The sequence below is a fragment of the Panthera onca genome, chromosome B4, assembly GCF_046562875.1.
Source record: "Panthera onca isolate mPanOnc1 chromosome B4, mPanOnc1 haplotype 2, whole genome shotgun sequence".
Lineage (NCBI taxonomy): Eukaryota > Metazoa > Chordata > Mammalia > Carnivora > Felidae > Panthera > Panthera onca.
This window is the reverse complement of record NC_138345.1, coordinates 112,005,890-112,582,605: the sequence shown is the minus strand read 5'-3', so window position 1 is coordinate 112,582,605 and position 576,716 is coordinate 112,005,890. Positions and strand designations below refer to the sequence as shown.

The 576,716-nt window shown below is 36.4% G+C and overlaps 4 protein-coding genes and 3 long non-coding RNA genes across 17 annotated transcripts; 6 read left to right on the top strand and 1 right to left on the bottom strand.

Moving 5' to 3' along the window:
• Positions 1-6,736: 6,736 nt before the first annotated feature.
• LUM (lumican) lies at positions 6,737-14,700 on the top strand. The gene is made up of 3 exons (XM_060656795.2): positions 6,737-6,942; positions 9,317-10,202; positions 13,876-14,700. The coding sequence occupies exons 2-3, from the start codon at positions 9,338-9,340 to the stop codon at positions 14,028-14,030; spliced, it is 1,020 nt and encodes a 339-aa protein (XP_060512778.2). The 5' UTR covers positions 6,737-6,942; positions 9,317-9,337; the 3' UTR covers positions 14,031-14,700.
• A 36,927-nt stretch (positions 14,701-51,627) lies between these two features.
• Positions 51,628-58,998, top strand: KERA (keratocan). Of its 2 annotated transcripts, none has more exons than XM_060656797.3 (3): positions 51,628-51,832; positions 53,321-54,214; positions 58,407-58,998. In XM_060656797.3, exons 2-3 carry the CDS (start codon positions 53,329-53,331, stop codon positions 58,571-58,573), a joined length of 1,053 nt encoding a protein of 350 aa, XP_060512780.1. In that variant the 5' UTR covers positions 51,628-51,832; positions 53,321-53,328; the 3' UTR covers positions 58,574-58,998. The 2 variants fall into 2 exon arrangements, with proteins under 2 accessions (XP_060512780.1, XP_060512779.1); XM_060656796.2 differs by lacking the exon at positions 51,628-51,832 and adding an exon at positions 51,876-52,048.
• A 47,080-nt stretch (positions 58,999-106,078) lies between these two features.
• Positions 106,079-144,259, top strand: EPYC (epiphycan). Its single transcript, XM_060656799.3, has 7 exons — positions 106,079-106,167; positions 108,514-108,691; positions 128,067-128,235; positions 133,257-133,415; positions 134,516-134,718; positions 136,037-136,132; positions 141,274-144,259. Exons 2-7 carry the CDS (start codon positions 108,527-108,529, stop codon positions 141,442-141,444), a joined length of 963 nt encoding a protein of 320 aa, XP_060512782.1. The 5' UTR covers positions 106,079-106,167; positions 108,514-108,526; the 3' UTR covers positions 141,445-144,259.
• Positions 144,260-148,434: 4,175 nt separating this feature from the next.
• LOC132693981 (uncharacterized) lies at positions 148,435-163,962 on the top strand. Its single transcript, XR_009617088.2, has 3 exons — positions 148,435-148,905; positions 151,176-151,317; positions 163,668-163,962. It is a non-coding gene; the product is annotated as an uncharacterized LOC132693981 (long non-coding RNA).
• CCER1 (coiled-coil glutamate rich protein 1) lies at positions 148,851-150,670 on the top strand. Its single transcript, XM_060656798.3, has one exon. The coding sequence runs from the start codon at positions 149,276-149,278 to the stop codon at positions 150,518-150,520; it is 1,245 nt and encodes a 414-aa protein (XP_060512781.3). The 5' UTR covers positions 148,851-149,275; the 3' UTR covers positions 150,521-150,670.
• Positions 163,963-248,838: 84,876 nt separating the features above from the next.
• Positions 248,839-532,517, bottom strand: LOC132693982 (uncharacterized). 8 transcript variants are annotated; one of them, XR_014137883.1, is made up of 12 exons: positions 531,969-532,070; positions 528,980-529,085; positions 444,126-444,178; positions 435,513-435,567; positions 375,041-375,147; positions 349,333-349,437; positions 347,913-348,000; positions 305,167-305,266; positions 302,984-303,038; positions 301,655-301,761; positions 296,458-296,531; positions 294,905-295,228 (listed from the first exon to the last, which is right to left on the bottom strand). It is a non-coding gene; the product is annotated as an uncharacterized LOC132693982 (long non-coding RNA). The 8 variants fall into 8 exon arrangements; XR_009617093.3 differs by lacking the exon at positions 294,905-295,228 and adding an exon at positions 441,938-442,086 and having other exon boundaries at positions 296,313-296,531; XR_009617092.2 differs by lacking the exons at positions 294,905-295,228; positions 296,458-296,531 and adding an exon at positions 248,839-248,968.
• On the top strand, positions 532,127-552,141 carry LOC132677867 (uncharacterized). Of its 3 annotated transcripts, none has more exons than XR_013556551.1 (3): positions 532,127-532,212; positions 534,757-534,813; positions 551,877-552,141. It is a non-coding gene; the product is annotated as an uncharacterized LOC132677867 (long non-coding RNA). The 3 variants fall into 3 exon arrangements; XR_013556552.2 differs by lacking the exon at positions 551,877-552,141 and adding an exon at positions 546,968-547,192; XR_013556550.2 differs by lacking the exon at positions 532,127-532,212 and adding an exon at positions 532,272-532,423.
• The last annotated feature ends 24,575 nt before the right edge of the window (positions 552,142-576,716 follow it).

Genomic DNA, 576,716 nt, shown 5'->3' with positions numbered 1-576,716 from the left:
GAAATACAGGGAAGTTTGGGGTGCCTGGGTGGCTCAGTCGGTTGAGCGTCCGATCTTGGCTCGGGTCATGATCTCACAGTCTGTGAGTTCGAGCCCCGCGTCGGGCTCTGGGCTGATGGCACAGAGCCTGGAGCCTGCTTCCGATTCTGTGTCTCCCTCTCTCTCTGCCCCTCCCCTGCTCATGCTCTGTCTCTCTCTGTCTCAAAAATTAATAAGAACATTAAAAATTTTTTTAAAAATATAGGGAAGTTTAATTCTTTCTTGCTTATCCTGTACAACACAATTGAAATCCGCATCAGCATTGCACATTATAAAATTTTATGTTAGGTTTGATTTCATTGATTAAGACAAGATAATCTGGAGGAAACTGTACCTGAAGAAAATATTTAAAGGAAACTATTCTAGGGTTCCTGGGTGACTCCGTTGGTTAAGCGTCCAACTCTTGATTTCGGCTCAGGTCATGATCTCAGGGTTCCTGGGTTTGAGCCCCGTGTCGGGATTCACACTGACAATGCAGAGCTTACTTGGGATTCTCTTTTCCTCTTTCTCTCTCTCTGTCCCTCCCCCTCGCATGTGCTTGCTCTCTCTCTCTCTCTCTCTCGCTCAAAATGAATAAACTTTTAAAAAAGTAAAAATAAAGGAAATTATTCTAAATTCTCTAATAGACAAGGATCATAGTCTACCATGATTCTCTCATGGCATAGGGTTTTCAAAAATTAATTAATTTACCATACAGATTCAGTTACAAGTTAGATATCTGCACACAAAATAAACCTCTTAGATAAATGCTAAAAGTCTATCCTTCCATGTCAAAACACAATGCTTCAAAGACGTCAATTTCACCTTAACTGATCTCATTTAAATACAATAGCATTGTCTTTAACATAACAAAATATATATGAAAATCCATCCAAAAAGTAAACAGATTGAGAACAAGAAATATCCTGGAAAAATATTTCGTTCATTCAGTATATATGTGTGAAGAACTTCCTATGCCAAGCCTAAGGGACAGATAAAGTCTTACTCTTATGGAAGTGACAGTCTAGAAGGCCAAAGTTATAAAATACATTTCTAAAAAATGAACAGATAATTTAAAAATAATTCCACAAATTGGTAAACCACAAGAAATTATAATATTCTAAAATGATAGAGCATAACAGAATGAGGCTCAAAGATTGCTTCCATTTTGGTGGTTCAAAGCCTGTCTGAAGAGTTTGAGGCTTAAGTGACTAGAAGCCAACAATTAAGGGGTCGAGGGCAGCACTGCTCAAAGTGTTGCTCGTTCAGATAGTCCACAATATAAAAATTATTCTTTTTTAGACTAATTAATTAATTATTATTTTAGAGAAAGAGTGTGCACCTGCAGGAGAGAAAACAGGGAGGGGCAGAGGAAGAGAGGGGATCCCAAGCAGGCTGCAGGGTCAGCACAGAGTCTAGCACAGGGCTCGATCTCACAACTCAGGCATCATGATCTGAGCCGAAATCAAGAGTCAGACGCTCACCCGACTGAGCCACCCAGGTGCCCCAAATAATTCCTTTTTTAAAAAAATTATGTTTATAATAATATTAAGATGTTATTTGTATTTTTCACTTTGATTCTCTCAGAAGTGAAAAGCAGAGCTTTCAGGAGGCTACAGGACATGTGATGATACCATTCTGATGGCTAACGGACTTCTGCTTGTGTATTTTTGTACTTTCTAGAATTTCCTATGGTAGTAGTTTAGACTATAAATGTATTTTGAGAGATTAGTTCAGTTTGTTCTCAAAAACAATACTATGTGCCTGTTATTTTTGTTTATAGGTGTTATTATAATAAACTGTACCTTAGATATAGTCCAGTAAATTATTTTAAATCCTCAAATCTCCCTTGTGCCTACACAAATCAACACAAAGAAGTTATTATACTTTGTGGTCTTGTTTTGCAAAAATGTTCTGTGCACTGTTTTGACTAGTGCACAAAATTTGCTAAATATATTACCAATGATTGCCATAGCAATTAAATAATCAAAATAACAAACAAAGATACATAGAAAGCACTAAATCACTCACCATTGGGCAGAAACACAAGTTTGGTACACCCTTACAATGCCATGCCCTGTGACTGCAACAAACATTATTAAGACAAAATAAGGTAAGTATTTCAGGTGAAAAATGCAGGACATCAAGGATAAGAGAGAGAGGTGGAGAGAAAGAGAGGGAGGGAAATGAAATTCTCTTGTGTATATAGGACACATCTGAAATATTTGAAGCAATAAACAAAGATCACTTTTAGTGACTGTGATTGGAGAGTCGGTTGGCTGAGGGATTTGTTTGCACTGAACCCCACATCCTGGTATGCTGTGAAATGTTTCAGCATGTTATACCTCTCGTGTCTATTAATTTTATAATGCAAGTGAATTAATGCAAAAATATAATAAACCTTTTTATGGATCATTAAAAAATATTTTCACCTAAGATGCCAAGAGAAGTGGAAACGAGCGTAGAATGTAATATATATTATGAGATCAGGTCATGATCTCATGGTTTGTGTGTTCAAGTCCTGCCCTCCCCTGTTCATTCTTTCTCTCTCTCTCTCTCTCAAAATAAATAAACTTTAAAGATAGGTATTTCCAAAAACTATATACACATCCATATAAGCATAAAGATGATGATGAAGGATAGTTCCATGGCTTGTAAGAAATGCTAAAATTGATAATGGTAGTAAGATTGATGTGAAGGGAGAAAAACATGCAACTGCATTCATTTATTGTTCTGACTTAAAAACATAAACCACTTACCAAAAAAGGAATCTTCATTTAAAGTGACCTATTGACACAAGCAAAGTAGACAGATTAGGTTATGACCAATGTGAAGAATAAAATTCCATTACATGTGACAGTAGTTTGCAAATTATAAGAGAAAGCAAGTGGTCATTTTAATATTAAAAAGTAATTACACTCTAGTACATCTATAGGATAGAATTTCATGGAGCGAATAAAAATGGCATTAGAGAATAATACTTAATGATATGGAAAGGTAGCCATCACTTACTGCTTTGTGGAAAAGGATACCCAACTGCAAGGAAAATGGTGTGATATTTTTGTGAAAATCAAAATGTCTATGAGTTTGTGTGTGTACAAAATCACACCCTACGGCAAAACAGTAAAGTTTTGTCATCTCTGGGCTAGAATATTTATTTTCATCTTTTTCCATGTAGACGTTCTCCAAGTGTGCTAAAACAAACTACTTTTCTGACATTTATAATCAGAAAAAAGTGAAGTTTTAAACCCTAATGCATAAAATGATAAAAATAGAATTTTCTCCTCTACTAACAGGGAATTGTTACTGTGTTTCATCATATTCTATGCTTTTGGATGACTTCACTTATGTAGATGCACAGTCAAGTATCACTAGATACAGAGTGCAGGGGAACATGGACGACCATCCATCTAATCCAAAGGGAAAGCGATGGCATAGTTTGGGTAGAGTACCGGTAGCACATTAGTTTTAACTCTTCACATGAAAAAAAAAAGTCCTGCTATAGAATTTGGGAAATTTGTTTAACACTACCCATCTATTTGATGATCTCCGAAATTCTTTCCAAATCTGTGTTTCTATGCCTCTATGAATAATAACTAATAACAGCTATATAGTATTAAGCATTTCAATGCATCAATCACTTATACAGTAGCCCCCCACCCCTTATCCATGGTTTTGCTTTCCACGGTTTCAGTTACTCACAGTCGACTGGAGTCCGGAAGCAGATGACCCTCCTTCTGACAATATATCAGAAGGTCAGCAGTAGCCTAACACTACCTCACAAGCCCACATCATTCACTTTACTTCATTTCATCACGTAGGCATTTTATCATCTCATATCATTACAAAAAGAAGGCGAGTGAGGACAGTGCAATAAGGTATTTTGAGAGAGAGAGAGAGACCACATCATATAACTTGTATTGCAGTACAGTGTTATAATTATTCTATTACTGGTCATTGTTGTTATTCTATTTCTGTACCTAAGTTATAAATTAAACTTTATCATAAGGATGGATGTATGCATAGGAAAAACATAGTATCTATAGGGTTATGTCTTATCCAAGGCTTCAAGCATCGAGTAAGGGGCTTGGAACGTATATCCACTCCCCCTTCCCTTTACTGTAGTATGCCAAGTCTTGTTCCAATGGCATTATACACACACGGTGTTCTTTGATACTCACAAGTTCACCTACAGACATCATCATACCCATTTTAAACATGAAGACACTAAAGCTACCAAGATGACTTAAAAATACACACACACACACACACACACACACACATATATATATATATATATATATAATTTCTGATAGCTTGCTTAAGTTTCTAAATCTGTTTCTATCTTTCCTCAAATCTGGGCTCTTTACTACTATCTTACTCCAGGACCGACTTTTCAGAGATCACCAGCTAGCTTGGACAAAAAGAATCTGCCATCAGAACGGTTTTGGGAAGGAAACAAGAAAGTTGTGGTGAGCCCGGGGTGGGGCGGGGCGGTGGGGGGGGGGGGTTGGTTGTGAGAACTGCAGGGCTGGATTCAGGATGAGGTAGATGAAAGGTTCAGAATGTTCCCCATCTTTCTTGCTGGCCTCAGTCACCGAGGGAATCCGTGGATGGGCTGAGGGAGCAGCCCAATCATTTGAACATGGATATTGATAAAACCTCCAACATCTATTACCACAAATGACCTCACTCCATTTGCCAGGGTGGAAAGCTCCTACCTCACCCAGTGTGAATGTGAGGGCGTGTGCACGTAAGCGTGTTACGTACAAGGAAAGAAAATACTGTTTAGTGGGGTTTTTTTTTGCCTTTTTAAAAACCATCATATAGTTAATATTTCAGGTCTCAACTAATATTGTCTGTAAAATACTTTAAGCTGATTAAATTAACTGCTCTGTTTTAGCTCTATCCTGTCCACAGTCTTCTCAGTGGATGAATATTTCAAGATTTTGCTCTTTCATTTATTTGTGAGGTGACTTTTGGCAAATTATTTAGACTTTCTGAGTCTCTGTTTCTACTTCTGAAAGTGTGGTAACAGTACTTACATGGATTTTAAAGCATAAAAGTTAAAGTAAAAAATATTTGAAAATTCTTATAATAAAGCATTGGATAAAGTACACCATGAGTAGTAATTTTATTTCTTCCTAATAGACTCAGGAAACATGCTTTAAGGTTTGCAGCATCCAATTGGTGTCAAAGAACTGACCTGATTAAAAAAAAAGAAAGTATATGTTGATATATCAACTTTACAATGAGGTAAATAAAATCTAATGCATTTAAACTCTATTACAGATGTCCCAACACATTTATTGCTTAATAAAGAAAAATCCTAAGAGTCGAGAGCTGAAATTTTTCAAGCTAAATCTCAGATTGTAGAATTTGACACACTCTAATGCTTACAATTGTTTAACTACCTACTTATAATGAACCACTTAATTATATGTGATTGATCTAGTTCTCTTTTTTTTTCTGATTTTTTGAAGTTTATTCACTTTCTCTGTTATAAAATGAGGTCTTTCTATAATTTTCTAAAAACAATAATAATTAAATGTTATGCTGAGTTGCTTTAACATTCTTTGAGTTACTTTCAAGAATATTATCTTTTGTTTTTTTTTTTAACAGTCCCATGACAAAAAATAAGGCACTATTCCAATATCAGTTTCTCAGGCAAATGTATTCATAATGACCAGGGAGACTGAATAACTCCACAGGTCTCATAGCTAAAAGTAACATATTTCAGTTATTTTAAAGTGGAAAAATCTTACATGTGGCAACTTATGGTAATAAAAGTTCCTGTAGCCACAAGGAACTGAAAAATTTGGAGACAAAATAAACCCTCTAAATACAGCTGATACAATCACAAGATGAAATTGACAAGAACTGAGTATATCACTCATTTGCTAAAAGCATGCATCAGGAACTAACAGTTAAAGATGTATCAAACCAGGCCCTCGGGAGATTACAACTTTGCATAACTTCTAGTTTTGGGGGAAAAAAAATATACTGCTAGCATGCAACGAGAGAATGAAAGATTACTGCCTTGTGATATTTTTAGTGTACATTTTTTCATGTTCTTTTATGTTTTTTGGCATTAAGCTATAGAATACCATCCCCGAGTAAGGTTTTGGATGAAGTCCTAAATTAAATCCACAAAATAAGAAACAGGCAGGACATTGCTGATCGGTTCCAGATCTGAATAACATAAAATGAATCCTCTTAACATAAAAAATAAACTGGAAATGTTGATTTTACCTTTTATGTCAGTGCGTAAATGAAGCATTTTTCGTATTTTAGAAATGAATGTGAGTTACCTCCTTAGCCCCCAGTTAAGGTAGTCCAAATGAGTAAATATCAATTTCAAGTATATGGGCAAAAAAAAAAAAAAAAAAAAAAAAAGATTTGATTCTTCTGAAGACTCATTTGCATTTTCCTGGAATTATTTGTTGTGTTTATGATTTATGAGACCTTTAGATGAACCTGAGAGTTGGTTGAGAGAACAGCACCTAATTGTTCCCACAGCTCCAGAGAGAAAGAGCTTTGCAAGAGAAGTGCTCCTACAGGAGATGTCTCGTTTGCAGCAGGACTCAATTCTTGGTTCAAAGCTATGGTATTTGGGCTAGTTAAGCACGAATCTCTCTCCCATTCCATAGGGAATGAGCTGGGCAGTCCCTGCTCCCCACGTCCACCTGCACTTCGTTAGAGAGCGGAATGCTCACATGCCACCACCCCACAAGATCCCCACAATGACATAACTCCATGCAGAGACTGGCGTGACTGGGCTGGGTTTCCCCCCCTTCAGCTCTTGTATCACTAAGAATCTGGCAGCCAGTTCCGTCCTGACAGAGTTCACAGCATATATTGGTGGATTCTTGTCCATAGTGCATCTGCTTTAAGAATTAACGAAAGCAGTATCAAGACAGTAAGGTAAGTGCTGTTTTAACTATAGCACTGGGGATGCTGACTGTTTGGGACAGTGTTTATTGTAACAGGAACAGAAGAAATTCCAGAGCAACATTGCCAATTGCTACTCAACAGCAAATCCACAGTTTTGAGCATTTACTTTCACATTTTGCTTAATATGCTTTCCATGATTTAGGGATTTGAGATAAATTTTATATAGTATATGTTGTACTGCTTGGCAATGGAAGTTATACAAAGTTTCAAAATTGGAATGAGACACTACTTAAAACTGAACATAGTAAAAAAGTTTGGCATTTAAAATGTTTGTTATTTTATGCTAATTAGTTATATACGTTAGTGTTGTTAAGACCCAATTTTGAAGTGAAGAAAGGCCATTTCAATTAGCATTCAGAATACTTTATATTGTTATAATTTGTTACAATTTACAACGAACATGTTATAAAAATGTGAGCTAAAAGACTCAGACATGAATCACATTTCTATTTTGTTAATTTCAAAGATCTGATTTTTGGATGTACGTCTTAAAAAACATGTTTTAAAGAAATTCTGGGAAAGATGATTTACTTTTTGAGAAAAGCATTTCCTCCATAGCCACAGGTATTTGGAAAAAAACGGGGAAAAAGTACAGAGCGCTTTTGCCTCATAGTGGAGTCATTATATGGTTACAAACTCTCTTTGAATTCAGAGCCCTTGTTTTTACTCTGCCAAAAAGTATGGAAGCATTTTTTCATTACTATTCAATACTCATATTATAGTAAGTATTAGTTTTAGTGTATACTCAGTTTAAACAAGGTGGAGGTTTTTTAATGGAGCAAGACAAATCTTTACAACATTAACATATTACAACTTAAAAGAATCCTGTAATTACATTAAAACTATGTAATTGTTCTCATGGCCAAGTCCTGTCAGCTAAATTAAATGATGCCGTTGTAATCTTAGGGAATAATTTCTCGAGAATCTGGCTACGTGTTACATTATGTCAGCTATCAGAGTGATTCCAACAACTTTTCTAGGGTTTCATCTGCTAAAATAAAGTGCCTTATAATTTCAAATTGAAGCAAAGAAAAGATGTCTCAATTTCTCATGCTAAACATTCCTACTCATCCCAACCAATCTAGGCACATAAGTTTGTACCATATTTCTCGCAAGAAGATATATTATTTTATGGTATATAGTGGAATGTGGATGCTGCTTCACATTATGATTTCCCTTCCAGAGTTATCCTTCAGACATAACTCTCCACTCTACAAAAGCCCAACTCTTTACCTAAACTGCTAACCCTTTATTTCCCCAAGCAATTGAAATATACTTTATTGAGCCTCACCTTAGAAACATGTTCATATGAGAGGATCACTGTTACAGCTTATTTTTAATTTATATTCTCAAGGTTGTCCTTTCCTACATGGTTCATAATGCCACTGTTCACAGCAGACTCTCCTCAGTTCTACCTCTTTTCCACTTCCATGCTGTGAGAGCACTAAAATCCAGAGAAGTGAGCCATGCCTTCCTAAATTTTGGCATGAAGCAGGTAGAGAACTGGTGAGTTACTGAGAAAGGACAATTTTAATTCAAAACTTGAAAATAATAGATGTTTTCTACCAGTTGGATCTCTTTACGGGTTTAATTATTTTTTTAGAATTTGTGACATTTCCCTGACTAATTAAAAGCACGTTCTAAAACTAATATGCCAAATATTAATTTCGGAAGACAGTTGTGTAATGCACCTAAAGGTATGGAATAGTAAAGACAAGTCAAGATAATACACACACACACTCACGCCCACCACGAATTCTGTTCTTCCTCCTCAGCACCGACAATACCCAGACATTTTTAAAGGAATGTACCCTCCCACCCCTCCGCACACACACACATAGATAAGAATAGCTTTCCTTCAGGCAAAACCACAGATTGCCCCTATTCCCAGGGAGGGTCTTCTTAATGAGATATTTTAATGATGGTGAATGGTAGGGTACAGGGTACAGCTTACAATTGTCTTTTCATTTTCATTTTTTCTGGTTTTGAAGGATGTTCTGAAGCAGTGTACTAACATGGTGGCTAGTGGGCACCACCCAGAAACCTATTGCAGGAAGGCATTTAATTAAGGAAGGACCTAGAGAGATTGACTGTCGGGCCTGGCTCGTCCAGAAGGGGGCGCATGTGTATGCAATCTGACCTGAAACCTGTTCACCACCCCAGAAGTTGCACAAGTACATCCTTTTCCTGACGCTTAAATACAGATTAAAAAGACATCATTAGATGTCCAAACAAACTATAAAATAATAAAATACACATTTGCTAATGCATTTAACGTTGCAAATCCAACATCCTTTTCCTGAAAGTGTGCTATTTTATAATAATATGTTTTCACTTTATTTAGGAGTCAAAGCATTTGCCAAACATGAATCTAGGTGTGTTTATTCTCCTCTTGGCATTAACTAGTGGTGCCAGCGGTTATTACTATGACGATTATGATTTCCCTCTATCGATTTATGGGCGATCATCACCAAACTGTGCACCAGAATGTAACTGCCCTGAAAGCTATCCAACAGCCATGTACTGCGATGAACTGAAATTGAAAAGTGTGCCGATGGTGCCTCCTGGAATCAAGTATCTCTACCTTAGGAATAACCAGATCGACCATATTGATGAAAAGGCCTTTGAAAACGTCACTGATCTGCAGTGGCTCATTCTAGATCATAACCTTCTAGAAAATTCCAAGATAAAAGGAAAAATTTTCTCTAAACTGAAACAACTTAAGAAGCTGCATATAAATTTCAACAACCTTACGGAGTCTGTGGGCCCACTCCCCAAGTCCCTGGTGGATCTCCAGCTTACGCACAACAAGATAACGAAGCTTGGCTCCTTCGATGGACTGGTAAACCTGACCTTCGTCCACCTCCAACACAATCAACTGAAAGAGGATGCTGTTTCAGCTGCTTTTAAAGGTCTTAAGTCCCTCGAGTACCTTGACTTGAGCTTCAATCAGATGGCCAAACTGCCTTCTGGTCTCCCAGCATCTCTTCTAACTCTCTACTTGGACAACAATAAGATCAGCAACATCCCTGATGAGTATTTCAAGCGTTTTAGTGGGCTGCAGTATCTACGTTTATCGCACAATGAACTGGCTGATAGTGGAGTACCTGGAAATTCTTTTAATGTATCATCCCTGCTTGAGCTGGATCTCTCCTATAATAAGCTTAAAAACATACCGACTGTCAACGAGAACCTTGAAAACTATTACCTGGAGGTCAATGAACTCGAAAGTAAGTAGAAAGCTGTGCCTGTACGTGACTGAGGTTTCCTCAAGTTTTTACATGCCTGAACTGTGCAAGTAAATATGGTCTCTGGCTCCATTAACAGAAATGAATAAACATGCCAATAAAATATCTATCCCTCTAATTCAAATATAGAAGAATTCTAGCTCAGTTATTTGTTCAATGTTTGGCCTTTCTTTGGAGTGCCCAGATCAGAAACCATTAAGCTCATAGGACTTGAATACAAATTTCTTCAAATTTAATATTTTGGGCTAATTCATCCTGCTGTGTTAGCTCTTGATATCTGTTATCACTTGCCTCTGTCGTGATTTAGATTTCTGTCCGACATTTATTTCTTGGCAAGGTCTAGCTGGAGGAGGAACAAACAAGTCCAAAAGAGGGATGGCCAGCAGAAGCTTTCAAATGTCCCTCCTGCTTATCTCCAGAGCAGTTCACATATATTCGTGGTCTCCTCTGACATCTTTACTTGGGACTCCACATATTACGCTGCTCTTATGGACCATCATCTATCTCTGTCATCCGTGTCATGGTGTGTGTGGTCTTCACAGTGTTATTTGAAGATGGTGAGGAAGATTAAGGAGGAAAGGAATAGGAGCATCTGGGTGGCTCATTTGGTTAAGTGTCTGACTTTGGCTCAGGTATGATTCGTGGTTTATGAGTTCAAGCCCTGCATCACTCTCTGTACTCACAGCTCCGAGCCTGGAGCTTGCTTCGGATTCTGTGTTTCTGTCTCTCTGCCTCTCCTCTGCTTGAGTTCTCTCTCTCTCTGTCTCTCTCTCTCTCTCTCTCTCTCTCTCTCTCTCAAAGATAAATAAACATTAAAAATTTTCTTTGAAGAGTTAAGGAAATCGATGAGGGTTCAGAATCTTTTTTAATAGTATGAAAGAGCTCCTTCTTTTATACACAACACTTAACCTCGTTTGATTTTTCCAATTTCTCCTTCCTTTCTCCTGCTGCCATTGTATACTTTTTATTTATCTTCTGGGTAGGAGTTTGACCTGATCCACTTGGGCTGTTCATGTATTCTTTAGGTCTTTTGGGACATTTATCAATTAAAGCCATACAGATTCAGGTGGGAAATTGAAATTCACCACAATCCATCTTATTCTTTAACAAAGGTGGCAGGAGAGAAAACCTACAGTTCATGGACAAAGTTGTTTAAATCAAAAGGCAGGTGGGAACCATTGATTTACTTATAAAGCAATCATATCTGCAAAGTAATCTATTAAAACTGAACATCTTTATGCCATGAAAGTTGGTTCTTTTGTCATATTGGATAAGGATACTGACATTTCCGTCCAAAAAATTACAGTATGACTTATCAATATGATACTTTGTGATTCAGCAACAATTTTGTGTAACCCCTAGTAGGGTTGGGGTGTTTTCAAGAGGGAGACCATGACTGCCAGATCTGAAATGCCACATATCCTTTCTTGTGTCTGGAAATCTTGCTTGTCATACCATATAGAGTAAAATGATCATAGCTGAACCCTTACAGTCATTTCTAGTGGAAAAATCACTCTGTAGCAATATATGGTCCCATATTATAAACATTTGTGGTCAGGAGGAAGGATATTCAGAGATCCCAAAACGCTAATGGGATTTAAGATACTTAAGGGTTGAAGAAACCCATTAGATTTGGTTGGTGGAGGTCTATCCATGTGAATGGGGCTACCTCATACTCTGAGACAAGAAAGGGAAGACACACAGATGCAGGAAAATCTGGAAGTATAAAGACCAGGATGATTACAAGAAGGAAGAGGTGATATAGGAGATGAGAAATGTGGTCCGTGGAAGAAATGCCAGTGGTCACTCAGTGTCAAGCTGAGCTTGAAACCACACACAACTGCCATCTGAATGTGAGTGTTTAGTTACTCTTATTCCTTTCTCATCCTTGACATTTAGGTATATCCATTTCAAGTATTCTTGTTGTTTGACTTTGCATGTTTGCAGTTCAACTTATTTTGCTACATAATAATTATGGATAGCAATTGTCCACATTCTCTTAAGATACAAAGAGCCCCTTCATGTTTTTCTAATATTAGGAAATATATGGTCAAAGAGTATTGTCCTATTTCAAGCTTGCAACTTTAAGCTCAACCCAGTCACAGATTTCCCTAATTTGGAAAAGAGGGCAAACTTAAAAGGACATCAATAGTTATTTGGCACATATAGTGTGCAGTACTGTGGGCGAAGTGGCTTCCATACCAAAATCACTTCAGTCTTCATGTAACACAGTGTGAAAGATACGTTATAGCTAATAAGAAGATCAGATAAATGTTCCAAAGTCACCCAGATGATCAATCGCAGAGATAGAAAAGTAGTATCGGCCCAAACCCATGTTTTTTCCATTCCTCCATGCTTTCTCAGAGATAGGTGCCATAAGATCCCTGAAATTTGACTGATGAGTTAAAGACAACATCTTAATGGAGAGAACAGTGTGTTGAGCTCCACTGAAGTCATTATTAACTAGAATTTAAGAATGAAAGAAAATAACAATACAGGGGACCAGATAAGTCAATCTGAAGTGGACTTGAGCAAACATAAGCAGTTTCTATGTAAACACCTAGATCATGCAATCTAAAAGCAGCCTCAGTTTCTACTCAAAACTAAATCAGTTTTTCATTTGTGGCAGCTTTTCTTCCACAGAAGAAAAGGACACGAGCTCTGATCATGGACATTCTATGATTTGCTTTTGGCTTTGGGGTTTTGAATTATCGTCATGAAGGGTGGTTGTTGGAAAACTCTTCAGAGGTCATCTAGTCTCTTATTTTAAGATGCAAAACCCCAAGATGTTTATATTGGCGAGATTGCTCACACAACAGCACCAATCTTAGACTTCTTCAGCTAGACTAAACATTTCAAAAGAGTGCTCAGATAATATGACAGATTAATTGAATGGCTTTTAAAATCCAGTGTTTTTAAATGCAGATAGGATAATAAGTTCTATTCTCTCAAACATTCAACTGAATGTCCTGATCTGCCATAAGTATTCTTAATATTTTTTTTATTTTTTATTTTATTGTTTATTTAGTTTTAATTCTTTAAAATATTTATTCATTTTTGAGAGACAGAGAGAGAGTGTACGAACAGGGGAGAGGAAGACAGAGAAGGAGACACAGAATGGGAAGCAGGATCCAGGCTCTGAGCTGTCAGCACAGAGCCCAATATGGGGCTCAAACCCACGAACAAGGAGACCCTGACCTGAGCCAAAGTCAGACCCTTAACCGACTGGGCCACCCAGGCGCCCCAATTTTGTTATTTATTGTAGGAGAGACAGAGACAGCATGAGCAGGGGTGGTGCAGAGAGAGAGGTAGAGAGAGAATCCCAAGTAGGCTCCACGCTGTCAGCACAGAGCCAGATGCAGGGCTGAAACTCAGAAAACTATGAGATCACAACCTGAGCCGAGACCTTAAGAGTCAAAAGCTTAGCCAGCTGAGCCACTCAGGTAACCCTCTACTATAAGCATTCATTGCTAAGTATTGTTGTGTCATTTGGTAGCCTGAAACACTCCTGTAGTAGTTCCAAATTCAAAGATCTATCAAGTAAGTGGGAAGGACTTTTAATAGACATTATTATGGATTGGAGCATTTTTTAAGTGATCAATTCAAGTCCATGTACTAAAAAAGTAATGGACATTTTCTATTCTTTAATTTCCAGAGTTCGAAGTAAAGAGCTTCTGTAAGATCCTGGGACCATTATCCTACTCCAAGATCAAGCATTTGCGTTTGGATGGCAACCGTCTCACGCACACCAGTCTGCCCCCCGATATGTATGAATGTCTACGTGTAGCAAATGAAATCACCGTTAATTAATATCTACGAATTCCAATTCTATTGAGGTGGATCCCGGAGCAACATTTTATGGTTACGTTTGTGTGTGTCAGTTTTGATAGTATTCATTTTTGTTGCTGTTTTTACTTCCATGAATTTTAAATTCTGAAGGAAATGTTTTGTAAACATTTTACTCCTTTTTTTTTTTTTTTTTACAAGAAAAGATGAAAGGCAGGCCTATTTCATCACGACCACAGACACAGACACACACATAGACAACAAACTTATGCTTTATTTGTAAATTTAGTATTTTCTACATCTCTACTGTCAAATGATGTGCAGAATCTTCTACTGGTTACATGGAAGTCAGCCCAGCATTATAATTCCTAAATCAACTCAATGTGCCAAAAAGCATGGGCTACCCACATATGGATGTTTGGTGTCTTGAACCAAATTTCAATGTTCAGATTTGTTTAGCTAAAAAATAGGTGGTAAATTTTGAGGCCGATGATTTTGCAAAATACTAGACCAAATCCTTGAAGCCCCATACACATAAAGTGATATTTTTGGTATTAAGGATTTATATGGTTACCTAATGAAACTTTTCTTTTCTAGAATTATTTTTTACTCTAAGTCATGTGTATGTTTCTTTTTAATCATTTGCATGTTATGTTTAACAAGCTAATAGCAAAATAAAACACGGCAAATGGCATCATTGTGCTTTCTTTTGGAATTCATACCTCTCATATATAAAACAATAGATAAAAATTTTAAAACCATCTTTAACCTGCAATATTTTACTTATGTTGAATAGAGTTTTTCACTAAATAAATTGTCTGCTTCTAGCATCCAGTTGCAAACATCTTTGAAACACATCTTACAGTATGTACTTAAAAGTGTGCAGATCTGAATTTCAGTTCACGTTGCGGGAGGGGATCCCCTTACTAAGTGATTCTCTGGACACCAACTGAGTGTCTTACAATCCAACTCCATTTTGATGCTGCCTGCCTAGAGACAGTATCAGATTTCCCAGATTAAGGGTTCAGTCTTACAAGACCCCCGCACCCCGGTGCTTCGGATGCCAGGCATAAGCCCAGGTCATCACCTGTACTTCTGATCAATTGGCTACAAATCAGACGTTCCTAAGACCCCCTCCTTGGGTACAATTAATTTGCTAGAGAGACTTATAGAGATCAGGAACCCTGTTTACTCACTAGATTACCAGTTTATTATACCAGGATATAACTCAGGAATAGCCTGATAGAAGAGATGCACAGGGCAAGGTGTATGGGAAGGGCAGAGGGCCACCATATCCTCTCCAGGAGCACCACTCTCCCCAAATCTCCACAAATTCACCAGTCCAGAAGCTCTCTGAACTCCACTGTTTTGCGATTTTATGGAGGCTTTCTACACACACAGGACTGATTAAATCACTGACCGTTGGCAATTGAACTCTATTTCCAGCCCCTCTTAACTCCCTGGAGGTAGGAAGGGGGCATTGAATACTCCAACCCTTTAATCACATGGTTGGTTCTCCTGGCAATCAGTCCCCATCCTTGGGTTATCAAAGTGCTTTCCAAAAGTCACTCTGTTATCATAATAAGGGACAACTTTATTGTTCTTATGAAAGGAATACTAAATATTTTAGGAGCTGTGAGCCAACAAACATGGGCAAAGATAAAATAGATATGAGGAATATATTTTGGTCATCTGAATGACCAAATATACATTTTATGCAAATCACAATATCAGAATTCTTAAATCTCACAACTTCCTTGGATATTTAACATTATTTCCGTTGCTGTTGGTTTTACTGATTTATATGTAATGATATTCTGTTAAATAAGAAACTTTTATAAGATCTCAGCAATCACTGCTTGGTTGTTAAGCAAAAATGGTGGACAACTCCCAGGATTGAAAATGCGAATGTATATAAATTTTTTGAAAATGAGATTTTAGAAAATCAATGTATCTTGAAGCCAATATGTTTGCAATAACGGAATCCAGGTTTTCTGTTTCATGGATATCCATGATTCTTTACAATGGGAAACAATAGAGAAAATAATTTATAAGAAGTAACTTCTTTATCCAGTTAACAATAAAGCATAAGTCTGGGAGCAAATATGAAAAACATACTTAAAACCCATAGGAGCGCATATATAGCCTCAGTTGTGTCTAAAACAAAGGAAACATGTCTCTAAATCATACTATGTTTTAGCATAACATTTTTAGTGAACTCTACCTTATGGTAAAATAGCTTATCATCAAAAGAGAATTATCAGTAAAGATTGAGTTGACTGGCAGAGGTGTGAGATATATTTTAGATTAGATACACTGTATAGTTTTGATTATCATGTCTTTTCTACATAAAAGTAAGTTCCTTAAGCTGTGACTGTACTCTCAGGCCATTTCTTGGAATGAACTTAAAAAATCTATTTTTCTTCAATAAAACTAGAATATAGAAGAAATAAAACCAAATTTTTCCTGGCCCTATCTGTAAAGTCGCCATTGATCTTTTGAAACCTACTCTCAAGTAGGTAGTAGAGAATGTGCCATAAATTCTCTGTTAGAAAGAACATTATAGACTTACATGAATTTTGTCTCCATATCACTTAGGGAAAACATCTTGTCAGCTGGCAGTCTATATCTTTAAAAGCCTTTGATTTATCTCTGTCCAAAGTCATATGCTCTTAAGCCATAAAAAGCAAAGCTATAACTTTTAAACAGTAATTTCCTTTGTAGTTGTGGTTGGTTGACAAAGACCGAATTAGGCACCATGACACTTTCATGTAGAAGCATTTGGGGAAGGCACTAGTTAGATACGATTTTAAAACAGCTCCCTTTCTAGAAGGCAGACCCCATCCATTCAGGGCAAAGTTGGAGAAGAGAAGCTTCCTGCTTGCTTCTTCACCCATTGTGATGGCCCTACAGAGAAGGGATATTGGAGACTCTCTTTATCTGCTTTTTCCTCACTCCCTCGCTGCCACACCAGCTGGGGTGGTGTTTTTCAACATTGCCTGTGTATCATCAGCATGATGAAATGCTTTCTAAATACAGATTACCAGACACAATGTCTCAGATACAGACCCAGTAAATTAAACAATGTAGGATTTCACATTTGTAGAGAACACACATGATGATTCTTACACTGATGGTCAGCGATACAGGTCTTTAAAAACAACGGCAAAAGTGTGATCAAGACATTGAAATCCCAAACAGCTAAGAAGCAGAAGAGTCTTTTTCTCTACAGAGGTGGGACAGAAAGAAGCCTGTTGTTAGCAATGCACATACACAGAATAAATATTATTTTTCTTGTATTCTGATTTATTAAAGTTCTCTAACCAACAGTTTCTTCAAGTGTAAGCAAGGGATTAAGAACACTAACTCATAAAGATGTAGTGAGACGCTTCTGCTACCCAATTTGAGAGTTAATTTGTATATCCTTCTTGCCTGCCTATGGTCCTTTCTCTCCAGAGTGGCTGGGACTTGCTTAAGAGAGATGGCTCAGAATTTAATTGATTACATTTTCAAGAAGCATACCAGGGGAAATGCTCAAAAACAGGGTGAATTTAAAATAGGAAGGTCTCTCAACTGTCTCACTAAAAACAAAGATTCTGATTTTGTATCTTCCTTGATAAACAACACCATGAATGGCTTAAAGCAATAATGCACATGGGTGCTTTCTTTCCTAAGAGTGATTCACTGGAGACTTAACTGTAGACCCTGATTTTGGACGAAAATGGAAAAGTGAGGACTATTCCCCTTTATTCTCAACATCTCCCTTTGAAGATCAGGACTAGGTCATGCCTGTATGATGAAGGAGAACTATGTTGTACTCAGGCTTTGAGGTTTGTAAGGAATTATCATGCCCTAATAAGTACAAAAAATACAGATGGATGATAGACCACTAAATGAGCCAGAGGAATGGTGATTTCTTAGTTAAAAGTTCTCCAACTGGTAATAACTGTTTTCAGAAACACTGAGGAGTTTAAAAGGTTGGTTTTACAAAGGGCTATGGATTTATTTCCTTGGGATCTTTTATGTTTTGGGTTCCGGTTTTTTCTATAGCTGTAATTTTATCATAATGATGGCCTTAGATTTTTCTTTGGTTGGATTTTGCAACCATCATAAATACTTGCTTCCCATTTTGCTCACAAGTAACAGAAAATACTCATTTGATTTAAAGTGAAATTTAAAGTCACTTTACAAATGTAACTAAAAATGTATATAAAATAACAATGTTATAAAAGTTAAAGAAGTCACGCCAAAAGTATATGAAATAAATAGAAATACATTTTTTTAAACTATGGAGCTAGTTATATTTGCTTATTCACTCATTCACTCAGCAGATTTTGCCTCCTAATAAAATAGAAGAACATTATCAACATGTGTGTCTTGTCCCTTTAAAACGTGACTTTTGTTCTACAAAAGAGAATACATTCTATGTTTTAAGAATATACATTGTATCTCAGATAAAATACTTTCTAGTCCCACTGCTACCGCTTTATTTTAAGATTTGCTCAATTTTCAAGTTTCTTATGTTTTGCCTAACTTCATCAACCACAATGTGACCAGTGTGAATTTTCTAACATCTAAACCTGGTTTTTTATTATTTACCCTCTTATAATTACATAATGATGCACCCTCATTTTCTTTTTTTTTTTCTTGTTTATTTTTAAGTTTATTTATCTGAGAAAGAGAGCACAAGCAGGGGAAGAATGGAGAGAGAGGAAAGAGAGAATCCCAATCAGGGGCACACTGCCAGCAAGGAGCCCGATGTGGGGCTCCAACTCATGAACCGCGAGATCTTGACCTGAGCTGAAGTCAGTCGCTTAACCAAGTGTGCCACCCAGGTGCCCCTCTGTGCCATCATTTTCAAGATGTGATCTAGGATCCTCAGTACAGCATACCAGCATATCAAAGATTCTTTGTGGTCTGGTCCTTGGTTACCTCTAGAACCTTATCTCTTACCAGGCTTCACCAGGTACCATATGAAATCACTTGATAATGCAACCATACTTAAGAGTTTGTAGTTGGTTTTGCTCTGATGTGTATGGAAACATATCCTTTCTTCCTAGAATCTCTTTATACCCCTCGCACTTAAAAACACCTACACAACTTTCAAGACTCCTCTTAAGCTACACTGTTCCTTTCTCCATAAAGCTCTCTGAACTTTCTCAGAGAGAATTAGTATCTTTTATCATAAAAAGAAAATCCTTTAGCATACAAATGAAAATTCTTTTTTATTGTTTTTTTTTATTTTTTATTTTCATTTACTTTTTACTTATTTTGAGAGAGGTGGGGATGGACAGAGAGAGAGAGAATTCCAAGCAGGCACCGCACTGTAGGTGCAGTGCCCAATGTCAGGCTCGAACCCATGAACTGTGAGATCATGACCTGAGCTGAGACCAAGAGTCAGAAACTTAACCGACTGAGCCACCCAGGAGCCCCAACAAATGAAAATTCTTTATCAAAATTCTGAGCTAGAATTAATGATTTTTCTTGCTGTGTCTCCATCTGTACCTTTTTCATTAGCTCATTCAACAAATATTTATTGAGATTCTACTCTACTCCAGAAATAGCTTAGGTGTTAGGGATTCAGCAAAACAAGACCAACAAGTTCCTCCCCTAACAAAATTGGCATTCATAAAGAATTCAAACAATAGTGGAATAACATGTACTTCATGACCTAATGTCAGGTAGTGATAAGTGCTACGAGAAAAAAAAAAAAAAAAAAAAAAAAAACTACCTTAAGGGATAAGAGGATGGAGAAGGAGTGGTGATTTTTTTTTTTTTTTATTGGTTAAGGAAAGATTTCTAGGGAAAAGACTTAATTGTAATAATAACATTTACTTAAATTTTATTATGTATTAGATACTTCAGGGAATGCTCTTTATATATTTAGCTCAAAAAATATATGTATACAATACATTCGTCCTTAACAGGGGAGAAAAAACAGAATGCAAGGTTAGACATATTTTAAGTGTTACATTCCTCTTGTGAGACCAGATGCCTACATTTGTCCTTAACAGGGGAGAAAAAACAGAATGTGAGGTCAGATATATTTTAAGTGTTGTATTCCTCATGTGAGACCAGATCCCTAGTGCCAGAAGGCATGTTCTAACTCAGTAAGCTCCCACGGCATTAAGAGGGGCTTAGATGTGTTTACATGTGTGTCTGTAAATTCCCTCTTCCCAGCCCTGACAAAACCCGGGGCCTGATGGCAAGTTCTGAAGATGTGGTCTCTGAATAGTTACTGAAATCAAACTGCGGTGAGGAAGAACAAGTCATGAAAGTCAATCTTGAGTCAGGCCTTTCCTGGCAAGCTCCAATACAATTGCTTCCGTTTTGGTCTCTTGACTTTGCATAAAATATTTCAGTTTACTTTCTTTCATGGGGATCATCCACTTGTCTCTATTAAATCTATTTTGAATAGAATATTTTCTACTTTAACACCTGAATATTAGATATCTAATCTGTCAATAAAATTTCTATTTTTTTTTTTTAATTTTAAAATTTTTTCATCTCATTTGTCTACAAATGTTCTGGCTAGATTTTCAAAGTACATCACGAATCTGGCTGTTTACCTCTACCAGTCCAATCCATTGCCATCTCTATTCTGAATTAATGCTACAGCTGCCTAGTGGATTTCAAAGTGGATTCAAGAGCTGAATCACACAGTTTATTTTCAAGCAACAGCCAGGATGATCCTTGAAAAATATGTCATGTTATCCCAACTTAAATAACTAAAATATCTTCTCATCGCACTTAAAATTTGAAGCTGTTACCGGAATCTTCAAGGCCTTTTTCCCTCATTACTCTTGCCGACCACTTCTCTCCAGCCACACTGGTATCCTTATTCCTTGAACACACAAAATATATTCTTAGTTCAGGTTTCGTGGATTTGTCTCAACTGTGTCTCGACTCTTGATACAGTGTATTTTCTTAATTCTGATCTGTTTAAAATCATCTGCTTAGAATGGACTTCACTAATCACTTCATATAAAAAAAAAGGACACCCTGTTGCTCTCTATCCTTTCCCCTACTTTATTTATTTATTTATGTGTTTATTTACTTAGCTACTTAGTTAGTTCTTTATAGCACACACAATTAAGGTAGGAACAGAGAGGGAGAGAGAGTATCTTAAGCAGGCTCCACACCCAGAACAAAGCCATACACAGGGCTTGAGCTCATGACCCTGGGATCATGACCTGAGCCAAAAGCAAGAGTCAAATGTTTAACTGACTGAGCCACCTAGGCACCCCTGTTTTTTTAGGACACATTATTGGCATTGTATCATGCACAATATATGTATGGATGTGTTTATATCCCTACAATTAAAAGTAGATACCACAAAGGCAAAAAACTTGCTCTCTTCTCCCCAAACTCTAGCCTAGTGCTCAGAAGAATGGCTATATGTGGATTTCAATAAATTTATGTTGAAAAAACAAAACACCTCCTACGTACGTGACACTGTCACCCAGACGTATTCATTCTCACAACCGAGCATGGGTTATCATAATTGTAAAACTGAAAGTGAGGAAATAAAACTCCCTGTTAAAATTGCATTGCTATTAAAATGAAGAGATAAGGCTCACACATAAGAGTTTTGTTATTGTTGTTTTTATTGTTAGTTTTTCCAAAGATCAGTATTCTTGCTCATGGTACTTTGTGATATAAAATCACAATATTGGTTGAATGATGTTAGAGTCAACTGTTGAAATGCCTTTATACAAAAGGTTGAACAGTAAATTAAACCATAAAAAGTCCCTTAAAGCATTCCAAAGGCCCATGTTCTTGATCTTGTCAATTTATTTCTATTTGGTTGTTCTTTGTTTTTAAATATATGACAATGAGTAATTTTTGTTTTAGTATTCAATACCCTAAGTAGTGCAGATATTTTAAGAATCATTGATTTCTTAAAGGTGACAACAAAGCAGGCACCAAAATAAAAAAAATAGACCAATGTAACTACATCAAATTTAAAAAATGTCTGCATGTCAAAAGAAACAATCAACGGAGTGGAAAGGCAACCTATGGATTAAGAGAAAATAACTGCAAGTTATATATCTGATAAGGGGTTAATATCCAGCATACATAAAGAACTTCTGCAACTCAACAAAGACAAAAATAATAAAACCCCAAATAACCCAATTAAAAAATGGGCAAAGGAATACATATTTCTCCAAAGAAGACGTACAAATAACCAATAAGCACATGAAGAGATGCTCCACATCACTAATCATTAGGGAAATACAAATCAAAACCACAATGAGATACCACCTCACTTCCATCAGGATGGTCACTATTAAAATAACAGAAAATATTAAGTGTTGTCAAAGAGGCAGAGAAGTTGGAATCCTTGTGCACTACTGATAGAAACGTAAAACGGTGCAACCATTATTGAAAATAGTATGGAGGTTCCTTGTGCAATTAAAAATAAAATGACTCTATATCCAGTAATCCTACTTCTGGGTGTATATCCAGAAGAATTCAAAGCAGGATCTTGAAGTGATACTTATACACTTATCTTCACTCTAGCATTATTCACAATAACAAAGAAGTGGAAACAACCCAATGAATACACACAAAAGATATTACACAGCCTTACAAAGGAAGGACATCCTATCACATGCCACAACATGGAGGAACCTAGAGGAAATTATGTGAAATGACTAAGCCAGTCACAAAAGGGCATATGAAATATGAGTACATTGATAAGAAATATCAGGGGCACCTGGCTGCCTCAGCCAGTTAAGCGCTTGACTTTTGATCTCAGCTCAGGTCACAGTCTCGCTACTGGTAGGATGCATCCCACATCAGGCTTTGTGCTGACTGACAGTGCGGAGCCTGCCTGGGATCCTTTCTCTCCTTCTTTCTCTGTCCCCCGCCCCACCCTGTCCCCCTCAAAATAAATAAATAAACATCAAAAAAGAAATACCCCAAATAGTCAAAATGATAGAAATGGGAAGCAGAAACCTGATTAGCAAGTATGGAGAGAAGTGAAGGGTGATCAGTGTCTAATGGGTATAGAGTTTCAATGTTGCAAGATAAAAATATTCTAGGGATCTGTCTCACAACAATGTGATTATATTTAACACTCCTGAATTGTACACTTAAAAATGGTTAAGATGGTAAACGTAATGTTATGTGTTCTTGTCATAACAAAAAAAATTCTAAAATTAGATATGGGTGATTGCTGCACAACTCTGAACGTAATTTTAAAAACCTACTGAATTATACACCTTGAAGGGGCAATTTTTGTGGTTCTAAAAGGTACAACTGCGGTTGTAAAAATGAATAAACATGAAAGATTTGGAAAAAAAAGAAACATGGTAATTTTAGAACTGTAATATGTAACTGTTGAAATAAAAAATGGAGTTTTAACAATAAAAAAATACACTTGATAAAAAACAACTTAATGAATAAATGAAGAACAGACTAAGTGCAGTTCAAAAGAGAGTTAATGATCTGTAAGATAAGTAGAAGGAGTGCTTGGGTGGCTCAGTCGGTTAAGACTCTGACTTTTGATTTCAGCTCAGGTCATGATCTCAAGGTTTGTGAGTTTGAGCCCAGAGACAGGCTCTGTGCTGATGGTCGGGGGCCTGCTTGGGATTCTCTTTTCCTCTTTCTCTGCCCCTCCCCTGCTTGCACACTCACTCTTTCTCAAAATAAATAAACTTAAAAAAAAAAGATATATAAGTGGAGACATTTTGGAGAATGCTGTAAAAAAAGAGGAGATAGAAAACAAAAAATGAGATTCAGAGTTAAGGAAGCTAGAATAAGCGTTTTTAATTAGGTCTAATTGGGGACCGATAAGAAAGAATTGAGAATGCAGGAGAGGAAATAATGAAAAAAATAATAGCTGGAAATTTTCCTTAACTGATAAAAAAATCTGAATTCATTAATCCAGGAAAAAAAAAAATGACTTACAAAGGAACATCATTAAGAATGATTTCCAAACACACACACACACACACACACACACACACATGCTAAAAGAAGTCAGGAGATAATGGTATAACGTCTTTAAGAACTTTGAGTAAACAACTGATAATATACAGTTGACTCTTGAACAAAATGGATTTGAACTGGGTGGGTCCACTTATACATGGGTTGTTTTTGTTTGTTTGTTTTGATAAGACAGTAGGGTACTGTAAACGTATTTTCTCTTCCTTATGATTTTCTTTATAATATTTTGTTTCCCTGGCTTCCTTTATTGTAAGAACACAGTGATAGTACATATAACCTACAAAGTATATGTTAACTGACTATTGTGGCTACTGATGTTTCAGTTATTAGTATTTAAGTTTTGGGGCAGTCAAAATTATACGTGGATTTTCCACTGTGCAGAGTGTTGGGGCCCCAACCCCAATATTGTTCAAGGATCAACTGTATATTTGCAAAAATTATTTTCAAACAATTTCAGAATAAAGACACATTATGGTTTACCAACTAGGAAATTATAAAGAGTGATCTTCATGGAGAAAATTAAACAAAGGAAATGACAAATATTTGATAAATGAAACATTGTAAGGATCCAGTTATAATTATTATATCTAACTTGTGTATTTTTTAAAAGGATAATAGAAATCTTACATATAATTGAAAAACAAAAATCTATAAATTAGGACAAGTAAAATAAGTGAAGGTGTTTTAAGCTCTTTTATCATTGGTGGGGGGGAGGGTTAACATATTATTTCATTTCATTTTACCTGAGGTAATTCTGTATAGTAAGATTTTAAGAGTAAGAAAAATGATTATAGTGTATTAATTAAAAGCCAGTATAGATTTCCAAAGTTGGCTAAGAAAAAAAAAAAAAAGATTCAATTTATCAAAATGAAAGGTGACAAGGAAAAAGAGAAACTTTTTTTAAATGGACAGGCAGAAATCAAAAGGTAGGATGGATGAATTGAATGGCAGTATATCAGCACTCACAATTACAGCAAATTTATCAGCTAAAAAAATACAGTTTTTCATAATAATAGGAAAAAGTACAACATAAAAGGTAAAAAAGAGATAAAATTCATCATTAGCAATGAAAAATTTCACACTATCATAATAAAAAATTTAACATAACAGAAAAAATATAATAGTTTAAATATATTTTCCAACTATTGATGATATTAAAATATCCATATAAAATTAATATAACTATAAGAGGATACTGAAAAAATCTAAAAACATTGTGGTAGATTTCAAAACACTTTATAAAATTTTTAATATTCAAGCAGATTAAAAAACCAGCAAAGACATAGAAGATTGGAAATACAAAATCTCCAATGTTGATTCATGGATAGTTATATTCTACATTCAAAAGTTAGAAAATTAACATTCTTCTCAAGTTCAAATAGAGCATTTATGAAAATTGATTTCATACTTGGCCACAAAGCCAAAATTATCTCAACAAATTTCAAAGAATAGGTAACATGTAGGTCCCATTCTCAATTCACAAAATATATCCGATGTTGATGAAAAAGAAACATATGCATTAAAAATTTTTTTTTAATGTTTATTTATTTTTTGAGAGAGAGAGAGAGAGAGAGAGAGAGAGAATGAGCTGGGCAGGGGCAGGGAGAGAGGAAAACACAGAATTTGAAGCAGGCTCCAGGCTCCAGGCTCCAGCTGTCAGCACAGAGCCCGATGCGGGGCTTGAACTCGCAAACCGTGAGATCATGACCTGAGCTGAAGTCAGATGCTTAACCGACTGAGCCACCCAAGCACCCCAAAAGAAATACATGTTTAATTTACATATAGTTGTAAATTAAGAAAAAAAAATCTAAAACCTACTTATGGGCCAAAAAAGAAATCAGAATGAAGACCTAAAAATATAATATAAATATTAATGAAAATAATGTATGTCAAAGTGAATTTGAGTCTGTGATATTAGTGATTCAAGCATAACCCTTTTACTGAATTAGAAATTAATGCTAAGTTCAAATAAAGATGACTTCCTTTAAAATATGGAAATAGGAATAAAGAAAAGATATTACTTCTATTCAACAGTTTGTGAAAGCGTGGCAGCACAATAGAAAAACAAAGATAGATGGAATGCATTAAAAATTAACACAAGAGGGAAAAAACTCTAGATTTTTGCAGGTCATACAACTGTCTATATAGAAAACATAAAAAAGTCTTACAGACACATTATTAGAAAAAAGAGAAAGTGCTACTTATTTTCTTCTTGAATCTCGGAGCCGATATCATTTCCTTATATTCTGTGATACTAGGCACGGCTCTCACCAAACTACAGTTTCCAGTTGCCCTTGCCTGCGTTGGTTACGCAGGAAGCTGTTAGAGGAAAAGTGGAAGGTGGAAGAAGAAAAGAAGCTGCTAATGTAGGTGGGGTTTTTTTTTTTTTTGAACTTGATAACAGATTCTAAAATATTTGCGGAAAAGCAACGTACCACAATTACCAACACACAACTGATGGAAAATGATGGAGGACTTGCCTCACTGAAAGGCAATATAAATTTCTAATAAGTAAGACAATGTGGTACTGAAAAAGACTAGAAATACTGACCAATAGGATAGAATAGAAAATATATAACCATATTCGCATTTATATGAAAATTTGATATATGAGAGACACATTGCATATTGCTAGGGAGAGTAGGAAACCGTCAATCAAAACAACTGGAAAAATTAATAAGACACAAGGAAAAAAATAAACCTGGATTCTTTATTTCACATACAAAAATCAATTCCAAATAGATTAGAAACTTAAATTGTAATGCCCGAAGTTCAGAAATCTCCCACAAAAGACCACCAGAGTCGTGAGCCAAAGCCAAGTGGCAGGGATCGTTTATTGCAGGTTCGAACCTGGTCCCCCACACACTCGTCGCCGGTGTTAAAAAAGGGGCCTCGAACAAGGTTGGTACAGCGTTTTTATAGACAGAGACAAATAGCATAGGGGAGGTTTTAAATTATGAGGGGCCTGATTGGCTGATTTTAAAGTAAGGACATTCGTTGTTTTCTGATTGGGCGTCCTTTGTCTGTCCTTTAGGCGGGAAGGCTTTGTCTGTTACTCGTGGCGGGAGAAAGAAAAAAAGGGAAGGGGGAAAGGGGTAGGGTAGGTGGGGAAAGCGTTTAAGCAAGCAGGTTTACAGAAGCGAGAAATGCCGGTTAGTTTACGTATAATTGCTTATTTCATTACATATCAGACTTTACCTAAGGAGGTTTATAACCCATTTACCACACACGGCGGGTTACGTTCAGGAAAGGTTTTACAATACTTTATCAAACAGCAAGCAAAACGGACTTTTCAGCAATTATATATGATTTTTTATCAAAGATCTATAATGAGCAGAAAAGAGAACTTTAGCTTCAAACTGAGGCAGGGCAGTCATTTGGAATAAGAGCCGTTCTTTTCAAAATGTCAAGCACAAAAAATTGTAAGTGTTTAGGACAATAGACAGATGAATATATTTCTGAGGTGGAGTCAGGAACAATTATTCAAGACAAGTCATAAGGAAAAGATTGATGAACTTGACTGTGTCATTATTCAGACCCTCTGTCCATCAAAATATATTGTAAGAGGAAATGAATTAATAGGCAGAAACTAAGAGAAGATAATTGCAACATGTATAACCTACAAGGGGTTAATAACAAGAATAAAATAAAACATTTCACCACATCAGTCAGAAAAAGGCAGATGTTCCAATTTTAAAATTGACAAAATCCTGAAGAGGGGTTTGACCTAAACTCCCGTGACTCCCACTGCCCATCCCCCCAAAAATTTAAAAAGAGATGTTCAACTCATTATAAATTAGGGAAACAAAAATTAAAATGATTGAATAGACTGAATAGTCATTTTTGACTATTCCATTGTTAAAAATTAAATCTGACAATTTAAAGGGTTGGAGGAGATGTAACTCTTCTTATTTATTAATTGTGTGAATGTAAATTGGTATGACTACTTAGGTAAACAATTTGGCATTATCTTGCAAAGTTGAATGTTCTTGTATCTTATAACCCAGCAATTCTCTTCCTACAGTGTTTCTTGAGCCTTAATATGCATATCAGTACAGCAGAGACCTTGGTAAATTGCAGATTTTCAGGCATGAGCCAAGATCCCATGTTTCTAGCAAGCTTTCAGGTAAATTTCATGCTGCCAGTCAGCTTACGCTTCAAGTAGATAGGTGACTCAACACGAACCTTCCATATGCACAGAGAGATGTGCATAACATATTCAGAAAAGACCTTTAAAAACTAGGAAAAGACTGGCAATAACCCAAATGTGCATCAGTAGAAGAATTTATAAAAGATAGTGCCCAATGGGATGTTATACTGTAGTAAAAATGAATGAACTATGGCTCAACACAACAACATGGATGAATCATGGTAATAGAATATTGAATGAAAAAGCAAGTATGATATACTTTGTATGGAGTTCAATATCAAGTAATATAAGAAAATATATTGCTTAAGCATACATATATGATATGCAGTTATGAATTATGAAAATAAAATCAAAATACAGTCAACACAAAATTCAGGACAATGGTTTCCATAGTGGGAGTGGTCCACAGAAGGATAGCATAGGGACCAGAAAATGGGTAGATGGAAGTCACTGGAAACATTCTACTTCTTAGATTGGGTATTATACCTATGGGTATCATTATGTTACAAAAAATTAATTTCAAAAATTAATCAAAATCAATATATAACTGATCTAACACTGTATATTATATATACATAAACATATATATTAACACCTAACAGCATATAGTTCAGTACTCTGTATTTTTACAGATTTTATCCTCTCAACTCCCCTATCCATTAGATATGTTATAAAATTACAAATAAAAAAGCTGAGAAACAGAGAGGTAAGGTAACTTGCCTAGATTTGTACAACTAATAAATGGCATCCAGAGATTTCTCAAGACAACAGCCTAGAGGGCATCCTTGCTTTTTCTTTTACTCACATATCTCACATCCAGTTCTTCAGCAATTTCTAATGAATATGCCACCAAAATTTATCCCACATGGGTCCATTTCTCTCCATTTCCACCTCTACCTCTAGGCCCAGTGCAAGCTTCAGTTAATCTGGTTAGAGCATCCTCAACATTTCTAACTAGTCTTTCTGCTCCCTCTCTTACTCTGTCTTATGGCTTGAATCATGCCCTCCCAAAACTCATGTGTTGAAGTACCAACCCTTACTACCTCAGAATCACTGTATTTGGAGGTGTCTATAAAGATAAGGTCCAAAGCCAGCTTCTCAACCACTTGCAACGCTGTTACCTGTCAGGCTTCCAGAGCTAGTTCCTGGGTGAGTTATTTTGCTTTGTGGGCCAATACATCATCAAAAGATTTGGGTTGGGTAACACCCCAAGAAGCTTTCAGGTGACAGTTCCTCAGACTAGTAGAGCCCTTGGTTTGAAATAACCAAATTCAGAGACTGTCTAGTATTCCATTCTCCTTTGGGGGTCAGGTGGATTCCCACTCCACATCAATTCATTTGTAAATATTGCTGAAGAAAGATGAGGGGGAGGATGGGAGAGATCACTGCTCTGCTAATTACACTTGGCCATTGTCAAATCTTCTAAGTAGTTCTAGTCCCCAGACAAACATATGGGCTTAAAATCTGGGCCATTCTTATGGGACTTGAGCATTTTGTTGATAGGAACATGGCTTTTCTTCCCTTTGGTTAGTTAGACTACAGTTTCCAAGATTTTGCAGTCACTTTGTAGAATTTGTCAACTTGCTGGAAAAAAGAAAAATCCATCTGGCTTCCCATTTCTAGTCCTTGGCATTTCCCCAGAAAAATTCTGGGATAAAGGTTTCATTTCAAAATTTTTAAATGGCCTTTAGCCCAGAGTACAACCCTCTTGATTCTACATTTATTATTAAACTTTTATTGGGCTAAGAAAACAATGACCTTTATTTGTCTAAGATGAAAATTACAAGTATGACTTCATGTCTATTAGGATGTATAAGGAGGTGTTCAAATGCTTTAGCCTTGAAAATGTCAAGAAGTTGTTCAAATTCTGAACAAAGACTTGCTCTAAGCAGGATTTTTTTTTAATTAAAAGAATAGGAAATCAAATGCCGTTTGCTAAACTTTTTGGTCATGGCTTAGATATTAAAATTTAGATCATTTCGATGAGAAGCAGTGCCTGGTAAATAGACATCTACCTCTTTCTCAGAAAAGGCTACCATCAATACAAATCAATGACCACACTCTCAGAAGCTGACATACCCACTTAAATTATTTTCCAGATATGGATTTTAAATGGCCTTCAGGGAAAAGTTGCTTGATGACTATTTCAAACTTTAAGTTAATGACCACTTTCATTGCTGTTCCAGTTCTTGGTCTGGTTGGACTTTCCTTATTACTAGTGCTGTCTCAGGTATTTCTAGGGTTGTACTTCCTCTCCCTCACCCCCTCCCCAATTTTTTTTTACTGTACTCTATTTGTCTCAATCCACTCTTTGAGTTATTAAGTTAAAAAGGTAATAGCGTAAAAAAAATAACACCTAAGGGTAAGCTAACAAATGCCAGAAAGTAATTCTAGCGCAGTTTTAGCTTATCTTTTTGCAATAGCTGTATTTTTAAATATTCTCCATTTCAAACAGGACACCCATTATGAGTTTGCCTTAATCTCTAGCCTTTCTTTATCCTTCCCCAGGCATAAGAAACAAGTGGTCTTAGATTTCACTTAGACTTTGAAAAAGCAATTGGAGATACACTTCAGTGCTATTTGTAACCGTGATAGACGTCTCCACTCTCAGTACCAGAGTAGACTTTCATTTTTGCACTTTTTTTCTAAACTGTATCTAATTCTTTCTTTGGAGATGAAGTATCAGGCAGCAGTCTGCCAGGTTCCAAATAATTCTTTTACTGTAGAAGTAAAATGCTTTCTTTGTTTCTCAGGTAAACCCATCCAGCACCTGCTGAGCTGAAGCATTTGATACACAAATTCCAATAGCATGGGTCCAAGATCTCCCGCCCAGAGAGGATGAGAATGTTTACCTTAAGATAGAAGAATCCTCTCTCACTTGTACCTTTTCCATCTCAGTTTAGAGTGAGGCTAAAGCTGGAAGGTTTGACTATTCATCTGGAGTGTAAGCTTCAGTGATGGCTTCCCTTCCCTCCACCTCCTTCTGTTTCTTCTCCTTTTCCTTCTCTTTCTTCCTCACCAAGGACCATACATAACCTAAGCTGTGGCAACAGACAAAAACAACATTGATAAAATAAATACTTGAATTTCTACAAACCACCAACATGTTTTTTTTTTTTTAAAGTAGACAATTTTACTCAAAATCCTCATGTAATTATCTCCTTTAATAATCACAAGAATTCCATAAAATAAATCCTATTTATATTTTACAAACCAGGAATGTGAGGCTCTGGAAATTTATATTAACCGACCATGTTTCTCACAGACCGTAAGTTGTGCAGTTGAGACTTAAACTCAGATCTATCTTATCCAAAAGGACCATGAACTATGCTGTAGACATCATTACCCATTTTTGAAAAGAAAATGAAGCAGGGTTTTCTGACCAGGTGGTTTTATAGAGCAGAAATAGTGCCCAGCGGGGAATAAAGAAGTCTGGGTTAGAGTCATGTTACTTATGCCACTAAGTATCTGTGAGTGATTACTTCTTTGGTCATTGATAACACTACAGATGACTCAAGAAAACTGGAATAAGTAAATCCCCAGTCTCTAAAATTTTTTTAATGCTCATTTATTTTTGAGAGAGAGAGAGAAAGAGAGAGAGAGACACAAAGACAGAGCGTGAGCAAGGGAGGGACAGAGAGAGATGGAGACACAGAATATGAAGCAGGCTCCAGGCTCTGAGTTATCAGCACAGAGCCTGATGTAAGGTTGGAACCCAGGAGCCATGAGATCATAACCTGGGCCAAAGTAGAACACTTAACTGACTGAGCCACCCAGGAGCCCCTGTAAGTCCCTAGTCTTTTGGGAGCCGAGATTCTGTGTTTTTTGATTGATTCAAGGACCCAGAGCTAGACTTTGGGATCACCAGGTATGTTAATTGTCTATCTCAGTCTTCTCCCTATTAGGCCTCTTTGATGAGCAGAAGATAGGGACACGGGTGCCCCAGGAAATTGCACACATGCCACCTGCAAAGGAAGCAAAATTGGCCTTTGTCTCCTCCTGGGTTTTGTCCCTTTCAGCATCTCTCTCTAGTCAATGGGTTTCTAGACCACCCACTTAATCTCCAATAGCTTTATCATACCTGAAGGCCACTCACACTCAGAGGGATACCCCAGGCAGAAAGTAATCCCTTAAATTCTATTCCATTCTTGTACTCTTAAGAAAAAAATACATTACTGTGTTTTGTAGATACAAATTGGCTCCTCTCTTTGCTTCATTCAAAGGCCTAGTGCATAACACTTACTCATTTTCAGTGACCTCACCCCTACGGAACCTTCTCACCCTCAGGATATACTCCCTCTGCCTCATCTGGTCACAGTTGATTCTATTGTGACCGGAGATGAGTCAATAATATTCTCTCCCCCAGGAACTTAAACCTTCAAAAGATACACAGAGATGAATGTGGTCATCTCAAGGCAGTGAACTCAAGACAGAGTCCATCAACTCCTGGGGTGGAAGCCCGTGGGTGTCTCTTTAGCAATTTCCTTCTCAAGCCGTAAAATGTTTGTTTGTTACATATTTTGCTTGTTGGTTTTCTCTTCCTTACTTATTCAAATAACCCTGGTGTCTTTCTAATGAATCTATTTCTATGTTTTCTTTTTTAATTTTTCAATGTTTATTACTGAGAGAGAGAGAGAGAGAGAGGGAGAGAGGGAGAGAGCCAGCAGGGAGGGGGCAGACAGAGAGGGAGACAGAATCTGAAGCAGACTCTGTGCTATCATTGCAAAGCCCCACATGGGGCTCAAACTCAGGAACTGTGAGATCATGACCTGATCATGACCTGTGGATGCTCAACAGACTTAGCTACTCAGGCACCCTCTTCTATGTTTAAATTCTATGTAACTCAAAGAACCATGAATTGATTTAGAGTGGTTTTCCTCCTTCAGATACTTATAAAATGTCACCTTGGTCAGATTCCTTTAACTAAATTCTGAAACCTTTTCACAGATCTTTTCCCCTGCCCACCCCCTCCTCCCCCCCGCCACTTGTCTCTATGGAACATATATTTTATTTATTTCCATTCTCTTATTGTTTTGCCCCTAATCGAATAGAAGTTCCAAGGAGGCACATACTTGAGTCTCTTATGCCCAATGCTCTATCTCCAGGGCCTAGAGTAGCTCCTGGCACATACAAATTGCTTAATAAATATTTCCTGGATATGTGGGCATTTATGGGACTGAATTTTTGGACACGGTTTTTCTCTGTCACTCAGGACTTTGAGTATCCTAATAAACTCTGCTATTTTTCCTTCTTTCTCTTTTTCTGCTTCTCTCTGTCTCTATCTCTCTCTTTCCTCCACAAGGCCATTTTTGCTTGTTAGTTTGCCTTTTTGCTAGTGAATGGATTTGTAGGATGACACAGATTCTCTGCCAAACACATGCTTAGGGTTCACTGTTTTCACTCTTTTAATAACATAAAATAGTAAAAAAATAAGATTTGGATGTGGGCTTCGGGAAATCTCAGGCTGCCTTCAGTGTCGTTGGCCTTTGATATCTGACTCTGATGTAGGAGAAAGGTGTCTTCCTTGTGGACTGGTATTGATATAGGGAGAAAAATGTCTCAGAAAAATTAATGTTTGTATGGCCTTTACTTCTGTGCATTTATTCTCCAGATGCTGGGGGTGGAGAAGAGGAGTGGAATGCAGGACAGTATAGAGACATGGTGAGCTCTTGGCCATAACTCAAGATCTTTTTCTCCTTGGGTAAGGGAAATTGAAAAGCTAAGAGAAAAAACAGATGTCTAAAAATTATAATAAACAGAAATAACCTGATGGAGGCCAGATTCCTTACTTCACGTGCAATCCGTCAGGTTTTCCCACATTATTAAAATAAACAAATAAATAAAACTTAAAAAGCATGCTCTGCAACTAAAGCCCGAGAAATAAAATGAGCTCGTTATTAGTATAAATTAAATATGCGTGAATTCTAAAGGATGGCATGGAAGCTTGTTTCTTTTGTTTTGAGCGATCCTTTGTAATGTCTTTTTCCTTTCTTACAGAAATGACAATATGATCAGTTCATTGTGACATTTATGCCATTTTACCAGCATATGTATCCCTTTCCCAAACGCTAAGTAACTGTAGAGGAGAAACATGCAACTTCTTTAAATGCTCTTCTAAAAGCCTTCCCTTGGCCAGCCTGGGCTTGCTTTTTATGATTTTGACTAGAGAGTAAAGAAAACTTTGTGACTTAGTGCCAGAAATGATTAGGTAGGCAAAATATGAGAAATACGTTTAGATGTTACCAGGGGCCCATCGTTTCTTACATGTTCTCTCTGATCTGAGGGGCATTCCCTATTCGTTTACTTCTTCTGAACTGAAATCTATGATTTCTTACTATCCTCAACCCCAGATGTCCCCCTTCTCCCCATGGAACGCATCCTTGTAGAATCTTCCTAGAAGAGAGACAATATCACTTAAAGAAATTTGATAGAAATATTAAAAGTATATGAAATCACCCACTTAAGTTGTAAAACATGATGTAGCTCTAATCGTCACACATTGTAAAGTTTGCACATTTTAAGTCAAGATTGACATAACTGATGAGGACAAACTTTGGGCAGCATGTTCTAGAAGACACACACACACACACACACACACACACACACACACACAAACCCAAAAAACTTAATACAGCTAGGAAACTTGAGTTTTTATCATCATCTACTCCAAATGTTAAAGAAGAAATACTGATCAAAGGCTAAATACTGATTAACCAATTACAGTATCTGGTAAGGTGTTCATCAGCAATAATTCTAACAGCACCCCTTTAAAGATCTAGTCTGAGCACTCACTACTCAATATATCCTGCTTTCACACACTCATGTCAGAAGGCTTTAGGGGGATTGTAAATGCTCCTTTTTCTGTAAAATCATTATTGTCCTCCGACGAAATCAAACCACACTGTCTTTCTCTGAACTTCCTTCCTTCCTTCCCTCTCTCCTTCTCTATTTCTTTTTTCCTTCTTTTCTTTCCCTCATCTGAGCTCTGTGACATTTACCACTGCCTCATGCCAGTACCCCATTGTATCTTGTGTTAAACTTACTTGCACAACCTCTTAACCAGCCATTTAGAACGAATCTTTGGAAGAGATGTTGATCTCTATCTATTCACGCGATGACTGAGAATAACGCTTTTGCCAAAAAGGATGCTAGGTTTGGGGGGCACAAAGTAGCTTCCCACCTGCAGTTGAAGTCTGCGAAGTGTGCCAAAGCATCTGCTGTACTAGACCAGTTGGAAAAAGAGTAAAGTTTCCTTTCTCTATGCCCAGGGAATAAGCTCATGATAACAAAGAAATGAGCAAAATGAATTAACAGTAAAGACTAATTCTTGCCTTCTGCAGTGATGTGTATAAGTTTCCCGAGAGACAGATGCGATACTACAAATAGGAATCCTGTCAACACTAGGAGCTGAGCTGCTTCACAGCACACTCCACCCAGCCCGAGGGGCTTTTAAACTGGATTGTTATGATCGATTCCATCTGGTGAAAATGGAAAGAAAATGATGCAGGTTTTTCATTACAGTCCCCACATTAGCATAGCAGCCAATTGGCAGGGTGTAAATTCAAGGGTTCTCTATTTTTCTCTCCCCTCTCATAGGCTATGGAAAGTTCTACATTTTAAAGGACAACAAGGCTATATTTCAGAGGTGACATACTGAAATTCTATGCTGTTCTCTCCATTTCAAGCTTAAATAACTCCTTAACAACAGATTAGGATATAGCTTTAAAAAAAAATTTTTTTTTTGAATACGTCCTCTGGAGACCCTGTTCTCCCAGGAAGCACAAGGGGAAAGAAAATGGTTGAGATCAGGAATCACAATTTAATTAAACATATAGTGCATAGTTGCTCAGTGTATTTTGGAGTGAGCATGACCCTGGAGCCATGATGAAAGTGAGATCTCTGGACTCCGTTTCAAAATTACCAAGTCAGAATCTCTAAAATTAGGGCTTAGGAACATGGAATTGTGACAAGCGTCCTGGATGATTCTAAATGTTAAGAATCCCTTAGGTAAGGGTATTGAAAAGCTGCTGAAGGATTCTGAAGAAAACTTCATGTCAAAATGTGCTTCTTTTTATCTTTTTGGATTATTTATAGAAGACATTATTTTTGAAGTCTGAATTTACATCATTGTCCTAATAAGAACTTAGTAAAGGGTAAGGTGTACCTTTAAAATTATTTGCGGACACTTTCCCTAATACGCATACAGTTAATATATTAAAAACGGTGCAATTAACGGGCCATTAAAAAACTTAAAAAGCCAAGAACTTCACATAGTTTTGCATAAAATTTATGGCTTGGAGCTAAAATCCTAGAAATGAGTGCAGGGAGTGAGTTGCAAACTTATGAAGCCAATAGGTTGAACAGTTGAAAATGAATTTAGCAGTGAAAATATTTATTGTCCTTTGGATGAAAATATCATTTGGAATTAATTTGTTTGGCTTGGGAGAAATTTGTGACATGTATAGTGGATTATGTGGCCAGTTCTTTTCAGATTTCTAATATTTCAAATAAAATCTGCAATTCTTTATTTGAGGGGGGAAAAATGCTTAGTGGCAAATACTCTGGCCAAGTCAGTTTAGATTCCAATACCTTTCTTTTCAAGATTTTTTTTTCTATACAGTGTGAGTGCTTGTTTGGTTTTCCCTTGGATTTTTTTTCTCTTAATAAGTCTCTTTAGCCAATTCCAAGCAGATGTAAGAATAACTTTGACTATAATGGAAAATATACAAAGGTGAATATAATAACAATCGCATCATTTTGGATACAGATCTCTTCATAAACAAAATGCTTGATCTCGCTACAACACTTAGCTAAATGTGAAGAAACTATTTTGTAGCTTGGAGATTCAAGGAAAAAGATATTTTGGAAACAGAATGTCTATGAGCCCTTTTGTTAAGGTGTTAAGTTTGATTTCAATGTGCAGGGACTATTGCAAAGGGCTCAGACTGACCTTCACTGGATACCTTGTTATCTCACGTGGCCCAGCTGATCATGTTTCCCCAGGCAGAGGTGGAAAATGTAAGCTTTTATAGAATTTTAATTTGATATTAGTCTTTCCCTTCTGGCTCTGTAAGGTAGATCCATCTTTAGTTACAGTAATTACACACACACAAATACACACACACACACAGACATGTTAAGGATTCTAGAAATAAGATCTTCAGAATCAATAGACACAGTTAAAATAATGTGGTAGCTATCATTCCATGGGATCTTTATAAGAGTTAAATGTATTATAAAAATGACACAAAATACAAAAAAAACCCCACAATCAACCAACCAAACTAAAAACAAATATAAGAAAACATAACTTTTTGAATTAGATTTGGGGAAAAGTTTTGATTGTGTGCCATTTCAGTCACAAAATGTAAGAATTCTCTCCAAAGGATTTATTCCAAGTTCCTCTAATAACTTAGCACATATTTTGTACTTTATGCATATAATTACTTCATAATAGCCTTAAAAACACATGATGGCACAGAGACTTTGAGCAGGCTCATTACAACGAATTAGTCTGGGAGACCGAATAACTGGTAAATGGACGGGGCAAGAGCTTGACACCCGAGGTCTAATGAACTCCAAGGCAGACTATCTCTTCTATATCATTTGTGTCTTGTACAGAGCCTAGCAAGCTAAATCACGGCGATTTCTAAATGACTGTGAATTTGAGTTTACATTGATCTAGATCTGAACTATTGTGACATTTCTCTGCTTGAAAATAGGCTCCCGTGGCCGCGTAATCAAAGACTTTCCACAATATTACTTTCATTCGAATCTTTCACATTATTTTTCTGCACCAGGTAATAGCTTATATTAAGACCACCAATTATTGCCAAATTCTGACATTAACTACAAGCAAAGTAAGTGATCAAAGACAGTGACCATTTCAAGATCTTCGTTCTCCTTGAACTTTCTTAAGCACTGAATATCGATAGGTAATTGGGATTAAAATATAAATAAATTAATTTCTTTTCTAGTCTTCCTTAAATTCTAAATCAGTTTCTGTTTTTACTTTTCTTCCCCGTTTTGTTTATTTAAATACAGTTTTATTCATGTATTCACCAGAAAGAAAAACTCATTTATGCTATACACAAAATCGTAAAAACCAGGGTGATCCTGAGAAGGAAAAATTAGTGATGAGGTCTTCTTCCATGCAAAAAAACATAGTTGATAAGTTCTCCTTCATACTGCTAGCAAATGTCTTTTTAAACAAACTGGCTAAAGAACAATAGGTATCAGATTGAGGCCTTCACAGCACAATTGCTTTTTTTTCTGCTTCCCTGATTTAGCAGATAGAGAGTGGAGAAAGTTGGGCTATCTTCCACCTTTGCAATTTATTTGTTCAAATTCAATAAATGAAATTCACAGTAGTTTCTGGAATCTCCATTACTACACACTGGCACCAAGCATAGAATAACAAACACGTGGTTTTTTTGGTTTTATTCAGGAGCTATCTACAAGAAAAATAGGTTTGTGTTACACTACCTCAGGATTTTAGCTATTGTGGCCATACGTAGCACCAAATATTTTTTCTTTATGGTTTCTTAGGTAACTTATTTCCTGAGGTTTAATTGGGAATGACAGCCTTTTAACAGAAAAATAAATAGCATGTTATCCAAAATTATGAATATGGAAACTATGGATATCACCTTTAGCCAGGAATAGGAATGACTGTTCCAACAAGAAAACGAAAAGAACATTGTTATACAACATCTTAGTTGTTTCTCAAAGAATAGCTCCTAAAGAAAAAGTCAGGGTCTCAGTTAGAATTAGTGACAAGATGTACATATTACAAAATTAAATTAAAAAACTAAATTGCTGGTTGAGAAAAAAGAAACAGTGTTACAAAGGCAATAACACTTACATAAATTAAAAATGCTTTCATGCAAAGCAATGCATTATTTACAGAAACAAATACAAACGAAACAAGGTACTGTGCATGAGGAGAGACAAAGGGGAATGGGGGAAATGCAAAATATCAATAAAATATGAGAGAGGCCTTTATGGACAATTAACACAACTATTCACCTTGAAGTCTGGCTAAAGAAACAAATAGAAGACCAGTTTCCTGATTTCATTAAGATGTGTGTGAGGGAGAGGACGCGTGAATGGCTCAGTTGGTTAAGCTTCCAACTCTTGATTTTTGGTTCTGGTCACCATCTCACGGTTTATGAGATTGAGCCATGCATTAGTTTCACACTGACAGTGCAGAGCCTGCTTGGGATTCTCCCTCTCCCTCTCTCTCTCTCTGCCCCATCCCACTCTCTCTTTCTCTCTCAAAAATAAATAAACTTTAAGAAAATGTGAGGGACACTTCATGAACCAGCTTTTGCAACTCCAATTAAACTGTTTCCTTCTGACATCATGACGCTCTTATTCTTTCAGATAGCAGTGATGTTAAAAGCTTATCTTTGATGATTGCCTATGTTCTAAATATTTTACATACAAATCATACCCCATCTTCTGAACAACCAATGGGGTGAGTGTCATTGCCCCCATGTTGCTGAAGAAGAAGATTAGACAAATCACCCAAAGTCATATCTGGTTAGGCACCTGACCCTGAAGTCTGCCTAACCCCTATATCCCAGCTTCCACTGAAATCCTTTGTATAGGGTCAGTGTCAGGCATCTCATTACAGATTACTTTTAGCTGTTTAGCTGTCCTGTAAAAAAATGATTAATTTACCCCCCCCCCCCCCCCGGGAAGATATTACTACAGCAAAGTTTGTGCTAAAAACTAATTTGCTCTAATATATTTTAAATTTTAAGGGAAATGTAAAAAGTCCCTATTCAGGGGTGATTTTTATTTTTATAAGTTTTAAGAAGCAGAAGTAGTTAGCAAAAAAAAAAAAAAAAAAAAAAAAAAAAAGGAAGAAAAGAAAAGAAAAGAACAAAAAGAAAAACATATCCATAAGAGAGTAATTAATTGGAATATCCAACCCCAGAGAGAAGTTCTAGTCACCAGCACTGAAATTTCTATTGAAATAAAGGATAAGCATGTTAATTATTATTAATATTAATTTTTTTCATAACCAATTCTCACAATGGAGAAAAGAGTGAAGAATTGGAATGTCAAAGGGGCTCCTGGGTGGCTCAGTTGTTAAATGACTGATTCTTAATTTCAGTTCAGTTCAGTAACCTCGTAGTTCATGGGTTCATGCCCCTCAAGTGGCACTGTTAGCGTAGAGCCTGCTTGGGATTTTCTCTCCCCCTCTCTCTCTGTCCCTCCTCTTTTCTCTCTCTCTCTCTTTCCCTCTCTCTCTCAAAATAAATAAATCAATTTAAAAAAAAGAATTAGATACTTAAAATTCAAGGAGGAAGGTAAATTACAATTATTGTGTAAGGAGTTAAAGGTTGACTAAAAAGGGTATGAAAATTCAATCAAATTTAATCCCTACTTTGCATCACATAAACATCTACTGAGCACCTATGAGGTGCTAGAACAATGCTACTCAGTGAAAAAAAATGAAAAAAAAATTGCCTGGCATTAAAGAGTTTATATCCTAGAAGACGGGTGTAGAAATAATCACAAAAGGTTTCCGTTGGAATTGAGTCTACATTGAGTACAGTCGTTTCTAAAAGGAGCATGTACTTATTTCTATAGGTGAAGGATCAAAGTATTAAAATATTGAAAGCCCTTTGGAGGAAGTAATACTGCACTTGAGTGTGTGTTCCATGGACAGATGGGTGGTAGGAGGATTTCTGGAAGAAGAAGCATCACCAGCAAGGCTTCGAGTGAAGATATAACAGTTAGTGTATTCAGAAAACTGCGTCTGGGTAATGCTACAGCATAGGGCCTGTTGATGTAGGGTGGGGGTCCCATCAAGATAGGGAATCCTGAGGAAAGCAAGGGACAAATCATGGAAATATCTCCTATGCTAAAAAAGGTGTAATATATGCTTTAATTCGGGCAATTTTATATCCCTGGGTAAAAGACAATCAGTCACTTCTCCATCTGTTTCAGCCCCAAACTCCTTCTCCACATGTAAGGAACTGCTCTTGATTGTAATCTGGGTGGGGTTCAGTAGCTCCTACGTATTTATTATCTTCCTACTTTCATACAACCAGGGTAAAATTTGTGTCAGGCATAGCCAAGTAGACTAGCCAAGTTCTTAGCTTAGAATTAACCTGCCATGGCCTCCAGTGAAGTCTAAGGTTGTCTGTGGCACCCTTTGGTTCTAGTGATGGTCAACAATAATGGCAATGACTTCTTGTCTGGACTTCTATCTATTTCCTGAGAACGTCCTTATCTTCTGCCTGTTTTCCAAGTTCAGTCTTCTAGCCTCCTCTCGTTTACGTGATTCCACTTATCACTTTCAAAGAAACCTTTTTGTTTGTTTTTGTTTTGTTTTGTTTTGTTTTGTTTTTGTTGCATCACCTAGAATGGCTATCTGGTACTTATAGCCTAGAGTCTGGTAGACAAAGATATCAATACCAGATATCCATCATTGATATCTGATTGTTGGGAAATGTGGGGAACTCACAATTGGTTATCTGCATAGCTTATGTAAAAGGCAGTCAAAACTTTGAAATTATTAAGGGATGAGAGTCAGGAAGACAGTGACCCATGAAAATAGGACATATCACCTGTAGTTATCTGAAATGACACATCTCCTGAGAGCAAGACTCCAATAACTCTTGTCACAGGAAAAGTATGAAGGGCAGAGCAGCTGCTTCTAAAAGCCCATGGAGAGGTGCCTGGATGTCTGTTGGTTAAGCGACTGACTTGGACTCAGGTCATGATCTTATGGTTCATAGGTTGGAGCCCCACATCCGGCTCTGTGCTGGCAGCTCAGAGCCTGGAGCCTGATTCCAATTCTGTGTCTCTGTCTCTTTCTTCCCCTCTCCTGCTTGGGCATGCGCGCTCTCTCTCTAAAATAAATAAAAACATTAAAAGATAAGTAATAATTAAAAATGAAAAAGCCCATGGAACAGCTGGAGAAGAGAAAATGGCAAACTCAACTCCAAATATTCTCAGTTCAAGTTTAGGGCTTAAAGTATAAGGGCTTCTTAAAATTATTTTTAAAAAAAGTAAAGGTCTTATTTCTTTCCATTGCAAGATGAGAGCTAAAATTAAAAAACAAAACAAAACAAAAGCCAAACACACACACACACACACACACACACACACACACACACTCAGAATTAGAATCAATGCACTATTCATCCTGTCTCTTTATAAAAACTGAGAGCACTGATCTGGACACAGAGGGCTCTTGAGAGTTGGAATAGGGGTTATACAGTAAGACGCAGATGAATATGAGCGCCTACAATCCCTGAACCCACTAAACCTCCCTAGCTTGCTGAAAAAGCCCCATTTTCCTTGACTTATAGAGCAATGCTTACTTATTTGAAGGTGTTGCTACTCCCTCAAATCAGGGCATTAACTTTAAAAGGGCCTTCAATCTTTTCATACCTCATTCCCCTGAATTTTCAGTGATTCCCAACTTATAATAAAAAATAGCAATAGGGTATCAATTAGAAAGTGAATTCTAGGGGTGCCTGGGTGGCTCAGTTGGTTACGCATCTGACTCTTGGTTTTGGCTCAGGTAATGACCTCACAGTTTGTGAGATCAAGCCCCAAGTCAGGCTTCAGGCTGACAGCACAGAGCTTACTTGGGATTCTGTCTCTGCCTCTCTCTCTTTTTGTCCCCTTCCCCCCCCATCAATACAAATAAATTAAAAACTTAAAAAAAAAGAAAGTGAAGTCTAAGGATGAAAATACTGCTTAATGAACCAAAGAAATTCCTTACTTATACTGGCTAAATATTAGGAAAGATAGACAGATCCTGAAGTTACTCAACCAAGGAAGAAAAATGGTAATATTACATCAGGCTGAATTTACTTATATGAATGTATTTCCAGAGAGTCTAGATTTACTAAATTAGTGTAAGCAGCTGGGAGTCTATCTCTTAGTTTGTTGAAATCCATATCACAAAATGGAAGTCAATGAAAGGATGCATTAAATGAAGTTGATCCCTTAGTATATTATAAAGGCACAAAATCAAAACTTTTACAGAATGGGATTCTGTATTCTTTCACAAAATGGAAGTCTTATATTCTATGATAAAATGCATTTGTCATGTATAACACATCCATTTGTTTTCACCAAAAATTGAAGCTTACACTGGGGATGAGTGTACCAGTATCTTTAAGAAGACTTTAGTGATGCCTATGGATTGTTGATGGGAGGCATAGTAATGAAAACTGATTCCCTGGTTTCAATAAAGAAGAACAATCTGGAGTAGAAAGATCAAATAGTGTCATTTAAATACCAATGAGTAAAATAGATATCCATTCATAGATACCAGGATCAGTACAAAGTCAGAAAGGTTTGATCCCCCCAAAAACCCCAAAACCAAAGAAACAAAACCTTAATAATGACGAATTCAGATTTAGAGATCTGGGAAAGAAAGAGATGTGAAGTCCTCTATGGAGCTATTTGATTTTTAAGATTAAAAAAAAAACCCTCCAGAACTGCTCATCAGAGACTTGGATGAGCCATTATGACATATGATGGAGAATTTCTGCCTTTCACTGAATTTTTACACCTCAGTTAAATCATGGATCTAGAGCTTCCAGAAGCAAAGGGAGGGTATCTTGACTTAAATAAGTGCTTTCTGATGATATCACAAATGTGTGCTTATGTATGTATGTATGTATGTATGTATGTATGTATTTAACCTCGTCTTCTCCTAAAATAACCAGAGGTCATTGCCAGAATAAACGTGTTGGGAAAAATGTGATTTTGATGCAAAACTAATTCCTAGGGACACAGGGCACTTCTGCAGTCCACGAGTGAGGGTTTGGGCATAAGATGACAGAGTGAAGACTTTACCTTTGTCCAACTCAAACCCTTCCTGTATTTATTTCCTAGATTCTCTTACTTATAGTTGGAATAGATGACTTCAGAAAGTGACTGATTTCTCATACCAGCTCTGTAACCTGTGTATAATGGACCATTCTGATTGGAAAGACCAAGTGAAAATTACAGAGCTTTCCACCACTATAAAAAATTTAAAATTAATAGTAGTGCCACTTCAGTAAAAGAATCAGAAATATTAGTGCCACCTTCAGAGATTTAAATGTGCAGAGTTAATGACTCCAGGCAGATTCGCATTTGTGTTTGGTGGCGGAAGGATAGTTTTAGAGGATAAAAATGGATTTTCCAAAGTTTAATTAGATGGCAACTCCTGTCGCAACTGCTGTTCCATCTGTGGTCCAAATCATTATAGCTCTTAGTACCTTCTATGAAGCAACTGATCCAAATAATGTCATTTTCCCCTATTTCGATAAACAAAATTACTAGAAGCAGTCTGTTTTCTTTCACCAGACAGGAATAGCAATATAATTTTGCCATACTGTTTCTGGATTGTGTTAACTCCTTGGCTTTGCACCGCATTTGAGTCTGCAGAAATACCATCTCAAAAAACATTATGTGATACAATCTAGAGGGTAGACTTTATTAGCTAGATACAGTGGTTAGAAACCTGAATGCCAGCACCCAGGAGACAAGTATAGTTAAACTTTGAACAACATGAGTATGAACTACACGGGCCCACTTATTTGTGGATTTTCTTCAATAAATACAGTGCAGTACATAAATATATTTTCTCTTCCTTATGATTTTTTCTTAACATGTTCTTTTCTCTAGCTTGCTTTATTATAAGAATACAGTATATACTACATACAACATACAAAATATATGTTTATCAACTGTTTATATTGTAGGTAAAGCTTCCAGTCAATAGTAGGCTACAAGTTGTTAAGTTCTTGGGGACTCAGAACTTCTGATACACAGATTTTTGACTGCACGGGGGGTCATACCCCTAATCTCTGCATTGTTCAAAGGTCAACTGTATAATGGAAGACCATAGGGCTGCACTGATCATTATTATAAAGGCTTAAGGGTATAGTTTGGGGATATTTCTGTAAAGTGAAGACAATTTTCTGAACTATGTATCCATTATTACAAGGAATTTTGAATTTTGAAGGCCACATATTACTGCAAATATCTCAGTGCTGAGAAGCTGTAAGATGTGAGTTTGTCCCATGTCAAGAGAAGGCTCTCCCGACAGATAAGGTCACAGTGATCCTGCTACTTGTCCTTCATCAGATAGAATAATGTTTAAAGAACGTAAGGCAGATCAGTTTGCTATGTGCAGTGTGTGGTAAGCCTTAATAAAAGAATTAAACTCCTAGCTTTCCAAACAAGGGCATATTGTGTTTAATAAATGATTGTTATTTTTTTGAGAAACTAGACCCACGGGGAGACCGAACAAATTGATGTTAGCTGTCCGGAAACTTAGTATTATCTATCTAGTCTAACCTGAATTGCCCAGCAGTGCTGATTTAGCAAGTATATGATATAAATGGGAATAGGACCAAATAAGTTGTCCTCCTTTGGCCCTGCTGTCTCTCCCTTCGGTCATACCTATGACCTCACCGAGGCTTTCTCTATGACCAACTGACAGGGAAAAGTATAAATACAATCAGACTGTCATTTACATCATGTGACCAGCAGGAGCCAATTGAGAATGGATACTGCAACAGCACAGCTCTGATGGGCATGACCTGGAAGGCAGCTTGGTAAGAAGTTAGGAATACACATATGTGCTCGTGAATCTGCTCAAGGTTCCTGGAGACATCATGAGTCTAACAGTGTTTTCTCAGCATTCTGAATAAATGTGCATAAGAAACTTTTTCTAAAATGTTTTGGAGATGATTTAAACTGATGGGCTTTCAAGCTGCTTACCTCCTGTTACCTTAGTCTCATCTTAAGACCAGTGATATGAAGGCTAACTTGCCAGAAATGGAGAGAGCTTGAGAAGCTAGGAGAAAGTAACCCTAAAACCACGTGCTTCTGGATACCTAGTAATAGCTCATCCGAGAATCACAGAGGTGGCTTTATTTTTATTTTCTGATTAGATAACGAAAGTCTTCTTGTAAAGTCTTAGAGCAACTAGAGAGTCATAAATCTTAGAGCACCCTAGAGAGTCATAAATCTCAAACTTGAATCAAAACATAAATAGCTTATAAGTGGCAGGGTTTATTAATAATTTCAGAGCAATTTTGGTAGCACAGCCTCAGGTGCTTCAGACACAAAGGCTAACCTATGAATAGAAGGTTACTTGCTTTTTATTAACAATAGAAACAATCAGTGTTACTAGTATTAATAAAAGTCATACTGACAAAAAGTACACTGAGAAGACTAAGCATTGACTTTTCGATTCACATCCTGTGTGCGGGTGTATGTACACACATGTGTGAGTTTCATATAAATATGCACATGGGGCAGGGGCACTGGGGACAATACCTACCTGGTCATTAGCCAACACATGCCATCAATTCTCATGGATCTTCCAGTGATTTTAAAAGTCACATGATAAAAGGAAATCTGTCAGAAAGCATAACAAATTTTTGAAAAGAAAATAGAAGCGATAAGTGACTTAGACAATTCAACACGCACTAAGACTTACCAAAAAAATTAGAAAAAAATGGATGGACTATATGCACATGAACTTCCAGATTGAAAGGGCTCCTTGAGTACCCACTGGGTGTTGAATACATCCCCTCAAGGCATATTGTTGCAGAAGTTCAGACTGAAGATGAAGGAAATGCTCAAAAGTTTTCAGAGAGCAAAGAAATGTCGCATTCTGAAAACTGAAAATTACAGGGGTGCCTGGGTGTCTCAGTTGGTTAAGCGTCTGACTTTGGCTCAAGTCATGATTTTGCTGTTCACAGGTTCAAGCCCTGCATGGGGTTCAGTGCTGACAGCTCAGAGCCTGGAACCTGCTTCAGATTCTGTGTCTCCCTCTCTGTGTGCCCCTCCTCCTCTCACATTCTGTCTCTCTTCCTCTCAAGAGAGTGCTGTGGTCCTGGGCTTCCTTCACTCATGTTAGACCCCACAGGCCCATAAAGCAAGGATTGTGTTATTTCCTAAATGTGCTTTAAAGGCAGTACCTTAGTAGCGACAGGGTGATTTTTGTGTTAGTTTTAATCTACACCTTAAGGCAAACTTAGTTAACTTTTGAAGAAACCTTATACTGAAGACTCACTTAGAAATGTTTTAATGCTTGTTGCACATAAATACCCGTTATATAAGATACAATTGAGCTGATCTTATTTTCATTGAACATAACACCTCTGTGTAGGTTGTAAAGGAGGATTACTATAGTCCCATTAACTGTGTGACAACTGAAATATGCTATTTAAAAAAAACCTAAAAATTATCATCTGCCAAATTTGCTCGGGTTGTTTTGTAACCATGAGCAAAGAAGGTTGAAGGGAGAGCATATGGAGTGCCAAGGGAGGTATCTCCCAGGAGAAAGTAAACCTGGCATCTCTGATTTTCTTTATCAATTCTTTTACAATGCTTCATGTGCTTTAAAAATATTAACTCACTTAATTTTCACAACAATCCTCTGAGAGGGTATTATCACTATTATTACTAATACATCATCACCATCGTCCTTATTTAACTGATGAGAAGACAAAGGTAAAAATAAATAATTGTTCAAAGTCTCACAGCTTGTAAATGGCAGAGATTTATTTAAACCCAAGCAGGTCTGGCTTTTAACTGGCACTCTGTGTTGCCCCTACTCAATGAGTGGAAAAAACTCTTCAAAATGGTTTTATAATTCTGTCTGAGACTTTAGAAAAACATTAGTGAAATAGTTGTATATGTATGTAGAATATGCTATATATAATTTTATATATAGCAAATAAATGTAGTACGATGAAGGAATTAAAATAATTTTTCATGTTTTTACATAAAAGAATATTTATATTGTCCAATAATGTATGCAGTAAATATTTATTTAATCAAAGTTGGTGAGATGCATGCATTAGGGTTTATTGAAAGGAATCATGGCTACAGGTGGGGTTAAGAGGGGGGCAAAGCAAATGTGCTAAATCTTTAATAATTGCTGTTCGAAATTGGCAGGTCAAACAAAAATCATCCAATCAAGAAAAGTAGGGTTACAGCTAAAAGAAATCCATAATAGAGTTGAACATATGGCCTCTTGGTATGGGGCTTACACTGGTTAGGATGGGGATTTCTATCTTATCAGTTTTGTAGTGGTTTTGACCATTTAAGAGTGTCATTACTATATGTTAAGCATATTATTTTGAAAACATTTTTATGTTATAGATGTATATGTGTGTGTTAGCTATATATTTTAGTTGGATACCTTTCATATTTTTAAATTATTTCACAGAGTTTAGTGAAATAAGGCTAAAACTGATCTATTCAGAGAAAATTATTTCTCTTAGCAGAAGTCCAATCCATTGTGCATAAGCATAGCATCTGGGAGCACCTGATAGTCCAATCATTGCTGAAATTGGTGTGTCAGACACACATACCAATAAATTTGAAATCCCACTAGAGTTTCATGTCTTTTATAGCCTTACGTATTGCTTTCTCTTTTAAAATGTCCATGGGGAAAAAATTCAAATAAAAAAATAAAATGCCCATGGGGGACACCTGGATGGCTCAGTCATTTAAGCGCCCAGCTCTTGATTTGGGCTCAATTGTCTAAGACAATTTCGCAAAACACCCTTCCTTTTCATAGGAAGCAGTAGAAGCAAGCAAATAGGAGACATTGAAATGTGCTAAAAGGATAAAAAGAGGTTAAAAGAACAAGGGCAATAACAACACTTTAACCCCACCTCAAGTTTCTAGAAGGACATTCCTCAGGTAGGCTAGGCCAAGATGCCAGTATCATACTGTCTGCTAAAATTTCTGGGCCTCATTTTCCTCATATGTAAAAGGAGCAAGTCTGGTGAGATGATTTGTAAGTTCTTGAGCTGTAACTTTTTTCACTCTGAAATTTTCCCACATTTATCTGACATCATCACCTCCATTATCTTATTTGATTTTCAAACAACCCTTCGTAACAGGGCTGGTGCATTATGGGTAGACAGGCTCATGATGGTTAAACAGCCTGTGCAAGCTCAAACAGCTAGTAAGTTGCAAAAGAAAAGGCCCACCTCACATTTTTTTTTTTACCTAAGATTGTCCACCATGTTTCTATTTACATAGCTACTCTAATCAAAAAACTCATAGCTATCAAAGTGACTCATGTGCCTTTTGTGTTTACCTGTTCATTTACTCATTCAGCAAATATATATATTAAACACGTACTATATCCAAAGCCCCATGGACTTTGAAAATATCAATCTGTCATTAGAGAGAAGACACCAAAGCTACATCATGACACCTAGGCTTCCTTTCTCCCTCTTGGCAGAATCAGATAAGACTGAGCAAAGTCTTTCATTAATTCTTATACCAGCTAGCATGACTCAGACACTGTCATCATTGCCTTAATTTAATTTATTGAACTTCCACTTAAGCAGTTCCAATGAAGACTTTAAGTCCCCATCCTCCAGGAATCAGTAATCAAATGAGGGTAGATTGGATTGCTATAGGAAAAATCAAGATAGCACATCCTGTGCTTTTGGTCTGGAAGCAATGATACCAAAATTTGGTGAGCATTGTAGATGGTCATTTTTATTTATATCGTGTCTCCCAGGGTCCTTAAAATGTGATTGTTTTCATATGCTCACAAAATGAGAAGGAAGAGTTAAGAATCATTTCCAGATTTCTGGTTTGGGACACTGAACAAGATGATAGAAGCACTCAAAAGTACAAAATAATAAGAGCAGTTAGAACTAAAGGGAGACAGCGAATTTCACCTTAGATATAGGCCTTTGAGGTATGCAATAGGAGAGTTCTAGAAAGCAGGTAAACACACACATAAAAGTGCACGTCTCTTCCAGAGGCTGGGTTGGAGATAAAGACTCAGGAGTCATCATAATAGAGGGCATGGTTAAAACTTCCCAATCCTACAGGAAATGGATAGAGAGCAAGAAGGGCACAGAGCAGAGGACAGAATCTCAAGCAGCTCTAAATGCTAGAAACACTTTTAAAAAAATGTTACAGGAAACAGAGAGCTTCGGGATATAAATGGAAAAAAAATCACAAAGAAAGGGAAAGGAAAACGGGGAGAGAATATCACAGAAACTAAGAGAAACATTTAATGAAAGGGGTGGGTCAACTTTGTTAAAAGTCACAAGCCCAGTAAGCCAGACACTAAAAAACTTCAATATATCAGTACAGTGAATATCACTGCTGATTTTTGTCAGAGCAAGTTTAGGGAAGAGGAAGGATTAGAAGCCATATTTTGGAGGGTGGATCATGGGTCCACTGGTAAACAGGAAATGAAGAGTGGAGGCAGCCAGGATGCTCCTGTAACTTTCCTACAATGAACTTGCAGCCATATTCGTGTAATAAAATTAAGAAATGACTCAAGTAATTTTGGCTAAAAGAGAAAATTAAGAAAGAAGAAAGAGTTGGAGGGGACTGTGCAGATTTGAAGATCATCTGTTGTGTATATCCTGAGGGTTTAGGAAAAGAAGAGAGAGGAAAGTCAAACCGCAATAGGCAGAAGAGATCATTGTTTCGAGAAAGCAAATAACGCTTGATTTTTTTGTCTCATGTGAAGGATGAGTGTACCTGGAAAGCTACAAGAGATCACGTCTGAATCAGATCTTAGTCTGTAAAAGCCCATAAACTTAAATGAATTTCCCAGTTGAGAGTATAGGGCTAATACTAAAGAAAGGTTCACATTTCCATAAGCATTTATGAAAAGTAGGGCCAACACTGAGAGGTGGTCCAGTACTGGGAGAGACGGCAGACCTCTAACTGACCTGCCGATGGTGAGGAGGGAGAAGGCGGGAGGTTCAGGAAAGGTCTTTTGGGTCCAGGACCCTCTCCTCTTCACTGTGCTCTATCAGTGCTGACCGAATCACATGAATTAAACTTCCTGACCCCAGAATAAGATAAATTTTGAAAAAACAGCGTGTTTACAATCCCTCACCAGAATAGTGTCTGAAAATTATTTTTATTTGTGCCTTTCTTCCAATGGCACAACAATCCTTTCTCTCAAATATAAGAGCTAGAAGACATTATCTTAGATCTATGCGTTAAAGGGGGAAAAAAGCAGCGCAACAGAATGTCTTGTAATGGACTAAATACAAAACATCTGTTGTAATGAGAAAAAAAATCTCATTTTAATAATTACTTGGAATAAAGCTCCCAATGGGAAACAGAGACACAAAAATTATTTCTATAAAACAGAGCATAACACCACGTGTAGTGCCAACATAGGTAGAGCCTCTCAGATTTCATTTTTACATTTTGCAAATATATTTTCCTATCTTACCCTCAAACGCAATATAACTAACTAGAATTCCAACATCTGTTTCATATGAGAAATGCATAAAATATTTCCATAGAAACAGAGGACATCAGCATTTATTTCTTCATATTCTTTTTTTTTTTTTTTTTTGAAAGATTTTCTAGAGACGAGCTGCTTTAAAATCTCTTTTGGTTATGTTTGGAATCAAAACTGCCTTCAGTCGCCTGCTAGCTAAACAGGTCTAGAGACCAGCACATTGTAACATCTCTGGTACGGTGAGTTCAGAGTGACAGTTGACCTGAATTTTTGTTATAGGCTCCTGAGATTAAAGCCTGAATTTCCTGCGCTGAGCTGCCTAGGTACTGAGGTGCTGTTGTTGTTGGAGGGGTTAACTTTGGAGCCACTGGTGCATATATTTGAGGGAGGATTCATAAAAACACGAGAGTGGAGCCTGGGTAAATCCATTACTGTGAATGAGCGGTGGCCAATAGAAAGGGAAGAAGAAGATCCAAGAAGGCTGAGGTAAGCAATCTGAAGCCCTGTCAAAGTAGAAACAATAGATCAAAAGGTGTTCACAGTGACCGGTCAGAGTAGCTTTTATTTTTTTCTCATAGGAGGCTTGATAGCATACACTAAAAATAAATTGTTTTAGTCATAGATTTTTTTCCCCCCTTAATTAAGTTTTAGCAAACTTCAGACCCAGACACAGGACTCCACGGTATATTCCTGGAAGGCAAGGTAAACTATTTTTGCACTTTTTAAAAACTTAAAGCTACGAATTCAAAGTTCTGGTTCATCAGAGGCAGGGTTATGGCTTAATAGCTAAAGAAAATCCCTATTCTGAAGAAAAGAATGTTTTAATGTGTCTCTATTGGAAGATGACGAGAGCAGAATTCTGCAATCGTAAAAAAATGTGACAGCTTGTGGAATCAGCTCTGCACTTGCTACTTTCCTCAATTTAGTGGCACAATTGAAAGATCAGCATTTCATAAGTGATGCTTATTTCATTTTTTCCTAAGAAATTAACAAAATGTATGCTATTCTTATTACCAAGCGATTGAATTAAATGTACATTGGTCGGAATGCTACTGATAGAGATATATAAATATATATTGCTTTTCCTGTTAGAACAGTTTGTTGTACCCATAACCTTATTGATATCCAATGGGGAGGGTTTATATCTTTTGGATGGTCATATACCAATTAGTGTTAACCTTTTCTTTGATAACAACCATTCTGAAAATATGGGCTCTACCTGAACCTAGACATATTATTTGTTTTTTCTTATCAACCACAGTAATGCCATAGTTGAATATATGCCTCATTGTGGTACAGAGTTTATAATCCAAACTCCCTGGCTGAACAACTTGAGTTTGTACTTCTAATATTAGAAGTCTTACCCCCGACCCCAATATACAACTTACCGGAGAAGTTGAGCAACAGAGCAAGAGATTAATCACACATTTTTCTTCATATCTTAGGACCTTCCTTGACAACAAACTGCTAAAATGTTCTTTGATCTCTCTATTTCTTTGGTTCAAGGGCCAAAGAGCCTGGGAAATCTCATCCAGATGTTCTGCTCATTTAGGAGTAAAAGTAAAAGCATATGCTTACTTCTTAGAAACAACGCGGACTCTCAATCTGAGTTATTAAAAGATCATTTTTTTGTACTCTTGTATTCAACTGCGGGTTTCAGTTAACTTTCTTGTATTAAATAGCTTGGAATGGAAAAGCACTTAGAGCTCCTGAAATTTGCTTTCCATTTCTCGGTTTTCATTGTGATTGGGTTAAAACTGGGAAGCTAAAAGTTACTGAATTCAGTGTTTGCAAAATGCTTTGCATATAGTGCTCACTCAATATATGTGTATTAATTGATATCTAGTGTATAAATTGTTCAAATGTGTTTACCCTTCCCCTAAAGAAGCAATATTTGCTGGGGTTTTTTGGAGCACACAGTTTTCTACAGGTTGAAAATATTCAAGTATCTAACAGTTGTGTCCCCCATCCTAGGTACTATAATGGCAACCACAATCTGTTTCGTCATCTGGGTATTATTCATAACAGATACTGTGTGGACTCGAAGTGTGAGACAGGTCTATGACGTAGGTGATCCAGAGGACTGGGCTATGCATGACTTTGACTGTCCCAGGGAATGTTTCTGTCCCCCTAGTTTCCCTACTGCTTTATACTGTGAAAATAGAGGTCTCAAAGAAATCCCTCCTATTCCTTCAAGGATCTGGTATCTTTATCTTGAGAACAACCTGATAGAAACCATTCCTGAGAAGCCATTCGAGAATGCCACCCAGCTGAGATGGATAAATCTAAACAAGAACAAAATAACCAACTATGGGATTGAAAAAGGAGCCCTGAGCCAACTAAAGAAGCTGCTTTTCTTATTTCTGGAAGATAATGAGCTAGAGGAGGTACCTTCCCCATTGCCAAGAAGTTTAGAACAATTACAGTTGGCTAGAAACAAGGTGTCCAGAATCCCTCAAGGGACCTTCAGCAATCTGGAGAACCTGACCCTTCTTGACTTGCAGCACAATAAACTACTAGACAATGCCTTTCAAAGAGACACCTTCAAGGGACTCAAGAACCTAATGCAGCTAAACATGGCCAAGAATGCTCTAAGGAATATGCCACCGAGATTACCAGCCAATACAATGCAACTGTTTTTGGACAACAATTCTATCGAAGGAATACCAGAAAATTATTTTAATGTGATTCCTAAAGTGGCCTTCCTACGACTAAACCACAACAAATTGTCAGATGCAGGTCTCCCTTCTAGTGGTTTTGATGTATCCTCAATACTAGACCTTCAGCTATCTCACAATCAACTCACCAAAGTCCCTCGAATCAGTGCTCACCTGCAGCACCTTCACCTTGACCATAACAAAATTAAAAGTAAGTAATCGTCAGGGTATGTCTTTGATTAAAATGCTCATGGTCATTAAACTTATTCTATGTTTTCTTTCAGAATAGTAACTGTGTTGGGCTTCCCCCCCACCATCTGCCACCAACCAATATGCCCTCAGATTTTTTTTCAATTTTCAGTATTTTCGTTTTGTCTGTTCACACACAATCTTAATGGACAAGGAAGTTCTAATCTTCAATTTGTAAATTGAAAAGTGGACCTTAGTATTCTACAAAGGGTGATTACCCATTGGAGAAATTGAATGTATCTTCTTTTACTCCTGGGATAGTCCAATATTCCTGCTTCACTGGGTAGATTTATTTAGGAAAATGTACCAAGTACAAATGACCTCATGAATAGTAATAGGAGGAATATGATTTAGGAGGTATCAGAAAGGCACCTCGGTCCTAAAAACTACAGGTGCCTGAAACCACCTTAATTAAAGACTCTGCTTTAGATGACAGGGTTTCTCGAACTTTAGAGTGTACAGGTTTGTGGCTCCATGCCATGGTTCCTGATTGAGTAATTCGGGATGAGACTTGAGTGAGATTTCATTTCTAACAAGTTCCCAAATGGGGCTGAGCCTGCTGCTCTGCAGACCAAGCATTAGGAATTAGTGCTGCCGTTTAACACCTTGTTCAGTAGAAACAGAAGCAAATGCTCCTGGAAGTTGGTGACTTCTCAGGACTCATGGCAATCGGCAAGGTAGAATAATTGCTCCTTTCCTGAAAATAGTTTCTGATAAGGGAGAGAGGGATGAGTGAGAGTGTCTTGGAGGCAGAGGTGTCACCCAGGAAACACATGGTTATAGAAAGAAGCTGGAGACACTAAATGCAAACCTGGCATCTGCACAATCACACTGAGACCAGTTTGACCCTGGTGCAGAAGTGTACAACGTCATGGGCATTGGAACCAGCCTGGCACCTGCCCATGCATCCTCAATCCTGGCACAAGCCCATTAGGAAGAGAATGTGAGGAGACTTCTCCTGAACAACCTTAGAAAATACGTTCCTAAAGTGTGAATCAGTCCGTTTGTAGGAAAATAGAACAGATAATTGTCAGAAGGTTGTACCACTTGGTTATTATTCACTTGTTTCCTTTAAGCAAATAATCACACAAACATCCTATTTATAAGAATAGACTATTTTTTCCACTGGGAACTGCTCGGTTATTCAAGTTTTTCTCTTCTTTTCTTTCTTTTTTTTTTTCTTTTTGGGGTTTTTCTAACAGCATACTTGAGCATATAATCTAGGATTTAACAAAGGCTGCTGCCACATTTTTCCATGGCGATGCGACACATTGTTTAATCCTGTAGTCAAAAGCAAAAGATGCAACATAAAAAAAGGTTCATTGCTGAATCTTTTTCACTGAACCGGATCGCACAACAGCCATATTGACCTAATATATACATTTTTTTTTTTCTAATGAAAGTTCTGTGCTTCTACAGGTGCATCCCTTAACTGGCAACAAAAGCCCTGTGGACATTGGATGTGGGAAGTGAATTTAAAGGGATTCCAGGGGCGCCTGGGTGGCTCAGTCGGTTAAACGTCCGACTTCGGCTCAGGTCACGATCTCGCGGTCCGTGAGTTCGAGCCCCGCGTCGGGCTCTGGGCTGATGGCTCAGAGCCTGGAGCCTGCTTCAGATTCTGTGTCTCCCTCTCTCTCTGCCCCTCCCCCGTTCATGCTCTGTCTCTCTCTGTCTCAAAAATAAATAAAACGTTAAAAAAAATTTTTTTTTAAAAATAAAGGGATTCCACATAGATCCCTGTTTGTGAATTTGGGATTCCCCTGAGAATTTGAAGACAGGGTCTTTAGGAGTAAAATAGCAAAATACAACACACAGTTGTGCACACACTCCAGGAACTTTCATATTTACACAAAGTTATACCAAGAAGGGTAGGATTTTGTTCTCCATCCCCTGACATTTTTTTAAGTTTTACAATGTTTTCTCATATATTTTTATTCTTCAACTGTTCTCATACTTTAGCATGTATCAGGATCATCTGGGAGGCTTGTAAAATACAGCTTGATGGCCCCACCTTCACATTTTCTGACTTATTAGCTCTAAGATGGGGCCTAATAATTTAGTTCTCAAGAAATACTGATGCTGCTGGCCCGAGGGCCACACTTTGAGAATAATAAATTAATCTTCACAAAAATCTTGTGTGGTAGCATTAAGCCTTTCTAAAGAAGAAACTGAGGATCAACTAAGTGAGAATATTTGCTCAAGGACAAAGAATAAATATAATAGCCAGAACCTGAGCTCAGGACTCGTCAGTATACTATATACTACACAGTATAGTCCCAGCTCATTTGTCTTCAATTTCCAGATTAGAGGACTTTAGAAAAATTTCTACTAACGCAAATAAGAGTAATTTTAACAGCAACAACGTCAACAAAGAGAAATTGATTTATTTGTTTCTTAATGTAGATATCAGGTATGGTATTTCTATATTCCCAGAAAATAAGTGCAAAATAAGAATTTCCTTGGCTAGAATTATTGGCTCATGATTATATCCATTATATCACACTGTGCTGTAATAACTGCTAAAGTACTTATTTCTTTTGGCTGCATAATCTACTCTAGTTGTTAATAAAGTGGTTTCCAAGAAACATACCTTTTATATGAAGAGTTCTTAGAATTATGAGAAAGATGGAAATATTTATTTCTTCTGAACAATTTAAAGGACTTTAAATTTGGCAACAACTATTCAAATAAGTTACTTCTTCGTGTTCTCTGAGAAACACCATAATTAATTTATGAAAATATAACTACCTTTAGAACTCTTGTTTCTCACATTGTATTTATTCAGGCCTGCGTTGATTATGGAGCATAAGGGTAATAAGAATGATAAGACATTAAAAGAGAAACAGGCAAGGGACCCTATGTAGTAAGAAAAGGACAAGGTGAGGAGTCAGCTCTGGCATTTGCTTGCTAAAATACCTTGTGGGCAATACCTTAACTGTCTGAACCACTTATTCCTGCTATGCCCAGATAGGGAGAATAATCATATTGCCTGATAAAGCCTCTGTGATGTTAAGGTGATAATGCATGTGAAAAACTAACTTTATATACACAAATGGCTATACAAGTATGAGTCATTATTTTTTAGCAAGTTGAATTCACAAAATGACCTAAGATCGGAGTAAAGCAATCTCACGTGCGGCATAAGCTCAAAGGAAGGCCATTGCCAAAGTTAGGTGGGTCTCATCTTCTAAGGGAAAACCCTTTCCTCAAAATAGTTTCATATGAGACTTAAAAGCAGTATGCAGATTCATGGTTGAAATCAGCTAATGCGCACACTTGTCTGAATTTTGCTAATTTAACAGGACTTCTTTCCTGAATACTCTTAAATTTCAGTATGGTCATTGATGCCAAAGGCTCTGGTCCAAGGCAGGTGCATGATTTCTCACATCCTAACCATCTGAAAAGGCTCATGGGATGTTTGCTGACTTGAATTCTTTGCAATTCAATTCTTGGCAATGTATCCTTTCTAATTAAATACACGAATATAAAGATCCAAAATTCTTTTCTATAAGTGTTACATATGTAAACTTAGGTTAAATGTACTTTTTAAAACTCATCATACACTATTAATTAGAAATTTTGCATTTTAAGATAGTTTTTGAGCACTTTCCCTAATAGACTGATTTTTCCACCTACACATGCATCTGTCCATCCATCTACCTGTGCACCTATGTGTTCTTTCTATGAACCTTTGTCTCCACTTCTAATGCTCTAAATACTACCTGTCTTATTTTATAGTAGTCTAAGCATGCCTTATCTCACCTGGAAGCTTCAAAAACAAATGGTATATCTTATATGCTTTTATTTCCATCACATTTTAACAGTATGTCCTTTCTAGTGCTCTGCACAAAGTATAACTGAATATGGAATTATTTTGTGTGTGTGTGTATATATATATATGTGCACTATATGTATATATGTATATATATATATATATATATATATATATATATATGTACTGCACATTTTTATGGGTCACTTTTATAAAACAGATGTGCACAATCTCCAACCTACACAGAAATCGTTTGTATCTGGCACTTTGACAGATCAGGCCGCTAGGCCCTCTACAGGATTGTTGCATATGGCCTCTTGGTCTTCCCACCCCGGTCACTTCTGTTCAAGTTCATTCACACATGCCATCTTTGTCTCCACAGATGTGAACGTCTCTGTAATATGTCCTACCATACTGCCTGGAGAACAAGATTCCTTCGGTTATGGACCTCACCTTCGCTACCTCCGTCTTGATGGAAATGAAATCAAACCACCAATCCCAATGGATTTAATGACCTGCTTCAGGCTCCTTCAGGCTGTCATTATTTAAACACATCTTTAACAATCTAAAATTGGTTTCATGGGCTAATATTTCTGAAATGAAATTTGGTCACTATTCATAACTTTAAGACAAAAGTCACATTCCAGTGGTGCTCTCTTGCCACCATTTTTGTTTGTGAAGCTTATGTTTTCTACTCAAAGACGCTTTCACCAACGATATGTAGCATGGTTAGCTTTTCTTTAATTAATATAACAGACACAGAGTTAAGATAGTTTGTCAACTTATCAACTCAAAGATAGTTCTTTTTTGTCTCTTTCACAGCTTACTCATATCAAATAATGCAATTGTACTGTTATGCAATATAAAAGCCATATTTGTGTGCATGTTCAAAATTGCATATGCAGATACTATATTGATCGTAGAAGCACAGTAATCTAACAGGAGGTAAGGAGATCTGTAAGAAACTGAAACAATGAGATATTTTTTCATCATAATTAGTTGCAGATTGCTACATAGTATTTGTAGGTATAAGTTTGGTATTTAGCTGAAGAATGGATATAAAATGTATTAAATACTTATTGTAGTCATTTAATACCAAATAACAGAGCAACATCAATTTTCAGTTCACTACTATTTTTTATAGCTGCTGTTCTTAGATATAGTACAGTGTACTCTCTCTATTAAACCAAGTACTAAGTTTTACATTTCTTATAACACATTTCTGAAAGAATCTTAGTGTCTTAACATTTGAAATCCACTTGAATTGCAAATTGTTTAGCTCTTATATTCGCTAGTGGTTTTGGATTTTTTAAATAAAAAGAGTGAATGCTTTCTAACAAAATGGTACCAAAATATTTATTTCAAGGGCATTAGTTACAAGTTTTATTAAGAACATATTTTAATAAAAAGTGTTTAAGTAACAATAATTTCCATGTTTCTACCATGAATATACGCAAATATATTTCCCCCTACTTTTGTTTTTCCTTTTCTTCTTGAAAACATAAGAAAAAAATTATACTCAAATCACTTAACATAATACACCTACTTCTCATGAGTTAAAAAGGAATAACCCAGGATATCATTAAGTAATAAAGTATCGTTTACATTAGACTACTAGTTTCATAAAGCATATCTTTAAATAATAAATATTCCATAGAGATTCATACATGACTTTAGATATTTTCCAAACAATATTCTGAAATATTCTATATAATTTTATGTATTTCCCTAGAAAAGTGATCATATACATTTGTGAAACATCAGAGTAAGGAAAATCTAACATGCTATTTCAAGGTTTCTCAGAAACTTAAAATGTCATTCTATAAGGTGAATTCTCAAGAAAAGAGCATAACACACACAAAACTTATATGGGGTTGGGAGGGAAGAACCAATTAACTTTGAACAGAGTTTTTAAAATGCTGGCTAAAGGAGAGAAATGAAATTAATTGACATTAGGAATAATTTTTTAAAACTTCAAAGCACATAAAGAAAATTATTAAATTTATGTCATGAAAATACAAGTAATGAGATATCATTAGGCTGGTGGAAAAGAATATATTGAAAGAAATATAAGAACTTTAAATATTTGAAAACTTGCCATAGAAAAAGGGGCTAAAATTCCAGGAGCTCCAAAATGAAGAGTAGAACATATGGGTGAAATGTATATGGAGCTATATTTTAGCTCTAGCTAAAGAAGAATTTTCAAACAGTTGTTCAGAGTCATCCAACAATAAAAGCAACTTTTCTTGAGATGGAGTTACCCACCACTGGAACTGTTCAAACTGAGAATGAGTAATGGTTCAAGACAAAGGCTATAAAAGGAATTCCTGATCTGGAAGCAAGGTTGTAATATGTTCCTTTATGACCTTTTCAACTCTAAGAATTCCCTTTTTCCTCCCTTCCTTCTTGCCTCCCTTTCCCCCCTTCTTCCCTCCCTCCCTCTCTCCCTCTCTCCCTCCCTCCTTTCTTCTTCCTTCCTTCTTCCCCATCTTTTTTATTCTTTATTTATCTCAGAAAATATGTATTGAGTACTACACACACACACACACACACACACCCACACCCGACTATCTTACACACTGGGAATGTAATAGTTTATACTATAGTGGATAGTTCATCAATTAGGTGAATAAGTCACAAAAATATATAAAATGTTATCTGTGATAAATGCTATTAACAGAAAGCCACATGGTATAAAGGAATTATTAATACTGATTTGATGTAAAGATTCTTTAAACAAGTAATGATTAAGGAAACATATAAAGAAAGAATGAGAAGTATTCAATGCTGATGGGAAAAAAGAATATTTCAGGCAGAACATAGACACTGTAGTTTCCAGGAATAATTTAGAAGTTACCTGAAGTGTTTTAAGTCAGAAGGAATCATGTTCATTGAAGATTAGTATCATGTAGTGGTAAAGAATATTAACATCGAAGCTAAAATTACTGAATTCAAACCCCAGCTTTCCAGTTAAGTGGTCCTAGTCAGACTCTAAATTCTCTGTACCTCAAGCTCTCCACCTTTATGAAATGGGAACAAATAATAGTACCTCCTTTATTCAATTAGAATTAAATGAGTTAGAACATGTAAAGTGTCTCTTCTGAACACATGGTAAGTGCTAAATGAATGTTTATTATTATTGTATGCAATATATATCTACATAGACATATACATACATATATACGCAAGCTTTTTTCTGTAGTGCGTAAAACCATTTGGAGGGGATTAAGACCAGATAGGAGTAGATCAGTTAGGATTTCAGTCTTACAGCACAAATTTGAAAAGTGGAGGTAGCTTAGAGTATAAAGACACTGATGGTGTTGGTAGAAAAGGACAGACATGCACAAATGTGAGAGAATTAGGAGGTAAAACTGTCAGGATTTGGCGGTTGATTGGATAGATAAGAGAGAGAGCGAGGAAGTGCTAAGGTTTCTGCTTGCAAAACTGAATACATGGCAGTGCATTTTCTAAGAGGAACATGCTTAGAAGATCATGAGTTTGATTTTAAATGCAGTTAGTTTGGGGGCACCTGGGTAGCTCTGTCAGTTAAGCGTCTGACTTCGGCTCAGGTCATGATTTCACAGTTAGTGAGTTTGAGCCACATGTCGGGCTCTGTGCTGACAGCTCAGAGCCTGGAGCCTGCTTCAGATTCTGGGTTTTCCTCTCTCTCTGCCCACCCCCTCCCCCCGCACTCTGTCTCTCCCTCTCAAAAGTAAATAAACTGTTAAATTAAATAAATAAATGCAATTTGTTTGAAATTATTTTGATTCATCCAAGAGATGTCATGTAAGCTGTCGAATGAGAACTAAGGTTAAAACAAGGGGTCTGGACAGATGCATAAATATCTAGGTGAAATTTTCTAGATTTTGTTTGCCGTTCCAAAAATTTTAGAATTCTGCATTAAATATTCATATGCTCATGAACGAAGACTGAGAGAATGAAGGCATAATTCCAAATATTTACCACTGAGGCTATGAGGAATAAGATGAGCTTTCTATCAGATACTTAAAAAATATATATGTATAAAGTTACTATGAAGTCTCAGAAATTTACAAATGGTCTGCTGCTCTCTTCATGTATACACTGTGACCACTACCAAAAATTTTTAAAAACCAAGAAGAGACTAAGAGATGAGCTCAAGCCATTTTTGAAGTCATGGGATCTTAATAAATGCTCCATTTCTCATTTTATTGCCCTAAATTAAACAAAAGCGAATGGAACAAAACAATTTTATCTATGACCTCATCATGCAAATATGATGAACTTCTTTCATAAGCAGGTAAAAAAGAGAAAAAAAAAAGTATCCAAGGATTGGGAGCAGTATATTTGCAAATTAAATGTTAAAAAAAATGGGTTGTTGGTGGTAAGAACCCTGTAATAGATCAGGTTTTTTTGCTTTCTTTAAATTCTCTTTAAAAACCAAAAGCAAAACCAAAAACAAAACAAAAGAGAACTGCATGGTGGAAGACAATTCCCAGGCGACCTCTTTGATAAAGCTGGGGTCAAAGAATACGATGAATCCCCACTTCCCAAAATGATTGAATGTAGATGTATGTGTGTGCTGATAAATAGACAGCTGGATAGAGAGATAGAGATATTTAAAATTTAAAGTGTTCCAGAAACCATGCATTGGCCAGGAGGAGTGTAAATTTTATTGGTTAAAGTTAGCATTATAGGTCATACATGAAGAATGAATTTTTTCAAAGTTAACCACAATAGACTGGTAGGGAATATTTACCTGTCAGAGAGTGACAAAGAGTATTCATTGAGTCCAAAAGAAGGCAAAACATTAAAAAAAAGACAAGTGAGGGGCGCCTGGGTGGCTTGGTCGGTTAAGCGTCCGACTTCGGCTCAGGTCATGATCTCACGGTCCGTGAGTTCGAGCCCCGCGTCGGGCTCTGTGTTGACAGCTCAGAGCCTGGAGCCTGTTTCCGATTCTGTGTCTCCCTCTCTCTCTGCTCCTCCCCTGTTCATGCTCTGTCTCTCTCTCAAAAATAAATAAACGTTAAAAAAATTAAAAAAAAAAAAGACAAGTGGAAAGTATATAATAAAATAGTGCATTTGAATCCACATTGGTAATTACATGGTACAGTGGTTAAGGACTCGTGCTTTAGAGAGAAAAGATCAAGTATAAAATCCAGCTTGTGGCATTGACTTTGCCAATTCCTTGATCTTTGGCAAGTGTTTGAACATTTCTAAGGATTGGATCCTCACTTTCAAAATAGGGAACAATATCAACTATCTTACCCAGTTGCTGTGAGAGTAAGAGAAAGAACAGATGTGTAGTTCTTATCATCTGACATGTGGAAAGTAGCCAATAACCGGTAGGTTGGAATGTTAGGATTAGCGGGGAGTCTGGTGCACACAATTGCACGTGTTTTCTCCAGACGGTTTGCAAATAAGGAACTGCGAAAAATGGATGGCAAAATTGATCCAAGTTAGTGTAAGTTTTAGAGCCATGGAAGTCTAAGTAGTCAAGTGGTAGTGATGGACAGGGTCTATGAACCAGACTAACATTGAACGGCAAAAGAAATGAAATCAGGAGGGGGTGGATCAATTGAGGAAAAAAGACTGAAGCCTCCATGGAAGGAAGTATAAGCTTGAGAGGAGTCACAATGTACACAATCTGGAAGGAAAAGAATGATCTGAGCCTAGGGGGCTACAGGTTAAATATGCCCAAAATTCCAAAAGAGCCCAATGCTGAGAAATGAGAAGATTCTCTGGGTGTGGGAAGGGATTGCCAGAACATAGAAGTGAATGTCAGCAGGGTCAAAGAGGAAAAAGATCTATGGCATTGTAAGAATTTCAGATGCAAGGGCTTATAGTTTATTTTAGCACCCTGGAGAGAATTCACATCAAATTACAAAATAATTGAACGATACATATCCTTTAAGTGTCTTGTTAGTATCACGTCACTGTTGAATGGCAGACCCAGGATTCAAACCCAGGTAGTCTATTTTCAGAGCTCCTGCTTGAAAATATGTCATACCACCTCTCATGATGAAATGTGCCTTTATAGTTAAAAACAATTAACAAAATTATTCTAGAATAATACATATATACCCATAGCAATTGTTAAAATACTACTTTAAAAACTACTGTGCCTTATGGAATGATATTTTTCACAATATCTGAAGTATTGCATATATTAAAGATAATTTAAGATTTAGAAAAACAGGGAAATGTTTTATTTACCAAAAACTGTAGAAAATTTCTGTCCTTTATGAATCTGAGACGTATCTCTGAAACTCCTTGCTCAGAATATTTCTGTACAAGGAAAAGTAGGAAAATGATATATATAAGCATAGTATAGAATTTAAAACTGTTGGGAAAATATAGCACATCATTTGCAAAATCACACGATTATTATCTTGAAGTTTGAATTTGTTGTTCTACCTTTGGAAAAATGTCGCTTTCTTTGTGACATTCAGCTGAATAAACAAAATTCAAGTGTAGAAAGAGACTCATTGTCTGAGTTCTTAAAGGTTTCTGAAAACAAGTTAAAATTGTCCTGGAAAAAGATCAGAACAGTCAAATGACTAGCAGGAATGGCTTTTACAAAACCCATCTGAAAAACTATCCATAGTGTACGTTATGGTGCCAGGGTTGAATTCCAACAGGGCAAGAGCCCTGCCACATATTCCATTTGCTGGCTTCCTGCTTGTGTTAAAAGTGACAAAACAAAGCTGTTGGTTAGTGGGAATAGAGACAAAGCTGTTGGTTAGTGGGAGTATAGACTGGGAACACTATCCAGGTTGAGAAGTAGAAAGATCGCCTTCAGAGAGATGGAATATTTCCCACCTATGATTAGCAAATTTAGATCATATACACAGGGGCAGAAAGTGTTTTGTATGACTTAATAGTTACTGATGTATTAAAATCGAGGATGGGGGGTCGCCTGGGTGGCTCAGTCGGTTAAGCGTCCGACTTCGGCTCAGGTCATGATCTCACAGTTTGTTAGTTCGGTCCCGCGTCGGGCTCTGTGCTGACAGCTCAGAGCCTACAGCCTGCTTCAGATTCTCTCTCCTTCTCTCTCTGCCCCTCTCTCACTCTCTCTCTCTCTCAAAAATGAATTTACAAAAACATTTAAAAAGTTAAAAAAAATTAAAATCGAGGATGGTAATATATAGTTGTAAGAGCACTGAGGATGTAAAATAAAGATACACATAAATTTGAATCCTAGATCTGCTAAGGGAAACTGAGAAAACTACTCAAATTCTTTGATCCTTGATTTTTTTATTATCTTAGGCAGAGAATAGTATGTACTTTACATGTTAGTCCTCTGAGGATAGGAAATAGTGTTTATGTAGGATGCCTGGAATACACTTGGTGCTCAGTAAGTAAAATCTTATGATTATTGTTGGTATTATTACTATTTGAGGTTCTTGAACAAAGATGTGTTAAAGAAGTTTTAGGCAGCAATTTATTTAGAAGGAATATGTGATAAAGTAAAAATAGTAAAATGTCAATGATGGAGTTTTGGGGCTTGGCATATAGGTATTCTTTCCATTTGATTTTATTTAATTTTTAAAAGTCTAGAGGCAGAAAAGAGAGTTGATAACTAATTCTTTTTTAAAAATGATTTCAGGCGACTGGGTGGCTCAGTTGGTTAAGCGTCCGACTTCAGCTCAGGTCACGATCTCGCGGTCCGCGAGTTCGAGCCCCGCGTCGGACTCTGGGCTGATGGCTCAGAGCCTGGAGCCTGTTTCCGATTCTGTGTCTCCCTCTCTCTCTGCCCCTCTGCCGTTAATGCTGTGTCTCTCTCTGTCTCAAAAATAAATAAACGTTAAAAAAAAATTTAAAAATGATTTCTTTTACTTATTTTGAGAGAGAGAGAGAACATATGTATGTGGGAGAAGCAGAGAGAGAAGAGAGAGAGAGAGAGAGAGAGAGAGAGAGAGAGAGAGAGAGAGAGAGAATTCCAAGCCGCTCAGTACTGTCAGCATGGGGCCTGATGCGGGGCTGGATTCCACAGACCATGAGACCATGACCTGAACCAAAATCAAGAGTAGGATGCTTAACCAACTGAGCCACCTGGACACCCCAATAATTCATTCTTTTTTACTCATAATATCCTAATGACTTATAGTGGCTCTGAAATACTAGTGATAATAATAAACCTATTTAAAATCTCTGAATGCAAATTTCCCTATTTTGATGGAGAGGTCCAGGATTCACCAATAACATTTTACTCTCTTTTTGGGCACCCCGAAGGATAAAACTTCCCCATCCCCCTGAAAGAAAGCAGAGAATTCATGAGATAATTTCTGGCCCCAGTGCAATGAGTGGAAACGATATGTATCACTTCCAGGCCAAAGGATTTCACTGGTGAGGTGCAACTTTCTTTTTCTATCCCACTAATGTGAGAAGGAAAAAAGCCCCTGTGTTCCAGGTTCTAGATGGTAGTGGGTTTGCACTCTGTCAGCAATATGTGTAGCAGTCTGGGGGGGTAAGATTGGGCGGAGACGGCCTCTTAACTAGTACAAGGACTGGTACAGGGAGATAAAGTAACTTCTCTCTTGGTATTAAGCCAATGAAATCTGTGCTCTTTGCTATGACAACATAACAGTCTAACCTTAATTCATTCACATTTGCATGTCTTTTCAGTGATATACACTGATGAAGTCCAAGAAAACAGTGTTACACAATCTGTATAATATTTGCGATTTAATTTGTAATTTCTATCTAAATGATACATAAGCTTGTTAAAAGTCAAACAGCTAAGAAAAACTTCCAATGAAAACAATGATTTCCTGCCTCACCCTTCCCACCCTGGTCCAATTCTTTAGACACAACACTTTTTATATTTACTGGTTTTATTTTTCTTAAAGTTATCATAGTATTGTTAATGACATGATTTCATCCTTCTTGCTTTAGTAAATTTAAGCAACCTATACTAACCCTGTTATAGATGATCATTCGGCATACTCATATCTACTTACCCCCTTCTTCCTATATTTTGGTAGCTATCTTATTAGTTAGATTTCTTAACTTAGGTAATAAACTTGAATAAAAAACTTACACTTCTATTTTCCAGTTCCAACAACTCTGGGAGACTATTTCAACTTTTCTCCATGTGAGATGAAACTATTAACATCCTAACCCCTCCTTTTACTTTACCATCATCTCCTGTCAGCTACACCTTTATTTTCATGTCAAAGTTGTACACTTGTAAATAATAACTATGTTTTCTGTGCATGCTTATAAACCGACTTTAGAAAAGTTTTTTAAAAAGACAATTTAGAGTATAATGAGCATATATACAATTTGTCTTCTTCTGAGTTGCAGTAAGAGACAGGCTTCTCCTTTTCTGTATCTATCTCTTAGCAAATATTGAACTTACTGCATCACTAGTCTATTTCTGAATCACTAGTCTATACACGTTCATCTTGTTTCTGCTAGCATCCAAAGAGATGGTGAAATGTGCCATGAGATGTTGACTTCCTCTTCAATTTCTTTGCTGTAATGGATTTAGCCCTTTTTAGAACTCTGCATAACAGTTTTCTTTTTTTTTTTTTTAATGTTTATGTATTTTTGAGAGAGAGGGGGGGAGACAGAGTGTGACAGGGGAAAGACAGAGAGAAAGAGAGAGAAACAGAATCCGGAGCAGGCTCCAGGCTCTGAGTTGTCAGCACAGAGCCAGACACGGGGCTCAAACTCACAGACCATGAGATCATGACCTGAGCCGAAGTTGGTCACTTAACCAACGGAGCCACTAGGTGCCCCGGCATAATGATTTCAATGAGATTTTGAGAAGAATGTGAGACAGATATGCTTCAGTGGCGTCTTCTCTGTCCACTGCTACCCCATTAAAGATTCAGTGTCATGTGGTTGTTTGAAACTTTCCCCTTGAAATATGTGTGTGAGTCCAGGGATGAGGTAAATGGTGGATGCAGGATGGAGAACTGTGTGGGAAAGTATCAAGAAGTGGGGAGCTACAAACCAAAACCACAGTGAGATATCACTTCACACCTATAAGAATGGCTAAAATCAAAAACACAAGACATAATGCGTGTTGTCAAGAATGTGGAGGAAAAAGGAACCCTCATGCATTATTGGTGGGAATGCAAACCAGTGTAGCCACTGTGGAAAACAGTATGGAGGTTTCTCAAAAATTAAAAATAGAATTACCATATGACCCAGTAATTCCACTGTTGGATATTCCCCTGAAGCATATAAAAACACTAACTTGAAAATATATATGCACCCCTATGTTTATTACAGCACCATTTACAGTAGCCAAATTATGGAAGTGGCCTAAGGATCCTTCAATAGAGGAATGGATAATGAAGATGTGGAGTCCAAATGCAATGGAATATTATTCAGCCATAAAAAGAATGAAACCTTGCCATTTGCAACAACATGGATGGATCTAGAGAGTATCGTGCAAAGTGCAAGAAGTCAGTCAGAGAAAGACAAATACCGGATGATTGCACTCGTATGCAGAATTTAAGAAACAAAACAAAGAAAAATTGAGACAAACCAAAACACCGACTCTTAACTGTAGAGAACAAACTCAAGTTCACCAGAGGGGAGGTGGGTGGGGGGATGGGGGAAACAGGCAAAGGGGATGAAGAGTGCACTTATTTTAACGAGCACTAAGTTATCTACAGCATTGTTGAATCACTGTATCGTATACCTGAAACTAACATAACACTCTACGTTAACTCTACTGAAATTGAAAGAAGGAGAAGAAGTGCAGAACTAATGGTAAAGATGCATGGAGTAGGGTGTCGTAAAGAAGCTACAAGTAGGAAGGAAAGGGAATTACACACGGACTCCGGGGGTTCTTGACTCAGGTGGCTAAATCGAAATGACCGTTGGCTCCATTTTGGCCTGCAGATGGAGAGGTGGGTACGCATTTTACTATAGGAGGTCAGAGCCCGGAAGTGAATATTTATGCTTTTAGTGAAATCACATCGCTCCTTTTGGTCTATAGAAGACCAATAAGCTTTGTTTTCTCACGGTTCTAGAGGCTAGACATCCAAGATCAAGGTATTGGCAGGTTTGGTTTCTCCTGAGGTCTCTGTCTTTGGCTTGCAGAGGGCGGCTTTCTCTCTCTCTTCACATGGTTCTTCTCTGTGCACACAAAACCCTAGTGTTAGTGTATTCAAAATTCCTCTTCTTATAAGCCAGATTGGGTAAGGACTCACTCTCAGAAACTTATCCTGACTTAATTGCCTCTTTAAAGACCTTATCTCCAAATGCAGTCCACTCTGAGCTTCAACATATAAAGTTTGGGGGACACAATTCTGTCTGTAACAATAATCATCTGAAAATGTAATCTTTTCCTTTTCCTTAACTGTTTTAAGTATTTTATTTAGTAACTGGGAAAGGTACACAATAATAGATTGTGTGAGCGTTTTTCCCGCATTTTGTCAGACTAGCCATTACTATCCACCTTTACGCACAACTACATTTGCCTGGGTGTTTTAGTGCTTAGAGGAAAGTCTGATTGCATTAGTCACTGTAGCTAGAAGACTGATCTAATTGGTTGTTTTAAAATGTTTAAATGCAAGGTAGCCCAGAAAAAGGAAAACACACAAATCAGTATTAGATTCAATCCTAGTTATCAGCCCTACAAAATACATAAAACTTTAAATGTAAACCTAAATAATTTGTGATAGAAATAAGACTAATTAGTGAGGTGTTGTCTAAAGCCAGTTCATTTCATTTGTTCGACATGAAAGTTTCTACTCTTAAAATCTAAGCAAATAAACTTTACAAAGAATGAATGCTCAGTATAAATTCTCAGCAGTTCTAAATGGCCAAGATAGTTCAACAATCTCTAAGTTAGCTGACAGAATCTTTTGGTCCTAAGTCATAATTCCAAATGTTTGGGGAAAGATGTCAACAGAATAAAATGAGAATTGCCACATCAAATCTTCTGTGTTTATAAAAGAAACAGCTGTGACTAAGGAGCCTGAGGGCAATGAATTAATATTCAAAGTTATCCTTCTAAAATGGAGTTATGAATTTGAACATGTTCACAAGAAAACAAAATAAGCTGACATCCATTTGAATGATCTTTACAGATGTGAAATAAATATATACCAATCTGCTTTGCAATTAAATCCACATAATTAGTTCAGGGATTTCATGCCAAAAGTATGTTGTAATTCTACTAAATTTAAATTGTGCACAGTGGTAAATGAGAATAAATATTCCAAAATGATAGCTAATTTAGCATGTCCACACACACACATGCATCACACACACACACACACACACACACACACACACACACAGAATCAAACTCATGCAAATCTGGAAATAATTATATCATCTCTTTACTGGCAAACCTAAAGGAAAAGTTCACAAGGAAACCAGTTTTACATTTAATATCTCATATTTCATGCACATAAGGAAAAATAAATGATGGCCAAAAAAAAAAAAAAAGGTTTATATGTATCTCTTGTCGCAGTCAAAAGATAACTTGTTCTATGAACATATTGTAAAGACATCCAAATGTTCTTTCTTTATCTTCTTTCCTAAATGATAAGTATTTTAATTCCAGATGGTACATATTACACAATGTCATCCATCAAAAGTTGTGTGATTCCAGGCACATAAAACTCTTGCACAAAAGCACTGCTCTGTAGTTCCCTTCTTTTTTGGTTGTTGCTTTTTCTTTCTCCGCTCCTTGTCTTTTTTTTTTTTTTCTTTTTGCAAGGGGCAATGGTATTAATTTCTGGTAATGTGATATCTAGCAGTATCTTTGTAAAGTAACAAAGATTCGGACATCACTAATATTATTTTCTAAGTAGAATGTTAGCCCTCACTCACCATTCTTTTAACGTTTATCAGACTATGCACTTCTTCCAGGAAAGTGTGAAATGCAACACAGCATCATAACTAAAAGGTTTTTTCAAAAGTCAGCATGCCAAGGATAGCAAAGTGCCAAACCAGTCTAATTTGAGTAGAAGACAATGTGTCAAAATTGTTATGCTATTTCTATGGGAGATTTTTTTTAATCAGGAACTAGAGGTTCAAATCCTGCCCAAGCTTTAGGTCCTAGTAGGATCAGCCTGTAAACAATCAGCCCACTATCTAAGAAAGAATAATCTAGTTGCTGAAGTTATGGCTGAGATGAAGAAGAAAAATACCCTTAAAGAAAAAAAAATGACTTTTGAATCATCAAAAGTAAGTTGCTAGATATATATTGATAACATTATAAACATACAGTATTTAATATATATTGAACAGTAAATATTAGGAGTTTCAATTATATAAACAGATGAGTAAATTTAATGGTTTATGAAAAATCAAAGATGTTATTTCTCAGTCTGGGAAGCAGAGAAAAGAGTTTGCAGAATCAACGAAGGCAAAAGAAGTTCATTCTGCTTCCACTTCTGATGTATGTGCTTCATTCAGCCACAGAGAACATGCTTTCACATCCTGTATGGCTGGTGTCACGTAAATAACAGACTGTATTTGTCAGTCACACCACTGAGTTCTTGCAGGAGTTCAAGCAACTGCAAAATACCTAGACTTTCATTTTCTCGTCCATTAAATGAGAGTGGTAAGACTTGCTATACCAGTCGGTTCTGCCACTGCCGAATCCTATTTTCTATTTCCCAATTTTCCGTAGAGACAGGAAGGGCTAAACACTTCCTAGGTTCCCCGCTGTCCTCATTTCCGTTTTTCTTAAAGCAGTTTCTGAGACAAGGATTTGGGTATAAATAGCAGGTGGAAGTCAACCCAGGAAAAAATTGAAAGGGGAGTGAAGTAAGAGAGCCCATAAAGGATGTGTTCATGAACAATGACCATGGTGGGCAACTGGGGATCAAACACTACGGGGGCTCTGGGAGACTTGCAGAAGACCTCTTGGAATGATCCAAGTGAGGGGTGAAAGGGTTTGGGCTTTTATATAACTACTCCTGTTCTTATCAATTCATTGTTTGATCTCCGTAACATAGGTACCTGAACATGACTGCATCATTAAAAACTGTGGAGATGCATGTATAGTTTGAAAAATGTCATGTTAAAAATATGTGTTTGTGCAGTATTACTAATTTGTCTTGGTGGTAGAAACTGTACAATTTGGTAAAAAAAAATTAATAACCTGAGTTCTATCCCATCCTGCCTTTTCATTCGCTGATAACAAAACAGAATAATCTTTCTGACTGGGCCTTAGAGTTTTGTGATTTGAGAAATGATGAGCTTGAAATATTGATGAAACCAACAGATTTTCAGTTCCAGTTCCCAGGAGTCTGTGATTAAATACATTTTATGATATTTATAATAACTTTACTCATTTTTGGTCAGGCCTTTAAAACTTTAAATACCACATTGATTGTTTTTCATTAACTAGAATACAGAATGCCTTTCCAATGTCAGAAAGCCATCTGTAAAGTGAATAAATTAACATGGCTACAACAAAATCCTTCCACAGGAGAAATCGAATTATCTGTTAAAGCAATTGGACATAGCTTGCACAAACTTTCATGATGGTCCATTTAGTACGAGGACTATTACTTCAAGATTTGGAAAGAAATTAGTCAATGTTTAATTTTGAATTTTAAAGAGAATGACACATGTGCAAGCAATAAACTTAGGATCCCAAACAAACCAAATCCTCAACAAAAAAACCCTCTCATGATTAAAATTGTTTCCTAAACTACCATGTTATTGATGCCAGATGTTAATCATAAAAACAGAAGATAAAGAACTTATGCAGAGAGAAAGTTCCATTTTAAACAGTAGGATGTGAACTGATGAAAATAAGGAGTCAGTGTATGTCTGGTTAGCCAATAAGCCTTCTGTAACGTATTATAACATTTTCCATTAACTATGGTTTATATAGTCAAATCTTTTTTATGGGTTAAAAAACATAATTTTTTGATAAGTCTTAGATTGTTAAAGGTTAGTAGTCATGAGAGAAGTGCACAAAAGGTTACATCTTGAGAGATTTCTGGGAGATTTTCCTCTTTTGATTTTATTTTTCCACAATGAGATAAGAATTTCATCTATGATTTATAACCCTATCTCAAACCCTGCCTTTACCTTACATAGTCCAAATCCACTTTTCACAGCTTCTGTAATATCTTTACTTGATTGCTTCTTTAGCACCACAAACTTAGTATGCTCAAACCTTTTCTCCCTAGAAATTCTTTTCTTCTGCCGTCTCCCCTTTATTCAACAATGTATTCTTTCATTCAGTCATAGCTTCATTCATTTATAATTTCTTCGTTCAAATGTCTACCAGGAGGAGATATATTGGTAGGAGCTAAGGCAGGTACAAAAAACACTAAAATACAGCGGCTGCTATTGAGGGGCTTAGTAGGGGATGATCACAGAAGACAGTAGTCATAAAATGGAGAAATGCTATAATTGCTATCCATGAAGCCCAGAGCACTTTTTTACTCTGCAAATTTTCGAGATGCCTCGATAGAACCCCTTGAAGTTGAATCTCGACTGGTGGGTGAAATTTTCCAGGATAGAAACAAAGGCAGTGGGATAGCATAAGCAGAGTCAAAGCAATGGAGAAAATGAAAGGGTAGCCTGTCTAAACTCTAGATTCATATTCCAAAGAGTATAGTTCCATTTGACCCTCACCATTGTGCTGTTAGTATCATATATATTGCATCTATCTATGTTACGGTTCCCATAAAAGTTTATCCGTTCCACTGGATGCAAATACTCTTATTTTTCGTTATTGACAGTATCTTCACCTAACTTTTATTTCCTCAGAATTTTGTTTTTCTGAATATAAACTTCACGGTAGACATACTTTTAGCGCTTTAAAAATGTGACTCCAACGTCATATGACCTCCATTGTTTTTGATGCCAGGTACGTTTTTGAGTTGTTCTCCAGGTCATGCATCATTTCTCCCTGCTTCCTTTTTTTTTTTTTATAAAGTTTTTTTTTTAATGTTTATTTTTTCAGACAGAGAGAAACAGAGCATGAACGGGGGTAGGGTCAGAGAGAGGGTCTGAATCAGGCTAGGGGGTAGGGTCAGGCTGAACGGGGGGTAGGGTCAGGTCAGAATCTGAAACAGGCTCCAGGCTCTGAGCCGCCAGCACAGAGCCTGACGCGGAGCTCGAACTCGCGACAAGATCATGACCTGAGCCGAAGCCGGATGCCTAACCGACTGATCCACCCAGGCGCCCCTCTCCCTGTTTCCTTTTAAGATGTTCTCTTTATTTCTGATTTTTTTGAGTTTATTCATGATGAAACGAGTTTGTTTTTTTTTTTTCCTTTATATTTATCTTGCTTGGAGTTCTCTGAGAATCTTGAATGTGTCAGTAGATGTTTGTTACCACATTTGGGAAATTCGGGGTCATCATTCTTCTATTATAAACTGAATTCTAGCCCCTCAAAGTTTGTATGTCCGAGTTCTTACCCCCAATGGAACTGTATTCGGAGAGAGGGCCTATAAGGAGGGAATAGGTTAAATAAGGTTATATAAGGTTAAATAAGATCATATGAGATGAGGCCTTACTAGTCCTTATGAGAAGAGGAAGAGACACCAGATTTCTCCCTCCCTCTTCTTCTCCCTCATCCTCTCTCTCTCTCCTTGCCCCTCTCCCTCTCTCTCCACATGCCCACAAACAAGAGGTCATGTGGGGACACAGAGAGATATCAGCCATCTACAAGCCAGGAAGAGAGGGCTTAAAAGAAACCAACCCAGATGGTACCTTGAGAGCAGGCGGGCTTGCCTCCAGAACCATAAGAAAATAAATTTTTATTGTTTAAGCCACTCCATCTGTGCTGTTGTGTTATGGTGGCCTGAGAAAACCAATATATCTTCCAAATATTTTTTTTAATTTTTTTTAATGTTTATTTATTTTTGAGAGAGAGACAGAGACAGAGACAGAGCATGAGTGGGAAAGGGCAGAGAAAGAGGAGACACAGAATCTGAAGCAGGCTCCACACAGCCCGACGTGGGGCTCAAACTCATGGACCATGAGATCATGACCTGAGCCAAAGTTGGACACTCTACCAACTGAGCCACCCAGGCACCCCTCCAAATATTTTTTTATTCCCCATTATTTTTCTCATCTCCTTCATGGAATCTAATTACATGCATCTTAGGCCTCTTAATATAATCTCACAGATCACTGAGAATATACTGACTTATTTTCAAACTCTCTTCTCTCTGTTCTCTATTAAAACTGTATGTTTCCTATTGATCTAGCCTCAAACTTAATAACCACTTAGTTGACCATATATGAGGACGTTTAAAAAATATGGCATATAGTCTAGCTCACAGAATTTACATTGGGCTATTTTCTAGAGTTTCCATTTCTCTGCTGAGATCCCCTATCTGACTATCCATTTTGACTGTATTTTACTGGGAGTTCCCAACTTTATCCATAATTTTTTTACTTAAAATCTTTGTATTCCCCTTTTAATAATCAGAGTATTTTATGATTGTTTTCTGTTGATTGGTTTTCTCTTGACTGTGGGCCACAATGTCTTGTTTCCTCTCTTTGTCTAACAGTTTCTTTTTATTGTACAGTGGGTAGCATGGATGATACATTGTAGAGACTGAATTCTGCTTTTTCTGAAGATCAGTGATTTTTGTTCTGGTAGGCGCTTAAACTGACTTGACTCAGACTCAAAATTATGGGTTCCTGGAAGTAGGCATTGGCTGAAACTACTCATTTATCTCATTCTTCTGTCTGTCGCTCTTCATGGAGAACTCTGAAGTCTCCACTGAGCGCATGCAGTTCAGTGGTTAGAAAAGGATTTAGGTTGGGGCGCCTGGGTGGCTCAGTTGGCTGCGTGTCCAGACTCTTGATTTCAGCTCAAGTCATGATCCCAGGGTCATGGGATCAAGCTCTGTGTCGAGCCCCAAGTTGGGCTCCACACTGCGTGTGCAGCCTGCTTAAGATCCTCTCTCTCTCTCTCTACCTCCCTCTGCCCTACCCCACTTCCTCAAAAAAAAAAAAAAAAAAAAAAAGAACAGGACTTAGGTAAAATTTTTATACAAATTTGGGGTTCTCCCCTGTGTCATTCCTCCTTTACGGGACCTCTCTCCTTTCTCTCCTCCACCCAGGAAAATTCCACTTTGTGTACAACCTTGAGCATGCCCTCACCTGAGCTAGTGTAGTTCCCTGCTTTCATGTGTCAACTCCATCCAGTTTCTGTCTGCTTTGGCCACTCTCTATTTCTTCAAATATTTTGTGTATCATTTGCAATTTTTATCTGCACGAAGGTTTGTCATATATAAGCTACTCTACCATTACAAGAATAAGAGTTTGTGAGGAAATTTTAATAACGGTTACATTTTTTAAACTAGATATTTGTCATATTAGGTTTCTTTTTATTTTTTATTCATCTTTTATACATTGTATTTTGCAAGTGCTTGCTTATTTCATATACTTCGTGAAATTTATTGGCACACATCCTGAAATTTTTATTATATTGTTGAGTCATATACCACAAAGAGTCTGGTGCGTGCCCTGGGTTTGGATGCTGAGTTGTGGATTATTTAATATTACCTTATCATATTATGGATTTAATTCAGATACTTTTAATTTTTTATCTGCAAACAGCCAAACTAAAGAGTGTATATAAACAAATGTTGATAAGAATTAAATTGCTAAGATCCAGAATTTTTACATTAAAAATTCACTTTGTTTATACACTGCCATTAAATAAAATCTTTCAAATGAAAATAGAAATTTCCCAATTTCAACTATTTCCATAACTGTCACCAATCTGTGATGGTGAAAGAGAAATATAGAAAATGTGACTATTTCATTAAAGAGCTTAAAATAATTTGTTGGGGCACCTGGGTGGCTCAGTCTGTTAAGCACCTGACTCTTGATTTCAGCTCAGGTCATGATCTCACGGTTTGTGGGTTCAAGCCCCACATTGGGCTCTGTGCGGACAGCACAGAGCCTGCTTAGGATTCCGTCTGTCCTTCTCTACTTGCCCCTACCCTGTGCTCGATCTCTCTCTCTCAAAATATAAATAAACATTTTTGAAAAGCTTAAAATGATTTGTTTTAATCAGTCCCTTGTGGATCCAAGTAAAATAGTATTTTCAAGTTATCACCAAATAATGAGGGACTTATTGTAAGGATACGGATACAAGTGGACATAAGAAAGTATGACACTTAGGTATGCAACCAGGCCTGGGGAATAATGGAAACCATATCAGTACCTAGTATTGCAAAGGCTGGAGCTGGATTCTCAGTAGCTCAAGGTGATTCAGTAGTGACTAGGCTTTAATGCATTTTTACAAACTTCCAAACATCTGCTTTTCATTCTTTTCCCCAAACCAATCTATTTCCTCATAGCTTTTGCTCCTTCATAATTTTGATTTCCTTATGATTTCTCATGCTTCTCTCTTTTAAGCTGGAGACTTTTTCCCCTGTGCATAAATTTCTCATCAATTGAGCTATTTTTTAATTATAATTAATAGAAATCCAAAGGAAATTGCCATTAACATAAAATATAATTTATTGTTGTATAGAACCGATAAATAAAGGTTTCCCATTGAATTGAGGAATGGTTAATTCAGGGGCTCAAACAATATTACTCTGCCCCTTTTGCTACCTCTCTTCATCTCTGTGGCTCTGTCTCAGACCAGATTGTTCCATGTGCTAGCCATGTTGACACCACTAGTCCTAGAGTTATGTCCTATCATCTTAGTGATCCAGTTGGAAATGAGTTTATATCCAACGGCTCTAACATAACATCCACAAGGAGTACTCTGATTGTCTCTAATTAACATAACTTACATTATGTGCCCATCTCTGAACCAATCTTTGTGTCAGTGGCCGTGGAGACAGGAACGGTGTCAGCCCCTCCTGAATCGTATCCCATAGGTTTCCAATAAATAAGATAATTCTGTTCCTGGAAGAATTGTGGAAAGAACTACTGGGTATAAACACAAAGAAAGCCAGCACACTCTACGGTTCTTAATTCAGATTTCTGACAACACCTGTGCTGTCATTCAGGGCAGTTTCCACTGAGCAGTCTCAGTCTGGCAAGGATGCACTTTTCTTGGATGCGACATTGGGGTCAAAGTGCAGTCGTAGGCCCTTGTAGAGTGGTATCACACTGACGTCAGGTGTATAGAGTAATCCTGTAATAAAAGCTCTGAGTGAAATTGTTTTTCTTAGAATTGTGGGTTTGTGGGTTTGGAAGATATCATAATTGTCATATTTAATAATAGTTAAATAACTATTATTTCAGATGAAGAAAGTCAGTTGGTTACCTTACTTTTATAGACACCAAAATAATCCTTATTCTCTTATTTTTCACCTCATATGTCTATAAATCTATCCCTTAGCTCTTATCACGGTGGCAAATATTATAAAATTTGGCATATTTGTAAATATGCTGGCATATACTGTATTTCATTAAGTTTATTATTTAGGTGGGCTAAAGACACTAGGAGAATTTTAACCACAAATTAGCTCTTATAAAGGAACTAGTGGGACCCCCTCGATTGACTATGATTCATTCCATAAAATTAAACCATTCCAGAGGCTATGAATCTTTATTGAAATCAGGGATAACATTTATGCAAAAATGACCATTTAGACACAGAAAGGGATGAAACAAATTTCATCCAGAATAGTCTCTATATTATTATTTGGACTAAGCCTCAGTGAATGCTTTAATTCTGAATGTCCTTATAACTTAGTATTTTAATGTTCAAAGTAAGTCCAGAAATATTGCGTATAAAAATTAAGTAAGGAGAAAAATGCCATAGACAATTGTCTGGTTTTACCATAAAATAAGATACCAACTGGGCACAATCGTGCTTCATGTCTTTAAGTGTTTTTAGTAAAAAAATGGGACGTGCATGATTTGAATACCAAAAAAGTATGAAAAGTTATATTCATTCAAAAAACTAAACATAAAACAGAATGAATGTTCCCTTCCTTTCTATCTCTCACGCTAGGAAAAGGCTTAACTTTGAAATGTAAATTCTAAATTCAATGTTCAATAATACTGAAGTTTTCCCAGTCAAATTAAAAGGAAATTCTCTTTCTTCAAGTAAAAATTCCTCTGCATTCCTCATAATAAGAGATATGGCTGGACTCCTCTACTTATCACAAACACTTGTGTAAACACAATTTTTCCGTAAAGTTCACAAAAAGTTCATCCTACTTTCCAACCCAGCTTCACATGTCTGGAAAACTCCACAACCCTTCCTTTCATTGAGAAAGAGCTATGGAAAGATCAAACTGTCACTAGAAACTTTTGCCATGGTAGTTTCAACTTTGCTTCATTCAGTGCAAGTCTTTTACAACAGCAGTAGTGCCAAATTCATCATTTGGGCTCTTGAATTTAGTATTTGCAAAGGACTCATCTAAGCCTCCACAAATGAGGCACTGAAAGTGATTCCAGAATAGACCACCTTCTTTGGAGTCCACAGGTAGGCCAGTGGCCACTGCGGGGTTTGGCGTCTTCCAATGTAACATTTGTGGTAAATTGGTTTTCAGCTAAACCATGATCTTCCGCTTTACACCATCTTATGAGACTTTCCTCTCATTTCACAGGTTAAGGAATATGAGAACTTGAAAGTCACTGCCATATGAGAACATCTGAGTCATGAATGCCCATACATACAAATATTCATATTCATGTCCGTATTTGGGAATATGCGTATGTAAATGTACATATTTGAGAATCTTAAATAAATGAATATTAATTCAAGATGTTGTAAACCTAATTAAAATTAATAAAAATAAACTATTGCAAGTCTATATAATTGTGTAGTGTATCCTGTATTTGGACTCTTTAGCTACTCTTTCTTTTAGAATCAAATTTCATGAAGTTTGTCCTCACACCCTTTTTCCACTTTTTCATTCACCTTTAATTTACTTCCAGTTACTGACATTTGCCTTCTGATCTCCTGTATCACTGAAATGGTTTCTGTTTTTGTTTTTGTTTTTTGGGGTTTTTTTTGCCATTGTCACCAGGGACATCCTTGTTACTAAATTCAGTCATTAATATAACCCCCGTGGCAATGTCTGTTCCCTACTTAATATCCATTCTTTCCTTCTGTGCTCATCGAATAGCAATTTTCTTTGCTGTAGCAATGTCCTGTCTCCCTTTCTCTCTCTTCCTTCCTTTCTCTCTCATTCTCTCTCTCTCTCTCTCTCTCTCTCTCTCTCTCTGTGTGTGTGTGTGTGTGTGTGTCACACACACACATGCACACACACACACACATACACAGAAACACACACACACAAAACCTACATTTTCTAGGTTTCCACACCACAGTATTTACCCATTTGACAAGTCTGCCCAATGAACTGCCTACAATGAAGCCTACAGGAGATTTTGGAGCATGTGTGGATTTCCTGATACAAGCACCATATCCAATGTTTGGTTGCCTCTACCTTCTTTATGCTTGTATTTAATGGACAGAAAGTTCGAGGTGGAGAGCTGTTTTATGACTATCGCTTGGAGGAAAGGAAATGACTTATCTGGAGTATAATGTAATCCTTAACTGATACAACCTTGTTGCTGCCTTTATCATTCATAAAGTCCTTTGTATGGAATCAATAATTTTCCTTGGTTTTGTGACACTTTCATATTCACATTTTTCTTATTCCTCTCTGTCCATTCTCATTAGAGTTTCTATTTTGCTCTGCCTTGTGTTGCTTTCACTGTGTCTTCATTTATGTACTAAGTTTATTTTATTTTTACATTTTTTCTGAGCTCTGAGGCATTCAAGCTACTTAATACCTCAGTTTTTCTCATGTTAAAATAATAAGAAAAGTACCCACTTGGCATATTTGCCATGAGAATTAAATGAGATAATAATGTATGCCAAACACTTAGAACTATTGTTGGCACAAAATCAGCATACAGTAAATGTTGGTTATTAGTACTTTATTAAGCTGATGACTTTGTTGTTTTTTAAAACATTTTTATAAAAGTATAGTCCAATTCAGAAAATTATTAAGCTCAATGACAACAGATATGAATAAAATTTATTGACAGAAGTTTTCTCAAAATATCCTTATTTATAGTTTTTTCAATGTCTATGGGATTGTAATTTTTTTTCTTTTTTATTCCTTATATTATACCTCTCTTTTTTTCCTAGATTAGATCCAGAAGAGATTTACCAATTTTATGAGCTTTTTCAAATACTAAATTTTGGTTTTCTCAATCCTGTCTATTAATTTTATTTTCTATTTTATTATTTTAAATTCAGTATTCCATTATTTTCTTTCTTTTACGTTTCTGTCTTGTTATCTAAATTCTTTAAATGAATATTTAAATCATTCAAATTCTATCTTTTCTTCAGGCCTAATATGTCCATTTTAGGCTACAAATTTTCTATGAATTATTATAGTTGCATCCCACATGTTGTGAGAAGCAGTATTTTGTCATTGAGTTGAAAATATTTCCTAATTTTCACTGTGATTTCTTTTTTGATCTATGGATTATTTAGAAGCATATTTCTTTTTTTTCCCCCTTCAAGTTTTAATGTAAAGCCCAGTTCGTTAACATATAGCACAATATCAGTTTCAGGTGTAGAATTCACTGATTCATCATAGAAGTGTATTCTTTCATGCGTGACTGCCTTAGTAATTGTTTTGTTACCAATTTGTAGCTTCTTCCTTTGGTCAGAGATTATATCCCACTGACTTTAGTCCTTGGAAACGTGTTGAGTCATGCCTGATAGCTCGGCATACGATCCAGTTTTATAAACGCAAAGAAGGAAACTAAACGTAGAGTGCATTCTGCAGTTCGAGGGGGCTGAGTGGCACATTTGCTGTGTTTGTAGCATATTCTACAAGTAGGCCCAATTCTCTGCCCTTCTTGTCCTCTCCTCACACTTTGCCACTAACGCCAAACTGAGGCAGAACTGCCTTGGCAAGCTCAGATCCAGGAGAATAAATAACCGGTATTTTAAGTTGCCAAATTGGTGAGAGGTTTGCTTTTGTTTTTTAATTGAAAACCATAAACATTTTTCAAAGAAGTGTATTGCAAAACGGTGAATTTTATTAAAGAGGTGCATTTGTTTTTATTAATAATAATAAAAAACCCTCTATGAAACAGCAAAGACTCATTTCGCAAATAACTTACACTGAGTGAATGGTTAGTTTCATTACCAAACTACCAAACAAGGGACATAGATTATATTTTAATAAAGACTGAAAGATCAATATAAATACTGATGGTGGGTAGGTGGGGGAATGTTCTATATCCCAAACTGCACTATTCCAGCTCTGTGTCCTGTTCTGTGATTATTATTTGTAAAAATCTTAACTACCCAGTGGTTTAAGTTTTGTGACTTCAGTGATGTGTTAGAGGACAATGAGTCTTGGTTTGAAGTATCTGTTGCAACTAAAAGCCAGAACAGTACTTGCCATGATGATTAAATACATAAAATTATGGATGATTTCCTAATACGTCCCGTATCTTATTTTTTAGTTCTGAAGTGGTATCTGTGCCTTTAAAGTCCCCCACGATATGAACTATACCGGAACAGTAACTGCAAAGGCCAGAAAAGCATCTAAAGAGCTACATCTGTTGGCAAAGACTGATCTCTTTTAAATCATTTGTCTACTTATTTTCATAGTGCAGAGCATGTTTATTTGCGTGTACAAGAAAGAGGATTATGATACTAGGTAAAAAGGGAAGCAATCTTCAGGAAAATGGAAATTAAGACTTTGAAGTGTCTGATTCTGGAACCTACTACATCCAGTGGGAAGACACGCTGTGCTGCCTTCAGGAGTGAAGTCACTTCACCTGATGCCTCAGCAGCCTTTTCAATAGGCCTCTTTCTGCTGCGGTAATCTAGATAGTCTATGTTTTGCATCTTTTATCCAGGAACTCCCAGGAAACCTGAGACCAGCTTCAGATCTCAGAAGCCAAGATCTCCGGGCCCTACCGAACGGCGCTTAACATGTTCTCCAACGGCAGAGCAGATTTTAGGACTCGCGTGCCCATTGCTTCGTTCTTCTCTATCCAGCCCCTTAATAAGTGGAAGGCAGACAGTACATTCGTGTTTTCTTTGATATCTAGTATTGCACACATTGCTCTGCATCTCACCTCTTCACAACGTAAAGGAGGTGCTTTACATTGCAGTAAAGGAGGTGCTTCTCTCTGTGCACTGTCAACAACAGGCCATGGATAAATAAGCATCACTGCCATTCGGCTCATAAGGTCGACTTCTAGCAGCCTCCCGCTCTGCAGGGACAGGGTTCTGGACCAGGGATTCAGGTACTTGGTAATTGTACAAATACCTTAGCTCTTGCAATTACATATGTTGGTCACATCTTTGATATCCTTACTAATATTTGTCTTTTTCCCTCTATTGATCTAATTCACAGGAATGCATTTGGTCATTGCATTTATCAACATGTCCAAATGTTCTCTTTCTATAGATTCCAGGTTGGTTCAACTGTGTTTTAACATTTTATTACTCAATTTTTAGGCATATTGGAAAGTTGAAAGCATTTTACCTTGGATACTCATACATTCACTACCATGATTCCACAATTAACCCTCTAATCTACTGTATTTATGGAATACTTATCATATATAAACACTTCTAGCCACCCATCATCCATTTATTATTTGACACTTCTCAAAATAAATAGTGGATATCAGTATATTTCTTCCTAGATACTTCATTATGTAGAATTCAATATTTGCTTTGTTATTTTCTTTTTATTAAAAATTTAGATTAAATGGAATATGTAAAAATCCTTGAAGAGGGCACAGGTAGTAATCTTTCTGACATCAGCCATAGCAATGTTTTCCCAGAAATGTCTCCTGAGGCAAAGGAAATAAAGCAAAAATAAACTATTGGGACTGTATCAAAATAGTTTCTGCACAGCGAAGGAAACAATTAACAAAACCAAAAGGCAGCCCATAGAATGGGAGAAAATATTCGCAAATGAAATATCCAATAAAGGGTTAAGATCCCAAATACATGAAGAACTGATATAACTCAATACCCAAAAAACAAATAATCCCATTAAAAGATGGGAAGAAGGCATGAACAGACATTTCTCCAAAAAAGACATCAAGATGGCCAACAGACACATGAAAAGATGCTCAACATCATTCATCATCAGGGAAACGCAAATCAAAGCCACACAGAGATGCTACCTCACACCTATCAGAATGGCTAAAATCAAAAACATAAGAAACAAGTGTTGGTGAGGACGTGGAGAAAAAAAGCACACTAGTGCTCTGTTAGTGACAATGCAAACTGGTGAAGCCACTGTGGAAAACAGTAGAGTTTCTTCAAAAAGTTAAAAATAGAACTATCCTATGATCCAGGGATTGCCCTACCGAGTATTTACTTAAAAATACAAAAACATTAATTAAAAGGGACGCATGCACCCCTGTGTTTATTGCAGCATTATTTGCAATAGCCAAATTATGGAAGCAGCCCAAGTGTCCATCAACTGATGAAAGGATAGAGAAGATGTATCCGGATATATATATATATATATATATATATATATATATATATATATACTGGAATATTATTCAGCCACAAAAATGAGTGAAATCTTGCCATTTACAATAACATGAATGGAGCTAGAGAGTATAATGCTAAGCAAAATAAGTAAGTCAGAGGAAGACAAATATGATATAATCTTACTCATATGTGGAATTTAAGAAACAAAACAAATGAGCAAAGGAAGAAAAAAAGGAGAGAAAAAAAAACAAATCAAGAAATAGACTCTTAGCCAAAGAGAACAAACTGATGGTTACTAGAGCAGAAGTCAGGGGAGGGCATGGGGAAAATAGGGGATAGGGTTTGAAGAGTATACTTGACATGATGAAAAAAAATGAAAAGAAATATGTAAATGTTTAGTATTCATTTGCTGAGTTTCAACAAAGACAGTTATATCAAATTCTTACAAGGTAGAGAACATCAATATCAGTCTGGAAAGTCAACTCTTAACCTCATCCTCCTGCAAACATCCACTGTTCTAATTTTTTCCATTATAGACTCATCTGCCCATTCTAGAATTTGATATAAAAGGAATCATAGAGTACGTATCCTTTGTATAAAGCTTCTTTCACTCAGAAAAGTTTTTAAATCCATCTAGATCATACGTCTATCAATTGCCCCTTTCTTTTAATTACTATGTAGTACTCTTTTCCTTTTTTATCTATTTTGGTAACGTTTGCCTTTTTTTGTTTAGTTTATTAGCATATAATGGAATTATTAATATTCATTGTTTAAGGCCTATCATTTTTCTGTTTGTTTTCTGTTTATACTGTGTTTTGATCTTCTATTCCCTTTTTCCCCTTTTTTAAGAAAGTATTGTTATTGAAATATAATTCACATGTAACCTTCTGTAAGTTTAAGGTGTACAACATGTTTATTTGATATGTTTATATATTACAAAATGATTACCACCATAGCATTAGCTAACACTTCTATCATATCATATTATTAACATTTTTAGTTGCTGTTGTTTCATTTTTTAAATATTTTTAATATTTATTTATTTTTGAGAGAGAGGGACAGAGCATGAGTGGAGGAGGTGCAGAGAGAGAGAGAGAGAGAGAGAGACAGAATCCGAAGCAGGCTCTAGGCTCCGAGCTGTCAGCACAGAGCCGACATGGGGCTCGAACTCAGGAATTATGAGTTCATGACCTGAGCTAAAGTCGGACACTTAACCAACTAAGCCACCCAGGTGTCCCGCTGTTGTTGTTTTAATTTAAGTATACTCTATGTACAATATTATATTAGTTTCAGGTATACAACACAATGAGTCAAAATTAATATGCCTTATGAAATGCTCGCCACAGTAAATATAGTAATCCTCTTTTCTGTTTTTTGTTTTTATCATTTGTCTTTTGCAATTCTATTTTAAAGTATATTTACTTGTTAGTTGTCTCTTATATGTCTCTTTTCGTTATATTTTTAGGGATCAGTCTAGGGATTAGATTAGAATAACTCCTGCTGGAGTTCTCTTTGTCTGTTTAGATTTTACACTGTAGCTCGTTCCATTTTGACAATTCGTGTTTGAATAAGATGATTTTTTCTGGCCTAATTATTTGGATGAGGTTTTCCTGACGGATGGGCCAGTGGTATACTTCAGGATGGTGAGAAATATTTTTATTCCCATCCCTGTGTTGATGTGTGTGAGAAGTTTATTAGCTCTTACTTATCCCCAAAATATTGAGGTTAGCAACTGGCAGGCAGCTCCCAATGGCATGAAGGACTTCTCTCCTCTCCTTGGACTGAACTACAGGTAGGTTGTCTGTGTAATTTTTCCTTCAAAACAGAGCCAGGCCCAAGGAAGCTCCCCCATCAGCCCAGGCACCCTGTTGCCATTTTTGCAAACAAGAAACTTGCCTTTGAATCTCTAGATTGCAAAGAAGTGCTTATGGCCTTTGAATTGAGTTCTGCAGCCACAAAGATCCTCTCTCTATATCCCGTTGGTCTTCACTATTTGAACAGTCCTCTCTCTTATTTAATAATTCAGCGTTACTTACTATAACCTCCAGGATTTTATTCATTTATTTTTATTTATTATACAATGAACTTTATGTATCTGTTTTCTATCCTCTTTGTTGCCGCTGGATGATTGCCAAGAAAAAGAAGGGCACACTGATTATATTCAGCCACACACACACACACACACACACACACACACACAATTCACCCTCTGGGGGTGCCTGGGTAGTTCAGTCAATTAAGCGTCCAACTTTGGCTCAGGTCACGATCTCACAGTTTAGGAGTTCAAGCCTTGTGTCAGGCTCTGTGCTGACAGCTCAGAGCCTGGAGCCTGCTTCAGATTCCGTGTCTCCTTTCTCTCTGCCCATTCTCTGCTCACCCTCTGTCTCTCTCTGTCTCAAAAGTAAATAAACATCAAAAAAATAAAACAAAAATAAATAAAAATAAGAATTCACCCTCTGAATAATTTTCTTTCCTCTTAACCTATTTTGTTGTCTTTGTAACATGTGTATTTATTTGTTTGTTTGTTTATTTATTCTTTTAGAGAGAGAGAAAGAGAGAGTGCATGAGAGGGAGAGAGAGAGAGAGAGAGAGAGAGAGAGAGAGAGAGAGAGAATCTTAGGCAGGTTTTATGCTCAGCATGGAGCCCGACATGGGGCTTGATCCCACAGCCCTGGGATCATGACCTGAGCCAAAATCAAGAGCCAGAGGCTCGACCAACAGCCACACAGGAGTCCAAATACGTGTCATTATTTCAAATGTATCTTTTTCCTTTTTATTTGTCTGACACCCCCACTTGGAAGTAAATTCATTGAAAGCAGCAGTTTTGACAGCCTCAATTATTTCTGCATCTACAGTGCATAGAATAGCTCCTGACATTATAATTGACAAATATTTGTTGAAACAATAGGAGTTCAGGAAATATTTGTTGAAAACCTATATTTTCACCTGAATAAAACTAATTATTTTTGAAAGCATGATACACTTCCAAGTAAGTGGTTGTACGAGACACAGATTTCAGCAGTTTTACTTAGGTAATTTTAAATTTTATTTTTAATGTGATACACATGATAAAACAAAAACACTCATGATTTCTGTAAAATTTCTGTGACATTCTGAAGTTTCACAGAAATCATGAGATAATATGTTTAAACGAATCAAGTTGCATTTGATTTAATAAAAATATTAAGTAATGGAATGAGTTTATAAGGATATGACAAACCTCATCAAAGCAGCCTGGTAATAATGGAAGTTTGGAAAATACTGTATTGCTTCATATGTTTGAACAAGACAGTAATTACTAGGCTGTGCCAGCCTGGGGCTAGAAATCAGGTGACTTTTTCTTAACCATTCAAACTGCAATGACTTCAATCTCCTACCTGTCCAGACAGCCTCCTCCCAGGGCTTCTCTCTCCAAAGATCCCTGATGAGTGCCTGTCCTGCTTGTTGCTTACCCACTGCCCCCAGCATGGAGGACGGGAACTCACCTGGGCTCCTGAGGCATCTCCACACTGGTGACCTAAAAGGGATATGCCGGAGGAAGCTGGTCCCTATTGTGTTTGCTTGTATTGAGTTTAGTTTCTTCTTAAAGGAGTGGCAGATTTGAGAAAGGTCAGCAGAGTTGAGTTGGATTTTGCACGTTTCTAATTTTTTTCCACACTTTTCCTTCAGGCACAGATTCTTTCTCCTGATGAGACCCGCATTCAGATGTCTCTGCTAAGGATGTGCATCTGACATTTTTCACACACTTTATTCCACACCTCCCTTTCCCCACAGGCGATCAGTTGTCTAAATAGTCACATTTCAGGATGATGACTGAGATTACCTAAAAGGCTTACCAAAGAACTCTGCCTTAATATGTCAGGAAGAAGACTGGCTGAAAATAGAATTGGAGGTGCCTGGGTGGCTTAGTGGGTTAAGCGTCAGACTTTGGCTCGGGTCATGATCTCACTGTTTGTGAGTTCAAGCCCCACATTGGGCTCTCTGCTGACGGCATGGAGCCTGCTTGGGATTTTCTCTCTTTTTCTCTCTCTCTGCGCCTCCCTTCTTGTGCGCAAGTGCTCTCGCTCTCTCTCTCAAAAACAAAATAAACATTATTTTTTAAAAGTGAAATTGTACTTAATTTTTTTTATGTCTTGAAATACTTTGTATGTGGAGGTCCCTTAAAAAATACTAGGAAGGGGCACCTGGGTGGCTCAGTCAGTTAAGAGTTTGACTTCAGCCAGGTCATGATCTCACAGTCTGTGAGTTCAAGCCCTGCATCTGGCTCTGTGCTGACAGCTCACTCACTCTCTGTCTGTCTGTCTCTCTCTCAAAAATAAATAAACATTAAAAAATAAAAAAAAAAAGAAAATCTACTAGGAAGAGGAATAGTGGTCAAGGCAGAATGTCAGCATTCCTTGGATATCTAGCTAAGGAATCCAGAGAACAGCATTATTTCTAATAAAACCCATGGTGAATTATGAAATAATTACAATAGCTATCAAAGTAAACAAAAATTACTATATATGCCGAATGCTTCCTGTACGTTGGAAATTTGCTATATGCATTTACATTCAATAGATCATTTAAATATACGATCCTCAAGTTAATCCTATAAGGGTTTTGCTTTTCTTGTTCTACAGAACAATAATCTGCAGTAAAGAAGGATTAAATGAGCTTTTCAAGGGTACATAGCCAGTAAACGCTGACTTTAGGAGCCATCTAACCCCAAAGCCAAGATTCTTCACACTGTGTGAGGAATGAAATGTTTTGAAACCTTCAAATGCATATCAGTTAAAAGGGGATGTGATAGTTCATTTTATGTGTCAACTTGATTAGGCTCTGGCACCCAGTTTGGTCAAATACTAGTCTAGGTGTTGCTGTAAAGATATTTTGTAGATGTGATTAATATCTACAATTGGCTGACCTTAAGTAAAAGAGATTTACCATTGATAATGTGAGTGGGGCTCATCCAATCAGTTGAAGGTCTTTAGAGGAAAAACTGAGATTTCCAAGGGAGGAAGAAATTCAGTCTCAAGACTGAAATAGAGAAATCTAGCATGGGCTTTGTTTACCATCCTGCCCTACACATTTCAGACTCAAGGCTACAACATTAACCACCACCTGAATTTCCAGCTTGATGGCTAGCCCTAGGAATGTTGTCCTTGCCACCACCACCCCCCCCCCCCCCACACACACACACAATGTGTGAGCTAAATTTCTATGGAATATGTGCACATAGTCTACTGGTTCTGTCTCTCTGGAGAACCCTAATACTCGGGTTACTGACACCAGCCCTAACTTACAGTGTGTGCACAGCTAACACTTCAGGTGAGGTGTGGGTCAAGAACTTGCTTAAAATAGACTGCCATAGCAACACCTATACATGACATCTTATGTGATGACCATTGTAAACCAAAGAAAATTCTTCACGCATACTTTCAAAAATCCTAGCTCCACTTTGAAACTACATATGCCTTTAAGATTTCAGGGAGCTTCAAGATTATCACCTTAGATTTCAAAGGATAAATAAACCTACCCTGGTGCATTCACATTGGCCCAAGGCCCCACACACGCACTCCCAAGTTCTTCTTGAGTGAGGTAGATTCAGATGCCTTCAATGAAACCTCATCTGAATACCCCATGAGAGGTATTTAAGTATTGCACATTTTACTTTCCTTCATGACCTTTGAGTTACCTGCCATTCTACAGATTCTGAAGTTTGATGAGGAATCTTTGCAATGACTTGTAGGAATTTGAAGAGATCCATTCTTCCTTTTCACTGCTCAAATTCTAAACTAATTAGAGTTGACTATGAGATATGGAACACTCAGTTAATTCAAACCTTAAGCAAACAATGAGCAAGTTTTTAGTATAAAAACGTCCCAAGTATTACATGAGGCATACTTATATTTTAAAAATTGCCATTCATTTGAAATTCAAATTTCACTGTGTTGCTATATTTTTAGTTCCTAAATCTGACAACACTTGCTAGTAATCGAGAGATACAATTACAGAGTAAATCAAACAAAAGGGTAAAACATCACATTTGCTAATATAATGATAAATAATATTGATAAAATACTTCATAATTGCCAGCATTTTTACTTTAATGTTGATAAGAACGCTCGAATAAATTATAATCATAAAAGCTGACTTAAAGGGCTTTGGTGTTTCCAGACAGCATAGTTCAAAAGACATTTTACCTAGGGATGGTGAGGATTGATGAGCGATAACACTTTTAACTTAAGAGATAATAATTCTGAAAAATAAAAAAAAAAATTGTATACAAAATAAAGAAAAAAGATACAAACTTCCAGTTACAAAATAAATAAGTCACAAGGATGAAATGTACAGTATAGGGAATACAGTTAATAATAATGCACCAAACACCTTTGTATGGTGACAGATGATAGATTTTTCAGGGTGATCATTTTGTAATGTATAGAATTGGAGAATCACTACATTGTATACCCGACACAAATATAATATTGTATGTCAACTACAATAAAAAATATAAACAAAAATAAAACAAACTTGCATACCTGAAAAAAAGAAAGAAAATATTGTATTATCTGTAATTTTAACACACAGAGATAAACATGAATAATATCTTGATGTATTTCCTTCCAGTCTTGGATGTGCATGTGCATGCACATGTACATGGTGTATAAATATGCACAAGCAGAGTGAGGAATTGGTAGAGTATTCTCAAGAGGTCCATTCTGTCGACCTCTTCAGCTCTGAAGTTTGTCAGGTTTATTAATTTGTATTCCCTAATACTTACGGGTGACTGGCGTATCAGGACCGCATAAAGACTTCTTGAATGGAGAGCAGGCTTTTATGAAATGTGGAGTAAGAGGGAAGTCAGGAAAAATCAACAGCAATCACCCACTGAGTGGCTAGAACAGTATATCATACAACCAAGTGGTCACTAAGAGGCACCAGCTCAAAAGCTGACACAAGACATACTGAATAATGGCCAGTACCAACTAATTTCCACCAATAGACATTTTGACCTCATGAGGAAATAGTCTTCCAGATGGTCTTCTTGTATTTTACTTGGGTCTGACCTAGTTCTATACTAATTTGACTCAATGAAACCAAATGGCCACACGATACAAATTTTGAAGCTGTATTTTCTTTAGCCCTACATTTATTGGAGTCCTCCTTTGTTCCAGAGACAGAGCTAGACAGTGGATATCCAAAGACAGGAAAACAAAACGTGATTTTTGCCCCTATGGAAGCTTGCTTTGTGGGAATTAAAGAGGACAATAAATAAACACAAAATATTCAATAAGAAAAAATATGGAAAATGAAAGGAAGATTCTATAATAATAACAATAAGAATTTTGGTTTGGAGACATCATGAAGGCCTCTCTGAGACACAAATGATTGACAGGGGTGTTTTGAGAGAGGGAGGAAAGTACTTATGAGACAAAAGGAAATGATAGCGGTGAAGAAGTCGAAATAGAAAGAACTTGGTATTTTGGAGGCAGTGAAAGATTAATGTGACCGAATCTTTGGTGAGCAAGGAACATGACAGGATGAGGCTGGAAAGGTACCAAGCCTCTACAGAAAGCATATTTCAGCTACATCAATGATGTTTTATTTATTTCCAAGCACAAGAAAATGTCATTGCTTTGTTGTAGATATAAACAATGTTGTCAGCGGATTTTTAAAAAGAACAACAGTATGAAAAGATGCATTATAGACAGGTTTAAAGAAACTGATTGCCTGTGTTTTCTCTTATAAAAGAGAAGCATTTCTGATTCCTAGAGGCATTTACTTAGTATTTTAAGTAATAATAAAAAGACTAGGAATACAAACCAAAACTGCAATGTGATATCACCTCACAACTGTCAAAACGGCTAAACTAAAAAAAAAAAAAACCTCAAGAAACAACAGATGTTGGCGAGGATGTGGAGAAAAAGGAACACTTGTGCACTGTTGGTGGGAATGCAAACTGTGGAAACAATATGGACATTCCTCAAAAAGTTAAAAACAGAACTATCCTATGATCCAGCAATCACACTACTGAGTATTTACCCAAAATATACAAAAACACTAATGCAAAGGGCTACACACACCCCCATTTTTATGGCAGCATTATTTACAATAGCCAAGATATGGAAGCATCCCAAGTGCCCATCAGCTGATGAATAGATAAAGAAGATGTGGTACATATATACAATGGACTATTATTCAGCCATAGAAAGAATGAAGTCTTGCCATTTGCAATGACATGGGTAGAGCTAGAGAGTATAATGCTGAGCTAGGTAGATCAGTCTGAGAAAGGCAAATACCGTATGATCTCACTCATATGTGGAACTTCAGAAACAAAGCAGGGGCACCTGGGTGGCTTAGTGGGTTGAACATCTGACTTGTGATTTCAGCTCAGGTTGTGACCCCGGGGTTGGGAACCCCTGCGTTGGGATTCACGCTGAGCGTGGAGCCTGCTTAAGATTCTCTCTCTCTCTCTCTCTCTCTCTCTCTCTCCCTCTGCCCCTCTTCCTTGCTCACACTCTCTCTCTGTAAAATAAAAATTAAAAAAAAGAAACAAAACAAACAAGCAAAGGGAAAAAGAGAGAGAGAAACTAAGAAACAGACTCTTAAGTATAGAGAACAGACTGATGATTGTTAGAGGGGAAGTGGGTAGGAGGATATGTTAAATAGGAGATGGGGATTAAGAAGCACACTTGTGATGAGCCCTGGGCGATGCATGCAAGTGCTGAATCTCTATATTGTGCGCCTGAAACTAATATCACACTGTATGTTAACTAACTGGAACTAAAATAAAATCTTTAAAAAATAATAAAAAAGACTAAATAGAATTAAATCTTTAGGTTTGGGATTCATATTACCAAATATACTGTATAGTTGCTTTTACAAATTGTTCACCAATTATTAATAAACTTAGGAAAATTCCATTTTATCTTCTTTTTTAGATGTTTATTTACTTACCTTTGAGAGATAGAGAGAGCACCAGTGGGAGACAGGCAGAGACAGAGAGGGAGACACAGAATCCGAAGCAGGTTCCAGGTTCTGAGCTGTCAGCACAGAGCCTGGTGTGGGGCTCACACTGACGAACCACAAGATCATGACCTGAGCCGAAGTCAAACACTCAACAGACTAAGCCACCCAGATGCCCCTAAAAATTCCATTTTAACTCTCTTTCTTAGGTATATATATTTCTCCTTTTATCATTTATCATTTTGTTAATGGCTTTGGCAATTATATATTAAAAAACTGAAGTCTAAAATATGATTATAACCGAAGGAAACTATAAGGAGAGAAAAATAGCAGCAACTTATAAAAGCTGTATCAAATGCTATCTCAAGCTGCAAACATCAGAGTAAAATTGTTTAAAGCACAGAAAGAGCAAAAGTTGCTTGATGTTCTGGGATGAGAATCAAGTTTGGAGCAAAAAGCCATCTACACGAGCTGTGAAGGCCAAGACGAAAAACGTATCGTCGTGTAAACAAGTACATGAATTAACTTATTCATCTCGGAACGACTGATTTAACCAAGTTAGACAACATAAAGTCATTTCAGCCAAGCGAAGACTGGATGTTAACTGTAACAGAGCCAACAAACAGAAGAGTCAGAAAACTAGAGAGCAAAGTGTTAAGACTGCTGGCATTTATATCCATGTGTAGACATAAACTTAGAAGCGAGGCTATATTCTGTAGTAAGAACACCATCAATGCACTGTGCGCAACAGTTCTCTGCTCTGAGAAAAGCCTCTTTTTATTTCAACAGTTTTCCTTTAGAGGAAAATATTTGCTAAAGGAGAAAAAATTTCTCATATATATGATATATGATATATATATACATACATATATAATGTACACACTGTGTGGGTTATCCCTGCAGATTAATGCAGGAACCCATCCATAACCAGAGGTAGTAACGGTGGGAGTTGTAGTAGCACAGTAATAGTTACCACATTTTAAAATATGGTCTATCCTTAATCCAGTATAATACTGTATGTTTACTTTAGGTGCTCACTACATCAGGAGAATTCCATAAAGTTGTATGCCCAAGTACAGTACCTGGGTACACAGGCACACCTCATGTTCTTGCCCCTCACTTCATTGAACTTCGCAGCTATTGCATTTTCCTTTTCTTTCTTTTTCTCTTTCTTTCTTTCTTTCTTTCTTTCTTTCTTTCTTTCTTTCTTTACTGGGTAGTGTAAACATAATTTTGCATGCACTGGGAAGTAAAAAAAAAATCATTTAACTTGCCTTATTTGCAGTATACCTGCAAATACCTGCAGATACCTGCAGTATCTCTGAGGTACGTCTGTAGTAGGTACACCAAAAATAAGGCAAATTAGTGAGCCAATTAATATATTAATTGTGTGTGTATGGTGAAATGAAAAGACTGAATTTTTTTTAAAGATTGAATTTTTGATTAATAGTTTTAGATTTGCAGGCAAATTGAGCAGCTGGTACAGAAATTCCCAGGTTCCCACCTCCCGTGCCCCATATACTATTCCTTTATAATTAATATCTTGCATTAGTATGGGACATTTCTTATAATTAATGAACCAATATTAATACACTGTTATTAACTAAAGTCCATAGTTGACATGAAGGGTTGCTACTTGTGCTGTACTGTTCTATGGGCTTTGACAGATGCATAATGTCATGTATCAATCATTACAGTATCATACAGAACAGTTTTCCTGCCCCCCAAATCCCCTGTGCTTCACCTGCTAACCCCTATCCACGCCCTCTAAACACTTGGCAAACACTGATCTTTTTACTGTTTCTATAGTTATGCCTTTTTCAGAATGCCATATGGTTGGAATCATACAATATGTTGACATTGAAGATTGGCTTCTTTCATTTAACAGTATATATTCAATTTTAATCCAAGTCTTTTTATGGCTTGATAATTCATTTTTCAAAAATAATTTGAGGGGTGCCTGGGTGGCTCAGTCGGTTAAGCCGCCGACTTCGGCTCTGGTCATCATCTTGCGGTCCGTGAGTTCGAGCCCCGCGTCGGGCTCTGTGCTGACAGCTCAGAGCCTGGAGCCTGTTTCAGATTCTGTGTCTTCCTCTCTCTGACCCTCCCCTGTTCATGCTCTGTCTCTCCCTGTCTCAAAAATAAATAAAACGTTAAAAAAAATTAAAAAAATAATTTGAATTATTTTCCATTGTATGGGTATACTGCAATTTCATTCACCTTTGAAGTATATCTTGAGTGCTTCCAGGTTTTGGCGAGTATGAATAAAACTGCTATAAACAGAATGCTCTCAGTTCCTTCCTCCCATTCTTTATAGCGCTGCTGCCATTCATTTTACTTGTCCATTTACTACATTATCTGTTTGTCTTTGCACGTTGTCCACTTTTTCCAGTAGAGTCCTTCACATAGTAATCATATTTATTTTAGATTCTCTGTCTGGTCATTTCAAAATCTGTGTCATCTCTGGAAAACAGTGTGGAGGTTCCTCAAAAAGTTAAAAATAGATCTACCCTATGACCCAGCAATAGCACTGCTAGGAATTTACCCAAGGGATACAGGAGTGCTGATGCATAGGGGCACTTGTACCCCAATGTTTATAGCAGCACTCTCAACAATAGCCAAATTATGGAAAGAGCCTAAATGTCCATCAACTGATGAATGGATAAAGAAATTGTGGTTTATATACACAATGGAATACTACGTGGCAATGAGAAAAAATGAAATATGGCCTTTTGTAGCAACATGGATGGAACTGGAGAGTGTGATGCTAAGTGAAATAAGCCATACAGAGAAAGACAGATAACATATGGTTTCACTGTTATGTGGATCCTGAGAAACTTAACAGAAACCCACGGGGGAGGGGAAGGAAAAAAAAAAGGGTTAGAGTGGAAGAGAGCCAAAGCATAAGAGACTCCTAAAAACTGAGAACAAACTGAGGGTTGATGGGGGGTGGGAGGGAAGGGAGGGTGGGTGATGGGTATTGAGGAGGGCACCTTTTGGGATGAGCACTGGGTGTTGTATGGAAACCAATTTGACAATAAACTTCATAAAAAAAAAAAAACAAAATCTGTGTCATATATGAGTTGTGTTCTGATACCTGCTTTGTCTTGCCAGACTGTGTTTTTCTTGTCTTTTAGCATACCTTGTAATTTTTGGTTGAAAGCTGGGCATGATGCATTGGGTATTAGGCACCGGGGTAATTAGGCTTTTAGTGTGAGGTTTTATGTTAATCCGGCCAAGAGATGGGTTGTGTTTAATGTTCACCATGGCTGTAGATGCTAGAAGCTTTAGTTTTCTCTAGTTTCCTTGTTGGACATTTACTCCCTTCCCCCATTGCCTATGGGTTTCCCCTAAGAACCCCTTCTTAAATAGATTCCACATCTTGAATATTTCTCAGTTCCAGTCTGTTGTTTTTAAGTTGAAGCCCTGTTGATGTGCTGGTAAGATGTTGGGGAGGGTAAGCATTATATATTTTTATAGTTACAGCTCAGGTTTTGAGTAGAACTTAGTCCCTGGGAAGTATGCCTTAGTGCTTTCTCTCTCTCTCTCTCTCTCTCTTTATGTGGGGCAAAGAGGCTAACAGGAGCTGGAGTTGGCTGGTTGCCCTTCCATCAAGTCAGAGACGCCTCTGGTAAAGTAGCTTCCCATGGACAACAGGCCTTTGTTAATTTTCCTTTGGGCATAATTCAAAATATTTACTAAAAACAGTAAAAGAGTGGCCAGTTTAAGGACATATACAGGAAAAATAATAACTTTGACTAGAGTGAAAAGAGATGATGACAGAAAAAAACAAAATGTCTCAATATGATGTATTTGTTATTTGAGAAAAATGATTCCAATGAATTAAACAGAAATCAAAATTCAAAGGTAAGCTAGAAGAGATTTGTGCTAAAATTAAGAATAGTAACTAATCTGCAAGTAAAAAATGCACTTTCTTCTCTTGGAAAGATTACTACAGAACATAAATGTCAAGCCATCATTTGGTGATGTTACCAAGGCTCAAGGTGTAGAAAACATCTTATGAGCCTCCAGAGGAGAAAAGAAAATGACCTAAACAGTGGAAAATGATTAGGCTGGCTTCAGACTTTTCCACTGCAACCTTTAGAGCCAGAAGACAATGAAGCAATGTCTCAATGTCCCAAGAAAAATGTGACCTAAGAATATCCTACCAAACAATTTGTTCTCAGAGTAAAAAGTTCACAGACATTTTCAAACATGCAAAGCCTCAGGGAATTTGGCACATATGAGATGTTTTTTTGGGAAAAAAAAAATCTGGAAACAAATGTAGCTAAAAGCATTGTTATCTGTAGATACACAGAGATAACATTTTGGGCCCTGAGCATTTGGATGGTTATCTTCCCTTTTTCTCAAAATGTCCTTGAATTTTTATAATGACAAAAATATATAATTTATACCAAAATAATAAGCTTTTTATTTGCATTAAAAAAGCAAATAAAATGTAATACTTTAGAGTCCAAATTATGATAAAAAAGCCTCAACTGTGTCTATAATTGTTATTATAAGTATTACCGATTAGGCCTGAGCAATGTGAAAATGATACAGAAAACATGATCTACCATAAACTCTCCATGAAGCAGAGATTTAATGGTACTACTATCACATGTTGTTTGTCAATGATTTGTTGATACCTTACATCAATTTACTGGGAAGACATATAAAAATAATAAATTTAGCAGAAAACTCTCAGATCATACAAAATAGTTTTCAGAAAGTCCATGCATTAATGTTCAAAGACTGGCTCCACTCATGATTTATTCTCTCGTCTTATACTAGTCCCTGCTGGGAACCCCTCCTTTCTCAGTTCATTGCAGGCTCAAGGGTAAAGCATTTGGCCAGAGGTCTAGGTTGGTTCATTGATTTATTCAACAAATATTTGTTGAACGCTTATTGTGTGATTATGGGCTAGAAATGCAGCGATAAAACGAATATATCGTGGTTTTGTGAAGATAACATTCTGGCGAAGAAAATAAAGAAAGTAATCATTTATGCACTGATGTCAAATAGTTAGAAGCGTTCTGAAGAAGGTTGGCTCTCTTTTAGACAGAGTGGTCAGAAAAGGAGTGACCATAAAGGTAACATTTGAGCTGAGCCTCAAATGAGGCAAGGACTCAGCTGAATAGACACTAAATTCTCTCAACTCCATTTTTTTAAGTAATGCGCATTGATTTTATCAGAATTAATAGCACAAAAAGTAATATTTTCTTAGGTTACTAGAGTAAAGAATCCCCCTTTCCCCCTGGATTTTCACCCGAAAAGATGTAAGATATGGAGCAGACGTAGTCACCTCCTTTGCTAGGTGGCCCACTGAGAATGACGTCAACCAAAAGCAAATTCTCTGAAAAGAGAGAAATGTACTTTTCAGTTACTTGGGTCAATGAATTCCCTGTTTCCTAAGTCAGTTCGAGTTTTGGATTTCTATACCTCTATTCAGAAGGATTCCTAACCGGTATGGAAACTCTCTCAAATTCTCATCACAAGTCCGTACCATATGTCTTTGTATGTGACACAAGGAAGCATTAGCAGCAAATAAACATGAAACCTTGCTGCATGAGGCCCATGGGCAGTGGCTTGAAAAGTGTTAAGAGATAGCTAACAGTTAGCTAAGAGACAGCAGTTAGAAAGAGAGAGAGAGAGAGAGAGAAGAAAGGCCAAAACCCACTTATCATAAATGCAAGTAATCCTATGATATGTATTTTAGAATAGCCCAAGCAAATCATAGTTTATTAAGTAATTATGTCTTACTTTGAATTACTGTGCATTTGATTCAGGCAGTCAATCATTAATTGGCTGATTCATTCAAATAACACTGAGCATGGATTTGGGCCAAGCAGTATTTTAGACACTAAGGATACAATTGTGAATGTGACCAATAAATTTTAGGCATCGTGGTGTTTATATTCACCCAGGGGAGATATATGTAAAAACAGAAAAATATAATAACAGATTGTGGCAAGTGCTATGAAAAAAAATTGTAGTGAGGCATTAGAGTATGATGCAAAGGAAGAGGGTCTACTAGGATGGGGAGGAGGCCAGGCAGGAAAATAAAACCATAGTAAGATGAAAGTGTACTTAAGTGTACTATTAAGTTAAGGCATAATTTCAGAAGTCAAAATCGAAAGATTTGTATGGTGAATCAAGTCTGCAGATACAATTTTGGACTCTGCAGTGTTTTAAAATAAGTTGATTTTAAATTTCTTTAGCTTTACACATGTGTTCTCAAAGATGCTACTATACAGCCATCATTTTTTGACATTTATTCAGTTCGTTTGTGTTATAGGGAACCCCTGCCTGAACTTTGTTCACAGCATGTGTGTCTGTATGTAGAACTGACCTAGTGGTAAGGGAGATACTGGGAGGGAGGAGAGAATTCAAGAAACACAGACCTTGAAAGGAGGAAAGGGTATAAGATCCTGGGCATCATTTGGGGGGTTTACTTTTAATGCCTTGGTCTGTCACAGAAGGGAAAACAGAGGGTGCCTATACCCACAAGAGGATTTGATGGCCGAAGTTAATTGAGCATTATTCTGATGACTTTTATCATCACTCTGTTTTAAAAGGAATATGGGATGTTTGACAACAGAGGAAATGTTATAAAGTAGTCATCTTAGAATGTCAGAAAGGGCATCATCATCATCATCAGAAACATAGTATGTTTGAAGATTAGTTTAAAGAATTTAAAGTGATGCCCATCATTGTGTGTGATATTCACTGGTAATAGACAGCCGCTCCAATACAGAAGAGAAGAAAGCTGGGAGTTGTGTTCAACTAAAGTTGAGGTTTTCCCAGGTGAGTATGATGGAAAGAAGAAGAAAAAAAAAAAGATAGCAGAAAGTACTTGAAAAGGTATGCATATGATAAGGGTGCATCCAACCTAAAGGTAAGGAGAGAAGTAAAACAGGAGATTTAATGAATTGTGGGAAAGTGATGGAAGCTATGGAAGAAGGCCTCATTAGGCAAAAAGAAAAATAATAATAGGGCCCCATTAGTAGGGTTAAGTAAAACCTGGTGATGATGAGCTAAAAGGCATGACAGTGGTGGTGAGTGGCTGGGTAGGAATGTGGTAACTTTCCTGTATCTGAGGAGATAAAGCAGCCGTCACACCACCATGATAGATGGATCGTGTACATGGAGGTTGGCATCACTGGAGATGATGACCGGGTATGAATAGAGGGTATGAGCGAGCCAGGAGCTGAAGTCATCAACAGCAAGGGGTTTGGCTAGGAGATCAAGCAGTTGATGACAAGGGAGACGTTACAGATAGTTAAACCAAATGCCATGAATTCCAGAATGGGCAAAATTTTTGCAAGAGTAAAGAGGACAAGTCATTTGAAAGAGAAAATCTAAAACAAGTAAAATCCCCCCATCTTTGAGTTATGTGAGTGAAGAATTAAAAAAAATGAAAACATCAGTTTAAAGGACAGCAGCAGAAAACTTTGCCAGGAGGCAGCCAGATTCTATTATTATTATTATTATTATTATTATTATTATTATTTAATTTACTTATTTAAATTCAAGTTAGTTAACATACAGTATAGTATTGGTTTCAGGAGTAGAACTCAGTGATTCATCACTTAAGTATAACACCCAGTGCTCATCCCAACAAGTGCCCTCCTTAATGCCCATCACTATTTATCCCATCCTCCCATGTTCCTCCCCTCCAGCAACCCTCAGTTTATTCCTATAGTTAAGAATCTTTTACAGTTTGCCTTCTTCTCTGTTTTTGTCTGATTTTTCCTTCCCTTCCCTTCCCCTATGTTTATCTGTTTTATTTCTTAAATTCCACATATGAGTGGAATCACATGATATTTGTCTTTCTCTGACTGACTTATTTTGCTTAGTTTAATACACTCTAGTTTAATCCATGTTGTAGCAAATGGCAAGATTTCATTCTTGTTGATCTTTGAGTATTGTTCCATTGTATATGTAGACCATTTCTTCTTTATCTATTCGTCAGTTGGTGGACATTTGACTTCTTTCTGTTATTTGGCTATGGTTGATAGTGCTGCTATAAACTTTGGGATGCAGGTGCCCATTAGAATCAGCATTTTTGTATCCTTTGGATAAATACCCAGCAGTGTAATTGCTGGATCATAAGGTAGAGGGTAGTTCTATTTTTAATTTTTTGAGGAACTTCCATACTATTTTCCAGAGTGGTTGCCCCAGATTGCATTCCCACCAACAGTGCAAAAGAGATCCTCTTTCTCCGCATCCTCACAAACATCTGCTGCTTCCTGAGTTGTTCATTTTAGCTATTCTGACAGGTGTGAGGAGGTATCTCATTGTGATTTTGGTTTTTATTTCTCTGATGATGAGTAATGTTGAACATCTTTTCATGTGTCTATTAGCCACCTGGATGTCTTCTTTGGAAAAGTGTCTATTCATGTCTTCTGCCCATTTCTGTACTGGATTATTTGTTTTTTGAGGTTGAGTTTATTAAGTTCTTCATAGATTTTGGATAATAACGCTTTATCCAATATGTCATTTGCAAATATCTTCCTTTCTGTTGATTGCCTTTTAATTTTGTTGATTGTTTCCTTCGCTGTGCAGAAGATTTTTATCTTGATGAGCTCCAAAAGTTCATTTTTTGCTTTTGTTTCCCTTGCCTCTGGAGACATTTCTTTTTTTTTTTAACGTTTTATTTTATTTTTGAGACAGAGAGAGACAGAGCATGAACGGGGGAGGAGCAGAGAGAGAGGGAAACACAGAATCTGAAACAGGCTCCAGGCTCCGAGCTGTCAGCACAGAGCCCGACGCGGGGCTCGAACCCACAGACCGTGAGATCATGACCTGAGCTGAAGTCGGAAGCCCAACCGACCAAGCCACCCAGGCGCCCCTGAGACATTTCTAATAAGAAGTTGTTGTGGCTGAGGTCAAAAAGGTTGCTTTTTATTTTCTCCTGTAGGATTTTGTTAGTTTCCTGCCTTACATTTAGGTCTTTCATCTATTTTGAATTTATTTTTGTGTATGGTGTAAGAAAGTGGTCCAGGTTCATTCCTGTGCATATCACTGTCCAATTTTCCCAGCACTATTTGCTGAAGATACTGTGTTTTTTTTTTCCATTGGATACTCTTTTCCTGCTTTGTCAAAGATTAGTTAGCGATACCTTTGTGGATCTCTGTCTGGGCTCTCTGTTCTGTTCCATTGACATCTGTGTCTGTTTTTGTGCCAGTACCACACAGTCTTGATGAGTACAGCTTTGTAACACCGCTTAAAGTCCAGCATTGTGATGCCTCCAGCTTTGGTTTTCTTTTTCGACATTACTTTGGCTATTCGAGGTCTTTTGTGATTCCATACAAATTTTAGGATTATTTGTTTCAGCTCTGTGAAGAATGTTGGTGTTATTTTGATAGGGATTGCATTGAACGTGTAGATTGCTTTGAGTAGTATAGATATTTTAACAATGTTTGTTCTTCCAACCCGTGAGCATGGAATGTTTTTCCATTTCTTTGTGTCTTCCTCCATTTCTTTCATAAACTTTCCATAGTTTTCAGCGTACAGATCTTCTACCTCTTTGATTAGGTTTATTCCTAGGTATCTTATATTTTTGGTACAGTTGTGAATGGGATCCATTCCTTGATTTCTCTTTCTGCTGCTTCATTATTGGTGTATAGAAATGCCAATGGCTTTTGTACATTGATTTTATAACCTGCAACTGCTGAATCCATGTATCAGTTCTTCCGGTTTTTTGGTGGAGTCTTTCAGGGGGTGGATCCAACATGTTGGTGGAATCTTTTTTTTTTCCTCATACAGTGTCTTGTATGTCATCTGTGAAGAGTGAAAGTTGGACTTCCTCTTTGCCAATTGGTTTGCCTTTTATTTCTTTGTGTTGTCTGATTGCTGAGGCCAGGACTTCCACCACTATATTAAACAATAGTGGTTAGAGTGGACATCTCTGCCGTGTTCCAGACTTTAGGGTGAAGGGGAATGCTCTCAGTTTTTCCCCATATTGGCTTTAGGCTTTTCATATATGGCTTTTATGATGTTTAGATTTCTTTAAGATAAAATAAGGAAAGGGAAACTTTCCAAAAGAAACAGAAGGCAAAGGGGAGTTTTCAGATTTCAGGTCAGCCTTGACAGATTCTGGAGGAGGTGATCAGATCAGATTAGGGGATACATCAGCACAGTGTATGTGGGTTCATGGTCTAAAACTCCAGGACCTCTATTACTGAGTTCAAAGTCTTTATGGCAACATGCAGATTCTTAGGAAGGTAGCTAATCACTTCAGGTATTGTTTTTATTCTTGATAATCGGTGGAGCGGGATATCTACACCCTCACATAGCTCTTACTGATGTGGTCCTCTGGCACTGAGGACAAGGACAGGCAGCACTATGCTGTCCTCAGAGTGCTCTTTTCTGTTCGTTACTGCTGCAGAACAAAGAGAATTATTAAGAGAAGACCATTCTGTTTAAAATTAATTCCATTTAAGCAAGCAGGACGACGTTTAATTAATTTTGTAAAGAGTTGTAACCAAAAGGATTTGCAAAATGTTTGGGGGCTTAAAGAGATAAAGCCAGAAAGCCTTAGTTACTAGATAATGCAACTAGTCTTAATAACTGATCCCCTGAGGGTTTCTGATAACCAAGCTCAGGCTCTATTAAGAAAATCATCATGAAACTAAAAGATATTTGCCAAGGATAAGAAAGACTGGAACTGGTAATTAATCCTTCTCACTATTAAACAGAGATTAGGTCCTCATGGGATTGTTACAAATTTGAGCTCCCATAGTTCAAAATGGATTTTGAAATATTGGAGACAGCCCAAATAAGACCAAGATGAATAACTTAAAAACTGCCCATTTTTTATAAGGAAAAATGAAACACTTACTTATTTGGAAAAAGAGAAGACTCAGGAATGATCATTTGTGTTTTCAATCCTATATTAGGACAAGTAATTTAGTTATTGCCTTCTCACAAAACAACTGCATTAGTAGACAGTGTTATGAAGCCCAAGGACAGCATCACTTAAACCAACAGGTGACCAAAGGACAGTGTGAAAATATTAGTTCTGAAAATAGAGTCTTATAGGTTCGGTCAGAGTCTTCCAGAAAACAAGGGACTCCATAGATGCCACCTTTGTTACCTGACAATGCGTGCAGAGTATTAGACTAAATAATGCAGGAAGAAGAAAAAAAATTAGGTATTTTCATGGATAGTCTATTCATCTGTTTTTATCCCAAAGCACCTAGAAGAGGCTAAAAACTGGTGACAGGTAAACAGCCTAGAATCTAAGAAAATGAGAGATGCCACTGTCTTTTTACCTTCACTCATATCCCTCAGATGAGCTCAGTAACATCAGGGAACTTGACCCAATTTGGTTTTCTCTTTGTGTCACATGCGACCTTAGAGAATTTAATGATTGAGTGCCACCCACCTGGGAATGGAGAACTACTCTGATGGAGAATGTGTTGGGAGAGTTAACAATAGGTAAACTCATCTAGCACGCACTGTGGGACAGCACTGTAACACAGCCAGTGTAGGAACCCAGCTTCATGCCTTTTTGTAGAAATGCTTCTGAAAGTAGCCTCCACATGATGTGAAACTGCAGGATGCAGGGAAGGAGTCCCTACCCCCCAGGATGGCCTCTCTGCTATTGGAGAGGTCTTGATAGATTCCGCACTTTATCCAGTATCACTGCTTCCATTACAAATAAAACTGGTCCCAAGAAAAATAACTCACACTGAGAACAGATCATGTGGAAGCAGGTGTGCATGATGAGGATGACTGTGCCCTGAATCCCCAAAAATTGGGGGTAGGAGGGAGAACAGGAGGGAAGGCAGAAAGAGGAGAGTCTTGAAGACAGACTTTCCTCCATCAGTTTGCCCTCACCTGCTTTCAAAATTCAATACAGCTATTCACTTCTGGTCAGTGAAAAAGAATTCCTGATGCACAGGTTAGAACCAGACACCTGGATTTATGAAAGCATGCCAGAGTACATGACATAAGTTTCATCTTCCTCTAGAACTTTTGCAGTGTGAATGCAAGTGGAGAAAGGAGATTTGACACAAATGTACTTTGTCTCCATACCTGTAGTAAGGCTCAGTTTCACAAACCATGTCAGGTACCAGGAGCCTACAACAAACCTTGTATTATGTGGGAAAAACGTTTTTATGTAATTTGATTTGTTTGGTTCTGATAGATAAGAGAGGAAAAGGAGACTTTTTTTTCCAAAACACTCAGATCATATTTATGCATTGTTTCAGGGCATATTTTTCTTTGTAAATGGGAATGCAAAGGGTTTATTGTTTCTTTGCTCTCAGAATGTTCCAAGCAATAAAAAAATGGATTTTTTTTTTACTTTCCCGACATTAAACAGGTAAGGCTTTTGCCACATTTACTGAATTTCATTTAACATTAATGAAAAGTGAAGAAAGCAACGCTAGACACGCAAGGAAAATTATTTCTTATTAGAACATTTCTAAAATATCCATTTCTAGTATCACTGTATACATTAACTTTTTTCTTAATTGGTGAGCTTGTTATAGATTAAATATATTAAAACCAACTTTTTGCATTTAAAATGTTTAAGGCGACATGTTGGCAATTAGAACTCTTTTAACATATTTCAAGAACTCTATACACTATGGCATTTGGACTCGACTGCTTATTTTGAGTGACTATAAAGTAATTTGGGGTTTTTAAAGACTGAGAAGCATTTCTCAAGGTTAGCTTTTCCAAACAGAAAATTGAGTGTTATAAATTCCACCTCCCACAGACCAGAATTCACAACCATTGGTCAGGGGCACATACTACTGGCTCGGCGTCCTCAGTCACTTCGTGCCATTTCACCAAGTAGGAGCCAAAGGTAAGTTTTTACAATTGCTTTCTTCTTGGGTGAGATACTTTTTTTTTCTCTTCTAACAACTTTTTGAAAAATAATTCAACTTGCTTTCATATTTCATGGTGAACTTTGATTCAATGGTTTAGGTTTAAGTTCGTTATTTTACGTTTATATTACTCTTGGAAAACTCAAATTTTTAATTAGCTCAGGAATTAATAACACACAGTAAAATGGTTGATCTTAATAGCCAGGATAGATGCCAGTAAAATTGTAGTAGTTTCCAATATATTCCTTAAATCAAGTGCCCTGACATTGACCTTATTTCTTGCCATTATAGGCATGCACTATTGATTAGCATTGATTGAAATATTATGCAAAAGAAGAAAAAGGGAGATTTCAGGTGTTTAAAAATATATTGATGATTATATGGCAATTATGCATTTAAATGTCTTTATAAGCTATATATTTTAAAGTTTTATTATAAGCATAATTTTCAAAATATCATGAAATGGTATAAAGTGGGCAACAAGTTCAAAGATACAACATTAAATACTGGTATAGTTACTTGGAGGAAGAAATGTACTTTTTAAACTAAGCATAGATAGGTGTTCTTCATATTTCTGGGGTTTGCACAGACTGTCTCATTGCTGATAACTTTGAGGGATATGCCCAAAGCAAATAAACTCTAAGAGTGTAGACACATACTCACATTTATAGTTTGAAGTGAGAAAAAAATCATCAGCAAGTACATAATTACTTTGAACAATGAAAGTGGCCAGAAATGTAGAAGGAAATGTAAAAAGAAAAGATTTTCTCTAGGTTAGTGGGGTCCACAGTTAATGTTTTCCACTCGACTATGGAAGAATGGTTTGTGGAAGATTTGTAAATCACACTGTTTGATTAAGTAGGACTTTGTTGGTGATTGTGTACAACAGTTCGAAGTCTGCAATCCTGCAAAGACCCATGCAAAGGCAAGTGACATAGAGGCTTGGCTTATCCAGGATGGATAAAAAAATTACTTGAAGAAATCATAGGAGGGAATAAAAAGGAGCTCCTTGTACTGCTTCTTATTCTCAGAGGAATTTCATATGCCTCTGCCTAAACCTGCTTCATAAAGACTTTCTTTCAAGTAACTGAAGGTCAGTTTGTCTGCCAGTGCATTCAAGTTTAAAAGTAATATTTATCATGAATTCCCTTTTATACGTGTGTATAGGTGCAAAACACCATAGGTACTGTTCTTCAAGTAAACCTGAGAAGTGTATCCAAAATACAACACCTTTAAAATTAGACATGCTTGATAAGAAAAGTTTTCCAGATTCTTTGCCTCCTCGAAAAATGATTACCAGGTAACATTTTTGATAGGCCCAATTTAGATGTTTAAAATTAAACGTGAGAGGTTTTTTTTCCCCCTAAAACTAGAACGTATTCAAAGGAGTACATACAGAACTAAAATAATTAAAATGGTAAGATCTTGATCGAATCCCCCCACCACGATGTTACCATGGAAAATAAGAATTGTGCTTAACAAAGAATTACGAAACAAAAACTTTTTAATCTTATGTGTGTGGAAATCCTCCTCCAAGAAAATCTTGCCTTATAGTGTCTTTTAGGCATATATTCTGACTGATTCTGAGTTTAAAGCTTAGATAGCTATGAAGAACTGAAATAAAACACGAAGGACTAAAGAAAAAATCATTTTCTGCCTCACTCGGTTAAGAATAAGTTTTGAAAAATATTGCATGAAATAGTAAATTATACACATATTAAATTATGCATACATCAATGATACCCAGAGGCAACAAGGAAGTAAAAAAGAAAAAAAAAAAAAAAGAAAACCTTCATTATTTTGTCTGGAAAAAGCCATAGGCTTAAATGTGTAAGAAACACTTATGAGTCCTAGTTAGATCGCTAGTCAACTCTGCCTCGGTTTCCTCATCTGTAAAATGGAGTTACGGTTATAGTCCTCCGCCACCTCCTTCTCCTTCCTACATCCCAGAGTTGATGAAAGAAACTTAATGTTTAGTAAAAGGTAAAACTCTAAGGCAAAGGCTTTCATGAACAAGTGTATCACAATATTTCTGTGTCCCCTTTTTCCCTGTGTTTCTCTATGAAAGAAACTTAATTTCACTGTAATGCCTATAGCTACTGTAAAAATGTGGACAGGTTTGTGAATTAATTTGAATATCTGCTATGAATAGCCTTCAAAATCTGTATAATTTCATGTGTTATGTTTATAAATGATCCATATAAAGAAAGCTACCAGCTTGAGTTTCACAGTGTCGAACTGTGAATTTATCATTCCTAGTTAGTGGAAACTATTCCTAAGTTATTATCAATTAGATATTTATACATTTAAGTATTTTTTGTTAGGAAAGCTTGAAAAATGAAAATGTTAGCAAGACTCATTCTGGGACTTGTCATCTTTGATGCTGCTGTGACTGCTCCCACTCTGGACCCCATCAACTATGACTCAGAAACTTACGATGCCACTTTGGACGACCTGGATAATTTATACAACTATGAAAACATACCTATTGGTCAAGCTGAGGTAATTGATTCCTGCCTCTCTTGAGATTTTTAAAAGCATGAGTATGGGGAGTTATTGAGATTTTCTCTCTTCAAATAGATTTTTGTTTATTTATAAATAGAGATGTTCTATCTTAATGGTTTCGTATGAACCCTTTCTCCACAATCTGTTCAATCTGTTGAAAGTTAACATTGGGACACTCTTTTCCTTTCGCCTGGTTCACTTCATTTTCTTTATATCTTCTCACAAATTAAAACAACAATAACAAAAAAGAGTTTCTTTCAAGTTAGAACAGAGAGCATTAGAGGAGAAGAGTGGAAATAGTACACGTGTGATAATAAGGAAGTTGGGGAAGTTTGGGGCAAAGGACAAAGAGGGAAATAAATTTGAATAAAATAAGAATGCAAAGAAAGGGCAGTGATTTGGAACTCCACTGTGTTCCAAGAGTGAGTGTGCTTGTGCTTTTCTAAATGACGGATTATCTCTCACCTAATGTAGGCATTGGCAAGGTTACAGCCCATTACATAAATCTGATATGACATGTTTCCAATTAAATGTTAGACTTTTTACATAACTAAAGGATACAGACTAATTTTTTAAATCAAAACACAAATAGACCTTGAAATGTTGGAGGGTAATTAATGTACAACATTGACAAAAACTAATTAAGCATAAATCATCCAAAAGGGAAGTTACATCACCTTTACAGGATCATAACATATTTTGGGCAGTCACTCAAGTGTAAGTCTTGTTAGAATAATTACTTTTGGCAACTAGGGAAATAAAATATTTTGAAAAAAGCATTTATTTAAATTGTATGGAACGTAGCTATATCTTTATTAAGAGGATATGCATTCTCGTTATTGTTTATGTTGCCTTATGAAATTTAAGAATCAAATTTTTGCAATGCGATGACTCTCACATCTTCTTCCCCACCCCATTTTCCTTTGCATCTTCCTCTCCTCTGTTTTTAAGCTCTTCCCACCCCATTCCTTCTCTGTCTCCCTCTTTCCTTATTTTTAGTAAAGTTTTAGGCTTGACAGAAGACCACTTTTCTTCTGCACATTTGGTTGTGATTGTTTTCCAAGTCTTTATACATTGTTTGATTCATTTTGCTGTATGACTTCTACTATGTTAAGGGAATTTTCTGTAGAGTTTATAGTCATTAACACTAGTCTTGCTATACATGTTCTCTAGATCTCCAATCCAATGCATCAGTTTAGAATATAAGGAGAAACTTTGTCAGTGCTTAACTCCTCTGCTCTGCTCCTTTTCCCATTTTGCATAAATATTTAAAAAAAAAAAAGACTCAGTATGTATCTGCAGTTATCTACCAAGCTAAATATTTTAGTTTTAAATGTACTGTCATTCCTCCAAAAGATATTTCATAGGATCAAAGAGGTTTGATGAGTATCATCAGTGAATCCTGTTTTGATTAGGCCTGTGGAGTGGGTTCTAGAGACTGCTCAAGGCTGCCCTAGATAAAATTTTGAAGGAGATGAGCTTTATCTGTAGACTTCTTTAAAGCCATTCCTTGATGTCAGAATCCCCTTTTGCTGCACAGACATTCTCAAGAGATTCTGAAGTTCTTTGTGCCGTCAAGAAGCTTAAGGTGATAAATGTATCTCTATAAAGATGGTTTCGTATCCAACCCTTCTTCAGTATTTGCTTATTCTGGAAGAGCAACCTTCTTGCAAGGTACCAAATATGTGGCATTGTATCCTGTTACCTCATTCAAATATGCTTAATTTTCACACTGACGTAGCCAAACTCAGCATCCTTAACAACTCTCTCCAGAGAGCCACAAAATAATCTCTTGTTGATGACTGAAATACATAAGTCATCCTGATTTAATAATCTCTTGTGATGAAGAAAACCAGTTTATAGATAGATGATATACATATACACATATACCTGTGCTATAATGAAAATGTAACACATTTGAAAACAAACTATGCATAATTTTTTAATTTTACCAAGTTGGTCCAGTAGCAAAAATCAATTCACCAATCCACCCACCCACCACCTATGAAAAAAAAAAATACAAAAACAATGTAATATAATAAATAAAATGACCTGAGGAATAAAATTCAGAACTTAAGCTCAGATCTTAACAAGTTGTTAATGTAAATTGCTTTACAAACAAAGAACTAATATTCAATTCTTTATGAGAAGATGTAAAATGAAGCCAATAGATCCAGCCATGCTGCATGGATTCTAGAATATAGTTACTCATTGTATGAATTTCTTGACTTTAGTCATGGAAATTCAGATTCTGACAACTCCTGATAAGCTTATTTATCTCATATTTATCAACTAAGAACAGTTGTTCTACATTTTCTTATTCCTGTATGACACTTTTTGAGTGAACACACTGGTAACTTACCCATATAAGGAACAGTTGATAAAAAAAATTCATGGTAAATGAAGCACATGGAGAATGGTAAGATAAGGTTCTTTTCTTTTATGTATTCAATCTCAAGAGTGTGGTTCTGACTATGTTAGTCTAGAATTTATTTAATTTCCAGAAAAAGCAAGTTTATATTTTAAAATTATAAATTTATAGAACAACCGAGCAATGTTTCTAAAATATATGCCAGTTTCTTTCTTATAAATTTTAAGACTTGCATCTTGGGCCAATATAATAGACCCTCTAGACTTTGAATGATTTATCCTTAAGGCCTTAGACATATGAGGTAGGCAGAAATCTAAGATGTCCCCTAAGTGACTCCTCCCCTCGTGTGTCCATGCCCTCTATAATTCTCAACATCATAACTATATTGGGACTATATTGGGATATCAGGCTTATAATTAGGTTATTTTATATGGCACAACTGAAATTTAAAAAGGGAGATTCTACTGGTTGGCTTGATCTATACTAATGAGTCCTTTAAAACAGTGTCTTGAGGTCAGGGACAAATTTTAAAGCATGAAATGAATTCAAGGAAATGGAAAACTATTTGTTGCTGGCTTTAAAGATGGATGGGTCCACATAGCAAGGAATGCAGGAAGTCTCTAAATTTTGAGAGTGGCTGACAGCCAGAGAGCATATGGAAACCACAGTCCTATAGATATAAGGAACCCAGAGGTATACCTGAGATCACGGCCCTGGCCATTAGCTTGATTTTAGCCTTGTGAGACCCTGGGCAGATGTTTGGCCATTCCTGGACTTCTGATCATTCCTGGCCATTCCTGGACTTCCGACCCACAGAAACTGTTAGTTAAAAATGGGTAAAGATTTAAGCTGCTAAATGTATAGCAATTTGCTTTGCAGCCATAGAAAACTAATACAATATGTAATAATGTAAGTTTTTTTCTGAAAACCAAATTTGAATTGTACTGCTGCAAGGCTTGCATTTGTGAATCCAGTGATTTATCTAGCAATGAGCCAAATCATCCCTCCAACCCCAGAGTTAGAATCTCAATAGAGCTTTGTCGATTTCTACTGGTGGTAGTATATTCATTACCTCCCTAGTGAGTCAAAGGGTCATGAAAGAATTTCTAGTTTTGAAAATGACATACAGGAATAGTATTCCAGACTGCTGACTTAAGTGATTTCTGATGATTTAGAATATTCAGAATCTGCTGGATTCTATGTTAGAAGCAGATCTTAGGCTCAGCAATTCCATCATAATGCTCTATGTTACCCAGTGGATAATGGATAAACTTGCTGGTATAACATAAATTATTTGCAGTCTTTTACTTAGCCTTTATTTTAATTTAATGGTACAAGTGAGAATTGGTTACAAGCCATAAGACAAAAATATGAACTTTTTGCTTTCTGATGAATATTAGCTAACCTTGATTGAGCACTTCTTATGTGCTGAGTACTATTCTAGGCCTGTCACATGCATGATCTCATTACTCACAACAAAACTAGGAAGTGATATTGTTCTTTTCATTGAATACATGAGACTATTGACATAAAGAGCGGTTAAGTAACTTGATTAAGATCATAGTTGTTAATGACATATAATTATAGTGATATTATCTTCTCGTATCAGAAAATAATTTCTAGCAGGTTAATAAAAAAATATATTATCCTCCCTCCATTTTCTACCATTTTCCAAATTGTCCTTTTAACCTGATACTTGTTTTAGTAGAACTGAACGCTGGTGCTCCAACACTGCTAAAAGCATTTGTTCTATGGGTGAATAATGTAATCTAGAAGTAAATTTTAGAGACAGTTGACTTACCCAACTTGTAAGAAAGAATGGCTTAAGACTAACTACTTCAGGAGCTCCTGTGTGGCTCAGTGGGTTGAGCGTCCGACTTCGGCTCAAGTCATGATCTCGTGGTTTGTGAGTTCGAGCCCCACGTCGGATGCTAGCTCAGAGTCTGGAGCCTGCTTCGGATTCTGTGTCTCCCTCTCTCTCTCTGTCCCTCCTCCACTTGTGCTCTGTCTCTCTCTGTCTCTCAAAAATGAATAAATGTAAAAAAAATTAAATTAAAATAAAAAAGACTACTTCAAAGATTAATTGTAGATAGTCATCCTCCAACATAGTATATCTATGCTATGGGGAATAGCCTATAGCTATCTCTCTATGTCTCTATTTCTATCCATCTATCTATCTATCTATCCATCTATCTATCTAACATCTATCTATCCATCCATCCAATGTAGGTATAGATATAGATACAGATATAAATATAGATAGATATATAAAATCATAAATATTTGGTGGTTTAGACTCCACGGAAACATTTTGTTATTTGCCTTAAAGTTTTCATCAGAACACAGTTAAAAATTTGATATTCTTTGAGTGATTTAAACTGAGACCGTATTTTTGATTAAGTTAGGTATTTGATGCTTCTGTTTCCATGGTATAGTTTTGGGGTTATTGATTACTCATTTCTCTTAGGTCTCAGAAAAACATTGGCCTGCCCATGAGTTATTTCCTTTGCCCAGAAAAGTACTCAGTGGCAGTATTAGTATTTATGGAGCATATGAACTTCCATTCCTGCAGTAACCTTTCCTTGGCTCCATCCAATCAGATTTACCCTCCCCTATCCTGCCTCACTCTAGTCTTATATAATTACTTGTACTTAATAGCATCTGCAGTGTCTCTGCATCTTTAATAAACACCATAAATGTTGTATCACAGAGCCCTGTGGAGCACTTGGTTGTACTTAATGTGGGACAGCATGAGGGGCACTTACAGTGATGCCATACAATGCTCTTCAGGAGGATATGGGGTAGACATTTCTCTCAGGCCTCAGTACCCAAATGGGTTGCAAATTTTCAGGAATGTGCTTATTTTCTGGGCTCTACATCTTGTAAATAATTGTGTTTGTCATTTTGCTCAGAAATTTGGGCCCTGAATTTTTGCTGCATTCTTTCCTCATTTTATATTACTTCCCCCACCTTTACTTTCCCATCATCCTAATCTCCTTGTGTAGATTGTTTGAAGAATTACCATACGTGCTTTTAAAACTGCCTCATATACTTTCTGGAATAGGATGGAGTAAGCATTCATAGCCAAATGGTAATAACTAATAAAGGGATATCAGTAATAATTGACCCATAGGGATGTTTTTGAATGAGAGGTGCCTTCCTTGCTATTACTCTCCATTGATCTTAAAATTAGGCCATTGTTTTCTTTTTCATAAGGAGAATAAGTAGTGAACTTATTTAAAATCATCCCAAAGAAAATCATCATTGAAAGAAATGAATTAAGCTTAAAAAATAGCTTTCAGGGATGAAGAAGCGATAAGATTCATCAAAGGAATGAAAGTTAAATTTAGTGGAGTTGTAGAAATGGGCAAGTATTCAGTGAAGGCAGTTGTATCCAGGAACAGTTGAACAATGGTTTCTTTTCAGTTGCCATAATGGTAATACGATGCCATGCAGAATAATTTTAGAACAAATGTTGGTGCCCTGTAACACTAGAAATTGCTTAAGAAAATGACATTAACTTTGAGCTACTCATAGAATCAATGTCCACTTCAGATAATGATATATAAAAAGTATTTTAATTAGGTTATCTAAATATGATAAATTGGTATAGAGCTTTGGTAATGCTAACAGATAACATCTTTGTATTTTCTGAACAGAAAGCAATTAATTAGTAATATTTCTACTATTTATTTCCTCTGGTAATAAAGATATGGAATACTTTTATCTTTTTTTTTACCTTTATATTTGGAATGATGTCTCACTTTGGCCAGTTTATGAAATATATTTAAAAGTTTCAAAGGTGGTTTGCATATAAAATACTTTTTATTGGAAGAAATAACTTACACTCAGCCTGAATTAAATGTTCTTTTCAGAATTTGGCAAAAAATAAAAGCTAATATTTCTCCTCACCCTCCCTCCTCACCAAAGATACTCTGGAGAAAGTGGGGGGGGGGGGGGTAGAATTTTGCTGATGAGCTTTTAACATGGTTGTCTGATTGACTTTCCATATGCTTCTTTTAAAAACAGTGTTAAACTATTTGAATCTCATTTTAAAACTATTTGAAAACTTTAAGAAAATGCAACAAACATACAATCATATAGGCTCATCAGGAAACAAAAGAACACTGATAGTCTTTGCCAGTGACTTATTTGTGTTTGTATTATACATTATTTATGAGACCACAAGCCTAAGTTAATTCTCATAAGTATCCTTTGAAATGATAAATTATTCTATTATTATTATTATTAACAATTGAAGATCAGAATTTTGCCCAAGGTTATTCAGCTAGTACATTTCAGAGTAAAATTTAAACCAGACTGTTTTAATGCCAAACCAGAGAGACTTTGGCATTAAAAGCTTCCATTATTTTCCTTCTTCTCTTTAATCTTTACTTCTTTTAGCTGTGTCCAATATTGAGGTTTCTTTCCTCTGAGATTAAGTAATTTGATTATTAGGAATCAGAAAAGCAAGAATTTTCAAGTGATTATAATTAACACAATATCTAAGCATCTGTCTTAGCTGTCAAAGTATTTAAGGGAGAAAGAGGTAAGACAATCCCTCTGAACTGAAAGCTGCTTTGTGAGAAATGTGAGGATTGAGCAATCTTCGCCAAACACATTTCTTCCTCATCCATTTTCAAGATAAAATAGAAAATAAGATACAGTTTTCATTGCCAGTGTCCATGGTCACATTCTTTTAGATAATTAATATGGATCAGTTAAATCAATTTGTACACCAGGCTGATATTTAGAGAAGAATTCCACCACACTTAAGATATCTACATGCCAGTCCATGAAATCCTTACGAATGCTTCGATAGTAACCCAGGCTGAATATACGAGAACCTTTTAACACCTTTGGAAGCCAATTGTTGACATAATGGTAACAACAAGGAATAGCTTCAAGATTTCTTATCAACTCTGTGGGACAATTTTGAGAAAAGAGAAATTTAAAATTCCATTCTGTTTAACAAAAACCTTATTCTGTGCAAATATGAAAATCCAAATAACATTCTGGATTTCTATTTTTTTTTTTAATGAGAAGCAGATCTGTAATTTAAATATTATCTGCTGAAGGCCTGGACTTACTGGTTAGGAATTGACTGGCAGAGTGGGGATCTTAATCAAAATGAATACATAGGTGAGGACATTTGTTTCCCAATCTGACTTTGGTTGGGCACTTAAGTTATTAAACCACACACTACAAAGAATAATGTAACAAACCACTAACTTTGGGTATTAACCCAAAACTGTGGTTAACCACAGTCATCAGATTAGTGCCTGATTCAGTAAATCGTAGTGCATGGAGGGACAAAGCAATGTATGTTCTTGACAGGCAGACAATTCTCCCCAAAAGGGAGGGTGAACCACTCAGTCCTAGTATCTTCTGCCATCCACCAATTAGCCTAGTCATTCTTCTTCTGGAAGAGCGAATGAAAGAGCCAACAGAAGATGCACTCACCTCCCAGGATGGTGGCCTTCAAGCCATTAGGCTTAACTATTAAGTTCAAGGTAGCTCTTCCCATTTTTAGGACAATCACGTTCCCATCTTTATGAGACCTACCACCATGACAGTCAGCACTGTTAGGCATGTATGGCAGAATGGCAGAATGTAGATTTTGATCCCAAAAGCTCTGAAATGGATCCAAGAGCATCAGTGAATTTATCTCAAAGGACTTCCTGCACCTGAGATTGATATCTCACTCTCACTTGTATGTTCTACCTAAAATTATATCAAGCCACATTAATAATAGAGCTTAGGAAAGACTCTGAAATGAAATGAAATTCTGAGTAAATATACTCCAATAAAACAATTCCAAGGGCGCCTGGGTGGCTCAGTCAGTTAAGCCTCAGACTTTGGCTCAGGTCATGATCTCACAGTTCCTGAGTTCAAGCCCCATGTTGGGCTCTGTGCTGACAGCTCAGAGTGTAAAGCCTGCTTTGGATTATGTGTCTCCCTCTCTCTACGCCTCCCCCCTGACTCTCTCTCTCTCTCTCTCTCTCCCTCAAAATAAGTAAACATTAAAAAAAATTCCAGAAACATAAAGATAACACAAATCTGTGTATATTTCCCCTACTTCTATGAAGCTTGTGTGGAAAAATAAAGGACCAAAGATTAACATCCATCTACTGCAAATTAAAGTCTGAATTTGTTTAAATCCAAAGAGATTACAGTACAAAATCAGCATTGTTTGACTTTGATTGAAAAAGCCAAAGAACTTCCTTTTCCTAATTCTTTTTGCTTCCCTTCATCTTGCCTGGGACAAGCTGGACTCTTTCGGTAACACCATGACTGAGTTCTTCCAGATACAGGTGTAGTTCCTTCAGAAACACATACTTTGCTAGTAGTTCACTACAGTCTCCCATGACTTTGATATTTTAAGAGAATGAAGCATTAAGTGTGCATGCAGTATTATCACAAAAATGGCCCTAACCCCCATCAGATTTAAAGAACAAATTAATCCCGAGTCTCCAAAATTAATTATTCCAAGCAAAAGGGTATTCCCCCAGACCAGTACGTAGTGTTGGCAGACACTCAAGAAGAGACCTGGAGCTACATAAGAAAAATCAGAAGATGGGAAAACAAAACAAAACAAAACAAAAAACCTTGGTTTAGCCTCATCCAGATGTTGGTCAGCTGATGTTTATTGTCCCTAGTTTGCAAATTTTGAGCTCAAACACTGGGAGAAATCTTCCATCAGGAGTTCAATTATGGCACAGTTTCACCATTCTCAGAGTAGCTTTTCTCAAAATGTAGTTTCTGAACTAGCAGTATCAACATCACTTGGGAGCTAGTCAGGAATGCAAATTCTCAGGTCCCAACCCAGACCTACTGAGTCAGAAACTCTAGAGAGAGCCAGGAATCAGTGATTTTAACTCCTTTGTCATTCTGATGCACCTGTGGTTTGAGCAGCACTGAACTAGGAAACACTGCCTAAAATAATGGCTCTTTTCTCAGAGTAGCATTTGAGATATTTTTGTTTTCCAGCATCTTTTTAAAACATACAGTGGTGGCCGGCCCAGTTACCAGGTCAATCAAAGTTCCTTCCTCTTTTTGCATACTCAAAGACTTTGAGTGTCTAATTTCCTGCTAAATTCTGGGTTTCTGGCACCTGATTCTGCATTGTGTATTCTGTCAGGTGACAGATTATCTTGTGAACAAGAATTTTCAGCCAGTAGGGTTCTCCAGCTTGAAAGCTATGCCAGTGGCTTATCCATGGCTTCCTGCTATGGAATTCAAGAAATTTACTTCCCAGAGACCTTTCCCTTCTTCCCCAAGTTTTTTCTTTTTTCTTTTTTTCTTTTTTTTTCCCAGCTGGAGAATCAACCTCAGCAGATTCTTGAACTGGAACTGTCATGGATGTTTGTGAAGCTTCTGGCCCCGGGAGCCTAGTGAAAAACAATCCTTCTACCACATTCTCATCAAGAACTTACTAAACTTTCAAAGTTCCAGGACTTAATTAGTATTTATGTCTCCTACATGCTATTCAGTGAAGTACATTTCCCCTTTAGTGTGGGGGTTCTCAACTTTGGCCACATATTTGAATCACTGCTAGAGCTTTTAGAAATCCTAACGCCTAGGCCACACCCCAGACTATTGAAATCAGAATCTCTTGGGATAGGCCCAGATCCAGTGTTTGACTTCCCTCAGCTGGGAAGTGTGAGTCAGTTGCTGGTTTGTTGTTGTTTTTTTTTTCTAAATTATTTTAATAGTTCTAAATTATTTTCTAAATTATTTTTTTTCTAAATTCTTTTTTCTAAATTATTTTACATTTTTGGTGCCCATACAATGTATGCCTTCTCATTTTTTTTTCCAGTCCAAATTTTGCTTTTCTAACATACTCCTGTAGATTTTGCCTTGTGGCATCTAACATAATGACATATTTAAAAAAAAAAAAAAGTAAATTATAAATATGCCGGAAATAACATCTTTCAAAAAAAAGTTTGGAAATCTTATATTTTAGAGTTAGGTAATCCTACCCTGACCATGTTCTCCCATCATACTAATTTCTAACCTGAGATTGAACGTGACCTATTATTGTCTTGATTAGATCTCTTTCACTATGCCTAATTTTCACTAGATCTTCCCCAATTTCCTATATTCATATGTTCTAATACTCTTAGGACAAGTCCTGCTTAAACTGGTCTTGAGTTTGCTAGGAATAGAGAGGTTTACCTTATGTTTGTTAAGGTACACACTCACAGGCATGAAAATAGTTCAAGAATTATCGCTTGGTAATGTTGTCCCTCATTAGGTTGTACAATTACTAGCTTTTGACGTCAACTCAGCCAATATGAGATGCAAATAAGTGAGATCTAAAGGGTAATCACAGTGAATCATGCCAGTCTCTCTGCTCACATTCAGTGTGGGCTTTAAAGAGGTAAATGGTATGGATGCAAATATATATTATACACTCCATTTCTTAACATATGAGAAGAATAACAAAGAAAATAAATATATAAGATATTGAGGCTGGATCAAATTTTCTCATAAGTTATGAGATTAAGTTATCTTTGGAGTTATGATATCAAAACTCTGATTAAAGTATTAAATGTGAAAGAAATCAAATCCAGGATATTTAAAATTAAAAAAAAAATCCTCCTACTAAAACTATACTGAATCTGTAATATAGAGAGAGATAAAGGAGATTGAAAAGGATCAGTACATTCTGATACTGAGAGAAGAAAGGAAGATCATCAAATCAAATATTTTCAAGGCCAATCAACTACTACTTAACAGCCTTCAATTGGCAGGATGATTCAATCTTGAAACTAATAGTAAAAACTTATGGCCATCAACAAACTTAAAGATTCTGATCCCTAGAAAAACAGCACCTCCTTCGCCTTATGCTATTACAAAGCTGACTTACCTATAGTCTTTTGTTCTGGTGCTATGGTCAACAACAATCTTTTGATCATGATTAGGTTCCCAGGTGAGACTACAGAGGCTACAGGGGATATATTGGTGGCAGTAAGTGCCTTCAGGTTAGCATTCTGGTCTAGTTCAGTTTTTGCATTTGTTTAAACAAATTCTGCCTCTAAAAGATAAAGTCAAGTTTCTAAATTTGTAAAAATTTTTTAAGGTTTTACCACTGGAACTAAACAGTAGAAATAAATAACATAATAATTATCTATTTCAAAGGCAATTGGCTATTAGCTATCTGGTCCTCCCTGCTGCACATGTTTTCCTATTCAAAATGTCTATTATTACCCTCTGATAATATATACATCATCATCATCATCATCATCATCATCATCACCATGAGTGAATAGCAATTTTATGCAGATAAGTTCTATGTATTAAAAGGCATGGCTTATTATACTTTGTGAATCAATAAAGTCTGTGCTAGAAGGAATAATTTGCTTTGTGTAAAGATAGGAAAGATCAAAACTTAAAATATTACTAAATTGCTCTGTCAAAAAAAAAAAAGTTAGAGTTTATAAGGTTCCAAATCTCTTGGTTTTCAGTCCAACTTCTTTGTTTTCAATTACTGTGATTGACTCTCTGTCTCTCTCTGTCTCTCTCTCTCTCACCTCTCTCTCTGTCTCCCCCTATCCTCATGAGATTACTGATTTCAGCCTACACTAAATTGTCCTTCTGGCATCCCTACTTGGGGAATAAGGGAGGTAAGGGGAAAGGGAATGTGAACTGACTTTATTATTAGATAATGTTTCTAAAGCCTTTGCCAAAGTTCTCTTCCAATATTATTTGGAGACATTCAATTAGAACTAGATGATACATTTTGTGAGAACTAAGATATTGAAAATCTATTAAGTTTTTCTGGAGCCTAATGGAATGGTGGTGAATGGAGTCCTTAATAAACTGGGATAAAACTAAAGCAGAAAATTTTTTCTGGCAACTAAAAATGGAATATTGCCACTTTCTGACAATAAGGAAAGGAAATGAGTAAATAAACATGGGAACAACAAAATGCTGTGGTCCCAGAAGAGATACAGACTAGAGAGGATATTATTAAATGAAACCCTCAAATCATCAACTCTCATCTCTCTTGCATTACAATTTTCACCTAAACATCGCATTAAATACAAAGAAACATTACCATTCAGAGTTATGAATTTATGATGAATCACCATCTATTAGGATAGATTTTTTAAAAGCATGAAATAATTTACATGTTTTCATAAATACATCCTAGCAAGTCAATATCAAATATGATTTTATGCTTTTTTGAAGTAAATAGAAAGCCATTAACTAATTTTGATATTGGACTTGTAGAGATTTATTCATAATATATATTTATAAACTCTGATTTAATCTAGTTAATAAAATACTGAGCTTTAAAAATAAGTGAATTGAAATAATTGTGAATTCACTCAAATGTGGTAGTATACCATTTCAGTAAGTATTCCACCAAATAAGCAAAATCAAAGAACAGTTGTTTGTAAGAAAGAAATCAGAGAGGATTGAGTGGCACACACACACAAAATGCATTTATGTTTTTGAATTTCAGTGATCTGTGCCAGGTAAATCAACCCATAACAATATTAAAAATTGTTCCCTCAGTATGATTAAGATATGGATAAGAAAACAAAAATTTAAAAGATCTATGCTAAGGCAAGTTACATTAGCAGCTGTAACAAACAACTCCAAAATCCCAGTGGCTTTACACAATAAAAATTTATATCTTGCTGACATGACTGTCCAATGCAGGTCAATAAGTTTCCTGTCCTCCAAGTAGTTATTTAGGGATTCAAACTTCCTTCATGCTAGAACTTCACCATCTTCACCTTGGGACTTCAAGGTCACACTAGTATCTTCTGTTGACAGATGGAGAAAGTATACTTGCGCTTCACTAATTTGGACCAGATGTGGTGCATTACTTCTTTTCCCATTCAATTGGCTAGAATGAACCACATGACCCGATCTAGATTCAAGGAAAGTAGAGAATGAACTTTAGCTGAATGCCCAGGAGGAAAATGAAACTGTGGTGAATGCATGGAATTGTCTTAGCCATCAAGTTTAAGCAGACTAAAGCTTCATTCTGACATAATACCTATTTCTCAAAAAAGTTAGAATTACAATAAATGCTGCTTGAATTTTACAATCCACCTATATTGATATTATATGATGCTTCTCACACTTGTCAATTTCAGGGGAGGATTGAATGACTGTCAAGAGCTCCCACAGGGCAACGTGGCCTTGGTATTGTCTTTCGCCTTCAGGATCAGCAACTGACTAACATAATCAATGATGATCAAATCAGATTGTAGGTTGATGAATGATGCCCAGCAAAAACTATATGAGGCTTGAAATTTTTACAAGATAGTCCATTTATGAATGTATAAGGTGAAGCCATTTCCCAGTGGTAAGGCTCACTTCCCTGATCCAGATCCCCTCTTTCTCAGAATGAAGTTTCCTAAGAAACAAGATTATTCAGCAGAAACTTATTTGGCTGAATACAGATTCAAAATTAAGTAAATCAAGCAGTCTTGTGGCAGGACTAATTAGATTGAAATCCTGGTCTTACTATTTGTGTGACCTCAGACAATTTATTTTAGTCCTCCCATCTCCCATTCTCAGTTTACAAATCTATTAGATGTGCACAATTACTGCACCTTCTACAAAGAGCTGTTCTGATAATTACATGTGAATCAATGAGAAGAACATAACAGTTTCTCACATATAGTGAATGTTCAGTCCATGCCAGTTATTTTTATCTAGCAGATTATGAGATCCAGTAAAACTTCTCTTCTCCATACCAGAGATGATCTCTTTAGTGACTGCTGCTTATGGCCAACAAATTTAATATTTCTCTCCTCCAAACAATGCTGGACACAACAACAAATCATTCTTTCCTGAACTTGATTTTTTTAGGCTGTCACTCTCTTCATTTTACTTTTTCTTTAGCTATACTATTATCACTAAAAAGTCAAGAGTCAGGAAGCTGTTCTCAAAGCCTTAGTGAAACAGTCTTTTCTTCTTGTGCGTTTTTAAGGTCAGTTTTACATCATGAGAACAATTTAAAATAACTTCTTGGAATGGAGACCTCACTGCGACCCTCTCCCTGACCCTATCAGTATTTACACTAAAATATGCATTATTTTTTTGTATTGCAATAGGAACAATTATATCTTCATTCTTAAGTGAATATCGATGAGTCACCAGGGATCTCAGTGTGCACATGCTTTTGCTTTCTTTGTCTTTCAGGATTTACTGTAGTGTCAATAAAGCTGTTAAAAAATAAAATAAAATAATATTGGCGGGGGAAGCTAAGGGATGGAGGGAATACCAAGCAGAACAACTAGCACATGCAAACGTCTTCTAGAAAAAGGAGCATAAGAAATTAAAGATGGGCAATGCCAAAAAAGATCAGAGTTTGTATGAAATGGAAGAAGGCAACGCTAGAAGGGCAAAGCCATGCAGGACCTTGTAAGGCAGAGAGTTTTGAATTTATTTTATTAATAATAACAAACATAAGGGGCGCCTGGGTGGCTCAGTCGGTTAAGCGTCCGACTTCAGCTCAGGTCATGATCTCACAGTCCGTGAGTTTGAGCCCCGCGTGGGGCTCTGTGCTGACAGCTCAGAGCCTGGAGCTGGTTTCGGATTCTGTGTCTCCCTCTCTCTCTCTGTCCCTCCCCTGCTCATGCTCTGTCTCTCTCTGTCTCAAAAATAAATAAAAACATTTTAAAAATTAAAAAAATAATAACAAACATAAAATAAAAACAGCAAAAATAAAAATAGCAAATACAATTAATAATAAATTTCCATGGCACTTTACAATTCACTCTTTCATTCAGTGATCTTTTCATCCATTCATGAAGGTAGGAATCGATTGAGTATCCTGAATTCTTTCATAGCATTCTTTCCATCACACATCAGTGACATTTTCATTAAGTTCTTCTTTGGAAACTTAAGTTCAGTTTAAGTGCTAAGATCAAAAGATATCAAAATATTAAAACACACACACACACACACACACACACACACACACATTATGTTTTTTTAGTTGAAACACATGCTTAGCAGCAGCAAATGACTCTCCATCATCCTAAACAAGTATAAGCAGCATGTTCAGCAAGAGTCTGTAGTGACGGGGTTCCTGGCAAAGGAGGCAATTAGGAAGAGAAGTACGGCTATTGTTTCCGAACACACTTCTTTTTTCATATTTTTACCATGAACTTGAGACAAATACATTAAGTAGACTCAATGGTAACAATGTTCCTCCAGGTCATTTAGATGTGCTTTTGGATGAGACAAGTGGATTTGATTAAATTTGTTTAAAACCAAATGTTATCACTTAAAATGGTGCTGAGTGCTTTTAGAAGATTTTTCTGTGGACACCTCTTCTGATTATTGGAGAATGAAAGTCTGAAATCTTTTGCAGTATTATTGATAATGAGATAAATATTGCTGGTAAAAGTCTCAGTACACATAACCTGGTACAAGAAATGTAACTGAATCATTCTTCACTGTGAGTCCTTATGTCTCTAGGGGGCAGGGACCTCCTCTAAGACCCTTGCGAGTTATTTCAGACCCCTTTTCCTAGGGATTGTATTGGGCTTACATGGAGTCAAGGCTGTGAAAGGTGCAGAGGCCAAGGTAGGCCTGATGACTCTTCTTGGCACTGTTATCGCTCTAACCTGACATCTGCTGACACTTCACTCTACCCAGGTCACTGCCTGTGGGCTATGCATTTTTCATCTCTGGTACAGATGTACTCTTTTATGTAGATAGTTTATGTCCACCACGACTATCTACAGTTCTAAAGCCAGGTAAACAAGAGGATAGCTTAGGGGCGCCCGGGTGGCTCAGTTAGTTGAGCATCTGACTGTTGATTTCAGCTCAGTTCATAGTTCCAGGGTCGTGGGATCAAGCCTTGTGTCTGGCTCTGTGAGGAGCATGGAGCCTGTTTAAGATTCCCTCTCTCTCTTCTCTCTGTCTCTCTCTCTCTCTCTCCCTCTGCCCTTCTCTCTAGTTTGTGTGAGCTCTCGCTCTTTCAAAAAGAAAAAAAGAAAAAGAAAGAAAAAGAAAAAGCTTACTGCGCCCCAGTCAACTCAGAGACGTGCCTTGCTGGTGTTATGTCAAGAAGATATAGGGGCACCTGAGTGGCTCAGTCGGTTAAGTGTCCACCTCTTGATTTCAGCGAAAAGCATGCTCTCACAGGTTGTGGGTTCAAGCCCCACATCAGGCTCTCTGTGCTGACAGTGTGGAGCCTGGTTGGGAATTCTCTCTCTCTCCCTCTCTCTCTCTCAAAATAAATAAATAAACCTAAAAAAAAAAGATATGCAAGCACAGTGGTCGCTAAGTTCAAGGCCATGTGCAGGAGTGACCCTTTGTATTTATTGTGTTTGTAAAATCCAGGTAAACATAATAAACAGATCAAAAGAATTCAGTAAAAAAAAAAAAAAACAGAAAAACAAACAAACAAAAACAACAGGTCAGAGTAAAACAAGGAGGTAAAAGGAAAAACAACGGAGGAACATTTGGGAAGAAGGAAGATTTATATCACAGGCTCAGTTATATTTGCATTTGAGTGTTGCCAGTTGTAGCCTAAGAAAAAGGGGCAGGGATGTTTTCTGGCTATTTGTGTTGATTCCCAAATTTAGGTTTCTGCAGGATAAGCATAAAAGTCAGCCACATGGAGAGCCAGGTGGCTGTGCTTCCCTGGCCACATTTCTTTGCACGCATTGCCTTGCAACTTCATATCGCAGTATGAAAATTGTTAAAAGAAAGGGGGGAAAAAGACAGAAGCTTAAATCATTTCTATTCAATAGTGAGAATAAATGGGTCTGCAATGCGAAAAGCTTACCAGGAACAGCACTTTGAGTTTATAGTTCTGTAATTTTGCTGAACTGAAAAGGCATTCCTTTCCCTTGGTCTTCAAAATGGTTCAACGTTCACATTTTATTAGCAAGTAAGCATGAACAAAACGGGTTTTGATAAGCACAAAAGCTGTTTTTTGCCTCATTGTACTGGATGGTAAGTGAGATCTTACGGCTTCGCATCAAATCAGTGGAAAAACAATTATCTGTAGAAAGTATGTGCAAACATTTTTCCTACAAAGCTAAAGATTCAAGGCGACGTGTCTGGAATGTGTTTCTCCCTTTAGGCTGCCTCCATTCCATGAAACATCTGTCTCAATTTCCGCTCTTCCTGGAGCCTCCTTTTGGTCTCTGCAGATCTATTCCTTCTAAATCTGCTTCATTCTGATCCTGCAGATGGAAACCGTATGTCTCCCTGCTTAAGGAAGTGTGCCCAATCTTCTCAAGTGGAGATTTCTGGCCAAGAGTTACAATATCTTCATGTATGGCTTCCTAATGCACCAAATACAGTATGAGACGCTTTTGGTTTGATTTCATGCTTTAAAATGCATTAAAGTGGGCATTAACACATTCATGATTCTTATCAGTAAAATCTCTGAAGTTAAATATAAAGCTGTGAATTAGATATAGTTTGGACAGGCAAGCTTATATTTAATAAGTACTTGTTGATCATCTATTATGCTACAGCCTTGAGTTACAAAGGTAAAATATGTAACTCAGAGTGTACCATGTAGTGGGCTTGGATAGGCAGGAAACTGGCAGAGTCACTACAATACAGGGAGGAAGGGCTGAAAGGGACAGACTCTCCAGAAACAGAAAAAGACACAATTCAGAAGTGTGAACTGACAAAAAAGTTTAGTGTTCCTTTAAAAGAGTAATTTTAATTTTCATCTGTGAAGCCACGCATTCAAATTTATTAAAAATAACACTAAATAATAAATGTATCTAATTTTAAGTATATTACGATTACCTGAAACAGCTATCTAAAATACCAAAATATCTGGTCTAATTACATACTTATTTCATACATGAAAGTAATATTGTGCATACCATTTGACATTAAATACATTAAAAGGTAATTTGTGGGGTTTTTTTTTGCTTGTTTAATAAATGTGAATAAAGAAGAAAGGTGGGAAGAATCAAGCAGCCAGATAAGGGTAGTAAAAGGAGAATCTGAGATTTCTGGATGCCATCAGGAAAGTAGACTCCCAAAGTGTGTCCTTCATGTTGCCAATGAACTATCTTGAGCAGATTTCCTGCCTAAGGTTATAAGATTGTCAGGAAGGTAGATATTTATTAAGTAATGCAAAGGAATAGACGTTGAGACACGGGGAGGGATTTGAGAGTAAGCAGTTATTCTAAATGCAAATAGTGTTCTTAAAAGCAGTAGTAACTCATTACCTAAAATATGCAAGAAAAGAACACCATGTATAATCTAAAATATAATCTCTGAAAAAATATTTGAGTATTTTTTTTTCAATTTTAACAGATGCCTTCTATTGTCAAAACTCTCACAAAGGCCAATTTTAACAAACCCAAATATTGTTGGTAATACTTGTTACTCAAATTAAAATTGAAAGTATATGAGAAATTGCACATGATAAAATCATATCGTTTTCATATATGCATACATATTTTTTTCATTTTAGTAGAAAGGATACTTCTCGGTAAAACTACTGGAAGTGTAAATTGTAAAGAAACAGAATGTTTGAATCGAGGAAACTAAGGATGAAAAGGACCGGAGCATACACATTAATTTCTTAATAGTGATTATCTTCAAGCAGAGTGGAATCAGGGTTTCAGGGTGAAGGGGACTTTGGGATTTTATTCTGCACACTCCTGGATTAATTTAAATCTTCCACAACAATAATGCATTCTTGCAATGCTATGTATTTATAAAACAATAAATGAGGTTTTTAAAAAATAAATAATCATATAAGAATGTTTTAAAGAGCAAGATAATCACCCCCCCCCCAAAAAAAACATGGGCATTGGAAATTATTACTAAGATTTGAGAAACAAAATTAATTAAACCCAACAATAACAATAACTGGAACCACATGTGCCCTCCCTGGCAAGCTGTCCTGTAGTGTTGAACTTCAGAACACCAGTGCCCTCTTGTGGCAAAAAAAAAAAAAATGAATACATTTAAAATTTGTGTCCCTACCACACAGGGGGGTTGAGGCTTCCTGGTGAAATTTTGTTTCTTTTCCAGATTGAAATAGCCACAGTGATGCCTTCTGGGAACAGAGAGCTTCTCACCCCACCCCCACAGCCAGAGGAGGCTGAAGAAGAGGAGGAGGAGTCCACCCCTAGACTTATCGATGGCTCTTCCCCACAGGAGCCTGAGTTCACTGGGGTTCTGGGCCCACACACCAATGAAGGTCAGGTCCATCAAAGCTGATGTGAATGAAGTCCACTTGGTCATACCGCAACACCGTCAAGCTCTAAGGCCATAGGCAGTCCACATGACTCACAGAGAAAGTTTTGCTACAGGCTAGGTTTGAGGCAGGAGATATGTATTTTGCATTCAAATATAAAGGAGTTTTAATAATTCATAAAAAGCAGTTTTGATAATTAATTTAATAATTAAATAAGCTTTGTCATGATAGAAATGATCAAATAACCAAATCTGGGGATGAAAACATTCGCCTAGCATCGTTACTCAAAATCTTTGTGGTGGAATGCATTTCTAGAACAAAGAGTATACTGTTAGCAAGATGAGAATCGATGTCTGACAGATGAGGCCACAGCAGTTCAGGGTGATAAGGTAATGACAGCTGATTGGGTTGACGGCAATAATACTAATATTTTACATTGACTGGGCACATACTACCTGTGGGCCATAAGGCTCAGCATTTCACATTCTCTCACTTGACTACCACCACCTGAGTGTAAAGGTGTGAGGATTAATCTTTTCATTGTTAATAGCTCAAAAATGGTAGGAACTTGTCGGAGATCACGCAGCTGTTAGTGTCACACACTGAGTTTAAAGCAAGCCTGTTCCGATTCTTGTCTGTGTACTTATTGGAACAGTCTTCTTCTCTCACTCAGTCCTAGGGAGCAGCAGAGAGGAACGCATTCCATAGCCCTGAACTCCATCTTGTACAGCCTGAGGGTGACCTAAGCCACGGCCGTTAGGAGTTCCTGAGGCTAGATGTGATTCTATGATCTATGTTTCTTGTTAGAATTCGTCCGTGTCACCCCTGGAGGCACTCAAGTGGACTCACACCAGAATAGTTTCACACACAGAGAATGGCATAGTGAGGGGGTGTACAAAAATGAGCAGAGTTCCCATTGCAAAGGTTTATTTAGTACAGAGAGTGTCTCTGGACTGAAACGTCTGGAGCTACGAAACTTATCTTAAAATGGACTGCTGATTTCGTGAATATTTTTGTCTAGTACAGGGAGACAGACGTGTAAACAAATGGAGAGGCAATAATGTGTAATAGGTAATATGACAAAAGGCTGTACAGAACATACTGAGAGAGAAAGCAGGGGAGCACATTCAAATCCCAGCTTTGGGACTTGCTGGGTACACAGTCTTGAGCAAGACATTCGCTATATTTTGCCTTAGTTTCCTCATCCAAAATGTGGGATAACAAATAATACAACTTTCTTCATAGAGTTGTTGTAAGAATTGAATGAATGAATTTAGTGCCTGACCCTCAGTAACATAATAAATGTTATTCTCGTTACTCCACTATTGATAAAAGAGCTTATTTTTTAAAATTCTCAACAAATATTTCAGTGTACAATACAGGTTTGCTAACTATGGGCATTATGTTGTACAGCAGACCTCAACAGCTGACTTATTTTGCATAAGCGAAAATTTACATGTGTTGAGCAACAACTCCCCAGCCCCTGGTAGGCACCAACCTACTCTCTGCCTCTGCCGGGTTTTAACTGTTCACCAGTAAGTGATGTAAAAGATTGTCTTTTGTAAAATGCTGCCTATACGCCAACCGCTAAAACATTTTATGTATATTAACCCTTTGAAGAGTCAGAATGATACTCTGTACTACGTATTATTATTTCCACTTTACAAATAGGACAACTAAAACTCCAACATAGGATAAAGTTGTGCAAGATCATGGCTGTGGTATTTAGCTGTGCTGAAATGCAAATAGCGACCCCTATATCCTAAGCCAATACTTCAAATGAATACATTATATTCTTACCACATAGCTAACATTCTAAGGAGTAGTAGAGCACTCTACAAATAAAAACATGCAGATACGCACACGACAGAGGGAAATGTAAGTATCCAGCAGAAAGTTTTCAGCCGGGAAATTAAACATATATAGAACATTACTCACTTTTAAGTTATTTCAGATCCGTCAGAAGTTGACTGATCTGGCACTGTTACCTATACTCAGGTCTTTCAGCCAAGCCAGGAACAACAGAAAAACATAACACCCAATCTTTTAAAGCTTTGGATTTTGAAAATTGTGTTTAGTTTTTGAAATTATGGCTCAATAGTGTCAGGTTTGAACCCATAAAAAAAATCTATGGTTTTAGAAAAAAAAAAGTTATCTGCAAAGTAGTCTGAGGGTGAGTAATGAAGTTAAAATTTTACACTTGACCTTAGCCAAAAGGCTGAGAAGCGATGAAGTTAAAATTTTAATTCACATTTTAATTTCCACAGAAAAATCAGCACCAGAAATTCTAAACTTTAAAATTAAATTTAAATCTTATACATGCATCATAGCTAAATAGCTTGGCAGGAACTATTTAGAGCATTAATAATCAAAATATCATTTTTTTTACTATGAATACAAATTTCTAAAAATAATTTTCTGAAGCCATATAAAATAGGCTTGGGTTATGAGTGGAAAAGTTAGAATTAAAATGTAACTGGTGTGAATATATATAAATTACCTTAAACAATTACTGCTAAATTAGCAAGGCAATGAAAATATAGAAGAATCAAATACTTATTTTAAAAAGATATATATGTGGTAAATATTAATTTATAATGAATTGAAAATTAGCAAGTGTTCAATATTTTATAGTTCCCCTTAAATTTTCTTTCCTAGATTTCCATTCCTAAAATAGTTTTCATTCCCAGAGCTGTTATTGTAAATAATTTCCCTACTTAATGATAACAATAAGACCTTAGTAGGTGCACTAATAATTCTTGATCACAAACCACAAGTAGATCCCTCCGCGAAGGCAACCAAATGTCCGGGTCTGCCTGGGAGTGAGGCGTCCCATAGTGGGGGGGTTTCAAGGCTAACACCAGGAAAGTCCCAGCTAAACTGGGATGAACTGATCACTGAGCGATTGCAAGGAAGCTCTTCCCATCACTTTCGTCTAGTTTCGCTCATGGCTATTTCACATTCTCCATTCATCTCACATCTTAACCACCCTTCTCCTACTCCTCCCTTTTTTCTTCAAGCTCATCAGAGAGCCAAGCCTCTTGCTCAACAGAGAAAATGCAATCTTCTGGTGAGCAGCTCTTGGTCTTTCTGTTTTGAGATGTAATCTTTACCTACATGGACATGCACGCACCTTATCTCCCTGTCCTCCTTTCACAACAGATAGACTGTCTGTCCTCTCAAATACAGGATGCGATCTTGCCCACTGTGGCTTTGAGTCCATGTCTTACCGCCCTCTCAGGATCCTTTTGATCTTCAAATTCTACTTTGGATCTCTTTCTACAAATTTCTCCTGCTTCAGTCAATTTACACACTGCATATATATTTGCTTATACTTATCACCATCTCTCTTTCCTCCTTCACAGTTAAACATCTCACTAGCATTGTCTATATCTGCTGTAACTACTTCCTCACCCTCAACTCCCTCCTCAATTGGCTGTTAATCTGGCTTCTAGCCCCATCACTCTGTAGCTCTTACTGAAGTTGTATATAACCACCACAGTAACTAACCCAAAAGACATTTTCAGTCCTTAAATTACCTGACATCTCAGCAGCTTTAGAATGTTTTCTATTCCCTTTTCCTTTAAACTCTCTCTCTCCATTTGGCCTCCATAATATCTCCCCATCTTATCTTGCTCCTTTCCTTCTGGTCATTGCATTTCTATCTTCCTTTGAAGCTCACTGTCCTCTACATGACCACTAAACAGAGAGTGAAGGAGGGGTGTGTGTATGTGTGTGTGTGTGTGTGTGCACATGTGATAGAGAAATATAGATCAATATGTTGAGACATAACGCAGCTTCACAAATACCTTTTGCATATGTTGCCTTTTCAACATGTCACCATGACCCCAACCAAGCAACTATCATCTTTTATCTAGACAGCAAGTCATCTCCACTCTGTCCACTTGCCCTCCCTCAGTCTTCTACGACAACTTCAAGCAGAGTGTTTTCTTAATCTGTGCCAATCTGATCATGTAATAACTTGCCCATCCTTAGGATAAAGAACAAAACCTGTAATAGCACAGCCTATAAAGCTTCTGCATGGTCTGCCCCATACATTTCAATGCTGTCTGTGCTATAGACACATGGACCATCTTTTAGTCCCTCCAAAGTGAAGGTCCTTTGCAAATGCTGCTTCCTCTGCCTGGGTACTCTTTCCTCCCACTTGGATGGTTAACTCCTTCTGTTCTTGCAGATCTCAACTCAGTTATCACCTCCTCAGAGAACCATGACTGTCAGACTGAGTCAGATTCCCCTATTTTATGCTCATATATTTCATGACATTTTTCACAGTTACCATTTTATTTATTTGTGTGATTAACATCCTAAGCCAATACTTCAAATGACTATATTCTTACCACATAGCTAACATTCTAAGGAGTAGTAGAGCACTCTACAAATAAAAACATGCAGATACGCACACAATAGAGGGAAACGTAAGTATCCAGCAGAAAGTTTTCAGCAGGGAAATTAAACATATATGATCTTACATAGAAGATCATAAAATAGAACTGTGTCTCCTCGTGCTCCTCACTATTTCACCAGCTAGCATAGTGTCATTTACATAGAAAGAATTCAATAAATATATTGAATGAATTAATATTAATGATCATTACTCTGTCATTTTTCTTGAAGCAGATTTTGTTTCAGTGAGGTGTTTAATTATTAAACCAAAGACTTAATAAAAATATTATGTGTGATGTTTTAACTTTATGAAAACCAGTCTTACTATTTACATTCGAAAAGAGAATTTCTAATAAGCATAAAAGCAACAACCACACTTTATCCACTCAGTAATTTGAAATAAAATTTACAACATTACAAAGAATATACTAATTGTCATGGCAGCTTTCCTTGGTACGTTTGACTTTAATTTCTATTTATAGAAAACTATGTGGTAAAATATGAAATATCCCAGGGTAGTCTATATGAGACCCTACTATTATTTAACAAACATCTAATCACATTATTTCTTGGAAATTGCTTTTGTTACTGACACATAATTATTTGCCTCTACCTTGTAGACTTTCCAACCTGCCTTCTGTGTACATGTATAAGTACCACCGTATACTGTGATGACCATGAACTTGATGCTATTCCACCGCTGCCCAAGAACACCGCTTATTTCTATTCCCGCTTCAACAGAATTAAAAAGATCAACAAAAACGATTTTGCAAGCCTAAGTATGGATGACAGCATTAATACCATTTCTTCTTTACAGACTTTTCCAAAATTTTTGCACTATAAAATGTTGGTACTAAAAATCAACCTTGGATATGAAAATTGGCCCATAAACAACTCTTTCCTTATTTAAATATTTGAAGGTATTTTTAATTATATTAAAAATGATGAAGAATTAAAGGTCATTATGAAACTATATAGTTGATATTTTCAAATGAGCTATTTTCAAGAAATAGAATCATAAGTGTGTATATTTTATAGGCTAAAATTCATTATCATGTTATGACATTGAGTAAAATGTCATGGTCATATATTTACTAGGATTTGGGTTGTTTGAATAGATTCCCATTAAAGCACAGTTGCTTTATGATTCATGCATAAAAGCCTACATTCTAACTTAATAATTTTGGCAAGTTAGAAAAGTTTTTACAAAACTTTACAAAGTGTTTTATAAAGTGTCTTTATAAAGTGGTTTGATCATTTGAGAATTTCTTTTTAATGCCTTTGTATTTTAATGCTAATGTATCTATGACTATTAGAAAATACAGCAATCTGGCATCAGTGAGGAAAACCTTTTAAATAGTAAAATCTAGACAAAGCTTATGAAGAATATAGGGAAAGCACAAGTTATCTTAAATATAATGTGTCAATACTTTTGTTAAAGTTATGCTTTCTTTTTTTTTAATTTTTTTAATGTTTATTTAGTTTTGAAAGAGAGAGAGAGAGAGGACAGAGTGCAAGTCAGGGAGGGGCAGAAAGAGAGAGTGAGACACAGAATCCAAAGCAGGATCCAGGCTCTGAGCTGTCAGTACAGAGCCTGATGCGGGACTGGAACTCACAAACCACAAGATCATGACCTGAGCCAAAGCCGCAGCTTAACCGACTGAGCCACCCAGGCACCCCTAAAGTTATGCTTACTTATAAGTGCATAAAAAATATGTATAGCACTGAGTGGAAGCAATTAAATTTGTATGTAGTTAGAAATAATTATTTTATTAATTGTCCGCTGATAATTAAATTCATTGTTAATTTATACTCATATTTTTATGTGAGCACAACATATTCAACACTATTTAACTACTTCTTTCATTTTTCCTTCTAGATGACTTAAAAAGAATTGATCTGACGTCAAATCTAATATCTGAGATTGATGAGGATGCATTCAGAAAGCTACCTCAACTCCGAGAGCTTATCCTGCGTGACAACAAAATAAGGCAGCTCCCAGAATTGCCAAACACTTTGACATTTATTGATATTAGCAACAATAGGCTGGGGAGGAAAGGAATAAAGCAAGAAGCATTTAAAGTGAGTTTTAAGTTTGGATATGGAAGACTTTAATCTTTCCACCTCATTTGCTGTAATTGACTAGCTTTTTTATTTCCATAAGGAAAGTCTCAATTTTATGAGACTTTTAACTACTAAAAACAAAACAAAACAAAAAACAAACAAACAAAACCTCTAAGTACTACTTATCAAGTTTTGGGGAAATATTGTGTTCTGGTAAGTTCTGAGGCTAGTCAAACAACAAGAACAGAAAGCAGAGTAAGAATAAGGAGTTGGTGGCTCTCTGGAACACCAGTCTACAAGGCGCACCTAGAAATGGTGTAAGCCAGACAATTTGTATTTCCCAGGAACTCCGCTCAAGGTGAATATTTTACATGGTTTAAAGGATAACTACTTGTGCAGGGTGAGGGAGGTGCGTTTAATAGAGAAGTCTTCTAAATCACCTTGTAAAAAGGGTGGATTCAGTTAATCTTAGAAATTTTATTTTCTAAATGAAAGAAGCAAGTCTGAGGCTAGAATAACAGCATAGAGTATGAGAACACTCACCATCCAGCTTTCTTACCCTTTCTTTGTTCAAGCTGCTCTTCTAAATCTATGCCAAACAAATTTAAAATACTATTTGAAGAGACACCATGTTATTCCCAGGGAGAGTACAGAGAGCTATGTGGACCCATTAGCACTAAGCAATGGCAAAAGTTCCATTTCTCCACTAGCTCTCCCATAACATTACCCTGGTAGGCATTGGAGTTAGGACACCTTATTGTATGTAGTCTGCCAAGGGTCAAAGTTCAGTCTCCCCATTCAGCTTTTGTTGGCATGGGTGATGGTGAGTCACGGTTTATTCTGTAGTATTTGGCTAGAGTAGACCTCTTATTGTCTAAATGTTTTTTGTTTTTTGTTTTTTATCTTGTTACGCTGCCCTTTTCCTGTTATTTGAACTAGAAAGAATAGGATATTGTTGGAGAGAAACTCTTTTCTCTATCCATAAAAAATAAAGGACCTTCTTCCTACGCCTTACCCAAACCTTCAAAACCCTATTGCAGAAGATCTTCCATGGGAAGACACTGCCTTGCTTAAACTGAAGAACTTAGAGTGCACAAAGCAAGGTTCTTCCTACAGATCCAGAAACACTTTACGCTTTCATCAAGAAAGATTTGCTTACAGTTAATTCTTACAAAACTCATTTGAATTGTCTAGCAACTAGAGAACTGATCTGCTTCACCCTTGCAAAACGAGACCTGGACGGGCATTTTACAAGTAGTTGAAAGAACAGGGAATGGAAAATACAACTGTGGCACCGCTAATTTCCACTAAGTCCCTACATTTGGAATGTTTACAGGATATGTATGATCTCCATCATCTCTACCTCACCGATAACAATTTGGACCACATCCCTCTGCCACTCCCAGAAAACCTACGGGCCCTTCACCTCCAGGTAAGCTTCTACTAGTAAGGCATGCTCAATAGCTCCATGGAAAACAAAAGCAAAGAGGAGGAAGCTGGGATGCAAAAACTGTTTATAATGTCCTGTTGACACACAGTCACCATTTTTCTTCTTCTTCTCCCTTTATTCACTCTCTCACTCTCTATCTGAGTGCAAGGTCTTTGTATATTCATGCTTCTGTCTATACTGATTTATTTCTGATAACCATAGTCTCTAAAGATTTTCAGTCTTTATTAAATCCTAATACACCTTTCTGGCACATGAAATTACTTTTGAAAAAAAAAATCAAAACCTTTATCTCCTGAAGAAATGTGTGAGAATTGGAAATGGAAGAGAAAAAGGCAGAAAGAAATTTTTAATTTAATTTCTGGCTTTCAGGAGGAAAAAAAATGTCAATTTTAGCTTTTGATTTTAGGTTTTATGTATTGAATTAAATTCAATCCTAGGACATTCCTATCTGCTGAGGGATGATAGACTTCCATCTCTCTGGATTAAGAGATTATTACTGTTGTCTGTGATAATACTGACCCTACAAAGTAAATGGGTCTCTGATGTTGCAAACACAATGGATTTGTATATACAATATGACATTAAAAAATAAAAAGTAATTGGCTTCACATACCCTACTCTAAGGTTTAAAAGGGCATCATTAAGTGCACCCTTTAAAACATTTCTCTTCTTATGACCACCGTATCAACATGCAGTATATAGCTGTTTTTCTTTAAGTTTTTTTTTTTTTCTTGAGAGACAGAGGATGCAAGTGGGGAAGAGACAGAGAGACAGGGAGAGAGAGAATCCAAAGCAGGTTTCACACTACCAGGGTAGAGCCCAATGCAAGGCTCAAACCCACGAACCACGAGATCTTGACCTGAGCTGAAGTCAGACCCTTGAAGAGAGCCACCTACGCACGCCTAGCTATTTTAATTTACATTGTTTTCAATTTGTATTTATTTTTAATGCTTATATAAAAATCTCCAATTTTGACTCATTTCAAATGTTTGCCAAATATATAGATATAGATATAGATACAGATATAGATATAGATATAGATATAGATATAGTAATTAAGAATGAAGGCTCTGGCAAAAGCAGATTCCCCAGGATGAAATTCTACTCCCAACACTATCTAAAGATTGGATAAAATAGCTGAACCTCCTTGCACCACAGTTATAGGAACACGGTAAGTTCTTACATGTGAGGCACAATTATTATTAACAGCAGGTACCTATTACCTATCAAAGAAAATAGTATAGCACATAGGCACTAAATCTGTTATTCCTGATGGACACTTTGCAATGAGAAGAGGGTCAATTCAACAGAATGATAAAATGATTATCAACATATATGCACCTAACAATGTATAATTATATATTCCTATATATTATTATTAATCATTATTACGTTATTATAATAACGATTATAAACAGTATGCCTCAAATTGTGTGAAGCATGAATAGAAGTGAAGGTAGAAATAGACAATTCAACAAGAAGTTGGATCTTCAATACTTCACTTTTAATAATGGGTAGAATGCCTGTCATAAGATCAACTAGGAAACAGTTCAAGAAGATCTTAGCAGCACTATAAATCAACCAGACTTAACAGTCACCTACAGAACATTCTACCCAACAACAGCAAAATACACATGGTTCTCAAGTGTTCAACGAACATTTCCCAGGATAGATCATATGGTAGGCCACAAAACTGGCCACAACAAATTGAAAAGAATTGAAATTATGCAAAGTACATCTGGGTATAATGGAATTAAAATAGAAATCAATAACAAAGGAAATCGGGAAAATTTACAAATATGTGGACATTTAACATTTTCCTTAATTAACAATGAGTTAAAAAAGAAATCCAATAAATGATTTAAGCAAGGTAGTAGGTAACAAAATCAATATACAAATATTAATTGTATATGTATACACTATAAATGAACAATTTGAAAATGAAATTAAGAAAACAATTCCATTTTATATTAGTCACAAAATAATAAAGCACCTAAGAATAATTTTCACACAAAAAGTACAAGATATATAGATGGAACACATATTGTTGAAAGACTTCTGCACAGCAAAGGAAATAATCAACAGAGAGAGGAGATGATCTATAGAATGAAAGAAGATATCTACAAACTATACATCTGATAAGGGGTTAGTATCCAAAATATATGCACAACTCAAACAACTCAATAAAATATCGACTATATTGGCCAAGTACCTAAATAGGCATTTCTTAAAAGGAAACATACAAATAGCCAACAGGTATATGCAAAGATGCTCAACATCACTAATCATAAGGGAAATGCAAATCAAAGCCACAGTGAAATGTCACCTCGTTGAATGGCTATTATCAAAAAGACCAAAGATAACAAGTGTTGACAAGGATGTGGAAAAAAGGGAACCCTTGTCTGCTATTGGTGCAAATGTAGGGGTACAGGCATTCTAGAAAATGGTATGGAGGTTCTTCAAAAAGTTAAACAGAACTACCATATGATCCAGCAATCCCATTTCCAGATATATATTCAAGGGAAACTAAATCAGTATCTCGAAGAGGTATCTGCACTTTCAAGGTCACTGCAGCATTATTAACAATTGTCAAGATATGGAAGCAACCTAGGTGTCTCTCAATGGACGAATGGATAAAGAAATTTTGGTATATGTATACAATGGGTAATTATTAATTCTTTAAAAAAGAAAAAAAATTCACCAGGCACCTGGGTGGCTCAGTCGGTGAAGCCTCCAACTTGATTTTGGCTCAGGTCATGATCTCACAGTTCATGAGTTTGAGCCCTGCATCGGACTCTGTGCTGACAGTGCTCAGCCTGCTTGGGATTCTCTCTCTTTCTCTCTCTCTGTCCCTCCAGCTCGCTCTCTCTTTCTCTCAAAATAAATAAATAAATACACTTAAAAAAAAAAAAAAGAAAAAATTCAAAAAAGAAAAAAAAATCTGCCATTTACAACAACATGGGTGAGAACATTATGCTGAGGGAAATAAGTCAGACACAGAAAGACACATATTATAAGACGTCACATGTAGAATCTAAAAAAGTCTAACTTCAAAGAAGAGAGTAGAATGGTGGTTGCCAGGGCTTGGGAGCTGGGGGATATGGGAACATGTTAGTCAAAGAATAAAAAGTTTTAGTTATTCAGAATGTATTAAGTTCTGGAGATATAATGTAATACAGCATGGTGACTATAGTTAAGAATACTATACTGTGTACTTGAAACTTGTTGACAGTAGTGGATCTTAAGTGTTCTTACCAGAAACACACATAAAGGTAACCATATGAGGTGATGGAAACGTTAATTAGCTTGATTGTGGTAATCATTTCACCATGTATACATGTATCAAAACATTATGCTGTATACCTTCAATGTATGTAATTTTATCTGAGGAAAAATAGATCTAAATGAAGGAAAGATAGCCCATATTCATTGTTTGGAAGACTTAATATTAAGATGGAAATAATCCCCAAATTGATCCATAGATCTTTTATACAGAAAGTCAAAGTAATCCACTAAACCATTTGAACTTAAATGAGTTCAGCAACGTGGCAGGTGATGAAATCAATATAAAATATCAATTGCTCAATACACTAGCAATGAACTCAACCACAATGAGGTACCACTTGACATCCACTTGGTCAGCTAAAATAAAAAAGACAGATAATTACAAGTGTTGGTTAGGATGCAGAGAAAATTGGAACACTCATACATTGTTGGTGGGAATCTAAAATGGTGCAGCTACTTTGGAAAACAGTCCAATACCTCCTTGAAATGTTAAACATAGAGTTACTGTATGACCCACAGTTCAACTCCCAGGCATATATCCAGGAGAACTGAAAACATCTGTGAGCACAAAACTTGTAGGCAAATATTCATAGAAGCATTATTCATAAAAGCCAAAAGTATAAACAATCCAAATTTCTGTAGCTGATGAATTGGTAAAAATGTGGTTATGTCCACACAATGGAATATTATCAGGCAATAAACAAGTGTCGATACACGGTACAAAATACATAAATCTTAAAAATACAATTGGAAATGAGAGAACCCAGTCACAGAAGATGCTACGTGATTTAATTTACATAAAATATCAAAGTAGGAACATCCATAAAAACAAAAAGTAGATTAGAAGTCATCAGGGGCTAGAGATAGAGAAAAATGGGGGTGGGGTGGGGTGGGGGAAGTAATTGCTGACATCTGTGGGATTTGGGGGGATGTTTAAAGTGTTCTAAATTAAATTATGGTGATGGTTGTATAACTCCGTGACTATCTTAAAAACCACTGAACTGGGGTGCCTGGGTGGCTCAGTCGGTTAAACAGCTGACTTCGGCTCAGGTCATGATCTCACGGTCCGTGAGTTCGAGCCCCGCGTCGGGCTCTGTGCTGACAGCTCAGAGCCTGGAGCCTGTTTCAGATTCTGTGTCTTCCTCTCTCTGACCCTCCCCCATTCATGCTCTGTCTCTCTCTGTCTCAAAAATAAATAAACGTTAAAAAAATTAAAACAAAACAAAACAAAAAAAAAACACTGAACCACACACTTAAAGTGAATGAATTTTATGTTATGTAAAATATATCCAATAAAGCTATTTTTAAATACATATTTCTGGGCCCTGCTTATGTCCCTAAGATTTGCTCACTCTCTCCCTCACTTTATTGACTTCAGCCATTTTGACTTTTTTCCCATTCTTGAACATTCCATGGTAATTACTCAGATTGAACATGGTGTTCTCTCTCCCTGCAATATTCCTACCTTGGCTCTTTCCATTCTCAGCTCCATTGCTACCTCTTAAGATAACTTTCCACAGTGACCACCCTTCCTTTTCCCTACTCATCATTTTTAGAAATAACATTTTCTTTAAATTTGTTTTCTCACTTTCTTATTTTACATTTCTATTACTGAAATGTAAGCTCCATTAGGGCAAGCACATGTCTACTTTGTGCTTCAATGATTTAATCCCCACTGCCTAGAAAGTGTTCAATGCATAATGATTCCTAACATGCATTTTTGGATAAGAGAAAGAACAAAAGAATAAAAATGGGGGTGAGGCAAAATGCACTATGTTATTAATCAATACTAGGCATATGTTATATTTTGTCCTATAATTTATTATCATCTCTTTTAGAATAACAACATTTTGGAGATGCATGAAGATACTTTCTGCAACGTTAAAAATTTGACTTATATCCGTAAGGCGCTAGAGGATATTCGATTGGATGGAAACCCTATCAATCTCAGCAAAACTCCTCAAGCGTACATGTGCCTACCTCGTTTGCCTATTGGGAGTCTTGTCTAATTGCGGATAATGGTTAGCATTATGATGCCCGCTATAACGAAACAATTCTTACTGCTCTCTTCGGAAACAAAAGCTCAGCATGATACTTTCAAATAGTGTTCTGAAAAATGATATAATTTCACAAAATACAACTAAAAGTTTTAAGATATGATGATAGTTTATCAATTTAAGCAAACACCAGATAAGTCAAGGATAAAAACAAATGATGTACAGAAAGAGTGAAACCAAATGATAAAAAAAAATATATGTATCTATTTCACAGATATTCTTGAAAATCACATGTAACTTGCAGGCTTTAAGGATTTCTGTCCCATATAGTTTCAAGTTAAGTACATAATAAAGAAAAAATTTTAAATGAGCACTTTAGGTGTATTGTCAAGATTTAGATTTTTTAATTAAACTTTCCTTTTCCTTTTTTTTTCCACTAAAGCATGTTTCTGTTTCCAAATTTATTAAAGAAAATCAAAGAGAGAATAAAAGTATTTGAAATCTACAATGGCCTTGTGGGCAAATATTCATTATAATGCAACATACAAATAATCATATCCAACAACAACAAAAAAACACATGGCTTTGGTTGTTGAATAATAATGTTTTATCACCTTAAAGATCTATCAACTCATCTTAGAACCTTGCTTAAATGGAAATTTGTTGTCATATCTCATAAGATGGTGGTGTAGTAGGAAGACTTTAGGCTTGTCTCATCCCTTGAACACAACTAGATAACTATCGAATCATTCTGTTGGTATATCTTTATGCCTGTGAACAAAAGAAAGCTTATAAACTAGAAAACAGACAATGGATGATATGAGAGCTACATTAGGGAAGAAGCTAAGGAATGCTTTCTAAGGTAAGTTGATCTTTCTGAAATGTATGATCATAACACAGGCACATGGTTAAAAAGTGAAAGATGACAAAAGAATATACAATGAAAGGTGATTTTCCTTGCAGCTGCAAACCTCAAGTTCCACTCCCAAGAACAAACTAGGCAATCGTTTCTTGACACTTTTGTGAAAGTTTCCGTAAGAAACAAAAACTTGTACATAAGCAGTTACTCCTCTTTATTACAAATATACATGTTCAGGTGCCACACACACATATATATCACCATAATATATGCATCTATACATGTAAACATGGATTTTTAACTACAATAATCACTATTCTAAACCTTGCTTCTTTCACTTAAAAATATTTCTCGATGATTTTTCCATATCAGCACATACAGCTCTACTGATTCTGAAAAGCACGTATCAGCCCATTACATGAGCATACATTTTATGTTCTTTTATTTACACTAAAATTGGAAGGACTAGCCTTATGTAAACAAAAATAATTTTGTGTACATGTGAGAGTACATCTGTGGATAAAGCCATAGAAGTGGAATTCTGGGTTGAAGAGCATATTATTTTAAATGTTAATAAATATTACTAGATTGGCCTTCAAAGATGTTGTACCCATTTATACTTTCACCAACAGTGTGGGAGAGTGCACAATTCTCTATACCTCATGAAAATGTTTTAATATCAAACTTCTTCATCATTGCATAATCTGTTTCTTATGTTGTTTTTTTTTTTAATTTGATTTTTGAGACAGAGAGAGAGAGACAGAGTGTGAATGGGGCAGGGGTAGAGAGAGAGGGAGACACAGAATCTGAAAAGTAGGCTCCAGGCTCTGAGCTGTTAGCACAGAGCCCAACACAGAGCTCGAACCCACGAACTGTGAGATCATGACCTGAGCTGAAGTCGGCCACTTAACAGACTGAGCCACCCAGGCGCCCTTGCGTAACTATTTCTGAATTAATATATTAAAGTAAAGAAAGAGACAATTGGCAATAGTACACCTTTAATAATTAAAAACATACAATATATTGGGGCGCCTGCGTGGCTCAGTAGTTTAAGTGTCTGACTTCGGCTCAGGTCATGATCTCCTTCCTGGTTCATGAGTTCATGGATCATGGGGTCGAGCTCTGTGCTTACAGCCCAGAAACTGGAGCCTGGAGCCTGCTTCGGATTCTGTGTCTCCCTCTCTCTGTGCCCCTCTCCCGCTCACGCTCTTTCTCTCTCTCTCTCAAAAATAAACATTAAAATTTTTTAAATAAAAAATTAAAGTATATATTTTTATTTTCAACTATCTCTTTCAGGCAAATATATTTCTTCGTCTATATTTTCTGAAATTTTTCTCATTATTTCATACCATCCATCATATGCCATTATTTATAGACAGTATAGCTAAATCCAGAACTTCTGTAGTTCAGCAATTGAAGAGAATTGTTATGTTTTCCACAGTAGACGCGTAAGCATTTCTTTGTTTCAGTTTAAAAGTATAAATACCAATATGTCTGTAATAATTAAAAAAATATATTAATTGGCTTGAGACATATGGGGTAAAATTAATCATGCACCCTGTGAATCATAATTTGTAGACCCCAAGTTGTAAACCTTAGAAAAGAATAACCATCAAGCCATCATTATAAAACACTGATGTTTAGAAATTAATTGAGCTTTTGTTTGGACTTTTTAGACACACTCCAATACATGATTCTGAATCAGACTAAAAGTAGAATTCTAACTTTGCAACTCTATATTCGTTTTCTATTATTGCTTTAAAAAAATTGGCACAAAATTAGCATCTTACTATCTCACAGTTTATACAGGTCAGAAATCCTACATGAACCAACTAGGCTCTCAGCTAAGGATTTCACAGTTGCCAAAGTCCCATAATGGTTTTAGAGACCTATAAAAATGTCTTCATTCTTTTAATATAAAACAAAGCAAGATAATGATAATAATGATAATAAATATGCAGTAATGAATCTAGCATGGATTATATGTTTCCTTATTTCATATGGAATATGCAATATGATGATAACATTTTAGCATTCCTTGTAAATGCATCCTATTTTTCAGTGGCCAGTTCCAACACATCACATTCTTCATTGAAAGCTTTAATTCTAAAACTGGCCCCTGATTAAATGCTGTGGTTTTTAATAAACTTTCTTTTCTTTATTCAATTGCTACACAGGTTTATTTTTCTCGATTATTACAGGTCATTTTTCGGGGGGGGGGGCACTTCATTCTGTTGCCCCACAATACAGCATACTTTAAACTTATTTATAAACAAACATTTTCATGCTAATAATTCCTAATTAATCATTACTGACTACACATGTTTTTCAGATGTCATGACTACAGTATGTCAGGTTAATTCTCTGAAAATCTTGAGTGAATAAAAGATTAGTAATATTTTCAAAGCATGATAACAAATAATACCTACACATAGTACTATTACCAGTACAAAATTCCCATCCTTACTTCTCTTTAATTCTGAAGAAACTGTCTTTGTAGTTATCTCGTTACAAAGTTAACTTTCTCTTCATAATTTACTTAAATGACACCAGGAGTCATAAGTAGAAAAGCACCACAATGTTATTCTTTGATGCACAATAGGCCTCACAATATGCCAACTATCCCCAAACTTCCCAAATTATCAAGGGAAAGCAATGAGTAATTTGCATCTCACTATTTTTTAATATGAAATTTATTGTCAAATTGGTTTCCATACGACACCCAGTGCTCATCCCAACTCGTGCCCTCAACGCCCATCACCCACTTTGAAAGCTGGTCTTAATACTTTGCATTTAGCCTGTAAGACCAATAGATGGCGCCTCCCCTTGTGGTTTCAACTTCCTGTGCATGGATACCTTCAGGGTGGCAAAAAGCAAGTTCTTGAGAGTGCATAAAATATGTTCCATTTATTTTTCTTTTTCATTTACCATAGAACTTAATTGGTTACAAAGACGGATCTAAAAAATATTTGTTGAATTTTATTTATCTGACCAAATGTATCAGGTATATCCAACTTCTAGCTACAGAATTTTTTATACGTTTAATTAACTGAGGTTTGCTTTCTGAAAGCCAATTGAAAAAATGCTAAAATCTAGTAACTCATATTGGCAAACTGGAATAGTTTAAATATAGTGTTCGTGATAAATATAAAAATGAAGTACCTATATTCTCATAGCTTGTTTTGTATACCAGGGCTTTCGCTGACCGAATTTTGAATGAGTAACTACTGCCATCAAGTGTTTGAATTCATCATTTTCAATTCACACAAATGCACAAAAAACAACACTAAGCAGTGTGTTTTCAACTTAAAAATATGCTGTCTCGCGTACATAAAGCCTAGTGTAACCTATGCTGTCATGTGGCACTCAGTGGAATTTCAAAATGTAAAATGTCATTAAGTCTCCCAAATAAAATCATAACTAGCTACCAAGAAGTACATATTTTACTAAATTTACTTGGTATATGTGATGAACAAACTCTAAGGTAATCCCCCAATTAACTTCCCACCTCTTGGTATCCGTGCCTTTGTGGAACCTTTTCCTCTTGAATGCTGGTAAGACATGGGGTCTTGCTTCTAACCAATAGAGTATAACAAAGATGATGGATGTCACAAATGTCAATGTCAAGCCCATGCTATGATACATATGTATGTGTGTGTGTATTCATTGTGCTAGGAAGCACCAGGGAGATCTGCCTTGCTGACTTGATTGGAGTGAGTAGCCATATTGAGCCTAGGCCTTCCCATGGCAAAGAAGTGAGAATGGTCTCTAGGAATGGCTGTTGACCCCTAGGACTTGTGGGTGGCCTCCAAACCTCAGGGCATCCTCCAGCCAACAGACAGCTGGAGGGTCCTAAAGGCAGGGTCCTAATTTGTATACCCACAACAGATTCTGCCAATAACATTTTCCCAAATGGAGCCTCCAGATAAGAACCAAGCCAGACAAGTGCCTTGACCATAGCCTGGTGAGACCCTGAGCAGAGGACCCAACTAACACCCGAAAAGTCTGAAGTAACAAGTGTACATTGTTTCAGTGAGTTTGTGAGAATTTGTTACTCAGCAGTAGGAAACTAATACAACATACTAAGCCATGGCAAGTGTGTTATATTTTCATGATGAATTAGAACACCTCATATTACAGTATTTAAAGAACATGGGCCATTAAAAGATGTCTTAAAAAATTCCTTAGTTGCATTTCTGAAAGCTGTGTTTACCATACTCAGGCAATAATTTTCTTGGGTGATTTACCACTACATGAACAGCCAGAATTACAATGCCAATCTTTTGATAAAACTAAAACTCATAAATCATAATTTTCTGTTTCTCTTAAGAAGAGGAAGGACGGGGCAAGAACAATACCACATTAATGTTCTTTAATAAGGGGAATTAATATTAAATGTATACGTCACCGTGGAACAATTGTACAAAAAACAATGTCCTTGATTATCTGAGTTAACCTTTTTTGAAACGAGACATTGGTGAGAATTCCACTATGGCACCATGGTCAGTTTCTAAAGTTCCCAATCAAAACCCAATATCATATACCACATAGGTCCTCAGAAAAAATAAATCTGGGGTGTCACCATTCCAATTTGAATTAAGCAGAGTAAAGGGACAGTAACTGCCAAATGTCTGGGTCTACATCCAGAAAGGGACACTGGAGGCTAAATGTGTCAGCATTCTGCACTTTGAGTCAAGCAGGCTAGTCTCAGCAAACCACAGAGCAAACAAAATTGAATGAAGCCTGTGGAGCCTGCAGGTCCCACGGCAATGGCTGAAGTCCTGATCCAAGAATCCCCACACTGTTCTCCGTTTTCAACCAGGAAAGCCTACATGACCTCTGCAGGCTTCATGGCGCTTCCACCTTTTACTTTTTTGCCATTTACTGGGGGCTTGTATAGACTCAGGTTCCCAATGGGCAACGTTCCATTTTCCGCAATTCTACTCACCATAGGAAAGCAATAAAGGGATATACTCTGAGATGGTTTTTCTCTAGGATCAGGCCTCGGGGCATTTCCTTGATGTTTCTGAAAAGTGGAACAAGAAAAAGTCACAGGGCAAGGACACCTATTTGGGCATTACCCACAGGGTTACTAATCTTTACATACACTGAATCAACTTCTTTATCCTCAAGTAGTTAGTATGACAACAATGATAGTTAACAGCTACTGAGTGCTCATGGGGTACCTGCACTAGCTGTTTTAATGAAGTGCCCTATGTAATCATTAACACAACCCTATGGAATAGGTATTATAACTGTTTTCTGGGTATGGGTAAGGAATCTGAGGTTTACAGAGACTAATAATCGGTAAATTGAAATTCAAGCACATTTTTTAAATAGATTTCAAGTTTTTTAGCAGCTTAGGTTCACATTTGAATTGAGTGTAAGATCTCCCATATACAGAGATTTCCCATATACCCCCCTCCCCACTCATGCAGAGCCTCCCCCGTTACCAACATCCCTCACCAGAATGGTACTTTCCTTTCAACCGCTCAACCTACAGTGACACATCATCATCACCCAAAGTCCATAGTTCACATTAGGGTTCAGTCTTGATATTGCCCATTCTATGGATTTGGATGAATGCATAATGACATACATCCACCCTTATAGCATCACTCAGAGTATATTCATGATAATTTAAATCAAAATATTTTCAATGTAATGTTATAAACGCTCCCAACGAATGGGTTTTCTGGTACAGATAGAGGGACATATGAAAAGACATAACTGGCATATTTGTGTTCTCACGAATATACATCCTGGTACTATTTATTTAATCAGTGGACATTCACGTGCTATGATACAATTAGCACAGTGCTTTCCTATAGGATTTCACAAGTCCTATTTAAGGAGGGTGGGCAGTAGAGGAGAGTCACGTGGTTAAGCATGTGGGTTCTGTGGCCAGACAAACCTAGGTTTCAATACGAGCCCCGAAGCGCTTAATCCCCTTGGTAAAATAACCTCTCAATTTCCTACTCTGTGAGGTGTGATAACAATGCCTACCTCACAGGGGAGGTGTGAGGGCTACGTGCGGTGAGCCCACGCTTGCTGCAGGCACACGCAATAAATGTTCGTGGTAGTGTTTTCCCACATGACGCACTATAACTCTCAAGAGTTAGAAGAGTGTGCACAGGCCATAAAGGAAGGAGTGGGGCCCAGTTTTCTGACTCTAGGCACTTTCCCTTTATCCCCTTATCCTCCAAAGGTATAGGATATAAGTTTTCCAATGTACAAGCCCCCACCCCCCTACCCCCCTTCCAAGAGGTTCAGCCAACGGTCCAGCTTCCATATGCTCGCACGTCCAGGGGGTACAAAGGTATCAAATATTATCAGAGTTGAGCACAACCCCAGCCTAGGGCCCTCTTTCCCTCCTTCAAAAACTGCGTCACAAGCCCTCTGCGAACCTTCACAGGGCACCTCGTTCCACCCGGAATCCCCCTCCACCACAAGGGGAACGACCTCGGCCCCAATTGGCTATCACCCTGGGCAACCAAGGACGCGGTGGGCACGCGGCGGCTCCGGCCGGTATTTAAAGGCTGCCTCTGCCCTCGGCCCCTCAGTCCCACCAGGACTGCGACGGTGAAGCACCTGGGTTGGGAGTGAGCTGCAAGGTAACGCGCAACCCTTGCCTCCCCGGTTCCCAGCCTGCGCCTCTGCCGAGGCGGGTGTGTGTGGGACCCGGGAGCGGGTCTCGCTGTGCGTCGCCCACCAACACCTTCCTCCCCCACCATCCTTACCCAGCCCCAGTCCCGCCCAACCCACCTGGGCAAGACAACTCGGGTGCGAAGAGATTACGAAGGAAGAGCGATCAAGCAAGCGGAGAAGAGGGAGAGGAGGAGTCCTCTTGGAGAGAAAGGCGTGATCCCAGGAGCAGGCACGTGGTGCTGAGCGGACTAACGAGGCTCTTCAGCTCTTCGGATCTGGCCAAACTTGACCGCTACCCGGACGCTTCCATTTAGACCTCCCGGAGCTCCCTGAACGATGACCCAGACTCTCCACAAAAGGGAGGACCCTCTGAACCTGGGCGGCGGCTGGGCATCCTCGGCCCCGTTAGGTACCTGGTCTTCCTGGCACCGAAGGCGCAGGGGCGCTCCAATAAACAAGCGGCGCTACCGCTCTGGTCCCAAGTCTGAGTATGAGCCCCCCAGGAAGCAACAGCACGGTCCGGGCCCCTGGTTCCAACCACCCCGACGGCCCCACTGGGAGGTGTACTCTAACTGGGGGCGCTGGGGAGGGCCCTGGCGCCCACCTCCAGAGGGATGCTGGAGGCCTCCAGGCCGAGTGCAAGTGATCCGGGTGTACGGGCTGCAGCCGCTCTGCCTCTGCTGCTGCTCCTGCTGGTGCGGGCCCTGGAGCCCGCGCTGGGCCAGGCCCCCGGGCAGGAAGAAGCGCTGGGGCCGCAGGGGCCGCGGCCTGCGCCGCCACCCTCGCCGCTCCTTCCCCAGGAGCCCGCCCGTGGATCTGAGCACGCTGCTCCGGCCGGTCAACCTGTACGGGTGGCGGGCGCCCGGCATGCGGGCGCCGCGGAACACCACCCAGTTCATCATGAATCAGATCTACGAGGACATGCGGCAGCAGGAGAAGCTGGAGCGCCAGCAGGAGGCGCTGCGGGCGCAGCAGGCCCAGGCGCGCGGCCCGGCCTCCCCCGAGGGCCCCTCCTGGAACGACGCGCCCCCCAGCGGCGGCGAAGAAGCCGCGGAGCTGCGGGAAACTTTGTACAGCTTTGCGCAGAACCCGCCTCTGGTCTTCCCTCCGGACCAGTCTCCGACAGCACAGCTGGGGGAGGAGGAGGAGGACGACGAGGAGAAAAATGAGGAGTATGATGAGGAGGAGTGTGACGGGAAGGAAGAGGAGAGCGAGGAGGAGGAAGAGGAGGAGGAGGAGGAGGAGGAGGAGGCAGAGGCCGAAGACGAAGAGGAGGTCCAAGAGGCGGACTGTGTGGATGAGGGGGAGGAGGAAGAGGAAGAGGAGGAGGAGGAAGAAGAGGAGGAGGAAGAGGCAGAAGAGGAAGAAGACGAGGAAATAGAAGAGGAGGAGGAAGGGGTGGAAGGGGAGGAGCAGAGGGAGGAAGAGAATCACTTACCTCTGGAAATGCCTTTATCGTTCCTAGTGGGCGCTGAGGAAGAGAGAGAGAACTTTATAAACTGTACTTATTTAAGCCCCACGCAGGTAATTCCCAAAATGCCGCAGGAAGCTCTCTTCATGTTAGACGACATTAACTGTTAGACATCAGGAAAGGGATTGAGAATGAGATGGAACTGATTTGAGGCTAAACTGCATTAGTAACTTATTAAAACCTAATTTAAAAAGTGGTTTCCATTAATAAACATATCTATGTAAAGCCCTCCTTTGACCATTATAAAACATTTAAAAATTGGTGTGTTTGTGTATGACTCTGGGTGGGGGAGGGGAGCTTTCAAATATAATTTAATTGGAAATGATTAAAGGCCAAATATTTTATTACTGCAGTTTGAATAGTTTCTTTTGGTGTTTTCCTTTCTAGACACTGGAGGTTTCTTTCTTTCTTTCTTTCTTTCTTTCTTTCTTTCTTTCTTTTTCTTTCTTTCTTTCTTTCTTTCTTTTTTCTTAATTCTGGCAATGCTGAAAGGTTTTTTTTTTTAACAAATTTATTCAACTGTCTACTTAATAAACTTGGAATCAACGGATATTTTGGCTGTTACATGTTTAAGAAGCACATGCCATGGCTAGTGAACGTCTATCAGTGCTCTTAATACTGAAACCATTTAAAAATGTCTGTATTTCAAAAAATATTTTTCCTTGTAGATTCTCCACCTTCAGAGTTCATTTTTGAGGGTTGTATTTTGATGACCCCATTTGCAGTGTCTTGTGGCATCGCTCATTTATATTCCTTGTTCCACAGCGCTATGGATCTTCCTCAGAAGAACATGGAGTTGCTTCTGTGGAACTGGTTATCTGCCATGGCCTCAACAATCCATAAATCCATGCATGGAGAGGATTCCCCATGGTCAGAAGTCAACTTGTACATCTAGTTAAAATCCAAGGTAACGGCCAGCAATGGAACATAGCTTAGGTTTTGAAGCCTTGTTCCTGGATATATTCCTTGTCATAAGTTCACAGGAACCAGAAAAAATTGTTTTTGCACAATGGATTTTTTTTAAAGGATTATTGGCCTATTGGGGGTGGAATGTTTTATTTCTTTCCCAGTTTGTCTTCCTTACAAAGGACAGGAAAACAAAGATGAGTAAGTGCAAGCCTACATGAGCTAGTTTTTTAAGGTCTAAGCAATTACCTGGAGAGAATGCATTATTCAGAGTAATAGCTTTTATTCAAACATTTTTAGGAAGTAGTAACACATTTCCTTCTGGGCACTTAATTCCAATAACTTAATAAAAGGTTCCACCGATGGCATATTCCAGAATATCCCTAGATGAAGAATTTGAACCTGCTTTCTCGAAAATGACATTTTTTTTTACAAACTATACCTCCAGTTTGAACCACAATTTAGTATTTATTTGATGAAGAGAAGACTGTATGGTGGTATCTTACATGGATGTTGAATTTTACTCATATCCCAGCATACATAGCTTTGGGGGGGATAAGCTTAAGCTCTTGAAAAATAAAGTAATTGAAGTGTTAAATGATAGTCCTCGGCTTTTCACTTATTATTTAATGTCAGAAATCTATTCAGCAATACTTCAGCTGTCAACAGGATGAACAGAAGAAACGACACACTATAGGAATCTTAAAATGACAACCCTCCAAACTGTAGCAATGAATAACCAAACATTTAATAATACTCTAAAAAATCATTACTTTTCACAAGATACAGCTTCTGAGTGACCTATAAAGGAGTTTAAAAATAGCCAGCCAGCCATATTACTGTTACTATTCTAATATGTATTTGTAGGGGGAAATCAAGAGTTCTGCTCCTGATACTGACCCACAAATTCTTGCAAATCAAAGCTCATAGAATACTTTGTCCAAGACATTACAATATTCACTGGGTCATAAATACGTTCTCATTAAGGATTTAGGATTTCATTTCTTCATTATCACATCTGGACAATTATCAGTTTATTATTACAAAAGATTCTACTTTTACGTTAAAAAATTTAACACATAATTGGCTCCACAGGCACGCGGCATTTTTCGTTAGCCATTGTAAAGGATGTAAACCTCAAGAATTTCCTCCACTTCGCAAACTTTTGTTCAAAACACTCCTAGGGGCCAAGCAATGTAAATCCTGATAAGGATACAATGGTGAATAAACAAAATCAGTACTCTCGTGTTGCTTATGGTTTAGGAGAAAGGACACATTAAATGAGGAGTTAGACAAATTAGTCACTCTTCAAGCAATGCCAAGAAATGCATCACTAGCAAAGTATGTATCACAGGGGTTTCCAAGGGGATGTTTACTGTGGGCAGAGGGAACCATGAGTGTAAAGGCAGAGAGCTGGGAGGAGCCTGGTGCCTTTAAGGGACTGAGGACAGAAATACGAGAATGTCCCGAAGGAGCAGCCAATGAACAGTGACAGAGGTAGGCAGAAGCTATGTTATCTATTAATTTCTGTGCAACCCATATCTTCTGAAATAGACACCAGCAAAAATTAATGACGAAAATGATTAGTACCTGATGATTCTCTATGGGAACTCTTGTTTTATTAGCCAGGTTGTGATGGCCCCTTTTCTAATCCTAAAGGCTAATATGAAATAATTAAATCATGCTGGGAGGAAAGAGGGATAGTCCCCCCGCCCCCAGTATACCCCACCATTACATTTCTCAGACTTCTCCCCATTCACTCCCATGTAATGACAGGATCCTAGGGGTTGTTGCTTAGCATGCTTGGAGGACTGTAGTTCTCCATTCTCATGGAGAACCTCTACGCAGCTTGTTCAGTACAACTTGATGATTCAGTAATATCAGTAAGAACTCAGAATAAATCTAGTCTTTAGTTTTAGAGTTAAGTGTACACTCAAAGAAAATACAATTTTCCAAGTAAGTCTATCATTCTTAAAGTCATTTCAAACTCGATGCGTGAACACGGCGATAAAGAGGTGCCATTTAGTCAATTCTCTCAAGAGTGGAGGTATTATTTCCCTTGCCAATGATAAGAAAGATAACATTATAAATCGCAGATATGTTTAGAAGGCCTAGGCTTGATAAGAATCTTTGCTGTCTATTCGCAAGTGTTTTTAAATATAGAGATTCCGGTATTTTCCTTTCCTAGTGACTGACAGCATTTCTTGATTTATCTTCATTACTTCATCTCCAGAGTAACTCAAAGAGATTTTTTTTTCTGTGAAAATATTAGTCTTCTAAGGATGGTAAATACGTTTGACATTTAGAGATCAACTCTGAATTCTGAGTATGGTTTCATAAAATGTTTAACATCTGCTTATGAAAAAAGTAATTCCAACAGATTTAGTTCCATTACAATTAACACAAAAGGTGAAATAACCAGTTTCCTGATGGCCACACCAGACCTACAGAGTCTGGGAAGGAAATAATACAAATATCATCTCATAGGTGGTCTCAGGGCAAGGGAGTGAATAGGACTAAGAAAACAGCTTTAATTTTGATTTTAACAGCATAAGAAAATTATATATGCAGCTATGTTGTTCATATTTAGCTACATTTATATTAATGGAATAACAATAGAAAATTACTCAATATTCATGCTTCCAAATTCCTTTGGCCTTGGTTATCTGTGTATTTAAAGCAAAATCAGAATGTGGCTGCCTCTTACCTGTTTCAGGTACTATCGTTGTTCTGTATCCCTTTACTCTGTATTTGCATCTATTTACATTTAATCAGTTAATGGAACATGGCCAGACATCAAGGTCAGTTGAGGGAAGAGAAGAGTTTGGGCCTTTGTGTGTGGTCACTGCTGCCTAAGAGTGCCTAAGTAGCCACTTTCGTTGGGTCTGTTTCCTCAAAGGTACTTGTCATACTCCATTACTGCTCAAGTCTACTGTGGAGATCAAATAACCCAATATTTAAGAAGTACAGTGTAGACTGCATCACCATTAATTAGACGCTAACCTACATCTAATCATAAAAATCATGTCGATTTCTGAACATGAGATCAGTTTATGTTCATTAACTAGGCTCATGAAGTGTCATCTCACTGCAGTTCTGTTGGACTGAGATATCTAGATATTTTAGTTGTTATCACTAAACTGAGAATGAACGAATCTGCCCTTGAAATTCGGTTTTGGCTCCTGGTAAAATAGTGTGCAAATGTAGTGCTTTGGTGCCTTGCTATTGAAAGTGTAGTCCATGGACCACACAGCATTGGGTCCACCTGTGGTCTTGCTAGAACTATCGATGCCCAGCCTCCACCCAAACCTTTTGAGTTAGAGTCTGCTTTGTAGCACGATCTTTAAACGATATGCCTGCACAGTGAAGGCCTAGAAGCTTTGTGGTTGAGGGGTTTGTGCCATTGGAGAGTCCTCAAGGGAATTTAATGATCAAGGCTGCACTTTGTAGCTTCAAAACTTCTATTATTTACTACTGGTGTGACCTCAGGCATGTTACTGAAATTTTGGCTTCTCACTCTCCTCATCTGTAGTTATCTGCCTCACGGGATTAAATGAGATTATGAAGGTTAAATGGGTCAATACATACCAAACACTCAGAACAGTGATATCCAATATCTACTAGTTATAATACTAAGTATTTAATAAATGCACAGATGAGACCATCGACATATCCTGGGGTGTCTAAAAGTCACTTGTTAGTAATCAGAGCAACTGTAAATGTAAAACCCCACAAGGTAAGTAACAAAATGATTCACTAACTACCTTGTTTCCCCATGGATAATTGTAATCAGATACATACTTTGAGCTGTACTTACTGTTATGCAGGACTACGAAAATCAAATCTATATAGCTAGAAGTTTCTGTTCTTTATCATCTCCCCCTAATGCCAGGTCAGTGATGTTTCTTTCCTTCTTATGGCTGACATTAATACCCTAATGGCTAGTGCTAAGAACTACCCACCCCAGTCAGGATCATTCTTTTTTCATAGAGGCAATGTATCTTTTCAAAATCAAAACACATGCATAGTAATGCTTAAAGAAGAAGATTCTGTCTTATGCTACACCTAAGACAGTGAAAACTCCAATAAATATTAAATACCTGCTACAAGCCACCTATGTGGAAAACATACACTATTCAGAACAGAGATCTTAATACTTCAAAAAACATGTAAGCATATGCAAGATTTTTTTTTAAATTTTTTAATGTGTATTTATTTTTGAGAGACAGAGACAGAGGAGGGCAAGAGAGAGAGAGGGAGACACAGAATCTGAAACAGGCTCCAGGCTCTGAGCTGTCAGCACAGAGCTTGATGAAAGGCCCGAACTCACAAACCACGAGATCATGACCTGAGCCGAAGTCGGACACTTAACCAACTAAGCCACCCAGGTGCCCCAGCATATGCAAGATGCTTAAGATGTATTATCACACTGAAATACATAGCCACGCTGTGAACTAATGCTTTATTTTCCTTATACAGATGAAGGGCCTGAAATGCAAAGAAGCAAGATGTTTCAGGACTCATGTCCTCTGTTTGGAGTTTAAAGTTATAGGCCCACTGTATTATTGGAACATATCTCCCTATTGTCTTATTTAAGACACCTTGGGTAGGAACAAAATTTCCTTTAATAACCTTGACCTGAGTTCCAAGGAGAGTACAAAAGATTATATTGTCTTCGATGTGGGGTTGATAATAATGGCACCTAAGGAAGAGATACTAATATTCCTGTCTCTGTTATAATTCTTACTACTAGTTTAACAGCTTATGTAAGTCATATGATGACGATCACTGTTGGTTAATAATTTTATATATGTGTGTGTCAATATACACGTATTTGGTGGGAAAAAAACACCTCACTGAGAAAATTTAGTTTTAGTGACTGTATTGCTTCTCATCTGTAATTGAAATCAATGTTTTCATGATAGAAAAATATTCACAAAAATTGTAGGTAATTTTGTAGGTGTATTAAGATACTGGATATCATTCATAACACTGTAACATTATTGAAGGTTCTGTCTTATGTTACTCCTAAAGAGAAACTATTAATATTAGCATCTTCTGTAGTTTTCATGTGGCATTTGGACTTTTTTATAACGGTTGATACTTCTATTATCATGAAATATTTGAGTATTCTCTCCTGTGAAGAGATTTAAAAGTTTAGCACGTCACTTTTAGTAATTCAAGACCTTTTATTGATGTTAATTTAATTTACCGGTTCTGACAAAACTCACTATTAAATTAGACTTCGTACGACATTTACTATTAATAGCACTACCAAAAGCAAAATTATAATGCTGGTATCTATAATTGGATATTTTGTTGTTGTTGTAACTTCCTTTCAATTGTAACATTCCACTGAGCTGAGAGATAATATAAAATGACAAGCTGAGGTCAGGACTAAGTGGATGTACATCTTCCCACCCCCAGTGGATTTTCCAAAGTCAATGTTCATCTTTTATTTATTCTTTTAAAAAAAATAATGTTTTCCTTTTCTGAAAAAAATTTTGTGAATTCCACATTATTCCCTGCAATAAACCCATCACCTCAAGGTATATACCAGCGCAAATATTTAAATACAAAACGAAGCTAAATTAACTTACCTTTCTCTTACATACTCTCAACTTTGCTTTCAGACGCGGGACATATGCTCTGCAACTATTAATATATAGGTGCCACCTAGTGGCAAAGGTTGGACATTTAGATGTAAACTAATGATCATGGCGTTCCTGTTGTATTCACAGATGCATTTTTCTGGTACACATACTATATTAATACATAGAAAATGAACATTTTAAAGGTGCTGGCCCAAGGACTTGATTAAGATGTCTGTATCATTTATTTGAACGTGTTGCCAACTGTCTTGGTGTTTAACAACAGCATCTTTTTGACCTATGAAACTAAGCCATAAATATAAACTATCAAACTGTAAAAGAAAGAAGGAAAACAGACCCAAAAGATTCTCGGATTTCCATGGATTATTATTTTTATACTTCAATTTTATACTGATAATAAGTTTCTCTAAAGATATTACTATAATAAATCTATTTTGAATTCCTTTTGAGATTTACACCCCTAATTAATACAAGCAATGTATTTTTGACAGTATATTTGTTTTGACTTAAAACCAACAGCAGAGAAGACAATTAACAAATTTTGAATTTATTTTTCGATGCTTAAATTTTAACTCCCAGTTGCTAAAGTAAATAATGCTTAATACTTTAATCCTGAAAAATAAAACTATGTGCCCATTGGCCTAGTTTTATTTATTTTATTTTTATATTTTTTTTTCTAAAATTTAAGTTTTTATTTTAATTCCACTTCTCTGACATGCAGTGGTACATTATTTTGGCCTAGTTTTAAATGCAGGACTTGTGATCGTCAATTACCTCCTGGGACTTGAGCGTCATTTCATTTATTAATGATCACAGCCACTCCTTAGAGCACAACTTGTCAGGGAAAGAGACAACCCTGCTTATTTGTTTGTCTGGCATCCAGAGGATAATTAATATTTTTATTACTGTCCCATTTCCAGCTCTTTCCAGCTGCTTAACCACTTCTATTGGGAGCATAAGTCAGTGCTGAGGATTGGCTCTGCCTTAGCCTGAGAAGCAGTTTCCACGTATACAACTTTCTTAGTAACACTTGCATCAGTTGCTCCGAGCACCTCTGGAAAGAGCAGGTACTCAATTCACCGAGAATTCCATTATCCTTTGAAAATTATAGCTAGTTTTCTGTGGTTCTCCTCCGGCTAGAAAATCCCTCAGGGCAAGGAACTGATTTTCTATTTCAATACAGACTCTTACATATAAAAAGCCCTCAATAAATGTTTTTAATATTCTGAAAATATTTATTCTGAAAAAATGAAACGAAATGTATGAAACGAGCTGTGATCATTAGGTAGCTCTCATAGGGAAGCACAGTGACTTATTCATGATGAGTGTACTAAAACCACTTTCAGATGCACAACATCTCTCGCACCCTGAGCTCTGTGTTATACACTAGGCACATCCTTGTGGACAAAACAGATCTGTATAGGGACTGAACCACAAAGTCCTTTAATCACAAGGAAGCTCTTGACTCAGGCTTGCTAGGCCACAGAATCATGAATATGAGCCACCTAGATAATGCCCCCAGCAACGATCTTCCTCTTCAAGTGCACCTGAAAATACATTTTAAGTTCAATTATCATTCTACAATTTAAATAGGTTTGGAAATTTAAATACTTATTTTTTGCCACGTTTCAACTTAACATTGGCTGAGTCCCTACCCTGTTCCAGGACCTGTGCCCTGAGTATAGGTTTAGTTTCCCAGGGAGAAAGCTGAAGCTGACAGCTACTGAACAACTTACTCAAGGTCGCAAAGCTAACAAGTGACTGAAGTTGGAAGCCACACAGTCTGTTTCCTTGTATCGTTGCTCTACTCCATGAAATGGAGGGGAGTGTGATGAAATTTTAAATTCAGCTCAGATTAGTCAAGGACATAACTCAGAGTGGATATTCAAAGTCAAACTTCTGCAGTCATACTGCATATTGGAATACTGTCCTGGAAAAATGCTGAGTCTCAGTAATTGATGTCCAAAGGTTCTGTGATAAATTATTTATGGGAGGAGAAGTTTTTAAAGAGAGAAAAGAAACAGTGTGCAAAATTGTGCTAGAATCCTCACATCATTAGAGCCGTTTCCTGGCCCCTTTCCCCTTTCTTCTTAAGGTGAAAGTATAAAGCACGTTCTGATTGCAGAATTCTTCATTCTCTAAATTAGAAATCAGCTGTCACTAATGGAAGTGGGTGGAAATGGAAAATTGCTGGCTGCTGGCAGGGGAGGAGCCCAAGAGCTGCCACATGGCAGCCACGGTTAAGGAAAAATATAGAATACGGTGTAAAAAATACAGGCAGTAGCCAATATCAGGAGGTCAGTTGAAAGCTTTGGGTATAATGAAGTGTCCAAATGTAAGAGCTGAGTAAGTATCACCATAAGGAAAGCATCAGGAATGAGAGGAGGCAAGAATTTAAACAGGAAATGTGGATGAAATTAATAGAAAATACGGACTTGGGGCGCCTGGGTGGCTCAGTCATTTGGGCGTCCGACTTCGGCTCAGGTCATGATCTCACGGTCCGTGAGTTCGAGCCCCGTGTCGGGCTCTGTGCTGACAGCTCAGAGCCTGGAGGCTGCTTGGATTCTGTGTCTTCCTCTCTCTGACCACAGCCCCCATCTCGCTCGCGCTCTTCTCTCTGTCTCTCAAAAATAAACAAACATTTAAAAAAAAGAAAGAAAAGAAGGATTTAGCTAGGAATAATGCTGTGTAAGATGTTACAATTCCTCTGTCACTCATTACCATAAGACCCAGTCATAAATATGACAAGAGACAGGGAGTTTAAATTTTGGTGTACGTTAAAATTCTTTTTTCAAAATAGTTTCCACTGGTCAATGGTATGTTTATGATTTTTCTAGCTTAAGCTTCCTACCTTAAGCCTCACCACTCCTTTAAGACATTTTTTATTTATTTATGTATTTATAAACCATCTACTAGATTCTGCATTTATCAGGAGAGAGTTGACAATGAATAAGCCCAATGACTGTATTAGCATTGATTAGTTTGTCCAGTAATCAATTGATCAAACAATTGATTAGTTTGTCCTGCTTTGTAGCAAAGCTGTTGACTTGGAGGAAAAGAGAGTCCATAGAAGCAGAACAGCATTAAGATTTGAAGGGGATTAAGTGTGGTGATGCATTGGGGCACCTGGGTGGCTCAGTCGGTTGGGCATCTGATTTAGGCTCAAGGCATGATCTCACAGTCTGTGAGTTCAAGCCCTGCGTTGGGCTCTACACTGACAGCTCAGAGCCTGGAGCCTGCTTCAAATTCTGTCTCCCTCTCTCTTTGCCCCTCTTCCACTTGCCCTCTGTCTCTCTCTGAAAAATACAATACAATACAATACAATACAATAAATTTTTCCCAAAATGTGGCGATGCATTGCTGATAGAGGCTGGAGGGAGAAAGCTGATTGGTCTAGACTACATACACAAGACAGAATCACACATATTTTACTGAAATCCTTGAAGTCAAGTGTGTTTTGGAACACAGAAATTTTCAGCATTTAGGTTGTTCATCTTCCTTAACCATGGTTCTACAAAAACTATAGAACACTAAAGTTTAGACTCATAACAGCTACTTTGCAAATAGAAGAAAATCAGTGCTCACTGAATTTAATATATATTAGGTATGTTACATGTAAGCTGCCCAGTAATTTAAATAGTTTTCCTAGGCAATGATCAAGTGTCAAGTTTACCTATCCAGGTAGATTAATTTATGATTCATCTTGATGTACCTAAGAATCTTTTCTATTCCATTATCAAATATACTACCCGCTCCTAAAATTATATATATATGCAAATATATAAATATATATTATATGTAAATTCATACTATAATATGTATACTGTAATATGTATATAAGATATTATGTATATGTATATGTATACATATATAAACATATACGCATTTATAATTTCATATGACAAAATAGTTCCCTTTGGTATGCCATTATGCTTAGGCTAGTGATAATCTAAAAAAAGGATAGGAATGACTTATGTTTGTCTTTGCCTTACAAGTGTTAATCAGACCTTCTACAGATTACTTAATTAAGGGTTTTGTGTGTGGTGGGGAGGAGAGATACATTCAATAAACATACACTTAAAACAGACGGTAGGTCCAATTTGGGATGCCATTCATTCATTCACTCACCCATTGTGTTTTGTGTTCTTCCCAAATGTCAGGGACTACTCTAAGTGCTATAGATACAGTTAAGGGTTATATTCAAAATATTTAACCACTTGTACTATGGATATCAATTAATCAGAACAGACACTGACCAAATGGCACTCTAGGAATGACTGCATATAAAAAATAGTCTCTGCCTCCAGGGGGCTTAGCATTTATTGGGGAAGACTGATGAGTTAATAGGCAACAGATCTAACAAGGGTAAACACAGGACAATAAAACTTCTTCAAATAGTCTATGAAGTTGTTTTTTCCTTATTTATATTCTTACCTACTCCATAATTCTTGACACGTTGAAAATTGATAATCCAGAGGAATCCAATTAGCCAAAAATTGTTATCTTCAGAAGACAATTTAAAGTAAAATCATCTTTAGGGACTTTTTAAGAGAGTTAACTTTTGAAGTTGGCAGCTTCTTTTTTTTTTTTTTTAAACAGGATATAAATCTCTCATAGCTGCTAAATCATCCATTTAAACCTACCTTAAAGATCTGTTGCTTTCAAGGTCCCGTATTTGTTACATAGCATATTAAGATTACTGCATAGATCATATTTCATGTTAAATATGCTTTCAGAAATTGCCATGATTGAAAAACATCAGAAATTGAAACAAAGAAAATTATCCCATTTTTATTCGAATCAACCAACTAAATTACCTCCTGCCCTACTTGCTATGATTTGGAACCTAGTCATAAATGCTCAGAAACAAATGACTTTAAGGAATTTTGTTTGTTAATTTCTAAGACTTGAGATAGAAAATCCTTAGTATGTTAGCCTCTTAAACATTTTCAGGATATTAATTAAATTACTGATTATTTTTAAATTGAAGAATTTTCCCAAAATGTAAATTTTACCCCTGTAGTCAAATATCAGGATATCTATTTTCTAAAAATATTTCCGGATATGGACAAAAAAATTAGAAGTCAATCCCTAATGCATAAATAAAAGCTATATGAAGTTTTAATGTTACTTAGGAATACAAATAGATATATAAATTAATTAAATTATGCAAAAATACACCAGTAGACCCGCGACCTAATACGTTTCCTAGGTGGCCCACCTCATTCACTGAAATACCTGTTTTTCTTCTTACAGATGTCATACTTCTCTTATGCAGTCTCCGTGGTGCATTGCAGATGTTGCTTTGATTCATAATTTCCTCTAGGTGGCGATATTTTCAAAGAAGCCACGCCAGCACACCCACCTAATTAGAGAATTGAGCTATATCAGCACCCAGTATTTTTACACCTTACTCTAGCTACTATTTTAATCTCCACAAGACGAAAAACTACGATTTGGGACACCATAAGATTTTAAGTTATGTCTCCAAAATCTAACAAATTGAAGAGATGGGTATTATCCACTTTAAAATTCTAAATACATGTTTGAGAAAAGATGTTCCAAACACATTTGTTTGAATTAAGCTAAGATTTTGATTTGTTAACAGGTGACGGAAACATGTTACTCAGATTTTAGTTTCTGGACTGTCTATAACCTCTTTTCTAAAACCCTGACATTATTATTTAATGTGATGCTTCATTGATCTCTTTAGATTGGTACTTGTTTTTTTCCACACTATCCACAATTGCTCTTTTGTGGGTATTCCATTGATGAATGAGGAAAAGTTGGTAAATAGTGCTAATCCCACTTCCATTTTAGATCCTTCCATAATCTATCAAAAAGAGAATGAGACAGGGCGCCAGGGTGGCTCAGTTGGTTATGCATCTGACTTCAGCTCTGGTCATGATCTCGTGGTTTGTGAGTTTGAGCCCCGCTTTGGGCTCTGTGCTGACAGCTCAGAGCCTGGAGCCTGCTTCAGATTCTGTGTCTCCCTCTCTCTCTGCCCCTCCCCTGCTCACTCTCTGTCTCTCTGTCTCTCTCAAAACTAAATAAACGTTAAAAATTTTTTAAATTAAAAAAAAGAGAGAGAGAAAGAGACAATAACACAGAAAAGACTCCTTTGATGTAGATAAATGTATGAGGTGGAAAGTACTCTACAATTCAGAAAGATAGGACTTTTTCTTTCCTTTCCCACCTTCTTTGGGTAATAGATGTCTTTCGGGACCTTCATCCAGCCACACTTGCCATTTGTATATATAAATTTAGCTTTCTTCTGTTTTGGAACTTCACCTTTTGCTTCTGTTTGTGTTTAAAATTTTCAGAGCTCCACCCTAAGGCTTTAACCTTCCAGAGATGTGAGGCTCACAATGATGAAGCATGACTCCGGTGTCTCTCTCCTAAATGCTGTCACAGACTAATTTGTAGGATCCAGTAATCCTTAAAAAAAAAAAAAAAGAATATAGAATTAAAGTACCAATTAATATTTATATAGCTATTTGCAAGGCATTTTCACATTTTTGATATACTTTGATACTTTGAACAAACCTGGGTCATCAGAAAGCAAAAGTGATCACCATCCCCATTTTACAGATAAACCTCAAAGGAGTTAAGGTCTTTCTTTGGGGTTAAAATTGGTCACTGAAAACCCAGGCCCCAAAGCCTTTTGTTTTTCCTTTGTAAGCCCCGTAAGCTTTGGCTATGTCCAGCCATTTACGTAAGACTCAAATTCTGTCCCTAGTGCCTTCCTTTGGCCTGGACCTGACCCCACACACCATGAGCACACTGCTGTATTCAGCAAGAGGAGTTTCGATTTGAAGTGGTTTGTCTTGGAAGCTTCCGGGAGAGGATTTATTGAACCAACTTATGAGAACCTCCCAGCTTTCTGATTGGTGCCCTGAGCAATAAAGGTAAGCAGTGGGGTTCAGGATACTCACACTAAAACTTCTGCCGGCATTCCATTTGGATCCTTGACAAGGTAAGCTCCATCTCTCTCGCAATCTTCGCCTTGGCCACTGCCCAAAAGGCAAAGCCCATCATCCCCTGCGGTTTGTTTATCTATCTGCCCTCACCTAGAGTCCCCCTGATGTCCCCTCTCTCTCGTCCTGCCCTCCTTTGCCCTCCTTCTGTGATCTTCCTCTGCTACCTCTGGAAACCTCCAGTCAGGGCCAGTTACAGAAATTGTAGGGCTCAAGTGCAAATGTGAACGTAGGGCTCCTTGCATGAAAAGGCAGGGGAAGAAGCTCTTTCCTTTCCTCTGTGCTCTCTTTCTGAACCAGTCACAGTGGTTTTTAAAAAATCGTTCCTTAATGTTTATTTACTTATTTTCGAAAAAGAGAGAGAGCACAAGCAGGAGGGCAGACAAAGAGGGAGACAGAGAATCCCAAGCAGGCTCCACGCTGTCAGCACAGAGCCCGACGTGGGGCTCAAACTCACAAACTGTGAGATCATGACCTGAGCCGAAATCAAGAGCTGGATGCTTAACCGACTGAGCCACCCGGGTACCCTAAAAAGATACTTAAGTGTCCTGTTCCCTTGGGTGAGGTACAAGTATAGAACCTCATGGGAGCCCAGACCCTGCCGTAGCACTTTCGGTGTGGGGCTTGCATTCCTCACCCCCTATTCATCCCCAAGTCCATACGTAGGCCCTCAGTGGGGGCAGCAACAGTCACTGATCGGTAGGGGTAGTGGGGTGCGGGGAGCAGGTGGCTGAGGCCTTGTCTAGGGAGGCAGGGAGGCAGGACAATAGGTGAGCCGAGGTTCTAAGCTCTCACACATTCTCCATCGTCCCATCAGATTTCATTTACAAAACAACTTGAAAGGTAAGATTATAAGAATTTCAAGGCAATGTCCACAGAGTGTTAGAGAGCAAGGCCCCATTTGAGGACATTAGGAGCACACTCTGGAAGCTCACCTGCCCCATGAGGGGAGGCCTTCCCAGCATCTCTGTCTTTTCTCACATGGAACCTTCTGTCTTAAATCCGGTGCTCCTCCAAGGAACGCGGCTTCCCTTGAAGCTGCCTGAACATACACTGCTTATTCTCTCAAGTTCATGAAGACCAGCGTGAGGGTGGGAGGCATAACTCCTGCTCTGCAATGCTGCCCACTTGTAAACCATGACTCTCAGCCTAATGTGAGTAAGCACCACAGCAAGCACATGACCAAGGCCCTTCCACACTTTTCCTTTTCATCGATCAGGCACCCATACACTCTCCAACTTGCAGGGATCATTGTATTGTCTCCAGAGCCCAGTCTTCCTCATCACCCCAAACCTTGCCAAACCCCCTCTCTCTGCTGGAAACCCATGCCATAATAGCTATTTCACAGGCCCCTGGCCTCCACCCTACTTGTCTTCGTGTCCGCCATGTCACTTAATTTTGTTGTCATATCTCAGTCTTGCCGTAATCAGGGGCCACAAGACCAGTAAAATCTTAAATGTTCCTTTTCTATGGCAACTCTCTTCTCTTATTTTGTTCTCTAGCCCTGAAGAGCAGCTCTTCAAGAGAAGCACAACTTTTTAGCGACGAGCAAGGGAATGGCTTCTTGCGATGGAGTAGAGAGCAGGTTTTGATTTGGGCCTCAGGGTTTTAAATTGTCCCATATCAAATTGTCTCGTGTTTCATGTTTTAGTACTTCTGTAGTTGATGTCATGTGCTTTTGATAGTGTTATCACATTTCCAACTGTTTTATACATACACACGCAGACACACACACACACAATTTCCATTCTAGAAACTGGAGGAAAGAAAACGCACTTTCTTCTCCACACTCCATCCTGCCAGCTCTCTCCATGGTGGCCCACTACACATTTTTCTTAGATTTCACTGAGACTCTCAGACCCACCAACACTCATTTTTCTTTCACTCTGCCAAATCCTTCCTGGCTTCATTTTAATTAGTAATATGTCTAAATTTCACCATCTATCACTTGACCTGCTTTCTTGAAAATATCCTCAAATCCTTTGTTGTTGTTGTTGTTGTTGTTGTTGTTGTTGTTTTTGGTTGCATCAGCCCAGAAAACCAGGAACTCAGGGTCACTAACAATGATTAAAAATAGTACTAAACATTCCATGCTTCATATGTCTCGCCTTGGTTTTATCTAATTTACTCTTCGCAGTAATCTTATGAGGTGACTATTATCCTCAATTTACAGCGAAGGAAACTGAGGACCGGCAAGACTCAGGTGACCTGTTCACGTTATTTCTGAAGTTAGAATGTGTGCTTCCCAAACTTGAGTAAGTGAGAATATCATGCAGAGATCTTACAAAATATGGTTTCTGGGATATCCACCTTGGATATTCTGATTTGGGAGGGTTTGCAAGTGGTAAACGAATCTGCATGTTTGACAAGCCTCCCAGGTGATTATCTGAGGCTCTGTTGAGGTTCCCATGATTGTCCTTTCGTTAGGTTTTTATTTGGATCTCCCCTGGAAGAGGAAAGACTATGTGGAGGAGGAAGGCAGCTTAGGAAGCCCTCGCTCTTCCTTTGGATGCTCACAGTCCTATTATTATTGCCCTCCTGCAAGCGAAGTGAGATTAGAAAGATCTGTGTCCAAAACCAGACTGACTTTTAAACACAAATCGTACAATGAGTAATAGACCAGCTTTGTCAATTATAGGGAAAATAGTCTTATTCAAGTTACTGACACAACTTGAAACCATAGCATTAATTGATAGCAAATCGAAGGGTTTTTCTTTCTGTATGGATTCCTTTCTTTTTCTTTTGTTTTTGTTGTTGTTGATTTTGACAATTGTGACTTTTAATAAAATTCTTCAATGGTATTCTATAAACTGTTACAATATTTCTACTTCTGACCATGAGAAAGTAAAACAGGCAGGGACATGTACTGGCTTCTTTGTATAATTATTCACCTAGATAATTATTCACCTAGATAAGATAAAGGAGTGACATTACAAATTTTGTTAAAATGAAACATTATAAAAACATCTTATCATTAAACACGTGATTTTTAAATATATCAATAGCAGAAACACCCAGCATGTTTGTTTAATAGCCTGTGATTTTTCTTTTTTTTTTCAATTTTTTCAATTTTTATTTATCTTTCAGAGAGAGAGAGAGAGAGCGTGAAAAGGGGAGGGACAGAGAGAGAGAGAGGGAGACACAGAATCCAAAGCAGGCTCCAGGCTCTGAGCTGTCAGCACAGAGCCCGACGTGGGGCTGGAACTCACGAACTGTGAGATCATAACCTGAGTCGAAGTCAGACACCTAACTGACTGAGCCACCCAGGTGCCCCTTTCTTTTTTTTTCTTTCCTGTTTTTTTTTTTTTAATGTTTATTCATTTTTGAGAGAGAAAAAGAGAGAGTAGGGAGGGACAGAGAGAGAGAGGGAGAGAGAGAATTCCAAGCAGGCTCCGACTGTCAGTGAAGAGCCTGACCTGGCACTTAAACTCACGAACCCTGAGATCGTGACCTGAGCCGAAGTCAAGAGTCAGACGCTTCACCAACTGAGCCACCCAGGAGCCCCAATAACCTGTGATTTGTCTGACTTGCTAATAACCTATATGTTGTAAACCGTACTGCCTTTGAAAGTCTGGGACTCTACATGCATTGCAGGGTGTTTTACCTTTCCATAATTCCCTTACTTGCATGTTCACCTGATTTCACTGCATTCATAGTATTCAGTGTATCTGGAGAACTTCTGAAATGTTACATTCCATTTTTTTCCCTTATGTCAGTGGCTGCTTTATTAGATGGAGACAGCTGGGATAACATATGTTTCTTTAAAAGAAACCTTTAAAATTTTAAATTTGAAGAACACACTTTAAAAATCCACCAAAAAGTAGGGTGAATTTTGCCTCTTATGAGATTTATGAGATATTTTAAAGGATTTAAACACCAGCTTGTCAGAAGCCATACCCTACACTTGAAAGCACATTGCAACAGGAATTAAATCCAGAGATCTTTTCATTAATTTTTGGTGCAGTTTCATATAAGTCATTTAAATCATTATATGCCTTTATTTACAAATCAGTGTTAATAAGGCTTGTCTGGGTACCTCAGAGTATGTATTTCAAGATGAGATGAAGCAATGCAAGTAACAACTGATGGATGAAGAGTGGGAGACAAGGGCGGGGAAACACAGTGTTTACCGGACATTCATTCTGTTTACTGGTCATCCATTTGGTGTTAGGCACCAGGCCAAGCACATCACATAGATTTTTCCATTCAGTCTTCACAATCGCTTCCATAAAGTAGACCTATTATTCCACACATTAAGGCCAGGATAGTAAGGTTCTAAGAAATTAAGTAATTTGCTTAAGGCCAAAAAGTAAATTGCAGAGCCCTATTGGCAAATTCTTTTGACTCCACCTTTCACACGTATCAAGAATCAGTCACTTGTCACCACCTCCACTGTTGCCACCCAGGCACAAGCTACCACCAAGGCTTGCCTAGGCCACTGCAATAGCTTAACTCCTATTCTATTTTTGCCTTTGTCGCCCGACAGTCTGTTCTTAACACATGAGAGGGAGCCATTTAAAATTCGTCAGATCATTCACACCTCTGTTCAGAAGCCTCAGATAACTTCCTAACTCATTCAGAACAAATGCCAAAGTCCTTAATAAGTCATAGACCCCTATGCATTATCTGGGGTCCTGCCTCCTGATATTTCTTTGGCTTTGACCTCTTAGGAGTCGGTGCTTTGCAGGCTCTAATCCAGCCACACTGGCCAGCTGTGCACATCCCCACGCATTTCCCTCACCTTGCTCTTTGTCAAACACTGCAGTCATGCTCCTTCTTGGGCCTTTTGCATGGGACTGTTCTCTCCAACAGAAATTCTCTGTCCCTAGCCATCGACTTGTGTCTCTTCCTCGTCTTGTTCAAATACTTGCTCCAACGTCACCTTCTTAACAAAGCTTTGTCTAAATTGCTTCATTCCCAAACTTGCTCTCTCCCTTGCTTTATTTTCTCCTTGCAACACATCACCATCTGCCACAGGGAAAAAGAATATATTATTTTGATGACATCTCCCATTTCTCCACTAATAGATAAACATCGTGGAGGTAGGCACTCATGTGTGTTCACTGTTGTATCCTTTTGGGGAGTGTCCTGAGGTTGAGCTCCTTTCTTGTTTTGTTGCTGTTGTTGTTGTTTTGCTCTGTTTGTTTGTTTAATGTTCATTTATTTTGAGAGAGAAAGACAGAGTGCAAGCAGGAAAGGGGGAGAGAGAGAGAGAGAGAGAGGGAGACACAAAATCCAAAATAGGTTCCAGGCTCTGTCAGCACACAGCCCGACAAGGGCTCGAACTCATGAGCCATGAGATCATGACCTGAGCCAAAGTCGGATGCTCAACTGACTGAGCCACGCAGGCGCCCCTGAGTTCCTTTCTTGTAATTGCTCTTGGATGAAGGGGATATGCCTCACCAAGGTAAATGCCTTCCCTGGAGAAGCCCCCACTCAGGGACCAGTGAATGAAGCGATGAAGAACCAGACCCCTTCCCACAATCTGTGACAACCATGAGGGGCCATCTAGCTCAAGAGCTCCCAGGAGACAGGCCGAGGCCCTTTGTGCAACCATGTGTTTACAATTCATCTTCTCCCTCTGCCCAATTTTGCTTCTTTCACTTTTTTCTAATTGTTGTTCCTTAGAGTACGGCCCAATAAACCTCCTGCAAGCAAATTTCCATCTCAGATGTTCTTTCCTTGGGAACCCAATCTATGCCCACCACCAACAAAAATCATGTCAAACAGTAGGCGCTTCAACAAATATCATTTCAATAACTAGGTAAATAAATCAATGAATGAATAAACTAGGATAACACAGGTTCAGAACCTGTATTCCAGAGTCAGAAAGATCCTGCATGTGAATCCCCACTCTACCTCTCAATTCCTGTGACTTAGAATTCCTCACTTAACAATTAATTTCCCTCATCCATGAAAGACATTATACCAGTATCTTTCTCAGAAACTTTTTGTTAAGATTAGATGAGAGAAAGCTTATAAGACTCCCATCCTAGTAAACGGAACATTTAAGTTCTTAATAGATGCTATAAAAATAATCATTACTCTTACTATTTCTGCAAGAAATGTGGCCAACTTCCTACGTCAAGAGTTATTTCTTTCTGTCGCTTGATTCAAATCTATTACCAGGTGAGAATATGAAGAAGGAAATAAATGAAGACACTTACCTTCATCATCCCTGGGACAATATACATGAGAGTAAAGATGGGGAACACAAAAACAGTCATTATGGACACAGGTTAAATAGACTAAATAAAACTATAGTCACAGACTGCTTGATCAGAAAAATAGTGGAATATACCAGTAAGTATTATAATTCTGTTAGGACGGTACTGGACTTAAGTTAGGCTGTCATCTAAGTGATTCTAACAGTTACATATGAAGGAATATTTCAAGATCTCTGGCTAAAGTTTATTCCAGTATTTAATCCCTCAGTGCCATCAGATTCTCCTTCAAATAACTTTTCATCTGTTTCTAAAATTTTAATCTATTGCATCCAGTTTTGGCTACTATACGAATACAGGATCACTGATCTCTGTCTTTTTTGAGACTCAAATACAGTATTCTAATTAATCGATGAGTTATTTACTGAACCTTGTGCCAAATACTGGACTGGGCTTGAAGACAAGTTCTAATTCACGTTCCTCCTTGCTGTTCTCTGACCTCTTTGGAGGCCCAGAGTCCCTTTCATCTTTTATAATTGTCTCATTTTCATTTTTGTAGATTTTCTTTGAATGAGCTCCAATTTCTCTACAACTCTCATAAATACTTCAGGAAAGGCTTGATTATTGCCAAATATGGGAGAAAGATTACTACTCATGATAAGCTTGTCATACTCCTATTAATATACTCCAGCATAATGTTAGCTTTTTAAAAAATTGCTTTATACTGCTGAATCATACGATTTGTGTTAAATGATGAGTTTTAAGCCATTTCCCCCTTGGTATTTGAGCACACAAAGTCTTTCTTAAATCAATTGAATTTGTTTTTTTGTTCCTCACTGTACTTTCATTTGAGCTTGGTAAATCCAATCCTACTTTTTCTTTTTAGTTGTTTTTTCTACACTTTCAAGCTGAATTCTCTCTCTCTCTCTCTTTTTTTTTTTTTCCAACCCTTCCTGGTTTAATTCAATTCAACACAATAGTTGGCACCTACTATGTGACAGGCATGTGCTAGATGGAATTATGGGCACAGAATTATTAAACATGAGCTTTAAACACGAAGCTTTAAACACGAAGCCGTGCCCGAACTTCGACTTTTCCTCAGTATGGAGGGTAACTTGGCATTTCGTGATTTCAGCGCATTGTCAGTACTGCCAACCCATGCTTACCTTTGAGCATCGCTGCCAGTGAAGTCCTCAAGTGAAAAGTGTCGGCAGGGAATCTGTGCCAACTACGGAAAGTTCCACCAAAGTGGGCGTGAATTGCCTTTGTAGATCTTCAATGAGTCTTTATTGATGGTGACTATAATGGCGGTGACGATGATGATGAAAATGGGCAAATGCTGCACATTCACCTAAAATGAAGCAGCTGCACCCAGGCTAGGAAAATACATGCTGTGAGGGCACGTTCAATGCAACTAAGTCAATCTGATGCTTAACAAACTGCTTCTTCACGCACGGCTTTGTACTAGGATCGACCATGGGCAACACAGACTCTGTCCACAGGAAGTTTGCAATCTAGTGGATTTGTGAGGGTAAGACCGTTGTTTACAGTGATGTATGTTAAGGAGACATAAAGAGAAGGGATTAAAGTGTTATGGAGTTTTAATGGTGATCAAAATCATACTTGGTAGTGGGGGAAATCTCTAAAAACGCTTACAAGGGAGATCATAAGGGAGATGATGTTTGAGCTAACCTTGGAAAGAACATGATCAAAGCCAGGAAAACATGAGGCATTCAGAGTAGAAAGCATCCAGCTTGCTGGATGTGAAGGTAAGAAGCAAGAAATGTGACTAGAAAAGAAGGCTGCACTCAAATGCAATTGGAAGTGTTTGAGCAGAGGAAAAATAGCAGGAACGCTCCACCTTTGGAAGTGTCATCTTTTGAGAGAGGGCTGGAAGAGGCAGGTGAACAGTTAAATCATTCTGGATGCAGATCCTGAGGGAGATTTTGAAGCCCAGGGACAGGTGGCTGCAGGAGTAGTGGAAAGGGGACAGACATGGCACATTTTGTTGCACCTGCACACACAGGAAGCTAAGTCTTACAGAGCTGAGTTCTATGGGCAGAACGGGTTGATGGTCATAGGAAATTCAGGAGAAGCACCTGACTGGATTCCATTTTATACAAGTTGAGTTTCAAAGTATCAACAGATACGTAAGTGAAAATACACAAGTGGACACTTGGCAAATTGGGTACGGGTCATGAGAGAAATTGGAATAGGATTGGTTATTTGAAAGACATCTGCTTAAAAAACAGTCTTAAATCTTATAAAGTGAAAATCCTTTCACGAAAAAGTGAAAGCAATCAAAATATGTCCCACGTGTAGAAATGTGTATATAAAAATATATAGCATACATGTGTTTAAACGTGTTGTCTCACTGAATTCTCAGTGTAATTTTGTGGGTCAGTTATAGATTGAAAAACGGGTGGAAACTCTTTCATTTAGAAATCAGGAAGGAAAAACTAACCCCCCCCCCCCAATTAAGGAGAAACGGAAGAAAATGAGGGTGGAGGGTGGTGGAAAGAGCTCTTAAAATTCAAAGGCTCTTTCCTTGTTTTTCCTTAACCAGGTGCCTATTATTTATTTCTTATGTAGCCTGCTAGACTAGGATTCCAACTGGTATTCCTGACTTTCTTTCAGTTCATCAATGCTCCATTCATCTGCTAGAGTGATCTTGAAAACGTTGCTATAATTTTTTGTTCCTCTGCTTAAATACCTACAGCGGTCCCTCCTTTCTTATCACAATGTCAAAGCCCCCTGAGTTCTCATTCCCAGCACCCTTGGCTCTGAGCTCACTCTGGGGCACTTGGCATTTTTCAGACCCAGCAATGTAGGTTCAGGTCTGTAAAACATTTCTGCTGTTGCTCGTTCCTGCCCACGAGCTTACCTCCTCCCAAATACTAGCAAAATCTTATTTAGCCTACAAGTTCCAGATCAAATGTAACGCCCTCAGATGCTTTTCTGATTTCCATATCCCGAGCAAATGTTCAGTCCTGTGTTGCCCAAGTAGCCAGCCCCGAATGATGTTGGATTAACAATTCTCGTTGCTCATGGGAACCTGACAGGATTGATTCCTTTGAAGGAATTGCATAAAACTAAGCAACCAAACATGGAATAAGTCTAGGTTTGTTTGCTTGCTTTTAAGTAAAATATTAGGACACGTGTAAATTTGAAGCCCTATCTATGTTAATATCAGAGTAAATTTAATTGAAAACTGCCTTGGGTGTATATGAAAGCTACCAAAGTGTAACCAGTGTTTTTTTGCATTCCGTACCACCTAGATTTGCTCAGACATGAAGTATGTTACGAAGAATGGTGGCTTCAGCAAACATTTGCTACAGACAAGGGACTACTTTAATGTACGCCTATTGTGAAAAAGATTATAAAGGATGGTTCTTTCAAGCAGTCCTCTGTTATTACATATACACAATCAGATTATAAACATTTTCTGTAAGGCCATGTTTGAAACAACTCTGTGGATGTGAAGTTATAAAATAACAACAGTGTTTAGTTTGATTCTTTTGGGACGTGACTCAATATGCAGTTTCAGAAACACAAACTGAACTTCTAATTATTACTCAGTGGGCGTGATCTTAAAGCCCACCGTCTGCCTATCGGTTGAACTCTCTAAACCGATAAAAGGGTGCTGTATTACTGAAGACACAGCACAGGCAAGAAAAACTTTCAGAGCTTCAAGCCATGAAAATTACATTTCACTTCTGCCCTTTTAAAAATGTGTATGAGATCCAGCCATAGACCGTCTCACAGCAGAGTCAACATGCCTTTCCAGGCTTTACTACCAAGCAAGGGTTTTATAATACAGGCAAATTATAATGCAGATATGTATTAAAACTGTTGAATGAGGACAATTTGTACCTTGTACTTTCCAAGAATTTTTCCCAGAGACTTTTGTTCTTTTTTGTTACAGATCTAGGCAAAATTAAATAAAAGTTGATAGCCTGAGGAAACAAACTTTACAAAAGGCAAGCTAATTAAAATATTGCTGAACACTGAAGAAATTTTGACAGATGTCTTATTTCGGCATTAATTCACAACTTCAGACCTTAACGAAAATTCTACTCCGTCTTTTGTTCTTGCCGATATCCAAACCCTCTCACCCTCTGCTTTGTGTAAAAGTGTTTCCAGGCAACCCCATCATAACTATTGCTTTTGTCTCATACCCTTTGTCCACCTCAATTCTTTTGTCATTTCTGTTACATAGATAGGCAACTCCAACTATACCTTTGCTACTTATGGAACCTATTTGGCATTGATTCATCCTATCTAATCCTATTCTCTCGCATTCATAATGGGTAAAAACATAAAAATACATAAGTAAATCTCTCTTCCCCCAAAACTATTTTTGAACCCCTTTCCTTTATCACCTTTATCTGTCTTGCAGATAGATAAACACTCCTATTCTCCCCTGCCTTTATTTTTTCTCTAATGACAAACTAGAAGTTATGGCAGGGGTCAGCCTCCTCTGTACTTCATACTGCTACTTCTTTTTAAATTTTGTAACATTTATTTATTTTTGAGAGACAGAGACGGAGCATGAGAGGGGGTTGGGGGTTGGGTTAGAAGCAGAGAGAGAAGGTGACCCAGAATCTGAAGCAGGCTCCAGGCTCTGAGCTGTCAGCACAAATCCTGAGGTAGGGCTCGAACTCATGAACCGTGAGATCATGAACTGAGCCCAAGTCGGATGCTTAACCTATGGAGCCACCCAGGTGTCCCCGTACTGCTACTTTTAAGGACATTTAATGTATCATGTTAAACAATATATATTTACCAGATCCAGTCCATCTCATTTTGGGGTATCAATCTTTTAGAATCACTCTTGCTGCTGTCTCCTCACATGTTTCTCCTTAAGCTTGTTCATTGCATCAATTTCACCTGCTGACGCACCCAGTTTCCTTAAGGCTACTTATTCTGCACAGAACTACTGTCTTGTGACTCATCATGCTGGAAGTAACCATTAGAAGGTGTCCTATCTCCTCTGAGATCTCCAACCCAGCACCTTCCCTCTTCCACCATAGGTTACTTTCAGTTTAATACTCTTACTCAGCTGTTCTGCAACCTAATAAGCAATAATATAATTAAAACATTTAGAATCTTAAAATAACAGAGGTTTCTATAGCAGTAACCTTTTTTCTCTCCTAAACTTTTGGCTCAATTACTTCAGTACTAGCACAATCAAAGCTCTCGTCTTCCTGAAACTTTTCAAGCCACTGATGTCAAGTCCAAGTCAGAATTCCTTCCTAGTAACCACGGCCTAACTTCCCCTAACAAGCCCACAGAGTAATCCTTAGGAAAGATACAGAACCACAGGGAACTGAACAATTAGAGTCTTGCTTTCCATTTTTAGCTGGCCTTCACCACTATCTGGTACTCTGATTATTCATGTATAATTAATTCCCCAGTGAATTTTCCATACTTCCTAGTCTAGGTCTGCTGAAGGGTAACTGGAAGTCCTCAATCTCATGGTTCCTTCAATCCGTATAGTTGGTATTTAGATTTATTTTACAGAGATGCATTTATTTGTCATAAGCAATCAACACTAAGACCTGAGACGCTAACACTGTAAGAAACTAAAAGGAGGCTCGGGCTGAAAACCAATCCACACCAGAAGATTCTAACATGTGTTACGGTGGGGCAAAAAAAAAAGTTATAATTGAGAACTTTCTAGTCCGAGAGAAAGAGAATGAAGTATTTTAGGTCATCGGTATGAGGAAGGAGGTTCAGGAGGGTAAAACAGATCCACCTTGAGGGACTTGGTGAGAATCCGGAAGTCATAGAAAAGAGATCTGAAATATAGTCTAGGGAATATGGGATAGGGACCAGAAAAATGAGGCTTCAGAACTCAGTTCCAAAGAAAGTCGATGCATTATCAGGCAGAGCCTGAGACACGGGGCTCAGAAGCAAGAATGATCTTGATGCCAAATAGTGCCTTCTGAGGTCAGGAGCCTAGAGCTAAACTATTCACAGGACGCAAGGGGTGAACTAGGTCCACAGTAAGAGTGGAAACGCTCCTGGGAGCGTTTAGGAATGGGAGCCAATAGGAATGATAATAAGGATGAAGCAGTGAAGAGAATGGAGTGAAGGAGCATCTTAGCACAGATGCTTGTATCCCCTTTCCTTCATGTCTGTGCACCGACGCATATCTGTATCTGTTTAAAATTTTTCTTCAGATTCACAAGAGGAAATGCCTTTAAATACAACTAACTGTTGCGTTTGTTTGATTGTTTTCTCAGACAAGACATTTTGCTTGCAGAGTCCGTGGAGGGTTTCTTTAAATATTTTAATTTTCTCTGCTTTGAGAGCTGGGTCTTACACCCGCACGACTCATTATGATTTCAGTTATCTGCGCATGTGGTATTTTAAGGGCCATATTACGAAGGGGAAGACACCTGGAAACTTATTCTGATATTGTCATTTTACTGCCCTAGGATGGGAGATGGTCTCAATTTAGAGGCCTTCAGTTGCTCTTCCCCTGAGAATAGCTGTGGTTTCATTGAGTTCCTCTTTTTGTTTGGCGTTTAATACTTGATACTTTTTGCATGGATTAGAGTATCAAAACCACTCTGCAGAACTAGAGAGGCTCATTGGAAGGTAATTCATAGCAAAAAAAAAGAATCAAAATTATAGGATGTCCCTGTGTCTCTAGTAACTGAGGCTGCAACAGCCAGTCAACTAATCTTTTATTTGCAAAACACAATATTTTATTAATAAAAATAAAGGTAACTATTTCACCTGGATTGTAAACCACACCCTTCTACTCTCTACTAGAACATTGTTCCTACAATGCTCTTTTTAACAGTCTCATATGGGTTCCTGACCTTCTGCCTTCAATTTCCTCTAGTCTCTGCCCTTCCAAAAAAATTAAAGTCATTTTTTTTAACCTGACTGTACTTCCATTTTAACTCTCGCCTTCCTCTTTCTTAGCAACTTTTTTAAAAGTTTATTTATTTATTTTGAGAGATACAGAGACAACGCCAGCGGGGTGGGGCAGAGAGAGAGAGAGAAAGAGAGACAGTGAAAGAGAGAGAGAATCCCCAGCAAGTTCCATGCTCAGTGCAGAGCCTGATGCGGGGCTCAAAACCACGAACCATGAGATCATGACCTGAGCCAAATCCAAGCGTTGGGCATTTAATTGAGCCACCCAGCTGTCCCTTTTCTGGCAGTTTTTAAGTCAAGTACCTGCCATTGTCAGACAATCTTGAAGAAATCATACTAAGTCATTTCAAACTCTGTCATTAATCTAAAACAGGGTAACGAAATTTACATGTCTTCTTGTAATAAAGTTCTATAATTCTAAAAGTATGTTTTTAAAGATTTGCAGGGGCACCTGGGTGGCTCAGTTGGTTAAGCATCCTACTCTTGATTTTGGCTCAGGTATTGATCTCACCGTTCATGAGTTCAAGCCCCGCATGGGGCTCTGCGCTGACAGTGGGAGCCTGCTTGGGATTCTCTCTCTCTCTTTCTCTGTCTCTGTCTGTCTCAAAATAAATAAATAAAATAAAAAAATAAAGATTTGCAATTCTAGAGAAGGTTAATAATGAAAACCTACATAAGAGTTAATTTGGTTAAACTCCTTATTTTATAAAGGAGAAATTAATTATTCTTTAGGATATAGTATGTGACTGAACAATATTTTTACTCATGATTTATATTTGCCCAATTGATAGCATCAATATGTAACATTTAAACTACTAAATAGGGATCAGTAGCTACTATTTTGAAGAAAATAAAGCACAACTCTATAAATGTATATAGAGTAATACCACTCTAACAATACTATATATTTTTTCAGTGTATCTGGCATTTAATACACCCAGTAATTATTGCACAACATTTCAGATTGAGAAATGTGGGCATCTATTGTGTATGTCAATTATGATAGCAGCAGGTATAAGTTTTTTGGCCTATTTACTCCTTTACTGGGTAGAATAGGGGACCAAGGAATGTCAAAAATATCCAACACGTATATAGTACTTACTGTGTGTTCAGACAGTGTCCTGTTTTTTAAATATATATTCTATATGTATCAACTCATTCAGTCTTCACAACAACCCTAGGAGATACCTATTTTAGAGATGAATAACCTGAGGTTCAAAGAAGTCAAGTAACTTGCCCAAGGTATGTGGAAAATTTGGAATTCGAATACAGGCACTGTGGACCACGTTTTTATTCTAAGGGTGCTTTCTTCTGCTTCACATCAGGATCCTCTTTTCTGTCCATCTCTTAGCTTTGCTTGTCTCTTCTTTGCTCGATTAACGTGCTGTCTCTCCCACTTTGTAAAAATGGCCACCTGCAATACTGATGGAAAGATACAAATTTTCCCTTCCCTCCACATGAAAAGTCCAGGGGGGAAAGTAGTCAAGTTAACCTAATCGCTGCAGCCAAGAAAGTGCTGTGATTGGATAGATTTCAGTCACGTGACAAGCTTTTACCCAGCAGAGATCCATCCATTAAAACCACTTCAAGACAGATATTAATTTTGCTAAATATAGCAATCTTTGAAGTAGATTCTAGAGTGGGCTAAATGAGAATTGAGAAGTATGAGACATGAACTTACCCCAATCCCTGTTTTGAATTTTGTTTTGTTTCGTTTGTTTCTGGCAAGTATAATTCAAACCCAAATTTTGAAAGTCAAAGAGAAACCCACCAGATTCCTTGTGTTCTCAGTTAACTCAGCTGACACAGTTCTTTCCATCTGGTCCCAGGAATTCTTGTGGTCCCATCTTTCATGATAATCTTGGTATGGTGCACATGCTACTAAATATATTGGTAGAAAGAGGGGAAGGAAAGAGTTTCAGTATACCTTATGAGCGCTTTTCACTTACCGAGGTTTTTTAGAATAAAAACCTGGTGAGGAGCTGATTTTTTTTCTCCAATTCCCCTATACATCAGACTAATGTTTCCTTGAGTGGAAAATGATACAAACACAGTTTTGTTTTTTACCACAGAATCCTTGGGCTTTATACATTTTATGATCTATATACTATAAAGGTTACTGAATTCTGCTTGCTCAAGAATGCTATGCTTATTAAATGAGATAATGTATGTAAAGAACCAGAACATAAGAAAAATATCCATATGTTTTTTTTTCTTTCCTATTAGATTAGAAGTCGGTAGAGAATCAGTCATCAGCATTCCTTTCCAACTTCCAATTCGATGTATGTCACCTCCACATACTTGTTTCCAAAGTTTTCAAAATTAGTAAATCCAACGTGATGCCAAGTGCAGTGGTTTACAAGATATAATTTCCCAAATTAGCACCATCACCCTTACTGGGCACTCAGAAATGCAGTCTGGGGCTTGACCCCCACTGAATCAGAAATTCCAGGGGTGGAGCCCCAGTAATGTTTTAACAAGCCTTCAAGGTGATGCTGATGTATATTGACCTTAAAAACCACTGTCAGAGGGACTTTCTCTCTCCCTTTCGCAGGGCCACCTTCCCTTGCCTCAGTGATAAGGGACTGCATTCTTTACTAATTAGTATTTAAACAGAAATTTATGCCAGAGAGTTAACAATCGATCCCATATGATTCTCTTCAAAACACAGAATGTTATCATCAGGTCTTCAACAGAACTGGGGCAATATTTCTTGGCTTACCTATTTTGTGCTTGCCAATAACACTCTGATTTGACATCAATACGATATGTTCCCTGAATCTTGCTTGTGGTATAAGGTGTTTATCTCTTTGGGGACTGTGGCTGATCCATATATTCAGTGGGATCCTTTTCACAGTTTAACTTCTTAGTCGGTGAAGCTACCAGAGTCTTTTCCTTGCACTGCCATGTAAAATATAAACATTAAAACAGTGGAATAGATGGTTGAGGGTCATTTTTGGTGACTCCTCTGGGCAATTTTCAATAATGCCCAGTGAAAGCGCTATTCATCATTTTTTTTTCTGACAATATATCTCTAGCATAGTATTCATAAATATTTGATTGACTCTCGCAGGCTAGAAATCTCCTAGTAGATAATATAACATGTCATGTTTTTTTGCACGAATCATTTGGATCACCACCATAAAAAATGGTGTACATTCTTCCATTGATACAATGTACTCAGCTTACATTCAATATACCACAAAACCCCATGGTATACAGGCAAGCCTTGTTGGTTCAGGTAGAATTAGTTTTCTTGTAACAGTTGGAAGTTATGCATTAATATGCATTTACTCTCTAGTTTTAACAGTCAGTCCATACTTACTCATCTAAGTAGTTTCATAGCCTATTTGCAGATAAGTTGCAATAATTATGGCAGTTCAACAGTCTATACTTTTCTGCTGTGAAGGACAAGCATAAGCCACATATTTACATTAGGTCTATAAAACAAGGTCTACTTACATCCAGTTATTTTGGCTGCAAATAATACTCAGTTGAATAACTCCAAGAAAAATATTGTAGTAGAACATAGGAATCCATTTTCCAATATCTTAGCTAGAATGTCACAGTGTTTTTACTGCATCATTCTGAAACCTGTGCAGAAGTTCCTTTCACCTGTGAACTTGGGGTCTAGAGGTCCATGTTGATGGTACAGTTCATGAAATCAGCTTTTGAGCACTGAATTACATTCCAGATAATGATTTTAGAGCCAAATGGGCACTGTGAGAGAGCATGCCTTGGGAAAACGTGGAGTTGGGGTGGGTTTGGCAGTAAACCAGACACATACTTGGGTGTGGGTGCTTCTAAATCTGATGGTGCTCAAAGCAGATGGCTGATGTGTATGGCGTTCCCATCAGGTGAAGACCATGTAGGTCATCCTCTAATGAGGACTTAGTTCTCACACAGCTCCTGTCATTCAGACAGTGCTTCATTCCCTGGAAACTTCTGGGCCTCAGCTTAACTCATACGTGTTCTCCAACCTTGGGGCTCTCAGCATTCAGGCTTTCCTCCATGCTTTTCCTTTCTTCCCAGGCTATTTTGGTATCCCATACAAACTCCTTTTTTTACCCCTTTATAAAAAACAAAACAAAACAACAACCAAAAAAACACCTCTCTTCTTTCTTTTTTTCCTTATGATTCTTTTTGGACAATAAGGTGGATCCTGTTTATATGTTCAAACTTGAACCCCAGTTATTATTAGCAGCAAAACTGCCTCCTCCACTCCACTAGAGGGCAGTGAAAGCTTAATCTTCCTAAAGACCATTGTTTGGTATCCTGGGGATGGTCATGGGGCTTCCAGATTTATCATTCTAGAGAAGGTTTTAAAAAGTGTGAGGAAGAGGGTGTTCAGGAATAGGGATAAAAACTTCTCTTTTATTTGAAAAAACACTTTATTCCTGAGATCTAGTCAATGGACTTTTCTACTTATAATGCCCAAGGCATGAACAAAGGAAGCTATGGATGGCCTGAATCTACTATCAAAGGATTCTGAGTGCACTATATGAAAACTTCGGCCAGTATGCTACTTAGATATTGGCTGGAACATCCTCCTTGACTATAGTCACTTCTAAAAAAAACCTTTTTCCTTGATGTGTACATAACAAATGGTCCCTTGACTACAGGCTGAGTAGGCAACAGTGACCTCTGTGGCCTGACTTGAAAAGATGACTCAGGCCTGTCCAATTTCTGCTTCCATAAACTTAAATTTGGAATAAGAAATACATGAAATGTTTTCCAGTTACTGGTAGGAGTTTAAGGTGGAAAGTTATGATACAGGGAAAAAGCCCAAAAGAAGCCATGATGTGCAAACTGAAGTTACAAGGAAGCTTAAGGTAGTGAGAAGGCTGATGTGTTGTAGAGAAGCAGATACAACCTGAGGGAGGAGAAAACAGGAGAAATAAGGTATTAGAGCTTCCTATGGGTTTCCACTTACAGTATATGAGTATCTCTTTACATAGCAAGATATGTGCTCTCATCTGGTTTTGATTTTAAGAACTCAGCTTCTTTTCAATGTATTTTAAATACTCATTTGATCCTTTTTGGGTCATTCTGTAACAAGTTCCTCTTGTTCCTCATAGTGTTCACAACCTTATCAACATTCACATCCTGCCAAAGGCCTTCCCTCAATAATTAGAGCTGTTTGAAGTCTCCTTCCTTACGGCTGGCAACAGCACAACCTTCCCAGCACACTGATGATGGATGCCCTTGTCCAATGGTCTTTCTGTAGAAATCTGAAAGACTCCTTTTACCAAGGAGACAGAGAATTTGGTTGATTTATCCCAAGATGATCCACTTAACTGGTGATTCCCTTACTGAGAATCTCTTAGTTCCTTTTCCTCTTTGCTTCTGGCTCCTGAAATGGTCTTCCTCTTTTTTTTTTTTTTAATTAGAAATTGTTTTAATTGGGGGCGCCTGGGTGGCGTAGTCGGTTAAGCGACCGACTTCAGCCAGGTCACGATCTCGCGGTCCGTGAGTTCGAGCCCCGCATCAGGCTCTGGGCTGATGGCTGGGAGCCTGGAGCCTGTTTCCGATTCTGTGTCTCCCTCTCTCTCTGCCCCTCCCCCGTTCATGCTCTGTCTCTCTCTGTCCCAAAAATAAATAAAAAACGTTGAAAAAAAAATTAAAAAAAAAAAAAGAAATTGTTTTAATTGAAATATGTATAACATATAACATTGTGTAAATGTAAGATACGAATCATGTTGACTGGATACATTTATATGTTATAATGTCTGCCATTGTAGTGACAATTTATACTTCTATCACATCACATAATTACATCTTTTTAGTGATTGGGATAATTAAGATCTAGGGATCTTCTCTTTTTTTTTTTCTGTTTTTAATGTTTATTTATTTTTGACAGAGAGAGACAGAGCATGAGCGGGGGAGGGGCAGAGAGTGAGGAAGACAGAATCTGAAGCAGGCTCCAGGCTCCGAGCTGTCAGCACAGAGCCCGATGCGGCGCTCAAATCCACAGACCGTGAGATCATGACCTGAGCCGAAGTCAGACTCTCAATTGACTGAGCCACCCAGGCGTCCTTTTAAGAGCAACTTGTTTTGGGAAGTCCATCAACAATCTGTCTTCTCAGCTCTTTCCTGAGTTGGCCAAGTATTATAGATTCTAATCTTATTTCCGGAGGAAGAGATTAGCTCACTTGTTCCTGCAGGTTCAAGGTTAACACGACACACCTACCAAAAAAAAAAAAAGGGGGGGGGGTACGCCTGGGTGGCTCAGTCAGTTGAGCGACCGACTTCAGCTCAGGTCATGATCTCGTGGTCCAGTGAGTTAGAGCCCGGAGTCGGGCTCTGTGCTGACAGCTCAGAGCCTGGAGGCTGCTTCTGATTCTATGTCTCTCTCTCTCTCTGCCCCTCCCCCACTCATGCTCTGTCTCTGTGTCTCAGAAATAAATAAACATTAAAAAAATTAAAAAAATAAAACAACACTACATACCTACTTTCTTAGCTGTGAATATACTAGCTAAGCTCAGGACGGAAGAGTCCTCAGACATTCTTTTTATTTGTTGCTTTTGCCCTTCAAGCCACTTTGACCTCCACTAAGGAGAAATCATAGACAGTCCGTACCCAGATGTATGTCACAACTTCTCCATATCGATAGTCCTCGGGGTCAGGCCCACAAGATTCAATCTTCCTCAATGAATAGAGATCTCAAAGCAAAATACCATTGCAATTCACCACACAATTCTATTCTTCTTGGCCTCTGATTGTATCATGTGTGCCTTTTAGTGTTCTTTTCACTGAACACTAGGATACAGCCATATGTTGTGCATTTGGCCCCTTTTATTTTGTCCAAATTCACCCTTTAGTATCAGTGGTATGGGATGAAAAATAAGGATCTAATTGCTAGAGATTGTCATGGTAAAAATAAGAGAAAGTTCATACTGAGAGAATATTTCACATGATAAGCATGTGACTAACCTCAAGTCAGGGGTTAGTTAAAAAGGGGCTGGTAATCTGAAAGAAATTAGTTTGAATTTAGAGAAGCACATGATCTTTGGACCATCTGCAAACCTGCAGTACAAAATTTCCTTCTTTAGCGACATTATTTTGTAAGAAGGTTACCTGCCCTATTTTAATAGCTCTCTGATTTCTCACATTCACTTTCTTGTCCCATGATCCACTTGACATCATGATACAGTGTTTGCTTGTTTGTTTGACTTTGTTTGTTTGCTTGTTTGCTTTTTAGCCAGATTTTGGAGGAGATCAAGTCAGTTACCTTTTCAGAAACCTGCAGTGGCTTTTTTTGTTAGGCATGACCATCACAAGTATCCGAAGTCATTGTAAGCGTTTCAATTAATCCATCCTCTAGATTGTGCCCACTAGTTCTCTTTAAAATACAGAAGCTGAGGCCACACACGTAACTGTCCACAACCCAAACTGCCTGAGATCCCTAACGAAGAAGTTTGGCCATGTCTGTATGTTTCATGATGATGCTTTGTCTGGAATATTGTTACTGTTCTTCTTGGATAATTTCTTTTCATTCCTCAACACCTACCTCAGGATAACGCCACACTGTGTTTTCTTTAATTATAACTCTGATGTGACAAAATCATGTGTATATTCCTCCCCCAGACTGAAATTTTGACATTTCTTACCTTTGTGTCCCTGGCAGAGCTTTGTGTCCAGCATACTGTTTGCCTCCCTGAAGGGCTTGTTCTGGAGAAAGAGAGAAGGGGAGTGTTTAGCTGTCAACTCTTCCAGGGACTAACTCAGCTGCAGAAAGCCACTTTGGCCAAAGTCGTGCTCCTTTCAGGGGTTCCTCATTGAATGGATATTTAATAAAAGGCATAAAGTTCTGGTTATTTGCTTCAATGTGGGACAAACTGAAGGCCAGGCTAGCTTTAGAGTTTCCTGTAGAATCTCCCAAGCTTGTTATTGGACATGCAATGCTTCTTGACTTTTCTCCCGTCCTGATCCCTCTTCCTTCCCCTCCCTTTCCCAGGAGTTGGTACCAAGGCATTGCTTCATGATCTGCATGAAACACTGCATCTCAGACTCTACTGACTATGGAACTCAACCTGTAATTGCTATCAGGAGCGATCCAAAGAAGCAGGAGATACGTAGGGGTTTTGTAACTGGATCATTTGCTGCCCAGATAGCAACAGAGACTGGTATTTTGTGGGCACAGATAGCCTCTGGCACAAAGTTATAGTCTGACATCTTTTAAAAGTTCCACCGATGTGACCTGGAATGGTATACTAGTGTAGCAGCAGAAGAGAATAAGTGCATTAGCTGGTGCATTTTGTCAATAGTTTGAGAAATATGGGGAAAACGGTTAATTATAAGGTCAGTGAAATTGAGTAGCTTTTTCTCAGTTTAATTGACTCTCTAGAAAATGATAACAAGCTGAGAGTGATTAATCACCAATTGAAAGCTAATATGAAAGTCAGAGGGCCATTTTGGTAGCATGCGTAAAAGCTCTCATTTCCTGTAGAGGGAAGGGAAAGAACACTGAAAAACAGCCTGGAGACTTAATCATTAGAATAACCGAGCTAAAAGAAAGTTTCGACTGTCAAACAGTACAGGTCTGCTGTGAAGTTCAGGGCCCTAATTGGGAAATAATGACATCATAACATTGGGATAGGGCCGTTTGTTACACAGTTCCATAGGTCTGAACTGTGGGTACAGCAAGGCGCAGCTAGGTCTTTTACTTAAAATCTAACCAGACCCAAATCAAGATGTTGATAGGACTGCATTCCCTTCTGGAGGCTCCAGGGATGAATCTGCTTCCAAGCTTATTGAGGTTGTTGGCCAAATTTAGTTCTTCACGGTTGTGGGACTGAGGTTGTCATTTGTGTGTTGGCTGTCCACTGGAAGTCGCTCTTAGCTCCTAAAGGTCACTCTGGTCTCTACATGTGGGATCTTACACTTCAGAGCCCGTAGCAGCAGTTCATTGAGTCCTTATAACATTTGGAATCTTTTAAACTCCCCTGTTTCTGTGTCTTTCTTTCCTTCTTCTGGCACATCTCTGTGACTCTGCTAGAGAATGTTCTCTGCTTGAAAGGGCTGGTATGATTAGATTAGGGTTGTCTAGGTAATCCCAGATAACCTCCTGATTTTTTTTTTTTTTCAACGTTTTTTATTTATTTTTGGGACAGAGAGAGACAGAGCATGAACGGGGGAGGGGCAGAGAGAGAGAGGGAGACACAGAATCGGAAACAGGCTCCAGGCTCCGAGCCATCAGCCCAGAGCCTGACGCGGGGCTCGAACTCACGGACCGCGAGATCGTGACCTGGCTGAAGTCGGACGCTTAACCGACTGCGCCACCCAGGCGCCCCTATAACCTCCTGATTTTAAAGTCCAGCTTCATAACTTGCATTGGTTAAGTCCCTTTTGCCTTTGAACATAACATATTCACAAGTTCCAAGAATTAGAGCGTAGACATTTGAGGGTTCCTTCTATCTTTCACACATGTCCAATTTCTGTATCCAAACCAATTTTCAGACCCAGTTATATTGACTGTAGAAAAAGCAGTGTTCCCAGGAGGAAATATCTTGCAGTACCTTGACAAATGAACATGGTAAAGATTTTCTTCCATCTAGTCCCAAAAGTAACGATGACTCTTTATGCCAGTGACTGTACATTGGGAAAAGGGCAATGTTCGTACACTTGGAAGACTACTGAACATAAGAGTCATGACCCTCCTGTTTGAATGGGGGCATATGGGGCCAGGACATAAACGGAGTTCTGGCCAATATCCAGCCCACAGCAGGTCCACTGAATCCATAGACACATGGGTGGTTATTTTCTCACTTTCTGAAGGTATAATTGGGACAGACGTACTTACTTATTGGGATAACTCTCACATCTAGCCTTGGTCCTGTAGGGTAGGAGCTATCATAGTGGGAAAGGCCAAGGAGAACCCTCTGAAATTTCCCCTTTCCAAGACTGTAAAGAAAAAAGAGCATCTCTCCATGCAGATGGTGGCTACAGAGCTCAGCCAAAAGCTCATAAATTGTTTGATAAGTAACTAGCACAAGTTCCCACATATCATTAAATCAGACCAGGGTGATGTTAAAAAAACAAAAACAAAAACAAAAACAAAAAAAACAGTGGGAATGGTCCTATGACGTTGAGGACTGCCAGTCATTGCATAGCAGACCAATTTAGAAACTGCAGCCTGTTAGAGCATTGGAAAAGCCTGAGAAAGGCACTGCCGAAGCTCTCCAGCTTCCCTGTGTAGACAGCCCACGGGATGCCCTAATAATCAGTCTGCACCCAAACTCTGAGTGCCTCTCAGACCAAACGACCCACTACATGTATCCTACCTATGCAACCAATATTGTTGGCGTGCACATAACTAAAGTTCCTCCAGATTCTGATGCTAATCTGCTCTGTACTGGGCATTAGGCTCTACTCCTCAATATGCATTCCTCCCAGATCAGTTTGAATAATCAGGGTCAGTCCACTGGGCTGACGAGGGGCCAGCCCTTCCACCGCATTCACAATGTATTCTGAATCCAACCACTTCTGATCTTCACCACTATCATCCTTCTTTAAGCCACAGTTTCTTTATCTGTACTTCTTCCCTAGCCTCTTATCTCTACTCCTGCATTTGCCCCTATAATTGATTCTCTGCAGGCAGAGTGATCTTTTTCAAAATGTAAATCAGATCACAACACTCTTCTCTTCAAAACCATTCAATACTTCCCTTAGAACAAAATCCAGCAGCCTTACCAAGGCCTGTAAGACCCTTCATGATCTGCCTTCCTTGCTAACTTTCTAATTCAGCTCCTTACATAACCATTTTTTGTATTCTGTTCTAGCCACTTTGCCTTCCACAGAGTTTTCTTGAACATGCCAGGCTCATTTTTGGCTCAGAGCTTCAGATTTGTTCTCTCTGTATAGAAACAGATTTCCTCAGATATTCACATGGCTCCCTCCTTCAGTTCACTCAGGTGTCTGCCTAAAAGTCACTTTCTCAGATACTTCTTCTCTGCCCACTCAACCTGAAATTCCTCCTTTAAAATATCCATATTCTTCCTTCTCCTTTACTCTACTGTGTTTTTGTCCCTAGAATTTGTCATAATCCAACATTAAATGTTTCGATAATTTGTGTATTATTGGTTTCCCCAACTGGAATACAAACTCTATGAGGGCAAGGGTTTCATCTAGTTTAATGCTGTAGTATTTAAAAATACCTAGAGGGGCGCCTGGGTGGCTCAGTCGGTTGAGCATCTGACTTCGGCTAAGGTCACGATCTTCTTCTGGTCTGTGAGTTTGAGCCCGCGTCTGTGCGTTCGAGCTGTGCTGACGGCTCAGAGCCTGGAGCCTGCTTTGGATTCTGTGTCTCCCTCTCTCTCTCTGCCCCCTGCCCCCCCGCTCATGTTCTGTCTCTCTCTCTCTATCAAAAATTAAAAAAACATTAAAAAATTTTAAAATACCTAGAATAGTGCTTGGCAACCTTAGATGGGCTCTCCAAGCGTTTGTTAAGTAAATAAGCTACTCAGGAAGTGGTCCAAATTTGGTCAGTGACTTGTGAGGAGAAGTACATTAAGTGTCTTCTGAGGAAGGCTCATCATTCCTAAAGTAGACCCTTAGGAAGAGAAAAGATTCTCTCTTCTTCCTCTGGATATGGTTGAAAATGTGTGGCTTGGAATGTCTCAGCCACCTTTGCATCAGCCCGAGGAGGAAACCTATGCAAAGACTGAAGAATGTGAAGAAGTAAAAAGAACCTGGGTCCTTGGTGAGCTCAACCAACTGCTGACTTATCTCTATGGAAGCCATCCATCCCTACTAGGAATGTGAATTGTGAGAAAGAGTAAACACGTAACTGCTTATGCCAGTGTTCTTAAGGATATTTCATTCATGATTTCATTCTTCACAGCCAAGAGCAATCTGGCTCACGCATGTACCTTTTCTAGCCCTTCCTACTACACAATTCCATACACCTGACTCTTCAGACTCATTAAAACTCCAGATGCCCAGCTAAATGTTCATCTGTGCTTTTGCTCAGCTGTTCCCTCAATCCCTTGCTTCTACACATGTGAAATTCTACTCAGCCTTGACACTCCCTCTTCTGTGATCGAACTCAGAAGTTTCCTTCCCCTTCATACCTTCCCTCGCTGCCTCATTACAATCATTCTGCAGTAACCTAATAATTCATTGCTTATTTTCTTCTTGGTTCCTATTAATTCAAGCTTCATACTACACTTATTTCTCCCCATTCTCAACCTACATTCATTCAATCATTTATTCATTCATCAACTTTTAGAGAGCATTTATTGCCAGACTTTGGCCATATATCAGTAAACCAAACATGCACAAATTTGGCTCTAATAGAGCCTGAATTCTTGTTGGTAAGGATGGGAGTAATCATTCAATAAATTAATTAATTAAATAATACATCAGGGAATCCATAGTTTCAAGAAAAATAAAACAACAGAGGAGTGAATGGGGAATACCAGAGTATGTGAGGGGGGATTGCAATTTTATCAAAGGGTAGTTTATGGGGCGAGGGGTCGGGTTCACCTCATTTCAAGGCAACACATGAGCAAAGACTTGAATGAGTTGAAGCAGTGAGCCATCTACCTGGGGCAGAGTGTTCCAGGTGAGGGAAACAGGCTTAGGACAGAAGCACCCTCGAGTTTGAGGAATGGCAAGAAACCTTTTGGCTCAGAACAAAATGACTGCGGTAGTAAAGAACACATCTTCAGCACCTCGCCAGGAACCCTGCGCAGTCACTCAACTACTGAACTTTCAATAAATGATTGCTGAAAGGGCATTTTGCTTTGTATCAGCTAGTTGTTTCTACTGATTGAATTAAAGATTATGTGCATCAAGAATCAAAATAGCCCTCACTTAACATTTTAATTGCACGTAGTATGAAGCAGATTTGTTTTCTCCCATTCAGGGAACTTTCCTGAGATATTTACAGCTCCCAGTGTTTAGACTCACATATTTTAGTCTTAATTTATCCCACATTGGCATAAGCTCTAGATCTCAGGTTCATCGTCTTGAGGCTAGCAGTTATCACAATCATAGCTAGATGTAACATAAGCCACAGTTGTGAGATGAATGATCCAAAGAAATAAGCCTCTTGCCGATGCTTTGGCTTCTGCTCTTGCCTCTGGACTGGAACACTGCCGTTCATATCAAAGATTTAGTCCTGGCTACTCCAGATCCGTGGTAACATTAGCCATCGAGTATGCACCTTGGTTGAAGACCATCTCAGCTTCTACTGAGTTATGATAACCTGCCCATCACTCCTGTCACTCTGTTCCAATAGCATCACTCCAGGCATCTGGCCAAGAACTGGACAATCTTTTATCATTGCCTCAGATAGACCTGTATCATTCCCATCGCCTATTGGAACAGAGCTACCTGCCATGATATGTCTCCACGACTATACCACACCACCTAAGACAATCCAGGCCTAGGTGATTAAGACTGCATCATAAGTCTGGGCATCTGTACTTGGGCATCACTTCCTGAGGTCAGGGTCATCTCACCCCATCAAGAATAGTCTAATCATATTTTGGCCCATGGTGTTTGGCTCCCTTGGTGTTCCATGGTTCTCTATGAATATGTATATACCCTTGTCAAGTACCCATTACACTTTCCTTTTTTTTTTCAGGAAAAATTGTTGCATAATTGCCTTACATCCTCATAATTAAGAAATCATTCAAGAAATTCTTCTCAAAACCATATTTGCTTCAAGGCGTTTTGCTCTCACCAAGCTAAACAGAGAAGCTAGCCACCTTTAAACAACAGCTACTCTAATTTTAAATCACACACATTAAAATGGTTTCTTTTGTATATAGCTCATTTCTATATATATTCTAATTAAAAGTTTTAAAAAACTGATTCATAGAAAATATGTTTTGATTACTAATTGGTAATTAGTAAGGACTTTGATTGCTAATTGGTAAGCTTGTCAAGAAGAAAAATATATGTTTAAAAGAAGTTGCGTGATTTTATTTGTAAGAACTTGCATGCATTATTATGAAGGAACTGCATCACAATCACATTTAAAATTGTTATTTCTGTAAAGTTAAGCTCAGATGTGCCACTTGTGATTATCAGGGCCCAGGGACAAGAATAGCCAATTGTCAATAAAATTTCATGCTAAAGTCATTCTGTCTGGATAAGCACTGGTTTGAAGTTGTCATAGGAGAGTTCATTACAATGACATAGAAATTCTATAGTTTGTTGTTAACTTTTTAGCAAAACTCTCTAAATGTAGATGATTGACAAATCTAGATATAAACATAGATGGTATGCAGAGATATATGCACATATATATTTGTGCATTGTATCAACACTTATTGAATAAATAGGCTAGAATTTATTGAATTCTATACGTTTATTGAATACTATAGGCTAGAGGCTGTTCTAAGTACAAGAGATGTGCTTGATCTACTCATAAACAAAGGCAAACAATATATACTCAAATAATGAAAGTGTGATGAGTGGGAAGGAGGTAACTTAGGTAATATGTCAGAGAAGTACTGTAAGGAAGTAACGCTTGAATTCAGACCTAAATGTTGAAAAGGATTCAGTCATGTGGATGATTCCAGGAAGAATGATTTTAAAATGGAGAAAGTAATTGACACAGAGTACAGTTATGATATTATTGCACTGAGGAAGCTTTGAATGCTTTTAAATTATTTAAGTGACTATACAGAGTCATATTTAACCTTAGTTCCATCTTCCAAGAAAAATGTATCCTCAGGTTATGATTTAAAAATTCTCAGTAAAACTTATCACTGTCACTTTCCACTGTAGTTTTATATCAGATACTATTTTGGATGTTTGGATGATCCAACTACTACCCTCCATGGTCTCCACAGAGGTGACCATGTGACACAGCTCTGGCCAATAGAATATCAAAAAAAGTAAACTGAATGGGGTTTCCTAGAAGCCTTTTGTTTTTCTGAGTAAATAGCTTTTATTCATTTTCCCTGTACTTTTTTAGACAAATAACGAAAGCTTCAAGCTCTGAAATGAGGAACGTGAGAAGAAAACCAAGTGATCATGGAGATTTTGGATATTGCTAGGCTGAGGAACCATCACTATTTGTCAACTTTAAGACTTCTTATTATGGGTAAACAGATAAACCTTTATTCAAACTATTATTATTTGCATGTTTTGTTACTTTGAGCTGAAGCATTCCTAACTGATACAGCTGGTGCTATGCTCTGACCTTGATCACATTCTTGATGACTTCTATTCATTCCTCCTTGGTTATGCCCTCACTTCCATCAAGCAATTTCTTCTTCAGTGATGGGGAACTAAATCTTAGGGAAAAATATTTAACTTTATACTTTTCATGCATACTCAGCTTTGGTACCTAATAATGTTTTACTATTAATGATTTTTAAAGCTGTACTTGTTAAAACACTTCCTTTGTGTTTATTTCTACAAAGAAAAAAATAAGCATCATGTTTATTTTAGATATTTTTTCATAGATGTAGCGTTGAGTAACACTTAGAACTAAATATACAAATTATCATCTTTCAACATTTTATAGATTATAACAGAGCTGGGAAAACCCTTCTCTAGAATTCATTAAGTGATGCTTTAGATTGTCTTTCTGGGGATGATTTTGCTTTCACACAAATTGTTCAAGAAGGATGACTGAGTCTAGAAAGGGAAGAAGGAGGTGAGTCATTATCTCTATCCCTGCAGAGAATAAATAAGTCACTGAATTTAGCATCTTGATTTGGTGTTCCTAAATTGGTTTTCTTACATTTTTTTAATATTTACATTTGAAAATAAAACCAAGTAACCAATTATATCAACTAACATTCACTTTATCTGTTAAATTATTTTTTAAAGATTTGAAAATTTTCCCAGTTTTATCAAATTTAATTACTTTATATTTCTTTTATTTGGAAATTATTGTTAATAAAGGTTACCAAAACCAAATATTTTAAATACATTTCTGTATTCTAAGTTTGTTAGATAAAATGCGAAAAGACCCAGTGGTGAGAGAATAATGCATTGGTGAGTCAGAAATCCAAAAGTTTTTTTTTTTTTAAACAAACAAACAAAAAACCCTCAGACAAATGGTTTCATCTTTTTAAACGTGTTGAACATGGTCACTTGATTTGTCTTCTACAAGAATTGTACTTATGCGATGACTTATTTATTTTGAAACTAGAGGAACTCTATGCCAGAGTCTTAGGAAGAAAATTAGAGGGGCGCCTGAGTGGCTCAGTTGGTTGAGTGTTCGACTTTGGCTCAGGTCATGATCTCATGGTTGACGAGTTTTAGCCCCACGTGGGGCTCTGTGCTAACGGCTCAGAGCCTGGAGCCTGCTTTGGATTCTGTGTCTCTCTCTTGCTCTCTGACCCTCCCCCGCTCATACTCTGTTTCTCTCTGTCTCAAAAATAAAATAAACATTTAAAAAAAGAAGAAAATTAGAGATATATATTTATATGACACAGTCACTTCTTTTAGGCATTTTATAATCTAGCTGAGTGAGTAAACAAAGTATATGTGAGAGAGTCTATGGTATATTTCATGAGTGGTACTTACCCAAATAACTATAAGAAATCGTAACAATATCTTCCAGTTAGGTGATCAGAAAGATTTCACATTTTGAGCTTTGGCCTTGGTGTTTTTGAAAACTTTGGGGGCATGGATTCGAGAGTAAGACATTTTTGGTTCAATTTCAGCTCATCTGGAATGTGTGCCTAGTCACCAGCAGATATAACAGTACCTTAAACTTATAGGACTGATGAAAGATTTAAAAGAATGTAATATATGGAAAGTCTTAGAACAGTTGTCTTCTGTTGTATGTGCTTGAAAATGTTAACTATGATTTTAGTGGGAGAAGAGGTATGGTCAGCATCCTAAACAAGGAACACCATGAGAGCAGATATCATTAGGAAGACTCACTTGACCTATTATGTGAGTTTCCTAGAGCTGCTGCAACTCATTAGCACAGACTGAGTGGCTTATAACAAGAGACACAGTCTTAGAGGCTGTAAGTCTGATGTCAAGGTGTCAGGAAGCCATGCTCTATCCACAGGCTTTGGGGGAAAATCCTTCATTCTTTCTTCCAGCTTCTGGTGGCTCCTGGTGTTTCCCGGCTTGAATAACTCCACTCTGCCTCTGTCTTCACATGACTTTCTCCTATGTCTTGTCCCTGCCTCCTCTCTTTTAAGAATGCTTGTTATTGGATTTAGAACCTCTCTAGTCCAAGATGACCTCATTTTGAGATCTTTAACTTAATTACATCTTCAAAGACCCCTTTTCCAAATAAGGTCACTTTCACAGATTCCAAGTAGACATATATTTTAGGAGTAACCTTTCAACTGAAACACCTATTTATAGAAATTTAAAAGTGCATACAGGGGAGCTTTAGAATTATAGCTAGAAAAGTAAGAAGTGGCTTTCGATGCCTGGACATAAGGTTAATAATTTTACAGATATTGGAAATCTATTGCAAATTTGGGGGACAAGATGAGGGCTGCAATTTGGAAAGATTTAATCTGGTGGCAGAATGCAGAATTTGTTGAGTAGGGAAGAAACGGAGATAGATGTAAGGGAACTCAAAGTGAGTTAAGAGTTGGTCCAGGGTCATGATGCTGAAAATTAGAAAGATACTTAGAGCCAAAAATTTAAAGACCTTGATGAAAAATTGGTTTTGAGTGGTTAATACGGGAAAACTTAAGGGCTCCTCTCAGATTTTAAATGTTAGTTACTCAGGGAATGCTAGTAGAACTTTCAGAAGTATAATTCAGTCCAGAGAGGGAGCTATGGTGAAGGGAAGGCAATCCATATTTTTGAGGGAGGTATCGAATTTGTGCTGGGGATTCAGGACTATAACCTAGCAAAGAATAAGGACTTGAGATAGAAATTTGAGAGTCACTTTATAATCATGATTCATGGAACAATGAGATTAGATAATGTTCCTCAGAAAGTTTATAGCCAAAGGCTTTGAGAGACTGTTCAGAGATAGTCCTTAAAATGCCATATATAGTAATGTTATTTGGGAAACTGGCTAACAAAAGAGAGAAACTGTAATTTAACTCTTATTCAACCATTCTGCCAAAACTCATCCATGTAAGATAAAACAAATATAACAACTTGCCTCTCTTTCCCATCTGTATTAGGCAAATGGCCTGACTTCAATTGGCTTTGTTTCTGAGTTACAATTACTCCAATGACTGTGGTATCTGGTCATCTCAGCAAAAGCTCAGCAAAAGCATTCTGTCAACATTGTGGGTCATTTCAATCCATCATCTTGATAAAGGTCAAGCATGGCCGAAAAAAAAAGTTTTTCTGTTCTTTTCACCAATATACTCACTTTCTCTTTCTTGCAGTTCAAAAATATTGATTTGCCATACTAATATGACAGACAATATAAACTTTAGAACATCTTTCAGTATTAATAGCATGGGGATATGTCTTGCCAACAGAGTAATACTTCTTTTATTAAAGAAAATCTACTCTTGTACTTACTACATTGTTGTCAAGAGCTGTATCAGAGATTTTTAAAAGGTATATACCCTATAGAGAGGAAAGACCACAGTAAATAATAAACAACAAATAAATAATATATAGTACATCACTAAGCAGAATAATGTCACTGGGTTGGCAAATGAGGGGAAAGGAAAGTTGGAAGTTTAGCAAAAAGAGTAGAGATGCAGGAAAATCAGCAGGAAGGACACTTAGCAGGTGCACAGTCAGAAAGGACTATCTCCACATTAGTGTTTCTCAAAGTGTGATTTATTTTGGACCACTAGGGCTTGATAAAAAGGTAGATACCTGGACCCTAATTCTGCAGATTGCTACTCCTTTTCTGAGGGATTCTTATTTGCTCTGCGCCTGTGGGAATATCACTCTAAAAACCCTTTAGAAGAAGCCAGGGAAGAAAGAATTCCAACTAACCAACTCAGGAGTTGCCTGAAGTAGGCAGTTAGAGCAGTTGCTGTTTCTTCTGCCTTCAGGTCATTCTCAAGTGAGATGCTCAGGCTGATGGGAAGCAGAGTCTCCTTGCAGACTGCAGTCACCCTAAAAAAAAGGTTAAGTGAGCTTTACCTGAAAAGCCAACCAAATGATCCTAATATGACTTTCCAATCCCCCACAGCTCATCTGAAATCTGACATTCCTTCAGTAAATGAAATTCTTTAACCCTTTCAGATCATAAAGAGATAAGAGACTGCTGAAAATGACTATGTCTTGTTTTAGGCAACCAACTGTCGTCATGGATTAGATGATGTGAAATCAAGAAAAACGAGCTTACATTGTGATAGAGGAGGGCAGTAAAGACACTTGGAGGGCAGCAGATGACTAGCTTGGTATAGAAGGGAGAAAATGGACATTAGAGAGAGACATAGATTCCACTTTGGAATTTTATGGTGTTGAAAGATGTTGATTCTTCTGCACTCTAAGGTTCCCATTATATGAAATGGAGATGGCTATCATGAGCATCAGGGGTACTGCAAGGATTAAATGTGACAATATTGTCCTGGAGCACTCTAGGTGTTCAATGAAAAATATTTCTTTTTTTTTTCTTTCCTGGATTTGAGAAATGTTTTATCCTTAAAAGACTACAAACAATTTGGAACGTAGAGAAGAATACGATGTAATCACACTTAAAGTCTTCATATTTTGCTCAGGATATGCCATGCAAATGCAAACTGGAAAATGGCAGGTGAAGAGGATATAAGTGAGACTTAAAATATAATCTACCCCTGTGCATTAGCATCATGACCTGGTTCTCGTGTGCTACCCAGCAGGAAATATGGGATAGCCAATTTTAGAATGAAAGTCCTGACTCAAGCATTTTACTTTTAAAAATATATATATATTTTTAAGTAGGCCCAACGTGGGGTTCGAACTCACAACTCTGAGATCAACAGTCATTTGCTCTCCAGACTTAACCAGCCAGCTGCCCCCTGATTCAAGCATTTTAAAGGCCAGTATCACCATTTTTTTTTACTCACGCCCCACTTACTTTTTGATCCTTTCACTTTTAAATCATGCTCCTCATCTAGGATATCAGGCTACAGGATTTTTTCCTATACCTAGATCTGCTGAATTTCTTGTCCTCTTCCCTCAATTTTATAACAGCTCTCTCCAACCTCATAGGTAGAGGAGGTATGTTGATTTCAAATGAAATATATTACAAACCAAAAGTCCTATAATTCTGTGAAGAATGGAATCTTGGCAATGAATGAATTGGGTGGGTTTTTGTTTGTTTGTTTGTTTGTTTTAGATTTTTAAAGCCTGAACTATTTGTCTCACATGCTTTACAATTTACTTTTAATAAGACTGGTTTTTACAGGGAGAAAATTTTGATCCAGAGGCATTTCTGTAAACTGGTTGAGAGGCCTAGCTTTTGCCCTTGTCCCCAGCCAAGTGCGGTATTTGAAATAAATGTTTTAACCACTGGAGATCACTAAATGCAATAAAAGTTTTAAAAGGGTTAAGTTGTTTGTGAATATAGTACACATACAATAAAATATCCAAAATATATTTAACAGTGATTTATCATGTTGTTCACGTATGTAGTTGGTCATAATTTAAAAGGTATTTAATGGTCAACCACTGGGTATCTTAGTTATAAAGAAGAAGGCATAGTACTATGAGAATTTATAATAGGAGACACTGATCTGCTTCTGGGAGTTTCACAAGCCCTCTCAAGCAAGTGTTGATTGAATGAAAATCTGAAATATGACTCACCTCAGATATGGGTTTAGGAGCTTTCTGTAGAGAAGAAAGCAGTGTGGACATAATTCTGAGGTGGGAAGGAGCGTGGCGCATGCTAATTGATCTGAAAGAAGACAGACAGAGAAGTAATGGCTGCGTGCTGACCAGGGAACGATAAGCAAAAAGAACCAGCATATGCAGCCTTCTAAGACATAATACACATTTTGGTCTTTCTCTTAAGGGCAAGGGGAAGTCATGGAAAGGCTTTAGGCAGCATCCAGGATGAGGGTGAGGGAAGTCCTGAGTGTATTTATAGGGGTAGTGATGAGAGTCATGTTTTGGATGCAGAAGAGTGAGTGACTTTTAGATGCATTCATAGTAAAATTTGACTTGAAAATATACTGGAGGAGTGAGTAATAGTGTCTATACACGAGGATATACAGATCAATGATGTATAGGTAGATAGGTTTTGCAGTTGTGTAGTATTAATCCAAACTGGCTAATAGAAAGGAACATAGTATAAGCTCGTTTAGGGGACATTTGTCACGTAAGATCAAGAATCTTCTCTTATGGTTATGAATAGCTGACATTCCTCTCAACCAGTCTCAGAGAATACAAAAATTATGTGTGGTCAAGTAGTATGTTTCTTCCTGTTTGGGTTCTTACCAACCACAACATATATATATGACCAGCTCCTTCTTTCATCCATCTGTCTCAACCAAATATATCCAACGTTCAAACCATTACTCATGTCAGTGAGTCAGGATAATAATTAGCATATGGATTTTTAGGACACATATTCTTGATGTACAAATCCCTGTTTTGACATTAGGATCTTGGACAGTTTATATATTTCTTTGTATGGCAGTTTTCTCTAAAAATTAAAAAAAAATACTCTAATGAAACTTACTTCTTGGAACTGTTGAGAGAAGTAAATGAGCTACTACCTGTAAAGTGATTAGGAAATTGCCGTACCTCAGACCTACTGGCTTCCACTCATCTAGTCAGTGTTGTGGTGGCCGTATTAGGAGTCTTACACATGATACTAAGATCTAGACCATAGGTATTTTCTTAGAATATATCTAGCTACACTAAACAAGGCTGAAGGAGGACAAAGTTTCAGAGTAGAAATTATGATTTTCATCTTTGGCTTATTTATTTTTAGCTGACTTTGAGGAATCCAAGTGAATGTTTTGAGACATCTGTGAGATAGACTGTGTGGCATTTGGAGGAGGTCAGGGATAGAGATAGAAATTAATGCTGATAATACAGAGGCAAAAGGAAACCACTGATGTGGATGAAATCACTCATGGAGGAAGTAAGCAATGTTGTTTCCCAGGAAAAAAAGATTCTATAGTGAGAATTAGCATATAGGCAGTTTATTCGAGAGCACTTTTAGGATCAAAAAAATATGAAAGAAAAAAGTCTGGAATGGAAAGCATGAGAAGTTGGACTATGATGAAGTATAAAAGGCCTCAGGTCACATCACAGGGATGCTAAAATTAGAACAGAATTTCAGAATCGTCCAAAAGTAAGGAAAGGTTTCAGGCCATTGTAGTCCTGTGTTGGCCAGTCATTAATTGAAGTTTTCTCCAACACACAAGGGCTCTCCGTGCATCCCCCAGAGCTGGGGGAATGGGTGCTACCATGCTGGATTTGGGAAGCAAGTGACCACATCCACACAGGTGAAAGAAGAAAAGGTGTTAAGATCAACCCCTGAAGATCTCCAGCTTTTAAAAATCCAGGAGGTGAAGATAATCCAGGAAAGCAGAATTAGAAAGGAGGGTAAGCCAGATAAATAATCTGTCATTAGCAAATACATTTCAATGAACAATGGAGAAAACAATTTCTACCCCCCAAAAATTCACACACTAGGGCAGTGTTCCTCCAAACATGGTTATGGACCAGAGGAATTAGAATCCGTAGTGCACTTCAGTCCTCTTACATAAAAATCTTCCTGGGCAGATCTCAGGATCTACTTTTTTTCTCCCTCAAAATAGACTATTTTTTTAACAACTATTTCAAGTGTACCGAAAAATTGGGAAGATGAATAGAAAATCCCTCTATACCCCTCACATATCTTCCCCTATTATGAACATCTACATTAATACAGTATGTTTGTAACAACAGATGAACCTATGTTGGCATATTAATTTTAAAGTCCATGCTTTATCAGATTTCTTTAACTTTTCCCTCTTCTGTCTGTCCCAACATCCTGCATTACATATAATTGTTACATCTCGTTAGGCTCCTCCCGGTCATGAATGTTCCTCAGACTTTCTCTTTCATTGACTTTCACAATTTCCGGGAACACTAGGAAAGTATGATATACAACACACCGACAATGGCACACTTGAAATTTATCTGATATTGTTCTCGTAGGTAGACTGAGGTTCAAAGTTTGAGGGGACAAAATGAAAGAGATTAATTCCAATTTACATCACATATCTAGGATACATATTGTCAACATGACTTATGACTGTGGATGTTGACCTTGATCACCTGGCTGAGGTACTGTTTATCAGGTTTCTTCCACCATAAAATTATTTTTTCCCTCTTTTTTCATACTGTGCTCATTGGAAGGGAGTCACTATGCTCCCACCGCATTTAAACCCATATCTCTTAGGGCAGAGTATCTACATAAGTTACTTGGAATTCTTATGCATGGACGATTTGTCTGTTCTCTTCCATTTCAGTAGCTTATTCAACCATTTACTTATATCAGTATAAACTTACGGATATTTATTTTATACTTTGGGTTGTAACCTAATCCCATGTTACTTGGTTTGCTCAAATTATTTCAGCTTGGTCATTGGGAGCTCCTTCAACTGTCTTCTATGCCCCTTTGAGAGTCTCATTAAAGTGGGTTTTATTGTTTCTTCTTTTTTAGCACTTTCTTATTTTCTGGCACAATGAGATGCTCTGGCCCACCCATTTTGCCCCAGGTGAAGAAGCAGCCAGTTTTCTGAGGAGCCATGTTTCCTTTTATTGGAGAATAGCATCAGGCACCAAGATCTCCGTGCTAGGTGAGCTCATCGCTTCTGGGGTGCCATTTCTTTTAGGTACACTCACCTGACAGAACAAGACAATATACGTTCATATTTACCTGCGTATATACATGTATCTGTAAGTCTTTTAATAGGTAACCATCTGTATCTAAAGCTATTAAGCCAAATATATTAAGTTAAATATGAGTGCTTACTGGTATCTCCAACTCTATCCCATCTCCACATGAGTCATTCCAGGCTCTTCTCCTTGCTTACCTGTAAATTCCCACTCCAATAGTGAGAAATCTGGCTCCTACCATCCACTATCCATTTATTTAATTGTTCAACTCAAATATACATATAAAGCACTATCAGAATTGTTAACGTGTACCCTCTATCACACACATTTTCATAACAAGCTTCTCAGCTGCTTCTTGTACATATCGAAGTGTTATGATGTGTTAGCCACATTGAATAAATGATTCCTGAATCTAATTACATACACATTTGTCTTCCTTTATAAGATTAAAACTTCTGTCGTCTTAAAAGGATCATAATTTTGCATTTTTTTGTATTTTAAATATTTAATACTAAGCATTAAAATTAAATGTGGTTTATATTAACTTTGACTTGAGACCAGTCAGTAATAAAAGAGAGGTAAATAGCCTTAGCAACAATCGCAATAACAATTTTTTTCTGCATTTCATCTCTTTTTGTTAATAACAACTCATGGATTTCTCATTTTGAATGTAATTAGGTGATATTATCCATCTCTGCAGACTCTCCTTATTAATAGCACTAAATGTAATTTACTAAGAAATATAAAAAGTGAGCAGTTCACTGACTAACAGAAGAAATACTTGAGTCAATCTTTAGGATTTAGCTAGCTTAAGGGGGAACAACATAAACTAGCTTAAGGGGGAACAACAGGCAGAGGTGGTTTGGATTAAGGCCATCTCATGGGAACCCAGGGGAGGAAGCAGGCAGGCCTCACAAGAATGCTGAAATGAGGGACTTCAGGGCCATCTTGACTTTTGTTTCCACATCTCTGTTCTCTGTACATTTTTTATTTTTCTCCCTGGCCTCTCTGGTTCCTATGTCTGACAAAAGATGGCTATTGTATGCTTCCTGAACTTGTGCTTTACTGGTACACCCACCCCAAACAACAATCTTTTCCACGTGCACACTTTCAGTCAGAAATGACCAGTCTCTGAATTAATCCACTGAGTCCATAAGCAAAAGGGGTGCACTGAGCTCCGTGGCTGCCAAGGTTGATGGCTGCGGGGGAGCCAGGGCAAAGAAATGGTAGCTGTGACTGGCCAGTAGCTCCAAAAGTATCCACTGCAAAACTGAATTCAATGTTGAACCTGGAAGTGTGTTTGTGAATAAAGTAACACTCGTACCCAAACCAAAATGATAGGCTGATTTCTACTTTCTGAAAGTTAGTACGTCTATTGCCTGAGCCATTTCTCTGGTATGTTATTTTGTCCGATATCTTTTCCCTTAATTTCTGTAACATTAAATTCATTCATTCTTGATGAGTCATCTCCAGGGTCAGTCTCTCCACGTTCACCAAATTGCTATTCCCAAACACCTATCTGGGAGTGAGAATGGTTGCTCTCAGAGTTCCCATAAACTAAAAAATTGCCCAGGGTGATTCCTCATTATGTGCCTTATCCCAGAGGATAAACATCCCGGCCTTCCCATGCTTCTCAAAGCTCACATTTTCTACTCCTGGAACATTTACTGATCATAAAATTGCCATTATTCTAATACCTTGGAGATTCAGAGAGCCCAGCTGAACTCAGTGGGTATCTAAAAAGAATAAAATAAAGGTCAACACAGACACAGCACAGTACCTATGCAAATACACCTTTAGAATTACTTTTCTCACTTCAGGCAATGTTTTGTGATTGAATCCCTCAAGTGAGAGAAGAATTAACCTGTGTGGTTTACAACTTAAAGTATGCTCTTTAAGAGATACTGAAATGTGAGGAACACATATACTTTTCCACAAGATGAGTTAAAAAAAGCCAACTATGTGGTTTTGTCCCATCAAAAGATAGTGGAAACTTACCTTCCTATCTCCCACTTGACTTAAAAAAAATATTGAGTGCTGTAGAAGTTATATAATGTGTTCTTTCATGCCTAAAAAAAAGCGATCTCTTCACTTTTCACCAACTTCTTTTTTTTAATTTCTAGAGTTTACCCAGTTCCCAGTCAGGCAAGACAGCATATTCACTAACAGACAACAGAGCTGTACTGTTAAGCCACAAATGCCCAGTTTTTTGATGTCAGATACACGGTGCACAGTAGTACATTCATAGAGAGTATATTGGCCCTAAAAGGTTTTATTATTGAGCCTTCAAATTGCTCATTTTTTTGAGCCCTTGGATACCATCAAGACTCATCCATTTAATGTCAATTAATTTATTAATGTGACTATTTTTAAGGCCAGTGCTAAGGATGATGCTCTTTTGAAATTAACACTAGGCTAATACATAAATGTATGTTCACCCAAGCTGGAACAACTCAAAACCAACTAGACATTTCCTGGAAAGGAAGGCAGAGAGACAGCTAAAGGGAAGGGGGCAGGGAGTGGGATTAGACAGTGGTCTTTCTGAAATAACAAGAGTTAAAAATCTGTATAGTGACACATGGAATATATTACTTATATCCATTTTTAAGCCTGAGTACAGTGAATCATATGGATGGACAGTTTTGCTGGCAGCAAATATAGAGAGACCTCAAGGCAGCAAGTATATGCTAAATATAAGGTCCTAGGGGAATATAGTAATAATTATACACGGTCACTAGTCTTAAAGAACATAATAATGACACTAAAAGTAATGTCAACTTCTTCAATTAATACTTATTAAATGAAATGCATTTTCCATTTTTTAAAGGTAAGAGCCAAAATATTATGTATTCATTGGTACTGGCAACCATGATAAGAGAAAAATTTAAGATTAGCATACTAAGAGAAATCAATAAGGATAAAAATGTATTGCTAACTGTATTTATAGGGTTCCTAAGCATTAAAGAAAGGGAAGGTGATGAAAAGTGGGGGAATCTCTATTTTAGGCATATATGAATTCATTATGTAACTCCTGCAGCATTGAAATTTTAAAATTTGCATATAGTGTCACTTGCCAGAAGCAGATATTTTATGCATAACCACAGATGGAAGCTGTTAGCTGGGATTTTGTCTTTAGTTTATCATCATTAGATATTAATTGGAATGGATCAGTACCTACCTGCAGGCTCTTACAAGAAGAAGAAAAGGGCAAAGTTAATCAGTTCGTAGATCACAGTTCAACCGGGTATAAGGAGAACATCACAAGTCATGGGAAATATTTGGCATATACTCTTTAAAATTAAATTGGCTACGCTTGATTAATTGCAGAGTGTATAAAAGGAAAATCTGGTACTCTAAGAAGCTAAAGTCAGGTATATAGAAGAGATGAGAGTTCATCACACTCTTGTACCAGTTCTGGAATAATCCCCCAGAAAACCTACCAAAATGGAGACAAGAGACAACATTGGCCCAACATTGGCAATCTTGGAAATGTTTGTAATAATAAAATTCACAAGTATTCTTTATTAAGCTATTGTTCACCCTACAGTATATATTACGTATAATCATTTTGTTACCAAGATGGAGAAGGTTTTTTTTTTCTTAAGGACTGCTCTATGTAAAATGTTTAGTGTCTTCTTTATTATCTTATATTTAAGCAACCTCAGTGTAAAGGGAAGGAGATTTAAGGACAAAAAAATTAAAAATAAAGAAAGTTAGGGCACAAGTGAGGAAGGAGGATGTATTATTATTTTTTGGCTTCTGGTTTTATATAGTAACTTGGAGGGCTTTGCTTCAGGAAGTCCAAATTCTGACCTCATAATTTCTTCACTCTGCACCAGTCAGATGCTAAGTTCTATACTTCACAGGGGTCTTAGGAGCATCAAATAAGATCATAAACTCTGAAGCGCCACTCAGACTGCACATTAAAAATCACTTTTCAAGCTTATGTGAGAGTAGGAGAAGAGATGGAAGAGAAAGATATATTCAAAATGAGGAGAAGTGTTCCAGATTAATTGGTAGGAAAGGGAGAGATGACATAAAGAAAAGAATCTTCACATGCCATTTGTCATCAAATTGCCATTTTCTGCAGCTGGTTTCTGCTTTCTTCTTCTGGCAGAGGTTGCCATTGGTAGACCAAACTTCATTTATTCATTTCCTTGACAGTGTGTGTGGGTCAATGGAGTTCTTAAAGAAAGGAGCAGAGGAATATGATTGACATATGTAGGCAGTCTCTCTGGTAAAGTCTGTCCTGGAAGAAAGCAAATGGAAAGTTTTGGGATGCCTGTGTGGCTCAGTGCATTAAGCATCTGACACTTGATTTTGTCTCAGGTCATGATCTCAGGGTCGTGATATTGAGTCCCATGTAGGGCCTGCACTGGGCTCCCATTGGACTCTGTGCTAAATGTGGAGCCTGCTTAAGATTCTCTCTCTCTCTCTCTCTCTCTCTCTCTCCCCCCTCTCTCTCTCTCCCCCCTCTCTCTCTCTCCCCCTCTTAAAAAAAAAAGGAAAGTTTTGACAATTTTATATACCTCTCAACTATCAGTTCCTTGGTAGAGAAATAGCTCTCTTTTATACAATAACGTTGAGAGTCATCCAGTTGTTTCCCAAGTTTAAGTTTTTGAGCATCGGCTTTATTAAATGAGCCAATGAGTAACAAGTGTGTTCTTGGTATTACTAGTCAATAAGTGAGAGAGTGAGACTAAAGGAATTTAGTACAGCCTTACCCTGAAGAATTTGCGAATTTTTAGAAAATATGACAAATTATACAAATGATAAACGAAGTGAATGTCACACAAAACTATATACACTATTTTCCAAGTGCCAAATTATATGGTAGCGGCTATGAAACACCATCAGAAATCAGAAAGGAAAGGGTAAGGAAGGGCAAAGTGCTCTGTAGTCCCTTACAACTTTTATTTTTTATTTATTTTTTTCCCTTACAACTTTTTAAAACAGGGAGGAACTTACAAATGAACTATGTAAATCCTTGTGTGCACAAAAAGACTCCAAGCTTATAATGTGGCTTAGTTAGACATGAAGCCAAAACTGGAATCCTAATTTTCAACACTTTAGGCACCCTGTATTAAGCAAAACTTTACCTTGGCAGTGAAGGACGGGCATGCTTTGGATTACAAGAGGAACGAATATTTTAGGCAAGCAACTGAGTAAACTATCAAAAGAACAGTTGTAGTATCTGACTATATTGTGTTATATCAACGGATCTATTATGCAAGTGGTTTTACTGATCTAGAGGATTTATTACATAAATAAATAACTTTAACCACAAATACATAACTGCTGGATTAAAAACATGTAGATAATTTACCCATGCAAAGAATCCTATTTTATACTTTGGTCCTTTACAAGTCTAGAAGAGTCGATGGCAGAAACATTAGTAACCTTACAATCAATACTTTTGACTCACAAAGAATGATTGTGAATTACAGTAGTCCCCAGACCCCCTTCCACAGTTTTGCTTTCTGAAGTTTGAGTTACTCTGGTCAATGAGGTCCTGAGGCAGATGATCCTCCTGACATAGCAACGGAAGGTCAATACTAGCTTAACACTAGGTTAACGATGGTTACATCATTCACCTTACTTAACCTCTTCACGAAGGCATTTTATCATCTCACATCATCAAGGGTAAGTACAGTACAATCAGATATTCTGAGAGAGACTTGACCTCACATAACCTTTATTATATAGTATATTGTTATAATTATTCTAGTTTACTATTAGTTTATTATTAGTTATTATTATTAATCTCTGGGCCTCATTTATAAATAAGACTTTGTCATAGGGATGTACGTGTAGGATAAGGCATAGTATACATAGGGTTCCAGGGTGCCTGGCTGGCTCACTTTGTTAAGCCTCTGACTCTTGATTTCGGCTCAGATCATGATCTCATGGTTCATGAGATTGAGCTCCTGCTGACAGCACAGAACCTGCCTGGGATTCTCTCTCTCCCTCTCTCTCTGCCCCATCTCCCTTTGCTATCTCTCTCTCTTCAAAATAATAAATCAACATAAAAAATTACATAAGGTTCCATAGTATCTACAGTTTTAGGCATCTGCTGGGGGTTCTTGGAAGGCATCCCTCCCTCTGTTGCGGATAAGGGGAGACTACTGAATATCTTTGGAGATTGAATTTCCAGCCTTCAGACCACCATAAAGAAGTTATGCAACCTTGACACTCTCAGCTGAAAAGGAGAGGTAAATAATCTCAGATTCCCCAAGTCATTATTCCAAATTTACAAAGGAAAATCTGTGTGAGCAATGGAGAAACATCATCTGTGAGCTAATGTTTGAAGGAAGAGTAGTGTAATAAAGTCTTAAATGCTTACTTTATATCTACTTAAGACTACTTTTTCCCTTTAATTTCTAGTTGTTTAAAATTCTTGTCATGATTTTGATCCTGTTTTCATGGATTTTCTGTTGGTTCAGAAAACATTTGTTTAGCACACACTCTGGCTCAAACACTGTGTTAGGTGCTGAAAATAAGGAGATGAGAAACAGCCTTTTCCTTATTTACAGAGAAAAGCGACAATTCAGGTACAAAAAATAAGGCACCTTTCATGATCTGTTATACTCAAGGTTCTTAATTACTTTGAATGCTATTTAATTCAATTCTCATAAAAATCTATAAACTATTATACATTTATAAAAGAGGAACTGAAACAGTATCTGGTATAGAGTAAAAATCACAAAAAAATAGAAAAGAATGTATAACGTATAATGCAAGGAGAAAATGACTTTATAGTTAAAAAAATCTGAAATGATTGTCTTTCTTTTCCCATTTTATGTTGAATTTAAACTTATAAAATTTACAAATTCAATTTAAACTTAAAAAAATTCCCTGAAAATGATTTATATGCTGAAATGTTTACATTTAAATAAATTATCTGAAAATAAGTAAGTGCATTTTACTTATTTCCCCGATTGTTTTTGGAAAGACTTCTGCTTGGGGCACTGAGTAAGCTTTTACAGTGCAGTGAATACATGTAAACTATTCATTTATATATTTAAAAAACACAAAAGAAAACAGAATTACTGCAAGTTTAATTAGCACACAAGCTGTTTAGCCTTTGGTTCTGTGCTGACTGACAAACTCTTAGTCATCCTTAAAGACTTATCTCAAAAGCTTATTCAATTGTCAACACATTTTAGTATGAGTCATATAGCTCTGTTAGATTTTGAGAAAACAAGATGAAAAGGTAAGGTCCTTGACCTCAAGATGTTACTGATCTTTAAAAAAATACATAAGAAAAAAAAGAGTAAAAAAAAACCCCACTTTTAATTATCCAAATATGAGATTTAATGTAAGGAAATAGAAGCATAAAAATTTATTGGGAAGTGTGGTGGAATTAGTCCCCTCCAAAGGACTTCTGCAGATAATCTGGGAGTGAAGGGTTTCCAGGGGCCAGCTCTTAAAGTGTCTGTTTCAGTTGGGAGCCTCCCACCCTATCCCCATCTGTGGTCCCGCCATTCCTGGGGCAGCCATGTCTGGTGATTGAGCCAAGAGTGGTTATAGAGCTGAGCCATTTTAACCCAATGTGAAACAACTTTCATAGTAATCCCTCCAGATGACTCCCCCTATTGGAATGGCTAAAACTGTTTCAGGTCTGCAGGCAAGTTTGACTTCTTTTCTTTCCCCTACACCGCTCCTTCCCTCCTCATCCTCCTTTAGTGGATCCTTGATAAACATCTTGCATCCTAAATCTGGTCTCAGAGTCATTCTGGAAAATGCCTACTTGGATAAAAGGACTGGGGGAATCCGAAGTCAGAAAAGTTGCCATGTAAGTTCTCAGTGTGTAATGTCAAAGCCTGTTTTTCTGTGCTCATCTTCATTGAACGTCTCTGACCAAAGTTATTAGTGACTTCCTTGTTGCTGACCAGTGTGCTTCTTTCCTTTATTGAACCTACGGGGATGGATACTACTGACTCCCTTTTCTCAAACTTGTTTATTCCTTGTCTGGTTGGTGATTAAGTGTATGCATATAAACTCTGTCTCAAATCCCACCATTCCACCAATGAACTGTGAGACCTGGGACATTATGTTTAGCATCTCTGTTACCTTAGTATCTTTGGTCTGTAAAATGCTGATACCCTTTGTATCTATTTTATGAGGCTGCTGTGATGATTAAATGTATAGAATATACATTTATACCTTTTGTACCATTTCAACTGTTGCTCCTTCTACCTCTCTGACAGTTCCTTCTGAGCCTATTCCCATTCTTTCCTTTTGCCCCAATCCCTCTTTAAACTGTGATGCTGTCTTTACTTGACTCTTTTTCCGTATCCAGAAATATCTGAAGAAGAAAACTCTGGAAAAATTATAATAAAAAATTGGAGAAATATTTTAACACAACTCTCCATAAATATTTTTGTCCTCTCAATTTTTGTTTGCCCATGTGCAGATAACAAAACAAATGTTGCAGAATTTCTGTGTGTAGATGGTATGGTTTGTGCTTGTCTTGTTCTGACACAGTCTTTCATTGCTCTGTGCAAAAAAATCATTATTTATTAAGGATTAGAGGAATATAAATTATAGTTTAAAATAGGTAATAAATAGCTTAGAGAAGAACTTTTTCAAAGGAATTCAAATTTTTTTAAGAAAGCTTGCTAAAACCCTTCCTTGCAAAATTCCATCCTGTAACACAGCTAGTGCCTGAAGAACACGTGAATAAACCATCAATTAACACGATTATTAAAATAATGCATCTGAATATAATTTTATTTCTAGAAAATCACTATCATGTTAATCTTTGTTGCAAACATCCACTTCATGTGTCTTTGGCCTTTACCTTTTTGACTCAAAGCCTTGGAATTTCTTTCTTTCTCCCCAATTTGATAGGTCTTTTTTTAAAATTATTATTTAAGTTTATTTATTTTGAGAGACAGAAAGAACAGAGGAGGGGCAGAGAGAAAGGGAGAGAGAATCCCAGGGAGTCTCCGTGCCATCCTTGCAGAGCCTGATGCAGGGCTTGAACCCATGAATCATGAGATCATGACCTGAGCAGAAAGCAAGAGTCTAGCAGAAAGCACGGCTAAGCCATGCAGGTGCCCCAACCAAATTTGATGGTTCTAAAGTCAAGGTTTTGCTTCAATACATATGTAACGCTTTCAGGGTAAAATATTATCATTTTGGAGATCATTTGATTTTAATTGGATATATTATTACTCAGTTTAGACTGGAGCGTTCCATCTTAATCTAATTTCTGAATTTCAGATGACTGTCATGGTAATAAAGACACAGGGAGGGGGGAATGGTGGGCAATCCCAAGGCTGCAGGATTTCAGGTTTCTGTTTAGTTGGTTCCCTATGTTTACTGAAATCAGCTCTTAATACTGCTCGTTTCTGGATACCTCTGATCTTCAAAGTAGAGGAATTTAGGCATATTTAGAAATCAATTTTATTTTGTGTACTGAAAAGCAGGTTGATATTGCTAAAGGGATGCACTAACAGGGAGATAACAGTATTTTCATCTTTTGTATCATTTGGCAGGTATTGTTCTAGAAGCCAAAGTTTGCATCGTTTTAAAAGGTGATAATTATAATTCATTCCTCATGCATACGTTTAGCACTTAAAATGACTAAACTCACATTCCAACTTGAATTCCATAGTTTTCTTCTTTGCATAAGACAGCCAGTAATTTTTGAGTGTCCAATAAATCACTCATTTTACCTATATTTATACCTCCCTCACCATAAAGAGTCTCTGGAAAATAAACCTTAGACCATGCACAAAACAAAAATCACAGAGAATGTGACCACAAATGCAAAGTGAGGTGCGGAGTTGAGAAATTATTCCACAGATTCAATCCCTCCTAAATATACAGCTGGTAATCAACCTGTCCTTTTGTCCCCTGACCTTTCACCCACCTCTCTGCACCAGTTGGACGTGCACCAACTCATCTTATCACCACACTGGTTCTTCTCCTGTAACAATCACGCATTGCCATCTACCAAGCTCCTATATAGTAAAAACCGTGCAGAAACACTTGGCCTACTTTGTTTCTTCTATTTCTTTGAATAACTGGAGTTAAGTAGTATTTTACGATTAGGAAAACACTTGCAGAAATTTGACGTTTCTTAACTAAGGGCACAAAGATACTAAATAGCAGAGGGGGATTCAACTTTGGTGGGTGTCTGTTTCATCTCTCCAGGGGTCGACCATCAATCTGTAAGGCATCATTGAAGGCTCAGGACTCAAATAACCAAAAAAGTTAGATAAAATATCTAACTTAAAATTTCACAGCTTAGGGACGCCTGGGTGGCTCAGTCGGTGAAGCGTCCGACTTCGGCTCAGGTCACAGTTTGTGAGTTCGAGCCCCGCGTCAGGCTCTGTGCTGACAGCTCAGAGCCTGGAGCCTACTTCGGATTCTGTGTCTCAATCTCTCTCTGCCCCTCCCCGACTTGTGCTCGGTCTCTCTCTGTTTCTCAAAAATAAATATAAATGTAAAAAAAAATTCACAGCTTAAAAAAATGCACAGTTTTCTTCTATCCAAAGCACTTATGTACATCAGTGTGAGTGTGGTGAATTGTAGCCCAAATTGTATCTATGACATTGGTTATTTTGCTAAATATTTTTAAGTACTAAGATAATGTCTCATTGCACAATTATATTTCATTAGATAGCAAGAAAAATCTTGGACTTGGCTTTAGAATATAGTGCATTTTTTTCTTTCAACCTTCTCTCTTCCAAGTTCATCACATTATAGTTAGAAAACTACTCACATATTTCAGATGTGGTCAAGATTCATGTATGTGTGTGTGAGTGAGTGTGTATGCATATGTATACATATATGTACACACACCTATATTGCATGCATATAAATAATGTGCATACATATTTATGAGCCTATCTATTGCATGTGTATGCACCATATTTCCTTTAAGAAATATTTTTAATCAATAGAGCATTAAATATTACAAAAATAAGAAAAAATCAGAAAGCCAATGCCCTTTTCGACAGTCCTGGGCATTAAAATCGAGGAAAATAAACTCTAAAAAATGAAATTAAAAGAAAGATGTTATCACCATGAATTTAAGGTGAATATAACTTGTCTCTGTTTGCAGATGTCAAATGATACATTTTGCATTTATAGTGAAGCAGAAAAATTATCAAAAATCTTTTAAGTGTACACAACAAAGGAAATTTCGGTTGCAAAACAATCGTTTTATATTTGGTTTTTGCAATCTCATGACATTTTAGCCCTGATTACCCATCTGGACATTCTCTTTAAAAAAGAAAAGAAAAAGTAAGAATCTTAGCACCTCATAATAAATTACTAAAAGTGATTTGTTTTTTCTTTGTTTGCTTTAAAAAACTATTGCGCTCCAAAAGGTTTTCATGCCAACAGGAAAAACTGACCTCCTCCTCTCTCCCTCCCTCCCTTAATTCCTTTCAATAATACGAACTTGTGCCTTGTGAACCAACCCCATGTCTTGGGCAGCAGGGTGTTGTGAAATGAATGAGCGCATATTCTACCTAACTTCCTACCCCTCCTGACACCACTGCTTCCTGAGCTCTGGGGTCATCTTTTAGTTGGAAGCTGAATTGATCAAATGCTGCCTTCTGTTGTTACAAAATCAGAGATTACTCCCGCTATAGCAAAGTTTGGGGTTGCTTTTTAAGCCAAATGGGGCAAAGCTTCTAAATGTCGATGATCCATGTCGGGACATCCGGGCACTAACTTACAAAAATGAGTTCAAGTCTCTCCTTACACAGAGGAGTAAACCTCTATGGCACCCTCCCCTTTAAGGACCACTGTTTGCTATGGCCAGGAACCAAATAGTGTCCTGTAGATGGTATACCATGTATTCTTTATAATACATTTGATGTTGGGAGGGCTTTTTTAGGAGCATTCTGTCCAGAAAAGTCAGGAAGCTCCGCTAGGAAGAAGGCTGCGCAGGAGATGACGGCACTTGCCTTCCCGTCTGAAACCTCAAGAGTCATTTCTGCACATCTTAGCAACATTAAGACAATTGGCAGTCCTTTTGAAGAAAATGCCAGGGCTCCAGTAAGAGGAGGCTTGCCGAAAAACATTAAGGTGCAATAAAGAGATGCGCGGTGGCTCTTGGAGAACTTTTTACTGTGACTCATCTGCAACCTTTTGCAAAATTTAATGTGGCAAAAGTACTGCGTTATTATGATGTACCATGTGGTATCCCGATTTGTCATCTTCACTTGACATATCTTTTATTGAGGGGTACAAGAAGAAACCCCACATTGGCTGAGGAAAAATTGTCTACTTACATCCCACACGGAGATTTAAAAATATATTCCTAGAATTTGGCATTTACAGGAACATGTTTCACTTTAGTAGTTCTGAAACGAGATAGCTTTTTTACCCTTTGAGTGTAAAAATCTATAACCTTAGTACATCACCACTAGAGGGCCATTGGCACTCGCCTTAATTTGGTAAATGGTGGCGGGGAGGTGGGGGTAAAGCAGGGAACAAAGCATTTGAATTGACTTTGCCCCTTTATCTTTTTATAGGGTGGACTGGTTTATGATTTACAATTACAGTTTGAATTTTTTGCCTTGTCATTTTATTTATTGTTTTGAAATTCCATAAAACATTATGTTCATTTGTTTTCAAGCACTGAGTCAGGTCTAAATTAGAATCTTTTCTACCACGCAGATAAAACTATTACATTGGAAGACTATTCCATCCCAAGCCCCGTAATTTTCCCATATAGTTATTTAAATTATTTTTCAACAAAGCTGTTATAATGACATTTGATGTGTGAAGTTGCACAGGAAAAATATAAAAACTTGCTCAATGTAAGAGTGATTGGAGAAAGGCATCACATTCCTTTCTATGTAAAGATGGAGTAATTTCCATGGGATGATCTTATAGGTGAGAATGCCTTGAAGTTCTTTTGGCATGAAAATTAACTTAAACTTTCTACAGACAAATATAAACACATCGCAAGCAAAATGTCTACTTAAGCCGTCAGTAGTAAGTGTCTTCATACATTTATTGCTACACTGGTTCCAATTCTAGGTAATAATAGTTCTCTTTGAAAAATATAAGAATGGCATTTATGCTTTTGTGGACTAGCAGTTATTAATAATACTGTTTAGAGATGACGTGAATAATAAATAATTTTCTAATATAAACTTTGCAATTAAACTCAGTGTTTTAATATTGGGAAATAGTATTCACTTTTCTTGAGCATAATTAATATGTCATGACTCTGACATGAAATACCCAGATTACTTTGTGGGTTGTATCAAATTTTGCTTGGTCTGATTGTTAACTGAATATCTGGGTCAAGTAAAGTAATAATAGCTTGACGTACGAGTGAATAAATGAAATGGTGTACAATATCTGCTATATATATTTTTTCCCTAGTGATTTTCTTCTTTGATTTAATTCTTTGAATTATTCTTGGAATAATTAAGTATATATTTTCCCATCATCCTTTATCTTTATTTCGCTGTGATTGCCACATTGCACAAGGTTATTTCTTGATCTGATGGTTTCTCCTGTAGGCCCATCAGCTTCTAAAAGAAAGAGGCAGTATATTATTAATCTCTGAATCTCTATGCCCACCTATAGTATGGCCTCTAACTAGGTAAAATTAATTAGACTTCTTTTAGTGATGGTCAATTTGAGAGTAAAGCTATAGACTGTTTTTTCTTCCTGTGTTCTAGAAGGATGCCTGTTTTAAAGTCACCTGGAAATTTACTGTCTCAGATGGTGAACAGACCGTTGATCTGGGCAATATCAGCCCCAGTAATGGCATGTCACGGCTGCTTTCGGCTGAGCAGCAGACCTGTCTTTCCTACTGTTTTTTTCACCCTGATTACTAAAGAAGACTTAAAGGACCTTACATTTTACTCAGGAGCTTCTGCTTGTGTGCAGATAGTCGCTACTCTTAGCGCGTGGTTTATAACCTCAATACAAAAGCATGGCTAATTTATAATTAACTTACGATGTATAATGTGTTCTTTTTTTAAAAAAAAGTGTATTATGGGGCGCCTGGGTGGCTCAGTTGGTTAAGCGTCTGACTGCATCTCAGGTCGAAGTCTCGCGACCTGCGAGTTCGAGCCCCACGTCAGGCTCCGTGCCCATTGATCGGAGCCTGTTTCGGATTCCGTGCCTGCCGCTCTGTCTGACTCTGTCCCATCCATTGCCTGTGCAAAGAAAGTAAATAAAGGTTAAAAAAAAACTTTAAAAAAAAAAAAGTGTATTAATTTATTTTGAGAGAGAGAGAGAGCACAGGGAAGGGCAGAGAGAGAGAGAGAGGGAGCCTGACGTGGGGCTCGAACTCACACACTGTGAGATCATGACCTGAGCCCAAATCAAGAGTTGGTCACTTAACCGACTAAGCCACCTGGGAGCCCCTATGATGTATAATGTGCTTTTGTGTCCAACAGAATACGTTCTAATTTTTCTTCACTATGTAGTAACAGTGATATCAATAAGAGCTAACTTACTGAACACGTACTGTGTGTCAAAAGCTCTTGGAAATCCTTTGTACATGCTTTAACTCATTTAATATCTTGCTAAAATTGGACAAAGTTTCCATTCTTTATCTGTAAGCTTGAGGTGTGTGTATGTCCTTGACTGGAGTTAGGGGAATACTGAATATAAAGCGCTTGTCACTGTTAGATTTTATACTGATAAGCATTTCCCTCCGCTCTTTCCATTAGTAAAACTTTTCTTGTTCAGTGATGACTTTCAACATTCACTGCTTCTACCGCTGAGTGGGCACTTGGACTAAGCTAGGAGCTCTGCTAAGGGGTTTTATGTAAAGTATCTCATTTCATTTGTACAATAACTATATGCGGTTGCTAGCATTTTCTCCATTTAATGCTCTGGGAATGTGAAGCAGGAAAAGATTACATGATGTGCCCATTGAAAATAATCATGTCGGGATCAAAGTCCAGGAGCAATCTGATACAGAAGACTGTCATGTTCCTACCCTCTGCCTTACACTGTTTCCTAAATCTGTAAATACACACTTTATCACTGATCGCAACTTCCCATTTCTGGTGTGCTTTAATAAATGACTTCTGGAGCAGCTTTATACACTAATAACTTTTCATTTAGGTTATATCAAATTATTACTTTGTCATTCTGTTTATGGCAGTGTATGAGAATTCTTTCTTTTTCTGAAATGAAATTATTATTAGCCTTGGTTAGAAGGTCAGGACATATTAGGGTTCCTCTCTGCCTTAGCTACATCAGCCATGTGTAGTTGAGGATGTTCTCTCTTCCTCATAAGGCACTGAGAAGTAAAAAAAAAAAACAAACAGTTGAGAAGTTAAGGAAATAATGCCAAATTATTATGACCATTTATATTAGATTAAAATGTGATAAGATGTGGAACATCTTTAAATCTTGTTCACAGAAAGTTTCACAGTCTTTCATATTCGTCATGAGATTTTTAATGCAGGGCTGCTGTCTCAATACGACTAAAACATCAAACCTTGTTAATGGTCTATGAATTAAGATAGATTCTATATGATGATGCTTTTTAATTGAGAAGGTTTCTTTAACTGAATTGAGACCTGTGTGCACTTTGTTGATTTCCAAGCAGTTCCTTAATAATCATGAACTTTTAAAGTCACGCTGATTAAAAAAAAAAAAAAAAAAAAAGCAAGTAGCCCTTATAAGCCATTGCATACAATTTGAAATAAAATAGCCACTTAGGGGTGCCTGCCTGGGCTTAGTCGGTTGGGCATCTGACTTCCGCTCAGGTCATGATCTCACGGTTCATGAGTTCAAGCCCTATGTCCAGCTCTGTGCTGACAGCTTGGAGCCTGCAGCCTGCTTAGGATTCTGTGTCTGCTTCTCTCTCTGCCCCTCCCCCGCTTGTGCTCTGTCTCTCTCTATCAAAAATAAATAAATGTAAAAAACCAAAATTTAAAAAAATAGCCACTTAAATTTGGTTCATAGAAAGACATGAATGCCATCCATATGTATTATGTCATCTATATTTGTTATGGTCATAATCATTATGTAAAAGAGTTTGAGTCTTGGCCTTTTATGTGTTATGCAAAATAAGAACGCTTGCTGTTTGATGTTCAATTTTGGTTATCTTGCAATGTTACAAGATTATTTGTGGCATGTAATTTAGGTAACCAGGCGAAAGCCCACTTATTGGTGGGCCAAGTGTTGCCAGGAAAAGCAAAAGCAGTAAAGTTTTAGAGTTAAGAGTGAGAATTCTGATCTCAAAAGCCAGGTGCTTCAAATCCCAGTCCCTTAATAATCCTCTCACAATGAATAAACTGCTTAAACTCGGTTGCCTAAATTTCCTTATTTTAAAAAAATGAAAATAATAATTATACCGATCATAGTTAGCTTATTAAACTTTTTTTTAAAATTTTGGAATAATTGTGGATTCACATGTAGTTGCAAGAAATAACAGAGAGCCCATGTATCCTTTACTCAGTTTTCTGCAATGATAACATCCGGAAGCAGATGATCTGCCTCCTGACATGGCATCGGAAGGTCAGCAGTAGCCTAGCGCTAGGTCACAACACCTGTGTCATTCATCCTGTTTCATCTTGTCCCCTGGGCATTTGATCATTTCTCATCCTCACAAGGGGAAGAGTGAGTACAGTACAATAAGATATTTTGAGAGCGACCCCATTTACCTAACTTGTATCACATATCATTATAATTTTCTAATTCATTACTTCTTGTTGTCCATCTCTTACTGGGCCTAATCCATAAACTAAACTTTATCATTGGTGTGTACGTATGGGAAAAACCATAGTACCTACGGAGTCTGGTCCTAGCTGCGGTTCCAGGCATCACCTGCGGATAAGGGGGGGTGGGGGCTAGTGTAACCTATCACAACCAGGATACTGACACGGTCAAGATGCAGAATATTCTCATCAGAATTCCTCGTGTTGCACTTGTACAGCCACAGCATGTCCCTCCTACCTACGCACCATTCTTAATCCCTGCCAATCGCTAATCTGTTTTTCACGTCTATAATTTTCTCACTTCCAGAATAGTATACAAATAAAATCCTGCAGTATGCAATCTTTCTGGGTTGATTTTTTCACTCAGCACAATTTTCTGGTGATCTGGGTAGCCGATAGTCGTTTGTTATTTTCCATCGCTTAAGAGCCTTCTATGGTACACATGCACTACATTTAACCATTACACCCATTGAAAGATGTCTGCTTTGTTCACAATCCATTTTGAGATCCATGTGGTTTTTTACCTCCTTTGAGATTTCCTCCTTGATCCACGGATTAATTAGAAATGTGTTGTTTAGTTTCAAAGAATTTAGAGGCTTTCCTATTTGTGTTACTGATTTCTTTGGGTTTCAACTTTTTATATTTATTAAGGATTGTTCTGTGGCTCAGTATATAGTCTATCTTGGTATATTATGCAGGCACTTGAAAAGACGGGTTCCCTACCCCCCTAACCTGCATATGTCTAAGTCCAGCTCTGGAGATAATGAATACGAACAAAAATATATTGTGTCAAAATTTCTCAGTTTATTTTATTTCTTCTAATTTCAGTGTTTGTGTGGTAGAAAAGGAATTAATTAAAACTCCTGGAAAATAAAGACACATACACACACACCATAGATATAAATCTAGAAATATATATCTGTGGCATATATATATATATATATACATATATATGTATATGTATATGTATGTGTATGTGTATGTGTATGTATATGTATATGGCAGCTGTTGTTAGCTAAGAAATTCAAGTCACAAACTCACTTCATTCAACAGCTATTTATAAAGTGTCAGTTCACTAGTTGGGCAAATGAGGCAGGCATTAATCAAATAGTCATAGCAGTGGATGTAAAAAGCTATCATCCTCACATGGGCAGGAGCTCAGTTCCAGGAAAACACAGAACAAAGAAATCTCCCCAAGTTGAGAAAGCTTTGCTAGTCAATATCTGAAGAATATTCAGGAGATACATTCTGGTGTAACTAACTTTACAACAAATTTGCATAATTTAGAGCTAGTTCTTATCATGGGCACAAGATGGTAAATTATCACAGGGGACAAGGGGAGCTTGGGTGGCCCAGTCGGTTAGGTATCCGACTTCAGCTCAGGTCATGATCTCACAGTTCATGGGTTTGAGCCCCGCGTCGGGATCTGTGCTGACGGCTCAGAGCCTGGAGCCTGCTTCAGATTCTGTGTCTCCCTCTCTCTCTCTGCCCTTCCTCTCTCTCTCTCTCTCTCAAAAATAAATACACATTAAAAAATTAAAAAAAATTATCACAGGGGACAATAAAGTGACTTTTATGGGAGATGAAGAGATCACTTTGATAACAGTATTACAAACCTCCTTGGGCTTTGTTTCAGCTGCTGCTGGCCCCATCTCACACAAATCTCCAGTAAGCACTTCCTTCCTGTTTCTTCAGTTTGGCCAAGTGTTTGCTCACATCCTTATGGAGAGCTTTTTCTTCAGAGCACTCTTCAGAGGGTTTAATATCTCCTGAGTATTTCCTCTGTATTCTCCTTTTATTAACTCCCTTCTTCTGAAACTGAAAAAGGTCGAGTGTTTCTAAATATTATGAAGTTCATGTGATTTGTTTCCTGGGTGTGTGTGTATGTGTGCTGATGGAGTGATGTTTATCACAGACGACAGAGCAACTCTATTGTATATGGTACATTTATTGGAAGGGGGATAGGAAATACAATGAGCAGTTATAATCAGAAAAGAAGAAAAGAATGAGCACAAATATAGATCATTAAATTCAACCTCTGCTGTTTTCATATTTCTCTTTCCACAATCTGTTCTCACAATTTTTCTCACCAAGGATGTATTAGATAAATTCATGAGTCTTCCTCAAGCAGTATTTTCTTGAAAGGTTGTTCCTTTCAAAAAGCAAAATGATTTATCTTGGTTTAAGATCTTTGATGTCAAACTGCAGACGCTTTCCTTTAAAGGTGAAGGAATTTTCTTTTCAGCTTCCATCTTTACTTGTTTACAACATCTCAAGACATTTGTTTGGATTTGAAACTTTACAGGCTTAGTCTTATTAGGGATGTTATTTTTTTATTTGTTCCACATTCTATCTCTACCACTCCCCCCACTGACACCCCCACATTAGAAAGAGTAAATTCAATTAGCTCCATTACTTTTGAATTATGATACAGCAAAAAAACATATTCTTCCTCCTCTTAAAAATTGCTCGAAGCTTTATTTGTACTGGTTTAACTCAAAAGTGGATTTAAACTTCACACTTGGCAGTATTATAAGGGGAAAGAAAAGTGAAGCCAAATTAAAAAAAAAAAAACACCTTATACAATCTAAAGCTCAAAAACATGACTAGTATTTTGTTCTGAAATTTTTATCCAAATACACTATGTACATTTTCATTGTAAAAGCACAGGTACAGTAAGAGAATATTATAACTGTGTTCATTTTGATTGAATAAAATAATCATTGACTCTCTGCCATATAGAATAAGCCCAGGAACTAGAAGAAGAAAATAGAGATGCGTAAGATTTAGTCCCGGCTACCAAAAGAGTCTAAAACTGGAAAATAGGATTATAATAGTACAAGGCATGGGCATAAACAAAATTTTATGGTGGTTCAGAGGAGAAATAGGTCCTGGTCAATCTGAAGTTATACCAAGCAGCCCTCAGCTACTGTTGGGACCAGAGCAATGACCTCCTGATTCAGCACTCTGAGTTCACTCCTATTTCCCTTGACTCCATTTTTCCAAGTGCCTGGTTTTATGATTTTTTTTTAATGTAAATTTAATCATATCACTCCTTTGCCTAGAACTCTGTAGTTGTTTTCACAGCACTTAGAACATGGTTCAGATTCCTCACTCTGCCTCACCAGTTGCTACCTGATCCAGCACTTGCCACCCTCTCCTTCAGCTCTTTAATCGTGCTAAGTTCCTTCCTGCCTTAGACTCTATGCCCTTGCTTCTCTCTCAACTTGGAAGCTTTTCTCCAAATGCTTGCCTTGACTTGCCCCTTCACATAATTCACATTAGGTTAATATACATATCCTGTGCTGAGAACAGGGCCTGACAAACAGTAAGCATTTTACAGCGTTGGCTGTGGGTGGCCACCTACTCACCTAACTCTTCCACCATTTTGTTTTAATCAGATACTATTTGGTGTTATCTCTTTCACACTTCATATTATATAATACATGGCCTCTTAACACCATTATCATGATGATGATGATGATGATGATGTGTGTGTTTATTATCTATCTTCCCTTATTAGTTTTTAATCTCCATAGGGCAAGCAAAGGTTCTGTCAGTTTTGCTTTTAGTTGGATTTCCAAGACCTAGAACAGCACCTGATATATTGTGGTCACTTAACAAAAATATGCCACACCTGGCGCCTGGGTGGCTTATGTGGTTAAGGATCTGACTTCAGCTCAGGTCGTGATCTCAGGGTTGGTGAGTTTGAGTCCTGAATCAGGTGAGCTCGAGGCCCATTTCAGGTGAGTCCCGCTTCCCTTGCTCACTTGTGCCCTCTCTCTCTCTCAAAAAAAAAAAAAAAAAAAAAAAAAAAGCCACACCATTTTGAATGAAAAAAACTACAGTAATACAAGTTTAAAAGTTTAACTATTTCAGCTTGTTTTAAAATTAGGACCCCTCTTTAGATGGAGAACTTGTGCATGCTACTTTTGCATTGGCTCTAAAACTGTTTTTGTGTTAGGGCTGGGGATGGATGTTAGAGATTTGTCTTAGGACATAGATTGATGCAATGTGGCTGTGAAGTTGACCAATGACTCAGTTTTCCATCACAATGTCTATCCCTCCCAGCTCTCCAGTCTACCATTAGGGTTATATGTCTCTGAGAACTGAAAATTTGGGGAACGTTTAGTTTAATTCTATTCTTCCCAGTTTTACTGAGATATGATATACAAATAAAAATTGTATATATTCAAGGCGTACAATTTGGTATTTTGATAAAAGTATACTTTGTGTAATGATTACCACAACCAAGCTAATTAACATATCTATCACTTCACATAGTTACAGTTTTTTGTTTTTGTTTTTGTCTTTGCTTTTTTTTTTGTGGTAAGAAGACCAAAGATCTACTCACTTAGCAAAAGTCAACTACAGAATACGTTATTATTATCTGTAGTCATCATGCTTTACATTAGCCTCTAGAACTCTTACTTGATTTTTTAATTTAAAAAATTAAAATTTTATTTTATTCTTTTATTTTATTCTTTTTATTTTATTTTATTTTATTTTATTTTATTTTATTTTATTTTATTTTATTTTATTTTATATATGAGAACTTACTTTATAACAGAGTTAGTGCCCTTTGGTCAACATCTCTCTATTTCCCCCTTCCCCCTGGCCTTTGGCAACTATTCTTCTACTCTCTGTTTATCTAAGTTCAACATTTTATATTTCTTATCTAAGTAATATTATGCAATACCTATCTTTCTGTGTCTGGCTTATTCATTTAGCATCACATTTTATTTATCTAGTCATCCATTGCCTATTTCCATATCTTGGCTATTGCGATTAATGCTTCCATAAACACAGGAGGGCAGGGATCTTTTTGAGATCCTGATTTCATTTCCTTTGGATATAAACCCAGAAGTGGTATCGGTGGATCATATGGTAGTTGCATTTTTAATTTATTGAGGAAATTCTCTTCTGTTTCCCAGAGTGGCATTTCCTTTTTTTCCCAACAGTGTTCTCTTTTCCCTACATCCTCACCAATGCTTGTTATCTTTTCCTTTGACCATAATCATTCTAACAGGTGTCAGGCGGATAGGTTTTGATTCATATTTCCCTGATTAATGATGTTGAACACCTTTTCATATACCTGTTGGCCATCTGTCAGTCTTCTTTTGAGAAATGTCTATTTGATTCCTTTACAATTTTTAATTGGGTTATTTGCTTTTATGTTATTGAGTTCCTTACATATTTTGAAATGCACCTATCATTAGATATATGGTTTGAAAATATTTTCTCCTATTCTGTAGTTTGCCTTTTAATTTAATTTTTTATTTCTTTTGCTACACAGTAACTTATTGGTTTTATATAATCTCTTTTGTTAATTTTTGCTTTCATTACCTGTGTATTTGGTGTCATATTCAAAAAGAAAATTTTCATCAATACCAATGTCAAGAAGCCTATTTCCTATATTTTCTTCTAAGAGCTTTACTGTCTCAGGTCTAATATTTAAGTCTTGATTCATTTGCGTTGGTTTTTGTGTATGGTGAAAGATAAGGGTCCAGTTTCATTTTTTTGTACGTGAATATCCTGTTTCCCCAGCACCTTTATTAAAAAGACTATCTTTTCCTCAATGTGCATTCTTGGCACTCTTGTCAAAGATTAATTAAACATATATATGTGGGTTTATTTCTGGACTATTTTCCTCCAATAGCCTATGAGTCTATTTTTATGGCGGTCCCATATTGTGTTGATTACTATAGCTTCTTAGTATTGTTTAAAATCAGGAAGCGTGGTGCCTCTAGCTTTATTGTTCTTTCTCAAAATGGGCCATTTCAGGGTCATTTCAGGGTCCTTGGGGTTCCTTACAAACTTGTAGGATTCTTTTTCTATTTCCGTGAAAAATGCCATCGGATTTTGATAAGGATTGCATTAAATCTGTACATCATTTTGTGTAGTATGAACATTTTAACAATATTTACTCTTCCGATCCAGAAGCATGGACTATCTTTTCATTTGTTTGTATCTTCTTCAATTTATTTATTCACTGTCTTATAGTTTTCAGTGTACAGATCTTTTACCTCCATGGTTTACTTTATTCTTCAGTATTTTATTCTTTCTGATGATATTGTAAATGGGATTGTTTTCCTAACTTCTCTTTCTGATAGTTCATTGATAATGTATAAAAAGAATGGATTTTTGTCTTTTGATTTTACGTTCTCCAACTTCACTAAATTTGCTTGTTAAGCTCAAGGTATTTTTTGGTAGTTTTTAGGAGTTTCTGTAGAAGATTGTGTCATCTGTGACAATTTTTCTTCTTCCTTTCCAATTGGGATGACTTTTATTTGTTTTTCTTGCCTAATTCCTCCGGCTAGATTGCCAGTAAGTACTGTGTCGAATAGATGCAGCATCCTTGTCTGGTTCCTGATCTTAGAGAAAAACTTTCAGTTTGCCACTGTTGAGTATGATGCTAGCCATTGATTTCCATGGGCAAATATGGCCTTTAGTATGTTAGGTACATTCTTGCTATACTAATTTGTTGAGAGTTTTTATCACAAAGTGATGTTGAATTTTGTCAAATGCATTTTCTGCATCTACAGAGATGATCATATCATTTTGTTTTCCTTTGATTAATGTGGTGAGTCAAGTTTATTGATCTGAAAATGTTGAATAATCCTTACATCCCAGGGATAAATCTTATATTATCATGTGGTGTGAACATTTTAATGATCTCTTGATTTTGGTTTGTTAGTATTATATTGAAAATTTTGGTATCTTTGTTTATCATGGATATTGGTCTGTAATTTTCTTTACTGACAGTCCCTTTCTCTAGCTTTGGCATCAGGGTAATTCTGAACGACTAACATGAGTTTGGAAATGTTCATTCTTCTTTGATTTTTTGGAAGAGTTTGAGAAGTACTGACATTAATTATTATTGAAGTGTTTGGTAGCACTAATCAGTGAAACTATGTGGTCCTATACTTTTGTTTTGGGGGAGGTTTTTCATTAGTAACTCAACTTCCTTACTCATTAGTGATCTGGTTTTTTTTTAATTCCTTCATGATTTGGTCTTGATAAGTTGTATGTTGGAATTCATCCATTGCTTCTAAGTCATCCAATTTATTAGTGCATAATTGTTCCTGGTAGTCTCTTTTGATCTTGTGTAATTTTGTAATAAAAGCTGTAATGTCATTTCCAGTCCCTGGAACAGTGATAAAATAATTTGCTGTTGTTTAAACCATGCAACCTGTATGTATGATATTATTACAGCCTAAGTATGTTAATACAATTCTATGGGATGTTTTGCTGGATATAGATTTCTAGGTGGAAGGCTTTTAGTTATTTTTTTTCTTCATCACTTTAAACATGTCTTGCTGTTTATTGGCCTCTATAGTTTTATAGTTTCTGATAAAGAATCAGCAGTCATCCACCCTCTGGGCGAGCGTGTAATGCAACAATATATAATAAGACATATTTTCAATTACACTAAAGGTAAGAATTGTGTCTAGTTCATTTTTCTTAAATCACAGGTCATACTTACAGACAGATAAGAAAAATAAATATACATAAACAAGACAATTTATATGAGTGAGAGGTATGCTTTACTGGAAAGTGCTGATGAGATACAGTTTGTATGGGACCAGGCCACTGTTGTAACTGTCTTTGAAATGAACGGGACAACCATGTTAAATGTTGAGTTGTGTTTTTTTTTTTTTTTTTTTTTTTTTTTTTTTTTTGTCATCGAACAGGCCTGTTATGTTTCTGGCAGAGGTCACTGTCAAGTAAATACTGTGTCAAACAGAAAATCTAGGAAGCATGCCTGTTGATAAAGAGCAGATACTCTCTTACTGGCTCCGTGCACTACTTGACCTGCTAACTTCAGGTAACCCTCTTGCTGACAGGCCTGAAGAGGAACCATATGGCAATGCACACACCAAAGTGTCAATGGCCTCACTATCGAACACCTGGGCAATGAAATTCTAAGCTTTACAATTTGGTTCACGGGGTCTCTGTTTACGACAGTGCTCCATGTTCTGACAGCGTCTCTCCATTTGTAGGTTACGTAAAGATGGTGGTGACAAACAAGGAAAGGTATCAAGAGTCAGAAGGACTAAACTGGTGATCAAGCACTGCCACCCGCCAGCTGTGTGGCTTCGGAAAGGTTACCGCAACTCTTTTATCCATAGTTCTCGCAACTGCAAAATGGGGACAACACATGTCTCATAGGGCTGGGGTTTAAGAGAACTATTCTATATGCACATGCTTTAGTGAAAGGAAGCAAGGTAACAAGCATTTTCTTGTTCGATATCCCAAAGTTCTTGCCCCTGTAGTGTTGCAGGTAATATGTTAGCAGAGCTTTCAGAAAGTCAGTCTGAAATATAATTGCCTACTTTAATAAATAGCAATTTTGTAATAATTTTCCCCTTTGCTTCTGAATGCTCATCTTGATGGCTTTGCCTGCTTTTTAATTGTGTGCATGTCTATTAAGGTGAGGGAAGAACATTTTTCTTTTGAAAATAAAGAAACTCAGTTCTTTCCAAGCTATTCAGCAGTTTAAAAATCCATTTAAATATTCGCTAAGCAAAATAAGAAGAATCAACCGCTCACAATGCTTCATTAAGGTACTACAGAATCAAGCTGACAGAACCACAGTTGGTTTATAGCCATTTTTGCACTAAGGTTTTAACACAAGTTTTAGATTATAAGGAGCAGCCAAGTTGTCAGCATAGGGAAGTATTTACTCATTAACATTTCTCACAGAAAATTTGGGTTATTTATCTATAAGACACAGAATATGAACTACTTGGTTTACTGCTAAACTTATCATAAAGCCCTAAGGTATAATAATTCCACAGACTTGAAAGAGTTGAAGTTATAAGTTCATCTTCTTAAATTACTATACTTATGAAGTGTGGTGTATGGTTAAAGTTCACTATGATTAGACTTAAAATTTTAATTTTGCCAGTCTTAGGTAAGACAACTTAAAAAAGTAGTAATTTAATCATTTGTAAATTATTTTTTTTAAAGATAAAGTAAGGTCCTTGGTAGTTGATAATAATAACTTTTTGTTATACTCTAGAAATAGAAACATAAATGTTCCATCAAATAATGCATTTTATACTCACTAAAGACAAGGATATATGTTTTATTTAAGTAAACTTTTACAAGCAATCAAAGACAAAAATTTCCTAAAAATGAAAGCATAATTATGATTGCTGTATATTATGTCCAAGTTTTCTGAGAAAAGGAAAAATGAAATGTCAAGTATAAGACTTGATATATGCTATTTTAATATTAAAGAAAAGAGAAATACAAAGACAAATGTCAAAAATACTCTAGATTTTCAGATTGGGCTTATAAAAGGATCAAACTTGTTTGTAAAATTCCTTATTAATATCCGTCTTGTTCAATAATATGTCTGAGGGGACAGGACAATCTGATGTTGAATAATTAAATCATTCTAGGACTATTTGTATTAAGAATTTTACTGATTTTGTCCACTGAATGTTCACGGAATGCTTGTGTTCCTTGTGCTGAAGAGAGGTTATGGAGACAGAGTTCCAAAGGGTTTGAATTAGAACTAATCCAGGGGCTACCATTGGGACAAAAAGTTATCTGGGACATTAGGAGAAGAGTCATTATCATGAATAAATTATCTCCGATCTGTGTATCAAGTTCAATCAATTCCTGTGATGAAACAGATGGTTTTCCCAACTTGCCACACTGTCCTCCCTTTTGTTATTTCATTTCAGCTCCAAGAATGCATTTGATTTGTGGAGAATCTAGTAGCAAAGACATTTACACAAAATTGTTTCCAGTACCTTAGTTGCTAAAAGCCTGATCAGAACCATTTGCTAAGGAAGAAAAGAATCTTCAAGGAACCAGTAATCTTGGTTTTGCTCCAACTCTCCAACGTCTCTGGACTGTGTAAAACATTGAAAAGAAGCAAGCAAAAAAAAAAAAAAAAAAAAAAAAGAGAGAGAGAGAGAAAAGAAAAAAGAAAAAAGAAAAAAAAGACAACTGTAGATCGCAGTTCTACAACACACTTCAGATTCCACTTCAACTTTGATCTCAAAAATCTGAAGGGGAAATTTTCTTCTGTTCCATACTTTTTCCTGAACGTAAATATTATCATACCAAGATTAAAAACAGAGAATTTTAGGCTCTTGTCCTAAAACTATTGTTTGTATATACGGAGCTGAGTATAATTTTAAAATTAATAATGTAAAAATGAATAAATAAATAAATAGAATGTATAAGATAGTCCCCGCTATGGCTCAACTAATTAAAAAAGTCAATTTATAAAACATTTTGAGTGAGCATCAGGGTGCCTGGGTGGCTTAGTCTGTTAAGCGTCCAACTCTTGATTTCAGCTGAGGTCATGATCTCACGGTTCATGAGTTTGAACCCCGTATTGGGCTCTGTGCTGATGGCACAGAGCCTGCTTGGGATTCTCTGTCTCCCTCTCTCTCTGCCCCTCACCCACTCGCATGCACTGTCTCAAAATAAATAAATAAACTTAAAAAAAACATATTGAGCATCTATTCTTTACAAGATGCCGTGATTCAGTTCATGAAGTATGATAACTTTAAAAGAGAAACATTTTTCCCCCCTCAGAAGTATGAATCTATTTCAAGGAGAAGACGAGATATAAACTGGTGCAGAATTAACAAGAATGTAATCGGTAAAACACACAGAGCACAACGTAGGACATGATTGGATTGATAATTACTCTGCAAAAGCAGCCCCCAGACTCCTGAGTATTTCAATCAGATCTGAGTGTTTAACCCTATTTTGCAATCAAAGCAAGTGCCTCAGTTACATTTCCATTTGTAGTAGTCTAAACAAGGAATCCTTGCCTCTTACCCCATGCTGCAATGTCCCTCTCCAGATTTGAACTCAATCTCTCAAAAGAGAAGGAAAAGCCCCTCTCTTTATACCCATACCATTCTGTCCTTTTGAGCTCTAAATCTGCAATCAGTGAGCTTCGTTAAATGCTTAGTCTCTTTCCTGATTGTTCCCTTCACATGTGTGTTTTTATTGAAACTGAACTGTCTCCCGAGGAAACTGCTTCTCTTTAAATGGAACCAAAACTGTTTTTCTTTTCTTGCTCTTACCATGTTCCTCTGGGCCAGTACGGGAAGTGGACATCCTCCTCGCTCTACATTGGGTTTCCAAACATAACAACCTCTTCCTTCTCCAAACACCTTGCTCATCTGAAGCACATACTGTCAGGTTGTATCACCCACTCCGTCCCCTCCTTGCTTTGTCTATCAGTCTCTTGTCAAGCTCTCCATTCAGAGTTTTAGCTGTAATCCATTCACCTACCACTTCGTTATCATTTGTCAGTTCCCACCTGTCTTCATTTCTTGCACTGTCTAGCAGACTTGATAATCCATGAGAATATGATAGTGGCACTAGTTAATGTTTATGGAGAACTTTCTGAGTGTCAGGCACACTGTTCGAAGTGTTTTATGTACTTGACATTTAACTCACCACAACCTTATAAGATAAGGTCTGTTATTATTCCATTTCCCATAGAAGGTAACCCAAGGTTATTAATGAATTAATGCACATATGTGTGTATGTCCATATGTATGAACGTATTTTTGCAAATGATCCTCGCTTCCCTTACCTGCCTCCTTCTCACCATCGTTCTACACGTGCAGAACCTTGACATGGGAGTAATCCAGCCATGTGTATCCTTAATGCACCCACACAGGTGAACACTGCGGGAATGAATAACACAACTATGCAGACTGATTTCACTGTCCGTTCATTTTCTCAAGTGGGCTATCAAGACTGATGACAAGCCTATTCTGTTTTTCTTCAGGGCTCGCTTCCCACTCTGCAAGATAACTATTTCATCTCCCACACCTCCCTCCCCACACTTCTCTCTCACCTAATTCCTTCACTTCAAACATCATTTAGAAGTACGATGCCATTCAGAAACTCCCTTCTTTCCATTCACATAAGTCTGTGAAGATCCCTGTCCCTGAGGCCTCTCCTGACAATGATGGACCCTTTATTCTTTGAATCACAAGCTGGACTCTGCACTTCTCAGTTCATCCCAGCCCCTGGCAGCTTATCAGAGATTTTACCGCCTTCTCCTTCTGGAATCATTGACATTTCATTGAAATACCATAAACTGTATGCCACACCGTTATTTCATGTACACTTATTTTATTTTCTCTAGTTGTGGCAAAATATACATAAGTTTTACCATTTTAACCATTATTAAATGTACAGTTCAGTGGCATTCAGTACATTCATACTGTTTTGCAACCATCACCAGCATCCACATTTGGAATGCCTTCATCTTTCCATCTGGCTCAGTCGGTTAAGCTCCAGCTCTTGATTTCGGCTCAGGTCATGATCTCACGCTTCACGAGATCAAGCCCCAGGTCGGGCTCTGTGCTGACAGCACAGAGGCTGCTTGGGATTTTTCTCTCTCCCTCTTTCTCTGCCCTTCCCTCCTCCCCCTTCTCAAAAATAAATAAACATAAAAAAAAAAATACTTTCATCTTTCCAAACTGAAACAATACTTCCTCATTCTTCCCTCCTCACTGGGCCTGGACACCACCATTATACCTTGTCTTTGTGGATTTGATTATCTAAATCCCTCATTTAAGTGAAATCATGCAATGTTTGTCCTTTTGTGACTGGATTGTTTCATTTGGCATAACGTCTTCTAGGTTCACCCACGCCATAGCACGGGGCAGAACGTCCTTTCTCTTTAAAGGCTGAATAATATTTCCCTGCAAGTATGGCCCACGTTTTGTTTCTCATTCATTTTTCATGGACCCCTGGGTTGACTCCACCTTGGGTTACGATAAATACTGCCGCGATGAACATGGGTGTGCAAATACCTATGCAAGTCTCTGTTTTAAAATCTTTTGGGGACAGACCCAGAAATTGAATTGCTGGCTCATATAGTAATTCTGTGTTTAATTTTTTGAGGAACCTCCACACCGCTTTCCATAGCAGCTCCACCATCTTACATACCTACAGGGGCCCCTGTATGTACATTTTTTAAAAGAAGAAATATATATACTCTATGACAGGAAATCTATTTAGAAAATCCCCAAATGCTGAGACGTCAAAGGACTCCATCTTCAAGGTACGAGTAGGTGAGGACAAAAGGCCATTAGGTAGAGAAGCACAGAAATGGAATGACGCAATCTCCACTGTGACACAGAATGGAAAGAAGGGGACAAACAGGAAAAGAAAACACCAGCCTCAGAAATGAACACAAGTGAGTCCTCAAGTAGGTTAACCAGTCTGAATTCAAGCTGCCGGTGAGAATTCAAAGGCCAAAGTGGAAAATTTAACCTAAAGAAGATCTTGGTGAAAATTGCCTCAAGATGATTTGTAGATGCTAACACAAATCCTTTCGGCTTTAATCAATGGATTATAAGGCATCCCGATCTCAAAATTATTAAAATGTGAAAAACCCGTATTTTTAGAATTAAAGATGTGTGGGACTTATATTTAGATTATAGTGGAATTTATATTTATACGAAAATCATTCCCAATTAACACAAAAACATATTGAATGCCCTTCACCTTAAAAAAAATAATACACCTGAATCTCTGTTTCCCTCAGTTACCAATTTTTTTCATCATTTCTGTTGATACATTTTCTCAGAAGTAAAATTGACAAGTCTGTATTCACTTTTTCCATTACCATTCATTCTGTTCTTTCATCTTGTTTTCTTTCTTGTTTTTCAATGTTTATTTATTTTTGAGGGGAGGGAGGGGCAGAGAGAGGGGGAGAGAGAATCCCAAGCAGGCTCTGCACTGTCAGCATGGGGTGCGGGCTCACACACCGTGAGATCATGACCTGAGCCAAAGTCAGACGCTCAACCAACCGAGCTAGCCATGTGCCCCTATCTTTTTCTTTTTAATTTGTTAACTTAAGAATTTGTTGTGGACAACTATCCGTATCAATACCTTTAAGTCTACCAATGTTTTTACTGGCTGCCCAATATTTTACAACATAGATGAGCACTCCTATTAGCGACAGAAACTTAAGGCATTTTGAATTTTCATGATTTCAATGCTGCCAAGGATAAATTCCTAGAAGTAGAATTGCTGGCTCTAAAGAGTATATGCATTTTACATTTGACAGACATCAGTAAATGGCCTACCAAAAAAAAAAAAAAAAAAAAAGAAAAGAAAAGAAACTTCCATGATTTACTGTCTGAACAAAAGTTCAATAGACTAAGACTACTCATCTCCCACATCACTAACATGGCTCTTGCTAAGATCCCAATTCTGCAACTTGCCAAACCCACAACACTATTTTATTCTCCTTTGACTGAATACCTCTGCCAGCCTTACTACAACTGATTGCTTCTTTCCTGCTGAAATAGGTGGGGGCTAGATTTCTAACAAAGTATATGGAAAAAACCCAGAAGAAGTGTTCCCAGAATTCCCCTTAAGCTCTCCAGGACTTGGTTTCATGGCCACTTTAGCTGCAAGAAAGTCTGGGAAATTAGATAACAAGATTTCTGTGTTGGTTAAGATGAATCATAATTCATATCTTTCTATATCTTTACTTAAATGAGTGTTAAACACTCAATTAAAGATAATTGAAATAATTTTACCAAGCAGTGGCTCTCGATGAGGGGTCACTGTTATAATATGAACAAAGGAGGGGTGCCCGGGTGGCTCAGTCGGTGAAGCATCCGACTTCAGCTCAGGTCATGATCTCACGGTCCGTGAGTTCGAGCCCCGTGTCGGGCTCTGTGCTGACAGCTCGGAGCCTGGAGCCTGCTTCGGATTCTGTGTCTCCCTTTCTGACCCTCCTCCATTCATGCTCTGTCTCTCTCTGTCTCAAAAATAAACATTAAAAAATTTTATTTATAATATGAACAGAGGAAAATTATATAAAATTGCCACATGACATAATAGTGTGCATGGGTTTCTAAAGGTTGTGCTGATTTGATGTTCAGAGGCCTGGATTTGATCTTAGTTCTAGTAGTAGTTATGTATTCTCGAGTATGTCAGTAAGCTTCTGATTTTTTCATGTGTTCAACAAAGCAGACCGTACCCACCGTGAACATTTTTCAGGGATGCTGAAAGAATCAAAATGGATACGGAAGTCACTTCCAAACATGGAAGTATTATATGAATTGGTTTTTATTACAGATGTATTAACTTCTAGGCACCTGTGTGGCTCAGTCAGTTGAGTGCTCACTCTCGATCTCGCAGTCGTGGGATTGAGCCCCATTTCTCACTCTGTGCTGGTAACACAGAGCTTGCTTAGGATTTCCTCTCTCTCTCTGCCCCTCCCCTGCTCCCTCTTTCTCTCAAAATAAATGAATAAACTTAAAAAAATACTAAATATGTTAACTTCTATTTTGTTCATGGAGAACACAAGTATTGCAAATAAGCAAAGAAATAGTGTCTTTCTAGTGTACTCATTTCCTCAAATCTGGATTTCCTCTGAAATAAGGAAGCTACATTTTACTTATTTATTTATTTTAATGTTTTATTTATTTTTGACACAGAGACAGAGCATGAGCAGGGGAGGGGCAGAGAGAGAGCGAGACACAGAATCTGAAGCGGGCTCCGGGCTCTGAGCTGTCAGCACAGAGCCTGACGCCGGCCTTGAACTCACGGACCGCGAGGTCATGACCTGAGCCGAAGTCTGCCGCTCAACCGACTGAGCCACCTAGGCGCCCCACAAAGCTACGTTTTAATTTGTTCTTTCTAAACCTGTCATTCTTAGCCCCTATATGTGCCTTTGCCTTTTCCTCTACATGGTTTAAGTAAGAAACAAGAAAAAAAAATACAGATAGGGGTCTTTAACCTCCTATTTATTTATATTTTATTGGGGCAGAAAAGCTCCCTGAGTCCTAAAAAAAAAATGACTGATTTGGGGTTACAGAGTAAGAAGAAAGCTCCAAGATTATTCCTGGCACCAGCAACAAGCCAGAAAAGGAGAAACGCAGGAGAACTGATAAGAGAGTGTAGCCTGCCTCCTGTATCCTTCACGATGAATAAATGGCGATTGTAGGCAGCCAGGACCTACTGCGAGCTGCCTTAGGAGGCTTACATAAGCAGAAGTCCAGACTTTCCATGCAACCACACTCCCAATTCGTTTTTAGACTTTTGCGCTAACCGCTCTTTGCATCAGCAGACATCTACCATGTTTTTGTGTGTGCGGAACAGTTTTCTATTATAAAAGAGTTGCTAGAAGACTTTAAAAGGTCACTTTCAGAGGTGCCTGGATGGCCCATTCAGTTAAGCCTCCAACTTTGGCTCAGGTCATGATCTCCTGGGCTCCTGAGTTCAAGCCCTGGTTTGGGCTCTGTGCTGACAACTCAGAGGCTGGAGCCTGCTTCCGATTCTTTGTCTCTGTCTCTCTCTGCTCCTCCTCCACTCCTCCTCTGTCTGTCTCTTTCTCTCTCTCTCTCTGTCTCAAAATAAATAAATATTTTTAAATCCCATAAAATAAGAAAAGAAAAAGAAAAAAGAAAAGGTCACTTTCATGGTGAGGATTGAGAGGGGGAAATGAAAGGAGTCTCGGTCATCGGTGAAAACCTCAACAAGTATGCAGAGAAAGTAGGGTGAGTACAGACAGCTTATTTACTGGGTTCAGAACCTGTCAACAGGAACTAAGAGGAAGGTCAAACAGGAGACTTTGAAACAAATCCTTTCCGCTGCAGGATGTTGAAAACTGCTGATAAAAAGCAAAGGGGTTCCAGTGATGATGGTGTCTGTTGAACGATCACTAGTGAGACTAGACCCTGGGGCTGAAGAAAATGGGCGAAGAAATCAACTTTCATCTAAACAAAGAATCAGCCCTACCTACTTGGTGACTCTGTTTCACGCAAATTCACAAGGTAGACAAAAATGAGCTTCAGTGGACCAGTCTTTTCACCCTTCTAGACAGGCATGAGAAGCTGTTGATATGTTAGTGCTGGAAGATCATTATTTACAATTTGGAGAAAGATGGCTACCATACAGGTAAATATCTTCCCCACTGATGATACTGTAAGCTATATACCTCTTGACAGCTTTACCCAAGCCCATAGATACTACTTGGGACCGTGGCCACTCAGATCCATGTATTTCATACCCATAGCTGATATTTTTTTTTAATTTTTTTAACTTTTATTTATTTTTGAGACAGAGGGAGACAGAGCATGAATGGGGGAGGTCAGAGAGAGGGAGACACAGAATCTGAAACAGGCTCCAGGCTCTGAGCTGTCAGCACAGAGCCCGACGCGGGGCTCGAACTCACGGACCGTAAGATCATGACCTGAGCCGAAGTCGGCCGCTTAACCGACTGAGCCACCCAGGTGCCCCCCCATAGCTGATATTTTATGTCACTCATTGAGTTGATTCCCACCCTTCCCATCCCATCTGCCCTACCCATAAGAATATGGGCCCCATGATTCAATCACCCCTGCGAACACTGTATATTGCAGAATCCACTTGCCGTCATCACAGTTAGCATCTGCTAAACATGTTGCTAAGATTCAAGCGTACTAATAACAATCTTGATAAGTCTGCGAAGGCAGGGTTAAGGCCTATCTTGTTAAGCACATTGTTCCCTCCTTCAACAATTTAGGTGCTCAACGAATGATGGAGTAAATGCACCAGACTGACAGCAAACATGAAGCATTTCAGCTGACATATTGGTAGAAGTGATGAACTCGATATAATTTGTGTAATACACACATCAGGAACAGTCTTGCTTAAATGGGATTGTATGTTCTAATCAGAGAACACAACTGACAAGGAAAACATTGTTTCAGTGGGGAAATGTGCCCTTAACAATCGGTCTGCAAATGAGCTTTTAGAGCACAAACCAACTGTTGGGGCCTGAGTGTTTTTAAATTTATTTATTGAGTCATTTTTTTTTCTCCACCTCAAAATTTTTGCCTCACAGGAGGTGTCTTAACATGTTGCTTTGAGCTTTTCCTTTCCTCTTGTTCCTTTTTGCCTTTAAAACTGAATCCTCTGAAAGTCTTGGCCACGTGTCAATGCTGTATTCACAAGGATTAAGGATCAGCAGGGCTGCTGTGCAGCAATTCAGAAATTGAGTACATCCTGCGGATTGGCGGCACATTGCCTGCTATTGTGTGCAGGGCACCGGTGTTCCAGTAAAGGCATGTTAAATTTAGCAGCTGTCTTGCTTGGATTTGTCACTTGGGGATGGGGTGGAGGCGGTTGGCTGTAATCTAGATTCATTTGTGAGTTTTACTTGAAAGTTAACTATAAAGGATTTACCTAACAGGAACAGATTTCACATATTCTAATTTTCTATAAATTGTAACAACTTTGTAATGAAAACATGTAGACACACACGCAAACGCATGCACCACATGCATGTAACCACACAACTTGTATTCTTTATAGTTAACGTCTCCCTTGTTGAGAATTTTCTATTTCATTCTACATAAACGCTCAGGCCGCTCAAAGGTAACCCGTGGAGACCATTAGTCTAGTTATTTTTGTTCCTAGTCTGGGTATATTTATAACACAGATATGTATCATTTTGGAAGGAAGTGGGAGAAGGTAACAAAGGAGTTAACAGTGAATCATGTGTTGTGATGACATGCAGAGGGGTTTTGTTTTGCTTTTTCCTAATAGGCATTCATTGTCTGGATGGGTAAGGACAGCTAAACTCATTTATTTTATATTCTCTCCTCATCCCATTCCCATCCATAGTCTAATTAAGCTAACTATGATAGAATCAAGGAAACTTGAAGATGGAAGGAGCCTTAGAAATCATCTAGATCAAGCACTATTTTACAACAAAGAAAACCCGAGGTACAAAGAAAGGAGGAACAATTTAGAATAAGACAATGGTGGCATAAATGAGACCAGGACAATTGACTTCTGGTCTAGTGTTTATTTTACTGCTTTATAATTAATTTCTCATTATGCTCATAGGTATAATAAAAAGCCTTTGTCTATATCTAGCTCTGAGACTTGAGCCTTTATATTCTTGAAACCTACAGATGCATAGGGGATATTTCCATTTTGGAATTATAAAATAAAATAAAATAAAATAATATAATATAATATAATATAATATAACATAATATAATATAATATAACATAATATAATAGTCCCTTGCCAAGTTTCCAAAGACATGGAAAAAGATATCAATATATAACATAATCCTCTTAGCCAACCCCTTGGCTTTCAGTCCTATATACAGTGTGAGGAAAGACAAATGCCATGGTAAAGAGGAAGGACAAATCTATAATTGTAACAAACAACCCAAGTATTACACATACATTTTACTTTGTGCACAATATAGTTGAAAAGGTATTTATGAAGCATATCAATTTAGAAACTTTGCTTTAGTCTAATTCTCAGCTCTTTTAATAGGGGACGGTGGCAGTATACAGGAGAACTGAAATAAGAATGACCTTCACCTTCAGGTGTGCAGAGGAATGAATGGGCAAAGCTGGGGGTGATGGAAACAGTGAATGCCCTCCACACACTGACATGTCACAAATATAACTTACCTACTAATAAAAATCATTTAGGGGCGCCTGGGTGGCTCAGTCGGTTCAGCGTCCGACTTCGGCTCAGGTCACGATCTCGCGGTCTGCGGGTTCGAGCCCCGCGTCAGGCTCTGGGCTGATGGCTCAGAGCCTGGAGCCTGCTTCCGATTCTGTGTTTCCCTCTCTCTCTGCCCCTCCCCCGTTCATGCTGTGTCTCTCTCTGTCTGAAAAATAAATAAAAGTTAAAAAAAATATATTAAAAAAAAAAAATCATTTAGAATCATAAGCTCCCCTTTTAAAATACATCTGGCCCTAAAGAACTATTTTCTTAGATTGAACACTTCTCTCTTTAGGGTAAAATTTTTAAATCACATAATCCACTTGAAATGAGACAAAATAATTAGTATTCCAATAAATGCAATAAGCATGTGCTAATTATGAAGTTCTGGGATCCAAAGAGGAATAAGGCAAATATCTTGTCCTTATGAGAGACATGATTTTCCTGTCCCATCTGTAGTATCTGTAGCACTATTTACTTTGGGTTTTTCTTTGAAACGATTTTAAATCAACTCAATTTTTTTAAAACTTAGTTTAATTCTAGCCAATAATGCCTTTCAAGTCATGGGTTTCGAGTGCATCTTTCATTTTTTCTATCATATATTAACATTAACTATTTATGTAAAATAGAAAGTTTATGGATGCCTCATCTGGACTTACTCATATACCACAAGTGTTACACAGATAGTGTTTCGGGAAATGTGCTCTTGGAAGCACAAATACTACATGTATGTTTCCTTTATTACATATCCCCATTGAAAGAAACACAATAGGTATAGTAACATCATTTAGGGGCACAAAGAAAAACATGAATTATATACATCAAGTGTAAGATGTAAATTCAGACATTTCTAAATGAAAAAAAAATGCATTTTAGAATCAGTGAGATGGGGTGATGGAAAAGTTCATGGGCCAGGTATTAGTAATATCCCCAAAGAAGGAATAAATTGTTTCAAAAGTTAGCATTTCAATTTTAAGGAAAAGTAGAAAGAAGAAAAAAAATAAGTTTGAAATGGGAAATATGTAAGGCAGGGAAATCCTAGATGATATATTACCCTGCGGAATTTAAAAAGATGGGATGCCTGGGTGACTCAGTTGGTTAAGAGCCAGACTCTTAATCTCAGCTCAGGTCTTGATCTCAGGGTCGTGAGTTCAAGCTCCATGTTGAGCCCTGCACTGGGTGTGAAGCCTACAAACAAACAAACAAAAAGGCAAGAGAGAAGACGGAGAGTACTAGGTATAGGTAAGAATGTTCCAGAATGTTGGGAAGTTGAAAAGGAAGTTTTATACTGGACCTTGTAAGCTTGGATCCAAGAGCCAGTGATGAAATCATTCACTGTGTCACTACTGATATTAGCCCTTTAGAATTGCTTAAGTTTGCCCATAATTTACCCAACTGGGCATTTGCGGGGCTCCGGCTACATTTTTAGCAAAGGGAAAAAAAGAAATTCTTGCTTTCAAAATGGATTTTTGCTTTTTATTATGGCTGATTTCTTTCTTCCTCCCCTCCCCCCCACTCACCCCCCAAGGTTAAAGTATTTATGTCAATGGTATCAAAGGTAGGACAGTTAGGTCTAAATACGGTCTCAGATTAGGAAATGTCTGAGGAAAAATAGTCTAGGTATCACCCACCATCCTTAAGATTCTATAGCTGAGTCAAACCCTTGTCTAAATTACCGTATCACACATAGAAAGTCTTTGTTGTTGTTTTTTGTTGTTTTGTTCTGTTTGTTTTTGAATTTTAAGATTTTCCACTTAAAAAGTAATTTGGATGGTGAAAAAAAGAAATATTCACAGTATTTTCCCTAGCTGAAAATACTGGTAGTCTGTCTGTAAGCTAGCAAACATTGGAAAAATCAACCAGCTTTAAATGTATTTTTTGGTAGAAATCAAATACATCTAAATAAATCAGAAGTTGAAAGATTATAGCTATGGAGTCTTATCATAGTCTTAAAATTGAGTCAAGCCATCATTATTATAAGCTCAAAAGTCCAATAAATTTAGACAAAGTTCTAATTAATTTTACAGAATGTCAATTTGGAATCATCCTTACTTCCATTTAGAAAAATATTAGCAATTGTTTTGAAAGGAAAATGCGATATGCTGAAATTCAATAATCATATGGGTTATGATACTGAAATATATACCATTCTGACTTTCAAAGACTGTATGGCCTGCTTTTCATTCATGTTACTCTAAGAAAGTGTTAATTACATGGTTTGTGAAGACATTTAAAAAGATGTGCTCATCTGACCCTTGCCATAGGTGGCAGCAGTAAAGTGTTGTTTGTTAACCTGGGCTACCTTTCCATGCTATGATGCATATTCTTCCAGCTGAGGTAGGACTTGACTGGTTGCAAAAAGTCATAAAAGAGATAGAATTGGAATCACAGAACATAAATATGAAATACCAAGTGAATTGTAATAATTTGAAACTTTCTCTTATAAAAAATAATTTAAAATAATCTTAACAAAGTCAATATAATGAACTATAGGAAGAAAATCATTTAAGAGAAGTTTATTTAATAACTTTTAATCAATTTTTTTCTCTACCTCCAGCCTAAATCTAAGGCTGGAGTCCTTGGGTTATGAAAGAGATCATTAAAAGAACATTGGGATTTCAACTACCTCAGGATTAAACATAAAATATCAAGTAAATAGGGGCACCTGGGTGGCTCGGTTGTTAAGTGCTGGACTTTGGCTCAGGTCATGATCTCACAGTTCTTGAGTTCAAGCCCCGCATCGGGATAGCTGCTGTCAGTGTGGAGCGTGCTTTGAATCTGCTGTCTGCCTCTCTCTCTGGCAAAAATGTCCTTTCATTATTCTTTGGTCAACTTGGCCTGCACCTTTATCATGCAACAGAAATAAGTCATCTTGGCCTCAGATTTAGGAAAATAACATTGATTTTGTACATTTCACAGTCACAAGAAGACTCCCCTTCTCCCTGATGCATCCCTGTTCACTAATGCATTTTTTTGGTTTGTTTGTAATCTGTTTTCCTCTTCCTCACTTGTGGCATGGAATAATGCATTATATTTCTAACATGTGTTTACAATATTGTGACTGATTTTCACTCATATGCAAAAGGCAATATAAATGGAGATAAATAGAGCTGGGAAGCAGTAAGATTTGAAAGCATATAGTCACAAGAATTTGTATGCAAGTCTGTTTCATTTATCCCCATCAATTTTCAGTGCAAATAAGAACGTGCAACCCAGTTAACTATACCATGAATATTCATGCTGAATTGTCTGTATTTAGAATCTTAAGAACCATGAGCATATTTTCACATAATGTTGCATTACATATGTTTGTCTATATAATTTTGTTGCTCTTTGAATGCAAATAAAATAAATAAATGACTATATTACCAGACTGGCAAGATGGGAAGAATAATGGGGCTTTACAGAAGGTCTATAGTTGTCAAACCTGGATGATGATCGGAATCATGCTCAAAGCCATTAAAAATGAGAACTCCCACTTGTACCCAGTGGGGAATAACTACAGGACAGTGATTTTTCTGCCACTGCCATCTCTGCCCAACATGCATAAAAGAGCCTCCAGATCCTGAGAAGGTATACAAGGCTCTCTTTTCCCTATCAGCAAAACTGCTTTCAGGTCACCAGAATCTCATCATCCTTGTTGAATTTACCTTGACTGGTAAGTCACAGTGTCAGAATAGGATTGTCCCAACAGGTTGTACACACTAAGCAGGTGAAGAGCACGCATGCAGTCATGAAGAACTCCTGTCTGATAGACACATGGTGCTAATGTCTGAGCAACTCTATATATTTTATATTGGGAGAAAAAGGCCTAACTTTGTTTAATATGCACTATACGCATTTTCACTCCATCTAATAAGATCCTCTAATTAGCCTCATTAATATGTTAAATGTTTCAAGTTCCTGAGAAAAATAACAGTCCAGGGATATTCGACAGAAAAGAATATAGATTAAGTATGAGGATGCTTGGAAATCAGGGATATGGAAATCATAATATGATTCAACTGAATGGAAGGAAGCACTGTGATAAATGAAAAGAATCAGATGCAAAAGGTGTCATTCTTCATTTATGTAACAGCTAGAAAAAGTAAAATACTGTGACTAAAACCAGATAAGTAGTTTCCAGGGACTGTGGTAGAAGCAGAGGATTGACAACCAAGGACCATGAGAGGAGTTTTTGAGGGGTGAGGGAAATATTCTGTGTCTTGACTGTTGTTGTGGTTAGATGATTATACATATTTGTCAAAACTAACTGGAAGGCACACCAAAAGTGGTGAATATTGGTAAATTTTCAATGTATGTAAAATCTATCTCAGTAAACCTGTCTTGAAAAACACAGAGAGGAAAAAAAAAGTGAATCAATATGGAACAAAGTTCATAACAGACACAATTTTAAATTTGTCTACTGTTACCCAATGCATTCAAAAAGGTGACCAGCAAGAATATAAAGCTATCGTGGGAATTGGAGGTGATTCCAGTGTGCATTATAGTTTAATAGCTAGACTAGTTCTGAATAGAAATTTCCTCTGAAGACTGTGGTGAGAATATAGAGTTGTTAGATTTTATTCTAGAACAACTCATGGATACCTATGGAACACAATGGCTCCTATTCCTGAGGTTCACCCAGTCAGAGCTTCTGTGTCACTGACCTCCTGGCTATTCTATATTAAAATAAAATATAGGGGAGTAGTAACAAAAACAGAGAATCTTGACTAAACATTTTTGGTGTGTTACATATCTGTCATTTCAATTAGAGTTGAGCATTTCTAAATCTAGATTTTTCTTACCTATAAAATTAAGGCACTAAAACCCACCTTGCAGAGTTGTCTAACAAATGGAATAATGCATGTTGAAGAATTTTGTTAGTGGTAATCTGAAAACTGCCCTTACGGAGTCATGGAATCATCCCACTGTGTTCCACATTAGTAATAGCCAGATCATTGTGCCAGTTTTTAATACTGTTAAGGTGATGAAAAGAATCTGGTGAATAATAAAAATGAGTCAAGAGATGGAGAAGAGGCTCTATGAAGAAAGGGTAAAGTGGTGGGAGAGAGTTAACCTGAAAGAAAAAAAGTAACTGGAATGGGTTCCATCCCTGTTTTCATATGGAGAATGGAGGTCACTGTCAGTCATCACCAGAGTCCTAAGCTACACAGAGTAGGCACACATTTACAAATTATAGAAAACACATTAGAGTTCAAGCAAGTATCAAATCTTCTTGAATCAAATGACAATGGCATACCAGAATAGCCTTGAAGAGGAAGCTTTACTTTTTTGAAAGTTAGAGAAACCATCAGTAAAATGATTTAGAATCCACATACACTGTGACTGGGTATGCCAGATCACTTGGTGAGGCAGCGTCTCCCTGTCTGCATTGACAGTGAGCACAAATATTATGTTTATTTACTAACGGTAATTACCCAGGGCTGTCTGAGAGCTCAAGGTTGGCCCCATTTTCAAGGTTATGTCTCTGGTCTGGTCTGTGCACTATTGCAATCAGAATCATTCAACTATCTTGTTAAAAATTACAGATATCTGGAAACCGCCATGCCAGCAATATTTAAGTTTCTTTGAGAGTTGGACACAAAATCTAAATTTAATAAGTACCCAAAGTGATTCTGATGCACGACAAAGACTGAAACTGCTATTTTGGACAAATAACCTAAAAATCTGAGTCCCTGCTCTACTTCTATAAAATTCTATGTGTTAAACTTGGGTCATATTTTCCAGATGTTCCCAGAGTTCCCCAGCTCCTACCTGATTTAGTTAGCCTCTATAATATTTCCATTGGTAATTAATATTTTCAACCATCTTTATAAGCAATTATTAACTTCTGCTGATTTGTCCTTTGGAGTTTTAATTGCCCAGTTACAAGGGAGCAACTGTACAATCTTTTCCCCTCATCCCACCAGCTGACACACATCCTCTTTTCTACACATATCACAGCTGATTGGTCTTTCTAAAGGCAGTGGGGAGAAAGGCATTGGTAAAAATAAATATTTAAAAACTGCATGAAAAAATTAGTAAAATACCACCCAAAAAGTGAACCCTAATATAAAATCATGAACTTTTGTTGATAATAATGTATCAGTACACTAACAAGATAATGGGAAGAAGAGAAACCAGGTAGAGAGAAGAGATACAGGTATCCCCTGCTGTTTCTAAACTTTGCATTATGCCAATTTGCTTTTAGGAAAGACCTATGTTAGTGCCTGTTTCCACTAACTGAAAGAAATCTGGAGAGGATTTTAGCTTTTATTTTAAAAAAGTGAAAAATGAAAATAGTATTTCCTGTTCATTTTGCAGTGAGCTTATAGAGACACCATACACCCTGAGTGGTGAGTGTGGCTCTTTCCCTGGGAACAACATTCAGAATCTCAGAATCCAGCCACTATAGGTTTGAACTGTGTCTGTGAGCATCTGTGCTTTATCTCGATTTAGTTTGTCCATCCATTAGCAAGATGTATGCTGAGATATCAGAAAAGCCTAAAAGAGGTTATGTTCTAGATCTGGGAATGCTCAATTTCCCCCCTATACATTAAAGGTAATTGCTTCTTTGTTTTAAACTATTTTGGCTTACAAATGTCATAGGAACACTCCACTTTCAGATAGCGGGAGAAATCTGTATATGGTAACTCTATAGTTTGCCCTGTGTCCGCCTTCCCTCTCATATAGATCCAAGAAGAGTTGTTGATTTTTCAGTCCGGGTTTTTCCTTGTTGTTAGGAAAAGTGGCAGCTTCTAAGCTCCTTACATGTGGAGCTGGAAACCAGAAGTCTGAGTTTTATATTTTTGCTAATGTAATTTTAAGACTGATTTGCAAAAATAATTGAAATAAAAAACTAGCAGCCCTATGAGTTTGTGACAAAAATTATGACTCTTCCTTTTAGATTTAAATATACTATCTTCTTTAAAATTTTTCTCTGCAGTAAGACACAATTTTTCTGTGATATCAGAAAGCCAAGAATTAAAAAATAAAATTTGGTTGAAATAAATATCTCAGGCTTGAATGAATTTATATTCCTAGAAGAGGAAAAGCATTAAGCCAAAAGGAATGAGACCATCCTCTTCTCTAAAACTTAGGAGAAAATAAGGTTTGCTGAGTTTTACTTCTGATTTAATATATTTATGAAAAGGAGACCCATAAAAATGGTGATTGATAGAAGGTATTCTGGAAAGCTGAGCTCTGGTGAGAGATCTGTTGTTGTTATTACATTCTTCCTGTTTTATTGGTGCCTTGAGATCCATTCTACGACATTTAGTCTGACTTTTGCAGAAAGTCTCTCCCTCCACTCTGCATTATAGATGTTTTTTGTTTCTCTTTCATATTCTATCATTACACCCACACATAGTGTCTGCTTCTGTTCTAGTCTCCTCCAAATCCCTGCTCTCATGGAGCTTATTTTCTGGTGAGAAAAGACTGACATATAATAAAATCAACATGGTGAGGGAATCTAGACCACATGTTATAGTCAAACAGTGGTAAGTGCAATGGGATAGAAGCCAAGGAAAAGGGGTATGTAGTGTGTGTGAGTGAGTATTCCATTTTGAAAGCAGATGAGTAATGCCTCATTTAAATGTGACATTTCAGAAAAACCTGAAGTGTATGAGGGAGTGAGCCCTGCAGATCTATATGCGGGGAGAGTAGTCTAGACTAGGGGAAGATAGAGTGCAAAGATCTTAAGGCTATGGTATGATGTTCCAGGAAGAGCTGGAATGGAGCCGGCGAAGGGCAGAATGGTAGGACGTGAATAAGACAGTTAGTAGAGAGGATTTATTGAGGGGCGAAGTCTGCAACAGAGGTTACCAACAGGTAAGGATTACAGCCAAAACTGAAAGCATTGGACATAAAGAAGAAAGAAAATACATGTTACTTGATACATTCTTTTAGATATCAGAAATACTTGTGGGCACATCTTCTTTTCCTGCTAGATCTTATGTTGCTTGAATATAGGTACTTACTTCTGCACATGTTTAATTCCTGTAACCATTAGTATACTTGCTTATATACAGTAAGCACTCCATGAAAATTCTTTTGAATAAATGAATGCCTGATTAGATGGACTGAATGAATGAAATGTAAATAAATAAAAACACAAAGAGACCATCGTGAGCAGAGTGGGAGTCTGCTGGCTTGCTTGGTTGAAAATTCCAAGATCAGAGTTGGCCTCTGACATTATGAGAGTACCGGGGCCTCTCCTCCTATCAGTTGTGTTGTCTTCCCTATGTTAGCATGATTTGAGTCTCAATGTAGTAAATGGTCACTGTGAACCGCTCGAGCCAATATAGTTTTAGATTCAATACTACAGAAGAAATGAGAGAGAGAGAGAGAGAAGAAATTGATTCTCCCTTCCATCAATTAAGAGGATCTTGGAGTGGGGGAAGGGGAGTACCTGGGTGGCTCAGTTGGTTAAGCATCCGGCTTCAGCTGAGATCATGATCTCTCAGGTTTGTGAGTTCCAGCTCCACTTTGGGCTCTGTGCTGACAAATCAGAGCTTGGAACCTGCTTCAGACTCTGTGTTTCCCTCTTTCTCTGCCCCTCTCCTTCTCACGCCATCTCTCTCTGTCTCTCAAAAATAAATAAAAATTGAAATTTTTTTTTTAAAAAAGAGGATCTTGGGCATGATTCATATTGGCCCAAACTGGGTAAACTAATCATGATAGCCAGGGAGAAGGGATATGCTGATTGGCTAGTTGGTCAGTTAGGACCCACTTCTAGAGCTAGTTCCCCAAGAAACTTCCATTCATATTTTATGACAGGAAAGAATAGATCCAAAGCAATAAAAGCAGGTGTTTACTAAAAAGTAGAATTATCTTAAACCTGTAGATCTCAGGGGCGCCTGGGTGGCTTGGTCGGTTGAGTGTCCGACTTCGGCTCAGGTCATGATCTCACAGTCCGTGAGTTCAAGCCCCGCGTAGGGCTCTGTGCTGACAGCTCAGAGCCTGGAGCCTGTTTCAGATTCTGTGTCTCCCTCTCTCTGTGACCCTCCCCCGTTCATGCTCTCTCTCTGTCTCAAAAATAAATAAAAATGTTTAAAAAAAAAATAAACCTGTAGATCTCAATTTTATCTCAATTTTAGATTTCGATTTTATCTCCCATGCAGGACCAGATACTGTAAAATCACAGAGGCCATGCTGGCCTTCCAAAGTAGTTTTAGCATGAATTCTACTCGTATGCCAGGATAGTCTGGTGGTTAATACAAAGTGATAATTATCTTTAATGACATAATAATATGCATAAAGAAAATAGTTTAAAATAATACATGGAATTATTTTTCCCAATGTCAGAAGCAAGTACATAATCTATTAAAGAATGGAGCTAAGATTTGAGTGTAGCTCTAACTCCACTGCATTCATCTGCCCCTTTTATATGATCTGTTTTCTTGGACTTCTGAGTAATGTTTAATTAAAATCTTAATTTATTATTTATACCTTAGAGGATAGATCATGCCCTGTGTTTTAGCTTCCCCTTGTTGCACTGAAAAATTACCCCAAAACTTAGTGCTTTAAATAACAAACATCTGTTATCTCACAGTACATGTCTGTCTGAGTTTGGCTCTGCTGGGTACTCCTGGCTAAGTTCAGGCTTTCTTATGGTTCAAGCTCTCTCATTAGGCTGCAGTCAAGATATTTGCTGCAGCTGTGATCATTGGTCATCTCAAGACCAGTTGTGGGAGAATGTGCACCCAAACTTACTTACAGGGCCATTGGCTGACCTCAGATCCCAAACTGACCATAGATATCAGTTCCTTGCCACCTGCCTTTCAATAGGGCAGCTCACAACACGGTAGCTGGTTCCCCCTACTGTCAAGTCTCTAAGAGAAAGTGAGTAAGAGATGTCAGCCAGAATGGAAGGCAGAATCTCTTTTTAACTTTATCTTGGAAGTGTTTTCCTATGACTTTCACACTATTCTACTTGTGAGGAGAATGTCATGAGGTTCAACCTATATCCAAGAGAAAGGTATTATACGAAGACATGAACACCAGAAGGCAGGAATCATTGGTGGCTATCTTAAGGCTTCCTACCGCCATCTGGGCACATAATCTGTTTACAGATTCATGAATAGAAGGAGGTCCTCAATAGATAAGTGTTCACTGACAAGTTCTTCTTTAAAATTAGTGATCTCTCCATAGAGAAAGGTTTTATAAGAATTTATTTTTTCCAACAATTTGATTCTAGAAAAAGGCATACTTACCTTCAAAAGAGTTTTTGGATTATTTAGTATATTAGGGGACCTGACATATTTTGACATGTCTCCAGGGAGTAAAGTATAATCTGGATGCCAGATAAACGAAATTAGGTGATACTTCATTTTAAAAAGATTATGCTAATAGGATTTTGTTCTTTGTAGCTGAATACTCTGATTTGAAATGCTCTAGTGTATTTGTTCTTCTCTTAGGTTTATTTTATCTTAAATTTTCTAACTTTTGTAAAGCTTATCCAAATATCATTGGTGTTTACTTTGAGATTCTCTAGAATTCCTGGAAAATACACTCTCTGATTTTTTACTTTACATTAGAAGTATAATCTGTAGAGAAAAATGGCCTAGTGTTTACAAAATTAGAATGAGCATATGAGTGTATTTTCAAATAATAAATTTCTCGGTTTGCCAGATAATGAAAAAGGTTGCAAGTCAAGAATGTTTCTATATTTTTCTGATTTATTTCCCTGCTCCAATACTCAGCATGATTGAGAAGAAAGAACACGAGCTTTGGAGCAAGAAGTCGATAAATCCTGATTTTAAGTGTGATATTGGGCAATAACTCTGAGTCCCTATATGTATATCAGAAATAAACACAGCTCACGTAGTTGTAAAGTCTGAATGAGATAAGACATATAAGATGTTTTGTAAATTGCAGAATAATATAGAAATAGAATATATTACCACTAGGCAACCAAAAGACATGAAAACATAGATGGAAAATGCTCTCTAATGTTTTGATACTCCCTTTAATAAAGTAGGATTTCTGGATTGTAATACCCATTTTTGTCATTTATTAAATTTTTCCCTGTATCAACTTCTGTGATAAACATAGGAAATATAAAGATGAAAAACACACAAATGTTCTCTTCACGGCACTGAAAGTTTACAGATGATAATTGTAGTACAACCAGACATCTACTAAAATTGGGGAAAGTTTCAACAGCCTGATACCAGATTGATTCATTAAGTATTTAGTTAATACTAGTACCTAAATCTTGTCATTGGCAAATATAATCTCTTCCCAAATCAATTCTGAGGCTAATGACTAGAAAAAGAATATCCTTAAATTGCATCATTCTGTAGATTTCATTGCAGGATGTAATAAATGTTTTCAGATACAGCAGTAATTTTATTTGAAACACTCTGGGATTTCTGCATAGACATGTGAATTTATGGTAATAAACATGGGTACTGACGATATTGAAATCTTAAGACTCGATATTAACTTAAAGTTATTTCTTTTCAACTGTGCTAATGGAAGGCAATATTTCCTGACTCATTAAAAATTTAATCTAACTTTTGTTGTTGTTTGAGTGGATGCTTCCTCAAGGAGAGACTACTAATTTAACCATTTACTCAAATAATAACAATGTATCCATTATAAAATTTGATCTTCTTATTGACTTGTATGAATCCACTTGGGACAACAACCTATGAAATCCAAGTGGTTTACATAAACTAACACCTATTTCTTTCTCGTGTTGTTGAGGCCTACAGTTTGTGGTCCTGCTGTAGGTCTACGGGTTGACTGGAGGTCTGCTCCACTTGAAATTTTTGTTTGTAATCTAAGCTGGAGGAACAACTCCTCTCTGGGATATTCTATTCTTGTGGCAGAAGGCAAAGCAAAAGACAAACTGAACTAATCCATTTATATTACAGCTTTTGTTCATTCATGGCATGCTGTCATATCCACTCAAAAGCTATTGACCAAAAAGTAAGTCACACAGACAAGGTTGATACCATTGGGGTGGAAAAGGAAGGATATATTTGCACAAAAATAAAATCTACAGCAAAACTCTATAGGAGATAGAGTCAAAATCATGTTCTTATTTAACAATATGCAATTGAAATGTATCACTTAACTGTCAGTATGGCTTAGTGGTGAAATGATGTAGGTCAAACAGATCTGAAGCTGTCTCTGCTGCTGCTTACTAGCTGTGTGGTCTTTGGCACTGGCTTCTTCACCTGTAAAAGGGAAACAATAATCCATATTTCAGGATAATTCTCAATATGTAGTAAGATAAAATATGTGGAGAACCCAGAACGGTGAATATAGCAATCACCCTGAAAATGCCACCTTTAACTTTAATTGAGATAAACTTCCTAAGCCACTTGGAGAGTAAGTGGGAAGAGCTGTAATGAAATAGAACTGATGTTTCAGTTTCGTGTTCTGTCAGAATGCTTGTCTCCATGCTAAATGGCCCTTCTCAGATAATAGTTCACTGTTAAGTCTGAATCTGATCATTACTACATGGGGATTTCAAAAGCATTATGCAAAAAGAGTTCTAAGGAAGCATAAGAAATTTGTATTGGAGTACATCCACATCCTTATTTCATAAAGCATGCATAAACAAGAATGTTATGTTACAGTTTTGTTCTGTTTTGTCTTTTAAAGTAATTAGAGGAGGGGCGCCTGGGTGGCTCAGTCAGTTAAGTGGCCGACTTCGGCTCAGGTCACGATCTCGTGGTCCGTGAGTTCGAGCCCCGCGTCGGGCTCTGTGCTGACAGCTCAGAGCCTGGAGCCTGCTTCCGATTCTGTGTGTCTCTCTCTCTCTGCCCCTCCCCTGTTCATGCTCTGTCTCTCTCTGTCTCAAAAGTAAATAAACGTTAAAGTAATTAGAGGGACGCCTTGGTGGCTCAGTCGGTTAAGCGTCAACCTTTGATTTCAGCTCAGGTCATGGTCTCACAGTTCGTGAGTTCGAACCCTGTATTGGCTATGTGTTGATGGCTTGGAGCCTGCTTAGGATTCTCTCTCCTCTCTCTCTCTCTCTCTCTCTCTCTCTCTCTCTCTGCCCTTCCTCTGCTTATGGTCTCTCTCTCTTTCTCAAAATAAATAAACATTTATAAAAAAATGAAAGTACTTATATGCCCCACAACATCATGAATCACTTGATAAAATGCTATATTATTTTTCTTTTAAGTAAATTGGTTTTAAAATAAATAAATCACTTGACAGCTTTTCTTCTCTTTCACTAACTGGTAGGTATTTATTACTATTCTAACATGAAACTTGCTTTAGCACAGTAGTTATTTTCCTTTTTGAATTTGAACATTGAATAAATTTGCCTTTTACTCTGACTTCATTAAATAAATGCGATTTTATCGAAAAAAGGGTGTTTTTAAATAACTTAGCCATGTTTCTCATGAAAAATAATTTTACAATATTAATTATACAAATAAGTTACCTGGTGTCAAATTATTAATTTTTTTATGTAACAGTGGATAAATATTCTGATTTGCAGGCAAATCCAATGGCAAAAATCCTAGACAAAGGTGTAATTAAAACAGAACCCAGTAAAATGTTAGAAAAAAACTAGTATGAATAATGTGTACTAAAATTAAAGAGATCTATCAGGTTATAAAATCATTTTGCAAAGAGATACTTTCTGATTTAGGATGAATGTCTGATTCTAAAGGAATCAAGTAAATAACGAAATGCACAACCTTTTATTTTTCAGTTAAATGGAGCTAACTCACAAGGCTGCTGCTGGTCAACATGGCACCATTGCATGAACTAGACAGAAACGTCCCTTCCTGCAGTGCCACTGTAAGGCACACAGTTTGGTGAGCAGAACAGTCACTATATTTTTAACTCAATCTCCCCCTTGGGCACATGCTGTGGTATGGGATACAAACTGTACACACTTATGGGGTTCCCCAAATGCTCAAAAGCATATTATTGATGAGGCAAATCATCATAATCTAGTCTTAGATTATCTAGTCTAGCCAAATCATAATCTAGTCTTAGGCAAATCTTGACAATTTCCAAAGTCATTCCAAATTATAATTGCACAGTTTAAACTTAAAGTCATCAGAGATGATGATTATTAGATACGATACTATGTGGCCAGTAAATAAACACAAAGAGTGGAAATAGTTTTGTTTTGTTTTGTTTTTTATAACAAAACATGGCCAGAAGAACCCTATTTAGAACTCACTCATAAATTGTTTAAGTTCAATGGGTTTAACTTACATATTCAGGGAAGTAATAGATGATAGTTTATATTTATTAAGCACTTATTTTAGCCGAATACTGTTTGAGGTGTTTTACGTGAATTAAAAATTTTTCCTCAGAATAAGGTAGGTATTTCTACTGATGCAGTTTTCTAGATGTGCAGAGTAGGGAAACAAGGCACCTGACTTACCCAAAGGAACATGCTTAATAAAAGACAGAAGAATTCTATAGACATTTAAAGGACAATTTGAGAAGTTGACCTTGATTTATCTTCATGTGACTAGAAAGCTAGTTTAAGGGATGTAGCCCATTAGTTATATTAAAGAACCACAAATGCAATTGCTTATTATTAGTCCATCATCCACTCATTCATTCATTCATTCATTCATTTATTTAAAATATGCTTATTGAGGGGCACCTGGGTTGCTCAGTCGGTTAAGTGTCAGACTCTTGATTTCTGATCAGGTCATGATTTCACAGTTTCTGGTGAGGAGACTACTTGGGATTCTCTCCCCACTCCTCCCTCCCCCACTCATGTGCGGGCTCTCTCTCTCTCTCTTTCTCAAAATAAACAAATAAACTTAAAAAAAACAGTTCCTGGGGCACCTAGGTGGCTCAGTTGGGTAAGCTCAGTTGACTTCAGCTCAGGTCATGATACCCCAGCCCATGGTTTCAAGCCCGCGTTGGGCTCTGTGCTGACAGCTCAGAGCTTGGAGCCTGCTTCAGAGTCTGTCTCCCTCTCTCTCTGCCCCTTCCTGCTTATGCTCTGTCTCTCTCAGTCTCTCAGAAATAAACATTAAAAAAAATTAATAATAAATACTAAAAATAAAATAAAATATACAGATTGAACACCTTCTATGTGTCAGTCACTGTTGTAGACATTGAAGACATTCTGTCAACTATGAATCCCTAAACCTCATGTAGCTTAGTAGGAAAGGAGTGTCTTTACATTATTTTCTTCTTCTTCTTCTTCTTCTTCTTCTTCTTCTTCTTCTTTTTCTTCTTGGTGCATTTGATGTTCCCTATGTAGTTATTTATATGGCTGGAAAGCATATTTCTTTAGATCATTTAACTTTCTATAAAAGACTGCCTGGTTAGAAAATATGAAACGAATGTTATTTTCATACTGATGCACTTGGCTTTTACCTTTTTATCCACTCATCTCACATTATGTCTGATCCTGTGGAGTCTTTCAAACCTTGACTTGGAAGTTCACTTTGTATGCTACTGTGACTGGTAAAAATCACCACCCTGTAACACTAAGCAAAATGGATATTGACATAAAAGGGAAATGTTTTAAAGTAACAATTTAAATTCCTGTGGTACCATGCAGTTTCCCATAGTTTTGCCTTCTGAACAAATGCATAGGTTGGCTAGACAAAATAGCAGGTGGTTTTTTGGTGGACAGAATCCTGACAGCTTCAAACGCTGAGAACATGAACGCAAAATGGAAAGTGAACAACAATAGTAAAAGATATTTATTCAACATCTGAAACAGTATTCTTGTTACAACAACTCATGAATTTTATTTCATGAGTGAAGAAGATAGCCATTAACAACTAAACTGACAGGTATTAAAATTTACTAAAAGTGTTGTTTCTATTACCTCCAGTCAACCAGTCCTTAGTAAAATTGCAGAAGATAGAACATTAGAAGCAATGACAAAAAGGATGAAGTCTCATCAATTCTATTGTACTGAGAAGTCAGAGAAGAAAAAAACAATCATCAAAATCATGACTACCAAAGACAGCTTGGAATCATTAAGTTTAGGAGAAAACAACCTTCCACAGCTCAGTAACTCCTGAGGGCATTATCATCCAACATTATAAGATGAAAAGTTCAAATGACCTAGTATTGTGTACTCTGTCTGAATATTCAAGAAAGTGAGTAATACAGACTTATAATATCAACACAGATATAATCAATGTTCTGTGACATTAATTTAATATAGATCATAAAATGAAAGACTTTTTAAAAATGAAGGACAGATCTGGGAGTTTTATATGGCTATCTCATGCCCTGATAATAATTTAACACACATTTCTAAATATATGACTTTCTGCCAAGACTAACAATATCGTTGGACAGCAGCTGCATTCATGTTCATTTGAGTTCATTATACTTTGATAAATTGGTAACATAATTCCTGGACAGAGAAGAGAAAACTATATCATTTAGGCTGCAGACTAGAATATGGTCAATCAAACAACTGGACAATACTGAGTATCTTATAGATCTGTTTGATTTGCTAAGTGGATAACCAAAATTTATAAGATGAGACCACTGCAGGTCATTAAACCAGTCAAAGCCCAGTATTAAATATTAATGTTCAGAAAGAAGACTATCTTATGAGATAATTAGATAAGATTTTTGATTACAAGAATATTGGTTTATATTAGTCCAGTTAACATCTACTAAATGTAAATGTGATTTAGAGATGTCTGCAATATAGACAAATGTCAAAACATTCTATATTTTATCCCATAATATATTTTCTCAGGGGAAAGAACATATAACACTAGTAGTGAATTTAAAATTTTTTACACTCAGAATTTCCTTACCCATCAATAAACAAATGGATAGAAACTTTGAAGACTAAAATTATTAGTATCTAATTTCTAATCATTTATTTTACAATGGCTTGTTACTCTGAAATATCTGGTTTGGATTTTTAACACTTGATATAGCTAGTTATAATCACACACACACACATTCTCTCTCTCTCTCTCTCCCTCCATCACTAGCACAGTACACGTCTAACCTTGCCATTTTATTCTATTATTAAAACATGTTATTTTGGAACAATTACTTGGACATTTGAATAAAGACAGAAAATGAGGATTTGATCCCATTGGAGACATTAGCACTGTATATAGCTAAGAAACAATGTAATTCTAATTACCCAAAAGATTCTTAAGCATATAAAATAAATAACATTACCATTTTTATAATTATCCTATTATTAAAAATACATATGCCTATTTTTTAAAAAAGTATATTTGTAGGTACATCTTCTTTATTTCATGTATTGTCACTTCTAAAAAAAAGAGGATAAAAATTCAAGAATGTTTTAATCATTTGTTATGCTAACCAAAATGTTAAAGATATTTCTATTTTTGGTAAATTTTGCTTGAAGAATTGGCAAAGCTTCCATTTTCTAAAAATATTTTAGGGATTTTGCCAATATATGTAATGATATCTGGAGGCTGTATAAATATAATAACAGTAACTCTATAATAAACAAGGTAGTCTTTGCAACAGTTATATAGGAATAAACATATAAACCATGCTACCTTATTCATAGTTAGCATTTCCTAACAGAAGTTTTTTGATTATAAATAAGTCAGGTTTATACTCTACCTTAACCTTTGCACAAAAACTGGTTCTATTATTAGTTACAGTTAATGAAAAGCCCGCATAATTCCCACATGCTTCCCATACTTCTCTAATTGGGTTGTCCCTTATTTTCTTTAATTAGGTATTGCCTTGAATTTACATCACTAAAGGCAATTCTTTGGATTGAGGCATTGTTTGAAGTCTTCTGTTAAAACCAACAAAAGTCCAGTCAAATTCCAGGAAGTATTTTAGAAACTTACAAGCTAATGTAAAAAATATATATGAAACGCAAAAGAGTTAGAACAGCTAATACATTAAAAAAAAAAAAGATACATGATGGTAGAAGATTCATCTGATTTCAAGACTTACTATAAGGCTACAGTAATCAAGACAGTGTGGTATTGCCATAAGAATAGCCAAATAGATCAATGTAGCAGAAGATAGCGTGTGGAATGCATATGATCATAATAGAATGCTACTCACACTTTATATGACCAATTTAACCTCTTGGAAATCTGTACACAAATAAGTAAACCCTAACTTTTACTTTAAAACACATAAAATGAAACTCAAAATATATTATAGTCTTAAATCTAGGAGATAAAACCATAAAACTCCTAGAAGTAGGGGCCCCTGGGTGGCTCAGTCGGTTAAACCGCCGAGGTCAGCTTAGGTCATGATCTTGCGGTCTGTGAGTTTGAGCCCCACATGGGGCTCTGTGCTGACAGCTCAGAGCCTGGAGCCTACTTTGGATTCTGTGTCTCCCTCTCTCTCCGCCCCTTCCCCACTCATGCTCTGTCTCTCTCACTCTAAAAAATAAATAAACGTTAAAAAAAATTAAAAAAAAAAAACTAGAAGGAAGCAAGAAAAAAGTATTTGTGACCTTGGGCTAGGCAAAGATTTCTTAGAACATAAAAAGCAAAACCATAAGGGAAAAAATAGATAAATGTGATTTCGTCAAAATTAAATCTTCTGCTCTTGGAAAATACTGCTAAGAGAATAAAAAGGCAAGCTATATACTACAAAAATCTATTTGCAAAAAAAGTCTGTCTCCTGTAAGTGGTCAAAAAATATGAGTCTGAAAACACAGGGACTTTTAATTTATTTTTCTTTATTATTGAAGTATCATTGACATAAAATGTTATATGAGTTTCAGACGTACAGTATAGTAATTCCCCAATTGTATACACTGTGTAATACTCACTGCAGTGAGTGTCATTACTATATGTCACCATACAATGTTATTATAGCACTATGGACTATATTCTCTATGCTGTATTTTTTATCTCCATGACTAATTTATTTTATAGCTGAAAGTTTGTATCTCTTAATCCCTTAATCCCTTCACCTACTCCCAACCACCTCTTCTCGGGCAACAACCAGTTTGTTCTTTATATTTGAGAGTTTGTTTGGTTTTCATTATTGTTTGTTTCGTTTGTTTTTTAGATTCCTCACGTAAGTGAAATCTCTGACTTATTTCACTTAGTATGATACCCTCTAGTTCCATCCATATTGTCACAAGTGGCAAGATTTAATTCTTTTTTATGACTAATATGCCACTCTATGTATGTATGTATGTATACACACACACACACACACACACACACACACCCCTCATCTTCTTTATTCATCTATTGATGAACACATGGGTTACTTCCATATCTTGGCTATTGTAGATAATACTGCAATGAGCTTAGGGTCCGCATATCTTTTCAAATTAGTGTTTTCATTTTCTTTTAGTAAATACCCAATGTGGAATTATTGTATCATATAGTATATCTATTTTCAAATTTTTGAGAAACCTTCATATTGTTTTCCACAGTGGTTGCAACAATTGCCATTCCCACAAACAGGGCAAGAGGATTCCCTTTTCTCCAAGTCCACTACCCCTTGTTATTTCTTGTCTTTTCAATAGTAGCCACGTGGACTAGTGTGGTTTTGATTTGCATCTTCTGGGCGATTATGATGCTGAGCACCTTTTCATGTGTCCGTTGGACATTTGTATGTATTCTTGGAAAAACATGTCTATGTAGATCCTCTGCCCATTTTTAAACTGGATTGTTTATTTTTTTGGTGTTTAGTTGTTTAAGTTCTTTATATATTTTGGATATTAACCCTATATCAGATATATATCAGATATATATCAGATACATCATTTGCAGATATCTGTTCTCATTCAGTAGGTTGCCTTTTTGTTCTGTTGGTTGTTTTCTCTGCTATGCAAAAGAAAAAATAGGAAGTTTTAAAAATTAACTATAAGAAGACAAAAAATACAACTTGAAAATGGGCAGAAATATATCAACAGGCAATTCCTCAGAGAAGATACATGGATTTTAAGTGGCAAGAAAAGATGCTCTATGATACTAGTCATTAGTAAAAATAAAAAATAGACAAAACCACAAATATATGTTCTTATGTGCACACCAGAAAGGCTGAAACAAATGAACAAGGAAGCAAACTTTGTGACCATACCAAGTGTTAGTAAGGATGCGGGGCAAGTGGACATTCTTATATTGCTAGAGGAAATACAAAATGATATAGCCAAAATGATAAGGCCAGTTTAGATATAAACTCGAGAGCGGTTTGGCAGTTTGTTGTGAAGTCACAATATCCTTAAAATGCAGCCCAACTCAGGTATTTATCCAAGAGAAATATATTCACACAAGTACTTGCAGACTAATGTTAACAGCAGATCGTTTTCATAAAAGCCAAATACAAGAAGGAACACCAGATGCCATTAATTGGTGAAACACTAAACAAATAGGGGTACATCCAGACAATGGAATACCACTCACCAATGATAAGGAGTGAATACTAAGGTATTCAACAAAATTGATGCAGTTTAAAAAAACATTATGCTAAGTGAAAGAAGTCAAACGCAGAAGTTTATATATAACACGATTCCATATATAAGATATCTGAGCAGAGATGAAACTACAGGGATATAGAGCAGATTAACGATTGCCAGAGGCTGCAGCGGGAAAAGGGGATGACTGCAAAGCAACTCATGGAAACTTTTCAGGGTCATGGATATTTTATGTTTTGATTTGGGTGTGGTTGAACAATTACACGCAATTGTCAGAAATCATCCAAGTGTATACTTTAAGAGGATGACTTTTACCATATGTATAATACACCTTAATAACTCTGACTAATAAAAAGACAAAATAAAAACCTTCCCATTTGATTATATTTCATCCCCAAATACTGTATTATTCCCCATACTACACATTGGGGATTTATTAGATTGGTGTTTCTCAGAGCACTTGAGGAAGATCCCATCTGGAGAACAATGTAGAACACATTTGAAAGGGGAAATGAATGTTCAATATAATAAAATAACTATTAATAGTTAGATCAAAAAACATAGATAAAGATACTATTCTCATGACGTGATAAGAGGTAAAGAAGCCACTAATCCTCAAATAAAGTGGGAAAATGTTCAATGTCCCATAGATAAACCTAGGGTACTGGGAAACTGTTTGTGTGATAAAACTGCAGGTCAGCTGGTCAAGATTAAACTGGCAGTTATAAAAAAATACGTTAGTAAGTAGACACAATATGCAATCATTTTTTTGTTTGTTTTTGTTTTAGGTATTTTGTTTGTTTGTCTGTTTTGCTTTTTACCTGCTAGCTATCACCAAGCAGGTATCAAGGGTTAGGAGAGAGGGGATCATACAAAAAACATGACTCGATGTGAACGATGGGTCAAGAAATAGTTGGAGTTTGATGGAGCACCTGGGTGGCTCAGTTGGCTCAGGTTATGATCTCACGATTTGGGGGTTCGAGCCCTGTGTCAGGCAGTGTGCTGACAGCTAGGAGCCTGGGGCCCGCTTCAGATTCTGTGTCTCCCTCTCTCTCTGCCCCTCCCCTGCTCGTTCTCTGTCTCTCTCTCTCTCAAAAATAAGTAAACATTAAAAAAAATTAAAAAAAAAAAAAAAGAAATATTTGGAGTTTGGGAACTCAGTTGACCCAAAGGAAGTTCATGCTTCTGCTTGGAAAAGAGCACAAATACATGGAGGCAAGTGTGGGAAGGGGCACTCCCTGACCTCCGTTTACATTTTCATGCTTTCTTATGTATTCGTTATTAAACACACACTAAAATTAAACAGAAAAATTATAGAATACCTACCAATTTAGATGCAGTGTGTGGTGTATCGGTTTGTTACGATTTCAAATCCACTTGCTCTTGGCTTACCTGGGGTTGTTTTGACCTAAGGGTACATTTGTTTACATTGGGGAGACCATCTTAAGATGCCGTTGTCAAAATTGTTGTGCTTAGCAACACGAACCTATAAAGGAGTGACTGTGACATAATGGACGTTTAAACTTTAAATACCATGAATTCGTGAAGACTTACCCAAAGGGTTCAATCCGGGAAAAGCTACTCTTTGCTGATCTAAACAGCTCTCTGAAGACCTTGGCACCTCAGCTCTCAGTGTGGCAAGGCTACTCTTTGCCGGCAGTGATGAAAACCTGAGGGAGGTCATCTTGCCTACCTACCAACTTGAGTGCCTTCGTTCCACTGGCATCATCAAGGGACTTTCAATCTGATCTAGCAGCTGATGGATGTCAGCTCTTGGTTGGCTAAGCCAACTCTTCTGCCAACCAATTCACAGAAAGGCACACTTCAACTCAATGTGGAGTCCATTGCTTTCACCTCTCCTTTTCCTGGAACAATAGTATAATTGATCTATCGTTGGTTTGGAGTACGTTATATCTTTATTGGCTTATTAAGAGATATTATCCTGTATACTCTTGGCTCGTGAAATACTATTTTTATGAATTACAATTCCAGCCGTCAACCATGTGTTAAATATATTATTGGCAAAGGCAATCTCAGTCTCTGAGCATAATTTGCTGCAAACAAAAAACAATGTCTCTATCCCTATCTGTAGTTCTATGGTATCTATCTGTAGAGAAAGTTATATCATGCTATAGTTTTGATATATACTGCTTCATTTCAGGAGTTACTGTTATTCTATAATGCAAAAAGTTTGACTTGTGAAAACAAACAACAAGGAAAAACCTAGGATAACAATTGCAAACTATACAGGACTCTCTCAAGTTTACAATAGATTATTATCTGTTCTCACATTTTATCAAATATTATGTTAAAAATAAAGTTAGTGCTCATATATTTTATTTCAATAATTAGAAATATCTTGGTGAGATACAGACCCCAAATAAATAATTAGATAATAATTTAGTAAACTTTCATAGTATGAAATTCTGGATAACCTAGAATAAAGTTTGTTTTTCTCTCAACAAATCAGCCTTTTCAGTCACTTTGCTAGTTTAGCTGACATATTTTCAATTGACTAAAATATGGCTGTTCCATTATTTTGAACAACCACTTTAGTAGCTCAGGACTTAAAATAAGAACGTTAGCTACTTGCTTCCCATCAACAGCTTTACCTGCAGTGTAGTTAATTTAAAAAATAAATAAATAAAAATAATTGACCACTTAGCGTTTTTTAACTAAAACAGATTATATCAGGGCTGAGTTACTAACTCTTTATACCAAGAGGTTTTATTTCTGTTCTAAAACTGCTAATAAAGAATGGGTTATAAATAAAATAACTCCCATGAGCTTAGCTTTTTCATTACTAAGATAAATCAATAAGCCCAGAACCAGGATCAGGTCAGTATGCCAAGGTCAGAAATACTAAGGCAAAGCCGTAATAGGGGAGAAAATAGCAAGTAGAAATAAGCTCCAAAGATTTAATAAAAGGAGCAGGTAAAGTGCAGCACAGGAATAAGCCATGTTGGGTTTCAAGCTGCACTTGGACTCCAACCTGACCCTGACTCTAGAGTTAATTCCTGTATTTCCAGCCTGATTGCCTCCTAACTAAACCTCAACATCTCTGATGGTTTTTCTCTGTTCTTGTCTCCTGCCCTCCTTTTTCCTTTCTTCCTCCCTCCCTCCCCTCATTCCTTCCTTCCTTCCTTCTTTTGTTCTTTTCTTTCTCCCTTTCTAAGCCTTACTCACAATTGTTCGATGAACACTAACTGTATGCTATGAACTTTACTAGGCAAGTGTAAGTGTTTATTTTCCATCGTTTTATTTAAAAAAAAAAATTTTTTTTTAACGTTTATTTATTTTTGAGACAGAGAGAGACAGAGCATGAATGGGGGAGGAGCAGAGAGAGAGGGAGACACAGAATCGGAAGCAGGCTCCAGGCTCTGGGCCATCAGCCCAGAGCCCGACTCGGGGCTCGAACTCACGGACTGTGAGATCGTGACCTGAGCTGAAGTCAGACACTCAACCAACTGAGCCACCCAGGCGCCCCATATTTTCCGTTGTTTTAATATCGATGATGCATTATTTTATTTAATATTTAAAATGTTGCTTAGTGACAAGGAACTTCTCTTATCTTAAAATATTGTTATTATTTTTCTCATAACAATACATCTAAGTATAACATGTACTAGTTTTTACATAGTAATCAATGGTTTTATTTATGTCATTCAATTAATTGCTTGAAAATGTCTATTTCCATAATTTTCAGAATGTTCAGTATTTCACTTTTGAAGCTTTCCTCTTTCCTAAACTATCCAAGAACCTAGTCATTTACTCCGTACAAGGGGACTCTGTCTCATATCTGATGCCTGGAACAGAAGTAAACACTACTGGAAGCTGTGATTGCTCCCGATAACACCGTTGTTGTCTAAATGGTGGAGGCAGCTCCACACAGATGTCACTGTGTAAACTAAATGCTCACGAGGACAAACCTCACAGATCCCTGGATCAGACTTATCATCCATACTGCTGGAGGTCCCGTTTCCATTTTTAGTGTTTCACACCCCTGCATCCCTGGAGGCTCCTTGGGCTGCCATGTCACCTCGCTCATTCTACTTGCTTCTTTATGATACATTCAGCTGTTTGAAATACAAGAGGGTACATTCTACAAGATGTGGTACTTTTCATTCTTTCCCTCTCCTCCTATTTTGCTTACTTGGACAATACTTCCTAGGATGAGTGTGACCAGGTTATTCCTCCTAGGTCCTGAGGTATTGGTCTCTTGCACTGGAATTTTGGAATCTCATACTAAGGAAGAAAAAACCAGTATGATAGTATGAGAGGGAGATAGAAAATTAGAAGATGTATTCTTGTGGTCCCAAACATTGAAATCATTGCGATACAGAAAAAGCTGCTCAATTTTCTGGAGCAAAAGGCCCTTGATATCCAAGTGAGGAAGAAGGAAATGGGAAGGAAAAATCATATAGCCATCTTTCAGAACAACAGGTCTGTTTACTTTCAAGTAACAAGTTTTTTCAGCGGTTCCTCTCAAAATGATTTACATTTTCAACATTGTAGACCTTATAATTAGTGAAAAGTTCTCTGAAATCAGATTGCTGTCATTCTTAGTTTTAGGTGTTGTTGCAATTATTTGTTGTCATACATTTCTAAGTGTTCTTAGATAATCCTCTAGGGAATTTTGAGGAGACTGAGCTATCATAAAGAGGAAGGATGGCTGCTAGCAAATATAGCATCCAAATAATTTTTAATTCTTTGTGAACATTAGCCAATTTTAAAAAAATTAAAAATAAAGCTTGGGAGTCAGATATTATTACCAATTATATATTTAGCACTTTATTAAAATAGGTGAGTAAGAGTACCTAGACGTTGTACAGAAGACCCTTGAACAAAAAACAAGTTTGTACTGCATACGTCCACTTATACACAGATTTTTTCATACTGTAAGTGTATGTTCTCTTCCTTATAAGCATCAAAACATAATCTTCATAACATTTTCTTGAACTTGCTTTATTGTGAGAATACAGTACATAATACACATAATATACAAGATATGTGTTAATCGACTTTATGTCACTGGTAAGACTTCCAGTCAACAGTAGGCTATTAAGTTTTGGGGGAGTCAAGAGTTGTACACAGATGTTCGACTGTGCCGGGGATCAGCACCCCCAACTCCCATGTTGTTCAAGTGTCAACACTATGTGATAGTTACTGTTTCTGGTATGGGCCAAGATATATCTTTGCTACATTTTTTTTTTCTTTTTTGCATTTGGGGAGCAGTAGATATGGGGAGAGAAATTTTGCAGACTTGCTTAAATTCTATTTCACAGCCTAGGCACGTTTGAAATGCTTTTTTGGGTGGGGAGTAACCTGTGGATTTATTTTGCAACAACAGGTGGAAGCAAGAGGATATGTGCATACATTCTTTTGAGCTTATATATATTTATATTAACTACAAGCCGATTTTTTCTTACTCATTAGAAATAAGAGAAAATCTAGAAATATTTACCATTACTGATAATACCTAGGATATCCTACTATTTTAAACTGCTCAAATATCTCAACAGCATGTTAATGACAAAATAGAAGAAAATGTGGGACATGATAATCCATTTAAATGGTTTTGGCTGGGGTCTTTCTTTCTTTCTTTCTTTCTTTCTTTCTCTCTTCTCCCTTAGTGCTATAAAAAACTCAAAAAAAAAAAAAAAAGAGGAAATTTCTGTATATCACATACTCTCTAGACTCAATACTAATGAGAGTCAAGGTTTTGAAGATCCAGGCTATTAAGGGCTTGATTCGGGTTTTGTGGGTCTTGAAAGTTAATTTTGAGGGCCATCCTTAAGAAAAAGAATACAAAATTATGAATTTAAAATGAAATATAAAAGTGAAGGTTTATTTAGAATAAGAAATGAAATCACAATAGATTATAAATTTTAAAGAACTGGAAAAATAATAAAATGTGGAAAACATGCTTAATTTATTGCCTAACTCATCTCTATCATACAGTTTTTCCCTTTGTCTTTTGGTTGTTTACTCCTTGATCACCTTTTTCACCTAAAAATGATTTATGATATCATTATCTGTAGAGATTCATTCCTCTAGCAAGGTTGGACAAAGTGGATTTTTTATTATTGATAATTTAGAACAGTTTCATCTCGATTCTGTTGACTGACCTGTGAAACCTTGCTAACAATAATGTAACTATACATAGATATGATGCAAACCACATAAATATACCTGACTCTAACAAATTTCACTCCCCTTCATCTCTAAAACATTCTCCCCTATCCCAGCGCCTCTCTACCCATGCTCCCCACCCACTGCCATCTTCCACACTAGAAGACAATCTATTTAGAAGTCAGAAGAAAAGAGATGGCTGTCTAACCAATTGCGTTTAAATTCCTTTACTGCTTGTAAATTTTACCAAAACGTATGACTCCCAGGTGAACAAATTGGTAGGGTCTTTCCAGGGATTTGGAAGGGGCCTTCGCAAAAGAGGAGTTCTGAAGCTTAAACGTGTTTTGCTTCACAGTATACCTGCCTTTGATGGTATTACCAGGCCTTCCTACATTCCTCAGATACACACTTTAACACACATATACTCTGGGATTAACCGGTGTGCTACGAAGAAAATATACTCAAAGGTCTTTGTTTAGGAGGGTTTTTTGCTTTTATTTTTGTTCTGTCCTATCAAGAAATGGAGTTGGAATTGCTTCAAAGAGGCAGGAGTGAAATGAGTCAATGTTGGTGGCCCTATCGCGACAGGGCCTGTGGGGAAGGTGTTCTCCAAAAGTTAAGAGAATGAGCATTATTGCCAGTTGCACCATCGTGGAGATTGAAGCCTTAGTCAAATGTAGCATCTCTCATATGGTGATGTTTAAATGCATTCTAACAAGCCTAGACTTTAGATGCCAGACACTCAAAACTTCAGCAAAAGAACTACAGCCATGGTATACAGGGATTTAAGAGAAGGTCTTGAGTGGGCCATCTGGGCAGGCACAAGGAGCAATCAGAGAGGTAGCCATGATAGATTAATGACACAACAAACATAAATGATGGTAAAATGATAAAGATTGACTCTTCCAACTACCTAGCAGCCAGAGGCTATTTCATAATTGATTTGATTAAGAAAATCAAGGAGAGTGACCATTTTTACCTCAAAAGCTATGCAACAGATTTATATTATTATAAATACATCATATTTTCATAATTTCCAACATCAGTAAAAATAGATCTGTGCAAGAACTAAGAAACGGTACATCTCTGTCATTCCTCCTGAAAGTTCCCTGAGAATGTCCACTGGAACATCATGAAATGAGTCCAGTATAAGATCTTAGGAGATGTAGAAGGCAAGAACTGGAACTAAGTACTGAAACCAGTTAAACGCGCGCGCGCGTGCGCACACACACGCGCGCGCGCACACACACACACACACACACACACACACACACACACTATAAATGTGCTTATAGGGACATGAATATAAACAAAACAAAAGAAATGTATTTCAAATTGTCAGTTAAAATTATTGACAGTGGAAAACATAGGTGAGGAAGAACACTTGATTTCTCATTCCATAAAAGAGGAGACAAAGTTAATGTTTACTTTTTAATAAAACAAGTATGAAAAAATAAAAGATAAATAAACATTGATCTGTAATCACAAGGAACCTCTTCAATCTGTAACTTGTAAATATCATATTATTAAGAAAATATGTCTCAAACTTGGAAATAGAAGGGATCATTTTATTCTCTAAGGGTCATGCAGTGGTACTTCATGTCTCTAAGTGCACGTACCTCTGACCTCCCGTTCACTATTCATCAGTGTACTTTACAGCTGTGAAGCAAAGATATTAATTTGTAGAAAACCAATAGTAATGCAAATAATTATCATGCTGCAGAAAATAAAATGATTCTTGCCTCATAGCTTTGCAAATAAATTTTATTTGGTAAGATTCAAATGATACCAGCAAAATTAAGATTTAATGTCCTCTATGAAATTAATCAGTTTTGTATCTAAATTAGCAATCTAATTGAAGCATCCTGTCCTCTGCCATAATAAATACTTGTATTTTCTCCTATTCACTTTGGATCTGCCTTATCAAGTTGCTGGCTTCCTCATTGTGGATTAAATAGATCTTTGACACAGGCTCACTTTCTATTTGTAGGGCAGTCATCTTTAAATTTTTGGAAATTATACATGTTAGTGCCTCTTGGTACTTTTCTTGGTACTTAGATCCTTGTTAAACTAACTGTCAGAATTTATCACTCTTGGAAGAATACCATCACAAAATTCTCCTGGCTGGCCATGGCTTCCACAATTTTTGTAACAAAATATCTATGAATGGAAAGAGAAAATGGGAAGTTATATAAACAAAAAAGGTTAATGGTTAATATCGTTATTGATATTTTGGCTAAAGGTATTTAGAAAATTAAATGAGGTAAGGGAAAGCATAGAATGATCACTTACTTATTCAAAAAAAATTCACTGGCGTGCCTGGGTGGCTCAGTCAGTTAAGTGTACAATTTTGGCTTAGGTCATGATCTCACAGTTCGTGAGTTCGAGCCCCGCGTCAGACTCTGTGTTGGCAGCTCAGAGCCCGCAGCTTGCTTCCATTCTGTGTCTGCCACTCTCTCTCTCTGCCCCTCCCCCACTCATGCTCTGTCTCCCTCTCTCTCTCTCAAAAATAAACATTAAAAAAATTTAAAAAATATATTACTGAATTAGAGTACATAACCATGAAAGATATGTAACGATATTTCTAAATGTGACTATATTCTCAAAATTAATATATATTAAAATAGACTTTTTCTTTCCATTTGACATGAAGTTCTATGAGTTTTAACACATGCATAGTTTCACACAACCACTACCATAATCAGGGAACACGATTGTTCCATTACTCCAGGCTCTACATTAGATGCCCAGAACTTATTCCTCTGTAACTGGAAGTTTGTACCCTAAACCGACATCTTCTCATCTGGACACCCCCACATGCCAGCCCCTGGCAACCACCCGTCTGCTATTTCTGTGAGTTCAGCGTTTTTAGATACCACATATAACCGAAATCATACAGAATTTGTTTTAACATACTGCCCTCAAGTTTCATCCATGTCTTTGCAAGTGGTATATTTGAATGCCCTCTCTCAGGACATTCCTGGAAATTCCCTTTTATTTCTAATGTGCTGAGTTTTTGGTTTTGGTTTTTATAATCTGATATTGAATTTTGTCAAATGCCTTCCTTGTATAAATTGGTAAGCTCATATTTTTTCTTTTAGTCCGTGAATAGGGTGGATTACTTTGAATAATTTTTCACATATTGAACCAATCTTGTACTTCCAAGATAAGTTGTTCTTGATGATGGTGTATTTATTATTCTCTTTATAGGTTTTTGAGTTTGATGTACTGGTATTACATTGAGATTATTTGGATCTATGTTCACAAAGAATATGTATCTGTAGTTGTCTTTTCATCTGCTGTGTTTGTAGAGTTTTGGTATCGGGTTAATTCTGATCTCATAAAATGAGTTGCTTTCACTCCTATTATTTGGAAGAGATTGTGTAGCTTTGGTGTTATTTATTACATATTTTATAGAATTTTTCAGTGAAACTATTTGGAGCTACAAACCATGTTTTTCAGAAAGTTTTAGATTACAAACTAGATTTAATTACTATATAACTACTCAACTTCTCTCTTTTTCCATGAGTGAATTTTCATAACTTGAGACTTTCAAAGAATTGCCTTATTTCACCTTAGCTGCTCTATTTATGTGTTTAAGTTCTTCACATTTTTTGCTTTCATTAATTAGCTGTAAGATCTACGATGATATCCCTCTTTCATTTCTATTGGTGATTTGTGTCTTTTCCGTTTTTTGTCCATCTACTTTAAAAATTACTAGTTTTTGATATTTGAAAATATAAATATATAAATATATGTTGAAAAGAATATGTAATTTTATGGTAAGTGTATATATTCATCATACATGTATATTTATATAGATAGATACATGTACATATAAATACAGATAGGTTGATAGATGGATACAATTGGGGCAAAGCATAAATAATTGGTGAATCTGATCCTTGTACTAATTTTATAATTTTTCTTTAAATTTGAAATTATCAAGATAAGTAACAAAATAAGTCAGCAAATAGAAACACTAAACATGGAGAAGCAAGAGGAGGAGAATCAGAATAGTATACAATCACCAGAGCATCTTAGACTTTCTGGAGGAACGGTAGAGCGTGGGATTTCTTTACCTGTGCTTTGTGAACCGTTATGTACCATGCTAGATGTTCACTAATATTAATTAAAGTCTGCATAGAGAAATTGTAGATGAAAAAATTTAAATTACTGAGTATATTTTAAAAAGAAGGGGGAAAAGACAGAGTGTGTGTTTTGCTTGCGTGAGATTCTGTAAGTCTCTCCTTGCTTTGCCATAATTTCTCTGTGTGCCATCGCCGAGGTCAGTCAGGCTCAGGTCCACCCACATCTACTTTCAGAAATGAAGGAGGGCTATCTAGCCACAGTCTTGATTTCAATTTCACCAGTAACTTTAAAATAATATGTAAAATATTTGGACCTTTCTGCTTGTTTATGAGATCTGTAAGTGAGAATAGCTTACTGAATTGTGCTCATGCAAACCTAACTGACCCAGGCCACTTTAATTCAGTTGAATGAATCCCTCTTTGCCTTTTTCTCTGTCTCTGTCTCTATTTCTCTTTCTGTCTCTTATTCTTTCTCATCTGCTGTATGTTTAGGATATATTATGGCATACATATGGATATACAAATATTCTGCTTTCTTAGGGAATGGATCAGTGACTTCTGTGATGCAAATATTACCTGGGCTGCTAAACCATTTTAGCCCAACTATGTGTTTAATTACAACTCGAAGTATCCCCCCAAAAGTGACTCATTTTAAGAGCTCAGCTGTGCACTAAAAGAGAGATGGGATGTTGTCTGCCTTTGATGAATGTATTATCAATGCCGATAATTTCTACTAGTGTCAAGATATCCTTCACAACTTTTTTTTTAAATAGCTGATTTGAGCTTTAAATAGCTGAATCTACCAAATTCCACTAAAACGTGTAATTTTGTTCAGATTCATTCACGTGCTTCCTAGATAATGCAATCCAATGTATTTAATGAAAAGCCTTTTCCTGAACTCAGAAATGACCTCAGGTATTATTTTATATTGATTATCAACCTATGTCTACGGGCATGACTAAAAATTTCAATTCATAATGATTTTGATTACTACATATAGATGCTCAATTTAGACAACATGGAAAGATATACACAGTCACGCACTGAGAATGCAACAGCAGGTTTAATGTTAAAAGTAGTAAAAATAACGTGGACACCATCCTTGCTTATGGCCATAGCTGGAGATTAACTCTTGCATGTGATCAAATTTGCCAGGATATAGAAAGTAGGAAAAGAATTCTAAGTAACACATTAAAAAATCTCGTTTGAAGCTTCCCCCACCCCCCCAGAATAAATACATATGTGTCTTGTAAAAAAAGAGACTAATTAGTTTTGAGATATTGCTTTAAATATACCAGGCATTCTTTCAGGGGCAGGAAGAAAATTACAGTGAAATTTTATCTTATATTTCATTAAGCAAATAAATGTATTAGGATGGTCAGGATTAAAGGCTTCTTATCATTGAAGCTTAGAAAATTAACCATTTCTATCTATAAATGAATAAACTGGAATATTTTGGTAAGTTACACCATATCCCACATGTGAATGCCCTTTATTTACAAAATAAGTAATGCCTTCCAAAAATTCATTTTTATGTTTAAGAAGAATTGAGATGTGCCCTTTAAAAATACTGCCTGCCTCAAGTCTATCAAGCTTAATGACAGTGACACTTTACATATTGAAAAATAAACAAAATATCTCAGCAGATTTTTCTTCCCCCAATGCTATATAAGCAGTTTTTCCACTTGTTAAAAAATGTTTTGTCCTCCTAAAGTTTACTTGTCAGAAACAATAAAAAACAAAGACGGATTTTATACTTTAAATTATGCTAGCCTTAGGTAAAATATCTTTTAAAGCCTACTGCTTCCTCCTTTTCTGTTATTAAAGATTACTGGCAATATGGAAATACATTAAAAAGTCACTTTTATAATATTGTAGAAATTGGGGTAAAAGATGCATGAAGCAATAATGTGTGTATGAAGTCGAATTTGTAAATCAAGGGAGATACTCACCTATTTTTACATGAATATTAATAATAAAGTATATATAAACTGTAAATAAAATAAGTTTATTTAGGCCATCAACAGGGTATTTAATTTTAAGTCCTTTCTCAATAGAAGCTTGGACAGAATTTCAATAAAAATAAATTATCACTCAGAAGTATAATAACACTGGGAAAAAGATTTCATCTGGAAGTATATGGTGAGCTTTATTTATTATCAAACCCAACATTCTTAAAGGCCACTTGGGAGTAATTTATGGGAATGGTAACTAATGAGTTATAAGAAATCGTCTATCAGTAGAAAGTGTGGTACAATTTGTGGGAATATTACATAGTAGTAACATTGAAAATTTAACACGTAGAGAAAAAGGCCTGTGTTTTGTGACAATTTAGTTTATTGGATTTATGAGAATATTTTTAGAGGAATACAATATATATTTACTTTTTATCATTTGTTTAATGTGCAATAATACAATGTTAATTTCTCTTACTATATTTAAAATAAACCATAAGATATTTTATATTTGAATAGTAACAGTAGTGGTCCTATAAGTACATGCTCTTCTAATCTTTTTTTTTTTTTTTACACTCTTTATTGTCTAGAACTTAAAATCTAAGCATGCTCTGAATCATGATCATTTCTGGCTTTGTAAACTTACAATTTGACAATAAACTCCTATGACTCAGCGAACTGACAATAACAGAGGGACGATGTGGCACTCTGAGAACTAGTTTACTAGTGAAGGCCTCTGGGAGACTGAGAGCCATTTATCTCGTGGAGGAAATGCTGTAGGCTTACATAGGGTAGCAATAGAGAGAGGCAGTGGTGGAGGAAGTGGAGAAACATTGGATATAAGACAATTGTGAGAGAAGGAAGGATCCCTAGGATGATCTTCTGGATATTTGCTGGATATTTCTCTGGCAAAGCCTACATGTGATACTCAGACTATCTTCAGGTTTCTGAATAATCAAGGAAAGAAGTCAACATGCAGTTGAAAGTGCCTACCAACGACCCAGTGGCTTTGACAGCTCAGCCATAATCATTTCATTCTCTGTTCCCAGGTGAGAACTTGGAAGTAAGGTAAGTTTGGAAGTAAGGCCAGTACCTATACATGAAGCCAGTATGGGAGGTTACATTTTGCCTAGAGGTCCAGGTGTTGTTGGCATCAAGCCAGTGAGAGCCTAATAGGAAGAGTAAAGCTAAGCAGAGGATAAACCTGTAATGTTGATAACAAAAAAAAAAAAAAAAAAAAAAAAAAAAAAAAAAAAAATCCTAGTGAAAAGAAAGAGTGGCTTAGCACAGATAAAAGGATCTGTAATGCAAAGCCAGAAGACTGAGTAAATCAAACAGACAAATAGGAGGACAGCTTCAGAATATCCAAGAATTTCAACTGCTCTTAAAAACACCATGACCACGACACTTGGGCTTGTTTAAAGAGCCAGGAAAAAGGGAAATCATACCAAAGTTCTCTAACTTTGTCTGGCCTGAGATTTTCATGTGTATAGGAATGTTCTGAAATGGAACCTGTGTAGGCTTCGTTCTTCCCAGCGAGGAAAGCACCAGAACTAACTAGAGTGTCAGTGTGAATCCCAAAGCATCTCTTTGATGTTCTCAGTCCCTTCGTCTATAGTCATGGAAATCGAATGCTGGTTTTTTGAATAGGGTATCTATTGACACAGTATTTGTTCTGATTCTTTTTCTAAGGGACTGACTGAGAGGTGAAAGTTTTGGGAAAATAATAAAGAATAAACCCAAAGACAGAAATAAGGCATGCTGGATGAAGGGTTTCAGTGACTTTTTTTTTCTTTTAATTCAAATTCAGCTTTGATCAAGTAGAGGTAAAAGTTGTGTTGACTATATAAAACACAGAAAAGGAAGTGTATATGGATAAACATCACACTGAATATAGTCTATAAAACTAAGCTCTAAGAATTCTTCTGTTATTCACATATTCTAAGATTTAGCTAAAACATCCCCTCCAGCCATTGATCTGTGGGTGTCCTGTGGTATATTTAGATGTCAGAAGTTCCTAATGTCACCTCCAAATCAAATGCAGACCGAGAACATTGGCTGTATTTTAAATACCTGGGCTGCTAGAGAAGGCACATTTTGTTTTAGTAAATATGAACATCATTACAAGAACAAATGAAAGGTTGATAACAGAGTGATTATACCACTTCAGTGAAGGCATTTGCTTACTTAAGAGTATGGTAGAGCTGTAAGAAGATGGTTCTTAATACAATAAATGCTTGGTTTGTCTCTGGGTATTCAGGTATATGAGTAAATGTAGCAGCATTTCAGTCGACTGGGCTGTCTGCCCCAGAAGTATCACAGATGTTTGTATATTGTCAGCTAAAAAATATCATTATTATCTGGACCAGATAGTGGTCTAGGAACTATGGATATAGCAATGAACTAGTAAAAATCCATTCTATGCAGAAAATTGAAATTCCCAGGTCTGATAAAAGAACATTGGACGTCACTGATGAGGGAGCATGGGGCAAGCTGAGGGCAAAGTACAGGCTAACAGTACCCTCCCCTGAGGTGGGATATGTGTGATGTTCTTTGGATACTCCTGGCTACCCAAGAACAAAGGAAAGGTGGTGAAGTGCTTGCCATGGTGATGTGGGAAATTAAGGCAAATGAAAAACTGAAATCTTCTACTGCCTGCGGCCCATTGACAACAGCCCTTGAAACAGGCAGAGTGAGCTCTGCCTCGATAATGACACTTTGCAAGGGAAAAAGGTAACCCTGGCTTAACATTATCCTGACTCCCCAGAATCCTGTAAGTCTACTTTACATATAAAAATTCCTTTGGGAACTTCCTTTATCTCAATTCCCCCAAGATGTATGTTGGCAATCATACTTCAAACTTATGACCCTCTGATAGACATCTGAAGGGTCTCACGACTGAGGTTTTTCTAAAGGGTAATAAATGGCATTTTCCTAACACCTGGCCCCTCAAAGTCCTGGAAGCCTTGCTTCCAAAATACCTTACAGACTTTATCCCTAACCCCCTCTCAACCTGAAGGTATATAATCAGTTACCCGTCACAAACCCAGTGCAGCTCTTTCTGCCCACAGATCCCGTCCCAGTGCTTTAATAAAATCACCTTTTGCACCAAAGATGTCATCAAGAATTCTTTCTCCGCAGTCAGCTCCAAACCTGCCACCATCACCCCAAAGCCCCATCAGTCATTGTTGATTGTGTTTAAATTTTGGAACACTGCCTTGTGCCTTGCCAGGGTGGTGTTACTTCTAGCCTGCAGGTCAGTAGGACAACTCTCTTTGTTCTCTTCCCACCATGGCTTTACCTCTGAATGTCTCAGAATCTTGCTCAATTGTTGAAGAATACAGGACTTGTCTCGCTGTCGGTCTTTGGATTATCACAGTCAAATATCAGTGTGTTATATGGTCATAACGTTCTCAGACTGAAGAATTTAGTTGAAGGAGTCTGCCTCTGTTACGCCAAAATTAGATGTGGGCAAGGTATCCACTCTTTGATTTAGCTTTAAATGTATATATTATAAATTACTGAATTTCTTGAAGAAAGAAACCAGATTAAATTCTTTGGCAAGAATTACAAGTCTGGCTCTGCATTAGCTGCTCCAGGATTATTTGGTGGTCCAAATGTATTATTTGTGTTCCAAGGACCACCCAAAGTAGTATCTGATGTCTCAAACTTAGTTTTGATAGTCAATAGCACTCAATACCATGTGGGTTAATTTGCCTTAACCCAGAAATAAATACCTGCAAAAACTGATAATAGGGATTTAGGAGGTGGACACCTGAATCACAATGTGGTATAAATAGACTTTCCACTGTTTGGGAGAATCTATTTTGATCCACTGGGAAAATCTTTCCCCAAGGGTTGGGGAAAGCCATTACTGAGGCAGAAGTAAGTAGGGTCGTGGTGGATGCAAGGCTAGAATTAACAAAAGGCAAGAAATTTCACTAACCTTTCCTGATACAGTCATTGAGGAGCTCAGGATAGAGAAATGGAGCACGAAAGGGGTTAACATTCATAGAGCCCCAAGAATCACTGAATATCCTTGAATGCTTCAGAGTTTTTAAATGGGACCACTGATATCATGTTGATGCCTTGGTTAAGGAGGAATTTCTCCTTTTGAATTTTAGCACACACTAGTACACATTTTCTGGGGTGGTGCTCCAGCAATGGCACCTACCCAGATCAGGGATTAATGAGCAATTTTTCAAGTACGTTTAAATGAAACTTCCATTCAGGAGATTATATAGGATCTTTATATATATATATAGGATCTCTCAAACATGTCTTAGGAAATGTTTTCACAATGTTAATAATTGGGTTTTAATGAGAAATAAAGTGAGCTCCTATTGATATAGCTGATATGTTTTTAACTTTTAAGGGCATATTATTGGAATCAAGGAAAATAAAGAAATAATCTTAAAAAATTGAAAACTCACAATCATGACTTTAATTAAATTTAAAGTTATAGTCCAGTGTGCTCTACTTTTTATAGCTAAATTAGGGATGCATATGGTATTTTGAGAAGTCGGGTTGTAAGCATAGTATGCTGATGTTTATGGGACAACATAGTACATAAAAAGCCTCCATTAGTGCATTGCTTTCATTGCCCAGTAATTATCCATTTAAGTGTTTTTCCATTGCCCACTTTTCAACAACTGTAAGATATCTTGCAATTAAGGCACATATTTTAATATCTTTATACATTAATATCTTAATATTTTAATATCTTACCATCTTATAGACTAACATCAGCCTGGATCTTTCCTATTCACTTTACTAAGTGGGCAATCAATACATTTTATGAAATGCATCAGAGTATGACTCAGCTAAACTTACTGGTATACCAACTAGTGAAACATCACATGGCAGTAGCTCACTCAAACTGTAGAAAAATTCTCAGGTGGAAATAAGCAAGCACTTCATTCTTAAATTTGAAAAGGCAAACCTAGAAACTGAAGGCAAATTTCATACGTTGCTACGTCTTTGAATGTTCTAATAAATGACACAGATGGAAAGAAATTACTAACAGGAGCTACATATTCAAAGTCAAACGAGGTGCAGAAGTGTGAAGGTCATGGTTGACTAGGACATGATGAGATGTACATAATGTAGGGGGTATGGGTAGATACGTAAATGCAGTGGGGTAATGAGTTGTATTAAAAGAGAAGTAATTGGAGAACCATATATAAGCATTGTAATGAGATGCCTAAGCCATAGAAAAGTTAGATTTTAAGAAAGAAAACTGCAGGGAGGCATAAGGAAGCACCTTTTGATCCTTGTCATCTTATGTAACCACTGGGAAAGGCTCTTCCCACCCTCACAGCCCCAAGCCTATTCCTTGCTTTGCCCCCAGAAAATCAATTTATGATTTTCTTGTTTGGGAAAATTGCTTATATTTCTGTAATAGCACCTCTCAGAAGGATAAGGTGATTTGGTCAAGAGGTGGCTGAGGTGGTTGAATTAATTAAAACTGCACTTTGACTAAGGTAATTTTGTGTGGAATCTTTCTCTTTCTTTCTTCTTTCTTTCTTTCTTTCTTTCTTTCTTTCTTTCTTTCTTTCTTCTTTGCATTTAAATGACAAATGGATCCAAATGTCATTGCCAATAATGGAAAACAAAATAAAAACAGCAAGCTCTTTGTATTGAGTCTAATTATTACTGAGACTTTTATCTTGACGAAAAATGCTTTAAAAGATTCCCGTAGCAAAACTTATAATGAGGAGACACATATTAGGTCAATAGAGTAATTAAATCTAATTTATCAACTTTGAGATTGTTTGTAATATTTTTAACTTGGAAAATAAGCAAATTTACAGAGCAAGCATTGTTTCCAATCCTCTTTTTCAGCCAGCTTAAGTAAATAAAAATAATTTATCCTTACATGTATAATATATGCTTAACATTACATAAGGGAGGCAAACCTCTACCTCTTCCCATGTTAGGTTTTCATCTGGGAAAACCAGATGAAATTTTTATACAAAAAGACAGATTAACAAGAGAAAAACAAATTATATGTATATGTATGTGTGTATATATATATAAAAAAGACAAAAAGACAGATTAACAAGAGAAAAACAAATTATATGTATATGTATGTGTGTATATATATATATATATATGTGTGTATATATATATATATATATATATATATATATATATTTAAGTTTATTTATTTTGAGAGAGAGAGAGAGCAGGGGAGGGGCAGAGACAGAGGGAAAGAATCTCAAGAAGGCTCTGTACTGACAGCACAGAGCTGGAGGAGGGGCACAATCCCAGGAACCCCGAGATCATGACTTGAGCCAAAATCGAGTTGGAGGCTTAATCCACTGAGCCCCCCACCTGCCCCAAAACAAATAATTTGTTAATGTGTGCAGTGCACATCACATGGGAGAAACATAAACCAAAAGTAACTCAAATTGCAGCTTAGAATTCCAGTTTATATAACTGGATTCTTCCATAAAGAACATGCACTGGCAGAGGAATTACAGGACAGAGCAAAGCAATTCTAAACTTCCAGGGGCAGCAAACTGTGGCAAGGTAAGTGTACGGGGCGGGGGATGGAGGTAATGGAATAATTTGTTTGCAGATTCCTCCGGTGCCATCTCTGGGATGATACGTCTGTCTCCAGTTAAAGGAAAATTTATATCCTGCCTTTAGGCAGAAAAGGGAGAGCTTTTTCTGGGTTTGCTGCTTCTTAATTGTCTTCAACTCAGAATGATTTTTATGTCAAAGAGGCATATTTGGGGGTGACATATTCTGGTTTCTTTCAACTAGAAAAAGGGAAAAAATAACTAAAAAGAAGGAAATGAAAGCCATATTCAATTTCAACAAAGGAATTCTCTGTTAAAATTTTGGCATATATCTTTAACTCGATACAAGTTCATTTCCTGAATATTTGTAATATTAACTTCACTGCACTGCTCTTTTAAATGACTCACATTGAAATGCTTGGAGGCAAAGACTTTGGTGTCAGAATGAAGTTCAAATCTTGAAGTAGTTATATGGCATCAAATTATTACTTGGTTTTGTGGCTGTTGTCATTTGCATGTTAGTTTATTTCCTATGAAGCAGAACAAAATGTGTTTTTATTACATATTTGATTTGATATTGTAATTTTTCATTCTAGAGTTTCCACTTTTCATTCATATGAGTGTATTTTTGAAATCTAGTTGAGCATAGTTATAATAAATGCTTCAAAATCCTTGTCTGGGGTTGTCTCCATTGGTTATTTTATATCTTGAGAAGGGGTTATATTCTCTTGGTTGCTCATATGTCAAGCAATTTTGCATTGAACACTAAACATTTCAAATGTTCTATTGTGGAGACTCTGGATCGTGTTATATTATTTTGAAGAATGTTGATTTTTTTTTAAGCAGGAAATTAATTTGATTGGATTCTAACTACAAACTGACTCTTGGGTGGCAGCTTAAATCACAGTTCAGTTCTCCCTTCTCCCCAGGTCATAGCTAGGCTTCTCCCCCGCACCCCCCCACCCCGCCGTCCCTAATCTGTAGGTCAAGGGTTAGCCAAAGTGTTAGAATTTATACAAATAATTTAGGGGCACTTCCTGTCTGGATTATTTTTTTCCTTTAGTTTCCAATAGATGTGATTGTTCTGAAATCTTTTTCTTCTTCAAGCCAGAAAGAATGACTTATCAGAGTTTTAGCCACATCTGAGGCAGTACAACTTCTTATTCTAAGGCTAAACTTAGAAAGTACACACAAACACACACACACACACACACACACACACACACAGAAAACACACGCTTTGTGTTTCTTCCAAGGGTCAAATCTCCTCTAGAATTTTTCACTCTCCAGAGCCTTCAGTATTTATTTTGATATTTCTTTTTTTTTTTTTTAATCAGAGTTTATAGTTCTTATCTGTGGTAGTGTCAGTTGGTTAAGAATTTCCTTTCCTAGATCTATAGATCTATAGATATCTTTTATCTCTCAGACAGAGAGAGAGAGAGAGAGAGAGAGATTTGACTAGTTGTTATAGATAGTATGTTGTTTAGAGACTGCTTTCCTAGAAAATGTATAATTGAAGATGCTAAGAGGATCTGAGTATCTGATACTCAAAATCCATCAAGAAAAATATATACCTTAATAAATTATCATTAGTGCCTTAAAGATCCCTAATGATATAGCAAACACTAAAGACAGAGAAACAAGGAGAGGAAAATATAGTGTTAAGTTGTAGTGAGTGACCACAGTTTGGTTTAAGAATCTGATTCCTTGGGCATTGGAAAAAGAACTGTTCCAACAATCACTAATAACTTACCCAAAATGGGCCATGTGGCAAACTGCAGCTAGCTGCCAAGACCATCTGGACAGTCAAGCTTCCTAATGTATTCAGCCTTTATTGTGGATCAGCAAATTCCATATGATTTCACCAGGCTCCCCAGTTGCACAGACTGTGAAATGGGCCGTCAGACCCATTCTGATCTAACTCCCACAGGAAGAGTCCTTAATTTGGTTTCCTTCTCTCAGAGGCAACTGGCCCAGGGGATCCAGCCAGCCCAGGCCCAGTCTAGCTTAGGAAATCAATGAAGCTGAGCTTTGACTACTCTAAATATTTGAACGTCTTAGGGAATAGTCCTATCCTTTCTTCCCTGCTTTTTTACCTTTTCTTTCTAGATGACTTCATCCATTCCCACAACCTTATTACCTCTATATGCTAATGACTACCAAACTTATATCAGTAACACTCTTTTCTCTCATGAGTTCCAAATTGGAACACCCAACTGCCTATTTTACATCTATTTTAAATGTCTCGCAGATATCTCAAATTTAACATGTCAAAAATCAAACACTTAATTTCTACCTCCCTCCTTCTCAAACCTTCATCTTCTCCAAACTTTCTCTAATGAGTTATTCAAGTCAAAGGCCTAGGCTCATCTCATTCCAATTTTAAAAAGTTGTAGAAATCTACGGGGAAAAAAGACAAATAACGCACTGGAAAATTAAGCAAAGAATATGAACAGATAGTTCATTGGACATATATATGAAAACATTACAATTTACCTATTTTAAGAGGAATACATTATTTTAAAATATCACTCATCACATATCCAAAGGACAAATTTTCCAAAACTCTAAAAATTACCATTAACTGTGAGGTCAACACACAAACAATAGGACATCTCCTCTGGAGGAAGTGAATATCTGGCAATGTCTACCAAAATTACAGATGTGTTTACCCTTTAAGCCAGAAATCCCACCTCATGTAATCTAAATAACACCTGGGTTCTTCTAATATATATACATAGTTGTTAGCCGTGGCTTTCTTCAGAGCAAATTATTGGAAACAATATATTGGGGTGAGGGGCAACCCACGAACTATAAGGGTTATTTTAATAGGTTTGTTTGTATAGGTCCATTCCGGTGTCAACTCCCAGTCTCTGGTGATAAAAATGTTCTTCCCTTCTTGGTATAAGGAGGGCACTTACTCATGGGAGATTTTATGACCCGCTTTTAGGTAGAAAAGGGAGATCAGAAAGCCCTTCCTGCAACTGCTGTCTCTCAGGTACTTTCAGCTCAAAATAATCAACATGCCAAAGCAGTATATTTTGGGGCGGCATGTTCTGAATCCTTCAATGATAACATTGTATTTTATTTGGATCAGTATGACAGCAGTGTGGAAGACGGATTGCTAAGTTTAAGTCAGAAAAGGCATTTAAAAATCACAAATGATAGACCACACTTAAGTGGTCAATTATTTTTTGACAAACATGTCAAGGTAATTTATTATGGAAAAAAATTGTCTTTTCAGAAAATAGGGCTAGAACACAGATTTCTGAGTGTGTGTGTGTGTGTGTGTGTGTGTGTGTGTGTGTGGCAGCAGAGGGTGAGGGTGGGGATGAGGAATGAACCTAGACCCTGATTTAACACTACACACAGAAATTAACTTGAAGTATACCATAAACCTAATATAAGACACAAAACTAATAAATTTTTAAAAGAGAACACGGTAGAAAATATTTATGCTATTGAGTAAGGCACAATCTTAAACAGGACATTAAAAAGCACAAATTGCAACAGTTGTAAGAGAAAACATTTGATAAGATGGACTTCATTAAGATTAAAAATTTATACTCTTCAGAAGGTACAGTTAAGTAAGTGAAAATGCGTGCCAGAAATTACAAAAACTACATATAAAAATACATATTTGACAGATGGTTTGCATCCAGAATATATTTTTAAAAACCTCATACAATAAAACGACTCATTTACAACAGGACAAATTAGGGGCCCCTGGGTGGCACAGTCAAGCATCAGATTCTTGATTTCGGCTCAGGTCATGATCTCACAGTTCAAGGGATGGAGCCCCATGTTGGGCTCTGTGGAGTCTGCTTGGCATATTCTCTCTCCCTCTCTCTCAGCCCCTCCCCCACTCGCACAATCTATATATCTCTCTAAATAAATAAATAATACACACACAAACAAACATATTAAAAAGGCGGGGCAAGTTATTAGAATAAGCACTTTACAAAAGAAGATATCTACATAGCCAATAAATTCATAAAAAGTTACTGAGCATCGCTATTCATCAGGGATATGCAAACTGAGACCACAATGAGATCCTACTCCCACCCATAAGAATTGCCAAGGTTAAAACAAAAACAAAAACAGTTAACAAGGATGTGCTGGAGACAGTGAAGAGCACTTGAAACTTTTGCATTCTGGGTGAACTACCCAGCATGCAGCCCCTTTGGAAAATAATTTGATAGTTTCTTTTAAAGTTAAACATATACTTTCCGTATGACTCAGAGGCACTTTCCGTATTTTCCCACTAGAAATGAAAACATATGCCCACATAAAGACTTGTATGTAAATGTTAATAGCAGAATTGTGAATAATAGCCAAAACGAAACAAATCAAATGCCCTTCACTGATTAATGAATAAAATGTGTTAATATCTGTACTAAGGAATACTACTTTGTAACCATAGAGAGTTAGAGGGATATCAGGGTTTATGAAGGGAAAAAATATGACCACAGGAGCTAGTAACACCCAACAAACTTTACTGAGTGGCTTTTAGACAGGGTTGCAGAGGAAGAAAATCCTTCATGGCAGGAGACTGTTCCTGAGGTTTATAGCGAGGGGGCTACCATCCAGGAGGAGAGGCAAGGTCCTATAGAGGACAGGGAGATTAGAGAGGAGACTTAAGTGTCTAGTTGATATCTCTCAGCAGCATAGCGGGGCGTCTGTAAATCAGTGATCAGTCACCTCTAAATGGCAACAGTGGCTCTGGTTTTTATAACCATAATGCTCTATCTCAATAATGTTCAGCAGATACTGAGTGAAATTTCTCAAGGTATATAAAGCAAGCAGATCCTAAATGCCTAGAAACCTGTTTGTTTGTCAGTTTTTGAAACAATTGGATGTGTAAACATTTGAGTTTGTTGCCAGCAGGCTACTGAGTTAATGGATTTCAGCATTCTGTGAAGAAATGAATAGACTTAGGGGACAAGAAACTTAAGGTCCATCTTTGGCTCATTTATAGAATGGTAACAAAAAGAGGGAAAACAGTAATACAATCAACATCATGCATAAATCTCAAAACATTATTATAAGGAAAATAAGTTAAATGCAAAAGAGTATGTACTGGTTGATTTTGTTTATGTGCAATACTAGAAAAGACAAAACTGTAATGGCAGAAAACACCTCGGTGGTGCTCAAGGCCAGAAGCTGAGGACAGGCGGCAAAGGAGAAAGAGGAACTTTAGAAAGAGATAGAACTGTTCTTTGTTGATTGTGTTGTTGAGTACACAATTGTATAGACTCACCCAAACTCATAAAACTCTGTTTAAGTAGGAGAGTTTTATTGTGTGTAAACAAAGAAAGAAAGCTAAAGAAACTATTAATGATGAAGCCGATTTCAAATAAGAATTATAAGTCCAGCAGAAATATGAACTGAAATTCATTTTTGATCATTTTCCTATTGTGATCCTTTCCAGGGGCAAGAATTGCTAGCCATCAGGACAGAGACAGAGTGGTGTTTAGTTTATTGATTAGTGTCAGAAGAAAAAGCATCTTCTGCACATTGAGGTCTGAGATAGGTACCTTATGAAAAGGTAGACAGGAAAAGTATTTTTATGGGTTATTTATAGGAAAGCTTACTTTGTTCAGGCGTGATAACAGGTCCTCTGGGTAAGCAGCAAAACTAGTCACTTCTTGGGGGGACGCACATTGGTGCTTTGACTGATGGATTGCCTCTGAATAAACAGTACAACGTACCTCAGATTAAACTATAAATTAAGTGGGAAGTCGTAGAACACCAGAAAGCAAGGTCTTAGTTTACAACCCCACCTGCCCTTTACGGTGTTACAGTTTACTCAGTATTGTTCCCCGCTGCATTGGGAGGCACCTGGAAGGGTGGATGATACAGATCACCGACACTTTAAAAATCCTTTTCATTGCCTTTGGAATGTAAATTTTAGTCATTTGGTTCTACTGAAATTATGAGGCTACCTTATTTTATTTCATTTTTAAAAAATTTTATGGAATATTATTTATTTATTTATTTATTTATTTATTTATTTAGAGAGTGTGTGAGCAGAGGAGGGGCAGAGGGAGAGGGAGACAGAGAATATTAAGCAGGCTCCGTGCCCAGCAGAGCCCTATGTGGGGCTTGATCTCACACCTGTGAGATCATGACCTGAGCTGAAATCAAGAGTCAGATGCTTAACAGACTGAGTCACCAAGGCTCCCCAAGGCTATATTAAAAAAAAAAAAATCAAAAGCAACAGTGACCTCTTCTTCCTCTCCAGAAACTTTACCCACAGCCCATTCTATCCACTCTCCTCTACTTTAGCACAGATTTAGCCTGACTTAGGTCTTCCAAAATTTCTCTAGAGGAGTAACTTATTAATTTATGTAGTTTCAAAGAGAATCATCAGAGACAAACAAAACAAAACTTCATATAATCTGAGATATGAACATAACTAGCAATTATATTCCATAGATTGAATGTATTTCTAATCCATTTTAGAAGGTATTCTAAAGGAACAGGTAACTGTATTCACTGAAACAGATATGAAAACTTGAAAAGATTTTTTGAAGAAATGTGGTACACAGAGTGTTAAAAAAAGTTGATAATGTATTCTTTTGAAAGTTTACTCTTACATTTAAAAAACTGAGTCTTATCTTAGGGACATATTTCATATTATTTTGAATTTCATCCTTCTCTACTACAAATTAAAGATGGATAGTTCACCTTATTTCATATTAGACATCTTAATTTCCATTTATCCATAAATGATAGATAATATAAACTCTAAGGTCACTTTATATTTTGCTATTCATGAAGTCAGAAGATCTGGGTTCTGGTCTAGTTTTATATCATCTCAAGTTAGTCTCTTTGCTCTGAAAACCAATGCCCTCATATGTAAAATGAAACAAATGATATCAGTTCTGTCTGCTTCATGGTGAGGTTATGAATATCAAATGCCTTTGAGAGAACTTTAAACACTATAGAGTCATCTATAAACAGAAATGCTTAGCTCCAAAGTGGAATAATAGTAAACATACCATAGCAGGTCATTTTTATTCATTCATGTATTCCATAATTCAATCCTTCTTCTTTTCACTACTAAATAAATACTGAGTATCTCCTGTATCCCAGGAATTATCTTATGAGCTGTAGATGAAGAAATGTAAAGGATACAGAGTTTATCCTTCACGTACCCAAAGCCCATCTAGGCTGGGAGACAGACATGTAAGCAGCTTTTCAAAATACAAACTCATAATTGCCGTACCAGTCATAATAACAGCAAAAAAGGAGTCCCGTGTGAGAGAAATGTTTCAGAACAATAATTAGAGGTGAATTTTGGGAGATCGATGCAATTGGAAGTTTGATTTTTGGTAAGAGAGTGGGGTGAAGATTAAGACTTAGACTGGAATCTGAGGGTAGAATGACTGGTAAACCATTCTTTGCACCAAGGCTTTGTAGGAAGGATATGTACTTTGGTCAAGAATGCAACAAAGGCTCTAAGCTAGGTAAATGGGTAATAGTCATCAATAACAGGACTCTGAATGGTTTAATTTAATGAATTCAACCACATACTTTCATGCTTTTAGAAGATGATTGACAGCCAGCCTCACTCTAGAGACCATAGGAAATAGCACTCTGGGGCTACTGCAATGATAAATGAATGTGTGGTTTATCAAGAGGGATTTTCATGCTTAATTGCAAAGTCTTACAAAAACCCCAACCCAACCTGAGAATTGATAGGGAGTAGTAAAGACAAGGCATAAGCATAAAACTTCCCAAATTATAGAAGGGAAGAGATTTAGACCATGCTACCCAAAATATACTTTTTGGCATTGATTATTTTGAGTTGAAGATGCTCGAGAAACAACAGATGCAGGAAGGAGTCTGACCTCCCCGTTTCAATCTAACAGCAGGTCATAAAACTTCCCATGAGAAAGGTGTCCTCCCTGTATCAGGGAGAGAAAAATAACCTTGTCACCAGAGACTGGGAGTTGAATGGACCTGTGCAAACAGACTTACTAAAATAACCCTTATTGTTCATTAATTCTTGCCCCATGCATTTCCTACTCACTGACCCACAATTTACTGCCCCTCGCTCAAGCCTTTTTATCTTGTCACATCCCCATGATTTCTTGTTCTTTGTGTAAAAAGGTACACCAACATTTGACCTTTTTTGGGTCTTCATTTTCCCTCTGAAGACTCCTATGCACACATAAAATGGATTAAAATGAGTATGTTTCTTTCCTATTAAACTGTGTTATGCCAGTTGAATTCTTAGGCTAGTCACAGAAGTTAAGAAAATAAAAGGAAGTTTTCCTTCCCACAGAAGTAGTGGGGTAGTCTATAAACTTCCTTACGTTGCCCAAATTTAGTTAACTCAGAAATGTTTGCAGTCTACTCCCTTTTCCAGACTTAGACCTAAGTGGAGGAAATAAGGATTTTATTTGCTGAGATATTAGCATTTCTGGACTCAAATGTTCTGACTTCTGAGAAATCTTAACCAAGAAAAGTGATCTGAGCATTGATGTTGATCAAGATCTTAGATTTCATCTTACAGGCCATGAGGACATTTGCAAGAAAAAAATGAAGTTTTTGCAAATGGTGATTCTGATAGCATCAAGCTCAACAGATAGAAATGGGGATGCGGTTGAGGTTGACAGGAGAAAGGCAGAACAGTTCAGAGTGACCTACTGACTTTGAAGCGAGATCAGCCATGGAGAAAGGGGTGGTAAAAGAGTGATCATGGGAAAAGACTGTCCTCAGAAAAACTTCCAAAGTAGCCTTGACAGGATGCGATGAGACTGGTCTGGAGAGGGGCGAGGAGGAGGAGTGAAAGATTCTGGTTTTGGAATCTGTGCAGTTAGCAGCACCATGAACTAGGATAGCTATATCAACAGGGTGGGGCTGGCGGAGAAGATAATGAGTGGTGTGAACATACTCATTTTCAAGGTACTTGGGGGATCTCCAAGTATCCCTGCCAACATGATAGTTATAAATATGATTCTGCTGCCCAAGAGAAAGATCTAGCTGGAAACAAGTATTTGTAATCATCCACTGGGTTCAGGTCATGCAAGAAAACAGAATGATTTTAACAAGACTATTTTGATTGAAAAGGGTACAGCAATAACAGTCAGTCTGAACAGGACACATCACCAAAGAATTCTGAAGAAGAAACTTACAGAAAAAAAGGAAAGTAGTGAGAGAATTAATATAAAAGAGTTTTAAGAAGGGCAAGAGGGAAAATGGGTGTAGAGAAAAGAGCCAAATGTTCCAGTGATACTGGCAGACTAAAAAAATGAAAAAGATTTTGAAACTAAAAAAATCCAGGACACTGATAACCTTAACATAATACTTTAGTATGGTAGTTGAAGCAAATTCAATCTTTAATTGGTTAAGTAGTAAATAGATCCCGGAGAAGCGTACAGAAAACGTGCATCCGTGTTTCAGAAAGTTTATTTCCAAGTTATAGAATAAAAAAATTTAGCAGCTTGAAAGGTAACTGGAATAAAGGGAAAGGGACTTTTGTAATTGATTAACCAATTATGAATTGATTTTATTTGACGGAGGGAGGTATATAATAATAGAGGCTATCACGACTGAATTCTGGATCTAATTTTTCTATTGCTGAAGGTGGCCGTATATAATAATGGTCAAAGGTATGGTTTGGGCACCTTGTGTTCAAATATCACTTAACTACTTTGTGTCTCAATTCATTTATATATACAGTAAGAAAAAAATGATTATTTCTGCCTCATAGATTTGTTGTTACTGACACATTGTAAGTACTTACTATGTATTAATTATTGTATTATTAGATTATTATCACAGATTTATTTTTATGTCAGCATAGAGTACTTTTAAAGCAAGTACATATGTGTTTATTAAGTAAAAATTTCGCTCCAAGTCAATTCCTGGTCAAGAGGTTATGTAAATGCCAATACTGTTCTCTTTCTACAGCGGAGGATTGCTTTTTCTAGGAATGGGGAAAGCCTGTTAGAACATGGAGCTGTCAGTCAAGCCTTGTTTAGTGCCGGAAACAAGTTTTATCCATGTTAATGCCAGAATATCACTAGGGATCAAGATCTTTTCTCAATGATATAGACATGCTTTAAGCATTGGGTCCTTATCCTCAGGAAGAAAACTGTTCTTTCAGCTTGAGGTCTCTGCATGAGCTTGCTGCTCCAAATCTAGTTCTCTGGATATATTTTTATTTTAAATGGAAAAAGTAAACTACATATTCAATTTTAAAAAATGATAGCACAAATCCCAACATCCTTGATCAGGTACCCATAAAGCAGAGCATCATGGTTAAACAGAAGGGTTCTGTAATCAAACTAATTGGCTCATATTTGTTTCTAAATATGGATAGAAAATTGGTGTATGAGAAGAGAATTCAGTAGATGATTTTTTTTCTTGTGTCGCTTCAGGTGCTCTGAAACACATTTTTTCCCCCAGGGGCCTACCCTGATCCTACTTAGCAACTTTTTAAAGGCAAGTATATAATTTCAATTAGGAGAAGACACAAGACAGATTTTGCCATGGCAGTTGAAAGCAAGGTAAAATGGAGATAATAAGGCGATGAAGAAAAGACCAATTTCAATGAGAAAGAGAAGGGATGGAAGACGGAGAAGGAGAAGAAGCAGAAAGGAGGAGCAGTGGGAGAGGGGGCGGAGGAGAGGTGAGTGGACAGGGAGAATGAGAATGAGAGAGGGCAGGGAAGGAGGAGAGCCATGGTGCTGCCATACTGCTACTGAATGTGTGAAGAACACATTGCTCAATCCTAGATTCCGAAGATACAGCACCAGAGTCCAAGTGAGCGCACCTGGTGACTGCAGTTTGTTCTTGCCCACACCCACACCCCTCTCTCTTGGTGGTTGAGGGAAGGCCCAGAGAAACCTCAAATAACACAGTGAGAGTGAGGCAGCCTTTATAACCAAAAGGGTAGTTCAGATCATCTAAGTTGAAGGTAAAAAGCCACAAAATAGAGATTAAAAATAATAAAGAAAATATGGTACATGTGGAGAAATCTGGGAGAAAGAAGGAGACTCCCATGATAGTTAAGAGAAGAAAGTCTTGATGCACACATGAGCATTGGAAGAGAGAAGCTAACCTTTGCATGGTTCTGACTATGAAAAGTGTGAGATACCTTTATCTAGTCTGAGTGAAGAGGCTTGAGGAGATTCACAGCTTTTGCAACAAACGTGGAGAAGCCAGGGGGAGAGTGATGTCAAAGGGTTGCTGACAGCATTGTGAATGGGCAGAGAATGGGAATCACCGGGATCCTACATTTCTCAGCAGATCTTCATTTTTTCAGAGGTGGGGAGGAGGTCCTCCTTTCTTTGGAAATTCAGTGCCTAGCACGCTGCACAGCATATTGCAGTAATGAAAATAAAACACGTGAGAACATTTTGTAAATTATCACATATTAGGTACCAGTTCAGTTTCCATTATATTTTTTAACTACATCTGTATATATATAAACTTTCTAATTTTTAAAATGGTAGGAAGCAGCAATGGGAATGTTTTTAACAAGAAAAATTGTTGGAAGTAATAAACTGTTTTTATTATTACATTTAAATTTTTTTCTTACAGGTATAAAGTCCTTTTGATTAATTTAAAAGTATAAGTGATGAACTGAATAATTTCATGTGCTCATAAAATAATCCTGTGATTTATTAAGTGGTGTATTATAATATAACGTAATATTATTATAATATGCAAATATAACTTGCATATATAATTAATTTGCATATTCATTAAAACTTGGCGGGGGGGGGGGGGGCTCCTGGGTGGCTCAGTCATCTGAAAGGCTAATCTTGATTTTGCCTCAGGTCATGATCCCAGGGTGGTGACAATGACCCCATGGGGCTCTGCACTCAGGCTGCTTGAGACACTCTCCCTCTGTCCCTCTCCTCCGCTTGCACTCTCTCTCCCTCTCTAAAGTAAAAAAATGAAAACTAAATTTAAAAACTTATTTTTAACTGAATATAGGAGAAAACCCCAATATTTTAGCAAAACAAAGAAAATCCCGTATTTTATTAATAAATTTCCTCCATAGTGGCAAGCAGGTATCAAAATGCTCCCTTTTAGAGAAAAAGAACTATGAAGGAACCCAAACTTCATAAATCTGCATGACACTTTTTTGAATCAATTATACTTAGAAATACATATTTTAGGGGCACCTGGGTGGCTCACTCAGTTCAGCGTCCAACTTTGGCTCAAGTCATGATCTCACAGTCCGTGAGTTCGAGCCTTCCATCAGGCTCTGTGCTAACAGCTCAGAACCTTGAGTCTGCTTCGGATTCTGTCTCCCTCTCTCTCTGCCCTTCCCCTGCTTGTTCATGTGCACTCTCTCTCTCTCTCTCTCTCAAAAATAAATAAAATTAAAAGAAAAAAGAAGTACATATTTCATGTGGCAGATTTTGTACATGGCTTTCCCCAATCCTGGGGGGAAAAAAGGGGATAAATGCTTTCAGATGCTACAAGTCAGCTTTCTCACTTTTTCTGAGTGATTTTTGGGGATGGAAGTGGGAAGTGAGGATGATGTTGGCGGTGGTAAGGGCCAGAAGTTGGGGAAGGCGTGGGAAAAAACCACCCTGTACCAACTAATATTAGATTAAAATCAAGTTTCATTCTCCCCAATCTCAATCCAGTTACATTATGTTGATTTTGCCAGAAAGCATTAAACTAAAATAGGACTTTAATTATTTTATTATTATTCACATCATTTAAAAAATGTGCCAAGGCTGCTAATATTTAACTTATTAGTTTAAGTTCTGATAACTGATAACTCTTTCCCTTAATGAAAAGCATATTTTCCGCTGCTCTGGAAATGCCAAAGCCAAAAGACTAGAAGGAATCAGGATTGCAACGGCATTCCAAATTAGAAATCCTTAAAGTCTTCATGTCCTTTCTCTATAGCCTTTTTTCTTAATTATTACTATTTTCTTATTATTTTAAGAAAAAGTGCAATGAACACTAACTTCTAATCTTGCTAGAACTAGCATGGGTTCTAAACCACAGCAGCCCCTGCTCCAAACATATCCTCTTATTTCAAGCTTTTGGTAAGGGAAAAAAAAATCGTTTAACACTTCTAGATTCTTTGGCTCGTCTAATAACCAAATTAACATAAGACAGATTAACCAGAGCAAAACAAATTTAATTATGCACTATATAGGAGGCCTAAGGACAAGTTGGACAATTGAGGCCTATATGCCATGTTCAGCTAAGGAATGGGATAGAGGTCTGGGGCCTCAAAAAGGGAGGAGGGTGATTCCTAGGACAATAAGAAGACATGTTTGGTAATTATATGTTTACCCTGCCTTACAGATAAGTCATTCATATAAAAAAGTTACCTCATGGTAACAGCTCTCTTTCTGAGCCAGGCCCCCTATCTAAATTATTTTAGGTAGTTAAGGGGAGAGGTAATAATTTTTCTTGAATCTCTGGGTCTTGATTGCCTTCAGCTCAAAATAGTCTCAAAAAGTGACACATTTTGGGAAGATTTTTTTCTAAACCCCTTCAAAGCTCAAAAGTCAGTTACAGTTATGCCTATAGCATAAAGATATATGGACTACATCATTTCTCATAGGAAAAACTTATTTACTTCTTCAAGTTGAAGTGGGATTCTTGAGGTACTGGATATGATTTTATATACAATTTTACCCATGATATTATGAAAATTAATAAAGGGAAACCTCACTAAAATGGAGTCAGGAGGTTTTGGCAGGGGGAGCTCTCATGCCTTCCCACTCCTAGTCACAAGAAGAGATGAACTTGACCTTACACAGAATTGACCTTGCACGTGGATACTATTCCAGCTAGAGGAAGAGAGATACTTTCCTTATCTCCCTCAGTAACAGCTGCACCAATAAAAAGCCACCATTCTTCAAACCGCCAATTTACTTCAGTGGACTTTTAGTACATAACAGTCTTCCCAACTTATTTCTTTTCTCCTTAAAAAAGCATGCCTCTCGGGTGCCTAGGTGGCTCAGTCGGTTAAGCACCCAACTTCGGCTCAGGTCATGATCTCTCGGTTCCCGAGTTCGAGCCCCGCATCAGGCTCTGTGCTGACAGCTCGGAGCCTGAAGCCTGCTTCAGATTTTGCGTCTCCCTCTCCCTCTGGCTCTCCCCTGCTCACGCTCTGTCTCTCTCTGTCTCTCAATAATAAATGAACGTTAAAAAAAAAAATAAACATGCCTCTCCTTTGTTCCTCAGACTTGCCTATGGTTTTGCTGCAGCGTGTTTGTCCCAGATTGCAATTCTCTTTTATTCTTGAATAAATCCACTTTTTTGCTGGTAAAAGAACTAGCAGTTTTTATTTTTAAGGTTAACAATATAGTTTTTAGGCAAAACATGTTTGTGTTACAATATTTAACACATTATCTCAAATATCTTATTGATAAAGTAATGTAATCCCTGTAGTGTGCTTTGTGGTGAGCAGAACAACTCTAGCTCTCTTGGACACAAAGTAAAGATTCACTAGAAGTAGTCTGGGTAGTATAGAAAAATCTAACTAAGGGACAACTATGTGTCAGAAAGATATGAAATAGGACAGCTCTATGGGCTCAGGTACTAGGAAATAAGGCAGAGTCTCCTTAAACAACCACCCTCATCCACATGTCTCTTTTTCTTTTTCTTTTCTTTTTAACCAAGCCTCTTGTGTGTGTGTGTGTGTGTGTGTGTGTGTGTGTGTGTGCGTGTGTGGTTATTTTCTTTGAAAATCATATTGTTGTGGTGGAAAAAATTACTCATCCTTTCTCACTTCTTTGGCTGGTCTAACAATCAAATTAACATAAGACAGATTAACAGAGGAAAAACAAATTTAACTGTGTGTGTATGGAAGCCCCACATCCATGAGAGGTTCAAAGGCAGGAAGGTAAAATAAGGTATATGTGCCATTCTGAGCTAAAGAATGGGACAGGTACCTGGAGCCTCATAGGAAAAGAGACACATCAAAGGGCCAGAGAAAGAGCAGATGTCTGGTAATTAGATGTTTGCCCAGCTCTTCAGATGTCACTTAGATAAAGTTTACTCTGGTAATAACTCTCATTCTGGGAAAGACCCCTAATTTAGATCCATCTAGGTAGTTCAGCGAGGGGGAAACTGTTCTCTTGAGCTTACAGGGTCTCGATTGCCTTCAGCTCAAATTAGTTCACCTGTGAAACTGGCACATTTTGGGGAAACTTACATTTTATTAATTTTTGAGAGAGAGAGAGAGAGAGACAGAGTACGAGAGGGGCAGGGGCAGAGAGAGAGGGAGACACAGAATCTGAAGCAGGCTCCAGGCTCTGAGCTGTCAGCAAGGAGCCCGACACAGGGCTCGAACTCGTGAACTGCTAGATCATGAGCCAAAGTCAGATGCTTAACCATCTGAGCCACCCACATGCCACTGGGGAGACTTATTCTGAACCCTTTCAATCAATCATGAGTAAAAAATATAATTTTTAGTCTTTTCACATCATACTAAAAATGTAATCTTATTTTATGTTAAATTCAGTTCCATTTAAAAGTGGTACCTGGGATAGAAGAGCAAAAGGCACAGTGATGTTAGATTGCACTTAATATAATAGTGGATAGAAAAGACTATAGAGGAAGAAAAGCAATTTTTCCTCTACCCCTTCAAGATTTTTGGTTGTGACATCCCCCTGTAATCTGTAAAGACAGATTGACAGGAGAAAAACTAAGAGAAATTTAATAACATGCAGACCTCCTATACATAGAGGGGACATCCAGAAAAATCCAAAGTCATCCAAACATCACCTTAAATACCATCTTCATGACCAACAGATGAATTAAAAGATGCTCAATATCGCTCATCATCAGGGAGATACAAATCAAAACCACAATGAGATATGACCTCACACCTGCTAAAACTAAAAACATAAGAAACAAGTGTTGGTGAGGATGCAGAGAAAGGGAAACCGTCTTGCACTGTTGGTGGGAATGCAAACTGGTACAGCCACTCTGGAGAACAGTATTTTTAGCTTTTTGAAGCTAAAAATAGAACTACCCTATGACCAGCAAGTGTACTACTAGGCATTTACCCCAAGGATACAAGGATACAAAAATACTAATTTGAAGGGATACATGCACCCCAATGTTTATAGCAGCATTATCAACAGTAGCCAAATTATGGAGAGAGCCCAGATGTCCATCAAGAACCCAGATGTCCATCGACTGATGAATGGATAAAGAGAAGGTGGTGTATATATATATATATATATATATATATATATATATATACACACACACATATATATGTATATATATATATATATATATATATATATACACACACACATATATATGTATATATATATATACATACACACACACACACACACACACACACACACACACGTTGGAAAATTACTCAGCCATCAAAAAGAATGAGAGCTTACCACTTGCAACAATGTGGACAGAGCTAGAGTATTACATTAAGTGAAATAAGTCAGAGAAAGACAAATACCATGTAATTTCACTCATATGTGGAATTTAAGAAAGAGAACAAGTGAACATGGCGGGCGGTGGGGGGGAAGAGAGGCAAACCAAGAAACAGACTCTTAACTATAGAGAACAATCTGACCGTTACTGGAAGGGAGGAGGGTGGAAGGATGGGTCAAATCGGTGATGGGGATGAGGGAGGGCACTTGTGATCCAAGTGTTGAATTACTAAATTCTATACCTGAAACTCGTATTACACTGTATATTAACTAACTAAAATTTAAATAAAAACTTGAAGATAAATAAATAGCATCTTAAGCTAATGACAAAAGAAAGATACTGAGGATGGGGAGAGCCCTTTATGGGAGGTTATCAGGCAAAGCACAGTCAACAAGGGTATGATTGATATGCAGATTTAAGTCCAAATCTTCTCCAGTTTAGGTTTCTAGAGACTTAATTGTCCTCTTCCTGGCATAGATAGGGAAGCACAAATGTCTCTTACAAAAAGGCAAGTTCTCTGTTTTCAGAAGTTTTCAGAAATTCTCCCATATCTGCTATCTTTATATATAACGAGTTCAAAATAATCCTTATGCGTAAAAGATACATTTTGGGGCAGTATATTCTGCCTCTTTTCAGGAATAAACACTTCTAATTTTGTCAAGAACAGAGAACTGTCAAACAGGACTCATCAGGCAAATACGTAAAGAAGCAGCATAACCACCTGTGCATGGGAATTTTTTCAGAGAAATGTTCTGTTTGCAAAAGCGTTCTTCTTTCTAGATTTGCTACACAGGAGGCAAATTAAAGGCTTCCTCCGACACTTCTGACTATTCAATATCTGTAACATAAACGAAATCAAAACAAGGGACTGCTGCTTTGTTTACCATACTCGTATGTACGACTTGCAATATCAGTGGCCCTAAAATATTTGAAGTTTATCGTAAAGATAGTTACAAATTACATTTTTCACCAGCGAAATACACGAGCTCAAGCAATGTGCATTTTAAAGTGAGTTTATGTTAAATTAATTTTATTTGGTTTAGCACATAAGTAGATGTGGCTTCTACTGTGAGACTCTGGTTCTCCCCATAAAAGAGGTAATATCGAAGAGTGAAAAGTGAACACATTTTGGTGTTGGGAAATTGGGTTAAGACTTAACTTTGCTCTGTAATGTTGAACAATTTACTCCTTGAATCCATATTTTTCTTTCTGTCTCCTAAAAATGTATCTGTCTTAACTCTCCAGAAGATATAATACACTCTGTAATTGTGTCATACATTCCAGTGATCACTCTGACAGGTGCAGAGTAAAAAGCCCATTCGGGAATTAAAGCAATGGCAACAATTCTAAAGACATGAGCTAATTTCCACTATAAGCCTGAACTTAAACAAGCACCAATTTTCACTTTGCAAATCTCTCATGCCTATGCCCTGTCTTTCTTATTCATAAAGTGTTAGCATGTAGCCTTAATACATTCATATATGATCATGGTTGCTCTCCTTCCTTAAAGTATTTCTGTTTTGAGAAGTATTTTTGGGAATCAATGCTTAACATTTTATGAGATAAGAAACAATTTAAAATAGTAACAATGCTGACAAGAATGATCAAATTAATAGGTTTGCTCAGCATGTTTTTCCTAAGGAGTGATGAGCTAAAAAATCAAATTATATTTATGTCTGTCTGTACATGTGTCTTCACATGAAATGACTTGGAAAAAGGAAATAAACCAAAATATTGGGGAAGTGCCAGAATTTGTGGAGTTTGCCTTTTGTCTTTATGGCCTTTTTACATTTCCAGATTTCCTGTATTACTTTTATCATCAGTAAAGACTTCTACTAGACTAGAACCCAATGTATGAAAGAAAAAGTCTGGATGTTTCTAATGGGATGTTCTGATAAGTTAGTAGGTCTAAAAATACTGCTGAGGGTCTCCTTTTTCCCCATTCCTGGTTTTGGAAAGATTGATTTCTAAAGGTGAAGATAGTAAGAGAAATTCTTTCAAGTATAAGCAGATATTAAATATAAAAATTGGGTGACTAGAAAACAAGGTTTTCTTCCTGTTATTATATTTAGAATATATGTTTGCCTTTAGGTAATCTAATATTGGTATCTTCATCTGGTATTATTTGTTTAGTGATTCAGTTTCATGATTTTTTCCAATTCAGCTTTTTTTTTTTTTTCTGTGTAACTTCCTTTAAAGATAGAACATATTTTCAAAATAATGTTAGTTTAAAAACAGTAATGGAGTCTCTCTCTAAAGTACACAGTAACTAACTCTTCCACTGTTCAGGGTTTGAAACAGTCCTTGGAATTAGGCAAAATGGCTTCATTTATACTACAAGGATTCATTGTTACTGATTCTTTAAAAATTCTTTTCAGAGGGCAAGATGTGGCTCTTAGACAAACAAAAAGATCAAATGTTTGCAAAGTAACACAAGCTAGATTTTAGATCTAAGAATGCCAATTAATAAACTAACTTTTTTAAAAGTCATATTCTAGACAATTGGTTCTTCCCATAGAGCCCCTTCCTTCCTTCCATCCTTCCTTCCTTCCCTCCTTCCTTCCTTCCTTCCTTCCCTCCTTCCCTCCTTCCCTCCTTCCTTCTTTCCTTCCTTCCTTCCTCCCTTCCTTCCTTCCTTTCCTTCCTTCCTCCCCCCCTCGTCCCTCCCTTCTCTCCTTCCTTCCTTCCTTCTTCCCTTCCTTCCTTCCTTCCATCCCTCCTTCCTCTCAAAATCAAACAAACCAATATTTAAAGCAGCTGTGTCTCTCTATATATAAAAGAGAGAAGTGAAATTGCTTGGGTTGGAATGGGGGCTACCTTTGGTTCCTGCTTTTCCTACACATGCTAGAAATAAGGATTCTGAAGAATCTTAAGAATTTCTCAATGTCCAATTAGAAAATTCATTTTGTAATCTAAGATTTATCAGGTTCCTAGTGTTATACACACAGCTTGGGTTTTTTTTGTTTGTTTGTTTGTTTCTTTGTTTGGTGGGCGTGGCTGGAGGCAGCATCTGAAACAGAGAAGCAGCTAGTCAGGCTGTAACATTTACATTTGCCCCAATTATTAGTTATTCTAAGTTCTCCACATCATTGTAATAGGCCTCAAAAATGCTACTTGGTAAGTTAGCAGTACCTGATAGAATGGGAGTCAAGAGCAAAATCTCGTCCTGTTACTCTTACAGCAAGTAGACAAATTAATAAACAATTTAGTTAATTTAAGTACAATTGCTCCTTGGCCTTTTGGCTAAGATCAAGTGTAGTTAATTTAAGTACAAATTCTCATCTCAGGGACACATTTTTGTTGAAACTCTCTGTTAATTTGGCAGTTAACAAACTGGACAGACAATGACTTTTATTGGAAATTCACAGGTATTTAACTATATTTTTAAAAATGCAAAAGCATTGGAACTAGCTTTACCTTGTGGTTGGGAAAGGATGTACTCAAGTATCACTATATTAAATATTATTGTAATTTAAAATATGGTCCCAAAGTAAACAATTTTTGGAGCCGCCACATAAGTGAAGGCTCGACAAAAATGGGAATAATTACAGCCACAACCACAATCATTACAAAAACATTTTCTGACTAAAACCTATGAGACTCATATTCTGTATGGACCCATTTATTCTCACTCCTTCCTGAAGACTGAGCCAGTGTCATTAGGCTTTATATCCAGAATGATCATGGACTTCATTTAGAAATAAGCTTTTTATTGCAATATGAAATTTTAAATATTTAAATGTTACAGAGGGCCGGTATAAAGCCCTTCTCTGGAGGAGCCTCTGTGACCTGTAGCATCTGTGGAGATGACAATACTTGTTAATAACTGCCAACCCTCACTATTCCATCCTAAGAAACAGATCACAGCAGCACATTCTCATTTATTGGACCACCAAAGTGTATTTGTGTTTTTTTTTTAAGATTGGAGTGGTTGAAGGACATGTTTCTTGTTCATAAGGCTAATACTGAGAAGAAGCTGTATTGAAAGTGGCATTGATATGAGGACTACTTTTTTTAAAATGGACCACTTATGGAAAAAAAATATTGATACTCTTGCTTGAACACGAGCTTTACAAATGAGGGAAAAAGATCCCTTTTCATGGTATTACTATAGAAGTTTATTATTATTCAGGCCCCAAAAATCCAAATATGCTTAACATCAAGGGAAGTGGTTGGTCTGTGTTTTCTGTGCATTCAAGCATCTCAATTATATTCAAAGAGAAAGATAAATGCACCTACTTTATCCATTTTTACTTAAAATGTCTCTTCATATTTTACACCCAGTAATCGGCGTAGCATATGTTCACAGAATACTGCAATAAATGATAAATATCCACATTATATTCATGATTTTTTTTTTCAATGAGAGTTGATCCCATTTCTAGTTTTGACTGGCTGCATGAGCCCGGTCATTTTTTATATTGAAAATAGACTCTCACTGTTACAAACATTAAATCAACCTTTATTCACATGCAGTTTTATTTGCTTCATAAGACCAGTATAAGCATGATTGAGAGATACCTTCCGCATTTTTTTCACATGAAAAAGTGGGTTTACTATTTAAGGCCCAAGTGCACTTGAGAAATGGCTTTTGAAAAGCTCTGGATTTCAAGGCAAAACAATTGGCATTGTCCATTACGCTTGGATAAATGTTTGTACTTTGTAGCAGTTTCCTAGCATTCTCTTTTGAAACAATGCCGAGTCTCCAGATCAACATTGTACTCAATGATGTTTCTATTTTTGTTTTCCTTGATCAGTACCAGGGGAAGAAGACTGTAACAGATCCTTCAGAAAATCTGTTCAGGGTGACAAAGAACTCAAGGGAAAGCTAATCATCTAATGATTTCAAGGCACTTTAAATTCTTGGTACCCAGTTCACTTCTGTGAACCATCGTGCCTGATGAGTGCCTGAAGGGCCAAAACACTGACCACACATTTCTGCTATATTAAAAAAAAAAAAAAAAAAAAAAAAAGCTGTTCACATGTACAAAGCATGTGAGTGGAGAATGACCCCATGCTTTTGCCATAGCTCTGCTCAGAAAACAAGACAAATGAAGCAATGTAAAATGAGTTATAAATGAGTACATGTGCTAGTTTGATTTTTTTAATAGGAAATATTCAAAATAAAAACATGCAATTGTGTTGAATAGGGACATATTTTGAAAAAAAACCATATATATATACACAGAATGGGGATTTGGAATTAATATTTAATTTGAAGGAAATAGATATTAAAATCATTCCATTTTAATGAAATTAAATATGAAAGCATTGAAAATAAAATGTAGTTTTACCTAAAAGCATGCTAACTTAAAGCTGAAATGCTTCAGATAAAAAGTTATCTATGCAAATTTTGTTTTCTTACTTGAACTTTTATTAATGTTGAAAACTGGCATTTGTTGGTTTTCACTGATACGATATTTCAAAAGAGAATTACCAGTTTCGTAGTTTTCTTTTCCTTGAACCAAAATAAAATCCTTTAACAAAAAGTCTTGGTATTGAATCACTAGCAAAGAGTAGCTCAAGGCCTTATTTAAAGAACCTCAATAATACCAAAAAGCAGAGAGGATATGAAAGGAAAGAAAATCTGGACTAAGTATGGTCTAAAAAATTAATTTAAGACATTCTTTTTTCCTCTTGCTTTCTCCAACAAAGTAATAACAGTTGGGAGTCTTTCACACAAAATCAGCCTCAAGCAGTCCATGAAATACAGAGAATGCAGAGACAGAGAACTGAAGTTGAAATTGTTTCAAAGTCCTCAATCTATACTGTCTTCAATATGCAAATAGAAAACTTTAAATAGGGACTTAGGGAAGTCCCTAATTAGGACCTAAATAGGAAGAAGGTTGTTGGGGAGAAATGGACTCCCATGTAATTTCCCAGACTGAGGACTGAAAACATACTTTAGAATTATGAAATCTAAAATAGTTCACTTTTGAGGCGCCTGGGTGGCTCAGCCGGTTAAGCCTCTGACTTCGGCTCCGGTCATGATCTCAGGGGGTTCGTGGGTTTGAGCCCTGCATGGGGCTCTGTGCTGACAGCTCAGAGCCTGGAGCCTGCTTCAGATTCTGTGTCTCCCTCTCTCTCTGCTCCTCCCCCACTCGCACTCTGTCTCTCTCAAAAATAAATAAACATTTAAAAATTTTTTAAATAAATAAATAAAATAGTTCACCTTATATACCAAGGGAAATACTGAACATATCATTGTGGTAAAAATCATAAATAATTTAATGGAATATCTAATAAAGTGACCATGAATAAATAATGGTCATTTTTTAAAAATGTATGTTTTCATTGAAAAGAATTACAATCAAGTTTACCATTTATCTGGAGAAAGGAATTATATTAATGGCTTGCACTTTATATGGTACTAAAGCTATATACTTTATATATAAAAACATGTAATAAAAATAAATAAATATGGGCTACAAATAAATACAAATGTAATATATCCTCTCCAAACCTTGTCCTCGGACACCACACACAATGTATGTGTGTATGCGTGTATGTATGTATTCAGTGGCTCTGATCCACTCAGAATGAAACTAACTCCTATGACAGCCTCCAAATCCCCACCCAATCTGTCCCACTGCTTTCACCCTGCCTGTTGTGCCCTCAGCACATTGACTTCCTTGCTATTCCTTGAACACAGCAGGTCCCCAGCAGCTCAGGCTCTCCTCCTTACATGGCCTCTGCCTGCATGGCTCTTTCCCCAGACGATCACAAGGCTCACTTTGTTCTGTTTACTCACATCAGTTCTTGGATTAAATATCATCTTCTTATGAAGCATCCTTTTTAAATTGTAACCCCATAACCTCATGCATCTCCTTCCTACGCCCTGATTTGTTTTTTTTTTTTCCATCACTTACAATCATTTTCCATTCCGTGCATTTTAAAAACTTACTATTTGTTGTCTGTCTTCCCTTACTTACCAAAATGCACACTCCACAAGGAAGGTATTATTGTGTGCTTAATTTCTCCTTTATCCTCAGTGCTTCACAGAATGACCAGGATATTTTGATCAATAAGTATTTTGGAAAATAGTGAATGCAAAATAATTCACTTTACTACAATATGGGCCAATTGTTGCTTCTTTCATTAGAAAATGTTGAATTAATGGCAGCCATACGTATTCACTCAAATAGAATTCTCAAAACACATGAAAATATACCCACACACATTTTAAGTAGGGGAAACACTAGCATACGGATTAATGACATGGATTTTGGATTTTACAAACTTAGTTCAAATCTGGTTCTGGCTCTATACCATCTGGCAGTTCATGTAAACTCTCTAATCCTCGATTTGCTCAAATGCAAAACGGGTGTCAAAATCTCATATGATTAATAGGAGGGTTAAATGAAGCAGATCATTTGACTGTAATCGTTATTTATTATCTATTATATTATAATTTTATGTTTAGCTTTAATGTTATTATTGTAAGACTGTTATGACTGGGATCTTGTGTCTCTAGATGGAGACTGAGACTGTGAATACTTAATTTAGAGCAAACTTGGCTGATCCAAGAGAAACTCAACCTGGAACAGCCCATTAACTTCTCTAACCTTTTGAACAATCATCTCCACTGGAAAAAACAACGTTACACACTAATTTTAATTCTGTTACTGCTAAGAGACCATGAGATAAAAGGAGGGCTCAGAAATAAGGATCATTTCAATTTCATGACTTTTTATTAAAGAGAGAGACAGCATGTGGGCAAGAGGGGCAAGGGGAGAGAGAGACAATCTTAAGCAGGCTCCATGCTCAGCACGGAGCCGACACGGGGCTCAATCCCACAACCCTGGGATCATGACCTGAGCCAAAATCAAGGGTCAGGTGCTAAACTGACTAAGCCACCTAGCCACCCCATTATAGTGACTTTTTAAATGAATGCTTCTGAAAACATGTCGTCCAATATAGCCCCAAGGAAACAGACTCCTCATTCATACTAATGTATAAGAACTACTTAATTACCATGTAAAGTTTGAAAAAAAATCTCGTTTCCATTTGTTGGTTCTTCCTTTGTAATTGCTTTGTTTGTCACTGAGTGTAATGGTTCTAAGGTTTACCGAATAGATCCTGGGACTCAATTCTTTTTAGCTTTATTGATGTATAATTGACAAATAAAATTGTAACATATTTAAAGCGTGCAATGTGATTATTTGAGACACACACACATTGTGAAAATATATTGCCCCTTGGAGTTAGCTCACATACCCATCACCTCACGTATTTACTTTGTGTGTGTGTGTGTGAAAGAGAGAGAATACTTAATTTCTACACTTAGGAAATTTCAATTATACAACATAGTGTTAGCAACTATAGTCTCCATGTTATAAATTGGATCGCCATCTTATTCATCTTATAACAAAGTTTGTACCCTATTGTCGGAGGAGGTGATCAAGAGCATGTTTTAACTGGTTGACTCAAGAACTAGAGGCAGGCAACTCTTCTGTCCTTGAAATGGACATTCTTCTCACGGTTTCTATGGTGGAAGCCATGTCAAGAACGTAGCCTTCAGAGAGCAAATGTGTTGAGACTACCTGGGCAATACATGTGATTGAATCCAACTAAAGCCTCTATATAGAGGAAGATTCTGGCAGGTAGGTGCAGAGATCTTATCCTGAGGTCACCCAAGACAAGACTCAGGTATATATGAGTTCCTTTACTCTTTAAACCTGCCACCTAACAATTCAAAGAGTTCTGCCTCTTTGATCTCTCCTTGCCTTTTGTGTGTGAGAGCCATTTTCAAATTTTGCCTGGAGAACTTCTTGAGGCTGCAAACCACCTTTTGCCAGCTTCTCCCTATTTCTCCCACTTCCCAGCCCCTGGCAAACACTTTTCGATTTTTTGTTTCTATGAGCAACTTTTTCTTTTTCTTTTTTTGTTTAAGCTTTTGCATATAAGTGATACCATGCATATATCGGTCTTTCTCTGTCTAGTTTATTTTTCTTAAAATTTTACCCTCTAGGCTAATCCAGGAATCTCAAATGATAGAATTTCCTTCTTTTTTAAGATTGAATAATGCTTTGTAGTTTTGATCCATTCATCCACTGATGGGCACTTAAGTTGTTTTCATACCATGGCTGTTGTAATGTTGCAATGAACATGGGAATATGGGTATCTTTTTGAGATAGATAATAGTTTCTTTTGATATTCTGTTAAACTAAGATTTCCTTACCTTTTTCCTGTGCCTTAAAATATTAACCTTAAATTAAGCAGGATGACCACATTTATCAATTTATTTAATCAAGAATCTCTGGAAAGAATCAAGGGTTTCCCTGATTTATATACTAGACTCAAATGTATTACAGAAAGCCAACATAGTGTTTCATTTAAATAATTTTCTCCTGAAAATATCAATAATAGAAAGACTGAACATAAAAAAAATTACACAGTCAAATCTTATATTGATTTGGAAACTTCCTTGACCTACCTGTAGATCCTGAGAGATGGTTTCATTGAAGCTGGAAATCTTACTTTCCTCTAATTTCATTTTATCAGTGAGTCATGCCTGAGACAGCATTCATGACACAAATCAAACTATTAAGAATAAGCAACACATCATCCCTCAGCATATGGAAGAATTCAAAGTCAAACATTTTACCAGAGTATTTTAGAGTATAGCAATGTTTAACTCATGTAGTCCTCTAGAATTCACAAATTGATTCACTTTCTTTTATCTCCCAAACAAAAATGGGCTTTTCTTATTTCAACTTCCCTTTACTTCTGAAGCAAGATGTGGCTAACTTGATACATTATTTCCCTCATCTCAGTTGGAAATGAGATAGTCCTACTAATGAAATTATTCTTGTCTGTCCTTTTTCACCTGTGGATCATACTTTACTGCAAGGGTTTATGGACTGTGGCCCTCATTTACATATTATAGTCCATGAATAAGTATTTCCACCACTTCAATTTTCCTTCAATTCTATTTTCAGACATAGAGCTTCTCAGTTTAGTTCTACTATAAAAGATTCATTAGACACTTATGTGCTAGGTACTGTATTACATACAGAGACAGCAATCAGGAAATTTTATAAACCCATATACATATTTATAACATCTTCATTGCCCATAGGATCTGAGGTATGGTACAAAGTTTATATATAATATAAAAGGATAAAAGAACCTTTTAAATTCTCTTTGAAGTACTATAAATATAAAAATAATTTTAAACATTGAGATAGAAAGTAGAAAAATGCAGCTGACAAATTCATAATGCCCTTAAGATTTTTAAGGATTACAGCTTTTCTAAATATTGGGGCTAAACCCATGAAAAAATTTCTTTACTTAGCTGTCTTGATTACAAAAAATTAATATATCCATTTTCATGAATACTTTATTAACATTTGGAATTTTCATACATACTAGACATTTGAGAGTTATGGTTTGTTTTTCTGTTCCTTTATTATTAATAGTAATATTGTTATTATTGTTACTGTTATTATTATTATTCTGTATTTCTAATTAAGAGCATATCCATGAGCTTTAGTATTTGGTCAGACATTGGGTTGAGTTAATGGTGTTTGATAAAATAAAGGCACGATTGATGGTCTCACTCATATCTTCATGGAGGTGGGGTTGCAAAGATAAGCAAGGCCACAGTGAAATGGGAGAAAAATATAATTCAATACAATAGTACCTTACTACAACCATACCTGAAAAGAATACCTCCAAAGTAGATTTATTTCTTGAACAACCATCACTAAATACCTCCTGTGTATCAGGCACAGAGGATGCAAAGACGAAATAAAACACTCACTGCTTCCAGAAAACACAGCATTATGGTCCCTCTTGAAAGCCTCTGCTCCCAGCAGCTAACCCAGGAAAAACAGAACAGAGAAATATGACTCGTAACGACTCCCGCAAGGGGTGATTTTTCTCCAGCAACTTTTACAAAGAAAAGTAAAATCAAAATTCATGTGGGCTGACTTTATTCTATTTTAATTAAAAAAAACTGTCATAAACAATTTTTTAAATCATTATTGCTTGTCTACAATGATATTGACATTATATAAATAGATCTCCTAATCATTAAAGAATATCTCTGGCTCAAGAAATCTGAAATTATAGTGAATTAATGACTTGGAATGCCACTTCCATAAGCTCACTGACCATTGACTTAATTGTTGAGTGCCAAAAGTAGTAGGTACTATATATGTAATTAAAAAAAAAACTTTGATAAATGAAGCATTTATTTATTCTTATGAACAAAAAATACTTTCCTCTGTAAGGAAAATCTCATTAGTACTTCAAAGATAATAAACTAGTAACTTGATCAAACTGTCCCTGGAAGATAAAGTGTCAAATATACATTCGCTATTCATCTGTGAACACCTCTGTTTTCTCCCTTTGAAAAAACAGATTCTCATAATTTTCACTGACAGGGACTAAAAACAGAACATGGTGAAAAGCACCATTCATTTAATGAGTTTTTTCTTATTGGAAACTCCAGTGTCTCAGAGTTGTGCTGACGTTTGTGCTTTTTGATTTAATGCGGCAGCTTTGTCTTTTGGGAAACTTGCTCTGACACAGAACCACTTTATATTTGCCTAATTAGAATTCAGAAGGCATCGAGAGGTTGGAGATCCCTTCCACTGCTTGCCAAAGTCCCCCTTTCATGGCTATAATTCAAATTCTTTAATTCAGTGAAAATTTTAGTGAAAAATCTTCCAGATCAGACAAGTCATGACATAGCAACCAAGAGCACACCATTTTGAAACTTAAAGTGTTGCCAAAATTATATGCAACACTTTAAGTTATTACCACATAAAATTGGCTTAGGATAAAAATTTCAAATAGATGTTCACTTGAACCTCTTACAGAAAGACTATCTGTCTTTCCTACTGGAACCTCTGAAGAATCATTAAAGATAAAAATTGCCTAGTCTTTTAAAATAATTTGTGATAAAAGGCACATCTATATCAGTATATTCAGGTTCCCTGTTGGATGCCACTTTGTCTAGGCTTTTATTTGCCTCACCCCTCCATTGGTACTGTTCCTGGATCACACCCAAGACATCTGCTCAACTGTGCTCTAGTCTTTAAATATGATGATGCAGCGATTAGTGGGCCAGAATGCTTAGTGCTGGGACTAGTCTGTATAATATGGTCCAGGGTGGCTTACCCTGGCGCTTCTGCTCATTTGCTAAGCAGATGGTCAGGGCTGGGGGCACATCTGTGACCATGAAAGAAATGTGTTTTCAGTGCAACCCCAACTGGCCTGAATAGAGAATGAACTCCTATTTCTCGCCTTGATTAGCTCTTACTTTAACAAAAGAAGATAATTGGTCCAGGTGCTAAGTCAATAAATTAAGGAAATACTAATTATGCCCAAGAAGAAAATAATCAGGTCCAGGATGGTATGTTGTTGTGGCAATATTTATTCAGGTCAACATCTTAGAAAGAAAAAGCTAAACATTTAAAAAGTAAAGGACAAAAGACAAGTCAGGTCATACAAAGAGGACTTAGCTGCTTTAGGTAGTTATGTGGAACAGTGAAGAGAGAAGGAGAGACACTGTTTGGAAGTCTAGAAGAAGCTCTACATTGAAATATTAAATCTAGATAGTCACCATAACCATAATGTTGAACATTGTCCTGAGTGCATACACACATTATTCAATTTAATTCTCACAGTATTCTCCAAACCAGATATCTCTATCCACCTTTTACAGGCTGAGGAATCTGGGATTCAGAGAAGTTGACTCTTTCAAGATAACAACTATCACCTAAAACCAACATTCTTAAAAACTGAAAAGAGTATGAAAGAGAGAGAGGTAAAGTAAAGCCAACAGTTTAAGAAGAATAGTATCATTAAGTGCCAACATTGTAAAAGAATTGAAAAAGAAAAGGCAGGAAGGTGTGAGAGTATATAATAAAAGAAAAGTTGCCAAAGATATGAGGTGGTTTGGAACAGGTGGGCCTGTTAACATTTACATTTACTTACGTGTCTACACACAAGAGTGACATGTTGGTGTTGATGTCTCTGGGTGAAAATGTGCAGGGCATCTTCTGAATGTAGGGAATGTATGCTAAAGCAGCAGGTTCTGAAATAAATGACAGTAAGGGCGGTAGTTTAGGTGGATAATAACAATAAAAGCAACAGGAGGTAAAGCCTCGAGATGTTGGAGAAGAATAGCCTGATTAGGGTCAAACTATTGTTGAGATTTGGACACTAAATATTTCAGTTTGGGTAAAAGGTAGAAAATGGATGTTCGCACCAGAAATATTTATATACAGATAAATCTAAAGATGCTAATAAATTTCATAATTTAGACTAAATTAATGTCATATATGTCCACATAAATAATGCACATACCTATATGTATATGTATATAACATTATTTTATCTATTATATCAGATATATAATACATATACATAGCTATAATGTAAAATTATCTATCTTATAATAAGCATACATATAAAGTTAACACAGTTATATATCATTTATATATAATTACTAACCATATTGTAGGTATTCATATATATATAGTTTTAGATATTGTATATTGTGTATATTATGTGATATGATTACCCATTGTAGTTAACAGTTTCTGTGTTCTCCTTATCATCTTTTTAGGAGATCAAAGAGGAAAATTATTATATTACTTGCCTTTAATTACTCAATGAAAATAGGACTGTATTATTAGGCTATTACCATCTGTCTTTCCTACTAGACAGATCCACGTGATCTGGAACTCTGTGTATTTTTATGCCCTGTTGATCTCCCACACCTAGCACTGAGGTGTGAATATTATTGAATCTGTAATTTTTTAAAAAAAACACCAAACTATTAAATTCCAAAAACTAAAGGATGGAAGAAGCATGATAACAAAATAGTGTCAATTCCTGCATAACAGTTATGCAGGAACTAATAAAGCAAGAATTTATTGGAAGAAATCTGGTATCAGTGAAGGGGGAAAAAAAACACAGAAACTTGGAATAGCAAGTTGAAAATTCGAAATAAAATTTAAAATAACACAGACTTTTTAAATTAAAATTAGGACGTCATGGATGAACTTCTATGTAAAACATGTTAGGTAGAGATTTTTTTGAAATAAAGATCTAAAGCTATACATTGTATTTCATCACATGGATGGCCAGGAATATTTTGCTAATCCAGGCTATTCTTTTTTGAAAAGTTTGTTTGTCGAGAACTCCCGGAATAGCAATGCTTTCATATTTGGAAGTCTCTATCTCATAAATAAACCACATATAGGAAGTTTAACTGGCAGTGATGCACATAGACACTAATGGGAAAACCTTAAATCCTGGCTATTTAAGAACAAGTCAGATGAAGGCAAGAGGTCATTCAGCTATTATGACTTAATTTGACATGGCTAACTCAAAAGCCATGTGTTTTACTATCCCATTCTTGGATCATTCTCACTGCTTTCTTCGCCCACTTGTTATGATACATGATGCATAATACAAAACAGCTCCTGGCCCATTTTTTTAAATGGTGGGAAAATATTTATTTATTTATTATTTTTTTGTTTTGCTGTTTACTTTATGATTCTTCTATAGGAACAACTCTGTTCTGATATCTTCAATTTTGTCACTTTCTTTTGACATGTCTTGTCGTCAGATGGCCCAATATGTTGTTACTTGAGGAGATTTAAGTTTTCTGATATGAATTCAGTATTTTTCCTCATCATCAACTTGACAGCTTTTCTCTTATACCTTTCTTCTTGTTCTTCCTCTTTAGCTCTGGGAAGAAGAGAGTTCTCATTCATCTTATATTTTCTTTCCATTTCTCTCTGATTTTCTTTAGATCTCAGTACCAATTATAACCCCCATCCTAGCCCAAATGTTCTTCTACTAACTACAAATTTTGTTTCAGCTTCTCTTTTTCTCTCTTTGAATTCAATTTCCCAAGATGTATCATCTGTTATCTCTGTGTCTCCACATCTTCTTTGTTCCTGCCTAGGGATTGGCTTTAGTGCAGACGAAAGGGTATAAGGAATTTACTAGCTGGAGAAGACTAGCGTAATACGACCTTGGGGGAATCCCCACCTGTTGTCCAGATGCTTGCTGGACACTTTGGTCTTTGTATCATCTTTAGCCTCAATCGTCGAGCCTCCTTATGCAACAATACTCCGATCTATCAACAACTGGCTCAAGATCCCAGGTCTATGTCAACAATGACTCGTACCATTTCTGTGGCCCTAACCCATTGTGTTACCTCATCTTTTTTCTGCTTTCCTAACTTTTAAATATCATCTTGAACTCTCACACTCTTCAATTTACCTCAAAATACTTTTCGTATTCCCACACTAATGCTAGGGTCTGTGGCAGGGCCTTGAGAATACCAACTTGAAAAATTATCCATATCTCTTCAAGGATTGATGCTTTTGTTTCCTCTCCACTCTCCCACTGCCTTAACTATCTGCCAACTGGCTTCCATCAACACTGCTCTTCTGAAATTGTTCTCTCTAAGGTTGCCAATGGTTTCCTTGATCCAAAATTAAATAGTTTTTTTTATTTAATATTCTGTTTGTTCTCTCTAGGGTTGCCAATGATTTCCTTGTTCCAAAATTAGGGTTTTTTTTAAATTTAATATTCTCTTTCCCCTTGACTTTTCTCCTATTATTGGTTTTATTGAGCATCCGTTGGCAACTGCCTCATCTTGTCTCTTATAATGCTTTGCTTATACTCCAGCCGCTACAACTGCTTCATTTTATTTTCCTTGATATTATTTTAATGGACCGCCTAATCAAGTTTGCCCAATATCGGATCCTGATTTTCCATTTTTACTTTGCACTGTGTCCCAAAAACAAACTACAACAACAAAAAATCTAACTTCAAGACTTAAACTAATGAGGAGCTATATTTTATTCATCTTGTTTCATTCATTTATTAAGCATCTTTTTTTATCTCTAAATCTGATGTTTTACCTAAACTTTGTACCTAAAAAGTGAGGAAGTAGATTAAATCTTTAAATAATGATGAACTTTAAAAATTCAATGGCAGTGTAATAGCAAATCCAAGTTGTCTTTCAAGTTCCACATTTACATTTATAGTTGCTTACTTAACTTCAGCATTTCTACCTCCACTAAAATGTTCCAGCACAAAATGCTCTTCATGTTAACACATCTGTAGAATAGGGAATTGTTTTGCTCCTTTAATTCTGCCACTTTTTCATATATCTACATTTTTATTATTAATGCCTTGAACATATAGCTGAATTCAAAAAGAAGATAAATGATAAGCCCAGTCTTTTTTTGAAATAGTGCTTTTGCTCCAGAATTTAGACCTAGGATCCTGAAATAATTTTTGAGTTTCCTTTTCCTTACTTTCTAGATAAAAGGAGTTGCCAAATCCTCTTTGTTCACCTTTAGTAATAAAAGCAATCATGAATAACAGGTGCCTGGGTGGTTCAGTCAGTCAAGTGTCCCACTTTTGATCTTAGCTCAGGTCTTGATCTCAGGGTCGTGAGTTCAAGTCTGGCTTTGGGCTCCACAGTAGGTCTGGAGCCTACTTAAAAAAAAAGGCAATCATGAATAATACCTGATATTAGAATATAGCTCGGAAGTTCACATTGCTTCCTCCCACATATTATCTCATGTGAGATAGAGAGAAGAAATAGATATGCAGGAAATAATAGTATTATCTCACATAATGAGTTTGGTGTAATTGTCCCATTTACCATATGGTATGCTGAGGCTGAGCTAAATGATTCATAATTTAGGATTTATACTAACTCTATTATGCCCTATGACACTAGTTCATGATATTCAGTGACTCTCAAGCTTTTTTTTCCCTTCCTATATTTGCTAATTATGTATAGTTTAGGTCTTATTATCTCCATCCTAAATTAGTAGAAGAGTTTATTTTGTTTCACTACACCTTGGCTATTTCTACTATTCATTCTGCTCGTTGTTATCATTCTTTGTTACATTCACATTCCATTTAAAATAGTTTTTTTCTTCTGATTTTAAAACAAATAGATTTTCAAATTCCTGAAGATGTTTTATTTGTTGTCCTCTGGCATTTACTATTGTGGAATAAAAATTTGAGGCTCTTTTAAATTTTGTTTCTTTGAAGGTTCGTTTGGTGTTTGAGTTTTTGTTTGTTTTGCTAATTGTGTGTTTGTAGAGATTCATCTACATTTGCTTGTGCCTATGTCTCATCATTGGACTGTTTAGATTTATGCTTTCAATTACACATTGTGTTTGTTTATATTTTATTTATCTTCTCTTCTTCCCAAACTCATGTAACAAGTATTTTGCATTTGTTTCCATTTTGCTAATCATGGTTTTTTTTTTTCACTTTAATTTGTGAAAAAAGGGATAAAAAGGAAATGAGGCAAAATAATCTGAAGATTAATCAATTAAAATTTCACTTTAGAAAATCAGAGAAGGGGTGCCAGAGTGGCTCATTTGGATAAGCATCCGACTCAGTATCAGCTCAGGTCATGATCTCTCAGTTGTGAGATCTAGCCCCAAGTTGGGCTCCAAGCTGGGTTTGGAGCTTCCCTGGGATTCTTTATCACCCTGTCTCTCTGGCCCTCCCCGCTTGTTCTCGTTCACTCTCCCTCTCTCAAAATGGATAAATAAACTTAAAAAATAAAAATAAAAAATCAGAAGAAAATCATAGTAACCATAAAGTAAAAGAAATGACATAATACCATTTTGAAGAGAATATCATGACATAGAAAGAAAAAAATGGAATAGAGAGCTTCAACGAAGCCAAAAGTTGTTTCTTTGAAAAGATGAATAAGTCAGCAAACTTTTGGCAAGACTAAAAAGACTTAAAATCACCCTAAATTTTAGGAAACAGATAAATCTCTTCAGAGTGATTTAAATACTGCATTAGTTTTTACTAGATAATGCCTATATTATTTCTATTCCTAAGATGGAAACATTTAACACCTGTTTCTGCTTAATAAAATGTAAATATACTACTGGGTCTTAATTTTTTCTGCACTTAAGGATACATTTGAGACTAACAATATGGAAGCTAAATATTGTAGAATAAAATTTGCCAAATAAAGAAAAAATATCTTTCAGATTCTTCTCTTAAGGCATTTTAAATTTAAAATTGTCTAGAGGAAAATGCACTATTTTGACTTATTTAGGAGATACAAAATTTCAGCTCAATAAACCTTTGTTGAGTGTACCAGACGTAGTGAAACCCTTGAAAGCCCTCTCAAATTCCAGAAGAGAGGTGCCTGGTCAGACTTCAGGAAAGATGTGAAAACACAAGATATATATACAAAGAAAGATCCATATGAGAATTCTATGAGTCAAAAAATTAAGAACTACAGCAAGAGAAAACTTTATGGATGAAGATGTTATGTGTGTGTGCATGCATGTGTGTGTATCAGCGCGTATGTGTGTGTGGATTAGCGAGGTAAAAAAAATGACCATGTATTAGCACATGCAAAGGATGCTGATATTTGTAAATTCTCAACTCCCAAATGAAAAAAAAAAAAATATATATATATATATACACACACATATATACATATACATATATACATATGTACATATATGTACATACATTCATATGTATATTGAGCAATACCACCTTCTGTACTAGGGTGGGGGATATCCTACTTATATGAAGACTCCTACTCTAGAAAAACAACAGGGCATGTTTATTTTACCGAGGTTTTACTCCCGTCTTCATACTAACAAAGGGGATTAGATCCTGTATGAGAGAAGTGACTTTTGCTAAAGCTGGTATCTTTATTGCACACATGTGTGTATGCATGTGTCAGAGAGAGAGATTGAAAGAGACATGGTTGTAAAACGTGTTACCCCTAGTTTATTACCATTGGGTAATGAGCTTGGGTAATGAATTTAAATGATATTTCAATGCTATTGAAGCACTATCTACTTTACTACTAATTTTCTTTAAAAGTTATACTTTTGCCATATTGAGTCAGAGATTGCTAATTCCATGAAGAGGGGAAAAGGAAAATAAAAGAGGCTTTGGGATGGTATATTCAAGGAATCCTAAAATTATGATGGTCCACTATTCCCTTTATTTCATAAACCATATGTTCTGCTTCCTATTTAGGGGAGATATAACACAGATGACATCTGGAAGGCTTTTACTGCCCTTAATTTTTTTTAAATCCCTGTCCTAAATAAAGCTTAGGTATTAGAAGTGGTACAGAAATGTACAAGCACGCTTTGTGACTAGGACTAGTCCTAACATTTCAATGTAAAAGGCATTGGTTTTATATTTTATATCCAATTTACTCAGCATAAATGAGTTTTGGAACCTGAGTATTATGTGGAGCTCAATTAAATAAGCTAGCAAATATAGACACTCATTTCTTAAATCAAGACATTTAGCATTTAAAAAAACAAAACAAAACAAAGGTAGCACTCATTTTAATATCCCAAATCAGAAATGAAATATTTGGAAACAGGAAAATGTGTTTGAGAACTAAATCTGTAATAAATCTTGCTTACTTGTTTAATGAAGAAGTGCTTCAATCAGAAAGCACATGGGATATTATGACCGAACCATGACCCAGATATGTGAGGTTGACTTTTAAATGCCTCCAGTTGTCTCTAATTAATACACATCCTTCACCTTGAAATCAAAAACAAGTATAGCATCAAGGGATTTCATTAGTGTTAAGAAGTTTAAACATAGCATCATTAAATGGTATCTGAGGAAAATCTAGTCCGAATGGCATTTACTTTAAAAAACTAGGAAAACCAAATAGTTATATATATATTTCATTTCATCAAGAAGATATCAAGTACATATACGAAGATATCAAGCCATATATGAAGAACATCACAGAAGTTTTTACAATGCAGAAATAAAGATTCTTAATGTCAGCTTCTTCCATAAACAAAAAGATTTTTATACAGCTAATTAATGTTCTAACATCAATTTTATAATTAAAGTCAAGTTTAAGACAATCTAACTTCAACATTTGCTGTAAAAAATGTGTTGGAACATTGTTCCCCAGAAACTTTAAAAATAATATCCTATTTCATATTTAATATGGGTCACCACTGGTAAGTAAAATATGCTTATGCCTCAGAGTATACGGAATATTCCACAGCTTCCAAAAGAATAGTGTGATTTCAGTAGCCACTAACCACATGTGGATATTTACTTTAATTTTTTAAATTTTTTAGGTCTGTTTATTTATTTTGAGAGAGAGAGAGTGAGCGAGCAGGTGAAGGGCAGAGGGAGAGAGAGAGAGAGAGAGAGAGAGAGAGAGAGAATTCCAAGCAGGCTTCACACTGTCAGCACAGAGCCAGACATGGGGCTCAAACTCACGAACTAGGGAAGTCAAGAGTCGGATGCTTAATCGACTGAGCCACCCAGGCGTCCCACCACATGTGGATATTTAAATTTTATTTTAATTAAAATTAAATATAATTTGGGGCACCTGGGTGGCTCAGTCGGTTAAGCGTCCAACTTTCGCTCAGGTCATGATATCGTGGCTCATGAGTTCAAGCCCCATGTCTGGTTCTGTGCTGACAGCTCAGAGCCTGGAGCCTGCTTCAGATTCTGTGTCCCCATTCATACTCTGTCTCTGTCTCCGTCTCTCTCTCTCAGAAATAAATAAATATTAAAAATAAGTAAATAAATAACATTAAATACAATTTTAAAATTAAGTCCCTTAGTTCCTCACATTTCAAGTACTCATTACACACATATGGCTAGGGGTTGCTGTACTGGACATCACAGATACAGAACATTAGCACATGACAAAAAGTTCTACTGGAAAAGGATGCAGAGTCCAGAGAAAGATTTCAAGAATAGGCATACAGAGCTTCAGTAAGTGTTAAAAATGGTAGAATTTTTTTTTAAATGGCAGAATTATTTAGTTTGGAAAGAAGAAAAAGGGTTGGCCTTATGATGGTCTTTGAATGACAGAAAGGTACAAAGAGACACAGCCAGCTGTTTTTCATATACTGGGTTGAGAGAGGAGGGATCAATTTAGAATATAGAGAAGGAATTTAAAACAGAAGGAGTGAGGGTTATTTAAAAAGTGAATGACTTACAGGAATCTTCCCATTCATGGCTTTCTATGAAAAAGCCACGTAGCTAGTGAAATCTGTGAATATTTATCATTGATAATTAAGTGAAACGCCTAGATCTCCTTTCTAAACTCAGAGGAGTCAAAAAATCAATCAATCAATCAATCAATCAATATTTATTGGGTAGATACTATATTGGGCACTGTACAAGAGATAAAGTATACAACAGGAACACTAAACACAATTTACCTAATCCCTCCCCTTACAGTATCACATTCTAGGAATGAGGAAGATAAGGAATATATAAATACCCAAATAAAATAGTTACAGGTAATAACAGGGTCATAAAAAAGATAACATCGCATAAAATGGAGAATATGATGGTGGGTAGTACATGAATTTGAGAAGTCAAAGGAAGGTCCCTCTGAAGAGTTGATATTTGTGTTGAGATCCACCACGTCTGGAGAATAATGAAGAAGGGGAAGAGTACTGAGTATCGGAGAAATATTCAGGGGCCATCTCATATAGGTCCTGTGGGCCATGATAGGGAGCTTATGTTAATCTGGTTGCAATAGGAAGACAATGAATGATTTAATGAGATCACCCTGGCTCTTTTTGACAACTGGGACATACAGCCAGGAACAGTCGGGTGAGCAGTCAGTGAAAGATAACATGATTGGATCACAGATTTATCAGTAGGGTTGCCAATGAAATGTCAGATTTAATATTTTGAGGTAGAATGGAATCCATTAATGGGTTGGAAGTAGTGAGTAAGATTTAAAAAAAAAAAGAGGAAGTAAAGGATTATTCTTAGTGTTTGACGTGGGCAAAGGACAAAGGGCTGAATAATGGAGGACCTTACTGAATTAGTGGAGACTTTGTGTGGGGACATATTTGTGCAAAGCTCCCTGCGAAGTCTGAAGTATCTTTTAGACATTAAAGTTGACATGTGAAACAGACATTTGGATATAGGAATCTGTGAATCTGGGGAGGGTCCACCAGAAAAAAATAAGGATTTAGAAAATTTGAACATTTTTGTTAAATATCTTGATCTGACATTATTAGAATATGACTGCAAAATACGTAAACATTGAATGTGCATGTTCCCCATGGTAAACTATCTGCTTGGCTATAAAGTACTTCTAACTCAAGATTAAAATCTTATAAATTCTGATCTAAAACTATCATAGAATTAAATTAGAATTGATTGACAGTAAAATATCTAGAAAATATGCAAATATTTGGCAATTAAATACATTCTTGTAAGTAAATCAAGAATTTTTAAAGAATCACCAAAAAGTAGGAAAATATTTTCACCGAATAATAATGAAAACAAGCACATTAAAATTTAGTGGATACAGCAAAATCACTTCTTAGAAGTTTATACTTTTAAATGCCTATATGAAGAAAAGAAAATAACAAAAATAACGATTCTTAGTTTTTTAAGAAGCAAAGAAAGGAACAGAAAATTAATCCCAGAGTAAAGTTATTGAAAAACAGTATAAAAGCAGAAAGCAATGAACTAAATAACAATAGACAAAAATTTTAAAAGCCAAAATTTGGTTCCACTTAAAGGTTAATAAATTTGCCAGATTTACCTACAAAAAATAAGAAGATACCAATTACCAAACTGTAATAAAGATAGAAATAAATGAACTAAAACTGTCTTTACTCATAGTTAATATAGCTGCTTCCAAAGAAACACCTGGGAAATCTATAAAAATATACTAGAGGGGCGCCTGGGTGGCTCAGTCGGTTAAGTGTCCGACTTCGGCTCAGGTCATGATCTCACGATCCACGAGTTCAAGCCCCGCGTCGGGCTCTGTGCTGACAGCTCAGAGCCTGGAGCCCATTTCAGATTCTGTATCTCCCTCTCTCTCTGCCCCTCCCCTGTTCATGCTCTGTCTCTCTCTGTCTCAAAAATAAATAAACGTTAAAAAAAATTAAAGAAAAATACTAGAACTAACAAGAAAATTTAGAAAGTTCATTGCATACAAATATACAGAAATCAATTGTATTTCTATATACTAATCGAAAACAAATAAAATTAAAATAGAAATATTTATTTGCAATAACATCAAGAAAACCTAAAATAATTGGGAATAAATTCAACAATTTTAACAAATGACACAAAAGACTCCTACACCGAAAACTGTAACATGTTGCAAAGACAAATTGATAACTAAAATTTCCTTATCCTCAAACTGATGTGTAAACTCAATGCTCTCTTGATCCAAATTTCATCAGTATTTGTTGTATATACTAACAAACTGATCCTAAAACTTAAGTGGGAATGCAAATGATTGGCAATAAACAAAACAATCATGTAAGATAACAAATGTGAAGAAATTGCACTTCCTGATTTTAACTCTTACTTTAATGTTAAGGTTATCAAAACAGGATGGCTAAAGCTAGAAATGTAGATAAATGGACCAAAACGAAGAGTTCTAAGATACACTGATACTCATATGGTCAAGTGGTTTTCAACCAAAGCAATAAACAAGAAAATAAATCCTTTGAACAAATGGTGCACCAAACTGACTTTCTATATAAAATAAAATAAACACATACCTCATAGCATAGACTACCATTAAATGCAGATGGTCATAGCTTTAAACATAAAAGTTAAAGGTACTAAAATTCTAGAAGAAATAAAGGAGAAGGCCTTCACAAACTTGGGGTAGGCAAATATTTTTTTAGGAAGAATCATAAATCACTAGGCACATACAAAACAAAGAAAAGTTGAACTAGATCATAATTTAAAACTTCTTATGAAAAGTTTACATTAAAGACAGAAGGAGGCAAGGGACATAAGGGAGGGGAAATATATGTATATTTTGGTATATTATATATATTTTCTGTAGGTCTCTGTCTCTCTTTATATATAAATATATATAAATATTTATATATATAAAGATTAACCAAAGATTTATAACAAGATATAAAATAATTTGCTATATAAAATAATTAAAAAGACTAATTAAATATGTGCCAACTTGAACAAGCATTTATTAGAGAAATGAAAACATATGTCCACAAAGACTTATTAGAGAATATTAATAGTATCCTTATTCATAATAGCCAAATATTAGAAACAACCCAAATGTCTAACAACAGTAAAATGTATATACAAATTATAGTGTATCCAAAACATGGGACACTTAAAAGGAATAAACTATTGATACAACAGAGTAATAGATTTCAAACTTCTTTCATCTGGCAAAAGGAAAGAAACCAGACATAAAAGCAGATACTGGATGAGTCCATTTACATGAAGTTTAATAACAAGTACTACTAACTAACCTATTATGGTGACAAAGGAAATGCTGCTTATGGACTTTTGGGACTGATTAGAAAGGGACACAGGTCTGAGTTTCTATTTGTGACTGAGGCTCATAGGACTAGGAGACATGCTAGTACTCATTGTAGAAGTCATGTCACTTGATGACCATGTATCTGAGCACAGCTACTGTGTCCTGTGATGGAAAGACTGACTGGTGAGCAAGCAGCAATTGAGGAATGCAGTGGGCAGATCCTGAAGATTCAGACTTTGGAACAGTTCCAGTATCCAGCAAGTTGGGATAAAAGACTGATACTGGACACCTTGAGAAAGAATGGATGAATCTTAATATTTCATAACTTATTCACATTAAAAATACATTTCTTTAGCAATCATTTGGTGTTGACTTCTAAGTTCTTCCATAAGGCATTCTAATGGTGTCACTTCTTTAAAAAGATTCACTGATAACTTTGAGCAAAGGGTTTCCCTTTTAATTTTGTTGTTAGCACATACTTCCATGATCAGTATCTGTATGTATAAATTAATCACCTAGAACCACACAAAAGGAGGCTATTATAAATTTTAGCAGGTGTGGTCTAGAATCAAATGATGACCTGTTCAATGATGTTCTTCTGAAACTTTCCTATAAAATTGCACAATACATCCTAATAATTATATCTTACTTGTTCTTATAGCTGCATAAAAGGAATGCATTGAATCATTTAACTATTTTTTTCACAAATATCATTAGGGAAGTATTTCATTCATTCATCATTTTATTCATCCCTCAAACATTACTGAGTATTCTGTGTCAGGCACTGTGCTAAATTCTGAGACAATCAGAAGTTAGTACAGTTTGGTAGAGTTTTGTTACACAATGAAAGCTGTATTATGTTAAAAACAATTCAGGATAATAAAAATTCAAAATAATATAATGTATTACTATGTATCTATAATAACAGGAAATGCTTTCTGGGTTACTTATAGTCTGTGGATTTCTTCAGAGCTTTAGGGGTCCTGTTAATCCTTAAATTATCAATGCAAAAATAGTCAAGACATTATCTCCAAATGAATGTAGAAGCTGGAGCTTAATAATAGACAGGACATATTCTCTCAAGGAATGTCAGAGTTACTTGCCAATGGATAATTTAATTTCTGTCTTTTGTAGGGAGGGTGGGGAAATTCATTATATGCAAGTTTCTTATATATGCTAACAATTGTTGTAGACAATTTAGCATAATTATGTAACATAATCTTCACAACGATTCCAGATTCTGTATCTCTATTTTCATAGGAAACCAGGATTCAGACATATTGAGGGTTGTCTAATTTCATCCAGCTACTGCAAAGCCTTGTTTACCTTCAGTAAGAGGCCATACGCTGTTCATCTGATTGCATTCAGAATCATTCCGAACACATTGTTAGAGTGATTCAAACAGAAATGATCACAGCACTTTCATGGGTATTTCGCTTTAGAGTTTGTAAAATGTTCGTATATACACACATATCATTTCATGTGTTCCTTAAAATGACCCTTGCTCTTGGCATACACATTGAAAAATTGATAAAACTGTTTTGGAAAGAATGATGTACTAGAAAAATCCTTTCGATGCCATCTCATTCGAACTAGCTTAAAGTAATTAGGTTTATTTCAGAAGCAGAAAAATGAAACATGGATTTAAGAGCTTAGTTAAGGAAACATCATTGTGCTACACTATATTCCCCAAAGTATTTTAGTGAGCTATTCTGGACCACCTGATTATTTTTGAGAGCTAAATGCAACAAGGGAATATCCAAGAAGTTTTCTGAGTATATCATTTCTCTTTGGCATCCAGCACAATTAATTACAATATCAATAAGGAGGTTTGGTGGTAACAGGGAGACACATGTTAGAAACCATGAATATGACAGTGATTCATGACTTGATTTTCTAACATGTGGACTAAGCAATTCAAGGGGTAAAATGTTGTAATTTCAAGTATACCACCTTTCTACCATAATTAGGTTGAAAACAAAACCTTTGTTTTCTGAAATAGTGTTAAACTCTATGTGGAAATTATACAAATAATAGAGTTCAATGTACCCTTCACCTATCTTTCCCCAATGATAACATTTTAAATGATCATAATACAATCATCAAAATCAGGAGAGTGGCACAATACTATTAATTAAACTACAGGCTTTATTTATATTTCAACTGTTTAATTTTTAATTTTGCTTATATTCCTTTATTCTTCTATTTATTTATTTATTGATGCTTTCTTAAGGAAAGTTTTAACTTGTGCTTCTGTTGAGTTGTCAAGAGGTATCGATTTTTATATTGATAGTCACAAGTTGGGAATGGAATAGAAGACTTCCTTCTAGGGGATAGGAGAAAATTCTGTAAGTTATCCCAAAGGGGTACAAAAAAGACAAAGACATCTTATCTTCTCTTTTGTGAGAACAGCTAATACAGAAACTTCTTGCTTTAGGTTTTGGCTCACCCTATTCAAAAGAACAGAGAGTAGGCTAAAACTACAATCTACACTGAACATAATCTAGTTAGCAAAATAATACAATATATTAAAATATAAAGTATATATTTTACATTGTCATTAAAAATCAATAAAAGCCAAGCAAGACTTTTTAATGGAAATTGAACTACCTAAAAGCTGCAAATAAAAGTGCAGGTTAGGCACCGAGGCCCAGGTTACTTCTTCATTTTAAGGGCATTTCATGAGGAGCTTTGGGGAAGGTTTGGTTCTCTTGGTGGTTTCCTTGTGGGAACACTTGGGGCAGAAAACTCTTAACTGGCACCAGGACTTGGGTTACTGCGATTTAAATGTCCAGAATTAACTGTAAAGTCATGTTTTATCATGATTTGCTTCTAAAATTCCCTTTCCTGTATATTAAACTTTCGTTTGATTTTATTTTTGATTATTCCTCTTTTGTATATTGCAACAAAGTCAACTACTTAACTATTTAAAGTACATTATTATAAACAATCATTCCAATCACCCTTATTGAGGCCATTCAGGTCACAGCAATATAACCAATAAAATGTAGAACTTTATGTATATTAAAACATTTCTTGAGTTATTTTATATAGCCAAGCAATGGTTTAGTTCTGGAAAAATAAGGTCCATAAAATCCGTATTTTGGCATCATGGGCCTTGGGCCAAATTATAATGATCTTCATTAGAAAATCACTTAAATGCATTGGAAGTGGTAATGTCACATCTTCATAACTTGTTTATTCATCAAAAATAATTATTTTTTAATTTTATTTGCTCAGCATTATTTGGATTGTATCCCAACTCGGGGAAAACTGTTAATATTTCTAAACTGGAGAAAAATAACCTTTATAAAGAGTACACTACATAATGAGAGTTACTCTAAGCATTCTACATAGATAATCATTCTAAAAGTATTACTATATCATCATTTTTTCAGATGACTAAACTAAGAACAAAGAGAGATTGGAAAATTCTCATATTGCCTGGAAGAACTACTCAAAATCATCCATACATTCAATGGAATCCCTATCAAAATCTCAATGGGGATTTTTCCACAGAAATAGAAATAGAAAACTCAATCCTAAAATGCATATGGAATCACAAAAGACCTTGGATAGCAAAGCAATCCTGAAGAAGAACAAAGCTGGAAGCATCACACTTCCTGATTTCAAACTACATTACAAATGTATAGTAAGCAAAACAATATGCTACTGACATAAATACAGGCAAAGAGGCAAACGAAATAAACAAAAAAATCAAAAGTCGAGAAACAGGTCTCCCCATATACAGTAGACTAATATTTCACAAGAGAGCCAAGAATACACAATGTGAAAAAGATAGTCTCTTTGATAGATGGTGTTGAAAGGACTGGGTAACCACAGGCAGAAAAATGAAATTGGACCCCTATCTTACACCACTCACAAAAGTTAGCTCAAAATTAAACATAAGACCTGAAAGATAAACATAAGACATAAGATAAACATAACATAAAATTAAACATAAGACCTGAAAGATAAACATAAGCATAAACATGAACATAAGACTTTAAAAATAAGACCTGAAACTGTAAAACTCTTATAAGAAAACTTGGAAAGCTCCTTGACATTGGTCTTGAAAATGATTTTTTTTGGATAGGACAACAAAAGCACAAGCAACAAAAGCAAACATCAGTAAGTGGGACTACTTCAAATTAAAAAGCTTCTGTACACCAAAAGAAACAATCAACAATATGAAAAGCAACCTATGGAATGTTAGAAAATATTTTCTAACAATCAATCTGATAAATATACAAAGAACTCTACAACTCAATAATAACAAAACAATCAGGTTTAAAAATGGACAGATGGGGTGCCTAGCTGGCTCAGTTAGTGGAGCATGCGACTCTTGATCTCAGGGTCATGGGTCCCTGTCCCACTCTGGATGCAGAGATGACTAAAATAAATAAATCAATAAACTTAAAAAAAATGGACAGATGAATTAAATAAACATTGTGTTTAAAAAAACACAGAAATGGCCAACAGGTACTTGAAGACGTGTTCAACATCATTAATCACAGGGAAATGCATATCAAAACCATGATGAGATATCACCCACACTTGTTATAATGCCTATCATCAAGAAGATAAGAGATAGTGTTGGCCAGAATGTGGAGAAAAGGGAACACTTGTGTACTACTGGTGGGAATGTAATTTGGTGCAGCCACAATGGAAAACATATGTAGATTCCACAAAAACTTCAAAACAAAACTACCATATGACCTAACAATCTCACTTCTGGATATATATTCAAATGAAAAGAAGGATCTTGAAGAGATATTTGATCTCCCATGTTCATTGCAGCATTATTCAGTATAGTCAAGATATGGAGACAGACTAACAGTCCATCAATGGATGAATGGACAAAGACATGTTATTATGTATACAATAGAACATTATTCAGACATAAGAAGGAAGGTAACATGGATGGACTTTAAGGGCATTATCATTTAGCAGTCTGAAATAAGACAAAGACAAATCACCATATGATGTCACTTACATGTGGAATCTAAAAGAGCTGAACTCACAGAAACAGAGAGTAGAATGGTGGTTACTGGGAATGAGGGAGGGGAGAAATTGGTCAAATTGAACAAACTTACAGTTGGAGGATGAATAAGTTCTGGGGATCTAGGTGAATATAAGTAACAGGACTGTATTACATACTTGAAAGTCACGAAGAGAGTAGATCTTAAAATGGCCTCACCTCAAAAAAGAAATGGAATTATGTGACATTATAGCATTGCTAGCTAAAGCTATGATGGAAATCATGTTATAATACATAAATGTATCAAATCAACATAAGCTTATACAATGTTCTCTGTCAATTATATCTCAATAAAACCTGGGGTAAAAAGAAAACACACATGTTGCAAATACTAGGTCATTTGTTTTTCAACTATACTAAGAATAATTCAATTAAAATTTGTTATATTAATATGTCCATATGAATTAAATTATAATTTAAATCACATATACACAAAAAACCAAAACAACTAAGTGTCATCCCAACCCTGTTATTTCTGCAAATAATTCACCTATTGCTGTTTTGATTTCCCCCTTTATATAATATAAATAATGATGTGAATTTCATAGGACTGCTTTGAGAATGAAAATTGGATAAATGTAAAAAACATGCCTGACAATTAGTAGAGGGTGCATTTCATAATCATTACTTTCTAAAAGAATCATATTATAATGAAACACATCAATGTTGAATTAAAAGTAGATTTCCAAATTCACACATGTAGACAGTAACCACTTGTCCAAAGTAACATGAAAAATGAATATAAATCATTCACTTGAGCTTCAGTTTGTAATTCTATTAGACCTGAAAATTTTGAAATTCCCACTGTCTTTTAAGGATTATTTATCGTATTTATTCCCACTTCTCAACAAGACTGACTTTTCATCTAGAACAGAATACATATTTTCTAATCATGCCAATGCCAGCAGACAAAATTAGCATTTAATCACCATAGAAAGTGTACTATTTTGAATTCAGCTTAAAATCCAAAAACATAGTGAAATGGATGACATTCTGTTATGTAATCTGGCCTTCAAACACTCTTCCCCCTTATGACTCGTTCTGTATTATCCTTTTTAGATCTTTTTAAAAAAATTTAATGCTTATTTTTTAATTTTAAGAGAGAAAGAGAGAGGCAGAGCACAAGCTGGGGGGGGGGGGGGGAGTTGGTCAGAGAGAGAGGGAAACACAGAATCCCAAGTAGGCTCCAGGCTCTGAGCTGTCAGCACAGAGCCCGACATAGGGCTCGAACCCATGAACCATGATATCCTGACCTGAGCCAAAGTCAGATGCTAACCAACAGAGCCACCCAGGTGCCCCCCCCTTTTTATATCTTAAATATTTTCACTTGGCTTGTGATTTATACTCTTATGGAAATATGGAGAGAATACATTTCAAGAAAACAATGCCCTGCTTATAGAAGGGGGTTCTATATAAGAAAAACTGAGGCAGTTTTGCGCACAGGGACACCCCACGGACTTTTCTCTCTGTGTTATAACTAATAGAGAGACTGTCTGATTTCTGGTTTTTTTTTAATTTAGGGAAAAGTTTTATCTAGTAGACTCTATAAATCAGCCTGACGAGAATTTAATTTATCTCTAAGTGGGATGAAAAATAAAAAGACTGCCTTCTCTATCCTCCTACGTAATATTCAATAGTCTAATAAGTGGTTATAGAGCAGTATTTCAAACCTGAATTTTCTGCAACAAGAGCTTATGTCAGTGTGCTGTCAATGCCTTTAGGTTTTTAGGAAAAAAGTTTGTAGGTTGGTTGCATAATATTTTCTATTTTTCTTTGTGCTTTCTCATCTAAAAGAATTTCCTTAATGTATCCTTTTTCAGTTCATTGACATTTTGTAATTTCAATCTTGAAGATCACTTATTCTCTTTTCATCTTTTTTTCAGTCATTACCATGTTGTGGTTGCATATAATACACAGCTCTAGAATACAAATATTTAGAATCCTTATCATAGTGAGCATTTTCATTTGTGCATTAGAGAAGAAGAAATGGTAATAAATAATTTTGACTGAACTTGGTTGCTCAGTAAACCAAGGAGAGGACTGGGAAGAAAAATTCGAACAACATCTCTAAGACAGTGTGGTTTGGTAGACTCATTGCTTAAATAAGAAGTTGCATGCAAGAATTTTATAAAATCAGTGTAATATCTGAAGAAGGTGTAATTGGAAAAAACAACGGACTGTAAGTTTAGAGAAACAAGTTTTATTTCTGGCTTCACTGCTTATGACCTTGGCCAAGTTACCCAACCATCCTGGGTCTGTATTATGTCATATATGAAAAGATGGAGTTAAATTCATAGAACTTTAAGAACATTTACAACAATAAAAGTTATAATAATCTTTGGTTTAATGCTTCATCAATAGACACTTAAATCACATAGTACTTTTTGCACATGGAAGGAAAGAGAGAAATTGAATGTCAACTTTTGCTATATATTGGTTGATTTGTTTTATTTTCATTGTCAGGTATTTAGAGAAGAGCATCTTATAACTTGCTTAAGCTCACACAGCTTGTAAATTCAGGCACGCCTTTCAAAATCAGGAATTGGTTCTAAGTCCCATTATCCTTCTGCCAGAGAGTAGTTACTCTCAAGAGTTAATACCTTTTTTTGTTTTCCAATAGAAATTCCAATATACTTAAAAGTTTTCACCTATGTTAGAGAGATGTGTTTAGGTAGTCAGGAGTTAAAAATGAGTACTTCTTCTTTGCATATTACATTTCTTAAAGATTAAGAAAATATATGCTTATTAATTAGTAAATTTAAATAATCTTAAATGGGGGCACCTGGGTGGCCCAGTCAGTTAAGCATCCAACTCTTGGTTTCAGCTCAGGTCATGTTCTCATGGTTTCATGAGTTCGAGCCCCACATCAGGCTCCAAGCTGACAGTGCAGAGCCTGCTTAGGATTCTCTGTCACCCTCTCTCTGACCCTCCCCTGCTTGTGCTATCTCTGTCTGTCTCAAAATAAATAAATAAACTTAAAAAAGCTAAATAAATAGTCTAAAATGACTTAAACTAGGTCAGCAGTAAGACTTTTACCACATATTTCACTTAGAATAATAATCTTTACATTTTAAGACAGCTTAATAATTGAAATTGCATTAGGTTCTTATATACAGCCACAGAGCAGAATTTTCTAGTATTACTTGTTAGCAAGTTCCTCTATATTCAGATAATATGGACAGTTCAATATCTAGATCTACTTTATAGGATTATAAGGTTTTTCAAATTCTGGCAAGTGATGTAGTTGTTTTGAGCCTGAGAAAGTGGGCATAGATTTTAAAATAGTTTCTAAAAAGAGCATTATTTTATTGTATTTTGCCCCGGGTCAGGGGAGAATTTATTGTAACTCCAGATGTGAGATTTTTACATGATGTAAAGACAGTTTCCTTCAGGAATGTTTCTGATTAAGGTCACCTCATTTGCATCATGCCATCCCTTGCCTGCATTTTCCGAAGCTTGTTAGAAAACCCTTTTTGGGTATGCCTTGTGACCTGAAGCATTTAACATTTGTGACCGTTTCCTTAGAACTTGCTTTTCACGTTCTGTGCTGAGCAAGTCAGTGAGTTTGACCTTTGATATATAAAAAATGCACTTCAAGGAAGTTGGAGCAAGGAGAATGACGGTGCCTTGTCATCTTTTAAACATTGAATCAAGATTTTTTAAAACACTGTGAGCATGCATATGATTGAACAATACATGTATTTAGGTTTAGAGCACAGCTTCTTTCAGCAGATGTATTTATGGATTAGGTCACAGTCACTATCTTACGAATTTTTTTGATTACTACAAAGACAGATAGTATTATTTTGCATTCTTATTGTTTTTATATATTCCTCTAGTCATCATAATTATTACTCAGAAGGCAAGAGCAATTAAGTAACTTTCTTGCTATGTATTTCTAATATATTTAGTTTCTCTTCAGGCTGAATATGTAAGTTGCACGTATGCATTTACATCTCCTAGGTAAAGGGGCACCTGGGTGGTTCAGTCAGTTAGGCATCCCACTTTGGCTCAGGTCTTGTTCTTACGGTTCATGGTTCAAGCCCCACATAGGGCTCTGTGCTGACAGCTCAGAGCCTGAAGCCTGCTTCCAATTCAGTGTCTCCCTCTCTCTGGCCCTCCCCCACTCACGGTCTGTCTCACTCTCTCTCTCAAAAATAAATAAACATTAAAAAAAATCTCCTAGTTAAAAATCACTTCATGTCATTTTTAATAGTAAATATGTTTTATTCATTTAAAATATCCTAAGAAAACATTCACTCAATCTACCCAAATGCAACAAAATTTCTGGTCATTCATCATGTTTCACATAAAAGCAATACAAAAAAATTGAAGGGAAGTATAATTAGGTACCTCCATTTTCTAGTTTTATTTTTCTGTATAAGGGTCACATTCAAACTTTTTATTTGGATTTGGTGCAAAATTATTCACTTTTACTTGGATTGTACTTGGTACTTCTAAAGTGGAACTTGTGAAGGGCACCTGGGTGGCTAGTCAGTTAAGCATCTGATGCTTGAGTTTGGCTCAGTCATGATCTCGTGGTTTGTGGGTTCAAGCCCCACATCAGCCTCTGCACTGATAGTGCAGAACCTAGTCTCTGTCTCCCTCCATCTCTGCTCCTCACCTCCCCTCACAAAATAAATAAATAAACTTAAAAAAAAAGAGTATGGAGTGCCTTGGATGGTTCAGTTAGTTAAGTGACCAACTCTTGGTTTTGGCTCAGGTCATGATCTCCTGGTTCATGATTTCAAGCCCTACATTGGTCTCCTCAGCTGGCAGCATGGAGCCTGCTTGGGATTCTCTCTCTCCCTCTCTCTACCCCTCCCCTGCTTGTGCTGTCTCTGTCTCTCTCAAAATAAATAAATAAACTTAACTAAAATAAAATAAAATAAAATAAAATAAAGTGGAACTTGTGAAAACTACTTTTATAAATATAGATTTTAATGTTTCATTCATTCAACACATTTATTGTACATTTATTAATGGTGAACATTATGCTAGATGTTGGATATACAATGAGTATAGGACTTGGTCCTGTCTTTTAGACAGTATAAAAATAAACAGGCAATTAACTGAGACTGATAATTTATTTGATGGGAATAAGTACAGGGTACTACAGGAGAACACAGGAGGCACACCAATTTCATTCAGAAGTAATGGAGGAGGCAAAGGGGAGGAAGTGGTGTTTTAGCTGAGACCTGGAGGTTGAGAAATTAGCCAGAAAAAAACAAAAATTACATTAGGAGAAAAAAGAACTCTAAGACTTTAAGAGTTTCTTCAGATATACATCAATTCCTCTTTCACACCTCAATTGATAAATATCAAACTGGAATGTACCTTGGAGAGAATAATCAACCCTTCATTTTATGGTTGAGACTCATGGTCTTGAAATGACTCACCTCAAGTGATAGAATAAATTCATGGCATAATCACAACTTTGACCCAAGGCTCTTATTAACATCTGTCCTCATGAAGTATCCCAGTAAATCACTTCTACCTGACTCCTCCAGCAATTTCTACAGAAACCTTCAGCAATTTAGATACAGAATAAGATTACCTAAAACTTTGTTTATTTAAAGTCATAATTAAAAAAACTATTGCCCTTGGGAAGGAGACAAGATGACGGAACAGCACGGAAGTTTTATGTGTGTCTTGCATCCATGAAATACAGCCAGACTAACACTAAACCATCCTACACACCTAGAAAACTGATCTGAGGATTAACACAACAATCTGCACAACGTGAACCACAGAATTCAGCAAGTACGTGGCACAGAGAGGTAAATTTGGGGAGAAAGATGGCGCGGGAAGGGAGGTGCTTTTGTGTGCGGAGAGAGGACAGAGACGGGGGTAAGAGGCTGGAGGGAGAATATGGGAAAAGCACCCCTCCCCAAAAGCAGCTGTAGAGAAAATGGAAAATTGGAAACAGCCACAGGGACTGAACTAAAAAAGGAGAAAGGAGAAAGGAGAAGGGAGAGGTTTAAATTCCACTGAGACTGAAAACAATGGGAGCACAAAGGCTGCAACTCCGCAGCTTGATACCTTGAGGTGCTCTGGTGGGAAGGGCGAATCTCCAGGAGCAGAGTGGGGTCTGGGAGGTTCTCGGGCCACACAGGGAGAAGCAGTTCCACTGCTGGAAGGACATTTGTAGAGGCTGTGAGGCAACCTGGGCCCAGTAGATCCCAGAGAATGGCCACATTTGCCAGTGCTGGAACAAGGTCCTTAAGGGTGAAGCCTGGTGCCAGATGTGTGTCGTCATTTTCCATTACCCCTGAAACGCTGCTGCTACACTATCTCGCAAACTTTTTTCTGGGGGGGGCTGGCACCTGGCCACAGTCTCTGGGCACCGGCAGCAGCATGGTCCCACGAACTTTCCTGGGTGCAGCTGGCATTCAGCCATTGCTCAGTGAGACCCTCTACAGAGGGGCAGACCGGGACAAAGCCGCAATCCCTCAGAACTATGGGGCCGGGAAAACAGCTGCATCTGAGACAAAACTCAGGAGAGAGGTACTACCTGGGGGTGGGTCACAGACAGGGTAAAAGTGGGGAGTGGATGAAAACTGAAGACAAAGGATGGGTGTGTGATTGCTGATCGGGGAGAATAGAGTTCTTATACTAAAGACTGGGTAGATGGGTGATGCCATTTTCACAACTCTCGCGCATGCGCATATGCACCTACAAGCGCAGTAGGCTAGTAGCACCATCTAGTGGAGACTGGAGCCATTACACTAAGCCCCGCACAACTGGGCTAACCTCGCTCTTCAAGAACACAAGTCTCACCACCTGCTTAGTTTATGGACTATAAAGCACTTCATAGTCTGACTTCCAGGGGAAAATGTAATTTCAGTTATATTTCAATCTGTTAGCAGGTCCATCTATTTAATTTTCTTTCTTTCCTTTTTTTTTTTTTTACTCTTCTTCACTTCTTTTTCTTAAATAAAGAGAAAAAATTCATTTTTATTTTCAATTTTTATTAAAAATATTTTTGTACTATATTTTTTACTTCTGTGTGAATTTTTTCAAATTCTAGTTTACTTCCATCATTTCATTTTAGTCTACTTCAGTGTATTCATTTTTTTCAAATTTTCAAACGATTATCTTTTTTTTTATTCTTTCCCTTTTTTCCCTAATCTATCAACCACTTTAAACACCCAGACCAAACCACACCTAGGATCTAGCATCATTTATTTGATTTTGTGTGTGTGTGTGTTTAATTTTTTAATTTTAATATTTTTAATTTTAATTTTTTAATTTTAATTTTTTCTACCTCATTAATTCCTCTTCTCCCTTCAAAATGATGAAACGAAGGAATTCACCCAAAAGAAAGAGCAGGAAGAAAGGACAGCCAGGGACTTAACCAACACAGATACAAGTAAAATGTCTGAACCAGAATTTAGAGTCACGATAATAAGAATTATTCGAGCTGGAGTGGAAAATAGATTAGAATCCCTTTCTGTGGAGATAAAAGAAGTAAAAACTAGTCAGGATGAAATAAAAAATGTTATAACTGAGCTGCAATCATGGATGGATGCCGCGGCAGCAAAGATGGATGAGGCAGAACAGAGAATCAGTGATATAGAGGACAAACTTATGGAGAATAATGAAGCAGAAAAAAGAGGGAGATTAAGGCAAAAGAGCATGATTTAATAATTAGAGAAATCAGTGACTTATTAAGAAGGAACATCAGAATCATAGGGGTTCCAGAACAGGAAGAGAGAGAAATAGGAGTTGAATGGTTATGTGAGCAAATCATAGCAAAAATCTTTCCTAATGTGGGGAAAGACAGACATCAAAATCCAGGAAGCACAGAGGACTCTCATTAGATTCAACAAAAACTGACTATCAACAAGGCATATCATAGTCAAAGTCACAAAATACCCAGGCAAGGAGAGAATCATGAAAGCAGCAAAGGAAAAAAAGTCCTTAACCTACAAGGGAAGGCAGATCAGGGTTGTAGCAGACCTATCCACAGAAACTTGGCAGGCAAGAAAAGAGTGGCAGGATATATTCAACGTGCTGAATCAGAAAAATATACAGCAAAGAATTCTTTATCCAGCAAGACTGCCATTCAAAACAGGAAAGATAAAAAGTTTCCCACACAAACAAAAATTAAAGGAGTTTGTGACCACTAAACCAGCCCTGCGAGAAATTTTAAGGGGGACTCTCTGAGGGGAGAAAAGATGAAAATATAAATAAATAAATAAATAAATAAATAAATAAATAAATAACTAAATACAAAAGCAACAAAAATTGGAAAGGACCAGAGAACAGCAGAAACTCCAACTCTACAAACATCATAATGGCAATAAATTCATATCTTTCAGTCCTCACTCTAAACATCAATGGACTCAATAATCCAATCCAAACACATAGGGTAACAGAATGGATAAGAAAACAAGTCCCATCTAAATGCTGTTTACAAGAGACTCACTTTAGACCTAAAGACACTTTCAGATTGAAAATAAGGGGATAGAGAACCATCTATCATGCTAACAGTCAACAAAAGAAAGCCGGAATGGCCATACTTATATCAGGCAATCTAGACTTTAAAATAAAGACTGAATCAAGTGATGAAGAAGGGCAGTATATCATAATTAAGGGTTCTATTCACCAAGAAGACCTAACAATTGTAAACATTTATGCACCAAGTGTGGAAGCACCCAAATATATAAATCAATTCATCACAAACATAAAGAAACTCATCGATAGTAATACCATAATAGTAGGAGACTTCAATATCCCACTCTCAGCAATGGACAGATCATATAATCAAAAAATCAACAAGGAAACAATGGCTTTGAATGACACACTGGACCAGATGGACTTAACAGATATATTCAGAACACTTAATCCTAAAGCAGCAGAATATACATTCTTCTCCAGTGCACATGGAACATTCTCCAGAATAGACCACATATTGGGACAAAATTCAGCCCTCAGCAAGTACAAAAAGATCGAGATCATACCATGCATATTTTCAGACCACAATGCTATGAAACTCGAAATCAACCACAAGAAAAAATTTGGAAAGGCAACAAATACTTGGAGACTGAAGAACAGCCTACTAAAGAATGATTGGGCTAACCAAGAAGTTAAAGAGGAAATTAAAAAGCATATGGAAGTCAATGAAAATGATAACACCACAACCCAAAACCTCTGGGATGCAGCAAAGGCAGCCATAAGAGGAAAGTATATAGCAATCCAGGCCTTCCTAAAGAAGGAAGAAAGATCTCAGATACACAACCTAACCTTACACCTTAAGGAGCTGGAAAAAGAACAGCAAATAAAACCCAAAACCAGCAGAAGACAGGAAATGATAATGATTAGAGCAGAAATTAATGCTATCAAAACCAAAAAAAACCAGCAGAACAGATCGATGAAACCAAAAGCTGGTTCTTTGAAAGAATTAATAAAATTGATAAACCACTAGCCAGTTTGATCAAAAAGAAAAAGGAAAGGACCCAAATAAATAAAATCAAGAATGACAGAAGAGAGATCACAACCAACACAGCAGAAATACAAAAATAATAAGAGAATTCTATGAGCAATTATATGCCAATACAATGGGCAATATGGAAAAAACGGACAAATTCCTGGAAACATATATACTACCAAAACTGAAATAGGAAGAAATAGAAAATTTGAACAGACCCATAACCAGTAAGGAAATTGAATTAGTAATAAAAAATCTCCCCAAAAACAAGAGTCCAGGGCCAGATGGCCTTCCAGGGGAATTCTACCAAACAATTTAAGGAAGAGTTAACACCTATTCTCTTGAAGCTGTTCCAAAAAATAGAAATAGAAGAAAAACTTCCAAACTCATTATATGAAGCCAGCATTACCTTGATCCCAAAACCAGAGACCCCACTAAAAAGGAGAACTATAGACCAACTTCCCTGATGAACATGGATGCAAAAATCCTCAACAAGATATTAGCTAACCGATCCAACAATACACTAAAAAACTATTCACCACAACCAAGTGTGATTTATATCTGGGATGCAGGGCTGATTCAATATCCGCAAAACAATTAACGTGATTCATCACATCAATAAAAGAAAGGACAAGAACCATATGATCCTCTCAATAGATGCAGAGAAAGCATTTGACAAAATACAGCATCCTTTCTTGATAAAAACCCTCAAGAAAGTAGGGATAGAAGGACTTAAAATGGTCCTTCTATATATGGTCATAAAAACCATATATAAATGACCCAACGCTAATATCAATGGGGAAAAACTGAGATCTTTCCCCCTAAGGTCAGGAACAAGACAGGGATATCCACTCTTGCCACTGTTATTCAACATAGTGTTGGAAGTCTTAGCCTCTGCAATCAGACAACACAAAGAAATAAAAGGCATCGAGATCAGCCAGGACAAGGTCAAACTTTCACTCTGAGCAGATGACATGATACTCTATATGGAAAACCCAAAATGTTCCACCAAAAAACTGCTAGAATTCATTCATGAATTCAGCAAAGTTGCAGGATATAAAATCAATGCACAGAAATCGGTTGCATTCCTATACACCAACAATGAAGTGACAGAAAGAGAAATCAAGGAATTGATCCCATTTACAGTTGCACAAAAAAACATAAAATACCTAGGAATAAATCTAACCAAAGAGGTGAAAAATCTATACACTGAAAACTATAGAAATCTTATGAAAGAAATTGAAGAAGACACAAAATGGAAAAAGATTCCATGCTCCTGGATAGGAAGACCAAATATTGTTAAAATGTCAATACTACCCAAAGCAATCTACATATTCAATGCAATCCCTATCAAAATATCACCAGCATTCTTCACTGAGCTAGAACAAATAATCCTAAAATTTGTATGGAACCAGAAAAGACCCTGAATAGCCAAAGCAATCATGAAAAAGAAAACCAAAGCAGGAGGCATCACAGTCCCGGACTTCAAGCGATACTACAAAGCTGTAATCATCAAGACAGTATGGTACTGGCACAAGAACAGACACTCAGATCAATGGAACAGAATAGAGAACCCAGAACTGGACCCACAAACAAATGGCAAACTAATCTTTGACAAAGCAGGAAAGAATATCCAATGGAATAACACAGTCCCTACAGCCAGTGGTGCTAGGAAAACTGGACAGTGACATGCAGAAGAATGAACCTGGACCACTTTCTTACACCATACACAACGATAAACTCAAAATGGATGAAAGACCTAAATGTAAGACAGGAAACCATCAAAATCCTCGAGAAGAAAGCAAGCAAAAACCTCTTTGATCTTGGCCGCAGCAACTTCTTACTCAACATGTCTCTGGAGGCAAAGGAAACAAAAGCAAAAATGAACTACTGGGACCTCATCAAAATAAAAAGCTTCTGCACAGGGAAGGAAACAATCAGCAAAACTAAAAGGCAACTGGTGGAATGGGAGAAGATATTTGCAAATGACATATCAGATAAAGGGTTAGTATCCAAAATCTACAAAGAACTTGCCAAATTCAACATCCAAAAAAGAAATAATCCAGTGAAGAAATGTGCCAAAAACATGAATAGACGCTTTTCCAAAGAAGACATTCAGATGGCCAACAAACACATGAAAAAATGTTAAACATCACTCATCATCAGGGAAATACAAATCAAAACCACAATGAGATACCAACTTATACCTATCAGAATGGCTAACATTAACAACTCAGGCAACAACAGATGTTGGTGAGGATGCGGAGAAGGAGGATCTCTTTTGCATTGTTGGTGGGAATGCAAGCTGGGGCAGCCCCTCTGGAAAACAGTATGGAGGTTCCTCAAAAAACTAAAAATAGAACTACCCTACGACCCAGCAATTGCACTATTAGGCATTTATCCAAGGGATACAGGTGTGCTGTTTCGAAGGGACACATGCACTCCAATGTTTATAGCAGCACTATCAACAATGGCCAAAGTATGGAAAGAGCCCAAATGTCCATCGATGGATGAATGGATAAAGAAAATGTGGTATATATATATATATATATATATATATATATATATATATATATACATACACACACACATACAATGGAGTATTACTAGGCAATCAAAAAGAATGAAATCTTGCCATTTGCAACTACATGGATGGAACTGGAGGGTATTACGCTAAGTGAAATTAGTTAGTCAGAGAAAGACAAAAATCATATGACTTCACTTATATGAGGATTTTAAGAGACAAAACAGATGAACACAAGGGAAGGGAAACAAAAATAATATAAAAATAGGGAGGGGGACAAAACATAAGTGACTCATAAAGATGGAGAACAAACAGAGGGTTACTGGAGGGGGTGTGGGAGGGGGGATGGGCTAAATGGGTAAGGGGAATTAAGGAATGTACTCCTGAAATCATTGTTGCACTATATGCTAACTAACTTGGATGTAAATTAAAAAAAATAAAATTATAAAAAGTAAAAAAAAAACTGTTGCCGTTAGTTTTCTAGATTGCTAGAAAAAATAATAAATTGAATTTGCGAATTATTTTTCCCATCTTAACAACTAGGTTTCATCGAACAAACTAAATGACTATGTGATGATCAGCCAATATTATTGCCATTATTATAATACAAAATGTTCAATTATTCACAGTTTAATTTGGTCATGTCATAGTGACAGCCATGAAATGAAAATCAGTTTGAAAAAGAAGGATGCAAAATATGTTTTGGTTTAATTGTTTAAATCAAATTTCAATAGGGAACATATATGGAGGACTCTGGACTGAGTAAATGAGAGTAATAAGCAATGACTGCCTGAAATTGTGAAAATTATCTTACTATACTTTGAAGAGTTGTCTATTTCAGGAATCACATTCTTTCTTTCTCCAGAAAACAATATAAGACTACACTTTTTAAATTTATATTTTAAAATCCTATAGGGGAATTTTCTATGGGTCCCAAAACATAATTATTAGCACTGTCACACAAAAAAGCTTTTATTGCTAATAAGATTGTTGTGGTCACAGGGAGAAAAATAATAATTGATGGTTGAGCCATTTTATTAGAAGACAATTATTTCTGCTACATGTTTATTTTAATATTCATGCATTCAGATTAAGTAAGATGTCAATTAGTGATTGGTTATATTGGTCCCATCAATCACAAGTAATACAGATATATTCAGGTATTATACTGTAGAATTTCCCTCAGCAACATAAGTCTGTAAAATTGAATACCAAGTATTACATCAATAGAAAAGCTACCAGTTCCAAATGGAGACCAAAGAATCATTGAGTTATCACCTACAGAAGCAATCTAATGAACTATATATCAAATAAGGAATGATAATAATTTGCTGTCAGTCTTAACAGAATGAAACAATATGGCATCTATTAGCCAATGAAAGAAAAAGAATATAAATTCACTAGGCTTCCAATTACCCTACTCCCACCTAGAATTGTTGGCCAACTGGAAAATCTATTCTGCTTAGGTTTCTTTATGGACTGCTTTTTCTTTTCTTTTTTTCTTTTTAAAGTGCCTTTTCTTTTTGTTTCACTTCCATATTGAGAAGAACTGTGAAAAAGTAATGATTCACCCAAATAGCTACAAAAGAGATTAACAGGGATTAGTGGGGTACATTTAGGTATGTAAAAGTTATCAGGAAAGCTTCATTCTTTGAGAACTGATTACATGAATTCCAACCTAAAAACTTGAAAGAGTTCTTAACTTGTCACCTACTGTCCCAGAATCCCATGCACTTTATTTTTTTTTTTTATTTTTATTTTTTTTTTATTTTTTATTTTATTTTATTTTTTTAATATATGAAATTTACTGTCAAATTGGTTTCCATACAACACCCAGTGCTCATCCCAAAAGGTGCCCTCCTCAATACCCATCACCCACCCTGCCCTCCCTCCCACCCTGCCCTCCCTCCCACCCCCCATCAACCCTCAGTTTGTTCTCAGTTTTTAACAGTCTCTAATGCTTTGGCTCTCTCCCACTCTAACCTCTTTTTTTTTTTTTTTTTTTTTTTTTTCCTTCCCCTCCCCCATGGGTTTCTGTTATGTTTCTCAGGATCCACATAAGAGTGAAACCATATGGTATCTGTCTTTCTCTGTATGGCTTATTTCACTTAGCATCACACTCTCCAGTTCCATCCATGTTGCTACAAAAGGCCATATTTCATTTTTTCTCATTGCCACGTAGTATTCCATTGTGTATATAAACCACAATTTCTTTATCCATTCATCAGTTGATGGACATTTAGGCTCTTTCCATAATTTGGCTATTGTTGAGAGTGCCGCTATAAACATTGGGGTACAGGTGCCCCTATGCATCAGTACTCCTGTATCCCTTGGATAAATTCCTAGCAGTGCTATTGCTGGGTCATAGGGTAGGTCTATTTTTAATTTTCTGAGGAACCTCCACACTGCTTTCCAGAGCGGCTGCACCAATTTGCATTCCCACCAACAGTGCAAGAGGGTTCCTGTTTCTCCACATCCTCTCCAGCATCTATAGTCTCCTGATTTCTTCATTTTGGCCACTCTGACTGGCGTGAGGTGGTATCTGAGTGTGGTTTTGATTTGTATTTCCCTGATAAGGAGCGACGTTGAACATCTTTTCATGTGCCTGTTGGCCATCCGGATGTCTTCTTTAGAGAAGTGTCTATTCATGTTTTCTGCCCATTTCTTCACTGGGTTATTTGTTTTTCGGGTGTGGAGTTTGATGAGCTCTTTATAGATTTTGGATACTAGCCCTTTGTCCGATGTGTCATTTGCAAATATCTTTTCCCATTCCGTTGGTTGCCTTTTAGTTTTGTTGGTTGTTTCCTTTGCTGTGCAGAAGCTTTTTATCTTCATAAGGTCCCAGTAATTCACTTTTGCTTTTAATTCCCTTGCCTTTGGGGATGTGCCGAGTAAGAGATTGCTATGGCTGAGGTCAGAGAGGTCTTTTCCTGCTTTCTCCTCTAAGGTTTTGATGGTTTCCTGTCTCACATTCAGGTCCTTTATCCATTTTGAGTTTATTTTTGTGAATGGTGTGAGAAAGTGGTCTAGTTTCAACCTTCTGCATGTTGCTGTCCAGTTCTCCCAGCACCATTTGTTAAAGAGACTGTCTTTTTTCCATTGGATGTTCTTTCCTGCTTTGTCAAAGATGAGTTGGCCATACGTTTGTGGGTCTAGTTCTGGGGTTTCTATTCTATTCCATTGGTCTATGTGTCTGTTTTTGTGCCAATACCATGCTGTCTTGATGATGACAGCTTTGTAGTAGAGGCTAAAGTCTGGGATTGTGATGCCTCCTGCTTTGGTCTTCTTCTTCAAAATTACTTTGGCTATTCGGGGCCTTTTGTGGTTCCATATGAATTTTAGGATTGCTTGTTCTAGTTTCGAGAAGAATGCTGGTGCAATTTTGATAGGGATTGCATTGAATGTGTAGATAGCTTTGGGTAGTATTGACATTTTGACAATATTTATTCTTCCAATCCATGAGCAGGGAATGTCTTTCCATTTCTTTATATCTTCTTCAATTACCTGCATAAGCTTTCTATAGTTGTCAGCATACAGATCTTTTACATCTTTGGTTAGATTTATTCCTAGGTATTTTATGCTTCTTGGTGCAATTGTGAATGGGATCAGTTTCTTCATTTGTCTTTCTGTTGCTTCATTGTTAGTGTATAAGAATGCAACTGATTTCTGCACATTGATTTTGTATCCTGCAACTTTGCTGAATTCATGTATCAGTTCTAGCAGACTTTTGGTGGAGTCTATCGGATTTTCCATGTATAATATCATGTCATCTGCAAAAAGCGAAAGCTTGACTTCATCTTTGCCAATTTTGATGCCTTTGATTTCCTTTTGTTGTCTGATTGCTGATGCTAGAACTTCCAGCACTATATTAAACAGCAGCGGTGACAGTGGGCATCCCTGTCGTGTTCCTGATCTCAGGGAAAAAGCTCTCAGTTTTTCCCCGTTGAGGATGATGTTAGCTGTGGGCTTTTCATAAATGGCCTTTATGATCTTTAAGTATGTTCCTTCTATCCCGACTTTCTCAAGGGTTTTTATTAAGAAAGGGTGCTGGATTTTGTCAAAGGCCTTTTCTGCATCGATTGACAGGATCATATGGTTCTTCTCTTTTTTTTTGTTAATGTGATGTATCACGTTGATCGATTTGCGAATGTTGAACCAGCCCTGCATCCCAGGAATGAATCCCACTTGATCATGGTGAATAATTCTTTCTTTATGCTGTTGAATTCGATTTGCTAGTATCTTATTAAGAATTTTTGCATCCATATTCATCAGGGATATTGGCCTGTAGTTCTCTTTTTTTACTGGGTCTCTGTCTGGTTTAGGAATCAAAGTAATACTGGCTTCATAGAATGAGTCTGGAAGTTTTCCTTCCCTTTCTATTTCTTGGAATAGCTTGAGAAGGATAGGTATTATCTCTGCTTTAAATGTCTGGTAGAACTCCCCTGGGAAGCCATCTGGTCCTGGACTCTTATTTGTTGGGAGATTTTTGATAACCGATTCAATTTCTTCGCTGGTTATGGGTCTGTTCAAGCTTTCTATTTCCTCCTGATTGAGTTTTGGAAGAGTGTGGGTGTTTAGAAATTTGTCCATTTCTTCCAGGTTGTCCAATTTGCTGGCATATAATTTTTCAGAGTATTCCCTGATAATTGTTTGTATCTCTGAGGGATTGGTTGTAATCATTCCATTTTCATTCATGATTTTATCTATTTGGGTCATCTCCCTTTTCTTTTTGAGAAGCCTGGCTAGAGGTTTGTCAATTTTGTTTATTTTTTCAAAAAACCAACTCTTGGTTTCGTTGATCTGCTCTACAGTTTTTTTAGATTCTATATTGTTTATTTCTGCTCTGATCTTTATTATTTCTCTTCTTCTGCTGGGTTTAGGCTGCCTTTGCTGTTCTGCTTCTATTTCCTTTAGGTGTGCTGTTAGATTTTGTATTTGGGATTTTTCTTGTTTCTTGAGATAGGCCTGGATTGCAATGTATTTTCCTCTCAGGACTGCCTTCGCTGCATCCCAGAGCGTTTGGATTGTTGTATTTTCATTTTCGTTTGTTTCCATATATGTTTTAATTTCTTCTCTAATTGCCTGGTTGACCCACTCATTCGTTAGTAGGGTGTTCTTTAACCTCCATGCTTTTGGAGGTTTTCCAGACTTTTTCCTGTGGTTGATTTCAAGCTTCATAGCATTGTGGTCTGAAAGTATGCATGGTATAATTTCAATTCTTGTAAACTTATGAAGGGCTGTTTTGTGACCCAGTATATGATCTATCTTGGAGAATGTTCCATGTGCACTCGAGAAGAAAGTATATTCTGTTGCTTTGGGATGCAGAGTTCTAAATAGATCTGTCAAGTCCATCTGATCCAATGTATCATTCAGGGCCCTTGTTTCTTTATTGACTGTGTGTCTAGATGATCTATCCATTTCTGTAAGTGGGGTGTTAAAGTCCCCTGCAATGACCACATTCTTATCAATGAGGTTGCTTATGTTTATGAGTAATTGTTTTATATATCTGGGGGCTCGGGTATTTGGCGCATAGACATTTATAATAGTTAGCTCTTCCTGGTGGATAGACCCTGTGATTATTATATAATGCCCTTCTTCATCTCTTGTTACAGCCTTTAATTTAAAGTCTAGTTTGTCTGATATAAGTATGGCTACTCCAGCTTTCTTTTGGCTTCCAGGAGCATGATAAATAGTTCTCCATCCCCTCACTCTCAATCTAAAGGTGTCCTCAGATCTAAAATGAGTCTCTTGTAGACAGCAAATAGATGGGTCTTGTTTTTTTATCCATTCTGATACCCTATGTCTTTTAGTTGGCGCATTTAATCCATTTACATTCAGTGTTATTATAGAAAGATATGGGTTTAGAGTCATTGTGATGTCTGTATGTTTTATGCTTGTAGTGATGTCTCTGGTACTTTGTCTCACAGGATCCCCCTTAGGATCTCTTGTAGGGCTGGTTTCGTGGTGACAAATTCCTTCAGTTTTTGTTTGTTTGGGAAGACCTTTATCTCTCCTTCTATTCTAAATGACAGACTTGCTGGATAAAGGATTCTCGGCTGCATATTTTTTCTGTTTAGCACACTGTAGATATCGTGCCAAGCCTTTCTGGCCTGCCAAGTTTCAAAGGAGAGATCAGTCACGAGTCTTATAGGTTTCCCTTTATATGTGAGGGCACGTTTATCCCTTGCTGCTTTCAGAATTTTCTCTTTATCCTTGTATTTTGCCAGTTTCACTATGATATGTCGTGCAGAAGATCGATTCAAGTTACGTCTGAAGGGAGTTCTCTGTGCCTCTTGGATTTCAATGCCTTTTTCCTTCCCCAGTTCAGGGAAGTTCTCAGCTATAATTTGTTCAAGTACCCCTTCAGCACCCTTCCCTCTCTCTTCCTCCTCTGGGATACCAATTATGCGTATATTATTTTTTTTTAGTGTATCACTTAGTTCTCTAATTTTCCCCTCATACTCCTGGATTTTTTTATCTCTCTTTCTTTCAGCTTCCTCTTTCTCCATAACTTTATCTTCTAGTTCACCTATTCTCTCCTCTGCCTCTTCAAGCCGAGCCATCGTGGATTCCATTTTGTTTTGCAATTCGTTTAAAGCGTTTTTCAACTCCTCGTGACTGTTCCTTAGTCCCTCGATCTTTGTGGCAAGAGATTCTCTGCTGTCCTGTATACTGTTTTCAAGCCCAGCGATTAATTTTATGACTATTATTCTAAATTCACTTTCTGTTATATTATTTAAATCCTTTTTGATCAGTTCATTAGCTGTTGTTATTTCCTGGAGATTCTTCTGAGGGGAATTCTTCCGTTTGGTCATTTTGGAGAGTCCCTGGCGTGGTGAGGACCTGCAGTGCACTTCCCCTGTGCTGTGGTGTATAACTGGAGTTAGTGGGCGGGGCCGCAGTCCGACCCGATGTCTGCCCCCAGCCCACTGCTGGGGCCACAGTCAGACTGGTGTGTGCCTTCTCTTCCCCTCTCCTAGGGGCGGGATTCACTGTGGGGTGGCGTGGCCCGTCTGGGCTACTTGCACACTGCCAGGCTTGTGTTGCTGGGGATCTGGCGTATTAGCTGGGGTGGGTAGGCAAGGTGCACGGGGGGTGGAGGGGCAGGCTTAGCTTGCTTCTCCTTAGGTGATCCACTTCAGGAGGAGCCCTGTGGCAGCGGGAGGGAGTCAGATCCGCTGCCGGAGGTTTGGCTCCGCAGAAGCACAGAGTTGGGTGTTTGCGCGGAGCGAGCAAGTTCCCTGGCAGGAACTGGTTCCCTTTGGGATTTTGGCTGGGGGATGGGCGGGGGAGATGGCGCTGGCGCCTTTGTTCCCCGCCAAGCTGAGCTCTGCCGTCCGGGGGCTCAGCAGCTCTCCCTCCCTTTGTCCTCCAGCCTTCCCGCTTTCCGAGCAGAGCTGTTAACATATGACCTCCCAGACGCTAAGTCGCGCTTGCTGTCGGAACACAGTCTGTCCGGCCCCTCCGCTTTTGCCAGCCAGACTCGGGGGCTCTGCTTGGCCGGCGAGCCGCCCCTCCGCCCCGGCTCCCTCCCGCCAGTCCGTGGAGCGCGCACCGCCTCGCCGCCCTTCCTACCCTCTTCCGTGGGCCTCTAGTCTGCGCTTGACTCCGGAGACTCCCTTCTGCTAATCCTCTGGCGGTTTTCTGGGTTCTTTAGGCAGGTGTAGGTGGAATCTAAGTGATCGGCAGGACGCGCTGTGAGCCCCGCGTCCTCCTACGCCGCCATCTTCCGGCACTCCCTCCCATGCACTTTAGTATCCGTCCCAGAGTTTTATTTTTCAATGAAATATTATTATTTGTTGCTGTATTAAAATAAGATATATTGTGTAGGTGAACAATTTTCACCTCTAGCTTTGGTCATGGTCCAATCCAGTGGCATGGGATACTTGTGCAAAGAACAGAGTTCTTATTATAACTAGGTAAATCTAAAAATGACCAAACAAATGTCTCCAAGTTAGAGGAAAATAAGGTAGCTCCTTTTCAAGACAGTGTTCAGGGTGGTAGCTAACTAAAGTGGCTGAGTGAAGAATTAGGTGGTCAGATACAACCAACTCCTTCCAGTGTAGGTAGGATTAGGAATTCTTTGTCCTATTGACCCTGCCATGTACCATGCAGTTTAGCTGTGGCCTCTGTTATACCCCAGGAGTTGCACTAAGTCACTTGGCCACCAGTTAGTGGAGCTAATGAAAATGGGGAGACTTAAACTTCTGAATTTTAGACAAAATATACAGGAGATTAGAAGTTGAGCAGTCCTGTCCTATAGTAAAGAGAAATCTTGACATCCTTGCTATAGTGATTTTCTCAATTTTTCTTAATTTATGAATATTTATTTTTTTGGTTTGGTAACACTTCTTTTTTCATTTTACAGTAAACTCTTTTGGCAACAATAAATGTAAAGTAAACACCAGTCAATGTTCAGTGAAATGCCTATTGCATTTTAATTTCTCTAGAAAGTTAATGATAAACGTGTAACTTCCACAAAATGCTTGCTGATATTTACCACTTACTATGGGAGCCACAGTGGTATCACTGAATATTTGGAGACCAGAAACTGCTGCAAAACCTCAGCACCTCTGCAAAAATTAGGAGTTCAGAACACAGATAATTTCAGCAAGTCTGTTTATAATTTACTTTGTGAAGTCTGATTTTGCATTTAGATCAAATTTGTTACTTTTAATTCTAAGCTCTCTTGTGCATGTATAGAACCATGAAGCAATAGCCATCATGCTAGTTCCATTAACAGAAGAATTTCATGAACACTTACATAATACAAATTTTATATGTTATCAGATACTCCAAATAGAATATCAAAAAAAAATTAATTCTGTTCAATGTGATACTGTTTCATCCGATTCATGTAATCTAAAAAATATTTTAGGAAATTTGTTAGGTCAAAGGTGAACACTCTGACATCTTGAATGCTAATATACACATAATTAATGTTCAAAATCAGATATGATTTTTTTGAGGTGGTAGTATGAATACAATTTTTGGTGGAGCACATTGTGGAGGAAAAGCCAGCTTCTTACTAATTAAGAAGATTTAAGAAATAGAAATATTTTTGGCATTGGTTGTGGTAAACACCTAATCTATAATTGTGTAAAACTAGCTGAATTATTATACCAATCCAAAAATAAGTTGAAGTGTCAAAATGTGTACAACTACTTTTATACATATATAGTGAGAGTAACTTTTCTGAAATGAAGCAGATGTTGAATACAAAAGAACACTTTGGCTTTGCAGTGTATGCTTTCTGACTTAGATTTCTTTCATCAATTCGATTTTAAACATATATGAGCTTTTGAAATCTACTTTGTGAATCAACTACATGTACTACCATAATTTTTAATTTTTTGGTGTATCAGTCCTTTAAATTTTGTTTACGTTTGTTTAAAATGTCTTTGAACTCTTTAGCCAAAGTATTAAATAAATAGAGCAACAATTAACGATGGCTTTCAAAGCTTTTATTGAATCAAAGCTTTATTTAAGGTAGAATGGGAAAACAGGACAAAATTAAAATGTATTGCTATGAAAGCAAGGGAAGAACTGAAAAATTAGATGATAGAGTTTACAGTGTTTACAATTTAATTTCAGGGGTGCCTGGGTGGCTCAGTTGGTTGAGCGTCCGACTTTGGCTCAGGTCATGATCTCGCAGCTCGTGGGTTCAAGCCCCACGTCGGGCTCTGTGCTGACAGCTCAGAGCCTGGAGCCTGTTTTGGATTCTGTGTCTCCCTCTCTCTCTGCCCCAACCCACTCACATTCTGTCTCTGTCTCTCTCAAAAATAAATGAACATTGAAAAAAAAGTTAAAAAAAAGATTTAATTTCATAATTGCACTTTAGAAGAGTTCCACTTGTATAAGTCTCTTTTGATTGCATTCTTATTTTAATTTGATAAATTTATATTCTATAAAGGAAGGAAAGGAAATTAAGAAGCCTTACAATTTCACAGCACCTAAGTCTGGCAAACCAATCAAAATCAACATAGAGATATTATTTGATGAATTTTATCTTACAAAAATATTTGCCTAAGAAAGGTACTCAATGAGTAAAAAATACAGTGTCCATGAAAACTCATGAGTTAAAATTTTCTTACATTCAACTGAGAAAAAAACAATTAAGAATTGAGAACTTTCACAGAATTTACGCTGGTCTTGCCAGGTGACTCAGCACCGATGAAGTATTTTTATGTATTAAAATACTATAATCTTCAGAGAAGAGTCAGTTGAAGATGCCAATTTTGTTTAAGATGTCAACCAGTCCTAGGATAGATGATACGGTCCTTCTACTCTCAATGGGCTATATATTCAGCATTCCAGAACATTCCAGCTTTTCCACTGCCTTTTTTTTTAAGCATTTTTATTGCACATAGATAGAAAAGTGCACAAATTACAAGTGTGCGGCTAAGTGAGTTTCCTCAAAGTGAATATGTCTGTGTAAGCAACACCCAGATTACAAACAGAACATTTTTTACCAGAACATTATGGTAACACTCTCACCCTCTGTGTCACCTCTCAGCTACTACACTCTTACCCTCAGGGGAACCTATCATAACTTCTAAACATGGATATTTTTAATGCATGTTATCATGTGCAGGTTCTTGAACTTTCTATGAATGCAATCACATGTTTTTACATGTGATTTATTAAATGTTATTTTTATGAGATTCATTCACATTGTCTTGAATATTGGTAATTTTTAATATTTTCATTTCTGTATATTATCCTACTATAAAAATAAACTACAGTTCACTTACCTATACTACTCTTGACAGTTATGTGGGCTGTTTCTAGCTTGGGGCTCTAGTGCATAAATTTTATGAATATTCTTATACATGTCTTTTATGAATGTATGTATATTCCTAATGTAAACTTTCAAAACATCTTTATTTTTAAACTTTATTTTATATAAATTAAACCTTTCATTAAAACAATTTCTTCTTTTTTCCAAATGCATAACAGGCAGTTCAATGCCATGAGATCAGTAAACATTTTACAATTTTACTGTAACCTTCCACTATGAATTTGTTTTTACACACATCCACATAGTCACTCATTTTACTATATTATATTATATTATATTATATTATATTATATTATATTATATTCTTCATTTCATTTTTAAATGTTTTGTTTATTTTGAGAGAGAGAGAGAGAGAGAGAGAGAGAGAGAGAGAGAGAGAGAGGGAGTATGAGAGCACGTGCAGGGGAGGGGCAGAAAGAGAGGGAAGGGAGACAGATAATCCGGAGCCTGACACAGGGCTCAACCTCATGACCCTGAGATCATGACCTGAGCTGAAATCATGAGTTGGACGCCCAATAGACTGAGCCACCCAAGCGCCCCCGTATTCACTCATTTTATTTTCTGCTCAGACATGGCTTCCAGTGGCAGCCATCAACCATTTGAGGAACACCCTCAACTTTCAATTAATTCTTAATCAATCTTTAATTGATTACTTTCATAATCTTGCAGAAAAGATCCAATGATCAGTATAAATCTCAACTACAGTGTGTTGGTTTCTACCTGATTACAGACTTCGTTCTTTTGGAACAAAGTGAGTTATAAATAAAAAAAAATAGTCATATACATAGACTGTCCTAAAATTATTGACAATACTATTTCTGCAAAAGCCAAACAGAATAGCTTACATATAAAAAATTAAATTGTAGCTTCAAATGCTTTATAGATAATCTTCAGGAAACGTAGTTAACTCTTACATAAAATATAGATTGGATATTAGACACTGGTATGGAATTATTCATGACTGGGAGAATTTTTTTTCTTTCACCTGGGAAGCAGGCATTTTATTGAAATTGGATCAGTTGTTTTGATGGTGCAATTTAGCATTATCTTTTTTAGTATATGTTAGCTTTGCAAAATTTGAAACTACTTGATTGAAGTTATCTGAACTCTTTGGAAAAATCAAGACCTGACTTAGAAGTCTGTTTTCTCCAGATATTTCAGAGTTTAAGAGTCATGTTAGAAATGGAGATTAGCAAGAAACTACCAGTAATGGATTAAGTAGGGAGAATTTAGCCAATTTAATATTGCTTAATGTTCATTTTATATGTTTGAATCACTGTGTACTTAGTAATATTATGTTGTTTCTAAATGTTTAGTAAAATAACGTCAACCTCTATATTACTGAATAAATTCTAGTACACTCAGACATACTTAGCAACTCCAAAGAAATACAAGTTATGAAATAAAACACCTTAGGTATAATATGTGTTTCTTGATGTTGTAACAAAAAGTGATAGAGTTTCTCCAAACATTCTTTAAAGTACAACTGAAAAAAAAACAAAACAAAACAACTAACAAATCAAATCAAATCAAATAGATTTGGATCTGACACGGAGTAATAACAAAAACAACAGCAACAACAGCAGCAAAAACGATAATAATCCCCAGTAATTATTGGGGGTTAATCATCCAGGTGCTGGGCCTCGTGTTAGCCCTGCTTTTGTAATGACTCATTTTATCCCAGCGAAACCTGAGACATAGGGAGGTTTGGGACTTGCACAATGTTGCAGAGCTAATAACTGGGAGACCTGGAGCCGGGGCCAAGAATATCCAATTTCAATGTCTCTTCTTTTAACTACTCTACTGGTTTTCATAGGAATCAAGAGGGATCTTTATTAGTTTTATTTATTCATTTATTATTTATTTTCCATTTACTTATTTTGAGACAGAGATAGAGCAGGAGCCGGGGAGAGGCAGAGAGAGAGAGAGAGAGGGAGAGAGAAAATCCCAAGCAGTCTCTGTGCTGTCCGTGCAGGTCCCCATGCAAGGCTTGATCCCACAAGCTGTGAGATCACGACCTGAGCTGAAATCAAGACGTGGGCACTTAACCAACGGAGACACCTAGGCCCCCCAAGAAGGATTTTTAATAAGAAATGATAGAAAGGAAAAAAAAAAATAATAGAGGGATTAGAGCTTTTATAGCATGATTTTAGTCTTTCTTAAAATTCCTTCATTTCATAAAGTGATCATCATGAACTGACTGTCCTAAATGACAGTGGCAGGACAATGCTTCATGCCTGCTACGAGGTGACTGGGTGTGCAGCACCTCTAACTGAGCCGCGAACACAGCCTGTGCTGTTTCACTGTGCCTTTGGCTTGCCTGGCCCGACAGTGAACTATCTTTTAAAACTCAGCGTTTTTTTCCAAGCACCTCTCATTTTTATTCCTAAAGCACATTTTTCACTGCCTTCTCACCACCCACAGCGAGGTCAAATATCTCTCTTCCCCATCGCTGTGCTTTGGCTCCTGCCTACACCATTTCACTCATTCCTCCTACCTGCTTCCCTAATGTCTCCTTTCATTTGAAACAAGTGCATCTTCCACCTACCTGCACGAAGATTTGAAGATTCCTTTAGAGAATTCTAACTGCTGGTGTATAAATAGCTATCTTTTTGTCAGGCAAACTTACTCTGGGAAATGGTAAGTTTGCTTTTCCAGTCAAGGATATTCCCAATATCCTATATATACTCTTGTAAATGCGAGTAGTTAAGTGGATGCACTTCCTTACTTACTGAGTCTTACCAATAAATTATGAAATGTTTCTTCCTTTGATTCGATTTGATTTCAAATCATAAACATTTATCACACTTTATATTAAGAATAATCATTCTAGGGCGCCTGGCTGGCTCAGTTGATTAAGTGTCCAAGTCTTCGGTTTCAGCGCAGGTCATGATCCTTCTCTAGGTTTGGGAGTTTGAGCCCACTGTCAGGCTCTGCACTGCCAGCACAGAGCCTGCTTGCGATTCTCTCTCTGCCCCTTCCCCACCTGCTCTCTCTCTCTCTCCCTGTCTCTCAAAATAAATAAACACTACAAAAAGAATAATCATTCTAGTTACTATATTTTCATATAATAGGCTTTATGTTGGTTTGTGATTGTCGCTTTACCTTCTTGTTAGCCAGCAATTAAGAAACTTTGAATTGTACTCATTACGCCATTTTATATTATTTTTGAATTCTGAAAACAAAACGTTTTAATACAAAGATCTTTCACACAATGGATTTTATACTTTGGTCAATTCATTCAACAATATTGTTTGGCACCTACTACGGGCCAGCCAGTACTGTTTCCACAAGGAATACAGTGGTATGAAAGACGTGGGAAGTCCATGTTCTTAAGAAGCCTGCACTCGAATAAGGTACACGGTAATTACAGAGGAAACAAAAAACAGAGCAAGATATTTAGTATTTTAGAGATATTAAAGTTTTTCAGTTAATGATCAGTGGCCGATGGAAATAAATAAAATGGGAGGAGTGGTGTAGAACGGTGGTAGGGTCAGATCCAAGTACTCTGATGCTTAAATTACCACGTAATAATTTTGAAGGACCTAATAAAGCACTGCTATACGTGGTGCTGCCCCCCAGTATTTCAGTGTGCATCCATCCTGTGCTACTTACTTCAGAGATTGTGTCTGGCCTTTCAGCACTGGAGTGAGATGGGAGAGAACAGGCTTTCATCGTCATGCACAACTTGCGAGCACAAAACCTTAGGATGAAAAAAGTTTCTTATCCACAAAATGAGGGATTTGTATGAATCAGGTTTTTTTTTTTTTAAATGTTTATTTATTTATTTTAAGAGAGAGGCAGAGAGAGAGAGAAAGCAAATTCCAAGCAGGCTCACGCTGTCGGTGCCGAGCTTGACACAAGGTTCGATCTAACAAACCATGAGATCATGACCAGAGCCGAAATCAAGAGTCGGTGGCTTAACTGACAGAGGCCACCACCCAGGTGTCTCATGAGTCTGGGGACCATAGATTCCTAAAGAGACTTTGGGTGAAATTCATGGGAGCTATGAAATTAAATGAGAAAAATTACCTTTACTTTCAAAATCTCTAAGTGAAATTTAACATTTCCTTCAATAAACTGGTAATAATATCCGCACTACCTGAGAATTTTTCACCACCAGAAATCACAGATCTTTTTGAATTATGTCACAGTTGATATGGATATCTCAAGTTATTATTTACTCCCGTCACTATTGAGAAATTATAATTACTAGATACAAAGAATGATTATGCCATTAAATGCAATAAAGAAGCACAAATATTACTGCATCACTTTTGTTTTAAATACCAAAATAAAATCATTTTAATATAATTTATTTTCTTTCTAATCTTATTTTTTTGTGAAATAAAAGAACAAGATATTGTTACATGATCCAGTGAAATGAAAATGTATCAATATAAACTAGAATATATATATTCTATTTTAAAATGCCAGTAAGGAAGGGGCTTGTAGGAAGTGATATCTGAGCTGAGAGCTACAGAATGAAGAGCAGTCAATTATACGGAAAGCCCAGGAGGAGACTCCAGGACAAGGGAACAGTATAGACAAAAGTACCAAACAGTAAAGAATCTGGTGAACGCTGTGGAAGGTAGGAGGTGAAAGCTACAGTTGTGTGTTTGTCTCCAGCCATGCTCAGGTTCATGGGAGTGTGAGGAAAATTGGTGGGTAAATGATTTTTACCCCGGGTTGTGATTTAGCCAGGAGTTTGATGCATGAGGAGTGGTGAAGATATATGCTAGGCATCGGTAACAATGATCACCAGGGAAATTAAGCAAAATAAGGACAACTATGAATATGTGTTAGATGTGGAGAGATACAAGAGGGTGGTGAGGATGAGGATAGTAGGACTAAAGAAGTGTAGGTTCTAGTGGGGACTGTGGATTATTGAAGCTGTATATTAGAAGGAATGGGTATGAAAAAGTCTACTTTAGTAGTTCCAGAGAGATGACAATGGCTGTTGTCTTAATCAGCTCAAGCTGCTCTAACAAATACCATAGACTGGGTGATTTAAACAACAGAATTTTTTTCTTACAGTTTTGGAGGCTGGAAGTCCAAGATTATAGTGCCAGCAAGGTGGAGTTTTGGTGATAGTCCTCTTCCTGGATTGTAGATGGATGCCTTCTTGCTTTATCTTCACCTGGTGATGAAAGACATGCATGTTTCTTCTTATAAAGCCACTAATCCCATTCATGATGGCTCTAGTCTCCTGACCTAATTACATTGCAAAGGTCCCCACTTCTAAATGCCATCACACAAGGGATTAGGCTTCAGCATATGAATGGGAAGGCATGGCAACTATGGAGATGCAAAGTATACAATTCAATATTCTTCAGGGTATTGCTAGGACAATGGAAAGGAAGCTCAATGAGGTTAGGACTTTTTCTTTTGCCACTTTGTTCCCAACTCTTAGAATTGTGCCTATCACACAGAAGATGCTTAATAAATGTTAACAAATTAAATGAATGTATCACATGTGTAAGCAAGATGTCAGGTGACTACCAGATTTCTGAATGGATGGAAATTTTGAATTAAGGAGAAAGGGATGGGGGAAAGGTTTATAGTTAAGTTAGGTTATTTCTTAAACATTAATATAAAATCATTCATGTTATCATAATCATTTCATAATAATCTCATAATCATCTCATAATCATCTCATAAACATCTCATAATCACAGTGTTTTTTGAGCACCTGTTCTAGTGGAAATACCATTATAGGCACTATAAGAAAAAATATGATCCCTTCTTTTCTAGGGATAAGAGCATGTGGAGAATTTAGTTGGAATTTAGGCAGGTTATGATAGAAAAGGGCAACAGTTTTCTCCCCAGAAAATACAAACATTTTTAAAAAATGCAGAAATACCCCAATGTCTTCATTGAAAACTGCTTTGAAATTTGAATCCCATTCCCAGCTAAACTATCAATCAAATGTGAGCAAAATAATAATGCTTTTAGAATTCAAGGACTAAGAAAGTCTTCATTCCCTAAAAAGTATTGTTAGAAGATACACTTTAGCAAAGCCAAATATAGTTCAAGTAATCAATAAATTATGAACAGGCCTCAAATGCAATTAAAGAAAATCTCTGGATTATAGACTTACCAAAGCCTAACAAGCCTGTCCAATATTGTCCTTTTAATAAATACATTATTAAGCTTTGGGTCTACTTAGTGATTGTGGAACATAATTACCTCTTACTCTAAAAACAATGGAGAAACAAAACAAAACCAAAGGATATTAGAAATACCAGGAAAAATAGATAGCTGCGCTAGAAAGGCATAATCCAAATAAAAAGTAAACAAAATGTAACATTATTCTGAGTAAATTAATTGAATAAGGAAAGATAATGCATTTGGTTTTGATAACGTGTTCCACTTAAGTGACACAGATGTACCAATATAGATTTCTTTTTCTCTTCAAATCCATTCCCACTAGTTATGAGCAATGCAGGATTTCAACATTTTATATACTTGATATTGAAATTTAATATTAAATAATCAACTTCTCCTTAAGCATAGAAGACTTACCCCCACTAAATTGGAGGTTCTTAATCACTTCTATATGAGTATCACCAAGAGCAATGCCTGCCCTGACAAACAATAGCATTCAGTAAATATTTCTTGTTAAAATCATGGGACAAAATATATCTATTATTCACTATGATAGAAGTTCAAGGCAAGGGGGGTGAAGAGAAATATGGGGAAATAATTTGTTGCAAGTATCACTTGGCAGAACAATAACAACTATCACAAGAGTATCTAAAAGAAAATTAATGAACAGGACACATTCCCTGTCCTCATGGAATTCATAGCCCAGTTGGAGACCATATATATATAAATAATTGAAAAATAAAGTATGGCAGTGTCCATGATGTTGTCATTAACAAAATATAATAGCCAAAAAAAAAGTTAGTTTAGTTGAGAGAGACTGAAGGGGCTAGGTAGGGGAGACACAAGTGATAAACCTTAAAAATGAGTAAGAGTCCTCAAGGGGCCAGGGTATGGAATGTGGCAAGGAAAACAGCAGATCAAGAGGAACATCACAGGAAAAGAGCAGGCTATAGATACCTTGATGTAGAGGGAAGACCAGACAAAAGATTGGAGACGGTTTGGGGCACCAGGTGGGTCAGTGAATTAAGCGTCTAACTTCAATGTCCGGTCATGACCTCACAGCTCATGAGTTTGAGCCCCCACCAGGCTCTGTGCTGACAGCTCAGAGCCTGGAGCCTTTTTTGATTTCTGTGTCTCCCTCTCTCTCTGCCCTTCCCGTGTTCATTCTCTCTCTCTGTCTCTCTCTCTCTCTTTCTCTCTGTCAAAAATATAAACAAACATTAAAAATACAAAAGATTGGAGAAGGAAATGAGGACTAAGTCAGCACGTGGAAGAAGTTTAAACCTTACATTTTGTCCCTCTACACAGATACAGTTTATTTTATTTTATTTATTTGAATTTATTTATTTATTTTGAGAAAGAGAGACAGAGAGCAAGCAGGGAAGGAGCAGAGAGAGAGGGAGAGAGAGAATCCCAAGCAGAGTCCACACTGTCAGCATAGAGCTCAAACTCAGGAACTGTGAGATCATAACCTGAGCCAAAACCAAGAGCTGGATGCTTAACCAACTGAGCCACCCAGGTGCCACTACACAGATACAGTTAAAACAACAACAACAAAAACAACAACAACAACAACAACAACAACAGAACACTTGTGAACATAATCATTTAAAAAAATTTTTGTGGAAGAAAGGCAACTTGGCAAATGAAGTTAAAGCTGATTTGGAATAACAGTAAGAATGTCAGAAAGATACTTAGGCAGACAATCATGAAAAGAGGCACCAGTTTCCTCAAATAGTGACTCTAGGTGATTCTTCATATAGTAAGAGTTTTACATATAAAGAGCTGCTTTTCTCCTCCCAGCAAAACTCAAACAAAACACCAACACATGTATTAAAAACTACAAATTATTTAAGCAGGCTGCTCATGGTCTCCGATGGTTCTTGAGCCTCAATTTTATTCTATGTGTTTTTCTTAAAATTTCTCTCTACACGAGAGATTGTAGTTCATCTATGCCTAATATTCATCCCCGATAACTGCCCTTGAATTACAAATATAGAAGTTATCATTAAAGCAAGAGAAAAAAAGAAGGAAAGAACAGAGGAAGAAAAGAAATAAAGAATAAAAGACCCAACAAAAGAAGAAAACAAAATCAAATTGATTAATGTACCCGTAATTCCTGCACATTGCTATACTTAAGCATTTATTTGCAGAAAAGCAAATATGCATCTTGCTTGCTTTCATCTTCCCAAAGCACAACTTAATTAATGCTGTCATATAGCTTTTGGTAACAGATTCATACTGTAACAGTCCTCCCACACCACAAGATCAATGGGCCCCTGGAAGCTACAACAGAAAGAAATTAGAACGTGCATCAAATTTGTGAAGCTCATAAAGAAAACACATTTGCCCTTCATGTATTTTTAAAGAGATTCTTGCTTCATTATATCTTGTAAATGGTTTCTCTGCTCAGTACAGCAGATAGAATTGAACTTTGGTAGTATTCCATTTTTCAGAAGCAGAGAATGCCATTCAGTTTTAATAAAGATTTTAGTGGTGATGTTATTATGTTTAGGTGCCCAGTTGGTCTATAGAGGCTTTGTAATGTCTAAGAAAGAACCTGTATATGAAATCATTTATTGTCTTATTTTCTTCTTGCCTTACTCTTTACCTTTCAAGAATTAAATCTTGTTTCCAACTTTGAAAGATTAACTTTTGATCAGCAAAACTCATGCTTCGTTTTCAGCTTCATATTGAATTGTGTAATAGAAAAAATAAAACACAATTTAGAACAGTATTTAGGAATATGCATTCATTTAAGTCAGTTTGTCTTTAGATCATATAACTTTTAGGTGAACATACATACTAGTTCTGGAGTCATGACATGTAAGTAATTAATCTAACCCCAGGACCAAACTCCCAGTATTGATAGAACTGAGTTGTATTTAGAATACATTCTCTTAGAAGAAAACATAGGAAATAATTTCTTTTAAATCAGCCATAGAAACATTTTTCTAGATAGGTCTCCTTAGGCAAGGGAAACAAAAGCAAAAATAGACTATTGGGAGGGACTACACCAAAATGAAAAGCTTTTGCACAGCAAAGGAAACCATCAACAAAATGACAAGGCAACCTACTGAATGTGAGAAGATATTTGCAAATGACATATCCAATAAGGGGTTAATATCCAAAATATATAAAGAATTTACACAACTCAACACACACACACACACACACACACACACACACACAACCAAATACTCTGATTTTCAAACTTGGCAAAGGATCTGAATAGACAATTTCCCAAAGAAGATATACAAATGGCCAACAAATAAAAAGATGTTCAATGTCACTAATCATCAGGGAAATGCAAATCAAAACCACAATGAGATATCATGTTATACCTGTCAGCATGGCTAGAGTAAAAGAAAAGAAATAACAGGTGTTGTCAAGGTAGTAGAAAAAAGGAACCCTCAAGCACTGTTGATGGGAATGCAAATTGGTGCAGCACTGTGGAAAACAACATGGAAATTCCTCAAAAAATTAAAAATAGAATTACTATATGACCCAGTAATTCCACTATTGGGTATTCACCCCCAAAAATGAAAACACTACTTGAAAAGATAGAAGTGCCCCTATGTTTATTACAACATTATTTACAAAGGCCAAGATATGAAAGCAACCCAAGAAACCATCAATAGCATTCATCTATCCATTCATGATAAAAAAGATGTGGTATATATACACAATGGAATATACCCAGCCATAAAAAAAAAAATGAGATTTGCCACTTACAACAACATGGATGGACTTATAGGGTGTAATGCTAACTGAAATAAGTCAGAAAGACAAATACGACATGACTTCACTCATACGTGAAATATAAGAAACAAAACAATCAAACAAAGAAAAAAGAAATCAATGAAAAAACACACCCTTAAATACAGAGAACGAACTGGTGGCTGCCAGAGCCAAGGTGAGTGGGGGGAATGAGGAAATAGATACAAGGGATTAAGAGGTACAAACTTCTAGTTACAAAGTAGATAAATCACAGAGATGAAAATTACAATAAAGGGAATATGGTCAATAATATGGTAATCACTTTGGTAACAGATGATGACTATACTTGTGGTGAGCAATAAATACTATATAGAATTGTTGAATCATTATATTGTACACGTGAAACTAATATAATACTGTATGTTCATAATGCTTAAATAAAAAACTGTTTTCATGCAAATTAAAAAAATGCATCTCTCTCAATCCACATGTAGTTATTTATTGCACAACATATTCCTTCTGATTGTTCACTTAGGTATTTATTATTTGCTTTTCCAACACTAAATCATTTCAAAATGATATAATTAGTTGAAAACTGATTAGCTGCAAAATTCTATTTTTTCTATGTTAATTTTAATATTTTATAATATTGACAGCAAATATTATGTAAAAGAAGCAGATTTAACCTATGGTTTATATTCTTGGAATCTTTGAAAAAATGCTGGGCCCAATATTCTTAGATTTATTGAAAAAGTTTTTGATTTAAAAAATGCTTGAAACAGTATATAATTTTTCATACTTACAATTCTTGATATTTCAAAAGCTATTCTAAAAAGATATGATATACCTATTATGTCCAGTGGTATGAGATTTCTTGATTGGTTAGATAATCTAGAATTAGGTAAAGGTTTCTTCATATATAGTTTAATATTTTGGAGTTGCAATAACAGTCACATTATATGCTCTTTTTTTTTTTTCTCTTTCTGTTGTTGTGACCACTGCCCTGTTTGTAAACCCTGGTTTCCTTACTCAGTGACTAATTGTAGTGAGCTATAGGATTTTTAATAATAGATTTTAAGAGTTTGTATCTACATATTCTGCACAGACTATTAAACTAGTTTTAACTCATGCTGGCAGTATAATTTAGAAAGGAAAAGAGGTTCATTAACTTTTACTACCAATTTAAGATGAAGTGTCATTATTTCTCTTCTATTCTAAGTAATGATGCACAAACAAGATAGTTTGCTGAAGTGATTTTGGTTATTTTGAAACATTTTAAGAATTTAATATCATCAATGCATTTATAATATTTCTAGCGTCTCTGCAACACAGATGACAATATTGACTTTTTTCTACAGGGAGTTAAAAGAATCATTATTAAAAATGATCAGAAAACTGTGTGCTCTTGATTAATACTAGTTACTATTAATTTAATATATGAAAACATTTTGTCAGAGAAATGAAATTCAACTTTTTATGTTTGAGATGAATAGGCAAAATGGTATCAATAATGTAATAAAAAGTTACACTGGGTTAAAACATTGTACGATTCCATTTGTATTATTTAATTATTGCATGCAGTGAAAAATTGATGCTCAAATATCCTAATAGCTAAATTCCTCTTTTCTGAAATTGTGTGAATACATAGATAAAATTCTGATTTTTCTGAGCATAATAAAGCACATGAAGAAAAGTCTTTAAGCTATGTCTTTCTTTCACAATCATTACATATATATGTATATATATATATAATGTATATATTCACACACAATATATATATATATAAATATATATATATATATTATATATATATATACACACATATATATACACCCACACACATAGAAAACACAGTTCTTAATGATCTGGAATTATTCAATAGATGTATTTAAGAAATATAATAATATCAAAACTTAAAGAATATAAGTACCCATTTTATATTTTCCTATTTTATTCACCAAATCTGTTCATATCATATCCTGACATTTCCCTCAGAGACAGTCCAGTTTCAGTGATAGTCTAAAACAACTAGAAGCATAGCAATGGAGGGGAGACTGAATTACTCTTGCCAGGATTAAAAGCTATTCAAAATCTTAGCAATAGTTTTAAATTTTAGCAGGCAAAGTTTTTACCTGTTTAATATAATTTAGGTGGAGAACAATTGTAGTATTGGTAGCATGGGCCCTCTTCACCACATATGATGCTTCTATCATCATTTTCTGTCAGTTTAATTTGTTTTTTGTTAAAAGTGCTTCAAAGCACATGCACGTGTGTGTGTGTGTGTGTGTGTGTGTGTGTGTGTGTGTTTGCGTGTGTGTTTGTGTGTGTGTGTGCACATACATGTCAAGGATTTAGGTTAGGGGCTAGCTATTCCCAAGTATTTCATATATAGCAAAGAATCTTGGCATACCTAGACTTTTCCTGGCAGGTTTAGTTAACACGGAAGTTGCATAAAATAGAGGACGGTAGTTTGTAAAAACACATAAAATGGCAGTTAATGGATATCTGAATTACAGTTCATACCTAATCTCAACTGGAAATTCAGAGAGAAGTCTTTCTTGTGAAACCTTGGAATAAATAAAGAAGGAAAGGCTGGAGATGGTATGAAGATAAATGGCACGTACTGAACTTGATGATCCATGTTTTTACTAATGAGGGCAGCACTTGCTAATTGCAGTTCCTAAGTAATATTCTGGGCACTTTTATAAACCTTTTACACAGCAATCTCATGAGGTAATTATTTTGATTATATCCATCTTACAGCTAAGAATACTGAGACAGAGCAATTAAGTACAAGTCATCTACAATGCCTGGAACTGCCATTTTCATTCTTAAGAATAAATATTCAATAGAATGTGAATTTTACCTGTTGGTATTACACAAAGAGCTCCTTACCCATAATTCATAGCTCATTTTACATGATTTTCATAAACAGTCTTACAATTTTGTGCAGCAGACCTTGACCAGGAACACAATATCCTTTAAAAATATTGTTTCTCATGTAAAAGAAATTTAGGTTCAATTATTTTTACTTATGCCTTCTTTTTAAGGAACTCTATCTGCTAAGTTTTTGAGAGCTGATGAGAAACATATTATAAGGACAAAATAAACAGAACTATTTATGAAAATGATTACAAAATAATGTTCTAGGAAGCTGTTCTTTGAGGTCTCTTGACCATTTTTTTCTGTGTTCATTAATGTATTACAAAAATTTTTTTTGAGAGGAACCATTGACTATGGAGATAATTTCACCTCACTTTTCCATTTAGTCAGCCACAAGTTCTCATTAGGAATTTCAAATTCTACAATAAAATCTTAATTATAATCTCAAATCTGGTTCATTAAGGCATAAACATATACTTATTTGAAAACAAAGAATCATTGTGGTCTACATACTTCCCAGAGAATATGTCACTATCTTGTTGATACTCACCTTTTATCAATCTTTTGAGAAAAAAAATATTATAGGAAGGTATTCTTAAAGACCAGTTCTTTTCAAAAACTGTGAAACATCCTAATGTTGTTATAATTTTATTGTTGGGAATGGCTTCATTTGAAAAATAAGATTGGTAGCTTACAATATCATCAAAGTTCAGTCTGATGTTTGTAAGACTTTAATGAATAAACATTAGCATGAGTTGGTTGATTCAGAGATGCCACTCAGTTGGTCTAGTACAGCATGAGTAATTTATGAGTGAAAAATCCCTATCATTATAGAGTTATCATTAATCAATCACTGAAATATGAAAAGAGAACAACATTGGTTATCAATGGAAACATGACTTTAAAAGGAAAAGATCATATGTACTAGAAGAATTACAAAGCAGGTAATAAAAATTTAGAAAAGCCATATTATAATTTGAAACTGATTTAAATAATAATATCCCATTAACTTAGCTACTCTTGACAATTGCTACAAATATCCATTCACATCAACAGCAACACAAGTATATACGGGGCAGATACCTCCAATTGTTCAATATTTAGCTAATACTAGATATTCAGTAAAGAACTGAATTTTGCCTGAGGTGCCAGTGTCTTGCTTAAAAAATACTTCTTGAGTCTTTTATAAATAGGGGTATCCATATGATATATCTCTGGATTAATAAGGCAAAAGGTGATTTATTCCACCACGTTGTTCTGCCTAATTCCCCTTCTTCCTGTATGACTGTGATTAAGTGCCATGCTTAAAGTCAGAACAACCATTTTGTGATCTTAATGATGAAAGTTAGCAAATACGGGTAGCAGAGCAGCTCCAAACAATCCTGACATAGTACACAAAGGAAAACCACCAAAGAGTAGAATCTTGAACAGATGATATCAACATAGGGGGCAATATCAATGGGTTCTGTCTTGCTAGATTGTGTAATACTGTGGAAAGCCTGATTCAGGGCCCTTGGTTCTTCCTTTACAAGTAGTGCAACACTTGACAGGGTAGTGTACTTCTCCTTGACTTTTATTATGTCTAAAATCAAGAAGTTTAACCTTAATAATTTATTATTTTTTATTTTTTTTAACGTTTATTTATTTTTGAGACAGAGACAGAGCATGAACGGGGGAGGGTTAGAGAGAGAGAGGGAGACACAGAATCTGAAGCAGGCTCCAGGCTCCGAGCTGTCAGCACAGAGCCCGACGCGGGGCCTGAACTCAGGGACCGCGAGATCATGACTTGAGCCGAAGTCGGACGCTTAACCGACTGAGCCACCCAGTCGCCCCTCAATAATTTATTTTTAACTGAGGGGATTGAAAGGTCAGGTCAGAATTTCTAGGCTGTACTTTTATATCGCATATTTATTATTATGTTTTTATAGTTGCAAAGATAAATTATGTACACTAACTCTAGACAGCCTCTACACAAATCTGAATGGGAAATCATTCAGTCACACAGTGATTATCAGTAAAAAGCAACAAATATCCAATGGAATAGTTACCATATTCTTAGAGGTGGCATCACATTTGTAAATTTATCAAAAAAAAAAGATGTAGTGTATAGTACATTGAACCATCATTCTAACTGATTTTTAAGAAGCTTTTAAAGTTCTATCATCTTGTGATGAAGGGTAATATCACAATGTAGTTGGGAATGGAGCTGGAGAATTATTCATTTCAGGCTCAAAGTTCTTTCTTTTGTCTAGTGTATTATGCATTTATTTACAAAAAATGTAAAAAGCACAGGCAGTTATTTACAATCGGATTCAGAAACTAATGTGAATATGTGAAAATTTGGAACTCATTCCTTACAAACTCAAATATTTTCTCTGATTCTCATCACCTTTTAAATTTTATAGACCTGGAATGGTATAGGTTTGTTTAAGAACTCAGTAGTAGACTAATATAAAAGTTGGGACCCTGGATTCTTTATAGCTATGACCTTGCATTTCTACATGAAAGTGCTTCTTTATGTGTTTTTCAATATACTCTCAAAATTTTATAGCCCAATCTAATAACTGTCACAGAAGTCTTAGAGGAAATATGGGCGTATATAACCAGCAATCTGGAATACTGGGTTTGATTTCAGATGAGCTTCAAAAGCTCTTTAGTTCACATGTAGACATTCTGCAGAGCATGATGTGACTTTTCTCAACCTCCCAGAAAATATCCATGAAAACATACAAAAGGACTAAAATGTCAAAAAATTAAAACAGCAGAGTAAGCTAAATGTAACCAAAAACTATTTAGTAAAGCCCGAGGTCCATTCCTACCATGGAAAACATGGTGATGCATTGAAAAATTCAACCTTGGAATACTCAACACATCTGCAACCTGTGAATTAGAACATGGCAGAGAACCATCTCTCTCCCTACCGCAAAACCCTCTCCCTGAATTAAAAAAAGAAAAGAGGGAGATTGAAAAGCATACTGACCTCAGCACTCTTATTGCCCACCACCCGACCAACTGCATGACATACAAAATTGTCACCCATAGTCCCAAATGCTCAGGGGCTATTTATGCAGAGACTCTGTCCCTCCACTCCCATTAGCTGTCTTTCTACCTGGATCCCTTCAATGATACAACACCTGCAGGTGACATGGCAGGAAGTAGGATATGATGTATAGAAACACACTGCAATGTATGATGTTAAATTGCTGAAGAATAAAACATCGCCGTCAGGAAAGATAGGAAGAACAACAGAAGCACCGTGTGCTTGGAGATGCAGTGTTTCCTACCTATCTTTCTTCTTGTAGGATAAGCCCTAACAGCTGGTTTTTCTTTTTTTGTAATACAAGTGTCTGACTTCAGCTTTATTGCTGAGGCATCCTCTTCAATAAATGCATTATCAGCCACACAACTATATAGATAAAGAGCCACCCCCACGTGCCTCACATTATCCTTTGTTTCATAGATCTTGGTTGATTGTGATAACTGAGCATTTCAGCCTTTATTTTTGTTTTTGTTTTCCTCTCTTTTGTGTTTTAAATTCCTTCTCTTATGATTATAATTCACCAATAAAGATTGATCCTGCAAAACCTCTGGCCCCCACCCTTGACCCCAATAAAAGCAGAACCACATATGTGGCCCCAGGTGTGCTGTGTAATTCCAGGACTTGCAAGTAATAAACCATGTCTCTTTAAAGTTTTCTGGCAGTACTTGCTAAGGGCATCTTGCAATCATACCAAGAACCACAAGGGCCAGTCCAGCTACAACATTGGTTATTGATAGGCTGAAACCAACACAAAACAATTCTGTAGAAAAGGACACAGAATTTCCCAGGTCAGAGAACCTGCATGAGACGGAACCTCAGTTCACCAGCCCCACTAATAAAGCTCTACTGGATGTAATGAAGTGAATTAGAATCCTTGTGTGTCAGATCAAGATGCTTCCTGGTCTAGATCTGAGCGGGGACGTGTATAGTAAGCTAGAGTAGAACAAATACACAGTGAAGGGGATGAAAGTCTCAGCTCCATCAAGGTTTCTCAAAAAATTAAAAATAGAAATACCATATGATCCAGTAATTCTATTACTGGGTATTGAAAATGAAAACACTAATCTGAAAAGATAGATGCACCCATATGTCTATTATTTGCAATAGCCAAGACATGGAAGCAACTTAAGTGCCCACTGATAGATGAATGGCTTCTTTACCCATTCATCTATCAGTGGGCACTTCAGTTGCTTATGTATATTGTAAATATACATAGTGGAATATTACATAGCCATACAAGGATGAGATCTTACCATTTGTGGCAATATGGATGGACCTAGAGGGTATTATGCTAAGTAAAAAGGGTCAGAAAGAGAAAGAAAAATACCGTATTATTTCATTTATATGTGGAAACTTAAAAAAAAATGAATAAACAAAAACCAGACTCTTAAATATGGTGGTTGCCAGAGGAGAAGTGGGGGGGGGGGTGGTGAAATTGACAAAGGGTGGTATGAGGTACAAACTTCCAGTTATATAGTAAATAAGTAAGTCATGTAGATGAAAGGTGTGGCATAGGGAATATAGTCTATAATATTGTAACAACCTTGTATGGTTACAGATGGTAACTATACTTATTGTGGTGAGCATTGAGTAATGTACAGAATTGCCCAATCAATATGTTGTACATCTGAAACTAATATAACATTGCATACTAACTTTATTTCAATAAATTGTTTTTTAAGAAGAAGGAAGGGGAGGAGGAGGGCGGGTGGAGAAAGAAAGTCTCTGCTCCACCAAATGCTAGATTCAAACTCATCATACCCCATTCAAGGGTAGCTGAATATTCAAGAAACAAAGCAAATAAGCAAACAAATGAAATGAGGTCTTAGAAAAGGCAAGAACTGTCATGAAGCATGAGAATAAGAACTTAAGTTTGAAAACTATTTTCTGAAAGGAAGAAGGCATTCAAAACATTGATAGAGAACATCAGTTGCATGTTCTTGGAAAGATATGGAAAAGACTGGCATCTATATAAAAGAAACACGAACAACAGCAGAGACAAGGCTGAAAGTTGGTCATTCAACAAATAGTTATTGTGGGGTAGGAGATGCGCACACACACAAAATTCAATTCCAAAAATTCCAGAATTATTTTCAAAAATAAGAATTTAAAATATGTAACTGTTGTTAAAGAGCCCAATTGAGGCCACAGAAAGTCAGTTCAGAGGGATTACAAATGGAACAGACAAAATATAAAAGCAAGGGAAGAGAATGGAAACTAAAAGAAGTCTTAACCTAAATAGTGCAAAGTAAAATCAGAAAATAAACAAAAATTCTCAGATAAAATAGAGCAAATTAAAAGAGAAACCATCTCCGTAGGAAAAGAAAAGGAAAAAAAGAAAGAACTGAGACTATGAAGGTAACCATGATTCCTAAAAATAGAACCAAGGCTCACATATCCTAAAAATTTCTTCTCTTAATTTCCAGACTAGTGAAGAAAATATATCCCATAAAGGGATTTTCCAACCGTATTGGTTTCTAATCTAGAAGTTACAGCTCAGCATCTCATTGCCTGTTCTCATGAACAAATGCTTAGTCATGGTTTGCTTTCTTCATTTTACAAAGAGAACAGAGACCATAAGGACCTAAAAGACAAGATTAACTAGTCAGCAACAGAGCTGAGATTACATGCCTGATTTAGAATACCAGTTTAGAAATCTTTTCAACAACATGCAATCCTTTCTTACTTGTTTACTACAAATCTGTTCAGTAAGCACTTTTGCACATGAAATCTACTTCAATTCAGCTGATTTTTTAAAATAAAAAATATAAAGGAGAATAGCACTTAACAGGCATTTGAGGAAGAAAAACAATGACTAATTTGGCCCACCTCTGTTATTTTTATTCATGACAGTTTTCCATACAGGCAGCTCGACTGTTGTTTTTCATGTCTATTGTAAATACTCAGAAAATTTCAAATGACATGTCAGATTTGTTTTAGCACTTGGACCATAGAAACTACTGGTTGAAAAATTGCGCTTGGCAATTACTTGGCAATTACTTCTGATTAATAAAGTCCTTAAAGTATGCACCATAAGATTTTTGTTATTCCCTTTGAAAAAATTACTTTTAAAGGGATATTTGATACCCTCTGAACACCAGAATGCAAGCTGATACGTTATGCAAAGTACAAACTGCCTACCATAGTTTCTTGCTAAGTAGTCATTGTTTAATAATCATGTATTTGATTCTCACTTATGTTTTAGTAGATGAAATGTCTTGTGACACAGCTAATTCATGGTTTAGAAAGTGACATCATTTGGGGGAAACCTAGGGGCAAACTAAGAAGAGCTTTTGAGAGATACTCTGTTCATATCTTCTAAAAGAATATCTTCAGCTCATTCACTGTTTTCCAGATGCAGTGAAATAATGCACCATATTTTTGTTGCCTTACATGTGTTATTAGTAACACAGTGAAACCACTGCTAATTTATTTATTGTCCATCTCTTCTATCTAATGAAAATCACGGAGCCCCCACACAGGTGATTTGCTATACAGTTTGTCTTTGTAAAAGCAACAAATGTTAGAATCTTCAAGGAAAAAAAAAAGCACCTTTATCTCTGGTAAGAACAAGTGGAAGTTGTCAGATGTTTCATAATTTTTTTCATGAAAATTTCTGCTCTATTCAAAGCCGACTTTCTCATTCTGACAAAAGAGAATCAGCATGCGTTGATATGTATTAATAGCAATAATACAATATAAGGACAATTGGATAGGTTTTCTACTTGGTTCCTACTGCCTCATTCCTTACTTTGGTTTTTTTCTTTGGTTTCCCATTTTTTACAAAGAGGATTTTTGCAAAGTAAATAGAAAAGAGCAATTGTTGAAAAATTTGCAGCCAATATTTTCACTCTAGTGTGTTTTTTTAAGTTTCTCATAATACTTTGTTTTAATAATCCTGGACAATCAAAAACTTGAAAATAAAACATCTTTAAAGAGTGAAGATGATACAAAAATTTCTTCCATGATAAGTTAATTTTTAAAAGCAGATTTTAGATGATTAAGTATAGCGTGCTCCCATTTTATAAAATAAAGAAACTATATAAATGTAGTGGAAAGAAAGATAAAAAAGGAAGTGATATTATTACAGGGTGGTATGGGGTTGGGGAAGGGGCAAGGATACATGTCATAGGAAGTACTTTGATTTTTTGCTCTGAGGCAGAAGGAAAAAAAATAAGAAACTCCCCCACCCCACATAAACAAACACATATATGCATTTGTTTGCATACATATACATTTGGTTATGCATATAAGATCTATATATAGATCACTTTTCTACTCTCACCTACAAGTCAACATATTCACCTAGTTTTCTTTCCTCTTACCTGGTTCCACATTCTTGTTTTCCTTCGCTGGTTTCTCTTCAGTCCTCTAAATTTCTAATTCAGCCAAAGATTCATTCTTAAATCTATTCTCATCTCATCTACAACAACTTCCTTGGTGATTTCGTCTACTCTTTATCTTAAATATATCTATATGCCGATGACCCCAGGCTGATATCTTTATTCTGGATCTCTTCCCTGACTCCAAACTCATATCCAACTGCCTACTATTTCACTGCATGTCTAAAATTAAACTACTGATGTTTTAAACCATACCAAATTTTTCCAACAGTCCCTCCATCTCACTTTATGACAACTGTGTCTTTCTGGTTCCTTAGGGTTAAAAACTGGGAGGCATCCATGAGGTGCCTGGGTGGCTCAGTCGGATGAATGTCCGACTCGATGTCGGCTCAGGTCATGATCGTATGATTTGTGGGTTCAAGCCCCGCATTGGGCTCTGTGCTGACAACATGGAGCCTGCTTGGAATTCTCTGTCTTCCATTCTCTCTGCCCCTCCCTCTTCGTGCTCTCTCTCTCTCTTTTTCAAAAATAAATAAACTTTTAAAAATTGGGTGACATCCTTGAATCTCTTCTTTGTTCCATACCCCACATCTAAACCATTGCTGGTCTTACCTTCAAATCATACTGAAAATTGAATTACAGTCGTCCCTTGTTGTTATCTGTTGTTTTGCTCTCTGCAGTGTCTGTTACCCACAGTCAACCACAGTTTGGAAGCAGATGATCCTCCTGACGAATCATCAGAAGTTCAATAGTAGCCTAATGGTATCTCACAGTGCCTGCATCATTCAACTCATGTCATCTCCTCATGTGGCATTGTAACATCTCACCTCATCACAAGAAGAGTGAGTACAGTACATTAAGATATTCAGAGAAAGAGACAGAAAGATCACATTCATATAACTTTTATTATTGTATATTGCCATAATCATTCTATTTTGATATCAGTTGTTGTTAATCTTTTACTGTGTCCAATTTATAAATTAAACTTTATCATAGGTGTTTTATGTATAGGAAAAAAAAACAGTATACATAGGGTTCAGGACTATCTGGGGTTTGGGACATCCACAGGGGTCTTGGAACAAATCCCCCATGGATACAGAGGCAGGGGACTACTGTCCTAGGATTTCTAGGACTACAGTGGTACAAACCTATTTCTGAATTATTGGAAGTCTTTGTTGTCTTCCTGAGTCACACTTTACCCCTTCAGTCTTTTTTTCAACACAACCAGCATGACCCTTTATAGCCAGACGTTTTTGTCACTCTTTTTTAAAAAAAATCCCCCCGTGTTGTTGTTTTTTTTCCTTCTGCCTCAGAGCAAAAAATCAAAGTACTTCCTATGACATGTATCCTTGACCCCTCCCCAATCCCATACCACCTGGTAATAATATCACTTCCTTTTTTATCTTTCTTTCCACTTCATTCACACAAATCTTCTTACTGTCTATAAGCCTCTAGTCACACCCTCAGTTCAGATTTTTTGCTCTTGTTATTCTATCTGCCTGGAATGTTCTTTTTCAGAGATCTGCGTGGCTTGACTTATCAATTCCTCCATAAAGTTTTCCCAGCCACCCAATCTAAGATTTCAATACGTACTCCCCTAACACTTCCTATCTCCATGCTAATGTCACTTTTCTCCTTACCACTTATCATTATATTTTTTCTCTTAATTTTTTATGTATGTTTTTCAATCAAACTATAAGCTTCATAAAGGAAGATAATTTTGTTGTTGTTCTCTCCTATATCCTGGGTGCCTACAATAGTTCCTGGCACATGAGAGGCATTCAGTAAATACTAATAATCATTCTATACAGGAAATAGATTGGAAAATGTGAAGTGGGAAATTTTTAGTCCCTTTTACATCTTTTTACTTTATTTTCCATATATGTTTCAAAAATAGTATGATGCAAAATTTCTCTGTGGTAAAATTGGAAGTCCTAACATTTTTTCTCACTGGTAGACAATTTCAAAATTTAAGTTCTAAATACTTGTCAGATCATGTTCATATAGATCTCCAAATAGGAAGCATTGCTAATTGTTTCCATAGGTAAAACCAATGACTTATTATTATAACTCAGGACAACTTGGCAACCATGATGATTTATTTATCCTAGGCTAAGGAGGTTTCAGGCTGGCTTTCATTTCAGGCCCATCTGTAAGTGAAGATTCCATCAGAGGACCTAGGCAGCAAGAAGGCTGTATAGGAAGGACCTCCAAAAACAGCCATAGGGTGATTCCCAACCCCAAGTAGTCATTGACACGCATATTTTGAAGGGATGCTAGATATTTTATATATCTAAAGTCCAGAGAAGATATAATGCATGCCAAAATTTACATAAAGATTAGCCAACTCAGCTGGGATTAGACTGGAAACCTCCTGATATCATAGGTGAGTGTTTTTTCTTCCATGATTCTACTTACTAAGCATCAAATTAAAGCCCAATTTTAGAGTAGATTTTATGTTTGCCCATCACATCAGTACATACCTTGCCATTCCCTTCAAGTTAGAGCATTCATGTTATTTCTCTGGGGGAGTGGGGTGGATGGCTTTCATTTAACTGTCTGTATTTCTCTGCCTTGTAACACATAAAAGGGATTGCTGAAAAAATAAATAAAACCACTGAAATCAACTAAAAGTAATGAAAAAGTTATGAAAAAAAGTAATGAAAAGTTCTGCTCTAAATTTCAACCTTTTAAATCAAAGTTTTTACGTTAGTTTTTGAATGTTTAAAAAATGTTGACACTGTAAAAAGTTTTTTTAATCAAAAGACTTTGGATAAAAAATTGAGTAGAGATCAAATGTGTTCACAGGTGCATCCCTCATCATCCTTTCTTTTTTGGTTTTACTAGTCAGAAAGATTTATATGCAAGAATTTACTCTGAGAAAAATCGGTGTTGGGGAAGGGGAAGGGAGAGGCAGGCACCTCTTTGCTTAACTGGTCATTGGTGCAGTCCTCTATTAGCTGTTGGTGTTTTTGCTGATAACCAGTGACTGGTCATGGATAGCTCTACATAGCAGGTGAACTGGCTCTTATTAGGACACATGAGATTCTAATGATGTCACACTCTCCTGAGGTGACCACCAGTCTCTCTTACTACCTCATCTACCTGGCTTTATCACCTTTTCCTTCACATTTTCACCCAGGAGAAATCAGTTCAATGTGAAACACAAGGGTAGTAGGCACCCACACTGCAGAAGGTAGAAGGTAAAGTAGGCACCCACACTGTAACATATGCATATTAATGCCTTGCATCTCTCTGAGTTTTATACAATACCTTAATTGGCTGTTCCTCAAAATATTCCATTGCCAATCATTCTGTGGAGGGAGACCCTTGGTACTACAAAACTCTTCCTCTAACCCCCTGAGCATAGTTGTCTTCAAGACTTATTTGCTCCCCATCATAGCCTAGTTTCAGCAATAAAGCCTAAAACCTCCAAATCAGCAGAAGATGCTGTTGATTCCATCAGAGAGAAGTATCCTCAGTGGTAGTCAATTGTTCAAGTATTTATGGTGAGTACTTTGAGGCTGCTAGGAGAATTTCTCTGCAAACCCCTTTTGGGACTTTCAATGGACTGTTGACCATGACCATAGACTAATCACATAGACTCATCGCAGTGTTTGGGTTGTTTCAAACTAACTATGCCTAGAACATCAAAGCTGGCTTCTCTGTCTATTCTTTGCATTTTTATTATTCTCAACTACCAACCAAAATGCAAAGTCAACTAGTCATCTATACTGTATTATGTGCAGACACTCTTCTAGGCATTGTGTATACAGAAGTAACACAAGAGTACACGGAACTATTACACATTATAGTAATAAACTGTAGCTAGTGTATTAAGAAATCTCTAATCTAGGTACAATCTATGTTTTCTCTTGAATTCATTTTTTTTGTGTGTCTTAAAGGGAAGAGTCCATAATTCTCTGATACTTGTTGTTTAATAAATGTTAGCTTCTCCATGTTTAAAACTCCAGTCTCAAGGCGCCTGGGTGGCTCAGTCGGTTAAGCGTCCAACTTTGGCTCAGGTCATGATCTCGTGGTCCGTGGGTTCGAGCCCCACGCCGGGCTCTGTGCTGACAGCTCAGAGCCTGGAGCCTGCTTCGGATTCTGTGTCTCCCTTTCTCTCTGACCCTCCCCTGTTCATGCTCTCTCTCTCTGTCTCAAAAATAAATAAATGTTAAAAAAAATTAAACAAAAATAAAACTCCAGTCTCATACCTGATTCACAGCCTTACAGCTCTCTTTTTCACCTATAGGCAGTTGTTGGAAGCAGCAAGGAGTGAGAGACAAGAAGACACATGTCTCTTTTTGCAACTTTTGTTGTCACTTTTTTTTTTTTTTTTGCAAATGCTTTGTTGTGGCTGGTACCTTTTACATGGCAAGTATCCATATTCTGCCACTCATGTCAGGCCCTGGTATGAGATTTTCACAGGACATCCTGAGATTTTTGACCATAGACCCTCATAATGTGGGAGATTATTCTACCTCTTTTGTTGCCTCTGCTCCCTTTACCAGTGGTACACTCCATGGCCTCCCCTGGCCACTGTCCCATGGTTGGATACAAGCAAAACAGCTAAAGCCCATCTACCTTATGAGGTGTCTACTCATGGGAAACATTCACATATCTGCCTCAACTATCAGTAGGATCACAGATGAGTCCATTGTAATTTGTTCTCTCCTCTTGTGAAGTCATTGCCATCTTTAGTTAGGCACATTGACACAACAGCCTTGAGTAGATACACAGTGGGGAATGGAACACTGATACTTCTTTCTTGCAGACACACACAATTTCTAACCTTTATCATACTTGGCTTTGGGGTAGGGATGAATAAGAGCCTCCTCCCTCTCTGTTCCCCACCCATTTCTATAGATTCTTTATGGGGTGGTTGTATATATTATGGTACTGAGAGTAGGGCCAGTTTTGTTTCCTCTGAATAAACCTTGAAGAGGATTGTGTGGTCTCGTTGTAGATTTTTTTTACATTGATATTTCTTAACAAAGAAAAATATATAAAGATATTTAATATTTCCTGTTTTCAAATGCAAACAAGTTGCCAACTCTAGCCTAAATCCCAATCAACATTCTATAGCAACCCAACAATAAATGGCAAATATCAGATAAAATACATATGAAAATGAAGCTAGGTTATGTCAGTGCTGTCAGACTGAGAAGTTATAAAAGCTCTCGTTGAGAACACATTTAACTGACACCCAAATGACCAGATGGACCAATGATAGAGAGATCTCAGGGGAGGAGGGCAAAGATAATTATAAGCAGAGGTAATAACTAGTGAGAAAGTAAAAACTTCCAAGATTGAGTATTAATCTAGCATATATGAACAGAAGAAAAAAAATCAGTGTGACTGTAGCAAAATTTCAGAGCAGAAGGATAGGAAATTGGTTGAAGAGGTAGACAAAGAGAGGCGATGGTGGCTTAAATTAGGGTTATAGAGTTTACTACAGTGAATTGTGACATAGTTCAAAGTATACTTAAAAAATTGCCGATGAGTTAGATGTAGGTACAAACAGCAAGATAAAAAGGAAAATTAAAAAAAAAAAAGTCCTTGGTTTTTTACTTCAACAGCCATAAGGATGATGATGCAACCTACTGAAATGACAAGACTAGGGGCAAAATAGATTGTTCTTGCTGTTTGTATTAGTTGGATAGGGCTGCCGTGTCAAAGTAGCACAGACTTGGCAGCTTGAACAGAAACATATGTGCACAGTTCTGGAGGCTGGACGTCTGAGCCCAAGGGGTCAGCAAGGTTTGTTTCTTGTGAGGCCTCTCTCCTTGGCTGGTAGATGGGCACTTCTTCCTGTGTCATTGCGGCGTTCCAACTGTATGTGTCTGTGACCAATGTTCTTTTCTCTTGTAAGGACATCAGTCATATTGGACTGGAGCCCACTCTAATGACAAGTATAATTTAATCATCTATTTAAGGACCATATCTCCAAATGTAATTACATTCTGAGGTACTAGGGGATGGGATTTTAACATCCAAATTTTTAGGGGACATAATTCAGTTCATAATGTTGTTATTAATATGTAAGTATTTGGTGGGAGAAAATGAAAGAAAATCAAGAGCTCTGTTTTGAAAATGACTTTAGAACATTTAAAAAGAGATAAGGCAGGGGTGCCTGGCTGGCTCGGTCGGTAGAGTGTGCAGCTCCTGATATCGGGTCATGAGTTTAAGCCCCACAATGGGTGTAGAGACTGCTTAAAAATAAAATATTTGTATTTTATTTTTTTTATGTTCATTTAGTTTTGAGACAGAGAGAGACAGAGCATGAACGGTAGAGGGGCAGAGAGAGGGAGACACAGAATCTGAAGCAGACTCCAGGCTCTGAGCTGTCAGCACAGAGCCTGACACGGGGCTCGAACTCACAGACCATGAGATCATGACCTAGGCCGAAGTCGGAAGCTCAACCAACTGAGCCACCCAGGCGCCCCTAAAATATTTTTAAAGAAGAGAGAGAGAGAGGGCAGTCATTGTAAATGGATGCTTCATACATCTTATACTAGCATTGGCTTTCCTCTATTTCACCAAGTGCCTCTTGATAACATAACCCCCTTTTCATGGAAATGTGTTTTTTTAAATTTTTTTTAATGTTTATTTATTTTTGAGAGAGAGAGAGTGACAGCAGGGGAGGGGCAGAGAGAGGGAGACACAGGATCCAAAGCAGGCTCCAGGCTCCGAGGTGTCAGCACAGAGCCCGACATGAAGTTCACAAGCCATGACATCATGACCTGAGCTGAAGTCTGATGCTCAAGCGACTGAGCCCCCCAGGCGCCCCATGAAAAAATTTTTATATACAGTTTGTGCCCACGGTCTAACCTCACCTCCATGCTGATGCCTTCTTCTGTTTTTGGTTCATAAGTTTTTCTCTCTTGAGACCTGTTGACACCTGTTTCTTAACTCCTCTCCCCACTTGAACAACTTCCATCACTCTGGGTGTGACTTCAACACAGATGGGGAGAAGCCTCCCAACATAATAGTCTCCTTACTCCTAAATGTTTTGGACTATCGCAACCTTAAACTCTACCTCACTTTACCCTTCTCTCAAATTACCACAGCTTTCAAGTACTCAGCGGAGAGTCATTGGCACGTATGATGTATCATCCTCCTGAGAAGTGCTGAGAATATACAAAGATGGGAAATACTCGCTCTCTGTTCTCAAAGCGTTTGGGTCTTGAGAAGGAAGAAAAGAAGTAAAAAATTGTCTTATACAATATATTTGTTATTTATTTATTTACTCAACAAAAGTTAAACAATACTAGCTAACATTCCTGAGGGCTATCATTGCTTTACATGCTTAACAAGGATTAACTCATTTAATCCTCACAAAAATCCTATGAGGTAGGACCTCTCATCATCCCTGTTTTTACAACTGAAAACAAACAAACTGAAAACAAACTGAAATACTCACTGAAAAAAGTGAGTATTAAGAGGTCAAAGAAGTTGGCCAAAGTTACACAGCCTGTAAGTATCAAAGCTGGGATTTGAACCTAAGTAGTCTGGATCCAGAGTCCATTCAATCACTACACCACGCTGTCTTTTCTGTAAATACAATTGCACAGTGACTCTAAATTGACATCCTTGAAATGATACCTATGTTCTGATGATGCCTAGAAAAAGAAATGGCAACTCTGTTATGTAGTCAGGCTAGTGTAGGGTGCAGAGTGAGCCACTCGTTGGCCTGACAATTTGGCAGCCAGCCATGCCCTGGCCTTCTCAGAGAGACAAAGAGGAGTTTGGGCACCAGAAGGTTAGGATTTTGCTAATGGTGTCGGAAAAACATGCAATAAACTTTACTGGAACTTTAGCGAATCCACCACCTTCTCAAGAGCTCTCTTTTATTTATCATGGCCATGCGGGACTTGCCCCGGAAGTGTTTAATGCACCTGACTGAGGGTAAATGGAGCAAGAATACTAGGAAGGAAAAGCCAGAAGAGGGATGGAGCCTGCCATTCCTGATAACAGAACAGGTGCAACCACAGCACGGTTCCTTCTGCCTCCCAATTAAAATAGATCCCATTTCTCTGCAAGGAAAACTCCTGCTCTGACTCTATACTGCTTGGATTCAGCAGCCACATTTGAAGTGAAAACTAAATTTGGAAGCTCTTCAGAAAAAAGAAATTGGACATAGTCCAAGGACAGTCAGAAAGTGAATGAACATCTTTTTGAAAATTTTGTTGATGATGGAAAAGCTGGCACAGGAAATGAGGCAGCAAACCTATCTCTTGTAACAGGGAATCAAATGTGCACGACAACATTCTTGGTTTTATAATGGATTATTTGTGTCTTTACTCTTAGTGCTTTCAGGGAATACATTTACTGAGAGATAATCACCTTTGTATCTCTACACTAGGCACTATGGGAATAGGAATGGGTTTAGATCTTAGGTATTCATTTGGGGCAGAATTGCTGTGGAGGAGAAGGCATGTGACTCATGCCTTGAAAGAGGAAGAATATTTGGCTAAGTGACAAAGTACACACTTTAAGAGAGGATACAACATGAACGAAGGCACTGAGAAAAGAATAAGTCAATACTAAGTACACGGAAGAGTCTTGTCTGTTTCATTTAGAGAGAGTTCGGAGGACATTTAAGGATTATTGGCATATTGTGAAGTTTGTAGCATATAGTGGAAGGTTAAGAACACTAGTTCTGAATCACATAACCTTGGATATGGCTCAGTTTTGCGACACAGAAGCAGTAAGACTCAAGCCAAGTCGGGTTACCTCTCATAATCTCAATCCCCCCCCTTTGTTTTACCTCAGTGAATTAAATGAAATAATGTAATTCATTTGGCACAATACTTTGGAAGACATTTGCTTTTATTGTTTTCACCCTCATTATTATTATTCTAAAAGTAGCAAAAGAGCTGATATGTAGGAAGACCTTGAATGATGTATGAGGCTGGCTTTGATAGTGCTAGATTCTTGATCAGTGCTAGATTCTTGAGCATAGTAAAGCACTTCTGAATAAAGTGATAAGGTTTCATCTGATAGCACACTGAAACTAAATTAGAAAAGAATAAGAATATATGGCTTCGACCTCTTGTCAGGGATATGAATCTTCATAAAGATAGGCTCCCTAATTAAAGAATGAAAAAAAAAAACCCTCTTGTTTTTTAAGAAATACTCTGTGTAAAAGTACTAAGGATGTGATGTTCAAAGTGGTGACTACAGCTAACACTGCTGTATGATAGGAAACTTGTGAAGAGAGTGGATCCTAAGAGTTCTCATTACCAAGAGATTATTTTTCCCTTTATTATTTTCTTTCTTTTCTTTTTATTGTACCTAAATGAAAAAATGTATGTAGGCTGAACCAATGGTGGTATTCATGTCGCAACATTTGTAAATCAAGTCATCACGCTGTACGCCTTAAACTTATACGGTGATGTGATATATGTCAATTATTTCTCAATAAAACTGGAAAGAAATCCAATGTTTCAATAATCTAGACACTTAAACTGCTCCTCTTTTCCTTTTTTCTGACTGTTTGGGGCCATCTTATTAATTATACACATATTTAAAGGCACAAAGAAGGGGCTTGGGAAGGAGGTAGAAAACAAATTAGATTTTTCTACTTGCCTGGAGAAGTGTAACACTATTGACCAACTCAGGACATCTTTGTGGCTCTCATTGTTTCTTAATACTCCCTTTTCCCTGAAAGTATTTTATGGATTACTCCCCCATGCTTTGGAGGAAGGGTCAGTGAAGGAAATAACCACACAATGGATAATTGTGCAATTTCAGAGCACAACTCTCTGGTACATATTAAATATTTTGTATTTAATTAGTAGTTTAATAGATCAAATTGCATATTATTCTAATTATGCAAAGCTGCATTGAAAATAAATGATGCATGTACCTCATTCTTTTTATAAGAACACTACTAATTACTAAATAATGGTTTAATGATTTGCAACTGGGTTAACCACATACATGGCATATTTTAATATACCAATTTTATATCAGTCCAAGCCAGTAAATAATCAAAGATAATCTTCAAATGCATATATTTAATACAGATCCATAATCTCCACCAGTTGGAAAATAGGATTGCCTGATTTACACTCACGTTTAGTTTAAAAAAATCCTGTTACTACTAGAGTAACTAAATTTTCTTTAGCCAATTCAAATTTTCTTTGCATTTTTTCTTGTCTTAAATGTTGATTCTTTATTTGCAAATGTGAAAAGTCATCATATCATGAAATTATTTGAGTAGGAACTTTATACATGTTTTCTGCTGGTTGTGAAAAAATTAATCAAGCCTCTAGCCTAATTTAAATGAATCTATTTGTATTACTATAATGGCATATCAATCAGGCAGGATAGCAGCTTAATTTTTTCTTAGTAATTCATTTATTTGTATAAGATTTATACTCAAATTCATGCTGTTGAGAGTCATTGTCATTGTCAGTCTTATCGAAGATTTCCTTCAATATTCCTTGCAATCTTATTGGTGTCACATTTTGAGTACACATTCCAGTTCTATCATTCAAAAATTTTACTACATTTTGGTTTGCACAGATGGAGTAAAAAAAAAAGTAACTAAGACAGTGGTTAAAAAATAAAACATTTCTGTTTCTTCAAGAGATTTTAAAAGATTAGAGAATACAAAGACTAGTAACGATTTTTCTTACCTTTCTCCACTCAGCAGTGTGACATTGGGCATTTACACTCCTACATGGCATCAGTATAGAATGCGAGCATCTCTTTGAAATCAGATATTTCTGTGGCCTGTCAGATTCTAGGGAGGTTGAAAAAAAGAGCTGGCTGGGTGAAATGAACATAGTGGGGAATTATGGGAAATGTAGTAAGAAACAGTAACATAATAGCAGGGGTAAAAGTAAAGGGGAGAAACAAAAACGTTTGAAATGTAGAGATCCTGATATACGAACTGACTTGTCTGTACCATTGAAGTGCTCACCCAGGAGAGTCAAATAACAGGAAACATAGCAGAAGACTATAAAATTATTAGGACATCTTTGTGGCTCTCATTGTCATGAGACATGACAGTGTCTCATGCCACTGTCACCATGCTTGTAAACACAATACCTTGGGAACTGGATTTGAATATGTTTGTGCATCAGCCTGGAATATTTAAACAGCCTGATATAAAACTAAAACACCCTAAAGTACTGATTCAGCTTTGTCCGTCTTGCAAAGAGCACTTCAGAGGGCATTAAAATCTCTCATGGTCTCCGTTTCAAACTCAAAGTGTGTTTTGTTATATTTAAAGCCAACATGTTAAAACTGATATGTCATGTAATCACCTGATTTCTGGCTTTTCTTAGAAATTGGTGACATTTAACAATACGTAACCACATCTTCTTGTTGCCACAACAGATCAGAAGAGAGGCATATCTCTGGGCCAGAGAATGTCTTTCCCACAGTACACATTGTTCTATCTTGTCCCCTGATACTATGACCAACTATTGACCGGGGTTTGTCATCAACCTTATAGCTTATCTTACAGCTTTTTTTTTTAATACTAGAAAAACTTTCCTTTCCTTTCCTTTCCTTTCCTTTCCTTTCCTTTCCTTTCCTTTCCTGCCCTGTCCTTCTCTGCCCTTTCTCTGCCCTTCCCTGTTACACGTTGTCACTTTCTTGGCAACGTACCAGGAATTTGAATTTGTGACATGGGCTTTTTTGGCTCCCCATTATCCATGGTCCATGATTAAACTACTCAGCCTGACATACGTTTAATGTTCTCTGATTGTTTCACACTCATTCATGCCTGTCATGGTGCTAACATGCTGAAGCAGTGGTGGTGGCATTTGTGCGGGGCATATAAGGGTACAAAAGGCACGGTCCCTGCTCTCAAGGATCCCAGAATATATGAGAACAGAGAGATTTCCTGGAATTTTGTGATAAGTGCTCTAAAGGAGCGTTTTCATAAAATACTGTTATAGAAATACACAGGAGAGCAGTATCAACTCACCCTCAGGCTAGGAGCTCTGGGAAACGTTGGACAGAGAAGACACCAGGACTATACTCTGAAGAGTGTATGAAGAGTGCAGACGCATTTAATGTTCGTGAAAACAATAATAATGCTCACAGTCCTTTGATACTTCCTTTTTTTTGAAACGAATCCTTTTCCTTGTTGTGGAAGAACCAGACCCTCTGCTCTCCATCCTCATCTTCAGGGTAAAATGTCCGGAGGTTCAGCATGGCTTTAACCTTCCCTTTGTTTTCCAAGAGCCCTCAATACTCAAAAAGGCTCTATGATCCTCCACTGATTTTAGTTTAGTTATCGGATGGGTAAAATGTTCTTGTGTTGGGCAATCTGGAACAATTTACAATTTGCATGAGTATATGTTTTCTGAGTTCTGGATGAATGCCTTGAATAATTTGGTGTGTGTGTGTGTGTGTGTCTGTGTTTAGAGGATACAAAAATAAACAGTGATGGGACATTTTCCGAACTCTTAGGATAATTTGAGATTTCACAACACTGACATTGTAAAATCATTTCCTACCATACAGAGTTATCATTAATTAAGATCTTTTATTGTAGAATCAAACAGTATGCTTTCCCTTACATTCTATTTTTCTGAGGTAACTCAAGAATGATTTTTTATCTTTAGTATAAAGGACAGGACAGAACTAATGCTCCTTGGTTTATTTTGGTTTTAAATGATCTATTTATAAACCCCGGAAAAACTGGTGTTTATAAAGATAATTGACAGAAGATGAATGGCCAACATTAGAATCTGTAGCAGGACTGGCCAAAGTATAATGCATAGCCTGGGAGATGGATTTGTTGCTTTTTGAGATGAAGCGAACACTTTGTCAAAGTGTAGAGTTATTTATTATATTTGACCAAGCATTGAATTATTAAATTCATTACTTTAAAAGGAATAGTATAATCTTTATATTATGCTTATTCTGAAATAATCAAATAGGATTAAGGAAATAAGTTTTTCAAGTCTTCAAAGACATATATGAAGATATATATATGTGTGTGTGTGTATACAGTGTATACATTGTACACATACACACATATACACACCCCACACGTATATATGTAATTTTGTGGGGGAGTTTTGTCTATTAGAAAAAAAACCCTCACATGCACTGTATAAGTTGTCTCCTTTTTTTTTTTTTTTTTTTTTTTAATTTTTTTTTTCAACATTTTTTATTTATTTTTGGGACAGAGAGAGACAGAGCATGAACGGGGGAGGGGCAGAGAGAGAGGGAGACACAGAATCGGAAACAGGCTCCAGGCTCCGAGCCATCAGCCCAGAGCCAGACGCGGGGCTCGAACTCACGGACCGCGAGATCGTGACCTGGCTGAAGTCGGACGCTTAACCGACTGTGCCACCCAGGCGCCCCGTGTATAAGTTGTCTCCTTAACAGCAAACCACAAAATAAATAGTTTCCCCAAATATCCCTAAATTCAGGTATCTTTATACTTTTTCTTCTCCCTTGACATATTAGGAAAAGGTATCAAGTTATATTTAATAAATTCTCAATACCTAATCTCTAAACAATATTTATTTAAACATCCAGGCTTCTTAAGCTATGCATTTGTGTCTCATTTTCCCCATAATTTAACTTAATTCAATGGCGCTAATTAGTGAAAATTGATGTCCTCTTTGTGAGGCACAAGTACAACTAATGTACTTGGTCCTAAATCATAATTTCAAAGCTATCAATCAATATATTGGAAGAAGAAGCCTTGGCTTTACCATTTTGAAGTAGGACCAAAACTTAATGGAGGAAGATTGAGTGCACTTTCCACTCAATGTTGGGCTGCTTTTTAAAATACAGCTCATAATTGGCACCAATGATTTTAGAATTCAGAGAAAAACAGGAAATTCCATTTAGATTGCTGCCCACATTCTTCTGTTGTTCCAATTGAATTTCTTTCTATTGTTTTGTATTATTATCATGGTTACACTCTTGATCCCACTGTGTGGTAGAAATGCACATCTTTTAAGAGTCTATTGTTAGAATGTGAAACAGCCTTGTTTGTGAGACATTATTAGTTACTTGAATGAGCACAGAGTTGCAGCTGAGGTTATAAGCAGGAATCTATTGTACAAGATAGTTATGGGCTACAAGAAACTGACTTGGTTTAAGACATTAATTGCAGAAAACTTAGGTGGGCTTCTCTGGGCTTATAACAGAGTGCCCAAGAATGATACAAAGCTCATGTGGGGCCAGGGTATTCAATCATATGGGCAGAGTACAAAAGGGGAGAATGTAACAGAGCAATGATAATTATCTTGTAACCAGGCTACACAAAACCAAACTCAAGCTGGTGGACTAGGGAAGGGCCATGGAAGTGAACGCCAAGACATAAATAGGGTAAAAGGGACACAGGCAAAGGAATGAGTTTCAAGGTATGTTTTTGCTTAGGAACAGTTTACTCATTTAACACATATTTATAGATGATTACTATGTGCCAAGTATCTCTTAGAGCTGGAGATGAAAATGAGTAAGACACAGCCCTTGTTTTCAAAGATCTCATAGTTCAATGAATTATTTAGGCACTTGCACAGATTGTTGTGCATGATGAAGTAAATCACTAATTAATAGAGGTACCAGAGATCCTGTAAGTGTTGATGAGACACAGCTAATTCATCCTGAGGGGTTATGGGGTAGGGACATGAAACACATTCCAGATTAAGAAACTGAATGAGCAAAGACACTGCATGGTATATTCAGGGTGGCAGAAGTGAAAAACCGTGGCACAAAATGAAAATGTATACCCAGAATTGATGCTGGTGAAATAGGCAGCTGTCAAGTCAAGGGGATTATTTTTCCATTCTCTGATATTTCTATTTCCACTTTGTACATGATGGGAAGTTACTGAAAAGATTTAATTGGAAGAATCTTATAGGTAAAACTTTCATGTTACTTTGAGTATGTCTGCAGCTGTGTGGGTGATGGATAAGAAGGGTTAAACCGGAAGACAGTTTGGAGGTTATAGCAGTGGTTCTCTTGAGAAATGATGAGACCGGACTCATGAGAATGGGCTTAGCTGGGTAAAGAATAGAGGAGGTAACAGTCTTGAGATTTATTTAGGAAGTAAAGGAGGAAGAAACAATTTGCCATGCAGAGATAATACTGTGTGTTCAGCGTACCCTGTTTCTTTTTCTAGCCTTGTTGCAATTCAGGACGCCTTATTTATTGACCAGTGGGATATAGTTAGAATTACCATTTGCTATCTCTGGTCCCAGCTCATAAAAACCTCTGTAATCTTGCAGTTATTCCTTTCACTCCTTTGGATGCATAGAGTTCTAAGAAGTGCTCCGAGACCCCAAGGGAGGGCATGGCCCTTGGTAGAAGGAATCTGCATCCAAGAAAAAATGCCTCACTACTGCTACTGACCTGTGTTGGGCTGTATTGTATTTACTCAGGCATTTGTTTCTTATAACAATGATATACCTTACATAAGTGAAAAAAAAAATGAGCCAAAGTGAACACGTTTAGATGGGAAAGTATCATTTCAGTTTTGGCATGATGAATTTGAGGTGATTATGGAGTGATTATCAAAACGGTAAAACCCTAAGTAGATAAGGTCACTAAGGAGAATGGTTGACTAAAGAAAAGAGTAAATAAAGAATGAAATTCTGGGAAGACAAAAAGTTAGGAGGCAAAAATATAAGCAAAAAAAGGAGCTGAAGCTGGAGAGTCAAGGTCAAATCAGGAAAGACTTGACTTTCCCTTTTAAGGTGTTAGAACTTTACTTTTTATTATTTAAATAGAAGTTACTTAACATATAGCATAGTACTGATTTCAGGAGTAGAATTTAATGATTCATCACCTGCATACAATACCCAGTGCTCATCACAAGTCCCCTCCTTAATGCCCAGCGCCCATTTAGCCCATCTCCCCACCCACCTACCCTGCAGCAACCCTCAGTTTATTCTCTATATTTAAGAGTATCTTATGGTTTGCCTCCCTCTCTGTTTTTATCTTATATTATTTTTCCTTCCCTTCCCCTATGTTCATCTGTTTTGTTTGTTAAATTCCATATATGACTTAAATCATATGATAGTTGTCTTTTCTGACTGACTCATTTCACTTAACATAATACACCCTAGTTTCATCCACATTATTGCAAATGGCAAGATATCATTCTCTTTTTAAAGTTTTTTTTAATGTTTATTATTATTTTTGAAGGAGAGAGGGGGAGAGAGAGAGAGAGAAAGAGAGAGAGAAGGGATGGGAGGGGAGGGGCAGAGACAGAGGGAGACACAGAATCCAAAGCAGGCTCCAGGCTCCGAGCTGTCAGCACAGAGCCCGACGCGGGGCTGGAACTCACGAACGGTGAGATCATGATCTGAGCTGAAGTTGGATGCCTAACCGACTGAGCCACCCAGGTGCCCCAAGATATCATTCTTTTCGATTACTGAGTATTATTCCACTGTGTATATACATACCACATCTTCTTTATCCATTCAACAGTCAATGGACATTTGGGCTCTTTCCATAATTTGGTTATTTGTGAAAGCACTGCTATAAACACTGGAGTGCATGTGCCATTTCCAATCAGCATTCTTGTATCCTTTGGATAAATACCTAGTGATGCAGTTGCTGGGTCATAGGGTAGGTTTATTTTTAACTTTTTGAGGAATCTCCATACTGTTTTCCAGAGTGGCTGCACCAGTTTGTATTTCCACCAACAGTGCAAAAGTAGAACTTTACTTTTGAGATGATGGAAAGTCTTCAACTGATTTAATAGGGGGAGTGATATGGTAAGATTCACATTTCAGTTAGATTACTCTTGTAGCTCAGGAGATGACAGGTGTGGGCCTAAAAGATTAGAGAAGAGGTGAGACGTCATCACAGTAGCTTCCATGGTTAATATGAAGCTGTTTTAGAAACAAGTAAGTAAATATTCAAGGGAAGAAGATACACCTAATGGAGAGAATGATCAAAGGTGCCAAGTACAAGAGAAAGTTTCATTTTTATAATGTTGAGTTTGGCAGTAAGGCAGTTAACAGGGATGTTATCCATCTTGTGATGAGGGTGAAGCATGACCAGAAGTGGAGAGAGACTGCCAAAGTAGACCATCTTTGAGGGAATGCAATGGAAGATACTGGGTTGTAGCCAGAGGCATGTACTCAGGGTTAAGTGATTTTTATTGTTAATTTTTGTTAGGAAGGAAAAAAAATGCAAATGTATTTACATGCTAAAGGGAAAAAGTCAGAAAAGAAAGAGAGAGCTTGAAGATTACACAGAAAGAAGAGAAAACTGAGATAGTAAAGTCTCAGAAGTAGGAGAAGGAGTGGAATCAAAGTCCAAAGTGGTGGTGGAGTTAACTTGAACACAGCATGAGGAAAACTGCATCATCAGAAACCAGAGGAAAAAGGAAGCAAGAGCTCCTGCATGGTCTACAGGTGCAGGTGGCTGAAAGATGGAATGGTTCATACACCACCTCCTCTACCTTCTCTAGAAGAGATGAGCAAACATATTGAACAAAGTGCTAGGAAATACATTTTTAGGTGGACATTGAGAGCACCAGAACATCAAAACCAAAGACAAATAAAAAGGTCTATACATCGTAGTAAAAGTTATTTATTTTTATCAAGAAACTTCGAAGCCAAGGACAATAATTGGTATGAAATTTCCAAATTTTCATTATCATGAGTAACTCAAATACTAGGTTTCGGCTTCTAAAACGAATTATTTTACAGTGATTTTGAACTTTAAATGCAACATTATTTTGTGATGAACACTGTCATTGCTCGGCTACCTTTTCTATTGACCATGTCTATAAACATATTTACCATATAACTAAAAAAATAAAGTAGCATGAACTATATAGTTACACTGGGCCCTTCACCCGTCTTCATTTATGAAGCCCAACTGGGAACACAGGTTGACAGGAATTCATTCTATCATTAATTCTATGCACATGTCACCTACAGCATGAGCATAAGACAAGAAAAAAAATCCATTTAAAACAGAAATCAAAGGGTATCAGCTCTTTTTTCATGGAAAAATTTCATGAAATGGAGATTGCCTATACAATAGGCCACATCTGGTGTTGATGACAAAATCAATATCATTATGGAAATGTCAAACACCACTATTTCTGAGAGACTTTTCCTTAAACACTCAGGATAAGTGGGAAGTTCCTCAGTATTCTCTTTTCAAACCAAACATACCTCTGACATAGCACTCTATGCAACAGAATTAGTGTCCCTCATCTGCCTTCCATAATAAACTGAGTCTCTTAAGAATTCCAACTAGGGGTACGTGGGTGGCTCAGTCGGTTAAGCGTCTGTCTGACTACGGCTCAGGTCATGATCTCATGGTTTGTGAGTTCAAGCCCTGCGTCAGGCTCTGTGCTGACAGCTCGGAGCCTGGAGCCTGCTTTGGATTCTGTGTCTCCTTCTCTCTCTGCCCCTCCCCCACTTGTGCTCTGTCTCTCTCTATCAAAAATAAATAAATTTTTAAAAAATTAAAAAAAAAGAATTCCAACTACAGTTTGTCCATTATGTTTCTAGAACTTTGAGGGCTGCTTTGTACATTGTAAGCAATCACTAACTGGTAATTGAATATTATATTGAAAATAAGTGATTTAGTGAATAAATAAGTAGGTGAATATTCTCATATTCAGAAAAGATGTATATTTCTCTGGTTTAGTGCCAGGCCTCACAGGTAGAGCTGTTTATTAATAGTTTAGTTAAAAATAGTTTATTTCCTTGAAACAAAAATGAAACCAAAAACAATAAGAAAATTTTTTTTCCATTGTTAGTAGCAAGAATGTGCAGAAGTACATCTCATTTACATATACAATAGCTGCTGTGATATCCTTTCTTACTTGTTTAGAAAGGCAACAGAAAAATAAGAGAAATGGCAAAAAAAACAAAATGTGTGCTATTGTATTCAATAGCAACACAGCATTACACAATACAATTAGTGAAAGACTGCTTTCTGGCCTAGTATTCCATAGCTCAGGAAGAGAGAATTCAGTTAATAAAGTCACTGCATTGCAGCAGGGATATAATCAGAGAGTAGAGAGTGCTTCTACCGGTTTTTAGGGTTTTCTAAGGAAAGAAGAAACATGGAAACCTTTCTTCATGCAGATTCTTAAGGGTTATCCAATCTTTATTTTGTATTCATTTCTTTAGTTTTAATTTTGAATTCATTTCAGTTACGTGAGAAAAAAAGAAGAAGGCAACTGAATACTGATTTTATAGCAAAAGAATTAGGCCTGGAAATAAAATCACTTATTTCATAAAATGCATTGCTTTATACTATTAATAAAGCCAATATTACTTCCACTAATTGTTATTATTTTACATACTTGAAAGCTTATCAAAATTATTTCACATTGAATGATTTCTTGCAAGATCAAATATTCAAAGGCTATGTTCAAATTTGAAAGATACCAATTTTCTAAATCTGGTAGTTTTAGTCCAATTGAAAAAATGATTGATAATTTTAACACATTATTCAATGCACTGGTACTAATTTTGAGTTGTTTTGGAATTATTTTTTCTCTTCTCAAGTGAATTCATAGTGTTAGTACCACTAAATTTAGCCTGTCACAGAAAGACGTCTTAAGTGCAAAAAACATTGGACAAGTAGAAATTAAAGGAACTATACCACTCTGTGATCAAAGGCAAGTCACCAAAACACTGAGCTTCATTTTTTTTTCCATCTATGAAATCACCATATTATGAACTGTCTTATCTCTTTTGGAGAGTTTTTGTGAAGATCAAAGGATATACTTAAAATACTACTTACATGGAAAGTACCTTCACTATTTTAAAGATCTTAAGTAATCTCTATACCTATCATGGAGCTCAAACTCCCAACCCTGAGATCAAGAATCACATGGTCCACCGAATGAACGAGCCAGGCACCCCTACATGGAAAAAATTTTTAAATACCGGATGATTATATTTTCCTACATATTAGAAGTAATTTGCAACTACTGATCAATCGTTTGCATGTTAGCCACAACTTGTTTCTTTCTGTTGTTTTTGGGATTTTCTTCACAATTGAAAACATTAATCGAATTATACACACACACGTGCACACATACACACACACACACACACGACGATTGTTTTTGTTCCAAATTTGCTTAGTCTCTTTTCTTTAAGTACTAATTACTTTATGAAAAAGTAAAGAAAGCAAAGAGGCAGTTATATGCCTCTAATAGTGTCACCAGACCACTCTGGAGCTAGCCTAGAATATTCCTGATTTCTATTCGTTCTAAGAGTGGGAACTGAAATTGTCTTTGAGATAGACTCTTCACCTGAGTGAAGATCAAGACTAAAACTGTTCCACCTCATTACTCATTTACTTGAAGAAGACCTGAGTCAGTAAAATAATTCAAGTAAGGGTGTTTCAGATTAGTCAATTTGTCATTCTACATGATGCTATTTATAGGTCACTTCACTGGTAGAAGGGTGCCTTTCCGGAGTGATTACTGTCATGCAAACTTGTTTCACTTTATTTTGTTTTGGCTCTTGTATAATCAACGATACAATGTTGGGCTTCAGAAAGAGAAGTTAGAGAATGTACCAGAAGAGCAAAGATTCGCTCAACATCCCTCAAATATATGTTGGCTCTCTATTGTTGGGTAAGACAGAGTCCCTGTAACATAATGTCAGCATGTAGACTAAGGAGAAAAATTGTCAAAATAATTGCCCCGTGAATGAACATGTCTAGTGGCCATGGAGACATATCTGAAGTTAGGTTTTAAGTGTTCCTTTTTTGCATTATAGTTATACTTTACTGTCTTTAAGCTTTGGTAAAGCTAAACCAGAAAATCTCTCTGTATTAGTTTATGTATCAAATTACCACATCTAGGTGGCTAAAAACAACAGAAATGTATTCTCTCATAGTTCTAGAGGCTAGACATTCTAAAAATATAACTGGGTTGAAATCAAAGTGTCAGCAAGAAGGCATTCCCTCTGGAGGCTCTAGGGGAAGGATCTATTCCTTACTCTCCCAGCTTGTGGCAGCTCGTGGCATTCCTTGGACTCCAATTTTCAAGGCCAGCATCCTCAGTTCCCTTTCTGCTTTGTCCCCACATCACCTTCTTCTTACGTGAGTGTCAAATCTCCATCTGCTTCTCTTATAAAGACCCTTGTTTTTACATTTGAGACTCAACCTGCATAATCTACAACAATCTCCCCATCACACAATTCTTAGTTTAATCACATCTGCAACCCTCCTCTCCTTTTTTTCCTTATGAAGGACCATTTTCAGGTTCTAGAGATTAGGACCTAATCTCTTTGAGGGGACATTATTCTCCCTATTATATTATTCATCTTTATACCTTTATATGGGTAGCCAGAGTAATGCTAACCATTTGACTCAAATCTTCCAACACACTCTTCAAAAATGATAAAAGTAAGAAAAATGAATGATGAGGTGCCTGGGTGGCTCAGTCAGTTATGCGTCAGACTCTTGATTTTGCCTCAAGTCATGATCTCACTGTCACAGAGGTGGTCATCGGTCGTAAGATTGAGAACCGTTTCAGGCTACACGTGAACATGGAGCCTGCCTAAGATTCTCTCTCTCCCTCTCTCTATGCCCCTCCCTTGCTTGCACTCCCTCTCTCTAAAAAGCAAGCAAGAAAGAAAGAAAGAAAGAAAGAAAGAAAGAAAGAAAGAGAAAGAGGAAATAAAAATAAATGAATCAAAACCCACATTCATGGCATTACTAAGAGAAAGACAACACCCAATCATCAAATTACCTATAAACATAGAAAGCACCCTCCCACTGCACGGAGAGGCAGTGCCATTTAGGAAAAACAGCACAAAAGAAAGAAAAAGAGGTTAATCTTAAAATGGACCTAAAATAGCTACCAAAAATTAAAGCCTATCTTAAGTAAAACTATACTGAAAAGGAGTCATAGATTAGAGCACTTATGTTGAAAGGGGACATAAAGACCTGTCTACACACACACACACACACACACACACACACACACACACACACACACACACGAAGTGTACATGAATGTTCATAGTAGCTTTATTTATAATGTTAAAATTTGTACGTATCATAAATGTCTATCAGTAGATGAATGGATAATCAAATTATGGTATATCCATACAAGGAAACATTCAGCAATAAAAAGAAACACTCTTTACCTAAATGTGATTCTGCTTCTTTGAAATTTTAGCTCATATCTATCAACCTACCTCATGCCATCCCTCCACAAAAAAAGCACAAAAAAAACAAAGTGGGCAAGGAGAAATCAGGCCATTGATAAAATCAAAATTCACCTTCATACCTGCTGCTCATTTATTCTATTTGAATATTACCAATACAGAGCTTTAAAATTTACCCAAATTTTAAATTAAGTATCCTTTGGGACATCATCTATTGTCATTCAGATCTTAATGATTTCACTCCTGGTCTTGACAGTTGTGTGCTTCTCCAGAATCATTGTATTGTTCACCTAAGGATGGTTCTTGTAGACTTCTCCCAGTAGGCTGTATTGTAATTCTTGTCATTCTTCATGCCATGGCATCCAAAAACCAATCACTTCTATCACCCGCATTGCTACAGTTCTGATCCAAACCACTACCAGCTCTTGCCCACTTCTGAATTTCCCTGCTTCTGGATTTGCTCCTCTATAATGTATTCTCCATTTGAAATCCAGCTCATAGTATATGATGCTGTTTTCCAAAACTTTCCAAAGAGGACATCTCATTCAGAGAAAGAGCCAAAATCCCTATAGTAGTCTGCTTCAAAAATTTTTGAAGTCCCTTCAAAAATACAACATATAAGATTGTCAAATCAGACTCACGTGGATCAGAGGTCTTCCACGGTATCAAGCTTTACTGACGATTTCCAAATACAAGTAATCGTGAGGCGCAGGCAAAGCAATAGGAGGTCGAGGACACACTCTCCATATCCTTTCTCACTGCATCAGGATTTGCTCTGGCACATATTTACATCTATAAGTCTCTATGTAGCATAGGCAGATGTATTACTTCCTCAAAAATTTCTGTTTGGGTAATGAGAATATCTCTATTTTATTCTCAGGTTCATGACATCTTTCTTAGAACTGTGTCCTGTGAAGCCATCAATTCTAAGTTTATTTATCATACACAGTCCTAGATAGATCAGGTATCTGATGCTGAAAAGCTGAAAGCATTCCATAAACAAGTGTTCTCTGGCTAGCTAGCAAATACAGATAGTTCATTCGCCAGAAAGTTTGTTATTGGTATGTTTACCATCATATGTGATTGGCTCATCTTTTTTTCTTTCCTTTATGTATTCTCCTATAAGGATTTCAGGCCTGCTTCTTACCCATTTTTTCCCCAGGCCCCTACCAGATTTGGGTTTCATTTTCTTAATGGTCTCATCTCTCACATATCTTACCCTACTTTATTCTGTCACAGCCATTCCAGTCTCCTTTCTTGTCCTCAAAGGTAACAAATTTCTGTTCCAGGACTTCTACACTTTCTACTCTTTCTACAGGGTAGGTCTCCCCAGATATCTGGACAGCTAGCTTTCTCTCTTTAGTTCAAGTCTGCTTACAAGTCTCCTTGCTGAGGCCTTCTCCAAACTTCCTATTTCTATTAAAATCCCTTTTCCTCTCCAACACCCCCTAAACCCTTCTACTTTATTTCTCTCCAGATCGTCTAGCATTATCTAACGTACAAATGTTTTACTTACATGTTTCTTTTTCAATTTGTTTTAAAATGTTTATTTATTTTTGGAGAGACAGAGCACAAGCAGGGGAGGAGCAGAGAGAGAGGGAAACACAGAATCTGAAGCAAGCTCCAGGCTCTGAGCTGTCAGCACAGAGCCCAATGCAGGGCTCGAACCCACAAACCCTGAGATCATGATCTGAGCCGAAGTCAGTCACTTACCTGACTGAGCCACCAGGCACTCCTACGTTCACATGTTTTTATTATTCATCTCTTGCCACTAGAATTAAGACCTGAAGCTTATTTTTTCCTTTTTTCTTTTCTTTCTTGCTGTTTTTTTGCCTATATATATATATATTTTTTTTTTTCTTTTTGTTATATCCCCAGCATTTTGAATGATACCTGGGACTAAACAGTCCCTCAATCAAATGTTTGCTGGATGAATGAATGAAGTAAGTAAACATCACTTAAAATTATATTGTAACCCACATCAGCCATAACACTTTATCTAATTCTCTCACATCTATTCTATACATAAGATCATGTCAAATGCATTTCCACAGAGTAATTATACAATATTATCTTCTTTGGTATGCATTCACCTGGACTTTTTTCTCCCAAATGTTTCTTCCATTTAGTTAGCAGGCTATTTCTTTGGTTTTTTAATCATGAAAATTACACACTTTATTTTCCTTCTACTCATTTTTCCTCCTTTATATAGTCCTTTCATGTTGAGGCAAGACAACCCTTGATATACTTTCTATCACCTAAGCTATACCCAGGTTGTCCCTTGACCTCACTGGGACATTTTACAGGCACTAAAACCTGAATTAAATTTACCCATTATTGAGTCCTATCAACTTGTCCATTCCTAGCTTTTAATAACATGACATAAAAAATTTATATATGCAACAGAGACATCATGGAGAACATCAGTTTCTTTCTCTATTTTTTGTCTCAAGTGTCTATTGATCCCAGAGGTTGTGATTAGAATGGGCAATTAGTAGAGGTGTGAGCATTAAATAAAATGATATGATTAAAAGATGAAGTATGATCTTTCGCGGAGAAGGGTGGCTTGAGAGACCTGTGCAGCACTGTGAACAACCATGTGAATGCCCAGACTTTGGAGTCAGACATTCTCAGTTCAAATTCATATTCTACCACTTACTACCTGTGTGATCTTGAACAAATGGTTAAATCTCTCTGTGCCTAAATTTCTTTATGTATAAAATTAGGATAATAACAGTACCCAGTTCATAAAAATGCTTGAAGAGTAAATATGATAATTACATGTAAATCACCAATAAAAGTGCTTGGCATATAGTAACTAAGAACAACATTACGTTTCATTATTCTTCTCTTTCTTTACTACTCTTAAGAAATATTATGATAATAGTGACGAAAGACAATGCTACCCAATAGTACAGTGGTGAATAAGCCGCTACTATGTACAAATACTTTGTTTTTGTTCTGCTTTTGGTTTATAAACACCTTTACTGACTAACACTTAATCTTCCCACTTCATCCATATGTGTTTGCCTTTTTATTTTCATTTCACCTCCTGCCATACAATTTAACTCAGCATTAAATTCATTCTTCTATAATTTTTGTGTGTGTGCTTTCCTGTCTGCTTATTGGGTTTTCTGTTAACAAATATCAGTTAACACTTCCAAATATATCTTTATAAATGCAAACATTGAAATTATTTAAAAAGCTGAAAAATACCCCCAAATAAAGAGCATAATACTGCAACATATTTTCTTTAAAACAAATACATCCTATTTGAAAATTTACTTATGACATTAAATCATTATTGTTTGGTATTTTGTTCTATTTCTACTTTCTGAACATCTGTATGAGCATAGGCTTAATGTATGTCCAACATTACCTAATCCTGTCTCCTTCCTAATATTACTGAGATAGCTTAATAGGAAGTCAGAAAAAACCAAGGGCATGCTAACAAACACTCCTTAGATAAATAGAAGGTGGCCTTTGGGATGTTTAAATAATTTCACACTTTTATTGAAGTCAGACATAAAATAAAGGTGGAAAGGGACGTGTGGGTGGCTCAGTTGGTTGAGCTTCCGACTTTGGCTCAGATCATGATCTCACAGTTAGTTGGTTCAAGCCCCGCATTGGGCTCAGAGTCCCTGGAGCCTGCTTCAGATTCTGTCTCTCCCTCTCTCTCTGCCCCTCCCCCGACCATGCTCTGTCTCTCTCTCTCTCTCTCTCAAAAATAAATAAACATTAAAAAGTTTAAAAAATAAAGATGGAAATAGTTTTATGGTGCTAAATGTTCAATCTGGCTAGAAAACATTCATCTCAAACTTATTTAGAATTATTTCACAGGAAAGTCATTGTCTTCCTAGAGTGTATGCTAAGTGCCTTCCATTCATTTATTTTCTGGCTTGCCCTGGTTATCAGGAGTCTCAAAGGCGAACATATAGTTTAGTCTTAGGAAGTGCGTTAATTCTGAAAAATTGTATTCACATTTCTGCATTACCTATGATGTTTTTAAACACATTTTTTTTATGTTAACCTTATTGTTATACTTTGTTACAAAGTGACTCAATTCTTTGGAGAGGGAAAAGATCAGCATTTTCAGTACATTAATAACATCTTCAAGATCTAGAAAACCTAGTAAATGAAGACATTTAAGTCTCTTTTCTCACATCAATAAGCAATAGCTCCTGTTGACAGCAGTGAACATTGCATGTAAGATAATGGAACAAGAGGTATACCACAAATAAAACGATATTTATTCACGCTCCCATATTAAGCTATCAATGGTTAATCACATTTTGAAAAATAATGCTTTCCTCTTGACATATATGAAAATTCCTGTGAGTTTCTTTTTCACTTTCAATTATTTATGTCAAGAGGAGTCCAACGTTATCTTTCTAGGAATAAGACTACACCAGCACTGGAATATGAATCAGCGTCATTCACTGACATGAAAGTTTTATTTTATCCAATAATGTAGGCTAACGTGCCAAACCACTTAGCGATACCTGTCACTGGAGTCCAACTGATGGCCAAATCTCTCAAACATTTGCATGAGCTATCCTTTCTCAGTATTTCCCTTTCATACATTCTTCATCATAAGTCAAGCAAAGCAATAAACTAGAAGACAACTCTTAGTGCAATCAAACTGTGATAATAATATACCTACATATCTCCCAAACCATAAAACAAAATCCAATTTAAAAATAAAAGTAGTATCTAGACAGGATCTTTACAGGAGAAAACACTTGAATGCGGAAGACAAAAATGTGTGCAGCCAATGAACAATGGTCAACATCATCCAAAAATTTTTAAAAATCAGATGCCTACAGTTTTTATTCAAGTTAGCAAAATTGAAAATATCACAAAGAATTAGAATATCTTCATACATTGTTTATGACAGCAATGGATTTCTACATTTGGGGGAAGAAATTTTTACCTCTTTAAAAACAGGGAAAGAATATATTTTGACCCCACAATCCCAAACTTGGTGATCAGTCATGCAATATAAGAGTACCAATATATGGTATAAATAAACAAGAATGTTCACTATAACACTGTTTATATAATGAAGAATAAAATTCAAAGACTGATAGCTGCTGTACTTTTTGAAAATCAGTGCCATTCTCCATTCTTCTTATTTGTTCGGTGACCCGGGAGTATGATCTATATGAAATGCACCAGGGATTTCTTACATTCTGACCAACTCTTCCACTCAGATTTAGATAGCGATGGGAAGGAAGAGAGGGGCTAAGCTCAAAGTTTTATTCCCCAGACTTATTTCCTGCTAGGTTTCCATGGATTGGTTAAGTCCCTCAACCAAAAACCACAACTCCCGTCAAGAATTAATCTTCCTGCTGCTCTCTCTGAATTCTACTGTCTGCTCCCTTCTCTTGCCCATTCTGGTTTTTTGATGTTAGTGGTTCTCTGGTGTTACCAAACCCTTGTCGTTGTTTGTCGTTGCTGTTATTTTTCCTAAATGGTTTTTAAATAGTCACTTTGTTAAATTATCTTCTGCTTGAATGTGCCATTTCATTCCAACTGGGATCTTGACTAGTAAATTTATTAATAAGAGAATGATTCAATAAATTCTAACATAGCTATACCCAGAAAGTGCCCTCGATCTGTATGTTTTGGCTTAGAAGAATATGTGTAAGATACAGTAAGAAACTCAATTTAATAGAAAAATATGACATTAACAAAAAGAAACAACAGCACATTAGAAAAAGATCTATTTAACACAAAAAAACTGAACATATTAGCATCCAAATTATACATGAAATCTCATAAATCAGTTAGAAAAAGACAAAAACCCCATCTTTAAAAATATGGCAGGGGGGCACATGGGTGGCTCAATTGGTTGAGTGACTGGCTTCGGCTCAGGTCATGACCTCACGGTTCGTGAGTTTGGGCCCCACACCACGTTGCTGGATCGTTGCTGTCAGCTTGTCAGCATAGAGCCCACTTCAGATCCCCGGCACCCCTCTCTCTGCCCCTCTCCCGCTTGTGCTCTCTCAAAAATAAATATTTAAAAAATAATAATAACAATAATAAAAATATGGGGCAAATCGGGGTACCTGGGTGGCTCAGGTCATTAAGCATCAGATTCTTGATTTCAGCTCAGATATGATCTTGCAATTGTGAGATCAACCTGGCCTTAGGCTCCGCCCTGGGCATGGAGCCTGATTGAGATTCTTTCTCTCCATCTATGCCTCCCTCACTTGTGCTATAAATAAGTAAGTAAATAATAAATAAATAAATAAATAAAATTTATAAAAAATGAAAATATATGGCAAGTAATATGAATGAGTAATTTACATAACACAAAACATCAATAAGCTAACGTGAAATACATGTAAGACAAACACATGTATGAGAAATGTTCTATTTCACTTATAATCAGAAATATAAATCAAAATAAAGGCCATTTCACAGACACTAAGTTTTTTAATATGAAAAATATGAATTTTTTTAATATGTTGGAGATGGTACAGAAGAAAGGCAGTACCAATAAATTGAGATAAAACATATAAACATTTTATAACATATAAAATGAGTATGCACATAGGTTTTGATGCAGTATATATATATATATATATATATATATATATATATATATACAGGTTTGATGCAGTATATATATATATATATATATATACATATATATATGTATATATATATATATATGTGTGTGTGTGTGTGTATATATATATATATATATACACACACATATATATACCTACGTATAGTGTCTATAGTTGTGTATGTATATATATATATATACATATATATACATACATATATATGTATGTATATGTGTATACACATATATGTATGTATATGTATATATGTATATGTGTATACATATATACACACATATATATACCTATATATAGTGTCTATAGTTGTGTATATATATATATATATACCTATATATAGTGTCTCAAGCAGGAGTCAGCAAATTCACCTGCATCAAAATCAGCTGGAGATCATGCTAAAACACAGATTCCTGACCCTACCACCAGAGTTTCTAATTCAGTAGGGCTGGGGTGAGCCCTAAGATTGATACATTCTGAGAAAAGATAAAATGGGATTTGGGAGACAAAAAGATTCAGCTGAACCTGTAAAATACTGTACTTTAAGCTGATTTGAAGGGTTACATGGGCATTCATTATATTAGTCCCCACAACATTTTATGCATGAAGTTCTTAAGTCAAAACAAGTTATGGGGCAACATGCCTCATACAAGTTATGGGGCAACATGCCCCATAAAAGTTATGGGGCAACATGCCCCAACAAGTTATGGGGCAATTTTGTCATATTTGTGCGAATGCCCTCCGCTGGCTTATAGAAATGTGGATGTATAAGTATATAGAAATAAAATTTACTTTTATATGTATTGAAATGATATCCCTTAGTTATTAGTTCTAGGAGGTTTGTGGGTTTGCAAACCTCCTTAGCTGGGGCTGAGGATAAAAGTGAAGAAAAGCCATGCTATAAGAGTGGCAGTTTGCGGAAGAATAGAAAAAGAGCTGACTGAAGATGATGCCCTATGCATGGGTCCAACATGCTTCTGCTGCCCACTGTACCACCTGATGACACTCTGCTCATATCGGTAAGGGAGGAAGGTTGATGAGAAATGGAGAAAGGACTTTGCTGCATGTGTTTCATGCCATTTTTTTCTTTTTCTTTTTTTTTTTTTTACACGGAGATCTAAAATACTACCAGTATAGCAAGGGCAGTGGATTGCTTCTTCCAATCTTCCTGTACCCTAAGCTCATTCATGCAGAGTAATCCAAGCTTGACTCAGAGCCCAGGACTAGTAACAATTGAAAGGCAAAAACCATGTGATAAGGAGACAAACACAGAAAAACAATGTGTGTGTTACCTGTTAAATGTATAAATAATTCACTATTGCTTTAATAAAAATGAGGGAAGGGATATTGGGAAGTTTTCCAATTGATGAAGAGATAACACCTGGAAAATAGTGGCACAGTGTCTAGTTATAATAACTCAAAAGGGAAAATGTCTTTGATAATGCATTTGGTACACACATTTGTAGTTTTATTTTTGGCGATTGTAAAAAAATAAAGGTTTCTGTACAATCACTGTAGGCATTGGCTCTTCTAAAAGTTACTTTACATATAAAAGATTAATGTCTTCTATTTCTACTTTTTTTTTCTTGAACATTCTCAGAAACCTGTCAACTTGAGGAGTAGTAAATGTACACCCTTACATCTCTACCAGGGTGCCTGACTGTGTAGGAGTTCTACATGTAACTGTTGCAAAATAAGTGAAGTGACCATGAACATGTAAATGAATTTAAGACTGTAGCATTTGAATTATTTTATTATTATTTTTAAGGTATCATTAAAGATGTTACAAATTTAGTGCAAGAAAGTTTGCATTATGAGTTTAGCCACAGTTGAGCCCCCCAACTGTGGCAAACCCTCTTTGTTAATTATAAAATGCTATTTGTTTTAAGAGGGAAGCACAAGGATTTATTGTTTTCATTTATTGTTTCTTTTGCCAGATAGATTCTTTAAAATGTTCATTTAGAAATCATCTATTTTGAAGGATATTTAGCCAGTGGTTACTATATCCTGAACAAAAACATTTTATTTTTATATTGTATACTGTATCTTGCAACAATTGTTCCTTAAAGTCACCACATGCCCATATGAGGGTAGTAATGTGTTTGGCAGATGGCCAATATCATCTCTGTTCATTCTTTTTTTTTAATGTTTATTTATCTTTTGAGAGAGACAGAGTGAGCAGGGGATTGGCAGAGACAGAAGGAGACACAGAATCTGCTGCAGGCTCCAGGCTCCAAGCTATCAGCAGGGAGCCCAATGTGAGACTCAAACCCATGAACCACGAGATCATGACCTGAGCTGAAGTTGGATGCTTAACCAACTGAGCCACCCAGGTCCCCTATAATCTCTGTTCATTCTTGAAAATATCTGTAAGAAACCACTGTATCTGACTTAAGGAGACTTTACTTTCCACACAAGATACTTGGTTTGCAAATCCACTTCCAGTAAGAATCTGATAGGTAATATAAAGAAACTTGGAGGTTCAGTGTTAACAATAAGGCATGGTGGGGACTGTGGCAAATTGGGTAATGCATGACTTTTCTAAAAGTGAAGCCATTAATGGTTACTAGATCTCCTGAATTTTCATGAAAACTTTTTTTTTCAGATCTCAGTCCTTTTTTTCATGTTTTTAATTTATTATTTTTTTAAATTTACATCCAAGTTAGTTAACATATGTGTAATGGTAATTTCTAGAGTAGAATCCAGTGATTCTTCAGCTACATATAACACCCAGTACTCATCCCAACAAGTGTCCTCCTTAATGCCCCTTGTCCAAGTAACCCAACCCCTCACCTCAAACTCCTCAAGCAACCCTCAATTTGTTCCCTGTATTTAAGAGTCTCTTATGGTTTGTCCCCCTCCCTGTTTTTATATTATTTTTGCTCCCCTTCCCTTATATTCATCTGTTTTATATCTTAAATTCTTCATATGAATGAAGTCATATATTTGTCTTTCTCTGACTAATTTCACTTAGCATAATACCCTCCAGTTCCATCCACACAGTTGCAAATGGCAAGATTTCTTTCTTTTTAATTGCTGAGTATATATATATATATATATATATATATATATATATATACCACATCTTCTTTATCCATTCATCCATCGATGGACATTTGGGCTCTTTCCATACTTTGGCTCTTATCGATAGCGCTGCTATAAACATTGGGGTGCATGTCCCCTTTTGAAATAGCACTCCTGTGTCCTTTGGATAAATACCTAGTAGTGCAACTGCTGGGTCATAGGGTAGTTCAATTTTAAATTTTTTGAGGAATCGCCATACTATTTTCCAGACTGGCTGTACCAGTTTGCATTCTCACCATCAGTGCAAAAGGGTTCATCTTTCTCCGCATCCTCGTGGAGGATCTGTTGTTGCCTGAGTTGTTAATTTTAGCAATTCTGACTGGTGTGAGGTGGTATCCCATTGGCTTTTGATTTGTATTTCTCTGATGATGAGTGACGTTGAGCATTTTTCATGTTTTGGTTGGCCAGCTGGAGGTCAAAAAGTGTCTATCCATGTCTTTTGCTCATTTCTTCACTGAATTATTTGTTTTTTGAGTGTTGAGTTTGATAAGTTCTTTATAGATTTTGGATACTAACCCTTTATCTGGTATGTCGTTTTCAAATATCTTCTCCTATTCCGTCTGTTGCCTTTTAGTTTTGCTGATTGTCTCCTTCACAGTGCAGAGCTTTTTATTTTATTTTGATGAGGTCCCAATAGTTCATTTTTGCTTTTGTTTCCCTTGCTTCCAAAGACATGTCAAGTAAGAAGTTGCTGCGACCAACGTCAAAGAGGTTGTTGCCTGCTTTCTCCTCTAGGATTTTGATGACTTTCTGTCTTACATTTAGGTCTTTCATCCGTTTTGAGTTTACTTTTGTGTATGGTGTCAGAAAGTGGTCCAGGTTCATTCTTCTGCATGTCGCTGTCCAGTTTTCCCAACAGCATTTGCTGAAGAGACTGTCTTTATTTCATTGGATATTCTTTTCTGCTTTGTCAAAGATTAGTTGGCCATACGTTTGTGGTTTCATTTCTGGGTTCTCTATTTTGCTCCAGTGATCTGAGTGTTTTTGTGCCAGTACCACACTGCCTTGATTATAACAGCTTTGTAATACAGCTTTAAGTCTGGGATTTGATGACTCCAGTTTTGGTTTTCTTTTTCTGGATTGCTTCGGCTATTCAGAGTCTTTTCTGGCTCCATACAAATTTTAGGATTGTCTGTTCAGCTCTGTGAAGAATACTGATGTTATTTTGATAGGGATTGCATTGAATATGTAGACTGCTTTGGGTAGTATTGACATTTTAACAATATTTGTTCTTCCTATCCAGAAGCATGCAATATTTTCCCATTTTTTTATGTGTCTTCTTCAATTTCTTTCATAAGCTTTATATAGTCTTCAGTGTATAGATTTTTCACCTCTTTGGTTAGGTTTATTCCTAGGTATTTTATGTTTTTTGGTGCAATTGTGAATGGAATTGATTCCTTGATTTCTCTTTATGCTGCTTCATTATTGGTGTATAGAAATGCAACTGATTTCTGTACATTGATTTTATATCCTGTGACTTTGCTGAATTCATGGATCAGTTCTAGTAGTTTGTTGGTAGAATCCTTTGGGTTTTCCACATACAGTATCATGTCATCTGTGAAGAGTGAAAGTTTGACTTCTTCCTTGCCAATTTTGGGTGCTTTTTATTTCTTTGTGTTGTCTGATTGCCTAGGCTAGGACTTCCAACACTATTTTGAATAACAGTGGTGAGAGTGGACATCCTTGTCATTTTCCTGACCTTAGGGGCAAAGCTCTCAGCTTTTCCCCATTGAGGATGATATTATCTGTGGGTCTTTCATGTATGACCTTTATGATCTTGAGGTATGATCCTTCTATCCCTATTTTCTTGAGGGTTTTTATCAAGAAAGGATGCCGCATTTAGTCAAATGCTTTCTCTGTATCTATTGAGAGGATCATGTGGTTCTTATCCTTTCTTTTATTAATGCGATGTATCACACAGTTTATTTGCAGATATTGAATCATCCCTGCACCTTATCAAAATAACATCAGTATTCTTCACAGAGCAGAACAGACAATCCTAAAATTTGTATGGAGCCAGAAAAGACTCTGAATAGCCGAAGCAATCCAGAAAAAGAAAAGCAAAACTGGAGTCATCAAATCCCAGACTTAAAGCTGTATTACAAAGCTGTTATAACACTTGATCATGGTGAATAAGTCTTCTAATGTATTGTTGGATCTGGTTCGCTAGTATCTTGTTGAGAACTTTTGCATCCAGGTTCATCAGGGAAATTGGTCTGTAGTTCTCCTTTTTAGTGGGTTCTTTGGTTTTGAAATCAAACTCAGAGGATGAGTTTGGAAGTTTTCCTTCCATTTATACTTTTTGGAATAGCTTCAAAAGAATAGGTGTTAACTCTTGTTTAAATGTTTGGTAGAATCCCCCTGGAAAGCCATCCGGCCCTGGACTCTTGTTTTTTGGGAGATTTTTGATTACTGATTCAATTTCTGTATTGCTTATGGGTCTGTTCAAATTTTCTATTTCTTCCTGCTTCAGTTTTGGTAGTTTATATGTTTCTAGGAATTTGTCCATTTATTCCACATTGCCCACTTTATTGGCATATAATTGCTCATAATATTCTCTTATTATTGTTTGTATTTCTGCAGTGTTGGTTGTGATCTCCCTCTTTTATTTGTGATTTTATTTATTTGGGTCCTTTCCTTTTTGTTTTTGATCAATCTGGCAAGGGGCTTATCAATTTTGTTAATTCTTTCAAAGAACCAGCTCCTGGCTTCATTGATCTGTTCTACTGTTTGTTGTTGTTGTTGTTCTTGTTTTTTTGCTTTTTTTTAATTTCTAGATCATTGATTTTTATCTAATCTTTATAATTTCCCATCTTCTGCTTCTTTGAGGCTTATTTGCTGTTCTTTTTCCAGCTCTTTAAGGGGGTAAGGTTAGGTTGTTTATCTGAGACCTTTCTTCCTTCTTTAGGAACACCTGGATTGCTATATACTTCCCTCTTATGACCACCTTTGCTGCATCCCAGAGGTTCTGGACTGTAGTGTTTTCATTTTCCTTGGCTTTCATATATTTTTTTTAATTTCCTCTTTAATTTCTTGGTTAACCCATTCATTCTTTAGGATGTTCTTTAATCTCCAAGTATTCGTGGTCTTTCCAAATATTTTCTTGTGGTTGATTTAGAGTTTCATAGTGTTGTGGTCTGAAAATATGCAAAGTATGATCTCGATCTTTTTGTACTTGTTGAGGGCTGATTTGTGCCCCAGTATGTGATCTATTCTGGAGAATGTTCCATGTGCTCATGAAAACTCTTAAATCTAAATATTTTTAATATTAAATCTCAAAGCTTTGGAATGTTAGCAATTAATTAAAATTGTTTTATAAATCTCTGGAAGCCCAACAAAATATAATTACAGACTATACTCAAGTGCTGTCAGGGTCATACTTCTGTATGGTATTTTCCATATAGATTATGTCTTAGTTTATAATTTCAGACTTTTTTCTAACTTAAGTCCTCACCAGTAGCTTAACAGTTCCCTTAGGTAAAGTACCAGATTTATTTGAAGGGGCCAAAAGTGGTTATTTAGTCACAGATTTTCAAAACTAAAGGAATATCAGCAATAACAAAATTCATGTATCAAGTAAGGGAGCAACATCATAAATAAAAGTTACCAGATAAATTGAATGAGGCCTTTAATAAGTTCTTAAGTTCACTGAAAACGAACCCAGAAGGACTTGATATCCTATCTTTTAGGTCAGAGCTCTTTCTATTATCTCATGGAATCACTTATTTCTTAGCAAAATACATATGGAGATATTAAACCAAAAATGAGGTTAGAACAAGAAGCTAAGAATGAGTTCTTAGTCACATCTGTCATTTTGAATTTGTTGTTGGTAGAATCTGAGCATTTAGAGGAGAAAGTTAATTATGAATTTAACAATAATAAAGAATATTTCCAATGAAAGTCATTTGTTTTCTCCATTATCTTGACCTGGTAGGGACTGAATTCAGTAAATACATGAAAGGACACATAACCTGATATAAAAACGTAAGGGATTGTTTAAAAAAAAAACAAAAACAAAAACAATAGTACTAAAAAACTACTCAGACCAAACACTATTGTAATGCAAAGATCTGACAATGAAAACTCATGACACAAATGGGAGGAAGTCCTCAATACTCTACAAATAAGAAAAAAAATTTTCCAAAATTATTGACTACTAATGAACTATTTGTTTTTCTTTTATTTAATTACTCTTGAGGCTATTTTTCAATATAGTTTCATGGCTTGTGCTTTTTGTTTCTTGTGGTTTCTTTTTTTTCTTTCTTTCTGTTGCTTACTCCCTTCACTGGTTTCCATTAAATTTATTTCAATTAGCAATTTTTCCATTTCGGTGTTAACACATATCTGTTTTAAATCCTACTAAGAAGAACTGACAACACTAGCTTTCTTCCTCAAATTAAATCAACTTTTAATTTTGTTTAATGAATAATTCTAACATGTCTCCATGAAATGCATTTAGCAAGAAGATTTAAAGTGATGAGTTGACAGTTGTCTTGTGTTTTTTAAGTTAATGTGTCACTTTAGGCAATCATCTTGCAATATGCTTTCAAGAGTTAAGCTCTATGCATCAATTATTTCCATCCAGAATTTATTTCCATCCAGAGTACTAGAGATCTCACCCAAATACCAGATCTTAATATGGGAAAGAAAGCAAGCTCTTTAGGTGTGAAGACATTGAAAGATTTTTAGTTTTTCATTGGTGAAATATTTAAGCATTTTGTGATATTTTCTAAGAGGTACAAGGAATCTAGTGTGCAATGAGCATAAAGAAAGAATGTCTCTTTGAAGAAGGACACTTGTGTCCAAATTCAATATTATGAAAAACAATTAGAACATATACTAGCTAAGTGCAGCAAACAGCACAAGTAGAAAGATCTGGGACACATGGGTGGCTCCGCTGGTTGTGTCTGACTCTTGATTTCAGCTTGGGTCATGATTTCATGGTTCATGAGTTTGAGCCTTCCATCAGTCTCTGTACTGACAGCATGGAACCTGTTTGGAATTCTCTCCATCTCTCTCTGCCCTTCCCCCACTCACTCTCTCTGCTCCTCCCTCTCTCAAAATAAATAAGCAAACATTAAAAAAAAAGTAGAAAGGTCTTACTACTGGGTTTTATCTCATTCTAATTCAAGAAGACCACTTTGTTCACTTACTGACCTATATCTGAGAAAAGAACATTTAGAATTTCTTTGCAAACACATCCTTTGAGTACTATTTTCTCAAGCTGGCCTTAGAAAAATATAGATTCTTTTTTCTTCTTATTTTAAAGCAGGTAATGTTTAGAGGAAAGTTCTTTAGCATTTTTTCTCCTAACAGTCTTGTTCTAATTTTGACTTTGATATGTATCAAAAACAATCAGTAGGCTCAAATTCTATTGTTAAAATATTTGTCCTCTGTTCTTAAGGATGGAGATGTTGCAGGAGATTTTTTTAAATAATTATATTGGGTATTTAGTGCAGTTAGTTCTACACAAGGGTGGCTTTAATTAGTGTAATTATATAAATCATAGCAGAGCATTTTAGAGCTACTTGGATTAACAAGCTAATTGTAATTTATTACTTCTCAAGAATTATTTTCTGGCAATCAAGCCAAACAATACACCTTACAATGAACATTCAGCAGTTCTTTGTTAATATAGTTCAGTTGTTCATTTTTATTTTAAATGTTCTCAACTCTATAGCAATGGCCTTTCCCCTTTTCCTTTGAATAAAAAGATTAAAGATAATTACTTTTAAGTGAAAGGTAGTGTGTTTCACTATACTTAGCACATAATAAGACAGTATATTCCTGAGTCACCAATTAAAAATGATTAGTACATCATCATGCAAAACAAGAATAAATTCACCAGGTTGTGGGTAATGGCCATTAACTGTATGAATGATGTATTCTACCAAAAGTCCCAGGAGTAGGGTAATTACTGAGTCAAATATAGTTTGAATGCAATACTTAATTATTTATGATAATCAGTCCTGTAGAAAACTTTCTGACTCAATGACATATGAAAAGCTTTTAGAAGAAAGAAAACATACTTATTATAGTATTGTTTGGGATAGTCAAATAAAAAATAATTAACAATATCCAGGAGGGATTTTTAAAATATACATGCATCCAACAAAGCTTGATATCTGTCTTTGTAAATGTTCTGACCGTATTTCTATCTCATTTTTCACAACAGATATTGGTCTTTACAACCAGAGAAATATACCTAGGCTTTAGTCAAAGACTATTTTAGCAACAGATAGAGAACAGAGTTGAATTCTTCCCCAGTTGACTACTTCTTCATCTTTTTATTTATTTATTTTTTTGGTTTATATCATCAGACATGATTGTAATACCAATGTTAAAAACGGCAGCGGGCCTGTGAAAAGTTGACATCATTACCTATGTCTAGGGATCATAGGGACATTACAACACCTGCCTGAATTAATGTACAGCAGCTCAGAGCAGCTTCCCATTTCCACAGAAACTACTTAAAAACAAAACAAAACAATTATCAAAGAAACAGAGGCACTAGAATACTGTGTTGTTAAGTCTGTCACATAAACTAATCTTCAGAGATTCACCCTCTTTATTCTTTTTTTATACACCAAGACATGGCTGCTCATCCATCCATCCCCATCTATAACTATACCGTGATGTCAAGAAGGAACGCCACTGACAGACGATAACAGATTAGCCACGTCCACTAGAGACTGAGGACCTTTGGTCACTAATATATTCCTGTTGTTACAATTGTCTTTGTTGGAGGGCATCTGAGTGGCTCGGTTGGTTAGGTCTAGCTCTGGAGTTTGGCTCAAGTCATGATCTCACAGTCTGTGAGTTCAAGCCCTGCCTTGGGCTCCTTGCTGACAGCACAAGCCTGCTTGGAATTCTCTCTCTCTCCCTCTCTCACTGGCCCTCCCTGCTCGCTCGCTCTCTCTCTCTCTCTCTCTCAAAAATAAATAAATTAAAAAGCAAAAACAAACAAAATAAAACACAAAAACACAAGAAAATCAAATGTCTTTGCTGGATGTAATACAGTCCCTCCTGTTGAGGTTAAAGACAAATAAAGGTGTTCCTGATTAGAATTCGGCCTTCTACATGGCATCCAGAAATCCAAGTTATCTTCCACATTGTGGCTCTGCCCTCCTTTAGGACCCCAGAGTGCTCTGCATTTGACCAATGCATAGAATCAACATTCTCAAACTAGTATTTGTCAGAATCACCCAGAGGATATGTTAAAACAAAAATTGTTCAGTCCACTCTGAAGAAATTATGATTCAACAGACTGGGGTGAAGATCAAAAATTTGCATTTCTAATAACGTCCCTGGCAATGCTGCTGTTCATCTGGGTACTCCACTGAGAAAATCACTGAAGTGGGGAATAAACACAGTGGTCACACTTGAAAAGATTTTATGGAACAGGTCTGGAAATAGCACATAACGCGTCTACTCATCCCATTAAATACTGCTCAGGCAAAAGGCCTTATCTACCTGCAAAGGAGGCTAGAAAACGTGGTTTAATTTTATGTCTAATAAGAAGAGGAAATGGATTTTTTATAGGAAAAGTTATTTTATTACTCTGAAGTAGCATAAGAGTTTTAAAATACCACACAAAGGAAAATATTGATAATTTTTTCATTAAAATTTTAAACATAGGGACAAAATATAAAAACTAGGTTTATCAGAGAACTTTTTTTTAAGTTTATTTATTTTTGAGAGAGAGAGAGCATACAAGTTGTGTAGGGGCAGAGAGAGAGAGAGAGAGAATCTCAAGCAGGCTCTGCATTGTCAGTACAGAACCTGGAATTCTAATTCAGGAATGGTAAGATCATGACCTGAGCTGAAGTCAGACATTTAACCAACTGAGCCACCCAGGTACCCCATATCAGAGACCATTTTTAGAAAGTAAAAAGATAAGCTGCAGTCTGGGACAATATGCATAAGTCAAAAAATCAATTAGAAAAAAATATATTGTTGGGGGTGCCTGGGTGGCTCAGTTGGTTAAGTGTCCAACTTTGGCACAGGTATTGATCTCATGGTTTGTGGGTTCGGGCCTCATGTCAGGGTCTGTGCTGACAGCTCAGAGCCTGGAGCCTGCTTCAGATTCTTTGTTTCCCTTTCTCTCTGTCCCTCCCCCACTCATGCCCTGTCTCTGTCTCTCAAAAATAAATAAATGTTAAAAAAATTTTAAATTATTTTATTTTATACATAGTACATATGTAATGGAAAAGAAATATGCATATGGTACTATAAAAATACAATTTTAGGGGCTAAATATTTTTAAAGGTTATAGATGTTAAAGGTTTCTATAAATTGATTTGTATATGAATTAAGTGAGAAAAAAATCTTGTTGACCCATCGCACACGAAACAAGAATATTTTCAAATAGTGGTTATGAGAAGCAAGTTATAATAGAGATTTAATTCAAATTTACTACCTAGAAAAATCACAAATTAACTCTAATCGTTGCTACTACCTCCTAGTTGTTTTGTCCATGTAAGCTTAAATTATTTCTATTGACATAGGGCTTCCTCATCGTTTTCTTCCTGTTGATATGAAGAAATGGATTTTTATAAGCAGCTGGCTATTTCTGCCACAGGTGACAACTATTTCACATTATTTTTGCCTTTAACAGGCCATAACCTCTCTATATCTATCTATCTATCTATCTATCTATCTATCTATCTATCTTTTTTCTTTCTATCTACATATTTAGATTTAATTCCTTTTTCTCCAGTCCATAACCAAAAACAAGGCATAAAGAAAAAGTAATAGAATGTAAGAGAAAGTTCTTACACAAACAAAAACAAATTATCTTCATTACTTTTGAAATTCTCAATTCCTAATAAAACTTATCAAATTCCAGGAATTTGAAGGCATGTCATACTAAAGATATCTTAGAAGAATGCAAAACAATGTGTACTCAAAGTTATCAATATGACATTATTTATAGATTTAAAAGTCTGATAAGAAACCAAAACCTATCAGTAAGGGCCTGATTGAATAAATTATGGTAAATAAATAAATATAGGTCAAAAATTTTGTTTTTTTTTCTGAAGTTCTCTACTGGGATAAGTCTTTTTGTAGAATTTCTAGAAACTTTGAATGAAAGATTCTCTAGAGAAGGTAGGAGGACCCTGTGGGAGCATAATAATGAGATGTGCAACTTACCTGCTTCCACTCTCCTGAGCAGTTTAACTACTTTCCACAGTAGATTTGAGTTAGGGAGGTTGATTTACAGTCACTGAAACTGAAGCGTGTAACCAGAATGCCAGGTAAGTATATTACAAAATGTAATCTTGTGAAAAGATCAGATGTTTAGATCAGCTGAACTATTATATTCTCCTCCTGAGAGCCACAGAATATTAGGATTTTTTGAATGAAAATTTACAAAACGACTTGTTCATATTATTACTTTTACCCATTTGTATGGTGGACTATACAAGTAGTATTACTACTTTTCTGTTCGGTACTTATATTTCTACTAATTTTGGTCTGTGTGATTCAAAGAAAGATTATTTACACTGGAAAAAATCTCTGGCAATTCTTTCTTTCTTGTGATTTTTACCCCTTATTATTGCAAAATATTCATCACAATCGTCTTTATCTCTTGTCTTGACTACATTTTGCCTAGGATAAGTATCATAATGACTGTCCGATTTCACTTGGTTTATGTTTGCCTTATGTAATGTTGCATGATTTTTGGCATTTATAATTTATGTGTTCTTCCTAAATAGTATTTTGTTTAGTTTTGTTTTGTAATTAGAACTAAGAGGCTTTAGTTTAACTGGAAAAGGTTATTACATTAGCATTTTCATTATAATTAGGATGATTATTTAGGCTTATGTCCATCATCTTGTTAGGCAGGATGAGTATGAACTACCTAGATTCAAATCCTATCTACAACACTTACCAGTGTGTGGTCTTGAGCTAGTAAGTAAAACTGTCCATCTTAGTACCATTTGTAAAAAGAGTAGTAACAACATTAGAATTCTACATTTTCATCTGATGAGCTCTTTGACTACATTCTGCATGCTTTTAACAACTGTTCCTCTCATTATAATTCAGTCCTAAATAGTTATTATTTCTTCAGTAGTCATTATCTAGAATTTTTTTACTTATTAATTATATGAAAAAATTCTATTTTTTGAGGTTGGTTTCTAATTTTATTATGTTATAGTTGATAAATTTAACTTTCATGAAGGACCTTATTTATTTATGAGGATTACACATTTTTGATACTTATACGTTCCTTTTGATACTTGTACGTCAGTTCCTTTTGATGAAAAATTTTAAAATTTAATTATGATAAATATCAGTGTTTTCTTATATATTTAGATAGCAAATGTCAAGCTACAAAGTAGAATATATTCTCAAATCTTATAACTTATGAAACCAGCGTGGTCAGAATAATTGCTTTTTGCAATGCCTCACCAGAAAATGTAAAATTGCACATGATAATGTTTCAGTGACTTAGAGTAAGTCCAGACCTTCTAGAAGCATAAATGTGTCCCTGTAAGCCAAGTTAGAAAAGAATATCCCTGTACTTGTCTAACCTAGATGTTTAACCAGAGACCGCCTTAACTGGTCAAGAGCACTTGATGATGTGACCTTATACACAATGTATAGTGCAAGATAGAACACACAATACACCCAGGAAAGAACCAGGCTACTGTGGGTACTGTCTAGTGGACATTCCTGAAATCCCTACGTGTCTCCAGAATCCCTGCCAACCTTTGACCAGAAAAAGTGTTTACCCTACATGTGTTCATTGTGAGTAAAATGCAGAGTTATGCAGGGAAGCATACTCAAAGAAGGCTTTTTCATTGTAAATAATGTTTTAACTTTTTTACAGGACAAATGGTAATTTATTATTGTTTTAATTGTATTTGTGTCATGTGAAGTATTATGTAAAATGCACAAGATAAAGGAATATAAAGGTGAAATCTCTATTTGGCAGTTCTAATGATTTTCTAATATTTTTAGTTCAGAATTATATCATCTTACCTTCCTCAAAAAAAGTTTCTATAACATTCTGTATATCTTTACCAGACTGATGAGTATAATGAAGTCATGAAGAGTTTGATTCCTGGAAATAGACTACCTCCATTTGATCAAGTCTTCTCCATGTAATAAATGTGTGATTTTAAGCAAAAAGTAATCTATAAAATAGCAATCATGATAGTACCTATATCATTAGGCAATTTTGTATATCAGGTAAGATTTTCTACCTTAAGTCCTAAGCACATACTCTGGCACAAAGGAAGCACTAGGTGAAGGCCAGGGATTATGAAGTAATAGATATGAGAGGGGTAATCAGGCAAAAGTTAAAAAAAAAATAAATGCTGTAGTTACTCATGTCCAAAAATGACAAATTTATTTTTGTGTCTAGTCTTATTTGATACATTAGGAAACTTCATTCGTGTGTCAGAATTATGTTTTTGTTTTAAATTGCTAACAGTAGTTGTGAAGATTATAAGTGGCCAAGACTTCACTTCATTAGGCACCTTAAGAAAAACTGATTGTCTCTTAGCAACAGGCTGATGATATCTCTAGGAAGAAGCATTTAGTCTGTTCTATTTTCAAATCTGCTTTCTCATTACTGAAACAATACAGATATAATTAAGGCCTTTGCCAGGGATTCAAAATGATAGGAGGAAATAGAATGGCTGCCAGTTGTCCTTGGCTGGGGTGACCTGCTCTCAGTGAGCACATTGTCTATACATTTGGTCAGAGATGTGATGATATGATTTTTCCCCATAACCTGGTATATTAAAACTGAAAATTTGTAGACTATGCTTCTGTGCTTGTTTCTTAAGTACTGGGAAAAAGAAAAAAAGGAAAGAACTTTGAAGTTTCCTTGGAGGCGATTTAGTTAGATATATGAAATAAAACTTTCTTCTCAGAATACTTGACCCTCAAGAAGAAGAAGAAGAAGAAGAAGAAGAAGAAGAAGAAGGAGGAGGAGGAGGAGGAGGAGGAGGAGGAGGAGGAGGAGGAGGAGGAGGAGGAGGAGGAGGAGGAGGAAATTGGGAGAATCAGAATAGAAGAGTGCAGTTTTCTGGGACTACAAAATCACATGATAAATAAATCAATGAAATTGAATTGAAGTGCTCCTTTTTTAATTCAGTGTGAAAACTCATTATGAGAAAGGAAAGCTCATATTCCAAAAACAATAATGGCTCAGTTTTGTAATGAAAAAGTCATGTGCAACCATCTCATTCTCTGCATTTTTTAAAAAAATAGTTGATGAGAAAATGAAAACTAGGATGCTTTTTGTTCTTTTCATTTGAAAATTCCAAGCAGGCATTCATCAAATAAACCTATATTTATTTTACTTCCAGTATCCATTAAAATATGTGAGGAGCCTGAAATTACAATAGAACCTAAGGGAAGCAGTTACTACAGTTGTTTTTTGAATAAGTGCCAGCTGAGCACTCTGCCTTTTCTGAGTGCAACTACTCTTTGAATTAAATTATTTCCATGGTAATTTAGCAGCATGAGCATTTAGAAAAAAAAAAGTCCCCTAAAATAACTGTTATTATGTGCATCTATAGAAATGGTGAGTCAAGATAAGGAGACAAGGTTTTACTGAGGATTGAGGTTTGAAGTATTGATTAAGGTTCAGAAGAATCATAGAGGGAATAACAATTAAACCCGAAGAATACAGAGTCTATTTTGTGTGTGGTTGATTTCCCATAGGTAATGCCAAACACTCTTGAGTCTATGGAATTCCATTCATTTTTGGAAACGTTTTGACAATACCTCAAACTCAGAGAAAAATATATCAGTTAGGTTCTTATTGCTTTCTTCCTTTAGCTTCAGTCCATAATGGATAATTCAACTGATTTTTCTACTTGTATCCTTTTTTCTTTAAATATTTGTTAAGAATGTATTTTAGTTTTGGGCTTCTCAGCAAAATATTGTCATTGGAATATTATCACTTAGATATTACACTAGGTATCTTAGGTTAGATAGTCTTCAGGGCTATCTTTCTGATCTCTACAATTTTACAAATTTGGATATCTAAAATGTTCAAATATTTTATGAAGTTCATGGAACTGTGCCAAGGGCTATTAATAGCCTAAAGATATTTTTAAGCATAACTACATTTTGGGAAATTGATGACAGGAGATCCTTGAAGTATCCAAATACTCTGATCTGCATCATTGGTCACCTTGGTTTTCAACAAACAGATCAGACACAATGAATTTAAGTGGAAAAATAATTGCACAATACTAAAGATCTGTTAACTAAGAAATGTGTGTGTGTGTGTGTGTGCACGCACAGAGATAGAAGATAGATAGGCTGGTGATAATATGATTTTAAAGTATTATCTATTCCCCTTCAAGTTATTTGTCTGGGTTTCCTTATTCATTTTCATGAAACATCACTCTTTAGTTGTTCAAGACTCCCCAAATTTTAAATAATCTTCAGCAGTACCTCTCATTTCATTTACCTTCTACATTTACTCACCTAGATTAAACCTTTCCTTTATATCGGTAATTCTCAAACTGTGGTGTCCTCGGAATCCCTGGAGAGCTTGTTAAAACACTGGTTGCTAGACCCTATCTCCGCAGTGTCTGATTCAGTAGGTCTAAGGTAGAGCCAGAGGATTTGCATTTCCAGGAAATTACCAGGTTATGATGATGATGCTTGCTTAAGAGTCAGATTTTGAGAATCATTGCTTTTAAAAACATAGCCTCTATTACAGTTTGGCCCTTGTCAGCTGGCAATGATTGCCTACATTTTTCCTTGACTTCCATCATTACTCCCACCCCCAAGTAACTTGCTCTGCTAAATTTAGCTACATGGAATTTTTTTTCCAGTCATTGCTTCAAAATACTGTACATAATATTCCCATCCTTATTTCAGAATCTTTAGTGATTCCTTAATTTTCAATTATTTACAAAGTGTTTCCTAAATGCCTAGTATGCACTAACTATTAATTTAGACAGCGAAAATATAATAGGGAACAAAAGACACAAAATTCTGCTTTTATTGAGCTTACATGCTAATGGAGAGGTAAAAAATAAACCATATTAAAGAAAGTTTGATATACAAAATGCTAGTGATGGGGCTGATGGAGCATGAGAGAAATGTTGGAATGGGTTTGAACCCTTAGATCGGATCACTAGGAAAGCAGACACTGAGAAAGTGATACTTGTGTAAAAACGTGAAAAAAAGAATTAGTAGTTTTGTATTCTTTGGGTAAATCCAGCAATTGAACCATTAGGTATTTACCCAAAGAATACAGAAATACTAATCCAAAGGGATACGTGCTCTCCAATGTCTATGGCAACATTATCTATCATAGCCAAATTATTATGGAAATAGCCCAAGTGATCATCAACTGATGAATGTATAAAAAAGATGTACACACATATGTGTATTGTATGCACAATACACACATATGTACATATATATACAATATATATTGTATATACAATACATATGTATATACATACATATATATGTATATATTGTGTATATATTGTATATAATATATATACATATATAATGTATAATATTGTATATAATATATAATATGTGTATAATATATACACATATGTACAATATATATGTGTATAATGTATATGATATATATACAATATATACATATATTTTATATATGTATATTTTATAATACACACATATGTACAATATATATGTATATATGTATATATAATATACATATATACATACATGTATATATAATATACATATATACATATATGTATATATACATACCTACATATGTATATATGTATATATACATACGTATATATGTATGTACATACATACATATATACGTATGTATATATGTATATTATATATACATTATATACATATATATTGTACATATGTGTGTATTATATATAATATATACATATGTGTGTATATATGTAATACATATTCATATATATAATGGAATACTATTCAGCCACAGAAAAGAATGAAATCTTGCCATTTGCAACAGTGTGGATAGAACTAGAGAGTATTATGCTAAGTGCAATAAATAAATATGGTTTCACTCATATGTGGAATTTAAGAAATAAAACAGGGGTGCCTGGGTGGCTCAGTCAGCTAAGTGTCTAACTTTGGATCAGGTCATGTTCTCATGGCTCATGAGTTTGTGCCCAATATCAGGGGGCCTGGAGCCTACTTTGGATTCTGTGTCCCTTTCTCACTCTGCCCCTCCCCTGCTCATGCTCTTTCTCTGTCTCTCTCTCTCAAGAATAAATAAACATTAAAAAATTTTTAAAAAAAGAACCAAAACAAATGAGCAAAGGAGAAAAAAAAGAGAGATAGAGACACAAACCAAGAAACAGATTCCTAACTATAGAGATCAAACTGATGGTTACCAGAGGGAGAGAGGTGGGGAGATGGGTTAAATAGAAAATGGGGGTTAAGGGGGGCACTTGTTGTGATGAGCACCTGGTGTTGTGTGGAACTGTTGAAATGCTGTATTGTACACCTGAAACTACTGTTACATTGTACATTAATTGGAATTTAAATAAAATTTAAAGTTTTTTAAATAAAAACTTAAAAAAAACTGGGAAAAAAAAGAGAAAATTATGATACTAAAGGCTAAGCAAGTGAAAATGTCCTGAGGCAGAAACATACTTCATGTTCCTTGAAGAGGAACACTGGAAAGCTAGTGTGGATGGCTAGTGTACAGGAAATGAAGAGAAAGTTCTTATAAAACAATTCCCGAGTCCAGCATTTAACATTATCCAGTCTTACCCTCCTATATTTGCACTGCTCATTAACACTGTACTCATGCCTAAAGACTCCATGAGCACTCTCATCAATATTTTATTCTAGTCATTCTCCCTGACTATTGTATAGTCTTTTCTTTCTCTAAGCAATCTGTAGGTTGTCAAGTGAAATCCTACGTCTGATGAAACCTACGCCATTTTCCCAACCTATAGCAATAGGTTTTTAAAGTTTGTTTATGTGGAGAGAAAGACAGACCGAGCAGGGGAGGGGCACAAAGGGAAGGAGAGAGAGAATCCAAGCAGGCTCCACATTGTCAGTGCAGAGGCCATGCAGGGCTCAATCCCACGAACCACGAGATCATGACCTGAGCCAAAACCAAGAGTCAGATGTAACTGACTGAGCCACTCAGGTGCTCCCCAACCTATAATAAATTCATTTTTCTCTGAATCTCTAATAGCACCATTTCTTTCTTTCTTTTTCTTTCTTTCTTTCTTTCTTTCTTTCTTTCTTTTTCTTCCTTTTTCTTTCTTTTTCTTCCTTTCTTCTTTCTTTCTTTCTTTCTCCCTTGTTTTCTTCCTTTCTTTTTATTTTTCTTCTCTTTCTTTCTTTCTTTCTTTCTTTCTTTCTTTCTTTCTTTTCCTCTGCTTGTTTCACACACCTACAAATGCCTTCATATAAGCATAATGTATTTATATTTTTCTATATCCAGATCTAAAATTATAAGCTGAGAAATGGGGAGCTATCTTAATAGTATTCTGTATCCTATAGCAACCAGAGTGCCTCACAGTAAGTCATTTTTACATGGATTTAGTTGTATTTGTCTGTAGGATTGAAAGATAAGTAAAGTGAACAATTATCTTTCATTTGACAAACACATATTGAATCTTTACTAAATATTGCACCAAGGATAGAGAGGAAGAAGGTCCAATTCCCAGTGACAAAAAGATGATAAGCTAGTGTAGAAAACCAACTAGTAGATGTGCAAGTACACTACAGCCTAATGGGTGTCTAATTAGAGATACACACAGGGGTGTATGTGTTATTCTGGGTCCTCTGAGAAGCAGATGCCAAGACAGGATCAAGTTTGCAAAGATTTTCTTAGGGGAAATGCCTAGGAGAGAACATAGGGAGGAAGTGGAGAAGTTTGAGAAACAGTCAGTCATGATGCAAGTGTGACCCTGAACTGAGAAAGAGTGAATAGTGGATGAACTTTCCAGGACTGCTGTGTCATCTAAGGAAGGTCACACAAATTAGAGGAGTCACTGAAGCATGCAAGAATCTGGAGTCTGATGTCTCCCAGGATTAGTCTGCCTGAGTCTCACCACACTCAGACATTGACTAGACATGGTCTATGAGGGTTGTTGCCTTGGCATGTAGCCATGGATTTCATATCACAGCAGCTGGGTTCTTGGTCAAGGATGCTCCTTTTTCCGGGAGACTGCCAGACAAAGCATCAGTGCTGCTACCTTGTGGGAATAAGCTGGATCCAAAATTTAAAGGAGGACCTTTGAGACTCGAGTTGAGTCATAAATTTGTATCAAGAGTGACTTCCATGAAGAGAAGAGGGAAGAAACAAACTGGAAAGGCACTGAGGCATGAGGTGCTCCTTAGGTTCAGAAAACCACATAGACTAGGTGGTTTGAGCATAGAGTACGAAGGTCATGTGGTGAGGAAGGAAAATGACAATGGGAATGTGCAGAGGACAGATCATAATGAGTCCCACAAAAAGCATATGGGTTTTGTCTTGAAGGAGAATTGCCAGAGAAGGAGTTTTAACCAGAGCAAGTGCATGACTGACTACATGCTATGATGTTATTAAAGAGTAAAGAGTGATCCCACTACCATTTTGGCAATAGTCAGATTTTCTATTTACATTAAACAATAGGTTTTGAAGAAGGTAAACTGATCTTTTTCACAGTCTTATTTTTAGTTTGTGAAGGATTTAAAATTATTTTGAAAGAATTAGTATCAAGTCCTTGGAAGAATCTAGACATTAAATTTGAAATCTCCTAAAAGAAGGCACTTAGAATTAGGGTGCTGGGATTCTTTTGTATTAGGAGCTGTTTTGTTAAAAATTTTTAAGTAAAATTTTTCTAAAATTTTATAAAACTCCCTGAAGAGGTTTTGGAAGGTATAAGGAAACTGACGTGCTTGAGCAAGTGCTTAATCTAGGAAAGACACTGAGCAGGAGTATTTGTGAACCTGTTTGGCATCCTCTGCCACTTCTCTAAGAACTTCTAACACATTCAGCCTTTCTATCACAGAAATATTAAAGTGTGATATTTACCATCAATGAACACAACAGGATATATGTGATCCTTCTGCAGGTTCCCTGAAGATTTCCTGTAATTCTGGCAACTACCATTATATAGTACTATAAATGGTTCTGGGAATGCTACTCAAGTATTATTTACGCAGTGTTGTTAATTAAGACACAAGAGATTATTCCTACAATCCGAAGTCTTAATTCGTTCTTTCTAATAAAACGTTTTATTAAAATAAATATGGTCCCATGATTCTCATCACTAGCTATGGACTAATAAACACAGTAATTGGCCACACCAGTTAATTAAAAAGATAGAGCAATACTTTGGATAACCAAAGTCAAAATCACTTCTACTCACTACATTCATACATATAAGCATCCACAAAATTAGACCACACAGAGTTTTGCACTGCATATGAGTGGTTGTAGAAAAGTGATTCTGAACTGAGAGAGAGGTGAGATTTTATACCTACCCCTGGCGACTCTTGGCAATGTCCGGAGACATATTAGGTCATTATGTTAAAAGGGTCACTACTTACATCTAGTTGGTAGAAGCAAGACGCTGCTAATCCTCCTACAGTGCACAGGATAACTCCCATTCCCCAAGAAAGAATTATCCAACCTAAAATGTTAGCAGATTCCACGTTGGGAAATCCTGTTGTGGAGTGTCCAATCCCAATAGGGTCCTTACTAGGACTCATCAAGTTCTGATCTGAGAAACAAATATAAACCAGCCCAGGATGGTACATAGAAGATTCAGACAAGTACAATCACTGGATGAGAGAAGATCTGCCTTCACTCCACATGATACACACACGAGACATGATGGGTACTCTACATGATACATTTTTTTAACCTGGCATATACATACTCTATGACTAGGAAAACATCTACTTTTTTTTTAATTTTGAGAGAGAGAGAGAGAGAGAGAGAGAATAGGGGAGGGGCAGAGAGAGAAAGAGGGACAGGGAATCCCAAGCAGGCTCTGCACCATCAGCACGGAGCCTGATGTGGGGCTTGACTCCATGAAACTTGAGATCATGACCTGAGCTGAAACCAAGAGTTGGGCCTCTAACTGACTGACCCACCCACATGCTCCACACTCGACTAATTTTTGACTTTAGTAACAGAGAGGATCTGAGGGCAGCATGAAAGAAAGTTCATTTGTATTTCTGGGGAGAATGTGCTTGCATAGGACATTCTATCATCCTAAATGGACAGTAGATTAGGCCTCCACTATGTGTCCTAGACATGTAGTGACAGTCTCCATTATGCATGAAGCAATTAAGTGACTGCGTTTTATTAAATATTTACTACAATACATATATATGTATATATATATATATACACACACATGTGTGTATGATATGCAATATATATTTGTATATGTATTATATATAATTATAAATAATATGTATATAAATGATGTATAATTTATATTTGTTATATATTTAATATATTGGCATGCATATATAAATTACATGTACACAAATTAATTATATATGTAATAAATATGTAAGTTCCATATATTATATGTATCTGTATAACCTATTTTATTGATGAAGAAACTGAGGAAGAGAGGTTCATTAGTTTGCTCAAGTTCTTACGGCTCATAAGCAGGGCAGTTTAATGAGTTGTATATCTTCTAAGCATTATCATTTGAGGTTTTTTTCCCCATTTGTGACTGTGGTTGCAGTTACTGTTTTTTTAATTTTGAAGACATTTTCTTGACACATCTTTATTTCAGTGAACTCATGCTGCCTTCAAATAAGATCCCAAATTACCTTCTAGTCACCAAATATAATTACCCTAACCTCAATTTTCATTTCTGAGGTTTCTGTTTCATTTGTTACTAGTGAGACTATCCACAGTGACATGACAATTGGCTAGTTCTATTAGTCTTTCTACCTGATTCATCAACCTTTCTTCTGTTTCCCTGTTTTCTGTTATGACTATTTTTATACTCCTCCTTTAATTATCTGCAATGATTTGTCCTTGAACCTCCTCCCCTATCCATGTTGTGGACATCTTAACTTCACCTATGCCTTCAAGGCAGATAAAAAAATCAATTTTAATATAGCAGACATGTGAATATACAAGTGTTTGCTGAATAAAACTGATAAATATACAAGTGGTTTCTGAATAAAAGGTAAACATTATTTAAGTAACAAAAAGAACCAAGGAATGAAAACTAGGGAAGACTTAAACTTTATGAGCTGGCAAAGTATATTTATTAAAGGAGTCTATGACTTAATTTTTATGTGTCAACCTGGCTAGGCCACAGTGCACAGATATTTGCTCAAAGACCAATCTAGATATCTCTGTGAAGATTTTTTTAGATAAGATTAACATTTAAATCATCAGACTTTAGGAAAAGCAGATTGCCCTCCATAATATGGACAGACTTGGTCCAATCAGCTGAAGGTCTTAAGAGAAAACAAATTGAGGTTTCCTCAGGGAGAAGAATTTCTGACTCCAGCCTGCCTTCAGACTCATTCTTCAACACCAATTAATTCTTCCTTGGGTGTCTGGTTGCAAGCTTGCCCTGCAAATTTTGTACTTGGCATCCCCTACAAAGCTCTCTTTATGGACACACATACACACACACACACACACACACACACACACACACACACACACACACATCTTATTGGTTCTGTTTCTCTGGAGAACACTAACTAATACAGAGTCTGATATAGAATGGCTAAAAATGTTAGTAACAAACCCAATATTATCTTCCAGGCCATCGAAGGAGTTTCAAGTAGTGTTAGGTGTTCAGCAATGTCAAGTGCTACAGAAACTCTGTATTTGCAACAGAGAAGGGACCAGTGAGTAATAACCTCTCATCAATGATAAATTAAACAAGAAGAGTTCCAGGAGAATGCTGGAACAAAACTGTAATGAGTTAAAGAACAGGTGAATATGAGGATTGGAAGAATTAAATAACCTTTCGAAGACATTTGATAATATCAGGTATTATTGACTGTATCTCCACTTTCTATGTTCACTGTCAATCCTGAGTTAAAGCCCTCTGCCTGTTGCAGAGTCTATAATCCCATAACAGTTTGTTTTAAATAATAGCTTTGATATTTAAATCACATACCATAAAATTCCCTTTGTTCAAGTGCATAAGTTAGTGGACTCACAGAGCTGTGCAACCACCCCTAACTATTCATCACACTTCTGCTGACTCTCACTGTCCCACCAATCTGCTCATTGCCTCCATATTTATCTTCGTACAGTACAGAATAATCAGGTCTCTTCTCATCCAAAAATCTGCCAGTCTCTGTTTACTGTATTGTTATTATTATTAATATTATTATTATTACTATTACTATTATTATTATTTTGGTTTGGCCTCAAGGCCTCCAGACCTTGACTCCTTTCACATACTCTTACTTTTGCAAAGCTACAGGATTTTTTTAAATTTCTGAGCAGCCACTTGGCTTTCTAGGACATGCTGTTCCCGAATCTGGAATCCTCTACTCCCACCAGGCCAGCATCATATACAATTCTTACTTATCAGTCAAACTTATCTCCTATGTCATGAACCACTTTACTTCATAACTGATTATCTAAATTTCAGTTTGGATATGCATAAAAAATCATGGAAATGGTGTTTTACAAAGGTAGAGGGTTAAATTTTCTCATAAAAAAGTCCAGATATGGACAGTATGTAGGGTGGGAATGATGACTTTCAGTTGTGGGGTCACAGGCTGTTTCTAACTTCATGTTTCACTAAGACAAGGATGTTACCCATGTCCCCATAGACAAAATTAGACTCACAGAAGATGCATCCTAAGCAACAAGATGGAGAAAATAAGACATATGAAGTCACATTCCAGTTCTCTTTTTAAAAAAATTAACTGAAAGCTTTCAGCTTTGACTTCCAACTTATTGATCAGCATGTATTCAAGCAAGTGATACCACCTACCTAAATGGATGCTGGCGAATGTAAATTTCATTCTTGACAGTGAGCATTCTAAAAAGGGACATTGGATATTGGAGCAGGCAACTTGACTACTCTGTCATAACTGTAATCGAAGCTCTTTGAAATTTTTGGCCTAATATTGCAGCTATTTGGGTAATAACCTTGGGTAATAATCTATTCCTATTTAGGTCATAAACCCTTAGAAGGCCAATATTTGACTTTTGTATCCACTGAGCCCCCACACTGTTAGTGCGGAGCTTGCTTGGGATTCTCTCCCTGTCTCTCTGGTACCCCCCCCCCCCCATTCATGGTCTCTCTCCCAAAATAAATTTAAAAAACATTAAAACAAACAAACAAACAACTACCACTTTACACAGTTAGATTTTACTCTGATGCTTCTTGCACAGAAAGTGGAAATAGAGAGGACTTAAGCTCTTTAAGGGATGGGTTCAAGAGATAGGTTCTGAGAATGAGAGACAATAAGAGAGACAGCCATGAGTAACGCATTCTTAGCACCCCTTTTACTAATTCCACCAGATAGGTAAGTTACTGAGTTTTCTGTCGTATGGACAAGTAAAGGGTGCAGGAAAGACCCAGAGGTGATTTGTCAATACTTGTATACCTGGGTACCAGAATGAAATTCTACAGAAGCAAGAAGAATGGATAATTGGTGTTTCTCTTACCAAGTATGCAGCACACTTATTAAAGAGATTGTCCTGAGAACTTCAATACTTTCATGCCTAATGACTTTGCACACATTGTGCAGTAATTATAATAGGAGCTCAGTATCATATGCATTATCAGTTCTCCCACTTCAGGTCTGACCATCATTTTTAAGCGATTTCTTAAAGACATAAGGAAAGCGAAGAGTTAACTGCTTTTTAAAATATGTATTAGAACTTATCTGGAAGTTGCCAAAGCAAATCAAGCAAGTATTGTTTGCAGGAAACACATTTTTTTTCTTCTGTATTGTATTATTACTAATAGAGTCTTTGGTCGCAAATGGCCAAATCAGAAAATGGAAATTTATGGGAAGTGTAGTAGAAGCGTCAAACATTAGGTGCTAAAATTAATCAGCTTTTTCTGAACACTTTTTTAACTCCTCTATTCTAGTTCTTATCTGACTATATTGTTTGCTCTTTGAAATTCTGTCTTGCCTGCTGGACTACAAGTTCCTTGAGTGAAAGAAACTGGGTCTTAATTATCCTTGGTGTTCCCAGAACTTAGGCCTTTTCCCAGCACAAGGCATATTTATTATAAGACTAATGAATACTCCATTTTTTTGAGATGAAGAAAATAATATATCCCTAATGTGGGAAGCTGGTAGTTTCTATTTATCTACTTGTCTGTTTGTGAACAAAAATAATGACTATAGAAATGAGGAAATCATTTTGTTCCCAAATACACTTTGTTTTGAATTTATTAAGGCCTTAGAGCATACAAGTGAGTGAGAGAAGGAGTTCGAGAGCAAAATACAAATTACTAAAGCCTTGAGAAATATTTTATAGGAATGAAGAAATAAATGATAATTACTGTACTAAAATCAAGGGACCTAGTAGAGGTGGACACTTACACATATCCAAGAGAGTAGTACAGCCATAAACTTTAACATGGACCCCATTTCACCAATGCCAAGAAATCCCGTTACTCTAAGTCACTCTGGGCATGTAATGAAGTATTGTTGATTCAACACTTCACTCTTGAGGTCTTTCTCTGAATTAGTTCTTGGTGTTGAGTTTACGGTGCTGAAAAAGGCAGGCTTTTGTGGAGATTATGCTTCGTAATGGCAGGGAGTATGCACACATACAGAACGTTACCGAGACGTGAGAGATACTAAACAAACACCCTGATACTGTATAGCATAGCTTTCTTCCCTACAGAATCTATTTTTTATAACAGAGCTTAAATTCAAACTTTAGAAAATTAATGATCTTACAATTCACTAAATCCTACCAAACTCACACACACACCGTCTATGAAACAGATTATAGCTGTATTATAAATCATAAACCATCATGTTCCTGCCCTAATGAGATAACACAAGAGTAGATGGGATATTTATATTGATTATTTCCCCCTTGAATTCCTGGGTACATCATTGGAATTGCTCTAATCAGCCCTTATTTTTTCCTAAGTCTTGGGTCAATTCTGAGCAGGATAAAAGGAGATCAGCAACCTGTGTTCAACCAGAGGATATGGCCTAGATTTAGTCTTTCTTCAATGAAACCAATATCGTAAGTTCTAGACACCTATGGAGTTTCCCATTTAGCTTTCCAAGTGTCCCCATACCCTCTCTTCCTGTTCTTCACCCTCCTTCCTTTCATCACCAAAAGCTTGGACACATCTTTTGTGTCCACATGAGACTATTTTTTTCTTCATTTTTTTTTACCTGATCTTTCAATGATATTAGAAACAGAACACTGTCTTAAACTCCCTAACTGAAAAAAACTATTACTGCCAACAATTGAGTCTTGTTTCCCAGTCTTCAGTGCCTGATTGGTGTCCTTCTTAAAAAAACCACCACTGATTTTAATATTAGCTCCAATCTGAAAACCAGCTAACACCGGCTGATAAATACTTCTTTCATGTACCACAACTTGCTTATACCAGGTGTTAAGTTTTGTCCCTTTGGACATTGCTCACTATCATAACAGCCTGCCCTTAAGCAAGCCAGCGAGAGTAGGACACACAGTTTTTTAGATCCCACACAAACTCAATACCCTCTTCTTCCCCCCATACTGCTCATATTACTGAGAACTCAGTATCTCTTCAAATGTACTCAAATTACGATAATATATAAAGAAATATTTTATTTTGCATTGCATACCTAAAAAGAATATAAAATTAATGTACACAAACAAAGATAAAAATAGTCATGCTGGTGCATTACATTGACCAGCAAAGAACAAGACTCAGTTGTTATTCATCCTTTTCAGACACACTGCTTGAGTTAAGCAAATTTCAACTGGTTCTGCAGCATTAGTCAGACCTCCAAGCTTAAAATTTTGCATTGTTTAATATTTTCCATTGCTGTGAAGGTAAACATAGTCATTAATCCAAACTGTTGGCAACGGCAATGTTTTGTGTGTTACCACCAAGACTGTGGTAAATACATGAGTGCATAGGAAATTTTGATGTACAGTGTTTGGGAGAATGGATAAATAATGTTTTTGAAACATAGTTGACTGGATGTTTGTTCTGTAAATCACCATAACCATTTAAATAAGAAGCCTTAGGATGATGTTAAAATATTTTTGAAATAGTCCAAAAGATCCCCAAATATAATTCAAATTTATTTTCCAGAAATCATAGGAATCAAATCATCTTCTCCAGTAAAATGGTATTTTCCCCACCAAAGAAAATGAAGTAATGTTATAGAGTCATTTTTTTTTAAGAGAGACATATTTGAGAGTAAGCCAAATATCTAAGCCAATACTTGTCTTTAAAAGTAAAAGAAAGCAAAAAAAAAGTCAGTTTGGGTAATTTTTTATAAGTTTCAGTTTTATAAGACATGTAGTCTAGTAATAGTAATTATTTATACTTCTTTACATGAATTTGGGCAGCATAAACTTAATTCATAACATAATTATTTGCTATTTTAATGATCTCTATGGTTTACTATAGAAGAAAAAGTAAAACCTAATGATATATAATTCCATTTACTGAATTTTCCATTATTGACATTTTTAATATGTGTATGGAGGAATATATATATTTTGTGATCTTGAGTTATAAAAGACATGTCATATCTGTACTTAATTTCCTTTCTTGTTGCTGTGCGAAGATTTATTGAGGATGACCACTAAAGTGAGCCAATGGATGGTTGCCTGATAAACACAGACAAAAAGAAACAATTTCAGGATAGCTATTTAATGTGTCAGGTTGTCTGGGTCCATAACCTGAAGAATGAGAAGGGGTCCCCACTCCTACTTCCAAATAAAATGTTTAAAATTTTTTGAATCCCCCTAATTATATGGCTAATTTCCTTCTGATGAGACTGAATTGGCACGTATATGATCAAAATTATTCAGTAAGAGACAAAGCATTTTCCTAAACCATGTCTTTCTCCACTTTTAATTTGTTTATAAATTTCAGAGATAGAATAGAGAGCCAATTGTGTACAATATGATGGAGTAATTGTGGTTTCAGTCTGAGTCATCTAAGTTTCCTGGCTTTTTGATATAATTTATATTATATTTTCCATTGTGGAGGATAATGAATTTTGGGAAACTCTTAAAAATATTCATTCAGGATAAGTTGTATTATGTGGAAAGGATTTAAGGAAATAGAATTTGATATAGTTGTTATATAAGATTTATGTGGTTCTTTGGAAAACAATGTATAAAACAATGTATATATGAAGTGGCCATCATAATGCCACACTTCCCAATCAACTACAAATATACAAAATGCTTACGACTGAAGACAAAGAACAAAGAGAAAGGAATAATAAAGAGCCACTCACCTCCTTTCCTCATTGATTGAATTCTGGACTTCTATCTTTGTAATCAAAGCCCAAGTAGAAAGTAGTAGACTGTGAGACAACATGTAAATAACTTTTCACTCTGAAGTCCTTTTGGTCTTATTTATAACATGAGGATTGTATCTATGTGGTTTTTAAGATCCCTTCCAGTGACACTAAATTACCATGGTATATCGCTGTGGTGTCCATAGGAAATTTAATTCTTATAAAATTAGCACAAGTAAGATTGATTTTTCAAACATGTATAAGATTAACATTTTATTTAAGTTTATTTATTTTGAGAGAGAGAGAGAGGGAGAGAGGGAGTACATGAGAGAGGGACAGAGAGGAGGAGAGAGAGAATCCCAAGCAGAATCCACACTGTCAGCACAGAGCCCAACATGGGACTCAAACTCACAAAGCCATGAGATCATGACCTGAGCCAAAAACGAGAGTCAGACGTTTAACCAACTGAGCCACCCAGGCACCCTGAAGATAAACAACTTAAAAGAAAAGATTAACTTTTGGCAAAATTTTGCCAGAATTAAAACATACTAACAGGAGAAATAACAAATATAAAGGAAGAATCAAGTGGAATATACCCCAACAAAGTTACTAGAACACATAGAACAGAAAGCATAGAAGTAGCTGTTTACTACAATGCAGGTCTTGACTAAATGGATGGAGAGTTTATCATACTTCAAGAAAAGTTAAAGATAGGGGTGCCTGGGTGGCTCAGTTGGCTGAGCGTCCGACTTTGGCTCGGGTCATGATCTCGCAGTTCGCAAGTTCGAGTCCTGTGATGGGCTCTGTGCTGACAGCTCAGAGCCTGGAGCCTGCTTCAGATTCCTTGTCTCCCTCTCTCTCTGTCCTTCCCCTGCAAATGCTGTATCTCTCCCTCTCTCTCAAAAATAAATATAAAAAAATTTTGTTTAAAAAAAGAAAAGTTAAATACCGAACATCCGAGGATAAGACATAAACTGGTATGTAATAATAGATATAATTACCATTTTGAACCCAGACCATTCAAGCACAACAGTCAAGCACTGAGAACTGAGAATCAATATCTAAAGAAGGTTCAGGGAAGAATATTAAATGTGTGCTCTAAATAAGGGTGACATTCACTTAAAAAGAAAACAAAACAACTTTTTGACATATACAAGAATTTTTACAAAATACAGCATCTCCACTAAAGTCTATTTGAAGATGTCATCCAGTCAGATAAATAAGAAACCAAAATTAAACACATATGAATCAATAGGTCAAAGAATGAAATGACTAGGAGAGAATTCTGAATCCAGGTAGACATACCATTAAATCCTAATAATTACAGCAACTTGCTGCAAAACAGAATGCAAGTACTTTAATTTTAGAAATAAAAGACAACACATTGAAAAATAATAGAGAAGCAAAAATATCATAAAGTATGCGAAATAATTGGAAGAGTTCATCAGATAAGGAAGGGGATAATAGTCCTTCATCTTTCACAGCAGGGGATCAAAGGATATTGTTTAATTTCTATAGATGATAAGCAAAAATGAAAGTTTAGACATTATAATTTAAAGAACTACAGGTAATTACTCTTCGCAAAAACACTGAATAGACTATATGCCCTCTAACTTAGCAAAGATACAAAAGAAAGAATGACAAAAACAACTAAAATAAAGGTTATATATATTATAAAATAAAACAAAATAGAATGTTTAGGCTTAAATACCTGAAGCCAAACAAAACATATGATAAAGCAGTAAACTGAAATTTCACCAAACCGATAGGGTACATCCTGAAAACTTCTAAAGGGAATAAATTAAGCTATAAATGAACAAAAATCAGATCAACTTTTTATTTTTCATCAGTAAAACTGGATGCCAAAAAATAAAGCATCTTCAAAATTTTAGAGTAGAAATAATTTTCAATCTAGAATTCTGTACTCTTGTAGATTATAGAATTACTGAAAAATATTCACTCCCTCATAGTAATAGGATTATATATCTCTGTCAATTGATCTATGATTTGCTTGTGCTTATGCTGCCACGGCACTGACAACAGATTTTGACCAAGTGACACGGTTTGGCAATTGGGATGGGAATGGACATGGTATTTGCCAGATCTGAGGCAGAAGCTTTAAATGTTGTTGCATAATTTGGTTTGACATGACCCTGCATCCTTGCCTTCTGCTGTGGAAATGTGAATCCTAGACAGGGTCTATTCTATCAGCATGGGGCTGGGGATGGGAAGAAATGGAACCATGCTGAGCTGCTGATCTAAGGTGGGCCATGCTGAGTCAAACCAGAGCTGAAGTTGGTCCACAGCCCTCATGTAATTGAGCCAGAAATAAATATGTGCTATTGTAAATCACTGAGATTTGGGGACTGTTTATTACCATAGAAAAATTGAATATAGCCGTAACAAAGACGTTTACCCCTTGAGGGAGGAATTTATAGTATTCCCAACATCTATTCTCTCTTTATCTAAAGTTAACACAGAGATTTTCACTTGGGAACTACTCCTTCTCCAAGATCCATTCAAATAATTTGGGTGATTCTCTGCACAATTCCTAACACCATGAGGGAGGATAAGCCTATCACGAAGCATTCAACATATTCCTCCCATTTGGCCAAGCTGATTGAATCAGAAACATGTAGTTGATCCCTTTCAGGCATGAATAGCATGTTCAGTAGTTTTATTTAGTGGTATGGTTACTAATGCAGAAAAAAGCTTTCTCTGTATTTAAACTCAGATAAAGTCCAGATATCTCAAGAGACTTTATAAGAAGATAGACTGTTTTAAAGAAGCCAAACAAGAAAGCATAATTAAGACATGGAGAGAGACTGAGCTGTGATGACATCATTAAGACCTTGAATACAACTACTGTATTCCTGGGTGTTTCCTAAACCAGTAAATCTCTTTTTATGATTTAGCCAGTTTAAGTTAGATTATTTTCTACTCATAACCAAAATAATGTGTATTATTATAGCTCCCATCCACCTTTTTTTATTTGATAAATTACTCAAATTAAGTAAATGTATCAAAAAAGAGGAAGGTCTTGAACTCAAGAAACAGCATAAAACTCAATGAAACTGACACTTAGGGAAACAGATGTACATTTGTAAAGTAATGGGTCACAGGGTAGGAACTTCAAGAAAGTTCCAACAAGGATTTCCTCAAAATTGTGTCTCAAACAACAGAAAAAATTACTGAGAAACTGGAAAATATTAGTAATTGAGTAAACAATGTCCATGCTTTGTTTTTTTGTTTGCTTCTTGTTTGTTTGTTTGTTGCCTTGGTAAGAGAAAAGAAAGGCAGTCAGAAATATCCAACCCTACCACAAATAGCTCTACAGGAAAGTTATCATTTGTAGTTGATGCAAACTAGAAAGTACATTATTTTGTGAATTTGATGGAATACAGGAGAGGAAGATCCACCTGTCTATTTTGGAAGAAGTTAATTATGTTATCAATATTAACACAATTTTAAGGTAAAATTGACAGAAGTCTAGAAACGGAAAATCCTTCCATTAAGTAAATAAATATAAAAAGTTGAGAAATTGAGAAATAGGAGGTTAAGTGTCTTACATTATAACTTTATATCAGTTGAAAGGTATTTAATTTTCAATATTTGTAAATGTACTTTATAAGTTAGCTAAATTCTCAACTAGCATGGCAGAAAGTGAACAGATAAGATCATAAAGGAAAGATAAGTCAATAAAAATAAAGCCATATCTAAATCTAGATATGGAAATGCCTCTCAGAACAACTAAAGTCATAAATAAAATGATTGCTTTATTATGAGAAGGACTAAGAATGCAGAAGGTTAGGAAGAACAGAAGAAATTTGCTTTTCATCACATGTAATTTTCTACAAACATACACACCTGAATTTCCCACACACTTTTGTGTATTATTTTCAATTTTAGTAAGTAACAGAGCTAAACTCAGCTATTAAAACAAAATTTTAATTGGGGAGCCTGGGTGGCTCAGTCTGTTACATGTCCGACTTTGGCTCAGGTCATGATCTCAAGGTTTGTGAGTTCGAACTCTGCATCAGGCTCTGTGCAGGTAGCTCAAAGCCTGGAGCCTGCTTCGGATTCTGTGTCTCCTTCTCTCCCTGCCCCTCCCCAACTCGTGCTCTGACTCTCAAAAATGAATAAATGTTAAAATTTTTTAAAAAATTTTAATTAAAGTGAAATAAAATAATTTTTTGAACTACATGTTGTATGCAAGAATTCACACTGGAAAGCAATCTGCCTAACATAAAAATATATAAGAACAAAAAATAACAACCTGAACCCTAAAAATGTATTAATAAGGAAACAAACACCCAATTAAAAAAAGACAAAAGATTTGAAGAGACACTGCCAAAAACATACACATGATAAGGAAGCACATGAAAAAGTGCTCAATATCAGAAGTCATCAGGGAAATTCAAAATTAAAGTTACAATGAGATGCCACTACATATCTATTAGAAGGTTAAAATGAAAATGACTTACCATAACAAGTATGGGAGATGCTGTGTAGGAGCTAGAACATTTATATCCTTCTGATGAGAATGCAAAATGTTGCAAACATCTTGGAAAACAGTTTGACCATTTCTTAAAAAGTTAAACACCTGGGTCCCAGTTAGGGGCACCTGGATGGCTCAGTTGGTTAAGCGTCCAGCTTTGTCACAGATTATAATCTTGTGATCCGAGTTTGAGCCCCATGTCAGGCTCTGTGCTGACAGCTCAGAGCCTGGAGCCTGCTTCAGATTCTGTGTCTCCCTCTCTCTCTGCCCCTTTCCCGCTTGTGCTCTCTCTTTCTCTCTCTCTCTCAAATAAAAAAAAAAAAAAAAAAAACAAAAAACACCAAACTTAAAAAAATAAACAAAACAAAACAAAGTTAAGTTAAACACACATGTGCCATATAACCTAGCCATTCCACTCTTAGATATTTACCCAAGCGGGGGTATGGGGAAGCATATGCCCACACAAATGACTTTTAAAATAATATTCTTAGCCATTTTCAGCTTTCTATATATAAGAAAACTGGAAACAGGACTTCCAGAATGAGTCTGAGGAGCTCCTTCAAACTGCTCTTCAGTGAAATATCGTAAGAGTAAAAAATTCTCTAAAAAGACATATTTAGAAAAATGTTGCTAAGGCCAATGTCAGAGAATTACTGCCTCTCTTCCAGAATTTTCATGGTTTCAGGTCTCACATTTAATTTTTAATTCACTATGAGTTTATTTTTGTGTATGGTGTAAGAAACCAGAGAGGATGTGGGGATGTAGGTGGGGGGGTTCCAATATTACACATTGGAAACTAACATAAAAGTGTATGTTAATTATACTGGATTTTCTTTTTTTTACAATTTTTTTAACGTTTATTTATTTTTGAGACAGAGAGAGACAGAGCATGAACGGGGGAGGGTCAGAGAGAGGGAGACACAGAATCTGAAACAGGCTCCAGGCTCTGAGCTGTCAGCACAGAGTCCGACACGGGGCTCAAACTCACGGACCGCGAGATCATGACCTGAGCCGAAGTCGGCTGCTTAACCAACTGAGCCACCCAGGCGCCCCTGGATTTTCTATAAGTAAGTCAGTAAGTAAACAACAACAACAAAATTTTTTTTAAAAGCTAAAAACCGAAAAACAAAACCCAATCCTTTAAATTCACTGGAAACTGTCCAAAGGATATACATCAAGTGAATAAATATTTACATAATGAAGCCTACCAAATGCCAAAAGAACAATGGGTATCTATGGCAATTGACCCACAACCTGCTCCCTCTTTCCCCATCCCCAGCTCAACATGGCAGAAGCTCCACTCTGATCAGGTGTGGTCAAGATAATGGGGTTTTATCTCGTCCCACATCTGCATAAGATACTCTAGAATCTCCCCAGAAGGAGAAGATTGCATGCATTTCTCATCCTCCCAGGTTTTGTCAGCAGAAGCTAAATTCCAAACAAATCCAGTCAAGAGGTAGGGGTCTCCCTTCCTCCACTGAGGTCTGAATCATTGCATGGAGGCTTTACCTAGGCAAGGCTGACTGAAAATAACAAGGCTTCATATATTTAACAAATAGTCTTTGCCCCAGCTTGTTCATGGGGCAGAGGTTCCACGCTGGTCAGCCAAGAAAACCAGAGGCTACTCTCCTCACAGAACTTTGTTCATAAAGCAAGAGAGCCACTCCAAGAGAAATGATCCACTGTCCTCTCTCTCATTCCTTTGGAAAAGACTGAAATTTTGCCCATGGGGAGAGGCAGCCCATAAGACCAGAAAGCATCAGCAGTCACTCTGAAAAACAGTATGAAGGTCCCTCAAAAAATTAAAAATGGAACTACCCTGTGACCCAGCAATTGCACTACTTGGTATTTATCCAAGGGACAAAAACGTTTATTTTGAAGGGGCACATGCACCCCAATGTTTATAGCAGTGCTATCAATAATAGCCAAATTATGGGAAGAGCCCAAATGTCCACTGACTGGTGAATAAAGACGTGGTACGTACACACACACACACACACACACACACACACACAATTGAATAATACTCGGTGATCAAAAAGAATGAAATCTTGCCATGTGCAAAAATATGGATGGAAGTAGGGTGTATTATGCTAAGTGAAATAAGTCAGTCAGAAAAGACAACTTTCATATGATTTCATTCACATTTTGAACTTAAGAAACAAAACATATGAACATAGGGGGAGAGAAGGAAAAATTAAGTAAGATAACAGAGAGGGAGGCAAACCATAAGAGACTCTTAAATACAGAGAACAAACTGAGGGTTGCTGGAGGGGAGATGGGTGGGGGATGGGCTAAATGGGTGAAGGGCATTAAGGAAGGCACTTGTTGGGATAAGCAGTGTTATATGTAAGTGATGAATCACTGAATTCTACTCCTGAAATTATTATTATACTATATGTTAACTAACTTGTATTTAAAAAAAAAAAAAAAAGAGGGCGCCTGGGTGGCTCAGTTGGTTACACATCCAACTTCTGGCTCAGGTCATGATCTCGTTGTTGGCAGGTTCAAGCCCCGCATTGGGCTCTGTGCAGCTCAGAGCCTGGAGCCTGCTTCATATTCTGTGTCTCCCTCTCTCTCTGCCCTCCACTGCTTATGCTCTGTCTCTCTCCCTCTCTCAAAAATAAACATTAAAAAAAATTATAAATAAATAAATAAATAGGAAAAAAACAAAACAACTAGAGAGCTTCAAAATGCTCCTCAGGTGAACAAACTTTATTGAGATTAGAGTGTGGGATATGTCAAGCCTAAAAGGATGCTCTTGAAAACAGTAAGTTTGGAGGACTGGCAATTAAGAGGAGGCTGGTAGCTCTAGGAGAGCAACAAGGCAAAATACAGGCCAGTTAGTTTATCAGAGGGAACAGGTAAGAAACAGCTAAAAATACCCCTTCTACTTTCAGAACAAACCTCGAAGACTGGCTCCTGAAATTATTCACAAACACACACAAAGGCACCTGTTAATTGGATCAGATAGTGCATCAATTTATATCCCAAAGGATTACCAAAAAACAATAAGAGTAATCACCTGGCAATTAGTGGAGCCTAACAGCTGGGTGTAATACCAAGAGAGGCTGACATCTTGACAGAAAGAATGAGAGAAGAGTCAAAGAGACCTCTGCTAAAAAAATGTCATCCTTAGATAATTGATTATATATTTGTCCAACCCTGCAACCTCTGAGGAGTGACATCAGAGGTTTCACACTGCAGGGAAACAGGCTTCACAAAAATAGTCCATCCAAATCACTAAACAAATAAACAAATAAGCAATAGCAAGAAAAAGCCCTGAACAGGGAGATGAGCACCCAGAGTTACTATAATATATTATCTAAATGGCCAGTTTTCAATAAAATATTATGCGACATGTGAAGAGACAGGAAAGTGTGATACACACACACACACACACACACACACACACACGAGAGAGCAAGTAATAAAAACAGTCTGTAAGAGGGCCTGATGTTTACTTCAGCAGACAAAATCTTCAAAGCAAATATTATAAATATGTTCAAAAAGCTGAAGGAAATCATGTTTTAGGAGAGAAAGGAAGGAGTTGTATTGGTTGACAGTGTGAGGAGCTCCACGGCCTACCTGGAAAATGCCAGAAAAAATTAAGTATGTACTGTAAGAGTTTATATAAAACTCTAGGAAATGTAAACGAATCTATAGTGACAAAAGGCAGATCAGTGGTTGCCTGGGTATGCCAGGGGTGGGAGGGAAGTTGACAGATGTGATGGAGTAATTACAGGGAATCACAAGGAAACTTTTTGGGGTGACATATAAATTATTTTGACGGTGGTGATCCCTTCATAAGTGTATAGAGATATCAAAATGTGTCAAAGTTTACACTTTAAATATGCACAGTTTTAATGTAAGTTTTTAATAAAGCTCTCTAAAAAAAGTTGGACAAAAATACAAAAGGGAAAAGCTAACAAAAGAATGTACGGGTCACAATTCAATAGTTTTGTCATAAGAGCATTTAACTCAGATGTCCTTAAAAGCTGCCCTCCCATAATATGTAGTCCATTATTGCACATTTTGCAATCACAAAAAATTGTTGATTTTTTTGAAAAACTTATAGTGGATAACACTAAAGCGTTGAATTAACCCTGCAGGAAGACAAAAACATTTTGAAGTTCTCCATCCATCCTCATACTCCTTTGCAATTTGAGGGTTATTCTACATGCAGAATGGTTTGATTACTTGAACATCTGCAGAGATAAATAGTTTGTTCCTTTCTGAGACTAGTGTTTATCAAACTGCATAAGAATTACTGTGCTTATTTTATATACAAAATAGAATTATGTATATGGAATGTATGAGCAATTTAGGGAGGTTTCAAGTGTAATTTGGTTAAGGTGTGATTTCTTTGCCTTACAAGCACGAATGTAATCAAAATCAAAGCCAAAGGCATGAAATCATACAGTTACTTTATCACAATGGGTATATAATCAGAATTACAAAAGTATAGTAAAGAACCTTTATTCCCTCAAAAAAGTTATCATCAAATATATGGAAAATGATATTAAGGAATACAAACTAGTAGCAGAAAAATACAATAGAAGTTTGAGACATTTTCTTAGTCCTTCATGATTATTTAAATCTTGACGAGTGTCAGATAAATCCAAATGTGCAGTAAATAAATGATATGTCTTATTTTCAAAAATCTGACTTTTGTTTGTAGTACACTTATTAATATAAAATACTTTATATTTATTAGTCACTTAAGAAGTATAATTTGACATTAAGGACCTTGATTTTGCAGATATGTTTGACTCTACTTTGGAGACTGCCATTTGTGTTAATTTATTAACATTTGCATTTGCCATCATTAGCATTGGGTTTTAGAATGAAGATCATATCAGACTATTTTCTATTGCTGCTCAACAAACCCCTCTAAACCTCAGCTGTATGCCAAACAAAAAAGGTACTTCATTATTTTTCTGTAATCTGTAAATGGGCCAGTGGTTCCTCTGATATTTTACCTAGACTCATGTATGCAGCTTCATTCAGGTAGAGGGTTAGCTGGGACTGGAATATGCAAGAAGGGCTAACTTTTCAGGCAGTTAGTGCTGACTTTTAGCTGAGGTATCTTAGTCCTCCTGCATGTAGCCTTCCATCCTACAGCATTCTTGATTAGCTTCTGAAATGGTATTCTAGGGCAGCTCAAAGTGGCAGCTGAAACATTCTCAAGGGCCAGCCTTGGGAATAATTTTCTATTGGTCAAAGCAAGTCACAAGGTTACCCCCATGTTCAAGTGTATGAAACGAGGAAGGGACAACTGCTCCCAAGATTCTTAGAGACCCTTCTGGTATTCTTTCTTTCCTTAAGAGAAGGAAAATGAGGCACCAACTTAAATCCCTCAGAGAACGTAACAAAAATCATATTGCCACAGCTCTGATTAGATCTTTTCCCCTGGGCTCATTTTATGTTGAAAACGTTTTACTGCTAGACAGAAAGAATACAGCTATTTCTAACAACATGCTCTGGGCCTTCTATATTTTTCTAAATTCTAATTGCAAATCATTTCATTCTTTAGCTCATCTTTTCTTCCAATACCTTATCATATATAGCTGAATGAAACCCATCTACACTCTCAATATTCTGCTTATGAATATCCTTAATCCATTCCTGTTTGTTATGTGCATTTTCCACTTTCAAATTCTTGCAGTCAATATTTGTGTTAATTGTTCTGCTGCTACATCACATTGATTGACCTTTCTCTAGCCTCCAACAGGCCCTTTTGCCATTGTCTCTGTCTCTGCTTACAGATTTCTCACTCCTTTTCCAGGTTGTACCGGCTATCTAGGCTCAAAGTCAATGACACAGTTATTTTAAAGTTATATTAGAGTAGCTCCCAACTTTTGGGTACTAGTTTCTGTACCTGTTAACTATTGGTACAAAACAAACCACACCACGACTCAGTGGGTTAAATGGCCTACATCACAAATATTTATCATTTCTCCTCATCCTGTAGGTTGGCAGGTGATCCCCCTACTGCTTTACCTGTTTTACCTGTCTACCCTTAATGTCTGCTAGAGGACAAATTGGGCTATGTGGGAAGAAAAAATAAGTTTTCTTTTACCTCTGTGAATTCTTGCTGAGGACCCCATAATAAAAGATAAACAAAAAATAAATAAATAAATAAATAAATAAATAAATAAATAAATTTTATTACATGTGTGCCTCATATATACATGGGAGATAGCAGGGAAAAATCAGTAACTCAAAGAAGTGGCTTAGAGTTCAGACTTAAATAGGGGGAAAAGAGATCTAGACCTCTTAGAGGAGAGTACATGACTTTCAGGAAATATGAATGGGCCCTTAAAAGAATAGATGAGAGCTATATCTAGTTTCTGACAGTTTGTCTGGGTATGGCGTGGACTTAGTTTTTTCTTTCCCTATAATAAGATACCATCTTTCCTGATCGGTAAAACTCTTAGGGAAGGAAATTATGGCAATTGATCTTTTGGAGGTTCTGTCTTTAAGCAAATAAAGGGAATCTGTAGAAAGCTTCTCCCTGTGTTTGCTGTTTCTCAAGTGCCTCTAGTTCAAAATAATCAATATGCCAAAGTGGCATCTTTAGAGATGGCATGTTTTGCTACCCTTAGCTATAAAATGTAAAACACGGCCTCACTCACCTATCTGAAAATTGATGCTATGTCCTTTTTGTGACAACACAGTTCTCCAAGTTGTCTCTTACCTTTCAGTGGGCTAGACCACCTTTCTTAGAGTAGCAATTTAATAGAGCAAAGGCAAATACTGGTAAGCCTCTTCAGGCCATAGCTTCTGAACTCACACAACAGAATTTCAGTGCATTATTATTTACAGGATGTTACAAAGCCAGCCAAGATTCAAGACATAAGGAATTAAACTTTAACTCTTCACGGTAGTTGCTATGAAGAACTGGGGGCCTTATTTACTGTATCACAAAGATTAATACAGTCATAAAGGTGTTTGGAAACATTGTACTCTCAGTGATACTAATTTAAAAACACAAATACTAAAGAGAAATAATAATCATTTTTCCTAGCTTTTATAGAAATTAAAATAAATAGTAAACTTCAGAAGAAGAAGAAAACAGCTAGTCCCTCCACATAAGCAACAGTTTTCTTTATTTTTTTTTCTGTGAACGGCTTGACTTAATATTTTGGTTTTAATTTTATTGAACAACATAGGTGTTCCAATAATGGAAACCATCATAATAAAAATTTCCTGGCATGGAGAATCCTACTTTTCATAATAAAACAGGGAGAACAAAAAACACTGATTCTTCATAAAGCAGCTTCCTTTGGTGTCACTGAAACACAGGATGTGACTTACAGGTGTCACAAAAAGTATTTGGTCTATATGTCTGTAATTGAACTTACATAGAGAGACTTAAAATCAAATTAACATTCTACCATATACACTGTTGGAAAGTAGTCTCATGTCTCTTCTGCACACAGTCATCATTTTTACATATTCTACTTAGGGTAATCTTTTTTATAAAATTTGGCTTTGTTTATTCAATATTATTCTTGCCAAATTTATATACATTGACAGGATGACATTAGTTAATTTGTGTAACTGTTTTAATTAAAGTGTTTCATCTTACGTGATATATTTGAAACGGTTTATCCATTTCTGTACTGATAGTATTTCAAAATGTGCTATTATAATCAACCCTGTTATAAATATTTTGTTTATATCTCCTTGTTTACATTTGCAAAATTTTGTCAAGGAATGGAATGCTGTGTTGTGAGATAGGAACATCTTCAAGTATTCTAGATATGTCGAATTCTTCTCCCAGTGATTGTAACAAAATACATCCCTACCCACCCAAAGTGTACAGCTGTTCTAAGATGTCCACATCATCTCCCAACACTTGGAATTGCTGGATATTTTGATTTTTCATTTCAACATGTGGACTGCCTCATGGTTTTTAATGGGAATTTCCCTTATAACCAATGGTCTTGGGTTGTTTGGCTTTTTCTTATTGATTTATAATTCTTTATAAATTCTACTTGCCAAGTCACCATCAGTTATATATGTTACATTAGTCTCTCAGGCTGTGACTTGAATTTTAACATCAGCCTTCAGTAATGCTAAGTAGGTGTCCTATGGATCACACTTTGAGAAAAAATATTCATAGCTTAGAGTGAAAGATAATGTCCTCAAAGTATTAAGATTCACCAGGAAATTAAATAATAGAGGAATGATATAAATCTCTCCTTTGTATTCCAATTATCCTCATAAAAGTATATTTATGATATAGTAACAATAAATGATTGATTGACTTGTTGGTAATGTTACACCTTAATGGGCATTATACTCTTATGCCAACTCAGTAATATATGTATAGACACTGTTTTCAGACTTTTTTTTCACTATTTTCAAAGTATTCCTAATGTAAATAAAGAATATTTATTTTAAACTCATTCATTTATTGAACAAACATCAATCCAGGCTTCTGCATGTGTGACACTGTACTTACCACTCAGGATAAAGAGTGAAGAAAATACTGAACTCGCTCACTAGCAACTTTTTGTCTGGAAGAAATAAAAAACTAAAATATGAATACTTTGATTACAGTTTGTGGCATATAAATGCTGTTATTGAAAACATAATAGAATCATTTAAGGAAAATTATGAGGTCAACTAATGTTCATGGGAGATAGCCTTAAAGACGAAAGTGACTTTAATTGGTCAAGTGTTTCAAAATCAGCCTGATTATCTCAATCTCTTGGGGGTCTTTTGTAAATATAAGATTTACAGGTACCACGAGGGATCTTCTAAATCCAAATCCTGGAGGTTGGGTACTTGGAATATGTATTTTGAAATTCCCAGGTGATTTAAAAAATCAGCTCTTTTGTTGGAACCATTAAGCTAGACAAATGAGAGGGAAAAGCCATTCCTAGCATAGATACAGGACAGGGAAGGTGTGAAAGTATGCTGAACCTGAGCATGTACTGGGGATTGCAGGTCGGTCAGGATGACTGTCATGAAGAGTGTCATGGTAGGAGACAAGCCTAAAAGCTGAGCAGAAACCAAATGGGCAATGCAACTAGTAAAGAACATGACATATAATAGACGTTCAATAAATACTTACTAGATAATGGATAAATCAATAAATGGATGAGTCATTCTGGCTTCATATACCTTAGTTAGAGTTATATGTTTATCTTGAAGTTTATGAGGGATCAATGGCAGGCTTCAAGGAGTGGGGTGGAAATAAAGATTAAATAAACACAAATGAAATATTGTAAAATGACAAAAAAGCCCCTATGTTGTTTTAGTTTCTTAAAGACTCTCTGGAGCTATGATCACCATTCATAAGTGATTGTTTTCTTAATTTCTATTAATCTTCTACTGAGAGTACTTAGACTTAGTAGAACTGATAATCAAATTTCACTAAACCCATTGATATAAGAAACAATTCAAACCTGACACAGAAAGGACTGAAAGGACTGTCCTATTTTTCACCAATATGAGAAATATGCCATGCATAATCATCTTAACTTCCTGTCATTGTAGTGAATAATTTAAACATATAAATGATACTCTGGATATTTTATTTATAATGGAGCATGTAATTTCTTTTGGTTTTGATAGCATACTTCCTCCCAACCCACCCAATTCAATGTTTAAAATGCTGTACTTTGGAAGAGCACTTAGCTTATTAACAAAAGTAGGAAGAAAACATCCTCCTAACCCTCCATAAATAGTAGGTAGAAGAAGAAAATAAGAACAAAACATAGAGGAAGGGAAAGAAGAGATGACAACTGGAACCACAGTTGCCTTGAACTTTAAGTAATGTACTTTATAACACGTCTCCAGAGCTTTGGTATGAAGGAGCAGCTTAGAGGCCAAGGTATGTGATTTAGTCATTTGGAGTGACTCCCCTCCTTCGAGATGGATGCCACTTTAAGAATAAATCATTCTAAGTAGCCAGAGAAAGCAGCCCCAGAGAGCAGATGCCCAGAATGAGTGTGAAATTAACTCAGGACCCAAGTAACTAAGGACTAGGGGAATTTGGTCCTGCAAACCAAATAGGATTGGGCCCAGAAGAGTAGATACTTTTAAACATTTATCTTCAAGTTAGATGTCACCTGGATAATATGAGTCACCATTAGTATTAACATTCTATTTTTAAGATGAATCTCAGACTTCTTGTTGAAGTATAGAAGGCCTTTATCTGGCTTCAGACTCTCTCCTTCAGACATCTCCTCATTTTTTGCCTCTATTCTCATAGAACTTTACTTGGTGCTCATCTACAACACATGATCTTCCTCTAGTTTCCATGTCTTCATATGTATTCTTTCCTTTGCCTGGGAAACTTTTTTTTTTAATTCTCTTTTATACTGGGATAACGGTCACTAGTTTTTCAAATTTATGTCTTCATTTACACCAAGATGGGTTGTATGATTCTCTGCATGTCCCCACAGTGCCCAGTGCTCTTTGCAGATCAATTAATTGAATTTGTTTAATTAAAGAGCTCAAAAATAGGGGCGCCTGGGTGGCTCAGTTGGTTAAGCATCTGCCTTTGGCTCAGGTCATGATCTCACAGTTTGTGGGTTCGAGCCCCACATAGGGCTCTGTGCTGACAGTTCAGAGCCTGGAGCCTGCTTCACATTCTGTTTCTCCCTCTCTCTCTGCCCCTACCCTACTCATGCTCTCTCTCTCTCTCTCTCTCTCTCTCTCTCAAAAATGAATAAATGTTAAAAAAAAAAAGAGCTCAAAAATAAAGATGCTCCACTTTATTCTAAACTTGGGATCATTGGTTCAACACCTTTAGGAGGCAGGTGGGGGGTACAACTAGCAAAGGACCAGGTATAATAAACAGAGAATGGCAGAGAGTTATGGGTTTAGATATGGCATGTCCTCCAGAAAAGAACAGTAATACTCAGTTTTTCATATGGCTTTCTTTGACAAACAATATACAAGCATAAGTCAATGCAATTTGTTTTATAGCTGCTACTTTCTTGAAGTCACATACCATATTTTTGTGTGTGTGTTTTCATTTTACAATATAAAGTTGGCACAAAAGGATTCAAAATATGAACTGATAGAAAAAAAAATAACTAAATGAATGGACGGGATTATGCCTGATCTCTAGGAGTCCCAACTTTCTTGGTTCTACTTATAGATACTTCAGTTAGCTGACAGACTAGTAGGTGCTGCAGAAAAATGAAGAAAGTATGTGAGAATGACTTTCAAATATTTAGTACCAGATAGATACAAGGTTAGGAGCTTGAGTATGCAAGTACCAAACCTTGAGGTTCTTAACAAGAATTGGTCTTTAAAAAATACTCATTTCTAGCCTTAAAAAATAATATAGTATTTCTAGCAATGAAATAATTAGTATTGGTTAATATAGTTTCTTTTTTATCTTTACTTATTATAGTTTTTAAAAGTAATTCTAACAAAGCCAGGATACTATCTTTATTTCATGTCTCATACCCTCAAAGTCAGCATTTTGGGAAGAGTCAATTTGGTTTTGACTTTTTAGCCATCTCGTCTGTATCCAACTTTATTTTGAAGAAAATAACTAAAATTTTTAAAAGTATTAAATTCTAACTGGATACTGTTGCTGTTGATGATTCTGAACTGAGCTCTGTTCTCATCATAAAGGACAATTAACAAATATTAAAGAGGTAATAACTATGTATTCCAAAAGTAATACAGACACATATACATGCAAAGGCTATTTAAGAGGTCAACAAAAGGATTAAGAGAGTAGAAAATTGAATATTCTTCACCATGTGAATCATTGTCATTTAATGCCATAACTTTTGTTACAACTCAGTTTCAGATACAACCTGAGATATGTATTCCATATTTTGAAAACATAGGGGCTAGATGAAAACCACTGACCTGGCATGACTAAATTAAATTCGTGGACTGAAATCCAGTGTGTGTGCACGGAGGCTTCTCCCCCACCCCGACAAGGAAACTCTTGGACACTACCTGGGTGTCCTGCAATTCAACTCCATTCTGATACTATTTACCTAGACATAGCATCAGATTCTACAGGTTAAGGGTTCAGTCCTTCAAGACTGCACACTTCCCCTGCCTCTTCACCTCCCTCCCCAAGACACCAATCTCAAGTTCAGGCTGCTATACTTCTGACTAACTGGCTATAAATCAAAGGTCCCCATGACACCCTGGTCGGGTTTTATTACTTTGCTAGAGTAGTTCACAGAACTAAGAGAAACATTTTATTTACTAGACCACCATTTTATTATAAAAGAATATGACTCTGGAATAGTGAGATGGAAGAAATGCACAAGGCAAGATATGGGGAAAGTGCACAAAATTTCCATGCCTCTCCAGGTGTGCCACTCTCCCAGCACCTCCACATGTTTCCCAACCCAGAAGCTCTCTGGACCTGCTCTTCTTGGGTTTTTACAGGGGCTTAATTGCATAATCATGATTAATTACATCTCTGGCCATTGGCCATTGATTAAACTCTCTCCCCACCCTGGAGATAGTGGGTGGGACCAAAAGTTCCAAGCTTCCAGTCATGTGGTTTGTTCTCCTAGCCACCAGCCCCCATCCTCCAGCTTTCCAAAACTCACCTCATTAATATGACAAAAGACTTTTTTTTTTTTTAAATCACTTTCAACACTCAAGCTATTCCAAGGCTTTTGGGAGCTGTGAGTAAGGAACTGTGGTGAAGACCAAATACAAATGAAAATATATTTTGGTTGTCTAAATGACCACATGTATATTTCTTATAAATCACAATATCTTAATGACATTTACCGTTTTGTAGTTTTATTATGTTGGTTCTTAGTTTCTCTTTCCTGAGAAAAGTGTCCCACTGGGCAGACAGATAGTAAGAGTGGTGTAACCACAGCACAGTGCCCAAGAGCACCTGGCTCCGAGGGTCTCAACCAGACCAGATTTGTCCACTCACCACTAGCAAAATCCAAAGGCAGTGGGACGAGTGGTGATGAAACCAGAAAGGCATTTATTTCAGTGAGGCCAGCATTGGAAAGACAGCAGACTAATGTCTCAAAGACTGTCCCTAAAGTGCTGAAAATACTAGGTTTGTATAGGGAAAATGTGGGACAAAAGTCAAAGGGGAACTGGAACTGGGTGGCAAAAGTCAGGTAGATCAGGTCTTGGAATCAACCATGTAGGGTGTGGGATGCTTTGCCCACTAGGTCTTTTGCCTGAGTTAAGAGATAAGCTGGAAAGAAGAACTTAATCAATTAAAAAGTACAGACTGAGGTCAAAATGGCAGTAGTTGAAGTCCTCTTTCATTGGGATGCTATCTCTTTCTACTGTGTATGTAGGCACCAGAAACAGACAGGCTTACGGACTTGTGTCACTGGTACTTAAGAAAGGAGAAGGGTTCTAGGAGAGAATTTATACTTCCCTTATCCTCACCTGATTACTTCATAATGTCGCTACAATTTAGTTTCTTTTTTTTTTTTTTTACTTAATTTTTTTTTTTTTGAAACTATAGAGGTGGTCTTCCATAAGCGAACATTTTGCTGGAAGCATATTATGCATTTGCCTGTCCATTAGTCCATGATCACCTTAGACATTTCCAGGGCCTGGAGACTGAATTAATTAAAGGACTCAGTGAAATAAACAAAGCAGATCTGTTGTTAGTTGCACTGATTAGCTCTACAAGAATGAATGGCTTATGAAGGTAATCAATTCCAAGGGAATGCGGTTGATTTACCCAGAAATACTTCCATCAGACCACTTACTTCCTTTTGGTTGTTTGATGGAAACTGGCTATTCACGTCCATTTTAACCAGGTTTCAGAGGTAAGAAAACGTTGTGGGTAGAGGGAGACTGGGTTAAATAGGATTAAGCTTCAAAAAAAGCTGGATAGACACGCCTTATAAATCCCAACAGGGATAAATGCAGCCACCAAGATGTGGCATTAATTTATTTACACACAACAATTTGCCATTAGCGGACAACAAAACCACTACAGCAGAACATGACACGCTCCTTCATCTCTAGGTGTTTGATAGACACAGAAGATTTGAGCAGATTTGAGCTCCGTCATTTAGCCCTTATTCATGCAGCCACCACATATGCATTGCTGTGATTGCAGCAAGCACTTTACATCATAATTTTTTTCTTACAAATCTCTGTAAACAATAGTTTTTTTAATGCTTATTTATTTTGAGAGACAGAGAGTATGGGTGTTTTGCACATGGTGGGGAGGAGCAGAGGCAGAAGGAGAGAGAGAATCCCAAGCAATCTCTGCGTTCTCAGTGCAGAGCCCAACACAAGGGTCGATCTCACAAACACCTGATATCAAGACCTGAGCTGAGATCAAGAGTCCGATGCTTAACTGACTGGCCACATAGATGCCTCCAGAATAGATTTTAATAAAGATGTATCATCGTAATGCAGAGCAGACTTCTAGGCAAGAGTTGTGAGTTTAGCTTCTGAACAGAATACTTCAACTCTGTCATCCACTAATTCCCCCATTATTCTCATAAAATAAAATATTTAGGATTTCCATGTATATCATGAAATATTTCATTTGATGGCCACAGTTTATCATACCATTTTCAAAAGGATTTGTGATGTTTTCTGCTAAGTATTCCAATGACAAAATGATTAACCATTCTTGTAGTACTCATTATCATTACTTGAAAATTTGGGTAAAATTCAGGGAGAAGCTTCAAACTTGAATTATAGAATACAACCTAACCTTAAACAATTGAAGAGGAAATAAGAGGCAGAAAAGATTTTTTATAATTATCTCTTAAATATAAGCCCAAATCACTATTTCCTTTAAAAAAGATGGTTTCATAATTTTCTTAGAATATCCTTTCACTTTCACTATATATGGGATAGTTCAGTCTAAAGCTATATTTTGGACAGAGTAATTTTCTACATGTAAAGCTAAAATAATTTTATAAATTATCTAAGAAATCATACCAAAGATGCAATTCATCAAGACAGCTGACTGATAAAACATAAACCTGATGCAAAAGTCTTTATCTTCAAGTCTACCTTCAAATGTAGGAGACTTTAGATCTCTCAACTTCGCACAGAATTTCAAGAGGACTGAGATTCCACCGTGAATGCTAAAATGTTAAGACTAAGACCATAATTTACATTTCTATAATTTAAATAACATTAAAAGAGCTCAAAACCTTATACCTACCCACAATAACTATTTTAGCAGTTTATCTTCAAATCTCTCAAAAGTTACCTATTCATTTTTTTTAGCATGGTATGTCATGTCTGGATGGTAGAAACAAACTAAAGTCAGAGACTGTGAATATTTTTTCAAAATATATCTTTATTCTCTCCTCATAGACAAAAAGCATGGTCCAGTTATTTCTTGGATTGCAGTTAAAAGTGTGTGCGTGTGTGTGTGTGTGTGTGTGTGTGTGCATTTGAGTACATGTATGCAACTCTCTGTTTTGTTGTTCCCAAGGGGAAACATTTCCTCTCTGGGATTTTTGCTTGTAGCTGCATATAGTATTTTTAGGACATTTGCCTCCACTCATCTTTAAATCGTCTATCCTCAACTCTTGGGAAATGATATTTGATATGAATACTTTTAGCCAAACAGGACAATATGTCAAAGCATAATGATTTTTTGGCAGTAACTTATGTGAATGTAAGCTAATGTTATTTAGACTATTGGAAGTATTTTCAGATTTCTTTTCATGTTTTAATATATGCTGAATAAATTCTTGATAAATGTATGCTCAAAGACCTTCAAGAAGCTTTACCATTTTCATTATCAAAGGCACCGGTATAACAGTTTCAGTGAGCCTCTTTCCTAAATAGGCTGCTTCTCCTTCTCTGTGTTATACCACCGAAGAGATTCTTAAAAACAATGTATTCTAAAAAGCAATTTCTCCATATTTTTAACATTTATATTTCATGTTAGATTTCAGCAGTGAGAATAATTAGAAAATATCTACTAAAAAATTACCCACCTCGAAATTTATATTTTGAATTGAGTACGATGCCACAGATGTTGGCAATGAGTTATTACCAAAGAAATTAATAAGGGTGAGTTTCTACCCAACATTTCAAGAAAGCTCAAATTATATAATGCCACAGACCTGATAGATAGAATGATTTTGCTTTCAATATTCACACCTTGAAGATTGATTTGTCACTATATTTACTGCTGATGTCAGTCCTCCTCTTTTAGATTTGGCTGGTCTACCTTGTATAAGGAATAGAGTATGTTTCCATGAGGTGAGAGTCACTTTTGAACAAGGACTCATGGTCTCAAAATAATGAATATGTATAACGGAAGTGAGAAATGAAGTACTTCAGAGGAGAATAACACAACTAAGACTTGGATACTATGATATCTACCTATTTTACAGGTATTCAAGCATATAAATCCTTTGTTTTTATTAGTGAGATGAAAGGATCCATAAAAGTTACTGGACTCACTCAAAATCACAAAGCCAGCTGTGGTAGCCTGGATTAGAAGTGGGGTATCTTGGCTAACAGGAATCTTTTTTAAATTAAGTCAGTAAATGATCATTTGTTTACGGTGGTCATCTACCAAAAATATAGCAACTTATCCACACAACCAATCATCCAATGACATTCCGAATCCCTTTCTACACAAGGCTAAGTCAGATAAATAAAAATGTACAAGATATTTGGTTAGCCTCAGGGAGAGTTTACAGGATTAAGACATTCAGGTAGAACCGGTTATTCATGTAGAAGGAGGCCAAATTCACCCAGGAGTTTAAAAATAAATAAGTCTCCAAAGAAAAATACCAACTGTGAGTGATTTAATCAAAGAACGGTTTCTTCCATTTAAATCCACATTTTGATAAACTTAGTTTTCTTTTAGGGTTTTCATAATAATGAATCAAAAGATATATATTTTTCCATGTATTTTAATGTTATTTCGGCTATTTCTAATCAAACAGTAGAGATCTGTAGGGAATCATCTCAAAATAGGCATACACCCATTGTTTAGCTCACATGACCTTGTTCTAACTGACTTCTCTGCATTCATATTTTTTAAATGCCATGTGAGATAGAAACAGCATAAATGTCTTGTTTGTGGCATTTAAGATTTCTGTATCTTTCAGACTTTCCAAGTCTACAGTGAATAAATAGTACATGTTCTACTTACTTTCAGTGGACTATAAGATGTAAAAGGCGCTGGAGATGAAAGCACTTTGCAATCTGCGAAGAGTTAAAAAGAAGTTAGTTGCCATTACGATAAAGGTCATGATGGTGAAGACGATGCTAGTTGCTTTAACACGTTTTCTTTCTGTTATCTTACACAGCCGAATATGCAATTAAAGTTATTAAAGCTGTGTTGCTGTTGATTGGTCCCTTATAGCAATGTAGTAAATCAGTGGAGTTCTGAATTTTGATCAGGACTTTCATAAATTATGTGAATGTTGGTAAGTTCCAAATCCACATCTGAATATTCTTTGCTACACCTAGACAAAAATTTAAAAAGAAAGAAAATCGCATTTTATTGGATCTCAGGATAGTGTGTGACTCATTTTAATTTTGATATTAAATATTTTTTAGAAAATCCTAGAATATTTTTGGCTAATTGGGAGATTAGAGGCCCTTTATAAAAGATCTTAATGTATATGAATAAAAAAATTAACACTTCTATTACTTTTATTTCTATTTTAATTCTTATCCTCAGAGGCTCTGATATTATTTTTTAAGTTTATATATTTATTTTGAGAGAAAGTGAGCATGAGCAGGGGAAGGGCAGAGAGACAATGAGAGAGAGAATTTCAAGAAGCTCCACGCTGTCCGTACACAGCCGAGCATGGGGCTTGATCTCATGAATCATGAGATCATGACTTGAGCTGAAATCAAGAGTTAAACGCTTAACTGACTGAGCCACCCCGGTTGTCTTCTGCTACCAATTTCAGTTTTTTTTCATACTTTAATTTACGGGAATTTTCTAAGCTACCTAAACTGTATTCTCAAGGAAAGAAGATGAAAGTTTTCTCTCCATCCATTTCATGCATTCCCCCATTTTCTTTCCAAATAACCATAATTCCTTTATGGATTCAAACTGTAATAAGAGCTATTCTACAATGATGCAGTGATACTATTGTGACAATCCACTTTCATCACCCTCAGTGCTACCCCACTTGATAGAATATAATATGAAGAAGAGCCCAAATATGTATATTTCACAGTGAAATCATTTATTTCTAAATTTAAAAGCAGTAAGAGGATTATTATTAAAATTCATATTTTTAATGCATGAATTTATACTAGGTAACAAATATAACTTAATTAATGGAGATGAAATGAAGTCAAAACAGTAAGACAGTATCAAAGTTAGATTGCTCAACCCACAATTAGCTCCCAGAAGTGAGTAGGATTTTTTTAAAGCCTAAATTAAATAACTGAGTGATTCAGTTCAGAATATAATAGTTACTCCCTACAAGTTTGAAAAAAAGTTAAAAGAACTTGTTCTTACTTTGCAATCCTATAATTCCTTTCTTTTAAGCACATTTTTTGAATCCACAACTATATGGTCAATTAATCTTCAACAAAGCAGGAAAGAATATACGATGGGAAAAAGAGTCTTTTCAACAAATGATGTTGGGAAAACGGGACAGCAACATGCAAAAGAATGAAATTGAACCACTTTCCTTAACCATAAACAAAAATAAATTCAAAATGGATTAAAGACCTAAATGTGAGGCTTGAAACCATAAAAATCCTAGCGGAGAACACAGGGAGTAACCTCTTTGACACTGGCTGTAAGAGCTTCTTTTTAGATAAGCCTCTAGAGGCAAGGGAAATAAAAGCAAACATAAACTGTTGGGACTTCAAAATAAAAAGCTTCTGCACAGCAAAGGAAACAATCAACAAAACTAAAAGGCAACTGACAGAACGGGAGAAGATATTTGCAAATGGCACATCTGATAGTATCCAACATACAAAAAGAGCCTATAAAACTCAACATCCATAAAACAAATTGATCCAATTAAAAATGGACAGAAGACATAAACAGACATTTTTCCAAAGAAGACATACAGATGGCCAACAGACACATGAAAAGATGTTCAACATCACCCATCATCAGGGAAATAAACATCAAAACCACAATGAGATGTCACCTCAAACCTGTCGAAATGGCTAAAATCAACAACACAGGAAACATCAGGTGTTGGCATAAATGTGGAGAAAGGGGAATCCTCTTGCACTGTTGGTGGGAATGCAAACTGGTGCAGCTGCTGTGGAAAAAAGTATGGAGGCTCTTCAAAAAGTTAAAAATAGAACTACCCTGGGATGCTTGGATGGCTCAGTCCATTGAGCGTCCAACTCTTGATTTCTACTCAGGTCATAATCTCAGGGTCATGGGATCATGTCCCACATCAGGCTCCATGCTGAGTGTGTAACCTGCTTACAACTCTCTCTCTCTCTCCCTCTGCCCCCGGTCTCCAGGCCTTGTTCTCTCCCTTTCTCTCTCTCAAAAAGAAATAAAAAACAAAACATTGAACTATCCTGTGATCCAGCAATTCCACTATTAGATATTTACCCAAAGAATACAAAACTACTAACTAATTCAAAGGGATACATGCACCCTAATGTTTACAGCAGCATTATCTACAATAGCCAACTTACGGAGACAGCCCAAATGTCCATCAACCAGTGAATGGATAAAGAAGATATATATACATATACATATACATATACATATACATATACATATATATATATATATATATATATATGTAGTGGCATATATATATGTATGTACACACACACATATGGAATATATATATGGAATATAACTCAGCCATTAAAAACAATGAAATCTTGCCATTTGCTATGACATGGAAGAAGCTAGGGAGTATAATGTTAAGCAAAATAAGTCAGGGAAAGACAAATACCATATGATTTCACCTATATGTGGAATTTAAGAAACAAAACAAATAAACAAAGAAAAAAGAGAGACAGAGGCAAATCAAGAAACAGACTTTTAACTATAGAGAACAAACTGATGGCTATCAGAGGGGAGGTGGGTAAGGCGGATGAATTAAATTGGAGTGGGATTAAGGAGTACACTTGTGATGAGCACTGTGTGATGTATGGAAGTTTTGAATCACTGTATTGTACACTGAAACTAATATAACATTGTATGTCAACTAACTAGAATTAAAATACTTTTCAAAAAGTAATAAAATAAATATATTTTTAAATATCTTAATTAAAATGTTTTAATGGACAAAAATTACAGATATAACATTTTTAAATATATTACTATATTTTTATATTTGCATCTCATCTTTAAAAACTAAATATAGCTAACAACAAAAGCCTTGGCCACCATCTCAGTGTTTTGCCTCCCCAGAACTATTGCCTAATATCAGCAATATATTTCTGTGAATGTTTTTACACCTTTACCACATATGTCTATACCATTGACAATCATGCTGTTTAGTGTGCTTTAAAGTTTACATTATGATTTTTATAATGTACATAGCACTCCATTGTCTTAATTCCCCCAAATCATAAGTAAAATCACAATAAGGTCAAATAAAATTTTAACTGTTTCTATTCATTGAATGTGTCTTTTAATTTTTTGTAATGTTTATTTATTTTGGGGCGAGACAGAGTGTGAGGGGGGAAGGGGCAGAGACAGAGACAGAATCTGAAGTAGTCTCCAGGCTCTGAGCGGTCAGCACAGAGCCGATGCGGGGCTGAACTCACAAATGGTGAGATCATGACCTGAGCTGAAGTCAGACCCTTAACCAACTGAGCCACTCAGGCACCCCAAATGTGTCTTTTAAAAAGCTCCCTTTCTGTCACCTTTTCATCAAGAGATATTTAAGAATGCAAAACAAGAAAGGTCAATAATAACATTCACCATTTGCAAGGGTGCCTGGGTGGTTCAGTTGGTTAAGTGTCCAACTCTTGATTTCGGCTCAGGTCATGATCTTGAGGTTCGTGAATTCCAGCTCCCGACCGGCTCTGCACTAACAGCATGGAGCCTGCTTGGGATTCCCTCCCTCCCTCTTTGCTCCTCCCCCTCTCTCTCTCTCAAAATAATAAATAAATAAACATTTTAAAAAATTCACCATTTGCAGTACCTACCTATAGCCAGACCTGTAGCTTTCACATTCTAGTAAGCAAATACTCCTTAGTTCTGTCTCCTCTTAAGCAACATGATGTTGACAGAGGAATGAATTAGTGTGAGACACTATTAGGATCTGATATAATACATTTAGCTAAGAGAGTGACTTGGCATCATGAAATTCATTTCTTCATTTTCTGAACTGGTAAAATAAGTGTATAGAGAGATGCAGATCTGACACCTGCTTCATTCAACTTCATTATATAACTGAAAAAAAGAAAGCAGGGAAATGAGCTTACCAATTACAAATTGATGCAATGCAAATGTTCTTTGGAAGTCAATTATTTGGAATTTCACAGATATGTCTTCACAGATACAATGTTATACACAGTGATTATTATCCATTCAGCACAGGGAAGTCTAGTGATTTCGCACAATGAGTACAAGGTTTAGAACTCTATGCAAATCAAAAAGTGCTACCAATATTTATATGAAGAAATGCTATATGATAGAAAATGTGAGTTTCTAGGCATATTTACATTCCTACTGCAATGAGTCAGGAAGTTCTGTCCACAGCTCCCCGTCTCTACCAAGCATCAGGAATAAGATATTTCCACAGACAAATACTGTCTCTATTTGACAGCACTTGAGGCCAAGGATCCAGTTGGTGTCTCAAGAGTTAGCAGCTGTGGTGGGCCACTCTTTAATGAAAGACAATCTGAGGAAAAACATCAAGGAAGGGGACTCCACAAGAAAAGGCCTAAGGACTTAAGGGTGTCAGTGGTCCCTGATACCATGTGCCTCCATCTTGAAACAGTTTACCAGTCACCTCCTTTCTCTTATTCCACTTACTTTAGACATTGGCCTAATAGTCCCTATTTCATTACTTCACTCTTCCTTTTGACAAGTGTTTCCCATTATGTCCTCCATGGGAGGAAATCAGTCTGATTATGTGGCCTATTTTCAGAGTCAAATTCAATGGACCATTTGGCCAAATCTCCCTGAATGAAAGACTTCAAAATTTTGACTTCTACTTTTTTTTTCAAGTGTATTTATTTGAGAGAGAGACAGAGAGAGAGAGAGAGTCTCAAGCAGGCTCCATACTGTCAGCACAGAGCCTGATGCGGGAAACTCATGAACCACAAGATCATGACCTGAGCCGAAACCAAGAGTCAAATGCTTAACTGACAGAGCCACGCAGGTGCCCCTGGACTCCTACTTTTATCACCAAATAAGCTTATGTATACAGTCATGAGACTTCATCAAAAGGAATGAAAGATGATATTCATAAGTCTTTAATTATTAAATTTAGGGAATAAAATATTTTATCATATTTATAATATTGTCTTGTACTTCTTTGGCTTTTAATATAGTTAGATCTCAAAAGTATGTATGAAGACTGATCTCTTCTGAACTCTGAGAAGGCAAACCTACACCATTCCTAAAGACAAAAAAGACCTGCTCATTTGAACTTTCCTTTTGTAGTGAAAATTCTCATCATCCTCATTTTATTTTTTTGAAAGAGCACCAGGGTACAACCACCTGGCCTGAATGCCATTGCTTCTCCTCCTGCAACTGAGAAAGACATCCCTAACTGATGAGGGTGTTCTTTCTTGCTGAGACAACACACTGGACTCAAGCCTTTCTAAACATAGCATTCCAAGAAATCACTAAAGATTTATCAGTTAGCAAGTGAAATGAACTATACGTATGACCTGTAACTTAGATGGTATAGGAAAAATCAAATTATAGTGATTTGCTAAAATGGGTCTCTGAGTATAAAAGGACTGAAGATTTAATTACCTCTGAGAAGAGGGAGAAAAAGAGACTCTGCCTCTCTAAGGCATCAGATTAGCTGAATGTGAAGGAATGCGGGATGTAGAATAATGTTGGGGCAATGTGAGTGACCTGAGAAAAATAGCATAAGGAACTGAAGATGCTACCCTGAAACCTTAGAGGTGGAAAGGAGAAGTTTGAAAAAAATAAATTAAGTTTATTTTTATTCTCCCATATACCCTCTCTTCCACATCATTCCTGTTCTTCCCAAAGTCCCTTCTGGACCAACCTTGTATAATATAATATTAGAGTTGATATGAAGGTAGGGGCTACTTAGAAGTAGTTGACAGAGGAGAAGGAAAAGAAAATCCCCAAAAGCAATAGTGAAGAGGGAAGCATAATCATTGCGCTCTTGGGAGAAATTTCTCATAAATAATTTTTCATACATAATGACATGTAGATGATGATGTAGTGTGTTGGAGTATGGCACAAATTGTACAGTATCCTTTATTCCAATAAATTTCCTCGTAAAAAAGTTTATTTATTTATCTTGAGAGAGAGAGCACATGCGTGTGGTGGAGGGGGCAGAGAGAGAGAGAGAGAGAGAGAGAGAGAGAGAAAAGGCTCCCTACTGTCAATACAGAGGCTGAACGGAGCTTGAACCCACAAACAGTGAGATCATGACCTGAGCCGAAATCAAGAGTCGGATGCTCAACTGACTGAGCCACCCAGGCACCCCTATTCCAATCAATTTCCTAATTAAGTTCCACGATGTGTATGTGTCCTACTGTCCCTAAAAGGGGAAGGAGAGAAACACTGGGATCATGTAGCATGGTGCCCGGTGGCAGGTGATCTTCTTTAAAGGATTGGATACTCCCCCCAACACAGGTTTTTATTGTTGCCACAGGAATCTGCAAAACGCTCGTGGTATCTTATGAACATTGAAATTCCCGGTGGTTTCCACAGTTGATAAAATAGAATATGAAAACAGATAAGCATAGAAAAAAATCTTTCAAATGTTACTGTTATTTTAAAATAAAAACTAATTGCACAACACACAAACATAAGGTACTAGCTGCTGTAATAACTACACCCCAAATCATAGTTGCTTAACACAAATATTTGTGTTTATGGGTGGGTGGCATTCCATATTATCATTCAGGAACCTTGGTTTATTCTATCTTGTATAATTTTCATGTCCAACATATGGATCCCAAGGAGGCTTTGTAAGTCATCTCACTTAGCCTGCCAGAAGGGGAAACAACTGTATAGTTTGACTGTGGAGGTCTTTTCAATCCAAACCTAAAAGTGGTTCACATTCCTTCTGCTGCATTCCATTGGCCTGGTTTTAGTCACATCAACTCAACTGACCACACGATGTACTGAGAAATGCATTCTAGCTGTGTGTCCAGAAATAAAAGAAAATGGATTTGGGTGAACATATAACCGTCTCTTCCTCACCCTACTATAGAGACACTGTTCTCTCTGAACTGTGCTAGACAGTCTCCTTGTGTTTTTCATGTAGTCCTCAGAACAAATTAATGTGGATATTCTCTTCATTTTATAGATGTGGGAAATTCAAGATTATTTGGACTGGATCAGGACTTGCTGTATAGACAGCATCAGAGCTAGAAATTTACTTATTTCAAAATTTAGTAAATGGATTCCAAAGGCCAGTCCATGGGCAGCTGCAATACAATTCTTTAGAGAACATGTTTAAATATAGCTTGATGGGAAAAAGCCCTGGAGATTCTCATTCAGTAACTTTGGGTTAAAGCCCAGTAATATATATTTTTAAAAAGCTCCCTAGGTGGTTCTATGTATGTCCAGAATTGGGACCAGCTGCTCTGAGTTTTCTTGAAATCAATCACCTAATGGACCGTACAGGGGCATGAAAATTAGTTGTAATCAATTGCTCTCACAGGACATAAACAACATCAGACCATTCCCTCATTCTATCAATCTTTCATTAAATATGAAGAGAGGACATTGAAGTATTCAGTAGCTTCTCAGGACAAACTGGTAACACGATGATGATATTTGAATGGTAGCATTTGTCCATATGGGAGTGAACTGAAGGATATAGTAATTCCAAGTGACATTAATCACCAAGCAGACATGAAATAATAAGTTTGGTAACAACAACCAGATCATTACTCAGCTGGGTGGCATTTGAATTGGTATCCTAAAAAGCTCCCACTGTTTTGTTTCCAAAGCTGAGTCTCTATCTTAAAACACTGTGAGCATTGGTGTTACTGGAAATGATAATGGTTAGACAAAATTTTCCTCATTTGTCCAAACTAAAAGTGTACACTATACTTTGCCATCTTCCCCTAAATGGCTGTTCCGAAAATCTTGGAGACATGGAGAAACTTTGCTAAAGGACATTTCCTGTTTTGAGCTCTTTGATATTAGTGTAATCTCCCACTGTTAACCTTCTGAGTTTTTAATCCAACATTGTTCTGTGTCAATTCAGATAACAACACATCATTCTTTAGAACAGATTCTGTTAGTCTTTGTGACACTTTTGCAGCTCTAGCAGGAAACATAAAAAGATGCATTCTACAGTTTGAAGTTAGGATGCAAACTACAGTTTGTAGTTATATATATGTATATATGTATGTATGTATATATATGTATATGTATATATGTATATGTATATATACAATGATATATATTGTATACAATATATAATATACATATATATGTATTGTATGCGATATATAATATACATTATAATATCAAATATATGATATATATTGTATATACAATATACAAATATATATATATATACAATATATAGTATAATATATAAATTCTCATTATACTAGTATATATATCCTTAGTGTACACATATACTAAATTACCAAACACATGAATACACTAGTGGAGAGCATACACATATTGAAATTACCAGCTATTACTTAAATCCAAATTTACAAGACTATAAAACACCAGATTAAAAATAACTTACATAGTCCCCTCCACTTAATTTCAAAAGGGTTCAGGAAACTGATGTTTGCTAAAGCACTCAGTCACACAACATTTGCACATTTGGACAATATTTAATATAAGCCATTATTTGAAATTACATATAGCTCACTTAATAAAAAGGTAAAATCTGCTGTTCTCTTTGTCTTTTAAAAATTATTTCCATGTGTTGTAATTTAGCATGGTATAATTTGTTTGGAAAATTAAAGTAATAAAACCTTAGTTTGTTGTGTGTCTGAATGGTGGCAATGATTGTCTCAGTGGGTGGCTGCAAATGTGGGGAGAAGTCATTGTCAAGATATGCAGACAGAATAAATACTATTTACTAAGGGCTAATGTATAAGAACTAATAATAGACATATTGTTGCATGAAAAAATTACCTCCCTAGGAGAACTAGAACAGTTAGCTTCACTGCAGTTAGCATGCATATGTTTTCCTTCTAAACCACTAAAATAACCTTCTGGAAAAAAAAAAAGGAATCTAGAGCAATCTTCTCTTTGTCATCTTTTTGTGTTGCATTTTCTGGGATTGTGTGGTAGCCTATGAAGTTAGTAGTAATTAATGATGATTATAATCATTGGATTATTAATATTTTAGAAGCATGTTAAAATGATTATTGTACTCATGTGAAGCACCATGAACACATGTAATTGTGATAATGCCGCCTATTACTTTAGTAATTCAAGCAATGAGTGCATAATAAGAGACCAATGAAGGACAATTTCAAAATGAGTGTATGTGTATTCATGTAAGAGGAAAATTATTAAAATGCAAAGCTAATCAGCTGGACAAGAAACTTTCTAGAAACTGTTCATTCTCAGACCTTCTTCTGCAGAGAGTTTTGAATTTTCCCAAAGCAACACCACCTACAAAGAGTGAAATTTTGAAAAGTTTTCTTGGATCTATAAAGTTCCAAGTGCCAAGGCACAGAAACTTTCTGTCAAGATCTAACGTGCTCAGATATGAAAATATCAACATAGATTAAAAACAAAGATGTGGCTCTCACATACTTTTTTTCTCTGATGAATTCTTTCAAAACTACAAATGAGTTTGTCTTTGCTTTATAAGAATTTGGTCATGGCTGGTAATTTTGAGCCTATTAAATGGAAAATAGAAGGAAATGTCAGACTCCTCTGTGAAGCACCTTTTGTTGAATTTCTAAATTAATTTCACAACAGCTCTATGGGATCAATAATATTATTAAACCCGTTTTACTAAAGAGGAAAGACAGACATAGAGATATTAAGTTGCTAGTCTGAAGATGCACAGTTCTCTAGCAGCAAAGATATCAAACCCTGGCAGGCTGTCTCCAGAATTTAAGCCCAAGGCTACTTCTCTATACTACGGTACACAGAATTTAAAAACTACGTGGGCAGAAAAGCATTCTTACCCAAAGACTTACAGCTTAGTTGAGGAGATTGAACATAAATACCAAAAACGCATTTTCCGAGTTGTAAGTAGGCGTCAACTGTTTTAATTCAGACGAAAGAGTAGTTAGGTCTCTTCCTTTGCATACACACTGACCGAGGTAAAATTCAGTGAAATACTTAGCTCATGCAACTGGATTTAAGAGGACTGATTAGTACCTTTCTTCTGCTAAAATTCATTTGTCCACTATTTCAAAGGATATAGTGAAATCTGAGGTTCTATTTTTATAATTTTTATATAAATTCACAATTATTCTCTTTGCACAATAAAACAAGCTATGTTCTTTTGAAATACATTAATCGTCTGTAATTTGTTCATATGAATTTAGTGAGTGGTTTCTATTCATTTGCTAATAGTTTGCCTGTGTAATATAATATTACAAATTTCAATGAGCAGAGTGAAAGTATTCCCTCTTTTTATAATATTTATTTTTTATATAGAAAAAGGAATTCGGGGCGCCAGGGTGGCTCAGTCGGTTAAATGTCCGACTTCGTCTCGGGTCATGATCTCGTGGCCCGTGAGTTCGAGCCCCCTGTCGTGCTGTGCTAACAGCTCAGAGTCTGCAGCCTGTTTCGGATTCTGTGTCTCCCTCTCTCCTCTCTCTCTGACCCTCCCCCGCTCATGCTCTGTCTCTCTCTGTCTCAAAAATAAATAAACGTTAAAAAATTTTTTTAAAAAAAGGAATTCAAGTTGAACAAAAGATGCAAATGCCCCTCAACAATAAAATAAATAAATAAAATTTTACTAAAAAGATTCTTTTAAAAAATGACATGTAGGGGTGCCTGGGTGGCTCAGTTGGTTGAGCGTCCAGATTAGGCTCAGGTCATGATCTCACCGTTGGTGAGTTCGAACCCCATGTCGGGATCTGTGCTGACAGCTCGGAGCCTGGAGTCTGCTTTAGATTCTGTGTCCCCCTCTCTCTGCCCCACCCCTGCTTGTGCTCTTTCTCTGTCTTTCAAAAATGAATAAACATAGGCCGGTTCCGGAAGATGGCGGCGTAGGAGGACGCGGGGCTCATAACGCGTCCGGCCGATCACTTAGATTCCACCTACACCTGCCTAAAGAACCCAGAAAACCGCCAGAGGATTAGCAGAAGGGAGTCTCCGGAGTCAAGCACAGACTAGAGGCCCACGGAAGAGGGTAGGAAGGGCGGCGAGGCGGTGCGCGCTCCACGGACTGGCGGGAGGGAGCCGGGGCGGAGGGGCGGCTCGCCGGCCAAGCAGAGCCCCCAAGTCTGGCTGGCAAAAGCGGAGGGGCCGGACAGACTGTGTTCCGACAGCAAGCGCGACTTAGCGTCTGGGAGGTCATAAGTTAACAGCTCTGCTCGGAAAGCGGGAAGGCTGGAGGACAAAGGGAGGGAGAGCTGCTGAGCCCCCGGACGGCAGAGCTCAGCTTGGCGGGGAACAAAGGCGCCAGCGCCATCTCCCCCGCCCATCCCCCAGCCAAAATCCCAAAGGGAACCAGTTCCTGCCAGGGAACTTGCTCGCTCCGCGCAAACACCCAACTCTGTGCTTCTGCGGAGCCAAACCTCCGGCAGCGGATCTGACTCCCTCCCGCTGCCACAGGGCTCCTCCTGAAGTGGATCACCTAAGGAGAAGCGAGCTAAGCCTGCCCCTCCACCCCCCGTGCACCTTGCCTACCCACCCCAGCTAATACGCCAGATCCCCAGCAACACAAGCCTGGCAGTGTGCAAGTAGCCCAGACGGGACACGCCACCCCACAGTGAATCCCGCCCCTAGGAGAGGGGAAGAGAAGGCACACACCAGTCTGACTGTGGCCCCAGCAGTGGGCTGGGGGCAGACATCGGGTCGGACTGCGGCCCCGCCCACTAACTCCAGTTATACACCACAGCACAGGGGAAGTGCACTGCAGGTCCTCACCACGCAAGGGACTCTCCAAAATGACCAAACGGAAGAATTCCCCTCAGAAGAATCTCCAGGAAATAACAACAGCTAATGAACTGATCAAAAAGGATTTAAATAATATAACAGAAAGTGAATTTAGAATAATAGTCATAAAATTAATCGCTGGGCTTGAAAACAGTATACAGGACAGCAGAGAATCTCTTGCCACAAAGATCGAGGGACTAAGGAACAGTCACGAGGAGTTGAAAAACGCTTTAAACGAAATGCAAAACAAAATGGAATCCACGATGGCTTGGCTTGAAGAGGCAGAGGAGAGAATAGGTGAACTAGAAGATAAAGTTATGGAGAAAGAGGAAGCTGAAAGAAAGAGAGATAAAAAAATCCAGGAGTATGAGGGGAAAATTAGAGAACTAAGTGATACACTAAAAAAAAATAATATACGCATAATTGGTATCCCAGAGGAGGAAGAGAGAGGGAAGGGTGCTGAAGGGGTACTTGAACAAATTATAGCTGAGAACTTCCCTGAACTGGGGAAGGAAAAAGGCATTGAAATCCAAGAGGCACAGAGAACTCCCTTCAGACGTAACTTGAATCGATCTTCTGCACGACATATCATAGTGAAACTGGCAAAATACAAGGATAAAGAGAAAATTCTGAAAGCAGCAAGGGATAAACGTGCCCTCACATATAAAGGGAGACCTATAAGACTCGTGACTGATCTCTCCTTTGAAACTTGGCAGGCCAGAAAGGCTTGGCACGATATCTACAGTGCGCTAAACAGAAAAAATATGCAGCCGAGAATCCTTTATCCAGCAAGTCTGTCATTTAGAATAGAAGGAGAGATAAAGGTCTTCCCAAACAAACAAAAACTGAAGGAATTTGTCACCACGAAACCAGCCCTACAAGAGATCCTAAGGGGGATCCTGTGAGACAAAGTACCAGAGACATCACTACAAGCATAAAACATACAGACATCACAATGACTCTAAACCCATATCTTTCTATAATAACACTGAATGTAAATGGATTAAATGCGCCAACTAAAAGACATAGGGTATCAGAATGGATAAAAAAGCAAGACCCATCTATTTGCTGTCTACAAGAGACTCATTTTAGATCTGAGGACACCTTTAGATTGAGAGTGAGGGGATGGAGAACTATTTATCATGCTCCTGGAAGCCAAAAGAAAGCTGGAGTAGCCATACTTATATCAGACAAACTAGACTTTAAATTAAAGGCTGTAACAAGAGATGAAGAAGGGCATTATATAATAATCACAGGGTCTATCCACCAGGAAGAGCTAACTATTATAAATGTCTATGCGCCAAATACCCGAGCCCCCAGATATATAAAACAATTACTCATAAACATAAGCAACCTTATTGATAAGAATGTGGTCATTGCAGGGGACTTTAACACCCCACTTACAGAAATGGATAGATCATCTAGACACACAGTCAATAAAGAAACAAGGGCCCTGAATGATACATTGGATCAGATGGACTTGACAGATATATTTAGAACTCTGCATCCCAAAGCAACAGAATATACTTTCTTCTCGAGTGCACATGGAACATTCTCCAAGATAGATCATATACTGGGTCACAAAACAGCCCTTCATAAGTTTACAAGAATTGAAATTATACCATGCATACTTTCAGACCACAATGCTATGAAGCTTGAAATCAACCACAGGAAAAAGTCTGGAAAACCTCCAAAAGCATGGAGGTTAAAGAACACCCTACTAACGAATGAGTGGGTCAACCAGGCAATTAGAGAAGAAATTAAAACATATATGGAAACAAACGAAAATGAAAATACAACAATCCAAACGCTTTGGGATGCAGCGAAGGCAGTCCTGAGAGGAAAATACATTGCAATCCAGGCCTATCTCAAGAAACAAGAAAAATCCCAAATACAAAATCTAACAGCACACCTAAAGGAAATAGAAGCAGAACAGCAAAGGCAGCCTAAACCCAGCAGAAGAAGAGAAATAATAAAGATCAGAGCAGAAATAAACAATATAGAATCTAAAAAAACTGTAGAGCAGATCAACGAAACCAAGAGTTGGTTTTTTGAAAAAATAAACAAAATTGACAAACCCCTAGCCAGGCTTCTCAAAAAGAAAAGGGAGATGACCCAAATAGATAAAATCATGAATGAAAATGGAATGATTACAACCAATCCCTCAGAGATACAAACAATTATCAGGGAATACTATGAAAAATTATATGCCAGCAAATTGGACAACCTGGAAGAAATGGACAAATTTCTAAACACCCACACTCTTCCAAAACTCAATCAGGAGGAAATAGAAAGCTTGAACAGACCCATAACCAGCGAAGAAATTGAATCGGTTATCAAAAATCTCCCAACAAATAAGAGTCCAGGACCAGATGGCTTCCCAGGGGAGTTCTACCAGACATTTAAAGCAGAGATAATACCTATCCTTCTCAAGCTATTCCAAGAAATAGAAAGGGAAGGAAAACTTCCAGACTCATTCTATGAAGCCAGTATTACTTTGATTCCTAAACCAGACAGAGACCCAGTAAAAAAAGACAACTACAGGCCAATATCCCTGATGAATATGGATGCAAAAATTCTTAATAAGATACTAGCAAATCGAATTCAACAGCATATAAAAAGAATTATTCACCATGATCAAGTGGGATTCATTCCTGGGATGCAGGGCTGGTTCAACATTTGCAAATCGATCAACGTGATACATCACATTAACAAAAAAAAAGAGAAGAACCATATGATCCTGTCAATCGATGCAGAAAAGGCCTTTGACAAAATCCAGCACCCTTTCTTAATAAAAACCCTTGAGAAAGTCGGGATAGAAGGAACATACTTAAAGATCATAAAGGCCATTTATGAAAAGCCCACAGCTAACATCATCCTCAACGGGGAAAAACTGAGAGCTTTTTCCCTGAGATCAGGAACACGACAGGGATGCCCACTGTCACCGCTCTTGTTTAACATAGTGCTGGAAGTTCTAGCATCAGCAATCAGACAACAAAAGGAAATCAAAGGCATCAAAATTGGCAAAGATGAAGTCAAGCTTTCACTTTTTGCAGATGACATGATATTATACATGGAAAATCCGATAGACTCCACCAAAAGTCTGCTAGAACTGATACATGAATTCAGCAAAGTTGCAGGATACAAAATCAATGTGCAGAAATCAGTTGCATTCTTATACACTAACAATGAAGCAACAGAAAGACAAATGAAGAAACTGATCCCATTCACAATTGCACCAAGAAGCATAAAATACCTAGGAATAAATCTAACCAAAGATGTAAAAGATCTGTATGCTGAAAACTATAGAAAGCTTATGCAGGTAATTGAAGAAGATATAAAGAAATGGAAAGACATTCCCTGCTCATGGATTGGAAGAATAAATATTGTCAAAATGTCAATACTACCCAAAGCTATCTACACATTCAATGCAATCCCAATCAAAATTGCACCAGCATTCTTCTCGAAACTAGAACAAGCAATCCTAAAATTCATATGGAACCACAAAAGGCCCCGAATAGCCAAAGTAATTTTGAAGAAGAAGACCAAAGCAGGAAGCATCACAATCCCAGACTTTAGCCTCTACTACAAAGCTGTCATCATCAAGTCAGCATGGTATTGGCATAAAAACAGACACATAGACCAATGGAATAGAATAGAAACCCCAGAACTAGACCCACAAACGTATGGCCAACTCATCTTTGACAAAGCAGGAAAGAACATCCAATGGAAAAAAGACAGTCTCTTTAACAAATGGTGCTGGGAGAACTGGACAGCAACATGCAGAAGGTTGAAACTAGACCACTTTCTCACACCGTTCACAAAAATAAACTCAAAATGGATAAAGGACCTGAATGTGAGACAGGAAACCATCAAAACCTTAGAGGAGAAAGCAGGAAAAGACCTCTCTGACCTCAGCCATAGCAATCTCTTACTCGGCACATCCCCAAAGGCAAGGGAATTAAAAGCAAAAGTGAATTACTGGGACTTTATGAAGATAAAAAGCTTCTGCACAGCAAAGGAAACAACCAACAAAACTAAAAGGCAACCAACGGAATGGGAAAAGATATTTGCAAATGACACATCGGACAAAGGGCTAGTATCCAAAATCTATAAAGAGCTCATCAAACTCCACACCCGAAAAACAAATAACCCAGTGAAGAAATGGGCAGAAAACATGAATAGACACTTCTCTAAAGAAGACATCCGGATGGCCAACAGGCACATGAAAAGATGTTCAACGTCGCTCCTTATCAGGGAAATACAAATCAAAACCACACTCAGATATCACCTCACGCCAGTCAGAGTGGCCAAAATGAAGAAATCAGGAGACTATAGATGCTGGAGAGGATGTGGAGAAACAGGAACCCTCTTGCACTGTTGGTGGGAATGCAAATTGGTGCAGCCGCTCTGGAAAGCAGTGTGGAGGTTCCTCAGAAAATTAAAAATAGACCTACCCTATGACCCAGCAATAGCACTGCTAGGAATTTACCCAAGGGATACAGGAGTACTGATGCATAGGGGCACCTGTACCCCAATGTTTATAGCGGCACTCTCAACAATAGCCAAATTATGGAAAGAGCCTAAATGTCCATCAACTGATGAATGGATAAAGAAATTGTGGTTTATATACACAATGGAATACTACATGGCAATGAGAAAAAATGAAATATGGCCTTTTGTAGCAACATGGATGGAACTGGAGAGTGTGATGCTAAGTGAAATAAGCCATACAGAGAAAGACAGATACCATATGGTTTCACTCTTATGTGGATCCTGAGAAACATAACAGAAACCCATGGGGGAGGGGAAGGAAAAAAAAAAAAAAAAAAAAAAAGAGGTTAGAGTGGGAGAGAGCCAAAGCATAAGAGACTGTTAAAAACTGAGAACAAACTGAGGGTTGATGGGGGGTGGGAGGGAGGGCAGGGTGGGTGATGGGTATTGAGGAGGGCACCTTTTGGGATGAGCACTGGGTGTTGTATGGAAACCAATTTGACAGTAAATTTCATATATTAAAAAATAAAAAAAAAATGAATAAACATAAAAAATGACATGTAAAATACTTTAAGTTTCATTAAAATAGAAGATTAAAAGAATGGGAATATTCAATAAGTATTTTTCAGAGATTAGTAAAATGATTTGAAGAATATTAAAATCAAATTGAAGCTAAGATAGTATAGAAAATAATCCAATAGTCATCAGGTTAAATCCCACAGACAGGTTCACTTTATATCTTCAAAATGAGGGGAAAAAATCTATTTTAACATGTTTTCCTTTAAATTAAAGTTAATTTGATTGAAGACAAAAATCAGACACAGAACATACAGTAAATACTGGCAATGGGAATATTACACATTGACATTAAAGGAATTTGAATAAAGCCATATATTTGAAGTTGTGGTCATAACTTGAAAATTTTCAATTATTTAGGAAGAATGAGAATAAACAACCTAAGCCAAATGTGTTGTATGTGAGAATTATCTGTGGAGCTCTGTTCTATAAAATGAAAAAATCCAGAAAAGTTCTGATTATTCACATTTGATGTTGGGGAAGAAAATTCTCCTGAAATTCTTTTCTTTTTTTTAATGTTTACTTATTTTTTTGAGGGGGATGGGCACAGAGAGAGAGAGAGAGAGAGAGAGAGAGAGAGAGAATCCCAAGCAGGTTCCACGCTCAGTGCAAGCCCCACACAGGGCTCAATCTCATCACCACAGGGCTCAATCTCATCACCACGAGATCACAACCTGACCCAATATTAGGAGTTAGAGGCTGGGGCGTCTGGGTGGCTTGGTTGGTTAAGCGTCTGACTTTGGCTCGGGTCATGATCTCACAGTCCGTAAGTTCGAGCCCCGCGTCGGGCTCTGTGCTGACAGCTCAGAGCCTGGAGCCTGTTCCAGATTCTGTGTCTCCCTCTCTCTCTGCCCCTCCCCTGTTCATGCTCTGTCTCTCTCTGTCTCAAAAATAAATAAATGTTAAAAAATAAAATAAAATAAAGAGTTAGAGGCTTAACCAAGTGAGTCACCCAGGCACCCCATAAAGTCTCCTGAAATTCTAACGCAGTTGATCTTTGGCCCACTTTGAAAAACAGTAACTGAACATTAAACTCAAGATTCTGCTTTCCAAATGGAAAAGGGAATATCTAGTTTTAGGCAAAGCTTTTTAAATACTCACTTGTCACAAGCATCCAACATAGCACAATTAAATCTTACTTATATTACTAGGAGGTAAAACAACAAAACTGTACAGGAGGAAGAATAAATCTTTTACTTTCTTCCCTACACATTCTTTGATCTTGATCTCTGCCTTAGAATTTAATTCACAGACATGGAGTCATTAAAGAAAATTGCTAATGCCAATGTTTCTGTTTTCTTTGAACTAAGACTCTCTGAAGGTGTGTGCCTCAATAGGGTGGCAAGTTAGAACCCCAGAAAATTAGAGGCCAGTACTGGATTCTTCTATAACAGAAATGCCCAAAGGTCTTTAAGAAAATGTTCCCTTATATTTGACTTTAAATTACTCAGTGCTTTCTGTAACTGTCTATTGTATCCAAAAAAATTGAGCTTTAGGAAGAGAAGGAGCTTATTCTCAAATTTTTGTTATCAAAAGAGAACCAAGAAATGGGAGAATTATATGGCATATGAATAACATCATAATAAAGCTATTTGGAAAAAAAAATGAGAGAATCAAGATATCTGGAACAACTCACAAATCCAATTACAAGGCAGTCTGAATAATGAATGACTAAAGAGCAATATATGGGAGGAAATATCTCCCTAGTATCCATGGGAATACTGGAAAGGATGTTGGACTTGTCAGAGTATTAAGTGAGAGACTTCACAAGTTATTTTAAATAATAAAAGGAAGGATAGCTCTAGAATGCTAGATATTTTGAAGACACAACAATTATGCTTGGATAACCACCAAAGAAGAAGAAGAAGAAGGAGAAGCAGAAGGAGAAGGAGAAGGAGAAGGAGAAGGAGAAGGAGAAGGAGAAGGAGAAGGAGAAGGAGGGAAAAAGAAAGGAAGAAAAAGAAAAGAAAAAACTAAAACTAAAAAAGCTAAAACTTTTTATACTATTTAAATTTTGTAATACTGCTTGATTGATAAACTTTCCTTGGAACACAGTACATATTGTGGCTCATGGGGTTCTAGAAGAGAAAACAGCTCATATAAAAGGGATCACATTTGTGCTAACATTAATATTGAGTAAATCAATAACCAAATGTATATTAATTAATTTCTGGCTTTTACTTTCTATATATTCACCTAAATACATGAGAAAAATATGAACTGACCAAATTGTCAAGCAATTATGTACTAAAATTCTTTTTACACTGAAGTTTTTTCTTGAGTTTGAAGAAAAACTATCACAGGAATCAGAATATGAGTAAACATAATGAAACAATGGAGAACAATCAGCAATCTTAAATCCTTTGCAGAACTCTATGGAGAATGAACAAATGGATGAACTAATAAATTAAGGAAAGATTAGCAAATTTGAAATATATAATATTTTTCCTTTTGTGGAATTTGTGTCCTACTTTATCATTTACAGCTTAGGATGTAAATAAATTCAGGATTTATATATAAATGAAAATTAAGAAGATATTCATAAGTCACTCTTTCAAAAAAGGGGGGGAAAGCCATATAAGTTCTATATACTTGAACAGAATAGAAAACTGTCATCTTTCATTAGAAAAACAAGTATTTTTTAGTGGTCATGCCCTCTTTTTAGTATCAATTATGTTGGCCATTGTTATTCTCAGATAGAAAGAACAGATTTTCTTCTTATTTCCCTTCTACGCTTTAATTGTTTTGAATACCACTACTTAGTTAAGGTTTCCACAGAGAAATTGTTCTTAACAGTCATTTTTTCTTATACGTTAGTTCCAGCTCTGCAAGTTCTATCTCTGAATATAAAACACGTCTAAGAAAATGAATACGGACAAAAAGAAATTTATATAAGACATTAAGCACATTGACCCATATCATGGTTGTCTAACAGACCTAGTACTCTGAGTTGTATTAATTTAAGGCTTTATTGTGAAATCAGTATTTTCTAAGACATAAGCAGAAGAGAACATGGGCCAGAGAGCATTACTTTACTTAAGACTTAGTGATATTTAAAGATCATACTGGCAAGATTTTAATTAGGATAAATATTTGTTAAGTTAAATGTATCAAAACATAGATCTCTTAATTTTAAAATTCTTTCATCTTAAAGCAAACAAAGCTTGTTATTCTTTCCATAAGATGTTAATAAGATGCTGACAAATTCTTGGTATTTTTAACATAATTAACAGTAGATTATTTAGGATCTTTCAAGCTACTTTGCAATGTGATTTTTGTTTTTAACCTCCTTATAATTAGGCCAAAGATAACAGTTTAAAATTAAAATTAAAATCGCTAAATTTTGATGGATTTTTTGAGATATCCTATTGCCCAATGTGATAACTCTCCCAGTAAATTTAGTATGTCATGATTGTAACAAAATGACAAAGAGTTTTGTGGTTGTAAACCTTCAAGACCTCTGAAGACAATGACTTTTATCAACTTAAGTTAGAGAGTATAATCAGAATGAGAAAAAAAAATCAAACTGGATCAAACTATTAAATAAGTGATTTAATTTTTTTTTGCCTTGGAGGTAATTTATATACATAATTTGATCAGGTAGGATGGAAAGATCACTGATCACTGAGTCAGAATCCCTGGAGACTTGTCTTATTCAATACAGTTATGACCTGTTTCCATATCTATAAAAAGAAGGTATTGGACTGAGTCCTTAATGATCCTTTCCCGCCAGATTTCACACTTCATTATTACAACCAAAATATACATTTCCTCTAGAGATTTTCATTTCCCTACATTACAAAAATTACATAGTTATTGGGTATTCATGTTCTTGGAATCATGAAACATATTCTGTTTACTGTTAACTTGAAAACCTATGGAAAATATTGGAATTATTCTGTAGCTGTCTTCTAATCCGATTTGATAAATGTTTATCAAATATTTATACACTGAGAAGGAATTGTAATGGTAGAAATATGAAAACATAAAATTCCAGGCCAATGCTGGGAGATAAAGTATCACATGGTGAAGTGTCATCCATGTTGTTATGTGTTACATTAGCTTATAAAACAACTAAAAAAGGAGTGCTCTCTTTTGTCATGAAAGGAAAGTGTTGTGGAAGAAATAGCTTTGTGGCAATACTTAGATTGTTTGAATTTCAAAATGAAAGATTTTTGAACGATATAAAGAGGAATGGAATAGAGGAAACAACAGACTTACACAGAAATAGTTGTAAAATCACAGAGTTCAGGTTATGGTGAATTGTAAATCACACTGATTAAACCAACTTGCTAGCTCTCCTAATCTAAGAGTCTGGCTTTCAGTGGAATGTGCTCTTCTCTTTTTTTCCTTTATGATTGATGGCCCTGGTCCAGCCACATTCTTCTTCTCAGGCCCCACTGTAACCAACAATACAATTTTCAATAAAGAAAAAAAATATGTATCTCCAATGATTAAAGAGTTGTTCATACCAAAATTAATTAATTGCACTTAAAAGACCCTTCCTTGGTCCATCTGCCTTCTGTGACACTCTAGTGTGACTTGTTGGATTTTTCTAAGAAAGAACTAAACTATTCTTCATCTTTGGTTCTCTTATTTGTTCATTCACCTAATAAAAATTCAAAGAGAACGAATTACATGTAAGATTTGTTTTAACCAATAGACATACAATTATGATAAAAAAGAAGGTACTCTTAACTACAGAGAATAAACCAATGGTTACTAGAGGGGAGGTAGATGGGGAAAGAGTTAAATAGGTGATGGGAATTAAAAAATACACCTGTGATGAGCACAGGGTGATGTGTGGAAGTGTTAAATTACTACATTCTACACCTGAAACTAACAAACTAACATAACATTATATGTTAACTGGAATTAAAATAAAAACTCAAAAAAAAAAAAAAAAGACAGGTGCTAGCTTATATTCTAGTTGGGGAAAATGGTAGATAAATTACAAATAAAGAAATAAGTTTCACATAAGTTCTCTCAAATAAATAAAAAGAGAAAAATGAATTAGAATGAATTAGGGGGAACAAATGCGAGAAGAGTTAAATTATGAGAAAGAGGAAGTCATAATAATATTAAAGGAAGGACTCCCTAGACCTGACTACATGACTACCTGACCTGTCTCACTCCCCTCTTTATCAGGCTTACTCAACACCATTCAAGGCTCAATTCAGATGTCATTTCACCGGGAAAATTTTTTTGATGACAAGATTGGATTAAGTGCCCAATCTCTACTCCAAAGTTAGCACTTATCCTAGTGAATTGCAATTTCCTGTTTCCTTGTCTGTTACCCCACTGGATATATTGAACATAGACTAATGTAAAAATGATAAACTCTGGCATTCTATAAAATTGCATCTTGACTTATCTCTTGAGGCACTGGTAATTCATGTCTGATCTCCTGAGATACAGGGCTTCATGCCTAGGCCAAGCTTTTTGGCAAATTCTTGAGTGTGACCTTTCTTTAATATAAGCTTCATGTTTCCTTTTTAAAAATAAACTATCAACAAGGATTTGTTGATCAGATGAGGTTCTAGAGACAGAAAAAAATTGTTTTAATTAATTTTTTTTACACTTATTTATTTTTGAGAGACAGAGAGACAGAGCATGAGCAGGGGAGGGGCAGAGAGGGAGACACAGAATCCAAAGCAGGCTCCAGGCTCCGAGCTGTCAGCACAGAGCCCGATACAGCGCTCAAACCCACAAACCAAGAGATCATGACCTGAGCCAAAGTCAGATGCTCAACGAACTGCGCCTCCTAGGCACCCCTAGGGACAGAAAACTTTAACAGAACAAAAGAAAAAGTTAAGTTGCCATTACATTTAACTTAAAAGCTGCCAAAAGTGGCAAGTTTCCAGTTCCCTTCCAAAGATTTATAGTAAAAACAATGTCTTGATTCTGCAAAGCTAGGAAAGTGGCTCAAATCCTTAGAGTAGTTCCCTGCACTTGGGGAGGCTCCCCACATCTGTATTTTTTTTAAAAAATAGAAGTAATCTTAGAAATTATCACACTGCTACCCTGCACAATAACATTTAATATAGACGAGAACGCATCCCTATACTTTTACTTTGAAGTATAACCTTTTTGTGTATTAATTACGTCACCATTCACTTCTCAGAGCATTTTTGTTTTACAGAAAAAAAAAAATCACCAGAGTATACCTTTTCAAACAATGTTACATGACTGATTGATGTATGTACCTTTCACAAGTATGTGTGTCTAAAAATGTATGTGAATGTGTATTATGCCTTTTGTTTTTCTGATTTGTCTTACTCCTAGCCCACTAAGACTTATTTCCATTAGTTCTTGTTGAATTGTCTTCTACAAAAATATCGAACCTCATAATTTCTTCCTTACTCATCCTCAGCGGCCTGGGTTCCATGGTGCTCCTTAGAACTTACGGTAAGCACCTGCAATTCATGGATTTCCCAAGTATCAGAACAAATACTAGAAATCAGTACATCCTCAATATGTGTTTATTTCAAAAACCTATTTCTTACATTTTCTGGAAATATAAATTTCAAACGTGGGACTATTCCTTATATACATTCTAATTTTTGTTAGTGAGGCAATTTGTTGTTGCCCTGCAAACTGCAATTCATAATTATTCTCACCTACCCTGTTTGGAAAGGGTAGGAGCTTTTTGTTGTTTATTAGCTCCTTAGCAAAGTCTCTTTCTGGATAAAAAAGAAGGCTCAAACCTGACATGCCAAAAACCAAAACTTTGATTTATTTTTCAAAAAACTATTTCTTTACAGTCCTCCGTCCATTCTCCTAGTTGTTATATTCAAAATCCTTGGACCCATCCTGTCTCTCTCTTTTGCTCATATCCCACATCCAATCCATCAATAAATGCTGATAGCTCTAATTTCAAAATGTATCCAGAATCTTTACCTTTACTACTGTCAGATAAAACTTTGACTATAATAATCTACTTAAACTGATCTACCTTTTTCCACCCTTGTCTTCCTACTCTTACCACCTAGACTGCACAAAGCAGTGGGAGTAGGCATTTAAAATCATGAGTCAGATCATGTCACTCAAAGCTCTCCAAGGTTCTCCCATCTCAGTCAGACTAAAATTAAAAATAATTTTCCATGCGATGTAAGACCCTACATAAGCTGCCTCAATTCATCTCTCTTATCTCCTAGCCTACCAATTCCTCTTTCTTTCTTCCTTTCTTCCTTCCTTTTGTACTCAATCCATCTCAGACAAATTGAGCCCTTTACCATTCTTTACACATGACAAGCAGCCCCCCACTTCAGACTTTATGTACACTATTTTTTCTTCACGAAACATTTTCCTTTCAGATGTCCATATAGCCTTCTCTGTAATTTATTTAGATCTCTGCTCAGAGGTGTGTTTTTCAGGGAGAGTTTTCCTAATCACCCTTTCTAACACAGCCATTCACTCTCTTCACCCAGTCCACGTCCATTCTCGATCTCCCTACACATTTTTTTTAAACCTGACTTCATATCATATATGTGGTCATTTTTAATACTAGCCTCTACCACTGGAATATAAGCTCCATGAAATAAAACTTCATTTTGTTCAGGGCTGCCTGAGAATTGTTTCTTAATCAGAGTAATGAAGGTAGTGCTTCCCTCTGGAGCAAATCCTGGACAGTTTGGTAGCATCCCCCTTCATAAGAAGGGGTTTCTTAAACTTGGGGTTCTTCGGCTGTGACCCACTCTGTGCACAGGATCAACCTGAGTTATTTCTCATTATCCCTGTGGGATGAGAGAACATGGAGCTCTTGTTGCTTGCTGTGCTGTAAGTTGTAAACTCCTCTCTCTCTGACTCAGGATTCTGCAAGCATCTATGTGACTGTGGAAGGCTACTTTATTTGTGGCAAGTAGGGCAAAAATCTCAGATCCTTTACAGACCTCACCACATAGGACCCGGCACTCTCTACTAATGCTGTGTACTCCAAAATCCTCAATTTACACTGTCATAACTAATACAGTTTGGGACCCAGAAAAATGCTTCTCCGTGCCTCTTGCCATATGCTCTTGAGAAGACAAAGACAACTGCCTCTCAGTTCTTGAAGATGTGTGGGTTTTGCTGCTCCCCTGGGTGATAGACACTGCTTTGGAATGCAGGGCAGTTTTGAGGGATGAAATCTTAAGGTAGAGAATGATTAACTCATAATTAATCAGAGTAATTAACTCAAAATTCTTCTCGGATTACATGAATGCAATATGTTTTTGCATAAAGTATCATTTCATAGTAGTATTGATGATTCTTGCTTCTTTCTCTTTTCGTTTGTAGATCTAGATGTACTCAAGAATTAATGTGATGCTATCAACAGTTGCACATGGTACTTGAAGACTAGTTTACAATATTTAAACAATTCACACTATTCTTTTCTTTAATGTTGATTTGTTTATTTTGAGGGGGGTGGGAAGGAGAGAGAGGGAGAAAAGAATCCCAAGTAGGCTGTGAGCTGTCAGCGCAGAGCCTGACTTGAAGCTCGATCCCACGAACTGTGTGTGAGATCATGGCCTGAACCGAAATCAAGAGTTGGACACTTAACCAAGGGAGCCATCCAGGTGCCCCCAATTCAGATGATTCTTAAAATAGAATATACGTTGTTCCAGATAGAGCATGCGTGGGACATGATACCTATGCTTTGAACTGGTTGAAGCAGATCTAGATGCTGCTTTATGAGTCAGTAAAAATTGTTTCTATAAGTGATAATAGTTTATGCGATAAAATTAACATTTCTGTAACATATGCTCCAATAAAAATAATTTAAGCAACTTCATTTCAATGTTTAAAAATAGTATGTGAAATTCATGGTTTATGTCCAAGTTTTCTTTGAGAATTTTATTCACAATTTCAGTTGCCTCTACTTCAGTAGTCCAAAGTTTCTCTAAATTAAAAAATTATCAAGAACTACAAAGAGTTAGGAAAAGTTAATCTGGCATTATTACCAACAAAACACAAATTATATGAAAATTGGTAACAAGAATATACTTCATGATTCTGTTATAATACAAACAAGAAAATGAATGTCATAGAATAAATGTATAATAATTTATGAATTATGTAAGTCAAACGTCACTGACTCAAACACACAACACCAAAATATAGATAAGAATAATTAAGTTCCATTATATCTTATATTTTGCTGATTTTCAGTCATATAAAAAGTTAATTTATCACATATTTTTGAATTTTAGTATGAAGTTATATTTTTCAAAGTAATTCACTTTATAAATTTTAGAAGTTAGACATTTGGAGTCTAGGGCTCCAGTTTTACCCTGTCCCTTGTATACACGTTGCTAGGAATGAAACCAAATTCTTTATTTGGGGTATGCAGATCAGAGCAGGTATTTGACATATTTCTTTTTTTATTTTTAATGATTTATTTATTTTTGAGAGAGACAGAGTGCAAGTGGGAGAGGGGCAGAGAGAGAGGGACACAGAGAATCAGAAACAGGCTCCAGGCTCTGAGCTGTCAGCACAGAGCCTGGTACGGGGCTCTAACTCATGGACTGCGAGATCATGACCTGAGCCTGAAGTTGGATGCTCACGAACTGAGACACCTAGGCACCCCAACATATTTCTATTGAATGAACAAGTGAAGGGTCACATCTGACTTTATCAATATCGGCAGTTTCTCACTTGTATGTATACTTTCAGCAATTTGTCTTTTCATGTTTAATATTTTCCACATTCACTATCAGTCCTTTTTTTCTACAATTAGCTAATCCAAGCTTTCTAATTTTTAAAGAAAGATAATGTGTAGCTACAGTTACTAGGTTACATTATTTCCTCCTTTCCTCCTTTGCTCCTTTAAAGCTCTATACACATCATTTCTCTGTCTTAGGAAATTTATTGTTTTACTGAAGTCTCTTACTAACCTGATTTTAGTTCTTTGGGGGATAATTTATTTTCTTTGCTTCGATACATTCAGAATTCTTTCCTTGTTTTTGAAATTTAAAATATTCAGACATGCTTCAAGGTAGATGCTCCTTTTATTCACTTGTCCTAAAAATGTATTAAGGCTTTTAGTTTCCAGACCCAAAATCTTTTCCTTTTTATTTTTTCCCCCAATGCTCTGGAAAGCTTTCTTCTGAAAAATGTTTGATTGTTGGCTGTATTTACTTTTTTCTGTTTGCTTCTAAATATTTATCAATGTATAATAATTTATTTGTGATGAAAGAGGTAATGCAAGTTATTTGAGGAATTAATCAGTTTATATCCTCACTAAATTCCATACCAGTAATGTATTTGTAGGTTAAAAGATACTATTATAAGGGGCACCCAGGTGGCTCAGTTGGTTAGGTGACCAACTTCGGCTCAGGTCATGATCTCCCAGTTTGGGAGTTCGAGGCCCGCATCAGGCTCTGTGCTGACAGCTCAGAGCCTGGAGCCTACTTCAGATTCTGTGTCTCCATCTCCCTCTGCCCATCCCCCATTCACTCGCTCACTCTCCCTCTCTCAAAAATAAATAAACATTAAAAAAATAAAAATAAATAAAACAAAAGGAATATGAATCTGAGTTTTATTTCATAATACAACTTGGTTTTCTCCCTGAAATTTAGTATCAATCTTTAAAACCATGATGCACAGAAACAAAACAAATAGTAAACAGGCATGTTAGCTCATATTAAAAGTTTTGATGTCAAAAGAGGGAGATATATAAATTCAACTCTGGAGAAAGCTGTTCTCCTATGTTGTTAAAATCATCTTAATGTAGCTTTTAGTTATAAAGCTGCAAACATTTTGAAATGGCAGTGTTTGTAAAAATATGGCACTGAGGAGTTAATGCATTCTTGGCAACATAAGGGAAGAAACAATTTTCTTTGCAGTCAGAGGTATGTCCCTGTAGATTATGTTCTCCCAGTTTCAAAAAAAATGTTTTTAAATTTTATACTTAGATTTTATTTGCCTGAAAATTATGCTTTTACTTGTATAAAATCCTGTGTGTAGGCATGTGGGTTCTTAAGTAGTTACTTAGACTGTGAGGTAAAAATTAGAGACTGTAAAAAGGATGTTAGGCATGATCCTCACCTCACCTTGACAGAAGGATGATAAATGAGAGGGAACTATTGACTTGGCAAGTTCAACTCCACTGGCCTAGACATTTGATGTTCTCCACATGATGTTATTTTTTGCATACACTGTTGTCTTACTCAACACTCAATACCAATACTTTTCTCTTTACTGTGATTTCCCATTTCCTCCAACAAGAGATGGTCATGTGGCCCATTTTGGGACAACAGGACACAAGTAGAGGTGTGCTGGGTAGGTCTTCTGGAGATGTGTTTGCTCTCCTAATAGAAGAAACAGAGGTCCCCATTCCCCACATCTTCCTGCTTTAAATGTAGGTATGTTTCTGCATCTGAGCCAGATACCAAGCTGTTACAAAAAGCAACTAAAAAAATTACAGAAATGATGAGCTTGACATTGTTGGGCCATTGGCACATTAACAACATCCTCTTACTTCCTGATTAAGAAATATCAAACTCTACTCTCATTCATGGACACTGGGACTTGTCTGCATGATAACGACTATAACTCTGTCAAATATTCCAAGACACTGTATACTTTGCATAAAAGTTAAGGCAGGGGTGCTAGATTTTATTCTGGAAAAATATTCTGGAAAAGCTTTATTTTGCTTTTTTTTTCTCAGTGTCTTGTGGCCCTTACATCTGGAAACAAAAGACCAAATATCTTTGATGCATCCTCAGTGGTAAAAGAGCTGGTCCCTGGTCCACAGGAGCATATGGAGAGATTCAGAAGAGTATTAGCCTGTAAGGGATGCTGAGAATGAGCCCATATTCATTGAGCATAGCTTCCTATAGGTGGGGAATTTTCCTGAGTGCTTTCCTCTTCCCTTATCCATTACCCCTGAAAATTTAGTAAAGTATTACTGAATGTTGAGTCTGGAGTTAACTGGATCATGAAGAGATAAGTAAACCATTTCCATTTAGAATGATAAAGCAGGGGGAGGGGGGTGCAGTTGATTCCTTAGTCCACAGTGTTCACAAAGGATAATAGTGGTGTATACTTGAATGGTCTCATTAGTATTAGAGGAAATGACATGTGTGCTTAAAGGAGAATTCAGAGGAGAATGGTATATGGGACATATTCCTGAGTATCTGTGACATGACACTCAGGAACTCTCAGAAGCAACAGATGACACTGAGATATGCTCAGCACATCAAAGACCCTACATCATCATACACTGGATGTTCAAGAAAATGCAATTAAAACAACATCAGGAGTTAGCAAGTCTAAAAAATTGTTAGTAAATCTAGGAAACAATTGAGTTAAATGAGTTTATATTAATATAAAATATTATATTTGCAAAACCAAACAACATACTCCTCTCTCTCTCTCTCTCTCTTTGCATTCAATGTGATCCTATGATTTCCAGTGTATTCATTCTAGGGAAAGAAAAAAATTGACTTAATTGAAGAGTGTTGACATGGCCTACAAAGTCCAACATCCAGAGAATTTCTTCTGTCTTGATTTTACCATACTTTGTGAAACCATAATCTCCTAAATGGCAGATAATGAAACATTATAATTTTTCAAGTTTGTCACAGCACTTATTGAAGAGAGATGTCCAGCATTATGCAAATAGGGTGATTTGAGACAATATTGTTTGTGTGGTCTAATAAACTAAAAATGATTCTGATTCACTGGTTAGTTTGATTTTTTTTTCTTAGGGACTTTTTATTAGTGATGAAGACAGATTGATGGTTTTTACTCTATAATTGTACTTTAATTATCATCAATTATGGTACACATAAAGACTATCAGGTAACTCATAGTCTTGAAGGCCGTTCCATGTATTCAACTATCCAACTTTATTTCATTGCCACATTTTTGTGAAGCACAATAAAAATATACACATTCTTTCTTGTAGTTGTTGATAAAGGATGATCAAAAATCAAATAAAATAAATTAATTGCTCATGTAATTTAGATAAACAATGAACTAATTCTCATATCTAGTTCTTTACATTTGCTTTGAAGAAATATTTTCTTCATTAAAGGAAACTGACAATATATATAACACTAATTTTGAAAACTATGACCATGATCTTTTTCATGAGCATATTTGTGTACTGGAAAGTAAATCAAGTTTTAAAATTCCTGCTCTATGTCCTTACAAATATGCCTAGAAAAGATGTATATTCAAACAATTGCTTTTATGAAATCTATCATTTTATAATCTAATTGGCACTTTGAGATTCCAGGGAATGATGAAGTCACTTGCAATGCCTCTAAAGTTGGCCAGGTGAAAGGCTGCACAGGCTAACATTTCCTCCATTTTGATTGTCATTTATTTGGTCCCTTGTGACCATTTATCCATATATTTTTCCTAATTTATTCAAGTTACTGATAAATTTAAGTGTTAAATTTTAACACTTTTATTTGCTAGGTACTATGCTTACAATTTCACCTGTTTTATCTCATTTAACACTGTCCCCCCAACATATACACAAAAACATAAAAACAAACAAACAAACAAACAAAACACTTTACAATCTAATTAGATGTCAGGAAACTTCTCATTTTCCACAAAAAGGTTAAGTAATGTTTCCACCTTTTATTGGCTAATATATTGCAGAGCCAGAACTTGAACCCCATAAATCTAACTCCAGAGAACCTTTTTGAACCTCTCATTTGTCCAGCAAGGGACTGAGTATAGGTTTATCTTCATAGAAAATATTCTTCTAAATACAGCAATCAATGATCAGTAATGCTATAAAAGCTCTACAGTCTTTTTCTAACTATTCCAGAAAATAGGGCTATTTTCTTCTTCTAACTGTTTGATGGAAACCTTGGGAGCTTCTTTGGGTGAAATCTGAAACTGGCCCCCAGACAAGAGGGCAAGGGGAGACTGAAGAAAGAGGCTGACCACTCCAGGTTAGTAGGTAGCTGGTTTAATAAGAGAACTTAAATATTCAAGGATTCTCTTGAATGTCTGCAGGATGACTAAATTTCCCCAGGTGCCCACTAGAATCTTAAAAGTTTATAAAGAATCCTTACCTGAGTTTAGTCACTTATGCCAAAAACAACACATTGCTCTCTCAAGGCTGCATCCTTAAAGATAGCTTCCACTGTGGGAATGGTGGGCAGAATGTACATTTCCATGGACAGGGGAGGGGGTGAGGAGCCTCCCATTGACTGGGTCCAGTTCATGGGTCAACTGGAGGTCATATCTCCTCTATGACCTCCAACATAAGGCATAGATCAAATTGTAACTATCAACATATTGCAAAATACATTGCTTACATCATTAGTAGAACCTATTATTTAATTATGTCAGTTGAGAAAAGAATATTTTACACTGGCCTCATTTTTCAACCTAATATTTAATTGATCCTTTATCCTCACCTCCTCTAATTTTGAGTTTTATCTTCTAAGTTACTGGGTTTTTTTTAAATTTTTTATGGCTTATTTATTTTTGAGAGAGAGAGACAGACACAGAGCATGAAAGGGAGAAGGGCAGAGAGAGGGAGACAGAATCAGAATCTGAATCTTAGGCTCCAGCACTGTCAGCACAGAGTCCCATGCAGGGCTCGAACCCACAAGCCTTGGGATTATGACCTGAGCTGAAGTTCGACGTTTACCCCATTGAGCCACCATGCGGCCTCTCTAAGGTACTTCTTAAACAGAATTTGGAGGAAACTTCTGGCAACATTCTTATGGTTTTGTTTTGATTTGTTTTGTTTTTGCCTGTTTGTTTTTTGTTCCTTGCCCAAAGTGTTGTGTAGTTTTCAACTGAACACAATCTAGTAGTTTTCCTTAATTATTTGCATAATTAATTTTTGATCATATCATTCAATTGTCAAAAAAGAAAAAAAGTGTTTAGGTCCATTTTCTTTCCCACAATAATACAGACTATATTTTAAGGAAGTATCAAAAACTGTCTGTGCTTTCATAGACTGACTACTGCAGCGTACTTCTAATTGACTGGTTGTGGTATTATTTTCACTGTGAACAATGTCATTACTTTAATAACCACCAATGATTTGGGGTTATTACAAATATCCCTCATTATCTTGAGCATTTTTGTCAGATCGCAGACTAACAGTTCAAATTTTTGCTTTTAATAATTCATCCACTTTCTCAATTGAAAATGTAATTTTTAAAAGCTAACTTGGAAAGCATATAAGTAGAATGTCATTTACTGGATGGTTGCTAATTATTAGCTGTCTACCATCAATTCCCTGCTCTTCAGTGAAGCCTAATTTCCTTAAGGGACAATCTAGACTCCTACCTCCCACTAGCAAATTTGATGTTCATGATAACTGCCTCTTCTTCTCTACTCATCGTCCTATGGAGTAAACCCATGAGCTGAGCTTGGAATCAGGCTGAAAAAGGACAAACAGCTCAACAATTTAAACTGATAGCCTTAGCCAGCCTCTGAGGATCTCTACAAACTTCCCTCATAATTTCTCTATAAATATATCTCCAATAAAGCTTGACATAATCTTCATGTATGTTAACACAATCCATTCTTCTTTAAGCCTCCAAAATGTCTCCCTGATTTCTCACTCTCATGATACTCTCTTATGTCTTTGAACTTCTATAGCACTTATATATGTAGCTTTGGGTATTAAATTATATACTATAGATTAATGCCCTTGGGCACTAGATAATATACTCTCTTTTGCAATGTTACAAAGGCATTTTCTGAAGCCACATTTGTCAATGAATTTATAGAGACAAAGGCCTCTTTCAGCAACCAGGAAATTGTAGCTGATATAAAATAACTGTTCAAATTGTTAACTTGAAAATTACAATGTTTTTAGTCATTCCTGAAAATCTGTAGAGATATTTTAATTACTTAACTTTTATAGCTAATGCCTTTTGGAAGTTCAATATACCCAGTTTTTCTGGCCCATAAGAAAGGTTATGAAACAAGTTTGAATCCTGTACATAATGCATTTAAATCAAAGTTTGTCTTAGTTTCTTAACCTGAGAATGTGCAAATATCTAAGTCAATTCATGAACATCATTCATTTTATGTAACAAGAAGGTAATTCATTAGACTCAAAAGAAAAGTCAAGATTATTCCATAGTCTTTCAATTCAATGAACCAGACTTTGTGGCATCTATGCCTATGCCACACACACACACACACACACACACACACACACACTTATGCATAAGTGAAAGCAGTGTTAAAGCAGTATTAAAAGTTATGGGGAAAAATTAGGAGCAAGTTGTTATTCTACTGCCTGTGACATGGTATAATCTTATTTGAAAGTGAACCTAGTTTAATTGTAACTGTATATCACAAAACCCACATAAAATGCCATAGATAATTTGAATAGGCCTATATCTGCTAGAGAAATTGAGGCAATAACTAACACAAAATAGAAAGCACTGAGCGCAGAAGATGTGTTCACTGGTGAATTCTACCAAACATTTAAGAAAACACTGTACCAATTCTCTACAATTTCTTCCAGAAGATGAAATACTTGATAACTCATTTTATGAAACCCACATTAACATAATACCAAAACCAGAAAAAGATATAACAAGAAAAGAAAAGTATGGATCACCATTGCTCATGACATAGATACAAAAATTATCAACAAAATATTAGAAAATTGAATCCGACAATGTATAAAATAATTATACACTATAAGCAAGTGAGATCTATCTCATATATATAAGCTGGTTCAACATTTGAAAATCAATTAATGTAATCCATCACATCAACATGTAAAGAAGAGAAATCACATGATCATATCAAAAGATGCAGAGAAAGTATTTGACAAAATCCAATAGCCATTCATGATAAAAATTCTGAGCAAACTAGGAATACAGGAGAACTACCTCAGCTTAACAAAGAACATCTACAAAACACTTATAACTAACATCATATTTAATGATAAGAAACTCAAACTTTTCCTGCCAAGATCAAGAATAATGCAAAGATGTCCCCCTCTTACCACAGCTTTTCAATATTGTACTGGAAGTTCTAGCTTATGCAATAAAAAAAAGGAAATATAAGATATACAGACTGGAAAGGAAATAATAAAACTTTTTTTCACAGATGATATAATCTTCGATGTAGAAAATCTGAAAGAATTGACAAAAAAAACCCTCCTGGGACTAAATAATTATAACAAGGCTGCAGAATGCAAGGTTAATATTCAAGACTCAATTGCTTCATATATACCAGCAAAAAAAAAAAAAAATGGAATTTAAAACTAAAAACACAATACCATTTACACATTAGCACTGCCCAAAATTAAATACTTCGGTATAAATCTAGTAAAATATGCACACAATATATTTAAAAACTAAAAAACGCTGGTGAAAGAAATCAAAGAACTAAATAGAGAGACATCCTGGGGCACCTGGGTGGCTCAGTCAGTTAAAAGTCAGACTCTTGATTTCGGCTCAGGTCATGATCTCATGGTTTCGGGAGTTCGAGCCTGGCTTTTGGGCTTTGTGCTGACAGTGTGGAGCCTGCTTGGAATTCTCTCTCTTCCTCTCTGCCCCTCCCCTGCTTGTGTGCTTTCTCTCTCTCTCTCTCTCTCTCTCTCTCTCTCTCTCCCCCCCCCCCCAAAATAAATAAATAAACTTAAAAAAGATAGACATCCCATGCTTATCAACAGGAAGGCTTGATATTGTAAAGATGCCAGTTTCTACAAACTTCATCTATAGATTCAATGCATCCCCAATAAAACCTCAGCAAGTAATTTTAGATATTGACAAACTGAATCTAAAGTTTACATAGAGAGGAAAAGACCCAGAATAGCCAACTTAATATTTGAGGAGAAAAAAGGCAGTTGATTTATACTACACGACTTCAAGACTTTACTATAATTAATGATATAAGCTACAGTAATAAAGACAATATGGTATTGGTGAAAGAATAGACAAATAGATCAGTAAAACAGAATGGAGAGCCCAGGAATAGATCTTTATATAGTCAACTGATCTTTGACAGAGGAACAAAGACAATACAATGGAGAAATAATAATTTCTTTAACAAATAGTGATTCAACAACTGGGTATCCACATGCAAAAAAATGAATCTAGATGCAGGCCTTACATTCCTCACAAAAATTAACTCAAAATGAGTCATAGTAGATAACACAGGAGAAAACCCAGTGATCTTGGGTATGATGATGCCTTTTTAGACACAATGCGAAAGGTATGATCCATGAAAAAAACAATTTTAAAGCTGGACTTCATTGAAATTTAAAACACCTTCTCTGTGAAAGGCACTGTGAAGATTCCAAGAAGAATACAATCCACAGACAGGCACAAAATATTTGCAAAAGACACATTATACAAAAGACTGTTATCCAAAATATACAAAGATATTTTAAAACTCAACAATAAGAAAATTGAACAAACTGATTAGAAAATAGGCAAAATATCTAAACAGATATCTCACCAAAGAAGATATGCAGATGGCAAGATGGTCAATATCATAAGTCCTTAGGGAATTGCAAATTAAAACAACAATGAGATACCACTATACACTTATTAGAAAGGCCAAAATCCAGAACATGGACAACACCAAATGCTGGTTAGGATGTGGAGCAACAGGAACTCTCATTCACTGCTGATGGGACTGCAAATGGTACAGCCACTTTGGAAGACAGTTTGGTGGTTTCTTAAAAAACTAAATGTACCCTTACCATATGATCCAGCAATTTCATTCTTTGATATTTACCCAAAAGAGTTGAAAACTTATGTCCACATAAAACTTCCACATGAATGTTTATAGCAGCTTTATTCATAATCGCCAAAACTTAGAAGTAACCCAGATGGAATGGATAAACTGTGGTATGTCTAAATAATGTAGTAGTATTTAACACTAAAAAGAAATAAGCTATCAAGCTATGAAAAGATATAGAGGAAAATTAAATGCATATTACTACATGAAAGAATCTGAAAAGGCTATATTCTGCATAAGCTTAACTATGGTACATCTGAAAAAGACAGAACTATGGAGACAGTAAAAAGATCAGTGGTTTATAGGGATTGAAGAGATGTATGACTAGGTAGAGTATAGAAAAATTTAGGGCAGTGAAACTATTCTGTGTGATATCATACATATCATTATACATTTGTCAATATTTATGGAATGTACAACATCAAGAGTGAAGCCCATGTAAATTACGGACTTTAGGTGATAATAATATGTCAACATAGGTTCATCAACTGTTTTTTTCAGTTTATTAATTTATTTTGAGAGAGGGAGCACAAGCGGAGGTGGAGAGAGAGATGGGGAGAGAGAGGGAATCCCAATGTGGGGCTCAAACCCACAAACTGTGAGATCATGACCTCAGCCAAAGTTAGACGCTGAACTGACTGAGCCACCCAAGTGCCCCACATATGTTCATCAACTGTAACACAAGTACCACTCTGATAGTGGCGGTGGTTTTGGCACCGGTGGTATATAGGAACCCTCTGCACATTCTACCCAATTTTGCTGTGAACCTAAAACTGTCCTAAAAAATAAAGTCTATTAAAACGTTGTCAATTTCATAAAAACTACAATGATATATTACCTCACACCTGTTACACTGGCTAAAATCAACAACACAAGAAACAACAGGTGTTGGCAAGGATGTGGAGAAAGGGGAACCCTCTTGCACTGTTGATGGGAATGCAAACTGGTACAGCCACTCTGGAAAACAGTATGGAGGTGCCTCAAAAAATTAAAAATAGAACCATCTTACAATCCAGCAATCACACTATTGGGTATTTACTCAAAGAATACAACAACACTAATTCACAGGGATATATGAACCCCTATGTTTATAGCAGCATTATTTACAATAGCCAGGATATGGAAACAGCCCAACTATCTATCAATAGATGAATAATAAAGAAGATGTGGTATGTGTATATTCAGCCATAAAAAGAATGAAATCTGGCCATTTGCAACAACATGGATAAAGCTAGAGAGGACAATGCTAAGCAAAACAAGTCAGAGAAAGACAAATACACATGATTTTACTCATGCGTGGAATTTAAGAAACAAAACAAATGAGCAAAGGGAGAAAAGAGAGAGAGAAATCAAGAAAGAGACTCTTAATTATACAGAACAAACTGATGGTTACCAGAAAGGAGGTGGATAGGGGACGGGTTAAATAGGTGACACGGATTAAATAGTGTGCTTAGTGCGATGAGTACTGGGTGATGTATGCAAGTGTTGAACTACTATATTGTACACATGACACTAATATAACACTACATGTTAACTAACTGAAATTTACATAAAAACTTGAAACACAAAAAAATACAAAAAAGTTAAAAAAAATGGTGAATTTCAAATGTTCTTTTTATTTTGTCTCAAGTTTCTTTTCCTCAGGACCACCTTAGTAAGGAGTTTTTATTTGTAAATACATAATAAATAAACATATACTGTATATACTATGCTAATGTATTAGTAACAAATAAACTTTAGATGACTTCATGGTCTGAATTAGTCTTTTCCATTTATAATAGGTGGTTACGAATATGGTCCCAATATATTTCTTTTAGGTTTACAGGTTACTTGGGGATTTAAAATTTTCCTATAATATAAACTTTCCTTTTTTATTCTTTTTCTTTTCTCTTCTTTATTTCTTTTTTAGAATTGGCTAATGTTTGTAAATAGATTGTTTCAGTGGTATAGCTTCAGGATGTTTAAAGGACATATATGTGGCAGTGGAAATGAAAACTAAATGAAAATGGAACTCAAAAGGCTTAGGTTCATTTCTTAGTTGTGATCTTCACAATTTGGGAAGTTGTGAAAACTTGGGAAAGCCCTTAATTTCCTTAGCTTCAATTTCCCCATCTCTATAATAGAAATAAGGAGGTTCATCATACATCTTTAGGATGGTAATCACTGTAAAAGCAGATGAGTGAGGGAGAGGGGAGCCAAGCCCAGTGACTGACAAACAGGAAGTATTCCAAAATTGTTACCATACATTGAGCTCTTAATATATGGCAGGCACTGCTAAATATTTTGTGAATTTTAACCATAGCACCAACATGATAAAGATATTTTATCCCCATTTTATGAATAAGAAAATGGAAGTTCAAAAAATTTAAACAGTTTTCCCAAGGTCACATGGCTAGAAATCAACATGGTGCTCAAAATCCTATCAGTCTGATTCACCAGCATCCAGACCTTCCTGGGATTCCTAGCATTGATTGATGGATGGGGATTCATTTATATTGACAAGAAGTAAAATATTATTATTTACTCTTCTCCATTAGAGTCTGACTGACATGACAGAAACACAGTAAAAATCAGAAACGAATGGCATGGGAGATGTGCTGTGAATACGAGGTGAATAGCAACATAAATAGCAAAAAATGAATTTTTCTAGTCAACGGAGAAGAAACGTGAATGGAAACCATGGAGGTTCTGCCCATAGCTTCATCTTTTTTATCTTTCTATATTTTTTCCCTTAACATGCATTAAAGAATGAGAAAGAGCCAAAAAAACATTAACATTTCTAAGCAGAAATTACTGAGGAAAGTGGTTGCCTAGCAGCAAAAATATACTGTTTTGACATTATAGTGAGGGTTGGATGAAACCTTAAAATAGTTCATTTTAAAAGCTTAGGGTTGCTTTGGAAATGTAAGGACATCTGGTCTTTTTGTAGAAGTTTTTTGTAAGAGGCTTTGTATTAGTTTTATATGCTGTGTAACAAACTACCAAAAACTTAGTAGCTTAAAATAACACTTTACTATTTCACAGTGTCTGTAGGTCAGAAGTCTGGGCCCAGCTTAATGTGCTCCTTGGCCCAGGGCCTCTCAAGGTCTCAGCTGGGCTGTGCTCATATCAGGGGGCTGGAGTAGGAAGGATCAGGTTCCAGGCCGCCTCAGGTTTGGGCAGAACTCATTACCTTGAGACTGGAAAATTCCTGACAGCTTACTTCTTCAAAACCACAAATAGAGAAAGTCTCTCCCGTTTGGAGTCTCTGCTTTCAAGGCAAGTCTGGGCCTGCTTTTATAGGACTCACCTGATTAGGTGAGGCCCACTTCTGTTAATCTCTTTCATTACTCAAAGACAACTGGTTAAAGACCATAGTTATATTTGGAAAATTCCTTCACCTGTACAGTGTAACTTAATTACAAGAGTGACATCCAATTAACTTGGCATATTCTATTGGTTAAAAGCACATCACAGTTTCTACCAACATGCCAGGAGCAGGTACTAGGTTACAAAATCATGGGACCACCCTATTATGTGGCTACTATAGGCACAATCTGCTAGCTCCATTTTTATCTTCCTCTAACCACTGAGATGAAGATATAAAAGAGCAGCATTAAAATTGTTTCCCATGGATCAGCATTCTTTTACTAGACAAACTGTCTTTATAGTAATTAAAAAAAACATTATTCACTAATTGCATAAAAATAATTCTTTCATTCTTAAAGTACAGCTGTCAGTGAATTATCCATGATACATGTAAGTAAGAAATAAGCAATGATTCTTAAAAAGGGGAAAAAATGGATGTAGGGAAGTTTCTACTACCAAACTAAAGTAAAGCTATTTTACTAATTTTAACATATTTTACCTCTAATCAGTCCATGTTATTAAAAAGAGCTTATTGGGTTTTCTAGTATGTTTTATCTGTCAGGATGTGAAAAGAAAATTAATGCATAGGTATAAACTAAAAGTACACTTATACAACAACAAATATATCAACTTTGACAGTGATCTAAAAATTACTTTCAAGTGACAAGATCAAGTGTTGATCTTAACAAAATAATTTTATGCTAATGTCCACATAAATGTTTTTCACATTGCATTAATTTTTGGACACAAACTATTCTAATGAGTTTGGCATTCTGCATTATTTCTTGAGCAACATCAATTTATAATTCTGTGTATTTTTTTCCCTATAGATGAATCTTGAATACTTTGGTAAATGAGGTTCATCTGAACAGATACAAATGTCAAAAATAATTTTCCCTCTAGTTTTAAATGGGGCAAAATGAATTTAAGAAAAAAATCATAGAATCTGGTTGAATCAGTATAATTGCTTTACTTCAATTTGTTTTTGATTCACCATATAGCTTCCTTCTGATTTCTAGATATCTTGGCTTCATTTGAAAAAATGAACAATGGAAAGTTTAATTACACTTTGAATTTTTCACAAATCACTTCAGTTGATTTTTTAAAAAGTCATCTAACTCAGATGACTTATATTTATTAAAATCATGTATGTTGATATAGAAATGTACTACCTATAGCTTTCTGAGATTACTGTTCTTTCATAAATAGATAAAGTGAGCTGAATTCTCATTCCCTATGGAATACCATTTTTCAACATTTTGAGGTTAACCAAGGATAGGTCTTACTTTTTCTTGTTTTTTTTACCTGTTACCTCTTGGGCTGATTTGCTACTTCACTCCTCAGGGCTCGCCCTCTGGCTCTCTCACTTTTAAAATGTTTATTTGTATATTTATCAAAGTTAGTTATGCACATAGTTCAATGAGGCCAAGTATTTTATAAGATATTTATGTTAAATATAGTAACTCTTATACACTCAAATCCAATGATCTCTCTCTCATGACAACTTTCAAAACTTCCTGCTTCTACTTTAGGTATTTATCTGTGTATCAGTTGAAAGCATCAGCCCAATGCAGAAAGCACCACTGTAATTTCAACAGACAGGAATTCTAGAAGGCAGATTATAAGCATAAATTAAGAAATGGTTGGTAAGGAAAGTGTAACTCTTCCATTTAAAATCCAACTCATTGTTTTTATATATGTTCTATTACCTACTGACCAGAACTCTATTAGAGAATCATTGCTTGCATTCTAGTCATTTTTATCACCTGCCTTCCCATTTAGAGTGCGGAGGTCCTTACATGCCCTTAATATTCATATTTAAAGCTACATTTTCTAAGAGAAAATCTGCTATATAGTGGGTTCCTAAAATAGACTTTACCAAATCAAATTTTAACTATTTTTGGATGTCTACGTGGCATATGTTGTAGGCTGACTTGCTATTATATTAGATTCTTTGGGGACCTATACTTCTTTAGGTTTTAAGAGTTATGAAGCACCTTCTGGAGAGTCATCACCCTCAAGTACTTCCCTATCTTATCGCTAGAACCCTAGTGTGCTAAAGATACCTCTTCACGTTCATACACTGCAAAGGGAAATATATAAAATAAAACAATGATCATCCTTGTCTCACAAAATCCCTTAGCAGAAGCATAAAACTGAGAGAAAGACCTATCACCCAAGATGAGAAGGGTAATCGAAAACTAGCTATGTTGCCACGCTTCCCTACAGGTATTTTAATGCCAATTTTAAGGTATCATAGAATCTCTGGCAAACGGTAGTCTGTTTTATCACTGGTAATTTTAGGGCAGACATCCAGACACAAGTCTAGTCTACCTTTAATGTTTTTCACAAAATAGTTTTAAAGTATCCCATTACACATTCTAAAATACAGACCATAACAGTTGTAAGAAAGAATATCTACCATGTGCAAAACACTGCTCTAACATTTTAATGATTTCTAATCCTTTTAAAAACTGACACGGAGAATATATTAGGACTGGCTACAAGAAACAGAAGGCAAGTTGATCTAGGTTAAGAAAAATGGGGGGCTATTATAAGGATACAGGGGTGGGTAATAGAACCCAGTGACAGACATAAGCAGAACTAGGAAAAATTGAAAGCAGAAACTTGACATTTGCCAGAAATGTTATGTTTCTTCTTTTATCTCGTTTTTTTTTTTCCCCTTTACACTGCCTGGCTTTAATTCATAAGCCTAGCCGACACTAAGGACTTGAGGTGTTGGTGCAGGTCAGTTTAGGAATTCTCCAATGTAAGTTGACAATGGCATATATTAGAATAATATATGTTATAATTGACTATAAAACCTTATTGGCCTTGATATCCAAACAAAAGTCATAGAAAACAATTTATGGTATAGAAATATCAGTATAGGAGATCATCAGTATTGTAATTTAGAGCACTGTTCAATAATCAGTGCAACTTCAGTTCAGAGAGAAGCACTTATTACTGTTATTATTATAGCCAATATGGCTGTAGATGTTCAGCCAAACCCAATCATGTTTTTTTTCTTTTCCCCTGGTAGTAAAAATAATAGATTGTAGCCATTGTAAAATTAGCCTAGATCTTGCATTTAATTTGTTCCCTGAAGGCCTAAATAGAAAAAGAAATGGCCATTTTCAATACCATTTCTTGAGTTTGTGATATTTTTGCTCTTTCTAATTTGCAGAACAATCATAGTTATTGCATCCCTTATAATTCCATTTATGTTGGAGCAAAGACAATCCTCTGGGCACTGTTGTTTGTAATTTGAAAACAATATTGTGTTACGTTAGAGACTATTTTAAACTGTATTAATTACAAAATCAAACAATATACCACTTCATGAAGTCAAATCAAAATATTGTAGCATTGGGGGACAATATGTGTTTGGAAAAAATAATATATGGATAAATTTAAGAATATACTTTTCAAAAGTTTTGAGAGATTTTAGAGTTGATATTTGGGGAACAGATAAACTTAATGTGAAAGCCATATTTTATTGCCCTAAATGTTTGCAGCTTATAAAAAGTATTTGTAATTAATAGAAATACACATTCTAAAGTAATCCTAATATAAATGAATCTAGGACTTGTCAATAAAACATTTTGACTACTTTCATCATGGCATGTATCAATATGTATTGATATTTTTATTGGACAAATTAATTTTGTTCATTCTTTAACTGAATAATAATTTCTTAAATACCTGCTATGTGTCAAATAAAAAATTAAACAGATGTGAGATATAAATTTTCTTCACAATGTATCCAGTGAAGTCAGAAAAATAAATGTTTTTAAAATACATATGTAACAAGAACTTTAGGAGAGATTTTGAATAAAACTTTAGATACAGAAGAGAGCAAATTTTTCTCACTGAAGCACATTTCCGAAAACTATGTTTTTGTTTTTAAGTATCCATTTTACATATAAGAAAACTGGATTTCAGATTGCATAAAGAATCCATCTTCCAAGAGTCAATCACATAGATACAGAGTCTGAAATTAAAACCCAAGTCATCTAATTTTTACTTCATTGTTCCTGTCATTTGCTGCCCTAAAACACTCTTCCATGAGGAAATACCATAAACAGAACATTAAGGGGTGAGAAGTATTTGTCCAAGAGTCTCTCATGTTTTGCCCTCCCCTCTGTTTTTATGTTATTTTTACTTCCCTTCCCTTATGTTCATCTGTCTTGTATCTTAAAGTCCTCATATGAGTGAAGTCATATATTTGTCTTTCTCTGACTAATTTCGCTTAGTATAATACTCTCTAATCCCATCCACGTAGTTGCAAATGGCAAGATTTCATTCTTTTTGATTGCTGAGTAATACTCTAGTGTGTGTGTGTGTGTGTGTGTGTGTGTGTGTGTGTGTGTGTGTATGCCACAACTTCTTTATCCATTCATCCAATGATGGACATTGGGCTTTTTCCATACTTTGGCTATTGTTGATAGTGCTACTATAAACATGGGGGTGCATGTGCCCACATCTTCTTTATCTGTTCATTGGTAGATGGACATTTGGGCTCTTTCCATACTTGGGCTATTGTTGATAGCACTGCTATAAACATTGGGGTGCATGTGCCCCTTCGAAACAGCACACCTGTATCCCTTGGATAAATACCTAGTAGTGCAATTGCTGGGTTGTAGGGTAGTTATATTTTTAATGTTTTGAGGAACCTCCATACAGTTTTCCAAAGTGGCTGTACTAGTTTGCATTCCCACCAGCAGTACAAAAGAGATCCTCTTACCCCACATCCTCGCCAACATCTGTTGTTGTCTGTGTTGTTAACGCCATTCTGACGGGTGTGAGGTGGTATCTCAATGTGGTTTTGAGTTGTATTTCCCAAATGATGAGTGATGTGGAGCATTTTTTCATGTGTCTGTTAGCCACTAGATGTCTTCTTTGGAAAAGTGTCTATTCATGTCTTTTGCCCAGTTCTTCACTGGAAGAAGAAATGTTGTTTCTTGGGTGTTGAGTTTGATAAGTTCTTTATAGATTTTGGATACTAACCCTTTATCTGATATGTCGTTTGCAAATTTCTTCTCCCATTCCATCGCTTGCCTTTTAGTTTTGCTGATTGTTTCCTTTGCTGTGCAGAAGCTTCTTATTTTGGTGAGGTCCCAATAGTTCATTTTTGCTGTGGTTTCCCTTGCTTCTGGAGATGTGCTGAGTAAGAAGTTGTGCAGCCAAAGTCAAAGAGGTTTTTGCCTGCTTTCATCTCTAGGATTTTGATGGCTTCCTGTCTTATGTCTCCATCTTTTATCCATTTTGAGTCTAGTTTTGTGTATGGTGTAAGAAAGTGGTCCAGGTTCATTCTTCTGCATGTTGCTGTCCAGTTTTCCTAGCACCGCTTGCTGAAGAGACTGTCTTTATTCCATTGCATATTCTTTCCTGCTTTGTCAAAGATTAGTTGGCCATACATTTGTGGGTCCATTTCTGGGTTCTACATTCTGTTCCATTTATCTGAATGACTGTTTTTGTGCAAGTACCATACTGTCTTGATGATTACAGCTTTGTAATACATCTGGAAGTCCAGGATTGTGATGCCTCCAGCTTCAGTTTTCTTTTTCAAGATCGCTTTGGCTATTTGGGGTCTTTTCTGGTTCCATACAAATTTTAGGATTGTTTGTTCTAGCTCTGTGAAGAATGCTGGTGTTATTTTGATAGGTATTGCATTGATTATGTAGATTTCTTTGGGTAGTATTGACATATTTTAACAATATTTGTTCTTTCTATCCAGGAGCATGGAATATTTTTCCATTTTTTTGTGTCATCTTCAATTTCTTTCATAAGCTTTCTATAGTTTATAGTTTCTACAGTGTATAGATTTTTCACCCCTTTGGTTAGATTTATTCCTAGGTATTTTATGGTTTTTTGTGCAACTGTAAATGGGATCGATTCCTTGATTTCTATTTCTGTTGCTTCATTATTGCTGTATAGGAATGTAACTGATTTTTTGTACATTGATTTTATATCCTGTGACTTTGCTGAATTCATGGATCAGTTCTAGCAGTTTTCTGGTGGAATCTTTTGGGTTTTCCCATGTCATCTGCAAAGAGTGAAAATTTGACCTCTTCTTGGCCGATTTGGATGCCTTTTATTTCTTTGTGTTGTATGAAAAGTTGCTCTTGTTTTGAGTCCAGATTAGAAATAAAGTAATCTGGAAGGCAGGAGATGGGTGGGTTAAAGAGATAATGAAGTTAAATCAACCCAGTGAGTCAGTGAGGGAAGAGATAAAATGGAAGGTGAAAAGGAAAGGATGAAGTGAAGAACTAGTTTTGTTAATCTGTAAACTATTAAGTTGATAGATTTATTTTATAATACATCCATCCAGCATTTATCTATGCCTGGTATTAAGGAAACAAGAAAATTATAATTTTAAATGTTAGAAAATTATTTACCATAGCTTTATAAGGTAAAGAATACATCAATTACTTCAGATTGTTTTTGCACAAAAGATTGTTTTCATTTACTCTTTCACTGCTTCATGCACCCAAAATTTGGGGGGCATTTATTTTATATTAAGCTGTATGGTAGGCAGTGTGTGTTCAATGGTAAGCAGAGTAGACATAGTGGTTGTCTTCAGAAGCTTAGTTTAGTGAGTGAAACAATTTTCATTCAAGTAATTACATTAGCAACGAAAGAAATGCCAGGAAAAAGGAGGAGATCGTTCTGTAAGACATTTTTTAGAGAAAGTTAAGCTAGTTGGGGAAGAGTAAACCTCCAGGAACAGTTCATGATAAAAAATCTGAAGATGATAAAGGTTTATTTGGGTGAAGCGAGAGGAAAAGAGCACCTCAGGCAAAAATATTTCTTCTCTTAACTTTCTACTTTTTAAATTTGTTTTAAAGTTTATTAATTTTTGAGAGACAGAGAGAGCACGAGTGAGGGAGAGGCAGAGAGAGAGGGAGACCCAGAATCTGAAGCAGGCTCCAGGCTCTGAGCTGTCAGCGTGGAGCCTGAGGGAGGGCTCGAACTCACGAGCCGTGAGACCATGACCGGAGTCAAAGTCATACACCGAATCGACTGAGCCATCCAGGCACCCCTCTTCTGTTCACTTTCAATGGTCATACTATACCATTGCAGTGGTGAACTGAGACTCCTGTTGGTCACTACATGTTTCCTATGCTTAATTACATTTGGCATGTCCCTGAAAATATGTTAGGCATTTGACTTGAATTTACCATTAATTAACAGTGAAAAATAAAAGGAAGAAGTACAAAATAAATAAATAAAACTAAACAATTTATAGTTACTTTTTTAAAAGCCCTGTTTAAAATACAAACATGTGTGCATGCGTAAACACACACACACACACACACACACACACACACACAAACCATGCCAGAACAAAGAAGCTATAAATATGGATAGTAATTTTCACTTAATATACTTTATATTTTAAATTATAATAAAGGTTAATCATGTATTACACATGTGCTTTTTTATATGTCATTCTAAGTGTGGTTAATCAGATGTAGTTCTTCTGGAAACTGGGGCAAAATTATGAATTTGAAAATGGCAGTTATTTTTCCCCCATTTCTTAAGTAAAGCTTTAATTCACTGAAACCAATTGGGCTAAAATCACTTTTTTAATGTAAAGCATGAATCATCCAGTAAAGTAAATTTCAAAATTGACTTGAAAAGCTTTTCCAGATAGAATAAAAGTGAGAAAGGGAAAATGCACAATATTCTTTCTTGCTTTTAAGCAGCTACTCAGATGGAATCATCAGATTTACACCTGAAAGAGAACAGTGATCATTTGATCAAATCTCCACATTTTACAGATTAAGTAGTCTTTCCATGTTTAAAAATCTGCTCTCTTCCTGTCCCCCATTCTTTTATGGACTTTAGTGTTCATCAAAGGACTAATTAATAAGTGGAAGAAACTCATGTTTACCTTTTATTTTGAAGAAACATGTTATTATTGTTATGACATTAAAAATATCTAAAAACTCTAAAGGATAGGAAGAATGTCCCAGTAACCTGAAACTTCCCTCTCATTTTATACTTTCAGTTTCCTTTTTAGCCAAGACAGTGAGAGAGGGAAAACAGAATCAGATTATTGCCCAAAAGTTCTCACTTCTTTCTTATCAGAAGATGAAAATCAACCATTGAAGCTAAAGACAGACTCAGATGGGTGGGACAGACAAGATAAGGGTTATTCTATTGAAGAAAGTGGACAGAATCATCTTATTCTGATGTCTGGTTAATAAAATTCCCTATGTCACAACTCTGTACTCACTACAAATCAAGCTTAATAATGGTTCTTCAGTAAAATCTGAACTTCTGATACGGACTTCAGATGCCTTCACCAATTCTTTCTCAGTTTAGCCTCATTATTCTCTTTTCTCACATGAAACTGATTGCCCACAGCCCAGAAAACTTCCTGGAGGGTGCAGAAAAAAACAAGCATGGAGCTCATAATTTCCTTAACTTCTTTCAAAAAATAATAATAATTTCCTTAATGTAATGAGACGCATGGCATCTTACACAAAACAGTCTGTGTGTAGTTAATATTAATTACTTGAATCCTTAATGATATTCACCCAAACTGAGATATTTATAAGGAATAAGTCTACAGGCATTCTATTTTTTGTTAACTTGTGTCCTTTGCCTACCCAGGATTAATTCTTACTATTCCTTCCCCCAAATCTCCACTGTTGTTCAGATTATCTACTCTTCATGAACTGACCATGAGCCTCAGAGAAGGCCTACTTCATTGGCAACCAAAATATTAAGTCTTATCTGTCTAAATGCAATAATCTTATTCCTCTTGCCAGCTCTTGGTTCACAAAAGAACATACTACCCAATTTTCACCAATGGGATTCGAGGAAAAACTTGCTGGGGTACAGGGAATATTTAGAGCATGATCTTGCAGTTTGTGAGATCAAACACCACACTGAACTCTCTACTATCAGTGCAGCGCCTGGTTTGGATCCTCTGTTCCCTTCCTCTCTCTACCCGTACCCCACTCACGCTTTCTTTCTCTCAAAAATAAATAAACATTAAAAAAGAGAAAGAAACCACATATTTTACATCATTATCAAATTTCTCAGTTAAACAACCTATACCCCGACTTATCTCTGGGTTTCTATTATGTGAGATAATATATTCCCTATTCTTTAAGGAAGTGTCAGTAAAGTTTTCATTTCTTGAAGCAGAGATTATCCTAAGTGATGCAGATGGGATAATTATTTAGCTCGAGTTAAAGTATTTTACTTCAATTTTTCTATGTTGGTTTGGCCTTCTCAAATTATTCCTTTATATGAGGAAATAAATTTTCGTTAATATCACTTATATAGTGGTATAGCGATCTTAAGAAAAATATAGTGTAGCACTGTATCCTACTTGCTGCACTGATTCACCTGCCCATGCATTTGGTGTTTGGCAAAAAACATAACACAAAAAATAGGCTATTCAAAGCCTAGCTGCATTACTTAGGAAGGAAACAGCTGTTTTTAAAGTTATTTTGCAACAACATTTTAATGACCTATGAAGTAGAAACATGTGGATTAAATTTCCCACAAATCAGTGTTTAAAATAATGAAAATAATCAGAAAATATTTTTACCAAAAAAGAGATGCCCCCCAAAATCTCTGAAGACATCCTCAACTTTTTTTCAAAGTTCAATCAATTCACTATAAAAATTTAAGGAGTTAGAAATAGCTAAATCAAGGTGACAAATGTGTATGAAAAATCTTGGCAAGTCATACCAAAATATAGAATGAAGCTGGGTAAAAAGTTAATACTTCTCCTCACACTCAGAATTAAAAGTAAGCAAACTTATGGTCACCTCTGACTCATAAATTGGGAATGTAGCTCTTTTGAAATGTTTATACAAAAAGAAAGACTAATTGTTTTAAGTTTTAAATGTTAAAGTACATGCCTTATTTCCCTCAGGACACATTCCATCAGAACAATAGCTAGAGATAATATGCTGCTCTCAGGATATCCTCCCAGTGTGAGTTGGCATTTTGTAGTTCATAACCCATACACAAAAGTATAAACAAGATGAAATATAGCCATCCTTAGGACTGCCAAAAAGACATGTTTCTCTCTTTTTTTTTTTTTTTTACTATAATTTTCAACCTTTTCATTAAAATTTTGTCATACCTCTTTCTTTTCTTGAAGATATACTTGCAATCACTTACCCCTAGGTTTCTTACTTAGGATTAAAAAAATAATAATAATAATCTTTATTTTTTACAGTGTGAATAATTCAAAGAGATCAGGATTTTGCCTATCAATTTATTATCATTCAACTTTAATTTTTTAAGCACTTACATGGCAGGTACTGTACTCGGTGCAAAATGCATGATGTTGACCAGGATAGCACCGTGCCTACCTTCTCTGTATGTTCTGTCTTTGGCAAAGGTAGAAAGTTAAACAAATATTAATCCCAAATATGTCTAGTGCTATAATATGAGAGTACAGGATCTAAGGGAATCAGAACACGAGCATCAAGCTAGTTTAAAGGATCAAGGAAGACTTCCTAAAGTAAATGATCTTTAAGTCATATTTTTCAAATTGGAGCCTGTAAAAATCAATTCAGCAAATCAAGAAGAGAAAACAGACACTATAGATGCACTGTACATAAAGCGTATGAGTATTAGGGCACCTGGTGGCTCAGTCAATTGAGCATCAACTCTTGATTTTGGCTCAGATCATGATTCCAGGTTTGTGGGATCAAGCTCCATGTCAGCCCCACATTGAGCATGGAGCCTGCTTGAGATCCTCTCTCTCTCTCTCTCTCTGTCCCTTGCCCCTCTTCCCTGCTTGGACTCTATCTAAATTTTTTTTAAAAAGTGTGAGTATTGTTACATGAAACATTTTTTTCTCAGTTGTGTTTGTGTGTGAGAGATCACGGTTTTAAAGTAAAAAAAAAATGTATATGTATATATATATATGTATAAGATATATATATATGTAATATATACATATATATAAAGTGTATATAAAAGATATATATATATAAATATTTATATAAGTATATATATATATATATTTATCTAATTTCTATTCACTATATATATATAGTGAATAGAAATTAGGTAAATAAGAATTTTTGTGTCAGGACCATGAGTTTTTCTGGCAGAGAAAAGCATGTGCTAATGCCCATAGGTATAAAAGTTTGTGTAATTCTAGAAGACGCAAGAAGTTCAGAAACGCTGGAAGAGTTGAGTGGAACAGTAGTACATGAGGGAGGGAGGTTGGTGGCTGAATTCAGGGTGGAAAGGGGCTATAAAGCTTAGTCTTATAAGCCATGTCATGAAGTTTGGGGATTATTTTCAGGGTATTTAACTGCTAAATGGTTTTAAGCAGGAGAATACAATCATGGTTGCATGTTCGAGAATAGTTCTGACTATATTTTACAAATGGGAAAGGAAAATCAATATGGGAGACTTGAGGTTTGCAGTAATTCAGATGGCCTGTTCAAGCAAAGTGATTTGGAGGCTACAGAGAAGTGGATGGATGTGAATGCCTGGTGGAAAAGAATAGTACTAAGATTGATGTTTGGCTGTGGGAAGGAAGTATGGTAAGGGAAGTGCCTGTAGTGCCTGTCAAATGGCAGGGGGTAACAACTGCTGCAGTAAGTAAACAGTGGAAAAGAAACACGTTTCGTGGATAAGGACAACAAACATGTTTGGGTTGGGACATGTTGATTGTTAAAATGCTCATCCTCCAGGAAAGATTAAAGAGACTTCAAAAGGTTTTTTGCTAAGTGTCAATTCCTGGTGCAACTTGCTGGAAGGTTTGCTAAGTGAGGAGCTCCATTTTCCAACTTATACACATTTCAATATAGGTTTTGCCGCACCGATTTTCTCACCGTAGTTTAATTAATCATGATTAATAAGTGGTGTTTCAATATGCTATCCTTTTGAACTTTACATTTGCTTTTCTTTTCAAATTCAAATTCATTTTTCTATAGAAAAATCTAGAGTTAGTAATCATTGTGCTAAAACAGTTTAACAAAAACAATCTTCAATATGACATATTGAACTATCCAACACATGGTAGAACTGAAGCTTAATTTTTTATATTTGGGTACATGGAATAAAGATCATTTACTGTTTAAGCTGATGCATATGTTTCAAAAAAGAGAAACTAAATTGCATAGATATAAAATTTTCATTTTGAAAAAAAATAAGTGGAGATATATTTAGACACATGAGTAGTTTTATGGATATATACATTTACAAAAAAACAATAAATTCACACTGATACCACATCATTGTAATGAAGAGGTTTTCCATCCTGACAATTATAATTTTCTGCTGGTTGAGCACTCACAATGTACCAGAATCATAAAGCACAAATACCAAGTCTGCTCCTGTGTCTAGCAACTCAAGAGGAAATGTCCATAGAATTTTTGTATTAATTCCTGTTTCTTCAATTTGGGGATGCATATATGTACAGCCTTGATATGAGTTTTTTATGTCGAAAAATGCTATTCAGTTCAATAACGTTACTGATCAATTATCAGATGATTACCATGATCAAGGAGTTTTGCATCACATGTTTGCTACCTGAAAGTGCTTATGTTCCTTTTGTTGCAGGATTTTTTTACCTCAATACTCAGGTTTGTTGTCTTGCCGCTTGGAAGAATGGTGGACACAGAATAAAATGAGCAGCAGGCAAGTTTATTAGGGTATAGGTCAGAAAGTAAAAATAGTATGCAAGCTCTTTTTACAGAGAGGGGACATTCAAAAGTGATGCTCCCAACTATAGGCAAGGGACTTTCTTTTATAGGGTTTTGGTTGGTCCCCTTCCCTTCCCTTCCTTCCCCCTTGTTCCTTTTTGGGTCCTACCCTTATTGGCTCGATAACTCTAGGTGCTGAGTTGTCCATTCCTTTTTTTTTTTTAATCTTTATTTATCTTTGAGAGAGAGAGACAGAGTGGAAGCAGGGGAGGGGCAGAGAGAGGGAGACACAGAATCTGAAGCAGGCTCCAGGCTCTAAGCTGTCAGCACAGAGCCCAACGTGAGGCTTGAACTCATGAGTTGTGAGATCATGACCTGAGCTGAGGTGGGTCTTCTAACAAACTGAGCCACTCAGGCGCCCCTGGGTTGTCCATTCCTGATTTGCTCGATTCCATTGGGTGAGGAGTTAGACTATGGTCCTTCTGTACTTCCTATAACATAAGTTTTATGGCTTATTTATTTTAATTAGGTTTTTCCCCCACTCAGGGACCTCAGGTCCTAACCTTTCCCTCTCCGCCTATTTTCTCCTATCTTTCCCTATTATACTGCTGGGAGGATAGAGCCTTCTCTGAAGAATAGATGGTCCAAGGAAAATGTTCCTATTAGCCTCTTCCATTCCCACTAGAGGTAAAGTTGGGTTAAGCCTGAAATTAAAACTGGACTACAGTATGAGGTGCTTCGGTGGCTCAGTCGGTGGAGCATCCAACTTCAGCTCAGGTCATGCATGGTCTTGCAGTTCGTGAGCTGGAGCCCCGCATCAGGCTCTGTGCTAACAAACAGCTCAGAGCCTGGAGCCTGCTTCAGGTGCTGTGTCTCCCTCTTTCTCTCCCCCTCCCCTGCTCATGCTTTGTCTCTCGAAAATAAATAAATGTTAAAAACAATTTTTTTAATTGGACTAAAACCTATAGAATGTGAAAGTGGTAATGTAAAAGGGGGATAGAACTTGGAGGGTTATGGATGACGTGGCACGCATTCCAGGCCCTGCTTGTATATACACTGTGCATTTTACACATGTAGGTGGAAACTACATGTTATCGTTCCTGTGTTTGAGGTTTGGTTTTGTTCATTTGAATTTTTTCTTCTCTGAAAAAGCATGACTCTTGAAAATTAAAAGTTTTGGCTTTCAATACTGGCTCACTGTTATCATTTCTTTCAGTTATTTTGAAAGGGCAAGGCATGAACTCTCTTATTAGCCTATTTCTCCAGCAGTGGCCATTCCTGAGTATGTGTGAGGAGAGACCTCAGGAATGACCTGGAAAGCTGTCCTCAGTTTCATCCTGTCACACAAGCTAGGTCATAGTGTACACTTCCAGCGATTGTGGCAAATATGGTGGAAATCAATTTCCAAAAAAAGGTCTAGAGAAACCAAAGCAGAACCTCTAGATAGAAACCGTTCCATTAAAATATTTATATTTACAAAAGAAATACTCGGTAGTTCACAAAAAGTTTATATTGACATGCAAACATTTATATCATAAAGGAAGGTATAATTAGCAAGGTTTATCATGGTAAACAGTTGTCCAAGAAACTCAAAATAATAAGTATATAGACTTAAAGGAATTTTACACAAGATTCACAGCATTCATTTCTGAAACGTAATATCACAAACAAGTTTTTCTTTTTTATGTAGTTTAAACATATTTTAAAGTGAAATGGATTACTTACTAATGCAAAAGATAACCTGATATAAACAATTGTTTCCTTCTGCAAACGTGTACTCCATGCTATTATCCAAAGTCCACCCGCGAAAGATAATTAAGCAGATAATCTGCCTAGATGCTGACAAACTTTAAACTATTTTGCCACAGGTTTGGTTTTACAAACTAAGAAAACTTCCAGTTAGGTGTATCTCCATTTATTTGCCACAATTCTAATTTCTTATTAATATCAAGACTCTTGTCATTATGGTGCTATCATTATCTTGTGTATTATGCTACAGTTTGAGAGGAGAGAACTATCTTTGCAATAGTAAAATTTATTTCAATGATAAAATCATAATCCATTTTCTTTCTGTACAAATTCACCTATAAATAAATGGATATTTAATAGGTAGACTCTAAAAATCTAGCTCCAGGGGCACCTAAGTGGCTCAGTTGCTTAAGCATCCGACTTCAGTTTAGGTCATGATCTCAAGGTTCCTGAGTTTGAGCACTGCATAGGACCCTCTGCTGTCAGTGTGGAGCCTGCTTTGGATCCTCTGCCCCTTCTCTCTGCTTCTCCCCTACTCTCTTTCTCTCTCTCAATCTCAAAAATAAAAATCCAAAACATAAAAATATAAAAATCTAGCTCCAATAAATGCACAATAGTAAATATTTCCATATGTGGATCCAAAGGTTGGACATTCAACTCAATATATTAAGATGGCAGTTGAGATCAAAAGGTACAAAGTAGGGCTGAAAACCATTCACCCATGTATTTTACATCCTGATGTCACCTTTATACCACAGTAGAGGAATATATAATCTCTCTCGCTTGCTCGCTATTTCTCTATTAGCATGAAACCTGCTTTGCAGTTCTCAAAACTGCAATCCAATCAGACATATAGAGTAATTCCCTGTTTCAATGTTTTTTCCCCCTTAGTCTAGTTCAGAATACAAATGCAGACAATATTGCTTTCCCAGAGGTAAGCTAGGAAAATCTTTTTCTTTCTATGATAGAGGCAGAGAATAAACATTTCAAGATTGAAACCCACTCATCTGTAAACAGAAATGACATAGCTGACATTTACTAGAAAAAAACATAAGCAGAGATTATCATTTCATAGCCTGCAGTAGATTGAAACTAGTTGAAAAGCAAATACTTCTTTTAGCATACCATTTTCCTCTCTCTGATAATGGGTGTTGATCTTTGTCTTGCAGTCCTTCTAATTGCTTTGCTTTTATTTTTAATGAACCCTCATTTCACATACTCATCAGCCACATATGTGAAAATGGATGGTGATGCACAGTCATTTACAGGGGCACGTTCATTAAAGATAAAAAGCTTCTGGGACTGTGGTCTTCGGAGGCAGCTAAACGGTTTCATTCTTCCAATTCTTTTAGCTGTATCTTTCAAGTTCTGTAAATCCTCACAGCAAAGGAAAGGAGTTCAGAATGTACATAAAATAAGAACCCCCTGAGTTATTATTATTTAATTTGTATGTGTACTCCAGGGAACTGAGCATATTGATTTGTCTTTGTGTCTCCATGACCTAAAAATTGGGACTGGGATTCTAAAGAGACATGTAGAGTTTTTGACATATTATCAAGTGCCTGAGTTATCTGAGATCAAACGTTATCTGCGATTACGTCCTTTCAGGAGGGAAGGTAGAACCATTCTGTCTAGAGCTTGAAGCTATTTAAAAATCACACTGAGCCAAGAAATCACAAAAACAAACTGGACGTAACCTTAGAGTAAGGAATGGAGCATAGGATTTGGAGGTCAAACACTGGAATTTGAATGCTTACTCAGTTTCATGAGAGCTGTTTAGCTTTAAGCAAATAAATCAGAGCCTCGTTTTCTTCACACTGAAAAAGGAGGCAGCAATACTATCTAATGAGCTTACCTCACAGTACCACAGCGAGGATAAATGAGAGAACATTGGTGAAAACCTTCAAAACTATGGCTGTGTCTGTGAAGATATAGCATCAAGAAAGGGGACATTTCACATCAGTTTTAAAGGATGTCTTGTTCAATTAACTTTGTTGAGAAAACTGCCTAGATGTTTGAAAGAGAAAAAAAGAATTTAGAGCCCTAGCTTACACCTTTTACAAAAACAAAGTATGGGTGTATCCAAACTTGAATGTATAAATCTTACCCACAACATACTAGAAGAAAATATTTTAATATACATTTATGAAGTTTAAGTAAGAAAAAGCTTTGTAAAGCAGACACAAAAAGTGAAACCCTGCATGAAAATATTTAGAGTATGTAACAATTTTCATACATGCATATTTAGAAATAGAGAAATATATAGGGTATTGTGAGAAGTAAATGAGATGATTCATTTTCAGAAATACCAAGTAAAAGCTGTGCTGTCTAGTTAACAATAGTTTTACAACCTATTAGAAATATGTACAAACCCCTCCCCCCAACCCAATGGAGTCCCAAACCCTTAGACACTTCACTTCCTGGTTCTTCTTCCACCTCACCATTTTAAGGGCTTATTTTTCGCAGGCTTTGCAATGAGCATGTACCAAAAACTGAAGTCTGCGTCATCTCAGGGAATGTACATTTGTTCCAGTCAGACTACTTTTTGGCCTTACATGGGCATAGGTGCCTCTGGGTAAGGCTATAACCTCTGTAGTACTCAGCCAATGAGGATTCAGAGAAGGGACTTCACATTAGGAGATAAATTGCCTGTTGTAACCACCCCAAGCGTGCCTGTCCATCAGACACACCTGTTCTTACAAGAACGTTGATTAAAGCCTTGCTTTACTGTGCTCCAGTCTCTGAATTCCTCCTTTGATTGGGACAATGGGTTTATTTTTCCCAGATATATTCTTTTGAAAACAATAAGACAAATGTCCTGATTAAAAATGGGCAAATAAGTGAACATATATTTCATTAGAGAGGAAACACACATGATATTTCATGCATAATTTTAATGCAGTTGTAATCTTTTATTATATTCATTGGGGAATATAATGAGCTGTGAAGAAATGTTACTTCTATATTTTGTTGGGAGAGTGTAAATGGTACAGCTACCAGAAAAGTAGTTTGACTCCATAAATTTTGAATTGCCACTCATTGATGTGAAGAACAAAGACAAAAGAAATACAGATAAAATTAAATCTTCTTACAATTTATAGCCTATTGACAAATACTTGAGACAGGTAGAAGAGAGGGCCTCCAGGAACTCCCAACTGTCTTAATGTTAATGTTTTGCTAGAGGCAAAAAACAACCTTAGCTTGACAATAGCCAGGCCTCCAGGATCCTGTAAGTCTTCTTTAACATACAGAAATCCTTTTGGAAACTTCCTTTGTCTCCACCCCTCAACTTTAAAGTATATAATCAATCCCTTCTCACAGTCCCATTGCAGCAATTTCTACCCACAAAACCAGTCCTCATGATTTAATAAAACCACGTTTTTTGCATTAAAAAGTCCGAAGAATTCTTTCTTGACCATTTGCTTCCAGACCCCACATCAGATCACATCACTGATTATTACCTGTCCTAGAGAAATACCCACATCATTGCATAAAAAAGCATATACATGGGTAGTTATCACATCTTGCTTATAATAGCAAAATATTAAGAAAAAATGCTCATCAAAAAGAATGGCAAAATATCCATACTATACTCAAATTATGTAATATGATGAAGTGACTTAAAAATTATGACTTAGTTCCACTTATGACTTAGTTCCACATATAACAAAATGGAAAGAACTGGTAGTTACATTACTGAGTAAACAAAGAACAATCACTAAATGACACAGATGATACCATGATATCAGAACATGCACAAGACAAGACAACTTAAGTGAGCCCTACAGTTGCTCCAGATGACTGACTTGAGAGTTTACAACAAATGGCTCAGAGAGAGGGAATTTGGCATCAGGCAGATTTGGCTGAGTTGAAAGAGACAGAGTAAAGGGTCCATGAAACCCAAGAGCTAGAGTTCACAAAACAGAGCGGTGGACATGAAAGAGCTTCACAGAGAGAATTCTGGAGATCAACAGAGAGAGTTCATTCTAGCAATCTGCAGAATAATGATCAGTGCATGCATTGATGCTATCTTAAGGAGACGAAAGCATCATCCAAATGAATTACAGGGAACAGTACACTGGGCTCATATAAAGAACAGAGCATGTTCCAAAAAGCCATAAGGAAAAACTTTAAAATTCACAGCCATTGGTTAGAATACTCAGAAAGGTTTTTTACTTCAGAAATGAGGAGCACTAGATTAAATGCTGCTCTGTTCTTACCAAAAAAAAAAAAAAAAAAAAAAAAAAACTAGTAAAAGACCTATAGGATCAAACAGTTAATATGTAACCTAACTGTGCCCCAGTATAAAGCTCCATAATGTATACTTGACCCTTGAACAGCATGAGCTTGGACTGTACAGGTCCACTTACACACTAATTCTTTTACAGTGTGGTACTGTTAATGTATCTTCTCTTTCTTATGATTTTCTTAATAACATTCTCTCTCTCTCTCTCTTTCTATGTATATGTATATGTATATGTATATGTATATGTATATGTATACAAACACATACAAAAATGTGTTAATAGGCTGTTTATGTTATTGGTAAGGCTTTTGGTCAACAGTAAGCTATTAATAGTTAATTTTTCAGGGGCCTAAAAGTTATACACAGGTTTCTGACTGTGCAAGGGGTTGGTACCTATAACTCCAGTTTTATTCATGGGTCACCTGTACATAGGAATGCAAAACCATGTGGCATCAAACAAGGTAATCTTCACAATTCCTGGCATACAAGCAAAGTTTTTCAGACATGCAAAGAAGCAGGAAAATATAAACCATAACAGGGAAGAAAATCAGTGAATCAAAACTCTGCCAGAACTGACATAAATGAAAGACTTAAACAGGAATATTAGAGACACTTGGGTGGGTTAGTTGGTTAAGCATGCAGCTCTTGATTTTGGCTCAGGTCATGATCTCACAGTTATGAGATTGAGCCTCAGGTAGGGTTCCATGCTGGACGCTCTCTCTACCTCTCCCTCTGCCCCTCCCCTGCTTACATGTACTGTTTCTTTCAGGGAAAAAAAAAGAATATTAAAATAGTTCTTGTCACTGCATTCTAGATGTTAAAAAAATGTGTCTGTGGAACCCTTCAGAGTATAAGAAAGAATATAAAAACAACACTAATTTAAAATACTGTCCTTTCATTCTTTTTTTATTGTTTCATGCTCAAAATATTAACTAAGTAGTTATTTCATATAAAGCAGTAAGCTAGGCAAGAGATATCCAGTAGAATATTCAATAGAAGCACAGTAGACATGATGACTATCTTCAGAGGGCTTACAGTTTAAAAAAAATACTAACAATGTGGCGTGGAGTTTATATTGTATATAAAGGTGAAAATCTATGAGGGAGGGAAATTATGAAAGCATACTACCTTAAGATTTCAAGAGTTTACATGATATTATATCATATCACTTGCAGGTAGACTGTGATAAATTAAAGATGTAAAATATTAAAACAACCATTAGTGTAACAAAACAAAGAGTTATAAGTAATAAACCAACAAAGATTAAGTGGATTATAGTTATACTAAATCCAAAAGATGGTAGAAAAATTTGAAAAAAATCATCAGTGAAGAACAGATGAGATAAATGATGTGGGGAACAAAGGCAAAAGAAAAAAATTAAATTTCCTTGAGACAGTCAGAGTGACCTTCCTCTAGGAATTCAACTGCCTCAATGTTAACACTTTGTGAAGGACCAAAGGCAACCTTAACATTATCCTGACCTCCAGGATACTGCAAGTCTCCTTTAACATACAGAAATTCCTTTGGAAACTTCCTTTATCTTTAGCCCCCAAGATACATGTTAGCAATCATCCTCCAAGCATATGGCCCACTGATATGTATCTGAGAAGTCTCATGACTAATGCTTATTAGACAGTAATAAATGACATTTTCCTAGTAATAGCTAGCCGCCTCAAGGTCCTGGAAACCTTGCTTCCAAAATGCCTTAGAGACTTATGCTATCCCTAACCCCCTAACTTGAAAGTATACATAATCAATCGCTCCTCACAATCCAGTGCAGCTCTTTCTGCCTATGGATATGTGCTACATTCTGCCCTGTGCTATAATAAAACCACCTATTTTCACCGAAGGTGTCTCAAGAACTCTTTCTTGCCATTCACTCTGAACTCCAACATTTCCACATCAGTAAACAGAAACAAGTATCAAGATGATGATTTATACTAATCATACTGAAAATCACATCAAATGTAAATAAACACCCCCCCATTAAAAGGAAGAAACAGGCACACTGAATATAAACAGACAAAACCCAGTTATAAGTTATAGAAAACTTAATTTAAATATGAAGACAAACATGATAAAAGTAAAAGAATAAAGAAAAAACATGCCATGCTAAAGCTCATCAAAACAAAGCTGGTGAGGTCATATTAATAATATCAAAGTAGATTTCAAAGCAAAGAATATCACTCAGGAAAAAGAATCTCATTTCATCATGATAAAGGAAGTCAATTCATCAGGAAGAACCGACCAACAACTCTGAACACTTATGCACTTATAACAGAACTTCAAATACTCAAAAGCAAAAACTGATACAACTTCAAGGAGAAATACACAAATTCACAAATATAATTAGATATTTCAATACCTCTCCTTCAATTCTTAATAAAACAAACAGGCAGAAAATTAGCAAGGATATGGTAGACTGAAAAACACTATCACCGAAGCTTAACTTGATTAATTTTTAGAGAACACTTCACTCAACAATAACAGAAGGAGCACTTGGATGGTTTAGTCAGTTGTTGAGTTTGAGTCCCACATCAGGCTGTGCACTGACAGCACCTAGCCTCCTTGGGATTCTGTCTCCTTCTCTCTCTGTCCCTCCCCACTCACTTTCTCTTTCTCAAAAATAAGTAAAAAGATGGGGCGCCTGGGTGGCTCAGTCGGTTAAGCGTCCGAGCTCACCTTGGGTCATGATCTCGTGGTTTGTGAGTTTGAGCCCCACATCGGGCTCTGTCTGTGCTGACAGCTTGGAGCTCGGAGCCTGCTTCAGATTCTGTGTCTCCCTCCCTCTGGCCCTTCCCCTCTTGAGCTCTGTCTCTGTCTCTCTCTCTCAAAAATAAATAAACATTAAAACAATTAAAAATAAATAAATACATAAAAAGAAACTTAAAAAAAAAAACAGTAACAGAATATGTTGGTTTGTTTTTTCAAATACATACAGAACATTCACCATATTTACGTAAGATGCCAGTTTAACAACAGCCAAAAAAGGACACACACTTGTATTTGAATTTCAGATAAATATCAAATGATATTTGTGTTATTACAGACTTTATTTTTTTAAGTCGTTTTAGGTTCACAACACAATTGAGCGAAAGGTAGAGATACCCCACGTGTTCCCTGCACCCACACATGCACATGCTCTCCTATTATCAACATTTGGCACCAGAGTGGTACGTATTTTTTTCAACTGATGAACCTACATTGATACATCATATCACCCACATACATAGTTTACATTACTGTTCACTCTAGGTGGTGTACTTTCTATAGGTTTGGACAAGTGTATAATGACATGTAGCCACCATGATAATGTCATTCAGAATGTATTCGTTGCCTTAAAAATTCCGTGTTCTACCTATTCATCTCTTCCTCACCACTAACCCCTGGGAACCACTGGTCTTTTACTATCTCCACAGTTTTGCCTTTTTTAGAATGCCACGTAGTTGGAATCATATGGTACGTAGGCTTTTCAGATCAGATCCTTTTACTTACTAATACGCGGTTAAGGTTCCTCCATGTCTTTTCATGGTTTAATATTTCATTTCTTCCTAGCGTTGAATAACGTTCCAATGTTTGGATGTACCACTGTTTCTTTGTCACCTACTGAAGGACATCTTGGTTGCTTCCAAGTTTGGCAACGATGAATAATGCTGCTATAAACCTCCTTCTACAAATTTTTGTGTGGACATAAATTTTTAATTCCTACGGGATACCAAGGAGTGAGATTGCTGGATTTTACGATAAGAATATGTATAGTTTTTTAAGAAACCACCAAACTGTCTCTCCTAGCGTGTGCACCATTTGGCATTCTCAACAATGGTGAATGTGTCTGCTGCTCCACATCGTCACCAGCATCTGGTGGTGTGAGTGTTCTGAATTTTGGCCATTCTAATAGATACATAGTGGTATGTCATTGTTGCTTTAATTTATAGTTCTCTAATGACATTGGGTATGGAATATCTTTTCATATGTTTATTTGATACCTGTATATTTTTCTTGGTGAAATGTCTGTTAAAGTCTTTGGCCTATTTTTTATTCAGATGATTTGTTTCATTACTATTGAGTTTTAAGATTTTTTTTTTGTATATTTTAGATAACAGTTCTTTACCAGATATGTCTTTTGCAAATATTTTCTCCCAGTCTGTGACCTGTCTTTTCATTTGTTTTACCAAATAATTTTTTTAGTATAACTATGCCCCATGTTATACTTAAAATATACTTACACTCAAAAATTATTCAGCGTTTGGCACAAAAACAGACACATAGACCAATGGAATAGAATAGAAACCCCAGAACTAGACCCACAAACGTATGGGCAACTCATCTTTGACAAAGCAGGAAAGAACATCCAATGGAAGAAAGACAGTCTCTTTAACAAATGGTGCTGGGAGAACTGGACAGCAACATGCAGAAGGTTGAAACTAGACCACTTTCTCACACCATTCACAAAAATAAACTCAAAATGGATAAAGGACCTGAATGTGAGACAGGAAACCATCAAAACCTTAGAGGAGAAAGCAGGAAAAGACCTCTCTGACCTCAGCCGTAGCAATCTCTTACTCGACACATCCCCAAAGGCAAGGGAATTAAAAGCAAAAGTGAATTACTGGGACCTTATGAAGATAAAAAGCTTCTGCACAGCAAAGGAAACAACCAACAAAACTAAAAGGCAACCAACGGAATGGGAAAAGATATTTGCAAATGACATATCGGACAAAGGGCTAGTATCCAAAATCTATAAAGAGCTCACCAAACTCCACACCCGAAAAACAAATAACCCAGTGAAGAAATGGGCAGAAAACATGAATAGACACTTCTCTAAAGAAGACATCCGGATGGCCAATAGGCACATGAAAAGATGTTCAACGTCGCTCCTTATCAGGGAAATACAAATCAAAACCACACTCAGATATCACCTCATGCCAGTCAGAGTGGCCAAAATGAAGAAATCAGGAGACTATAGATGCTGGGGAGGATGTGGAGAAACGGGAACCCTCTTGCACTGTTGGTGGGAATGCAAATTGGTGCAGCCGCTCTGGAAAGCAGTGTGGAGGTTCCTCAGAAAATTAAAAATAGACCTACCCTATGACCCAGCAATAGCACTGCTAGGAATTTATCCAAGGGATACAGGAGTACTGATGCATAGGGGCACTTGTACCACAATGTTTATAGCAGCACTTCCAACAATAGCCAAATTATGGAAAAAGGCTAAATGTCCATCAACTGATGAATGGATAAAGAAATTGTGGTTTATATACACAATGGAGTACTACGTGGCAATGAGAAAGAACGAAATATGGCCCTTTGTAGCAACGTGGATGGAACTGGAGAGTGTGATGCTAAGTGAAATAAGCCATACAGAGAAAGACAGATACCATATGGTTTCACTCTTATGTGGATCCTGAGAAACGTAACAGAAACCCATGGGGGAGGGGAAGGAAAAAAAAAAAAAAAAGAGGTTAGAGTGGGAGAGAGCCAAAGCATAAGAGACTGTTAAAAACTGAGAACAAACTGAGGGTTGATGGGGGGTGGGAGGGAGGGCAGGGTGGGTGATGGGTATTGAGGAGGGCACCTGTTGGGATGAGCACTGGGTATTGTATGGAAACCAATTTGACAGTAAATTTCATATATTAAAATAAATAAATAAATAAATAAATAAACATTAAAAAAATAAAAAACAAAAATTAAAAAAAAAAATTATTCAGCGTTTACCTAAAATTCAAATTGACTAAACATCTTGCATTTTATATGGCAAATTTAATTCCAGGTCATAAAACAACACACAATTAAATTAGACATCAATAAAAAATATTTTAAAATTCCTAAATATTTGTAATCTAAGTAATGCAATATTATATAACCAATGGATCAAAGAGAAAAAAATGAAAACTGAAAACCATTTTGAATCAAATGAAAATAAAAACACAACATACCAATAACCAATACTTCTCATGAGTATAGATGCAACACTTTTAAACAACGTTTTTGCTAATCAAATCCAACTGACATACTGTGACTAAGTGGTATTCATCCCTGAAATATAAGATTGATTTTTAACATTCAATAATGAATCAACAGGGGTGCCTGGGTGGCTCAGTCAGTAAAGTGTCCAACTTCGGCACAGGTCATGACCTCACAGTCCAAGAGTTCAGTCCCACATTTGGGCTGTCTGTTGTCAGCATTGAGCCCACTTCATATCCTCTGTCCCTCTCTCTCTCTGCCCCCACCTCGCATTCACACGTGCTCACTCTCTCTCTCTCTCTCTCTCTCAAAAATAAACATTAAAAAAATGAATCAACATAATTTATTACATTAGTAGGGCAATAAAACATATTATCATCTGAATAGATGCAGAAAAATAGTTTAAAAAATCCAACATGTATTCTGAGTTTAAAAACTCTCAGAATATAAGAGAACTGCCTCAATCTCAATCTGATAATGGGCATCTATGAATAACTTACAGCTGGAATCATATAAGAGTAAAAAAAATTGGATACTTTCCTCTTAAGATCAGAAACAAGACAAGAAAGTTGATTCTCATCACTTCTATTCAATATTGTATGGGAGATTCTAGTCTTTGCAATAAAGCAAGGAAAAGAAATAAATGACATCTACATTAGAAAGGAAGAAATAAAACTTTCTTTATTCACATACAACATAATACTCTATGTATAACTCAACACCTACCCATAACAAATAATCCAGTTAAAAAATGGGCACAAGATATGAACAGACATTTCTCCAAAGAAGATATACAGATGGGCAATAGACACATGAAAAGATGCTCAACATCACTCATTATCAGGGAAATGCAAATCCAAACTACAATGAGATATCACCTCACACCTGTTGGAACGGCTAACCTCAAAAACACAAGAAGCAACAAGGAACTCTCATGCACTGTTGATGAGATGTAAACTGGTGCAGCCACTGTGGAAAAGAATATGAAGCTTCCTCAAAAAACTAAAAATAGAGGGGCGCCTGGGTGGCTCAGTCGGTTAAGCGGCCGACTTCGGCCCAGGTCATGATCTCGTAGTCCGTGAGTTCGAGCCCTGCATCGGGCTCTGTGCTGACAGCTCAGGGCTTGGAGCCTGTTTCGGATTCTGTGTCTCCCTCTCTCTGACCCTCCCCCGTTCATGCTCTGTCTCTCTCTGTCTCAAAAATAAATAAACGTTAAAAAAAAAAATTAAAAAAAAAACAAACTAAAAATAGAGCTACATATGATCCGGTAATGCCACTAGTGGGTACTTATCCAAACATTATAAGAACACTAGTTCCAAAGGATATATGCACTCCTATGTTTATTGCAGCATTGTTTATAATGGCCAAACTGTGGAAGCAGCCCAAATGTCAAATGTCCATTAGTAGATGAACAGATAAAGAATATATATATTATTCATCCATAAAAAGAATGAAATCTTGCCATTTTCAACAATATTGATGGAGCTAGACAGTAGTATGCTAAGCAAAATAACTCATTCAGAGAAAGACAAATACCACACAATTTCACTCATGTGTGGAATTTAAGAAACAAACAAAAATGAACAAAGGCAAAAAGAAAGAGACAGACAGACCAAGAAACAGACTCTTAACTCTAGAGAACAAATTGATGGTTGCCAGAGGGGAGGTGGGTGGTGGGATGGAGAAAGAGGTGATGGGGATTAAAGAGTACGCTTATCATCATGGGCACTGAACAATGTATACAGAATTGTTGAATCACTATATTGTACACCTGAAACTAATATAACACTCTATATTAACTATACTAGAATTAAAATAAAAAAACTTAATAAAATATAATCTCTACAAAATCTGATGTAATCTGTAAAGCTATTAGAACTAATAAGTGAGTTTGGCAAGTTTGCAGGTATATGATTAACATATAAAAATTTCTAGGGGCGCTTGAGTGGCTCAGTCAGTTAAGCATCTGACTCTTAATTTTGGTTCAGGTCATGATTTCATGGTTCCCGAGTTAGAGCCCCAGTGTGCTGACAGTGCAGAGCCTGCTTGGGATTCTCTGTCTCCCTCTCTCTCTCTCTGACCACCCCTCCCCCCAACCCTTTCTCTCTCCAAAATAAATAAACATTAAAAATATATATTGTATTTTTATTTACTAAAAATGAGCATTCAGATATTGAAATTAAAGAAACCATACCATTCACAATAGTACCAAATGAATTAAGTATTTAGGGATAAATTCAACAACAGGCATGCAAGGCTTCTATACTTAAAAGCACAAAGCATTGTTGAGAGAAAGTAAAAAATATCTAAATAAGTAGAGATATATAGTGTTACTAATATATAATCCTTCCTAAATTGATTAGTAGGTTTAACACAATTCCAGTAAAAGACCTATTAGGTTTTTTGTTTGTTTGTTTGTTTGTTTTAGGAATTGGAAAGCTGATCTAAAATTGATGTGGAAAAACAAAGGACCCAGAAAAGCAAAAACAATTTAAAAAGATAAATATTCAATATTTTCTCTGTATTGTGTTTTTCAACAATATTTTATTTTTTCCAACAATATTTTAAATAGCGAAATCCTTAACAGTATAAATTATTTAAAAAGTATTGCTTTGCTTTAAAGAGTTAAAACTATTTCCAGAAAAGAAAAAAAAACAGGAGGAGACAGAAATTGTTGGTTATATTTTATACAGAGGAAACATTTCAGAAACAGAGGAGTAAAATGCATCAAAAAAAAAGCCATATGAAAAGTTGAAAGTTAAAGCAAGCTCAGGTAAGATAGATGCTAAAAATGCTAGTCTCAGTAAGGCATCCAACATGCAAAACAGTCCAAAGAGCTTCCTTCTGTCTTCTGTATAGTCCTTCTTGTTCTATATTGTATACAAGTTTCTTTTTTTTTTTTTCTTTTTTTTTTTTTATGTATACAAGTTTCTAAACACAGCATGGGGGGAGCACAGGTGAGATTTTCATTGTCTTAAGGCTTCATTTTGGAACTGCTTCCATGCAGTTTTTTTCCAATTTTTGAAAACTATCAAGTGAATCACAGAATTCATTTAGATTTCTTCTTTTTTGTGTTGGCAAAGATAGTAATAATGACAATTAGTACTTTGGATAATTTAAATTTGATGAACTATGATGTCCCTAAAGTCCTAGCTGGTTTGTAATAACCCAGCTTCTCTTAGACAATCTTTCTCTTTCTTTCCCTTTCTCCATTTCTCCTACTCCTTTTCAGGCTTTCTGTTTCTCTTTCTCTCTGTAGTCTTCAGCAGGTCAGGATAACAATTTCTGAAAACAGTCTTGGTCCCCAGCCTGCTTATGCTTTTAACAAACTCCCTTCTTGCCATCACCCTGGAACTCTGTGTCCACTGCCATCGCCCGTTTATTTTATTGGACTGAAACACAGGTCCATTTGCACGTCAACTCTCCTAATAGTTCGTGAGTTCCTCGGTAACCGTGCCTTTTTTCATGCTTTTATTACCTGTGCCTAGAACATTGCTTGGCTCTTAATAGCCAATTCCTATCTATTGAACAGACGTACTTCCTTTAGTAATTTCTGTAAATACTGCACTTGTTTCTTGGTATACAATAAGACACTATGGAATTCACATTTGTATGTCATGGAAGAAGAGATAGATGAAAGGAGTTTGTGATATTAAAAAAAAAATCCTACCTTAAGAAGCAATTTTCTTCCATGGAAACATACTGCTGGCAAAGGAATTTTGGCAAAGATAACTCAGTAGTGGAAAATAAAGTGCTGATGGGGTGCCTGGGTGGCTCAGTCAGTTAAACGTCTGACGTTGGCTCAGGTCATGATCTCGCGGTTTGTGGGTTCAAGCCCTGCATTTGGGCTCTGTGCTGACAGAGCCTGGAACCTGCTTCAGATCCTGTGTGTGTGTGTCTCTCTTTCTCTGCCCCTCCCCCACTAGCACTCTGTCTCTGTCTCTCAAAAATGAATAAACATCAAAAAAATTAAAAAGAAAAGAAAGTACTGATAATTCTAGAACATCAAGGTAGATCATCTTCCCTTCTAAATACATAGTACTGTGATCCTCTAAGTGGCCCAGGTTAAAAAAGAACAAATACAATAATGACACGTTGAATCATCTTTAATTGTCTTTCTTTTCCTCACCTCCCTCCCCATATTTAAGCTATCACCTTGTTCTCTTTTTATCTTTTTAGCATTTTTTTTTTGTTTTGTTTTAGATACCTTCTTAATGAGACAGGATATCATTAGGTTTTGATTTTTGACTCACTCTGAGACTAATTTTAGGAGGTGAGTTTGTCCCACTTACCATCTTGTTATGAAATGTGTTGCTTGACTTTTTTTAAAATTTGTTTTAATGTTTATTTATTTTTGAGAGAGAGACAGCAGGGGAGGGGCAGAGAGAGAGGGAGACACAGAACCCGAAGCAGGCTCCAGGCTCTGAGCTGTCAGCACAAAGCCCAATGCGGGCTTGAACCCATGAACCGCAAGATCATGACCTGAGTCAAAGTTTGTCGCTTAACTGACTGAGCCAACCAGGCACCCCGGTTTCTTGACTTTTAATTAGCATGCCATTTTATCTTTTCTTACTTTAATAATCCAATTTCTATATTTTGCTAACTGAATTGACATTGTTTTGTCTTGTTTATAAATGCATTCATTAAATATTTATTAAGTGCCTACTATTTGTGGGTGACACTGATTTAAGTGCTCGAATAAGCACGAACCAAACAGACAAAAGTCTCTTCCTCTGGATCTGAGTGATTTTTCTAATGGTAATTTGGATTATTTTATAATCTATTTTATATTTTATATTAGTTACCTTTAAAACTTTATATTTCATATGTAAAACTGTTTCTTAATTCATTTTATTTTTAGATAATATGACTGCCATCACTCCCATGAGGAATGGAGTTTTCATTCACATATTTGGTTGATGGTTTTAAGTGGCAAACTTCACCTATATTTCTTGATTTTTCCACTTTGGGTAACAGTTATATTCTGCTAAGCCAGACTAGAAGTTTTTATCCTCACCCTTCCTCCCTCCACTAGCCCTTCATATGAGTTTTGGTTTTATTTTATTATTTTTAAATTGTCAACATTTATAATAATTATTTTCTGTAACCATACTTGCCTATATCTTGACTTAGTGCTCTGTTCAAATAGACCCAATGACCATCATTACATTAGAGCATGACTATGATCAGTCTGTAGTTTATTGTTTTTTTCTTTTGTTTATTTGTTTTTTCAGGAAGAGCTCAAGGGTTTATTAGGCAACAGATTCTTGAATATTTGATAATGTATACCTGTTATCAATACATTTGAATAATGACTTCATTCATTCATCTCTGGGAACAGAATCTGCAACTAAAATTCCGGGTGCCCTTCTCCTCTTGGTTTTCCTTCCTGAGAATTTCTTCATGGGATCTGCCTTTGCAACTAGAGATTCTTCTGGGTAATTATGATGGTTTCTCCCTTCCTCTTCAGCTTACCTCCAAATGAAAGTCGAAATTACTGAGTCTAACTTGTCTCATTTCAAGTGAAATAATGTTGATGTTTTTTTCTACATCTTTTCCTTGGGATGCATAGGTATCTTCTCCATCCATTCGTTCCTAAATTGGGAGAATGTCTCATTTCTTGGACATTGCATCTGTTTGCTGTTGAAGTTTTTAATGAAGGCACAAAGCAAAGTGGTTGTTTGTCTCCTGAAAGTTCTCACAGGATGACATTTAGCAAAGTTCAGCTCTTAACCTCAGCATTGTATGTTCTTAAGTCTCACTGACCCAAAGAAACAAACAAAAATTCCAGTTTTTAAAGTTATTAACATATAAAACTTTTTCATTAGCAACAAAATATTCTTATTGATATTACACAGCTTTTCATTGGAAGCACATGTGCATTGGAAGATAATCATAATCAGAAATATAGCTTCTGAGTCTCTTGTCAAACCAAAGAAGTAATAAGTTAGATGATTTTTGGAAATTTTCTTCAAAGACTTTTTTCAAAGTCTATGAATGACCAAACACATCTAGCTCATCATATTCTCCATTTAGATATGTTAACACTTTAAAGAGAGTCCAGCTTTTGTTCGTATAAGTTCTATCCTCTAGGGGTAATTATGTATTTGAACTTTGGTGCTACTTTCATAACAGAAGAATTGAGATTAATGATCCCAATTTTAGAGGGGAGAAAATAAAAACTTAGAGAAGTTAAGTCACTTGGTATAGGTTATATAGCTAGATGACATAATTAAACCTAGTCTGATACCAAATCTTTTTTTTTTCTATTTTACCACCTAGGCATTAAAACTTATATATTTCCAAGGTTTTCATATTATTTCCTATGCTTGTTTACCTTGTCCCTTTTATTTTATTACAAGATCTTTGGAAACATTTCATTCATTCATTCATTCATTCAATCGACACTCTTCTATGGAACAACATAGCAGATAGGCCAATGTCCCTCTGATATCTCCTTGTGACTCACTTCCTAAAGGCTGCTTCCTGGAAATATCTCTTATGTTGTACCATGGGACTGAATTTCCATTTTCCAGATTGAAAACTTGTCTGATGTCACAGTCATTTAGGCTTTCTTCTGTTCTCTTTCTCACTTCTTCACTTCCCTATTAGTTTTTCTGGATCATTTTTCAAACTACAGGCATTCAAATACTTGCCTCAAGATCTGCTTCTTGGAGAACCTAACTGAAGACCAAAAAATACTATTTTCTCATTATTGTTGAAAGATTTGATAATACACACAGCAAAAAAAATTAAATTATCTAACTTGTAGAAGACAAAAAAATATTTGCAACTTGGAAATAGGCAAAATTGATTACTGAGTGTCCTTTCAATATATTTCTGAGCTTGACTTACCATCAACTGAGCTATTTTACAACTCTGTTGGAGCAGAGGTTAATTTGTAAATTTTGTCCAGTAGAGATCAAATAATTTCTGTCCAATGGAATAGATGGTGCCAAAGGTTATATTTTATTTCCCTGTAAGATATTAATCAGTTCTGTATGTAACCCAGCAATCCTGTTCTGACATTTCTTTATTAAGTGCCTGGTTTCACCCAACACTTTTGAACAGATTTTAACAATATACTGGTTGTCTTATTAACAGCAACAATAACGAAAAGAAGATAACATTTTTGGTATGTGTTCTTTTTATATTTGTCTGAGAGTCATATTTTGTAAACTTTGGATAATTATACTTTCACATAATGGAAACAACGAATAAATAAAAATAACTCTACACACTCACTTATGTATATTCATATATATATAATATGTCACGGCTTGATAAATGTTAAAAAATAAATCTGGGTAGAAGTTAGAGACTGATGGTTTGAGACGAAGTGGTTGAGAAGTCATCTGTGTGGAGACGTAAAGGAAGAGAGATAATGGGTTGTACCGATTATCTAAAGCACAAGCATTCCAAGCAAACAGACAAAAAAGTAGAAATGTGGAAACTCTGAAATAAGATTGTGCTTGACAACTTCAAGTAACACCAGGAAGACCACTGGGGAGAGACTGAGTGAGGTATAGCGTGGGAAAGGGGAGGGGAATGGAAGCAATGAGGACAAAGAAGTAATGTGGATCAGATCATGTGCGACCTTCTAGGAGGTGGCTTATATGCTAAGTGACATAGAAAGAAACAACTGGAGAATTTTGAGATAGCATGATGTGATCCCCTCTGTTTCTAAAGTATTATACAAGCTACATTATGGAGATTAGGGACGAGAGCAGATGCAGAGAGACTAGGAGAATTGTCAATATTCTTTTTTTCTTTTCTTTCTTTTTTTTTTTTTTAATTTTGGCAAGATATTTTGGTGGCCTGGACCCAGTGACAGACGTGATGAGACGTGATCTGATCCTGGATAAATTCTGAGATAGAACCAACAGTAATTCTCCCTGATAATTGGATGTTACTTATAAGAATGAGTATCAGTCTTCATTTATTCATTCTTCACTTCTTCAAAGTGGCACTGGGTTAAGTGTACGATAAAATAGCTTCTGAAATTCATGTGGACTTTGGTTGCAGGTCTAACAAATTTGAGATTAATATGGTCATGTCACTTCAGAGACATTTTAATATTTAAAACTGCCACTTTCACAAAATGGTGATAAATGCATCAGCAAGAAATCTCATCACAGTAATTTAAACATAGGTTATCCTGACAGTCAATACTGAGCCACACTCTACTTCTCAGGGAAGATATTCATATAAAGTAACAGCAGGTTTATTTTCCATTAATGGAACAAGAATATACAAAATGAAACTTGGAGTATGAAATCTATTTACAGCAACCCTAAAAATGTGAAACCGGCATCGTAAAATTTTAGCAATTTATTTTTAAAAATCATATTGGTTTCAGAAACTGGCAGGCCATCACTCAAAATACCCTGAATCACTAACTTCTGTAGTACTTTTGTTTGGTATTGTTTAGGATAGTTTTGTTCCTAAATCACGTAAGTATCATGCATTTCATGCTAAGAATTGGCCTGTCATTTTTTCTGTCAACTAATCCTTTTTACCTTTAAAGAAATATTTGATTCATCTTCAGTAGTCAACAAATTGATCTTTAAAGCAAGATGTGCAAATCAGAGATGGTGTGAAAGATGATCCATTCACTAAAGGGGAAAAAATTAGATCTTCATCTCATAATTGGTTCTATCTTTTTTTTCAATGTAAAATTTAGTATCTTTTAATAAAGTAATGCATGGATATAATTTCTAAATAGTAGATATACATGGGAGTATATTTATAATTTTTATCTAGGGAGGTACAGTCAAAAGGTTTGGACATATATCATAACATACATTTATTCATTATGCTTATTTTTATAATCTGTGTCCCCCTATTACAATGTAATCTCTATGAGAGGTATGATTTGTTTTTATTGTTGGTCACTGAGGTCTCCCCCACACACAAAAAAACTGTGCCTCACATATAATACACACAAAATAAAGGATGTGCTTACTTAAAAAGATGGACAAGCATTCATAATCATATCTTACTATATTTCTTGGGGAAAAAAATCCAAGAAAGAAAATTCTCTGACCTGGAATCTGGATACATATGCACATTGTGAAGAACACAAAGAACAACAAAAGAGAAAGACATAAGGTCCTCCAAGGTTTTACTTTGGTATTGCTAAAAAAGATCCTCTATTATTTGAGGGTAGGACCTAACAATAGGCTAGACAGTATAGTGAAATAAAAGTCATTTGGGGTAGTAGATGACGTTAACAATAATATAGCTATCATTTATTGTTTACTTTGGGCCAGTCAAGTATTTTTATGGATACTGTGGTTTTATCCCCAGGGACTAGAATTCCTGCTATATAATAAATGCTCTATAAGCATTTATAAGACTTAAATTTTCTCTTTAATTTGCAAACAACCTCATGAAGAAGGACTATATTTTTATAATCCTTTTTTCAGATTATGATATCTGCAGCTAGAGAGGTTGAGACACTTTCCCCAAATCACACAAAGAAACAATAAAATAGTCCAGAGTTACATCAAATTCTGAGATGAGAAACGAGGCTCTTACCCAATATGGCTGTCTCTGTTTTTAATGGAAAATAAGATAATTTCACAGTAATGAGTAATATATATGCAGTATTTTATAGAAAGACTAATAGGTGAGATGTGCAGAACTAATAAATCAGTTATTTATGTAGAGCCTTACATATTTTTACCAGTCTGAAAGGTGAGGTGTGCAGTATTGAGTGAGGTATACAGTGGTTAAAAAAAAAAAAAAAAAAAAAAAAAAAAAAAGTAGATGTATAATCCACAAATCTAGTGTCCAACTGATGACTGTTTAGAAGTTTAGACTGATAAGTGTGGAAAGGACACAAGATGGAGCTACTGGGGGCGTGACTGTGTACTGCAAAGGGGAGCTCTTACTCTTTCCCCACCTACAAGAGAGGATGTCGCACCTAGAAAAATCAAAATAGAATCCACTATTCAAATGATAAGGAAGGGGCAATGGGAATAGGTCATACAGAAAAAAAAAAGGCATGTATAAGTTAATGTTGGAAGAAAGCAATGCTCTTGCCAGTTGATTCAGGCAGGATTGAAGTACTGAACATCGTAACCCCCCCCTCCCCCCACACACACATACCCTCCCAAGTTAGATGGAAAGAAAGAATCCCAATGATAAGCTTCTCTGCAAAATAAAAATAAAAACTTATTCCAGAACGACATCAAGAGTGTCTTAGCTGGCTCCTTTAGAAAGCAAAAATGAAGATGAAGTTGATGCCAGTATATTTGAGAGGTACCAGCCCAGGGGGGTGAAGGTAAGATAAAAGAAATCAAAGTGAAACAAAGAAATATGCAAAGCAATGCAGTGTGATGTGTCATTGTTCCAGCCATGGCTTCATGACAAGCTGTGAAAAGACAGAAAGGATCTCTCAGCAGGTCTCTGCTCAGCATGTGGTTCTTCTTGAAAAGGGCTGCAAGGAAGAAGTGCCTCTGACTAGTCCATCAAGTACAGTAAGAAAGAGAAATGTATCTGTCCAATGTCCTTTTACCTTTCACTTCTCATTTGTCAAGATACAACTCCCAAACAACTGGGCTGCATCTAGTCCCTTTGTTGCTAAGAAGCCAGGAACTTTGAGGTGTTTTACCCAAGACGAAGAGAAGATTGATGACCCAGTATGAGTAGTATGCCAAGAAGACAGAAAAATTTTAAAAACTCAGAGAATTTGAGGAGACATATAGTTTTCGTGTCCCAATATGAAAGAAGATAGGTCAAAATAATACATTGCTTTGTGCTGTCTCTTTATCCTCATCTCATGTAATGCTTTGAGTAAAAGAGAGAAGACCTCAGAAAAGAAGGAGTTTGCCCTAACATTACTTTAGGACAAAACAGAAATGCTTGGGATAAAACAAAACTAAGAGTCCAACCCAAGCAAAGGTGTGGCAAATCCAGGTGAGACCGAGGTCAGTATCAATATCCTAAAAGTGGGACCTAAGGAAACATTGATAGGTAAACTTGAGAAACAAAGAAAAAAATCAGTGGGTGCTGTGGTAAAAGCTGGGATACATGAGGAATAGAATAATGTGTCAAAAAGGTGATTAAAAAACAGGCTCCAAACCTAGGAAAAGAGCTAACTGGATGGAGAATGGGCATTGTTGAATCCAAGAATAGGAGCAGAAGGGAGGCAAATATACGACATGACTTCTCAATGAAGTTTTTCTTTTAATAATATCTATGATAATAACATTGACTGACATTTATCCCATTCTTATTTTCCAAGCTTTATAGAATCTTTATCTCTATTTTGGTATTTATGAGGCAGGTACAGTTACCACCCCACTTTACAAATGAAAAAAAAAAAAGCCAAAGAAAAGAAGATCAAAATGCCCAGATTACATAGCTGAATAAGAAACAAAGCCGAGATTTTGAACCCAGGTAGATAGGCTCCAGAGTACGTAAGGAAAAGGGGTGGTAGCCGCCACCAGCAACATGGAAGGATATGACAACTCTAGCTTCCTGTTTTCCAAGGTGGACACTCTGTTATTGCCTGTGAAGCTCTTTAGAAAGCCCAGGAAGGCAGTCTTGGATCATACTCTGTGCAGAGCTGATATGAGTCTAAAAATAGGAAATACATCTCTCCAACTCATTTAACATAAATTCAACACACAAATTCTCAAACTGACCAAATTAATTAAAAAAGGATTCCAACTTATTTTAATGACCATGAATTCTCAGGGGAATCTTCACATTGAAATATATCATATATGAAATGAAATCACTTATTGACAAAATGTCCAACACTCTTCACAATCACAAACACTGAGAAGAAAATGAAGAACTTGAGAAAACCTCCCCATGACTTAGAAATTCTTATTACTCAGATAAGTTGGAGTAATCAACAATTGAGAGAAAATATAAAATGTAGAGTTACACTAAGAAAATATTTCAACCAAGAGCACACTGTATACATGGTACATTAGCCAACTTAACAATAAATTATATTAAAAATAATAATAAAAAAGAAAATATTTCAGTATCACAGCGGTAAGGCTACCATTTTAATTCCTGCCCTCTCAAAGATTTCACTATTTTTAGGTTTTTGCCATGAGAAGGTAGCTTCTCTTTTATATAGAGTACATCAAGTGAAAATTGTAGTGCATTTTATATAAAAGATAAACCATTATAACTTTGCTGGAATGCCTCTATCCAGAATGTCCAGGCATCTTTATAGAAACAGAGTGTCTGCCATGTAAAAGTAAATGCATCTGGGCTGCATTTAGGATTTTTGTTTCAAGATACTATACTGAGATATACTATCTTTTTTACATTTATTTATTTTTGAGAGACAGAGTGAGACAGAGCATGAGCTGAGGAGGGGCAGAGAGAGGAGACACGGAATCTGAAGCAGGCTCCAGGTTCTGAGCAAGCATTCAGCACAGAGCCTGATGGGGGACTCGAACCCACAGTGAGATCATGACCTGAGCCAAAGTCGGACACCTAACCGACTGAGCCACCCAGGTGTCCCTGAGATCTACTATTTTAAATATTTCTTGAATATATTTAAAATAAGATAGGAGTATGCTTTACAGGGACCTTGATTTTGAAACCAATTAAATATAAATTGGCTTTCTCACTTACATAGAATTATTAGAAGATTGCCTGCAATTTAAACTTCATCAGGTGTTGATCTGAATATTTTAACTTCAAAGCACTAATAATCACTTATAAAAATCTCTTTATGAAATTTTTCTCTTCTACACTTTGAACAAAAAGAGTGTTTCTCTTTTGAAGAAAATACTTTAAGAACAAATACGAATGTCTACTTCATGTTGAAAATAAAACCAATGCAAAAATCCAAAGCCCCCATGAAACTAAAGGTTTATTTGAAGAAAAAGTAAAAGTGGGTGGGAGAAACCCAATGTGTACTCATGTATTCCTGGCCTCTTTCCTTTAATCTTACAGAATGACAACTAACAGAGACACCTGTCTTCTCTGAAGGAAAAAACAAAAACAAAAAAACTTTTAGTCCCAAATTTGAGATATCCACAGAGCTTTCACCAGCCATTAATGTTTGTGTAAATGCCTTTTGGAATGACTTGCCCATCTAGGGTTACAAATGAGCAAAGCATTTAAAATATGGTACCTTTTACTTAAAGCAAATATCATGTTAATGACTAGATGAGAATCGATGAAAAGTTTGTATTACATTTTTGTGAGAAATATCCACCGTACTGTGTACAGCTGGCACAAAGTCATACCCCATCTCCAATCGGTAGCTTATCTTTTTCCCTGTTAACACCTCTGCAAACTTTTCGCTCGCTTCTCTCAGTCACCTTCCCTTTTCTCTTTATTCTTCCATCCTCTGGACATTCCTAGCATCCAATCTCTCCGGCGATTTTGTAGTTAAACTATATGGCAAATATTAGCTATTTTTCCTCTAACATATTTCAGCAAATTCAAGAAACTGGTTAAGTATTCCCATTAACGAATCAAGTAGTATATTTAAGGTGGGTGGGAGTTTATGATATATCACTCCATTTCCTAGTTACTGCTTTTGTCCAAGGAAACCTTTGTAAATCATTTTTTTTTTATTTTCTAACAAAGTGAAATATCAGGCTCAAAATAATCAGAACTTGATTTCTTTTAATCCTGAAGAAAAAATCCAATTGAGATATCTACTGTATTGACTCTAATCTTCATTGAACATTTACTATGAAAGTTTTAAGAGTTTATGTGTGTAAACACAGTTAATTCTCATAACAACCTTCTTAGGTAAGTACTATCATAATCTTATTTTACAAATAAGGATAATATAATACAGAAGGTAAAGTAAAATGCCTAAGTTTACATAGCTGGTAAACGCTGGAGGACTCAAACCCAGATCGTTTGCCTCAAACACCTCAGGTGTTGACTGCTATTCTATATTACCTTTTATTCCTGCGTTCTTAGCCACAATACAGGCAGAAAAATTAATACTGAAAATAAATGTCACAAACACGGATGCCAAACAGTTCTGCAGACCTTGTAGAAATTATATACAGTTGTGTTTTTTACAGACATGAATAGAGCTCTTTACCTATTAAGATTGATGCTTAAATAAACAAATTTGGCACTTTATATTTTTATATTAATATGAAGTAGGCTCATCCTTGCCGGTATTTAAAATAAATACAGTTTTTTCTTTCTGTAAGTTTCTGCATTAAAAAAAAAAGATGATTTGTGTCTTGAAGAGCTACCCAGGTGCTTTTTATGGCTGGGTTTCACATTAAGAAAACATTTGCCATGGAAACATCTGGAAAACAGATCACGCAGACAACATTTTACTCAGGGGAATATACTTAATTCAGTTGCTCTTTTTTAAAATGGGCCACCCTGTTCATGCCAACTGTATGCATTTAACGCATATGAACCATAAAAATGTCTCATGCTTAAGCAATCAGCTTTTCATTTCTCTTAAATATTTTATCTGCTGGCTCGATTATATTCCACAGCCAAGGCCTTTCCTTTTCCTACTATCTTCCTATTCCTAACTGCTCTGAGATAAAGCATGGCTACGAGTCCCCTTCTCATCGGCCATGAAATAAGTAGTTAATGCCCAGGAGAGCCTGATAAATCATAAGGAATAGGCCCAAGAAAGAAAATGTCCATGTGGCCATACTTTGGTGTATAACTCAATAGCAACATATGAAGAATAAGAAAGTTAGGTCCAAAACAATGGTTCTTAACTGTGAATAGTAGAAGAAATGACTAGAGAGAAAGCACTCCTCCCTCTGATTCATAAATTTGGAAGGGACTCAGTAAGTGTGTATTTGAACAAGTTTCCCAGGTGATTCTGATGTACTACTAGTGAAAAAGCATTTCTATAAGTCAGTGTTTCCAAAAATTGCTTAATGATAAGAGTGGTCTGAGTTGCTTGTTAAAAATACAGGCTGCCGGGATGCCTGGGTGGCTCAGTCGGTTAAGCGTCCAACTCTTGGTTTTGGCTCAGGTCATGATCTCATGGTTTTGTGAGTTTGAGCTCTGTGTCGGGCTGTGTGCTGGCAGCATGGAGCCTGCTTGGGATTCTCTCTCTTCCTCTCTCTCTGCCCCTTCCCCACTTGTGCTGTCTCTGTCTCTCTCAAAATAAACAGGTACGCTTAAAAAAAAAAATACAGGTTGCCAAGGCCTTCATCTGGAGAATCTGAATTAAATAAATTTGGGGGTGTGGAAGAGGACTTTTCAGCCACACTTCAGAAACATTGCACCAAATCAGTATTTTACTACAGTGCCCTGAAAGATACATTACAAAGAAATGACTGTCTTGTGAATCATTGCATATAAGAATCCCCTCCTTGAATATTCCCAAACATGGATTAACATAATAAAGGTCCTTAAAAGTCTTGCTAGTAGCAATAAAGTTCTTAATATTGTTTGACTTACATTTTTACTATGAAACACATTTTCTCATCTGACAGTCTCAATATTTCTGAAGAATTAATGTTCTTAAATCCATACTTTGGAAAATCATGCTAGTTCCTAAGTACACATGCATAATCGCACCTAAGTAAAGTTGCAGCCAGCACATGTAGTCCAATTATACAAATTAGAAAAAGACAGTCCATTTGGGTGGAGAATTGAGATAAGAATTGTAATAAGATTGATTTTCTAAGCATTTGAAATACAAAACCTCTTTCCTTTGGGATTTTAGCCCCTTACTGTTTTTTGAACTGTGTGCACAACCTGCACAACTATCCACTGTGACCCTGTTTCTAAGAGCAGAGGAAAACTTGGTTTTTAATGAAACACGAATACCCTGAAAGAATGTTTGCCCTCAGTCCCACCTTTGCAAGAATGTGCTATAACATCACTGGCACAGAGTCAAAGTCTATAACGTGTTCAAGCAGGAGTCAAGTTGTAGTCACGGGTACACTAGGTGTGAGTCCATTATGGGAACAGGCCAGAGTAAAGCTGAAACATGAGTATATAAGATGTTGAACCCATTGTGGGAATAGGCAGAAGTCAAGTTGTCAGTGAATATACTAACTATGCGGAGACTGCTGGTTGCCTCATAATGCTTTTTTCCCCTCTCCCGTTCTATGTGACAGAGCTCTTGATTTTCAGTTGGGTAAATGACCATCTGGAACAAATTTTATATTTCCCACACTCCTTTGCTTGGAGTTTTGGCTATAACACTAAGTGCTTGCCAATGACAAATAAATAAAAACTGTATGTACAAGTTCCAGGCAATGTTCTTAAAAGGAGACAGAACACCCTTACCCTTCTTTTCCTTCCTTTCTGTTAGATAAAATGCAAATGAAAGGCAACGGCATGGCCAAGAGTGGACCCCTTGGAAAATCAAATGAGTTTAGGAATGGAGGCTATACAGAACAGACTAACAAAAGGGCCTGGGTGCCTGACACCACGGACAGCCATACCACCTGTCTCTGGACCACCTACTTGCAGACTGTGTTGTGAGAGAGAAAATAACTTTTATTTTCTTTAAGACACTGTTATTTGAGTTTTTCTGTCATTTGCAGTCAAATTCAATCTTAAAAAATTCAATATGTGTGGTTGATGTCAATTCCCAAGCCAAGTTATTGTAATTGTTAAAGATTATCTATGCTGCTTCTTGCTTTCAATTAGCAACACTAATTAAAACTTGATTTTGCTTCTATAATGCTGTCTAAACTTAAAATACCTTTTACATATTTTTATATGCACTGTTTCATGAAAAGACAAAGTGTCGATCTGAGCAGCCTCCTAAGATTCAAGAACCTTAAAGTCAGAAAAAAAAAGAATCTGCACTATGTATATTATTTCAACTTTGAAATCGGATATTTCTGATGAAAAGGAAGATTAATATATTCTTACAGTAAGTATTTTTCTAGATTCTTAATTTATACATTGGTATATAGAAAGAAATATGACACAATTGTCACATTTAACAACCACACAGCCTCTAGGAAAACAGCAAGTAGAAAAATCACTTATAATACAGTGTGGTAAGTCCTAGCAAAGACTGAATTAAATATATTTCAGTAAATAATAAACTAGCACAGACTGAGTTAAGCATATATGTTAATTAATAGCATAGCAAGAAACATAGAACAAATTAATGTGTTTCATATATCCTACCTTGTACACATATTTTCAATGTTGCCTACTAATACATATCTCTAGTATAATTCATTTATCTTTAACTTTTGTTGCTTATTCTTTACTTGAAATATCATATTCCACTAAGAAATTTGACAATTTTATGTAGACTAAAGGAAGAATACTATAAAATCTTGCTGAACAAATTTGACTATATATATATATATATATATATATATATAGTCATATATTTATATATATGTAATATGCTTTTCATATATACATATACATACATACCTATATATCCTACACTTTAACATTTATGAGGTACTAATCTGACATTCCTCTCTTTTCCTGGGAATACTTCCTCTTCTACTCCATTCACACAAATCTATGTCATGTTCTTCTATGACCTCATTTTCCTAAACATAGGTAATTAATGGTTACTCAGGGTGACCCAATCAGATACATTTCCAAAGAGTTTGGAATTTGAGACTAGAGAATGACAATCTCAGTCACTATTCCTGTACTCATGGAAGCTGTGAGTTGTAAAACTCAGATTGTCAAAGGTCGTATTTCTCTCCATGTGAAGAGCACAAGTTCTCAATGAGAGGAAGTGATGCTGAGTAGACCAAGAAAAGTATGATCAACAGAGAAAGAGAGAGTTCTGCAACATTCAGTTTTTGGTTCTAACTCTTCTTGAGGCCCAGATGAAATCACTGTCCTGCCAGTGGCTAGAACACTCAGTTTCTTTGGAATCGATGGACTAATCCATATCCCCTTGTGCTGAAGTTCCCTTTATTGGGTTTGGATGATTCCAAATAGGTTATATCATGGTCCAGTAACAGACAACCCCCAACTGTAATGGCTTAAAAAAAAAGATTTATTTATCTCTCATATTTCATAACAATCATGGATTGGCAGGGAGAGCTTTGCTCATCAGAACCAATTGGGAGCTCAAGTAAATGATATAGCCAGTTGTCATGCCAGAGAGAAGTGAGAGAGCTTTAGAGGGTCTCACAGTAGCAAATGCTTTAAACCCAAGTCAGAAAGTGAAACACATCATTTCCATTACCAACTCCTTGTCCAGAAGTGGTAATATAACCCCAACCAACCGTAAGAGGCTAGGGAGTATAGTCTGGCCACATGTGCAGAAAGGAGGAGAATGGGAAATAACACATTAGCAACTGGAGTCCTAATTAATATAGCAGTGAAGTTTTTCTTTTGCCAAGGCAAACCAAGAAAAGGGCAAAGGTGTCTGAAATCTGTTGCAGTAGACATGTGTGTTTGAGGGTTTTCTTTGTTGTGCAGCCAGAATTCTCCACGTTTTATAGGTCTTGATAGCCACTTAGAATTCCAGAAAAGTAGGAAAGGGTTCTACAGGTGAAGTAGCAACATGAGATGCAGGAGAAGGATTCCTCAGATTGGAGCTTCTGAAGAAACCCAGGCTCTGTCTAAGCACTGATGATATTGTCCCTGTCCAGTTCTAACTAGGTATGGAAGGAGACATGCAAAATAAAATCTTGAGATAGCAGTGAGTGACTGGAATGATGGTTTTCCAGTGTCACCAGGAATGAGACCCTGTGTCTTTCTGCTTGCTCATATTTAGCTCTAGGCATTGCACCATATGACAGGCAGGAGTATGGGTCAAAGAGGCTAGATTAGCTGTTTTCTTTCTTAAAAAATCTTTTATCAAAGCTCCTTCTGGCAGATGTCACATACATTTCATTGGCCAAAACTTTGCCCTAAGGGAACATGGGAAAGAAAATTTTAGCCTTCCAGTCTCTGTAAGTTTGAAACACTGTATCTTGCACAAGTGTTTGCATGTAAATGTTAGAAATTTATGTTCTCATTGGGAACAAAGGAGGGCAAGGACATTTTGCTTAAAATTACTACCTATCTGTGGGGGAAGAAGGACCTGAATGTCCTTGAAGAAAACATATTTGTAGTATTGACCTTACAGATGATTCAATGATGTATTTTTGACATCTGGCAATTTATGGATTTTACTAAATTGATTCCATTATTGGGACACAGGTGCATTACAAGATAAATAAAGTATGAGATAGAAAATAAAATGCAAAGATGATTTCTTGGTTTAGCTAATTTTATTATTTTGTAGAAAACTGAATTGACAACAATTTATTGGCTTCTGGATAATATCAAAGAGATTTTAGTGAAAGGTTCTTAATAGTTAAATTGCTGATGGTAGATTGTATTATTTCTTCATGGTTCTTCCTTCCTTTCCCAACCTTGCTCTGATTCACTGTTGTGATATATAACACTCTACCCCACTGCCTTTGGGCTTGGACATGTGAGAAGTGACAATATGCTGGTTCCATTCAGAACCAATGATAGGTATCATGTGTTCCTGCTGGTCACTCTTTCGCTTCCACTATCTAACTAAAGAAAACATGCCCAAATGGTGGCTGTTCCTTTAGCTGGGATCCCAGGACGTAAGATATGTGGACCAAAACTAAACAAAGCCCAACCATGTTCAGCCAAGTCCTGTTGAACTACCTTTAATGAGCAGTCCCGTATTTATTGTTGCACTCCACTAAGATCTGGGAGTTGTTCAATGCCACAGAAGTAACTAATAGACCTCCCACTTCACATTTTCAGGTAGAGTCACAGAAGCTGTTGATAGGACTGGAAAAGTGATCCAAAAATATGTATGTGGTGCCTTTCTGGTATGCAACTGATCTCTTAAAAAAGGACAAAATCACCTCTGAATAACTATAAACTTAAATGACAGATGTACTGCCTTACAACAAGATTAGAACAACCTATATGGGGGAGCCTGGGTAGCTCAATCATTTAAGCACGGGACTCTTGGTTTTGGCTCAGGTCATGATTTCATGGTTCATGGGTTCAAGCCCCACGTCAGGCTCTGTGTTCTGTGGAGCCTGCTTGGGATCCTTTCTTTTTGCTCCTCCCCTGATCATACTCTTTTAAAAATAAAAAATTAAAACTATGTTTAAAAAAAAGCCTATATGGAAGTATGGGCCTCATAACCTGACATCAAGAGAAGTCAAGGCTTCCTCTTTACCCACTCAAAGAAAAAAAATTTTGACATAGGACAAAATGGAGATTCACTTAGAAAGTGATCAGACAAGTATTTAGACCCAAAGCCTTACCTCGTAGTTACGATAAGCATACATTTGCCTTTACTAGAGTATTTTGTGCATGCCAATTAAGGGCATATCAGAAATGGCAAGTATTTTAGGATCCTGGCTATAGTTGGCTTTATGTACAACCAAAAAACTTTATAAGCTGGTGTTAGTGTTGTAATTACTACCAAGTAAATTACTACCAAATGATAGTCATCTCAAAACTCAGAGTTAAAACACAGACAATGCTGTGAGACAAACCTGGCTAGACTCCTGGCTATACACGTGCTGTGTATGCTCTATTAAGTACCCATCACAGTGACTGTCTCCTCATAGGTTCTCAATAAAACATTTTGTGGGAATGAGCGAGGAAACTTTGTAAGTTATTTAAAGTCTCTAAGTTTCAGTTCTCTCTTTGTAAAATGGATACTGACTGTCCAGAATTGAGAGGAATTCGTGAGGTGTAACATCTTACTGTAGTGCCATGCACACTGAAAGGACTCGATACATTACAGTGTTGATTTTGCTGTTTTGCACCATTATCATAAAGTTAATGGTATGTAGGTCAATGCTATATATAGTATGCTTCCATTCACCTACTGACCTGGGGGAAACTTGAATCTTCGAAATTTCTTCTTTGAGTCAACATAATCTTTACTGTTACAGAAGATCCGGTCGTTACGTAGCACAGACAATTAAGCTGACATGTAGGATTAACTATAACCCATATTATAGTAAGTTTAAATGCAGACTATGTGAGCTGGTAAAGTATAATTTATTAAAGAAAAATGTGATTTTATGTACTTTCTTCCACCTTTTGTTTAACGTAAGCCATCATGACCATTCTCAGATCCTACAGGCAAAGTTTAAAATACTTCATTAAGGGTTTTGCTTTATCTAAAACCAAAACATTTTGGTAAGAGGTCATAATTTAGTATGAAGCTTAAACCTAAATAATTTGACCCTTGGTACCTTTCCTTTCCTTTGGTCAAGCATCCCATCATGTGAGGACATTGCAGTCGCTGGTAAGTATCAGGCAATGGAGAACAGGGACATAGACTCCACACTTCTTATTTCTCTGTGAACACAGAAACAAGCGCCCTATTTTTCATGACTTGCTACATTTGAAACAACATACTGTTGTTTATTTAAACTTAATTCTAAAGATGTAAACATTATCATACTTCAATAAATCTAAATCTAAAGTGTCATTTTTTAAAAAAAAATAACACTGTCCCATGTACCACTAAGAGATTTAAAATTATTCCTAATCAAACTATGACATACAATTACTTGTCAAGTCAGATCATGATTTATGTTAAAATGTGAAGAACTATGTGTATCTCAGAACTGAATATTATATTTTGCTAATTTGGAAAATGCAATTTAACCTGAAGACAGTAAAAATATCTCCATTATTACAAAAGTCATTGAGTGGGAGGAAAAGAAGTTTAGAGATCGGACAAACTGGGATTCAAATTCTTAACGATTTTTTAATTTAGTAGTATGACCTTCCCCATGTTCCTTACATTTTTAGTTGAGCCTCAGATTTTCTATTCTATACAACAGAAATAACTTCAACCTGTTTTCTACGGTTGGTCTGAACACTGGATGAAATTATATATATGAAAGCATAAGCACAATTCATGGCACACAGGAACAATTAAAAAACAGTTTCTTTCTTTCTGTCACGTGAAAGAAGGAATATAGACCAAGACCCAGCTGACCTGCCTGCTCCTTGTTCCCAGGCTAGTATTTCATCAACACATTTGTCATTATCTTGTAAGACTTATGTGATGCTTCCTATGCCATGGACATAGTCTCCATTAGTTTTCCTTAACGTTATTACTTTATGTAGTTTCTCTCCTTTTCCTTTTTTTTTTTTTTTCGGTTTTGGACTATACAGCTTTGTTTGCTTCACAGGTTTTCTCTGTTTTATCCCTTCAGAGCTTGATGATATTTATACAGCATCTGTTCAAATTTGCTTTCTTGCCCAGCGACTATCTGCATTTTACCTGTGCTGTTATAAATTTCCTCCAAAGCAATGGTAAGGTTAAATTCTAAGGGAATTGTCATTTTTTGCTACATATGTTTGGTTAGCATACAACATCGATATCTTCAGCGATGAGTAAGAAGTTTCAACATCTTTTAATTCTCATAGAATCATATCATTTTAGAGGTATGCCAGACCTTATTAGGGAATCCATTTCACAAATAATTTTTGGCAGCCAAATCCTTTCACTCAATTGAAAAGGAAACAAATCCAAAAAGATTATGTGACATGTCAAACGTTATAAAAGAAGGTGGCCTATCTCTCATGCCTTTAAGACCAAGTAAGGAGATTGTCAAAATATGGAAGAATGGAGAACAACTAATTCTAATATGCCTGGTTTGGACCAGTAATAGAAACCCAAGATCTTGTAGAAAAGGCTAGTGCATCTTAAAGCATTTGTACATGGGTTTTTAGAAGGTAACTTCCTTGGAGAATACAAAGTACTTCATTTTTAAAAGAGATAGTGTGGGGAAAAAACATGTATTGGAAAACATAAAGTCTGGATCCTTTTTATAATGCAATTTCAATCTGTTCCTAGGCAGCAACAGTTCTTTACTGCCTAAAACAATTTCTGCCAACAGAATCCACCAGACAGAGCATGCACACTTTCATTTGCATTTTCTTTTCCCAATTCCAAAGAACTCTCTCTGAGCCTATAACAAACCAATTGATGGTGAGGACAAGTAGGCAGTTCAAAATTCTAAATTAATTCAGATACTTTTCAAGTAATGTTTTAAAATAATAAATTAGATTAAAAAAGAGAAAAGAATAACTTTTTTGCAATATCAAGCTGAGTCCAGAACTTGTAGAAATAATTCAACAAACCCTAGATAGAAATAAAGAAAATAACCGCAAAAGAATCCGAAAGAATGAATGACTAAAAGGAGCCAAGTCCATAGAATTACTGGATTAGAACGTTGTATTGCTCCAAACCAATTACTAAACATTTGTTTAAATTCAGTGAGTTAATTTTAATTATGTTTGTATAAGGAAAGACATTTCAGTGCAATCTTTGGAACAAATTTTTTGCTGAATTTTGCTTCAATTTCTTTATATAGTAGTGCTCTTGAAATGGCAGAGCATATATATTTTTGGTGACTGTTGTTACAGAGAATTACATTTTAAATTTGTAGTTCCTACTATGTTGAAAGGTCAAGAGAACAAGTAAATTCAGAGCACTTTCTTTTGTTTGGGGAGAAATCACTCCATTCTTTTCAGCACATAAAATTAGCATCCTGTCCCAGGGAAAGAGTATAATAATAAAGCAGTATTCGGACTGAACAGTGGGAATTCCACCTTTTACCAAATACTATGCAATACTATTCTAAAGCTGTTGAAAAGATGAAACTGCAAAAGGGATGAAGAAGGATCTTAAACAAAAAAGATAAAAATCCTTTACTTTGGGGATTTAGGGTTATTAGAATATTTCTGATGGATTGACATTGGTCTGGAATAAGTTTACCTGAAAGAAAACAAAACCAAGACTGTCCCCAAAAGACAAGTTGACCAAGAAAATGCTGAGCCTAGGTTTATGCTGATATTTTTTATAAATGATTTTATAAATGATTTTATAAATTTTTATAAATGATTTTATAAATATTTATTTATGGATAAATCTGCACCCCTTCCCTGACATGGCCATCATAGAGTCGTGAGTTTGCTTAGAAGGAAAAGACTGTGTGACTGTAAATAAAGAGCCAAGACCTGTGAATTAAGGCATGTATTGGTCAGAATGAGCTGGAGGACAGGTCCTCTTTTCCTTCACTGTCCATAGTTTAAATATAAGGTCAGACACTTTGTGTCAAATAAGTGTTTTAGATAGAAATGCTGTGCCATAGAGCTCAGTTGAAGAGTCCTCACCATTAGGAGATAGATCTAGTTAAGGGGAAGAGGTAAAATGTGACTTACACTTAGGGCTAATTCTCAGGTTATTTCCATTGGCTTCACATTCCAATGGCAATCATGATAACAGTAGTGAGCATAGAATCACTTTGGATTGGCCAGATAATTGCTGCATACATCATTTTGGTAACATGCCAAGGCAGTGGATGATTCTGAAGCAATGGTGCTTTCCAGACAGCATGTATGCAAACTTCTACCTTCCCTGTGAGTTCTAGCTCCATTCATGATGCTGACTGATGAGGACATAATGGTGTGAGTAAACAACTTGGAGATTTGAGATTATTAATAGGAGTGCCAACCCACTGAAGAAGAGAGGGATAAAGGAGGCTCAAATTAGTTTTGATTTAAATAATAATAATAATCTATGAGCTAGAAAATTGGGTCATATTAATTGCATATAAAATAATGAAAGCACTACCTTATGGATAGAAAGATATGTGGAAAGGAAAACATGAATGCAGGTAGTTTAAATTAATGGGAGAGAAAACCTATGAAGATACGGAATCCTTTATCTTCTAATGGTGATTAACTTTCCAGGAGTGGATCTTGATTTCCCATAATTACTATTTTCTAGCAAGTTCCAAGCTTCTAAAAGGAAAAAAAAAATCTGGTATTAATAAAACCTTTATAATCATAGATCTGTGGAGGCAACCTTTCCCTGTAATAGGCAAGATAATAATTTTTTTAGGCTTTGTGGGCCATACAAATCTTTGTTGCTACTAAATTAAGCCATTTTAGCTTGAAAGCCACCATGGACAATACTTAAGTGAATGGAATGTGGCTTTGTTTCAGTGAAACTTGATTTACAAAAATAGCAGGTAGCTGGACTTGGCCCATGTGAAGGCCATAGTTTGCAGACTCTTATGCTAGGATTGATGATGCACATATATAAAGACATATATAAAAACTTGCTAAAGTTTTGAACACTGCTTAGATTACGCTAGCCTTTTAAAAAACAACATTTACTAAATTTCTATGCTTAAGTTATTATGCTTCCGGCTAGAGATAAAAAGTAAAATAAGATATTGTTGCTTCTAGGAGGACCAAAAGCAGGAAGAAAAGTACTGATATGGAAAAGTATAGGGAAGACTGGCCAAATCAACCTTATGTGTGCATATGTTACCCCAATGCGCTTGGACTGTTTTCTGTAGTTAATAATGATAATGATCGTAATAAAAATGATGATCATGGTAAACATTTATTCAAGACTAACTAGGTCAATTCACAAAACTTGATTTCTTAAAACTTACTGCATAATCGATTTTCTGAAATTCTGATGACTGATTTACTGGAAAGGATTTTAAGTGCTTTAACAGGAATATTCAACTTCTGATACTGAATATATTCAACATCCATAATTGCATAAGGGATAGTGTAAAGCATGCTAATTTTTTTCAAAGCATTTTGGGACTTCTTTGCCAATGTCTTAATATTTACATTTTAGCACTTATAGAATAATTAACTAATTTTTTTATATCTTGTCAATTTCATACTTAGGACATAATATTTGAGATGCATTCTTTATACTGGGTGCAAATTATTTATCTGTTGACTCTCATCTCTAAACCAAACATCCTATACTCTGCTTTGTGACATATGCACTAAGGCTCTTAACATTCCTTCCTCTCCCTAAACTGGCTCCCCATTAGGGTGCAATAGAGAAAGAAAGCAAGGTAAGAGGAGAAAATTGAAGCTTGCTACTTCCTGCTTTCTCCCTGCTTTCTTCCTATTCCTCTCATGGTTCTTCAGCCCCACAGGATTAATTCTTTCCAGTAGCAGCACTTGAATCCAGTTTGCTGTTTTCCTGGCACCAACCAGAAGTAAATAGTTCAGTATTACAACTTTCCTCAAGAAGTGGTATTTTAGCAATGGTTTCTAGACTTATTTGGTTAGGAACCCTCTGGGGGAACATCTTATTCAAAACATATTCCACAAAATACACTTACTGTTGACAACATGATCAATGTATGTTCAGTAATAATGTTCACTGTGTTCATTGAGGGCCTACTCTTGGGAGAAACTGTTTTAATCCAGAAACAGGTAGGTACTATCTTCATACCAAGTTCACACATTAAAAAAACTGAGGCAGGAGGGCTTATGTAATGCTCCTAATCAAAGAGCTATCAAGTGGCAGAGCTGGGATGCAAGTCCAGAATATGAAAACATAATGGATGTGGAGCATAAAAAAGAGAGGAGGGCAAAATGGCTGTGTTATTTATCCACTGCTGCATTGTAAATACCCTCATCCTAGTGGTTTCCAACAACAGCACTTATTTGGCTGTTAGATCTGCAAGCCCATTGGGAGATGGCTGATGTAGGATGGCTTTGCTCACGTGTCTACATTCACCTGATGGGAAGCTGTGAGTTAGTTTTACTGTTCTTAGTGGGACTTTCTCATGTGTCAGGGGCCTTAGCGTGAATCCAGGGATGCTACCACAGTGATAACTGAAGATTTTGCTTGAATGGTCAATAAGATGGTAACCATTAAGTAAGATATCTAAAACCATTAAATAAGATATCTGAAACTATTTGAGGGGTGAAATGAGTGGAAATATTAGTGTTGATTGAGACATACATAAATTTGAAGTAAGATAGGTGGAGATACCTCACAAGAAGTTAAATATAGGTCTAGAGGTTGACTATTTTATACCATAAAATAGTTAGAAATGGGAACATGGAAGTTAATTTAAAAAGCCATGGGTTTATATGGTATCATTCATGGAGATCATGTAGAGAAGTCAGGACCATTCTGAGACTGTCAATAATACTATTTTATTTTGCTTCTTATACTTAGGTAACCTAAGTAATGACTGTCAACAAAAAGACCATTTCATATCATTGAGGTTGAGAGGTAAGTATTGGTGTCATATAGTTCTTCTGCAATATTAGATGCACTTTACTCTTAATTTTTAAGGAAAAAAAAACTAATGTCTTCTACAGAGAAAGAAAATAGAGAGAAGAAGCAGAGATGAAATGATCGTCAATTGCCAATGTCTATATTATAAGAGAAATACAAGTGACAGGAAAGAGCAAGCTTTCATTTGCCTAGGAATAGCTTCCTAACATTGAGAGGATGACAGTGATGTCTCTAGACTCGAGGGCAATATTTGTAAGGTTTGTAAGTGATACTTTGGGGATTCAAGGGAATGTATGAAGTGATTTCTTACGGTCTGCAGTAGCACCATCATTCCAGAAATACAATGTATTCAAGGACCCTAAGAAATGTATCTATCACCAGTTTAGTGTAATACACAACACACTTAGAATCCAAGTGTTAATAAGTATTCTTGCCATTTCCTAATTCAAACCTGAAGCATGCGATTTAATTTAAATAAAGATTAATAACAATCACAATAATCAATATACATTTTAAGTATATGAGAACATTTTAACTAACAGGCCTCACCATTATTTCTCACAGTTATATAATCCTTTTTTTAAATGATTAACATATATAATACCAAAAAATCCAACATTTTTTGGTGTGGTGAGAATATTCAATGGTTTTTCTCTTTTAACATTCTTGAATTTGGCTGTCCTTATCAATAATATTCTAGATTCATGGCCTTGCCTCTTTGAAGGATCAAAATTATGCAACATATATACAAAGTGAAAGAGGGAGTAAAATTCTGGTTTTGCAATCTAGAGTCAAATTTCTTGCCCATAACAAAACAATACGTTAGAAAATCAGACTAGGTTGAGAAAAAGAGAATGTAAGTTATTTTAACTGCCTTTTACATAACAACATTCAAGCTTGCCCACTACAGCATGGATTTTACTATCTATAAACTAGAGACAGAAGGAATGCAGAACATGACAAAAAGAAAGGTTGGTGAGGGAAGCACATTTCTTGTAGCTCTGAGCATTGTGAGAATGAGAAACAAGAGAGAAGAGAGTGATTTGGGAAGTGGACGGTTACAACTCTGCCTGACCGTCCTCAGCATGTCAGATAGAGTGATTGGAAGACTAGAACAAAAAGACCTTTTGTTCAGTTTTCCCTTAAAACTGTGAGGCAAACCACCGTGTTGGGTGGCACAACTCAAACCTGGGGGGTGATGCCCCAGCACAGCCAAGAGAGGTGTGTAGATAGATGAGCATGAAGCATCACACCTGAATCTCCACGGTCTGCACGTAGTCTAGACATGTCATGCTTCAGTGAGACAAAGCAGAGTTCTTGAGATGGCCAGATCAGGACACAGAAGCAAAAGTGCAAGGACATTGTGTCAGAGACAAACAGTGGAGACCACAGACGTTTGTGATAAGAACCAGCGGGAAAAGCCAGACAGAACTAGTTGTGTACCTCAGCGGCCGTCAGTCAGACTAGATTTGCCATAAGGAGTCGCAAAGATCAAGAAAATATGCCACAGACCTTGTATGAGTTTCCTACTGCTTCTATAATGAATGGCCACAAACTTAATGGTTTAAACATCACAAGTTTGTTATCTTAAATTTGGGGAGAACAGATGTCTGAAGTGGGTCTCACCGGGATAGAACCAAGGTATTGGCAGGGCTATATTACTCTGGAAGTTTTAGATGAGAATCCATTTCCTTGCCTATTCCAGCTTCTAGAGACTGCTTGCATTCTTTGGCTCATGGTTCCTCTCCATCTTTAGCCTTTTTTCACCCTGCATTACTCTGGCTTTGACTCTTCCACATCTGTTTTATTTGCAAGGACACTTGTAATTACATTGGGCCCACCCAGATATTCCTGAATAATCTCCCTATTTCAAGGTCAGCTGATTAGCAAGCTTATTTCCATCTGCAACTTTAATCCCCCTTTGCATTGTAACTTAACCTATTCATAGGTTCTGGGTAGCAGGGTATGAGTATTCTGGGGGGCTCATTATTTTGCCTACCACGGAGCTGATGCATTTTTTTAAATCTTTAAACCAACCTACATACCTGGACACCATCTTGTAACAAAGCAGAATACAGAGAGGTAATATAAAAGACAGGCTTTCTCAAAAGAAGAATGAGTCATGCTCAAGAGACTATTTAAAGCTGAAGAGAAATGCCATTGATGCATCTCCCCTTTGCTCTTCACTGCAGCAGCTTCCACTTTCCAGTTGCTTTCCAAGGATAGAGAGAGGCTCTTGAGGAAGCTTAGATCAATTACAAAAACAAAGAAGCTAATCTTCCCTTGCATATCTGAGGAGTGAGTTAAATTTCTGTATCTGCCACATGATTGCGAATCACAATAATAACCCCTAATGATGGGCTTTAAAAACATAACGGATTTACTTGATCCTACAGAAATGCTTTAAGAAGAAACTTGCACACCATTATTTGACAGATGAGACTGTTACCTGTTAAGAGACTTGTCCATAAAACTGAGTAGCAGAGGAATCTGGAGGACCCTCAAGTGGAAAAAAAACTTTTTCCACTGAGTTTGTGTCCTCTACCTCCGTGTCATTGTCCCTGAGCAGAGGATTTAAGTAAATTAATTTTCCTAAGAACTTGCTGTATTTATTTATGACACGTGTCCCTCCTAAACTTTCAGGAAACCTGTCACTTTAGTTACCAGAACTAAAATAGTAGAGATGGAAAGTGAAATGTCACTAATCGCACACCCTCTAGGTCCTCCGCAGAGTCTTCCTCAAACACGTATGAAACCATTAAGCAGAGGAAAGAATTTAAGAGCTAAGTACTTCGTAAGACCATGTCATAAGTGTGTTTAAGGGAAAAAGATTGATTTTAGAGGTGTTGGCAGTTTTATGAAGTTATTGTGGATGGAAAGTAAGAAAGCATTTCAGAAAATAAACTGGAAGAGAAAATTTCAAAGTCCTAAATCCAAAGAGTGGCACTGAACTGTGAAATTCAGGAGAAACATTTCCAGCAGCACATAAAAGTGTCAAAGTGGCAGTAATGGGGCTTATCATTACCCAGGTGTGTACCTGAGTCCATTAAGGTGATGGAAAGGTGACTGCAGAATATCTGTGACGCCAGAGCACAAGAAAAGATAGAGTGCCTTTTTCTTTAATTGGCAAATCAAGAGCAAGTAAGAGAACTGCGATCCATTTTTAACCACTTCTCTTCATTCCACAAGGACTTTTACTCAAGAGTGGCAATATATCACGGGATAGAAAACGGGACCCAGATTCTTTAAGACCACCAAGGTAAATAACAGCCAGGAAGAAAGACATCAAAAATTATGTTAAAATTAATGATTCCAAAATTCAAATAGAAGCATCCTGAACTGTGATGAGAGAAGAAACTATATTTTAGTACCTATGAGGCATTATAATATATATATTATTATACATATATCATATACCATATATATCAATAATATGATATATATTATACATATATAATTATATATACACACATATATATATGTATATGTGTGTGTGTGTGTGTGTGTGTGTGTATATATATATATATATATATATATATATATATATCAATGAATAGGTTTTACTAAGTAAGTCTCATTTGTTCATAATACTCTGAAGTGACTTGGGAGATATTCAGTTTCTGGGGTTTTCCTTTTCTCCAGAATTTAACTAACCTATGCATACAGTAGAAGTCAGCTGATTTGCACAAGACCTCATATGGAAGTCACTGCAGAAAGTGCCTCTTACTCTTTGAGCACATATGGTTTGTGAACACTGCAGAATTTTCCATAGATGAGTCCTTATACAGGAACATTTTTTTACATACACATAGTTTAGGCTTAGTGGTTTTATTCATATATCACTATACACATTTTTTTTCTATTTTTTGTGTTTTTTGTTTTAGTAACAATTCTAGTTGATATGTGGACAGATACCCTTCGATCCTTTTATTTATAATTTGACCACTTGAATAAAATATATTCTAGGGGCTATTTTTTTCCTTAGAAAGGATAAAGTTATATAAAATGGTTGGAGATTTTTTCTTTATGCAGAGCATTATTACATATAAAGGATTTTCAAATTGAAAACCATCCTAATGAATATAGTAATACCATTTATTTTTAAAGCTTAACATCTTTTGTTATGAAGATATTTGCAATTATACATTGATAGCTAATATTTATATAAAAGCATTAAATACACTGTCAAGTGCAAACACACACACACACACACACACACACACACGTACACATGGTACTAGTGTTGTCAGGGAAGAGTCATAAGAAAAGAAAAGAACATATAAGCAAAGATTTGAAGGAATCAAGTGATTGACCCAGGTGCCCATCTGGGACCAGTGGCTTCCAGGCAAAAAGGTAAGTTTAGTTTTAGTCATCACTAATGCTCAAGAAATGAAGACCTTCTTTAGCTGGCCAACTAGCTAAACTTTTGTGAAGTTTCTCAACATTGAAGTTTCTTAGCTGTACGTAATAAATATAGTAATGTCATTTAGTTTTAAAACTTAGCATCTTTTGTTCTGAAGATATTTGCAATTATACATTGACAGCTAATATTTATATAAAAGCATTAAGTATATTGTCAAGTGCACACACACACATGTACACAATGTGAATGCTATGAGAATCAACTCTATTATATATATAAAGAATATACAGTAGGAAAATCAGAAACAACACTACCCACTCCCTATATGCTTACTATTAAAAGGATTCTTTAAATCCCATGTATTTAATCAAGATGAGTGTCTTTTTCCTCAAACACAGAATATCCATTAATGTAATTATGATAGATTCTAAATCCAGGAGCAATCCATGCATTGCATAACTTGAAATCCTCTTGCTACACACCTAGAAATATTATGTTACATATAACAGTAATGATAGTAAGACAGTTGTTTACACCAATTTGGTAAAAATAACAATAATAAAATGTAACAATACCAAATGTTGGTAAGAATGTGAGTAACAGAGACTCATACACTGCTGGTCTGAGTATAAATTGGAACAACTACTTTGAAGAGAAATTTGGCATAATCTAGTAAATTAGAAGATGTGCTTATTCTTTAACTCAGCAGTAACAATCTAGAGATACAAACTCTGAATACACACATACACACACACACACACACACACACACACACACACACACACATAGACAGAGAGAGAGGCAGAGAAAGAGAGAGACTGTTTTTGCAAATTTTTAAATAATAAAATGGAAAAATAAAATCCCATAAACTAAAAGGGAATAGATAAAAAATTTATGTCACTTTTACAAAATGTGATAAATCATATCGAGTAGCATGAATAATCAAAACCATATTTTGTGAATAACAAAGTTGAGGATATATGTGTATAGTTTAATATCATTTATATAAAGGTATAAAAATTGGCAAGCAATATATCATGTTTACATATATGCACATGTATAGCAATGGCATAAATTATACATGATAATAATGAACATTAAAATAAGAACAGCTCCCTCTGTATAAACGTGGCCAAATACTAACATTCAACAAAGTTGCATAGTACGTATATTTATGAGTCTTTGCCACATTCATTTTTACAATGTTCTGTAAGCTTGAAATTTTTCTAAAATAAAGTCAGTATTGCACTTCTATACAGATGAAAGTCCCTGTGGTAGAATAGGTTAAACATACACAAAAATGGGAACACACTGATTTCAAAGGGCAGGAGAAATGTCCTGCTACTTGAAAATGGTATCTTACCTCAATATTGTTGAGTCAGTATTGTGACAGGCATTGTTCTAAGTGCTTTGCACCTCTGATCTCATTTAATCCTTGTAACAATTCTCTGTAGAAGACACTATTATTTCCCCCTTTTAGAGCTAGGGAATTGAAACACAGAAAGGTCAGTAACTTGGCCAGTGTCACATAGCTAATAAGTTGGAGCACTAGAAGTTAAACCAGAGAGTCTGAGCTCACTACGCAATACACAAACTGCCCTTGGTAGATATGCTTACATTAAAGAAGCAGTTCTCAAAGTATGTTCCAGGGCCCAGCAGCACCAGAAGCACCTAGGACCTAGCCAGAAATGCAAGCTTTTGCATCTTACTCTAGACCTACTGAATCAGAAACTCTGGGACTGAGCTTAGCAAAATGTATTTACAAGTCCTCACTGTGACTCTTATCCATGCTAAAGTTTAAGAACTCTTAGGTTGAGGTAATCTACAGGCCTGTAGATCTCACTCACGAATGGGAAAACTAAAAACGGGAGTTACAATATATGTTTTTACATCAGGTGAAACCTGATACTACTTGGCTCATACTTTAAAATGCTGCATGAGTTGCAGACAGGTTGCAAAAATCAGTGTATTTACTTGGGAATGAGGCAAAATTTTTGTGGTGGAAGGGCAGAATTTTCAAAGAGAATAACTTGAAGAAGATGAGACTTGGAGAGTCTATGTCAAGCTGGAGGTACATGATCAAGTTAACATAAATGGAAGATTTCATATGGGATACCCTTCTCCCTTCCATGAATTTCAATTTCTTATAGGAGACTTAAGAAAATCCAAATTAGCTCAAACTGATACTTTTGTCCCTTGAGCCACATGTATTCTGAAATTGAACAGTCTTTTTCAATTAGAAAAAATTACATTTACTAGTTGAATCTGAACTGGTAATACTATAGATTTTGCAAGGGCAATGCTGCAAAGGGGAGGAGGAATTGGAGCTTTTGCAATCCATTTTCCCTCCTCAGCAAAGTCCCAAAAAGCATTGTCCCATTGAGTGTCCTGAGGCATGGAGTCCTACAGGGTGAAGTGTGGTAACTGAAAGCGAAGTCAAGCATAGAGAAGCCCATGGCCTGGTAAAGCATTCCAGAAGGGACATACACCAGGGAATAAGCCCAATTGTTATATTGCCCCCATGGGCTAGAGAATGGTAGGATGGATTTCACATATGTGCTTTGTTTTATGTAGCATCACATTAACAGAATCTGGTTCAGATGATTCACCATAAGCATGTTCTGTGTGGAATAAAGAAAAAAGAGACTTTCTTCATGGGAGACTTTTGTTATTCAACAAAAAAATCTAAAGCTTTTTTTCTGAGGGTTCACAAATTATTTCTCTGCTTCCAGCCCTATGACTAGTTTGTTTGTGTGTTTGTTTTGTTGTTGTTTTTAATGGCTAGGATATGAAAAAGAGAGAGAGAGACTTTCCATCACCTTGACCCCACTTTGTACCCACTTAGAGAAATGCATTTTAAATAGATTTACAGTGGAAATATTCAGCAGATAATTCTCTCCAGTATAAGCATCTTTCCCTCTCTCCAATATACTTTGCAAATGCTTAAGTATATTAACAGGGAATGGACAAGACTCTCTCCAAATAGATAGTGATTTGACAAAAAAAGCTGTCTTCCTCTTGGAATTAGTCCACTTTGCCTTGGACGCCCACCAGCTCTCATCTGTGCCCCCTGCAAGCCTTTGCCTAGCGCAAGTTCATCCAGTTTATATGATTATTTAAATGTGAGTGAAAGTCATCTTACCTCTTTTTTTTAATGCCATGACTTATATATAATGTGTACAAAACCTTTGGGTTAGTTTTGATTTGGCAATGCTACCTATCCTCTCCTGATGAACCATGCTAATGTAGGCAAGAGAAGCATTTGTACCTTACCCTTTATTTGCTATTTTAAAATTATCCTCTGCCACTATAAATTTGTTTTATTTCTTTGCCTTCTGAATTTTTACTGTCAGGAATTTTACAAATGTGTCTCTCATGTTACTAAGATGGTAGACATTATGATTTCCTAAATTAAAGATTAAAAAAAAATCATGGTTCTGCAAGTCTGGATGATTTGCTGAAGACAAAACAGGTAGTAAACACCGAAGCTGGATTTTGCAGCCAAGATCAGAATGGTACATTCTGCAGCCCTCTCTACTCTATCTTGTCACCTCTTAGAAGAAAGAACCTAATATTTTTAGGTCCATTTTTAGGTCCTCAAGGACCAAGAATAGGGTATATTGGCCTTTGTGCCATGGAGGTGAACTACAACTTTCCCATCTTTGACCACTTTTATGATGAACCAGTTATCAACATGTGCCCTAAGGAGGGCTACATGTTTTCTCACTGAAAAGAATTTTAAACACACACACACACACACACACACACACACACACACACACACACACACAGTTATAGCCTCCTGCATGTCTCTCTTCATCTAATCCCTTTCTTTCACTCTCCAAAGAAAACCATTGTCCTGAAGTTGGGGGATATCATTCCCGTACATGTTTTCAAACCCTTATTAAATATGTGTAATTCTAATTTCTTACTGTTATAATTAATATCGCAATAACCTTTCTTATACAACTCCCATTGTCCACCCAGCAAGAGAGCCTCTAAATGTTGTTCATTCGTGCATTAGCAGCAGCAGCATCAACTGGGAGCCTGTTAGAAATACAGACTCTGAGGCCCCACTTCAGACCTTATAAATAGAGGCTGTATTTCTGCTTTGGAACGATATACTCAGGTAATCCAGGAGCACATTCGACTTGGACAAGCACTGCTTTAGGGTATATAAAAAGGAGTGGAATTGCTGAGAAGAACACACAATGCTTCAACTTTATTAGATATTCCCAAATTGCTCTCCAAGTGATGATGTCAATATGCAGTCCCACCAGAAATCAGTCTTTTCAAAATTTTTCTGATCAGCTGAATGTGAAAAGCTGTGTCTTTATTGTCTTGACTTGCGTTTCCCTCATTTTAATGAGGTTGAGCATCTTTCCATAAATCCACTGCCTATTGGTGCTGTCTCCTGGTCATATCTTGTGCCAGATTTTCTGTTGGTTTCTTTGCTTTGTGTTCTGTTCCTTTATGCCAAGTCAAAGTAACCTAAAGAGGTCTCTTTACCTTTATTTTCTCCTTTTTCCTCCCTTTTATCTTTCCTTCTCTCCCTATTTGCTAAATTAAAAGAGGTTGCAGAGTGTCGAGGTTATTCAGATATTCTAGTTGTTGGGATATTAGGTGTGAACAATTACCAGAGTCCTTTATTGTCTCCTTGACTAGGACAAAATACTAACAATAACAGTAATAGCTAGTCCATATGTGAATTGAACCAAATTTGAACCCAGTCCTGCCTGATTTCAAGGCCTATTCTCAAAAGGTTTTTTACTCTCCAATTGTTTCTTGTGATCAAAACATTAATTTTACATTAAAGCTGAAAGTTACCACTGTTTCTTTTCTCCCTTTAATATATAATGTCTTAATATATAATAGTATATAAGATGTATATTATATGCATGTGTAAGAGATGATACCTATAATTTATGGCATGGATTGCATATACATATAACTGTAATGATAGAATCTTTTTATAGCATTGGGGTATAGCAAAGCTAACCTCTGAATTACAGTCTTTAACAGTGAGTAGGTATAAGAGATGAAGTAGTTCCAAAGCCATTCATGAGATTTGTTATACAGTTCTACTTCCATTAATATTTTTGAAAAATTCTTGTAAGGATCATCTACGAAACCCTAAATAAATAAGACTGTTTATTTGCGTGTAATTGTTTTGCTAAGCCTCTCCTCTGGAAATTCTGATTCTGTAGGTCTGGGTTGGAACCCAGGTATCTGTATTTTTACAGAAACACAAGTGAATCTCTTTATAAGCATATTTTGGTGGAGGGGGGCTTCTATTTCATAAGTAATAGATATATCTGCTCCTTCTCATCTGAATAGTGACCCAGCATAATTCAAAACATGTGGTAGGATCAGCACAATGAGGCATGCATTTTGGAAGGAACATTATGATCAGTTTTGCTTAGGGAGGAAATATCCTCCCACATCCCAAGGGGGTATCTACTAGGCAAATGTCAAGGCAATTACAATTAGGACCCATTTAAACACTGCACAGCTACTGCCCTGTCTCAAAACACTAATAAAGCATCGAGTCAAAGTGCTGACTTCGTTTACAAGCCACCCACTCTCCTAGCACAGCTGCTGTCCCTTATCTCCTTGTGACCTCTACACAGACTGCAGATAAGGGAGGCTTCGAGGCAGCAGAAGCTCTGGGCTCAACTGGGTCTCCAGGCAATGGTCAGAGCTCAGTCCGGCCCTCTTGCTCCAACTTCAGTCTCAGTCTGTGCAGCTCTTCCAGTTCTAGACTCTTGGCTACATTCTCTGCACACCTATAAACTGTGCCTTAGTCCTCATTTCAAAGTTCTGAGATGCCTATTTTGGAAGATGCAAATAATTGCAAGAGAAGTGAATCTTATTTGATGTGACAGAAGAAAGCAATTGAAGAGGATATTATAACTACTCAAGTTTGCAGGAACTCTTTCATTGCCAATGAAGAACTTTCTCAGTTTGGACAAAACACAAGCATGAGGTGTTCCTGATGAAAGCTTTTGTTTCTAAAAACCTAAAAATAATTTACAAGTCGCTATCATACATTTACAAGGGTGCTGTCAAATACTACCACTCCTTCAGGAAAGGGGGAAGGGTGGTAAGAAATTTTTTAAACACACACATGCACACACATTCACATCAAGGAATAGCAGATTTACAGGTACAGAACCATTCTTTTTCCATCCATCAATCAAGCAATAAATATCCATTAAGTAGCAAATAAAATACTGTGCTATGAAAAAAGAATGAAGGATAGGAAATATAAGGTAGTAAGCATTTGATTCCATAGATTATAAGAGTTATATGCATTAATACATTGGAAAAGCACTTACAGCTGAGCTGGAGATACAGGAGAAGTTCAGTAAATGTTTGTTGTCTTCCTTAATTACTTTCCTCTAAGAAGCTTAAGGTACACACATCTAATGATCTAGTTCATTATTGAGAAGATGTTTTGCTTATTTTTAATTTTGCATCCTCAGCAGCTAATTCATAAAATGATTAAAAGTATCTATAGAATTCAGCTGAAGTCAGCAAATATTAAATTATAAATCAATGCTAGACGCAATAAATTAGAACAGTGGTTCTCAATCAGGATGATTTGCCCCAAAACCACTAGAAACATTTTGCAATGTTTGGAGATATTTTTTGGTTGCCATAGCTTGTGGGGAGGGGGTTACAACTGGTTTCTAGTAGGTAGAGACCATGGGTGTTGTTAAATATCTGACAATGCACAGGGCAGCCCCACAACAAAGAATTGTTAGGACCAAGGGAATAGTGAAGGCTTTGCATTTCAAGAATGGAAGATATGTATTTCAGACACAAGAGAAAAGTAGGGGCAGGGAAAATGTTAATATGAAGAACAATAAGAGAAGAATGAAAAGTCTGGAAGGGGTGTTTAGGAACAGTGAGGATATCACTTTGGGTTTTCCTTTCCATTCCTGCAATTACCCTGTGTTTCTTCTATCCTTTTATTCCTTGTGTTGTTTATTAGAGCATTTAGTCATGTGACTCTGCCCCACGAACCCGCCCTACCCTCACCTCCATTTCCCTCACACTTCCTCTCTTTGGTCTGCCTGTCTGTACAAATCCTAGAGCTCTAGAATCCGTAGAGACAATTCCATTCTCCTATCTTGATGCTTTGCTTAATGTAGACACGTGAAGTATCATCTTTTTCTTTAAATGCCTATTTCACCAGACATGGGGATAGTGGCTGTACATTTCTCTGGAATGTCCAACTTTCCATTAAACCCATTTCAATAAATTACCTGCAACTAAGTGTTGAAAACAGAATGATTATCAGGTTTCAGGAAACCTCCATCTTCAGCCATATATATAACAGAATAGTATTAGATGCACACATACCATCCCAAGCCATTAGTAACTACACATTTCTCCTTCAATCAATCATTTCTTCAATTATGTCTATTTTCCCTATGCAAATGGTAAAAACTGTGAGAATTCATTCCCATATTTGGAGCTTCTTACTTGTAAGGATTTCATCCAAAGGAAATTAAGTGGTTGAGCACATTTCTTCCATTACTAGAATCTTATTTTATTTTCCTACTTATGTCCCAATATTAAAGAACATTTAACTTAAAGACACTCAGCAAGGATAGTGCTTGGGGAAAATATCCTTTATGAGTTTATAAAATGTAAACAATAAGGATTGGAGGGTAATTTCATAATTGATATTTGGTTTGTTTTGCTTGTTTGATTTTATTTCTACTGAAAGAAAAACAATGACATTTTCTCTATGTCTTGTTATTTTAAACATCCTAGTAATTTTGTGCACATCTGATAAAGAAGGCGGAATGAAGGAACCGAAAGAATATGAAAAAATATCTAGCAGCTGCCCAATTATAATAACCTCAAGGCAAAGAAGTTGGTCAGAAGTGCAATTCTTTTGTTTACTTTTAATTTCCTTCTGGCTTTTAAAAATATAACTTGTGTTCATGTAAATGCTACATCAAAGCAGTCATAATAAATAATTAGAGTGTTATCAAAGACCGTTTTGTTCTTCCAGCTGCTAGAACTGTTTTATTTACATAGTATTGTGAAATGAGTCAAAAACAGCTGCTATTTTATGTAAGTAATTCTATGATTTGATTTGAAATGCATTCCTCCAGTAGATCTAATGGCATTTTAAGAGCAATGGCAGACTCATGACAAAACATTTCTGGACTGTCATGCATCTCAGAAGGAAAATAACTTTGATCGGTGGATGAGTATTATGAATGGAAATGCATTCTTTCAAAAGGGAAAAGTTAGCTTGAAATTGTGTGCTCTCGGGCTGAGCGTGTAAATGGCACAGCTGCATAATATGGTGCACAGGTCAGACATCTAGAGGTCCTTCCGGGGAATGCATCCTCCCTCAGAAGGAGACAGACAATTCACTTGCTAATTTGATTTACCCCACCTCTGGAGTCCTCCATTCTCAGAAGCTATTTAAAGACAGAAATAGTGTTAAGTTCTCTGGGGTAGAAGTAAGCATAAGCAGGGCAAAACAAAATCAGGATGAAAGATAGAAAAAAATTAAGCTGCTGCAGAGGATGAAAATGGGTAAAGGAGTCAAAAAAGAACAGAAAGAGATAAAGAGAGGAGAGGAAAGAAAAGAATATCCCAATCTGTCTTATTTTTTTGTCTATTCCTTTTTTTTTAATTTTTAAACTTTATTTAAATCCAAGTCAGATAACATCTAGTGTACTAATGATTTCAGGAGTAGAATTTAGTGATTCATCACTTACACAAAACATCCAGTGCTCATCCCAACAAGTGTCCTCATTATTCCTTATCACCCATTCAGCCCATCTCCCTACCCAATACCCCTCTAGAAACCCTCAATTTGTTCCTGTATTTAAGAGTGTCTTATGGTTTACCTCTCTCAGCAAAGCCCCTTTCAATTATCCTGATTAACTAATGTTAATCAGGGTTGTACAATTCTCTATCCCACACCATTTATACAAAGAAGTAGAAATGTCTCCTTGTTTTTCTCAGAGAGAGGTGTACAACTGGGAGAGTAATTTCAGTAATATTTGATCACAGCTAAAACATGCTATGAGCTAATGCAACAGGAATGAACAAGACACCTCAGGATAAGTCACTTTCTAATCAGATTGTTTACGTACTTACTGACACCCCAACTCAAATGCATTATGCATTTAGTAATGGGAAATCCAAGCATATGTTCCCAATCAACTTGTCTCAAACTTATTATTGATACCATTTAGAAAATTACAGGCTTTTCCATGTCAACAACTTTTGCCAATAATTTATTTCTTCAGACTCAAGACATTTTATCTTTGGGAGATAACAGTGCACAGAATACATAAACTGGTAATCTTCTTTTCATGTCATAAAATTGTATTATATTGAATGTCTTATTTAATGTAACCTAAGGGTATCAGTCTGTAAGAAAAAAATTACCTGTATTGTTTTTATTTTATGTTTATGACTAAATGTCTGTGTATTTGGCCTTTACACTTACTTTTGATACTATTTTTTATATAATCCATTTTCTTTAAGATACTTATATGGAATGTCTATGAATATACAGTTAGCTAAATTATGAAATAAACACAGAATGAAACATTATACAGCAATTTAAAAGAATGAGCTAAATTCTTACATTGACCTAGAGTGAAAATGACCTAGAGAGTGACCTAGGTCACTTACAGTGACCTAGAGAGCAACATATACAACATGCCCTTATTATTTAAAAACTAAACAAATAAAAAAACAAGTGTATATTTATATTTATATTTGCCTAAATAAGAAGGAAGCTAAATTAACTATAGTTAGTTCAGGAGTACTGAAGGAGATAGAGAAAGAAATTTAAGTTTCTCTTTACTGAACTCTGTATTTTTAGTCATCATGATCATGCATTATAGTACAATTTTTGCCATTCATAAAAAACAGTACAGTTTAAATAAGCAAATAAATAAAAAACAGTACAGTTTAAATAAGCAAATAATTTTCTTACTGCCTCTTCAATACACTTCAATAGTATAAATGGCAAAATATACAATATATTTAGACTGTAAATATTTACTTTTATCTAACATAACAGACTAATTTAGTTAATACTTAGCAGTGTTAGCATTTATTACTTACAACATTTATGAGTAGTAAGCCCTACTATGTGCAAAGAAACTCCAGTTTTTTTATATACTATTTCATTTACTATTTGTAACAAGTCTAAAAGTAACAACTCATAAAAGTTTTGCAACAACTCATAAAAGTAAGATGATTAATTCTATTACATGTATAAGTTAACTAAGACTTAGAGGGGTAAATTAACTTGTCAAAGCTAGTAAGTAGCAAAACTGAAATTAAAACTGAGGTCTGTTTGATTCAAAACCCATGCCCTGCAGCAATGAACATCATTGCCTTAATGATCTGTTTTTTGATGCATAAATATGTATGGGCACATACACTCAAATAGGAAAAAAAAAAAAAAAAAAAAAAAAAAAAAAAAATATATATATATATATATATATATATATATATATATATATAACAATAATACAATCGTAAATTACTTTATTTGGCTGGTACATATGCCCCTGTCCCACAAACACCTAGAAGAATAAAGCTTGTTGCAGATAAGAAGGAATATAAAAGTGCCAGTAGTATATGCCTCAGGCATAAATGATTCATTTATAAATGTATATTAATGTCACATATTATCTAATCTAACCATCCAAAACAACTTAGAATTTTCTTGGATTAAGTTTGCCTGAATTTTAAAGTTATAGCTTGACATTTTGTAGCCTTTGAACCACTAAGGATTTTCATACTATTCTTTGTATTTTTCCCTTTGATTTTCTGTATTGTAAGTACTTGGGCTGACACATATACCCAGATTTTAACTTAATTACATTTTTAATACTTTTCTAATTCCCAATAGAAATTCTGATGTTTTAATCAAGAGCTCTGCTTTGTTTCAGCTATTTGGTAGAGTTAATTAGTCTATTCAGACTTATGTTTATAAATATGCATTCTATTAAAATATTAATGATTTTCTACTTGAAGTTTACACCATTTTTTTTTTAAGTTTATTTATTTTTGAGAGAGAGAGAGAGTGCATGGGCACAGGAGCATGAGCAGGGGAGGATCAGAGAGAGAGGGAGACAGGAGACAGAGAGTACCAAGCACAAAGCACAAGGCCTGATGCAGGGCTTGAACTCATGAACCAGGAGATCATGGCCTGAGTTGAAATCAAGAGTTGGACACTTAACCAACTGAGCCACCCAGGTGCCCCTCACTCCATTATTATTATTACTATTATTATTATTATTATTATTATTATTATTTATTTATGTATTTTTAGTGAGTTAAGGCAAAGACTAATTTCTGAGTTAAAAAATCAGATCTTTAAATTATCATTATATTGTTTGTTAAGATAAAGAAGGAGTTTAATTAGATATTACCCAAGGTCCAAATATAGATCCTATGAGTTTCAATGTAATAATTTCATTCTTCCTCAACTATTTCCAAAAGTCTAACACTTATGTGATTACTTGATGTTTTTATACGCTTTCTCAAATAACTAACCAATGTGCAAAATTTAAACTCCTTATTTTATATATAACAATGCCATTAGTTAGCATTTTCAAGTCTTGACAAAAAATAGTGAAATTTTAAAATAAGTTGGAATGGGGGTAATTTTGAAACTCAATTTGCAGAAGTCACTGATACTTGTAGTATATTATGATATAAACACATATATGAATGCATACTAAATATCCATTTACTAAATTATTTTCCTATAGTACTATACACTGTTTAATATGTGATTTTTAAAAGAAGACATACAAATGGCCAATAGGTACGTGAAAAGATGCTCAAAGTCACTAACCACCAGTGAAATGCAAATCAGACCACATCAAGATATTATCTGTCATCTGTTAGAATGGTCATTGTAAAACAGAAATCAAAACAAAACAAAGCCCAGAAAATAACAAGTGCTAGCAAGGATGTGGGGAAATTGGAATACTTATGCTCTGTTGTGAAGTAATGCAGCCACACTGGGAAATAATATGGAGGTTTCTAAAAAAAAAAAATTGAAATAAAAACTACCAAAAGATCTAGAAATCCTATTTCTGGGTATTTATCCAAAAGAACAGAAATCAGTATTTCCAAGAGATATTTGCACTTCCTTGCTCATTGTAGCATTATTTTATAGTTGCTAATAGGAGGAAGCAAACCAGGTGTCTATTGACAAATGAATGGATAAAGAAACACAGTACATACATACAATGAAATATTATATAGCAATTCAAGAAGGAAATCCTGTCATATGCTAAAACATGAATGAACCTTGAGAACATCATACTAAGTGAAATACTCCAATCATAGAAAGACAATTCCTGTATGCTTCCACTGACATGAGGTATCTAAAATTTACTGGGACTCATAGAAGCAGAAAGTAGACTAGAGATTGCAGGAGTTTGAGGGTAGGGGAAATGGAGAGTTACTGTTCAATGTCAATGAAGTTTCAATCATGCGAGATGAAAAGTTCTAGAAATCTGCTGTGCATTTCACTTATACTTAACAATACTGCACTGCATCCTTAGAAATTTGTTAGGAAGGTAGATCTCATATTCTGTATTTTTTATCACACACAAAAAAGAAATTTGATTCAGTATAAAAGTTTATATTCATGCAAACTTATGTTGTTCTTTGGCAGAATAAACACATTTTGCAGCAACTGCATCTCCTCATTTGTCTGTTAAAGCTTCCTGTATAAGCTGGCTGGTGGTGATGAAGGGAAATGTCTCTCACCACGCAACTCATCATGGGATGCATCAGGACATAGTGACAACTGTCACACACAGGATTTAGAATTTTATGGACCTAGATCTGGGTTCATACTCCCTAACCCATGGCATTCTGTGAACTTGATACATTGCTATCCCCTCTGAATTTTACTTTTCTCATCATAAAAAGTGAGAATAAAGACAAATAGATCGTAAGTTTGCTGTAAGGGTTAATAATACATTTCATACAAAATGGGAGTACCATGGGGGTGCTCAGTCAGTTGAGTGTCCAACTTCGACTCAAGTCAGAATCTCATGGTCCATGAGTTCAAGCCCCGTGTCGGGCTCTGTGCTGACAGCTCAGAGCCTGGAGCCTGCTTCACATTCTGTGTCTCCCTCTCTCTCTGCTCCTCCCCCACTTGTGCTCTCTCTTTTTCTTTCTCTCTCTCTCTCTCTCAAAAATAAATAGACATTAAAATTTTTTTTTTAAAAAAATGGAGTATCATGCATTCAGTATGTACATAATAAGAGCTCAGCAAGCACTGGTAATAATAGTAATAATAATAGTAGCAATAGTAGCAGTAGCAGGGGAAGTAGTAGAAGCAGCAATAGTAATGATTGTAAAAGGAGTAATAAGGGCAGTAGTAGTGATAATAAAGTAGTAGTTGCAATAGTAGAAGTGATAATGGCAATAGAAGGAGCAAGGATGGTGGTATTAACACTAATAATAGTAATGGTAGTAGTAATAAAATTATTTCGGTAGCATACTTCAATCTCTAAAAACATCTCTCATCAAACTTAAGGCTTCAGTCTTCATCCTGTGATGCTACTACACATACATTTGTTTCTGGTGAGTAAGGACAGTCCCCATGTACCTAGTCTTTGTGTTTAGAACCTTCTGGCATCTAAGAGTTTAGTGGCTTCTGCCAATCGCGTTTTCATTCTATTCAATTGTTATGATCAGCATTTAATAGGAGTAGAGAACTTATTGCATTTAGGTATTTCTACAAACTTTGCATGTAATGCCATTGATTCGGCCTAAATAATTTGTCTTAAAAATAAATGAAAATTAAAACATAAAAGAGAAAGGAGTGAGGACAATGTAATTACTAGAGAATTAGGGAAATAAAAGAGATTCAGAAGTTGGGTGGGCCTGCTATTCCAAATTTTCTGTTCAGAACATGAGAGGGTCTTGACTCAGATGTGGAAGGCATACGGCAGAAAGATGGGCCAGTCCAGGCACGGTTCAGCCTGTGGATTCACTAATTGGATGTCTTCCTTGGGGCCACAAGGTGGCTACAAATAGAGATTTGGACCTTCCTGATTCAAGGTGCTTCTTCTTAAAAGGACGAAGGAATTCTTTTAACTCAAAAAACTAATTCGTTGTGAGTAACTAAACGAGTACTTCAAAATAAATTACATAGAATTTACTATCTTAACCCAAACTATGTGAAACCAATTTATATATTTATAATATGGTGAATTAAGTCAAAGATGAATTTCTGTATTAAAGAAAATGTATTATTTAAATCATGTTTAATAATTTCCATGAGTATTTAAAAACAAAAACAAACCGCAGCATTTCCTGTCCTATTTCAGATTGGCTTAGTGGCTTAGTTGCTTAATTGTGTCTCCAATTACAGTTCGTTCCCAAATTGTTCTGCAACTGAAACTAGTCCAGATACTATTGGTCTCAGTGGCATATTAACAAATATTTATCATAGAGAGTTACCAGTGTTTCTGTTTTGAGACAGTTCCGCACTCAGCATCCAAATATGGAAACTTTCTATGATGTAAATATCATCATCTAAAACTCTCTATGTGCCATTCTAGAAACGCATGAAGTGCAGCATGAGCTGGATGGATTACTTTTCCTGTGTTTGAGTGGGATCTGCTAAGGCCTCAGGGACAAGCCTTAAGTGGTTACAGTGTGAAGAGTTTTCATAAGCTTTCCTAGATATTTTGCTGCAAGCAAGTAAGTACCATTAGGCAGGGACTGAAGAGAGGGGTGCAGAATAGTGATGGGAGAGATAGACGCCAAAGTTAGATAAAAGAATTGAAGAGCCACATGAATTGATGATTATGAATGCATAGTCCTGATATTAAAGAAACAATGCATAGAAGTTAACAATAAAAATAAATAGCCAAAAGTATAAATTAATAAAAACCAATGTGGGAGAAAAAAGTAGAGACTGTATCATACCATTTTGTTTTTTAAAATTTTTTTAATATTTATTTTTGAGAGAGAGAGGGAGAAAGAGAGAGACAGTACGAGTGGGAGAGGGGCAGAGACAGAGAGAGGCACAGAATCTGAAGCAGGCTCCAGGTTCTGAGCCGTCAGCACAGCTGACAGGGCTCTGGTGCACAAACCACAAGATCGTGACCTGAGCTGAAGTCAGACACTCAACCAACTGACCCACTCGGGTGCCCCTACCATTTTGTTTTTTAAACTTTACCTGGTGTTACTCATAACCCAGACACAGTGCATCTTTGCAATTGAAATAATATTTTAATACGGATTAAGTACAACTCAGAATTTTTTTCCCTTAAACTTTGCTTAGATAATGTCATCTCTTTGAATCCCAAACATAAGACTTGCTTCATACTTTTCAACATCATCTAAATCCTCATTATCAAGGACAACTTTATTAAGTACAGAATATATGTGACACAACAGGCAAAAGAGAAATTAGAATAGGATGTAGTTCTATCATAAAAATATATTTTCCTAGGTCTACTATAATTTCTTTTTGCAAGCATCTAATCAAAGTCATGATTGCTTTTCTCTGAAGCTCCTTTATTTGGAGTTTAGTTTTGCAACAAATATTGTTTAGTGTTTTCTTCAAGTATCTTTCTATAATTATCTTCCATGAATTAGCAAAACCAGAGAAAACTATTTTGTTTGGTCTTCTCATTTAATGGAACTTTTTTAGCTTTACTAGGTGCTAAATAAAAATTTGTGAGACTCTAATGATTTTGTCATTCTGAAGATATTATAGGAAAATGCCTGGGGTTCCCTTTAATCTTCCTCTCATCCCTCTTGCTGAACATCCTTAATCAATCTGAGGTTTATCTTTTGGATAATGCTACTCAGATTTATTTTTTGCTTCTCTTCGATTTCCAATTTCTCTCCTGACTTTGAATCCATATGATTCAGATTTTGGCAATCACTAAGTGGATAATATGCCAGGAAATCATCTATTGAAACCAATATCATTTTTACAATTTTTTAATACATAGACTACAAATCCTTTCCTCATTAGGAGATTCTGAGCAATCAACATTGTAGCTAGTGTTACTAAATGAACTGGTATCTATCGATGATTCATGAAATAATATGTTATGCTCACACTGATACTTTCCTATTACCTAAAGGTTGTTTTGTTTTATATAACTTATCTTTACATGCCTTTTGAACATCAACATGTTGCTAAAAAATAATAGGACTTGAGGCTAAAATTCTAGTAAGCAAAAGCCTAGACGTCAGCTAAGTGAACAGAATATTAGATTCAAAATAAAAATAATGATATTGGAATAGCTCACTCATTTACTAATTAGATACAGCACAATCATATATGTGCGGTGAGCACAATAAATTATATACATACAGGCTTATAAAGATAGTGTCAGTAATATATCGATCATTTCACTTAATCTAGTATATGGCTGTCAAGTTCTACGTCTAGCATTGTTCACTAAGGAAAATACCCAGTTGACATATATTATTAAAGATATTTGACTATTTTTTAACTCTATATTATCTTCTCAACTCTCATATTTTGTAGCATAACAGTATTATTATTCTAGGTTATAATTACCAGAGGTATTGGCCTACATTCAAAATTTTAGAGAAATGTTACAAAAATTTTTAAAAACTCTTAGGGAAAAGAATGTCATCAAACTTGAATGCATATTGAGCTATCTCTGGTTGGAACAATCTAGGGCAGAGCCATGCCTTAATTGTGTTAATCACTTATATTCTATGAAACCACAATGTTTTTATGTAGCACTTTAATGTATATCATCTCATTTTATATCCCTGACACCTGCAAATAGGCTGGTAATATTAGTCGTTTTTCAAGATGAAAAAAATGGTCTCAAGAAAAGTCAAGTAACTTGCCCAAAGTTAAACAATAAGTGAATATATAGAAGCTAAAGCTCCTGGAAAGATCATGCACCAAATCATAAAAGATATCAAATGAGAATGGAGGTCTCCTCACCCCAGGTATAAGGCATGATTTAAAATAACAGATTACAGTTTCAGTATTCACCGAGCCTGTCAGTATAGTTCACAATGTGTGCTCAATTCTGGAGATAAAATAGTGATGAAAACAGTATTTTTATTTTCATTGAACTTGCCCTAAAAGAGACAGACATTAATTAAATAATTGCATTAACAAATATCAATTTACAACCAAATCAAAGTGTTTAGAAGGAAAGGAATAGGATTGTTTGAGAAATAAAAAAAAAGGCTTCTGACCCTAAGATGGGGAAATGACTTATCTTAATATCTATACAACAGATCTTCCAGATAAAGGCAAGATAGATGGTAAGTAGAAGAAATTTATTCTGGAGGGGAAATAGCATGTACAAATGGCTTGGGGTAGGAAAGCACAGGTAAAATTTGAGGAATTGAATGTCCAGGATGTCTGGAGTACAGGAAAAAGAAGAAGAGAGGTTTGAAATGAAACTGAAATAGGGACTACCGATGCAGGACCTCAAAGACAGTGTCAGAGATTTAGATATTTATCCTTGGGGTAATAGGAACCCATTGCACAGTAATAAAAGGTGGCCATGGAGGTATAAGATGATTTTCATTTTGAAAAAGTAATTCTGCCTGCAGTGTAGAGAATAAATATGACAAGACAAATTGTAGTTTCTGGGAGATCACTTAACATGCTAGTCCAGATATCATGGTAAGATATGATAGTGTCTGGGACAGGAATGGTTTTGATGGTGGTAAAGAGAAGTGGACATATTTAAGAGTTTGCTAATAAAAAAAAAATACTATTGATAGGACTTGGTGATACCTTGGGTATGTGAGTGAGAAATAAGGCGGTACCATCAGTGAGTCAGAGGTTTTTTTTGTTACCCAATACATAGCAGATAAACGTGATTAGGTGAACACAACTCGTCAAGTGCATAGATGCACTTGTGAGAGGAAGCAAACCAGCTGAACAAACCATAATAGTGGCTAACATTCATATAATATTTACTATGTGCAAGCACTGATCCAAAGACTTTATTGTTCTTTTAGTCCTACCAACTCTATGAACTGGTATTATTATTCCCAGATTACAAATGAGGAAACTGAGGCATGGAGATTTGAATAACATGCTGAAAGATACACCATTGATAAGAGATGGGGCTGGAGGGGTGCCTCGGTGGCTCAGTCAGGTGAATATCTCTTGGTTTCGGCTCCAGTCATGATCTCACGGTTTGTGAGTTTGAGCCCCTTGTCGGGCTCTGAGCTGACAGTGTTAGAGACTACTTGGGATTCTCCCCCTCTCTTGCTCTCTGCCCCTCCCGCACTTGTGCTTTCTCTCTCTTAAGAACAAATAAACATTAAAAAAAAGGGAGAGAGAGACGCAGCTGGAATTTGAAATCAGGCAGTCAGCTCCAATTCAGTTCTCTGGACTACTACATGCAGTGCCTTTGTATAGTAACCTCATTGTCAGAATAATTTATTTCCATTGTCAATTCCTGATATCAGCTGCAGAAACAGATCAGCACAGTAAAATGGTCTCCTATTCTAAAAGACTGTATTGATGTCAAAGTAGAACGCAGATTCACCCTAGCCCTATTTTAGGCTTGATGAACCTGCCAAACTAAACAGCCACATAATTCATAGTATAGATAAACTTCTTACATATTGAATTTACTGTTGTCATTATTCTACATCAAGCAATTCAAATCACTTTGGTCCTCCTAGTTGCTTTGACAAATTAAAAAAAAAATTACAATGAGCTCAAATCTTCAGTGACAGCCGCATGTTATAGTTACAGTTTCAAAGTGTATTTGCTGAGTAACACCCTAAATTCTTCTCTGCGTGTATTTTCAGTCTAGTTGGTACACATCAGTCAGTGACTTCTCTGTACATTCAATGCGTGGTATTTTACCAATAACCAACAAGCAACAGACTCCTTATTTGCTCTTTGATAAACTCTGGAGATAACTATAAATAAAACCTGTAAAATCTATGATGAAAAAAAATTGATACCATAATTTATGATTTTAATTATAATACTATTTTGGGGGAATTCTCTTTCTCTTCTTTCTCTCTCCCTCTCAGCATAATCCCACACATTTATCCTCCTGGAAGTGGCAAGGTCCTGTTTTTGTCTTTGCCAGAAATAAACATTGTGACTCCAGGAGAAAAACCCGTATGGGACAAAAAGCCAAAATGTGACTAAAGATCATGATACAGACAGCAATGGATTTATCTTTGCAAATGAAAAATTAGCCATTTATCTGATACCTCTTCCATTGCAAATTCTAAATCTCAATAGGAAATTGTTAAAACTTTATAATCATCAAACCAAAATTGTTAAAAGTTGTCTTAAAATTTATTTTGAAAAATATAATAATAGCTCTTGTTGGTTTGTAACCTACTATGGGTCAAATGCTTTTAGTATAAAATACTTAAATATAAGTGATTTAAGCATATTGTTACAGTTAATATTCATAATACATTATTACTCTTTCATTTAAAAAAAATAAAATAAAGCTCAAGAAAAGCCAAACATCTAGTGCACAGAGAGTGAGAAATGGAGCCAGAAATCAAAACTAGTGTTCCAGCTGTCTATAAAACCGTTACGTGTGACAAATATACTATGAGAGAGTCAAAATCTCCCCACATGTATTCATTTCTAAGACTGATGTCTTTCTACACCTTAACAGTTTTAAAATTATTAAAGAATTTTAAAATTGAGATGCCTTTCATTATTGATTTCAATAGAAATTTAGCAATCACCAAGTTTAAGAGTAACTTATGACTTTTAAGTGTGCCTGTGTATGAAATTGGCCATGTGCCATCTATTAATGCAGTTAAATTATTTGCACTATGGAATCACATAAGATTGTAATGTAACTTAAAATTGTAATTTAACTACCAATTTAAATGTCTTTTAAAAGATTACATTGAAATGCAGCTCTAAAATGAGAAGTTAGTAGGTTCATAGTCACTGTCTGCTACATTCCAGGCAAAACAATTAAAGGCTGTAGAAATGTCAAAAACTCTGAACAGATTACACAACTTCAAATTAAAGAAGTGACTGGCTTACACATTCTAAAAAGCTACTACTTTTGCATTGGAAATTTATCTTCCTTAAGCCTACTTCAAATACAACTATTGTTTTTTAGGGTACCTAGTCCAAGTGAAGAAAATGAAAGTATGAATTTATCAAAAAAGACAAAAAGATGATCTTAGGGTCTTTAAATTGACTTGAACATATAGCTACTCCTATGAATTTGGAAGATTAGGATATATACATATAATTAAGATCTCAAACATATGGAATCAATCTTTCAATATGGGAAGTTGAGCAAACAGAATAAACGAATGTATAAACAAACAACGTGACAGCCAAGAATCCCTTCTGATAGTGTGCTTCCAGCGATCCCCTAAAGACATGCCCTTGGTTTTCTATGAGACAATTTGAACTTTCAAACAGAAACCTGGTTTTTAATAACTTTTTTATGTACAGGAGATTGTCTCTTACATGATTGACATTAAGAACTCAATAACTTTCATAAAGTTTCATAATTCAATAACCTTTACTGAATTTGAAATTCACAAATAAGCCCAACAGACATATGTTAGACAAGAGGGACTAATGGACACTATATTGAACTACACCATGTACAGGGAAGTGGTGCTACTAGCCTGGGACAATTGTTGGTAAGTCCAAAATTGGGACCCAGTGAGAACCTGCCATTTGCTTATTTGTTTTTTCCTCAGTACCCCAAAGAATTCTGAAAACATTTTATGTTAAATATTTTGATATTTAAATGTTGGTTCAGTTAAAAAAAATAATAGGAAAGAAAGAAAGAAAGAGAAAGAAGGAAAGAAAATAAAAGAAAGAGTAAGAAAAAAAAGAAAGAAAGAAAGACAGCACTCTTCATGCAAAAAAAAAAAAAAAAAAAAAAACCCAAACACACCTGTCAGCCAAGTATGGAGCCTTCTTCTGCCATTTAGTGACATATGACATTTAGGAATAAAATTGAACAGTTAATGAGTTTGGGATAAGCAAAGGAAAGATGACCCTTCTAAGATATTCTTTGGGGAGATGGGACACTAAAGGGAAATTCTGCTTATCTCACACTTTGGAATAGCATGTAGGTTGTCCTGGGACTTAGAGGAGGATCATGTCAATATTGTCAGGAAAAGGAGTGAGGGCTTCAAAAGCAGAGGCTAGAGCAGACTTAGAAGTGTAGGGTCAGGTATTTGGGGAGAAAGCCTGTATAGTCTTTGAGAAAGCCTGCAAAAGCGATGAGTGAAAATGCTATCCTATCTAGAACAAAGTGAAAAACATTAATCACTTTCAACATTAAGCTTCTATACTCTTCTAGAAACACAGAGCTTAGAAAAGTCTTCTGGACTATAGGTAAAATTATGTGAGGCAGAACTGCTAAGTAAAGAAAGGCATCAACTCATTCATTGATTGGGATCCCCCATACACATTTATGAAAATGTATCATTGTGTTGGGTACTTTGCCAATTAAATTAAGAGGGTCTGGCATGCTGCCTTGGAGGAGAGAGTAAATCCTGAAGTTTACTTAATCCTAACTCTCCTTCATAATTCCCTCAGAGAAAACCATACTTGATTCTTTTCTGTTGAAATTTAAACTTTCACAAAGAGTTCCCTATCTCCACTGTCTTAGTGCTCCCCTGATACACCTTTGAAAACAGGCAATAAATATATCAAATTCATGTGGCTCTGATTCCTCTTACTACTTCATATTGCATTCAGAATAACTTATTGTTTCATATTATTTATAACAGTAAAAAAGCATCCCAATCTTTTCCAGATGTTAGTATCATTTAAAAACAGAGTTGATTCAGACATCAGGATTACAGACACTGGAAATGAAGCTAATTCTCACAAAGCTCCAACAAATACCCTCTATTCTGTTTTCTTTTTTAAAATAAAAAAATTCTTATTATGAAAGGAATGCTTGCTAATCATAAAGTATTCAAATTGTCATAAAGTATATGAAGTAGAAAATGAAAGTCTCTTTAAGCTTTTTTTCCTGCACAGACTCCTACAACCCAACCCCTTACCTGTGGATAATTGCTGTTATCACATTGGTGTTTTTCCTTCAGGGATGTAGGGTTTTTGTGTGTGTGTGTGTGTGTGTGTGTGTCACACATTACATATAGGTATATGATAAATAAGTCAGTAGGTTTACTGAAAAATAGGGAGATGTTTGTAAACTGAAATTGCATCACCTTCCACATTCTGTTTAGCTCTTACTACCTTAATAACCTTGCCTTTCCAATTATTAAAGATTTCATGCTATTCTATTATATAGAGATGTTCCATAACTGATCTAATCAATCCACTATTGACAGATAAATATTTGATTTTTCTCAAAAAAAAAAAAAAAAACAAAAAACAGGACGTGAAAGAAAAAAACTTTAAAATCCAATTGAGTTTGAAATCTCAATTTAAAAAAAATCTATGGATTGTGATTATGGAGAGTTATTTTTATAAGCACCTCTCTGTCTTTGAGACTGTTTTGTACTTTCCACTGAATGGTTCCAGTAGGTGGGTGTCTTAAAATGTCTCAGTGTTCAGCAGGGAAGATTTATTTGTCATTAGAGGTTTATTTCCATGGTAAAAATTAAAGAGCATATTTTCATTTCTTCAATTTTTCTGAAGTATTTGTTACCACATTCAACTAGAATCTATATAAAATATTAACAAATAAATAATTTGATCACAGATAAGAAAGAAACTAATATTTATACTGATTTGCATGGCTGAGAAGTAATTTATGAAATAATAATGGCTTGTCTGGGAAACCAGAAGAGAAAGCAATAATTATAATCTTAAAATTAACCTTATTTTGTTAATTTGCTATTGGAATTTAAGAATATTTAGGGGAGGAAAAAAAGCACAATATTCCGCTTTTTTTAATTAGTTATTGTCAGAGCTTATTATTCTATGGAAATCCAAAAACATTTTTAAAAAGAACTTCTTTTCTAAAATTATTACCAGGGTTTACAATATTACACTATATGTTAAATAACTAGAATTTAAATAAAAATTTGAAAAAAAAATATTATCAGGGTTTAGATCACGTGGCTTTGTTCTTTTCATTTGAACGTGTTCCATTAATTTGGCTTGATTTATAATATTTATAATTGGCCATCATATGGGGAAAGAGAAAAAAACTTTCACGAATCTTGGTGAATTTAGCATTCAATGTCTATTGAACTGTTTTTTTTTTTTTAACTACCTTAAAATTTAATTAACCAAATGAACAACACTTTCGAGTTTATTCAGAAAAAAAAAATTCTATCAGTCAAGTTGTAAAACCATTTAACTATAGAAACTTTGTTATTCAAGTGCACATTTAACTTGTAAAGAATTAGCTATATTACAAAAATATATATGGCCTCTTCATGAGAGCAAATGATTACAAATATTAAAAATTTCCCTGAGGGTCACCTGGGTGGCTCAGTTGGTTGAGCATCCAACTTCAGCTCAGATCATGATCTTGCAGTTCATGGGTTCAAGCCCTGCCATTGGGTTCTGTGCTGACAGCTTAGAGCCTGGAGCCTATTTCAGATTCTGTGTCTCCCTCTTTCTCTCTGTCCCTCCCCTGCTGCTCATGCTCTGTCTCTTTCTCTCTCAAAAATAAATAAACATTAAAAAATTAAAAAAAGAAATTTCCCCGAAAAGCAATTATATTTACATAAGACTTTTCAATTATGTATTTAATGACCCATAGCCATATACGTGTTTCATTGCTATTATCCTTAAGCTAAAATTGGAGTAACTGAGGAATCAAAAACAAATAAATAATAAAATATATACAGAGAATGGAGCATCTGCATTCTGTGAGAATTTGGATGGTATAAGGACAAGAAGCTATACTTTTACTCATTAATTTTGGTGGCTTCTGTAGAGTTCCAGTCTTCCTCCACTATAGAGACTGTTGTGGCCCAATGGAATGAGTTTTAGACCTGGAATAAAAAGTTTACTTTCCTATTGGTTGAAAAGTAGGTAAAATTCATCCATCATCTCTGAGCCTCTGTTTCTTTAATAAAATTTAAATGAACTTAAAAGAAATACTTTAACAAGCATTTTGAAAAATAGTTTTGAAAATACTTGGTAAATTTTGAACTGCTATGCAATTTGTTGAAAATATATAACCATTAAAACTATCTTATGATCTTGGTACTCATATTTTTGTTCCCTAAATATACTTCCAATCTTAATTATTTGTCACTATCCTAAAATAATTATGAAATTAATATCAGTTTATGTCTGATTTCTTCCATTCCTTATAAATCAGCCACCAGGTTTAGATTCAGCATTCATAAGACAAAAAGAACCAGTGAGAATGTAAACATGTTTTACTACCTAACCCAAATTCTCTGTGTATTGACGTTCATTGTCAAAAGCTATGACAGATCTCATATTGGTTTGGTAATTTTTTCCAAAGTGCACATTTATTCAATACCAAGTTTGTATTTAAAACCTTTCTCGATCATCTGCAGTTCTCTCTTGAGAAGCACTTTGGAACTAATTACTGTATTTCTTATTGTTCTGTATGTTGAAATGGCACACACTTCATCGACAACATAGAAAAAGCAGATTGAGCCGGAGCAAGGAGGAAGAGAGCACAAATGCTTTCACTAGGTCAAGCCAAGAGAATAAATTATAGAAAAGGATAGAATTTTATTCCATATACCGATGGAAAGAGAAAAAAGTGAAATTGTGTATTTGCAGGTACCGTGATTTTCTACACTGAAAATCCCAAAGAATCTAGTAAATACTCTTTGAAATGTTAAGTAACTTCAGCAAGGTCACAGGATTTAATATAAACATAAAAAAAATTGTATTTATATTATTAGAAAAGAATATGTGGGCAATGAAATTAAATTACAAATACAAATTTGTATTTGTATTGTAAGCTGCAGAGGAGAAAGTATTTGTAAAACACATACCTAATAATGAATTGTATCGAGACTATATAAGAACTCTAAAACCGAGCAGTTAAAAAAAAATCAAACAATCCAACTAAAAAATAGGCCAAAGACATAAAAAGATATTTTACCAAAAGAAATGTTCATATGGTAAAGCAGCACATGAAAAGCATCATTAGTCATTAGGGAAATGCAAATTAAAAATGCAATGAGAAAACACTACTCACATATGACAATGACTACTAAAACAAAAAATAATGAAAATGCCAAATGCTGGCCAGAATGCAGAGAAACTGAATCGTTTGTTCATTGCTTGTGGGAGTGTAAAATGATAGCCACTATGGAAAACTGTTTCTTGGTTTCTTAAAAAAACAAAACCTGCAACTGCCATATGACCTGAAATTGCACTTCTGGGCATCTCTCTCAGAGAAATAAAAACTTATGTTCACACAAAAACCTGTACACAAATGTTTATAGCAGCTTTTTTTTTTCCCATAAGAGTCCAAACCCGAAAACAATCCAAATGTCCTTCAATGAAGGAATAATTAAATGAACCAGGATACTCCCATAGCGTGGAGTACCATTCAGCAATAAAAAGGAATGAACTGCTGATACAAGCAAAAACCTGGACAATTCTCCAGAGAATTATGCTGACTTCAAAATGCCAATTTCTACAGGTCACATACTGTATAATTCTATTTATATAAAGTTCTCAAAATGAAAAAAAATATATGTAAAAACAGGGAACAGATTATGGGTTGCCAGGGAATAACGAGGGTCTCTCCACATTGGAGAGAAGTGTGGCTCTAAAAAAGCAACATGAGAGATCCTCATGCTAGTGAAAATGTTCTGTATCATGACTGTATCACTGTCAATATACTGGTTCTGAAACTGAACTATAGTTTTGCACGATACCAGCAATGGGGAAAACCGGTAAAGAGTATGTGAGATTCCTCTATTATTCCTTTCCACCGTACTACAATTATCTCAAAGTAAAAAGGTTAATATACAACAAATGATTCTCCTTGAAAACCTGCCAGAGCTGACACATGTTCTGGCTTACTATTGCATTTGTTTAAGGGAGCTACTCTAAACAGCTTCAAACTACAAATTTAACTGACTGTTAAAACTTAGAAAAGCAATATATGGTTGCTATTCTTGGTCCTATTGGTTGAACTTGAAAGTGTGATTATTTCTGTCATTAGAAATAATGGTAGTTTATCATTTTTGCAGGACAGTCCTCCATTAATTAAGATTGATATGGGGGAAATTTCCACTTGTTACCATTTAAAGAAGAATTGTCATTTGAAAAAGCATTCCTTTGTTTTCACATTCTATCTCAGTGACTCTGCTGCTAAAAAGAACACAATTTTGATGTGATTTTTGTGCTTCTTGGGCTAGTGTGGACTCATGCAGTGGTTCAAAAAAGACTTCTGATGCATTGAAACTACAGAACAACTCCAACTGGCTTCTCCCCTTGATCTTTAAATAAGATTGCTATTTATTATCAGTCTTCTCACCAGGCTGAAAAATCAATGCATTTTAATAAAGTTCATTTTTCAATTGCACCTCTAAGAAAACAAGGAATGGTATGTTTCTAAGGACAACTGTTACATACACAGGCACACAGAGGCATATTCACATACTGTGAAACTCCACACTGTGCTCCACGATGGCTGTCCATTCACATATTCTCACCAACAGTGCACAAGGGCTCCCCTTTCTCTACAGCATCAGCAACACTTTCTGTCTCTTGTCTTTTTGATAGTAACCATTTTAACAGGTGCAAGGTGATATGTCATTGCATTTTGATTTGCATTTCCCTGATGATTAATGACATTGAGCACCTTTTTATGTACCTTTTGGCCACCTGCATGTCTTTTCTGAAAAATGTCTGTTCAGTTTCTCTATTCTTAAATTGGATTGTCTTTTTGCTATTGAGTTCCATGAGTTCCTTATTTTTTTGGATGTTATCCCTTATCTGGTAAATGATTTGTAAATATTTTCTTCCATCCTATAGGTTGCCTTTTCATTTGCTGATGGTATCTTTTGCTGTGAAGAAGCTTTTTAGTCTAATGTAGCCCCACTTATTTATATTACATTTTTAAAAAAATGTCTGATTATTTATTTATTTTGAGGAAGAGAGTGTGTGCACATGCAGACAGGGGAGGGGCAGAGAGAGAGGGAGAGAGAATCCCAAGCAGGCTCCACACTGCCAGTGCAAAGCTTGACATGTGGCTCAATTCCATGTGAGATCATGACTTGAGCTGAAATCAAGAGTCAGACACTTAACTGACTGAGCCACCCAGGAGCCCCATATTACCTTTTGATATCTATGCTTTTGGCATCATACTCAAAAATTCATTGTCAAGACCAATGTCAAGGAGGTTTATCCCTAAATTTTCCTCTAGAAGTTTTGTAGTTTCAGGCCTTAGATTTAGGTATTTAAGTTAATTTTGAGTTAATTTTTGTTATTTGTATAAGACAGGGGTCCAGTTTCATTCTTTACGTTTTGGATATCCAGCTTTCCCAACACCGTTTATTGAAGTGACTATTTTTCTCCATGGTGTCAGTGGTTAGTTCACCATGTATATGTGGGTTTATTTCTCGGCTCTCTCTTCTGTTTCACTGGTCAGAAACAACCTAATTTTCCACTGAATGGGCAAAGAAAATATAGTATATATGGAATGTTATTATGGGATATTACTCATAAATAAAAAAGAACAAAATTCTGCTATTTGACATAACATGGATGAAACTGGAAATTTAATATTTCATTAAATGAAATATGCCAGGCAGAGAAAGACAAATACTGTATGGTATCACTTATATAGGGAGTCTTAAAAAAGAAAGCCAATATCACAGAAAAGAAGGTTGCAGGATCTGGGAAGTGAGAGAAATAGGCAGATACAGGTCAAGGATATAAACTTTTACTTATAAGATAAATTCTGAGGATTTAATCTACAGCAGGGTGCCTGTAGTTAATAATAAGGTATTATATACTTCAAATTTGTTGAGAGTAGATCTTGGGCATTCTCATTATGAGACAGAGAGAGGAGAGAGAGAAAGAGAGACCCAGAGAAAGAGGTAACTATATGAGGTGGTGGATGCATTAATTAGTGTGGTCATGACAATCATCCTACAACATATATGAACACCAAATTATGTTGCACACTTTGGTTATATACAGTTTTGTCAATTATTCCTCAATAAATCTGAGAAAAAAAACAGTTATAAATGATAAAGTTAGCTGTGGTAGTCACATAGACTGTGATGGATATATACTAGTCTCAATGTAAATAGCACCAACAGGACTTTGTGGAGTATAACTTCCTCAAAGAATAATAAATATTATGTTACGTGACTTTTCTCCTTTTAAATTTCCCTCTCCTTTCTACTTGCTGTCTTTCCTTCCTACCAGGTGCCTATACGAAACTTCAACACTGAACATACCCCTCAGGGTCGTTCTGTTCGGACAGTGTCACTAAGTCTCCTCCACTGACGTCTTAACACTATTCTGTTTTCTCTTTGCCAAACTGCGTTTTGTAATATCACAATGCAATCAATCACACAAGAAACTGTTTTCTTACCTAATCACTTATTGCCTTGAGATCATGAAAATCCACACTTGACATCAGGAATTTCACTGTATTTACTGCTAATGCCATCAAATACTGTATATTTCTTTTAAGTATATGTAGCAAAGAACTTGGTGTTAGTAACTGATAATGCTTGGATAAAACATTATACAAGAGATTTCGCTTTACCTGTCTAAGTAATGGACCTGGTATCTATCTACAAAAAGATTTCAAAATTATCCACTCTCTTTCACTACGAGGCAACATAGTATGTGTAAAGGATGCAGCTGGAGAGGGTAAAACTAGGTACCAAACAATGTTAAATTCCAATACCCAGTCAGGAAACCCTCCACAACTCTGGGTCTTCAACTGTAAAGTAATGTTTGTAAAATCATGTTTTATGCTCCAGTGCCTCAAATTATTCTGTATGATTTTGTTGTATTATGCGCTTTATTCTTCTAGCCTACAAAAGGAAAGAAATGATGATAGATTTCTTTAAGCAGAACAAAAGAGTGTGTTGTTCATTGTGAAAAATAATATTTAAGAAGCTATAGGGTAAAGAAAAAAATCGTGTACTTTGCATTGTATGTATATATATGCTCTTTTACAGGATTTCTAAGTTAGTTACTAATGTTTGACGTAGTTTCATAAAGTCAACATTAAGACAGTTCAACTGTATGTAAAATAGAGGTAAATTTTCAGCAAATTAAGATTGGACACACAGAATAATAGTCCTATATAAATATGGACTCTATTTAATTTAATATCTAATATTAAGATAGTTCAACTGTATGTAAAATAGAGGTAAATTTTCAGCAAATTAAGATTGGACACATAGAATAATAGTCCTATATAAATATGAAGCTAGTTTAGAGAAATATGTTAATAGTATTATCTATTGTTCTATATTACTTGGGTGTAGGTACTCTAATAATGTGAACTCTAGAGTTACAAATTTTTAATATATACATATTTACATTTTTTTAGTCTCTGACGACAATAGGATGGTTAACTATTCATGGATAATGATTGTTGAATCTTCTCATCTTGAACTGGTCTAATCCTCACTTTGCATATTTATTTTTATTTTTATTTTTTAAGTTTTAATTTAAATTCCAGTTAGTTAACATATAACGTAACATTAGTTTCAGTAGTAGAATTTTGTGATTTATCACTTACATAAAACACACAGTGCCTATCTCAAGTGCCCTCCTTAATACCCATCACCCGTTTAACCTATTCCCCCACCCACTTCCTCTCCAGTAACCCAGTTTACTCTCTGTTAAGTAGGAGTCTGTTTTACCATTTGCCTATCTCTTCTTTCCCCCATGTTCATCTGTTTTATTTCTTAACTTCTACATACGAGTGAAATTATATGGGATTTGCCTTTCTCTGACTTATTTTGCTTAGCATAATAAGATAAGCTCCATCCACATCATTGTAAATGGCAAAATTTCACTCTTTTTGATAACTGAGTAATATTCCATTGTATACATATACAATCCATTTATCAGTCAATGGACCTTTGGGCTCTTTCCATAATTTGGCTATTGCTGTTAATACTGCTATAAACATCGGGGTGCATTTGTCCCTTCAAATCAGTATTTTTGTATCCTTTAGGTAAAAACCTACTAGTGCAATTGCTGGATTGTAGGATAGTTCTATTTTTAACTTTTTGAGGAACCTCCAAACTCTTTTTCAGAGTGGCTGCGCCAGTTTTTCATTCCCACCAACAGTGTAAGAGTATTCATTCCCTTTTATCTGCATCCTTGCCGAAACTTGTTTCCTGTGTTGTTAATGTTAGCCATTCTGACAGGTATGAGGCAGTATCTTCATCATGGCTTTGACTTGCATTTCCCTGATGATGAGTTATGTTGAGCATCTTTTCATGTGTCTGTTGGGCAACGGTATGTAAGTCTGTATGTCAACTGTATGTAAGACATACAGAAGACTGTATGTCTTCTTTGGAAAAATGTCTATTCACGTCTTCTGTCCCTTTCTTAACTGGATTATTTGTTTGATGGGTGTTGAGTTTGAAGAGTTTTTATAGATAGATTTTGGATACTAACCCTGTATTAGATATGTCATTTGCAAATATCACTTTGCATATTAAAGAGTTTATATCACCATAAATTCCCTGCATATATATAAAGTTTTTTGTTGTTGTTATTATTCATTGAAGGGATGACAAAGGTCCACATTGCTAGACTATGTTTATGTCTAAAAGAAGCAAAACATCTTTTAATTTACCATAGATGTTAGTTTCATTAATTTTATTTTATTATATTTATTTTAGTATAATTTATTGTCAAGTTGGCTAACATACAGTGTATACAGTGTGCTCTTGGTTTTGGGGGTAGATCTCATGATTCATCACTTACATATAACACCCAGTGCTCATCCCAATAGTGCCCCCCTCAATGCCCATCACCCATTTTCCCCTCTCCCCCTCCCCCCATCAACCCTCAGTCTGTTCTCTGTATTTAAGAGTCTCTTGTGGTTTGCCTCTCTCCCCAGAAGATGTGGTTCATATATACAATGGAATACTACTTGGCAATGAGAAAGAATGAAATCTTGCCATTTGCAGCATGGATGGAACTGGAGGGTATTATGCTAAGTGAAATAAGTCAGTCAGAGAAAGACAGATATCATATGTTTTCATTCATATGTGGAACTTGAGAAACTTAACAGAAAACCATGGGGGAAGGGAAGGGGAAAAATAGTTTCATACATTTTAAAAATATTTATTTTTGATAAGAAAATACTTGATGCTACAGAAAATTCAGAAAGCACAGAGTAGTGCAAAAAAACTAAAGAAAAACACACAATAATTTGCAATTTAAAAATTCAGAAAAAAATACTATTAACATCTTTCTGTACTTCCTTTAGCCTTACACACACACACACACACACACACACACACACACACACACACCCCATAAGGGATGAAGGACACTAATCCACAAACTCATTGTGCCATACACTGGGAAGAATGGCTCTAACAATGTAAAGGAGTTCAGAAAACTAGAAGTATGAGGATATGGTGTGTATAAATGAGATGAACTTGGCTTTGTATGATATTCTAGTATCTGGTAGGATTAGTGACTCCACTTTCTTGCTGTTCTCTTTCTCCCTCTCTCTTTTTCTCCTTCCCCCATATATATATATATATATATATATATATATATATATATATATATATATATAATTTTTTCTCTACCATTTAAATGATAAGATCTTTTTTTCTATCCAAACTTCTATCACCAACCTGGCTAATGTTAATCCCATTACCCACTCGATGCTCTGCTCTCTCTATAATAGTGGAGAAATAGTAATGTTTATATATAGAAGTCCATAAATAAATTAGTTAGTATAAAAGTAAACACAAAGCTTTCCAAAAACATCAGTGAATTAACAGGGCATTAGCTATTAAAAGAATTCACACCATTGTCCAACCAGAAAAACGGTTTGGCTGAACAAGAAGCAGATGTCTCCCACTGGTGTGGGGGTAGCTGATAGAAATGCCTAATTACCGAAATGCCCTGTATGTGGCAACTCTGTCTCTCATGATGCCATCTTACTTCCTCTTTCATATCTTTAAGAAAACAAAAACTGTACTGAAGACTTGCATACTTAATTCTAGAACTTATCATTCCCCATATAATCAGCAAACATACTCATTATTGTTTCTTATATTAAACAGTGTACTGGAGATCTTAGCTATCAAAGGTAAGAACATATAAATAGAAAACATAAGGAATTCAAAGATAGCAACAACATTATAATTGTTCTCAGCCAAAATGTTACCTATTCAGAAAAGTCAAATGAATCTAAAACCAAATTATTAAAAATAATGACAATAGAGAAATTAATGAACATAAGATAAATTATTTTTAAAATCATATTTTTCATTTTGTCAACTGGAAAGTCTGAATATAATTTTAAAAATATAACCTTCCTGATAGCAGCAAAGTAAAGAGAACAAAAAAGCAGGCCATTTGATAAAATGATTAAATATCATAAATATGATAGTTCTCCCCTCATAAATATACAAATTTATGAAATTCCAAGCAAAATCCAAAGGTTTTTCATAAAACTTCAAAGAAGGCTTTTAAGAGGTATATGGAAATGAAAATTTCCTAGCATTAAAGATATTACTGCAGAATAAGAAGAAAACAAAGAATAAGATGCAGGGACTTACTCAACTGGGTATCAAGATGATTATAATGCTGCATTGATGAATGCGATGTAGTATTTCACAGAATCAGAGAAAAGGACTAATGGAACAAAATAGAGAGCTCAGAGACAACCCCACATATGTATAAAAACTTGATTTAGAATGGTCACTATAGATGAGTGGGAAAAGATAAACCCTTGAATAATAGCTTTCCATATAATGATGATGATGGTGATTAAGACAATGATGATGATAATAATAATAATATAAAAACCATACATAAAAATCAATTCTGGTGAATTATCATCTCACATATGAAGAGCAATATTTTAAAAGTTTAGAAGAAATGTTTCCCTCAGGAATACGATACAACTATTTTATAAAAACACACAACTCATAAAAGAAAACATTAATTCCAATACATTAAAATAAAATACTTTTGATTATCACAAGACCCATTCAAAAATGAGAAAAGCCAAGCCACAAGGCAGAGACATTTGGAAGATACTGAGTAGAAAATAATTGGTATTTAGAATATATAAGCGCTACCTATAAATCAGTAAGAAAATCAAAAATGACCCAATAGAAGATAGCAAATATGAAAATAATTGATTCACTGAAATCATATTGCCCCCCCAAAAAAGTTTAAAGATATTGTATCTCACTTGAAATAAAGAAAATACAAATAAAAATCAGGGTGATAAGTAATTTAATGCTTCAATTATTTTATAATTTTCAATATTTATAAAAATTAAGAAGTCAGCATTGGTTTATAAACTTTGGAGATTCCTGGATGAAATCTGAAACTGGTCTGCATATGAGGGAGAAGGAGAGACAGAAGAAAGAAGTAGACAATCCCAGATTGGTAGGGGGCGGGTTTAATAAGGGAAGGGACTCATATACAAGGCTTTTCTTGGGTGGTCAAAAGACTAGTAAACCTCTGCACCTGCCCTCCAGAATCTTAAAAGTTTATATAGCATCTTTAATGGGGTTAGTCACATATACTGTCCAGATGATCTCAACAACACATTGTCTAAGACTGTTCTTGAAAATGGCTGCCAATGAACCTGGCTGGCTCAGTCAGTAGAGCATGTGACTCTTACTCTCAGGGTTGTGAGTTTGAGCCCCATGTTGGGTGTAGAGATTTTTTAAATAAATAAATAAATCTTATTAAAAAAAAAGGAAATAGCTCCCAATGTGGAAACAGTGGGCAGAGTTTGCATTCCAAGGACAAGGGAGGGGGTGAGGAGCCTCTGATTGCCTTAGTCTAGCTTTCAAGTCACACATACATGGACACACATGGACAGGCACACATATGAAGAGTATGAAAGCATACATGAAAATGATAGACCTCCAATTCAAGACAGACGTTCCTGTGTAAGGCTTGAGGCAGCAGGGGAATGTAGTCAAGGAGTAGCATTATATAGGCTACTTCAACTGTACAGTTATTTTATTTCTTAAACTAGGTACTGTTTGCTATTTACTTGTATTATCTGTTATGTGTCTAAGGTTTTACGGCTTCTAGAAGAGTATGCAGCACTAGCACAGATGAAAGATGCCTAGGGTTCAAATTGTGGCATAGACCTTTGAGTAATTCCTCTTATACAGAATACTTAAGAGATCACATCATTACAACTTTGTCATTGACTTGGGAAGAAAGAAGAGGTTTCTGGCTGAGAATCTCAAGCTGATAGTTTACCAAGATAGGGACTGTGTGGGGAAACGTATGTGGTAGGCAAACCCTCTGTGTCTCAATGTGTGTGCAGATTATTTTTGGCTGTTACTCCTGAGCCACGTTTCACTTTCAGGTTCTTGAGTCAGATTAACAGTTTCTGGTAAGTTTATCTACAAGCCCTAGTTTCCATATGTATTTATATTTCTGCAGAGTAAAAAGCCTTCCATCAGTTTGTAGTGGAGTGCAAAAGGTCAAATGTGTAAAATGCAGGGTTGGGTTATTGCAAGGTTAAAGAAATGACCATAGTGAGTCTGCTATGGGGAGAGGTGCCAATCTCAAATCAAATTATAATGGGATTCTGGTTATTGCAGTTTCACTCAATCTCATGTTCCAACATGGATTTAGAAAATTATTGCCCATCTGAGCTGCAAAAGACCTCATGAAACACTTTGGCCCAGACCCACTCTGTCGGCATGTGGATAGCTAAGCCATTCCAGACAGATGCTTTTTTTAATGGCTGGTCTCTGACTCTTCTCCAAGTTCTCCATGTTCCATTCAGCCTTATATTGCTTTTCGGCTTTTCAGTTGGATAGTTGTGTGTGTGTGTGTGTGTGTTTTTTACATGGAGTATCATATAAGTTAAAAAAAATCATTTCCTTCTAAGAACTATCTAGTCTTTATATATAGAATTGTGATTGAGTTAAAATGAGTTGATTGATATAAACTAGGAAATAATACAATTTGTTTTTTTAAATAAATTACAATACTTTAGAAGTTGAATAACTTAAAATTAGGTTGAACAAAGCATTTGATTGTGGTTGGTAATCATGTAGCGGCAGGGGGCTAGTCAGGATAATAATGAGGAAGGAAGAAATAATGTTTCTCTATGTTTAGAACCAACCCAAATCTTGTGGATTCTTAGTTTCAGACCAAATTTAAATTGCTTGGTGGAGTTTGTTTACTCTCAGGCAGACATGACTTCCTGTTTCTCCAGGGGGAAAAACAAGCTTTGCACAGTCCTAAAATAATCTCATAAGACTTTTGGGGATTTTCTTCTGCTCTTATGAAACATTTTGGTAAGTTAAAGGAATCATAATCATAAAAATGCTAAATTTTGTGTTCCACAACATGAACTTCAAGAGACTCTACAAAATTTATTCAAAATTTACACCATCTCAAAAACTGATAAAAGAATCCTGAAATGAGTATTAAATATGCATATGTTGCAGTGTTAACATATTTGATTTCTAAATTTCAGTATATATTTTTAAAATATTCAGTAATAATAAATAGCACCCCTTTGTAGAACTATACCATGAACTCCATGAGGAAAGTGATATGTCTGTCTTCTTCATCAATCTGTTACAAGGTTTAACAGATTGTAGGAACTCATTGATTTTCTCGCTATTCTGAAAACCATGGGCTATTTTTACCTGTAACAATATAGTATTGATTCTTAATATTCATGTTCTTTTTAATGAATGGCCCTAGGACAGATGGATATCCACACACAAAAGAAGGAAGTTTGACCTTGACCTCACAAGTACAAAAATTAATTCAAAAAACAAAAAAGACCTAACAGTGCGAGCTAAAACCATACAGCCCCTAGAAGAAAACATAGGTATAGATCCTCATGATCTTTGGGCAATGTCTTCTTCAATATGACATCAAAATTGCAAGCAACCAAAACAACAAAAACAAAAACAAAAACCAATAGATAAATTAGACTTCACTAGTAGCAAAACTTTTATGCTTCAAAGAACACCATCAATGAAATTCAACCCACAGAACTGGGCACTTTAAGGAGGGACTTGTATGGTATACACATTGTATCCTAATAAAGCTGTTAAAATATGAAATATGGATCAATTTAGAAAAAATCTGGAAGGCCTGAATAATGAATACTAAGATTGCAGGAAGAATGAAAGGTTCTAAACAAATGGAGAGAGAGACTAGGTCTATGAAAAATTAAATATTGGTAAGAGGGGAGATGTTCTCTGCTAACCGACATGTGGATTCAAGGAGATCCCAAATAAAATGTGAGGAAGTTTGCTTCTTTTAATAGAAACTGTTTCAGGCTTTATTTGCTGTTCTTTTTTCCAGCTCTTTCGGATATAGGTCTTTGAGACCTTTCTTCCTTCTTTAGAAGGCCTGAATTGCTATATGGGACTTCCCTCTTATGACTGACTTTGCTACATCCCAGAGATTTTGGACTGTTGTGTTTTCATTTTCATTGGCTTCCATGTACTTTTTAATTTCCTCTTTAATTTCTTGATTAAACCATTCATTCCTTAGTAGGATATTCTTTAATCTCCAAGTATTGATGGTCTTTCCAAATTTTTTCTTGTGGTTGATTTCGAGTTTCATAGCGTTATGGTCTGAAAATATGCGAGGTATGATCTTGATCTTTTTGTACTTGTTGAGGGCTGACTTGTGACCCAGTATGTGATTTATTCTGGAAAATGTTCCATGTGCACTTGAGAAGAATGTGTATTCTTCAGCTTTAGGATGAAATGTTCTGAATACATCTGTTAAGTCCCTCCTGTCCAGTGTGTCATTCAAAGCCATTGTTTCCTAGTTAATTTTCTGCTTACATGATCTGTCCATTGCTGTAAGTGGGGTGTTGAAGTATTTTAGTAGAAACAGTTAAGCTTCTAAAATTCATGGGGATAGGGCGTCTGGGTGGATCAGTTGGTTAAGCTTCCAACTTTGGCTCAGTCATGATCTCATGGGTTCATGAGTTTGAGCCCAACATCAAGTTCTGTGTTGACAGCTCAGAGCCTGGAGACTGCGTCAGAGTCTGTGTTTCCCTCTCGCTCTGCCCCTCTCCCTCTCGCACTGTATTGCTCTTTCTCAAAAATAAATACACATTAAAAAAATTAAAATTCATGGGGAAATGCACAGGAACTGAAATAGCCAAATAACTTTTTTTAAACCCATGAACCTTGAGATCATGACCCAAGCTGGAATTGGACACCCGACTGACTGAGCCACCCAGGAGCCCCTAGCCAAATGACTTTTTAAGAAGAATAAAATTGAAGAACTAAAATGACCTAACTTTAAGAGTTATTATAGAGTAGCTAAAATAGTATGTCATACTCACATAAAGATAGATAAATGTTTCTAGATAGAATACAGTCCAGAAAAGTGTGTAGATAAAATTTACCAGGGAAAGTATTG

Excerpts from the sequence above, each read along its gene's own strand:
- LUM (XM_060656795.2), top strand. The coding sequence starts at position 9,338 with ATGAATCTAGGTGTGTTTATTCTCCTCTTGGCATTAACTAGTGGTGCC. Across the intron at positions 10,203-13,875 it reads GGAGGTCAATGAACTCGAAA|AGTTCGAAGTAAAGAGCTTC; the intron begins GTAAGTAGAAAG and ends TTTAATTTCCAG.
- KERA (XM_060656797.3), top strand. The coding sequence starts at position 53,329 with ATGGCAACCACAATCTGTTTCGTCATCTGGGTATTATTCATAACAGAT. Across the intron at positions 54,215-58,406 it reads TGACCATAACAAAATTAAAA|ATGTGAACGTCTCTGTAATA; the intron begins GTAAGTAATCGT and ends TTGTCTCCACAG.
- EPYC (XM_060656799.3), top strand. The coding sequence starts at position 108,527 with ATGAAAATGTTAGCAAGACTCATTCTGGGACTTGTCATCTTTGATGCT. Across the intron at positions 133,416-134,515 it reads AAACGATTTTGCAAGCCTAA|ATGACTTAAAAAGAATTGAT; the intron begins GTATGGATGACA and ends TTTTCCTTCTAG. Across the intron at positions 136,133-141,273 it reads TACGGGCCCTTCACCTCCAG|AATAACAACATTTTGGAGAT; the intron begins GTAAGCTTCTAC and ends CATCTCTTTTAG.
- CCER1 (XM_060656798.3), top strand. The coding sequence starts at position 149,276 with ATGACCCAGACTCTCCACAAAAGGGAGGACCCTCTGAACCTGGGCGGC.